Source organism: Crocodylus siamensis, chromosome 2 (genome assembly GCF_052110815.1).
Source record: "Crocodylus siamensis isolate JL-2025a chromosome 2, ASM5211081v1, whole genome shotgun sequence".
NCBI lineage: Eukaryota > Metazoa > Chordata > Crocodylia > Crocodylidae > Crocodylus > Crocodylus siamensis.
In genome coordinates, this window is record NC_143396.1 from 106,102,578 (window position 1) to 106,679,293 (window position 576,716).

The following is a 576,716-nucleotide window of genomic DNA, read 5'->3' on the forward strand; positions in this document are numbered from 1 at the left end:
ATGTTTAGTTCACCAGTTTCTAGTACCTGTATCTATAGGTACTAAAAACCAGTGCATTAAAGGAATATATTGCACAGTAATTGCTGCACACGTGTAGATGGTGACACTTTCCCGCACATTAGATTGTAAAGAATCTTGTGTAGACACACCCAGTGTCCCCCAAATTGCCTTCCACCTTCACATTCTCAACCAATTCCTTTCTGTTTGTGAGCAGTAAGTTGAGAAGAGCTTACCTCTCATTACCTTCTCTACCACCTGCATAAAAATATATCTCCTACCTATTCCAGGAATTTGCTGGACAGCTATGTGTCATCTGTCATCCTCTTTTCTTAGGAGGGAGGCCTAAAGGCATTTGTATTTTACTCCATCACAGCTATACTGTCTTGTCTGTGAAAACCTATAGCCATTTGCACCGAATTTAGAACTGTGAATAAATGATCAGTCTTACTTTTGATGCTGTGCATACTTAGTCATCAACATAAAATTTACTGAATATAAAGAAGCCATTCTTTAGAATTTGGAAAATAGTTTTAGCTGGTTCAAAAATACATTTGCACATTCCAGTATATTTTCAATATCTCTTTCATATCTCAAACTGTTTTGTGTTTGCTTGTAATGTCATGATAAAATACTTCATAACTCAAAAGGACTAGCATGAAATGTAGACATAAATCAAGCAGAACATAGGGGTTAGCCTGAGGTTAGGAGTTATTCAACACACATTTAAGATTCAAATGGATGTTTAAAGTTAGATTTTCAAGAATTCAGAGCACTATTAACTTCAGTGGGAGCTTTTGAGTACACAGCAATTTTGAAAATAGGATGATTTATTTAGAAGTCTAAATATACAACTTAGAAACTTAAGGCCCATGGCTTAATGAGCTATTTAAAGATGCTTACTGTTGGCATTGGATTTATGAGCCAGATACCTTGTTCCGGGAACACCCAATGCCCTCAAACTGATCACAACCTTTCCATTCGATAACAGGCAAATTTTATTGATAGACAGTCAGAGCAGATAAGAATGATGCAAACAATTCTATATCTATCAGTCCTAGAGTCAAGGTATGAGTGGCCAGTACGCAAGCTTCACTCTGAGGTTCTCTTTTGAATGTCAGATGTCAGTAAGCTGGAGGTTGGAGTGAGGATGGATGAGATGGGCTGCTGGTATGCCCTCTGTCCATGGTAGCCTCAAGCTCCCCTTTTGGGGCTCTTTGCTGCTCTGAAGTATCTCCTTTTGTATCTCTTTCCTTCTGTGATGACTCTTTATCTTTGGCCATTACTGACTGGTCTTTCTGTGGTCATCATACTATCCATGTTCTGTCCTGTCAGCGTATTCCTTTGTTTCACAAGCCCATCACATGCACAGATCCTAATTTGGTTCTTTCCAGGTCTTCTAATTTCATCTGTTGCCCAAAACCAGAAATCCTAAAGGCCCTGCATTTGGGCACTGTGACGTGATGCCACCTTATCTCATGTTATGGAACAGTATGGTACATGTCTTTAACTTCCCAGTCTGTGTGTCTGCTTGCCTGTGAGCTACAATGGGTCTTGAGGGAACTTTATCACAAAACAGGCTTTTAGAAATCAATTCAGCTGTTGCCCTGCACCTTTTTTCTAATGCAATATCTACTTTACCTACAACCCAGTTCCCAAAAAACAAACCTATAAATACCATTTTCTAGTCATCACTTACCATCCTTTATAATTGAACCCAGATTTCCTTTATCACCAAATCTTCAAAACATAAAAACCTCCAACAGTAATTCCCGATTGCAGCATGTGTGTGACACACACACACACACACACACACACATACACAGAGTGCAAAAACAACCTATGGTGGAAAGAGATAAAAAGAAACATTGTAATCATAAAACAAATATTCTGATCAGTCAAACTCTTGAGTAATACCAGGCACAAAAGAAATAAGGTATGTGTGAAATGAAGCAAAAAAAGGTCAGAAGGGAAAGTATACCGTATATGAGTCACAAATTATGGGGAAGTATATCTGAACTAGTGGAATAGAAATACATGTATATGTTGAAGAAAATAAGTTCAGAATGTAGTGACAGAAATAGTTACATCAAGATAATGACTGGGAGATAAACAAGATAAACAAGTGTCTTGTAAATGCTGAGCTTTTCTACAATGCTGTAATTCCAGTCACTTCATTTAAATTGTTTGCAATTTACAGCAATGAAGCATAATCCATAGAGCAGGCCAGGAAATAATTTTCCCATTCTGTGGCAATTTTCAATGTTTTGAAAATGTCTCCTATTCTGAATTTGGGCAAATTGTGAAAAATCTCAAAATTGTTATGAACAAGGATGGAAGGAAGTAGGGTGGTGGGGAGGAGAGGAAGGAAGAAAGGCATGTAGGTTGAAGTCAACTGAAATGTTTTGTTTTGATACCTTTGTTATATTACAATTATTTTTTACCTTTTCATTATAATTAGTTTTATTTTTGAATAAAATAATATTGTGGATTGGGAAAAATAGATTTGTTTATTTCCTGGCTGGCTCTGTGGATTATGCTTTATTGCTGTATTTTTTAATTTTAGAACCAAACATTTCCACAACCTCAGATCTTAACACTTATTTCTTTTTTTCCAAAAAAGAAAATTAAAAAAAACTCTAACAACACATTTTTTTTTTGGAGATTGTAAAAACTAATTGTAATAGTGAACACTTACCTATGGAAGAATCCTTAAACATCTTAAGCTTGCTTTTGCAAACAAAGTAACTAGAAAATTGCAAACCTAATGAAGGCAACTTGTTCATCATTGCATCTAAATCATGTTTCTTTTCCATCATCCAGACAAATGAGCCTCAGTTTATATCTTAGACTGATTTTCCATAATTGCATCAAAACTTGTTCTTTTTCCATCATGGAAGATAGTCCAAAATTACCCTTTAAACTTTAAGACCCATTGTTCTCTGATTGATCGCTTCACTACTTTGTGAACATTAATACTGAACTTAAACTCCCTAATTCAATGATTGCCTAATTAGTTCTTATATTTTTAAACACCTAATGACAACATAGATCATCATAAATTATTGCCATATAATATACCTGGTTTAATATAAATTAACATTAATACATCCAAATTTGCTTTCTGAATGCCATATAAGGATGTGTTCAGACAAGAGCAGTTGTGCAGCGCTGCATATCACGCATTCAGCTGTTTTCCTCACTGCAAGGGAAGCGGGTGGCGGTTTGATCCTGGGAGATCCTGAGGTTAAAAAAATATGCACAAAAGAAAGTGGAGTGGTGCATGGAGAGCCAGCATGTGCTGCCCAGAACTGGAGCCAGGGTTTCTCCTTCTGTTTTAAAAACATCCCATGGACTTAGATAATTTCCCACATAGTTTGCTGTAACTCAGGACTCCCCTGGGTAAGCATGAAAGAAGGAGTTGCTCTGTTAGTACCAGAGTGAGCACACTTTGAATCAAAATACGACTGATGGGCTCTACTTGAAAAGATTTTGAAAGATATTAAAAATCATTTTATTTGCACAATTTTAATTTGTATCCCTCTGTCTTCAAAGAATTATAAAATACTTCTTCCTTTTATAGCAACTTTAAGATCTGGAATCCAAGACTACCCTCTTTGCAATGGCATTTCTGGTCTATTTGTAACAATGAAGAGGCCACAAATATGACATTACTGCTTAAAATTTAGGACAGAAAATTGGTCCTCACCAGTGAATATATTTCTATAATTAAAAAGACAAAGCTTTAAATTCAAAGAGCTTTATATAAGTGGAAAGGGGACATTCAAGTTCCCCATTTGGAAAATAACCACTTGATTGTAGCATTAGAAGGCATCATAATAATGATGTGTACAGTTGTGACATTATGGAGGTAGAAAGTCATTTTGGGTAACTTTTAAACATTTTTCATTTTTCGCTTGAGGGCCTGCCAGTTGAGTTTCTTGTACTCAAACACTTGGTGTTTTGGTGGTGGGATACAACACATAGTGTAGTGGAAAGCCCCCTTCCTCCCCCCCACCCCCATTTTGTCCATTTCTTTTCCTTCTAAGTATTGGCAGAGACCTAGCATACTCATTGCATGGGTGTGGCAAGGCTCAGAGCAAGACAGAAAGCTGAAGTAGCTTTCTGTAGGAGAAACCTACAAACTACATCTACATATCAATTAAGCTTAGTGTCACTAAAGAAAACAAAAGAACTACAATATTCACTGAAAAGACTGTAAATATGTCCTGGCGCTAACTCACTTACTGTCCCCAGTAGCCTTTGATCCTCACTACTTCAGACTGCATTTTTATATATTTCTCCCAGTGCATTTTTATATTTCATCTGTCTCATCTTTACCATGGCATTTTGTATTTTATATTTTATACTTTTAAACTCTTAAGGAATGTACTCCCCATAGAATGAAGTTACACCTTGGACCATTGTTAAAACTGCAGTGAAATTGTAATTGTAAAGTGATAAAATCCGTTATATTGGTTGGTCCCTTGAGTAAATGCGAGTGAATGATGATCAGCAGTAGACAATAGCCTAGCCACAGGAACTCCATTTTAAGCTAATCAAGCTAAAGAACTTATTTCTTGAACTGAGCACCCACCCTATTGACTATTCCTTCAGCCCTTAATAATACCACTGTTAATTAGTCAAAATCACAAACTGACTTACAAAACTGCACTATCAGCAGGCAAGACCCTTGTGACTAACATCTGTCAGATACTACTCAAGACCCATGTGGGACAGCGACCTCTGGATTGGATAGACAAGGTGATACTGGGGGATCACACAACTCTGCCAGAAAGCGATAAAAGGCAGTGAAGCATGACCCTGAGTGGCACCCTGACCTACCAAGGCAGAAGGACAAGTAGGCGACCCCCTTCTGAAGAAGACATCACTTTGAAGGAAGCTGACCATCAGCAGCAGACTCCAGGGTCTGGGATAGGTAGACATACTGACACCAGTGCTCTCACAATCACTAGAGCAGCTACTATAAACTATACTACATGGCATAGGTTTGAATGAGTGGGTGCATGTGTGTGTGTGTATGTGCTAAGGTGATCAGTACCACCCATAACTCAGTTTGCATTTATGATTTTATTGTTAACTTCACATCCTGTCCATTAAACTGAAATTTATTCTGATCCTGTGACTTGGTCCTTTGTAGCCAACAATACGGCTGCTATTTACGCTGCCTAGCATATAAAATGCTGTCTTACACAAACTACTGTTCATAATTTTAGGGTGAAGATAGGCCCCACTGCAAGTAGAAAAGTAGTTTATGAGTTAATAAAAAAAGAAAACAGCACATCAAATTCTGTTTCACTTTCTGTGTTGAAATAAATACTCTCCCATTTTCGTTTCTTAGAGTTTAATTCTATTACCTGGACACATGGTTATTAAGCATGCATAGTAGGCTACACAGTGCCAGGCATGCATGTAGCTATGCACATGAATACTCTAGGATTCCATAAATCACCAAACTCTACTGGCAAATATTTATGGGTGCATCCAGACATGTGGGAATGAAAAAACACCTCCCAGAGCTGTGTGACCCACTCTGGTGTAAAGCTGGATTAGCAAGCTGCACTGGGCTGGGCCGGGTCCCACCATGCACCTGCAGGTACAGCAGGGCAGGCAGCGCTGTGGCTGGAAGCAGGAACCAGCACAGCGTGCAGGAACTGCTTGCTAAGCCCAGCTGGGTCCTGCTGGCCCTGGGGCCGCTCTGCTGGGCTGGGTCTCATACCACACAGGAACTGCATGTCATCGGACTGGCCCGGTCAGGCAGCATGAGCATCCCCATTGCTGCAGGACCTGGCTGGGCTTGGCACGTGGTCCCTGAGAGCTGGGAGCTGGCAGCAGCAGGATCAGAGTGCCCCACTCCTGCTGCTGCTGCAGAAGGTAAGTTATGAGCCCTGCAAGGGAAGGCTGTGGCCCTCCAGGGTGCTGGGACCCTGTGCAGGGGGTCTATGGCCTGGGACCCTGTGGGGGGTAGGGGCTGTGGCCCTCCAGGGAGAAGCTGGGGCCCTGTGAGGGATAGGGTCTGTGGCCCTTCAGGGGAGAGCTGGGGTCCTGCAGGAGAAGGGGGTATTCCATGTGCTGTGTGGGGAGGCTGCACCTGGTTGAAGCCAAAGGACCCACCGCCTTGAGCAGCCCCCACACAAAGTCCACCTCACCCACAGGCCCCCCAGTAATTACCCCACACCCTTTCTCATGCCCTTTCTGCAAATACCACATCCCCCCAACACACATCCATCATGTGCAAAGAAAACCAAAAGCACACATCAACCCATATAGGTATTTAGAATTTATTTTATCATGATGATAGAGACACTGGTAGGCTTCCATAGTTTCATATAGTTGGTAGGGCCAGAAGGGGCCTGAGCAGGTCATCAAGTGTGACCCCCTGCCATGGGCAGGAAAGAATGCTGGGGTCAAACGACCCTGGTGGATCAGGGAGCACTGTGATTGTCTTGCCTCCTTTTGAAGGCCCCCAGGGTAGGGGCAAGCACCACTTCCCTTGGAAGTTGTTTCCAGCTCCTAGCCACCCTGACTGTGAAGTAGTGCCTCCTGATGTCTAGCCTGAATCTACTCCCATTCAACTTATGGCCATTGTTCCTTGTTACTTCCGGTAGTGCTTGAGGAAGCAGGCACTCTTCCATTGCCTGCTGGTCCCCCTTGGCAAGTTTATAGATGGCCACCAGATCCCCTCTCAGCCTTCTTTTGTGGAGGCTGAACAGGTTCATGTCCCATAGTATCTCCTCATAGGGCTACCCTGCTGCCCCCGATCATGTGAGTGGCCCTCCTCTGTCCCCTCTCGATGCTATTGACATCTCTCCTGAAGTGTGGTGGCCAGAACTGGATGCAGAACTCCAACTGAAGCCTGACCAATGTTGCATAGAGGGGGAGGATCACCTCCTTGGACCTGCTTGTGATACTGTGGATACATGACAAGGTGTGGTTAGCCTTCCTGACTGCGTCCCCACATTGGTGGCCCACGTTCATCTTGAAATCAATAGTGACTCCAAGATTCTTTTCTGTCTCTATGCTGACAAGAAGGAAGTTCCCCAGCCTGTAGGTATGCTGCTGGGTTTTCTTCCCCAGGTGCAATACCTTGCACTTGTCCATATTGAAACCCATCCTGTTCTCATCTGTCCATCTCTGTAACCTATCCAGATCTAGTTGTAGCCTGTCCCTGTCTTCTAACATGCTCACTTCTCCCCACATCTTTGCATCATCTGTGAATTTGAACAAGGTACTTTTCACCCCCTTGTCCAAGTCACCAATGAAGATATTGAACAGTGCGGGCCTGGGGACTGAGCTTTGGGGAACCCCACTGCCCACATCCCTCCAGGTTTAAAATGACCCATCCACCACCACTCTTTGGGTGTGTCCCTCCAGCCAATTTGCAACCCATCTGACTGTGTAGGCATCAACACCACAGTCACCTAATTTTTTGTATGAGGATGGGGTGAGAGACTGCGTTGAAGGCCTTCCTAAAGTCCAAAAAGACTACATCTACCATGACATGGCTTTTGTGACCTGGTCATAGAAGGCACCAAGTTGGTCTGACAGGACCTGCCTCTAATGAACCCATGTTGATTGCCCCTAAGCATAATCCCCCCTGATGGTCCCTTGTAGAAGTGTTCCTGGATAATTGCTTTAATATTTAATATTCCAAATTGCTTTAATATTATAAATATAACAATAAAGCATTGCTCAACTAATCAATCCCTCTCTAGGCTCTGTGTGTGTGTGTGTGTGTGTGTGTGTGTGTGTGTGTACACATAGTGGTCTTTTTTTTAATTTTGGAAGAACATTGATATGGGGGTATTTTAAAAAATAGATTCAGGATGCTGCTGCAGCAGTCCAGCTGGCACAATGGATAGTGTCCTCAGATACCAAATGGCTGGGCCCCAGGAGCTCCTGTTGATTTGTATCCTTCAAGTATCATGGGATCTAAGGCCCAACTGGATAACAGCCCGTACTGTATGGGGCCAATGGGTGAAAGATACAACAGAATTTTTGGGACAAAACAAGGCAAACAAACAGGATAGGAGTGTTGTGTAGGTTAAAGGGTCAAAACATGAAAATAAGTGCACCTGAGGGGGACACCTAGCACAGCCCCCCAGACCACACCCGTCGGTCCTCAAAGACATCCAAGGAGTTAGTGGATGTCACCCACTGGTGCTCCATCCAGAGACATGTATGGAAAAGTGAGAGGAAAGTGGCCCCACAGTCTCCAGGCACCTTCTTGGCTACAGCCTCCTTCCTTGTCAAATATAGGTCCCACTTGGCCAGGGACAGAAGATTGACCAGGAGGTCCTGGGACTTGGTAGGATCATGGATGGGGTGACCAAAAACAAAAAGGTGGGAGGTAAAATTCAACCAGAACCTCAAAAGGAGGTTCTGGAGGTGGAGGTAGAGGGGCTTCAGCCTGGTGCACTCAAGGGTCATGTGTACCAGGGTCTCCCGTTGCCCGCAGAAGGGGCACAAGACCATGGTGTCTGTGAAGCTTGTCACATATATGCCTGTTGTAATGGCTCTATGGAGGAGCCACCAGCTGAGGTCCCCCGTGGCTCATGGGATGAGGGTGGAGTACAGACTCAGCCACTGGGATGCCCCAGACATGCCCTCACTTAGCAGGTCCCTCCACTTGGTGTCTTGGAGGATGCAAGTGTGGCATGATGGACAGTGTGGTGCACAAGCTTGTAAAGGTGGTGGCAATGGACAGTGGATAAGTGAACCAGTCTGGTGTCCTCCAGCCAGCTCAGGTGCTGAAGCAGGGAGCACCATGAAGCTGGGCAAGGTGCTGGACCCATAACAAATTCCAGTGGGTTGGAGGACATGGGTAGGGAAGGTGGGAACTGCTGCCATGCAGGACCTGGTCAATGAAGGAAAGGGTATCAGGAGGTAGGGCAGATTTCACCTCCTGGACCAGATGGCAGGTTGCAAGTATCGTGGGTAGACCCATGTGCTGGGCCAGTGCAGAGGGGTCCACCCACTCCTGCCTATCATAGTCCAGGAGGTCTCCAATATGGGTGTCACTGGATTCCAGAAGAGAGGCTCGATGAGCAGGTTGGCACCCTGGGTGACTATTGCGGGGGACCTGGATGTGGAGACCAGCCTCCAGACCTAGAGAAGGTCCTGGTAGAAATCTGGTAGCCCTCACAGGTCATTCAGGGAGAAGCCCCGTAGGCTGAGGAGCTGCCATTTGTATCAGAGCCCCTGGAAATGGCAGAGGAAAGCACGCCCCAGGTGGCCCCATGCTGTGTGGCTGCCAACACCATATAGCAGTCACTCCAGAACCTGAAGGTAGAAAGCCAAGACCTGGCTACACGGGCAAACCAGGCTTTGGTTGCCCTTCTGCATGGGGAGGCTTAGGACCTCTGCAGTGACCCAGTGCCATCCTGGACAGAAAAACTCCAGTGCCCATCTCTGGAGTCCTGCCAGGACCTCAGCAACACAGGCAGGGTGTGTAAGTAGTGCCAGAGCATGGACAGGACCAGCTGGTTCACTACCAGCACTCTCCCATGTAGAGCTGCTCCACCACCCTTGCCTTCAGCTGGTGCCAGTTCTCTGGTGGGGAGGGGATTGTGGGGGACAGGTATACCCCCCGGGTAGAGCCGTGAGTCCACAGTCCAGCAGAATCTACAGAGCATGAGTGGGAGTGAGCCCACTTGCCACCCATCACCAGGCCAAAGTTCTTGACCCAGTTGACTCGGGCAGAGGAAGCTTCTGAGTACAATTCTTGGCAGGCCTCCACCTGCATCAGGTCGCCCGAGTCCTGGACCATGAGGAGTACCTTGTTAGCATATGCTGACAGGACCAGCTGCACTGCTGACTCCCAGAGCTTCAACCCTACCACCTGCTTCCACAGGAGAATGAGGAAGGGCTCCAGGGTCAAGGCATACAGCTGACCTGACAGCATACAGCTGGCCTGACAGCGGCAAGCCTTGATGCACCCCTCTCCTGAACAAGATGGGCTCCATCAGGGTCCAGCTCAGCTTGACCAAACATTTTTCAGAGGTGCACAGCACCTGGAGAGCCTACACAAAATGGGCCCCAAAGTGAAAGGCCCTCAGTGTGCCTGTGAGGTACCCTTGAGGTACTCTGTCAAATGCGTTCTCCTAGTCCAGGGATAGGAAGGCGAAAGACAGGCCTTCCCAGTGTGCAAGCTCCAGGAGGTCCCAAACCAGGTACAGGTTGTCAAAGATGGAACGTCCAGGCACTGTGTATGTCTGGTTGTGATGGATCATGTCCACCAGCACAGATCACAGGTGTAGTGAGATGGCCTTCACTACCACCTTGTAGTTTGTGCAGAGGAGGGACATGGGGTTCCTTAGGTTGCGGGGATCTCCCTTCTTTGGCACAGCTCTCCGGCATCACAGGGGGAGATCCTCACTTCCCTTGGATTTGGCCTAGATTGCAACAAGATCCTAATACTCAGGGTCGGAAGGGACCTAAAGAGATCATCAGGTATGACCCCCTGCTCTAGGCAGGAATGGGTGCCAGGTTCATATCACCCCCACCAAATATCTGTCCAGCCTCCTCTTGAAGACCCCCAAGGTAGGAGAGAGTACCACCTCACTTGGGAGCCATTCCAGAGCCTGGCAGCCCTAACTGTAAGTAATGTCTCCTGATATCCAGCCTGAACCTTCTCTCTAACTATTTGTGGCCATTATTCCTAGTAACCCCGGGTGGTGCCCAGGGGAATACAGTCTTCCCTAATTCCCACTGGTCCCCCCTGGTGAGTTTGTAAATGGACACCAGATTCTCTCTCAGCCTTCTCTTGTGGAGGCTGAATAGGTTCAGGCCCTTTACCCTCTCTTCATAGGGCCTGCCCTGCTGCCCCTTGACCATGCAAGTGGCCCTCATCTGGACCCTCTCAATGAGTCCATCTCACATCCTTCTTGACATGCAGCGCCCAGAACTGGATGCAGATTGCTGATAAAGAAGTTGAACAGTACAAGCCGCAGGGCTGAGCCCTGGGGGACTCTGCTGCCTACATCCCAGCAGGTTGAGAATAACCCATCCACCACCACTCTCTGGGTGTGACCCTCTAGCCAATTTGCCACCCATCTGACTGTGTAGGCATCAATGCCACAGTCACCAAGTTTTTTTAAGATAATGTGGTGGGAAATAGTGTCAAAGGCCTTCTTAAAGTCCAGGAAGATGATATCCAACCCAACACCCTCATCCAGGGACTTTGTGACCTGATCATAAAAAGAAGTCAGGTTAGTCAGGGAGGACCTGCCCTCCATGAACCCATGTTGGTTGCTCCTGAGCATGACCTCCCCTGCTGGGCCCTTGGGGATGTGTTCCTTGATAATTTTCTCAAAGGTCTTCCCAAGAACCGAGGTAAGACTGACTGGCCTATAATTGCCTGGGTCCTCTTTTTTCCCTCCACCCCTTGCCATGAAAGCGGGAGGCTGCCACAGTCTTGGGGTCCCTCACTACCCAAGCTGGGGCCTGCACCCAGGTCTCAAAATGCAGGATCTCCCGCTTGGGAAGTTGGCACTTCACCACACGCCTGCAGGTGAGTGCCAGAAAGGGGGCCTTGCTGCCTGAACTGGAAGGGCCAGCAGTGGAGGGTCCAGGCCCCCCGGCTTCAGGTCTCTTTGCAGCTGCCTGTGCATAGCTGTGGTTCCCTCCCTGGGTGGGGGTGGGGGGGATGTTGGTGAGGCTGGAGCTAGTGCCAGGGACAGGCTGAGTGCGTGTGCTGGCTGGTGTAGTGCATCTGGTTTCCTCAGGCGCTGGTGGTCTAGGCTTTGGGGCAGGGCTCCAGCCTCCTCTGTTCTTATGGGGGAGTGGAGGAAAGGCTGCCTAGCACTGAAGACAGGAGGATCCAAGGGAAGTATGTCTACCTGGTCTCTATGCTCTTGCATCAGTAAGACTACTGGTGCAAGTGCTGTAGTTTGTGCCATGGAATGACTGTGCTGGTTCTCAGCCCTGTGTCCTGGTGTGAGTTTTGTGGTCTCTGGTCCAATATTCTCTCAGAACATATTTTAAAGTTACAGTACAGCCCAAAATGTTCACAGATAATCCTTAAAATCTGTATAAAATTTCCCTCCACCCCTTATTTTGTATATGAAAAAAAAATCAAAACATAACTATGTGGTTTGATGGTTTTATTAGAATTTTCTTTGTTTGACATATGTAATTTACTGCTGTCTTTACTACTTATCAGTAATGCTAGTTCAATCCCAATAAAACCTATATATTACATCTTGAATTAATTCTTCCCATCTATCTCTTCTCTGTGATTCCTAACTTCTTACCATCTGGGCAGCTCTGCTTACTAAAATGTTGGTTATTATATTATCATGTTGGATGCTCATTAAAGAAACAAAAGGAAAGTGGAATGGAGAGATGCTTGGTTTTCTTGTTGAATCTTAAGCGGGAAACTTGAGACAGGTTTAAAAAAATGAAGATTATAGAATGTAGTAAAATTGGAACTAAAAAGAAGAAATGTCTTTGCATTCTTATTAGTTTCCCAGGATGAGAAATAACCACTTATAGTTTTTTAAAGAAAGTAAAAAGCATGAACAATTTAAAGAACACATTTCAAGTGCATCTCATTTGTGTTTCTTCCCTTTCTTGCATATAGGATTTAGAAAGGAATTTGATAAATAAGATCTGTAGCTTTGGGGAAATGCCCTTAATGACCTTTGCAAGAAATGGTTATGATTAAAAACTCAACTTTTCTCACAGGTATCTGAGTGCTGATTGTTGGTGGTCATTGCTTTAAATAGTAACTCTGAAAATGTCGCAGTCCAAATCCAAATCCAAATAGAATACAGCCCGTTTTGCACAGCCCTAGTATGCAGCAGACTGGAAAAGAGGCTGGAAGCAGAGTGTCAGGCAGTACAGGGGCTAGCAAGCAGAGCAGCAGATTTCTAGGGAATCCAGGGCAGGGATCAGAAAGTAAAGAAGTAGATTGGGTATGGAGTAAAGAGCAGAGAGAAGAAAACAAAGCATCAGATTGAGCAGAGGAAGGGCATTGCAGTGACAGTTAAGGAGGTGGTAGGGTTTAATATGTGGCACACCTGCCAAAAAAGGATGGCTCTCGCTGCTCTACATCAAGTATGCCATAAGTTAAATCTGAAGTATGAGACAGTTATCAACATTGCCCAGGGCCACTGGATCCTGTCACCAGTGGGACATGGCAACATTCAATTTGGTGGAGCCATCCTTTGCTGCTCCAGAACAACCAAACTCTTGAGCCAGCAATGACCCGACTGTTCCTACCATCCCTGTTGCCTGCCCGGCTGACACTGATCCCCACCTCCTCCTGGTATGCTGTTCCAATCCTCTTCCCTCCCTCAGTGCCACCTAGACTCCAGTCACTGGTACCCACTATAATTCAGCTTTGGGAACTCATGTACCAAACCCCACAGGCCTCCCATGCCACACTGTGGTACATATCCTATGGGTAAGCCATCATCTCAATCAGAATACCTGCCTGCATCTCTCTGGCTTAATGCTTCACAGCCCATCTTGGTGGGACACAGTTTACTGCAACCTCACGTGATTCATTTAGCAGGCTTTGACTGCCATGCAAAGCCTTTACATTCTTGGGCTGGACACTGAGCCTCCTCTCGTCTGTGAGCAGGTGCCTTTAGTGGGAGTTCAGTATTCAAAAATGTTATTCCTCTGCAGTCAATTAAGGAAAATAATACTTCAGATTTGAAGTATTACTACAACTGAGGAAGTATTCTAATTCAAATGTGATTTTCTTTTATTACTATAAAAAGCTTAGTCTGATTTTCATCCAGAAAGTCCACAACTCCTGTGGGTTTAGGAAAAAGAACTCAGTGGCTTCCCAATGGTGGCTGAATGAAGTAAATACAAATCAAAGTTTATAACTGCTTGCAACAAATTGATGACTAGAATATTAGACAATCTTGATGAGAGAAGATTTTACATTGCTGGGTTGCATAACATTTTGCCCATTGTACTTTGCAGGAATTATATTTGCATCTCATGATATATTACTGCTCATTATCATTTGACCCTATTGTTATTTTAAAGCCAGGCTTTCAAAGTGAATGCGTTCCTGTGGAGGGGTACAAATCAAGTCATTTTTCCTCATGTGGCTACTCCTGTTACCTATTTGCTTAAAGCCAATCAGAGTATTTACTGAAAATTGTTAAGATTGAATTTTAATCATCATAGTCTAAAGCAATGGTTTTCAACTTGTGGTCCATGAACTCATGGAGGGCCACAGGCTGTGTAAGGGGTTTGCAAATTATGACTATGGTCAATAAAAAGTATGTGAATACCCACACTTACAAGTCAAAGGGGTCTACACTTCCATTCCAAATTTCCAAAGTGGTCCACACCTCCATGTGAAATTTGTTAGTGGTCTGAAAATGAAAAAAGTTGAAAACCACTGGTCTAAAGCCCTAGAGATCTTTTTGTCCAATGTAAGAAATTACCACAACATTGTCCAACATCACATTCATTTGAGTAACTTATAAGTGGCCTATTGACTATGCTAGTACAGATGATTGCTAAATCTGTCTTGTTCTTGAGGGTTTTTGTTATTACTAAATACCTCAAAGTCTGTGTGAATATCTGCATTGCTTAATGTAGTGTCATATAGGGTAAGTGGTAAGTACATACATCTGGGGATACTAGGGGGAGGTTAGATCAAATTAAAAATAGCCATCCAATCTAAGCTAAGTCTTGAAGGAGGGGCTAGCAGGAGGAGTTGGGGAGAATGGGGGGACAAAGAGGATAGAAGGGGCAACAGGGGGCAAGCAGAGTCCATGAAGGGGACCAGAAATGAAGACTTCCCTTTCTCCCTGCCCTAGCCTCTTGATATCAACAACCAGAAGTTACAGTAGAGCTGCCTGGCCCTGCTCCAGGCACAGGGCAGGGCAAGGTGTAGTATGAATTTTTGCATATTAGTTATTATGTTTAAATGATAGTAGTATTGAATTGATCAACGTCTATGATTGTATGAACAACTAAAACTCCATTTTTTTGTTTTTCCTTGCTTGACATGAGTAGATGAATTTCATACGCTCTGTGTACATGAGTGTCTATGTGAGAGGGTGAATGGTAAAAGAATGGTAACTATTTGAATGAAAAGAGAAGAAAATTTAACTGACTGTGTAACCAACAAGGTGCCAATGTATAAGTTACCAGACAGTAAACTGATTAAGCTAATTAATGGGTGGCTGAAGAGCTCATCTGTGATCAGGTGCAAAGAGGATAGTAAAAAAAAGGAATTTTGCATATCCTGCCATTTGAACTACACAATACTTCAAGGCAGAGATACCAGCTACAACTTTTTTAAAGACACAATGCTTCAAGGCCAAGATACCAACTACACAATGATTGGAATGACCTCATTGAAGATGCACTAGAATGACCTAAAGACTGAGCATGGAAAAACCCCAATGCTGAACAAAGACTTAAAATCCCTATAAAAGTGGGATGCAGACAAGCCAAGATGGGGCATCCACTTTCTGCAACCTCATGGAGCACAGGCATGCATGTCTGTTCTTACCCTGGTCCTATCACCCTCAATAAGCCTGGACCCAGCCATCTAGTGCTAATATTGAGTGACATCTCCTGGTATCTATAAAATCTTACAGGAGTGGTTTTATCTGTATATCTGTTCGTATGTATGTCTGCGTATGTCTGTTTGTATGATTGGTGTGTCCAAGCTTATGTATTTCATGTAACCAATAAACACAGCATCTTGCTTTATCCCCCTTTTAAGGTCTCACTCTTAATTTGAGCTATTGGAAATTTTAAGTAACAAAGGGAAGGGACCCCCATGCTGTGCAAGCCAGGCCAATGCCCCTGACCTCCCCAAGCCAACAAGCTTCCTTCCCCTCCAGCTGCAGTTCCTGATGCAGTGAAAAGCCAGAGCAGCCTCAGTCTTCAGCTTTTGGTTGCAGCTGCCACATCACTTGGATAAGGGGTTAGGTGAATAGAGTTCCCTGCCACAGACCTGACTTGGACCCCCTCCAAGCCCGAAGCCAGCAATCTGGGGGCGGGGGGGCAGAGTGCTAGTGGCAGGGAGGTTCCCTTCTTGCCCTGTCCCCCCCATAGCCAAGGCTTACAGTCCCCAGCTGGCATGGGGGTGGGACTGGGGAGAGGGCCCACTTCAGTAGCAGCACTGGGAAAGATACCCTGGACTCTTTCCACCACAATACCCAGTACCCCAGTGGCCGGGCTGTGGCATGTTATGGGGCTACAGTGACTGTGCACAGAAAAAAACCCTTCCCATCCTCCCAGCCAGGCTACATGTGGGGCTGGGATCAGAGGCTATCACTGAATCAGGTCTGACAGCCGCAGGGGCACGGCCAGCCTGGCACTCAGACAGAGCAAATGAGCTGTACCCGAGATTAGAATAGCTTTTTGCAGTGCTGTCTGGGATGGCAGCAATCGTGCTGTAAGTTAACCCTTGATATGATATGCTACAGACATTTGAACAAAAAGTGTTTTAGGTGAGTACACATCCAGCCAGGGTTAACTTAAAGTGGGATCCATCATTTTTAAAGCATGTTATGTGCTGTGAATGTCTGTTCCATTAGAGATGTAGTTGTTTTCTGTGTGCTTTGAGCACATTAAGTGTAATGTCTGTATCTAACCTAAATGTAAGGTCCTACCTTGGTAAACTAAATTAGATTGGGTGGCCATTTTTAATGTAATCTAACTTCCCCAATCACTTTCCCAAGCATCTGTATTTAGCCTTAGACATATGCTTCTCACAAGCAGATGAAATTATCTTCACCTGAACCCTGCACTAACATGGATGTTCTTATTCTTGTACTTAAGTTAGTTTCTTTTGTTAGTTGACTATCTTTACATGCCACTGCATTGTAGAGAGTAAACACTTTGAGATTTGTTGCCTCAGTAGACAGCAACAAGAAGGTGCGTTTGCCTGGAAATACAGTCTTAAATTCACTGGCTTAAGTAAATTGGCTACTTGGTTCATAGATCCTCACTAGACTTGAGAAAATGTACAAATCTGTAAAGACATATTCTGTGTCCAAATAATGACAAAGGGCTAGATCTAAAAAAGCCATTAGGCTGTTTTTCATATCATGCAGCCCAGTGGGATTTAAAGCTCCAGGTTTGGTCCCTAGCCTCTCCATACAATTGGATACAATACTTAAGATAGTATTGTGCTTAAGAACAGGATCTTTAAAATCCAGGTAGCTAAATAGGTAACCATCTAAAGCTAACCAGTAGGAATCAGGTGAACTGGTGGCTCTGACACTCATTCCTCAAAGACAGTTCGGTGCATAACTTGGGACCACTGCAATTCAGGTTCCAGCAAGAGAGATAAGGGAGAAGGGGAATGGGGAGGAGGGAGGAGAAGGAGGGGGAATAGATTCCCTTTCAGGTGTTTTTCAGGGCAGGCTCTCCCTTGTCTCTGATTGGCTGGAAGAGCCTGCCATGGGGCTGATTATCACTAAACAGCAGCACACAAGCTGCTCTTCTGCTGTTTTAAGAAAGTAAAGTCCACCACTTATTAAACAAAAACTTTTATGGAAAGATCACCACTTAGAACTTTTGAAAACTTCTGAAGCCCCAGATGGGGGTGGGGGATGTTTGCCAGTGGTAGGGTCACTTACAGTTCTGGACTAACTCATGGATTTGGAATTTGTTTTGGCTAATTTGGCTTGGAATATGGATAATTTAAATTTAAAAAAGGCCACAGCCCCTAAGGCAGGGGGTATTTTCCCGGGGCTAACGTTACAGCTCGGCTTCAAGCACACAGTTGGGGAGCTGGGCTGGGTGGCAGGTCAACAAGGCTGCCACTCCAGTCCCTGGTAGCATGCTACTGCACCTATTCTACTCCGGGCAGGGCTTTTAAACTCCCTGCCAAAGCAGGGAATTGAACTGCTTGATTGGCTGAGCTCTGACAGGGCTCAGCCTGTACTAGGCTGCCCCTGGAAACACATGGGGCTTCCGCAGTGTTTGTGAGGTTCTGCTACTTTTTGTCTCTGTTCTTTAAGTAAATTTTTTTTTTAACTTTTTCCCCAGCCGTCCCTCTCCCCCACAATTTCAGGCCATTCATCCCTGGCCAAATAACAGTTTCCTGGGGCTTGGGGGGAATGCTAAATTTCAGGCTTTCCCCTGAAATCCCTTGCAGCCTAAATTACAGTGGTCCCTATACATAACACAAGATCATAATTAACCCGGATGGTGTCATGACAGCTAAAGTTAGAACATTTACACCAGGGTGTGATCCTAATCAGTAGAGTGAGGTGCATAATTTTCCTATACAGTAGACCAGGAAACCTAGGTGCCTCCCAAAGGTGAACTCAGCGAGGAGACATCTACTGATGGCCACCAGGAAGTACTAGGAACAGAAGTGTTTAGGTTCCCAACACCGCTCCATAATGCCTATGAATTGCGTGGCACCCAATTTCCATAATGATTTTATGAGTCTGCAGTTTGATACAGCTGCACAAAAGGCTAATGCTATTTTGCAAACCATCAATAGAAGCATTAGGTATAACACACAGGAGGTGATAGTGCCTCTGGTTAGGTACTAGTTAGGCCTCATCTAGAGTACTGTGTGCAGTTTTAGCCTCCACATTTTAAAAAAGAGAAGTTAAAGATTGTCCAGAGGCAGGCAACAAAAATGATACAGGGCTTGGAAAATAAGTCAAACAAGGAAAGTTGAAGGAAACAATGAGGTTCCTTATGAAAAAGGCATTTAAGAGGGAACTTAATAACAATCTTCAAATACCTGAAGAGTTGCTATATGTAAGGAGGCAGGGCACAAGTGGTCTGGCCTAATGGTTAGACCACCAAGGGAAGGTGGGGCTGGGGCTGGGTCAAACGGCAGGAGCCATATAGCAAAGTCAGAAGGAGATCCAGAAGCAATCTATGAAATAATCCATGGTCAGGATCCAGGAGTCAGATGCTGAGTACCAATCTGGAGGGCAATCCACAGGGCAAAGTCCAAAAACAGCGAACTTGGGGTCAGGAGCCCAGAAAGTCTTGCCCCTCCACTCTGGATAAGACCAGCTGTTATATTTAGGGTCAGGAGGGATTGATATGAACTGTGGGGATTTTCACCTTCCTCTGTACTGGGAGATGTGGCCTTCTTCCTTGGCTCTCATGACTGAATTTTACCAACTTTGCAGCAACAGGACATTGGACACTGTGGTCCCTCCAGCTTTATGTATGGCATACGATGGTGTTAAGTCTTGTGTTGTCAGGGTTGACTGTGTAGTTTTGCTAGAAGCTTAGACAGTGGATTTGTAAAGGATGGTTTGGATAGGGATAAACCTGCCTTAGGCAGGGAGTTTGACTAGATGACCTCTCAGGGTCCGTTTCAACCCTACTTGTCTATGATACTATGATATTGTATCACTTAACTCCTGACACAGGAACATAACAGGTAGGGGAGAAATGAACACTTAGCTCCTCATGGAGCAACAGGGCTAACACAGAGCAAGATGTAATACTTACTACATAAAGAGTCGACAAGTATACATACATACATACATACATTTATGTATATTTATATTGATGTGTGTGTCTACACACACGTTAGACAATAGATTTATACAAAAATACTTCCATTTTTCAAAGGTTTAAACTAGATTGATATTAGTTGACAGTCTTATACAGCTGACTGTCTGAGTATCATTATCTTGGCAAAATGATGACAAAAGAATACTAAATGTAATTCCATTTTGTAGTGAAGAGCTTTCCATTTTAGAAGGAGAACCTCTGTCCTATTGGAGTAAAAAAGAGCATTTATCATTGGCCTTAGTGATGCCTAGATTTCACCCATGGTTTTTGAAAAAAGCACGGTGAATAAAAATGTATGTCTGTGTATCACTATATCCTTGTATGTGCATATACACACACACACGGAAAGACATGCATTTATAAGACTGTGTAGATTTTATAATGGATTTATGGATATGACTCAGTAATAGATTCATCATTCACAAGTCTCTGTGCATAAGCTTCTCAAGTGATACATTAAGTGGTAAAGAACGCAAGTGTTCAAATACACAGATGTAGTGCTATTTCAGAAGAGAAGGTTGAAGTGAGTCACTCAATCAATGCATTAAAATGGAAGTGAGAACTGTAAGTAATGCTAACATCTGCAGCACCAAAGCAATAGCAGCTTATTACAGTGAGTAAGAATGTCCAAAGACATTGCGTGTGGGTTTTTTTTAATCATAGAATGCAATTTTAATATAGCATAAAAAAGACATGTTCTGTCCTGAGATTTAGAAAGGGACACAGGATTTCTACTTCATACAATGGAAGTTTTGTTATAGAAGCTAATGAGGCTTCTTTCCACAATCATAAACTTCCCGATGCTCAAAGATACTTTTCTTGTTTCAGCAGTCTCAGCAGTGGGGTGGTACCACCATAGAGGGAAGGACCGGGGCCCCCGCAGCTCAGGGAACACTCGGCCCACTGGCATGTAGCCCCCCCCAACTGTGGGAGAGGTGGGCAGGCTCCACCAAAAACCTCCCAAATGACTGGCTCCCTTGCTTCTTCTGCCCTCAGCAGGCACCTGCTGAAGGCAGAAGGGGCAAGGGGGCCGATCCTTTTTTTTGCAGAGCCCTCCTACCTCTCCTGCAGCAGGGAATTGCTGCATCATTGCAATGTGCAACATTACAAACTAAACTACTTCCAGGTGTAGTTTAGTTTGCAACAATGCAAAATCATTTTAACCCCTCCAGTCTTGCACATACATACTGTGATGCCATTAAGCCACACAAAGTTTCATTTTTGTCATGTGTACATGTTAATGGCATCGAGTGTACAAATGCCCATAATGGGTATGATATTGAACCATGAATATGGAGGATTACTGAAGGTGAAAAAGGAGGAAAGGCTGGTGGATGCAGTTTAAACAAATGATTCTTTACAGCACATGTTAATTATCTGAACCAGGTACAAGCATTACACTTTTACTGGTATAAATGATTGGAAAAAGATGTACACCCATAACAGAATTTTGGTGCACACACACTGGTTTAAAAATGGAAGAATCCAGCCTAAGATCTGCCTTCCCGCTTCAACCAAAGAGTGAAGGTATGTTCTGTTTGCTACCGATCTAAACTATACTGCTTACAGAAAACCACATCACTTAGATCATTTCTGCCTTAGGCTTTTTGAAAGTCTGTACCTAGCCCTGTAGGGTGAAACTATACTATTTAGTTACGTTTGTAACTTAGAAAAATATTTATGATGTTGTTACTGGCACTAAATAATATCTTTAAATTTCAGGGGTGTGCTCAAAGGCATTAGAGTTTATGGGAATGAAATAACTAGAAATAACTTAGATAAATGTGTGACTTATGGGTTTTTTTTCTTTTTCATTATTCACAGTGTTTTTAATGTTCCAGTTTCATCATCATGACTTATGCTACATGTGTTTTCCCCTTCTCTTTATGAAACTGATTTCAATAAATAGTATTTTTCTAGTTTTTTTCTCTGCATTAACACCAGAGTAATTCCTTGAATGGTATTTGCTATTTACCAGGTTCTGCAGAGGCAGTTGTAGAAATATAAGCACACAAAATATTTTGCTAAATCACCCACTTTCCAGGTCTTACTATAAGCTTGAGTGAAAATTAACCTCATCTATGACATCATTCACTATGTTAGCACTCAGGGATACTTTCAGAAAGGAAAAAAAAACAAACAACTTATTTAAAACAAAGACAGCAGCATAAGGTTTTAAAACAAAAGAGTTTTGTAAATGTAGCATTTCCTTAGTACAAAAGGTCAGAACATGGTAGCATTTCTGCAAATTAAAAAAAAAGAAGAGAAAATTAAACAAAAATACTCCTTATGGAATTATCGCCTGTGAATACAAGGCCCTACCCATGACTCAAGAACCAGGCTCTGCCTAAGTGGGAGTTTAAGATGAAGTGTGGCAGCTCTGCACAAGGTGACTTTATTTTTCACATTGTTAAACTATTTATTTAGTAGACCCTGCTCTGTGAGATGCATAATGACATAGATGAAAACACCTTACCATTTTTTCCCCAGATGATGTTTCAAAAGGACTGAGGTAAAACAAATTATTATAACAGATTTCACCCTTGGAGTTTGATCAAAGGATGTTGTGTAAATCATCATGCTGTCAGCATCCTCTTCTTACAAGAGGTTACTTTAAGAGCAAGGCCTCGGGAGCTTTATATGGTGGTTGAGCTCATTCAGGTTTGCAACTCATTCACTTCTTTTCTCTCTGGAAAATAGTTACAGGGAAAAGAAAATTCCTAGCCTACTTTGTCATGTACGATGTCATGCTACTAATAAACACTAACCCTGAAAACATAACTTTCATCTTGTTGGTAGTCCCAGTGAATTCAACTAGATTACTCTTGTGCATGAAGTTGCTCGTATACAGTACAGGACCATGGCCGTAGTACTTTATAAGGTGATTCCATGCAGCAAAAATAATCATATCTTAATTTGCAAGAAATGTTCTCAATGGTAGAAAGTAATAATGATAATAGTATCTCAATTTCAGCATACGTTCAATAAATAAATAATCATATTCATAGACAGGGCAAGACATCCTCTTATTAGTCTCAGAAGACTTGGCCTTGGAAAATATCATTCTTCATTTAAGAAATGTATTGAATTGCTTTATGACTACCCTGCTATTCAGAATGCTTAATTTATTTTTTCTTCTTTTCTCAGAAATCTCATTCTATGCTCAGGATGTCCCTTTGCAGAGATACAGTTTTTTTAACTAGAAAGGCTGCCAGCCTTAGGCCTAACTGCACTTTTGGGTTCTTTGCAATTCTTTGCAACGGCTACCTACATGTTTCTTCTCCATAACAGGAAGGTCATCACTACTGTACAATATATAATGTAAACAACATACAGTAAATAACATAGTGCCTATACTACTAAAATTATCCCACTACAACTAGTATTTAAAGCAGACACATTATTCTCACTTTTACTTATCAAATTCTCAAACTTGGTGTTAATAGGAATAAATAAAAAGTCATTCAATTTCCCTCATCTTTTGATTAAATGAACACCCTGCATATGCAGTACTAAAAGTTCTCACTAATTCTCATTTGTTTAAATTCTGTTAAAGCAGACCTTTTTTATTTTCTTTCTTTTTAGTAAGCAAAGTTAATAAAGGCAGTGATGTATAATTAAAAGTAATTTTCCTTCTCTCAGGATGCAAAATGAATCATTAAAAAGTGAATAAAAAGACATGACTGTCTACCTCAAAATATTAATAGAACCATATAATCCAGTAATATAAGTACATATGTTTTTTTTAATAAAAGCTCCTTAATATTTTGCAATAGTTGCCTTTAGAAGATCAACATTTTCTAATAAACCCTACAAAGAAGTATTTTTTTTCCTATGTGTATGTTGGAAAATAATTAATGTAGCTATAATATAATGCAGGTATATAGCAGGTGTTGGCAAATACTGACTTTTTAGTGATAACCATATAACCGCTGAGAATTACACTTACGGTTCATCAGCCCCTGCACATACATAAGCAGGGTGTTGAAATAATACACAATTAACCAATGAATGACAAGCCTAGAATCACTACATCATCACAAAACACTTCCATTTGCTGATCAGTGATACAGTGAGAGCAGCAGGATACTGTGATTAACAACTATTGAAAGCTCATTAACTCTTTTGTGGTTATCACAGACACTACAGCTGTGGCTCAGCTAGGAGTTGCTTTTAAGCAGAGAAAAATCATTGGTTTGACAAAAACAGGATTTATTCCTGTTTCAAACACTGGAAATAAAACTAAAGCTTATTTGTGAAATGTACTGGTTTTTCTCAATTGGTATCTGTTTCGACTCATATTTCAAGGATAATTTAAAGCAACTGAATACACACATTCAAATGATCTGGGAGAATTCTCCCAGGTTTGTTTTTCTGGTAGACAAATTTACTCAGACATTCAAAAACCGAGCCCCTGAGAAACAGCGAGCTTGCAATACTAATGCTGCCCAGCCAGGGGGCCCCTGTGCACACAACTCAGCTTGATTTGCAAGGGTCATTCAGTCTGCCTGGAGACAGGTGAATCAGTGTGAAGGGCAGCCCTGATTTTTTGACTCAAACTGCTCAGAGTCAGCCTGTCTCCCTATGGCACAATATAGGGATTGTGTAGATGGTGTGTTTTGGTCCCTGCTTAGCTGGATTAGTAGAGTCCAGCCCCTGGTAGGGGTAAGGGGGCAGGGAGCAAAGCACCCTGGGATGCTGAATGACTGTGCTGTGACTTCTCTCAGAAGGGAACATGCCTATGTTTGCTTTGGAAGAAAAATCCTAAACATCTGTGTGTTCTTGGGTTCTACTGGGAGATCAGTGACTGTCCCAGTAGAAACTGAATATCTGGACATGGCCTGAAATAGATCAATAGAAATTTGCAGGGACCATATCTTGTAGGTAGGTTATAATAAAATGTTATACAGAATCACAGAAATTAAGGGCTGGAAGGGACCTAGAAAGATTAAGTCCAACACCCTTGCTCTGGGCAGGAATACTGCTGAGATCAAATGATACCAGCAAGGTATCTGCCCAGTCTCCTCCTGAAGACTTCCAAGGTTCAGAACTGCACCACATCCTTGGGAAGTCTATTCCAGATTCTGGTCACCCTTACTGTAAAAAAGTTCTTCCTTCACCCAACCTGAAACCATCCCCTAACCATTTATGGTCATTTCTCCCTGTCCTCCCTGGGGCACCCTGGTAAACAGCTTCTCTCAGCTCCTGATATTCACCCCTTAGATATTTGTAGATGGCCACCAAGTCCCCTCTCAGTCTTCTCTTCCCAGATCCCTTAGTCTTTCCTCATAAGATGTTCCCTCCAGGCCCTTAATCATTCTTGTGGCCCTTCTCTAGAGCCTTTCAAGATTCTCCTTGTCTTTTTTGATGTGCAGCACCCAGAACTGGACATATAACTTCAGATGGGTTCTCATCAGCACCAAGTAGTGAGGAAGTATCACTTCCTTAGCCCTGCTTGTGGCTTATCAGCTAATGCATCTCAGTATGCTATAAGCTCTGTTGATTACCACATTACACTGAAGCCTCATGTTCATCCTGTGATCAAGCATAACCGTGAGGTCCCTTTCAGCCACTGTGCTGGCTAGGACATCTCCTAACCTATATTCATGTCACTGGTTACTTCTCCCCAGATGTAGCACTGCATTTATCCTTATTGAATTGCATCCAGCTCCACTCTGCCCACCTTCCCAGATTGTCCATTTGGATCTGCATCGTATCCCCTAGCATGACTACTTTTCCCCATAATTTACTATCATCCATAAACTTGGCCAGTGTGCTTTCCACATCCTCATCTAAATTGTTGATAAAGATGTTGGATAGCATGGAGCTAAGAACTGAACCCGTCAGGACACCACTGGCCTCCTCCCTCCAAGACAATACAGACCTGTCCACTAATACAAACTCTCTGCGTTCGACCCCTTAGCCAGTTCCCAACTCACCTGCCTGTGGACTCTGCCAGCCCACAGTCTCCTAGTTTTCTTGTAAGAGTATCATGGGAGACCATATCAAAGGCCTTTTTAAAATCCAAGTATATGACATCAACCACATCTAAGTAGTTCATTGCTTGGTCATAGGAGATGAGGTGGGTCAGACACAACCTGCCCACAGTGAAACCATGTTGGTTATCCCTCAGCATCATGCCTTCTCCCAGACTCTCACAAATGGATTTCTTGATATTTTTTCCCAAAATTTTACCCAGTATCAAGGTCAAACTGATTGGCCTATAGTTTCCCAGAGCTTCCCTCCTCCCCTTCTTAAAAATGGCACCACATTGTTCCTCTACCAGTCCTCCGGGACCTCTCCTAAGCACTCATAAGTCTTCAAATACCTTCATCAACAGTCCCACAATGACTCCAGCCAGTTCCTTCAGCAGGTGTGGTCCATCTGGTCCTGCCAGCTTGCCAACATTCGTGCTCCCTCACCAGTTTGACACTGACCACTGGTTGGCAATTACCCCCTCATCCATCCAATATCCGACCAGGTGGTGACCACCATTTGTATGCAGGAACACTGATGCAAAGCAATCATTAAAGAGTTTGGCTTTCTCCTATCTGTTACCAGCTGTCCTGTCCCATTCTGCAAGGGACCCACATTTCTCTTGGTCTTCCTCCAGCTCCCTATATACCTAAAAAAGGGCTTCTTATTGTCCTGATTTCATCTGCCGACCTGATCTTGGTTACCACCCTTGTTTTCCTTATCCTCTCCCTACAAATACAGGCTATACTTGTATATTCCTCCTTGGTGACTACCCTTTGTTTCCATGGCCTGTAAGCCTCTTTTGTCTTTTTTAAGCACTCCTTGACTCTTCTGGAAAGCCAAGAGGGCTTCCCTGTCCTTTTACCACCTTTCCTACATAAAGGAATGGACCTTTCCTGCCCTCTGAGGATTGTTCCGCTGAGGAACAACCACCCTTCCAGACTTCCTTCCCCTCCAGTCCCTCTTCCCATAGGGTCTCTCTCACTATCATCCTAAGCTCATTGAAGTCAGCCTTCTTGATGTCAAACACCTCTGCCCTACTGACTGACTTCCTTGCCATACATTGAATAACTAATTTTATTGATCACTATCTCCCAGATTACCCTCAATCCTGATTGGTGTCATATATCTTGACTTCAAAAAAGCTTTGATCTGGTAGCCCACGACCACTTCTTGGTAAAACTGGCTAATTGTGACCTTGGGTCCACCACAATCCACTTGCTGGGAAATTGGCTCCATGGTTGGACCCAGAGGGTGGTAATTGATGGAAGTCAATCGTCATGGTGCCCTGTGACCAGTGAGGTTCCCCAAGGCTCTATCCTTGGACCCATATTGTTCAACATCTTCATTAATGATGTGGACATTGGAGTCAGAAGCAGACTGGCCAAGTTCACCAATGACACCAAACTTTGGGGCAAAGCATCCACACCTGAAGACAGGAGAGTGATTCAGGCTGACCTGAACAGGCTCAGCAAATGGGCAGACAAGAACCTCATGGTGTTTAACATTGAAAAATACAAGATTCTCCACCTTGGGAGGAAAACCTGCAGCATCCTTATAGGCTCAGCAGTGCTACACTGGATAGCACTATGGAAGAAAGATGATGGGGAAGCTATGTTCCAAATGCTAATCAACCCCCACACCCAGCTCAGCATTTATCAGACCAGTTCTAATCTGGATTTACAAAGGACTTTTCCTTCCCCACCCCCACCCCACACACACCCCTCTAAGCAAAAGTAAGTTTATTAGGCATCTCGGGCCGTACATTCCCCGGTCCCACTATGGGAGGCCTATGTAAACTTAATTGGCTACAACTCGGTTGCCGGGATAGGGAATGCTGAGGCAATAGACCGAGTCAGAGGGGGTATGGGCAACATTTGAACAATGGTACAGGGTTCATCACAGCATCCAGCCCGTTGGAGCCCTGTCCACAAGTGTTGTCATACTTTTCCCCGAGACGCCTGGTGGAAGTCCTCTACACAACAGGTTATGAACACTCTAATAATTGCCTTAAGTCTGTTAAAAGACTATAATAAGATCTGGAAAAGTCATGCTAAGCTGAGGCTTGTTCACAGCAAGTAAAAATCCAAAAACCCTGCTGCTGCAATCTATTGTTTCTGAAGACACCAAGAGAGATCCCATCAAGTATATCTGCTATCAAGGTGGCTCCAAGTAGATGTTTCCTGAGTATCAATCAAGTTCCTGAGATGTTCCACCCAGATAACCCCTTGTCAATAGAAAAGACAATTTGATTTACACTATTGAGAATGCTTGAAAGAAACTGAACTGGGGGTAAAGAAATCTGTAAAAGAAGCAGCAGTGTGTGTGCTGACACCACTCACTTTCTTCTGGAAAGGCTGCAGGAGGCAGATCATCTCCCTTCAAGGATCGTGCTGAGAACTTTGACCTGTCAGCTTTGCAACCCGAGTGCCTTGGACTGGTGAGATCCCAGCTCTCTCTCTCTTTTCTCTTCTTCAAGGATCGTGCTGAGAACTTTGACCTGTCAGCTTTGCAACCCGAGTGCCTTGGACTGGTGAGATCCCAGCTCTCTCTCTCTTTTCTCTTCTCTCTCTCTCTAAGCATAGATTTCTGAACTCAAACTGTATTAGTTAAGCTTGAGCTAAGTTTCCCCAAATACTTAGTGAAACCAGGGTATACTGTGACTGTCTGTGTTTGTTTTTCCTTTGCATGTCTATCACTACTAGTGTCAATATATATTTCATCTACTTAGCAATAAATAACTTTTATAGTAAAACTGGTGGTAACTGGGTATATTTTGCCTTCTTTACTTCTCTTTCCCCACTTGCTCTGGAGCAACGCCCCTCTTACCTAAGCTAAAGATCCCTGTGGAGCCTGGAAATACTGTGGGGTCTGCTCATCAAGAAACTAAAAGATTGGGACGTGCTGAGTTCAAAACACATAAGGGGAATCAGCTTGTACAGGCTGATTGACCTAGTTTGGCTCAGACATGCCCTAATGAACTGAATGCTGGCCCATGAGGGTGTCATCTGGACACCCAGCCAGATTCAGAGGTATTCTGTTTAACTGTGTGCTTGTGTCTGACTGTGGTTATTGTTGCTCTGATGAACCGATTCTTGGCATATGAGGGTGTCAGCCTGTCCATGCTGATCAACCCGGCCAGGTCAGGCATGTCACGTTAATCTGTGTGGGTTTGTGTGTATGACTGATTTGGGGACTGGAGGAACCGAGCCCCACTGAACTGAGTCCTGCAAGATAGCTCCAGTGGAGGGTGAGGGCTTGCAGAAGGGAGAGATACAGCTCCGTATAGAAACACCAGTAACACAAGCAGTACATTGATAGAATTACCAAGACCCTAGCCCTAATAAATGAGCACACCCCAAAGTAGCGGGCAAATCTGGTAACACCATACACATGATCAGGTGAAAACAGACTTTACGACAACAAGCTGAGAGCTGTGGGGCTCCTTAGCCTGGAAAAGCATAGGCTCAGAGGTGATCTGATGGCCACCTATAAGTTTATCAGGGGTGACCACCAGTATCTGGGGAACGTTTGTTCACCAGAGCGCCCCAAGGGATGATGAGGTCAAATGGTTATAAACTACTGCAAGACCATTTCAGGCTGGACACAAGGAAGAATTTCTTTACTGTCCAAGCCCCCAAGGTCTGGAATAGCCTGTGATTGGAGGTGGTTCAAGCACCTGCATTGAACACCTTCAAGAGCAAATTGGATGCTTATCTTGCTGGGATCCTATGACCCCAGCTGACTTCCTGCCCTTTGGGTGGAGGGCTGGACTTGATGTTCTTCTGAGGTCTCTTCCAGCCATAGTGTCTATGAAATCTATGAATCCTCAGATCTCCCACCAGGTTACCCCCCTTGGCCAGACCCAAATCCAAAAAAGCCTTCCCCTGGTCAGCCATTCACCTCCTGTACTAAACAAAGTTCTTCCACTCAGGTCAAAAACCCACATGATCATAGGTTTTTAACCTGTCCAGAGGACAACCTACAGAATCCTATTGTTTATGTGTGGCCATTGCCACGGAGTGAGGCCTGCAAGCGGCTGTGACCTCACTAGCGCCCCCTGCCATGTCAATTAAGGTGATCCAGCACCCTCTTCTTGCCCGCCACATCTTTGATCTTATAAAGTTCAGTAAGGGAGGCTGTCTACTTCCACTTTGACACCGCGCTGGTATTACCTCCGTTCCAAGTGGGGTGCTCCAACACCCCCAGCCTTATGGGCAATGCATGCTTCCTGCCTCCCCTTCAGCATGCCCCAAGCCTCGCAGCTGTTCCCGGACATTCTTGGGTCCTTGCCCTTCGGCACCCCTCTCTGGCGCCCCTGGGCTTGTCTCGCACCCGGCGCCCCTTCTCTGGCACTCCTGGGCTTGCTGGCCCTCTTGGGCCCGCTGGAAATACTCTTCCAATTAGGCTCAGGTGGCCTGAGCCTTACCTGGCCCCCTTGACCCTTCAGGGTCCTCTCTGGTCCATATGCCACTGGGTGTCTGATGGTTACATACACCCGCTCCTGGTGCCGGTGCCGCGCCTCCCATGCCCCTCGCCCTCCCTGGGCCCTATGCCGCGCCCCTCACCCTCCCTGGGCCCTATGCCGCGCCCCTCACACTTTTTCCACACTTCTCACACCACTCGTGCTTCTCACACCCAGGGCTCAGGTGGCCCGTAACCGTGCCTGGCCCCCTGCCCTTCTTCAGGATCGTCAGCCCGAAGGGGGCCAACTCTGCCCTCAGGGTTGGGGTCTCTGCCCCCTCACCCCGCACCTCATTGGTGCAAACAGCTGTGCCCCCCTGGCACCACACACTGTGCCCCACTGGGCACTGGGAACCCCCAAGCTACTGGGGAGCCCCCATGAGGCCTCCTCACACCCCTACAGCCTCACCCAGTCCTCCAGTGTAACCCTAAGGAAACTAAACCATAAGCCTACAGGCCGTAACATAACAATAAGCCTCCTGGCTAAAGCATCTATTCTAGGCCCACCTGGCTCTCTCTCAAGTCCTTTTAATCAGGGTCCTCTCAACCCTCACCATGGTGCAGCCCCTTAGGTGGTCAGGGTGCACCGCTTGCCTTTGCTCCGCTGGACTCTCCTGCAGAGCTCCTACACCTCAGGCTGCTGTACAGGAACTGCTAGCTAGGCTTTGGCCTAGCTGTTTATAAGGGCCTGGCCCTGCCCCTTTTGGTCATGGGACCAGCCTGGTTGCTCCAGCAACCCACAGCTGTGCTGCTTCAGGGAGCTTCAGCAGCCCTATTCCTACTGCTGGTAGCAGGCACCCTGGTGCCCTGCTACAGCCATCTTCTCATAACTGCAGAGCGAGGACAAAGCTGATCAACAAAAGATTTTCATTATTAGTGAATTCAAACAAGGAAGCAGTTTCTGTTGCTCTCTCAGGAAAGTTCAAAGAATTGAGGTCAATTGCAATAAAGAAATCAGCATTTATTAAAAAGTGTCTAATGTTTTCTAGGTACATTTCCCATATACCCAGGAAAATGTACAAATTTTCCCTCCTACATTGGGTTAATTTTAAAGCAAATATTTGCTCTCTTTTCTTAAGTCATGTTCTGCAGTGCTTACTTTCATTTGTAAGGCTGTGTTACATATAATTACAGTCAATTTATTTAAATTACATTATGATATTACCAAGTTGTGTAGTTTTTGAAAGTGCAAAATTTGGGTATTTTTGAACTGCAAACTAGTCCTGCTGCTGTGGTTTTTTTTAAAAAACAAAAATATTATATCATGATAATTAATCAATATGTTGTAATATAAAAAGGTTCAGTGCTGATGCGACATGGTTCCTGGCCTGGCTTGGAACTGGGTTCTGACCTGTTCACCCTTGCTTCTAGACTCTCTGAGTCCTTGTCCTTCATAGTTATCTCACCTGCCATGACTTGCTATTATAGGTTTGTAGGGAGGATGCCCCAGAAGACAGATGAGGGTTTTGGTGTAGGTCCTTGTCTGAACTCAGACTCTTCCAGGCTCTTTCTCACTTTTAATCTGGCTGAGTCCCACAACCCAGGTCCACCACACCAGGACCCTAAGTTTCATAGATTCATAGATGCTAGGGTCGGAAGGGACCTCAATAGATCATCGAGTCCGACCCCCTGCATAAGCAGGAAAGAGTGCTGGGCCTACATTACCCCAGCTAGATACACATCCAACCTTCTCTTGAATACCCCCAGGGTAGGGGAGAGCACCACCTCCCTTGGGAGCCCGTTCCAGACCTTGGCCACTCGAACTGTGAAGAAGTTCCTCCTAATATCCAATCTAAATCTGCTCTCCTCTAGCTTGTGGCCATTATTTCTTGTAACCCCCGGGGGCGCCTTGGTGAATAAATACTCACCAATTCCCTTCTGTGCCCCCCTGAAGAACTTATAGGCAGCCACCAGGTCGCCTCTCAACCTTCTCTTGCGGAGGCTGAAAAGGTCCAGTTTCTCTAATCTCTCCTCATAGGGCTTGGCCTGCAGGCCCTTAACCATACGAGTGGCCCTTCTCTGGACCCTCTCCAGGTTATCCGCATCCTTCTTGAAGTGCGGCGCCCAGAATTGCACGCAGTACTCCAGCTGTGGTCTGACCAGCGCCCGATAGAGGGGAAGTATCACCTCCTTGGACCTATTTGTCATGCATCTGCTGATGCACGATAAAGTGCCATTGGCTTTTCTGATGGTTTTGTCACACTGCCGACTCATGCTCATCTTGGAGTCCACTAGGACTCCAAGATCCCTTTCCACTTCCGTGCCACCCAGCAGGTCATTTCCTAGGCTGTAGGTGTGCTGGACATTTTTCCTCCCTAGATGCAGCACTTTGCATTTCTCCTTGTTGAACTGCATTCTGTTGTTTTCTGCCCACTTGTCTAACCTGTCCAGGTCTGCTTGCAGCTGTTCCCTGCCCTCCGGCGTGTCCACTTCGCCCCATAGCTTAGTGTCATCTGCAAACTTGGACAGAGTACATTTCACCCCCTCGTCCAAGTCGCTGATGAAGACATTAAAGAGTATCGGTCCAAGCACCGAGCCCTGCGGGACCCCACTGCCCACACTCTTCCAGGTCGAAACCGACCCATCCACCACAACTCTCTGGGTGCGACCCTCCAGCCAATTCTCCACCCACCGGACTGTGCAGTAATCCAAGTCACAGCCCCTTAACTTGTTCACCAGTATGGGGTGGGATACCGTATCAAAGGCCTTCCTGAAGTCCAAGTTCTTGGCCCCCAGCTCTGAGGTTGGACTCAGAGAGTAGTAGTCGATGGAATTGAATCATTATGGTGCTCCATGACTGGTAGTGTCCCCCAAGGTTCTGTCCTTGGACCAGTTCTCTTTAATATCTTTTTTAAGGATATGGACATTGGTATCAGAAGCACACTGGCCAAGTTTGCCGATGACACTAAACGTTTGGGCATAGCGTCAACACCTGAGGATAGGCTAGTGATCCAGGCTGACTTGAATAAGCTTAGTAAGTGGACAGATATAAACCTGATGATGTTCAATACCAAAAAATGCAAGGTACTCCATCTCAGGAAAAAAAAACCCCGTAGCATGCTTATAGACTTGGCAGTGCTATGTTCACTAGCACCACGGCTGAAAGAGACTTGGGGATCATGATTGACCACAAGATGAACATAAGCCACCAATGTGATGTCAGAGCTGGTAAAGCAAACAAAACTCTAGTTTGAATCTATAGATGCTTCTCAAGTAAATCTCAGGATGTCATCCTCCTGCTATACTCAGCCTTGGTGAGGCCACAGCTGGAGTACTGCATCCAATTCTGGCTCCACAATTCAAGAAGGATGTTGAGAAGCTTGAGAGAGTCCAGAGGAGAGCCACATGCATGATCAGAGGGCAAGAGAATAGGCCTTATGATGAGAGGCTGAGAGCCATGGGACTCTTCAGCCTGGAAAAGCGCAGGCTCAGGGGTGACCCGGTGATTGTCTATAAGTTCATAAGGGGTGTGCATCAGCATCTGGGGGAATGTCTTTTCACCAGAGTGCCCAAAGGGATAACAAGGCGCAGTGGTCATAAACTTTTCCATGACCATTTTAGGCTGGACATAAGGAAAAACTTATTTACTGTCCGAGCCCCCAAGACCTGGAATAGACTCCCTCCAGAAATGGTGCAGGCATTCATTCAATAAATGGTTGGATTCATTCAATAAATGGTTGGATACTTATCTTGCTGGGATCCTTTGACCCTATCTGACTTCATGCCCTTGGGGCAGGGAGCTGGACTTGATGATCTTTAAGGTCCCTTCCAGCCCTAGTGTCTATGAATCTATGAAATCTATGTATGTGGAAGAGAGAAAGATAGGAAGTGTGGAATCAATTGATTGAATGCAGAAATTTTAATTGGTCCATGCAGGATATCTTCAGTACTTCTAGGGGTGTGTATCCTAATTTGGTAGTCCTTCTTTCTATATTGGTTAATCTGTATACAGCTCAGCAAAACTATTTCCAAAATACATATAACCTCATCAATTTGACATACTCAGGACCGAGCACGTAATGGAAATTTGAAAATTCCAGATTTTTGAAACTGGAATGGTGGTCAGTCATGGAGTAGGGAGTGGAGGGGTAGCAGCAGCCAGTCCCAAAGCAGCATCTGCCATGTGCAAGATTCCCCCTCTGCTGCTCCAGAACTGGCTGCTGCTTCCCCCTCTGCTGCTCCGGGACCAGCCACTGCTACTCCCCAATGTACCAAATTTTCAAGAATTCCAGATTTTTGATATCCAGATTTATGAGGTTATACTGTATTCTTAATGACATGTAGTAACTTGTTTTATGGGAAGCTTGTGTTATACCTGGTGAGATAGAAAGAATTTGAATAATTAAAATGTTTTTCACAGTTGACCCATCTCTTCTTTTCACTCATCCTATCCATACACAGAAAGTCATCGTGATCCTAAATCAATTATTTACTAAAAATACCGTGCTAGTATATTAAATAGTTGAAGTTCGGTATACCAATGCTTTTCAACCTTTTTCATTTGCAGACCCCTAAAATATTTAGAATAGAGTCATGGACCCCTTTGGGAATCTATTGTGCATATAGTGAACATAAGTAGATAATTATTGTCAAACTGTTGTGTTAAAATAATATCATCAACAACAATAACAATAATACAATTTTGTGACCTCACTATTTTGTTGTCAGTTCATATAAGATGTTTAAGCCTGCTTCTTGGCAGAAAGCACATAAAAGTTTGATAGGATAGGTGACAGTTTCGGTCTTAGATCTCCTTCAACATCCAATTAGTTTCAATATTTCATTTTTATTGATACTGTGGCAGGGCACTGTTTGTGTCTGCCACTTTAAGATCAGAGCCAAGCAACCAGCAGGTGCCTGATTATGGCAGCCATTTTTAGATTCAGAGATGCCTATATAAGCAGGGCATTTTGCTGCTGGCAGGCCAGTCAGTAACATTGTGTGGCTGCAAGTCTTTATGGATCATCCTGGAGGTAAGGGAGGAGCTATAGGGGATGGTCTGGAGGTTCCTGGTCCTGGGCATGACCTAAAACTGCACCGTGCCTGGAGTGGGTGGCCTGATGGGGCTCTCAATGGTGCTGGAGTCCCCAGGAAATGCCAGACCAGTTACCACCCTGGTGAAAGGCGGGTCAGGGCACCTTAACCCCAGCTCCCACAACTGGGTGGGTCATCTGCTGGTAGGGTCCAGTGAGGGTGGACCCCAGAAGTGAGAGTGGGGCTAGAGACTTTGACCTGATAGAGAGAGTACCCTCCACTGGTCCGGGCTGGGCCAGGACCCGAATGGTCAAAAGGGCTGGGGTCCTACAGCGAGGAACACCCAGAACTTGAAGGGCCTGGGGCTCCTGACTGGCCTTTGCAGTGGGGCCAGGGCCTGTATGGCCAAAGGTCCCAGGGGGGACCACACCCAAGAGGGGAAAATGGTTTCAGCAAGCTAGTTAGCCTAAATGAGGGCGGGGTAGGCCACCTGAATGGAGGGATCTTGGAGGGGTCCTGATAGGAGGATTCTGGGGCCCAGTGTGAGGTTGGTGAGAGTAACAGCTGGATGCCATCTGCGAGGCATGGGCTGCGGTTTAGGGGAGGTATGGAGCTGCAGATAGCGCCCCTTGGCATCGGGGCAAGAAAATGGGCAGCTTCCTGCCTAATTAAAATCAATTAATTAACAATAAGGTGTGGACGGTGAAAGGGCGGGTGGTTGGCTCAGAAACAGGTGTGTGGGGCGTATGCAAATCAGCTCTAAGAAGGCCCCCTGTTACAGATACTAAGGTTGAAAACCCACTTTTACATAAATACATGACGGTGAAGAGCATCAAGATTTAATGTCCTTATCTGTCAGATCAGGGTACACTTTCTTATTTTCAAGGAGAATTAGGCAAGAAGTTTCCATTTGAATTCATGTTTCAGTCTACCACCATAGGATAACTCAGGTAGTTTCTCTTTTTCTTTACCTGTTAGACAGGACCTGGATTTGCAGTTTGCTACAAACAGGTTATATATTTATTCTCATTGCCCATTTCAGGAAAGTACTGGTCAAATTGAGATTTCAATGCTAGCAAATGTTCCTTGATTGCACTTTTCACATTATGGTCCAGCATCAACTTATTTTCAGCCAAAAAGCTGTCAAGGGGTTTGAATGCACAAGTTGTTTTAGAAACACAGGACTGAAGCTTTTTGATAAAAGCCATCAGGTACAGTCCCCTGCATACACAAAAAAAATCCACTCAGGGATTCCCCCAGATTGCCACATCAAACCCTCACACATTCACATGTATTAGATGTGCTGTGAAGATGAAAATTCAGGTAACAGACTGAGCAAGTATGTACCGCTATATCCCACCCCATTAGACTAAATATGTGAAGTTCTTATTATTCCAAATAAAGATTTCCATAAGTGCCTTAAGACACAGCCATTTTTCACAATGGAAATTCCATCCAGTGGTATGCACTCGCTAACCCTTTCTCCCTCTTTCTCATACCTGTTCCAGTGTGTAGATGGATAGACTGGACATTTGGTTTCTCATATCAGGAAAGATCTTTTTGGCAGAAAGATAGCAAGCATTGCAAAGAAGTATTAATTTTAACCATATATTAGAAAGTATTGATAAATTATAATCATATTGTTGAGAAAACAATGCAGATCAGAGAATAAATTCAAACCTCATCATCATCTTCATCAGTATGTTTAAAAAACAAACAAAAGAGACTAAACAAAAAACCCCAACAACAAATCTGAGCATTTTAATAGCCACTTTTTGATCCCAAATTGACTAAAGAAATTTAAAGTTGGGGAAGGAAGGGAAAGAAAACATTACTAGACCAATTTTTAACTGCTGAAATTCATATTAAAATACTTTTTAAAAAGCTTGTTGGTGTAACATTGATTTTTTTCGTTCAGAGAAGTAATTACAAACAGCTGGAAAAGATCTCACAAATAAATTTCAGCTCTTGGTTTGATTTAGAATATGCTAATAAATGGGAACAAGTGGATGCCATTAAAATATAATCTAGAGAGATTTCTAAAAATATGGCCCTCTGTTAAGAGATTTCCTGCAGGGTACATAAAATAAATGCTCACAACAGGACAATTTTATAGGTATATCCAGTTGCTTTGCATCTAGTTGTTACAATAGGCTTGCTTTGTTATACCAGACATGTATGTCTTTATTACAAACACATTTTTTCTTTTTAAAATATGCTTTATGCATTTTGGTGGTTGTAAGAACATAAAGACCTAACTGATCACATCTGGATTTCAGGGACGAGACTATAATGTTGATTCTCTTTCAGAATTGCTTCAACAATACTTTAAGTAGTGAGGGAAGGCAAGTGGGGAATGAGCCCTGGGCACTAATTTATTGTAAGAACCAGAAAGTAGTGCAGAGACTATTAGGAAAAATACAGTATATACTTTGCCTTCAGAGAATAATCAAGGAATCCACCTAAAATAATTTTTGGCAGATATTTGTGTTACTGAATTTTGATCTTGTGCTATCATAGAACCCTATAAAAGTAGGGCTGGAAAAGACCTCAGGAAGTCATCTGATCCAGCCCCCAGCTCAAGACAGGATCACCCCATCTAAACCACTTTATACAAGTGTTTATGTCATCTGTTTTTAAATATGTCTAAGAATGTAGATTCCACAACATCTCTAGGTAACCTGTTCCAAAGCTCAAGTAGCCTCATAGTGAAAGGTTTTGTCTTAATATCCAAATTAAATTTCTTAAATCCTTCCGAAGTTTCCAAAAATAGATTAAAAAAAGATTAAACTGTTCTTTCTCAACTTGCGAGCCTGGTGGATGACAGATGTGAATGTAGTGATAATTTTTCAGTCCCAGTTTATAAAGAATCTTTCAAATACATGTATTTCTTTTAGCAGCCATAGAAGAGGACTTAATGAAAGATACCCTTTCATCCTTTGGTAAACCTAGGCTCAGGGTTAAGGATCATTACTGGGGCAGCTGGTCTTTGCTCATAAAACAGAGAGGGCAGCAATAGCTGGTATTATCAGATTAGCATTTTTCACTTCCATTAAAAAGGAAGAAAACATATCAAGAAAAACTGGAAAGCAAAATAAAGAAGCTGGAGACTTGCTGAAATAGAGCACTGTCCAGAATTAAAGCAATTGCAAAATGACAAAATGTATGTTGTTTTTTAGAAATGTATTCCAGAAACTACAGGATTATCTCTACAGAATTAGGAATAGACAGATTAAAACAGTATTATAATAAGGATAGACTTATAACACAATTAAATTCCTGATGACAAATAGGGAAAATAATAAAAGAATGAATGCATTGTTGGAGGAACCCTAGATATGCATGGAGAGTATAATAGGGGAAAAAAGACCGACTGAGGTAAACAAATGCATAGTGAATTTTATTCTGGTGCATTCAGAAAAAACAGAAAAGAATACAAATAACTTCTTTGTGGATAAAAATGTATGAAACCACAGAGATGTAGGCTTCCTGCTTGAATCTTAGCATTGCATTAGAAACGTTTGAAATAGACATGTCCTTAAAATATTTGCTAACCCTGTGGAAGAACAGTTTCTTGAATGCAAGAACAGGCAGTTTAAGGCAGACCATGAAGAGCATCTATTGGATTTAAACAGAGGTAATGTATTTCCTAAGGACTTTGGAAGGAAAACAAGTGGATGGATTTATGAAGAACTGAAGGAGGATTGTAATGTGTCCCCGGCTATTGAATGTCAACACTGGTAGAAGTTATCGTCATGCAACATAAAGCAAAGTACTAGAGCCCTCTACTTATACGAAAAATTGTACCATCCATCCTCTTGTTTTTGTGTGCTTGCCCCTAAATTTACTTCAGCGAGGCCCACGGGCTTAAATGTCGACCTATCTCTTATAATTGCATATCTGAACAGCTTTTCACATATGCATCCACAGTGTAAATATACATTGTTAATTGGTAGGGAACCCACCAGAGCAGACTTAGCCCAAAAGTGAATTTCCCCAGTGCTGGACTACAAAAAGTGCACATCATTGCACAATCAAACAACAGCAGTTACTTTATCAGGTGCTCTATAGAGAAATTTCCATCTTGCCAAGTCATTAGGAGGTGTGAAAATCTTTTTAGCTGGAATTTCTCTTAAATAAATCACGCTAACCCATATCCAAAGAACTCTTCCTGATGAGGGCAAAAGGCTAATGAAATACTTAATCAAGGGTCAGACAGGTAAATTGGTCTCTTAGACAGAATACAGCATATGCTTTACTTTCTCTTAGCCATAAGAATTTCCTTTCATACAGCTATAAAAGTGTGCGCATCTTTATGTTCTAGGTAGAATGTAATTAATTGAGGTAGAGAGTAATTCTTCCTTAGAAATCAATGGTTTTTCAAAAAGAAAGAAATAAAATCAGACCTTTCCCCCCTCTTAAATATGCTGAACTATAATTGCAAATGCTACATGGAATTCTCTGAGAAAATTGCTCTATGGATCTTATATAAATTTATGCAAGAGTTTTCATAAAGATCAAATAAAATGAAAGCTTGGTCAAAATAAATAACATCCTTAAAAGCTACAGAATTACAGAGAAAAGCTTTGAAAGAGTCCATTAAAATCTCTATCTCAGCAACTATTTTACATACTTTCTTGAAGTGTTCAATTTTCCCTAATGACTCAATCTGATCTTCAGGTCAGGCTGACGTTAACTCTATTGTGAAGCAAGTTCAAAGGAAGTCCAGGTAAAAATCTTATATTTTTCAGCTCATGCAAGGTTGAAACAAAGTTTTGTCATCCAAAAGTTACTTTATGCAATGTGCTGGGGTCATAAAACTGGGAGGGATAATGGAATGTGTGTGCCCATTACTTAATGAAAAGTAATGGATACATGAATTACTTAATGAAACGTGTTTTCCTAACATATCTGCTTTGGAATGTTAATAGTAAAAAAAGGAGAGACTAATAATAGTAAGTAATATGGGGAAGAAAAACATTCCACAGAAAGAAAGTCATGTAGGACAGTAGGTACCTGCACAGTGACTTAAGTCAAATAAGAAAGAAGCATAGGAGGAGGCAAAAACAGACGTGTGAGATGAAAGGGCTGAGAGGGCATCCACAAATGGTGTGGGAAGAGGAGGGAGAACAATAAAAGCGATTCATTTTCTAGGTTACAGAATTTCCTCCAGTTTATTAATGCTCCTATAATGTATTTTGTTCCCTTGGCAGATGTCTTTTTCTCCAGATGGTACCTGAAGAATTTTTTTGGTATAACGACCAGGCAGCAGGAGGATGATTCTACACATATGCCACAAATATGGCATTTACTACCAGAAGTCTAGGATCTTTAATAATTATTATGAATATAGATGTCGAGGGAGGAATGATATTTTGAACAAAGTAAGGATCTTATGATTCTATTTGCTTATCTCTGAAATACTAGTGATGACATTGTTTCAGACAAAAGCACTGAGAGCTTCATACTACATCAGTGTGGCAAACATAAATTGCCTTCTCCTTGTTTCACTGCCATTTCATGTGTTCCTGAAGATACCTGCTTTGGCTGCCTTTTCCACATACTTTCTCCTTTTAAGATATCTTATTAGTTTCTTATTAGGTTATGCTGTAGCCCAATCTCAAAATAATCCCTTTATGTATTTATATTAAAAAGGTACCTATGACTTCCTTGTTTAAAGTCCTGATTTAAAGCCTATTGAAATCTTGTGGATTTTTTCCAATGTCTTCTCTGGGCTTGTGTCAGGTGTAAGTGTCAAACAACTTAATGAGGATATAACAACTCAGAATCACTTATATGTTCTTCCATATTACAGATTGGTAGGTGAATATAGTAGAACACCAGACAACCACACTGCAAACAACTATGTGACCAAACAATATCTTATTGCCACAAATTGTTGCTACAGTGTGGTATCTTACCTCCCCTGAAAGTTCTATAACAATGTTTTTACTCCAGTTTTGATCCTTAGGTATGTGTGAGAGCTTGAAAAATGCCTTTGAAAATTGCCTTATATGTGAAGATTTTTTTTTTTCTTGGGAAGAAGTTCAGGCCTTTTGAAAGTACAGATATTTCAGCATGGGATAAGGGGTGTTGTGATCAGTTAACATGTGGGTATTCTCGGTGCTGCTGTCTTGATTCTCTCCTGAGCCACTGATGTTGCCTCTAAGGTGTCTCCTGTTCTGATAGCTGATTTCACTTTTTTTTCTTTTTGTTGGATGGCTGTCATCAGGTGTTTGGTAGTACATTTGGGCCAGCTATATAGTAGCCAGATTAATAATTCTTCTTTTAGTAGCACAAGTAGGTATCTTCTATTTTAATTGATCCTTTTTGGAATAGGTTAGGTTAAAAAGATGGTTTCTCAGTTTTTCTGAAGTTTTCAGGAATAGTTTTGTTGCATATATTGAGTTGTGTGTGCTATTTTGAAGTTTACAGATGATAAGTCCCCTTGGGGTGATATTATGTTTCTTGCATAGGTTTAGGCAGAAAAGGTCACCATGTAGTCAGGCTTTTTCTTTTTCTTTTGGTTATGGATTTTCTATTGTAAACAGCAGATTTCTGTATCTTTCATATTGCAGTAGTGTTAGACTAATATTATGAAAGAAGATATAGCCATGATGGTTCAGAAATTATGCTAGAGGCAAGGATTTTTTTCAGGTGATATCTTTTATTGGACTAAAAGTATAGGTGGGTATGACCAGGCACTTAGCATGGCTGTCTCTTTAAGCTGGGAGGAGGCTGAGTGAGAAGCAGCTTGTAGGTGTGGCAGGGGCCAATTAGAGTCAACTGACCAAAAGGGGGCTGGGCTTGAAGTATATAAACCCAGGGCCTGAGCTGGTCAGGCAGTCTAGCCCTGAGAGGTATGGAGAGAGGAGCTCCTGAGCAGCAGGGCTCCTGGGTAACATCTGAGCTGGGGGTAAGCACCTGGTGGTTTGTGGAAGAGACTAAGGGGAGGTAAGGAGATCCCAGATGGCTCTGAGTGAGAGAGGGTTCAGAGGCCAGAGAGTCCAGAGGCTTATAGCCAGGAAGGGGGTGAGTGTCAGCAGGGCCAGGAAGCCCAGAGGTCTGTAGCCCAGGAGTGCTGAATGTTGACAGGGCGCGGGAGTCTGAAGGTCTCACTGGCCCAGGAGTGGGCCCAGGGCCCAGAGATGGGCCAAAGGCTGAGGAGGGCCACAGCTTAAAACTGGCACAGCCAGGGGAACCTAGGAGCTTTGATGGACCTAAGAAAAGGGCCAAGGCCCAGAGAGAGGGACCAAAGGCTGGGGGTCACAGGTGGACATTAAGGAGCCTGTGGCCCAAGAGAGGCAAGGACTGGGGTTGGGATCCAAAAGCCCAGGGAGGGCATGTGTCAGCAAGAATTTGTATCATCTGTGAGGCATGGGTATGGTGTAAGGGATGGTCAGAGACATGGAATTAGGCCTTAAGGAAATGAGCATGGACACTTGTGTTCATGAGAGGAGATCTGTCCTGGGGAGTCCTGGGACAGCCTCACTTTTCTGAAAGTAGCATTTCATCAAGGCGTGGCAGATGAGGAGAAGGGGAGCATGCCCAAAGATAGACAGACAAGACAAGGGCTGATGGGGCGTCATGGCCCCCTCTGGAGCTAAACCCTAATACACTGGGATAAAGTTAGACAGGTTTTCAAATGTAAAACATTCCGTTTCAGATCTGAGGATAAAAGCAAGCACAGCATCCACCCAGCTTATAAAATTTTGTTTCCATTTAAATGATCCCTGCTTTTATAACTTAAATATTTTTCCCAGAACACTGAATACACAGATTGTGCAGAACAATGGCATTTTCAACTTCTAAAATGCTGGTATTCCTGAATAAAGAAGTCTGGGATTGCTAGAGTTGCTTTGATTAATATTCAGTTTGATCCCAATTCAAAGCCTGTTGAAATCAACTAAAAGTTTTTCTGTGAATTAAATGGCCTTTGATTGTTTCTTTATGGCATGTATATACATCAGGGATGATTTCAATTACTTACATAATCAATTACATGTGTTTGAGCCTGAGAGAATGTGCTTTTGTATATAAAGACATTTGTTTACATATACAAATAGTGATATAGCATACAGAAATGCATACATGGGGAATAGACATATACAATCTACTGTCCCCATTGTAGCATTTGTATATGTGCTTGATATTAGAGGGCAGAAGGCCCTTAGGCAGTCCATACTGGATGAATGCTCATCCAGCACCTGAGTGAACCACTCTCCTAGACTTAACCAGTAACCAACATGTTGGAAAGTTACATGTAGCTACTACTTAAACTACATGTGAAAGCTGTATTTTTATTGTTAAACTGTTGCTGAAGGTAATGTTGCTAATCAGGAAACTTAGGAATGTTAACTATTGCATAATAGGACCAGTGTCAGTAAATCCAAGATGCTTAAAGTCTGAACAGAATGGATGCAACTGATATGTCTGTTAGACCCCAACTCCATGTGACACGCAATGACTAGGGAAACAATGATCCAATTGCTCATGGATCCTGTTACTCATTAGCCAGAGCAAGCAGGGAACAAACACCAGCACACATTGCTCACAACAGCTTTATTCAGAAAGGAGATAGCTTCGGACAAAGGTTCCTCACAGACACACAGCCTGTGAACCAGGGGACTTGCCTTGAACATTAGTTCTTTTGACATTTTATACACCTTGATTCATAGTTTCATAGTTTGTAGGGTTGGAAGGGACCTGAGCAGATCATCTAGTCTGACCCCCTGCCATGGCAGGAAAGAATACTGGGGTCAAATGACCCCAGCAAGATGTTCATATAACCTCTTCTTAAACACCCCCAGGGTAGGAGCCTGCACCACTTCTCTTGGAAGCTGGTTCCAGACCCTAGCCGCCCTGACCGTGAAGTACAGCCTCCTGATATCTAACCTAAACCTACCCTCTGCCAGCTTGTGACTGTTATTCCTGGTCACTCCTGGCGGTGCTTGGGGAAACAGTGACTTCCCCAATGCCTGCTGATCCCCCCTGACTAGTTTATAACAGGCCACTAGATCCCCCCTCAGCCTTCTCTTGTGGAGGCTGAACAGGTTCAGGTCCCGCAGCCTGTCCTCATAGGGCCTTCCCTGTTGTCCCCTAATCATGTGAGTGGCCCTCCTCTGGACCCTCTCCATGCTGTGGACATCCGTCTTGAAGTGCGGCGCCCAGAATTGGACGCAATACTCCATGTTCATTAATATTCATTACATCCTTGCTTCTCCTTTGTTCCACCCATATCTTCTCCTATCTCAATCTCCACCTCTGTTTACATTGTTAATATGGAATTGCCTATGCATTTCATTCATTTTCATACATCTCTGCTATGAGCGCATGCTCAAGAATTTGACCCTGGCTTCCTTCAGTCACTTGCTGGTTCTTTCTGGTTTCTTGCTTATTTCAGGTTTTGTTTCTGCTTTATCTCCTGATGATAGCTGGTGGGCTGCATTGTGTTCTCCTTACACAGTAAATCATGCATCCTGCACACTATCCCATTGTTAGGAAACTGCTTACTTAAGCATTTGCAAAGTTACTTTGAATATGTCATCTTGCCTTGTGTCCAGCAGCTTTGCTGAGACAGAAAAAAACCTTTATTCAGCTGCGAATCCAGTGCTCCCCAAGATCCAAATATGGTCACCCCAACACTATCCTCTTCAGACTTCCTAAACTGACTATAAAATTACTGAACTTATTATATGCTATCACCTATAACACTGATCAATATACCCTCTCATATCATGTATTCTCAATAAAGATGTTATACCATACCTGTTTCAAGAACTCGTTCTGACTTATTTTGACCTTGGGACTCATAACATTCATGCTTTCTCTCTCTTTTCCCTAATGTATATACACAGACACGCAAGCACACATAAATATACATTCATGTATCTATACAAATATAGACCTGGAGAGGCTCACAAGGTAGGCAGACCAAAACCCGATGGCATTTAACACAGAGACATGCAGGGTGCTCCACCTTAGGAGAAAGAACAAGCATCATGCTTAATAGGCTTGACACTGCTTAACTTGCTAGCACCATGACTGAAAGAGACTTGGGGGTCTTGACTGACCACAAGATGAACGTGAACCACCAATGTGATGCCATAGCTGGCAAAGCAAATAAAACTCTGGCATGCATCCATCGATGCATCTCAAAACCAGGGGTGTCATCTTCTCACTCTACTTGGCCTTAGTGAGGCCACAGGTACAGTACTGCATCCAGTTTTGGGCCCCTCACTTCAGGAGGGATGTGGATAAGCTCAAGAGAGTCCAAAGGAGAGCCACGCACATGATCAAATGCCAAGAAAGCAAGCCTTATGGACATAGGAGTCATCAGCTTGGAGAAGAGAAGGCTCAGGGGTGATTTGGCAGCAGCATATAAGTATATAAGGGGGAACAGTTTTTCACTAGAGGATCTAGGGGAACAGGTTTTCACTAGGGTACCCCAAGGAATAACTAGGTCTAATGGCCAAAAACATCTGGAAGGCTGATTTAGACTGGACATAAGGAAAAACTCCTTTAAGTCTGAGTCTGTTCTGGAACAGACTCCCCCCAGAGATGGTGCAAGCACCTACTCTGGACTTATTCAAAAGGTATTTGGATGCTTATCTTGTGACAAGGTGGGGCTCCCTGGCTAGCCACAGAGCTAGTTCCCCACCTGCCTCTGGGCATTCCGCCTACCTGTCTTATCTGCCATGCCTTGTTGTAATTAATTAAGGCGGGAGGCTCACCATTGTACACCCTGATATTGGGGAAGCTATCCACGGCTCCATTCCACCTCTACACTGCAGCTCAAGCCTCACAGGTGGTATCTCAGGCAGTTGGCTCAACCATCCCCTTCACCCATTAGCTGTGACTCCCAATCATGGGGCCATCAGCTTTTGTAAGCCCTGGCTCCATCTCAGGCCAGTTGGGTCCCTGAGCTTCTTTGTGCTTTGTAGTTGTCCCTTGTGGTGGCCCCCTGGACCTTTTGACCCTTCCGGTCCTGGCCTTATCATTGACCAGTCGAGTGCCTCAGCTGAATTTTTACCTCCTGCCTGCACTTCAAGATCAGGGTCCTCCAGGTACTCCTGAAAGCATGCCTGGCCCTGCGGGGTCACTCCCTGAGAAGGCTCAGGCACTTCCAGAAGCTTACCTGGCCTACCCTGCTCTGTTGGTGTATGGCCCACCTGAAGGTGAGGGCAGGGGTTAATTTGCCCCTACTCACTTTTCACCAGGGTGGTAACTTGCCCAGCATTTTCTGGAGGATCCTGTGTCACTAAGAAACCCATGTGGCCACCCACTCCAGGCAGGGTGCAGTTCTAAGTCATGCTGTGTCAGTGAGGCACCACCACAGGCTCCTGAAGGGGAGAGGGTAAAACCTGTGGGCCCCAAACCCCGGACTTACCCCCTGGTGGGCAGCCAGAGCAGGAGCTGGGACTGTGGCCACAGCTGTGCAAGCCAGCATTATGCTGACTGTTTAATCAGCTGTTTCCTGCGCGGGGAACAGCTGGACCAATCGTGGCAGCCATACCGGCCACGATAGGAAAGTTTGAAAGCCCCACCAGAACCAAGGCGGGGGGTGAGCCAGGGAGAGAGAGTGCTGGTGGACAGCATGCTAGACATGCTAAGGCTCCAGCATGGAAGAGGAGCAGCAGAGCCTGCACAGCTCCTGCAGGCCATGCAGGGGAAACTTCTGAGCCCCCTGCAGAAGGCAAAGCAAGGGAAGACCTCCAGCTCCCTGCTGAAGGTGAGCCAAGGGAAGCATTTAAGCTCCCTGTAGGGAGCAAGGCAGAGGAGGCATTTGAGCCCTCTGGAGGAGGCTGGGGACAAGGAGGCAGCTCCACAGCCGCCTTCTCCTCAGGGGAGTATTTCTTCTGAGACAAAAAACCCCCCAAAACCCAAAAACAGAAAAAAGGGGAAAATCAAAGAGCCTAGAGAAAGTGGGCCATGCTTCGAGGCTGGAGGGAGGAGAGCCATTTGTGTCCACGCCAACATGGGACCCCACCCAAAACAAGCTGCAGGCAGCCCCTCAGGGCCAAAATCCCCATTCTATGAACATGCATCCAGTTGGTGAGTGGACAGCATGTAAGGGAGGTAGAGCCCCGTGGAACATTGCACCAAACAATTGTGAGTACTGCCGTTTGTTGGGAGGCCCACCCAGGAAGATCTCCACTGAACCTCTTCTCTTGATAGTTTAACATCAAAGTCGCAGCAGGTGAGTTGAGGGGCAGGGCTATGCACCCAACAGGCCATGCAACATGTAAGGCCCCAGAGATCACACATGCCTAGGACCAGGAGCCTCCAAACCATCCCCTACAGCTCCTGCCTTTACCTCCAGAATGTTGTGTTTAGCCTAGCAGCCAGGCAATGTTACTGCCTGGCCTGCCAGCAGCAAAATGACCTGTTTATATAGGCAGCCATGGATCTAAAATGGCTGCCACAATTAAGCACCTGCTGGCTGCTCGGCTTGGCCCTTAAAGTGGCAGACACCAACAGTGCCCTGCCACAATCTGGGATCATTTGACTCTAGCAGACTTTCTGCCTATAGTAGGGGGGCTGGACTTGATGATCTCACGAGGTCCTGTCCAGCCCCTAAAGTCTATGCAGTCTATGTCTATGAAGTCTATATACATGTACATATACAGGCATGTATATATAGACTGACAGACAGACATTGCCTTTGTTGCACAGATCAATTTTTATGGCGGCGCAAAATATGAGTGAACAGATGTCCTTGCCCTGTGTTATGCCCCAGATGCCCAAACATGTGAGCACAATGGTTCCTATTAATAGTCTGTGCTGCTTTATTGTAGTGAACATCTGTTTAGTTATGGCATGATCCCTACAGCCTGGGGCCACCCACACTCTCCAGCTGCCCCAAACAGGTGATTCCAGGTGCAGGTTTCATACTATAGAGCAAGAGAACCCCATGTGATTCCCTTATACATACTTGCAGACAGGCACCATGGGTTAAGGCCCTGTACCCATGACCATGATACCTTAGAAGTCCTGGGAGTGGCAGTGGCCTGATTTTGCAGGGAAATGGCCCTGGGCATTCATACCTGCCAATCAACTGGACAACCTGCCACTGCTAATTCTGTGATAAACATGTTTTTTTGAAGTCTGAGAGAGAGCGAGAAAGACAATGAGTCTCTTTCTCTTTCTCTCTCTCTGTGATATATTTCTGATATACTTTATTCACATACATATCTTCTGTGTTTTCTTTTCACATTTTACCATGCCTTTGGTGTAATTTGAATTGAGAAAAAGGAGCATGAGGGATCAGATATTGTCACACTTTTTCTACTCCTGTTTGAGCCCATGATCAACAGCTTGCAGCAGCAAGAGACTTGATTCTTTTTTCAAGCAAACATGCTAATTCATGTTACATTTTCCTTCCAACCACTATCATTATCTTCTGAAGGATCATTAAAATTCACTGACAATCTCTTCTCACATGGATGCTTCACAACAGCTCTAATTATGTGTTTATTCTATGTGATGGATTTTTAGTTTCTTATTTTTTCTTTAAATTGTCATCTTATTGTTGTTACTACTTTGTTATTTAGCATTCTTGGGTTTTTTTCCTCCTTTGTTGAATGAATTACAGTAATAATGCATGATGGATGATTAATTAAAATGGAAAAAGGGAATAAAGACTCACTTCTTTTCTCTTTGATTCCTCCTTGTCCCTTCTTTCATACACTGTTAACTTTAAAAAAAATGAAAACTAGGGAAAGAGGTCACTGAAACTTAGTCTTTGTTATTCCCATCTGTAGGTCATAATCATATTCTTTTTAGTGATAAGCAATAATTGTTACCTCCATTGTTTTACAAAAAAAAAAAAATCTCCAAACATCTCGTAACAAAGTCAAATGAGAAAAGTATTATGTAACAATGTTGGAGGCAGCTCTTGATATTCTGAAGCAATGTAAAGAAGTGGTAATATTAGGAAGAATGATGTAGAAAGAGACACTTGCCCTGGAGGCAAAGTACCATGACTGCCATTAGGAATGGCGTATTCTGATTACAGGGTGCTTTTTTGTAAAGAAAATTGAAATTTTGGAACTTTAACTTAAAGAAAATGGGTAGAGGTGATAGTAATTCTTACTGTAATTTTTTTAGGTCCTATGCTGATACAGAATGGAAACACTAGAACTAGGTGTTATTTGTGTTACTGAAGAAGTTAATAAAAAGTTAAATTTGTTACTTTTCTAAAAAAAGAAAGCCAAGTTATAGTTCTATTGTGATTGTCTTAGGTGGTATCACACATCCAGCTCAATACTTACTAAAATTCAAGCAGTTAAACCTGGAGCAGCTTGAAGTTCAAGTACTTTAGCACATGGTAAGTGCCCTCTTAGCATTGCAAAGTTGTTCCCTTTCAGGCAATGATTATCCTTAAAACATCCTAACTTTAATAGGTCACTACATCCCACTGATTTGCAACTCTTGCAAGCGAATGTGTAACGAGGTCCCCAGTTGTAGGGGAATCATGACAGAATAAGTATAGGGCACTTCACATAGGCGTCTCCCTTTTAACCTGTCATTTCCATATTCTTAAATGGTAAATAGGTTAATAAATTCATCATCATTGTATTTAAATGGAGCAAGTATTTAAATGTTATGTTTCCAAATTATGCTATTCTAATACAATTTTGTACAAGATGAAACTCAATTTTAATTTGGCTAGTGTGAATAATTATATGCATTTTTCCAGAAAGACAACCAGTTATTATCATTCATTGAAGCTTCACAGTACCCTGCAATGATAGCAGCACTAACACACTGCTTTTTTAAGGTTCTTATTTGCTCTGTGCTGCACCCCATTGCTGTTACGTGCTAACGATCCCTGCAGATTTTCATAAAAGGGAAGGCTTAATGTTCATGTAAGTTAGAAGTTTATTAACTAAATAGGAATTTATTCTTAAATTGATGACCTCCTAATGTTCTCATTCATTGCTGCTTTTTAAATAATAATAATGAGAAAAAAAAACAACCCCCCCTGTATTCAATAGCAGGTAATTGAGAGGAACTATATTACTTATGGACTCAGCTGATGCAACAAGTACAGCTAAAATAACACTTTCTCAGTCTTCTTACCCCTCTATAGTCGAAGCATTGCTTTTAATGTGTAGATGTCACACTATAATGTTATATGTTACTTTTCCTGTAGAGTATCAAGGGAGTTTCTACTACACCAGTGGCCTGTTACAAACAAATCAGAGGAGATCAGCAGATATTGGGGGAGTCCCTGTTCCCCTGAGCACCACCAGGAATAACGGTCACAAGCTGGCAGAGGGTAGATTTAGGCTAGATATCAGGAGGCACTACTTCACAGTCAGGGCGGCTAGGATCTGGAACCAACTTCCAGGCAAAGACCCTGGGGGTCTTTAAGAGGAGGCTGGATGAACACCTTGCCAGGATCATTTGACCCCAGTACATTTTCCTGCCATGGCAGGGGGTAGGCTTTGATGATCTGCTCAGGTCCCTTCTGACCCTGCTAACTGTGAAACTATGAAACCCATTCATGAAGTTGTGTATATTCCCCTTTTTTATCTTCCTTGTTCCATGGGAACTCTACTATATTTCTGTGCCAAGGCCAGGACCACTACAGAAAAACATGTCGAAACCACTTGCCACTTGCTCTTCTGCAAGTGCCGAAACCCAGAAATATGGCATTGGAGGCAGAAATTCAGGCAACAGGTATGCCTGAGACAGAGAGCCTGAGAATGGCTCTCAGCACCTGCTCACTACTACTTTACATGGCTTACATTGATTCATTGCCAGGGTTTGACATGTATAGAGTAGAAATGAACAAGGGAATGGAACTTGCTTCTCCGTGACTCTCTTGGCTGTGTAGACAAGCTCTGTACCACGATAAAAATAGATAAAACAAGAGACTGTAGAACTTTTCTTTCTCTCAGTTCATGATGTAAAAAAGCCATCAAGGTATAGAATTAAATCAAAAGGTGGAAAATAAACATTGACAAAAAGGAGTGCTGTTAAATATGGTATTTAATTGGACTGTAGAACTAGTAGGCACAGGATAATATTGAAAATTATACGTCAGAGAGATTCAAAGTATAAATATATATGGACAAGGTTAGCTACATTTCTAATAATAAACAATGACAAACTTTGGAAGGGATATAACAGTTCATGTTTCAGAGGTCCTTTCTACAGATAGATGCAGGACAGAAGGCATGATTGGAGGATCACATGCTAGATCCAATCATGGCTTACTGCTGGTGTAGGGGGAGCCTGAACCTGGGCTTCCCCATATTGTCAAGAAGCAGGCTCTCACAGCTGAGAGCTCCCTTTGTTGAAGGGGATCCCAGCTGCAGTACCCATGTGCAGCTGGGACTGGACCTAGAGACCCTGTAGCTGATGGGGCTATGAGTCTCAGCTGCGTGTTGTCTGAACCAGAATTGAAAGGATGATGATAACACAGAGTTAAAAGAAACTAGTGTGAGCATGCAAGTGAAAAGCCCCAAAAGCCAGCACACATGTGCAAACATGTCCCACACGTGGTCAGTACGTAATTTGAGTGAGGTATTTGAATTGGCAAAGCACGCATGCCCAGTCATGCACTAGGCAGACAATCATTATGTAATCTGACTAGAACTTTCCAAAAGGAGAACCGTATGATTGGCTACCTGGAAAGTATTTAAGCCAGTGAGTTTCCACCCAAGGTGGAGACCAGCTCTCGCAGAAACCCGGTTTGCATGAGCCCAGAGCTACCTCACAGGCTGGCCACTTGTGATTGTCTCTCTGCCACCGCTATCTCCCGGCGTACCCCACCCTCGCATGCTTGACTTCGTTTCAACCAACAACTCGTTCGTCTCCGTCCACTAGCTACTGATTAGTTTGTTTTACAGCTGTCGTTGTAACCAAGCTTGACCTGCGCTGCACTACTGTTACCTGGTGGCATAAGTAAAGGAAAAATAAAAAGTTTTTTGCAACCATACAAGTATTAACTGCCTGACTCCTCGCCGCTAGCCCCCACCTGCTTGATCGTGTCGGCCCAGTCCGTGACCAGTCAATTTGGTTGCCTTACATGTGAGGCATAGCTGGGACTCAGAGCTCTGTCAGGTGCAGGAATCCCAGTGCCAGCTGTAGCTGAGGCACAGCTGGGACCAAGGTCCTGGGCATTTCATAGTTCCTCAAGTCTTGGGGATCATGGCAGCCATGATCCCCAGGGTTTTAGTATTGCACCCCTGGGGCTGTGCACATATAGCTGGTCTCAAGGGGTGCTTGTGCATATAATGCCCTTAACATTTACATTTGACAAAAATGTAACTTTGTGTGGTTTAATGGCATCACAGTATACATGTGAAAGACTTCTGGGGGGTTTAAAATGATTTTGCATCATTGCAAACTAAACTACATACAGATATATTTTAATTTGCAATATGGGAATTGCAACAATGCAGCTGTCAGCTTGTCTCTTGGCTATGGGAGAAGTAGGGAGGATCTGCAGGGGAAAAAAAATTGGGGCCCCCACCACTTCTGCCTTCAACAGGTGCCTGCTTTTCTTTTTTTTTTTCTTTTTGGTGGAGCCTACCCACCCCTCCCACAGCCCACAGGGGTGAGTTGCTGGCAGGCTGAGCAGCTCCTTAGCTGTGGGGAACCGCAATCCTTCCCTTGGCAGTGGTGGCACCCCTTGGAGTCACACAGGCAAGCTGCTAGCAGGCTGGGTCCTGCCTCAGCTTGGGATCAGGGAAGTGTTGGAATGGGCTGGGTGCTGCCTCCGAGCTGGGGTAGCACCCAACCCACTAGCAGTTCACCCAAGGAGCCCCAGGGGGTGCCGCCATTGCAGAGGGAAAGATTGGGGCCCTTTGCAGCTCAGGGGCTCCTCAGCCCACTGGCAGCTCACCTTCCAGCCATGGGAGAGGTGGGCAGATTACACAGAAAAATTATTAGAAACAGCAAGGTGCCCGATCTTTTTTTTCAGCAGCCTGCCCACCTCTCCCATAGCTGGGGGGCAAGCTGCTGGTGGGCTAACCAGCTCCTGAGCTGCACGGGCCCCCGGTCCTTTCTTCTGCAGTGGTGATGCCCCCCCAAGGCTGCCTGGGTGAGCTGCTAGCAGGGCAATCCAACTTTTCCCTGATCCAAGCTGGGGCAGCACCTGGCCCACTAGCAACCTGTCTGGGTGGCCTCGGGGGGCTCTGCCACTGTGGAGGGAAGACTAGGATACCCCCATCCCCAGCTCAGGGGCTACTGGCTTGCCAGCAACTCATCCCCTGGCTGTGGACAGGATCTGGCTGTGGCCAAAGAAAATAAAAATAAAAACTTGGATTGGGCCCCTCACTGTAATGTGATAGAAAAATCAAAATGATTGGTTTCAATTAAAAACCCATCATTTCAATTTAGAGTGCATAGAATACAACCTTGGCAATTAAAACCCATCACATGTACAAATGCCCAAGGTAATTGTGCAATTAACCAGTTATTTGCGTGATACCTGTGACGTGTGGAGGGGGCCTGTATCAAATAAATATTGAGAAGTAGTGTTAAAACTTTGTGAGGAACACTTCTTAATGCATGTTTCTTGTATCTTCCTCTGAAGTATCTTTTGTCAGATATAAAACCATAGAGATGTATTCCTTCCAAGTGAAGAGTTTGTTAATGTAGGTCAGAGACAATGAATGCATTGCTTAATCAACTGGAGTTAGTGGGGGCAATGAGGTAGAGTAGGAAGTGTAGCTCCCTTCATTACACTGTTTTGAGCGTAGTCTACTGTGCTTACAGACTCTCACAGTACAGAGCATACGATTTTTCAAACCCTGGGTGAATATGATGTGGTATGCCTTGAAGTAGTATATCATATTCTAATACCTCAATAATGAACCCAACATTTGCAAGCATATAAACCACCTACTGTTTGTGAACTTAGTTGTGATTGAATTGGCTAGCTGGGGATGCATATCATTCTAATAACATTTTGAATAACATAGGCTTGATTTTCTCAAGACTTGTTGAGAGAAATAGCATGAGAGAATGCAATTAATCAACAGCAAGACTTTAGGGTTTGATGGATTGAGTGGTAGCAGTTTTAAATGTAAAATGATGGCTCATTTTCAAGATGCTACTAATTGTAAATCAAATCCTGAGATGTTTTGTTGGAACTGTAACTGTGGATGAGTATCATTATTGTTTTCAATTGGTCTTTGCATTTTGATGGAAAAAAATACATAATAAAGGCTTGATTTTTTAATTCATTTTTATTACCCAGTATTTATTATCAAGCTCCTCATTTTGACTTGAACGCCCTGTAAAATAATTGTCACTTTAAAGGTTATTCAGCAAAATAGATTAAATCAACTCTAAGAACATATCTACTTAATTTCAATCACAGTTTATGGACCAGGATATATATAGATAACCCATTACATATGATAAGTATTCTTATTCTAAAGGATTCATTAGGAACTACTGTTATTTGGAAAATAATTTTTAGTGACTTTTTTTGCAATACATATATGCTGTAAAAATAATGTACAATGAATAAAAAAGGTAAAATATGGGATGGTCCAATAATTTCAAACCACTTAAGGGAGAAATATAAGTGAATTTTAATATTACAGGAAATATTTTCAACATTACCTACATGACTTAAAAGACTTATTTCCATTAATGGATTTGGAATTTTAAGTCATTCACAGACATTTGAAAATGTTTACACCATATTGTATAAAATACAGAATAACTTTTTTTTAATGGAAGAGGTAATACTTCAGATAAAGAGCCATGCAAGTTTTTAGACATGTCATTCTCAGCATTGTCCTCCTATCCCAACATCTGTCATATTCTTTATCTCCTGCCATTTCCATGTACACTCTTCAAGTTCATTTCATGTAGTTACATAGACATCATGCTTGAGCACCAAGAAATAAAATACCCTACTTTTCCCCCCCATAAACAAAGTCAAAACTTAAAAACAGATTAAGGCAAATTAAAAGAACAGATAAATAACCCTAACTCAGTATTTTCAGATGGGGATTTCTTTGCTCTACTGAAATAGAAATTTAATTGTGGTTTTCATCAAGTTATAAGTTTTGACCGTCACTGGCAGGTAGACATGGTGACTTTTTGGATAGAAGAGAAGGTAGATGGTTTGACATGGTGTGGAGGCAGTTATATGCTCATGAGCTTGGCAAGTTTTATTTAGTATCCAAAGAATTTTGAGCACATATCCAGAATCTCTGCAAATGACTTGGCTCTGAGGTCTAGTATTAAGTGCTTTAACTATAAGCCAGTGGGGCAAAAGTGAGAATTCGCTGCTATTGTCAGAATGACTTAGGCTGTTTGGAAGTCTGTATGGTCCTGGTGAGGGAGGGGAGAGCACTTTAATTAGAACAACTTTTGGGAGATGCTTCAATTAAAGTGCCTGCAGCATCTCATGTATTCAGCATCCTGCGCTTCGAACTGGCAGCGGGGGTGCTTTAACTAAAGCTTGTTTGGTGAGCTTTAGTTAAATTGCCCGTCACCATTTTGTAGTGTGGGGATGCTGAATACAGGGGGTGCTGATGCTGCCTGAGCAAGCTAATTAGCAGGTTCAAGCAAACTCGAGTAATTGAGTATGCTCCAATGTGCATATGTGCACATGACAGTGCATGAGAGCAAGTGTCCCACATGTCTACAGGTGCCCCTCCTTTCTGGGTGTTTTTGATTATGAAGTTGTAGAGGAAGCCAATTTTCAGCTCTGAGATAGACACCTAAGTCTGACAAAGAACCAGGGTTTGGACATACCCCTGTGCTTAATAGGGCTGTGCAAAATTTCACCAGGTGTTTCATTTTGAAACTATTTTGATACATTTCAAGCTCGAAACAGCAAAATCAAAATGGAACAAAAGCCTTCAAAACAGCTTTGAAATGAAACAAGGGCACTCAAAACATTTTGAAAGTTGGGGTTGGCTTCAGCTCCAGTCCTAGCCAACAGCAGCAGCCTCTTGTCATCCCATGCAGATCTGGGGGCTGCACCCCCTGGGAGGATTCTGGCACAGCCCCCATCCTGCCTGGGGGGCACCAGCCCCCAGATTTGCATGCTGGATGACAGCATGCTGTTGCTGCCACCTGGAACCAGTGGCAGCACCAATCGTCCTAGCGCTGGGTGTGGGCTAGGTAGATTGGGGGCCTGCCCACAGCCCTGGGAGGAGTCTGGAAGAGCTCCAAAGTCCTCCCAGGGGTGCAGGCCGCTGATCTGCCTGCTGGATCACAGGAGGCTGCTCCTGCCACCTGGGATGGGTGGCAGCACCAATCTTTCCAGTGCTGGGTGCGGGCTGCACTCAGCAACATCCCAGGTAGCAGGAGCAGCCTCCTGTCTTCGATTGGGGACACTCTGCTCCCCTGAGAGGAGTTGGCAGAGCCCCACAGCCCTTCTGGGGGTGTTTGGGGCCCCTGATCTCCCTGCTGGATCACAAAAGGCTGCTCCTGCCTCCTGGCATGGGCAGCAGCACCAATCTTCCTGGCACTGGGTGTGAGCTGTGTCCAGTGCCGTCCCAGCTGGCAGGAGCAGATTAGGCCACCCCCCCCAACACAACCCTGGGAGGGCTGTGGGGCTCTGACAACTCCTCCTGGGGGTGCAGGGAGCCCCTGATTTGCCTTCTGGATGACAGGAGGCTGCTCCTGGCACCTGGGACCAGTGTGGGAAGATTGTTGCTGCCACTGGCCCCAGCCAGCAGCTGCAGCCTCCTGTCGTCTGGCAGGCAGATTGGGGGCCTGGCCACACCCCCAGGAGGATTGCAGGGGCTGTGCCAGACTGTGCCACCCCGTGCAAGCGGTGCAGGCCTGCAAGCTGCCTGCCAGATGACAGGAGCCTGCTTCTGCTTCTGGGACTGGCAGCAGCACCAATCTTCCTGCTGTTGGGTGTGGGCTGTGCCCAGTGTTGGTCCCAGGCAGCAACAGCAACCACCTGTCATCCAGAAGTCAGATTGGGGGCCGCACCACTAGGAGGAGTCTTGTGTAGCCTCACAGCCCTCCTGGGGCTGTAGGCCCCTCGATCTGCCTGCTGGATGACAGGAGGCTGCTGCATCCAGCAAGTGACAGTTTTGATTGTCCGCAACTTGAGATGCAGTTTCCCAAAAACCTCTGCACCTATCTCCTTGAAGCTTGGTAGCCTTCATGCCCTGGATGCAAGGAACTACTATCTCTGCAAGTTTCATTCAAATCAGGCTGGAAATTACAAAATTATAGGCAGTTTTGTGCTTCCCCATTACAGCCTATGGGTGAAACATCAAAACAATGTCAAAACGGTGAAACAGTTTCAACAAAATGAAATGGAACAATTTTTTTTAAATGAAACAGAACTCAAAATGAAACACTGTTCCACCAAAATATTGAAACAGAAGTCGAAGCAGAATGGTGTTGTTTCACACAGCTCTAGTGCCTAACCTTACATTTAGACAATCTGTGATAATTGTAGCCATTGACTACTTAGCATCTAGGTACAGCACCTCAGTGCATTAACTTGGATCACTCTCTTGGGCTAAGACAACTAAACTTTAGGAACTGGAACACCTAAGTGGCAATGCCTATGAGAATGGAATGATTTCAATATGGCAATACACCCTTGTTGTGGGCAGGAATAATAAGGAAAAAAGGAGCTAATGGGGGAAAAAACCCTTTATGTTTGAAGACTGAAGCCAGACCAACATTGATTTAAGTAAGGCAAGAAAGTTTTGACATACAGTTGTTTGTAAGAAAAGATAAAATGGCTCAGGACACCTATTTGTTAGCTACTTGAGGCAAAATCTCCAATGGCCACATCTACACATGCACTTTAATATGCAGCAGCCTATTTTACTGTGCATTAAAGGAGTGTGTAAAAAACGATATTGTTACACTATTGTGCAGTAAAATAGGTTACTGTGCATTAAGCGTCAACTAAAAAGCATGCACAGGTGCTACTGCACAGTAGGGCAGACTAAAGGGCATGAATTTAGTACCTCACATTGGAGGCACTAAATTTCATGTGCATTAGGAAAAGTGCATTAATGCACATGTAGACATACCCACTCAGTGTTATAGTGTAGCAAAAAGCCCCCTTTGCACATTTCCCTTCTTGACATTGATATAACAGAAGCCCCTTCTTGCCTGCATCCCCCCCATTCCAATTTTGTGCATTTCTTTTTCCTTCTAAGTATTGACAGAGACCTAGTACACTCATTGCATGGGTGTGGCAAGGCTCAGAGTAAGCCAGAAAGCTGAAGTGGCTTTCTGTAGGAGAAACCTACAAACTACATCTACATATCAATTAAGCTTAATGTCACTAAAGAAAACAAAAGATCTAAAATATCCACTTCGAAGACTGTAAAAGTATCCTGGTGCTAACTCACTTACTGTACCCAGTAGCCTTTGATCCTCACTAACTCACATTGCATTTTTATCTATTTCTCACAGTGCATTTTTATATTTCATCTGTCTCATCTTTACCATGGCATTTTGTATTTTATATTTTATACTTTTAAACTCTTGAGGAATGTACTCCCTGTAGAATGAAGTTACACCCTGGACCATTGTTAAAAACTGCATTGAAATTGTAATTGTAAAGTGATAAAATTTGCTATATTAGGTGGTCCTTGAATGAACTTGATCATGAATGACAAACCAAGTACCTCTGACTGTTAACTGACAATAACCTAGCCAGGGGAACGTAACATTACAAAATTCTACTCTACAGTCCATTTTAAGCTAACCAAGCCAAGGAACTGATTCCTGGAACTGAGCACCCACACTATTGACTATTCCTGTAACCCATGACAATACAGCCATTAACTCAATAAGTCAAGGGTGGTCTCCCAAAACTTCAAGTACCAGCAAGCAGAGACCCCTGTGACTAACAGCTGTCATGTACTATTCCAAACCCACGTAGGACAGTAACCTCCAGATTGGGCAGCCAAGATGATGCTGGGGGATCATACAAGTCTGCCAGAAATGGATGAAAGGCAGAAGCTTGACCCTCAGGAGCACCCTCTCATTCAGCACCTTACCTATCAAGACAGAAGGTCAAGCAGGTGACCCCCTTCTAAAGCAGATATTGCTTTGAAGGAAGCTGACCATTGACAGCAGACTCCAGGGCATCAGATAGGTAGATATATTGAAACCAGTGCTCTCACAATCACTACATCAGCTACTATACACTATACTACATGGGTCTGAATGACATGGGTTTGAATGAGTGAATGCGTGTGTGTGTCTGTGTGTGTGTGCACGTGTGCAAGTGCACTAAGGTGACCAGTACCTGTCATAACTCAAAGTTCGCATTCATGATTTTATTGGTAACTTCACATCCCGTACAATAAATTAGAATTTAATTTGATCCTGAGAGTTGGTCCTTTGTAGCCAACAATTGAATCATAAAATTAGGGCTGAAAGGGACCTCAGGAGGTCAACCCCCTACTTAAAGCAAGACCATCCCCAAATATATCATCCCATCCCAGACTTTGTCTAGCTGGACCTTAAAATCCTCTAAGGATGGAGCTTTCACAACCTCCCTGCATAATCTGTTCCTATGCTTTACTACCCCCATAGTGAGGAAGTTTTTCCTAACATCTAACTTAAACTTCCCTTGTTGCAATTTGAGACCATTGCTCTTTGGGTGCAGCCAGAAATATAGCTCCCTCCTTAACTCAGAATGCTTTGCAGAAAGTGCTTTGAGTTACAACAATTCCCCAGAAAAAACAGAAGCTCACTGCTGGTTCCAGGGGCTAGGGGAATCTAGCTTCTGGTGTCTAGCCTGCAGCCCATTACTCTTAGCAAGAGCCCCCTCCTCCCTCCCAGTCTGTTTTCATAGTGGGAGGAAGGAAAGGGACCAAAAGAAGCTCATTTCTAGGGGTTCTCCACCCAGTATTGGGGGGTGGGGTGGGTGAATTGGAGCTCTCCCACCTTGAGGGTCTCCAAAACACCTACCACACCCTCCAGCAGGGGTTCAAAAAACCCAAGACCAAACTCCGTCCACTCCCTTTCCCACCTCCCATTCAGAAAACAACCCAGAGGCTGGCAGGCAGTGCAGACACAAATTACAGAAGATGCTACGTTTTAAAATATCTTCTTCTGAACCACCATATAATCGGAGTTCAGACTGCCACCCAATCAGCCATTTTTGAAGCAGTCTGCAGCAATGCACTTGTGTTTGGTCATGGCTATAGACAACTTTCTATGGCCAGATCAGGCAAAAATTGTCATTTCTGTCTGTGCCCTTTGTTCTATCATCTTTCACCATTGGGAACAGTCTAGCTACTAAGGCTGGGCAACATTTTTCCGGCTGTTTTAATTCAACACTGTTTCTACTCATTCTGAGCTCAAAACAGCAAAATTGAATCAAAACAAAGGGCTTTGAAATAACGTCAAAACAAAACGAGGCTAGTTGAAACATTTTGAAAGTTGTGAAATGTTTTGAGTTTCGAAGCAGCCAGCAGTGAGGTAGTGGTAGACAGGGGATAACCATGGCTGCACTTCAAGCAGCAGCTGGGAGCACACCGCTGGCTCTTCCCATCTCCTGCCACCGGGCTGTGGGAAGCCGATCACAGTGCAGGGGAAGGGAATGGAGCCCGGGCTCAGTTTCCCTCCCAAGCACTGTGATCAGGCTGGGGAAAGGACCTGATCCTGATCTCAGAGTTCTCCTCCCCAGCCCTATGATTGGGCTGGGCTGAGTTCCTTTCCCCAGCCTGACTGTCAGGTAAAATGTCAAAACAGCATTGAAACAACCTCACTGTTTCAATGAAGTGAAACAGAACAGCTGTTTTGACTCAAAATGAAATTCAAAACAAAATACTGTTCTGTCCAAACCTCAAAACTGAAGTCAAAATGGAACAGTGCCATTTTGCACAGTCCTACTGGTTAAATCCTCTTTCTAATCACCCTTTAGTAGTTGAATGTTGCTATTAAATCTCCCCTCAGTCTTCTCTTCTCCACCCTAAATAAGCCCAGTTCCCTCAGCTTCTCCTCATAAGTCACATGCCCCAGCTCCCTCACCATTTTCATTGCCCGTTGCTGGACTTTCTCCAATTTTTTTCACATTCTTTCTATAGTGGGTGGGCCTAAAACTGGACACAGTATTCCATATGTGGCCTTACCAATGCTGAATAGAGGGAATAATTACTTCCTGGGCTGCTGGCAATGCTTCTAATAATGCAGGCCAGAATGCCATTAGCCTTCTTGGCAACAAAGCCACACTGTTGGCTCATATGCAGGTTATTGTCCACTGTAACCTCCAGGTTCTTTTCTGAAGAGCTGCTGCTTAACCAGTCAGTCCCTAGACTGTACCAGTGCATGGGACTTTTCTGTTCCAAGTTAAGGGCTTTGCACTTGTCCTTATTGAACCTCATGAGATTCTTTTGGTCCAATACTCCAGATCTCTCTGAATCCTAGCCCTATTCTCCAACATATCTACTATTACCCCTAGCTTGATGTAATCTTCAAACTTGTTAAGGGTACATTCCATCCAGGTTTTTTATGAAGACATTGAACAAACCAGTCCCAGGATGAATTCCTGGGGCACTCAATTTGATATGGGGTGCCAAACAGACATCAAACCATTGATTTCTACTCTTTGATCCTGATGATCCAGCCAGCTTTCTATTCACCCTACAGTCCATTCATCCAACCCATATTCCTTAGCTTGTTATAAGAGAGTACTGCAATATTTAACTCTAAGTTTGCTGCTAGCTAGTAAAATCCAGAGGCCCCAGACTTGTTGGTTATTGCACATTGTATTTAACTAATGCCATGTGGATTTCCAAAAGCTGGCCAAGAAGGTTTATTTATTTTTTTAATTAAACTTTTACTTGTAACATGAAGTGTTTATTGCTCTGATTTTTATTACTAACCTTTCTTGTCTGGATTTTCACCTGCATACTATATTTTAAAATATGTAAGATAATATTCCAAATCATTCAAATTTGTGGCCTAAGACCATACTCCCAAGGACAAGTTAGGAAAATATGAATAGAATAGGTGTGATGCTCAAAAGGTATAAGGAAAGAAATTACTTTGCTTTAATTTACCAAGTAGAATGGAAGGGAAAAAAAAAGAAAAGGTTAAAACAGATACTCAATGTAAAGTGACATACAGTCTATATGATATTTTTTCTGATCCTTTAAAAAGCATGTGCCACAACCTATTGACCATGTACAGTTATGGAACTAGGAACCTAACATGCTACTAACTTAGCTTATAAAGGATATTACAGATTACAACCAACATTTTGAAATATATACAGAAATAAAATTAAAATAGTGCAATTGTTGGAATTGAGACATGACATGCTGTAAAAAAAATATAAGGCTATGTACAGCTGTGACATTTAGATGGACTTGATTAGGAGACTGGGGGAATATATTCCCCCAGAATGGTAGGCCTGATTTGAGTTAGTTCACCTGAGGATGTGAACTAGCTTAGATCAGGAATGGGTTAACTCAATCTGTCTTGCTCCTGGGCACAGCCAAATGAGCATGGCTGTGTGGTATGTGGTGCCACAAATATGTCTGCAGCACCACATTCCTCACAGTCAGGCATTTTCCTTGCTGGAAAGGGCATGTGGCCCGTGCATGCGCTGCTCCAGATTTTTGTTTTTTTCATGGGTTTTTTTGGCCCCTGGATATCCAGGGATCAAAAAAACCCATGGGGGAAAAAAAGTTGACCAGCACATGCTGAAAAGGCCCCTACACCATGATGAGTTACTTACACCAACTTCCCTGCACAGCTCCTGGGAGCAGTGAATGCTTATACATGCTGCTGCCAGTCTAAATTAGTGTGACATAAGTTGCATACATGTGGACTGGGTACAGCGAATGTTTGTATGCAACCTAAGCAAGCAGGAGATTCTTTCAGTTGCCACTGAAGTTTCCAAAAGGTCTTTCAATGTGGTCCCAAGTAGTAATCCAATCAGCATGTAAGGAAAAGAATGTTTTCAAAATGCCAGCCCTGAGCAAATTCAACCGCAAGTCAGTATTTGTGTCAGCATTTCCCAATGCATTATATTATTTATTTACAAAGACTATAATCAGTTACAGAATTAGCTTTGTAAAACAATTAGTTGGGGATTATATGATCATAAAACTAGCCCAAACCTAAAAACATACATTTTCATAGCTCAAAAATGACCAGACCAAATATTTCAGCCTTTGGAGAAAAGAAAGACTGACACTAAATGTGCAAAAGATTTTCATTCCCAGGCTGAATGCTAAGGTTTCGTAGTATATTTTGTTAGACCAATTAAAATAGTTAGAAAAATTCTTCTTTGCAAGCTTTCAGGTGCAAACACCCTTCTTCAGGCAGAGGAAGCATCATTTCAAACGGCCAAAGGTTTCATAATGGAAGTGTCCGTTCATCTTGACTGGCATGGCACCGGAGGCTACAAGCTTCAGTGTTCCCTGGCCTAGTCAGTGTTGCCAGAAGGTTCCAGAAATGGTGAACTGCTGACCTGTTCTGGGGCACTGACCTAGTCTATGACATTGAGCATGCCCAGTTGGAGCTTTGTTTTTATGAGGTAAATGTTAAACTGACCTGAGCAAGACAGCTGTGTGTTGTGCACATAGAAGTGTGCCATGTGAAATGGACACAAGTGTCATGTGCATGGGCATGTGATTGGCTGTATGAGTGACGGACAGCTTTCAGTGGAGTGAGTGTCATAAAAGAGCCTGCACCTGAGGGTCAGTGAACAAATGGGACTGTGGGTTGACTGGGTTCGCATCATCTTAGGTTCAAATGAGGAATGCCTGTACTGTTGTTGATATTGGTTGTTGTTGCTTACCTTGTTGTTGTTGAATATACTGATTGTTATTACCCCTCAATCTTGAGTCATTGTCTCTGATTCATTAATTAACTATCTAGTGTCACGTAAGAGCCAGGCTACAGGCTAACAATGTGATGAGAGCAAGCCCCCACACCTTTTCTTTTATTGACCTGATCCTTAATTGGGATTAATGACTCCATTAGCGTAACTAAGGGATTTGGCCTCAACAGGACTTTAGGAATACTGCTATACAGTATTTTATTGAATAAATCCATTTCCACCATATTATAGTTACATTATTCAGTATTCTGTTTGTCCTATTTCTGGTATTTTAAAAACAGTAATCCATAAAATGACTTTTATATTTACAGTGACACATTTAATTTTAGGAAGTGCTTCAAGGGTACAACTGAACAAGCTCCATCTTTAAATTTCTTGACTCCCATCACTTTATTGGAGGGCTGCTCTAAATCTTCACTCCTTTATTAATTACAAACCTTCCTCTAATTTCCACTGTAAATTTATTATGGACATTTGGCATAATTTGTTCTTGTCCTAATTTTGTCCGTTAAATTAAATAGCTTTTTTTATATCTTTAGAGTTACTCCCCTGATTTATTTATAGAGAGCAATGATATCTCCTCATAACCTTTGTTTCTGCTAGAATGCTTTTCGTGCCTGCCCTATTTGCGGGGGTTTTTTGTGCTTATTCTAGCCTGAATTAGTCTATCTTAAACATGGTAGAATATAGTAATCTAGAAAAGCATCACCAGTTGTAAAAGGACATCATCACTTCTCTATCCTGACAGGAAATACTTTGCCTAATAGATCTCACCTGATTTTTTTTTTTTCTTTACAATCATATCACATGGACAGAACTGATTTTTCCTCCTCTGATTTTTCCACGATGATCTCTCATCATAAAAATTCGTATTAGTTCCAAGTGCACGATTGCATACTTTGTACTATAACATTTCATCCCATTTGTATTGCTACAGTCATCAAGATCATTTAGTTCTTTCTGTATAATATTCTGGTCTTTCTCTGTATAAACAATACTTTCTATTTTTATGTTATTAGCACATATCATTAGAATGCCTCTGCTTTTTGTGCTAATGTAATTAGTAAGTAAAAGAAAAAATAAATGAGATTGGTCTCAGGACAGACTCCTAAGTCATTCAGCTAGTAACCTCTCTCCATCATGATAGTTTCTGTTTTAATACAACCCAACATTATCTCTTTTGCCAATTCTTATAAAAATGTCAGAGTTCTTGTACCAATCTCCACTTTCTGAGTTTACTCTAAAAGGGATTTAACCTCCCCCCACATAACTGCACCATATGTTTTAATCTCTAGTCACACAATATTATAAAGAAATGATTTATTGTGATATATTCTGGAAGGATTCAAAGCATTTGACTTGTTTTCCTATACCATAAAATGTCTGATTTGCTGGATAAATCACTGGATGTGTTGATGCTAGTATTCCCCAACTGTAATAGGAGCTAATCAAATGGATCTCCCAATGATAATTTATTTTTGAGAGGTGCTTATTCATTAAGTGAAGAGTATCTTAAAAAGTCTATAAAATTATAGTTGATTGGAAAGTTTGCCAGCCCCCTTTTCAGGAAAAATAATCTGTTTTGAAGAAGCCAACTTTATTATGTATAGATTTCAATAAATTTTACAGTGGAATAAATTAAACAAGATATTTTCATTTTAAGAAAGTTTAGAAAATTCAAAATTTTGTTTCAGAATTTCAATGTTTTGGTTGTTTTCCTATATTTATTCTTTATTATTTCAAGACATACTTGTAGAAAGATAATACAAAATGGGCCAATCTACACGTGCCCCAGTTGTTACTGCACAGTCCTGGTTCCAAACAGCTCATTTCCAACACTCATTGTTACTGTGTAGGAGAAATTGGCATCATGGTTCATGCCTGCTGATGCTACATCACCATAGTGATGAGTTACACCACTGTAGCTTGTTCTGGTAGTGACATAGCATTTCATGTAGCCTACTATATACTACAACTACACAGCACAGAGATCAGCCTGAACTTCATTGTTAACACTGAATTGCTGACAATGCAGAATAAGGGCTTGCAGAATCAGGTCAAGACACTCCACAGGAATGGAATATTATTTGGGCAGCAGAACAACACTAATGTTGTTGTCTTCTGCAGAAGATAGGGGAAAAATGATGTAGATTTTAAAGTAGGAGACAACATGACAGATAAACCATGTCTCCCTGGGAAACTCTCTAATATGGGATGATTGTTCAAAAGAAATTACAAGGAGAATACAAGTGATTCGGGCAACTGTGGTCTGCAGAGGCTCAAAATCTTCTTAAATACAAAAATCAGGCTTCTCTTGATCTGATGTCATGCAGTAGAGACTTGGAGATTCAAAAAAGACTGATGCACAAAGACTGCTGACCTCTGAAGTGAAATGTTACACACAGCTACTTGAGGTCAGTAGGTAAGACATCATGATCTGTGTGAAAAAGACATGATGATCTGTGTGAAAAAGAGGCAGTGATGTGGCAATGTGGGGAAAGTTCCAGTGGTTTGGACACATCTACTACATGAGAGATTAATATGTGCTAAAGGTAATGCCCGTTAGCCTTTGTGAGGGCAGGAGGCCAGGAGATAGATCCTACTGGACATGGCTAGACGACATAAAAGAATAATGTGACAGGAAGTCCATATGCCAAACCTAAACCAGAGTGCAATCTGGAGTTTGAGCACAACATATGATTGATCATCTTGAGTCACTACTCTGAAGAAAATGGAGGGAAGGAAGGACTAGTGACATAAAAATATAATTAATATAAAGTATTTTAAATAATTTGTTATATTTATTTTATGCTTAAATCATTCAGTGCAGTTACTACTTAATAGTAATTGAAACATCTTATATTCTTTTCTAAATCAAAGTCAATTCCAACATTAGCTGAAGATTAGTAATTAAAGGAACAGCTGTTTTGATATCCTCATATTAGCATAAAATCTTTTTCTTTTAGATAAAAATAGTTTGAAAATGGTATCACCAAATGGAAATTCCTACATTTGGACCATCTGTAATAATATCTTAGAAACAATTTTGTATTCTAACAAATACCTAGATATATAAAAAGTATAGTTTAATATGATGCTGACTATACTTACAGACTTTGAAGTTGCTGAATTCTCTGCTAATTTGAAAATCATTTTGAAATCTAAATATGGATATAGGGGTGTAGGTTGTAGCCGTGTTGGTCTAAGGACATAGGCAGACAGGGTTCTTTGGGTGAATCTGATATCTTTTATTAGACCAACTTAAATAGCTGGAAAACAATTTCTTAGGAAGCTTTCAGGTTTAAAAACCCTTTGTCAGGTTTTTAAACCTGAAAGCTTGCTAAGAAAAACATTTCCAACTATTTAAGTTGGTCCAATAAAGGATATCAAATATGAAGATAAGAGATTAACTTCATGCACTTACCATTTTAAAGTTTAGAGTTGCTTTCTACAAATGAGTTCCTCTATTTATAACCCGTAACTTACTCTTATCATTGTCACAAGGGGACCATCTCCAGGGGTGGCCTTAAAGCCCCTGGGGATGAAAACAAATACTTTTACCTTGCTCTTTCTAAAACATGGCAGTCTGCTCTCCTTTCCTGCCATGTTTTGGTGTTAATTGTCATTAAAATATGGGAGGCTGCCCGGGTCTCAACTGAATAACTACCAGCTGTCTGTGGTCCAAGCCGTATGGACTAATTGCATGGCTCTGTTCCACCCCTACATATTGCCCCAAGCCTCTCAGTTGTCATCCTCATTGGTGCTCTCTTATTACACACACAGCCCTCCCTGGGCCCTCAGACCCCTTGGTCTCTCATTCAACCTTTTTGTCAGTCTCTCCTTCAGCCCCTGTGTGAGCTGTATAGTTTCTCACTCATTCCCTTCCCTGGGTTCTCAGATCCCCTGGTCTCACTCTTCACTGGCCTCTTACTGAGCCGCTGATCTTGCCCTATTCCCAGCCCCTCACTGGACCTCTGAACCCATCCAGTCCCACTATTTTCCTGGTCACTTGCTAGGCCTCTGGACCCTTCTGGTTCCACTCTTTCCCAAGTCCCCTGCTGGGCTTCTGGATCCTACAGGTCCTACTGTATCTCAGCTTCTGCTCTTCCTGCTGGGCCCCACACTCAGCCTCAGGACTCCTGTACTTCTTGCTGGCCCCACTCTCTGTTTTAGGGTTCCTATCTTCCCTTTCCCCTTTGGTCCCTCCCCAACTTGGATGGTACCATCTCAGCCATCATCATGCTGGACTACAGTCTCCTTGATCCCATTCTTCTCAGGCTGTAGCCACACATGAACCTCTGGCCTATCTATTCCAAGGCCCTGGCCCTGCCTTGGGCCAGTTGAGATCTCCAGGATCCCAAGGCTCTGGCAGCCTCTGCAATGGTCCCTCCTGGACCTTTTGACCCCTCTTGGGCCCTGGCCCCATATGGGCCAGTTGAGATTCCCTGGATCAATCTGTGGCTGCCAGTCCTTACTCATCTGTGGGTCTAATTGCTCTACTAACAAACTCCCATCTACAGGCTCAAGATCTCTTAGGCCTTCCTGGGCTCCAATCCACTGCTCACTGGGTCCCTAGGACAATGGGCTCTTCGGCTTTGCTGGCAACCACCCTTGCTGTGGACCCTCTACACCGCCCCCTCTTGGGCACTAGGACCACTAGAAACCTTCTTTTAATGCTTTTTCTTAGGGTAAGCTCCCCTAGTTTTCCTCTGCCAAAGACTGACCCACAAGGCAGTGGGAGCTAGGTTTTTCAGGTACCCCATACTCACCGTGGCCTGGGGTTTGCCACCAATAGCATTTTCGAGGGGAGACCCACCACAAGAAGCCCCACCACTCTGATCACAAACCTCAGTAAGGTGCAGTTCTCATTCATACCTGGGATCCTCCTTTGGGTTATCCTGCCCTGGTAATTCTGATGTTACTTGTTCCTCCTGGGCCATGGACTTCCAGACCCATTCCTTGTTCCTCTTGGGCTACAGACCTCTGGCCCTCTGGCCCCAGCTCAGTCTCACCTCTGGCCCCAGCTCTCTCTGCCTCTGGTATCTTTGGACTCCCATATTTGGCCCCTCAATAGGCTCTGGTCTCCTCATTAGATCCCATGCACATGGCCTCTCTTTAGGCTTCAGACTCCTCATCAGGCCTCACATGCTTGGCCTCTCTCTAGGCTTACCCAGACCCCTCAATAGGTTGCATACACTTGGCCCTTGTCTCTGGGACCTGAACTCCTCTCTGGCTCCCTAGGAACCTCCTCCACCCCTATAGTTCCTTCCTAAACTGCCAAACTGCTCTAGGTGTTACCTTCCATGCTGACCTTCTGAGACATTTATACATGTGCTCCAAGAGTTGTTGGCCAAGGGGGGAGTGCTTTAATTAGAGAGCCTCTGATAGCCACTGTACTTAAAGTGCCTGGAGTATCTCATGTAACACTGTCCCTGAACTTCAAAATGGCAGCAGGGGCACTTTATTTAAAGTTCATCAAATGAACTTAGATGAAACCCCCCTGCCTCCATGTTGAAGTGTGGGGACACTGATACATGAGATGTGGGAGGCTGCTGGAGCATGGCAATTGCCTTGCTCCAGAAGACTAGGTTAATAGTGTCTGCTCTGGAATTACAGTGCTTCAGAGCAACCTCCCTGCTCATGTATAGGCACCCCTGGAGCTGCAGCCATCCTGCTGAGGTGGTATACTCTCAGAAAGCTCCAAGATCTTACTGCCAGGTTTGCTCAGGGCCTGGGTTTATATCCACCTTAAGTCCAGTGTTCCTCCTGGGTCAGATGACTCCCGCCAATCAGCCGTGGACACCACTTGCAGGCTCCCTGGGTCAGATGACCCTGTATTCAGTTCTGGCCCTGCCTGCAGGCTGATATACCAGCTGCTTCTCTCCTTAAGTTGGCAGGCACTTTATGCAGCCTGCCACAATCTCTTTATTCTGTGCATCATTACTTTTTGTATTGTATCTAACTTATATCATAATCTACTTCAAGTGAGGATCTAAATGTCATGCATCCCTGGGGATAACAACTTAATTTTCTTTAGATTACTATTGAAAATGTTTTTTTCAGAATCTAAAATTATTGTTATTCCTTGCTTGTTGTGTTAGGACAACTGCCTTCTGAATCATTTAGGGCTAACCCAAAATAATATCAGTACAGAGAACATTTTGAAGTTCATGTCACCTCAAAGACACATTTGAAGCACTCTGGATTTATAACTGTCTCCGCTCTTACTGGGTATCTAGTTTTTTGAACCAGCAAGCAGTAAAGTCCATCCTATATACTTATTGATTTGACAATGCTATCTAGGAAGACGGAATTATTCTTCTTTTACAAGCTTGCTTGTAAAAGTTTGCTTCAATAAAGCCAAGATTCGGTGATCCATACCTGATAGTATGAGGTAGTATTTGTTGGAGGAATTCATATTTTATTTTACCTTTAGTCATTAAAAATTCACTATGTAGGAGCAGTCTGGAACGATCAACAAATCTAGAGCTGTTATCACGAATCTGTTAGATTCTGCATGAATTTTAAACACAAGGAAAATATTTGAAAATAAATTTTGAAGGAGGTTTTTAATAGTTTAGGATTTTTTTCAGTAAAGTATATGCTAGAATGCTTGAAAGAATGATATTTTAAGAACAAACATTAATTGCAGCATGTAGGCTCCAAGTATGTTAAAAACTGTTTCTGTTTTCAAAATGAGTGCATTACATGCAGAATATGGGGCCAGATTATTTTAGGGAAGAAATCTCTAAAATAAACCAGTTTTCTCTGTATCCTTAATTTACTTTTCTATCATTTTTCTTTTGCCATTAAATGGAGAACCTTTTGCTGGAAAACGACAATGAACTCATTAGAACCTGACATGCTGTCTCATGCCATGCCACATGTCTTTTTGAAATTTTTAAACTATCATTCACTAGCAACAAATGGGGTATCAAGATTCAAGTCCTGGTGAAAATGCAGGGCCTTTTGCTTTAAAATGGACCCTAAAATAGTGGTGTCCTTGCTGTGACTTTGAAGACAGCTCATAAAGACAACTTTCCCAGGTTTTCAGTATTGAAGAGTTTCATTATATTTCTTGAATCTTTACTGTGACTAGAGTCTGTAGATGCTACAATATCAGTTTTCTTTTGTAGTCCTTTCATTATAAACTATTACAGTGCCCAGACTGAGTCTAGTAGCAGCTATCAACCAACTTATAATCATTTAAAAAGCAAAAATGACACTATTTAATACATACACACATATCTATCTATCTAGACAGATATCATGGTTTTTACCTTTTAGACATGTAAAGTTTCATGAAATTATTTAGTGTTAGCAACAAGTTAATCATATATTTACTTTAGTATTTAGTGTTACAGCTGGGGAAAAAAATCACCGAACTTTCATTAGAGTTAATGTAGACATTGATAACTTGCTCAGCAGTAACAGCACTTTAAACAGAGTAGGCCTGGAAATTGAGTTTCTAAAAATAATACCAGGAGGTTCTACATTCGTTTTTCAGTCCTAGTTGGGTCAACAGGCTCATCCCAAGGCTTGATAGCTGAGCTACGTAACTTTATTTCTTGCAAGTCTTCCCCAGTAATAAAGCCAAACTATGTTCTTGAGTATCTGTGCATTGTCACTGACTTCCCTGCATCTGCACAAGTGTAACTAGTGAGAATCTAGGAGACAATGTTATTAAGAATGCATAATATGCATAAGAATCCATCCTATTTTCCACACATGTATTGACTCTGTGATATTTTAACATGTAAGAAGTATATAGTTATGATTTATTCACACAAGCAATAGCTCTAGGGAGGATGAAAGTGCCATTTTTACAGTATTTTAAAAGTAGAACAAGATTTTAAAATTGCAACTCTAGAAAGTATTTCAGAATTTAGGAAATATATACTATTGAAAGTAATAAGGGGCTTTGGTCAGTTAAGTTAAAGAAAGTTCCAGTATCTCTCTTGATAGAGATGTTAGTTCAAGACAATATCAAAAATGTACGTCTGCTGTTACATAGGATATCTGTGGAAAACTTACTGTTATGTTCAGCATCAGTTTATTTTTGGGTGAAGGGGAATCAAATATATATTCTGGATTCCCATTACAACTAAAGACCAGCTAAACAAAATCATACCAAGCCAACTGTGCCATTTATTGAAAATCTGTATACTGATTTAGATGTGATATGGCTCCAGGGGAGTGAAATCTCCAGCACATGCCCTGGCTTTGTTGTATCATTTTCACAATGTTATTTCTCATAACGTTGTATACTGGTGCAGAGAACTGATAGCTCTCTATCAGTAAATACATAGCATATTCATAAACATACAGATTATTGTACTATATTCTGAAAGGTGATTAGATACAAAAATGATGAGCTGAGAAAACAACAGGAATGGGCACAAGAAATGGAAAATAGTGTTACTGTGTAGGAATAGAGAGAAGAAAAAATCTGCCAGGACTCAGGGCAGAATGTTAATTAATGAAAAATTATGTATCCAGTAAAATAATCAACTCCTCATCTACTTTCCCCCTCTTTGTTTATAACAGAAGCACTATCAGAAGGTGACCCTAAACAATAAGGGAATTATTAATCATTTCTTATTAATGGGTTATATTCTGTATAGGTTATAAAACTATATAGCATGTTAGTTTTACCTGTATACCAACCATTCTATAGACCCATTACATGCAGAAGGCAATACACTACTAAATTCCTTGTAGATTAGCTTTTATGAAATGTCTTTCTTGTTTTTGTTTGTAAAAACATAAATAGAAATATTCAAATCTGCTTGTTAAATTTTTTCAATTTACAAACGAAGTCCCTGAACTGATAACTTATCTCTTCTGAAATCAGGCTTCAAAAAACTGGACAAATACAGAGACATCTAGTGTCTCACTGATGGCTCCTACCAAGGTAATGCTGACAAGTAAGACCTGCTGGAGGTTGTAGCCTGTGCCAAGGTTTGAATACTAAGGTGATTATATTACTGCATATGAGCTTTTTGCAAGGAATTTTTGTTACAAACAATGAGGTGTAATTTAATACTATTAATTGGTGCCACTAATTTATGAATAAAGAACATGATTTACTGGATAGAAGAGGGAAACATGAACCCTGCATAATTAAACTGTAGAGTGAAGAAACCACACACTGCAAAGACATTGCCTTATTTGTATTCTTTTAGAACACTGCATAGCTGAGAAAACATATGTATTTATGTCAGGAAGCATAGGCGTGGTTATGTCTGTTGAGAAACAAGTCAACTTGAAAAATATTTTGCACACATGAACCACTTAATGGTATCTGAGAAAAAAATGCTAAAACTGATAGCTACTGCTAGATAGGAATGATTATGTGTGATGTGTGTGCATATATATGGCTTTGTAATTAGTATTCTTTGCCTATCAATCTCTGGGATGGGCAAGGCAATGGAAATCAATCTGAGGGATATATCTCTGCCTCTGACCAAATCATTCATATCAGCCACACTGTGAATCTCTGGAAATGGTTTCCCAAACCTGTAGTAATTTAATAAATGAACAATATCACTCCTATATCTAGAACAGTCTTAAACCATGCATTTGGTTCAGTGTGTTTTGTTGCCAGCTTTCATTCACTGAGGGTACATACAGACATTAGGTCAGTCTAAATGCCCAATCATGTAGTCATTTAGAAGTCTTAAACCTCCCAAAAATGGATCACCTGATCTAAGTTATTTCATCTAATGAGGTGCACTAACTTAGATCGAGATTGGGTTAACCCAGTCTAAGAAACAGTTAACTTAACTGTGGAAAGGTCAGGGGTACCTGCTTTGAGGAGGGCCCCAACTGAAGAGATCTATTCAGCCATTGCAACCTGGCCTTGCTCCAGAGGGATCTCCCAGTCCACTCCAGCAGAGCCTTATCAGTTCGTTGGGTGAACCAAATTGGTTTAATTACACTGCTGGGAGCCATTTCTGGTGGTGGGCGCCAGCAACAAGAAAAGAAGTAAAAGAGAGGAAGAGGGGTTGGTAGTGAGGGGAAATCACACCTGCTGGGCAGGACTGAAGTCCCTGGGAATGGGGCAACAGACCAATTGGGTCTTCAGAGCTTGGAGGAGCTCAGAGAAAAAAAAAAGAGAGAGTCAGAGAGAGGAAACGCCGGCTCCCTGTTAATTGATTGAGGCTAGTGCTCAATGAAGTCAGCGGAACAGCAATTAGTGGGGAGCAGAAGAAAAAAAAATTGTTTGATTGCTGGAGTCACAATTGAGAGCCCCAGAAGGTGAACAGGGAAGGAGAGAAGCCCCTGAAATCCTAAACTGTGGGCAGAGAAAAAGAGAATGAGAGGACACTGTCAGGATTTTTGAGTTTTCTTTATTTTTCTTTTTCCTTTTTTTGTATCTGGCCACACCTTCCATCTGAATAAGTGGCAGTCGGCTTTGGGTCAGGAAACCACCATCCTCCCAAATTTAATCAAATCATCAAAGTTGTGGCAAGAAGGATAGTGGAGAAGAAGTCGGACTGAATTTTGCTGACTGACATCTGCCCTGGTACAAGTAAGGCAAGTGGATGTCATCGGGACACAGGGCCCCACATCCATATCCTGTGATACCCTGACACTAATCTCATGAACACCTGCACATGTTTGCGGTGCATCTCTGGGGCTGGGAAAGCCCAGCCACTCCTCCCAGTTCTGGGGCTGAGCTTTTTGACATTGATGGGGATATCTTTAGCCCCAGACGCCTTTCCCCAAAGACCCACCAACCCTCCTGTGACAGGGGGCTAAGTCAGGACCAGATCTTAACAGCAGCCTGCCCCTCTGTCTAGGACCTGCCATGACTTTCTGGTTAATAAAATGAATGAAAGGTGTGGGAGGCTGCCCATTTAGTATCCTGATGCCAAGGGCATTACACATGGCTCTAACTTTCCCTTACCATGTCCCATACCTCTCAGATGGCATCTGTGCGAGAGCAGAGGAGCTGACAAGCCCCGAGACTCATGGGGCAGGAATCTCCGCAGTAACAACACGCCCGCTGCCACAGAGGGTGGGGTGCTTACTTAACTGTTTCAGGTTAAGCAGAGCCGGTGGGCTTAAAGGCTGCACCAGAATGGAGGAGAGGAAGCGCGGAACTGGAAGAGCCAGAATGGGAGCTGACCACTGGCGAGAGTCTGGAGCGGCGGATGCATGCCAGCACGCGCCTAGCCTGCACGCCCTGGGGCAAGGGTAAGGCCCCAGGGAGGTGGGACAGCTCAGGGCGGTGAGCCCTGAAGCCAACTGGGGGAACTAGGATGACTGGGAGCATCTAGCTCCGGCCGGGGCTACTCGGAGGGAAGCCCTGGGACCAGGACAACTGACCGGGCAGCATTGTGTCCGTGGTGAGGGACGGAACTGCCCCAGGAGTAGAAAAGCCCTCAGGGGTGGACAGCTCTTCCCAAGACAGAGGAAGAGGAGACTCTTGAGTGGGAGAGTCGGACTTTACTGAAACCAACACAGGAACCTGGAGTCCGCTGCTCCAGTCGGGAACAGGGTATTTGGTTCAGCATTTACTATTTTGTTTTTCATTTGAGGAATTGCCCCCCCACCCCTCCAAAGGGGAGACTTGAAGGGCAGCAGTGACTTTTGGGTGTTGGACATTCCTGGAGGCCCGGGTGAGGGTGTAGGGGAGGAAGGAACCCTCAATCACCTCGGACCCAATGTGACCGGAAGTCTCATTTTTGGATGTGCACGCGTCAGTGAAAACACTGAACCAATGAATCATCAAAGTCGTGGCAGGCGGTTTGATGTGCAGAGACCCTAAGTGAGTACACTTTCAGGCCAGGGATTATCGGTGGGACATGCACTGACGGGTGGACGACCAGACACGCTGACAGCATCATAAGTTGGTAACAGCTTTGGCACATGGCTGGGTCAAACTCTACCCCTTGTAGGGCCCCTAACATTCATCTCACATACTCTGCCTTTCACAGGGTCTCTTTCATACCACCCTCTCTCACAGGGCCTCTTTCATATGCCCCTTCTCACAGAGTCTCTTTTACTCTTCCCCTTACTGGGGCACTCTCAACCCACCCTGCTCCATGAGCAGACCCCTTGGGCCATCAGGCTTATCTGGCCAGTCTACACACAGCCCTTTGGGTCATTTGAGCAACCTTACTCTATGTGGCACTGGCTTTGTGCCTCTCATTGGGCTGACTCTGCCCCTAAGCCCTCTCCAGGCAACCTTACATGTTCATATTCTTATGGGGGTTTGCCCATGTGGTGCCCTTCAGGCTGCCTCTACAGTCCTACTCAGCACATCCCTGGTGCAGCTTTTCAGGTCTCCCTTGAAAACCTACTCTATACCCCAACACACAGTCCTTCAGGCTGCAACAGTGCACTCTTCTCCCTGGGGGCCACCATGCAGACTTCTGCCCCCACACTCACCTGGGCCACTCTATCTCTCTGCTCCCCCTCGCTGGGGCCTCTGGGGTCCCACAGGGCTCAAGTGTCTGCAGAGGTACCTGGCCCCTGTGCCTGTTCTTAGATTTGGGTGACCCACCAGGATGTGGGGGTTGGGGTTATAAGGCACCCCTACCTGCCTTTCACTGGGGAGAAAACTGGCCTGGCATTTCTGGAGCACTGCCCACCACAGGCAGTCTCACCAAGCCATCCTTCCCCAGCAGGGTGCAGTTTTTGGTCATACCCAGGGCCAGGAGCCTCCTGTCATACCCATAGCTCCTGCCCTTACCTCCCAGCAATGTTCTGCCTACAGCTGCAGCCAGCAAACTGCTGTCTTAGCTATGAGGGCCTGAGCTAAAATGGAGGCTGCTCAGTTCTCTACTCTAATCACAGGACTCTTCTGAGGTCCTGCGACTGCCACATCAGGGCTGGCCTGCATCTGTCAACTGCTTTCAGCCCTTACAGTGGCAGGCACCAAAGGTGCTCTGCCACAACACCCATGGACCCACCAGCCCTCCCAGCCCTGCAAACCCCTCCATTTCGACCTGCTAACTTCTTCCCCACCTCACCCTGTAATGAGGCCAAACCAGAATCTAGACTCGGCCAGTCCCAATCAACAGATCAGAGCCAGTCCCAGTCAACAGATCAGGGCAAGTCATACCCAGAACAAGCATCACCTGCAGCAATCCCAGAGCAGCCTCCTGGTCCCAGCTGGACTGAGGGAGGCAATCAGGGCAGGCAAGCCACAGGTAGCAGGCCCCACCCACTTGAGCCTTTAAAAGCCAGACCCACCCTCCCTCTCTTTATCTGGGCAAAAGCAACAGTTCTTGTTCCAGACTCTCTCTGTGCTTCCTTGCTGATCTGCTGGTTTGACTCTGTTCTAACTTCAGCTTCAGACTCTGATAAGACTCTAGGCATTCCGTGATTCTGGTGCTCTGCTTGTGATTCTGGTTTGACCTTTGATTCTGGCTTCTGATCCTGGTTAACTCTTGAGTTAACTTGTCTCTGGCTTTAGCTTCTGACCCCAACTTTTTCTGACTTTATCTATAGCTTCTGAGTCCAGTTCTGACAGCAGACCACACTGGAATCCCTGGGAAACCAGTTGGGGGTACATCTGTACTTCAGGTAACTAATCCCAGGAAAGACTGCCTGTGTTCTGGTGCTTAACTCTCCTGTTCCCACCTCCCCTTCCCAAACTCCAAATTACTTACATGGGTTCCTTGCATGGCTTGTAGGACTGTCGAATGCCAGTTGATGATTGATGTTTAGGCAATTTAAAATAATCTGTGTGAACATAGACCGAGTAGTTAATGGCTGTAGGCACCCTGTATAAATACATTTGGAGTCATACTATTATCAGTACAAGGGATGGCACTGTGATTTTAAGATTCCTTTCTGGACTTATGCTGAAGGTTGCCCTTATTTGACCCACCTGTAAATAAATACCTAGTTATTCAGGCTTAGAAGTCAAAGCCAGCTAAATCTGATGCTAGCCACATTGCTCCTTTATGTGCTATTGACTTAAGCATATTTAGCATCCAAATGCCCTGTTATGTTCATTCAGGGCTTTGACCTGTTCAGATTTTTTTGCAGTCTCAGTAAGGAAAAATAAAAATGATTTTGAAGCTATTTATATCCTGTTTCAGTAGAAACAGCCCCTCTTCTGAAGATTTGTTTGAAATGTTTTACAACATTGTTGTGCTGATCTGGACCACAGAAACATCAGAGAGGTCAACAATTCTATATCAGTGCTTTGAAGCTGCTTATCTGTAATCAGTGTTATGGAACTGATGGAAAAATTTAGTCCTGAAACAGTGGATGCTTTCAAACAAGAGTCATTACTAAAAGTTATTTTTTTCTGGAAACAGGTTTTTTTTTTGGAAAGAATCATTCCTGGATTTTGCATGTGTTAAGTTATAATTACAGCATCAATTCAGTGGAAGAATACTTCTTTTTCCAAACAGGAAAAATAATATTTTCAGATCTTTAGAGCATTAGTAAACATTAACTGATATGTGGAAGTTCCTTTCTAGTAATATTTTTTCACACGAGCAGTGGGTATTTCTGGCTAAAATCTATTAAAAAGCAAATTTACTTCTCTAGGATATGATATTTATTTGAATGCACTTGTTATTTACATTTGAAATAAATGGTCTGACAGCAAACTCTTTTGAGTAATACATAAAAAGAAATACTAAAAAGTCACATCAAGCCACTTGTCATCTTCAGTTGTGCTTGTGCTGTTTGTGTTTTGCCTGTTCCTTCTGTAGCTTCTCATTTGCTACGTTGTGCATCTGATTCATAGAATGAAAGCCCAGTCCTACTACAATGTACTTAGCTATATCAAGCCCCTGCCACATGTTACACTTATGATGTGATTAACCAGTTAATCATGTCATAATTTGTTACCCAGCTACATGTTTAATCAATTAATGGCATGAAAAATAAGGAATAAGCTACAAAATTATTCTACAAAATATGTGGAATAACTTTGTGTCTCCTTTCTATCACAGCATTAATTGAACATGTGACCATGGGCTCATGTGGCTGTGAACCCTGTTAGCTGACTGGTGGCCAGACAGGGGACTCATGTATGTCCCTGAGCCTGGGAGTCTGCAGCTGATGAATTGGGTGGTAGTCAACCCAGATCAGCTGATGGGGCTCCCAGCTGTGGGAGCTTGCTACTTGCTGGGGAAAGGGAGCCCAGGACTATGATTTCAGGTTCCTCTAGCACTAGCATAAGGGAGTGATGGGATCTGATGTGCCACACATTCCTGCCATGAATATATGGCATAGCAGGAAGCAAAATTGTGTGGATTGTACATCACATCAAATCCCATCACGCCTTTACCTGTACATCTAGAGAGGTTCTCAGTGTCTCATTAGCACATAATTTAGGTTTTTCTTCCTCTTAAATTCCTGTAATTCCTTGAGTTCTTCCTGAGAGCTGCTGAATTCTCACTATTCTCACTGGCATTGTGAAAAGATGAATATACTCAGTGCTAAAGCTACAAAAAAGATGCCCGTGTCCCGCCTACCTTCCATTTAAGTGCTTATGTCCCAAACCTACATCTTCAAAATCTTTGCTTCTTCCCCTGGAGGCATGTTTTTAACATTCATTTTCAACAGGTACACAGAAGTACTTTAGTTCAAATATATCTGAACAGCTAAGCAAACCTAAACTCTATAATATAGGTCATTTTCTGCCTGTATTTCATAAGAATTTTTTTTTATATGATAAGCACTCTTAGAACATAATTTATAGATTAGCTTCTGAACAAAATATGGTTCATAGGGTTCCCCGTTTCTTTAATGGTTCTGAACTTAATGAAAATGTAGAAAATAGGAGATCAATTTCCTCCTGTACTTTAGGATAACTGAACCTGCATTTCTCATTTCCTAATGAGGTCCTAATTACTAAGTTAAAAACTAACAGTACCTTCCCACAATAGCTTGTATGTCAAATAATTAAATATTCATTTAGTCAGAGAAAGTGAGCATGTCTACATGGCCTAGTGGTTATGGCATTCATGTTAGACTGGGAGTCCTGAGTTAGTCATAGAGGTAGGTGTGGAAGGGAACTCCAGAGGCCATCCTGTCCAACCACCTACCCAAGTCAGGGTAATCCACCACCATCCATACAATCCCAGACAAATCCATTATCTAACCTCTTAGCAAAACCATGCGGTCAATCCTGACACAACACAAGACATAACACAGTTAAAGAATTGTTGCTGCTGCTATGGTTGTTAAAATATGCTATGCTGGTTAGCACTACAGATGAAAGGGACTTGGGGGTCATGGTTGACCACAAGATGAACATGAGCCTTCCGTGTGATGCTGTGGCTAGTAAAGCGAGCAAAATGCTGACTTGCATCCATAGATGCTTCTCAAGCAAATCCCAGGACGTGATTCTCCTGCTGTACTCGGCCTTGGTGAGGCCGCAGCTGGAGTACTGCATTCAGTTTTGGGCTCCACAATTCAAAAAGGATGTGGAGAAGCTTGGGAGAGTGCACAGGAGAGCCACACGCATGATCAGAGTTCAGGAAAACAGACCTTATGATAAGGGGCTGAGAGCAATGGGGGTATTCAGCCTGGAAAAATGCAGGCTTAGGGATGATCTGATGAACACCTATAAGTTTATTGGGGTGCTCACCAGGATCTGGGGGAACATCTGTTCACCAGAGCCCCCCAAGGGATGACAAGATCGAACGGTCACAAACTCCACTGTGACCGATTCAGGCTGGATATAAGAAAGAACTTCTTCACTGTCCAAGCCTCCCAGGTTTGGAACAGACTGCCACCTGAGACAGTTCAAGCACCCACTTTGAATGCCTTCAAGACACATTTGGATGCTTATCTTGCTGGGATCCTATGATCCCTGCTGACTTTCTGCCCCTGGGGCAGGGGCCTAGACTCACTTGAAGATTCTCTGGGGTCCCTTCTAGCCAAAATGCCTATGAAATCTATGAAATCTTTGAAATCTAAGAGATGCAAAGAAGAGGACCATGCCCCTCACTACAGAGAAAGGCAAAAACCCACAACAGAGGAAGGCAAAAAATCTATACCAATATGACCGTAGGGTAAAATTCCTTCCTGACCCTAAGTACGGTGATCAGCCTGACCCCAAGAAGAGGGACAAGAATCTTTATCTAGGAACCTCTGGATTTAAGTCCCAATAGGATTACTGTCACACCTCAGGGAAAATCCTAAGCCTTGGCTGCAGCCAGCACCCAATGCTTCTGCAGGGGGGCTTAAAAAAATCTTAACACATGTAGTAGCAGGAGGGAGAAAAAATATCTCCTACCCCCATGCAGCAACCAGCAAACCCTAGAAGCATGGGAAATGCATAGGCATAGATACAACTAGATCATAGATTTCATAGACATTAGGGCTGGAAGGGACCTCGGGAGATCATCGAGTCCAGCCCCCTGCCCAAAGGGCAGGAAGTCAGCTGGGGTCATAGGATCCCAGCAAAGTAAGCATCCAATTTACTCTTGAAGGTGTTCAATGTAGGCGCTTGAATCACCTCCGCTGGCAGACTGTTCCAGACCTTGGGGGCTCGGACAGTAAAGAAATTCTTCCTTATGTCCAGCCTGAAACGGTCTTGCAGGAGTCTGTGACCGTTCGACCTCGTCATCCCATGGGGCGCTCTGGTGAACAGATGTTCCCCCAGATCCTGGTCGTCACCCCTGATAAACTTGTAGGTGGCCATCAGATCACCCCTGAGCCTGCGCTTTTCCAGGCTAAAGAGTCCCATGGCTCTCAGCCTGTCATCGTAAGATCTGTTTTTCTGACCTCTGATCATGCACGTGGCTCTTCTCTGGACTCTCTCAAGCTTCTCCACATCCTTTTTGAATTGTGGAGCCCAAAACTGGACGCAGTACTCCAGCTGCAGCCTCACTAAGGCCGAGTACAAGGGGAGAATGACGTCCCGGGATTTGCTCGAGAAGCATCTATGGATGCACGCCAGCATTTTGCTCGCTTTACTAGCCGCAGCATCACATTGGAGGCTCATGTTCATCTTGTAGTCAACGATGACCCCCAAGTCTTTTTCTTCTGTAGTGCTAACCAACGTAGCACTGCCGAGCCTATAAGGGTGCTGCAGGTTTTTCCTCCCAAGGTGGAGAACCTTGCATTTTTCGGTGTTAAACACCATCAGGTTCTCGTCTGCCCATTTGCTGAGCTTGTCCAGGTCAGCCTGGATCACCCGCTTATCTTCTGGCGTGGATGCTTTGCCCCAAAGTTTGGTGTCATCGGCGAACTTGGCCAGTCCACTCCTGACTCCAATGTCCACATCATTAATGAAGATGTTGAATAGTATGGGTCCCAGGACAGAGCCTTGAGGGACCCCACTGGTCACAGGGCACCACGGTGAGTGACTGCCATCAATCACAACCCTCTGGGTCCGACCATGAAGCCAATTTCCCAGCTACCGGATCGTGGTGGAGCCAAAGCCACAGCCGGCCAGTTTGGCCAAGAGGTGATCATGGGATACCAGATCAAAAGCTTTTTTGAAGTCAAGATATATGACATCAATCTCTTCTCCCTTGTCCAGGTAATAGGTCACCTGGTCATAGAAGGAAATGAGATTGGTCAAACAAGACCTCCCCGCAACAAACCCATGCTGGCTGTCCCTTAGAATGTTAGCCTGGGCCAGTCCCTCAAGGATGGCCTCCTTAATAAACTTTTCTAAGATCTTCCCCAGGATAGAAGTCAGGCTAATGGGCCTGTAGTTAGCCGGATCCACTCTCCTCCCTTTCTTGAAGATCGGCACCACATTGGCCTTCTTCCAGTCTTCGGGCACTACACCAGAGCGCCAGGAGTTTTCAAAGACCCGTGCCAGGGGCTGGGCTATGACGCTCGCCAGCTCCTTGAGTACCCTGGGGTGCAGGTTGTCAGGGCCAGCTGACTTGAAGGTATCCAGCTTCTCAAGGTGTTCCTTCACGAGGTCATCATTGATGGAGGGTAGGGGATCCCCCTCACCCAGATTTCCCTGTCCCATAGCAGGCATGGGCATCCCGTGTGACTGATGAAAGACTGACACAAAGTACCTATTTAATAGGTTGGCTTTTTCCTGGGCGTCAGTTGTCAGTTGCCCCATCTGGTTTAGCAGGGATCCAACATTGCCCTTGCTTTTCCTCCGGCTCCCCACATATCTGAAAAAGGACTTTTTGTTGTCCTTGATGCTTGAAGCTAGTTGGAGTTCAGTTGCAGCCTTGGCTTTCCTGGTTTGCTCCCTGCAGGACCGGACCAGCGCGGACCAATGCCTGTTGTGGCTGAACTAGCCTTTCTGGGCAGGAGCAACACCCAGAAGCCAGCTGGCCTGCCCCCACCTGAACTTTTCTGAACTGCCGCCCTGTGTCTTTCCTGCCATGTCTTGATGGAATAGCCAATTATATGGCAGGTGCCCCAGCCTTAGAATGGTTTTTTCCTTTGGGTCACCTGGCTCCACTATTTGAATTTGTGTATACTCCAACCTTCTTGGTCTGATCCTACTTACCTTGGCTGCCAGCTTTAGCCATGGCTTCTCAACAGCAGCTGTGTGGCTTCAGCTTTAAGCCCCACAGTCTGGGCTCTGGACCTCCTTCTAGGCCCTTTGGCCTCAAAGATACTAAATTCTCTCTCTGTCTTTCTCTCTTGCCTAAAGGGAGCTAAACTCACAAAGTGCTCTAAGGTATCTGCAATGCAGGCTCCATCTCCCTTCACTGCTTCTGGTCCTCTTGTTTTTACTGCCTTAAAATCCAACTAAAATACCACCTCTCTGGGCACTCACAACCAAAACTCACATGAACTTAAATCCTTATCTCTTCCTCTTTTGCTGCTTATCACCTGGTGCTTCTCCCTGGAGGCCCTTGAAGCTGCTTTTGCCTTCTTTGAGTCCGCATCCCTCTGGGCCACAAAAATCCTGCTTTTAAAGGGCCCTTGCCAGGCTTCTCACAGTAACAAGTCCAAGGTTTGCTGCTACCCTGTCCAACCTCTTCTTTAACACCTACAGTGATGGAGAGTCCATAGCTTCCCTAGGCAGTCTATTTCACTGCTTCACTGTTCTAATAGTGAGGAAAGTTTTCCTGATATCTGATCTAAGCCTACTTTGCTGCAACTTCATGTCCTACTCTCTATAGCAAGAGTGGAAAGGTGTTCTCCCTCTTCCTTCTAGCAGCCCTTCAGGTACTTGAAGCCTGCTCTCATGTCTCATCTTAAGTTTCTTTTTTGTAAGCTGAACATTTCCTTCAGCTGCTCTACATGTGACCTGTCTTTCAAGCCCTTTATCTTGTTTCCCATTTCTGAAGATTCTTTACTTCTCTTAAAATGTGAAGCTGCAAACTGTACTCAGTATTCTAGATGAGGCCTTACCAGTGCCAAGTAGCGGGGCACTATCACCTCCTATGTCTTGCACATAACCCTTCTATTCTACTATTATACCTAGTATTTCCATATTTCTGTACCCAAAAAACTGCATTCACTTTTGATGCAGCTGCATCACACTGCAGACTCATACTGAGTCTGTGATCTACTAAGCCTCCATTCAATGTTACCATTCAGCCAGGTGTCAACCACTTTGTATTTGTATTTATATTTGTATTTGTATATTTATATTATTTTTCCCAAGGTGTAGTACCTTGCATTTGTCAGCACTGAGCTTCATCCTATTAGCTCAAGCTTTGCTGCCCAATCTGTCAAAAACGTTCTGAATCGTGCTTCTGTCCAGCAACCTGTTCACAAGTCTTCCTGGTTTTGTGTCATTTGCAAAATCGCTTTAAAATTTTTCAGTTTCCGCATCCAAATCATTAATAAAATGTTGAACTGCACTGATCTCAAAACAGAAGTTTTTGGACTCCACTTGAAACCTCCTGCCATTCTGATATGGATCACTTTATCATTACCCTTTCTCTGTGGCTATTGAGACAGTTGTCTATCCACCTTGAAGTAGATTTGTCCAGCCTGAATTTCTCCAATTTGTTTATGAGAAGGTCATGTGGGACCTTGTCAAAAGTTTTGCTGAAGTCCAGATACACTATACCCATAGCATTCCCTTCATCCACCCAAGTATTTACTTTGTAAAAGAAGATCATGTTTATTTGACATAATTCATTTTTGGTAAATCCATGCTGGGTGCTTGTGATCAGCTTTTCATGCTCCAGACACTTGCGAACCTCCTAAGGAAATGCTCCAGTAATTACCTAGGTAAAGAGGTGAGCTTAATCAGTCCATAATTCCCCGTGCCCTCTTTTTGTCTTTTTTAAAGAGGGGCACTATATTGGTCCTTTTCCAGTCCTCTAGGACCTTGCTCATCTCCCATGCCTTTATATGTTGTACAACAATATACTCTTGAATATTTAAATATTTTCTATTACATATTCATTGAAATAGAACTGATCAGAGGTGCCCATTGGAATCTAATAGTAAGGGGGAATGAAGTGATGAGTGGCCATAGCATTTACCCCCTTGGGCTCTGGAACCATGTGGAATCAGTGGCTCTGACCACAGTCCACACCAACAACTAGTGAAAGCTCACGGTTTATGTGGAGCTCTAGCAAGGCCATTCAGCTCATTTTTTATTTTAAGTTTTGGCCTGCTGGTGAAAAAGAATCACTGGCCTAGTGGAAAAAGCATTTATCCTTTAGTATAGGAGGTGCAGGGTCTAGGTCCATTTTCACCTGCTGAAGCTAAATGCCTGGGCAAAGAAGAGCAAAAGAATCATGGGGTGGAAGGAGAAAAAGCCTTCTGATATAGTAGCCCAGGGATATGGACTTTGTCTTGTCATGGAGGAAATGAATCCTTGCTTCCAATGTTTTTGTGTATTTATCATTATATAGTTATGGAGTAGAGTTATGGAGCAGGCTTCTTTAATGGTCCTTGAAACTGTTTCCCAGTGTGACTGTAATATATCCCCAAAATGTATAAAGAATCTTCATTATAGTACTTTTTTCTTGCAGGAAAGGTCTGTTGAAAGACATTACCCAGAAACCTTAACAGGAAGGCATGTGTACTTGTGTTTGCAGAGAGGAAAATAAAGTCTGAGGGATTGTTGTTAACAATGTGAAGGTCTCTGATTTTCATTCCAGAAGGATGAAGCTAATGTGTATGACACTGAGCACTCTCCTGCCCTCTCTTACAAGTCCTGTCCATCTTATAAAATACTAATCTACTCTCTCCACTGTCATAGGAAAGTAAGAGAGCTCACAAAGTAATCTAGTCCAGCCTCCTTCTCAAGTCAGGATCGTCCCTGACTAAACACCCCCAGCCAAGTGTTTTTCCAGTGGGCTCTTGAAAACTTTCAAGAATGTAGATTCCACACTTTTTCTAAGGACCCTGTTCCAATACTTGACAACTCATATAGTCAGAAAGTTCCTCCTAGTCACAAACCTAAATTTCCTCTACTGTAGCTTGAGGTCATTGCTACTACTCTTGTCCCTTTTGGTGAGGAAAGTCCATTTCCAGCCTCTCTGGGCATTTTTACATGTGCTACAGGATGCAGTACTGGGCGCTTTAATTAGCGAGCCACACTAATTAAAAGTGCCCAGGTGTCACGTGTATCAGTGTCATTGCGCATCCCCACACTGAAAAAGTGGTGGCAGGGCACTTTGAACTAAAGCTCATTGAACATGTTTTATTTCAAAATGCACTGCCACCATTTTTTCAGCATGAAGATGTGCAGTGATGCTCAGCATGAAGATGTGCAGCACGGATTTCCAGTGCTCAGCATGGATTTCCAGCACATCAGAGCAGGCCCTCTATTATCACCCTTTATGTTTGTGAAGACTGTTATCAAAACATGACTGCAGCCCCTTGCTCCCTCAGTCTTTTTTTCTCCAGAGTAAATAACCCTAGCTCTTTCAAGTCCTTCCTGAATGATTTTCTTCTGCGATTCCTCTCACTATGTTTGGCTTACACAAAAGGGTTGAACAGACACATGAACTATTGGTGAACAATTTTTCAGTCCAACCCACACGTTCCAGAGCAGAAGCACTTCTCACCTTCATTTATGCAACTCCATTTGGCCACTTGGGAAGTTATAAAGGAAGACATTCATACTGAAATCAATACTGTCTGTTAGTCCTGTTAAGGCTTCATTGTTTTATGTAGTCAAGAAAAAATAGAATTTGGCCTTGACTGATGCATCTTAGAACTCACCACTGAAATGAATAGACAGACAAAGAGCTCCCAGACAAGAGAGGATCAGTCTCTGAAGGTGCCTAGTTGCTGCCCATGGAAGTGAATGGGCGAACTGTGTGATTTTTCAGGCCAAAGAAGATTGTCTCTCCAGAAATGCTTTAATTCCCCACTGACAGTAAGGGAAAACTAGACATAGGAAAAATAAAATGTCTCCCTGTACTTGCTTGTGGTGTTCTGGAAAAGAGTGATAAAGTTAGAGATATCTTAGCAGTGAAATCGAATTTAGTCTTTAGGAAGTGTAGATCAGTGGAAAAAAAGGCAGGCTAGATAAGCACCTTATTGACTACCTAAAAAATATGTATAAAGAGCACAAATTTTGTGAACTGAAAAAGATACTCTCGAGGGAGAAGGGTCTCTGTTCCTAACATTCTTTGTTCATTTCCTACAATTACTCTTAAATGGATAAGCAATCCCTAGAGCAGGACCAGAACCAAGGTTTACACCCTTTCAGTGGAGTGCTCTCAACCCTTGAGTACACAATCATGCTTGCTTTCTCTTCTCCCATTAATCTTACCTTTCTTTTTACACAGTGGCCTAGCTTTAATAAAACCCTAGCCAAACCTCTAGCGTGGATGTTATACCACTGCCCAGGAAGACTAAACATGGCATTTTGGGGAATCTTGAGACCCAGGTCTTCCACATTATGGACAAATGCTCTAGCCAGCAGGCTATTATGCAAAAAGGCAGGCTTCAACACCCCTTTCTCAAAGAAAAGAATGTTCTATTTGAATCCTGCCAAAAAGAAAGCCTTAAATATGTAAGTTTGAGAAAGGTGTAGACTGTAGTGGGTCCTCAAGCATTTAATGGCAATATGGTATAGAATTTGCTTTTATTCACTTAACTAAAGTTTGAGTAACAGAAGGGGAGACAAAAAATAATGAGCAAGTAAAAGAATACTTTTAACACAAGTTAAAAGTAGCTAAAGGTAGTTTGGATTATGTATTTTTTTTATGCCAATTAGATTTGCTTTAGGACAATATATAGCTTAAATAGATAAAATGGGCATATGGATATTAATTGGAGTAGAAACTATTAGATGGTTTGAATAGGGCTGATCCTGCCTCAGACAGAGGGCTTGACAAGTTGACCTCTGGAGGTCCCTTCCTTCCCTACTTCACTATAACTCTATCATCCCAAAAGCATCTTACTCCAGGTGCAAAGTAGGATTTTAGTTGCACTTCTTTCTTCAGTATCCTAAATTAATTGGAACCTGGGCTGTGTGATATCTGTTTTTAATCCCATTCCTATGCTCTGTCAATACACCCTTTCTGTCTTGGCCAAAATCCTCTTAGAAAGGCATGAGAGCTCCAGTGGGGTATACCCTCTACACTTCTGTGTTGGTTGGCTGGGACATATGAAGGGCATATGACCTAAGGAACCTAAGTCAGATTTATGAATTCCATGATCACAGATACTCAAATGCTAGACAATTACAGTATTTACTTGAATATAAAATGACTCTGATTATAAGATACCCCCCCAGTAATTAGGTTCTATATATGGAAAATGTATACATTTGATATAATTTTCCAGGTATAGAATCTAATTTTTGGAGGTACACATACAACTTCTTACCCTTCCAGTCTCTTCCTCCCAACCCCTTACTGCCAGACCCTGCTCTCCTTGAGCACATGGAAGTGAAGAACAAATTTGAAAAAAATGACCTGAAATAAACATAACTGTAGTAATTTGCATATAGTACCCACAGACCTAGTTCACCCAGAAATCAGGCATTTTATCTTTCCTGAAACTGCTGCAAGTTTTAGCACATAGTTCCATAAACATGTGCTAATTAGCACTCTATACATGACTGGAAACATGAGTCCTGGGATCCTTCAAAAACTTATATGCAGATGAAGCACTGGTCTGGCTTCACTAATCATGAAAGAGGGACCGACACAGGGATTTGGGGTAAACTATTTCAGGCCCCATTTGATGATGCTTGCCTGACATTTATGGATGGTGAAGAAACAAGAATAATTGGAAATGGGGGGGAAGATGCAGCTCAGCTGTTGGAGTGAAGAGGAAGTAAAACTGTATGCAAAGTAGTGACTCACCATGACTTGAAAGAGTTGGCTCTGAGGAGGACTGTACTGAATGGGCACTACCATATGTCTTATTCAAATCAGTTACACTCACCTATCTTTGTGGTTGGTTTCCAAGAGCATGTTTCCCCTATAAAAGCTATGTATTTTATAGTCATGCTCATTTGGCTGTATTTAATCAACTTCACAGTTGATTTGCATTACTGAGTACATACTTCTTTTAGCAGCAGTTCAAAGATAGGCAATGCATTTAATGTGGTTTCCTTGTATGGAAATGTAAGATGAGGGGCTTTTCTCCCTTCCCCATGTTGATGGTGGGAAAAAAACATCATTTTAGATTTGAGTAAATATTGTAACTTGTGGAACACTTTGCCATAAGTAGTCATAAAGGTCAACCATGTGGCTGCAACTCCCTGCTGTGCTCGTGTTGGGGAGTGACAGGTGTGTCACTCCCCACTGTGCCCCTTTTGGGGATGCTGCTGCCAGCCTTCCAGGGCTAGCATTATGGGGACAGCTGCATGGGGGCTCAGTCAGCTTGTGCATCGCAACATGTCACCCATGTCCCACATCTCCAGCACCACCTGCATGTGCCTGTCCATCTGCAGTCCCAGATGCATATTGGATCCAGGAGTAGGTGCATGCCCTTGTGGCACTGTGGGGCAAGGAATAAGTCCTCAAGTAATTCCCTTAGGGTGGGCACTCAAATGCCCACATATGAAGCCCTAGCAGCTGGGATGCATGGCCAATACCAGTTGTCATGGAAGTGCCGCATGAAGGACAAGGACCTGCAGGCCCAGCAAGTGGAGGTACAGCTGTGGGTGCATTACTAAGCATGGAGCCGAGCATGCAGCACTGCTCCAACCCCTGGGTCCCACTCACCACCCTGCAGCAGACCCCTGGCAGCATGCTGGAGGAGGTGCTCCAGCACCTGCTGGTCACAGGCATTCCATGAAAGCCCCAAGACCCATAGTGGAACTGCTGGTCGCTGGGGTGCTAACCATCTTCCACTAAGCTTTCTGTCCTGGGTGACCCCATGCCTCAGAGCCTCACAGCTGGACTCAGGGACAGTTTCTGTTTGCTGTTTTCCACTTGGGAGTTAAGTTTTTACTGTGGGTATGTGGGGAGGGTCATGGGTGGGCACTGCTATCGGAAAGGGGAGTGGGTTGTGTCTGTTGAGGTGGGGGGAGGGATGGGAGGAGTTTATTCCATTAACAAAGCTTTTCACTGTTTCACCCATGTGTGTGTCGTGGAGTGGTGCAGGGAGTGGACAGGGGGTAGGGAGTGTGTGTGGGCAGTGGGACAGGCAGCCTATAAGGGGGTGCTCCAGCAGGTGGTCCACCAGAGCCTCCCACATCTGGTGTCCAGGCTCCTGCTGCTGGGTGTGCACATCACTGGGGCCCTTAGTAGGAGGGAGCTGCTGCTGGCATTGATGCTGCCAGGCCTGTTCCTGGTGTTAGGCTGCCTCCACACTGTGTGCCTTGTCTTCTCAGGCACCCTGGAACACCTTTCCCTGGGTCTTGCACACATTGTGCAGGATGCACCCTGCAATGATGACCCATGTGGAGGTTCCTCTTGGCCACCTTGAGGCAGGCTGTGAGGAAGCACCAGTACCCTTTCAGCCAGCTAAAGGTACACTCAACCAGGCTTAGGTGCAGCCAAGGCACCTGTTAAATTGCATTTGGTGGGGGTTCAGCTGCCCAGTGTATGGCCGCATGAGCCAGGGCAAGAGTGGGTATGCAGTGTCCCCAGTGAGTAGAGGGGGAACCATGACACTGCCCAGCTCCAAGTCCTCAACCTCCAATACAAAGCTACTTCTCTTCCCCAGTGCATGCAGTCTGGAATTTCTGAACTCGTAGGCATTGCATGTGCTACCTGCTGAGCTGGGGCTCACATGCCTGCCCATGCCCTGGTGGTTCACCACCACCTACAGGATGACAGAGTGGAACCTGTGCCTGCAGTAGTAGGGCCTGTCTGTGTGGGATGGGCAGGTGATAGGGAGGTGAATCCTGTCCAGGGCCTCAATACACTGGGGGAAGCCCAGTGCCTGGAACCCTTCAATAGCTCAGCTAGTAGAGTGGAGGACTGTAGTGAAACTGCCTGCTGACATCCTTAGGTTGCTGGTTTGATTCCAGCTTGAAGGAGACTTTTTCCCCCCTCAGCCCCTAGGGGAGGCACACATGGGCCAAAGGTTAGCAAGGAACTAGTTAGGGAGTTTCTGGAGGGGCTGGACATATTCAAGTCAGCCAGCCCGAATGATCTCCACCCTAGAATTCTAAAGGAATTGGCCGAGGTCATTGCAGGACCCCTGGCACAGGTTTCTGAGCACTCGTGGTGCTCTGGTGTGGTGCCGGAGGACTGGAAGAGGGCCAACATGATTCCCACCTTCAGAAAAGGGAGGAAGGAGGACCCAGGAAACTATAGACCAGTTAGTCTTACCTCGATCCTAGGCAAGCTGTTTGAGAGAATTATGCTGACACACATCCATAAGAGGCCAGCAGGGGACTGCATGCTTAGGGGCAACCAACATAGGTTCATCAGTGGCAGGTCCTGGCAGACCAACCTGGTGGCCTTCTATGATCAGATTACCAGATCATTAGATGCAGGGGTAGCAGTGGACGTAGTCTTCCTGGACTTCTGGAAGGCTTTCGACACTATGTCTCACCCCGTTCTCATTAAGAAACTGGGGGACTGCGGTGTCGACACCCACACAGTCAAATGGGTCACCAACTGACTGGAGGGCCACACCCAGAGGGTGATAGTGGATGGGTCCTTCTCAACCTGGAAGGACATGGGCAGTGGCGTTCCGCAGGGCTCGGTCCTCGGGCCTGCACTGTTCAACATCTTTATCAGCGATTTGGATGAGGGGGTAAAAAGCACCCTGTTCAGATTTGCTGATGACACTAAGATGTGGGGGGATGTGGGCAACTAGAAGGAAGCAACAGGATACAATCAGACCTAGACAGGTTACAAGGGTGGGTGGATTTGAATAGGATGGGATTCAACACTGACAAGTGCAAGGTGATGCACCTGGGGAGGAACAACTGGCACCATACCTACAGGTTGGGGAACTCCCCTCTTGTCAGCACAGAGGTGGAAAAGGATCTTGGAGTCATCACTGACTCCAAGATGAACATGGGCCGGCAGTGTGGGGAGGCAGTCAGGAAGGCCAACCACACCTTGTCATGCATCCACAGATGCATCTTGAGCAGGTCCAAAGAGGTGATCCTCCCCCTCTATGTGGCACTGGTCAGGCCACAGTTGGAGTACTGCTTCCAGTTCTGGGCACCACACTTCAAGAGGGATGTGGACAGCATGGAGAGGGTCCAGAGAATGGCCACTCGTATGATCAGGGAACCACTCGCATATGAGGAGAGGCTATGGGACCTGAACCTGTTCAGCCTCCAAAAGAGAAGGCTGAGCGGGGATCAGCAGGCATTGGGGGAGTCACTATTCCCCCGTGCACTGCCAGGAGTGACCAGGAATAACGGTCACAAGCTGGCAGAGGGCAGGTTTAGGCTAGATATCAGGAAGCGCTACTTCACGGTCAGGGTGGCTAGGGTCTGGAACCAACTTCCAAGAGAGGTGGTCCTGGCTCCTACCCTGGGGGGTTTTCAGAGGAAGTTGGATGAACATCTTGCTGGGGTCATTTGACCCCAGTATTCTTTCCTGCCATGGCAGGGGGTCGGACTGGATGACCTACTCAGGTCCCTTGCGACCCTAGAAACTATGAAACTGTGAAACCCTGTGGCCATTGCCTAGAGGTTGCAGACATGGAGGACTATGTCTGCCAGCACATCCTGGATGAAGCCATACACTTCTAGGATGGCCTCCCTGGCAGTGCCCCTGCCCACCCCAAACATGTGTTGCAGACTGGCGGGTATGGCCAGCTTCACCATGGTCAGGGCCAAGCGGGTGTCAGTGAGGACAGCCAGTATGCATGACCATATTCTGCCACTCCAGGTAGGGGTGGAGGTGGCACAGCAGGTCCTCAAGTGGTACATGGGTCATCTGGAACATGTCCAGCCACTGGTCACTGTCCCATTCATGCAGCACAAGATGCTGCCACCAGTCCCAGCTGGCACTTGTGGTAGGACTCTTGGGACAACAGGGCAATGGCAAGGCCAGCATGGAGCCCATAGTTGGTGTGGCTGGTGGCAGCAGCTGTGTGGCAGCAGGAGCAGTGGATAGCCATATACTTCTCAGTCAGCAGGTGGTTGGAGCAGGTGGGGGAGCTGGGTTGTGTCAGGTTGCCATGCACCAGGTGGTGGTACTGATAGTGGATGAGGACAGCCACAGCAACCCTGAGGAGCAAGCGAGCCTATCCCTGGGTGCCAAAGCTGGCAGCAGGGTCAGCCATAGCTGAGGCAGGAAGATAACTGGCATGTGCAGGGTGTGCCTCTGTCATGCTACTCCTCTGACACAAGAAATGTCTGCTCAAAGGTCACAGTGCCAAGGGTGATCTTTTATGTTGGCCGCCCCCTGCCTCTGGCCTTAGCATGGCTGCCAAAGGCTGGCAGCCATGTGGCCAGAGTCTAGAACTCCCCCCGATGGCCACAGGGTTACATGGCAGTCTGCTCTGACCTGGGACTAAGCCTACAAGAGTAGATGCTAGCCTAGTCCTGCTAACTGTGCAGTAACTGAGCAGTAAATTTAAGCCAGCATAAATGCACATATAGACACACAGGACATGTAGACACAGAATACTGGGTGAGATGGACCTGTGGTCTGACCAGATATGACATCTCTTACATTCTTAGGTGAGGCAACATACAACATCAACCCACTTATCCCTTTGTGGGACTCAGTTCTTTGTATTCCTTCCCCATCATTATATCACAGTGCACAGAAAACAGACATCTAAAGGTTTTGTGTTCTTCCTTTTTATTTTACTTTTATTCTGCTTTTATTTTATTTTCCAATAATAATTTGTATTATTTTACCTTAAATCCCAGCTTGGTGCTCAACACCTTTCTTGCTACTTATACTTTTTATTTCTTGCTGATTTTTTGTTTATTAGCCATTTTCCTTTCTTTTGACTCCTTCCTGAATACTTCTCTCTTTTCCTAATTTAAAGCCCTCTTGCCTGCCCCATTAGCTTTCTGACTAGGCAATTGGTGCCATTGTTTTTCAAAGAATCCATCAAATCTTTAAAGCCTGAACTCCATGAGCCTGCACTACTGATTTATCCATTGACTTATCACCATAATCCTGATATGTCTTGTTTTATTCAATTTGGGTACCTGCAACAGACATAAAACAGTAAGGAAAGTAGAACAATTTCAGTGAGGTGCACTTCGATAAACCACAAACTACAAATACTTCATCCCAATTTCAAAGTGTGCAGTTTAATGAAACATAAAATAGCAAGGTTCTGTGCCTTAATGTGCCCATGGGAAGTTCCTATGCAGATGACACCATGTTCTTACACACTTTACCTTTGTACAAGCGTTATACTTGTGTGTCATGAATCATATCACTAAAGATCGTATCATAATGTGCATATAGAAGGGGCCACATTAGGGTTGCGTTAGTAACTTAAATCCTGGCATTTCCTAACTTCTAAGCATTTGACTTCATAATCTTAAAAATTCATTAGTATTCTCATTTTTGTGCATTAGAAAGACAAACAGTATAAACAGTTTGAGATACTATGTAGACATATATATGTACACTCTTCAATTTCTCACCCTTCCTTTTCTGTAAGTCAGCAGAAGTAGAGTTCATTAACTTGATATGGATCTCTTTCAATCTGAAGCATTCACCAAAGAATGGATTTAGCAGTATATTTATATGGTAAATGTACTGAAACTGCTTACTTAATATAAAGTTTTAACTTCTTTTAACACATTTCTGACTACACATATTTGGTTGCGGGGGGGTTTCCCCAAGAACCTTTTAATCCAATTGCCTTTCTTTTTCTTTCAGCAGAAGTTGAATTTCTAAATTAACACAGACAAGTACTGTGAACCTTGAACAGATTCCCTGGCAAGGATAAAGAAATACTATTACATATACAGTACTTATAAAAGGAGTACATTTGAACAAAGTAATAAGAGTAACAACTATCATAAATTGTAAACAGGATTCCCTTGTATTTTCTCCTCATAATGAAAAACTTCATGGTGTCATCTATGCAGCTAATAAGCAGCCTATGAAATATGCACAGAATAGTACAAAATATTGTCAGTGTTTTGGGGGTGCAATAAGTATATGAAGCGTTCATAAAATTATTTCCATGTGAAATCCCTAAGCACATAAGTTAACTTGGAGTTCATAAGGAAATAGCTATGATATTTGCAAAAACAAAAAACAAAACAAACAAACAAACAAACAAAAAATCAAGAAAATATACTATGCTAGTGATTATACTAAAAATGCTGACATGTTGAAAATGAAACAGTCCACAGAGAGCATAAGATTTTGATAAATATTCTGATTTTTAAAAAAGGGGAAAAGTTCTGAAAGTGTCAAAAATTAATTAAATAAATTTCCACAAATTTACCTTCCATTTCTAGTTCAAAATTGGTCCCTTCTTTGCAACATTGTACTGCAATACACACACACGCACGCAGGTACTTGTGTTTTTAAGTCAATTTCATTCAGAAATGATATTCATATGAATACACACACACGTATGCACACATATATACATATAGATATATATCTATATCTAGATATAGATATACATCTATGTAAAAAAAATGAATCACTATTTTTCATGGCCTTCATTTACATGCAAAATAAGAGTAAAACATCAAACCCATAAAAGTGGACATATAAAAGCGTGCAAAATTGCATTTTGTGAAATACTGTGGAAATATTGATACCCTTGTAGACTGTATACAAATAGTTTAATCTGACACATTCTATTTAAAGTTTTGATAGTGAGTCTGTGCAATTTGATTTACTTGTAAATGGGTTAGTGTATTCTGGTTCAATTACTTGGAATTACTGTAAAATCTCATTATAACATCACCCTGGGGAGTCCTCTATAAACAATGTTATATAAATGTGGTGTATTAATAGTTGAAAATAGAGAATTGTTCTCTAAGACTGTGTACTAATGTTCATTTCTGTTGTTGGAAAACTTCCACTGCTAGAAATGGTTTCAGGAGCATGAGCAGTTCTAATATTTCATCTGCAACTGACCCTTCTCTATGAATCTGGGATAATCCTGGTTTCAGGGGGTACACACATGCTATAACTGCGCATGATTAAACTCCAGAGCTTATTGCTCCTAGACACACTGTTTGAATGTGCACTTAGAAGCAATAAACTCCAAAGCAATAAGCTCCAGAGTTTATTCATGCATAGCACATTGAGCCAGGCTGCAGCAGACCTGCCTGGCAGGGAGTCCAGGGGCATTATCCTGCCAGCCCAGGCCTGCTCCTCCGGGCTAAACATGCTACAAAGGGGCTGGCTGGGGCACAGGAATGCTTCAGTACAGGACTAGCCAGGGGACAGCCATGAGCCAGCCAATCAGGGCAGGGTCTATATCTGTGCTGCTGTGCATATTTTTTTTTTTTTTTTTTTTTTTTTTTTTTTTTTTTACTTAGCAGCAGAATAGTACTTGTATTTACAAATACAATCATTCAGTAGAAAAAAATGAGTTTACTCCAGCTTAATAGGGATGCATGTGTAGATGCATGACATTTACTAAGCATCTAATTAGTCAACTGCACAGTAAACGTCTCATGTTGATATGTCCAGGAAAGCATGTACTGCTCCCATTCCTACAGGTAGGTGGAACAGCAAGGTAGAGCTTCCCTGCCTGTTTCTCATACTTGGGCCTTCATTGTGAGAAGAGGGCAAGGGGCTTGTGGCATTGTTCCCTGCTCTTGGCTCCAGGGGTCTGGAAGCAGCAAAAGAAGCTTCTTGTTATATTTTTTTCAGACTAGGTTCACCCTATTCTCTGAAAAGCATGGGAGCCTTTCCCCATAGTTATTGTCCTCCTGGTCCCTTGGTGGAGTTCAGTTGTGGGAAAGTGTGCAGATGTCCATTCTCCCAGAAGAAACTCTCCCAAGAATAACAACACCCCCATTGTTCCCCCAGTGCCTATCCCCCTGCTGCCTGCTCCCCCTGCCACATGTGCCCTTGATGCCTGCATCCACCCCCCTGCCACCTGTCCCTGTCACCACCTGCCCCTTTGGTGACTACCACTGTGCTTCCTTCCCTGCCTACCACTATCTTCATCTTGGTGCCTGCACCTAATGACTACCACCCTGCTACTGGTGTCTGCCCTTGCCCCAATCATTTGTCTTTCTCCCTCATCTGTTCCCTTCTGCTTTCCTGACAGTGCCTTGGGATCTATCTTTATCCCAGGGCAGGTTGTGGCAGTGACCCCAACCTTGGTCCCACCCTCAGCCCCAGCCCAATCAGAAAGCAGTGGCAGTAGTAGCTCAGGGCCAGGTCATTTCAAGATCAGAGTTGGAGCAGCTCCCCAGCCACTGTGTGGTCTTCCTCATGCCCCTTCACTCCTACTGCATTAACTGGTCTCCTATGTAGCTCCTCTTCACCCTGACGCAGACTGTACAGTCTGCTCAATGCTCCCCCAATACATGAGCCACTTTGAGTCACTGTGGTCTAGGGCAGGCGATAGCACTGGCCCAGATCCCAGAGATAAAGCTGCAGCAGCAGCCTTTACTGGGCCAATAGCACATGTTGAATGGGGGTAAATAAATCTGATTCAAGTAAATATATTAAATGTTTTCCCACTGGAAAATGTCAGTTCAGGGAAAACAAAACTTTTCAGCAAAAGTATAATGCTTTCAGTAGTCAATGAAAGAATTCTGGTGAGAAAAAATGAAATCCAGCCTTGACTTATCAATAGCTCCATGTGAGAGACCAGGGTGAAGTAGTTTCTTGGAATTAAGCAAACAAAAATAAGGACTCGAACTCAGGTATCATGTAGTACCTTAAGCACCAAACTGCTAAATATTGGAAGATTGCAAGGCCTCTGTCCCTCTAAGAATGATTTCAAAAGTTCTCAACTTTATTCTTCATCAGAATAATAACAAATTTTGAAACCTTATCTTTTTTCATGAAAGAGAGTTTTTATATTCTGGGCACACTTAATTTGGGGTTCTTTTCTTACTGGGCCTTATAAACTTTAAATGGCAAACAGGCATTCAAATGGGATGTTTGCAATGAAAACAGCATTAGCTCACAGTCCCCAGGCAATGCTTTAAAAAAATTAAACTGAAAAACACTATACACTACACATTGGGGTCTGCTGCACTGCTTTCAGTGTCAAATTTGATGGTATTGCATATCCTGTGTTCTTTTCATTACAAACATGCACAAAGAATTTTTTGGAACAATAAGCTGTAATTGGAATTGCTCAGTGTCCATCTGACAAGACTACTTTTACTATTAAAAGCAAATGGATCAAAAGGTTCAATGAATCCTGCTTTTCAAAACCATGTATCAGAACAAGGCTACCTTTGTAAAAGAAACAAACAAACAAAAACCAACCTCAAGAATTTCATTGCCTAGAGCATTTATATCTAAACCTATCAAAGTAACTCCCTCCATATTTCACATACATTTTCTCTATCTGTCTCCCATATGAATCTTTGGTTCTTATAATGTAAGTTGTTGTATATTAATGAGAGTCCATTTTCTGTTTTCTTAATAAATAATACCTAGATTTTTAAAAGAGCTTAGCTTCAAAACTGGAACCAGATTTTCAAAAGTGCTCAGTACTCAGAAGTCCCCAGTGTTCTCAAAGCCAGCTAGGTTCTGATGTTAAATGTCGATGCATTTGCCTTGGGATATATGCCTGTTTATCTGTAAGTGAATAATTATAATAACAATAATAATGGTTATTATTATTAAGGATGGCAAGTAGTCCCACTGGCAACTGTTTTTCCTATTCATTGGTAAAGCTAACATGAAATATTTTGTCTCACAACAACAATAACAACTTTCTAATTTACGGTGGGAAAGGAAGAAAGTCAAAGCAATGGAGGTAAATAATTTTTAACACATACAGGCAATCATAGTACAATGCAAAGGAGATAATTGTATTTGGAGAAAATGGTTCATTTATTGAGAATAATGGCTGAATTTTTCTACTGATGCAGAGGTACCATGATCAATCAGTCATTAGTACCTATATCATGGTAGTATCTGAACACCTCAAATTCTTCAAAGAAGTTTTTTTTCCACAATGCTCAAGAAAGCTAAATTCAGAGTATAATCAGGAAAGCTGAAGTCAGAGTATAAATGAGAAAATGGAAAACAGACAAATTAAAGGCCAAGTCAAAAGAATGGCTTAGGTACCCAAAATGGGGTTTGTGTGAACTTTAGACACCTAAGTTAAAAACATGTAATCTAGTTTTTTGGACTTACAGTGCCTAAATGGAAGAGCATTTGAGGTCAATTAAGATTTGACTTCAGATCCTAGCCTTTGTGGTACACTGTAGAAGGGCTATTGAGTTGCCTGCTACTGAAGATAGGGAATGGCTTAGCTGCCAGTTGAGGCAGCAGGTGCTAGTTGTTGGGAGCTGATTAGATCAGCTAACCGCCAGGGTGCGAGTCTTGGCCTTCATAAGGAAGGGAAGGCTGAGGCTAGACACAGTTCCCCTCGGGCAGGGGCAGGGGCAGGGGCAGCGGCAGCCCGAGTCAGTGGTTGCAGCCAGACCACCCTGACTGGCTGTGATGATGCAGGGGTGGAGAGAACCCTGATGGAGATATGTGAGAGAGCCAGCATAGTTTTGCAGAGTTGTGATTATTAGACCGGAGGACCGAGCGAGGCTGTAGGGGTGGAGGAGGCCTCAGCAGGAGCTCCCCAGTAAGGTGGGGGGAGTTCCTGGCACTGCAGAGGGTGCCACATTGTGGGGTTGTCCCGACCCCAGCCCATTGGGGCGACTTCGGGAAAAGTCGAGTAGAGGCGGAAGCCCAGTAGGGCGTGGGCCCAGGAAGGTGGGTCTAAGCAGTGGGGGAGTCCTGCCCCCAGCCCAGCATGGGCATTACCGGGACAGGCCCCAGTTGGAAACCCCAGTGGGGCGTAGGCCCAAGTTGGGCATAGACAGGCCTGAGTGTGGGTGGGGAGTACACGAGGTGCGACCACAGGCCCAAGTTGGGCATAGACAGGCCTGAGTGCAGGCAGCAAGCGCAAGAGGCGCAAGCGAGGGCACCAGTGGGGGCATAGAAGGCCCGAGTGCGGGCAGCAGAGCTCAAGAGGCACGAGCAAGGGCCCAGTGGGGGCATAGAAGGCCCGAGTGTGGGCAGCAGAGCTCACGAGTCATGACCACAGGCTCAAGTGCAGGCATAGAGACTGTGGGGTGCAGGCCAGCACGCGAGTGGCCGTGGAACATAAGGGAGGCAGGCTCGAGTGGGGAGCTGCCTGTGAGATACGAAGCCTGGGAGGGGGCACCTGTGTTGAGTTGGCCCCGGGAGAGGACCAGCACCGGGGCTCAGACCAAAGTCCTGGCATAGTAAGACCGGCCCCGTGCCAAGAAGGGTAGGAAGGCAGCCTCCTTAACTGAACTAACAAGATCAAAGACGTGGCGGGTGAGATGGAGGATGTGTTAAAGACCTAGACTTGGCACGGTAGGCAAGGGCACTAGGGGAGGTCACGGCACCCTTAGGGGCCGCCCTGCCACATACACCTAACTTGAAAATGCTTAAGTCTTATTTTTTATCTGTTCCTCCGGACCTTGGGATACATAACACTGAAGACACAAGTAACCACTTCATAACATCTGAAATTGTTACCCAGCCACACATCAATGCAATCCATGGTGTGATAACTTTGTGGCTTGTTCCTTGGCTTATTACACAAAAAGTGTGTAATAACTTTGTGGCTGGTTGTCGCAGGGTACTTAGGTGCCTGCTCCTAAAAGAGCAGAAACTGCCTGGGGAGAACCCAAAGAGCCAGGCAGGAGCCCAGGTACAGGTTGCAATGGCAACCAGCTAATGAGGAAATTAGCTGGCACCTGCACCTGGTCAGCTGGCTGGAAGGGGCAGGGCCCTGGGCCCATATAAACCCCAGGACAGGGACAAGAAGGCAGTTCTCTGCTGGTGACCAAGGAAGAAGGAGCCCTCCTAGAGCAAGTGAAGGGAAGAGGCCTGACTAAGTTCTGCTCTGGGGCTGACCACATGTTATGTAGCTTGTGTTATGTTATAGCACAGGGGCTTATGTTATGTTTGCCATTTTATAAGACCGGTGGTTTGGGTGAAGTTATTTGGGGAAGGAGTAGGCCTCACTGGGGGTCCACTGCAGTGTGGGGACCCTGACATAGAGGGCGCGGCATTTGGGGTACACAGACCCCAACACGAGAGAGGGCATGGAGACAGGGCTGCGGGGAGCCCAGTGAGGACAAGGGACTGAATTATAATAAAGCCTAGGTGAGACAACACCAGTACCATCTGCGAGGCTTGGGGCATGGTAAAGGGACGGTTGGAGCCATGCACATAGCCCATAAGGCTAGGGTGCCCTGAAACACCCATTGTAAAATGGGACCCACAAGGGGTCCAGGAACCTATGGGGTTCAGAGAGTCCATCAAACTGTGTCCAAGAGGACTTAAAGGCAGCATCCCTATTCTTATATTTCCATCAAAGATGTAGCGGGTGAGAACTGAGGGTGCCCAGCAGGCCAAATTGGCATGGTTGAGGGGCCTTAGGAGTACACAGCCACCCTTGAGGACCCCATCCCATGACACTGGTTCCTATCACACCATTACTTGAATGTGTGGCCAGGCTGGGGCTCCCAGCAATGGACTATACTTGTGGTTGCGAGCCCATCAGTTGATGGGGTGCCCAACTGCAAGGGCATACCATGTGCAACCAAGGCTGGGAGTTATCAGCTGATAGGGCTCTCAGAGATCAGAGCTTGCTACTTGACAGTGTAGGGGGAGCCCAGGATCACGATTCTGGGCTCCCCTTGCACTAGCAATCAGATGTGATGGAATCTGATGCTGGATCCCACAATTATGCCTCCTGCCATGCACATATGGAATGGCAGGAAGTGCAGTTGTGGGGATCCCACATCAGACTCCATTGAACCTTTACCTGCAAGTTTGCCAAGGGCCTAAATGACTTATCCAAGGCCAAACAAGAAATCTGGAACGGAACAAAACCAGGATTGTTCAAGGTCTAACTACCCCCCCCCCCAACCATGTGACTGATATTAAAAAGTTACTTGTTCTTGAAGCTAGTTAAGAATATCTTGACCATGATGCTAATTGCATTTTTGGGCAAAAAGGTTGAATATAAGTATCGTGCTTCTGACATTGTACTCCAAAAGTTTCCTGCCACATAAAGCCTAGGGAAGTTTTAAAATTACTAATGGTATAAGAACACTTATAGGAGTAAATAGAGAAGATGACATGCTGGGTGCATGTATATGTGATGCTATGTCACCATAGCAATGTGCTATGGTGACATAGCATACATGGGTGTCTACATGTGACCAGCAGCTACTTCACTGTAGCAATAAGATCCCCAGTTATGCATCACTACAGTGAAGAAGCTACTAAAAATAACCATGCGTATGGTGTAGTACAGGTGGTTACTGTACTGTGCTTTACACGAAGCACGGTTCAGTAACAATCTCACTGTAACAGAGTGCTGCTTTTGGAGCCTTGCTGGGCGTGCAGCTCCGGTCTCCTGCAATGGGCCGATCGCCCGCCTACTCTCACCTGCCACGTCTTGATCTTGCTCATAATTGATGAGTGGTTTAAATTAGCGGGAAGCTGCCCATTTCTGTGCACCCCAATGGCACGGGGCGCCGTCTGCAGCTCCTTTTCCCCCCCTGAACCGCAGCCCAAGCCTCGCAGATGGTGTTGGTGTGATCTCTCTAGGGCCATGACATTAGGTTCTGGCCCTTTGCTTGCTTTCGGGGCTCCTCAACACCCCTTCTCCCTCTTGGGGCCCCTCACCGCTCCTCGACACCAGGGCTCTTCACTGCCCCCTTACTCAGGGGTGCCTCACACCCCCCCAGTCTGGGCTCTTCAATACCCCTAACTCTGAGGCTCCACACTGCCCCCTAGTCAGGGCTCTACGCTGACCCCTACCCCTGGGGCTGGGTCAACATACCCCCAAACAAAGCTGTGCCCCCACAACACTGCCCACTGCACCCACTGGGCACCAGGAGTCCCCAAAATACTGGGGAGCTCCTGTGAGGCCTCCTCACACCCCTACAGCCTCACCCGGTCCTCCAGTTGAACAAAAACACAAACACAAAGCCCCTGGGCTGCAACATAAAACTAGACCCTTCTGCTCCAAACAATTAGAAACCTTTCCTTACCAGAGAGAGAGAGAGCTCATCCACCCTCAGCAGGGACCAGGGTGTCCCAACCATCCAGGCTCTCCCCTTGCTCAGGCCGAGTTCCTCCTCCTTTGGCTGCTAGAGGGGAACTGCCCTCCCAGACTTCTGCCTGGGCTTAAGAAGGGCTAAGCTCCACCCCTTCCTGGCTCTAGGCTTCCCTAGTTGCTAGGGCAACCAGCACCTGCACAGTCCTGGTGACTGGCAGCTGTGCTTCCCCTTTTTCGCCACTAGGGGTCTCTCCTGAGCCATTTCTACTCTCAGTCACAGGACACCTGAGAGCCCTGCGACAATCATCATAGGGCCACGTGTAGATGTGCCCACTTACTACTCATAGGGCACTTCTATACATGATTCTACAGTGATGTAACATCCATGAGTATCTACATATGATCAGCATCTACTTTGCTCTAGTGGCACGCTCCCCTGTTATAGTGTTTGCTACAGCAAAGTAGCTGCTAAAAAGAACTGTGCACTGTACGTATGGCACAAAACAAGTGGTTACTGCACCATACTCTAGTACTTCCACAAGGTACTAAAGTGAAATAGCTGCTGGTCACATATAGACACCTGTGGGTGCTATGCTACATGCTGGTCAAATGTAGATGCCCTTTTGGGAGTACTAAAACACGGCACAGTAAAAATGTCACCATAGGACAAGTTGGAGATGCTCCCACAGTCCACAAGTTACCATAGAACAAACTATTGAACAGGTTATAAAACAAGGATGGAAGGGAGGGAGGGAGGGAGCGAGGGGTGGAGATATTTATCCATTGATTTGTCTTATTGTTTTTTATAGGGCAAAAAAAAAACAGTCATTAGGATAAAGTAAGAATTCTGGTAATTTATATCCTTCAAAAATCACTTATCTTGTACCAGTGTATATCCAATCACTCTCTTTTTGCTCCTACTATGCATTTGGCCTTCAAGTTGTCTTATAAAGATGAGATATCATGGGTTAATTATATGCTGTGCAAAATGGGGTTCAGAAGACCAAAGGTCATTTCAACTGATCTTACTTTGCAATGATCAACAGCAGGAAAGTGCTTTGTACAACTCAGAAAGAGGAGACATAAAGCTGGCTATAATCCCAACGTTTCTCCCCCCAGTCTTGGAACTATTTTGCTCCTGGGTTGGTCACACAGCATACTGTTGTAAATACGATAAAGGAATACTTGTCATAGCTTTGGCAAGAGCAGCTGAAACAAGCGTGTAGGTGCTGCTATGCTAGTTCTAATCATCTAAGACAGTGATGTCAAACTCACTTCACCTCCTGGGCCAGATCTGGACTGCTGAGCTTTTTTCAGGACAAAATTTAAATTTGATCTTAAATCTGTGTTTACTTTTTTCTTGGAAAAATAAGTGCATCAAATATTCGAAACATCAAGGTATTCCCAAGGGAATATTCTAAAAGTGTCATAAAATACATTCTTTACCATAGTTTATTTTTGAAACACAAATTGCTTCATGGGGTTGGCTATAAAAATGATCACTTCCAAAATGTATACAGAATAAGTTTGAGCATGTTTACCCTGTAACACAGAAAAGTGAACTTAATTATAGGAAACTTCAGAAGGAACCCCTGTTCATGCACTGCTGACACAGCATGGTGGTCTTCTCTAAAGGGAGATAGGGAGGGGGGACAATCCCTGTGTGAGAACCACCTCAGAACAAAAGCTGATACTTCAAAGCAGGTGAAAAAACCTGTGTTACACTTCTAGAATGCTATAATAAATGAAGAGAAAATAACCTGCCCATTTACATGCCTTTGTTCTTATTTACAGTTTCACTTAGTGTCAGGAGATTGTTGATGTTTCAGCATCAGCATCAGCATCCATATTCACCACCTTCATCAAGATTAAGAAAAAGAACCATTATATATTTCACAAATTGTATATATTACTGTGTACTTATGTAAGAAGTACATTATAAGAATAATCAAAGGGTTTTTTTCTGGAGATGGCATATTGGTCTAACTTAAAACTACCAAGTTGGAGGCCTGAGTTTGTTTCTAAATTCTAGTCTTTTTTTATATGAGTCAATATTGTTTTGTGCCATGTGCAGCACAGCGTAAATTGTCAGTGCTAAATATTAAATCTATAAAATATTTTTAGCATCTTAGACAAGAAATTTTAATGATTTTTTTTTCTTTTTTTTTTTAAATCATCAAATCAATTGCTCAAAAAATATAATGCACTTTATGTTATTTTGCAGCTTAGGACCCTCAAAATATCTTGGACACACATATTTTCTATTTGTTTTGACTTTATCCTTGGGTTTAGTTTTGATGAATTATCTTACCAGGAGTTTGATATCAATGCGGGTTTTGATTTCCACGGACACTGTGTACAAATGGGATGACAATTAAAAAATGGATATTCTCCATAAAATGTATTGTTATTTCTCTTTCTAAGAGAAAGGCAGGGGAAAGTACTCTGCATTCATTTGAGCAAAGACTGTGGTATTACCAGTAAAACACTTTTTTTTTTTTATTTGTAGCATGCCCTTACTTATTGTGAAAGTAAACAAAATCAGTTTTAATGTGCAGTTCTGTTTTAGTTCTCTGAGCAGTCATTCACTACTCTTTATTAATACAGTGTGTGGCATTTTGTTAGTAGGGAACAAGCAACTAAATACACTCTAAAATCTCACTGCAAATCAAATAATCATACCAGTAGATTTAGCTAATCTCTTGCCACATTTCATTCCTACCACACATCATTCTACCATAAATTGAATTAATGCCTCTCAGTCTATGATTCCTTTAATATTTGTTCATATTCTAAAAACATTATTTTGCAGATAATCTGTAACTTTTTATGAATGGCATTTGTAATTACAAAGACTTTAAAACAATGAGAGCTCCATTCCTTCTACTATGCAGGCTTCAATAAAAATCCATATTGTTAACTAACCCTTATACACTTTGCTTATTTTTGTTAAGGTATTTTTAATTGTAACATGGTTTACTTTCTTTTGGTAAACATCAGAACAATTAATCTTGCTACAGAAATATTCTCTGATAATATGTTATCATTTTATCATATCTTTATGATGAGAAAACAGCTGCAAGCAAATTCCATATGTATAATAATAGCATAGAATGCAGCAGTCTCAAAATTATGTGAAATTGGTCAAATATAGTCAAGATTATGTCTCCTGGGATCCTCTATTGTTTAATATGTTATTTCATATTTGTTCCTCCAGGCTTGTGGCATAACTAGAAATGCAATAATCTTAAAGGTTTTTTTTTCCTCTTATACTGTAGACAGCAATATTTTATGTTAAGCATTTTGAAATGCTTCATGCATTTAAAAACATATGACCAAAGATATCGGTCATAGATGTTCAGTTGTAACAGTTCTATGGCTATGAAATCACCAGCACAATATCATCTTCAAGACTGGGTATGATGTATTACCCACCTCTATGTAGAAATACTAATTTTCTTTAAAAAATATTTTGTATTGTTACTATAGTGAACATGCAGAAGAAAGGGAGACGTTTTCACAGAGTCTTTCTAGAGAGATCCAGTTATTTTGAAAAATAAAAATAAGTTTTAAGATTGTGCTAAATGCACAAACAAGGCAAGTCATCCTTTCAATACTTTAACAATTCTACATTGAATACTTTGTTTTACTCCCCTTGAAATCATGGTCTTTTGACTCGCCATCTTCTGTGATGCTAAAATACGGACCATGATGACAAAGCACAGCACCACAGAATCAGCCAATAAGAAAGGTCAGAGAGGTCTATATTTTATGTTAAATACTTGTAACTCATTTTCATCACCCTTACAAAGTCAAGCTCATGCAATTTTACATTTTTCTTTTACCTTTTACCAGTTTTTCCCTTTCCTTTTAACTTTCGTTACTATTTCTATTTTTCTCTCATCTTCAAGAGAAGTGCTATTGTCACTACAGTTTCTTTTAACTTTACAAAGGAACAAAATACCACGTAGATTGTAAAAATTAACATGAGACTAGTAAGTAGATGACACAAAAAATAAGGGACAAATGACACTTCAGTTGGTTTCTCTTCCCAACTGCTCATTCTAGATGCTTTTGCTTAAATTAAAATGACCTACTTACTCAACGTTTGTCATTAATGCAGTATAGTCAATAGTATTATGCCCACCACATAAAAAATAATTAAAAAACCAAAAAAGTTCCCCCTATACTGAGGAAAAAAATGACAGGTATTTGTTACTGGTGCTGTGTTTTGGAGAAACTTCTCCTAACCTCACATGTCAAGGATGGATGTTAATGGAATGGAACTAGTTACTACTGGTTTTTGAAGAGAAGAGCAAGCAAATGAGCAGAATTTCATTCCAGAAGCATATATTGCTTTTTAGTGCAGGTCCTAGGGTGTGCCTCTTATCTTGATGCATAAGGGGGTTCTGGTGGCCTACTTTTATCACTGTCATGAATATGACAAGAAGACTACTATCAATCTACCTGAAGGTTCTGTACTATTGATTCTGAAGCTCTGCTGCTACTTTGAGGCCTGAGACTAATTATTTTCTCCCATAATTCCTTCCAAAAGTCTCTGCCCAAACATCAGGGCTAGGGACAGAAGTTAAACATAAAAAACCAGTTTAAGTAATCAGAAACTGGTTTAAACCTGTAACAGAACAGAAACTCAGTGCCTATAAACCAGTTTCAAAATGTCTGAACTGGTTTAAGATAAACCTGATTGAAAGTAGCATCAGACTTAACTGATTTGAGTTAAACCAGTTTATGATGCTTCTATCCCAGACCTGTTCCTGGTTCAAGTTAAAACACAGTCCTCAGCATGTTTTGCACCCCTGGGCTGGGCTGTCTGCTCCAGAGACCAGGGCTGGCCCCAACCTGCCCCGCTGCTCCCTAGCTGGAGTAGTGAGGGGTAGATGACAAGGGTGTGGAGGGGGCAAACCCAGCTGGGGATGCAGCTCAGGCTGCAGGGGACTGCCCCCCCAGGCAAACCCCAGCTGGGGTCTGGGGCCAGGGATAGCGGTTAACCACCCCTTCCCCTGATCAAAATTACTGCTTGCTGTGACTTGACTAGAAATCCCAGAGGCACCTGGAAGCAGGAAGAGGAAGTCATGAGTGACCCTGCAGAGTTCTGCTGCTTTGATTTTGGACTGCAAATCCCAGAGACTTTTGGGCAGCAGGAAGAGGAATAGAGTGCACAGTCCATACTGGCTACATGCCAGCAAGCTGTGCTCTAGCACCCCCCTTCTCCCCTTGGCTTCTGGCTTGAGCCACTGCAGGCATGCAGCTGCATTTTCTGTTTCAAAGGTAAATGTCTGTTCACTTCTGTTTCAATTTAATCTCTGCATCTTAGACTAACCTGCAGAAACTGAGTCAATTCAGCCTCAGGCTTTTTGACTGATTGTACTTAGCCCTGTACTTTACCATATGTAGACTATACTGGTTTTGCACTTCATAGGCCAGATCTTCATTTGGTGTAAATCAGCCGCATTCATGAATAACAGGAGAAGACCTGGCCCATTATTTGCAAATATATTAAGGAACTTTCAAAAAAGGATAGATATTGCTTATTCTCCTTTAATCTGCTCTATAAAACAAGAATCAACATACAGCAAGGGGAACAATAAGCTATTATGAAGCATTCATAATCATAGGAATATATGGAAAAGTGACCAAACTCCCAATGGATATAATGGTATTGAATTTCAAGTGAAGTTGGCTACAAGAAGCAAAAGGGAAGAGAAAAGACATAGTAAATGTAGAGTTGGCATGATGATCCCCATCCCAGAAATCCCTTTAAGTATGTCAAGCATTTTGACTAATAAGGACATATTCTGATAAAGGTTTGTTTGTTTTTACCTGTATTAAATCTAGAACATGAAAAGATATGGTCTAAAAAAGTGATTATTCTGTAGGGGAAAGTTTTTATAGTATGGATGAGAAGGAAAGATACACGCACATGCACACACAAAAGCACAATATAATCATGTGCTTAACGGTTCGAACTGTTTGGTTCTATATGTATCCAACTATATGCTGTAGATTCTCCAGTGGGAGAATTTACCTCCCCTGTGCTGTGTGGATGTCCTGTACATTTTGGAAATCTGAATTAATGCATAACCAATGACACCATGAGTACGGTGCACACTGTTAATATGAAAGGCAAGTGCATAGGTTCGCAGTGTCCCTCATTTTGTATGAGATATGGAAGCTATATGGAAATGAATGCCAGCTGTTCTTTCTAATACTAACCATCTTGTTCTAAATTCCTTCACTTCTCTTTCCACTGCCCTCTTCCATGTTTCTTTTAGCCTTTGTCTTTTTCTTTTTCTAGTTGGTTCCTAAAATATCACCTGTTTAAGAAATTCTTCGTTGCCTATTCTTAGTACATGACTTATCTATCTCTCCTCCCCACTACCCCTTCCCATGTCCATAATGATGTTTCTTCACTTGTTGCTCTTTTCTGCCTATCTTTATGATACCACCTTTAGTCAGAAAACTGGCAGGATTCTTCTGTGACATCTGTATATAAACAGTTCTACTGTATTTAAAATTTCATATATGAAGACATATTCAGAAAGAATAATTAATATTGAAACTTTCTGGCTAATAAAAACAATTATCTGCAAGCATCTCACTGAACTGTGTGTGTTAGTTTGATTTGCTGGTCTCCTCAAGTTCACTCCTCCTCAAATTCAATTTCCTTGAACACATGAGCAAAGGAATTTAGTTATACTCCTGTTTTTAGAAAGCCAATTAAAGTATTTGCTCTGGAAATACTTATGCTTCCTGATATTGAAGTAAAATAAAACAAACAAAAAAAACCCCTCCATGTAGCTTATCTATCCAATGAACGATAAGCAAAACAAGTGAAATTATTTGTATTTTAATTCATAAAATATTTGACTGGAAACCCAGCAAATGAGAATACTTAAAGGAAATGTTCAAAATCACCATAGAGCTCTTTTAAAAGTAATAACATGGTCAATTATATGTATCTGATATAGTGAATTTTTTATGAGCAAATCATTAAAAAAGGGTAATAGTGATAGTAAAGTGCTGTAAGAATTACTCTGAAAATAATGCTACTAATCCTCAATCCATTTAGACCCTTAAAAATTAAATGGCTTAGGTACAAGACATATTAGTCAAGTATTTCTGTGCCATTGCAAGAGCAAAGTGTTGACAGTTCCCTTGTCTTCCCTTCTGCCACTTGAACAGTGCAGGTTATTCCTAAAATTTCCAGTTTTGTGCCTTATGGGGTTTTGAAAGAGTTAAACAACTCGTTATCTATGAATTCAGGAAACTAGATTCAATGAGCCAGGAGAACCTTCCCAATTCTACGTTCCTATGTTCTGAGGCATGGGGTCTAGTATTAGGCTGAACTGGGTCTTCAAAATAGTAGCACTACCTCAAATAGTGACATACAGGTGACTAACTGCTCACCTGAAGTGTCTGCGGCTAAATATAATGAATGCTATTAAAATGAAAGCTCTGGAAACAAAAATAAACATTTTAACAAATATACACACTATTGGACTATGGTTACTAATTCTAAAGGTACAGGGGAAAGAAATTTTAACAAGTGAGAAGATGACAACAAAAAAAGACTAAGAACATATCTGACAATGTTCATAATATACACTCAATACCTGATAGCTCAAATGTCTCACCCTAGTCTTTAATCAAGAGAGCTTGATTTTACTATGGGAGATAAAATCACTGAAGGTAGTCAATATAATCACTTCAGGATACTTAGCTAAAATAAAAGGATAAAAGATTCCTGAAAGTGGCATGTTAGACTAAATAATTAGTATGAGGATAATAATTATTTCAATCATTCTTCCAAAGTAGTTATTTTGTGACAAGAAGTGGTAAAAAAAGTTAGGGTTCCCCCCTTCCCTCCTCCCCAGATATATTTAAATGTGTCATTGATTTTGTTTAACTCTGTGGTGTTTGACAACAAATTTACAAAAGGAGGTTTTAGAAGACAAATCTATAGGTTCTCTAAAAGGAATTTAGGATATTTTGGGGCTCCTAAGTCACAGAGGGTGCATTTACACATCGCTTCATAGCAACCTAGTGACATGCTATGTCTCCTTACAGTGTGTTATAGTGACATAGCGATCACAGAGGTCTATACATGATCACCAGCTATATTGCCATAGTGACGTGCTCCCCTAGTATAGTGTGCCGCTATGATGATGAAGCAGCAAAATCTAACTGTGCGCTGTGTGCACGGCATAGTAACCACCCATACTGTGCCTTGCTTTAATACTACTAATGCTGTAGCAATGTCACCATAAAGCAACATGTAGATGCACCCAAAGACTCATAAATTGGGCCTGTCAGCATTCAGAAAATAACATAAGTGCCTAGGCCCAAATATCGTATCTCCCAGGATAGTGTCCTGACATTGGTGATACACTAAGCAGGGCAGGAAAAGTGGGCTACAACCATTTTATTATAGCTGGCCTACTGACAAGCAAAAATTATGGAGTAAGCAAGAAAGATAGCATTTGACACTGTAGCTTTCTGGTTTGGTGCTCTCTTTGTACATGTGTAGATTAAATAGGGGCCCTAAATTGAGGTCATGGGTTTTTAAAAACATGGCTTTGATTTAGGGCCCTTTAAACCCCCATGTCATACACACACCTGAACTTACCTGCCTCTCTGGCAGAGAGAGGAGGGTGAGCTGCCAGTGAGCAGACCTGTCCCTGCACTGCAGATCGGACTGGTGCTTCCCTCTGCAGCACTGGTGCCCCCCGCCAGGCAGCGCCCACCCGCAAGCACAAGGCTTGGGCAGTCCTGTGGGCCACTGCAGTCATGGAGAGAAGCACGGGGTCCCCACGCAACTGAGGTAGGCAGGCAGGCAGGCTCATGTTAGGGGGGGTGGGAATCAGGCTTATCACTTTTTTTTTCTTGGGCAGAGCCTGCCTTCCTGGGCTGCTGCCAGGCTGCCTGCATGGGCTTCCTGCAGAGCCCCTGAGCTGCATGGAACCAGGTGCTTCACTTCATGGCTGTAGGACAGCAAACTAAAACTAAAAGCACCACTGAAAGGCTTAGTTCAGTTACAGTATAGATTTGTGGAACCCTTTTTTACCACTTTGCTAAAGTTAAGAAGTATAAAGTAGTGCCTAGTTAGAAGCATATCAATCAAGTACTCATGTCAAATGATATTGGATCAGTCTCCACTTCAAAAAGATTCTGGAGTTCTTCATGGCTGAGCCACTGTCAAATGATCAAACTGAGATTGTCTCAGCATTTAATTTCTCATAGCAGATGCTACATTAATTTCCTTCAGAAATTGTCTTAAGGAGATTACTACTGACACTGTTTGTATAAGCAGTACATAAATCACTGCACATATGTGTAATGGAATTCATATTCTTGGTACGTGAGATCCTTTGGCTTATACCTTGTCAATTGAAATAATCTGTCAGTCTCAGTTAACAATAGATAGAGGAAAACAATAACAGGTTAACTTTTCTGTTTACAATAAAACTGTTTATAGGTTATTTATTAAAGTAAATGAACATATTTCTGAACAGCATTTTCATTTAAAAATATTTTTATTCTCTTATCTTTGTATTTAAAATAGAATAGTAAAATAAGACAGAAATAAATATTGCTTTTACTGTCAAATCTGAAGTGTAACATTTATCAATGTATACAAAATTGATACAATAATTTAAAAATAAAGGTTTGATACAATAATTTATGGATTTTAATGGTTTGACTGTATAACCTCCATTAACGTTAATGAAAACTACATATGCATATCAAAAGAAGAACTCTGTATAGCCCTAATTATCTGACAATGTTTACCTCCAGAGATGGGTTGGGAATTGAAATAACTTTAGACAAGTGATGAAAATGTTACTATCTTTGTTTCCAAATGGAAGGTGACAGACTTCAAAGAATCAGAAAGATGAAATGAAAAACATGAATAGAGTGAGAAGTTTACCAGTGTTTTTGCAGTAGATATTTATACTAGAAAAATGCATGTTTAAATCATGAAACAAATCTATAAAACATTTAAATAAAATGTAAGCCTTCAGAATCCTTGGACAGGAAAACAAGAAGAAAATAGTGCAGTAGGAGTATTCAGGGTGATTTGCAAGAGTGGATAGTATAATACATGAACCCTGGATTGCTGCTTTTGTTCAGTGTAAATTATTAGTATTAATCTTTACACTGGATACTTCAACATGTTAGTGGATTAGATCTTCTTTGTGTGCTTGCCACTGACTCCTGTGGGTTATTCTGCAAGGCCAGCACTGAATCAGTTCATCAGTATAATTTTAGGAAGCATTCCAGTACAGGAAACTTCTCTTAAAATGGGCTATAAAATGATGTTCTGACAATTCAGAGTTATTTAAGAATTACTGGATGGGACTTTAAACAAGAGTAGGAGTCATAAAAATGACAAAATAGAGTCCTAGACTGAGTAATAACTTTTTGCTATTCTGCATTCCTCTCCTCTCCTCAGCTGTGGTGTTGTATTCCTTTCTCTGTTTTAGCAGGTCTGTACTTGAACAGACAACAGGAAGAACCTAACATCAGTTTTCATGTTGAATTTTTGAAGTTGCCTACCAGATTCCTAATTTTAAGGCCACACCTAGCTTTTTTGCCATGCTGGGCCAAATAAATGTCATCACCTTTTTCTCCCTTCCCTTGATGCCCCCAACATGGTCACCTAGCTAACTGCACCTATCAATCATAAGCTGCTGATCACCAGCCACCTCTAAAAATTACTGATCTTTCAATTCTGCAAACCTATTACTATTCTTTGAATTCCTAGAAAACCTCCTAGTTTGTCTACCCCCACCAAAAAATGTGTACAGGCAGTTCTTGGATGTACGACACAATTGGTTCCTGAAAACTGTGTCTTAAGTTCAAAAATTGTAATTTGGAACTGATTTTACCATAGGAAACAATGTTACAAATGGTGAGTTTGTTCCTGAACCAAGGCCCAATACTCTATTTTCACCAAAAATAACCAGAATTTTGTACTCAAGCAATTACTGATGAGTAATATAGCTACATTAATGTATTTATATTGTAAATAGCAATCATATTGATTTGGAAGGACTTCTTTGAGGTGACTTTGCTGGACTTTTTGAAGGGTTCTTGGCTGGAGCCTTCTAAGGAGCCTTGACTGCAGGTTTTTCTGGAGTCTTGTCTGCTTCCTTAAAGGAAGTGTCCAAGGAAGTTTGAACAGATGTTCTCCAGGGAGATGGGCAATACAGCAAACTTGTTCAATAGCATGGCGACATGTCAGATCACATGTTGTAAAGTTGAAACTGACGTCAGAAAATTGAAACAGGTGTCAATTTATAAATGTTGTAAGTGCAAAATATTGTAACTCAAAACTCTGAGGACTGCCTGTATGTGTATGTGTATGTGTCTACTAGCCAATTGCCCATCATGAATGATGGAGTGTTTAAGGGAGTGCTTACATTCCCCCCTGCTCACCCTTCAGGGCTGGCCAGGTAAGCCATCCCTCCGCCACTGGTGGTGGTGGCAGCTCCTTTCTCCCCTCACCTGCACGCTTTTGCCTCCTCCCATGGAGCAGCCTGAGGCTCCTGTCTCCCTGCCTGAGGTGGCAGTGGCTTCTTCCCTGCCTGAGGAGGCAGAGCCCCTGCAGCCAATCACCACTAGCCCTCTCAGCGGTGCATGCATAGTTGCCCAAAAGTGTTATAGGCAGGCAGACACACAGCCAGATGGACTACACCCTTTATTACATTAGAATATGTATATATATGTATAATGTGTATATGGATATGTGTGTGTATGTATATGTATGTATGTATATATGATAAAATAGAAAATAAAAAGATGATACAATTGTGTATATAAAAAATAAAAAAACACACAAATTTGTTAATTAGGGTTGTGTAAAATCTCAGCCACTGTTTCATTTTGGAGGTGTTTTGAACTGTTTCGGTGCCTGAAACACTAAATCCGAAATGAAATGGAAGGTTCTGAAACATCTCCAAAATAAAAGAAAGCCATCCAAAATGTTCTGAAAATGTTTCAGGTGTTTTGGAATGTTTTGGAGGTGCCTCCTAGGAATAGTCTGGCACAGGCCCACAGCTCTCCTTTTAAAGCCCCACTGCCCCTGGCCTCCTAGCACTTTAAAAAAAGTTGGCAATGTGATGCTGTGGCTGGTAAAGCAATCCAAACTCTAGCATCTACTGATGCATCTCAAGCAAAACCAGGGATGTCATCCTCCCACCTTACTTGGTCTTCATGAGGCCACAGCTGGAGTACTGAGTCCAGTTTTGGGCCTCCCACTTCAGGAGGTATGTGGAAAAGCTTGAGAGAGTCCAGAGGAGAGTCACTCATATAATTCAAAGGCTGGAGGGTAGGCTGTATGAGGAGAGGCTGAGGGACTCTTCAGTCTGGAAAAGAAAAGGCTCAGGGGTGACTTGGTAGCAGCCTACAATTATATAAAAGGGGTACATCAGGACCTGGGAGAATGGGAGAACAGCTGTTCACCAGAGCTCCCCAAGGGATCACAAGGTCTAACAGCCATAAGCTCCAGGAAGGCCAATTTAGACTAAACATAAGAAAAAAGTTCTTTATGGGTCTGGAACAGACTCTCCCCAGAGGTGGTGCAAGCACCTACTCAGGACACTTTCAAAAAAATCTGGATATTTTTCTTGCTGGGATCACTTGACTTCCTGTCTATGGTGGCAGGGGGGAAGACTCAATGATCTCACAAGGTTTCTTCCAGTCCCTAATGTCTATGAAATTCACAATTACATCTAATAATTAGGGAATAAATGTAAACATCTATATTTCTCCCATTCTTCCTTTATGAATCACATGAAACCAGGTCCTTTATAGGACAGGATTACTTAGCATTCCTTAAAAGTCTTGTGCACTGAGGGCGAGTTTACCTCTGCTTTTAAGCATGACTAAATTTAATGTGCATTAAGCTAATGTACAGTAAGCAATTTTTTTGGCATGTCTACACTTGCAAGACTTGGCACTAAAGTTAGTGCAGTTTAGTGCCAAGTCCCTGAAGTCCTGCCTTGTGTCTCTAATGACTGGGCAGCCCCAGCACTAAAGTTAGTGCCAGGTCACATCTACAGGTCTGCTAATGTGCTTTAAATAATCGCACCTAAATTTGATTTGCAGGTACCAAATTTAGGTGCAATTAGCCTAATTTGACCACTTTAATGCGCATTAAGAGTGTGCCCACAATATGCATTAAATTAAGCTAATGTGCACTAATGGATCTCATGTAGATGTGCCCTGAGTCGCATATACTGAACACTGGACCAATGAATCTACTAGCAGCAAATCAGTCAAGAATCCCTACAAACTGTTGCTGGCGGTTGTATGATGAAGGAAGCTGCAATGACTTGGACATATCATGGGAAGGCTGGACCCTCTTGCCAATAACATTAGTTACCATAATGTAGGGCACAGTAGAGGGAAAGAGAAAAATAGGTAGACTTGGCTGCTGAAGCTTGGAAAGTACAGAGCTCAGCTACTGGAATCTTCCAAGTCCTATGACAGTTCAAAGCAGGCCACCACACCCAGAACATCTTCCGGCTGAAAGAAGGCTTCAATGTGATGAAATCTGGAGATGGAAGGGTAGTGCGGACTGACTTACTTACAGAGGGAAACTCCACGTTCTTGACTTAGTGTCTGTGACAGCCAGCACAGCTGCCTCTTATGGGTGCATCCAGATGAGCCTGCATGTGCTCTTACAGCATCTCAAAGGGGTTTGAGATGCTGCAAGAGGCGTATGCAGGAATAAGAAAATATTCCCCTCACTGCAAATTTGCAGTGCGGGGGCAAAATTAGACCCCTGAATATCCAAAGGTCAAAAAACCCTGCAGAAAAGAAAAGCGGGGCAGGGCACAGTCTCAGACCATGCCCTGAAGCAACTGGAGGCTGGGTCCTCCACAGAAATGTTCTGGCTCCCAGAGTGTCTCTATGGTTAGTCCACACCCTGGTGCTGAAGCACACTGCCTGCTCGTGCAGGCAGGCAGCATGCCAGCAGCAGGGAGCTGGACCTAGACTCCACTGCAGGTAAGTAGGGGGGAGGGGACCATGGTGGGGCAACCCTGCCAATCCTGTCCACTCTCCCAGCCCTCTGATTCCTTCCCCACCTGGCCTCATCCCCCCAACCCTCTGCCTCCCATGCCTGCCCCCCACCCCAGCATCTGGGGGAAAAATAAAAAACAAACAACTCACCCCAGGCACTTACCATCAGTTGTAGCTGCTTCCAGGGTCACTGAACCCCCCACCCTGCACAGTGCAGGGCAGTGTGATGGCCCTAGCCTGGGTCCTGCTGCCCCTGCTGTCCTGTGCTGCTTGGGGAGGTTTTGTTAGATGGGTCCAGAGCCCCCACAGTCCCTGCTCAGTAAGTAAAGGCTTGTTTTTTTTTAAGTGCTGGAGGCTGGGTTTGGGGGGGGCAGCTATGGGAGCTGAGGGTGCAAGTGGGGGATGGAGCTGGGCAGGGCAGCTATTGGGGGATCTGCAGGAGTGAGGGGTGGGGCTGGGTGGGACAGACATAGGGGGGGCTGCACAAGCTGGTGGGGGATGGGGTCAGGTAAGGCAGCAATCCAGGGGGCTTAGGGAACAAGCGGAGGTGGGGCATGTGGGCCCTGAAGGTTGGGGGTGTGGCCCCTGAGAGGAGGTGTTGTAGCCGCTGTGAGGGGCAGCAAAGCATATATTCATGTATTCATGAATTTATTAAACATGTCTTTAGAATTCACTTTATTCTTATGATAGAGTGATATGATATGATATGACACTGGTAGTCTTCCAGATTGCTTTAACACTCTAGATATAGCAATAAAACATTGCCCAATTGATCATTCCCTCTCCCTCCCCCTCTCTCTCTCTCCCTCTCTCCCACTCTCTCTCTAGTGGAATTTTGTTTTAATTGTAGACAAACATGGATTTTGGGGTATTTTTCAGAGTGATTTTGGGATTTTTTTTTTATCAGGGATTTTTCAGTTTTCTAATAGGGAGCACCTGAATTCCTGCTAGAGAGGCCAGTGGCAGGACCCTGCCTGCTCAGAGCTGGCACCGTGGACCCAGCTGGCTGTGGCTGACCTCATGGCCAATTGGGGCCAGGAGGACATGATTTGACAGTTCAAAGCAGGCCACCATACCCAGAACATCTTCCGGGTGATAGCTGCCCCGATGGCTGGGCAGAGGGGACATATGGAAGTAGTGCTGCACAAAGGCCAACTCTGTAGCCACAGCCCACTGGCAGCTGGCCCATAGGGGCAGATGCCTCTACTGGCTGTGCAGTCCCCATCCAGGTCTGGCAGGTGGTCACAGTCAGGCAGCATCCTCCACTGCTAGACTGCTGTAGTGGGTAAAAGGTGCAGAGTACTCTCAGGGCTGTTTCAGCAGTCCAGCTGGCACAAGGGGTAAAGTCCTGAGAGCGAATAGCCCTAAGCTACTTGCCAGGGCAGCTTTTCATACTTCTGGGGCCAGGACAGGTGCTGGCCCCAGGCTCTAGCTCCCCCTGGTTACAGATCTGGGAGGAGCCAGGCAGGGTTATTTTACACCAAGTGGCACAATTTGCTCCCCAACAAAGTGCATGTCTGAGCACGTGCACTGAGGCAAAAAGCCCTGGCTCAAATTTGTACTGCTTCTATTTGAGCTGCTTCAAGCGCACGTGCTTGCATGTGTAGACTCACTATATGAGTTCACAGCGATTGTGTGCATTCCAAGTGTTATAGAATATAAATGTGAAAACATTCAGGTGTTGAATCTGCAAGAAATTGTAAGGGTATGAATGATTCCCAATATTTGGATAGATCTGGAGAAGGAGATTTAGTTATGGTGTCAGATCTATGTCCCATGCTGTTTTACCAAATTCAGGGAAACCCTCAGATAGAAGTTATCATTGGCTGAGAATCTTGTGTGATACTTTAAAAAATAATGGAATTTCTGAGCAAAGTAAAGTAAGAAGGGCTTTTTTATTATTTTGTCTTCAGTAAATTTGATACTTATATGTTAACATGCCATATGGAAAGGTAGGATGAAATCTTAACTCTATTGAAGCCAGTAAGAATTTTGCTTGTTTCAAAAAGATACATTTATGGATGATCACGCACTATTAAATAAATCAGGGGTGTATCCTCAAGCTCACAATATTCCTAAACTTATGACTGCTAGTGAGTAGGAAGTGTGACCAGGAGTGGACTCTTAACACATGCCCTGTTTATTATGATCTTTCTTTCAGTCATCCACTATTTGTCACTTGTTGGAAACAAGATACTGGCCTAGATGGAACTTTGGTCTGACTCAGTGTATCAGTTCTTCTGTTCTTATACTACTTTTTTGAATGGGACCAAAATGTTACCTGTTATGACTTGTCTTTGTAGAATTAGTTAATACAATTGTGCATATGTTATGAAATCTAGGATCTCTCCCCTTATTTACTGATATTAAAAGTAGAAAACTCTAGTCTACAATAATATGGATCTCTTCTAGTATATTTATCATGACAGGTCAGTAGAATCAAAGTAAACAAGCATCAAATGAATCCAAATAATTTTTTTTAATCCTATCCAGATTTCCAGTTTGGGTTACAGGGATATAAATGGTCAAGTTGATGTTTGTCCTTTATTTTAGGAGAGCAGATACTTTTATCAAACTCTGTTTTTTAAACACCTCTAATACTAACGTGAAATAAGCAAGGAAGAGGAAGTAGAATGTAACAGGGAATCTACAACTCCTTTTACTGAGAGAGAGAATATGGAGGCAAACTGCACCCAGGCAATCAAGAGTGGAGCTAGCTCTAAAACAGCAGTGGGCAAAGTCTAGCCTCCAGGCTAGATTGGGCCAATGACAGACTCAGTTTCCCGGCAGCGCCTGTCCACATCGCTGTGGCTAGTTTCCATGGAGATCCCAGCAGTGGCAGGTCTGTGATAGTGTGGGGTCAAGGTTTCCAGGAAAACCAGCCCCAGCAGCACTGGCAGGGTGTGTGGTTTGGTAGGAAGCTACTCCAAGGCTGGGGTACTGTGGCAGTGACAGTGTGGTCTAGAACCAGGGCAGAACTGAGATCCACTTCCCACATGCCCTGGGCTGGGGTGTGCAGGCATAAAATTCTGGCTCTGTCCTGGCTCTGGACCATGCTGTCACTACCACTAGATCCCATACCCAGCTCTGGAGCAGATCCCCACCCAGCTAGATGTCTTGGCAGTGCTGCTAGGGCTAGTCTCTACAGAAACCCTGGCCCCGTGCTGTCACAGCCCTGATGCTGTGGGAGTGTCCATGGAAACTGTCCGCAGCCATGTGGGCAGGGGCTTCTAGGAAATGGAGTCAGGCCACTGGCCAGATCCACCATTTTCCCACCACTCCTCTAAAAGTATATTCAGCCAGAGCCCCTTTAATGAGAGGTGCCTATTGTTGTGTTGACAGCATAGCAGTAGTACAATAGGAGAGTAACCAGAGGAAGCAACGAGAGACCTACTGTAGCGCTAGCTCTTCTGTTGCAGGCCATACTGAAGGCTGATAAGCTAAGCATGTGAGGAAGCATCTGCAGACTGCCCAAGAAGTCATATGACCAGAAGCGGGAAAGACTCTAGTGGCATGTAAACCCAGGCTAAAGCCAGAGCAAACAGCCTGGTCCTGGAGTCTGAAGGGAAAGGAGCTCTGCAGGCAGAAGTCCATCATCAGCAAGCTGAGTAAGACCCTGATGAGCCTATTGAGCTACAAATAAAGAGCTGAGGGTTGGAAGAGGATTAGAACTAGTATGGCTGCTGATAGCATTAGACAGCTATCAGGCTTAGGGAATTAATTTGCAACCAGACTCAAAACTCAATGTTTTGAGTTTGAGTTTAACCAGTGGTTTAGGTGGGACTAGAAAGGGGTGAGAGGAGATCCCAGTGGTGCCAAGGGAACACATGGCTGTCTTGAGCCCTATCCGAGGGAAGGGGCTTGATTGTAGTGAGAGAGAGAGAAAGAGAGAGAAAATTCCTGGGAGAGACCAAGGAAGGTCTGGGGGCGCACAGCTCAGGAAGGGATGATAACTGGGGTCAGGGACCTATGGATGAAGAAGGACAGAAACAAGGGCTAGAGAGTCCAAAGCCTAGAGAGAGGTGGAGATTGGCTCCCGGGGGCCCACAGCCAAGGAAGAGCAGAGAGAAAGAACCCAAGATGGTTGGAGCCCAAGGATCCAGGCCCGGTGCAATGGGTCTAGGTCAAAGGGACCAGCCAAAGCAGCAGGCAGAAGCCATGAAGGCTGAGGGTCCACCAAGGGAGAGGAGGCCAGAGGACTATGTCATGCTCTAAGACACTTGGGTAGTCCTCCTTTCTAAATTTTCTTAACAAGAAGAAGGTGTGGTAGGTGAGAAGAAAGGGAGGAAACCTTAGTTAGTATGGTAGAGGACTCAAGTTGCCACTTAGGGGCGTGACATCCACCTCTGGGCCCCTGGCCCTATTACACAGAAGAGAAGTAAATATTATTAATATTTATTCATTAAATGATGTTAAGCAAATGGGCCATTGTTTTTGTAACCAAATTTTGCTTTTTCAGTGTGTGGTTTTATTGTTATAATTATTTGCAATTTACTATGCTTTAAAATTGTGTATTATTAAAACATTTTTTCTTTTCGAATTTTCAGAGCATTCGGATTTCTTGCTTTTTTTTCTTTTTTCAGGTTTTAGTGTTCCTTCCTATCCCATTTGTAAATGACAGAAAAGGAAAAAAGACAAAAGGCCAGCAGACAGGGAAAAACAAAACAAAAACAAATAAAGTCCAGAAACAAAACAGGTGTAGGGAACAAAACTCAATACCCTGAATAATTAGTTTTTTATATTTTATAACCCAAATATTTCTGACATTTTCATTTTGGAAAAAAGGAAAGTTCTAAAGATTTATTTTAAATAAAAAGATTGGAATTTAAAATTTTTTTCCAATATTATTTTAAAAAAATAAGTTCATTTTAACCAGAAAGAAAAGCAAAACTCTGTGATAAGATTTAGTTGCAACAATAAAGATGGAACATTTGGGCATTTATACATTTCATAGATTCATAGACATTTGGGCTGGAAGGGACCCTGGAGGATCATCGAGTCCAGGCCCCTGCCCCAGAGGATGGAAGTCAGCAGGTATCATAGGATCCCAGCAAGATAAGCATCCAAATGTGTCTTGAAGGCGTTCAAAGTGGGTGCTTGAACTGCCTTCAGTGGCAGTCTGTTCCAAACTTTGGGGGCTCGGAGAGTGAAGAAGTTCTTTCTTATGTCTAGCCTGAATTGGTCATGAAGTTTGTGACTGTTTGATTTCATCATCCCTTGGGGCGCTCTGCTGAACAGATGTCCCCCCAGATCCTGATGAACACCCCTGATAAACTTATAGGTGGCCACCAGATCACCCCTGAGCTTGCACTTTTCCAGGCTGAATAGCCCCATGGCTCTCAGCCTGTCATCGTAAGATCTGTTTTCCTGACCTCTGATCATGTGCATGGCTCTCCTCTGCACCCTCTTGAGCTTCTCCACATCCTTTTTGAATTGTGGAGTCCAAAACTGAACATAGTACTCCAGCTGCAGCCTCACCAAGGCCGAGTACAGAGGGAGAATGATGTCCCGGGATCTGCTTGAGAAGCATCTATGGATGCAAGCCAATATTTTGCTCACTTGACTAGCCGCAGCATCACACTGAAGGCTCATGTTCATCTTGTGGTCAATGATGACCCCCAAGTCCCTTACATGCACCTTTTTCGCTCACGATGCCACACTGGAGACCTGAGTCTGCTCTACACACAAGCTGATGTGCACTACGCTGGGCCGTCTGCAGTTGTATAAGTGGCAAAATGCATGTCAGCACGGAGAAAATGGCAACAGTGTGCTTTTGAACTAAAGCACCTCTAAGGTGTTTTAGTTCAGAAGCTCAGCACTGTCATTTTTTTCATGCTGACACACATTTCACTGCTTATACAACTGTATGCATCAAAACACTGGGCACTTTTCAATGTGCCTGGTGCTGTGGTGCTTGCAACATGTAAAAAAATCCTTTGTATGGATTTCTCTTGCTGAGATTTGTTCCATCAGTTGCAGAGGGAAGAGATTGTTCTTTTGCTATCAGGGCTATTTAAGAATCTAGTATCTAATCTTTCTTTAGGTACTTAGCTAAGGTCTGAAAAAGTTTGACATATGACACCACTTAACACTCATGTAAAGAAAATTTACTGTTAATTGTTTTCTATGTACTGCTAGCACTTCAGGTCATATTCTTTCTCTGACATATTCATACAGGTAGTGAATAATGTTTGGAGACACTACTGAGCATTGTGAGTTTTTAGGAGTATGGAGATGAAAAAGCAGTTCTTCATTATAACTCTCTTGTCTGAGAGGGAGAAACTGAGCTCATATTAAGACATTTTTGTTCACCCCTGTGATTAAGAGTAGTAATTTATTTATAGCTTATGCTGTAATAGAATTAACAATAGAATTATATATTATATAATAATAAAAGTACATGGTTTGTGATTCTTGATAAAACCATATTATAAAATTGCACATTCTACTAAATATGGGACTATAGTATTTTTTTTCAATTGAATTCAAACCAAAGTACAGAAATACAGCAGCATCTTTGTTATAAAAGTCTGTATGATAAGGGGAAGAGCTCTTGCTCTATATAAATTTAAACATTGAAGATTAAGTTGACATGTTCCCAGCTGCCTCTCTGCTTACTCAGCGGAGTCTGGATCATAACTATATAGCCTGGTAAGGCTTCTTTGGCTGCCTTCATGCTAGGAAGAACCTTTCACTATGGGTCTTAAACGTTAGTTGACCAGGCAAGTTTGTTTAGTATACAAGTACCATGTAAATAGTATATGGTAGTGAATGATGTCAAATGGTACAGAGAGACCTAGCAGGAAGTGCATTGATGCACTTCCTTTGTCTTGTCAGGAATAGTGCTGCCATTTTGAACCACAGGGTGCTGAATACACTGATGCTGTGGGCGCTTTAATTAAAATAGCTCTCAGAGCTGCTCTAATTAAAGTGCCCCCTCCTCCCTTCCCCCATGGAGCACTTATATAGAAAGTGTCACTGCTTTCCCAGGAAAAACCACAAGTGTACAGATGGTCAAGTTTTTTTCTCCCAGAGTAAAAATGGCTGTTCCAGGAGAAAAATCATTTGGAAACAATCAAGGTTAAATCACTCCTAGGAAAGTTTTTTTTTTCCTCCTAGGATATTGAATGTCTGTACATACCATGACTTCTCTCAGATGAGAACAGAGTCTTTCAATATCCCCTCCTTCACTCCTGCCTTACCTCCCCCACCCCCCAGGCAGTCTGTCACTGGAATAGCAGAGTCCAGGAAGCAGGAAAAAATTCCCTCTTCCCAATCCCTGTATGCTGCAGGGAAATGCAGGCTCACTATGACTGATACGGGAATCAGGGACGTCCTAGACGCTGCTGCCATCTGTCTTCAGGCAAACTAAGGGTGTCCACAGAGTATGTTAAGATGTGTGCCAGTGCCCTCCTCCCACCCCAGCTTCACAGCATCAGCACTATAGACTGTCCATTTTTCAGGGCCTCATCATTCAAATGTCTGTACACATGACTCTGAGTAAGTTTCTCTGCTAAGAGAATCAGCCTGGGAGAATTCTCCCAGATTATTTGAATGTGTGTATACAACAACTGCCTATAAGCTTACTGCCTTCAGATATTGTGGGAGCCTCATTAGGTTTCCAGATTTAACAAATCTGTTATCATAATTTATTATATTACATATTTAGAATTGTATGTTTTCAAGGAATAGTCACAAGTAAAACAAAAGCATCCTTTCTAATATTTCATCATGAAAAAAATGAAATTGATCACATTTTTATGTAAGTTAATGGATTTTTTGAACTGGCTACACTTTCTAGTTTTACAAGACAAATAATCTAGCTTGATTTTTCAGGGTTTATTAATTTTGAAGAAAATATTACTCATTCTTATTTTTAGACGCAATTTAAATATAGAGTATATATTAATGCAATCCATTCATTTTAATGACACACGAAGCTGGCTTATCTTCTCTTAACATTAAAATTGTAAAGCATTATGTTCAAACTTTTTCAACCTTTTCTTCAATGTAGTGGTGTTGCAGAAGTAGTGTATCAATTTTCTCTCTGTAATCAAATGTGTTTTGACATTTTTTCTGATTCATTGTGCTATATTAAACTATTTGAATTGACGTTTTTTCCCAAACAGTTCATATCTTCTTCCTATTTAAAGATGCATACAGTAAGATTTCAGACAATTTGTGATTCCTGTTTTGTATGTAGAACGGGAATTAATTTTCAAAATATATGACTTTGAGATTGCCAAAAATTCTAACAAGGCCTTTGCTGTGAATTTGAGCACACCCCAAGACCAATGTTAAGCTATACAAAAGGTCATTAAGTCTCACAAGTCACATTCTTCTACTGAAAAATGAACACCAATTCAAACTTTTGGCAAGAGTGTGTATGATAGGCAAGGACATCGAGAAAATGCTGTACACAGCAGTACTAAGAAGTTACATGATGAGATTTTATATTTTGTGACATTTATTTAAAAATTCTCATTGTATCATTGATTAAATTGATTGAAATGGAGTAGCTCAAGATTCTAAGTAATCCTAAAAAAATCTTGCTAGGTAAGTACATTTATTGTGTATTCCTTCTGTAACAGAAATGATGTATTCTATGTGATCAGTAGTCATCAGAGTAATAAACTTCATAGATTTTCTTATTCACACAGAAAATATATCTTATTTGATGTTCAGATCTGTTGGGCATGTTTAATTGCACTTATTAATTCATGCCTTTTAATTAAAAATTCATTTTTGTTTGTTATAAAAATGGAAGGACTACTGAATTAATGGAACCTAATAAAAATTCCCTGATACTTTAGTCAAACTTCCCTGGTCTTGAAGATAAAGAATTAATTTGTGTTTTCTATAGATGCAGATAAACTTCAGAAAGAGCATATTATGATATTCCTACCTATGAATAAATTATTTTAAAGATAACAAGTGATTTAGACTGTTATTTCAGTTGAGCATCTGGGATCATGTGGGACATAATGAGATCCTTCAAATGTAAACTGTATACCCAGGCATTAAAATGACGGGACACAGCAAGAATTAGACTTCAGTTTTTATAACCTGGAGTCTTGAAACCACTATTCTGAATCCCAGGTATGGTTTCTACATTGCAATATTTATTATTTAATATTACAGTCAATGTAGAAACATTATTATACTTCCTATGACATGTGTTTAATCTATTATTGTTACATTCTGTCAAATTGTTGAATGATAGTTTAGGTGTTAATGAATCATCTTTGAAACAGGCTTGTCTAATAAGTGGTATTGCAAGATTAACCTCACCAAAACATACTCAAACTTTATTATATTTTAAAATCAGTTATGGGTTTTTGCAGTTTACACAGATCTCTATAAACAGCAGAAACAAGATTTTTCAGCAGTGTTTTTTTGTAATTAAATATTTATATCTGTAGTTTACCACATATATATCAAACCATACATTTGTTGTATAATGGTTATTTACAGATAAGTACAATTTATTAAAGTGTGTGTGTGCATGTGCTTATGTATGTGTTTTTATATATAATTTATATCTAATATACAAATAAATATATATAATACATATAAATTTATTCAAGACCAAAAGTAACTAGGAAACTTGGAATTAAAATTCTAAATTTATAGAAAGATAATTGTCTATGAAGAATCAATAAATAGGTGTACTACTTTAGTTGTGTTAGTGCCCATGATAAAGACAACATTCTTGTAATCTTAGATAGGAGAAAGGTCACTTTAATTCAGGGTTTGCATGGGGATAACTTTACCCTGACTTGAAAATGGAGAGGAAATAATTATTTGACCTCTGATCTATCATGATTCTCATGTTGATAATATGGTAGCTTAATTTCCTGACATGTCAAGGGCATATAAGTCTCTGTTTTTCTTATTTGACTGTCTTTCTCCCTTCTTCTGTCAAAACTGCATGGAAATCATTGTGAAGCCAGTGACACTGCCCTTGGGCACAGCCTTTGCACAATGCATTTCATGGAAGGAGATCATGGAATGTGACAGCGTGTTGCCCTGCCTGTAGCTGCCAATTCTCAAACTGAGCACAACTTCCTACGCAAAACAGATTCACATCCAGAGGTCTGGGAGGTGTTTCAGAAGCATTGCCCAGCTCAGAAGTACCGGTCAGATCCACAAGAAGATGCACGTGCTTTCCAAACACTGTTATCTCTTAGCAAGATTGCTGAATTCAGGATGTACAGAACAAAGGGCACATCTACACGCAATGCTACATTGCTGTAGCAATGCATTATAGTGCCGTAGTGCTCATGGGTTTCTACATGTGACCAGCAGTTACTTCACTGTAGTGGCGTGCTCCCCCATTATAGTGCACTACTATGGCAAATTAGCTACTAAAAATAACCGTGAGCCTCACATACAGTGCAGCACGGGTGGTTACCAGGCTGTGCTTTTGTACTTCCAAAAGGAAGTATTAAAGTATAAAGCAGTAACAACATCTCCATAGACACACAAAAGACACACTAAGATGCATGGAGACACACCAAAAGGTTAGCAAGATAAAGGAAGGTAAATGTGATATATGGATTTCTGTTTGCCTGTCTTTAGAACAAGTCATGTAATGATTGTTTAATTCATTACGTCTAAAGAAAACAGAGACTATGGGGTGTGTCCTTCTATTTACATTCCTTTTTTTTTTTCTGCTGCATCCTATGGTACTGAACTATACGAAACTAATGCTTGGTTCAACTATCAGGAATTGTTTCTTCTGCTATTATTAAAATTTACTGGTTGTTTTCAGATGAAAAAAGGATATGGTCCTAGTTTCATAGTTAGAAACTATGGTCCTATAACTGCCAATTTTTTTTAATGATAGCCATTGGTTGCTTTGCTGGAACCAAGTTTTTTATCTTTTTATTTTGTTTTCTCCTACCTGAAAAAGCAGATAGGAGTCTTTAAATAACATTTTTGTTATCTATTTTCATGGTACATTATTATTTACTGATCCTTCCAAAGTAGGATTATCAATTTAGAATTACTCATTTCTTTTTCTTCTTTGTTCTCTAATTTTCTGATCTCACTTTCTTCATATTGTATAACTCCTACCCTTAGACATTGTCATTAACCTCAGCTATGGAACTTTGCCAAAAACACTTTCCAGAGTACAACTTTCTCATTTCACTAGAAACTATACAATTGTGTTCTGAAGCATTTTTAAGTTTAATTATCAAGATTATCACATCTTTCATCTTTGATTGTGTAACATGTAACTATTTGATTTCTGGTTGGAATTTTCAGTAATTCTCCCCGCCACAAAATATGAAACCTCTGACTCTGTTTTCAGTTCAGTCACTAAACACATACACCTCGCTTACCCAAACTTTGTACAGTACACAGGCCATCAGAAGGGGGAGATTAAAAAAACCCAAAGACAACAACAAAGAATTTATATTATGCCATTGTAATTCTCATCTTAACCATCCTAGAATTAAAAGAATCATTACTATCTTTGCTCAACTTAAAGATAGGAAAATTGATATATCATTTGGTCTCTCATAACACACAGTTTATTTTAAAAATAAGATTTTTGTCAGCTTTTGATAGCAGCCTGATGCTTTCTAGGCAAAACATAAAGAGCCCCTGTTCCATATTTGGATTAAAATATAAATTTTAGTTTGAATTATTGCTTTAAACATGACAAATAAAACACTGAAAGCTTAAGTATATAAAAATCTATAAGATTATATATATAAAAATCAAAATCCAGTGTGTTGACTTAAGAAAGGTAGCCAAAAGTATTTTTTAAGCTGGATGAACTTGAATAATACATATACTGCTTGTCAAAATTTCTTATCTCTACAAGTTTGTAGGCTGCAGACATTCAATGGTTCATAACATGTTCTTCTGACACACTGGAAATCAATTGATTACTAAACTATATATAGGATCATAAAATTATTTTATACCTCAGAAGTTCAGACAGCACCCAACCATGTAGCCAGTGCAAGAAAATCTGTACGTATTTTTTTTCATTATGACTAATGTAAATTGAGGCATTAGACATGATCTGAAGTGTTAGCTGAGCTCTAGTAAATTCCTGAGCAGTTTAACAAACTCTGAAATGCCTTCCTTTTAAAAGCATATTGGGGGAAAGTAAGTGTGGGTGGGTGTGGGTTTTCTTTTCTATTATAAATGCTATCAACTTATTTGGAATGAGGATTTCAGGTTCTACAAATTAATCCAGAATAAGAGAGAGAAAGTTGTTGCTCCATCTTCAATCACTGAATCCCAAATTGATAAAATTTGTTTCCTTCAGTAGCCAAATTCTTCAGCTTCTGATAATTCTATAACATTTATACACTAGCAAATTGCCCATCAAGAATAACTAGGGGATGGGGGAGAACAGACAGGGAAGGAGTCCTGTGTCTGTCCCCATGCTGCCCTCCCCCCCGCCCCCAATCTGAGTCCAGCCCTGCTCCACCCTCCCCTGCTGCTCCAGGTTTGTCCCCACTCCATGCTCCTTGCCACTCTGGGTCTGGCCTCACTCAACCTCCCTAGGGCTCCCAGTTCAGCCCGGCTCTACCCCTACTGTCTGCCACTCCACATCTGGCCATGCTCACCCCCCTGACCACTCCAGGTCCAGCCCCACCCCACTGTATCCCCTCTCCCCACCACTACAGGTCCAGCCCCACTCTACTCCTCTCCCCCTCCGGCCACTCTGGGTCTGGCCCCACTCTCCCGCCCCCTCCCCCCGCCACTGCTCCATGTCTGGCTCCACTCTACCTCCTGCTCCACTGCTCCACATTTGCCTGGCCCACATCCTCCTCTCTCCCACCCTTCCTGCTACCTTCCCCTCCCTTCTGGCTGTTCTGGGGAGGCATCAGTGCCAGGCATTGGTTGGGGGGCACCACCACTGTGATCTCCCCCTTTGCCTTCAGGTCAGGGGGCATGGGGAAGCCCTGCTGCTTATGCAGCCAGGATGTGTTCACCACTACCATAAACTTCCCCAGCAGTGGCTCCAACTTGGGCCGAAGAAGTCCGGGTCACGCAGTCAATTGCTGCCCACCTTCTTGGCAGCACATGCACAGTTGCCCAAAGGTGTTATGGACAGACAGACAGACAGATTCAGCCTTTTATTAGAACTCAATTATATATTATAGAATTATCAGAAGCTGAAGAATTACCTGTAACATTAGGTATGTTATGCATATCCTGGAAGATATATCACTATTTATGAAAATAATATTTTATAGGCATAGTAGTTAAAGTTATGCTGTTATCTTATAATATTATTTTAAAACCAGGTTGAGAGTTTATGACATTTCAGACAACCAAAATGGAGTTATATCTACACTCTTCACATTCTACAGCTTCTGATAATTCTAATATCTATCTATCTATCTATCTATCTATCTATCTATCTATCTTGTAACAGGACATTAAAATTCCTGCTCCTTTAAGAACAGATACTGCCCAGGGAGAGGACCCTAGGAGCCAGGCAGAACTCCCACAGGTGTAGGTTACTATGGCAACAGGCTAACAAAGGAATTAACCTGCACCTGCACCCAGTCAGCTGACTGGAAGAAGGCAGGATCCTGGGCACATATAAACCACTGGGCTGAGACCAGCCAGAGTTTGTTCTCTAGCAGCAGCCAGGGGAAGGAGCCTCAAGGGAAGAATTGCCTAGAGACACTGGTGACTGCCTGATATGCTGCCTATAGGCCTAATGTGGCTCCAGAAGTTCACCAGGTACCCTGGGCTACAAGGCACTTAAGGCTTGGGTGGAAGTTTGACTCTTTTGAAAGGACAGAGTGCACCCTGAACTGGTTGTATTATGGTATAACCCAGGGGCTCATATTTTGCTTGTTGTTTATAAACCAGTGGACTGAGCTGAGGCTATTGGGGGAGGAGGAGGCCTCATTGGGGCCCACAATAGTGTGGAGACCCCAGTGCCAGGGGGTGCAGTGGTAAAGTGGGTGAGCAGACCCCAGCACCTGGTGGCACAGTGACAAAGGGGGTGAGAAGAGCCCAGTGCCAGAGGGTGCAGAGACAGGGCTGCAGAGAGCCTGGCAATGACAGGAGGCCAAACTAGACTTCAGCCTCAGAAGGAAAATGTTTGAATGCCATCTGCAAGGCTGGGGTCATGGTAAAGGGGCAGTTTTGGAGCCATGCATCTAGCCCATCAGTCTGAGGGTGTCCCATGAGGCATTAATTTTGAGCGGGATGCAAAAGGGGTCCAAGAACCTACAGGATTCAGAGGGGTCCGTCAGGACCATGTCCAAATGTAAACTCAAGGGCAACCTCCCTATTTATTATAATTACCAGCAAGATGTGGCAGCAGAGGAAGAGGGTGCCCATTGGGCAAGACTGGCACAGTCACAGAGCCCTAGGGGCATCACAGCCATCCCTGGGGACCCCATGCTGTGACATATACACACACACATCTCCCTCCTTGGAGGGGACCAGAGCACCTCCATAACAGAGGGGAAGGAGCAGGAGGGCAAGGCCAGCAGTGCTGGCCTCACCACCCCTGTGTCTGCTGCTTAGCCAGGGGATGGCTTCCCCCCACAACAGCTGGCAGGGAGGGGAGGTGGTGGGGAGCAGGGGAGGGAGAGGAGTGGGAAGGGGAATTATCAGTGGTTGTACCCCACTGCAGCCAACACTGTAGCTGCTGATGTGGTGGGTGGAGGTGGGGCCCCACCCTTGGCCCTGGCCTGAAGTGGTGGGGGTGGAGGGGAACGGCCCATGCCCTGGCCCAAAGCAGCAGGGTGGAGGTGTGGAGTGGCCCCAGCCCAAAGCAGTGGGGGGGGGGGGGCGGTGAGTGGCCCCAGGCCCTGGCCCGAAGCAGCAGAGGGAGGTGGGAAATGGCCCAGACCCCCAGCCCCAGCCCAAAGTGGGGAGATGGGGAATGGCCCAGCCCAGTCCAAAGCAGTAGGGGGGCAGGAGGGGAATGGCTCCAGCCCTTGGTGGGGAGAAGCCCTGGCCCCAGCCTCAGCCCCAGCCTGAAAATGGGGCAAGGGATGGGATCTGTCCCCACCCATCCATCCCCATTATTCTTGATGGGCAATTTGCTATTGTAATGTATATACACATGCATACATACATACAATGTCATACAACATATATATGTTCTATAATATTGTGTGTGTATGTAACATTATATAGATATACATATATAATAGAATTATCATAAGCTGAAGATTTTGAAGTGTGTCTGTATATATAAAAATAAATAACATTTTCAGCTAATTCCATTTTGGTTGTCTGAAACTTCATAAACTCTCAACCCAGTTTAAAAATAATATGGCAGCGTAACTTCAGCATAATTTTAACAGTTATGGATGCACTTCAGGTTCAGTTTTGCCTATAAAATGTTATTTTCATAAATGATTATATAGCTTTCAGGATATGCATAATAGAGTCTCCTAATGTTACAGGTAATTTAAATGTTGCTGGTTCCATGGGGTAGAGTTTCATGACAGAAAGATTAAACAGAAATTCTCCGGTGTTTTATAAACTGAAATACTGATTATGTCCCACAGATGTTTGTTCCTATATAGATAAATTCGTTACCAGGAACAATTCATCAGTATTAACAGTTTCTTATCATGAGTCCAAGGAATTCATGCTTTGAATTGTTGTTTTTCTTTAAAAAGTGATCTCATTGTAATATGCTGTATTATTAAATTGTATTAAAAAATTTAGCTGGTTTACTCATTTGTTTCCCCTGTTTTCCTTGTCTTCACAGTGACTAATGTTCTCTAAAGAAAACTAAGTCTGAAAGTAAATTTTGAAGAGGATCTTATACAGAAAACAGAAGACTATTTAATTTACCACAAGCACCTAATTATGATGAATAGTATAATACTATTACACAGAAAAAAACATGTACTTTCTCAGGGTGAGTTTGTTGCTTTGATTTTAGACAGTGAATGATCATCTGGTATTTTAATTGTTAAAATGTAATCTACAAGCAGACACATTTCACTTAACATCCTTTTCTAAGTATGAATTTATGGTTCAGGATACAATTAGGCAGATGATTCAGTATAAATATACATTGTCATATTCATGGTAACCTGGGAGAATATGGCCTCAGGTTTATACTTTGCAATGTAAAAAATACATAGCTGTTTTAGACCATCTTAAAAACAAATAAGCAAGAGAGGATTAATAAATAGTAGGTTTCAGACTGAAACTTGAAACTGAACTTTAAATGAGAGTGGTAGAAAACAATAGGATAGGAGAATAATATACAGGATCAGATCCAGATCTTCCTGATAGGTGCCCCAACCTAAGAGATTAAGCACCTTCTTTCACAGAAGGATCATCAAGATCAGTGCGGTTGGGTGCCTAGGACCTCTATATAGTCACTGTTATATAGAAAACAGTCATCCCCAGAAAGTGACCCAGATCACTTATGCATTAAGCAGGGAAGAAACTAATGAGAACCAATAGGAAATTCTAGGTAGGGAAACTTAACACATTTGACTCACTGCTGCATGTTAGGTTTTTCTACAATATCAGGATCCAAAGCACCAGGGGGTGATGCTTTCCTAATCAGGACTTCTAAATGAGAACCCTGAAGGTAATTTATCCAATATGGATTTATCAAGAGGAAATGATGCCTAACCAACCTAATCTTTTTCCATAGATTGTACACAAAGAGGGTCAGTGAATGTGATATATTTGACTGGTGTAAGTCTTTTGTCGCTATTTCCAGGTTTGGGCATTTATATTTTAACAAAAATATGGACAAATTAAGGAGAGTGAAAAAACAGAAACAAAAATTATTAGAAGTCTAGAAATCATGACATAGTAGAAAAGGATAGAAAAAATGAGATTTTGTTTTTTCTTCTAGAGAAGAGGAAAATGAAGCGAGGTTTGATAGCAATATTCAAATAGGGATTTGGCACATGTTCAACTTGTGCCGTTCCAAATTTGTAGGATTTTGTTCTGTAGCATAGTTGGGATATAACAAAAGCAGGCAAACATTCATATTCCCATACAGTCATTTACAGATATTCAGTTTCTACTGGGAGAGTCACTTTTCTCCCAGTAGAAACCATGAGTATACAAATGTTCAGAATTTTTCTCCCAGAACAAAAAGGGTTTCTCAGTCAAAAGTTATCAAAGGAGAATAAATATTCAACTCTAGAAGAATGCTGAATGCAAATGAGGATGGAAAGAAAAGAAGTCTTAAAAGAACCAAAGTACTTTCCGCTCAGTGAGCCCAAAGTTTGACTACTTCTGAGCCTTACTTTTGTAGCTCATGTGAACAGAAGAATACTTTGATTGCTATGTCAAATTATTTATTTCAATGAAATATATTTCTAATTCATACTAATCTTTATATCTAATAGTCTAGCAAATCTAATGAAAACTAACTCATAAGAGAGTAACTTGTATTGAAGACAGTGGGCACACCTATGTGCAAAAATAGTCCAGAAGCAATTTACCTAAGAGCAAACTGCTCTAGAGTAAACTTTCCTGGGCACATATTGACACATGCAGGGACCTGGGAGCAGATCTGTGTTCCTAGTAGCAGATGGCTCCTGCTCCCTGCATCAGGCCCCTGCAGCAGCCACAGGGACATTGCTCCCTGCTCCCCAGGATCTGCCTGCTGCCAGGGCAGGCTCCACCACCAGAGCCTGGGGAGGCCAAGGCTCCCTACCCCAGCAACAGGGAGCAACTAGCCCCCGCTCCATGACTGCAGGGCCAGGAGATCTTTATCTCCAGGCCGAAGCCCTGTGGTCAGGGCAACCTGGGTTGGGGGATCCTTATCTCTCAGCCTGACTCTCATGGTTCAGGGCCAGTGCTGGGAGAGAAGAACCTCCCTGTGCTGGTCCTGCAATCACAGAGCTGACGCTGGGAGATAAGGATCACAGAATTGGGGTTCAGAACTCCATGCTGCTGCAGCAGGGGGACACTAGAGGAGCCTGCCTCAGCAGCAGGCAGCTCCCAGGGGCAGGGAACAATTTCCCACCCCCTACTACCCCGCTGATATTTGCTCCTGGTCATACATCTACACATGCACTACTGCACAGTAACTAATCTTGTGTAAATTTGCTACTTGCATTTTCAGGTAGCAAATTTATTGATTATTAGAGGAAATTACTTTGTAGTAAGCGTTTGCACATGTAGATGGTGATGCTTACTGTGATGATACTGCTTATGTCTGCGGTCTCATTTTAGCCCTTATTTCTCATATTGCCCAGTCTTGGGACTCTGCGGTATATTCCAACTCTCTCCTGCCATGTCTTGATTAATTTGGATATTAGTCAGGAGGTGCTACTTAAATTTCTTTTCCACAGTCAGACACTGGCAATCTATGTTGAGGGGGAAAAAAGCTCAGTTAGGCTCCGGAGCGGTGAGAGAAGCGCGGGTGAAGCCCACTGTGCCCCTGCTCCCCCAAAGTCCCCCAGACACCCCCCCAGCAGCTGCAGAGCCCCCTGCCGACCCCCAGCACAGCCGGCTCGTGGTGGGAAGGGGTTAACTCCTCGCTCCCTGGGAGGAGGCTGCTGCCTGGTGCCGGGCTGGGTCAAGCCCCCGCCCAGGACCCTACTTGGCCCAGCCCCCAGGGAGCCATGCAAACAGGCTGTGTAAACAGGCACTCGAGTTAGCGCTGAGTTCGCACAGGGGAGGGCGCGGGAAGAGGCATGACACGGATGGGCATGCACCGCACCCCGAGGGTCCCCTCAGGCTCTGCAGCCCCCCCATCGGGCAGCTCAGAGACGGCCACCCAGATGGAGCCCATGGTTCCGGGCTCCACGCAGACGGAGACCCTGGCTCTTGGCTGCAGGAGCTGCCTGTCCCTTTCTCAGGTTCTGGGGCCCGGGAGCATGGCCACCTCCCCTTGCGGGGTCTGCTCCTTGCTGGGGTCTCTGGTGCACCAGCTGGAGGAGCTCCAGGCCACAGTCCAGAGACTGCATGCCATCAGGGACTGCGAGGAGGAGATAGACTTCTACTGCCAGGCTCTTCTCCCCCGGGAGCTGCAGGGGAGAGCACCGTCTCCCTCCAGGACTACGGAGGACTCTGGGAACTCCCGCTCTGCCCAGTCAGGGGCATGGACCAAGGTGGTCAAGGGCCCGAAGGCCTGCCGCACCAAGGCCCCTTCCTCGCCGGAGCTTAGCAACAGGTCCGCACCTCTTGCAGCCCCAGCAGAGCCTGCTCAGTTGCCTGCTCCCGCAGGCAACCCAGGCTCAACCACAGCTACTGGCCCCGCTCTCCCCAAGTCAAAGCGAAAGGTGTTTGTTGTGGGAGACTCCATTCTGTGGGGCACTGAGGGGGCAATCTGCCGCCCTGACCCCTTAGCCCGGGAAGTCTGATGCTTCCCTGGGGCCTGCATCCAAGACATTGTGGAGAGGATCCCGCAGCTCCTCCAGCCCACAGACCACTACCCCATGTTCCTTATTCACATGGGCACCAATGACATGGCTTGGAGCATCCCCAGCCAGGTCATGAGGCACTACAGGGAATTGGGAGCAGGGCTTAGCGGTCTGGGAGCTCAGGTGGTGTTTTCGTCGATCCTCCCAGTCTCAGGCTATGGGCTGAGGAGGGAGAGGAGGATCCACGCAGTGAACCAAAGACTGCGGAGCTGGTGTCATCGGGAAGGCTTTGGCTTCCATGACCACAGCCTGCTCTTTGGCGAGAGAGGCAGCGAGCTGCTGGGAAGAGATGGCCTCCACCTCTTCCCTGGGGAGGAGGCTCTTCTCAGCCAGGCTGGCTGACCTGCTCCACCGGGCTTTAAACTAAGCCCGCTGGGGGATGGGGGGACGACTGCCACTGCTGGCCTGCTGAGCAACCCTTGCAAAGCCAGCAGACCAACGCACTTAAGGGAGCCCACCCCTGCCCCAGCCCTGGCACAATCTGTGGGCAAGGCAAGAGCCCCCAAGGGGACACTTGCCTGCCTGTACACTACACTAATGCCAGGAGCCTGGGTAACAAGCAGGACAAGCTTGTCCTCCTGCTCAGTGCAAAGAATTATGACGTCATTAGGATAACGGAGACCTGGTGGGACTCCACCCATGACTGGAACACGGGTATAGAGGGCTATACCCTGTACAGGAGGGATCGTGTTGACAAAAGAGGCGGGGGTGTAGCTCTCTATGTGAAGGAAAGCTACATGTCCCTGCAAGCTGATGTTGGCAACCGGCATGGACAGCTAGAGACCCTCTGGTTAAAAATTCGTGGGGAAAACTGCACAGGGGACACAACAGTGGGAATCGACTACAGACCTCCCACTCAAAGTCCTGAGCTTGACCAGGAGTTCGCCCCGGAACTGACTGAGGCCGCTTGCTCCAGGACCTTGGTTGTCATGGGTGACTTCAATTACCCGGACATCTCCTGGAAGGATCACTCAGCAAAATCCGAGCAGTCACAAAGCTTTCTCTCATGCGTGGATGACCTCTACCTGACTCAAGAAGTCTATGGGCCGACAAGAGGCAAAGCGGTGCTCGACCTGGTACTGGCTACAGGGGACGACCTAATTGGTGACCTAGTGATTGTTGGGAAGCTGGGTGATAGCAACCACGAGCTGATCACCTTCACCATCCGCCGTAAAGCTGGCAAGTCAGTCAGCAACACAGAAGTCCTTGACTTCAGAAAAGCCGACTTTGACAAGCTCAAGAGGCTTGTCAGTCAGGCCCTCAGGGACCATGACCCCAGGGAGATGGGAGTTCAAGAAGAGTGGTTCCTTCTCAAGGAAGCGATCCTCAATGCACAAGCTAAATCTATTCCAACACGGAGGAAAGGCAGCAAGAAGGCACAGCAGCCCTCCTGGCTCTCTAGGGACCTAGCGGACCTCCTGTGGCTAAAAAAGAAAGCCTACAAAGGATGGAGGATGGGATTCACCTCCAAGGAGGATTATTCTGCACTGGTCCGGTCCTGCAGGGAGCAAACCAGGAAAGCCAAGGCTGCAACTGAACTCCAACTAGCTTCAAGCATCAAGGACAACAAAAAGTCCTTTTTCAGATATGTGGGGAGCTGGAGGAAAAGCAAGGGCAATGTTGGACCCCTGCTAAACCAGATGGGGCAACTGACGCCCAGGAAAAAGCCAACCTATTAAATAGGTACTTTCATCAGTCCCACGGGACGCCCATGCCTGCCATGGGATAGGGAGAGCCGGGTGATGGGGATCCCCTACCCTCCGTCAATGCTGACCTCGTGAAATAACACCTTGAGAAGCTGGATACCTTCAAGTCAGCCGGCCCTGACAATCTGCACCCCAGAGTACTCAAGGAGCTGGCAAGCGTCATAGCCCAGCCCCTGGCATGGATCTTTGAAAACTCCTGGCGCTCTGGTATAGTGCCCGAAAACTGGAAGAAGGCCAATGTGGTGCCGATCTTCAAAAAAGGGAGGAGAGTGGATCCGGCTAACTACAGGCCCATTAGCCTGACTTCTATCCTTGAGGGACTGGCCCAGGCTAACATCCTAACGGATAGCCAGCACGGGTTTCTTGCGGGTAGGTCTTGTTTGACCAATCTCATTTCCTTCTATGACCACGTGACCTATCACCTGGATGAGGGAGAAGAGATTGATGTCATATATCTTGACTTCAAAAAAGCCTTTGATCTGGTATCCCATGATCACCTCTTGGCCAAACTGGCCAGTTGTGGCCTTGGCTCCACCAAGATCCGCTGGCTGGGAAACTGGCTCCGTGGTCGGACCCAGAGGGTTGTAATCGATGGCAGTCACTCATCGTGGTGCTCTGTGACCAGTGGGGTCCCTCAAGGCTTTTTCCTGGGACCTATCCTGTTCAACATCTTCATTAATGATGTGGACATTGGAGTCAGGAGTGGACTGGCCAAGTTTGCCGATGACACCAAAATTTGGGGCAAAGCATCCACGCCAGAAAATAGGCGGGTGATCCAGGCTGACCTGGACAAGCTCAGCAAATGGGCGGACGAGAACCTGATGGTGTTTAACACTGAAAAATGCAAGGTTCTCCACCTTGGGAGGAAAAACCTGCAGCACCCTTATAGGCTCGGCAGTGCTACGTTGGATAGCACTACAGAAGAAAGAGACTTGGGGGTCATCATTGACCACAAGATGAACATGAGCCTGCAATGCAATGCTGCGGCTAGTAAAGTGACCAAAGCGCTGGCTTGCATCCATAGGTGCTTCTCGAGCAAATCCCGGGACGTCATTCTCCCCTTGTACTCGGCCTTGGTGAGGCCGCAGCTGGAGTACTGCGTCCAGTTTTGGGCTTCACAATTCGAAAGGATGTGGAGAAGCTTGAGAGAGTCCAGAGGAGAGCCACCTGAGGTCAAGAAAACAGATCTTACGATGACAGGCTGAGAGCCATGGGACTCTTTAGCCTGGAAAAGCGCAGGCTCAGGGGTGGTCTGATGGCCACCTATAAGTTTATCAGGGGTGACCACCAGGATCTGGGGGAACGTTTGTTCACCAGAGCACCCCAAGGGATGATGAGGTCGAATGGTCACAAACTCCTGCAAGACAGTTTCAGGCTGGACATAAGGAAGAATTTCTTTACTGTCCGAGCCCCCAAGGTCTGGAACAGTCTGCCAGCAGAGGTGGTTCAAGCACCTACATTGAACACCTTCAAGAGTAAACTGGATGCTTATCTTGCTGGGATATAACTTACTTCATCCGTGCTTTCCTAATGATATCCATTCGAGTCATCTCTTCCACCTGGGTCCGGCTCCAGGGATTCCTCGCTCTCGGCAGTCCTTTCCAGTTTTTTTTTCCATCCCAGTCATCTTGCCACACACTGCCCCACCCCTCCCGTGGTTTCTCTATCTTAAAGAAGCAGCTGCTCTGGAAGCATCATTCTTTCATTCTCTTTGCATCTTCACTTGATTTGGTCTCTTTCCCATGGTAAGTATTTTATTTATGACCAGGCCCTCATCACACTTACTGTGCAGTAATTAGCTCTAATCTTGAGTAAAGCATCTCGTGCAGATGCACCCAATAGGAACTTTGTCAGGATAGAAATATAAATCCTACAGTTAGCGAAGATGTACTTAAGATCACCATTCTTGAAATATCTGTGCAGCCTAGTTTTAAACTGAATCATCTCATTCAAGTTGCTTTCCTTTTTGCATCTCTTATTTTTGTAACATGCTTATTAATTATTATGATGAATATTAGCTTTGTATGTTGACTGTCCCCACGTGTTGATTTCTTTAACAGTGTAATTTCATTTGATTCATTTTCTACTTCCCAAAGGGCCAGGTACAGATTACCTGTCAATATTTATTCCAAAAGGAAAACTGCAATAATAATTTAGTAGATAAAACCTTAACAAATAACATTTAATAAAGTAATATTGCTTGGTTTGTTTGTGTTTTTTTTGTTTTTGTTTTGTTTTTTTAAAGTTATGCCTCATGTGAGAGGCTGTCAAATGTGACAGCCTGAATGGATTTTTCTTTTTCTTTTTGTGAAAAGGTTAGCATTTTTCGATTTGTTCGAAGATTCAGCAAAAAGTTAACTACATGCATGATGCAGTTAAATATGCATAATCTAATTTTCCAGAATCAAGTTTAAATTGAACAGATTCTGAATAACATTCCCTAATATATATGAAAATTTATATATAAATGTATGTCTATGAACTCAACAGTGTTGCATGGAAAACATTGAAAGAAAATTAGTGTAAGCTCACTTTAAAAAATCTGTATTTGTATTTATTCATAGGAAACTCTTCTTTCCCCATATAGTAATTTAAATAACCCATACAATAATTCCACAGGAAAACAGAGTGAAGTGTGTAAACAAATTTACTCATACTTCCATTGTGACCTTTTCCCACTGAAAATTGTATTTTTTATTAATAGTAAAATAATACAAGGTCCCATGTATACATAAACAAATTTAGAAAATGAATTATATGCTTTTTATATGTATTGTCATAGTACTGCATACATTTTGACATGGTATATTGGATTTGTGACATCTAGCATAAAAAACAGGGTTTTTAAAAAAATGTAGTGATGGTGAGTGAATGAAGAACACCTATGCAGTGTTCCTTACAATGGTTCATCAGTACATCTTCATTCTGTTTAGTAAAGGGAACCCCCACTAAATAGTGATATGACCACACATAAAATATGCCTGGAGAGCTCTGTACAGCAACAGCTGGAAGCCCAGAAGCCCCCCAAGCAAGAATTGGTGGGAGATAAGGAGAAGAGCTCTGCAGCCTAAAGATGATATATAGTGGAGAGGGCTGTATTCAGGAATAGGAAAATGAAGCAGAGCTCTAAATGTCTTGGTTATGAAGGAAGATTAAAGGAGCTAAAGTAAGTTTATGGAGGTTCTAGCTGTCCAGTAAGAATGCATATTGTGTGGAGTTATGCTTGCTGTCCCCAGGTTGCAGAGCACAGTGAGGGTGTTTAGTTTTTTCCTTGCATCTGGGTTTTCTTTATTGCCTTCTGAAGCCAGAAGGAATTTTTTTTCTCTTCCTGTTGTAGAGGAGCCAGGGGTTTGTTTTCACTTTTTTCAGAAGTACTGAGTTTTGGCTGCAAATTTTGCCTGAGATATGCCAATGCTCTTGAGAGTAAAACCTGGAAGTTCCTGTTGGAACAGTTTGGATTTTGTGACAGGGCTGGTAGTTATCGTAAGAGTTTAGACAAGAATTTGTATGGGCCCATGGCCTACTGATCTAAGAAAAATGAAACCTGGCTTATAATTAGGGCTTTTCAGAGCAGGTAATATTCAATTCAACAGCCATCTCAAATATTAAACCGGGTCCTGCTTCGATTTGCCATTCACTTCAAGTCAAAACGGGTCCACTTCGACTTGAGGTCGAAGCTCAGTCGAATATTCGAGCTGCTTTGACTTCCCCATAGGCTACAAGTTTGGCATTTCTTGTCTTATCTTGATGAAACTTGCAGGAATAGTAGCTCATGAGGAGCCCACAAAGCCTGCCAACTTTCATGGTGATAGGTGCAGGGGTTTGTGGGAAGCTGCACCTTAGGTTGCTGACAGACAAAACTCATGATACAGATGGAGTGAGGAGGGTGGTGTTCCCTCCGTCTGCACCTGCAGCTTGGGAAACCCCAGCAGTGGGAGGTTCATCTTGAGGAACACCAGATGCTCCGCCAAACCAGGATCCGCGTGGGTGCGGTGGGGTGGCCTCTCATTTGGCATACTGGTTGGTGGACAGGACGGGTATTCCTGGGCAACTGCAGCCAGATCTGACCACATCAGGCTGCGGGTTGCCCAGTAGGCCAAAGGGTCACAGTCTAGAGGCTCCACAGGCTCGGCAAGATAGGCAGACACCACAGTGTGAGTTCTGTCTGCCTGATCCTGGGGTCTGGTGGGTCTGGACCCCTTAATGTTTGTCATGGCCTTCCCCTCCACTACAGGCATTGCCAATATGGGCTAAGACGGCTTGTGGATGGCAGGCTGGGTTCAGGCAGTGGATCCCCCTGCTCCACCTCTGCTGTTCCACCTCCATCACTTTCTTAACAAGTACCTCCCTCCAGTGACTCAGTGTCTCGCTGCCACATATGGTACCCTTCACACTTGGGTCACAGATGGCAGCCATCATATGCACTGTGTTGGACCCCAAGGGTTCAAGCCTTTTCCTAAGGCCCTCCCTCAGCTGCCTTACCAGTGCCTGCACATCTGGTGAAAGTGGCCTGCCCCAGCCAGGAACATTGGCCCCCAGGAAGCTCTCCATTTGGCTGAGGAGCTCCTTCACTATGGGGACCACCTGGCTGAGGAAGGCGGCAACAGCAGCACTGAGGGTCTCAGTGGCCTCGAAGGGCTTGAGGACCAGCAAGATCTGGGAGATGGCATCCCACTCATCTTTGGTCAGGGGCCAATCCCAATCTCTCTCCAAGCAAGGCCAGCTCATGGATGGCCTTCTGTTGCTCCACCGGCCTCTCAAGCATCAGGTATGTGGAGTTCTACTGAGTCTCCACATCCTGGATGATTCTGTACTGCGGGACATTTAGCTCTGCTTGTTTGTCCCACAGCATCTTGCCCCCTTGATGCTCTGGTGGAAGTAGCCTGCCACCTTCCTGCATCTGGAAATGAGCCTCCTGGTGTTGCTGGTGCCATCACCGGCAGTTCTGTCCCCCTCCAAGGCATCCCTCACAATCAGATGTAAATTGTGTGCCACACAGCAAATACCAGCAAAGTTGGCATCATGGACTGCCTTGACCATATTGGCCCCATTGTCAGTGACCATAAGGCCGCGTGTGAGCTCAGCCTGTCCAATGCCCAGCCACCCCTGTACTATGCGGTTCATGGCCCCCCTTATCTCTGCTGCTGTGTGGGACTCATCCATCACCTTGGCATGAAAGAGAGCCCACCAATGGCCTGACTGGCCACACCAGTGCCCTGTGAGAGAGAGGTATGCATGATCTCCACACCAGCTGCTCCAGATGTCTGAGGTGAATTGTACAGTCACCTGCAGACCTGCCTTGTGCAGCTCCTCCCTCAAGTGCTCCCTGCATGCTTCGTATAGGGAGGGCTCCACTGTCCAGCAGAGGTGCTGGAGAACACCAGCAGCTCAAACTGACCCCAAGGCAGAAAGCACAGGAGCTGAAAAACTGCTGCCTTTTATGCATTTTCTCTGGCCCTCCCCAGAGCACTGGGATTGGAAGGGACCTATTGTTTTGCATCCCCCATTGTCCTTGCCCACAGACAAATACCTTTCTGTTTGAGCGTATGGAATGTTGACGGGTCACTGGTCAGCCACACATCAGTCATGAAAGCACTCCTTCCCCCTCTCCCCCTCCCTCCCCTTACTTTCCTTCCCCCCACCCCCCAACAGGGAATCCAGTATAGGCAAGTTGAATATTGGACCCTTGTCAAATATTAACAGCATAAGTCGAATATTCGACAGCTATTCAACCAGTTGCTATTTGACTCAACTCTCACTTTTTTCAAGGTCGAATATGTTGAATATTTGTCGACTCAAATATTAAGTCGAAGCTTTGCACAGCCCTACTTATAAATATAGTCCTTGACTCAACAAAAGGATGCATATCAACACAATTCAAATCTGGAATTCAACCAAAGGGTAACATTGCTTTTTTTCTTTCAATATTCTCACGGCAATATTATCATCTGGTGGAATGGTACTGTGACAGAATTTCTGGTAAGAGGCCAATACTTATTTCTTGGCTTATTGACTGCATTATTGTAACAAAGGTATAAACTTTTATCACACAGCAGCTTACCCCACTTTTTACTATAAGGCATGGGAAATTGGTAATGCAAGTATGAAAGGTATCACAACAGACTCCTGCAAACACAGAGAAAATACATTAAACTTAGTTTTCATTGTCTCAATCCAGCTGAATGTATGAAGTAGCAATGGTTTTGCCATAATAAGTGTATTGTTTTGCATCCCCCATTGTCCATGTCCACATACAAATACCTTTCTGTTTCAGCATATAATGCTTTTTTTTCTTTTGTTTACTTGTTTTTTAACTCTGTCTCTTGTCTCTCTGGGCCTTGGTGCAGCCTATCTTGGAAATGTGTTACCTATGCCATTCCAGGGTATTGTTTGTTTGAATGGTCAGGGTAGGTAAAATGCTTTACTTTCCTTCCTCCAGCATCCCAAGCTGCACAACTCCCAGCTACTTTACCCCTTTCTACACTTCAAAATTCTAGTGGTTCTCCCCTTCCCCCTGCTGTGATCAATCATCCTACTCTCTGCTGAGATCAACTGTTCTGAGGTTAATGAGAGAGACTATGGAGCCAGGGAAGCCTGCTCCCCCACAGCTGCATGGTCTGGCTACAGGAGGATCAATTTCAGCTCATGCATGGGGCTTTGGGGAAGCTGCTTCTCAAGGACTTTGTGCTGACTCTGGCTGGGCTCCTGTGTCTGCTCTAAGCACAGAGTGGCTTTATCAGATTCAGCCTGAGCATAGACCCCCAGAGAAGCAGCATCACTGAGGCTGTGTGCTCAGACTGAAACTGATGCAGCTGCTCAGAGAGCAGCTTAACAGCTTCAGGACCCTGGAGTGGGAGGAAGCATGCTTTTCCAGTCCCAGGGTCTTGCTACTTGGGCCAGGACAGCTCCCCACTCCCAGCCAGCACAACTCCTGATGCTCCTAACTCCACTGATCCCTGAATCCCAATCACCATTCACTGATACACATGCAAGATTTTAGTCCTTGAGTTTTTAAAAAATACTTTTTTTACTTTCTCTTTATTCTCCCTGTCTCATTTCAAACAGTCTTGCAACATTTTTCCCCTGCCACCAGTACTGTAGCAACAAAGTTTGGTACCCAGGGCAAAGCCCACAGGAGCAGCTTGCCCTTTCCCCATGCACATATCTGGGGGGCACACCCCCACCATGCTTGCCCAGGAGTGCACACAGTAGTGGGAGTTACTGTCCCCCTTCCCCCCGCCCCCCAATAAGCTGCTCAAGACTTCGTCTCATGTCCCACCCCAGCTGGGCAGTACTTTTTGGTGCCCCTTTGCCTCAGCACCTGGGACAGTCCCCCCACCCTTTTCTCCACTCTGGCTGGGCTCCTGTGAGATGTGAAGTGAGGGAAGACCCCACGCTGCTTTCTCTGCCTCCCAGCTGTGTTCCACCCTCCCCTTCCTCCCCCCAAACAGGGGAGAAATACTGTCCTGGCTCCTGTCCATGCCCCTGGTCACCAGCCCTCTAGTAGCAAGTCAGTCATGCAGATTTGAAACAACCTAAGTCTTCAGTGGAGATTGCTGAAAGTGGCATAATGTTATGACAACACAGCATTCCACAGATTTCTGATGTTATACAGGTAACCTGTATCATAGCCTTTAGTAACTATTAGGGCTGTGCGAAGCTTCAGGTGGTGATTTGATTCGAAGGAGATTTGGCCCAACTCGGTGGCTGAATCTTTGAATCCAAATAGAATCGGGACCAAATAAAAGGTCTGAATCAATTCAAAGTTTTCCGAATCTTTGGAAAAGATTTAGAGAGCTTTGATTTGGGCAGTCCCTGGTGGCTGCAGCAGGGCTGCAGCTGACCCCAAGCTGGTAAGTACTAGGGGCTGGGGGAGGGAGGAGTGGACCATGGGGGGACCCCTGCCCATTCCCCCAGTCCTCCCGCTTGCCCCAGCTCCCAGCAATTAAAGAAAAGCCCCAGTGCTCACCAGGTGCTGCTGGGTGAGGGGAAGCAATTCCCTACTGCCTCACCCTCTGTGGGGGACTCTGCATGAGCCCCTGACCCCCCCACTCCCCCAGCATCCCCATAGCTGCCCCACCTGACATGGTTCCAGCCCTTTAAGAAAAAAAAAACCAAAGAAAAGCCCTGGGACTCAGTGTTCCTGCAGCATCCTCAGTGTTTTGGGGTGTCATGGAAGAGCTCCCAACATGGCATGGGGCAGTGGGGATCACCCCCCCCCGCTGATAGGAATGGTGAGTCCAGGGGTTTTTTGGTTTGGTTTTTGTTCTTAAAGGGCTGGAGTTGCGGTGAGTGGGACAGCCATGAGAGGGGGGACTGGGGCAACAGGGGGTGTCGCGGGGCTCATGCAGAGCCTCCCATGCAATGGACATCATTCCTCTGCCTGACAGTAGCCTCTGAGTCAGGGCTTTTTTTTTTTTTAACAAATGCCAGGAGCTGGGGTGGGCAGGGGAACCATTGCCAGGCTGGGGGAGATGGGCCTGGTTGATTTGGAGATTCAGAGATTTGGCAGCAGCGAATTGAATTACTGTCCCCCAAATCAGCCGAATCCAAAGCGAATACTAGCCGCTTCACACAGGCCTAGTAACTATGGCTAACAAAACCCCAAGAAACAAACACTCATGGCCTCTTGGGCAAAAATGGGGATTAGAGGTACAACAGCATAACAGGTGAGGCATGTGGGGCACCAATCCCAAGCTCTGATTTAGGGGAGGCACCAGGAAAAACCCACAATGCACACCCTCAGTCTTCTACACTTGGGTGTCCATCTCTCTCCCCCCCCACAACCCCCTCCCACACACATACTACATAACTCAGGAGCACTTCTACCCCCAGGTGCTGAAGTTGTTATTTGCACCTCCCATTAGCTGTGTAGTGACAGGATAAGTGCATGGCTACAAAGGAGCTGTAGCAAAGTTTATTAAATAGAGGTGGCAAGGGGTGAGAGGAATACTGTTTGTTTTTTAACAGAAAAACACAAAGTCTCTGCTTCTTTTCTGATGTTCATGCTAGCAGTTTTTCTTTGTCCAGCACAACAGGTTTCTGGAGCAGAGTGGAAAGGTGAATGAATTCCAGAGAGAGATTATCTGCTTCCTTTGATTATTGCCCTAGGTAAATAGTCTCTCCCTTGCCATTCCTCTGAATCACTGAGTCCATATGTTACACAAGGCCTGAGGTTCCTGATGCCGAGGAGAAAAATGTGTCTTCTTGATAGTACCAGAATTTTATCAGGTCTATCAGATTGTACTGGCCCCAGCCTATTCTGATAAGGGGCATATTTTTTTGAACTGCCCTTTGGTGGAGCTGAGGCCTACTTACTAACTGAACAGCATGACAATGGCTTTGTATCAAATTAAACTCCAAACATATTCTGCCTTATGTGAAGCATGTGATGATTCAGTAGTTCTTCTGGCAGAACTCCCTTATTAATACCTGGCAATAAAATCTTAGGGAATTTTGCTGGTGCGTTCTTTAAAGCAACACTGTCACAGAGGTGGTTTTCACTATAGCTTTTATTGGATTTTATTTCATTCTTATCTGAATACATAGGTCCTAATTTTGGCCTCCTTTATTGCAAAGAAAAAGATTGTGACAAGGAGAAAAAGATTGAAGGGAAGAAAAAGATGGTAGTAAATAAAAAATAAATAAATAAAAAAAAGAAGGTAAAAAGCTGACAGAAAGGAATAGAGAAGTTAGAGGAAAGCAGATGGAAAGAGACAGAGGAAATGATAGGTAAGGTGTTTTTGTACTTTGGGAACAATCTCTCCTCAATTACACCCTTAATATCAGTTGAGGAGGATAGATAGAAATAGAGCCTGGAAAAAAAAATCCACCTCAGAAACTCCCAGCTTTTTTGGAAAGCCTATGATGCCACTTACAATAATGAACATTTATATAGAGTGTTTTTCATACGTTACTCTGATAGCACTTAAAAGGGTAGCAAGTTTCATTATCCTCTTTTTATTGGCGGGGAAACTGAGGCCCTTGAGATTAAGAGACTCTATGAATACATAGAGTTTCACTGATATAATAAAGAATAAAGCAGATGGTTCTTTATTCCCTGACCTCTCTGCTAAGAAACAGTTTTCTATCAGAAATCAGTGAGACGGTAATACTGAAGTGCTGCAAAAATTGTTGGTCTTAGCCTTGAAATGTAACAGCTGTAACAGAAAGAAGGAAGTGTGACAGATCGAGGTCTCAGACAAGGACCATCTTCTTGCTCTGAGTTAATACGACATCTAAGAAAATGGGGTCCTGTGCCATGAAGAGGTGTCTCGGGTACTGTGATAATGGTCATATGTTCTAAGGCCTCTTTTGGCTATGCATCTTTAAGTCCAAAATGTAATGCTTCTAAGGGTTTAAGTCAGAGTTTTAAAGGTATTTGAAAGTAATTGTATATTTAATAGATTTCCTTCAAAACCCGTTGCTATTGTAAGAGAGTAAGTAGGTTGTTTAGAGATTCCTGGTCCTCTGCCAAAGTATTCAGCATCCATTAGAATTTTAAATGATATTTTTGATATGTCTTTGGCAAATGATAGGCTATAGTAATGGTTGTTTCTGGTCCAATAGGGCTTTAAAATGAAAGTAAATTGATTTTGTTTTAATAATAACAATAAAAAGTGACTGATTTCTTTAACTTCTTAAGTACACTGGCTGTACAACAGAGTCATTCATGTTGCCTAGTGGATGCGTATTGCATGACCTAATGAGTCAGTGAGGAATAAGTATACAGAAGGGCAGACATACTGTCTGCAGCTTTATACCAGGAAAAGGAGAATTGCCAAGAATTAAGGGACATCGTCTGAGAACTTATCTCTCTGGTGTCATGTAATGCATCTATACCATGCCAAAAGCAGGCAAATTATGTCATAAAGATTTGTACAGATTGCTATTGCTTTTCCCCTTTGGGCTGCCATTGATTCTTGAAACTAAAAATAAGCTAAAAAGTTAAGAAGGCCTTCATTTAGAGAACAATATGTATCTTGATTTATTTTAAATTGCAGTTAGAAACAAAAGTATAATAACATTCAGGTTGCCTGCTAATTTCTGACAGAACATTTATAAAGCTCATAATTGTTGCCAATGAAGAAGTTAGGTGGTGCTTGGGTGCTAACCTGTAACAAGTTCTGCAGCATGCTTAAAAAGAAAAAACAACCCAAGAAAGTAGAGGCCTAGGAGACCTGTTCTGTTTGTGAACTCTAGTGAGCTTTGGGGCAGGCTCTGTGTGTTTGATGTCAATGTATGTCTTTCCATTGATTTCACTGTATTTTATTATGATGTGTTAGGCTGCAACTTCACTAATTTAGCCACAGGGAAAAGACAGTATTCATGCCTTTCATATACCAGTGTGTCCAGTGGGATTGCAAGGCTTCCAACATACAATCACTTATTCTCTCAGTAGACCCTCTGCAACCTAATTCTTGAACTCTGTCCTTCTTATTCCCTCGGCAACTCCTGTGGGGAATAGAAATTACTAAGGGAGAATATTAGTCTGCAAAGACTTCTGATTCCCTCTTTGACTTGCACTGTCCCCCAAAGGAAACTCTCTAATTTTATGAATTTCTTATTGTTTATCTTTTAAAAAATAAAACTATGTTTTCATAATGCTGAGAGGAAGGCAAATAATAATCCTTAGCCACCAGTCATTTAGCCCAAAACGTGTGTGTGGGGGGGATCTATATTAAAACCCTAAATGGAGATCCATATGATCCACAGCATTCTGAGAACATGAGTTTATATAAATATGCTACGAAGCAGAGCAGAAATTCCAGTAAGAATTCTCCTCTCCACTTGTGCCTGGCCAATAAGAGGCAAGAAACTGCATTTCTTCCCTAAGGAAAATCTATGAACACTTTGAAGCACAAGAATTGGCCACAGCAGGTTCAGGTTAGAACAATCAAAGTGCTTTGGTGTGCAAGCATTCATAGGGTTTAGGTCAACCTGACAATGGTATGCCCAAACAAAAGCTAGTTCTCATCTGGCATGAATACTAACTTTAGATCAACAAGAGGTAACACAGCATAGTGAATGTTTGCATGCATTCACAGAACAGCCCCATGGTTGGGAAATCCCTGCCACTCTCTCCACAGTCCTGGGGCTGTGAGATTTTTACCACCCTAACTGGACACCCTTAATCTTACTCTGCCCACCTTTGTAATGGCCAGCCATCCTGGCAGACCTGTCAACCTCCCTCCCCATTCCCATAAACACACTGCTCCCCCAAAACTCACCAACCCTGCCCCAGACCTGCTAAATTCCCTCCACAGACTTTTCAACCTTACCCTGGACTTGCCACATCCTCACCTCCAAATTATTAGCATCCAACGGCCTGCACCTCCACCCAGAAGATGGCAAGCACTCACACATCCCACTCCCAACTCCAGTTTATGCAGCTTAAATTAAGCTGCCCAAACCTGAGCTGGGTCTCACAAATGCTAGTTCATGCCTATAAGTCTCCCCTCCCCACTCCAGAAATTGCATTTTATACTGTCCCATCCACTTTCTACCTTCCTATTGGTCCAGCCAACCTACCCCTTGCTGAGAAAAGCATTTGGATCAAACCCATCATGAGTTTCTTTTAGAATCTACCTTGGGTTTCTTTTGCAAGTTGAATATCTTGAAGACCAGCAAATTATATCCAAGTTTTAGAAGAATATTTTTATTTTGTATTGTCACCCATTTTGGCATAAGATTATTTAAAAAAAATAATCTTCCCATGTAATGATCTTTTCAGTCCCCAGTCTATTCTTTGACATTTTCTTCAGCACATTATATTTAACCTTGGCACCAATAGAAGCATCTTTTAATGCTTGCTCATTTCCAGTAAATTTGAAACTTGCTCTAAACTAGAACCAACTACTAACAAAGAAGCATACATAATACATGCAGTGCCACTGAAGTCAGTGGAAAAGCTCTCAAAGGATTTTGGAACAGGCTTTCTGTTTGCTTTTTCTTTCTTCTGTCTGAAAATACTGAAATCACTTTACTGAATGTAAGAAAATGGAAAAAAAAAAGGTAAAGGTCTGCCTAAGCCGAGATGACTATAAGGCTTGCATGGCTAAGGCACATCACTTTTCTAGCTGAAAGCAGAAAGGAGTGATATCGCTAGTATTGTACCTGGCTGCTTTTGACTCCCCAGTTGAATAATCATGCACTTATTTACAAATAGTTTGTCAGATAGCAGTCTTTAACATGAATCTGGAGCAAGACTCACTTTTTTCATCAGTTTTATAGCAATACACCTGAGTTACTCTTTTACCACCACTTCCTTCAGTAGTGTCACTGTAGCTAGTATATATTCTTATACTTTATAGCTGTTTTTAAAATACATATATTTTAAGTCAGAGAAGACTATTGTGATAATCTATACATATAAATTATAAAACGGCACCAACTAATTCTTGTGCAAAATCAAACTGTATTTGGGCTACAATATATCTTTTACAGTGATACCTCAATTTAAAATTAAAAAACCTCATAAGTAATGAAGAATTTATCACCCTTTTTTTTTTTTTTTTTTTTAATTTACGACATCTGTTCTCAAAGTTAAAAACTTGTGTTATTCTCAGTTACAAAAATGTGAAGTTCATCTTCAAGCGACTGGACCTCTGCTAGATCAAAGAGCCCCCTAGCTTCTTTAAGCCTGAATGTGCATTTTATAAAAATAAAAACCATTGATTTTTTTGTTTGTTTAAAAAAATTGAGTGTATGTTTTGGACAGTTCACTATTATTCTTCCATGGATTATTAAGAGAGTTTGAGATTTACACATTTTTAATTCATGTTACTGTTGAAATGAATGGAAGTAAAGCCGTTCAGTTTTCAGGTTGGGATCGTGTACGGTTGGCTAGTACATCATGTATTTGGTCACCAAACACCTGAATGCTGCCACTTTCAAGTCCAAGAATTCTATTTAAACAGTAAACAATATAAACAGTAAAAATCTGTAAGGTACAAGGTAAAATACTCTTTTACTTTATGCAACGGCATTAGAGCAGCTATTAGATCCTTCTAGAAATCCAGCCTAAACCAATCCCTGAAACTGTTAGGTAATTCCAACACAATGATTCATCCTTCATTAAACCTTTATTTACTATTAATCCATCCTTCTAGGGGATGTTGGTGTATAGCAATGGTGCTCAACCTTGTGGTTCTATTGACTGGATGAGTGGCATGGGGCTAGTTTGGGCACTAGAGCTGGCTGGGGAGTGTCCCTACCTGCTGGCCCCACCCTGAACACTGGCTATGGAAGTGGAGTGCCCTGTGTAATCTGATGCATGGGGCCATGTCATTTGGCCCATGGGATTCCCCATGGGTCTGGAAATTTAGTGGTAGCTGAGTGATGAAACATTAACTACTGCATCTCTGGAAGTCATGGTCTGATGCGATGACCCCAGGGGCCAGGTTTGGGACACAGACCGAAGGCTGAGCATCACTGATACATGGGGATGTGATATCCATGGTAGTTAATATGATGTTTTCTGGGAGATGTCAATGGAGACTCCACTGCAAGGGCACCTCTGGCTGCTGCAGCAGTCTCTGCCATGTACAGTGAGTGGCTCACTCTGCTCACCAGCTTCCACCTAAGTTTTTAAGGGAGGGCCCAGCTGGCTAGCACCCTGCAGGGCCCAAAATGTGGAGGTGGGGGTGGGAACAGACACACACTTATAAACACACAGAGCCCAGCCCACCCCCCACCTCCAGCTGCTGGTCAGCACAAGTTCACCTGGCACTGTGGCAGAAGCCTATTTTTACATTCCCTTTATAAAAAATAATAATAATAATTAACAATGGAAATATTTTTTGTCAGTCTGTGAGTGTGAGGTAAAATAGTTTATTGATTAAAAAATGGAATCTAGCCAACCTACATATAGGAATTGGTGAGAGTCAATGTAGCTAGAAACCCTCTATAATGTAGGGAGATGCCAGAACCAATGGGGTTGCCAGGTTAATGGATGTTGGATAATAAGCAAAAGGTACTTGGCCTGGATTCTCAAGGATTTGAATCATAAATCATCTCCTGGGCTTTGGAGGTAGTGTTTTTTAAGACATTTCCTAGTTCTCTGTGGTCTTTGGTCAGGGGTTTGTAAAACTCCATAATGGAAAGTTGTGTCTTTGCTTCCTGTATCTATGTTGTTTTGTACATGATTTCAGTGACATCGTCCTTATCAGCTGGTTGTATCAAGGGTGTTTTTAAGGCAAGTATGTTCCACAGGACTGAGGTTGTAATGTAAGCTTTGTTGGATTTTGACAATCTCAGTGGGTGCATCTACATGTGCATTAATGCACTGTAACTACAGCACATTAAATTTAGTACCTGTAATAAGTGTGGCAGAAAACCTTTGGTGCCTGCCACTGTAAGGGCTTCAAGTGGCAGCAGAGCAGCTGGCAGGGGCAAGACAGCCCTGATGAGGCAGTCATGTTACTGTAGGAGGGCCTTGTGATTGAAGGAGGGGGCTGAGCAGCCTCCATTTTAACTCAGGCCCTCAGGGCTAAGCCAGCAGTCTGCTACTGACAGCTACAAGAACACCACCTGGCTGAGTTGCTGCTCAGAACATCCTTGGAGGTAACGGAAAGAGCTATGGAGATGACAGGAGGCTCCTGGTCCTGGGGAATGACTGAAAACTACACCCTGCTGGGGTAGGATAGTTTGGTGGGTCCACCCATGGCAGGGTAGACCTTTGGAAATGCCAAGCCAATTGCTTCCCCAGTGAAAGATGAGTAAGGGGTGCCTTAAAGCCCCAGCACCCACATTTTGGTGGGTTACCCAGATGTAGGGACAGGCACAGGGGCCAGGTATGTCTGTGGACATCTGAGCCTCACTTTGGTTTATGACCCTGGAGACCCCAGTGAGGGACAGAAGTATGGACAGAGGCCCACACAGAGTAGGGTGCATGGTGGTGGCCTGAAGGGCTGTGTGTGAAAGGGTGTACAGTTGGGTCTGTTGAGATGGGCCTGAAAGGCTGCACCAGGGGTGTGCTGAGTAGGGTCGCAGGGGTGACCTGAAGGGCTAAATATGGGCCACCCCCCACAAGAGTGTGAACATAAGATAGTGGCTCAGAGAGGAGCTAGTGGCTGAGTTCAGCCCAGTGTGAGGCATAAGGTCAGTGGCTGCATACAGTAGGGTCTGCATGAGAGCAGCCTGAAGAGCTATGTTCAGGCTGGCTGGAGTATGAGTCAGAAAGCCTAAAGGGCCATGTAGAGTAGAGCCCATGGGGGACCCAAAATGTGTGCACAGTAGGGTGGGTTGAGAATGGTTTAGTGAAGGGCAGTATGAATGAGGCCAAGAAACGGGCAGTGTGTTTGAAGCCCTGGGAAGGACAAAGTGTAAGGTAGAGTGCCAGAGGTCCAGCAAGGGGCAGAGTTTGCCCTGGCCTTGGCCCAGAGCAGTTACCAACTTTGCATGCCATCTGAGGGTATAGGGGTAGTCGGAGCTGTGTATAATGCCCCAGGCATCAGGGCACATAATGGGCAGCCTTTTGCACTTTACAGCAATTAATGTAACAGCAAGATGTAGCAGGCCAATGATGTTAGACTGACCTAGACAGGTGGGCAGACCAATGTTGGGTAGGTAGGACTGGTCTCATGATGGCCTCCTGTCACAAACAGGTACTAACTCAACAGTGGTGATCCACAGGTGTACGCATACACCTCTTGATAGCACTGGTGCACCCCCTGTCAGGCCACACTCCCTGTTTAGGCAACAAGCACAGGGGCAGGCAGGAGTGCCAGTGCCTTTGCTGTGAGTGCCGGCCGGGGTGTAGGGCCACCAGCAAAAGTGGCCATACCGCTTCCAGAAGTGGCTGTGGGACTTCTGGAAGTGGCTTGGCTGCTTTTTAGAGAGTGAAATTGGCTGTGGGGGGGATGACCCCCTGGTCAGTGCAATTACCTGCCAAGGGACCTCCAGTCAGGGAGGGCACCAGTTGCCCATGTACTCAATATGCAATAACAGACACTACTATGCAGTAGCACCTTTACATGCCTTTTTATTGATGTTAATGAGCAGTAGACTAATTCTACTGCTTGATAGTATGGTTTTTGCCATGATGCACTAATGTGCAGTAGAATTAGTCTATTGTGCATCTACCATCTTGTGTATGCACACCCAATTTAACCATGGAGACAAAAACAGTCTATGTATACATTTTCAGGGAAGTTGTGAACTTCACTTGGAGTCCTGCCTCTTCCTAGGGGTCAGGTCTGTGGTGGGTTGATGGGAAAATCACCATGGCTGCAGCCTAGGGAGGCCCCCAGGACCTCAAGTGAGGCTGCTGGGGACATCCTAGTGCTGGCCTCAGCCTCTCCTACTCCATCCAGGGTAACTTGCTACATACCAAAGCATGTGTGGCACAGATGTTACCCGAGGACAAGTAGCAGTGGTGCAAAGTACACCGCTATTACTTGTCCCTGGAGAATCAAACATCCATGCATGTTTGGATAGGTCCTATGTATCTCTATGTAATGACAATATAACAAGTAAACAACGTTCTGGAGAGAATAAGCTTCTGGGGAGGATAATGTTTATTTCTCTACTGATTTCAGGTCCCTGTTCAGGCAGAGCTTCTCCCAAGCTCTTTTCAGCAATGAATCATGATTAACTGAGCTGTATTTGAACCCAGGTAAAACAGCTCAATCTCTATATTTATAGTCCTATATGTACAGTACAATAAGCAATCATAGGACAGGATTACACATAAAATAGCGTAAGTGATTGGAAAATGATTCAAATCTGTAACACAGCAGAAGTTCAGTGCACATGAACAGTTTTCAAAATGGCCAAAACCAGTTTAAGATAAACCTGGATGGATGTACTATCAGACTTAACTGATTTAAGTCAGTTTATTGAACTTCTGTCCCAGATCCCCTCCAGATTCAGGTTAATGCACAGTGCCCCAGCATTCCAAGATGCTCTACACCTCCCCCCTGCAAGCTCCTCTCACAGGGTGAGTGACCTAGCCTTGGCCCAACCTGTCTGCTCCAGTCAAGCAGGGAGGTCTGATCTAGCACTCCCCAGATTCTAGGCTGGGCCACTGCTGGCATGTGGCTGCATTTCTGGAATCGAAGGTGAATGTCTCTTCACTTGCTTATTGATTCAATCTACACATCTTTGACTAACCTGTGAAGACTGAATTGATTCAGCCTCAGGCTTAGACCATCATTAACATCCCACTCACTCAAATTCTAGCACATTTTAATACTATAAAACGGTAATAAAATAAAATGATAAGGAAGCTCAGAGTCGCTCAGAGCAACCCCGAGTGCATGTCCACATCTGCACTCAGACTTTCAGCCTCAGGAATTTCTAAAACTAGAGTTGGGAAGGAGAAGGAAATAGAGGGTTACCCAGTCTACTATGAGTTATTTATATCTGCTTTTCAACCAAATATCAGACAATCTCCATATCTAAGTAGAAGTAAATGGGCAGGACTTACTCTGTAGAGCAAGGGTGGGGAATTATTTTTGGCGGAGGGCTACTTACTGAGTTTTGACAAGCCATCGAGGACCTCATGATAGGCAGCCAGGGACAGATAAATATTAATTTTCTAAATTTTTTTAGGGGCCCATGGGCTGGATAAAATGGCCTGGCAGGTCACATCTGGACCCTGGGCTGCATTTTGCCGACCCCTGCTGTAGAGTGGTCCAGGAATTTGGAGGGGGGCACCCAATAGTATTCAGTATTCTGAACCCATTAGTAATAAAAATTATACTGAAGTAGCCAAGATAGAGCCAAGCAAACAGTTAAATATTTTTAAAGTTAAATTAAAGATACATATAATCTATTCTTACTTTTTCACATAAAAGTATGGAAATGTAGTCATAGTGTTCTGTATTTTGACCTGTTTCAATGCTTTCCTTCCCTTTTCTTTAAATCAAATGTATAAGCTGAAGAATATCATAAACTAAAAATATGCTAGTACATATTTTAGTACATACTCTATCTTTCCGCAGGGGTTTTCACATAATCAAGGTAGAAGTATAACTGCTGACCCAACTATTTAGCTCAAGAGTGTGTGTAGTGGGGGGAGTAAGGGGGGATAGCAGTAGAAACGGGGGTTTCATAATTTGAATAAGGTATTTTATGAAAACAATGTAAAATAAACTCTCTGCCTCAAGGGAATAGAAAACCAGTCTTACTGTATAACATATTTTATTTGGTCTGCCATGGTTTTCCTTGCAGAACAAAACATCACTGTCTTCTGGCTAAATGGAAAACAGCTGGTTCATAAAAAAAATCAAATGAATCTATTTGGCAACCACTAATAATCTACACATATTTATGAAACTGTTATTTTTTCCTGATATATACTGTCTGGAAAAACAGCCTGAGGCTTCCTCTGATCTCTCAGAAAGAATTAGATTTCAGTGCCTCTCTGTAAAGTGATATTACTTAGGCATAACAGGTTAATTTTTATTCAGTTCTTTGAATGTTTTTTATTGAGTTGTTTAAATGATTTTGCATTAGAAGAGCTCCACTTAGCAGTATCTAATGCTGTTATTTGCATTTCAGGAATTCTCCAAACCCCACAGCCCCCACACCAACAAAGATTAGTAAATTGGTAAGTAAATGAGGAACATTCTATGGCATAATATAAAAACTGCATCTAGTTTGAATAGGCTAATAATAATGTTAAATTCTGATATGTAGAGATGGAGGGGGAGAAAAGTATCAATGTCCATATAATAGAATTTATGATTATTTGGAATTCCTAAACTAATAACAGAATTTAATCTTGATCATTTGAATTTCCCTATGCCTCTGGGACAAAGCTCGATTGTCAGTAGAGCTGGTATGTTGTATATTACTAATGATATAAATTACCAGCTGAATGGTTCTGGGGTCCAGGAATTCTGGAAGCCAGTTTTACTGGATGGAAAATTGTCCGCATCTCTCTTGTACTTGTGCCTAGGAGAAACTGTAAGTCTTTAATCTGCAATCTGTCCCCAGACTCCCCAAGGAGCTTTGTGACTCCATAACGCACACTCAATTAGTGAATGCCTTGAAAATATGATTGCTTTGTCTAATAGTGATATTTTTGTACCATACAGTACTCATTAAAGGCTCAACTTTTTCAAGGGTCTATCTAATATTCAGATAACTGATTCTTTAAGGTGCTCAGCATTCATATTTACAGTGAAGGACAATAAGAGTTGTTGGATTTTCCACTCTTTAAAATCTGGCCTTTTATAAACACTGCCTATTCCTTTTTACTACTTTCAACTTCATATCCATATCTTCATATTTCTTCCATCTAAGCTGATCATTGCAAGCTCCCACATTGGCATTTGAGTTTATGACAGCTTTAGGTCATCTGTAATTTATCCAAGATTTGGGATAATGTTTGGTATTTCTAATACCAAACGTAAATTAATACATCCAGTGTATTCCTTGCATCTATTATGATTATAGCTCTTCTCTCCAGACTTTAAATATGTTAGGTATGTCTACCATGCAGCATGTTTAACTCTTCTCTTATACCTTCCCATTAGTTTGTAAATTATAGTACCAGATTTTAAAGCTATAAATAAGGATGATTTCCATGGCTTTTCACTTCTGTGTTTCCCTTCCTATTTAATTTATCTTTGGATTTTACACTGGTCTCCATTGCCATAGTAGCTGAGCAGCTTCTAAATAATTAATAGCAATAGTCTCTAGTAGATTTCATGAAGTATGTAATATCTCCCTTTTGAGGTCAAAACTGTTTGTGGTAAGGGATAGGAATTTCTTGAGGATCGAAACTAAACTGTATTCTAAATATGACTGTCATGAACCTTATTGTCCTTTGGGGGTTCATGGTGTGTCATGTTTTTGTACTGATATGGCATACGTGGTCTTGTTGGTAAGCCCATGTTATGTTGCGTCCATTTATGTCACTTTTATTGCTGTGTAGATTGTTATGCAGTCTATGTATATATTTATAGTTTTTATTGGTTTCAGTCCAGGGAGTGGGGTATGTATACGTGAAGATAGTTGCCACTCGCAGGCACAGGCAGAAGGAAACGTTATGGGTGGGCACCCTCAAGTATTGTCTGCCTGCCAGGGAGAAAAGGTTGTTAGTTGTAGGAGGAACGGTCTTTTGAGATTTGTGAGATGACGATCATGGGTATTCTCCTCAGTGCAAATTTGGTGGTATTGGAGAACTTGGCTGTAAATTGCATCTTTTTGTGGTGTGTTTAGGGTGATTTCTGGTTCTGTATAGATATGTATGTTGACCCATGGGTTTCTTGTATATGGTGGTTTGTATTTTACCATTTTGGATCTTGATCATGTTGTTGAAAAAAGTGAGAAAATAACTCCATAATAGAGAGGCAACTGAGATAAATGACTCTTTAGCTAGAGGGGCTCCAGGGTACTCAGAGACATGACCTTTGTAAAGGACTCTGGTGACTCATGAACAATTAGTATAATGTTGGGGTGGGGGAAAGAGTGGCTTTGGAGGCTTTTTAGAGTGTAGCTACAAGAAAATCCTGTTTTTTGAATCGCAGACTTTGAAGATTTAAGGTCTGCAGTGGTCAGGGTAGGCAGAATCAGCAAGACAGCTGTATTTTGGAAACACTGGCAGGACTCTTGGGCGGTATAAATGTGACTCTAGGATGTAGCCAGATGAGAGGATAAGCATCTGTACTTTTTTGAAAGGGTTTTAATTTTTTTTTTTTTGGTCTATGATCTACTTTGTTTAGTTTATTCCTTTTTGTTATATAATATATACTTTTGTTGTTTTGTCTCTTTACTGATTTCCAGTTGAAAGAATGATTTCTAGGGAGTTATACTCCAAACTATCCTTTTCTACAAAAAGGGAGACCTAAAATGTCATTCACAACACAACAGGGAGGCCTCCTGGGGTCAGCAGCTGGAAGGTGCAGCAGCTGGAAGGGCAATGAAACAGGCTTCTTAAGGCAAGAAATTATCCCAAGGCAATCTTAACTGTTCCTTGGGCTATATGACAGCCTGGGGGAGGGGGGAGAAACTCATGGTTCTGGGGGGTCCCCCACAAATGGGGACAGTAACCATCACTTATGGTGGGAGGTTTTCTTTAAAAAGGAAAACTTATATTAGTTCCTAAAGGTGGTCAGACTCTGGATTCACCTCATCATTTTTGGGAGACTGCTGCATGAATACTTTGCTCCCATTTCTCAAATGCTTCCTTTTATGATCTATATCCCCCTCCCCCCTTTGCAAATCACACAGCTCTTGTTCAGGGATTGAAATTCAGTCTTTGATGTAGTTGGGCCATAATCCATTAACTGCTCTGAATATTAGGCTTGAAGCTGATATTGAAGGTTACTGAGAGCCATGGAAAAAATTGAGCACAGGTGTAAAGAAGTATTTGTAACTGACCAAGCTAGGGAGAAGGTATGTAGCCACATTATGCACTGGCCAGAGCCTATGCAGTCTTGACATTCATCTTTATATGCAGTAAATCTCAGTAACCGAGTCTGAAGGTGACAAGTGATCATTGTAGCCAGATCCTCACCAGGGCAAAAAGGAAGAGTTTTCTAGCAAGGTGGAGGTGAAAGAAGGCTGTCTACACCCCCCATAAAAGTGCAAGCAATGATTCTGGAAAACTTTTTGAAGCATTTCTGTTTTCTAATAAGTGTATTTTGGTCTTACTTAAATTCAGCTTGAACCCTTTATTCAAGAGTTAACTTTCTAGAAGTGTTTTAGAAGTGACTGTAGTTGCATTAATTGAGAACTGAGGTATAAATGTGAAGTGTCATCAAAGCTATATATAGCGGAGCATCATTGGAACGTAAAGGAGTGTTGGCAGCTATGCCAATGGCATATCACCACCTCTCCCACTGATATCAAGAAAAGAAATTGAAATAATATGATCACTTCAGGGAAAGTGTTTTGGAAAGAAGAAACAGTTACCTATTGACCACACTTTGTGGTCTTCTGGAGAGGCATGATCTGAGTGACAAAGTGCTGATCTGCGTACTATATACTATTACCTGTGTTAAAAGTACATTGTTCTCTGTTGTACCAAAGGCTGCAGACAAGTCTAGCAATATGAACATGGAGAAATTCCCTGTGGTCTTCAAGGGGACATTTTTAGTGTACTAGAGCCATTTCTGTACTGTGTCCTAGTGTAAACCCTGATTGTGAAGTATCTAAGTGGTCTACTAAAACAATATTTTGTTGAACTTATTGGTTCGTATTTCCTCTGTTATTTTGCCTGGGAATGTGAAGCTGGAAATGAGACCAGTTCCTAGTACCTTTACTTGTAAAGATTATATTTTGCCATTCATGGAAATTTAAAATTGTATAAATCTTCTTTACAGTTAATTGAAGTTTTTTATGTGGCTGCATTTTGGCATGCAGGCTTTAATAGATTTTTTTTTAAACAAAACCTATGTTTTTCCAGGAAAAAGAAAAGATTTTTTCAGATGTAAACTCAAATTTGATCTCCAACACTACCTACTATTTATTATACCACTTTTTCAGTGTACAGACATGACCACTCCTACTAATGCACTTACATTGATGCAGTTCAGCTGAATTTTTTCATTAATTTTTCTGTATGCCATGGCTTAAACTGGAAGGGGAAAAATGAGGAAATTGCTGCTTTGTGTACACATCAAATAGCTGATTCCATATTTACAGCCTTATTAACCTGACAGGGAGGAGTGGAATAGCCAGCATATCAAGTACAGAATTGAAAATGTCAAAGTTGTAGAGCATAGTACCATAATTACCAAAGTACATCAGGTATTATTAGAATTTTGATAGTTCCCTCTGATGACAAGTATGGTAACGAGGACAAAATGTACAAAATTAATTTATTTTCATGACAAAAATAGTAATGAGGTGAGATGGCTGCATACAGTTCACAATCTCCAAGTTGTCATTTCCTTTTGAATTGGACCAGTAATCTTTGTGGCTTAATTAAATAAGTTATTAGAACTCCTCCTTTTCCAGAGAGGAAAAAATATTGTGGAGATGCCACAGAAGTTCCACAGTGATATTCATTTTGAGATTTTTGTACTTAAGGGACTTTAAACTTTTTGTTATTAAGTCTTCATATTTACTAGCATCTTCCTATTAAATATTTACATTCCAGAAGCTCATGAGTTTCCCTTTAACAGATCTCTCAACAACTATCACTCTTCCCCCCCGCCCCAGCCCATGATATATTTTTTACTTGGGTTCCATGCCTCACCATCTTCTCTATGAGTTTTCTGCTTTTTTTCCTTCTCTATTTCAATAAAAGAATGATTCTTGTACTCTATTTGGCCTACCCTAATTTCCATAATTTGAGTAGCAGGGCAACTCATTTACATTTTATTTTGATATTAATAAACTTTTCATATTAATTGTGTTTATATCACTTGCATCCTAGTTTAATATGGACTGGGAAGATGTAAGTATCTGACTTAAGTACCTCATTATATTCTGATAAAACATTTGACATTTTCCAAAATCAATATATTCCAAAATAAATGGATTAAAACTGGTTATCAACACTTATTTTCTTACCTGTTATCACACCTTTCAGTTATGCAGGGGCTTCATAGTTTCATAATAGCTAGGGCCAGGAGGGACCAGAACAGATCATCTAGCCTGACCCCCTGCCACAGGCAGGAATGAATGCTGTGTTCACAAGACCCCAGACAGGTGATCATCCAACCTCCTCCAGAATTTGCCCAAGGTAGGGGCGAGGACCACTTCCCTGGGAAGCTGATTCCAGATTTTCATCACCCTAACTGTAAAATATTGCCTTCTGATCTCTAACCTAAACCTATTCTCCATCAGCTTATTACCATTGTTCCTTGTCATCCCAGGTGGTGCCGGGGAGAAAAGGGCTCTACCTGTTTGCTGTTGATCTCCCCTGATGAGTTTGTAGGCAGCCACCAGGTCCCTCCTCAGCCTCCTCTTTTGGAGGCTGAACAGGTTCAGGTCCCTCAGTCTCTCCTCATAGGGCCTGCCCTGCTGCCCTCTCACCAAGCAGGTGGCCCTTCTCTCAACCCTCTCCAGGCTGGCCACATCCCTTTTGAAGTACAGTGCCCAGTACTGGAAGCAGTACTCCAACTGCGGCCTGACCAAAGGTGCATAGAGGGGGAGGATCACCTCTCTGGACCAGCTTGAGATGCACCTTTGGATGCATCACAAGGTATGGCTGGCCTTGCTGGCTGCGGTCTGGCATTGGCAGCTCATGTTCATCTTGGAGTCAATAAAGACTTGTGGTGAACTTGCTTCAAATTTAAAATCTCCAGATGCTATTCTCCTAATGGTGGCTTGCTTGCAGCCTTAGAACTCTAATGGTCTTATAAGGTAGATCTTTTTGATATTTAGCAAATGTTCTACTAAGTTGGAAAGGGATTCCAGTCTGATTTCAAACCAGGAATCCTCTATAAATCATAACATTGCTTTTCTGTGTTTTCTGGAAGCTTTCTCATGTCACTTTCTCTCTTTCTTCTCTCTGGTTCTTCCCATCTATTTCCTGTCCTCCTTTTCTTCAGGTGCAAGGGTAACCCTCTCAAAGCATGTGCACATAGGAAAATCCTCTGTCTCTCTAAGCTGAAGTTTTGGATCCACTTCTCTGTAGCTAGATCCTAGCTGCAACATCCTTTTCTGAAGTTTCATCATAGTTCTTGGGTTTTAGCTCACTTCACCAACTATAATCAGACCAACCTTTCCACCAGAGGCCTTTCACAGGCCAAACTATTCTTAATTTGCCAAGTTTCTTATTTATTCTAGGAGTAGCCTACCCATTCCAGAAATCTTTCTACTGTTTTTGTTTGTTTTTTTTTTTAATTCAAAATCTCTTATGTAAAGCTAATAAAATAGAACTTTAAAGGGATGAGTTGCCATTTTACACTGATAAATGGAAATTAGACAAGAATGCCAGGATCAGAGTAGCCAACTGAAAATAAAAGAAACATTTAGAAACAAAAAAGATGTTGCCAGTTCACTAGGCTGTAAGCAATACTTAAACCCCACCCAACAAATTAATAAATGCAATGAGTAACTAAGGGCCCCTCTACATGTAGGTATCATGCAACTAAGTGGTTAACTGCATAATTACCTTGAGACTAGCTACATATGCAAAATAGCTATCACATGATAAAAAGCTCCAACCAACTATGTAGTTAGACCTCAAAATGTGTACTATCTTTTTCACTTGCTGCTTTCAAGCTTTACTTTGCACATGTAGAAGGGTCTCCCTGATGGGGCTCCAAGCCACAGAAGTGTACCATATTCAGCATGAAACCCTTGGGCCTAGGGGATTGCCACTGCCATGATCCCCAACACCCAGGTGTGCGTGGAACCCCTGGACCCACGGGCACAGCTTGGAACCAAGGGCCCTGTCAGATGTGGGACTCTTGGTCTTGGTTGTGCATGGCCTCCACAACTGGGAACTCCCTCAGTAAGCGGGGCTCCCACATATGGGAGCCTGCTTCTTGCTGATACAAGGGGAACCCAGGATCAGGCTTTCCATACACCAGCTATACACAGTTGGATTTAATGCATGATCTCACAATCACACCTCCTGCCATGCATGTGTGGCATGGCAGGAAGTGCCATTATGTCAATCATGTATTAGATCCAAACGAGCCTTTATCTGCATGTATAGAAGGGGCCTAATGGAGGATTTTAGAAGGGAAATATGTTATATTAGGCATCTTGAGTTATGCCTTGCCCTCTGCAGAATATGTAACCTTGAATAATTCAGGTTATTGAACAAGAAAAGATAGAGAAATAATAATGTAAAAAAGATAAGTGTTTGTTAAAACTTGTCTGCATTTGTGATTTTTGTTTTCATGTAGCTAAACTGATGTTGACTATAGTGATTTAGATGCATTCCAATGATGTAAAAATGTGAGGTGTTTCATAGTCCCGAACAAAAGTCTCTGAGATTAAACAAGACCTGCATGAACAGAAGAGAATAATCCTGCCTTTTGACCCAGGTAACTAGATACTATTACTCTATCAAATATTGCATGAAAAGTGGGCTTTAATTCTCACATACCACTTAATATCTGCTATGACTCTACAGTAATTTGTAAAACATAAACTTTAGATATGGGATGTGGCCCTCTTTACTCTTGAGTTGTGGGGCTGCAGCTTTTGTTTTTTAATTTCCCACACTTTACAATGATTATATACATGAGTATATACATGAATACAAGCCAAGGTATGAGAATAAATCAGAACTAATGAAAAAATGTAGAGATTCAATTTAGCTATTAATTTTCTGTTTTCCCTGAAGAAATTGTTTCTGTCAATATTTTATTATGACAGAGATGAATGGGAGACAGAATTGAGGTCTAATCTAAGCAGATGGTTGTCAAAAACTGCATGCAGTCAAAAACTGCAATTGAGAATACAGAAGAAAATCAGAAGTAGAAAGAGTTTGTCTCCTTGTTTCATTTTATCTTAAATAGTAAATAAATAATATAAGACCAACTAATGTAAATGGTTAAAATAAAATACAAATAGAGAAAAATGAAAAGAAAAATACACTGTCAATGGTCAATGAATATGGCTGAAAACAATACAAATTAACATTTGTATTATATTCATGAATTGATCATCTCATTCATGAGATATTACAACGGTGATTCATTTTTGCAGGAGTAAAAAAATGTATTTCAAGCTGGTTCTTCGTTACCGATAGATCAAATATCAGACTGTTTTGTGCCAATGATCTGGATGAAAATATTCAACTCTTGCTAAGTGGCAGTTTAGTAAACTCAAAAGGCAGAAATAATTGTTATAAGTTTTGGGGGTTTTTTGTTAATATATCTTATCTTAAATTTTAGTCAACGTTTTATCTTTATCCATTGTTATGGTAGTGTTAAAATAAGGCAAGGGCTTATTTGGGATGATGAAGAAGGTCTTGCATTCAAAAGCTTGTCTAACTTTATTCCAACTATTAAATTCATCCCACTAAAGATATCATCCCAAATAAATCCTTGCCTCTTACATCTTTATCCATTTACCTTTTCTTACAGTTTACAGTCACTTTGCAATGAAGTATATAGAAAAATGATATATCAGAATGTGGCTTTTCCCTTCAAAAATAGTTTCTACACACAAAAACATCTCGGTAATTATTGACTTCTTAAAAGTTACAAACCAAATATATAACCATGCTTCTTTCAGAGTGTCTGAGGACTACATCCTAGGTGACCTCAAAGGCACTTCCAGTTAGACTTCATAATGCCAAAAATTGAGACATCTTGCCCCAGGAGAGCAAACCTAATTGACAGTAAAGCCCCTGAGCCTCCTATGAATTGGGAAACGTAGGTGCAACTCAAGATGATCCAAATCATCTTTCTCAAAAGACCAGTAACTAGTAGAAATGCTTGACCTAGAGGTGTATCCAAATTCCTGCTCATCCTCAGATGCTAGGCATCTGATAAAGGACTTCAAGGGAGAGTTGTGCATTATGTCAGGATCTAGGTTTCTCAGATAGCAGGCACCTACCTGAATCGTTGTGAAGGTATAAACAGTTTTGTGTCCAATAACTTACCAGTAAGAGCAGCAGGAACCCAGGGCTCTGAAGACCTGAATTCTAAGCTGTACTCAGCCTGAAAATACTAACACCCACATCTCTCATCTCTATGGGATAGGCTGAAGGAGGAGCATCCATCCTAATAGGGTGACCTAATAGGTAGCTAGAAGTACAGGGTTCATAGGTTCAGATGTAGAGCAGACAAGACTGAACCTTAGTGAGAGATACTTCCTTGAGAAGGTAAGAAGGAATCCTGGGCCCTATTGTGAAGAATATTTCTGTTTTTTAAGCAGTAAGTTTCTAGTGTTAAGTGTATACAAAGGTGCACATAAAGATGAAGGACATAATGGGTGGAATCATTTTGTTCTGTCTCCTTTCTTACATTCTCTCCCTACAACATCCTCTACTTGCCACTGTCAGAGATTAGATACTGAATTAGATGGACTTTTAGTGTAACCAACACGGCCATTCCTAAGTTCTAGTCCTGGCAGTATCCACAGGATCCAGAATTTATAGTCTGCAACATCATGCTCTGTCTAAGGAATCAGGGGCTTAAGCACAACTTAGTCACTTCCTAGCACTGACTGGCATAAAGCAGGCTTAGATAGTAGTTAGTTGTCTAGGTGGCTAGTTCAGACTGTTTTTGAGCCTGAGTCTAGTTATCTTTTCAGGCCAAAATGGAAATACCTTAGAAGACTAAGTAGTTTAGTGGCCACTGAGCTTGTCAGTTAGGTTTTTTTTTGATCAACTTAGGCACTAAATTCAATCTAAAACCCAGGTCAGTTAGGATCTGGACCTGAATATCTCCCGGTCTTTACATATTTGCTTTCACTGGCAGATGACACTTTAATAAGCACAGATAGAATGTTATTATATAATGGGGGGAAAATCCTACCAATTGGGCCTACTATCAGTGACAGAAGGTGGCAAGTTGGAGCACTCAGTTAATGGACATACGGTTTCTCAACTTCCAGAATTCAGATTTAAGATTTTTACTAAGTGATCTTAAACATACGCAGATTCTTTTGTGCTTTAGTCAAGCACGTTTTAAGTATTTCATTACATATGTGAGTGTATAGTACATTTTAATTAATGTAGCTATATTAATCACATTATAACATCAAATTCAGTCTGGATTTATTTAATGATAGAAAAATCATTTAGAACAGTCAAGCTACACATGCATAGAAAACACTATGTTCTTATACTTAGAAACTCAGGTGTAGTGATAAAGAACGTGATTTTGGTTTGAAAACAGTGTGTGAAAATGCTGCATCTAACCTAATGAAGTATTCTAGCCCCTCTTTTCTCAGATTGCTCGGTCTAGAATAATTACGGTATTTTCCGATGCTTTCCTGCCATGTCTTGATTAGTATATGATGTTATTAGTCGGGAAGTGTTATTTGTTATCAACTGCAGTAAAAATCTGGCTATCTATAGGGGGAAGAGGATTTTCATGAATTATCCTTTTTTTGGTAATTCTTGTGTAAGATAACTAATTCTGACCATCAAGTTGAAATCACAGTCTTACTTTGTTTAGATTAACAATTTTCTTTATTTATCCATACTTGAACTTACATCCATAATCAACTTACTGTTTGCAAGACTGGCGTTACTACTTTACATCAATTAAGTATTACTATCAACTTAAACAGAATCCAACTTGGATATGATTTTAATTGAACAGCTCCACTGCTTATGTAACACTCTTATTCAGTCTGGTTTATTTCATACAGGGTTTTATTTATTTATTTTGTCTTTGGGCATGGTCCCTCTTCCCAAGAACTTGCAGCATCTTCTACAAGTCTCATTTGTCTATCCCTTTTATCTAGATCCCAACTGGCTCACAACAAAGTCCAACAATAAACAACAACAAAACCCCCGGTCCCAGCATCCTCAATGAGAGCAGGGTTCCTCTGCCCCTTTCTCTCTCCCATGGAGTATTACCTTTCCAGGATTTCTCACTGGTGATTCCCAGTTTAATTAACTCCGCTTGATTTTTTCACTCTCCTTGAGCCTGGTCCTCTGGGAGTCTTTTTTCTCCACATCTTTTTCCCAGCCTTTTCTTCCCTGCCCTCTTCTGGCATCTGTTTTTTCCTGGGCTCCGTCCCTCTCTTCTCCGGATTGCTGAATCCTCATGGAACAGCTGCTCCAGAAGCTCCACCCTCCTCCTGTTCTCCCTTCCCTGTCTTCTTTGGACCCTTTTTCTGTGGTGAGTGTTTTATTTATTACCCCTGTTTCTTCATATACTGATTAAAACATATTTATGTATTTAATGTCAGGACAACTTGTATCTGAATTTTGAAAGTACAACACTGTTTTATGTCGTGTTTTGCTGCTTTTCAATTTAACTTCTAGTTTAAATTACTAGCAGGAATTTGGATATTTCTATATTTGAATGAAACTTCAAAACATCATGAATCAGGGAGTGAAAATTGGGGGTGTGTACAGAAGTGCTCTGTGCATGTTTTACAGCGCTGTAATTTAGAGCACTTATAGCACTATAAACTTACAGCAGTCTTAAATATGACAGAAGGGCAGTGTTTGAGCGTTGGCGTGGGGGGCGGGGGTCTGAGCCTTCCTGCACTTTTCAGGTTAGGAGGCAGGGGCCACTCCTTAGCCTCCTGGGGTTTCTCCACTGGTCAGAAATATGACCACCATACAAAATTTATTTAAAGTGCTGTAGGTTGCTAAAGTACTATACAATACAGGACTTCAAATTTAATATATCATTTAACAGGGGTTAATTTAAAGTGCTGTAAAGCTATGCCCTTCTGTTAAGTCATAGCAATAAAGCGCTTTAAATGACAAAAAAGTAACCTCTGATTTTGTGATGTAACTGTCATGTGGGAGACAGACAAGTATGTATTAGTTCTACAGCTCAATTTCAATATAGTAATTCATATTTCCATATACTGTTCTTTTTCTCTCTGGAACCCTTTTAAAAAACATGAAGTCGAAGGAATCTCAGAATAACTTCTTCTCAAGATGGTTTGTTAGTTCCCTAATGTAACCTACATTATGTTTCCTTTCCTGATTTATTTTCATTCCTAATAATGCTCACTCAGCCTAATTTGGTTGAATTCTCTCCCTGATAAGCTACATGAAGCATACTGTCTTGGTTCTTTAAAATTCAGATGAAAAAACCTCCAAACAAAAGTCTGTTGTAATATAATGTGCTTTCTTTTACTTTTTCATTTGTTGTATTGTTTTATAAAAAAAACAAAACAAAATGTAATCCCCCCATTTTTAGTCAAAGCTGAAGGAATGTTCCTTTCACTTGCAGCTTGTACCAGTCACATCTCCTGTTTGCCCATCAACAAACTATACATGCCATTCAGCAATTCTTGGTAAAGTATCCTGAAATATCAAAAAGACATGAAGTAACCATGAAAAAAGAGCAGCAACAGCAACCCCCATCCCTCTCAAACAAATATGTTGTATCCAAATAGGAACAGTTTCCCACAACTCATTTTTTATTTTCATGGGGCAAAGTATAGAAACATAGTCTCAGCACTAATGAAAAAAATCCTGCTTCTCCAAACTATACTATTTCCTTGTACTTTGTAAAAGAAAATGAAACATGCTATGGGATGAAGGTAGAAGGCGTTATTTTGGAAATGAAATTAGAGAGACTTATGGGGCTGAAGGAGAAAAGGTGAATGTTATAAAGTGTCTCCCATTTTAGAAAAAGTACTGAATAGTAAGCTACAAGGTAGCTTTTAGGCATTTTCGTTATTTTCTAGTGTAAAAGCTAAATTGGAAGACACACATACACACATATATTGAAGAAATGGCTCTTGGGTGAAGAAGTCTTGCTGAAAAGGCACTTGTGTTTGAAGTACAAGGTCAAAAAGGAATAACAAACAAAAAAGCAAAAATATTCAAAGTAACAGAGAAAAGTGCTTAGGAGCTTGCATTTATTATTTTTTCCCTAATTGCAAGGATTTCTTTTTCATAGTGGAAAGCTATAACATAAATATTCTGGTATGGAAATAAGTTTTGAATCATCTTTTCTTTTAAGATTTGTTTCTTAGGGGTCATTTAATTGTCCATCAGACACTGAGAAATGAAAAGTGAATTGGAACTGGACAGTGTTAACTGAGAGGGGAAAGCATGACGATGTCTTTTAACCAAGCTTCCCTTTCCTGTTATATTCTGCCCACAGGGCGTGTCCCCACATGCAGAGGCTTGCGCTTCTAGAGGCACAAAGCAGCACACATTTGTGCAGCTGCTTTGTGCCTCAGGATACGCCCCTGCATGCATCAGCAGATTACTGCATGGGCCAGCTTTGCCTGGGCTTGGTGCAGGCAAAACTGGCAGTCGGGCCAGGTAGAGTCAGGTGTGCGCACTGCAGCTGGACTGAGTCTTGGAGGGACAAGGGCTCGGTCTGTGTCACATGCACTTAGCAGGCAGCAGCTTTGTACCCCTGGTGCCATCTCCAGTGTGGACCTGATGGCACAGGTGGCTGCAGCTCCCGCCCTGGGCCTGGGGGGCAGCACATCCTGATCTGGCTGTTGCTCCTGCTGCACCCGCGGGTGCAGGGTGTGGGTCGGGGGGTGGGCTGCGGGAAGCGGAGCCCAAGGTTCAGGGTCCCAATGAATCTTAATCTGCCCCTGCCTGCATTGGCACACACCAAATTGTCCTGGGTGGGGTAGGGGGGTCTGGGGCCAGCATAGTGCTGACCCCAAAAGTATTGCCTGGGATCCTGGGGCCTCCTGGGCAGCAGCAGCACTGATCGGACTGCTTGGAGGATGGTTGGAAGCCAGAGCATAGCTCTGGATGGTTAGGCTCCATTTTTTGTAAGCACATACTGCTGCTGCTGCTGTGTGTGTGTCCCTTTTTGTGATGGAGCTTTTTATTATTGTAACTTTTTGTGTTTTTGATACTGGGACATTTGCTGCAAATTTGCCTTACAGCACACAGTTGCATGTTTGCCACATGTAGTCTGCAGCACCACCGACAGGTGTGAAGCACTACAAATTGCACATGCACACTCATGTGAACATACCCATGAACACCCATGGCGAAGAGCCATTCACTTTTTTCAGATTTTTGCCTTGTCACATATACATAAAATAGTTCTAATTTATTTGAAATGAAATGCAAAATTATTCTAATTGCATGGCTATTGGTATATATCTCAGATGGCTGAAGGTACTAGTGTTCAGAAATGGACCTCACAATGAACCTGTGGTATTTATCAGTAGGCTATCAGTACAAATCTTGTCATGCTTTAATGCTATAATCATACTTCTGCATCTTTTTATGGATTGCTATCCCCTCCTGTTTTCTAAGTGCATTCAAGAGGGCACCCCTTTTAGAGAAAGACCATTATATACTCACATAATAGTACCCTCACCCCATGAAGCCTTAATATGCTTCCTGGTTGGTTGTCATAATTTTTTATAGACACTATGATATATCTGTAATTGGTGCAGACTGATGTGGCTTCACTGATTTCAGTGGAGCTGTGTTTTCAATGTAGGCAACAGCTTAAAATCTGTCCCACGATTAAACGCTTTACAATTTATATTTCAAATATAAATGAGAAACAGTTAGCTAGGGATCATAATAGTACTTGTGAAATGATCTTATATAAATAAATAATGAAAAGGATCCCAGGAAGCTCTCTGGTTAGTGGTGTATCCTTCTTAAGAGGCTCAATTAATTAACATTTCAATAAGATTAGCTACTGAAAGAATTAAGGGGAAAAAAAAGTTAAGGGATAATGTTTATGGTATGTGTGCTTCAGGCAAAGCCATTTGTAAATTAAAGACTCCTTAGCAGTCAAAAAATAGTTATTTCTTTGGGAATTAGGTTCAAAATTTTCATTTCAGCTTTGAAAAAATATTATGGCCTCATCTCCATTTATTACCTGTGTCCATCAGGATGCTCATACTGTATTATTTTGGGGACTTAGGATATACATGGAGTTAAATCACTCAGTTGTGCTTTTTTCTTTCTTTTTTTTTAAATCGGGAAGGGCATGTACAAGTTTAGTGCATTAGACCAATGTACAGAAGGAACACATGTATTTACAGAAACATCTGACAGATGGGAAGTGCCTGAGGGACCTGAGGTCAGAGGATATCTTATTCTTCATACACTACCAATGAAGAGAAATAAACAAGTAAAACTTTAGTCTCTAGAAATCAGCAGTTTGTATTATACTTGCTGTTGAGTATATATAGTGTGCAAGCAACATTGTGCAATTATTAAGATCAAACCAAATGATAGATACATGTAATGACTTTAAAAGAGAAATTCAGATCAATTTAGCAGGATTGTTTAGATTTAATAGTCCACTGATTTTTACAGAAAACTAAATAGGTAATTGTACCTAGAATATACAATTGGAACAATAAACTATGAGTGGAAAATTTAAAAAAATTAAACACAACTTACAACAAGAGAGTAATAAGATAATTTTTTTAAAAGTGGTGGGATTCTCTTTGGATGATTTTCTTATGTGATTTTCTGTCTCTTATAGATGTCTATGTGATATATGAAATAGGAAAGTAGAAAAAAAAATGTTCTGTGGAGAATGGTTTTAGTTAAGTGGATTTAAAAAAAGGAGGGATCTTCTGCGTGAGAAACAGGCATCCAGATCAGAGCCAAAATGATCCTGAAAGTTTATTTCCCTTATCACATTAAAAGTCATATGGTTGTAAAATTATTTTAACTGAAAAATGTAGAGGCAATCAAGGAAAAAAGTAAAAATACTGGGTGCCATAATGCTTGTTTCTTTAGGAGGAGCATTGAAAACAACTGCTAGATAACTGCTACTTCTAAGGTAGAAGTAGCTGACATATTTTAAGGTATTCTGTGCTTTTCTCATCTCTCTACCTTTATGTAGGATGCTCTTGGGTTTTTTTCCCCTCCATCCCTCTCTTTGTGTCTATTATGTGTAGACAGAAGGGGTTTGTAACAGCATGGTCTGTTATTTTAAGAAATAGGGCTTGCTAGCTCTCTTCTGGCTAGCAGGTGATAGGGATGAGTTCCAGCTGGAAGATTTTAAGAGAGTGTCTAAGACAATGGAGGTATATTGGCAAATAATGAAGGGATGAAATTGTGCTGTGAATAACCGGTGGCAGAGGTACCAAGCATGTTTCTTCCCTCCCCTGGTAGGCACAAGGAGTGTGGCATATTTATGCCTTAAAAAACACTGCCTTCAGAGGAAGTGAAGAAAACCAATGTTTTTACCCTGAATGATGAATTGAAAATAAGCCTACATCTGCATTTGGATCCATGCTCTTGGGTTTGTCCTACCTTTTACTGCTGATATTGCATGGTAGATGTGATGCAAGATCTGGGTGAATTGGACATAGGTAATTGCAGCAATTATGCATGCATTGCACTTAAAGGTGATACACAAATTTAATGTTCATTTGAACATACAACTCTTTGTGCATACTTATACTCCACACACAACTTTCTAAAATTAACACAAGAAAAGGGATGGATTCCTTGCTGTGACTGGCACATCTCTATCTTCAATACACACACCAATGCAAAATGAGAATCTGGCCTTAAGTTTACAGGATGTAATGATTTTAGGTTAGGAAAAAAAGATAGACTAATGCTTTTTAAATGTCTCTTTCTCCCCCTTCCCGTCCTGCCCCCCCCTTCCTGCCCTCCCAGCAGCTCTGAGTTGGTCTTACCCTAGCAGTAACCCCCATCTACTATATGTAGTCAAGCATACTACTGCACAATTCAATGAAAAAAATCCCTACTGACCTCAGACTGTAGGATTAGGTCCATGAATAATATGTATCAGCATACATACATACATTTAATTGAATTGTGGAGTAGGCCTAGTGGTATGCTAGGTTGGAAATACCTGGGCCTTTGAACTATTCCTTTATTCTACCTAGGAACTGGATATATACATGAAATGTATGCTTTGATAAAAGGTGCAAGGTATTTTTGTTTTGTTATTATTTTTTAGGATTGGAACTCCAATAGGTTCAGGGCATATTTATGTAAGAGCCTTCTTCACTCTTGTTTAAATAAAAAAAAAAAAAGTGGAGTGCGTGGAAAGAGGGCAGATTCAAGTGTGAGGATTATAAATGGGTACAATCTTGCCGACCTAGACAATTCATCACTAGTTTGATTTATAATAGGAAGAGATAGATACTTAACAAACTATTTAATAAAAAAGGCAGCTTCAAGCTAAATCTCCAACTACTGCAGTGAAATGTAAGCACAATAAAACTGCACACAGGCCCTATTTTTACATCAAAGTCAAAATCCTTCTGCTTTGTTGCACATCTTGTAATAAGATGATGGCTTATCTTTATTTGAAGAAAGTATTTACTATAAATTGTCTTTTAATTGTTGGGTATTACATTTTTTGATAAAGTAACCTCTAGATTTTTAAACTTTTTTGGGGATTTAAAGTATGCTTTTAATTGGAAACAGTTACATGGTAACAGAAGCTGTAGATAATATATTGCTTATTTCAAGTGAAAACCACCCTGGAGGTACTTTTTGTCTTTGAAAGGGAGGAGGGAAGGGGGGAACCCAACAATTAAATGATGCATTCACTTTCCTAGGCTGATTAGAAGCAATTCAAGTGCCTCAAGTGATGTAAGGTTTTAAATCTATTGATTAAATTTGCATCTCTTAATTTAGAAATGATCTTCCATGTGGAGTACAACCTAAACAGCAGAATCTTTCACCACTTAAGTATTGATTTTTAATATGTCAAATGCACTAATTAAAATTGATATTTTTATAGTCTGCATTTTAAATATTAATATATGCTTGATTTTTTTTTTTTTTTTTAACCACCTACTTCTACATTACCTTGCACAATTATGCAGGTCATCACATGCATCATCAGTAGAACTGGAAAAAAGTTGATCTTTTAATACAGAAAGCTGGAGTATATTAAAAATAGAATTGATCCTATACAGTTACTTTTAGTTTATACTGCATGGAATTATTCCTAAAGGCTAGTCTCCAAACTTAGGCTTACTGGAGGTCAATGGGTGCATCTATATGCTCAATTAATGCAATTGAGTAAACTCTAGCACAATATGAGCTAGAGTAAATTAATTCAGATGTCACCTTCTACATGTGCATTTCAGCGCAGTAATTTACTCCATCATTGGATAGTGTTTGTGTTTGATGGCACTATCTGACAGTGCAGTAAATTAGCCTAACTGCCATGCAAGTGTAGACGGTGGCACTTTATTGTGTAGCAAATTAGTCTACTGTGCAGTAAAGCATGCATGTAGAGGCATGCAGTATGGTCTGTCCTCACCCACTACTAAACTGTTCCCTATGCCAGAGCTGTCCAACTTGCAGCCCACAGACTGTTTGTGGCCTACAAGAGGGTAACGCATGGCCCCTGAGCTCTTGCTTGGTCGCCAGTCCCTCTATTATTCCAGTTGCTGCTACCATCAGAGTCTCTAGGGTCCCTTTACTTCATCTAGTCATCCCTGGGGTCAGAACAGCACGGCCCAGGAAATCCAGGGCTCAGAGGTCTGGAAGACCCTACCAGATGGGAGGGAGCAAGGGATATGGGGGGAAGCAGGGCACAGGAGAGCACGGGATGCACCCAGGTCCTTCTGCAGCTGGGGGCGGGGGGGCATGGCCTGTGGAGATATAACTCTGGCTGCTAAGAAGTTAACAGTCCTGCCCTATATCATGCGAGATTCATGAGCAGATTGATTAGAGCTAGCTATGTTTAGCTTTCTATATCTAAGGAGATTCGAATATGATGGGAATATCTCAAGGTACTTTTAGATGGGATCAGGAGGAAAACATCTAACCTTTGATGTCTACTTAGTCTGTATCAATGTGTTAGCAATGTCTTATGCTGCCTTCCATATTTCTCCCATGTGAGGTGGATAGTGACTTTCTGGAGTTCTTGTCAAAGGTTTGGTGATTGTAATAATTCTTAAAAATGTTAAATTCAGTATCCCTTGTCATTTAAACTGAAACTCTTCCATATGAATCACTCAGAACACAGTAGCACTGCTTTTTCATCAGCTGTATTAGGAAGAAAAAGATTTAAACTGTCCTGGGTTTTGCAGTAAGTTAATAAAACCTCTGTGTTCAGAGTGGCAAAAAACCATGAATTCTAAACTCACTTTAGCTAACTGCTGTTTATATTGTAGTGCATTTCAGCATCTTTATTGTTGAGCAATGCCTCATTGCTTCTTACCCTAAGTAGTAGTATTGGTGATAGACTGATAAAAGAGTATAAGTCTGTGCTATGACAGACCCCTGTTCTCATCCCTTCAGGCATACTGCCTCACAGAAAAAATATGCCAAATATATGTACTTGGATACGGCATGTGCAACTTCTTTTGTAATCATTAATCTTCACTTCTTATGCAGTAATAGAATGCAACGACACAGGACAAATAATATACTGTGTACTAGACATACTGTATTAGAGGAAGTGGAGCAAAATGATGATAAACCAATGTCTTAAAAAAACATTCCAAACTGATTTTTATAAGGGGATATAATATTTTTTATGAAGAAGAGATTTCTAAAAATGAAGAAGGATAGTTGGTTTATTCACTGCTGAATAGATATAAAATAAAAGAGTGGACAGTGACTATTCATTTATTGCAAACATCCTCTTAAAGTCATTGCTATTCACAGGTTCTGACTCTCAGCAGAGGATTGATATCTAATGATATAGTGATAAAAAATAACTTGGGGAAAAATACTATTTATTTATAAAAGATGTAAACAGAGATTACTAGAAAATTAAATATACGCTTTGCCACATTGTTCATTGAGTAAATTGTAGTGCTGGTGACAGAAACAGACATGTTTCTCAGTGAAAAAAGGAGAACTCTTGTCAAAAGACATAAGGAAGTAAAATGCTTAAAAGGTGAGAAATGTATAGGAAATGGATGCAATGGTAGAATTTGAATGAAATGGTAGAATTTGAGAGGTGGGGAAGACAGAGGGAGAGCAATTGGTTCTCTGAGATAAGTTTGCTTAAGTTAGTTTTAGTTGTTTTTAATTCAGAGGTTAACTGCATTTAAAAGTACATACTGAAACTGATTTTTCTTCTTTGAAGTGAAAATGGTCACAGTTTGTACCAAAATGTATTGTTTTTTTTCCTCTGGTCTTCATATCTGTCAGCATTATTGTTTATTATTTTTTAACTGGAACAAATAAATGTGATTGAGAGTGGTGTTGAGAATCCTAAGTCCCTTTCCGTCATTGAAGGAAATTACTTAATAGTTTATTAAGGGTGTAGAGTTCTTTGGGGGGTTTATTTGGGGGGGGATTTTTTTCTGTGAGTCCCATTCTCTGTAAAATGTGTGTTTGCATACACCTAGTCTTATATGAGGATGCTAATGTTATCTGTAATCAAGTTGTGTCTTAGCAGCTAAGTGTAGTCTGCTAAGCTTAATTTTAGAATAGCATGTGGTACAAAAAGCAAAAAAGAATGAATTGGTGGGTGAGTCTACACATGCACATTTACTGCACAGTAACAAAAGTAACCATGTGTAGATGCAGAACCTCTACATGTGCATGCCTGTACTGAGCAGTAAATATGAGAACTTATGCTGTTGTGAGCAGAAATGTGATATGTGCATCAGGCAGCTATCAGACTTATGCCCAATTACTTACTGCGCAGTAATGCTCATGTAGATTCAATAACAGTGTGTGTGGGGGGACACTGATTTGAGATAAACTTTAGTGGACTGACTTTATTTTACTGTGACTAAAGTCAATCCACACAGCATTAATGTGCTTTAATGCCTGAATGTGTAGATACCGGCCTATTCCCACTTACAGAGCAGTAATTCACTGTACAGTAAATTTAAGATGGCATAAATGCACTTGTAGACACACCCAGTAAGTGTTAAATGGTACGAAGAGGGAACACTGACATCTTTTTTTAATTATTATTATTCCTGAGACCTTGTTACTATTTCATGAAAATATATTCATTGAAATGCATGAGATTTTGATGATGTTCCCATCAGAATCTGTACTGCAATTGTCACTTACATTTTAAGACCTAAATTCTTCACTTGGATCTATTATTATGGATCCTTCAGCCTGAATGGAGTTTTACTGATGTTAGCTGAACTGTATTTAATGCACTTGAACATAAGTTTTCATACTATTAGATTCTGTTTTGAGGCTAGGAACTAAGAAAGAATGAAAATCTTAACTTTTAACTAGCCTGCTATGCCCTCACACATTCAATACATGAGTTTCATTGATATAAGTAAGGGCAAAATTCAGCTACTTGCAGACTCCCGCAATAAATGGTATATACTGCATATAATAGCCATAGATGATGTATCTGTATCTTAATCGATACAAGTCCAACTAATATGACTATTCTGGCATAAACTTTTACTGAAGAAAAGGAATAAAGGGCTTGATTAACACTTGCATTTTCCATAATCCAGTAGATTCACCCTAACTATGACCTTTTATAGCTTTAACTGATCAAATATGGAATGCATAAGGTCCTCCCATCTTTTTGATATTAAGAACTTTAGTGTACAGGGATATCAGTGAGCTTCAGTGTACATGACATTTTATATAGCTTCCTGTTAGTAAAGCAGATTCACTACACTGTTGTACATGATGTATCTACCATATTTATTTGAATATAAGACAACCCATGAATAATTAAATTCTATATATGGAACATTTATAAATTTGTTTCATTTTCCAGGTATAGAAATCAATTATTGGATGTTTTCTTTGACTATGTCCCCCTCCCACTTTCACAACAGGGAAAATAGATCTGGGGGATCAGGAAGCTCCTTGCCTTCTCCCTTCCCCATTCTCTTACCCCTACAGCCCAGTGGTGACATGCAGGAGGTGCATGGGGATGCATGTGCAACCCCTGAGAGTGCTGATATACCCCTTGACAGCCAATGTTCCCCACTTAGGTAAGAGGCTGGAGTAGCAGGCAGGAGCTTTGGTGCCCCCCCAAGTGCACTGGTTGGGGAGTGGGGATGCCAGGCTGTTGACACTTCTGGAAGTGCTGCTGGACCACCCTCCCCCAGTCACTGACTGGCTGCTGGGGGGGCGGGGCAAGTGCCCTCCCTGACCCAGAGGTACCAGTTGCTCATACTACAGCCTCTTCAATACCTTCCTTACTATCAGGCCTTGCTATGCTTGAGAACATGGAAGTAAAAGGCAAATTTGAAAACACTGTCCTTGAAATAAACATATATGTAGCAGTTCACATTCAGGCTAATTAATAGAGGTACCTACCCATACACTTTGTTCATCTAGAATTGATGCATTTTTACCTTTAAAAAAAAAAACTACTACAAGTTTTAGCACAGGTACTCCATAACTAACTTTTAAGCAGAACTTTTGTACCTACTTATATATAATACAAAGTGACCACCTCTACACAAGACACTGACTGCACAGCTTTTATTGCACAGTACACAAGTACTAAATGACTGCAGAAACTGGAGTTACTGAGCAGCATGAGATCCTATATTTCTCTATTTAAAAATAGCAAATTCTCCGATTTAACCTCCCCAAATCTGTGTTTTTCTGTGATTAAAATGAAATGCCACTAATATATGTAAGGGTGTGTGTGGGGGGGGGTGGTGGTATTTTTTATATATATATAATATTAGGGCTGTGTGAAATTTCACTGGGTGTTTCATTTCAAAGCTGTTTCAATGCACTTCTGGCTTGAAACTGAATTTGATACAAAAGCCTTCAAAACAGCTTCAAAACTAAACTAGGGCACTCAAAAAGTTTTCAGAGTTTCAGAATGTTTTGAGTTTTGACAGCAGCCTCCTGTCATCCTGTACAGATCCAGGGGCCTGGGACAGGCAGCAGCACCAATCTTCCTGACGCTGGACGCGGGCTGCACCCAGGCATATCAGGGGCCAACACCTCTGGGAGGGATGCAGGGCTCTGCCAGACTCATGGGGGGTGCAAGGGGCCCGATCTGCCTGCTGGATCACAGGAGGCTGCTCCTGTTGCCTGGGACCGGCGTTGGGCACAGCCTGCATCCAACACCGGGAAGATTGGGGCTGCTGCTGGCCCAAGCCAGCAGCATCTGCCTCCTGTCATCAGGCAAGCAGATTGGGGCATCCCTGTTCCCCTGGATGACAGGAGGCTGCCACTGCTGGCAAGTGACAGTTTTGCTTGTCAGCACCTTGAGGTGCAGTTTTCCAGAAACCTCTGCACTTATCTCTTTGAAACACAGCAGGGTTTATGTCCTTAGAAGGGTCTACCATCTCTGCAAGTTTCATCCAAATCAAGATGTAAATGATAAAGGTATAGGCAGTTTCATGCTTCCCCATTATAGCCTATGGGCGAAACATCAAAACAGTTTGACAAAACAAAACAGAACAGTTCTTTTGAAATTAAACAAAACTCAAAATGAAATACTGTTCTGTTGAAATGGAAGTCAAAGCAGAATGGTGCTGTTTTGCACAGTGTGTGTGTGTGTGTGTGTGTGTGTGTGTCCAGGCAGTCCTCGACTTATGACTTTGAGTTGCAATGAATGTCACTTACAACATTTCTAAATTGATATCCCATTTTGACATTCCAATGTGCATTTCATCTTTATTGTGTGCAGCTGGTAAGTGGTGGAAGGGCTGGGGGAAGGGAAGGGGCATGGGGGTACAAATCAATGCCCCTTGTGGTGAGGGGGAGGGGCTGGAGCTGGGACCAGGGCTGGGGCAAGCTCTGCCCAGATGGGGCCGAGCAGGCACAGGAGGGGGGAGGGCAGCAGCTCCCATTGCTGTGTGTTACTTGTCTGGTGGTTCAGTGGGCAGTTCCCACTGCTGCTCCTACTATTGGTCCAGGAGCGCATGGCGGGGTGTGCTTCCCCAGATCTGTGCAGGGTTGGGTGGTTGGGTGTCAGGTAGTCACTGGATATGGGTGTGTGCCCTTGCTAATCTGGTTGACATTCACAGGTCTTCTCCAGGGTGCCATGACCCTCAGTCAGTCTGGATTGGGCTCTTTGTGTCTATTTCCTCTTGCCATGACTTTGTTTTGAAGTTGTTAATGAAAGGGAGAAGTGGTGACTTCCCCCCCAACCATGACTGACCACTGGTTCATGCCTCTGATGTCCATGTTGGCGAAAAAAGATTTTTTTATTGGGCATGTCGAAGTTCCTCTCCTGTAGCTGGGACCTGGATGACCCCTTTGCTTTGCCTGTTGCCTCACAGGCATTTGACTCTCAGTGCCTACTGGCATACTGGGAGTTTTCTTTTTCTTCACTGATTGCTGCCATGCCCAGCTTAATTGGCTGTCCACAGCAGCTAATCAGTGCATACAAAAAAAAAGTAAGCTGAGGGAGAGCATCGGTTTCTTCCCCCCACCCTCTCTCTTCTTCGGGCTTTAACCCCCTTCTCTCTGCTGCCTGACTGGTGACGACATCGGCAAATGGGGTTTTCTTTTCCATTTTTCTCTCTTTTTCTCTTTGCTGCCACACCCGGCTTAATTTGTGGTCTGTGGCGGTTAATCAGCATGTACAACAAAGAACAGAGCAAGCTGCTAGGAAACATCCATTCCTTCTCCCTCTCTCTTTTTTTTTTTCCTTTTCTTTGGCGAAGTTTCCTCTGAGCCTCTGAGACCCAATCTGTCTCTTACTCCACTCCTGGGGATGTCAATATTGGGCTGGGTATCCCAATCATCTTACCTGCCCACTATCTTCCATCTTCACCTCCCCGTTCACCCCTTGTTCTGTGCTCAGCTCCGGATATTGCCCCAGCCAGTGATTCCCACCAATCTGCTTCACCTGATGAGGTGATAAAGCAGATTTGGGGTGAACCAGAAGCTCCCGCAGTAGCATAGAGGTGTTATTCTGGCCAGACCTATGCCTGTGGCTGAGGGAACACCGCAGGTGAGTATCCGTATGTCCTTCACAGTGGGGTCGGGGCTGCACCAGGCTGTGCTCTGGGTGGGCAGCTGGGGCTACAGCAAATTTTCAGGTGGCTACAGGCCCCCAATAGCTCCCGCTTTGCTGCATGCCCTGCTCTGATCCAGAGGCACCCCCCCACGCCCTCAAATCTGTGGCTCATCTGGGGGACAGCTCCTGCCACTGCATGCTTGTCTGGAGGCAGCACAGTGGCTCCACCCAATGCCTGTCCTGCCCTGGCTGGGTGAGTGGCAGGAGGGCATAGCAGGGTGGGGAATGTATTGGCCATTGTAAAGGAACCAATACCCCATTTGTAACACTGTTCCTATGGGAAAATTGATTCTGACTTACAACATGTCGACTTAAGATAGTATTCAGGAACCAGTTGCATTGTAAGTCAAGGGCTGCCCGTGTGTGTGTTTGGGTGTGTATATATATGTGTATGTGTGTGTATCACTGTTTTATTGACATATTTGCAATTTTAATACTACTTGGAAGCCTACCAGTGCCTCAATTGCTATAATAAAATAAATTCTAAATACCGATACATTTTGGTGTATGGCTTTGGGTTTTTTTCTCATGGAAAATCAGAGTTTGCCATGGCCCCTTCACTTACCAGGATGCAGGTTCAGCTGAGTTGTCCATCCCACACTGCTTTGTGGTATTCAGCAGCCCTGATATGCCAGTGCCCTTCCCATGCCATTGCCCCTCACTCCTGACCTACAACCCCCTGGTCCTTTTGTGCCCCTTACTCCCCACCCACAGCCCCCCCAACCTGTAGGTGTTTATCACTCCCCACCCACAGCCCCCTAGGCCTTGCACTAGCCCCTCACTCCCTACCCACAGCCTGCCACCCCCTCCCCAGCTGCCAGGGCAAGGCTCCTCACCCTGCTGCCCTCCCCCCACAGCCTCTGTGGCATAGCAGGTGGGACCCAGTGCAGTTGGGAAGAATGGGGCTGGACAGGGAGGCTGGTGCTGCTGTTGGGAGTTCCATGGCAAGGTGTCCCCCGCCTGCCCAGCAGATCAGATGTCCCCCACCTGCCTAACTCTGTGCCACCACCCCTGATGCTATTGGTCAGGCAGGAGTCACTATGCCATGGTAACATGGAGCTTTCAGCAGTGACATGAGCCTTTCTGCCTGGTCCCACTCTGCCCTGTTGTGCTGGGTCTCATCTTCTAGGCCATGGAGGCCCCAGGGGGGAGGGCATCAGGGCAAGGAGCCCAAGCCCACAGCGGGCAGCCGATCCCCACCCCACACACAAATCTGGGGGGAATGTGGCCTGCATAACCCTCCAGGAATGCTCCTCTGGCAGTGGCAGGGAACCAGTTCCCGCCCCACACCCCACAACCCCCGATGAACTGTGCACGGCCCAATCCCACTCCCTGCCCAGGCCCTGTGGCCATGCATTCTGGCCCCAGGCCCCAAACCCTATGTACTGCCTGGGCTGGGCAGCAGCCCCAGCCCCAGCCCCAGGCCTGCCCAGCTCTTTCCCTCCTTCTGCCCTCCCTCACTATGGGGGCTTCAATTCCCTTCCCCACCCTGTCAGACTTAATTTCAGGAGCTGCTTTCCAGGCTGCCTGGGAGCCGTGTGCATGTGTACATGCACACATACACATAGTGCCCCCTGCTGATTGCCCTCTTCCCACTCCCTCAACCCTTTGCAGACTGGAACTCTGCCAGCCTGCCAGGGGAAATGCACCTTTTCCTGTATTTTTCTCCTTTAAAGGGGATAATCCAGGTTTTTCTCCTTAAAATGAGAACACCCAGATTTAACCACATTTTTCCATGGCATATGGAAAGCCTGGATCTCTGCTGAGCAGTAACATTGCTGAAAGGCTTTAAGGTGATACTGACTGTGCAGTAGCTTATTACTACTGCACTGTAGCACCACGTCAGACTTCATGCCATGTGACACTACTGCGCGGGAGTAATGAACTACTGTACAGTCAGCATCTTCTATAGATGCATGCACTATGCATAATATTAGTCCAAAGCCCAAAGGTTCATGTTTTACCAAGTAGTTCATTAGGCTGGGCTGCAGCAGACCAACAGTACTTCAAGCCACAGTGACCCCACAAGTCATGTGTGTATCTCAGATACCCTCACAAAGGATCCATGGGCTAATTAGCTCTCTACTTGTGACTGGAACCAAGCATTGTTGTCATGAGTCTTGGGGTCCTCCAAGTATCTATATGAAGATGAGGGGCAGGGCAACCTCATGGAGGGCAGGGACACACTAAACATGTTACAGGCTGAGAGAGGGGGTGACAGAGATTCTGGAAGAAATATTTTGCGGCTCTATTTGGTGATGTTTTCTACACATTTAAGACCGGTGAAGAAACACAAATAATTCAAACTGGGAAAGCAAGGTTCAGGACTCAATGGGCACAATATGGGCTATGTGTTTTATAGCCATATTCAGTGTTGGCTGCATTTAATCAGCTTCAAAATTAGTTTCCATTACTGAGCACATGCTGCTTCTGGCAGCAGCTTAATGATATTCAAAGTGTTTAATGAGGTTGCCTTGTATGTGAATATAAGATAAGGGGCCTTTTTTCCTCATGCTGCTTGGACGGGGGTGGAGGGTGGGGACCTCGTCTAGTGTTTGAGTAAATATGGTGCTTAATTTTAAAGAAAAATGAATTGGCTTAGTGCAATAGGGTTTTAAAACAAACCTCATATTCCTGTATTTAACACTTACTAAAAAAGGCATCTAATATTCATAAAAGCATGAATAGAACAAAAAGGTATTAATTTATAATATCATACTGAGAGTTGCACTGAGAGTAAGTATCGTTAAGTGGAACAGGAATGTCTTTACAAGTGATCCTGACTTGAAAATAGCAGTTTGTTATGCAGATGCTTTTGTGATTGTGTGATTAAAGAAACATGTTTTATAATGCTAATGGTTATATTTGCATTCTTTTCTAGTACATCAAAAACAAACTAAAAAAATCCCACTTTTTTCTAATGTTTAGGAAAACAAAGCCAAACATATTTCTGCCAAGGTGAAAATTTATAAACCTGAGCATTTTTCCCATAGTTCAATTATATATTTTGATCATACAGAAGTCTGTAAGAGAATCAGAGATATAGTGTGTGTGTATGTCTGCAAGATGCACAATATTTATCCAAGATGAATAATGGTCAAAGCAGAGACTTGGAAGTCAGGACTTATCAATTATATTCCCATATCCACCACTATTAACTTGTGTGACTTTAGACAAGTCTGTTTTCCCATTTGCAAAATTTACCTGCAATTACCTAATGTTTGCAAAATACATAGAGATTCTCCAGGGAAAGGAGATAAGCCCAATGAAGAAGCTAAGTCCAATACCTTAGAAGAGCACAGGGAAGGTCAGCAAGGATGATCAGGAATATGGAGCAGCTGCTGTACTAGGAGAGTTGAAAATGTGAGGAGCCTTCATTTTGGAAAGAACAAGATTAGGGGGGGTGTAACAGAGTGGCCTCCTCATCACATTGCTACTGGCTATCCTGCTCCTGAAGTAATCACCCACTTTGTTCTCCTGCCATTGCCTTGATGGAAAAATATGAAAGTTGTTACTAAGGCGGGAGGCTACCCATTACTCGTCCTGCTGACAAGGACCTAAAACCCATTCCAGCCTCCCTTCCATGGGTCCCATGCCTCACAGATGTTACTCTGGTGTTACTTCTCCGGCCTATGGCTGGAGAAAACTGGGTACACAGTTGTAGCTCTTTTGTACATACCCAAAGAACCACTCACATACCATCCCTCTGTCACTGGGGTCTCATTTATTCTGCTGGCTCTCACCCATACTGCCCTCTCTCAGGGCCACACTCATCCTGCCCGGCCTCACCCAACTTCAAGCTTAGCCCCGGCGCAGTCTGTTGGGCGTCTCCCACCACCCTCACCTAAGCGGTGACTGAGCAATTCTATGACCGAAGGCCTGTTTTGCTCCTGGCCCCTCATGAGGCCACTATGCCCCCATTGGGCCTCCTCAATCACTCCCACTCATGGGGCCACTCTAATCATCACTCCTCTGCCTCAGGATCTCGCTCATGCCCCAAGGCTTCCCCTGCCACCTGGGCTCTTCCTCAGGTCCCTCCTCTGGCCTGAGGTCTGCCTCAGGGCTCCTTAGCAAGCCCTGGGCTCCCCTTGCTCATTAGAACACCACCAAGGATATGGCACTAGGGTTATAAGGCACCCCAACCCACCTTTCACCAGGGAGGTAACTGGTCTGGCATTTCCTGGGGGCTCCTGCACTACTAGGAGCCCCACCAGACCACCCTTCCCTGGCAGGGTGTAGTTTTATATCTTACCCAAGACAAGGGGTCACCTCCACCCCTTAGCCCCTGCCTTTACCTCCTGACTATGGCTGGAGCAGCCTCTCAGCCTGATGTTATTTCCCTCCTCCTGCAGCAAACTTCAGTCTAGCTTACATCCCTGGGTCCAAAATGGCTGCCCTCATCAGGCATCAGGCTGCTGCCTGTTTTCTGGCCTTAAAGTGGCAGGGACCAAAGGTACACTGCCACAGGGAGGATATAATAGATGTCTATAAAGTCATCAAGAACGTGGCTAAAGGAAATAGGTAATTGTTGTTTATAAAGTCCCAGAATACTAGAAATATGGGTACCCACTAAAATTAGAGATAGGTGTAAAATAAACAAAAGGACGTGCTTTTTTATGCAGCATGTCATTAACTTGTGGAACTTGTTGCCACAGGGAGTTGTAGAGATATATAACCAGCTTCAAAAAAGGATTGGAAAAATTCATGGAGGATCAATTCATTAACAGCTATTAATAGTCAGAAATGTATCCTCTGAAGTCCCTAAACCAATGATGTCAGATACCAGGTGGACTATGTCAGGAGATGCATCCCACAAGATAAACCTTGTTCATATCCTGTCCTTCTAAAGCGTCCACTACCACCACTGTCAGAGACAAGATACTGTGCTAGATGGACCATTGGTCTGACCCAATATGGTATCTCTTAATGTATTATTATGACAATATTTATTATATTACTGAACATATTTTGTTCTTATTTTAAGAGTCCTTAGTAACTACATTGGCAGAACAATATGAATCTTGCTTTGTTTTCCAGGTGGGACGATATCCAGTTCATTTGCCTGTGTTAGGATATTAAGTTTCCATAGCAGATTGCTCTGGAGTCCACCTTTTTACTGACTTGCTTATTTATTACACAAAAGATAACAGTGAGGCAGGATGGCTGAGCTGCTTTAGATAAAATAGGGTATTAACTAAGACAGCTGCAAGCCTATTCCAGAATAGCAGTCTACTATAGCTTTGTTTTGGTGAAAAGTGAAAACTCTTCAAAAACACGGTGGGTGCATCTGCATAAGTTGTTTACTACAGAGTTGCCTAATTAGCTCTGTAGTAAAATGTCAGTGTCTGCACGTACAGTGCTATTAGGACGGAGTAAACTAATTAATTCCACAGTAGGATAGTACTGCCAGACACGACTACTATCCTACGGCAGGATTATTTACTCTGTCACAATGCACAAGCCAACACTGAGGGGGCTGGCTGGGGAATGAGGGTGCTACAAGGCAGGGGATGTTTGCTGGCTGGCCCTGCACTGAAGTACCTTCATGCCCTAGGAAGCCCCTCCACAGCTTATTGAGCCAGGGTGGAGCAGCCCCAGGCTGGTGGGCTGACCCATGGAGCCCCCTACCAGCTGAGGCTGTTTTGTGCTGGCTCAACGCACTGCAGTCTCAGGCGCATGTGCAAATGGTTCACCCAGGACCAATAAATTCCAGTGTGAATTGTGCTGGAGTTTATTCAGGCATGTTAATTACACACGTAGATGTGCCCAGTTTCTACAAATAAAATCTATTTTCATATGGGGCAAATGTAGTGCCCATCAAAGGAAATATCAGCAACACAAACTTATCCACGGGCATAACTGGGCCACTAGTATATATACAAGAGAGCTTAGTTTCCGGTTAGGCACCAACTGAAGTGATCTGATTTTCATTTGTTCTAAGTACACACTACCTCCCATAAATCTCAGTGGGAGTTGCTGAGTGCTAAGCTTTTGTATTCTTTACCTCTGCCACTGATTGATAATTGCAATAGTCTGATTATGAAGCTGATTATATGCATGCTCTTTAAGAAATGGAAATGCTCAGTTAATGGTTTTTTTTTTAGAAACATTCTTAGTCCCAGCTACAACTGGAAGCTGCAGAATTGGAGTATTGCAAAACAACAAGTATTTTCATGGTGATTTTGTTGGGATGGGACAAAGATAATACTGAAATTTTGTAAGGAAGCTTGTTTTCCATATACTTCCTTCCAAACTGGGGCAAAAATATATTTCAGATAAGCATCCAAATCTTTACTTGCTTATTCGAATTAAAATTTAAAAACTTAAATTATTTCTAAGAAATATTTATTTCCCTTAAAGGCTATTTTTAATGTTTAATTATAAGATATTATGGCTTTTTTCTTTTACTGTTCAATATTTTGATTTTTATTTCAAGATCAAATGTGCTTTAAGTTGTTAGTAACAGTATCTTCCCAGGATGCTATCCTTAAACAGCAACAATAAGAAGTACAAGGAAAATATTTGTGTTGTGCTAGGGTGTTAGGCAGAAGACAGGATAGGTTTGCCCCTTATAGACTAACTGAATCAGGGATATATAGCATGAGCTTTTATAAGCAGATCAATTCTGCTTTCTGCCTGATTTCAGACTAATATGACTAACTACTCTATCTGCTCAAAGGTAGTGTGTTGACATTGTTAGGCATTGTGCCTGATAGTTAGGCAAGAGAGTTCGGACTCTCTCAACACATTACATTTCAGACACATTAACTGTACTTAGAAGGATATCAAGTGTTGAAGCAGTAAAATACGTGCTAAGTTCCATCACTGTGTAACAAAATTAGGATGTTTCTGAGAAGGAGTGCCTCCAGATTAGATCATCTAAAATGTATTGAGCTAACATTTGACTGTTCACAGAGGTAATACTCAGGAGACTCCAGTGCAGTGCCAAGGCTGGGACCAATAAACAGGGTCGATTAATCTACTGCACAGTAAAGTGTCACTGTCTATACAAGCACACTATTTACTCTACTGTAAAATAGTCTACTGCGTAGTTAACTACTACCTGTAAATACCTTGATTCCCAGCTCCTGCCCTGTCCCCAGAGCAGTCAGCTCAGCAGCTTGAAATTAGAAATAACTTCATTGCTTTAGGCCTTGGTCCTATATTGTTTAATGAAGCCAGGATAAAACTATGGTTGATTGACCAGAAAGACTAGAAGTATTAAGGAATGTTAAGAGCGATGACTCAAGTGCATCCTTGAAATACTTGTTATGGTTACTAAGAAGCCACTCACTTTTTTTAAATTGCATGGTAGTAGTTTTAACTGAGACTCTTAGCAGATCAGCATTACAGACTTATTGCCAATAACAGACTTGAAATGTTATTTGAACAGGAATCATTGTGAAAACTAAAGTAATATCTTCATTATCATGGAAGCAAGTATATATGGCAAACAGGAACATAAGAAATAAAGAACAGTACAACAACACTGTAGAAGGATAAAAGTAGGATGCCAAAAAGAGAGAGAATATAACTGAATGTCCCACAGAATTAGAAGAAGCAAAGTTATTAATATAAAAGATTATAACTTTGAGAACTACTTTATCAAAAATTTGTATAGAACAATTTTAAACATAATAGGTGTTGGCAAGGTGGACCTTGGCAACGTTGGCAAGGTGATGGAAATGCATTAGGTTTTTAAAATAAGAATAGAAATCCAGATGAGCTTTAGTAGGGAAAAAATAGAGAAAACTTCTCTGTCCTCTTCTGTTCAGATTTGTAGATCTTAAGAAGGGCCAACTATGAATGCCATCCAAAGGTAAAACTTGACTATGTTCAAGGTGTCACAGAGGTATCCCAAGGCAAAGTTACTTTGAGTGTTCACCATGTGTCATACATGGATATTCTCCCAAATTAGATTCTGTGTTGGTGTATTTGGTCTCAAAAGCCAAGTGCAGACATAAGGAATCAGAACTCTTGGTAGAGGTGATATCTTTTATTAGACCAGCTATATATTTACCAAGAAAAAATTCTTTATTTGCAAGCTTTTGGGCACACACGCCCTTCTTCAGGCATCAGAGAGTGCAAAGATTGTAAAATTTCTCCTAGGTGGAAATGAAAATTCATATTTCACAGGAGAACTGAAAGATGTTGTAAGAGCCCCTGGTTGGAAAAGTTCATTTTGTGCAAATTATGCACAGACATTACACTTTTACTGGTATAAGTATTTGGAAACTGGTCTGTACCCATATCAGAACAGAAGTTCAGCACACATAGACAGGTTTAAAAATGGCAGAGCCCAGATTTGCCTCTGCCCACAAAGGGCAAACATATGTTTTGTTCTCTACCAATCTAAGATATGTCACTTACAGAAAACTACATAACTTAGATCAATTCTACCTTGGGCTTTCTGAATGTCTGTACCTAGCCTAATTATAGCTACTGCAAAACTGTGTTCATAGATTTCATAGATGTTAGAGCTGGAAGGGACCTCAGAAGATCATCAAGTTCAGCCCCCTGCCCAAAGGGCAGGAAATCACCTGGGGTCATAGGAACCCAGCAAGATAAGCATCCAATTTACTCTTGAAGGTGTTCAATGTAGGTGCTTGAACCACCTCTGATGGCAGACTGTTCCAGACCTTGGGGGCTTGGACAGTAAAAAAGTTCTTCCTTATGTCCAGCCTGAAATGGTCTCGCAGTAGTTTATGACCGTTCAACCTCTTCATCCCTTGGGGCACTCTGGTGAACAAACGTTCCCCCCAGACCCTGGTGGTCACCCCTGATAAACTTATAGGTGGCCATCAGATCACCCGAGCCTATACTTTTCCAGGCTAAAGAGTTCCATGTCTCTCAGCCTATCATCGTAAGATCTGTTTTCCTGACCTCTGATCATGCGCGTGGCTCTCCTCTGGACTCTCTCAAGCTTCTCCACATCCTTTTTGAATTGTGGAGCCCAAAACTGGATGCAGTACTCCAGCTGCGGCCTCACCAAGGCCGAGTACAAGGGGAGAATGACGTCCCGGGATTTGCTCGAGAAGCATCTATGGATGCAAGCCAGCATTTTGGTCACTTTCTTAGCCACAGCATCGCATTGCAGGCTCATGTTCATCTTGTGGTCAATGATGACCCCCAAGTCTCTTTCTTCTGTAGTGCTATCCAACGTAGCACTGCCGAGCCTATAAGGAAGCTGCAGGTTTTTCCTCCCAAGGTGGAGAACCTTGCATTTTTCGGTGTTAAACGCCATCAGGTTCTCATCTGCCCATTTGCTGAGCTTGTCCGGGTCAGCCTGGATCATCCACCTATCTTCTGGCGTGGATGCTTTGCCCCGAAGTTTGGTGTCATCGGCCACTCCTGACTCCAATGTCTACATCATTAATGAAGATGTTGAACAGTATGGGTCCAAGGACAGAGCCTTGAGGGACCCCATTGGTTCACAGGGCACCACGATGAGTGATTGCCATCAATTACAACCCTCTGGGTCCGACCACGGAGCCAATTTCCCAGCCAGCAGATTGTGGTGGAGCCAAGGCCACAACTGGCCAGTTTGGCCAAGAGGTGATCATGGGATACCAGATCAAAAGCTTTTTTGAAGTCAAGATATATGACATCAATCTCTTCTCCCTCATCCAGGTGATAGGTCACCTGGTCATAGAAGGAAATGAGATTGGGGAAACAAGACCTAACTGCAATGAACCCATGCTGGCTATCCCTTAGGATGTTAGCCTGGGCCAGTCCCTCAAGGATGGCCTCCTTAATAAACTTTTCTAAGATCTTCCCCAGGATAGAAGTCAGGCTAATGGGCCTGTAGTTAGCCGGATCCACTCTCCTCCCTTTTTTGAAGATCAGCACCACATTGGCCTCTTCCAGTCTTCCGGCACTACACCAGAGCGCCAGGAGTTTTCAAAGATCCGTGCCAGGGGCTGGGCTATGACACTTGCCAGCTCCTTGAGTACCCTGGGGTGCAGATTGTCTGGGCTGGCTGACTTGAAGGTATCCAGCTTCTCAAGGTGTTCCTTCACAAGGTCAGCATTTATGGAGGGTAGGGGATCCCCATCACCCGGATCTCCCTGTCCCATGGCAGGCATGGGCGTTCCATGGGACTGACGAAAGACTGACGCAAAGTACCTATTTAATAGGTTGGCTTTTTCCTGGGCGTCAGTTGCCAGTTGACCCATCTGGTTTAGCAGGGGTCCAACGTTGCCCTTGCTTTTCCTCTGGCTCCCCACATATCTGAAAAAGGACTTTTTGTTGTCCTTGATGCTTGAAGCTAGTTGGAGTTCAGTTGCAGCCTTGGCTTTCCTGGTTTGGTCCCTGCAGGGCCAGACCAGTGCAGAATAATCCTCCTTGGAGGTGAATCCCATCCTCCATCCTTTGTAGGCTTTCCTTTTTAGCCATAGGAGGTCTGCTAGGTCCCTGGAGAGCCAGGAGGGCTGCTATGCCTTCTTGCTGCCTTTCCTCCATGTTGGAATAGATTTAGCTTGTGCATTGAGGATCACTTCCTTGATGATGATATCTTTACATTTTAAAAGAAACCTAAAGCTTAGTTAGTCAGACTGTCACACAGGAGAGTCAGCATATCAGAATCACAAATTTGCAAGTAAAAAAAAAGGATGCAATAATGTAGTCTCGTAAATATGCACCTGGGGAGAAGCAGGGACAAAAACTGACAGACATAGTGTGAACTCACTAGGAATGAAGGAATGACATATGTTAATAATGGGACTGGCAAAAATGCTTAAGCCTGCCTAAAGGGCATGCTTTTTATCCTCAGTCTTACCCAGTACAAGGAGATGGCTGAGTCCCCCAACTAAAAAGGCTGGGTAAACAAGGCTGAGAGGGGAATAAAGGAGGTCCTGATGAGCTGGCTGAAACAGCATTCAGCCCCTGGAGCTGATTAGAGACTGAATCCTTGGATGGCAGGAATGGGCTAAATACAGCCCACAGCTACCCTCACAGTGCTCTGCATGGGGCCGAGCCCTTCCTGCTCCTACCTGGGACAGCCTGTACTGCATTCCCATCCACACCTGCCCCACACCTGCCAATGACATGTCTCCAGCTCTACCCAGCACACACAGCTTCCTGGTGGAGCTCTCTTCCATTCACTTGACTGCCCACAGGTAGGTGCTCATTGCACCAGATAGGCAGAGTGGGTGGAAAGAGGCTGGAACTTGAGCTGGAGTCACAGCTTCTGTGCATAACCTGCTGTCTGGAGCAGTACAGCAGGGGCATGAGGACACACTGGAGGATGGGGGAGCCAAGCAATTCCCGGGTGGCTGCAGCAGCAGGAGCAGTTCAAGCTGGCCGAGGCCAGGGCAATGCTATGGATGGGCACAGAGTGAGTGTGGGTGCAAATGTGATGTGGGCTGCCTCAGGCAGTAGCAGGTGGGGCTCAGCCCCATGTTAAGTGCTGTGAGCGCAGCTGTGGGTTTGGTTGGGGGTGGGGACAGACCACACCTGTACCTACACCTGTACTGTACCACCCAGGGAAGCTCTGATGCATATACTACCTCTCCCCACCCCTTGGCTGACTCCCAGAATCTAGCACATGGACCACCCCCCAACACCTCTCCTTCCACATCCTTCCCCACATACTTACTCCATATCCCTGACCCCCACCACACATACCTACCAATCCCCTACACACATAATCATAGAATCATAGAATCATAGAAGTAGGGTCAGAAGGGACCTTGTAGATCTTCAAGTCTGACCCCCCGCCTGGGTGGGAGAAAAGACTGGATTCAAATAAGTCCAGCCAGGCAGTCATCAAACCTCTTCTTAAAGATCCCCAAGGTAGGAGCCAGCACCACTTCTCTAGGAAGTTGGTTCCAGCTGCTAGCCACCCTAACTGTGAAGTAGTTCTTGTGGAGGTCTAATCTAAATCTACTCTCTAATAACTTGTGTCCATTGTTCCTTGTCATGCCAGAGGGTGCTAGGGGAAACAGTGTCTCCCCTAAACCCTTCTGTTTCCCCCTAGTGAGTTTATAGACAGTCACCAGGTCCCCCCTCAGCCTTCTCTTGTGAAGGCTAAACAGGTTTAGGCCCCGCCAGTCTTTCAATGTAGGGTCTGCCCTGTAGTCCCCGGATCATGCGGGTGGCCCTCCTCTGGACTCTTTCAATGTTGTCCACATCCCTCCTGAAATGGGGCACACAGAACTAGATGCAATACTCCAGCTGTGGCCTGATCAGCATTGCATAGAGGGGGAGGATCACCTCCCTGGCTCTACTTGAGATGCACCTGTGGATGCATGACAAGTTCCGGTTAGCCCTGCCAACCGTGACCTCGCATTGTCAATCCATGTTTATCTTGGAGTCAGTAATGACTCCAAGATCCCTTTCTGCCTCCATGCTCTCAAGAAGGGAGTTTCCCATTCTATAAGTGTGCTGCTGGTTTCTGCTGCCTAAGTGCAGCACCCTGCACTTGTCAGTATTGAAACGTATCCTGTTTATGTCAGCCCACTTCTGTAACCTATCCAGTCTTGTTGCAGTCTTTCCCTCCCAACTAGTGTGCTCACCTCACCCCAAATTTTGGTATCATCAGCGAATTTAAGCAGGTTGCAATTCACCCCAACATTCATATTGCTGATGAAGAAATTGAACAGCGCAGGCCCCAGCACCGAGCCCTGGGGGACTCTGCTGCCCACTTCCCCCCAGGTCGAATATGACCTGTCTACCACCACCCTCTGAGTACTACCCTGGAGCCAATCTGCAATCCATCTGACTGTGTAGGCATCAATGCCACAGTCGCCTAGTTTTTTAATGAGGATGGGGTGGGAGACGGTGTCAAAGGCCTTGCTGAAGTCTAGAAAGACTACATCCACAGCGACACCTGCATCCATTGCCTTTATGAACTGATCATAAAAGGCAATCAGGTTGATCTGACATGCCCTGCCCCTAATGAAACCATGCTGGTTGCCCTTGAGCATCATCGCTGAAGCCGGCCCATCACAGATGTGCTCCTTGATGATCTTCTCAAAGAGTTTCCCAAGGATAGAGGTAAGACTGACGGGCCTATAGTTGCCCAGGTCCTCTCTCTTCCCTTTTTTGAAGATGGGGACCACGTTAGCTATCTTCCAGTCATCCGGCACCTGGCCAGAGCACCATGAGCGCTCATAAAGCCATGCCAAGGGTCCTGCAATAACCCCAGCTAGCTCCCTCAACACCCTGGGGTGGAGAGCATCTGGACCTGCTGACTTGAAGATGTCTAGCCCCTCCAGAAGCTCTCTAACTCTGTCCTCCTCAACCTGAGGTCTGGAGGCGTTCTCCTCGAGCCCATCTGGCATCACAGCGGGGAAGTCCCAGTCCCTGCACAAGAAAATGGACATGAAGAATTGGTTAAAGAGTTCCGCTTTCTCCTCTGGCGCAACCACCAGATTGCCCAGCGTAGCTTGCAGGGGCCCCACATTACCCGGTGCCTTCTTCATCCTCCCTATTTATTTGAAAAATGACTTCTTATTATCCTTGATCTTGGACGCTAGTCCTAGCTCTATGTCTGTCTTAGCTTTCCTGACAGCCCCACTACAGGCCTGAGAAGAGGAGGTATACTCCTCTTTGGAGATAGCACCCCGCTTCCACTGGGTGTACACCGCCTTTTTGGCAAGCAGGCATTCCCAGAGACCCTTCATGAGCGAGGGGGCCTTCCGGGCACTCTTACCCCCCTTGCTTCTTGTTGAGATGGACTCCGCCTGGGCCCTGAGTATCGTTTCCTTAAGGAATGACCACTTGCCCTGGACACTGAGTTCCCCTGCCCTCAAGGACCCCAGCATCTCCCCCACTAGTCTCCTCAACTTGTTGAAGTTGGCCATCCTAAAGTCTAGGGTTACCGTCTTGCTGCAGGCCCTTGACACCCTGTGCTGGATGGTGAATTCCAGCAAGCGATGATCACTATTGCCCAAGTGGTCAAGAACCTGAAGGCCCCTTACCAGTTCATCGCCTGTGGCCAGGACCAGGTCCAACAGGGCGTTTCCTCTGGTGGGACTGTGCACCTCCTGGATTAAGTGGAGGTCCTGTATCTCAGGTAGGAACCTCCTGGAACAGTCCGTCCTGGCTGACTGTTCCTCCCAGCAGATGTCCGAGTAATTAAAATCACCCATGACAACTACATCCCTTGCCTTAAGTGCCTCTGAAAGTTGGCCCATAAATTCCCAGTCCAGCTCCTCCCCTTGGTTGGGGGGTCTGTAGTAGACCCCCACCGTCAAATCGCTCTCCCCACGGTCCCCTTGAATCTTAACCCAGAGCATTTCAGCCTGCCCTTCCTCTGACCCCATTCTGCTGGCAGAGGATGTGTAGTGCTCCTTGACATAGAGTGCCACACCCCCACCTTTCCTTTCTTCTCTATCCTGCCTGTAAAGCCTAAAGCCCCTAATGCTAACTGCCCAGTCATGGGACAAATCCCACCATGTTTCTGTTATATACAAGAGAAATACTTTATTTTGAGCTATTATACAAATGCCTCTATACAAACTACTCAAAAAACATAGATCAGAACAAAATTCTTTTTTGAAATAGAATTAAAAGTAGATGTTTGATTTTTAGTATAGAATTTGTTTTTCATCCATAATATGTTAAAATTATATCTTCTGAAAGATTTTGTGTGCAGCCCTCAATAGCTCACCAAAACTCATAAAATGGCTCTGCCAGCCAAATTAATTGCCCATCTCTCATCTGAGGGGCAGGGTAAGAACAGGTCAATGGTCTTCTATTTTCTTTTCCTTGTTAATCTCTCTCTTTATCTCAACATATGGTCACTGGTTTCTTATCCTTGTTCTGCCTTTATAATAAATTGTGTTGTTGTTTGTCTTCTTACTGGCTACCTATAGAAGGAGTGACTTCTAGGCAGTTGATATTGCAGACTGACCGTCTCCCTGGAGGTGGGGACTTATAATTTCTTCTTTCATAACTCAGAAATGGAGGGCAATTGAGGCCAGCAGAGATCTCTTACTGCAGCTGCAGAGACCAACTGCAAGAGCAGAGGATTTGAAGTGCTGAGATTAGGGAAGTATGTTGGGGCAATCTTATTGGCTCCTTGGGGTGAGCGGAAGTGTAGTGGGGAGTACCTTAGGGCTCTGCAGTTCCCCCATGGACAAATATGTGACACAGGCATTCTAATGAGATAATAATAATAATAATAATTATGAAAACCTAGTTCTTATTATTCAGGTTTGTTTCCCACTATGACAAACCAACTGATTTCTCTTGATAATTTCTTAAACAAATTATATTCTTAGGATAGAAGTAAGATTTAAATGATGAAAGTTTTCAATAAAAGAAGTTCAAAGCCAGTATTATTTCTTTTTACAATCCACACTAATGCCTCCATGATATATATGCAGCTCAGTGTCCTTAAGGAGATGCCGGTAAGACCATGCCTGAGATCCTCAAAGATAAGTGTTTAAATACCCTTGGGGATTTGGGCCTGTGTGCTTCAGCATGATGTGTGGTCTGACTCTACACTTAGAATAACAGGACCACATTTAAACAGTACGGTTTTAGGAATGCGTGAAAGCCCCAGGCAAATCTCCAGGTGCTCAGATTCTACAGTGATGAAGGCTACATACTCACTTGCATAGACAGACAGATGAAAGTCTTTTTAGAACAAGGTATCCATGTGTCCTCTGTGATACATTACTGCTTTCTAACAGCTGACTGTTATTGTATTTTTAAAACTGAAGCATATGAATAATGCAAATAAGAAAATGCTGCATAGCTATGTTGATTCTGTAACACTTTATATGCTCATTAGCTAATGCACATTATAATTGAACTGTTACATGTGACAACCACATGAATGCCAAATGAATACATTATGATTAATGCTATTACAATGAATACCAAATGATTTTTTAATGACTGAACACTTAACATTTTACTGTTGATTCAGTGGCATGCAGAGTTTTAAATTCTTTTAGAATCCGATTTAAAACAATGATAAGAACAGATGCTTGTGTTTTCACACAGAACATGTTCTGTTGATAAAAGATCACTGGCCCACCAGATGCTAGGAGAAATTTGTTTCATAACAGGGTAGGACAAGGGAAAAGAAGCTTAGGAGCTTCCAGTGTCCAACAAAGAATGAAAAGTTGTAATATATTCATGACTTTAATTCGATATTTCCTCTCCCTATTCCCAGCAAAGAAAAGTTGTTTTTGCTACATAAGGATCAGAGAGTTGCCTGCAAAGACAGGTGCCTGACATTTACTTACATGTGTGCTGATATAATCAGTCCATATTGTATCAGCACCGATCAAAGGAAAATTGACATTATTGGCAATCGGCTTTTTTTGGCCCGTGTAGCTGATAACATCACTAATAAATGCCATGTGCGTGTATGCAGCCACAGTGTGCACACAGCTAGGAATACAGCCTGGCAGCTTGGAGAGCAGCATGAGGATGGTAAGTCTGTGGAAGGGGCTGTGGGAGGAAACAGGCATGGTGGGGCAGTTTGAGGTGAGGGAGGAAGTGGGGCTGAGGCATGGGCAGGCGCTTCCCCGCCAAGGTGGGGCTGGGTATGGGACTGAGCCACAGGCAGCTCATCCAGAGAGACAGGGGCCCCCCACCTCTGCACTCAACCCTGGCAGGTGTGGGGGGCATATGCCCCCCATATTTGTGTGCAGGGCAAGGGCAGGCTGCCCACTGGGGTCCCAGGGCTGGGGGCTGCTCTGGCTTTTTCCGAGCACAGGGGCTGGGCCATGGCTGCACATGGGGTGGGCAGTGGTGGTGCTGGGAGTGAGGAGTGCTAGCTGGGGAGTGGGGCCACCAGAAAAAGTGGCTGTGCCACTTCCAGAAGTGGCTGCGGGAATGTTGGAAGCAGTGCAGATGCTTTTATGGTGAGTGAGATCAGCGAGACCCACAGCAGCTCCCTCAGCCAAAAGGGTTAGTAACCAGGGAATCCCCCCACCTCAGCCAGTAGGATTGGCTACCAGAGCCCCCCCCCCCCAGTTGCTGACTGGTGTCCCCCCTGACTCTAGAGCCACCAGACACCCATGAGGGAACGTGAATCAGAAGAAAGGAAAAATGGAAGAAGCAAGGCATAAAGGTTGCCAGTAGTTCAGTAGAGTTATCCATTGCACCCTATGTCCTATATTTTATTCAGTCTCCCTAACATTCTGGAATCACTGTTAATGAATATTTACTTAGAATCATAAACTTAAGACAAACTATAAGATTAGTCACACAAATAACAACCAGCATGTTGACTTGATAATACTCCTGCATCTTGCCAGAGGAATTTGTATTGTTATGAAGAAAAAAAATAGTCAAACCTAAGAAACGATGGTAATTGCAATATCTGTGTAAGGAAAGGTAATGTTTAACCAGAACAGCAAAGAAAGAGAGCTCTATGAGTACTGTGTGTTGAGAAGAAGGAAAAGGCAGGCTTTGCTTTTTTGGGATCCATCACCCTTATGCTAAACACACTGGGTGCATCTACATGAGACATTAACTGTACAGTAGCTGAATAATACTGTGCATTATTGCATCACAGCACAGACAGTGATAATACATTACTGAGCAATATTATTAGGCTAATGCACAGAAGTGTCACTAAAAAGGCATTCACCGGTGCTACTGCTGCATTAACTCTGGTTACTGTGCATTTATTTTATATTATTATACAAGTACTAAATACACATGCAGTAAAGCAGTAGTGTTTTATGTAGATGTGCCCACCACTGACAGCATGACTAGCTGGGAAATGACTTAACACATCCTGCTGCCATTGGCAGGGCTATGTAAAGGACTGGGCAAAAGAAACCTTGATTGATTTGGGCGGGGGGAAGGGGAGGGGTTGTTTCATTTCAAAGATTCTGTAGGTATGACTGACTGCCTGTTTTCTGAGGATCAAACAGGAATATTTTTTCTTGGAGCAAGATAAATAAGGTTTCTGATACATAATTTGTATGTGTTCATTGCATCACATTGGGATTACTAAGGAGGTAATTCATAATTTTAAAGTGCAGTTTTATAAATGAGCTTGTAAAGTTGTCATAACTAGTTCCCAGTGAGCAAGATGGATGGGAAAATCAAAGGGGCTGGTGCCCAGAGATGAGACATGGGAAAGAAGTGGTAGGTGCTATTGGCTTGCAGCCACAAAGGAAGACCTTATATTTTGACAGATTCCCCCACAAAGGAAAAGAGAAGACTGATTGAATCCTATGTTTGAAGGGGACCAACCCCAAATAATGATTATGCTGCATGCAAACAATTAGCATTCCATGGGACTCAAATACAGTTATTAGGCAGGAGGGAAGGAGCAGGTTATCACTTATTTAAAGTTAAAAATTGGTAACGGTGTAGCTTTCTGCTTTAAAATCTGTGCTTGCATTTCTTTTTCTTGCATGTCCTGACCATTTACATCATTCTTTACCATTCTAATAACTGATTTTATAAAATACAGAATGCCTTCAGCTCTATGCAAAGGCTATGAGAACTGGAAGTTCTCAATATCTTATATGATTGGGATAATAAAGATTTCGCATTGAAGTAGTGCCCTTGTTGTGTTATCAAATGACAGTTGTGATTTTCAGAATATATGGAATAGTCAAAGGAGATATTAAAATGATCTCTTGAATAACAGAAAATCTGTCTAATTTCCATCAAATTATATATTACTTGCCCTTCTTCTCAGCAATGGTTCCATGCTACATGGAAAAGACAATATAGCTTTTGTAAATTTTTAGACTAAATGATAATATTTTAATTGATTAAGTTCATTAATTAATCATGCTTCAAGAAAATTTATCTTGCTCAATATTTCTGATGAAATATTAGTTTAAACTTACTTGTAGAACATGCATCGAGAAAAGTCTGTAATTTCCCTTGTGTAATGAACTGAGATAATCACAAACATAGGTGCTAATTTGTTAATTTGCAGGGCCAGCACAGATCAGATCACTTCTCACAGTTTACAAAACAAGTTTAGCAGAATAAGACAACTTTTGAGTGATGGCATATATTGGCTCTATAATCTGAAAAACTGGAAATGCTCTTGGTAGACCCGCTCCAGCTGAAGACAACTATTTTAGGGAGGCCAGCAGTCTAAGCAGGAATTTAGACAATGTGGATAGGTAAAAGGATTGCTACCATGACACATAACAAGGAACATGTAGCAAGTAGCAGCAAGTAAGTTGAGACTGGGCATCTTGTTACATTTTACCCCTAGGCTGAGTAGGTGTGCGGAGCCACCAGAAGTGGGAAAACCAAACTCCATGCTCCTGCTGTCCCAATTGCCCTCCTAATGGCTCCATGTCCTGGCTTCCCCTACCAGCACAGAGCTGAAGACTCCAGGTTCGACATGGCACAAGCATGGAGCTGCAGGATGAGAGAGCTGGTGGGAGAGCTGGGATTGCCACAGAAGAGCCAGGGAGCCATGGTGTCCTCTTGTCTGAGGCAGGAAGGTTGCACTGTGCAGCCACTCCCATGGGCTTTCCCCTCTGCCTCTGGGATACTGGAGCTGGGTCCGTCCTCATCAGGGCAGACATGGAAGTGGAGCACCAGGGAAGCCATCACCCTGCACTGGGGTCAGGACCCTAGGCTCCCTGCCACAATAAATAAAGCTGAGAGTACCAGGATCTTAAGTTTTCCTACTGGGTACACTGCTCACTGTGGTAACACACTGGCAGTGTCTGAGTGAATCCGTTTTTAGGGGGCTTTCCCTTACTACATCTCTGCAGCACCTGTGCAGGAGAGTCACCCTTGGCTGGGGGGAAGCAACCCCAAGCAGGCAGATGGTGGATCCACTTACTCTAACCCCCCCACCCCTCACAGAGCAGGGATGAAACCGAGGTGTCCTGGCTCCTAGCTATGCTCCCTCTCACCAGCCCTCTATTTGCAAATTGGAGCTGTGCGGGTATTAAGCCTTACCATGCAGTTGCACCAAGCACATTTTAACCTAAAACTGCATATCAGTATTCTGGGAGAACACTTGGATGTGGACAGTCCTGGATTATATGAAATTCCCCAAGACGAGTGCAGAACCCTTGGTTTATCCATTAGCAATTTACAGTTATTCACCTATTGAGATATTTCTTGGCATAATATTTGTGCATATTTATATATAGTTACAGTCAAGTGCAGATTTTAATTACTTAGCCACTTTTAGTTTATATTACTGTCTATTTTCTCCCTTTAAATTAATTGATACTTCACCTGGATGTTTAAACCTATTTTCAAAGGCTTGAGTACCTTCTACTTGGTCTATTGGGTAATCTTTCTTACAGTTCCATTTCCTTCCTGTAAAGATGGGGTCAAACCCAACTTCACTTATTAGGTGCCTAATTACAAAACGTTAACCTGACTGCTTTGTAAGATACTGTTATCCCAGCCTTAAGACTAACTTACAATAAACAGCAAGTAGAAAAATGACTCATCCACCATTTGCATGAGTTGTTTTTCTGGGATACAAGTAGGATGGAATAAGATTTCATACAGGTGTATCTAATTCAGGGGTATGCAATTATTTGGGCCTACAGGACACGTAGGAAGTTTTGCTGAGCTGTTGCGGGCCAAGTCAGAACCCTTTTCTGTCATAACTCATCAAAAATCCCTATGTGGGATGTGGCCGCAGGTGAACGGGGAGCAGTGTTTGGGAATGGGATGTGCAGGTGAGGCCAGGTTCATGGGACAGTCTCAGTGCAGTGACAGGGCCCGGAGCAGAACCATGATCTGCTGTCTGTACACCTCTACGATGAGCACCGTTTTCATGGGCAGGGGTATGTGGGGAGCAGATGGCAGCTCTGCCCCAGCCCTGTGCTGTCACCACCCCAAGATCCTGGTCCCAGCCCCAGACAGAGCTCCCCGCCTGCCTGTAGCCCTGTTCTGTCCATCTGTCTGCATGGGTTCCAGTCAGTCTCTGTGGAGATACTGGGGTCACGAGACAGGAACAGTGTAAGGCTGGGGAAGAGCTGTGATGCAGTTCCCACACATCCATGCCCACAGAACCAGGCTTTGCCCTGGCCCACTCTGTCACTGCCCCATGATCCCTGGATCTCCATGAAAACCAACTGAGACCTGCATGAGCAGGGAACTCAGCCAGGTGGATATGATGGGGCTGTGGGTGAGCTGGGAGCTGCATCTAGGACAAGGGCTGGTATCTCGGGGTTGTGACAGTGTGGAGCTGGGGCTGGGGCAGAGCTGCAATCTGGTCCCTGCACATCCCTACCCAGGGAATCTGTGCCCATTAGCAGGGGCGTGCAGGTGGCTCTGTCTCATCACCACCCCAATATCCCAGGGTCTCTCTAGCTACACATGCCTGTCTCATTACTGGACGTCACTTCCTGCTGGCCTGTGACCCCATCCCAGCCACCCAGCTGAGTGCCCTGACCATGCAGATCTTACACCCAGCAGTGGGTGCGGGGTGGACAGGCTAGGGTGCCCGGGCAGTGAGGCTGGGTCCAGCAGTAGCAGCCAAAAGGAGCTACCACTGCTGCCACTGGGGCTGTCAGGAAATGAAGTCTAGCCGCCCCTCTGCCTGATCCCTGTTGCATGCCCAGGAGTGGTGGGACTGGCTGTGCATGCCATGGCCCAGGCTGTCCCTGCCCAGGCTGCTCCTGGATCAGGCAGGACTGAGGGATACAATACAGGCTGGAGAAAGTCCTTTGGAAGGTCAGATCTTGTATTTTGCCCATCCCTGATCTAATTGGTGAAACAGGATCTGAAGTTACCTCCTATGCCTTTGAGCTATTTTTTTTTTATGGTACACTTTTAATTGTTTCCCATTGCTTCCCTGGTATAAGCATGAAACTGATTAGCAAATGAACACCTAAAATGTTAGAGTTTTTTTCCTTCTGACTCATTTTTATGGTTTTATATTTTTAGGAAAGCACCCAATACACCGTGATAAAAGCATAGATGTAGGATCTGTCAACTATGATTTCCAGAAAAATTCTAAACATTTTCTCAATGAAACTTCATTTCTTGGATTTTATTCTAAAAGCACTTATTAAAAGACTGTACGTGTTAACATTCAGTAATGTTAAGGTTCTCATTCATTTATCAAACACACACACAAATTCAGCTAATAGTAGAAGTGCTAATGAATGTTATAGTTAAGGATGCATAAGAGTTTTTCTTTTAATGTACTGCGATCGTAAGTTTCTGAAATGCTCACCTCTGGACTAAACTTTTCCAGGTTTAGTCTAGCTTGAAGGTGACCTTTTTTCTCTTAATTATTATGGGGGGGAGGGGAGAATGTGTATTCTGATTAAGGAAAAAGTAGAAAAATCACACTCTATTCATTTAAAAAAATGATTACTACTCTTCTGAAGAGTGATGATGTGACTGAAAGAGGTCAGAGGAAGAAAGCTACCTGTTGGCCTAAAATGTATTTTTCTATGTTTATAGATGGATAGATAGATAGATAGATAATACTGAAACTTAAAGAAACCCTCTATACATTATAACACATAATTTCTATTACCATGACAAAGTTTTTAACCTTTAAAAGCTGTACTCCAGAATGGGCAGACCTTACCTTTTTTGTATTCCAGATAAAGGAGTAGATGGGTTATAATTTATGTCTACACCCCCACTTTCTTTGTGCTGCTTCCACAAATGCACCATCCACTAGTGCAGGCACTTTCCACAAATCCACCATGTTCTCATTTTTTTACATAGAGGTGGTAAGAAATCTGAGAGGATGAAGGGTGAGGAGAGATCTAGCTCTGCCCTCCAATGTACTTAGTGGTGTGATTATACTGCATATCCTGCAGGTACAGACATTCTGTAGTTTATTCTCTTCCCAGAGCAATGGAGAAATTAGAAAGGATATTATAACTTTCCAAGTTGCAATCTACCTCCCAGGCTGCTGCAGAGGCATGCAATTATGTGATCTCCTTACGAAGGGCTAGATAGTAAATTGACAAATCTAGCCCTAAGCTTCTAATGACTGGCCAAAGTTAACCTGACTGCATATGAAGTAATGGTTAAATTAGTTAAATTTTTGTTCTGTCATTTGGTCTTGCAACAAGCTCACCTCTTTTGACCTGGGGAAGCTTCCTAGTATCTTTAAATATTACCTAAGTCAAGCAGGAATACTACAATCACTATATGGTTTTATATAAAAGCTTCTCAGGGTCTACTGCAGTTAAACATTTAAAAAAATATTTTTGGTATTTTTTTTCTTTTTCCCTTTCATGTTACAAATTTACAAGGGTCTTTTATTTCTTCTTAATGTGCTACACAAAAATCTAGCCAAGCAAACAGACACAACGTCTTTGGACAAGTGAAAGGAATATAGGCTAAATTTCAGAGAGCGTAACAGTAACTTAACTGCTCTCTATCGGCCTGATCTTTTATTCCTTATTCAAGTGAATATTCCTTTTTCATTTAATAGGACTATGTGCAATAGTGCCTAAGGACTGCTCACATGAATAAGAGTTACAGGATCAAGCCTCTATCTTTTATGACATGATGTTATGTTGCCAGTAGGCTCCATCAACATACATAAGAAATAGAAAATCCTCATGCATATGAAACATTGAATTTTCACAGTAAATCAACAGTACCCGATAAATTCTGCTCTCAATTAACCCTAAGCCTATGAAGTCCCATGGATATTATTCAGCACATGCATTTCTGTCATTTGCAAAAATTGGGAATGAATTCAGTTTTCAATAGCTTTAGAATTTCACCAGTATTTTATAATGGCTTAGTGCAATAATACTAAACATAGTTATAATAATGTAATACTGAACATTATATGCTATTATTTAAGCTTAGAACAAAACAGAATAAAACATAAAAAAAATCTCTGGCTGCTTTGTTCACCTTTGTACTTTATCTGATTTCTTAGAAAAGCACCATCTGAAAACTGAGAGTAACGCAATGACATCAAGACTAGCTTTTGGACTTTATACAGTCTGATGAAACATAGGGCCAGAAAGCCACCAGTATGCACTACACAGGTATTCTATGAAGAAGAATAAGTTCTGTATCCATAATACGTCCCTCCCATTGGTCTCATACACGCAGGGTACATCTCCACGTTGCTTGAAGTAGTAAAGCATGGTGCAGTGAGGGTGGTTATTGTGCCGCGCATGCAGCACATGGGTAAATTTGCCACTGTGTTTCTTTAGCAGTGCACTATGCCCAGGGAGCACGCCCCTATGGCGACGTAGGCAAACGTGGTCGCTATGTTGCTGTAGCACACCATATGGCAGTGTAGCAATGTGTAGATGCACCCACAGTTACTGACTTGGGCATTTGTTGTTACTAGTAATTTTAATATTTTAAAAAACAGATTCTGTTTGTAAACAAAAATAAGGATGCATATAAATTCTCCATATTCTGAGGTACAGTCAGTTTAAGCAAATTCATAATTTCTAATCAAATAATGACAGAAGAATTTTGTTTCTATAGCTGCATAACTTATACAAAACTAACTGAAACCCTCAAAACATTTGTGATTAATTTTTTATGGCAAAAGTATTTCTTTAAATATAGAATTTTTAGTTATCTTTTGACTGAATACTTTAATGGAATCAAAACTTTTTATCCTCGAAAAGCCTACATAAAGCTGTCCATGTGTAAACACCGGCTTAGGAATATAGATAAATATTTTGCCAAAAGTCTGACCTTGTGACTTGTTTATAGTTACAGAATAACATGGCTCTTGTACATGTGAGGAAATTGCTCCTTTTAGTGGTTTAAATGTCCTTTTTAATGATTCAATTGCATAACAGTGTACACATTCGGTAGCATGTTACAATTAAATTTTGTAACAGTGTACATATTTGGTGGCATATTTCTATTTAAATGACTTTTTTTTGTAGAAAACTAAATTACATCCTATGTATTTTAGTTTGCTATGTAACAAATTACAGCAATATTCTTCATGTATACAAGGGTCATATTCAGAGAAGGAGGTGGAGATGGTACATGGGGCACTGGAAGCCCAGGTGTGCTCGGGAAAGCTTAGGCTTGTTGGGCTTCAAGTGTCATGTGTGCCATCCCGAGTGCCTTCTTTGGCTGCTAGCACACTCAGCTTCCCTCCTGCCACCCTTCCCAGGGAATCCAGCCCATTCCCAGATGGTCCCAGGCAGCAGGAGGGTGGAAAGGATAGTGAACGGGGCGCTAGAAGCCCACCAAACCTGAGCTTCACTGAGCACACCCCGTGAGCCACTGCATCTGGTGGGTGCTGCCTGCAAGCTGGGGCTGCACCTGTGCAGATAGCACCCTGGCAGGGCGACCCCATGGGGGACAGCTTCCATGGAGGGAACCACCAACCCTCCCCCCCACAGCAACTCAGGGGCTGTGCGAACCATTGGCAGCTTGTGCAGGCAGGATCCATGAAGGAGGGAAGCACTGGGGCCCCCTGCAGCTCAAGACCCACCTGCAGCTTGCTTCCTGGCCACAGGAGAGGTGGGCCAGCTCCAGGGGAAAAAAAGGATCAGACCCCTCACCACTTATTTTTTCCTTTGGTGGAGCCTTGCCTGCTCCACAGCAGGCGGGGCTTGGGGCTCCTTTCTAGCTCTGACTTGCCTGCATATCTGTTTGAAATGCCTCAGGAGCTATAATAATAACCCACTTATTCTGTCTGTCTGGAGGACTCTGATTGGTTGCTTCAGTAAGCATTGTGATTGGTTGTCTCAGAAGCCAATCAGAGTGCTCTAGACAGACAGAATAAGCGTATTATTATTATAGACATTATTTTGCATCCAAATGGATGATCAGTTTCACTCAAAAGTCTATGAATTTTAGAATTTTAAGATTTTTTAAAATCAATTTGGCATGATTTTTAAGTTGTTTGATTTGTTTTTTATTGTTTTAATTTCAAATTGCTATACTGTATGAGTGGTAGCATCAGAAGAACATATGCTGTGATGGCAAAGAGACCTGATGTTTTAGTTCTGTTGATTTTACATGTCTTTTCAGAGTATTAGGGAGACTACTATCTTTACCACTTAGCCACTGAAACATACAACACAGATGTCAAGCGTCACTGTTCCAGTGAGAGACCTAGAAAGCTGTACTCCTTTATGCTTGTGTCTGGAAGAAGGACCATGGCATTATTTCCTCTCTGGCATTGCCTGGGTCATTAGTTAGATTTATTATAAAGATCACAAATTCCTGTACCCCCTGCTGTGAACCTGGCTGGTCTCCAGCTCGCAATGTCAGTCTTTGCTACCTGTTTAAATGTGTGTCAGAATTCTTAGAAGCAGTTTTCTTGAGCTGATGCACTACTTTGAGAAATGGTGTAAAAGCATATGGCAGCCTCATCAAATTAGAATGACCACAGTTATAGGAGGAAAAGCATTTGGGAAGAGAATGACACAAAAAGGACCATGCATTATAAAATATCTTTACTTTGAACCCTCTTGATACTTCCTCAGTAGAAAATGGTAAGAATACTTGATGAGTTCACGTGCAAACAACATAATGTGATCATTCTTGATATCTGTCTTATTAATGCGTTCAGGTGTTAATCATATTTAGAAGACCTGGATATTTTACATGTAGAAGAGAAATATAGATTAACACACACTACTGTCCAAAACACATATTGATTATTTTTCATAACAATGACTATGGAACTCTGGCAGTTATGTACTGAGGAATTAAAGAAGGCAAAACATAGTGAATCAGTGAAAAACATACAAAAGTGACTCCTTGTTATAGTTATTTTTCTCACTTGGAATTTTTAGATAAATTATATCTGAAGTATGATTGCCAATATGTTTGACAAGGATAATTGCAGCACTGCTTCCAAATACATTGTTCATGAAATCTGTATGCAGTCTACAACATAGATACAATTGAAGAGTAAAATTGGAAGCCAACTTCTTCTAGGTAGACTCTTAAAATAAAATTCACAGACATCGATTTTTATCAAGACAGAAAAATTATGTTTTTTATGATTTATGGTTTTCCTTGTGTGCATTGTAGGCTGTGAAATATAGGACAAGTTGAAAACAAAAAACAAAGCCTATCTCATCCTAAGAATTCCTGAAACATTAGGAATACTGTCAAGGAAAATAAATCCCTATCTAGTTTAAAATATTCGTCTGCTAACTTTTTTGTAACCTGTTTTCTCAACCATTTTACAAGATACACTGCGCTTATACATCTAAGTTTAAAAAAAAAATCAATAGCTACTGTAAACAAAAGCAACAGGAAGTCTGTCTGCTGTGGAACTGGTAATAAGCACCTAAGATTTACTAACTGAGAGCCAGCACAGATAATGAGTTTCTCCAATAAGCCACATATTACATCCTCATGGAATAGAAGTATCAGTAGGAAGAGGATACTAACACACTAGCTAATTTAACGAGTCCAGTTTTGCACCTGCCTCCTTGTTCCCTTGAACCTAAAACCTAGATTGACTCAGTAGGTGACTCTCTAGAATGGTTGCTTCAAACATATTGCCAGCTTGGCCTGATTTCCTCCCCATGCTGTGACTGTTGAACCGCGTCACAGACTCTATGTAACGCATGTGGGAGAAGAATGCCCAATACACTGTTTGACGTGCAATTGCAAAAATCCTACATCCCTTGCTGCACATGTGGATATAGACCTCTGACTTCTATGTATGATAGAGAGGGAGAGTGCAAATAAGAGGAATGTGGCATTTTTCATTACATTCATGAATACGTGTTTTCACTGATCAGCCACCTCCACCAATAACCTTTGTTTCCATATGATATAGATCCAGCCTAAAGAACTAATTTAGTGATGAATTACCTCCTTTAAAAGATAATACTACAATTTTATTTACAATAGCATTATTTTGTTATTTGCTTAATATTACTTTAGGCAGATATTTGATTCTTTTCCCTCTCTGTTCACAGATTACTGGTACAGTTACCCATGCGTTAGGTATACAGTCTTATATGCAGTTACCGAGTAGGCTGCAAGATATATAACCTTTAATGAGAGCAACAGCAAAACAGAGAGTGAGATTGCAAGTGAACTCACAATACCAAGAGGCACAGCAGAACAAGTTCAGGATAAAGCAATGTCTGATCAAGTACAATTTCATCCTTAGCTCAATTTTTTTGCCACTGTTTAAAGCCAGGTACTGAGCTTTTCTTTTTTTTTTAACGCAAAACTTTTTTGTTTCCTGTTTGTGTTTTCCCCCTCATTGTTCTTATCTTTTAAGATGCCATAGATATCAAATTATATTTATTGATCGTGCCTATGAATATCTCTGAATTTCTGGGTTTTTATCAATGCTTTGTAATTTAATGTGCTTTAGAATATGTACACGGGGCAGATCCTGACAAGCAGTAAAGCTGATTTCTGCTGTTAAAGAGTAGGGAAAAAGGACAACTATATCCTATAAAATATTACTGATATAAGTATAATATCAGTTTCGGCCTCTGCAAAGATATCAAAGATAGGAGTGGGAAGAAGAGAATTAGATCCAGTGTGAGAGACAGAGATATTTTCCTTGGCAGGAATTATTAGGACTTTTGTTTCTACAAATAATATCATCTCATCTGGGAGTAGTATGTTAGCTGACTATTCAGCCAAAATAAATATCCAATTTCAGATATCAAGTGCATTAATTTAAAAATTCCATGAAAATGTATGGAGCCAAATATTTAAAATTAATAAACGTGGAAATCAATAAATAACAAACATAGTGCCTAAATTCACAATCCCTTCATAAGCAGAAAAAGAGGACATATTTCTTAGAAAAAATGATATTCAAATATTTGTGCAGGCATATATAGTATATACACTATTATATCTCTTTTTGAGAATCAGAATGTTGGGTTTTGAGTCCTGTCAAAGAAAACTTAAAAAATTGTCTCTGTTTCCTTATATGAAATAGCTATATTTTTGTGGATAAAGAAAATACATGTTCTATGTGTGTGTGCACATGCACATGCATGCTTTTAAAACCTATCATTGTTTAAGGTACATTTTATGTTCAATTGGTAAATTTTTGTGCCAGTTTTGATATGACAAGTTGAGGCTTCTAAAGTTAAACTTGTGTGTACAGAGCCAAAAGGGAGCAGCATGTATTGTATTCATCTTCCAAATGGCAGTAGTTTGTATTGTATTTACTCAAAGGAGTCTGAGGGGTGGAAAGAGAAGTTAACCTTTATGAAATGTGGAAGAATTAGCATAGATACTGTGATATCAGTTCCAGTAGAAAAAAAAAATACAGCTGCTCAAATAGCAGTGTGAAATATCACTTTGTATTAAGTGTGTGAGCACTCTGGCAGTAAAGACAGTAGGGTAAAGGACACAAGTTATTCATGGGAAGACTGGACAGTAGAGAGAAAAGAATAATATCCCTCATGACAACATGAGGAAGGCAAGAAAAAGCAATCAAGTTGTAGTGATGGGTAATTTCAGTTTCCCAATATAAGCTGGAAAACTTTTGAAAAGCATGACACAATGGAAAAAAAATAAAATTATGGATGAAATAAAGAATTATTGACCTGCTGTGTCAGAAATCCTAATAGGACTTGTCCTATCCAATCTCAGAGAAAACATACAGTTAGTAGATTAGAAACCGCAGAGCTAGTGGTTCAAGTGACCCTATGATTAAATTCAATATAACTTAGAACACTACAGCAAATGCCATATCAAATCACAATATGAATTCTCAGAGGTCTACTTTAATGGTATATGGAAAAGAACTGTGAAAAAATGGTCTAGGAAATAATAAGAAAAAATGCCTTTGTTGGGGAAGAAATTTGTTAGCACTTTAAGGTAAGGATGTATGTAGCATGTGGGAATGGAAGGGGAATATGTAAACTTCAAATTTGACTATGCAGACTATACTTCTCCCTTTGGTATTTGGTACAAAAGTCTAAGGAAGATAAGTTCTGGTTTATTATTTTCCCATATAAATGATTACAGTATAAACCTCGTCAGTTTCTGATACCTAAAATATTTTTGTAGGAAGAGTTTTATCAGGAAAAAAAATAAGATGAGGGATATGTACAGCTTCTAAAGATGTATGAAAAGGAATGTGTGATTCTTGCATGAGTGTGATAGCAAGGTGTGTCTGCTATAATTATTACCAAGGAAATAGTTGATAGTAGTGATGTTTAAATTATTTTACATCTGAAGTGAATGGAACAATACAAACCCTACTTAAGCTATCTACTTAAGCTATTACATCAAACAGTCTTCAGATTCCAGGTGCAAAATTATTTAATTGATTTACATTGATTTGTATTTTCATAGTTCTCATCACTACCATACCTGTAGCATATTTCTGTTAAGGAATTAATTTGTGTCCTTGCAGTGGTAGTGATCCTCTCATCAGCCTGGTTTTTCCTGCAGTAAGTTAAAGGGTGTTTTTGATGGCTCAAGTGTTATGGTTGGTAGCCATGCATAGGAGGTCTTTCCAGAGTTTTTAAGAATAAGTAGTTGGCAACCTACAACCTGTGGGCTATATCCAGCTTGCAGAGCCATTGGACCCAGGTTATAGATGGGAGAATTTGGCAGCATTCAGTACTGTTTGGTGGGGGTGGAGTGGGGAAGGAGAGGGACTTTGGTGATTGGTGCTGTCCAGTGGAATGAGCTGGTTCATTCCAACCCACAAACTGAAAAGGTTGTCAACTTCTAGGTTAGACAAAAAATTGCTTAGGGTGTTTTAGATTGGGAAGATTCTTCCTGGAATAATAATTAAGACTAAATGACCTCCTGGGGCATGTCCACACATGCAAGCATGTGCGCTTGCAGCAGCTCAAATAAAAGCAGTGCAAATTTGAGACTGGGCTTTTTGCCTCATCACACTTGATCAGACATGCACTTTGTTGTGGAACAAATTGTGCCACTTGGGGCAAAATAGCCCTGCCTGGGTCCTCCCTGATCTGCAGCCAGGGGAAGCTAGAGCCCTGGGCCAGCACCTGTGCTGGCCCCAGCAGTATAAAAATATGCCCTGTCCTGGCCCCAGCAATACAAAAAGCTGCCCTAGTAAGTAGCTCAGGGCTACTCGCTCTCAGGAGCTTCTGGGGCCCAGCCAGTTAGTACCTGGGGACACTACCCCTTGTACCAACTGGACTGCTGAAGCAGCTCTGAGAGCTCTCTACACCCTTTACCCACTGCAGCAGTCTGGCAGTGGGGGCTGCTGCCTGGCTGTGACCTGTGCACTTGCCAGACCTGGATGGAGACTGCACAGCCACTAGAGCAGGGGTGGGCAAAATACGGTCCATGAGACAGTTCTGGCCCATGAGGCAATTGTATCTGGCCCATGGGGCCCCTAAAAAATTTAGAAAATTAATATTTCTCTGCCCTTGGTTCAAAAATGACAGAAACCAAGGGCAGTAGGACCCAGGGGAAGCTTGGCAGGCTCCCACAACAGCAGGACCTGCCCCGCCTCACCCCCCCAACTGGTCTGGCCTGGGACCATGCAGCTGCCCTGCGCTGGAACCACAGTTAAGGGTGAAGGGGTGGGGGGCAAGGGCAGGGAAGGAGCCTGGGAAAGGAAGGAGCCCAGGGAAAAGCTGAGCAGGGTGTGGGGGAAAGTGGCCCCTCCTCCACCGCAGCCACAGGGCAGGTGAGGGGCCGCTTTTTCACCCCCCACACTCAGCTTTTCCCCAGGCTCCTTCCCTACTCTTTCCTGTCATGGAGAAAAGCACCCTTCCCTGCCCCATGGATGGCACTCCGTGCTGCAGCCACTTGCAGCCGATGCAGAGCTATCTGGAGCAGGTAGCCCCAGGCAGGCTGAGAGTGGCTGCAGCATGAGACGCTGGCCATCAGGGGGGCAAGGGGCCACTTCTGCCCCATGCTCAGCACCACCTTGTAACACAGCCCCACTACCAGTCTGGGCCCCACATGGCTCCGGGCTTGCCTGTCGGGGCAGCGCATGTCGACAGCAGCTGCAGCCCCCGCCACTTGCTGCACCAGGCAGTGTTTGCCACTGCTGCCTGTGGGCTGTCCAGTGCATGAGCTCCAGGTGGGCAGTAGCAGCCAACACTGCCCAGTGAGGCATGTGGTGGGGCCACAGCTGCTGCCACTGTGTGTAGCCTCAGTGGGAAAGCCCAAAGCCAGCTTTGAGCCCAGGCTGGCAGCAGGGGGAGGTTACAAGCTGGTGCTGAGCATGGACACAAGCAGCCCCTCACTCACCCCATGATTGGTGCCCCATGCTGTAGCTACTTGCATCCCATGTGGGGCTGCCTATTCCTGCTTGGGACAGCCCCACATGGGCTGCAAGTGACTGCAGTAGGGAGTGCTAGCCATGGGGTGGGCGAGGGGCTGCTTTTCCCTGTTTACAGCACCAGCTTCTTCCCTGCTGGTAAGCAGGGGGTCAGGGCTGTGCGCTGTCCCCCACCTGTACTGCAAGGCTGGTGGGCACTGGGAGTGAGTGGGTGGGGAGCCAGCAGGAGCACTGGGTCCACGCAAATGTCTCAGGGCCAGTGCTGACAGGGCCAAGAACAGGGCAGCAGGAGTGTGGGGTCCCAGCCAGCAGGAGCTCTATGGAGCTGGGCCAACACCCTGCTGGTGCAGCCCAGCCTGGCTCCACAGACCCCTGCCAGCCTGTGCCTCACTTTGGGCCCCACCAGTGCTGGCCCTGGGACATGGGACCAATGTCTTGGGACCAAAGACATTGGGACATTGGTCCCAAGTTGGTGACCGGGAGTGAGGCACCTGTCAAGGGGTGGGGCACCTGTCAAGGGGCGAGGCTACCCATGCAGCCCTTTACAGCCTGCCAAAACTGGGTAAGTGGCCCTCCACCCAAAATAACTGCCTGCTGCGGTGGCAAGAAGCCCCCACAGGCACCAAGGGGGTTGGGGGAAATCCCGAGAGCCCCCACAGGGAAAAAAAACAGGCCCCCCACACCCCAGAAAACTTAGCTCCCGGAGCACAGCCAGAGCCAGAGCCGGAGCCACGGCCCTGCAAGCCGGCATTATGCCGTCTCTTTAAACAGCTGCTCCCAAGGCTAGGGAGTGATGGGCTAGTTGCACCAGCTAGGGACACCACCGTGGAAAGTTTAAAAACCCCTCCAGAAGCTGGCAGGGGAGAAGAGGGCTGGAGCCAGCAGGGAGCCCGCCTGGCAGGCGGTGACTCCAGAGGCTGGCAGGAGCATTGTGGCTAGTGCTGCACCCACTCCTGGAGCAGGGGGAGCAGCATCTTGCACCGGGCTGGGGAAGATCAATCCCCAACCACCTGAAATTAAAAAAAATTAGAAGGGTGTCTCTCTAATTAGAGGGGTGTCCCTCACTAGAAGAGAGGAGGATGCCAGCCAATGGGAAAACTGAAAAATCCCTGATAAAAAAAAAATCCCAAAGTCACTCTGTAAAATACTCCAAAATCCATGTTTCTCCATGATTAAAACAAAAGACCACTATACATATAAAAAGAGAGTGAAAGACAGATGGACAGCAATCAGTTGGGTGGATTTTATTGATATATCTACAGTATTAAAGCAGTTTGGAAGACTACTGTTGTCTCTGTCATAATAATAAAGTGTATTCTAAATACATGTTTCATGAATTCAAGAATATATATTTTGCTGCCTCCCACAGGGGCTACCACCCCCCACAGGGGTTACAGCCCCTCACAGGGGCCATGGCTTCCCCAACAGGGCCCACAGGCCCCCCTCCAGGGGTAGTCCATATGCCCCACCCCTGGTTGCTCCCCCAGCCTGGCCAACTGCTGCCCTGCCTGGCCCCATCCCCTGCCAGTTCCTGCAGCCCCCCTGATGGCTGCCCCACCAGATGCCCCCACTCCCCCAGACCCTCCCAACCTGGCCTCATCCCCCACTTGCACCCCAGACCCCCATGGATGCCCCCCCATCCCCAGCCTCCAGCACTTATAAAAAAAAAAAAAAGGAAAAAAGAAAAAAAAAAGCCTCTACTCACCCTAGGAACAGGGGCTCGGGAGCTGGGGGAGCTCTGGAGCCTCCTGGCAGAGCCTCCCCCTCCCCCACAGGCAACACAGGGCAGTGGGAGGTAGCAGGGTCTGGGCTATGGCCTCTGGGGCTGTCACCCTGCCCTGCACTTTGTGAGTCCCAGAAACCCAGACAGAACTGCTGGTAAGTGCCAGGGTTTGAGCGCTTTTTGCAGGGGGTTCTCCCATGATGCTGGGGTTGGGGGGCAGGGATCAGGGGTGCTCAGGGCACTGGGGGGGCTGGGGTTGGGCAGGAAAGGGATTGGGGGGCAGGGATCAGGGGTGCTCAGGGCACTGGGGGGGATGAGGCCGGGCAGGGAAGGGATCAGGGGAGGATTGGGGGGCTCACAGGGGATGTTGCCTGGTGGGGAAGGAATCGGGGGAGGGCTCAGAGGGCAGAACAGGGAACATTTGCAGCATGGGGAACATTTTCCCATTCCTGCATGTGCCTCTTGCAGCATCTCAAAGAGACACTGCAAGAAGCAAGTGCTGGCTCATCTGGACATGCCCCAAGGTTCTTTCCAGCCCTACTTTCCTCAGATTCTATGATTCTGGAATGAATGTTGTGACTAGTGGTGGATTTGGTGGCAAACTGTATAGCTAATTGGCAGCAATTCACAGCAAATTCACAGCATATTGTTAGCAGAATATGTGGGGGCTGATTATAGCACTAATTAGTGAGGCAAATCCATTGCATCATGGTCCAATATCAGTATATAACTGTGTGAAAAAAATATTTCATAAGTGTTTGAGCTTTTGTGTTCATTGTGAAATAGTGAAGTGATTTATGAAGAGTTAGGTAAATCATTTAAGAAAGTATTTGCCACCCATCAAATAAAAAATATGATGTAAATTTAGTATGTGCAACCTTTTAAATATCACATATATTTGAGTAATTTTTTGTTCATAAAATATCTGGACCAAGAATGTGTGTCATGAATACTCATGCAAAAATGCATATTTACATAAAAAATATTTGCACTGCTGTCCTGATATCACTTTAAGTTGGAGAACTGCAAGTTAGGGACCAGAGTCAATATTATGTGATTTACATGATCAATCATACAACATGATGAGCAAATTATGAATGGCAAATTTACTGAGGATTAGTCATGGAGTCAGATCTTCAGCTAATATAAAAGTAGGACAGATTCCATTCCACTCAATGGAATGTTGATTTATATAGGCTGAGTATCTGACCCATATCTAAAAGCTGAAAAGAAATCCAAGAACTGAAATATTTTTTAACAAAACATTACGAAGCTAATTTTCAATAATGATGAAAAGTATAAAAGTAATGTCTGTATACAACATAAGCAACATTATTTTTAAAGATGCATACTGTGTGTTGATCACCTAATTCTAGATGTATCTAAATGGTAAGAAACATGCTTAGAATAATTAATTTGGACTTTCATCCAAATATGAATTAAATGTAGATTTGATATAAAAATAATTCAAAAGGACTTTCGTCTGTTACGTTATTTTGATTTGACAAATGAAAAATTAAACACAGAATGTGAGTATAAAATAACTCACGTTGAGTATAAAGAACAAAAAGTACTACAAATAAGATCTAAAAATAACAGAAATCTCTTGAAAAGGACTTGGCAGTAATAGCAGACCTTGAAATTACAATGAAACAAAAGCTAATAAAAATGTCAAGATATATACACTGAAAAAAACAGTAGGTTGAAAAGATATTCAACACTTTAGACCTCACATATGTTTGTTCATATTATTTTTTCCCATTTTCTATGATTAAATGAGAGAAGCAATGAAGAACCTGAATCTGAACTCTAGAGAAAAATTAGTGGGAGAAAAAGGGAATGCTTAAAATCTATAAAATGTAGGCAAAATCTTCTTAACCTGTTGCCACTTCAATATATTATTAAGTGAAAAAGAAAAGGCAAAACTAGCAATTACTTATTCTGAAGTGGGAACAAGCAAGCTGCAAAATAACTAAGTGCAAGAAACATCATTGGCCTAGAGCAAAGCCATTTTTTTACATAATTAGCAGGTGATAATGCCTGTAATTTAAACAAATTCAGCATTTTTCCAGGTGCCAATTTTAACTGAAAAATAACATATTCTGTCACGCAGAGCTGATAGGATAATTCATTCATTAATGTTTGTGGAGCATTCAGATTCCATACTGGTGAGAGCTGCTTACATGCCAAGATACTGCAGAGCCTCTTTCTGCCTATTTCTCAGTGGTGTGAAACAATGAGACACACAGGTTAGCAGCAGCAGCTGACCTTTAGTTCCTGGGCGCTGACCTCCACCAATTTCGTGCGAGGTACTGTACAAGCATAGAGCACAAGATAGTTCCTTATTCAATTAATTTATAATATTAGGACAAGCCAACATATTACAGTGAGTTGAAAGGAAGCAAGGACTAATAATACTTCAAACCTAAGGTAGCTTCTCATTTGCATGTGAAAGCCAAAAAGGAGTAGTTTAGGTGTCTTTCACTGCAAGCTAGTCTACCACGAATCAGCTTTCATTTCCCCCGCTATATAATCCTGATAAACACCAGTGATTTTAGCCGGCTGCCTGCAAAGCAGTCATCGTGTTGATGTGCCTCATAGGTATCATGGTAGAAATTAATCTTAAGAAGGTATATCCGTGCTGAACTCCTCAAGTGAGGTTTTCTTTTTCCATTCTTTTCCTTTCATATCTAATATCATCAACATCAAATGTCCTTCATGATCTTATCTTAAAAGCATCTGCTTGCTCAATAATTCACTTGATAACCTTTTCTGGCATGTTGAATGTCAAAGTAGAAATGGCCAGTCATTGCCTAAATTTCATTACTGCATATTATTTATATGACCATTACACTTTATTTATTTTAGGTTTTGATCTCTCCAGGGCAAGGAAAGCATCTTCTCATCATACCTGTTTTTAAATTACAGAGATTGGGGAGTGGAGATGGGGCAAGGGAAAAGGGATTTAGTTCTACTGCATGAAGTGTTTTAAGATTTCAAAGACAAGCCTGTTTTGCATCATGAAGAAATCAAGAATTGTTAGTTGTTCATGCAAGAGAAGCACCAGAACCAGAAGTAGAGCCAGAACAAGGACACTTTGGAAGTTCGAGCACAAACTTGAATGTCAGAGATTCAGACTGAAATCCATGTCCTATCCAATTCATAGTTTCATAATTGTTAGGGGCTGGAAAGGACCTTACAGATCATTGGGTTCAGCCCCCCTGCACTTGGGCAGGAAAGACTGCTGGGCTCAGATGACCACAGCAAGGTGGGCATCAAGATGCTTTTTGAAGATTGCCAGGGTGGGTGATTGTACCACCTCTGGAGGGAAACAGGATTCAAATGAGACCCCAAGTGCAACAGTATCTCAGCTGCTGTTCCACATAGTTTATGTTCATATTTAGCATCTGTTCTACACGTAAGACTACATAAAAAAATTAACAACAAACGTGTATTTTCCAAATAAGGCATGTTATTATTTAAAAATAAGGACCAGAACTAGAATCTAATGAAGTTAGCCAAGCAGCCTGTCCTCTACTGATGCAGGATGTTTCTCATTCAGACTCTATTCAAAATCTGTACCTAGATCTTCTCTATCTCACGAGTCCCCTAATCTCTAGGATATAGACTATTTAGGGGTAGGGTTTTTTTGCCATTTGATCAAAAATTGCATCTTAGATGTCAAACACCTTTTCTGATAAAAGTTTATTTTGGATTCATATGTTTCATCAAAGCTTCAGTACTGCAGAAAACTCATTATTCGACATTTTTTCTCCAAATAAAAAATCCTTCTTCAAACATATTGTTTCTGTTTCATCCAGAAATAACTGCTAAAAATAGTCAAATAGAAAACAGTAAAAATAATAAATAATAAAAAAGTAATATACAGATTTTAGAAAAAAATAAAAACCAAATAGAAGAAACTGTCATAGGAACAAATGCTAGCCTCAAATTGCAGAAGTGAGCCAGAACCAAGCTTTTATGAAATAGGGGTACTGTGGAGGATATACTGGAGAGGGAGAAGGATAATAAGAAGGAAAAAAGAAGGACTGAAAGTGAGGGAGAAAAGGCAGGGAAAAGGGCAAATCATAAACTCAACATGTCTGAGGAGAATAGAAAGAAAGAAAATAAATTGTCTTGAGCAAAGAATTCAAGTAGGAAAGAACACTAGGAAGTCTGAAAAAGAGGATAGAATAGGGTAAAGGATGAAAGGAAGAGAAAAAATGATGGAAGAGATGAAACAGATTATTTTACTTAGAAGGACTGAGGGTGGCAAGATGTAGGAACAGGTTGTTGAGGTAAAAAAAAAAAAAAGAAAAATGTTTTGACTGAAGACCAAATGGAAAGAAACAAGATAATTTTCTTTCCAGGAAGTTTAAAGTTATTTGTGATCATGTGAGATCATAAGGAATTTGTGCATAGAATCTGGATAAAATATCAATTTTAAATTAACCACTATAAAACACAAGCTTTTGGAAAAAATGTAGGAGAATGAATATAATTCAATTAAAGTTAAGTAATACAATAGTTGCTCAGAGTAGCATGAACTTAAAACTCAGTGGATAAAGAGAAGCACTCTGTGGACTTGTGGTTTACTGGTTTTCCTAGTGTTAAACTTTTTTGGCTGGAATGTTCAAGGGAGCATTAAGATGCATAAATGTCATTGGCATTCATCAATACCTGACAGCATAATTCTCCAAGCTCTTTTGAAAATTATCACACTCTTAATACATAAATGACGAGGAGGAAGTAAAAAGATGTTTCTGCCTGAGCCATCAGTTTTGGAATTCCAGCAAGTACATGCAAGGACTATTTGACTGCTTTATGACAGTGCAGTTGTGCCATAGCTTGCAGGCATAACAGGTTGAAAGGTTCTCTTCTTGTTCAATTTGCAGCTTAACATCTAGAATGACTAAAGGACAATACATTTTGAGTATTACATATGCAGTTCACGCTAAACATATGTAATGCCATATGGTTATTGGACAGTGATCGACATTTTTATTAAGGAAACTACTAGGCCTAATATTACTTGTGAATTGGTGTATGCATTATATTGTGTCATCAAAAGAGGAAAGAAAACAAAGTAAGATGACAAAACAAACAAAACCCAACAAACCCTGAGCCTAAAAGAGTCAAAACATCTCTATTAAATTTATGTCTTCACAATAGTTTGTGATGGCTATATTGAAGTTTATAAAGGTTATACACTTAATAGTCTAGTAGCACACATATTGCTGTTTTCTGTATATACTGGTAGCCATTAGAAAGGAATTCATGCTCTTACTATATGTACTACATGAGATTTCTTCATTGCAGTGATTCTTAAAGCTTTAAAAGCAAAAATGTCTATCTCCATTTGTAGCAAACCCCCCAGTTTTTCTTTTTTTAATTTTAAAATGCATCCCCCCCCCTTCCTCAACCATTTCTGACTTTTTCTCTTGCTCTCTATTCCCTATAAGTGAGCTAAGACATAGGATAATCTTCAGCATTTTATTTTGGTAGCAAGTTGTATTTGTTTTGTTTTTCTCCTCCTTTGTATTCTATAATTATTATGTTTATATTGATTTTTACTGTGCTATATTATTGTTTTACTGATAGTATAAGATTTAGGCCTACTAATGTAAGTTAGCATAAGTCATGTCAAGTTTCTATTTTGTTTGTCAAGTCTCCATCTTGTCCCCATGCCCTGTTGTGTAACTTATGACTCATACCTACCTCTCCTATGTAACTTGGTTCCTGAATGAATGGGGATGAATGAGGGTGCTTGAGAGACAATGGCAGTAGGTCTAAATATAGCTCCCTCTGAATGACCAAAACATAAACACCAATACCTGGACCAAGGACCCAGCCATTGGAACCACTATCAGCATTCAAGAAACAAAAGATGAGGCAACCCACTAGTGTGCCAACGCTGCACATGCTCAGTAAGAACACCTGGAACCTTCTGGAACAGGACTGATCTTGCCTGGACAGGCCCTCCCCATAGGAGATCATAATCTGCCCCATAAAAAGGTGTAGTGAAGACTGACTCCTTGGGATGCCCTCTTCATCTGGATCAGCACCACACCACACCGCCTATCCACCCAGAGGCCCTGCCATCACCCCCCTCTGGACAACACCTGCTGGACAAAGACCCCTTTCTAGCCTGGATAGGTAGCTATCACCCCCACCCCCTCTTCAACCAAGGATTTGAACTCTGTTTCTCTTCCCTACCTGGACTCCAACCCTTCCACTGAGTCTCTTTCTCCTGCTGCCATTGTGAGTGCTTGCGCGTGTGTGTGTGTGTGTGTAAGTGTGAACCAATAACTTCGTGGGGCAGTATAATGTGTTGTCTGTTTAATAAACTTGTTATTTTGAAATCCCAAGTTGGGTTTTTGTTTCCTCCTTGCCACCACTTATCTGCACCCCAAGCTCCCAGCTTTCAGCTTCAGTTTCCAGCCCCAAGCTCCCAGATTTCTGTCTCAGTTTCTTTCCTGGCTGTCTCATCCTTGCCACTGGGCTTTTTCCCATGCACCAGTGATCTCAAGTAACCCTGAGGCCACTTGACTTTAAGTAACTCCAAGCCTCAGTTCCTCAGCCCAGCTTCTCTCTAGTCTACTGGTTCTAATCCCAGTTCTAGCAACTTTCACTCCTTACACTTTCTCTCTCACCTTAACCTTCCCCCAGGTATCCCAAGTCCCCCAAACACACACATGCATACTGTACCAACCAATTTAGGCACTCTCCTGTGTGTATGTGTAGGGGGGTGGTATGTGCATGAACTGGTGAATATAAACACACACACACACATATATGTAATCGTGTGCGTGATATACGAATTAGTGATCTGTGTATGGGTATTGACCACTGATTGTTGTGTAATTTTTTGTGTGTATGTGTTTGAATTGGTGATAGAGGTGCATATGCCTAGGCTGGTTTGGATGTGTATGTGCCTGAGTTGGTAGTGTGTGTGTGTGTATGCACCTAATTGATTTGTGTATTTGTATATGTGCAATTGTGTCACACCCTTCTGTCTAACAGTGCAATATTGAGATCCTGAGAGTTGGCCTGACCCCACAGGGCAACACATTCAAACCAGGTCTAAATGACTGCCCTCCTTGTCCTTGTTTGGGTTGAAGAGTTCAAGGTGGCCAGTTTAAGGTATAATGCTAAACAGGTTGTTTTCTTGTATGTCACTGTACGGAAACTGGAGTGACTGATTTATACTAACTCAAATGAGACTTTGGATTTGGGTAGATATCTGATTTTTTTTTTTGCTTGTTTGTTTTGTTTTTGTTGTTATAGATTCCTATATTAGATGATAATATAAAATATATTGAGGATTCCTTTTCACATTTTCAATTATTATGATATATAAGGTACCCACCACACTGAATGTTGAATCAAATTCTTCTGATAAGAGAGGCTTTTAAATATGAAATTGCTAAACACTAGAATATTTCCCAGTTTTGCCAAGTCTGCAGATTTATGTGAAATATGGTCAGAGGAGTGCACAATTGTTGTTATCAACGTACAGCTTTTAGACTAGAGCCCAATGTAAAAATATTAGACCATGCTATCCCCAATCATGAAACAGACATTTTCCAGGTTGCACTGAAAACTTGATTTGAGACTGCATTAACACAAAGTTATTTAGAACAGGCACTTTTTTAACTGCTATATTCTGGGATAATTCACAGTATTTACTGATCTAGAAATGTCCACCTCTAAAAAACAAAACAAAAAATCTCAAAAGCAGCATCTATATGCTGAGCTGTCGTGAGAAATGTAGATTGTTCTGGTTGGTTAATCACCTTCCAAAGGTATTTTTTTATTAAATTCCTGATTCACCATTCATCTCAATGGCTTTGTTTCTTAATTTTATGTTGTGCATATTTAAAAAGACTGCACTTCTGATTTCTGAAAACTTTGACTAAATCCACAAAGGACTTTTCTCCTGTGGAAATGATAAAAGAACTGGATCAAGAACTCAATTATTAAAAGCAAAATAAAAAAAATGCAGTTTCATTACTTTTCTGCAGCAGACATAAATACCTCTGTTGCATTGTTTAAGCATTCCCAAATGCCCTCTCTGAGCATGAACTGTTTCCTTATAAAGCATGGCATTAATATTGGGAGAAAGTGATCTTGATTAGGGATGAGCTAAAATCATAGTTTTGTTTTGTTGAAAATTCCAGGATTTCAACTTTTCCATCCCAAATCAGGCTGCAATTGAAGAAGTATTGACATTTTTCACTTAATGAGAAGCTCTGAAAAAACAGGTCAATTCTGAAATGGTGAAACATTTTTCTTCAAGTCCAACATGGAATTTCTTTATCCATGGGGTGAGTTGCCTCATGGAAGCTGCAATTCAGAAGTCTCCCCCACCCCTCAAAACCAGGCTGCACTATACTTTCTATAATGTACCTACACCCTTGTATGGAGTTGTAGAGTGCCTCTTCCTCTACAGATTCACAAGGACACTGAGCCTGGAGTTTCTACTATTGTGTGATACTACTAAGAGGGCAAGGGTAGAAGAGTTGTCAGTAATTGACTATCCAGTGACCAATTAACAAGCTGCCATTTGAGGAAAGAAGCATCACACTGGAATAAATATAGACAGCTGGTTGCAAGATGATTTATTTCCATTAGTGGGGAAATCATTCCAATATGAAGATAAGAGATAGATAGCTGATTGCATGATTTGTTTTAACTTTTCAGATGGACTGGGTGGGGTGCTAGAAAAAAGTGACAAGTGCGCTGTAGGCTTTTGCTTTGAGTTCTGCAGAGGCAGAAGAAGTAGCCACCACACAAGAAAGACAGAAACCAGACTAGAACCAGCAGTCCAGTCCAGGCCAATGTAGTTGCCACAGGGTCTACAATGATTCTGACTAGCAAGACTTAGTAATTCATAGTTTGGAGCTTATATAATATCTTTACTTCAAAGTATAAAGAAGATTGTACTTTACTCTGGATTATATTTGTTCTTATGAGCTGGATATTTTGTACTCTTCTAGAATCCCCTTTTGGGATTTCTTTCTGAGTTCAGGTAGGTACTGGACATTATATTTGTCTCAGTGCAGAATAATGAATTAAAAAATATCCAATATATTTTACTACAATAACAAATACAACAGAAAATGGATAACAAGCAATAAATGAAAACTTTACAAAGAAGGCATTAAAAAATCACAACACATGTACACATTATATCAGAGTTGCTGTCAGAGAGCACAAAACAAAAAAGAATCCATTTTCTCTGGAGCCCCTAAATAGATCCAATTCACTTATATTATAGTTCTTCTCAGAAGGTACTCCGAACAGGGCACAGACTGGTGCTTAGAGCATAACTGTCTCTGGCGGATAGAAAAACCATCCAAATTCCCTTTATCCTTTTCCACTTCCTGGGACAATAGACAGATTTGCCATCCCTCTCCCAAGAAGAGCCAAAGCTCACCCAGAACTGAACAGGCAGCATTTTCAAAAGGACAGTTCAGTTCAGTAAACCAGTCCTGATCCTCCCTTCCTGGCCCAAATGCCACGCACTCCAACCTCATTGCTAGGATAGTATTCACCCCCATGGGCCTAAGTGGCACATCGGACATGGCTGCCAGCCACCACTATTTCTCCACCAAGCATTATCAAAAGGTCTCATTGACCTTTCCAAGATGAATGCATTTTGAAAAGTTCCCTCCTGCAGTACAAAGGAGTTACAATAACTCTAATATATTGAACTTAATTATATAGCTCTGATATAGCTATATACTTTACTAAAGTATTTGCTACTGTGCCACACTTGGGAATCACTGGTCATGATGTGGTCAAGATGACGTGGTCAAGATGTGGTCAAGATGCACATTAGAAGAACTAAAATGAGTAATGAGGTGTCTTAAGGTAGAAATGACACCAACTAAAGTTAGGCTGCAGGCTGTGAATACCATCAAGGATCAGTCATGGGAGCAATCTGCATCAATACATCATTAATAATCTCAGCCCAAAAGTAGGAGTGTGCTAATGGGTTTGGGCAGAATTATCAGTACTTATGATGATCAAAATAACATACAGGAAGACATGGATGATCTTGAGGACTGAAATAATAGAAGCGGCATCAAATTCAAAACTATAAAATATCAGGCTATGCATTCTATAGAGGAAAAAATACTTTATAAATTGGGGTCTCATCAGCTGGAAATTAGAAACAAAGAGATAGGCTTGGGGGTGTAAACTGATTACAAGTTAACTATGAACCATGAACCTATTATGGCCATAAAAAATTTTAAAAACCCAGATATGATTCTATAATGGTCTGAGAAGAGGTATTTCCCATACAAAGGGAAGTGTTAATGCTTTCATCAGGAATAAACCTCTACATTTATCTTCACTCATGTTCAAGAAGGATGAATAACTAGAAGGATGATCAGGAGGTGGAAAAACATATTTTATGAGAGAAATATGGCTTGTTTAGCCTACCAAAACAAAAGCTAAGGAGCAGAGTCATAATATAATGCCTTCCCTGCCGAGGCTTATATGGGCATATGCTTCTCTTTTTCTTTCACATCCTGCTTCTTTTCCCCTCCTTACCCAAGGCTGGTGCCTCAACCCCCACTTTGTTACACTACTGCACAGGTGTGTATTATTTCTGCAGAGATGAAAACACTTGAAAGGGCAAAAAGCTATTGAAGCTAAATATTGGTATAAGGGCAAAAGGTATGAATTGACAATAAATAAATTTAGGCCAGAAATCAAAAGAATCTCCCTGTTCATTAGAAGGATAAAATTCTGGAATAGGTTTCCTTCCAAAAGGAATAGTGGGGTATGCTTAAGCCTCTGCTTCTGCCCCCATCTCCCTGAAAAAAATCTTTAGGAACCTTAGTTAAGAGATCCTTTTTATGAATGTAATTCTGTAGCATAATTGCTTATGATAGGAGAGGACTAAACTTCATGACCCAGGTTACCCTTTTCAGTCCTATAGTTTAAAGCATGGGTGGGCCAACTCATGGTATGCATGTGTAGCAGAGTACCTTCAGTGCCTGCCACTTTCAGGTTTCAGGAGCTGGGAGCAGGCCAGCCAGCAGGTGTGTGCTAGCCTTGATGAGGCTAGCACATGACCCAAGGAGGGTTCTGGTATTGGAGCAGGGGGCAGAACAGCCTCCATTTTAACCCAGGCCTTCAGTGAGAGAACAGTATTCTGTTGCTAGTGTTGTCCTGGAGAGACAATGCTGTGGCTGCTCTGGAACAACTTGGAGGTAATTTCAGGAGCTATGGGATGGTTTGGAAACTCCTGGATATGATGGTAAACTACACCCTACTGGGGATGGGTGGCCTAGTAGGACTGCCTGTGGCAAGACATTCCCCCCAGAAATGCCAGGCCAGTTACCACACCAGTGTAAGGCAAGTAGGGGTGCCTGAAAAACGCCAGACCCCACCTATGGGTTGGTTATTAACACCAGAGGGGAGTAGGGCCAGGCTAGCCCAGTGAGGGGCCACTGAGTCCCACAGGGTGAAAGACCCCAGGTGGAAGACCCCCAGTGGCCCTAGTGAGGAGTTGTGGGGAGAGATGAGGAACTCCAGTGAGGGGGAAGAATTGCCTGGAGCTCAGGGATGGGGCTGGAGCCCTGGAGTACATTAAGGCCCAGTGTATGCTGCCAGGCTGGAGGCTGGGTGCTAGGCCATGAAATATCTCCCTGTTTGGAGTGGAGTAGGTGCTGATCACTGTTGTGAGAAGAAGTGTTAGATGTCTCTACCAAGAGCCATGTTAATCTCTCCCTTGCTTTGCAGTCACCAACAACAGTGTTGGTTATGGGATCAGGGAAAGGTTAACCTGGCTCTTGGTAGTGATCCCTCTCTTTCAGCAGTCTTACTCTTTCTCTGCTCCATACAGCCAAAGGCTAGTGACCCCCCTGCTTCCATTCTGGTGCTGCAAGGTGCAAACTACATCATGTGCCACTTATGATACACGAGGGTGGGGGGTCAAGGCTTAACTTGTGGCATGCCTGCCAAAAAGGTTGGCCACTAGGGGACTATGATAACTTGAAACCATTTTTTTTTTCCTGACAGACAACTGATAAAGTAAGCAATATCAGAATGTTGACTCCTAGGACCTGTATTTCCCACTGAGAAGTCAGTATAATGGAAAATTTCCCAAGCAACTGTAGTCTTGATTCAACACTACGGATGAGATTCAATGCTAAGGTAAACCTTGAATTGTTTCATATAGAGCCCCAATAAGGGCTGCAGACTGAAACAGTAGCATGCTTTCTGCATTCTGCGGCCTTTGCTTCTCACTCTCCAGTCTCACTTGTTTTCTGGACTGGAACAGCTACCTACAACAGACAGGGACTGCCAAAATAATGTGCTACTGCACTCTGTTTTTACCATTACAATACTCTTTACTTTTACTTTTGCTTGGAAAAAGGGTAGTTAGACCTAAATTACTTACCAATGGAAGTACAATAAAATCTACATTTATCTACTTTATTCCTGAAAAATACCAAATCTTCATTTTTATAGAAAATCAAGAATCACTTGTATTAGCAGTGGATCCTACAATTCCCCCCCCCCCCCCCCCGCTACTTTGGAGTTTTTCTAGAGCTGCTGGTAAATGCTTGAAATGATTTATGAATAAATGTTAATTAAAAGAGAAACTAAAGAAGGTACCATCATCTATATTGTTTTTCTTTTTAAAAACTTGAAAGGCCTTATGTACCATATAGAACAAATTCCCCTCCCCTCAAAGATTATTTATAAAAAGCCTTATTTTCCTAAGAGTCTTACAAATGCATCTATCTCTAAACATGAGTGTTTCTACTGATGTCAGAGACTGATGTTTAATTTTATTACTGAATCAGGACTAAAAGTAGGGAAATCTAATGTTTAAGGGTGCTACAGTATCTTCACTGTATAGTAACATTTTTCAAATACAAGTCTTACATTTTTTACTTGCATATGATATAAAATACTCTGTGCTGGACTAACCTTAGCTATATTAACTGTTTTTTATTTTTGGTACTTAATTTTATAACTGTGCATTTGACTAATCTTGCATTCAGGTTAGTTGTTGCATTTAATATTCTATTTGTGTTTTCCATTCTGTTTCTTCTAATATATGTACCTCCACCAACATTACTACTAATGACTCTCTCCTTTTCATCAATAAAACAAATATGATCCAGAGTGACGATGAGATCATCTGCTACAAACCAATTCTCCACTTATAAGACAATACAATAGAGAAAGTAAATTTATTTCAAACATACAGCTGTGGTATTACCTTGAACTGTAGAGTGAAAAAATATTTTCTTATTCCTTCAGTTTTAGACTTGTGGGGGGGGTTTTTAAGCTTCTATACTGTAGAAAAGTCTATTGCCATAACAGGTTAATTTCTCTATAACAGCTATCTCATTAATGCATGAAAAAAACAGAGGATATACAAGTATTTTGATGGGCAGAATGAAATACAACCATATAGACATGAGTTTATCCTCCAGCAGTTGATATCATGGCCATCTTTGTCTACTCCATTCTGCATCTCTATAGCAAAACAAAAGAATTACTTAGGCGGTTATTGGGAGGGTGGGGGTTGTTTTTTTTCCTGTTGGAGGAACTTTGACAAACTGTATGAATACATCTTTTAGACAGAAATAAAAATATTTGTCTCAGGCTACAGGATGTACATGGGTGGGGCCACAACTATGCACCTGGGCCCACCCATCTCACTCCCAGATGCTGCTTTCTGCTGGCCTGCAGCCTCATCCCAGTCACCCAAGTGAGTGCCCTTCTTGTGTGGCGCATGGCAGATGAGCCTGTGTGCCCAAGCAGTGAGGCTAGGTCCAGCAGCAGTGGTAGCTACTAGGCATTCTGGGAAATGGAGTCCAGCTGCTGACCACCGCAGCCCCACTGTGCACCTGGGGGCAGTGGGACGTACCCTGGACTGGACTGAGCCTGGGCCAGGCAGGACCAAAGGATCTGCTGTGCAGCTGGACAAAATCCCTCTGATCTGGCCCAAGAGCTGTATTTTGCCCACCCCCGTGTTGTGGGTATAGACCGATTTCTGTTCACTTATACCTGTAAGCACATAATGTCTGTACTGACCTAAGGGTATGGCCTTCTGGTTCCCAACTCTCCCTCTTTTTTCCATGGCCCTGACTCGGGGACTACTTTCCAGTTCAGCTTCTGAAAGAGGGTCTTTTGTCTCTTGCTCAGGAGACGATGTGCAACCAGGGGCCCAAGCATCAAAGCAGACTGCTCCTTAACAATAAATGCATTTATTGGGGCAAAGCCCTACCAGGAAAAGGTTCTCTGCCACCTCCAAAGGGTTAAGCAGTCCCTCTGTCCCTAGTCCAGCTGAAACTACCCTGAGTGCATTGAAGTTGATTTATGTCTTCTTTCGCCACTCTCCTGAGCCCCAAACCTCCTCCACTCCAGACTGTTTCTGGCTGCAGCTTCCTTGTCCAACCTATTCTCTTATTGTCATGCTTATCTCCTTCAGCCTTCCTAAAACCTTCTCGGTGTCAGTGGCAAACCTCACCTCTGACTATTAACAAAATTATTCAGCTCTGTGTTTGATGTCTTGTCCCACACACAGGCTTACTGTTACTGTAACCTATTCTTTTCCTTTGGCTTTATGGGTAAACTGAAGCATTCAGCATTGTAACAACACACTTTTAAAACAGAAGTATTACAATAACATCTATAGTTTGTTATACGTATGGTTTCTGGAAATTTATCTAGGTGCCTGTAGTATTTGCCTGTATCAATGTGGTTTAGCAATACTTCCCTGGTACTTAAATGTAGAAATGAAATGTCAGATGAAACTTTGCATTTGAAAACTAAGCTAATTCTTTCAAGGAAATGAAAAATATCTTCCCTGCTAACATTTTTTTTTTTTTGTGAACACCACATAAGTCTAGTCTGTCTAGATTTTTAATTTTGCTAAACACTGCTCAAGGAGAAAAACATTACTCGGAATGAGCAGAAAATATCATAATCTGGCTTGTAGTGATTAACTGCCATAGATGAGAGTAGAAACCACTGTGTATGTTTTTCATCTGTGTAAAAATATCCAGAGTGTTCATTAGTATAAGAAATGCCCAGTTTCTACAGAGCCAGTAAAAGCACATTAGTTCATTATTTGTTAATTAAAATGCATGAGAAAAGTGCGTGGTCTAGTGATTAGAGTAACGGAGTCCGAGTTCTAACTCCTGTGACACACACTTCCACCTGCTGCATAGAGCACTAAGTAGCAGACTAAAAAAGACCCATGCTGAGCTTGTATTGATGCTAAGGGTGACTCTCTTCTAGTTGTTTTCTCATTTCTGCATAGCCAGGTTTCTCGCTATTCCTTCCTCTTCTTCCAGCTTTACCTCCAGTGTCACTACTCCTCTCTCTGCCATTTCTTTCTTTTGTCAGTGCCTGCTTATGCCTCTCTGATTCAGTTTATCTATAAGGTGCACCCATCTGTACATAGGCTTCTACTTAGCAGTTGCTGACCAATGATCCTTTCCTGTGGGGAATGGATCAATTTGACAGCAAAGTTGTAAAACTGCTTTGGCTTCATAGACTAGATCCAGATTGTGGGACTTCTCCTAGACCTATGGCAATAGGGTGAGACTTTTCATTCAACTAAGTGTAGAAACAGCAAATCAGCAGTTTATTGTTTCCTTAGGAAAATAACATTATACATCTAGTAGTTTTTCTTTTTAGAAGTTGATGCTTACAGCAGTAAACTTCTATTCACTGATCTAAAACCCTCTCATGAAGACATATCTGTTGGGTATATAAAGTGCTAAACCATCCAGAATCTGTCCATAGGGACATGGTTACATGGAGAGGACCAAAGACACTGGCACCTCCAAGGGCAATAGCTTCTGTTCTCAGTTATTGCTGTGAATCATCACAGGACCGTGTTACACATGAATTTTGGGCAGTTCCTGGAGCTCTTGACCCCTGTATTATCCATACATTAACATCTTGAAGTGATTAAAGCACTGTTATGCTGCTCAGTCCTGGGCAGGATTATCTCTTGAGCTGCATAATGCAGCTGCTGTTCCATTAAGGTGGCCACACCCCACAGATGTGCAGCTTAAGTTGAAGCTGCTGCTGTGAAGTAGCACTAAACTGGTCAACATTTTTTTGTGTGACTCACAGTATAACTTGTAACAAAACCCACAGGCTAGATTTATGATGCATGCTAGTCCTGTTGAATGGCACCTTTCACTGTGAGCAGTTCCATAAATCTTGCTAATCAGCTACATACAGCTCTCTGAAGATGCTTTTTTATTTAAAAAAATAAAAAGGAGAAGTCAGGGGAAACAGAAAACTGAATCTGCTAAGACCTTGAGATACAGATATTTTGTTAACATAAAACACAAGAACAAAGGCATAATTTCACACATTATACTGAAGATAAAGGCATAATAAAATATTTCTGATTCATAAATTGACTGTTTATGGTATGACTATGGAATTAGAGCCCATAAATAAAATGTTGCTATGTTCACATGATCTAATATTTTTTTAAAAACATTTCTAATACAACCTTTGGAATAAAAAAAAATCCTTTCTTGTGACTCAAATAATGTTTGCATGTATAAACTAACAGAATAGATAGGGAATGTGTTTTGTGCCTCCATGTTATTCAATTCTAGATCCTGCTAGAATCCTGTTGTTTAAGTTTCTTTTTCTGGAGTCTTAAATTCTTGACCTCACTTCCTCAAAAGGAATTATCCCGTGTCAAAACATTTCTAAGTTAAGGAGGATATGTATATTTTTAAAAGAGTATAGGAAAAAATGGTATAATGCTGCAATGACTTTTAGAAGAATGAGGAAATGTATTTGTAGTTCAAAGTATGAAAACACACACACAAATAAATGGCTAACAGTGCAGTTGATCTAAAGGACAATTCTGCAAGCTAAGCACCTAATATGAACACTCAAGCTAGTTGCATTCCCACTTATCCCACTCAAGGGAGGCGACTCATAAAAGTAGGAATCAACATAAAATATGAAAATGCTTATGTTACAAAGTTTAAATTGATTCTAAGTGTGTTACATATCATCCCTTGAGTGAGCTAAAGCAGGTGTAATGCCACTTCATTTTCCTGGTCATATCTATAAATACATGAAAAGTCCTGTTTGTTAGAAAAGGGTTCACCATTTAAATGGTGAAGTTCCACAACAAAAACCTCAAGCTAACTGAGGGCAATGTTGAACATTACATTTAAGACATGTTCACTGCATTTAAAACATGAGTGTCCATGCATTCAAGCAACCTAAAACGTGTTAAGTGCCATTGTGTTGTAGCGAAGTTATAACTGTTGAAAAACAAGTATTTCCAGATAGTATTAAATAACATGTTCAGCTGTCATTGGACTGCTTCACAGGGTTCATACAGAAATGGGCAGGGCATGGACACTGGACATAGGTGCTGCACATCTTCACAGACAGACATACAGTAATGGTTACTACAATCTCAGATAAAAAATATGCTAGGTGTCCCATGTGACAAGGCCCTGAGGAACTGATCTTGCAATGTGGAGAATGTGGGCTGATTTCCGCCCCCACCCCCCCAAATACAGTTGGAATGGCGTCAGCATTTAATAATATTACTGATGAAGTCACTTCATCTCTGCTCCTGGTAGAAGTATCCAACACTACTTTAAAGCTATTCCGGCTTTCCCTTGATCTACTGGAATTCTGGCCTTGCACAGTATCTGCACTGCAGGTGATATCTTAAGTATAATCAAGTTTTGCTCTTCCAGGGTATGTCAACAATGTAAAATGTAGGCCCGGGGGCCAAAAAGTACTATGGTTGTGCCAGTGCAGTGAATACATAGACATACACAGAAATATAGTCAAAAGGTGACTGCAGTTTGTTATAATGTTAAGTGAGAAGTGTCATAGCTGCTTTACAGAAGAAGTCCAGTACGACTTCTTTAACAAATTGGCATGAGTTAATCCTTGAAGGAGCTCTCAGTCTAACTTTTGTGAGTGTCAGTCTGGAATCAAGATTTGGGTACACCCAATATTTTGTTTATGCTTCCTTTTGCCTGATTTAAGGGTTCGGGAAAGAGGTACCACTATCTGTACTAGATGTGGAAGTCTCCTTGTGATCCCATGATACAGCAAGGTCTTCAGCTGAAGCTTGTGACTAACTACAGTTTTATCCTTTGCATCCCACTAAAAAAAACCCAACAAGAATAACAACAAAAGAGGATTTTCATGTTAACTAAAAATGTTGATTTAATTTCAAATGATGAAATTATTTGTGTTTTAATTTCCAAAGGAATGGAAGATCTTTGCTGCTGCTCAGTGATATTGATGTTCTCAATATTTCACACTTAGCAGCAGTGAATTAGTGGACAAAGTTGGTTTCACTGAACAGCTATAGGGGACTTCTCTTGCCCCTAGCATACCTCCCGGGGTGTTTGCTCTTTGGCTGGGGACCAGCAGTTTCCACAGGTTTTTTTTAATCTTGCATCCAGTCTGCTGTCTTTGTAATGTTCCTGCAAAAGGCATGCCCCTTGGACCACTTTTTCCTATCACTCCTTCATCCTTTTTCTTCTGTCTTAACTGCATATTTTCAAGTGGTAGGCTGTTTCATTCTGTTGGGTAAACTGGGACAAGCCAATGAGTTCTGATGGTCAGTCCCTCACTCCTGCATTTTCAATTACTTTATTTTTACTTTGCTGCTCTATTCCTTTGGAAAGAGGAACTACATACAGAGACTAAAGATAACAAATACTTTCTATACTGTATAGCAGCATTCTGAATCCTGGATCTTTTGATTTCAGAATATTTCTCTATTAAAATATTTGGAGGATAAACTTTTGCATTAAAGTGTCTTGGCACCATGACAGCAAAATAAAGACGGATCATAATAGTGTAGCTCAAAAAATTAAAGCAATAGGAGAAACTTGTGTGTGACAGCCAAGCCCTAAAATGGTAAATAATCTAATAAATGGTATGCCGCAACCCTTTACTCTCCTCATTATAACAGCATGTAGTTGCTTTTCACTGAACCATTAAACTCTCAAGAATAAAGATATCAAGGCATTGTGGAAACAGGTTTTAGAATTCCTATACAGATAACATATGCGAAAATACACTATACCCATCAAACTCTGTCTAGCCTGTTGCTCTTGAGCACTCATGGGAAGCATTTACAGTAGGTTATGAGGGCATTTGTATTTCTGAACTGGTAAGGAAAATGGTGTCCAGTTATTAAAGATTTCTTCCAGCATTCAATATGAATCTGACAGCAGTGTCAAGAGGAAGCAGAATGGTGAGAGCTTGTTATAGTGTAATATTTGATTGGTTCAGTGGAGCTATACAGCAAAAAAGGCTTTAAAAAAAGAGGCTTCTTATTAAGAACTGGCTGGAATTCAAGCCACAGGATGCAATAACATGTTATATATTTTTGTTGTGACACAAAATGTTCAGGGTTGAGAAGCAATTAATTGTTTAGCATTATAAAATGAGGATGGGTTTGTGTTTATGAGTAACTTCCACTTAAAGTGAGGGAAATCGAGAGTAAAATTACTTTACCCTTTTGCCAACAGAAGATGACCCTGGCTCATGCCTACCTTATGTGTCAGGTTGTAGCACCTTTTCTGCCTCCTGCTCTCCCTGTCCATGGCCCCACCAAGTCCTGGGACCTCTTGGTCAACCTGTCTGACCAGACTGTTTATCTATCAGACCAAGAATAGTCCATCTGTATGGCCAGACTGTACATCTTTCAGATTGGCTTGGGGAAAACCTGAGCAAGTGTGGGACTGTCTTGCTCTACTTCATTGGTGTCTCTGGGTAGAGTTGCAGTGATCAACCTACACAGGCTCCTTCAACTCATTCAGAGAGCAGTGGGCACTGGCTGTTGTGCTGTGCTTAGTGTCCCCTACCACCACCTTGGCTTTCTCTGTATTTGCCCCTCATGTTTAAATGATGTGCCCCCAGCATTCTCCCTTATTAAGGGAGGTGTATAGCTTTCCTTGCTGGGCCCAAGCCCATGATCCAGTCAGCACATCAAATACACCTGTCCCACACAGTGACAGAAAGTGGATACTGAGTGAGAAGGTGAACAAGGCCTGTCCAAAATTTTCCACTTCCTGCTCCTCTCCCACTATAGCTTCCAGAAACCAGGGATTTGGGAACTTCTGATCCAGAGGTTGTACCCCTATTTACCGTTTTCAATACCTATCCCTTTAAACAATCAGCTTCAAGAATGTCTTGTTGCAACAAGTTCCACAAGGTAATTACCCTCTGAATAACTTAATTGCAACCTCCTACCAAGAATTTCCCCGTAGTTTTATGTTTCCTAGTTCAAGTCTTGTCTGAAGAGCATGACCAAGGTTTCCAGGAAGCTTTGAAAAGAGCCAGAGATAGTTTAGTTTTATCCAACTAACACAAATGGAAATAAAAAGCATCACGGGAAAATTAACACAAGCAAACAGCAGATGCAGGTAAATCACAGACAGGCTAATGTCAGCATCAGTATCTGGCACATCAGGCAAAGAGGATTCCTTTACATGGTGAATTAAATAGACTGTGGCTGTTTGCAGATGTTAAAAAAACAAAAACAAAAATGTCTTTTACTGAAGAAGCAGCATGTTACTTTGACCCAGCTCTGCAGCCTATATATAGAGAGGGTGCTTCAGCAGGGCATTTTGGCACTTCTAGCTAATGCTGATTCAATCAGCTATTAGATAAGTGCTAAAGAAGTCCCACTAAAGTACCCAATCTATACTAACATCAAGTGAGCCATGTCCAGCTTATGCACTGCCTCTTCTGGACCTGTACTGGGCTTGGTATGGGAGTGCACAGAATTTTAAGTAAAATGTTTTATCATTGTTATTATTATTTTTTAACTTCTGCAAACAGCCTGTGTGTCTAATTTAGCTGCCTGAACTTGCAAATTGAAATTGCTACTGTGCAAGGATGGACATCAATTGCAAACCTTAATTTAAAAGTCAGACAGACTGAAGGAATTCATGAAAGAAGGCCAAATCATGATGCATTATGACAGTACAAAACTAAGCTGTCAGCAGATATCTACAAGGGGAATAGTGGTACAATCACTCCACAATAATTTGGTCAACACTGGAAACCAGTGACTTGGGAACTAATACAATCTAATGCCAGTAAGTTCTTAATTGGGAGGAGGTTTTTCTTATAGTTTTGGGTTATAAAATGCCTTACAATATCATGTCTCTGATAGTCAAAATTGATGATTAACAGCATATTGTCACTGCCAAAATCCCCTTCCCCCCCAGTGTGCACGCACACCAATTCATAGTTGGAACTAGCTGTGATGCTGCATGGAGGCTCTGATTATATGGTTATATTATATGGAGGCTCCAGTTATATAGTGACCTATCACTTGGACAAGGGGAGAAGAGAGATTGATGTCATATATCTTGACTTCAAAAAAGCCTTTGATCTGGTATCCCATGATCACCTCTTGGCCAAACTGGCCAGTTGTGGCCTTGGCTCCACCACGATCCACTGGCTGGGAAACTGGCTCCGTGGTCGGACCCAGGGGGTTATAATTGATGGCAGTCACTCATCGTGGTGCCCTGTGACCAGTGGGGTCCCTCAAGGCTCTGTCCTGGGACCCATACTATTCAACATCTTCATTAATGATGTGGACATTGGAGTCAGGAGTGGACTGGCCAAGTTCGCCGATGACACCAAACTTTGGGGCAAAGCATCCACGCCAGAAGATAGGCAGGTGATCCAAGCTGACCTGGACAAGCTCAGCAAATGGGCAGACGAGAACCTGATGGTGTTTAACACCGAAAAATGCAAGGTTCTCCACCTTGGGAGGAAAAACCTGCAGCACCCTTATAGGCTCGGCAGTGCTACATTGGATAGCACTACAGAAGAAAGAGACTTGGGGGTCATCATTGACCAGAAGATGAACATGAGCCTGCAATGTGATGCTGCAGCTAGTAAAGTGACCAAAACGCTGGCTTACATCCTTAGATGCTTCTCGAGCAAATCCCGGGACGTCATTCTCCCCTTGTACTCGGCCTTGGTGAGGCCGCAGCTGGAGTACTGCGTCCAGTTTTGGGCTCCACAATTCAAAAAGGATGTGGAGAAGCTTGAGAGAGTCCAGAGGAGAGCCACGCGCATGATCAGAGGTCAGGAAAACAGATCTTACGATGACAGGCTGAGAGCCATGGGACTCTTTAGCCTGGAAAAGTGCAGGCTCAGGGGTGATCTGATGGCCACCTATAAGTTTATCAAGGGTGACCACCTGGATCTGGGGGAACATTTGTTCACCAGAGTGCCCCAAGGGATGACGAGGTCGAACGGTCACAAACTCCTGCAAGACCGTTTCAGGCTGGACATAAGGAAGAATTTCTTTACTGTCTGAGCCCCCGAGGTCTGGAACAGTCTGCCAGCGGAGGTGGTTCAAGCACCTACATTGAACACCTTCCAGAGTAAATTGGATGCTTATCTTGCTGGGATCCTATGACCCCAGCTGACTTCCTGCCCTTTGGGCAGGGGGCTGGACTCGATGATCTCCCAAGGTCCCTTCCAGCCCTGATGTCTATGAAATCTATGAAATCATTTAGAAGTATTATACTCCTGATATATGAGCTATTTCATTCAAAATCAGCTTAGGTACCTCCTTGTAGAACCGTATTGTAGACTTGTCCTCAGCTATAGACTTCATCAAACTCCTTGGCACTGACTGTTTACTGAATAACATAGTGCTCATGAGTCATTAAACATAAACCGTGATGAGATGGGTGCACCTTAAATATGACCAATTTTTATTAATTAATTTTCTTATCTTTAACAATTTTCTTAAATTGAGAATTGTGAGGAACTTGGCTATTACTGCTATGGGAGACATAGACCTTGGATCTGTTGACATGTATGTATTATATTCTTAATTATAATATTACATTCATGTAGTTGCACTGAATGTATAATTGATTTAAAGGTATTAATATTAAGTGTAACATATACTCCTGAGTGTAAAAAATCGTAAAGCAATAGCGCTGCAGATTGGAAAAATCATCTTCACTTTCTGAGTGTGTATATTAACCTTTTGCATACATTTCTGATAGTGCATCTTGCTTAATCACTATAGGAAAGTGATTCAATGATAGTCTTTGATTCAGTGAATCGTAAATGAGAGCTGAATCAGATACTGAAACCATTCTGTTATAAATATTAAAATTAATTTCATTCACCCTATAATCTTTGAAATATATTTTTCACAGCTCCAACCACAAAATATCAATGTCCATAATCAATATTACAGATCCTGACATAAGGTTTTGTAAATATATTAGGCAAAAACATGATTATTTAGGTGATAGAAACTCTATCAGATAATCATGCACTCTGATATTTATACAAATAATTGATTTATCTGAGTTATCACTCTAAACAATGCTTATTCAAAAGCAATCTGCACAGGTCTGTAAGGAAGTCTGAAATCTCTGTAAATTATATGGACCAAACTTATTTAAAAGGATCCTAATGTCATTGTATTCAACATCCTTGAAAAAAACAAACAATCTTGATATTGCCATCTTGAATCTCTCATCTGTGGGGGGAAAAATGCATTTACTCCAGTATTAAAAAGAAAAATCTCAAATAGGCCAATGTGCTGTTGGGACAGAGTACTGAAATGAGTGCTGGAGTCTATTCCCAGTTCTATCACGGATGTAATGTTTGATCTTGGGCAAATAGTTTCACCTCTGTAAGGTCTTTGTTTCCTCCTTCTTCCTCTATCTGACCTTTCTATTAAATTGCAAGATCTTTAGGGCAGGAATTCTCTCTTTTATGTGCTTATACATATTGACTAGCACCACGGGGGTCTGATCTTAGTTAGGGATATAGGTAATACTGTGATACACATAATAATCTTTAATCCAGTTTCTGCTCAAAGCACAAGCTATCTGGAAACAAATATCTCTCAAAATATTTTGAAAAATATCACCTACACCAATAATGCACATACCACCAATGTATTGTACAAACACAGCATACATCTGACACGAGTGTAGTAAATCTACAGTGCCACAAACAGACTATAATTTATGCAGAAACCTTCAATGCTAATGCACCTTTTATGCAAAACAATTATTCCTTTTTAAAATTGTTTGCTATGCAGATATCGTTAATGGAAATACATTCCATACCAAAAACTGTTCACGCTCTGGTTTAAAAAAATGCTTCTCTAATACCAATCTCTTTAATGGAAATGTATTATAAACACAAAAGTGTTTATTATATCCTATAAAAAAATATATATATTTTTTACTTCAGGGTTCTTTAATGGAAATGTATTATATACACAACAAGCTGTTTATTATTTTCTACAAGAGTACATTTAAAATATTTTATGTAAAACAATATTTTTTGTTCAGGATTTATATGGAATTTTTTATCCACAAATCCTAAAGAGTACCACTTTAGAAAGAAATCTTTATTATGGTGCTTTATGTACAATAGTACTGTATGTCCTAATACTTTATAACAAAAAATTCAGGGGGATAATAAAACTGATACCAACTAGATCAGAAGGCAATAACAGTCAAATTTACAACCTCTGGGGGTTGGGGAGTAGAGAGTTAGGGAGGGGGATAGGGGGAATTCTCTTGCATATATATGTGTATATGTATGTACCATCTCAGTAATAATTTTCCCTTTGGGGCAGTATATTTGACTACTATGGCTCTTTTAGGCAGGTGGTGTTTGTATTTTTACAAATTCATGTAACAAAGATCAAGAAAAAGAACTCCTGCTGGAGGAATTCCTGTATGTTCATTCAAAGACACATTCCACACAGAGAGTAATAATGCTTTTAGGAGAATGTGAGTACATCTTTAGCCTCTGTTCCTTCAGAGTCTCTCCCAAAATCAATGTAGTTGTCTTTATGGTCAACACTGTTGAAGCTGTTTTCAAGTCTATTCTGATATGTGTCCAGCAGAATCAGAATCAGAATGGTGTGAGCAGTAATCCCTATTCTGAATGTGTAGTGCATACCAGTGTTTGAGGATTGTTAGTGATTTGGCTATTATTTGTCATTTTCCATTTGGTCTTTACTTATTGTCTATGCAAGGAAAAGGTGGTTCCTGCAGTGTTGTTTTATTTTGTTAGGGTTTTGTTTTTAAAAGTACAAGTTATTCATCTGTGTTTATAGACAACAAAGTCAAAGAAGTGCACCTTGCACTTAGGAGTGTAATGAAGAAAGGTTTGTAAAGGAATTAATTCCATAGTCTTAGGCCAACCCTTGGGAAAATTCAGCCTCTTATACAGATTACTTCCATACATATGATATATTCATGCATTTAATAGATTTCATAGACATTAGGGCTAGAAGGCACCTTGCAAATTCATTGGGTCCAGCCCCCTGACCAAGGGGCAAGAAGTCAGCTATTGATTGAACCACAGGAGTGGTGTTGTCAACAGTAGCTCCCATCAGGGAGTTGATACATATCTTATATCCAAGTTCTTGTAAGAGAAAGCTATGCCCACTCTTCTCCCACCACCGTGTTGCCCAGCACTGCAATGTTAGAGGGACTAACTAGATAGCGATAGGGATATCTGTTTTCCTGCTGGCTGCGTACAGACATTCAGGGAGGTTAGGGGGAAGTTAGATTACATCAGAAGTAGCGATCTGATTTAACTTAGTTTGGCCAGGTACAGACCTTAGACTAGTTAGGTGGATCTATGTGTGAACCATACAGATGTTCAAGACAGTTAGATTGGTCTAAAAGTGAATGACCCTAAGTTAAGTGGACTCCACTTGTCTGTGTGCACCCCCAATCCCCCTGTGTATCCTGCTTGCCCCCCTGATTCCCCCATAAGTCCCCTCCAATCCATGCCTTGGAGCCTGCTTGTTACCCTGATCTCTCCAACCTCTCCCCATTAGCCCCACCCATCCTGATTTACCTTCAATTAGGTGGCTATTTTAATGCAATCTAATCTTCTCAAATGTCTGTACACAGCCCCTATGTAGTTAAATAACAATTGGATCAAGTTGTAGTAATATTAGGTAAGATGACAACTGGTAGTAGTTTGGATTTATCTTGCAGCTTCAGTTATTTTTCAGGAAGTGGAATGGTAGAAGAATCACAATGCAGTTTAGAATATGTCCTTTTCCTGTTGCTTGTTGATTTGAAAAAAGAGACATTTTGCCATCCAGGGAAGTTTGATTTTTTTTAAAGAATTAAAATACCATTGTCAATTTTCCTCCTAAAAATCACAGTTAGTTGCATTTATTCTTTAATAAATTGCTTTTAAAATGTCAAGCATGTACAATAGTCTATTTGAAACAGCACTTTGCTTCCTTAAAGATGGAAGCATGTTGCCTCACCTTTGCTTCATAGCACTAAGATTTAGAGCCTGATTTACAATTATGTTGGGCATGTCTCCATGTGCATTTATGCTGGCTTAAATTTACTGTGTAGTAAGTTACTGTGCAGTAAGTGGGGATAGGCTGGCATTTATACAGTCAGATGACCTGGGACTATGTAGTCCAAGGTCAGAACAGCCTGTGATATGTCCCTGTGGCCACTGGGGGGAGTTGCAACCTCTGGCCAGATGGTTGCCAGCCCTTGAGACTAACTTTAGTTCCAAGTTGAACCCAGAGCTGGCTGCCAGCCCTTGGGACTAACTTTAGTTCCAAATTGAAGCTAAGAGAGGCATGCAGGGAGGAGCCCTAAGGCTGGGCTCGGGCCAGCCCCCTAGTGGCTAGACAGACCCATCAGGAAGGCCCCTGGTTTACTGCACAGTAATGCAACTACACGTGCATTACTGTGCAGTAACTAGTCAGGCATAAATTTGATACCTCCATAATGCATAAAATTTGATACCTGCATCAAGTAATTCTGGTTACTGCGCAGTAAATTTGCACATGTAGACACATCCTCTGTATCACTAGAATTCCCATTGGCTTTCCTTGTAGCTGTGGCTCCTTGGTACTTGAGATGGTCAGTCCATTAGCACCTATTTCTTTGAATCAGCATCACATCAAATAAAGAAATATGACATCTTAATATATTATAAATCATTTTGAACAGCGACTAAGTACAGAAGTGTATTATTTTCAAATGAAGAATAGTGAAGAATGATACAGCTACTATATTGTAATCAACACTACTGTGTCAGAATAATTTTAGTGCTTATAATTTTTTTGTAAAAAAAAAAATCTAGGTGAGTAGACACAATAAAAAGAGATTCATTAAAAGCATCTGATGAAACAGAATTCTATTTGGAAATGTTAACACGTTTTCAGGACAGCTCTCTCTTGATGGTTAATGTCATCTTAAAGCTAATTACTCTGAAGCCAAGTTCAGATTTTACATTGTAGAGGATCTATCTTATTTTGAATCAAGTGCCACCTCTGCATGTGGTTACCATTTTCCAATCTCCAACAAAAGAAAAAAAAGAAAACTTGATGCGTTTTATTGCTTATAAGTTGTGGATGATAGTAATGTAATAATTGCAATTAATAACACTAACACAAAAAACCTCCCCAATCTGGTTTATAATGGAGAATGTGTCAAGTTAACACATAAACTTATACATTAAGAAAATTTTCAGAATGTTGCTTTGTTTGTCTGTGTGCAAATATGCCTACACAGACACTTATTAATACAGTTCTTTACTTCATTTTCACCTGTTCATGTAAATCTGTGGGCAGAAATTTTATACAAATACTTGTATTCGACAAATCTGTACACAATACAGATACTGAACCCACAACTGAATATAAAAGAGGTTTACAAATGCATATTCTAAAATATGGGAATGCAACTTATTGTAAGCCAAAAAAACCGAGGTCAGAATGAGATTTTTGACATTGTTGCACAGGAGTGTAGGTTACATTTGAAATGCACCACATGTATGTACAAGGAGCACCAATTTATCCTTGCGTAGATGACTTAGAACATGGCTTCATGCAGACAGGGATTAAAAGAGTTACAATTCCTGCGTATGATTATTGCCTGAACAACAGGATAAAAAAGTGAGAATGGGGAGGGTTCCTGAAATAGGGTGAGCTATAACTACTCGGGAATCTTTTCATACCAGCTGAACTGGAAGGCTTATTAACTTTCTGCAAACAGTCATTTCCTGGAGAAAGGTGGAACAAGGGAGGAAATTTTGTCTTGGTGCATTTGAGATAAATTCCTGCCCAAGATTGTTTCTGTGGTCCATACAGAATACATATATAAACTCTTTCAGGTCAAGTTCACATAATGCACTGAAAGTAAACAAAAACATGCTTTCAAAAGACCAAGTATTACAAGAGCCTCTCTTTGGTTTAAATCTTGGTGACTCAATATTTTACAAAACAAAATAAAAACCCTACCCAGTGTATCAGAAGTTACCATAGAATGAGAGTGATAAAAATGTTGTGTTTTATATACTGTATTGATGACTACATCTAGGTAAACACAGGCAGTAAATTAATGTTATCCTAAGCAAAGTTTGATAAATATATACAGGTATTCCATATTAAAAAGGTCAGTTAAACTGTTATCTTAAGCTTCACTGAAAATGGTATTTTGATAACAAATATAGTTTCTGTGTGTCCAAAAGTCTTTCTTCAATATCCTTCAAAAGTTACTATGATGGTACATCCCCATATTTTTGTTGGAAAATAATACATTCCCTGAACTTGCAGTTGTTTGGTTGAATGAATTCAACCAAACTTGTCATAGTACATACAGACAGTCTAGCTACCAAATTGTATTTTTGTTGCATAGTGCCGGGATAGAGCACAGCCTTACAAAATACTTAAATGTGTATAAGCTTAAACATGTGTCTACAGCATCTGATTAGAAGTTAATATCTTAGGAGATCTATCATTATTAATATTAAATGCTTATCCCGGCTAAAATCATACATTTTGTTTATCCTGCATTTAATAGCAAGCATGAATCAGAAACTCTTGAATTTTATTAAAATTCTGTTATAGCTCATTTATAACTGAGGACAATGAGGTACTTGCAGAATACAAAATAGTATAATCAGGGAAAGATAAAGTGTTTCTACCTGCCTGTTCTATATTGCTAGCTGAAATAGAAAATAAGATCGAACTAAGAGCTTTGCAGGACTGCCTCGGTCTTGCTTTAGACTAAATTTCTTTTGCTGTCTGATTTGACATCCTATTTAATTGACTAAGGGCCTAATGTTGAATTATTTTATTGAGACTTCTCTCAGACAAAATTCTTTTTGACATCCATGGATCTATTAGTTATGGACTAAAGATCACATTCTCAAAGGTACAAGGGTTTCTAACTCACAGGTCAGTAGACACTTAGGCCATGTCTAGACATAAGGGGCACACACTTGCAGCAGCACAAATTTCCATAGTGCATGTCTCTGCACATGCATTTTGTTGTGGGACAAATTGCCCTGCAACAAGCAAACTGCCCTTGCCCAACTCCTCTCAGCTCAACCAGTGAGAGTTGGAGGCTGGAGTCAGCACTGGTGTTGGCCCCAGCAGTCTTACCTGGCAGCCTGGAGTAACAGGGGCACAGGTTGGGTAGCACAGAAGCCTGGCTGGCAGCAAGAGCATTGCTCTGGATGGCCTGGCCTCAATGTGTGCCAGTGCACATGTGTTGTGTGCATGTTGTGCTGTTTTTTCTTAATGGATTTTTTTTGTTTGTTTGTTTGTTTGTTTTTTGCTACCCAGTAGCAAATTAGGCCTTGCACTACAAATTTTTGCAGTGCTGGACATGGGTTAACATTCACCAAAGAGGTAAGCGGTGTCACAAACTGCACTCCCCTGCATGCCTGGATGCAGCCTTAAGGGCTAAGCACAGACATTCAAAAAGCCCAAAGTGGAAGTGATCTAAGTTATACACTTTATTTCATGTGCCCTAGGTTATTTTGGGAGTGAACATAAAACAAGTTTGCTCTTTGACAGGGACAGCACACAGGCTGCCTGCACTAGCCAGGGCCAGCAGGTTGTGGATGTTTCTGCAAGCCTCTTAGAGAATGTAGAGTGAAACCAGCCATCCCTGATTTACCAGTGTGGCCCCTCACCCCAGCCTCACCACCTGCCAGCAGCCAGCTGGCAGCCATAACTGGCAGGCAGTTGGGTGGGAGGGAGGTGAGTGGGAGTTGAGTGGTCCCCTCCCAGCTCTGCTGGCTTGGGCCATACTGGCTTTCAGTAGCAGCTGGAGCAGACCAGGGGAGACAAAGGATCCACTGCATGGACACCTCCCTCCCCCTCCAGACACTGATGCTAGCATTCCCCCCTTCTCCCTGCCTGGTTCCAGCTGTGTCTATGTCCATGCATGAGTGTGAAAGCAGCTCCCCCCCCACCCCACCCCCCCTACCCAGGGACACAGAAGGCAGGATTTTCTTCCCCACCATCTGGCAAGAGGTAGGGCTGGGGACAAGTGGGCTGAGTTTCGATGCACCACCCTGCAAGGGGAGAGGAGTAGCAGGGCACTTGCAAAGCAGCCTGGGATAACAGCAGACAGCAACCTAACTTGAGTTGGGAGGGGTTCTAGGATAGAATATCGTAGACTGGTCTAACCTAAATCACATAAGTCTGATATGACATTGATCCAGGTCTATCTCAGACTGGTTTCCTACATTTTTAAACCAATCAATGTGAGCTGAATTTGTGTTTGATTATGGCTGTAGACCTATTTCCAATTTATGTATAATGTCTGGACCTGGCCAAACAGTCTTTGAAGAACTGGACTTGCGGGCCATTAGATAGCTCCAGAACTATCCTAAAGAATCCATACTCACTGAATTGTGATATATTAAATCATCATAATCACTGTTGTTTTTTAATTTACGTTTCAGAAAATGAACCATATTGTGTGCAAGAATGTGGCAGTACAGGTCTGACCATTAGCAAAGACATTATTAAAGTCTCTGGGGTGAGCTCTGTTTCCTTGGGCTATGTGCTCTGAGAAGATGGGAGTGATTGCTGGCTGCTGTCTGATTGCTGGCTGCTGTCAGCCCCCCCCCTCACCATTTTTGTTCCTCCTGTTGGACTCTCTCCAATTTGCCCACATCCGTTCTGTAGTGGAGGGCCCAAAACTGAATACAGTACTGCAGATGTGGCTTCACAAGTGCTGAATAGAGGGATTAGTCACTTCCCTTGACCTACTGGCAACACATATACCAGTGCAGCCCAGTATGCCATTAACCTTCTTGGCAACTAGGGCACACTGTTGGCTCATATTCAGCTTATTGTCCACTGTAACCCCCAGGTCCTTTTCTGCAGAGCTCCTGCCCAGCCAATCAGCCCCCAGCCTGTACTCATGCATGAAATTTTTCTGTCCTAAGTTCACTTGTCCTTGTCGAACCTCATGATATTCCTTTTGGCCCAATCTTCCAATTTGTCTAGGTTACTCTGAATCCCAGTTTTACCCTCCAGGATATCTACTGCTCCCCCAGCTAGGTGTAATCTGCAGACTTGCTGAGGGTGCATTCTATGCCATCTTCCAGATCCTTAATGACGATTTAGAACACAACTGGCCCCAGAACTGACCCTGGGGCACTGAACTTGATACCATCTGCCAATTAGACATTGAGCCATTGATTCTCTCTCTGAGCCTGATGTTCCAGCCAGTTTTCTATCCACATTACAGTCCATTCATCCAACCTATACTTCCTTAGCTTGCCTAGGAGAATGTTGTGAGACACCATCTCAAAAGCCTGGCTAAAATCTAGGTGCACCACATCCACTGGTCTCCCTGCATCTACAGAGCCTGTCACCTCATCATAGAAGGCAAGCAGATTGGTCAGACATGATTTGTCCCTCAGGAATCCATGATGACTGTTCCTAATCACCTTTTTCTCCTCCAGGTGCTTAGAAATGGATTCGTTGAGGATCTGCTCCATGATTTTTCCAGGGACTGAGGTGAGGCTGATTGATCTGTGTTCCCTGGATCCTCCTTTTTCCTTTTCTTTAATATGGATACTATTTTCGCCCTTTTCCAATCATCCAGGAGGTCTCCTGATCACCATGAGTTTTCAAAGATGATGGCCAATGGCTCTGCAGTCACATCAGCCTATTCTCTCAGCACCCTCGGGTGCATACCATCTGGCCCCATAGACTTGACACATCCAGCTTTTCTAAGCACTTCCTAACCTGTTCTTTCACAACTGTTGGCTGCTCATCTCCTTCCCAAACTGTGCTGCCCAGTGCAGTAATCTGGGATCTGGCCTTCCTATGAAGACTGAGGCAAAAAAGGCATTGAATACTTCAACCTTTTCTGCATCCTCTGTCACAAGGTTGCCTCCCCCATTCAGTAAGGGACCAAAACTTTCCCTGATTCTCCTCTTGCTACCAACATGCTTTTAAAAAATCCTTCTAGTAACCCTTCACATCCCTTGCTAGCTTCAACTCCAATTGTTCTTTGGCTTTGCTCTTATATTCTTCCCTAGTTATTTGTTCAGCTATCCACTTCTTATGAGCTTACTTTTTTGTGATTTAGTTTACTAAAGAGTTTTCTGTTAAGCCAAGTTGGTCTTCTGCCATACTTGCTAGTTGTGCTAAGCATCAGGGTGGTTTGTTCCTGCACTCTCAGTAAGGCTTCTTAAAATAAAGACAACAATCCTGGACTCCTCTCCCCTTCAGTCTGGCTTCCCAGGGGATCCTGATCATGAGTTTCCTGAGTGAGTCAAAGTCTACTTTGCTGAAGTCCAGGGTCCTTACTCTGCTACTCTCCATCCTTCCTTTCCTCAGGATCCTGAATTTAATTATCTTGTGCTCATTGCTGCCCAAGTTGCCATTCACTACTACATTCCTTGTATATGATCAGCAGGTCAAGATGAGCATGGCCCCTAGTTGGCTGCTCCAGCACTTTCACCGGGAAGTTTTCCCCAGCACTCTCCAAAAACTTCCTGGCCCCCTTACGCTCAGGTAGGCAGGCTCCCGGGGGCAGGGGGAGGGGGAAGATCAGGCTCTCCGCTTTACTTGGGTGGAGCCTGCATTCCCAGGCTGATGCCAGGCTGCCTGCAGGGCTTTCTGCAGAGGCATGGAGTTTCATGGAGTCCACTGCTTTGCTCTGTGGCTGTAGGGGCAGCAAACTAAAATTCCTCAGAGGAGTTTTAGTTTGCTGTGCCCCGAGTCATTTAAGGTGTGTTATGCTGCCACATTTCCTAGAGAGGCTGGAATTGATGTGCAACATGCCAGCGAGACGTGCAAACACTGACACCATTAAAACAGTGCAAAAGCATTTAACCTGCTTTAAAGTGTCATGCACACACGCCCCTCGTTTTGTCTACATATGGCCAAAGACTGTCGAAACTAATTTCAAAGCAAGAAAAGTTTAGTTGAATAGATAATGTAATCTAAAAGTACAAGACAGGGAGCCAAGCCCTGAGTATGCATATGGAGTTAATACAAGCCACTGCTTTATCTGGTATTTATCTTAAGCTAGACTTGTTTTAACTCCATATCTGAAGGGTGGGAGTGGTACAGAGGTTAGTATCTAAGGGCCTTTGTACAGGCCATGAAATTGGCCTTTAAAGCAGCTTAAATGCACCTTTGCAACACCTTAATGGTGTTGCTGTTTTCACATTCGGCAGCATATTTCACTTTAAATGACTTTGGTACATAGCTACCTAACAAAGTGCAACAGTGTACAGGGCCCTGGAAGCTCATGTGCTTGGGGTTTGGAGGGCCCTGCGCAACTCAGGGCCTGTGGGACCTAGTGGCATTCCTTGCAGGCAGGCTTCACTGAAGAAGGAAAAAAAAAAAAAGCAGTCACCCTAATCTTCCCCCCCGGAGCCTTCCTGCCTGAGCTGTGCAAGGGCATGATGCTTCCCTCTGTGGTGAGGGGGGGAGGGCAGTGCTTCCTTCCATAGCTGTAGTAACCCCCAGGACCACCTGGGCTGTTTACCAGTGAGTGGGTGCCACCTGGGGGGTGCCTGCACAGCTCAGGGACTGCTCAGCTTGCTGGCAGCTCACTTCTCCTGCTCCCCACCCCCACCAAAGAGGCAGGTAAGGATCAGGCTCCCACCCTTATGTACATACCATAGGGCTTTAGTTCAGTTTAATTCTCCCTAAATTGAAGCAGTGGTTTTAAATGGCATTTCAGTTTAGGGAGAACTAAATCAAATTAAACCCCCATGGCATGTACAAGCAGCCTAAGAAAGTAGGCTGTTACCTATGGAAGCTTATCTCTCTGATACAGTTATTCTCAAAGATGCCTCCCTTCCCTGCCATCTATGAAACCCAAAGAAGGGCACCTTGTGCCTGAAAGTTTGTCTAATATTGCTTCCAAATATACAGTTGGACCAATAACAGATATTACCAAAAGAAAAACAAATGCACCCTTTCTCTCCTTTTCTTATTTTCTGGAAGAAAAAACATATAATAATAAAACTTTTTTTCATAATTTTTGAATATGTCTAGTCTTTAGAATTGTTTTTGACTTTGGGAAATTCCTTATAATGGTGATATTTCTTGCAATTCCTCTTCTCCCCCACCCCTATAAGTAGTAATGAGAGCATAGACAGTGGAGACTTTGGGAGGGAAAAAAAGCCATGTGCTCATGGCTGTTAAGAATAGTGAAGTTCTGGAACAAAATACTGACTGGGTGCATCTGCGCAAACCGTTTATTCCGAATTATTAGCTTTGTAGTAAATGTCTTGGCATTTTCATGTGCTAGGCTTTTAGGCTGCAGGACACTAATAAACCTTGCAGCAGTGGGTTGACACATACACAGCTGACACTGACACAGCTGAATGAGGCATGAGGGTGCTTCAGTTCAAGGGCTGCCTGCCCCATACCAAAGCACCCTCATGATCCAGCCAGTCCCACCACATCATGTTGAGCCAAATTAAAGCAGCCCTGGGCTAGCAAGCTGACATCTTTTGCACCCTGCCAGCGAGGCCTGCTTTGACCGGGCTCAGTGTGCTGTTGTCCTGGGTGCATGTTCAAATGGTGCACCCAGGAATAATTAACGCTGAAGCAATAAGCTGAGTTTATTGCTCCACATTATTTGCACATATAGACACTCCCACTGAAAGCCATTCAGTGAACTTCAGTAATAGGTCTGGTATTCTCTGTACACTTTTGAAGAACTTTTGTCTGAATCAGATTGTTTCTAGACAGCTTTCTGTATGCTAACAATTAGGGGGGTTTTGCTTTTTAGAGAAAAAAACAGTTATTCTGATACTTTAAAGATGTTTTTTCTTCATCATCACCATGGGTTTCTATGAGCTGTTTCTTGTTCTCCTGTAATTATCGTATGTTATAAATGTCTATATATGCAGTAAAAGAATTTTAGCAACTTTAAATGTGCTGTGTTATTCCACTTTCCCCAGAAAAGCACCTCTATAACTTTTTATGGTCCAACTGTCAATGGATACAGAACTTTAATTTCCAGGCACACTGCAGAGTTTACTCTGGCACAGAAGAGAAGGAAGCCAGGTGTATGACACCTGCAACCATATTTTTTAGTTAGTTTGGAATAAAGATCTTTCAGGGTTAGCCAAGACTACTATTAGATCACTAGGTGAAGAATTTGAAACCACATAAATACATTTTTTCTTTGCTGGAAATGCTTGCCTATAACAAATCCTCAGCCTTCTCCTGTAGGTTTCTGCTGTTCTTTATTTAAGACTACTACTTTTGCACCATTAGAAATACCGACCATTTTTACATGTGCTGCAGGACATGGCACTGAGCACTTTAATTAGTGAGCTATGCTAATTAAATTGCCCACACATTATGTTTATCAGTGTCCTTACACATTCCTGCACTGAAAAAATGGCAGCGGGGTGCTTTGAACTGAAGCTCATGAAACGTGTTTTATTTCAAAGCACCACTCCACCATTTTTTCCATGTGGAGATGCACTGGGACACTGATACAAGTGCTGTGTAAGGCTGCTGGAGCATGACTATTTTTATGCTCTAGCAGACTTGATCAATTGAGTCTGCTTCCATGTGCTGGCTCTGCACATGTGTATAGGAGCCCACTGAGCCTGAAAAGTCAAGTTTCTACAGAAAAGAAGATAATTTGAAACCTAAAGTATTTATGGTAGAGGAGATGGCTGGTATGTGAAGTCTAGGTATGCTAAGTCCCTTGGTTTCCTGATTGTTCAAAATAGTCTATATATTGTTTGATTGCTGAATAACTTAGTTTTCAATTTCCCCAATAAAATGTACCCCTGGTTTCTTTTCTAATTATTTTATATTTATACGGTAGTAAATCTAGAAATATTTTTATTCACTTCTGAGGGTCTGGACACACAACCATAAGGAGCCATTTCAAAGGAAGAATATTTCAAATATGCAGCATTTGTTACATTGTAATTGTTCTGTATGGATAATCAAGAATAAAAATGTAGCAAAACTACTCCAACTTGCACATTTTAATCCATTTTATGGGCACATTTTATGAGTGGGCCTATGCTAGATGTTTTAATGTAGAACAATCAAATCTGTAATCTCAAATATGGTAAACTGTGTAGCTTTCAAGATGAGGTAATATCCAGCATAACCACTACACTGAAAGTTTATTTCTTCAGTGGGGAAAAAATGATGCGGCCTGGTCAAGAAAAAAATGCATATGATGGATTTCACTAACGTGTGTGTGTTTATGATATATACATTATACACACAGGTGCACACATGCATGAACTGCTATAATGCTAAACATTTGTGAGTGTAAACCCAATGGGTAGAAGTTCAAGAGGGTAAATAACTCTCCATCTCTCTTTTGGTGAACAAAAGGAATAATAGGAATAATAGTCAGAAGTACTTTATCTGGATAAGCTTTCTATCCAGAATTTTTTCAGTGTCATTTAAGTGTCACTAAGCACATAGAAATTCAGAATTGGTTGAATAGTGAAACTGAAATGACTGCAGGGTGGATAGAATTACTTCAAAAGGAATGTGCTTTGGTAGTATGGGACCCAGTGTGCTACTAGTATATCTTTGCCAAGAAATCTGAAGCATTGGGGGGGATTATTTGTTACCTGAAGCCTCAGAGTGAACAACAGTCTGGGGGGAGGATACTTGTTGGCCACACAGACTTGAATGATTGAGCTCTGCCCAGTTGATAGAATTTGCAATTGATTTAGTTGATTTGGCACAAGACTCATTTTTTTAATGGTTCCCATAAGCATATTTGCCCAATGTGGGCCACATGTTTTATAGTCATGCTTAGTGTTGGCTGCATTTAATCAACTTTATAATTGTTTTCCACTGCTGAGCACATGCTGCTTTTTTGCAGCAGTTAAATGATAGACGATTTAGTGAGATTTCCTTGGATATTATTGAGATTTAGTGAAACTAGTATATTTAGTGAGATTTCCCTAGATATGATTATAAGATGATGGGCTTTTTTCCCCACACCAATTGGGGGAGGAGGGCAGAGGGGAGGATGGAGCTCATCTCAGAATTTAGTAAATATAGTAGTTGTAAAGCTCTAGAGAGTGCCCTGAACTATCTTAGTCAAAAGGTAAAGTATATATGCATCTTAAAGACTAAGCAAATCTACCTGACTTCAGACTAACAAGGCTAACTATCTCTCTGAATTATCTTAACCATTAACACCAAACCCTGAGTAGGAAGCAATATAATAATGGTACGTTGTCTATGTGATGTCCATATTAGTGGCTAGGTAAAGTCTTAGGGTGTTTGTAGACGACAATTTAAAGCAGGTTTAAAGCAGGTTAAATCCCTTTTCTACTGCTTTAATGGCATTGCTGTTTGTACTTTCAGTGGCATATTGCACATTTAGTTCCAGCTGCTGTAGCACATTCAGTGGCATAATGACTTTGGGACACAGCAAATGACTTTGGAGCGCTGAAAGTAAAACACATCCAAGGAGTTTTAGTTTCTAAACCCTACAACCGTGGAGGGAAGCACCAAGCTCTGTGCTGCTCAGGGGCTGTGTAGGCAGTCCCTACAGGCAGCCTGGCAGCAGCCTGGGAAGACAGGTTCCACAGAAGTGGGGGGGGAGGGCAGCAAACCTGATTTCCCGTAGCCCCACCATAGCCTACCTGTCTGCCTGAGCTGTGCAGGGACCCAGTGCTTCCCTCTGTGGCTGCAATGCCTCTCCTCAGTCCCCAGAAATATCATGGAACAGGTTCACAAATAATTAATTTCTAAGCACTTAGAGGAGAAAAAAGTGATTAGGAACAGTTGGCATGGATTCACCAAGGGCGAGTTATGCTGTACCAACCTGACTGCCTTCTATGAGGAGATGACTGGCTCTGTGGATGCGGGGAAAGCAGTGGATAGACATAATATACCCTGACTTCAGCAAAAGCATTTGATACCTTCTCCCACACCATTCTTGCAAGCAAGTGAAGGAAGTATGGGTTGGATAAATGCATTGTAAAGTAGATAGAAAACTGACTGGATTGCCAGGTTCAATGGGTAGTTCAATGGTTCAATATCTAGTGGACAGCCAGTATCAAGTAGAGTGCCCCAGAGGTTGGTCCTGGGGCAGGTTTTGTTCAATATTTTCATTAAAAATATGGAAGATGGGATGGATTGCTCCCTCAGCAAGTTTGTGGATGCACAAAGATGGGGTGTGGGGGAGGGGAGTAGATACTGGAGAGTAGGGATAGGATTCAGAGTGACCTAGACAAATTGGAGGATTGGGCCAAAAGGAATCTCATGAGGTTCAATGAAGACAAGTGCAAAGATGGAAGAATCTCATGCACTGCTACAACCTGGGGATTGACTGGCTAACCAGAAGATGTGTAGCAAAGGACCTGGGGGGGGTTACAGTGGACAATAAGATGGATATTAGCAGGGATCCAGGTTTTCTGGCTCCTATGGGGAAAAAAGTGGATTTTTTTCTTTTGACCAAGAAACATGCAGATTTTTCATTTTAACAGAGAAATGTGGCTTTTCCACTTTTGCAGAGAACTCTCTGTAGGCTGTCAAAATTCCACCCTGCAAGGGGCTGTGGGGAGTGGGAGAAGGGTGGTTAGGCAGGGGACTCCATGTGCATGTGCATATTTACATGCACATGGCCAGCCGGCAGCCTGGAGGGCAGCTCTCACAGGTAAGGCTAGTGTGGGGAAGGGGATTCAAGCTTTCATAGGTATGGAGGGAGGGAGGAACTGAGGCAGGGAAGGGAGTTGGGCAGGGCTGGGAACACTACACAGATAGAGCAGTGCATGGGGCTTAGAGGCTGGAGTCTGGAATGTGTGGTCACAGGCTCCCAATGTGGGTAGGATGAGGCCATAGGAGGCTTGTCCAAGGGGTGGGGCTGGTTTGCTCCTGATGTGCATGTTCCCAATGGGGAAGGGGAGCATATGCCCCTCCAGATCTGTGTGTGAGGTGGGGTGGGGTCAGGTTGCATGCTGTGGGCTTGGGTTCTGGCCTTCTCCCCCACCCCCCGGGGCCTCCACAGTCCTGTATTAACACTATGTGCAAAACAAAAGAGGTATTTAAGGGAGTGAAAGATAGCTGTAAACTAATTTCAAAGCAAGAAAAGTTTCATTGAATAGATAATCTAATGTAAAAGAACAAGACGGAGAGCCAAGCCCTGAGTATGCATATGAAGTTAACACAAGCCACTGCTTCATCTCCCTTGTCCAGGCACCTGGACATACAAGGAGGTGAGTTTGATCGGGCTAGACCTTCCAGTAATAAAATCATGTTGGCTAGCATCCAGTAGGTTGCCTTCTGCTTGGCTGTTGCAGATGGATGTCTTGATAATTTTCTTCAAGTTCTTTCCAGGGATTGATGTCAGACTGATAGGTCTGTAATTCCCTGGATCTTATTTTTTCCCTTTCTTGAAGATTGAGACCATGTATCAGCTGTAGAGCTGAGCACAAGGGGAGGTGTCAGTGCTCCCAGACCCAGCTGCCTGTGTCTGTGCCAGGCAGCCTCCACAGGAGGCCAGGGGCTCTGTCTGAGTGAGTGGAGGCCAGGGCCATGAGTCCTGCCTGGGTGGGGGCAGGGACTACAGGCTCCATTTGGGTAGAGCTGGAACCATAGGCTCCATTTGGGTGGAGACCCTGATGGTACTAGAGCAGGGGGGTCTGGGTGCAGGGGGAGCTTCTAGGTGTAATGGCCTTCGTAGTATTCTGGGCTACTCCTGTGCAGACCCTTGCTTTCAGGCTCCTTGCCTGAGGCCTCAGGCCCCTCCTCCACAGCCTTCTGTGCAAACTTCTACGCTCAGTCATGTGCCAAGCCTAGAAGCATGCCTGTTTGTGTGTTCTGTTCACGAGGCTCTGATCATGTGGCTCTTTGAGGGGGCTGAGCCAAATAGGAGCTGGAGGGGTGACCCTCCTTGGCTCCTCTCAGCTGCCCCACAGTTATGCTACTCTCCTACCACCACTGGCCCCACCTACCCAGGCTGCACTGGGGGTTGGGGTCCACCGGGGTCCTCTTGGAGGTTCTGGGGGTCCCAGGGCTCATGGGGGTGCAGCGGACTTCTGCCCATGCATCTCACACCAGAGCTGGGGACAAACTGTGGCTTGTGCCATTGATGGGCCCTTTTAAACTCTACGCATGCTCAGTAGGGCCCACCAATGGTGCAGCACCACTCTTAAGGCTTGGGGGTCCCTGCCCCACCAGAAGAGGAGACAGGTAAGTGCCCCCTCTCCCCCTGCATCACGCACCAGGTGGCACCGGTTGCATGCCTCCCTGGGGGGCTGGGCCAAGTAGGAACCGGGGTGAGGGGTGTCACCCTCCTTGGCTCATCTCAGCTGCCCCAGCTCCTGTCAGCTGCCCCTGTATCTTGCACAGCCTCTGATAAATGTTTTTGAGTAAAACTGGCAGCTACTGCTGTGTGTTGTATGGAGCTCAGCTCTAAATGTAAAATGTCTTCTGAGGATGCCTACTGAACTGGGCCGCTAAATAGAAGTATATGATGAATACCTGATTAGTTAATCTTGACTAGGCACTGAAGCTTGTTAGCACTAATAAGATTGATGGACATTCTTCAGAATGATAACATTTTATTGTTCACGCCCAGACTATTCATAGTTATTCTGAGTTTTCTAAATATTGAAAATGCAGATATGTTGATTTGAATCAGGTACTCAATTTTTATTAAGATGGAATGATTCCAAAATATGGCAAAGGCAATCCATTGTCATATGGGAGCTGGACTTTCCAAGGCAAGTAGGGCTGAAAGGAGGCTTGCAAGGTCATCTAGTCCATGTCAATATTTATTTATATGTATAGATTTACACAAGTTGGGCAGAAGTCCTATGCCAAAACCCTTGTTTGATAAAGCAGAACTGGTGATATTAAAATAAATCTGTGAAATAACTCAATAAACATAATTAATCAGACACTCATAGATACTCATCTAAAAACATTTTTTCTGTACTTTACAACACTTATTTCTAGACCTTCTGGGTTTATTAATATAACAACTAGTTTTCTTGCACTACAGTATTTTTTTCAGTTGGCTATGGCACAGGATTTAACTCAGTAGATTCAAGTCCAAAACAAAGACCATAACAACATCCATAATGGAGGTCCAGTATGCAGATGACAAAGCTATCACTGCTCAATCTAAAATGGACCTCCAAGCCATTCTTAATGTATTCTTGGAAATCTAAGAGTATTGGCTTAACTCTAAACATCAAGAAAATGCAAGTGCACTTGCCCCCTCAGCAGCCAGTCAGTGACCGGGAGGAAGACTCTTGGACCACATACAGAAGACATCTCAAGAACTTGGAAAAGTACCACCAATGGTGCCTTCGTAAGATCCTTCAGATTGGCTGGGAGGATAAACATACAAACATCAGCATCTTGGCAGAAGCAAATTCAAACAGAACTGAGGCCATGATCATCCAAAACCAACTTTCCTGGACAGGTCAGGTTGCTTTCATGCCTGACTCCCACCTTCCTAAGAAAATCTTTTTCTCACAACTGAAAGAAGGTCAGTGAAGTAGTGGAGGGCAAAGGAAGCATTTTAAAGACATCCTGAAGGCAAACATGAAGAGGTGTAACATTGACATCAACACTTGGGAGACCCTTGCTCAGGACTGACCAAAATGGAGGAAGGCTCTTTGGGAGGGACCTCAACACTTTGAAACAGCTCATTGACAGGCAGAAGAGGAAAAGAGAAACAGGCAAAAAGAACATCAGAACATCCAACACAGCAACACAGTGCCCATCCCTCCTGGAAACACCTGCCTTCACTGCAACAAAACATGTGGCTCTAGAATTGGGCTATGGAGCCACTTGCAGACTCGCTATTAAGATCCTTGGAAGACAATTTTACTTGTTCGTGAGTGATCACCTGTCATCATCATATTGAGTCATGGACCATAAACCTGTGTTAGTTTTGATCCCTGTAGTAGACAAATGAGCATAGCCAAGACATAACTGTATAGCCAAACGGAGATGCCTACGATATCTAAAATGGAACTTTCTGGGAAGCCATAGAAGAAGATGCCATAACTATACTATAATGTTTATAAACAGAAAGAATTACTACTTGTGGTTAATTTGACCAGCCTCTTGAAATCACATTTCAGAGGCTCTACAAAACTTGAGTGCTCTTGACACAGAGTGAGTGAGAGAGGGAAAGAGTTTGGGGATCTATTGATTTGTTTGTCCCTTGAAAGAAAACCATTTTAAGTATAAACAAGGATGCTGGCAACAATTACATGATGCTGCACTTTGCTATCTGCTAAATTTTTTTAAAAAACAAATGTTAGTAGTTTGGCTCTGTAATCAATGTATATAATCTCCTGTGGAGGGTTTGAGGGATTGATTTTGTAAAACAGCAAGAGATTATCCTCTCCCTGGATTTCTTTCTTTTTTTAATTTATTAAAATTAATATTGGATCAATATGAGCTATGTAGAGGCAATTGCTATTCAGAAGCAAATCCTATCTATGACAGAAGTCAGTAGTACTGAGAGCTACCTGATTTAACCTGATTAAATTATCTTGAGACTTCCAGAAATCCTAAGTGCTCCCAACCACTCTTCAGCATTATCAAAAAAGGTGACAGCCAACAAAGTTTGTTTTAATATTATTTTCTACATTTGCTGTTCATCTCAGAAGATAGGTCAGCAATAGATTTGTCTATAGTAGGGATCCCTAGAAGTCAAGGTTCAGGTACATTGGGATGGTGGTGGTTTGGGAAGGATAATAATAGAATTCACAGTTGATATCTTCCCTTTTCAGGATGTAAGTGAATTGCTGTAAAACCTGTGTGTTGTAAAGGCATGGCAGAATCTGAGATATAATTTACAAACTATTAATATGAATAATTAGCCACTGGCTGTATCACTAGTATCTTAAAAACAGCTGATATTCAGTAACAAAACTAGGCAAGGCAAAATTCTAAAAAATAGACATCTTTCAGCTTGCTTTGCAAAACTGCAGTCTTTATGCAACGTGTATATGCTCGGATAGCTAATAGTAATTGCTCTAATGACAGCAACACAAGGCAGTTTATTTCTAAGTCCATTTTCCAAATGCAGTTCTCAAATATTTTCAGAGAACATTTCATTCAGTCCATTTTAGTTTCAAATTAGCATTTAATAGTTTAGTCTCAAATTCATTCTAGCTGTGCACAGTTACATATTCCATTTCTGCAGCTTCCAAAACCACAACTGTTTCATAAAATAAGAATCAACGTACCCACTTTGAATGGACTCTGTGTTAAGACAATTGAAAAAACAAAGATTCAGATCTTAACCTGGAATTAAGATTCCAGTCTAGGACTTCCTTTATGCAAAATAAGTAAGACTATAATTCTGATTGCATTTAGAGTTATATAAATCAGGAATACTTGTGCTAAAGAACATGTAAAAGAGATATGTGAGGAGAATAAGGCTCTGCACATGGTGAATGGGTGTGAATTATAGATGTTAACAAAATATTGTACACTGCATTCATCTCAGAATCTAATGGTATTTTATTCTCATTTACACTCTCATATTTTTTAAAGATTCATACTGAGAATTTTGCCTAAAATACCTTCCTCTGCCTTTTGCAGCTTGTTAGCTTCAAACTGTCTTGCTGTAGCAATGCTATGTATTAATACTTTGTTATAGAATTTGCTCCTATATGCAGCTAGTTAAGGAATCTGTCAAACAGAGAAGTGATAGAGCTTTAACAAGCACAGGGCTTTATCCAAAGACTATTGAAATAAATATGACTCTTTCCTTGATTCTAGTTAAGACTGGGCCTTAGAACATTTTTGAGACTGACACTTGAAGTGTCAGTTTCTTGAACATCAGTCACAGGCACCTTTCACTTTTTTGTTATTAATTTTCTTTATTAATTATAGTATATAATGACATCTGTTGTAGTTTTTTGTTAAATTTTAATAACTAATAAGGCAGCTGCACTAATATATGAATGGATTTTTATCTGTCAAAATTATCTTAGCAATAATTAGGAAACATTCAATGAAGAGGCAAATGATAGCTCTTTGATTTTTTTCCAAAGACATCCCAATAAGTAAAATATTATTAACAACTTGCTTCATATAAAATGCCTGTACTCTTATCCCAGGATAGCTACACCCTCAATCCTGAAACGTGATGGGTTTTTTTTCCTTGAGAACCTAGGTATGAAGCAACCTACATCTTGTTTCTCTACTTTTACTTCACTAATCCTGGTAGGGCAGTAAATTAAAACCTCTGAATATGTGGAGTTTAACAAAGTGTTAATTGACATTACACATAATGGACAGACATTACACATAAACTGGGTTAAGTGATCAGAAACTGGTTTAAACCTGTAACAGAACAGATAATCAGTGCACATAAACCAGTTTGAAAATGGCTGAAACTGGTTTGAGATAAACCTGGGTGAATGTAGTTTCAGACTTAACTGATTTGGCTCAAACTGGTTCATGCAATGTCTGTCCCAGACCCCTTGCTAAGATAAACCAGACACCTGGAGCATCCTGGCACGCTCTCTGTGCTGGGTGGGGCTCTCTGCTCCACAGCAAGCTGTCCCCTGTCCTCTGCTCCTTGGCTGGAGCTCTGGCAGAGACTTTCAGGAACATCAAGGTCTGCACAGCTTCCCCCTGCTCCACCTGCCCTTCCTTGCTCACTGCTCAAGCAGGAAATCCCCCCCTCCCATTTCTCACAGCATGGACCTCAGCCTCATGGACCCTTAAGCATGTGTTATGCTAGCTAATGCAGATGTGTGCGTGTCTCCAACTTCACTGGGACAGACAGGCAGAACAGTAACCGCTTATCACAGTTTGGAGCTAATCAACAGGTCAGCTGGTAAGATGTTTAAGAAGCATTTGAAGTAATGGAGAGAGGCTATTGTTTTGCTGATTGGGTGATGAACACTGGTATCAGCCGCCTGGCTGGCTTGCTCACCTGTCAATGTTCAGCAGACAGTATGACAAAGCAGGGACAGAGATTGTAAAGCTCCATATCATCAACAGATGCATGCAGTGCACACCTTCCCCCACCTCACCCCTTGCCTCAGAGTGCTAGTAGGGGGCTAGCAACACTCCCATCCCTAGCACAGTGAGCATGGAAAAGCCTGGGATGGTGCAGGCACACACCTTCCTATTCAGAATGTCCTGCCAGGGCTTGACCACACCCTTCCCCCTTCAGCTCAGTACTTTGCAAGGGAAGGGAGGGCTGCTCTAGCACGCCCTGGTTTCTAACCTGAGCCACTCCAGGCATGTGCCTGAATTTCCTCAATCCAAAGACAATGTCTGTCTGGTTTCAAACCAGTTCAGCCTAGCCAAGTTAGACTAACCGGCAAAGGTTGAATCAATTAAGCCTCAGCCTTTTTGTATATCTGTCCCTAGCCCAGGTGAACAGAAATCACCAGAGGATGTGATGGGTGATTAAGGGAACAGCAATAAGCTCAGTAATCCAAAATAATAAATACCTACTGAAATACACTGACTTCAGGCTTTGTTAGAGTGGTAAATAAATACCTTGTACACCCCAGCTGCCCCATATTTTAAAATTATTTTTCTATGCATTAGCTTTTTTAATTTTAGAATGGATCTGATGAATTCAATTTGGGAGAGGGGAAAAAGGTATGCAATACTTTCTATATAATTTGAAAGTAACTCTGCTATTGCCCATTGTTGGAATTCTGGCAGTTCTTTAATAATGTTTGATCATTAAATGTTTACCTGGTTATTGAAATATTTACTAAATGGATATTGGCTTAGTATCATGGGTCTATAAGGAAAACCAAACAGGAACAGAATAAAATGGATCAAGAGAACTTGGATCCTATAAATATTTTTATTGCTATAGTAAGGCAAGGAATGCTATATTACTATACTTTATTGCTATAGTAAGGCAACCAACACGGGTTCATCAGCAACCAACACGGGTTCATCAGTGGCAGGTCCTGTCAGACCAACCTGGTGGCCTTTTACGATCAGATCACCAGATCATTAGATGCAGTGGTAGCAGTGGATATAGTCTTCCTGGACTTCTGGAAGGCTTTTGACACTGTCTCTCACCCCATTCTCATTACGAAACTGGGGGGGGGAGTGGTGTAGACACTCACACAGTCAAATGGGTTGCCAACTGGCTGGAGGGCCACACCCAGAGGGTGGTAGTGGATGCGTCCTTCTCAACCTGGAAGGACGTGGGCAGTGGCATTCCGCAGGGCTCAGTCCTCGGGCCCGCACTGTTCAACATCTTCATCAGTGATTTGGACAAGGGGGTAAAAAGCACCCTGTTCAAATTTGCTGATGACACTAAGATGTGGGGGGACGTGGGCACACTGGAAGGAAGCAACAGGATACAATTAGACCTAGACAGGTTACAAGGGTGGGCAGACGAGAATAGGATGGGTTTCAACACAGACAAGTGCAAGGTGATGCACCTCGGGAGGAACACCTGCCACCATACCTACAGGTTAGGGAACTCCCCTCTTGTCAGCATGGAGGCGGAAAAGGATCTGGGGGTCATCATTGACTCCAAGATGAACATGGGCCGGCAGTGTGGGGAGGCAGTCAGGAAGGCCAACTGCACCTTGTCATGCATCCACAGATGCATCTCGAGTAGGTCCAAGGAGGTGATCCTCCCCCTCTACGCGGCACTGGTCAGGCCGCAGTTGGAGTACTGTGTCCAGTTCTGGGTGCCACACTTCAAGAGGGATGTCGACAGCATGGATAGGGTCCAGAGGAGGGCCACTCGTATGATCAGGGGACAGCAGGGCAGGCCCTATGAGGACAGGCTGCGGGACCTGAACCTGTTCAGCCTCCAAAAGAGAAGGCTGAGGGGGGATCTTGTGGCCTGTTATAAACTAGTCAGGGGGGATCAGCAGGCATTGGGGGAGTCACTGTTCCCCCGAGCACCTCTAGGAATGACCAGGAATAACGGTCACAAGCTGGCAGAGGGTAGGTTTAGGTTAGTTCAGGAGGCACTGCTTCACAGTCAGGGTGGCTAGGGTCTGGAACCAACTTCTAAGAGAAGTGGTGCAGGCTCCTACCCTGGGGGTGTTTAAGAGGAGGTTAGATGAACATCTTGCTGGAGTCATTTGACCCCAGTATTCTTTCCTGCCATGGCAGGGGGTCGGATTAGATCATCTGCTCAGGTCCCTTCCGACCCTAGAAACTATGAAACTATAAATAACTGAAAGATCAAGGGACTCTAGAAGTGTAAAAGGAGATCTCTCAAGGGAGAAGGAGGTTGTGTAGGTAAGGGATCCTGCTAGGATTTTAAAAAGTTAAGCCTTGATATGAAGGCTTTTTCTACTTTCAGGGAGAAGAATTATAGCTGCCTGAACTAAGTCAGATAGCTAGGTAAGTGCACTTTACATTTGTGAATAATTCTGGTTTAAGTATGGGAGAATTGTGGAATTTCATCCCAAAAAGTTCTGACATTTGAGAAGGTGCAGTCACAAATGCCAGAGAGCAGGCAGAAGTGAAGCCAGCTCAATAGCTATCATAGGGGTTATCTCCTATATTTGAGACCTAACAATTTGAAAAGCCATTTGGCAGTGTTGCAACCACAGAAAACTTAATTCCACTGAGATGTTTGGAGGCTAGTTTTATGTTTGTTCTTGTTTTTTTTCATTTTGTCACAATAATTATATCTATTCAGCATGTAACCATCCTTATTTAATGACAAACACATTAAAACAAGATATTTACAAAGAGAAACCCTTGTCATTTGGCAGAGAGAACTACAATAATCCTCTGGTACATATCCCCCTCCCCTCCATTTTAATTGTTAATATCTTTTCAGCATGCGGGAGAAGTAATCTCTTACCACGCTAAAGCAGTCAGCCTAATTGAAAAGAAATACAAGTCTTCTAGAGCACAACTGAAAAATTCAGCTAAAATGCAATCTGTCATTATCTTTCCAATGCCAATTTTAAATAGGTATTAAAGTAAATAGGGGAAACATCTTTTCATTTCTCCTGAGGTATCTTTTCACTTTACAGAAATCCCTAATCCTCAAATGAAGATTCTGCCCGATACCCAACAAAACACTCAAGACTCAGCCTCAAGTGTCTTGGAGGCTGGATCCAAAAATAGAGGAATATTTTCTCTATCATGAATTAATCTCATTTGAAAATGATTTAAAAATACAGTTTATGCAATGCAAATCCCTGCTCCCAGAATAACCTGTATTTGTGGTTGTTATGCCACAGCCAAGTGATACATTACTGCTCAGTGAGCTGTTTCAGAATGGTAACGTGAACTGAAGCTAGGATTAAGGAAACTGATGAAGCATAACATACCATGAAAGAAATGAAAACATTTTATAGGACACAAGGGTATTATTGACAGGTTTCTACTTTTCTTTATATAAAATGAACTCTTTCTACAGGAGCTCCTCTTTTAGCAAATATCCTTTATTTAAAAAAAGAAATATTCCCCACCCGATAAAAACATTCAGAAATGTTGGCCCCCTATATTCCATATTGTATAATGAATTTTGATTTAGTACAAGAAATGCAATATTCTGATTCTGAACACTTGTTCAGTGAAGAAAATGTTGTAGCTCAACAGGGTAAATTGAGTTGATTTGAAGATGAAGCACCATCAGCTTTGTTTACAAATGCATACTTCTGAATAAAAATAATTTCAGAATATTATCAGACAGGGGCTTTGAAGAAAGTCCATTGTATCTTCCACTGATTTCAGTGGATCATGCCCTAATGAGACCTTTCATGGGACATGATTATCAAATCTTTCTGTTCTCTATTTTCCAAAAGTTAAACTTTTGGTATTTCAAGCTCTCTACAAATGGGTACAAGCCTAAGCATGTGGGTAGCTCAGGCTTTTCAGCATGTATTGAATTCAGTGTGGCAGATGCTCAACACCTAATGGAATCTGGCCCCTTGAAAATAATTACATACAAACCACCTATTTTTATTTAATAATTTAAAAAACTGAATAAAAAAAACACTGTAAAGCAATCATGAGGAAGATCTCATTTCTATGTGTGAAAAAAACGTTCCTTTGCAATTAAGGATTGAAATAAAGTAATGAATGATCCAACTAGATTGATAAATTTCTCAAGAATATATTATATCTTGCACTGGCAAGAGATATAATGGATGCTGTATCATTTATGATTTCTATGAAACCATCTTCCTTTAGTAATTTCTTTTACAGATCAAAAATTTTCTAGTTAATTCATAGCCAGGATGCTTTGCATATTTGTGAATTGTGAATATATATCTATTCCTCTTCATTGTATTGTATATATATTTATAAAATACAATCAAGAGGAATCCATTCTTTATGGAAATTTTCCATTCATTCCTTTCAAATAATTTTTCTTTGCATCAATATGAAGTCAAGAGCAGAGAATTTTATGGAAAAACATAGTGATCATACTTAAGATAATTTTACCTTCTGTAATCTGAGGGCTATATCCTATTTCACTTATTGGGTATCTAAGTGAACTAAGGCACTCGTATGTAATTCTGTGAAAATTCTATTCCACTCCATTCCAATCCCTGGAAAACCATTAACATGTCTATTTGCATAATAGAACATTACTTTACCTTAAGAGTCACAACAAATGCAAAGAAGATGTGAAGGACTCACTAACATTTTTTTCAGAAACTCAAGGGGCATGTCTACATGACTTTTATTATGGAGCTGCCTAATTGCCTCCACAATAAAACTTTTCTATCTACAGGTCTGGTGCTATTAGGACAGTGTAAACTAATTAACTCTGCCACAGACTAGTACTTATATTTACCCTGCAGTTCAGTTCTTTACATTCTTTAGCAATGCACATGTAGATGCTGATTGGGCTGGCTGGTGCACAAGGGTGTTTTAGTGTGAGGGCTGCCTTGCTGGCTAGTGCCTCACTGAAGCTCCCTTGTGCCCCAGTCAGCCCCTGTACAAGATAAATGCCAGATTTTAATGCTTGGCATTAATTGCATGTGTAGATGTGCCTCTAGCTGGCAGGCAGCCTCGTGCCCAGCCAGCCCTGTCAGGTGGCAGGCACCCTCGTGCTCAGCCAGCCCTGTCAGCATCTACACATGTGTTGCTGCAGAATAAAGAACTCCACCACAGGACAGTATTTGTAAATATTCTTGTAAACAAGTACTATCCTGTGGTACAGTACTTTACCACACAGCAACATTTGTGCAGTGGAGTTAATTAGTTTGCTTTCTTTTAATTGCACCACACATGTAGACAGTAATGTTTTAGTAAAGTGTAGATGGTTATGTGGTGGTAATTAGGCAGCACTACAGCAAATGTCTCATGTAGATAAACCCATTGAGTTTTTGGAAGACTGTTAAAGAAAAATGTGAGTCCTTCACCTCTTTTCTCCTTTTTTTTGGTGACAACCAGACAAGTCTGGATGTGTGGTATGAGGCTCTGCAGACCCATCTGTGGTACCCCATACCACACATGCAGGCACTCCTTGCACTGCTGCCTTGCAGAGCAGGGGGATTTTTTTGACTCGGGGAGATGTCAGGGTCAAAAAAAAAAATGACAAAAAAGACTGGCCATGTATGTAATGGCAGTGTGCGCACCACCCAAAACAGGAGCCTGGCCAGCTAAAACCATGCTCTGGCAGTTGGCCAGGCTCCCAGCTGCAGAAGTGCTGCAGCTGCAGCTCTCTGCAGCTTCCAGGCCCCAGGTAAGGCTGCTGGGACCAGCACAGATGCTGCCCCCACCCTCCAGTACCCCACCCGGGGTAACCTGCTGCTCACCAGGGTGCATGTGTGTGATGTCTGTAGGTATTAAAGGGCTTGCTAGTACTGCCCTGTGCCCATCTGCCTGCAGGTGGTGACAGGGTAGACCTTGGCTCTGGATCGCTAGGTCTGCCAGGAAGTGGCTCTAACATTTTTTCTCTCCTACCATGACTTTGATGACCTTTATATTCCTGGGAGGCAATGCCCACGGTGATCCTACTTGGTCTTGATCCCTGTGTCTTCTGTGGGACTCCAAAGGTCCTGTTTACTGCAGCCTAATTTCTCCAGATGCTGTTTTATGATGTTCTTCCACAGCCAGGTTGCAGTGCTGCCTGTTGTAAACTTCTCTACACCCCAGGATGTCTTAGTGCCTCTTTTGGGTACACCCTTCCAGGACCCGGTCTTGACCGTGGTCAAACAAAATAAAATAAAAAAAATAGACAGCAAAAGAAATCACAGAACCACCCCCCCCCCCGCTTCTCAGCCTTATTATCAGGCTCTGGCAGGTTCCCCAAAACAAATCCCTTAGTCCATTCTCTGCTGTGCGAGCCTGCCCTGCACCCCTATGAACGTTCACAGTCTCCCCCTCTGTGCAGGAAGGCTCTACCTGTGACTGTAGATTTTTTCCCTTTGGACCCTTCTCCAGATCCTCTGCTGGAAAAACTCCAGTCCAAAGATTCACTCTGGCCTTGTGAACTCCCTTTCTCCAGATCCTCAGCTACTGCTCTGCTCTGGAGAGTTCCACTAGCCACTTGTTCTCAGGCCTCCACCTGCCTCAGGGTCACTCCCGCAACGTTCTTCAGGCACACTCTGCAGTTTCTGCCCACCAAGGCACTCAGCCGCTCATCTCTCCCTGCAGCCTGCAGGGAATTCACCCCCACCCCCACCCCTGCCGCCCCTCTCCGGGAATGGAAATAGCTTTGAGTGGCCTCCCTCCACCAATCCTGAGCGAGATACTGCTTCGGAAATTGGGTGGGTATTTTCCTTCCTTCCCGGTCTGCAGCTGCAGCCCTGCTGGCCCTCCATGCTGTACATTCTGTCTCACTCCTTCACAACATGGCATGGGCATTCCCGAGGGACAAGTAGCAGTGGCACAAGATGTGTCGCTGCTACTTGTACCCGGGTAAACAAACATCTGCACTCATCTGGATGCAGCCTTTGTGATTTAATTTTAAGGTAAAGTAATAGTATATTACCCAAGTAGATGTGTTAATCATTTTCTAGTACTGGATTGGGATGGAATAGATGTGTACTTGATTGGCTAAGCCCACTTAGGAACATTATAGGTAAAATAGCATCTGGCTGTAAGAATATGGTTTGTAGCAGTCCAATCCAACTATAATGAACTTTGCCCTTATTCTTCTGATTTTTTTAAGTTTTGCAACCACATTGTAATAGTATAAACTCATATTTCAAAGCTAAGTTGTTAACAGGAAAGGTTAATAAAAAATCAGAGATATATAAGGTGCAGGGGTGCATGAAGATTTTTCTTCAAAGTTATAAATCTCCTTTCCATTTTTTTCAGAAATATGCATTTCAGAAATGTGTCTGTATAAAGTGAATACAATACAATCCAATACAATCCTCAGTGATAATATTCACTATTATTGGTAGATTCTGTACCTAGATTAATAGACCTAAACATCTTATAAGAGTAAAAGCTTTGTGTCCCAGGGAAGTAGGGGGCATTCTTTCTGTCACTGTAGGGTAAAACATCAGGAGTAAGATAAAAAACTCTCTCATAAATTTCACCTTTGGTAATTTTAATTGTCCTACTGCTTGCACATATGCTTAGATTTTAAACATACACAGAGTAATTGAGTTCATGGGTAAAATCAGGCACATGCACAAGTAATTTTATATTCTAGCTTTACAAACCAGCAGCTCTTCTGGGATGTTTCTCCATCTAACAAACATATCAGGAGCTGTGGTATTTTGATCAGCAAAGATGTAGGACCAAATGAATTCTTCATATTGCTTATTTATGATGCAGTAGCTATTGGTGTGTGTTCCTTATTCTTATGCCATAGAGAATAACAATATAATAAGAGATGTGGCTGCATCATTGAGAGCAGAAAATTCTTTAGCACTTCAGCCACACAATTCTTCACTTACAAACAGCGCTGACCTTTTTAGTTTACTATTGTTTGTAGAGATCACTCTGTCATAACTTTCCCCCTGAGATCATTGTGTCATTGTTGTAAAATGAAAACCAGGAGATTTACAAACCATGTTACGTCTTTACGAATAATTTTAGAAAAATATTCATTATTTGAATGTAGAAGGACAAAAGTTTTCTAATAAAAGATGCCATATTTACCCAAAGAACCTTGTCTGCCTATGTCCTTAGACCAACACGGCTAAAACCAACACCCCTAAATATTATTTGAATCAATTTTGTTTTGTTTGGTAATGGTGTCTATGTTTGTACCAAAGATGGAAAAACTGGCAACTACTCAATTGGTCTAATAAAAGTTACTACATCTACCCAAAGAACCTGCAATGTGGACCGGAAGGAGTTATGGCCCATTATATAACCTACTACATTCAACACTGTAAGCCAGTATCTTGAAAGGTTAGTTCTTCATCTTCCTGTGATGCTTCATTTGGAATCTTGGGGAAGGGATGGGAAATGAAACAATGATGATGATAACATAATGATCCCATTTTAGACCAGAGAAATAATAAATATTGTATGTGATGTATGTAGTGAGATAATACGTAGAATACAAATTAGAATGAATTCGGAGAAAGAAATAAAATTATGCAAAATTGTCTAAATACAGATTTTATAATCAGTAGATGAAGACACTGCATATAGTAAGACACAGAAAATAAAAATTATCTTCCACAGTACATCAGCAAGTACTTGGTATTTTGGAAATTATTCTATACTGGATAAATCATTATGCAGCACAGACAGACTTCAGATGGGAAAATCAAAACAGCAGCAAATTCTACATACCTACTATGTCTGCTTTTCAAAAGCTAATTCACTTTTGAATTCACAAAGAGAACAGAAGACAAAGGAATAATATTTTATTGGCAAAAGCACTAAAGAAATGCATGTTCTCTAGCTTGTGATACATGGAGAGTGTTGCATCCTTTTTGGAATTCCTTTAAATCATTCTGCGATGAGAGGGCACACTCTGGGTATAAACTGGACAACTGGCCAAAAAAACTTCTGAGCCACTATGTTTCCTTTAAACTCTTATGCTATACCCATACATACTTTCCTTCTTTTTACTTAATCAATTCATTGGTAATAATGGTTGCATCTACACAAGACACATTAATGTGACTTAATTTACTGCACAGTACAGGCATGTATCTACACGTGTGTGCCATTACTGCACAGTAAGCTAGGCTAATTGTGACTAGCATTGATATGGGTTAAAGTGCCCTGGTGGTCGATGACCACCTGCAGGACAACTGAGTGGAGCCCTCTGAAGCTATAGTAGGACCTGTGTGTGTGGGGTGGGCAGGTGATGGGGATGTGTGTCCTGTCCAGGGCCCCAATACACTGGGGGTACCCCAGTGCATGGAATCCTGTGACCACTACCTGGGCATCATGGATGCAAAGGACCATGTCCACCAGCAGGGTACCACACATTTCCAGGACAACTTCCCCAGTGGTGGCTTTGCCCACCCTGAACAAATGCCCCACATAACACAGGCTGGCAGGAGTGGCCAACTTGACCAGCGTCAGGGTCAGGTGGGTGTTGCTGCATGTAGGGGAGCCGGGGGAGCAAGATGGCTGTGATCCAGATGTTGGTACTGGTGTTAGGCTAGCAGGACAATTGAGGTGGCTAGGAGGATCTGGGGACCCCATTCCTGGCTGCCAGCACAAGGGGCTGGGGCAGCCATGGCTGAAAAGTGCAGCTGGGTTAGGAGCAGAGCTGCCATATGCTTCCTGTGTCTGTGCCATGCTGCTTCTCTAAGAACAGGAAGTGTCTGTTCAGACAGCACAGAGCAGGCATGTGCTTTAAAGATGACTGCCAAATACAGGCAGCTGGGTCTGGCTTCAACATGGCTTCCAAGTGCTGACAGTTGGGTCTGGAGACTTAACCACCCCCTAGTGAGACATGGTAAGGCTGGAGGAAACTGGCACTAAATTTAGTAACATTTCCCTGCATGTGAATACTCCTGCCAAAAATCAGTTACTGCGCACTAAGGTAATGCCCAATAAATGTAGTTGCAAGTACTTGCACATGTAAATCCACCCAATGAGCATGAATGAAGTCTTGCCACTTCTTTGCGTTCTCTGGTCTAGTGTTTGCCACTTATTTTAGCACTACTGGCTTGTATCTATCATACTTGTGATTCTAATATAGTTTCCTATCCAAGGTCTGGTCAGCTCCATCACTACTTAGTTTTCAAGGTCAGATAAGATCAGGTCTGCTACGACTATCCAGCCATGGTATTAAGGTCTTAAATCATGCCACTGCTAGTGTCTCATGGGAGAAGGATTAACATTTAATTTGAAAAGAATGAGGGTTCTGAATCCTAAATCCTCCTGTTGCACAATGCTAAAAATGGTGAGATTTATGGCATTGGGATACCCATTATAAAAATAAAATTCACTAGAAAGAGAAATGTCTTAAAATATTCTGTGATGAATACACGACTATTATTGTTTTCAATGTCATCTCATAACTTTTAAGATAGTTAAATATTTAACTACTGTTTTTTGACTATTTCCACTAATAAAACTGTTGAATTTCTCACTAATACTCATGATGTCACATTATGCTGCAAATTCACTGAACTAATGGATATCTTATTGACTATTTAAAAATTTTGGTAATTCAAAATTCCTACTAAAAGTGCCTCATATATTATTCCTTATTTGATCATCTTGTATTTGCATGATTTCAGGAGTTTACATACCACAAGAGAGTGAGGTTATGAACTACAATCACATCTCACTGTCCTTCACAGCTTCACCAATTGACAGCAAGGGGAAGTGGAGATACTTTTCTGTCAGATCTGGTCCTTCAGTCTATTCAGGCATATTCTCCATGTGTGTTTTGGGTTGGAAAGGAAAAAGATCCATAACAGTCAGACTGCCCCTCCCTTTCCATGTCCAAGAGCTAGCTATTCTTGGCTGATCTGATAACATTTTTTCAAATTTGAGATAAGGACCAAGATATGTTCTACTTCAGTACATTTCACTCCTTCAGTTTAGTAAAATAAATCAGAGGCAATCCATCAATTTGGGGATGAACTCTACCATAGCTCATTGATGGATCTTAAGTTGACTTAAGAGCCACAGATCCTTAAGCCATAGCTCAGTCCACAGAAGTTGCAGGTCTTTCTGCAGGGGAGAGTAGGCTGCAAGCTGGGATTTATTTTCCTTCGTGCTGTCTGCTCTGCTTTGTGGGCAAGATGTTTTACCTCAAAATGGGTTGACACTTGGTTGAGATTGTGACACCACTGGAGACAGTTGGCAGCCAGCTCCTCTCAGTTCTTGATATTGCCATCCATTTTATTGAGGTATGCCTTTGAAGTGTTGTCATAGCATTTCCTCTGGCCACCATGAGAGCTCAGCTGTTATATCACTGCATAGAAAAATAGAGATACAGATGAACTGTTCACAAAAAAAAAAAAAGAAAAAAGGTTTAAACATGGTAAGATTTCCTAAAGTTGGACATGCCTTACCATATAGAATTGGGGGTGAAACCTGGCTGGAGCTCCCAGGCCATTGGGGGATACCAGGGAATTGGGCAGGAAGCAAGTGCACAGAACAAAGGGGACTAATCCACTGCTGCCACTGTCCCTGGATCACTAAGGAGGGCAGAGCTCCAGAGTCGCTACTGCCCTGATCCAGCCAGAGGCTGTGGGAAACAGTTGTCAGGTGCTGGAGTCAGTGTGGGAAAGTAAGTTTCTCCTTCCAGTGCCTGCTGTCTGTCCATTTCTCACAGATGTTCCTTGCTCTCTGGGGCCAGTCACTGGAAGAAAAAGCCTGTGCCCTTCCCTCTGTCCTCAGCTGAGCCCAGTTTACCATGTAGCTTGTTCTTGCAAGGCAGGCTAGAGTGGAGGCAGGAGCAATTCTGGGGTTCTCCCCAAAGCTGTCAGCAGCAGAAATGGGATGCAACTGCACCAATGTACTCCTCTGGATCCTCTCCTGTGGTTTAAATATGTTGCATATCTGTTCAAATTGTAGAGGTTGAAAAAAGGCAGGTTCCACTTAGCTGTTAGTAGGATTAAGGGTGTGCAGGGACACGCCAAGTATATTAAATAGAAATATAGCCTTCATACAGATCTGTCTAAAGTTTATGGGAATTCGTGATTAAGCTTTATGTAAGTATCTAGATGTAGAAATTCAATAGTGTTTTGAAAATAACCCATATTTTGGCCCATGAAATGTTCCAATTAATGTGAAGACCTGTTAATCTCAATATCAAATGATTGTGAATCTAGTATTAGAGGAATCGAGAAGAATCCTAATTATGAATAAAGTTATCCAAAGGTTAAAAACAAAAGACACAATTCCTTTGACTTCAGTAGAGATTTAACCTTTTCTGCAGAGAGAACAAAGTTGTTCTATTTGTTTGAAGCTGAGAATTTTTAAGATTGTTCTGCTTGATGTCTTTCATGGGGGTTTCTGTATGACGACACTGTAATATCTAAGCATTTTTTATAGATTGTTGATGAAATATGATCATTAGTGCTGTCATATTGAACTTGACCTGTAATGGGAACATCTAACCTTTTTATGAACCATTAATCCACTATGTTAATTCAAAGGCATATGTTGATATTGGTTTATTCAATTAAAATTGTGCCAGGTTTTTATTTGGCATTAAAGTATGCAAAGTCTCATGGCCTAAAAAACCCAAACTAATAGTGGAATCTAGCAACAAACATACATTGGCAATTTTTATTTAAATTTCTAGGTAATGTACTTTGCAAATAGTACACCAAAATGATATTTTATGACAAACATTGACATTTTCTTTCAAATAATTGTGGCAACATTTCCTGTTTACAATGAATGTAAAAGTTCTATCTAAAGTTAGCTGCCACAAAAACCATCCTAATGTCCTCATCACGAACCACAGGACGTGTCCCAGCTGCAGCCATTTATTGGCTTAGTCAAGTGCTCCTCTAGGTTGTTCTAAATATGTCAACTTTGATTCATCCTTTGGCTCAGCTGCTGTCAAACACTGTTAAATGGAACTGGAATCAGCATTGCACCTAGGTTTTCACTAAGCCAAAAACGTAATCACTTCTGTAGTACACTATAGTACCAAAGAGTCACTTTGGTAGAGACGGTACTGGTTTCTGTGAGGATGCATACATAGAAAAGAAAGCTGCACTGATCTTTGGTAACAACTATAGGAGGGCAGTGCATTAAATTGGGATTGAAATTTTTGATAATAATCTCTGTCATTCAAAAATACTGCCTTTGCTGTTTACTTTTATGGTTTATAGTGTCAGAGCATTTTTGGAATTTGGACTGGGATTATCAACAATGACTGCCTGCTACAATACCTCCAATCCTTTAGCTAAAACACATAGGCAGAATATTCTGTTAAAAGTTAACAAGTGAAATTGGAAAACTGACTAATTTGAAAAATGAACAATGAAGATAAGGTAGACCAGAAAATTCTAGGGTAAGTAAAAAAAAGTACATAATTTATTCTGCAAAAACTATTAAAATTAAAGACAGAGGCTTATACAAAAAAAATATTTCACCTACTGCAGCACAAAGCATACTGGTAGATTCATCTATGGGAACATCTGCATAGATTTCAGGTTATTTCAAATGTAAATGACATCTGGCAAAATTATGGTTGGTGACAGTGTGAAGAATTAAGAACCATTCCTAAAGAATATCAGAAAAGCTGAAAATCTCTGTTCTGGTGAAAAAAATGAATATTTTAAACACAATAACCTTATGTCAGAAAAACAAAATGTCACATGATTACTGACAACAGGTTGTGCTACCATGAGCTATGTCACCCCAAAGCTGTAGTAGAGAAGATCCTTCAGTAAATTACATTAGTTAACAATAATGAAGAGTTTGCCCTCTTGTTGTCTCTAGTGAGAATGAGGCTGATAACACTAACCAATCACAAGAAGATTGTCAGCACATATACACACGCAATTAATGAGCTTGTGTTTTTTTCACAGAAAAGTCAGGCTGACTAAAGCACTGTTGGGCACACGTCTACATGCATGCCTGCATTGGGAACAAATTGTACTCAACAGCAGCTCTCCAGTTTAGGGCTGCTCCTGTCCTGCTCTATCCCACTGCAGCAGCCAGAGGGAGCTCCAGGCTCCCCAGGGTGCAAGCTCCTATTTCTCCTGGTTCTGGGGGCAACTCAAATCTGTGCAGGGTAGGGAAATGGAGTAGGAGCTGTCCCATTGCAGGGGGCAGCTTCATGCCAGCAGTAGGGAGATTGGAGCTGGCCAAGCAGACTAACCATACATTTGCAGATCGTTGGGATCCCTGACTGGGCAGTTCATAGCCAGCTTGCATCTAAATTGACTATTTTTGCTCTTCTTTTCCTTGCCTCTGGCTAATTATCACTTGCCCCTGATTGTGAGATCCCTGGAAGAAGGGAAGGACTTCTTGTTTAGAAATAGACATCAACAAATAAAATGGGTCAACTGTGCCATGATGTGTCACACTGCAAAATACACATTGCCTCTTCTCCTCACCTTGATGATGTGGGATGAGGGTTGATATGATCTCCTTGCTTTCACTTCTCAGCCAGACCTAAGCAATGGGTCTGGCTGAGCAACGTAAAGTGGAGGAAAGTGGGGTATTTCCCACTTAGCCAGCTCCATGCATGTGGCTGAACAGGAAATTTTTCCCTATTCAGCCAGACTTATGGCATGGGTCTGGCTGAGTGGGGAAAATACCCAAAAGGCAATAGATGCCCACCACAGTGAAGCGGCAGAGTCTATTACCACTTTTTGTTGCACCACTGTTTTTCCTTTCATGTGGCTGAACAAAGAGTATTGATGTCTAGTTGCTTGGCATTTGTGCCTCCATAAATAATGTTACGGCAGTATATATGAGACATCTGACAATGTCTGTTTCCACCACTTGTGTATTGAAACACAGAATGTTAGTGACTAATATTTTAAGTAAACATAATAAATGTGGCTGTAATTCTTGTGTATTTACAAGTATGCAAAATGAGAGCAAAAGATGAGAATTCTCCATTTAGCCTACATTAGTAATAGGTGTCTGTTCTAGTTTGCTCAGTTGTAAATTGCTGATCTAAGCAGTGAAGAATTTAGCCCTTCATCTTTTAGCCAACCACAGTAGTCGCTTTTAATTTTGCAGACTTAAATGAAAGTGGGGCAAAAAAGGCTAAGGCATGCCCTCAAATATTGACCCAGTACAAGTCCATGCTTTAGCAGCAACAAGTCATACTACCTAGGGAAGGTAAGAAATTATACTGAAATTACATTATATCAATTACATCTTAGGGGGAGAGGAAAATAATATTCTATTTTCTATAGAATTATTTAAGTCCTTTTTCCAGATATTAATTATTTTTGTTAACTTCTTTCAAGTTATGTTTCCTCTGATATTCTATAAAAATCCAAGTGGAATCTATGCAGTTGATTAGCCACATATTAAGGCAGAAGCATTAAGGCTCTTATATTTCATTAATGAAGAAAGCACTGTGCGTAACTAATGGATTTTATTAAGGCTAATAAATGTAACAGCGGGAGCAGCTGGTAAACCAAGAGAAGATTTTCAGAGAGAACTTGGTTGAACTGGCAGTCATTGAAAGGTAAAGGAATAAAGTTGTTTGACACATTGAATAACTGAGAGCAACTTTTGTAATCATTGGGTGAAGACACTGTGCTGGATAACTGGGACTAGTGCAATGCAGAAATAATAATGTTTGACATGCTGGGACACATCATCAAAGAGGTAGAAAGTACTTTGACAAGAGAAGCACTGAAATGGAATCCCATAGGGAAAATGGTTTAGAAGTCTTGCTACCATTTAGAAATCTGTATTTGATGAAGATCTCTAAAAAGCTAGTCACTTGTATATGGAGCAGATAACAGGTGGAAAATTATTGATATGTTCTTGCATCATCTTTTATGAACAATGTGAGGAAAATCTTAGTTATGAAGTAATATACCTTTTCATCAATTTACCTCTTTCCTTTATATGAAGGTAGACCTGATGTGAAAGTTGAACATGATTACACATTTGCAGTCTCTAAATATCATTTGATTTGTTATTGTTTGTAAAAGTTCATCGTATTTATAATTGTCCCACTTTCTTTCCACATACTACTTTTGTTTCACTAGAGGAAATCCAAAACACAATTTCACCAATGAACAGGTAAATAAGATAAATTAGGGAACAGTTTTAGGAAAATAGAGCTTTATTTTAAAATACAGTATATATCTATGACTTCTACTTTAGTAATCAGTTCCAAAGCTATCTATATAAAATAGTTTTCTGCTTCAGTCTTTCACTTGAATGTTTTTTCTCCTAAAAACTACAGACAAAAAGTGAGTGGAACATGTTTCTGTTCATGCAGAAAGTGGATTTTTGGCAGCCTGATAGTAGCAGCTGAAAATAGTATGGTGAAGTAACACCATCACCATCTGAAGATATTAATAACACGTTCTGAAAGTTACCACCTTAACATTAATCAATTATTAATAGCTGATAACAATTCTATGTATATAAATGCCTTTGTCTGTCTGTCTGTCTGTCTGTCCGTAACACTTTATTCAGACTCTGGTTGGTTGTCTCGGAAGCCAATCAGGGTGCTCCAAGAGCATTCTGGACAGGAGGCAGTGGCAGTACAGTGGAGCACCACCTTGATGGTGGGGATAGAGGGGACAGACAGGCGGGGGGAGGAGGCCCTGCTCTTTGGAAGCAGCAACTGTACAGGGTGCTGGATGCGGGGGACGGAGGGGATGGTGGGACAAGCTTCACCCCCACACCAGGAGGGAAATGGTTAGTAACAGTGTTGGACCTGTGGTGGGGAGGAGAACAGGGTCGGTCTCACCCTGGTGGGAGGGGAATGGGGTTGGGCCCTCAGTGACAAGAGTGACCCAAACTGCTGGTGGGGAATGCGGTCAGGCCTGAAGCAAGAGGGGTGGGGTGAGGGAATTTCTTTGCCTACGTTTTCCTGAGCAGGGACTGGAACAGCCACCCCCCTGCTGGGCCCCCTTTAGACCCCTGAAGAGGGGTCTTACCTTTGGCACCTAGGCCAAGGGTTAGTGATGAACTAGTTAGGGAACTTCTAGAGGGACTGGATGTATTCAAATCAGCTGGTCCAGACAATCTCCACCCTAGAGTACTGAAGGAATTAGCTGAGGTCATTGCAGAACCTCGGCATAGCTTTACGAGCACTCGTGGTGTTCTAGTGTGGTGCCAGAGGATTGGAAGAGGGCCAATGTGGTTCCCATCTTCAAAAAGGGGAGGAAAGAGGACCTGGGAAACTATAGGCCAGTCAGTCTTACCTCAATCCTGGGTAAGCTTTTTGAAAGAATTATTCTGGCACATGTCCATAAGGGGCCAGCGGGGGAGATTATGCTTAGGGACAGCCAACAAGGCTTCATTAGAGGCAGGTCCTGTTAGACCAACCTGGTGGCCTTCTACGACCAGATCATCAAATCCTTAGATACAGGGGTAGCAGTGGGCATAGTTTTCCTGGACTTTCGGAAGGCCTTCGACACTGTCTTTCACCTTGTTCTCATTAAGAACCTGGGGGAGTGTGGTGTTGACACCCACACAATCAAATGGGTCGCCAACTGGCTGGAGGGCCGCACCCAGAGAGTGGTGGTGGATGGGTCATTTTTGACCTGGAGGGACGTAGGCAGAGGGGTTCCGCAGGGCTTGGTCCTTGGGCCCGCACTGTTCAACATCTTCATCAGTGACTTGGATGAGGTGGTAAAAAGCACCCTGTTCAAATTTGCTGATGACACTAAGATGCGGGGGGATGTGGGCACACTAGAAGGAAGGAATAGGCTACAATCAGACCTAGACAGGTTACAGGGGTGAGTGGATCACAGTAGGATGGCATTCAACACCGAAAAGTGCAAGGTGATGCACCTGCGAAGGAAGAACTAGCACCATACCTACAGGCTGGGGAACTCCCTTCTCATCAGGACAGAGGCAGAGAAGGATCTTGGAGTCATCATTGATGCCAAGATGAACATGGGCCAGAGGTGTGGGGATGCAGTCAGGAAGGCCAGCCACACCTTGTCATGCATCCACAGGTACATCTCAAGCAGGCCCAAGGAGGTGATCCTCCCCCTCTATGCAGCACTGGTCAGGCCACAACTGAAGTACTGTGTCCAGTTCTGGGCACCGCACTTCAAGAGGGATGTGGACAACATGGAGAGGGTCCAGAGGAGGGCCACTCACATGATCAGGGGGCAGCAGGGCAGGCCCTATGAGGAGAAGCTACAGGACCTGAACCTGTTCAGCCTCCACAAGAGAAGGCTGAGGGGGGACCTAGTGGCCTGTTACAAACTAGTCAGAGGGGACCAGAAGGCATTGGGGGAGTCCCTGTTCCCCCGAGCACTGCCAGGAGTGGCCAGGAATAACGGTCACAAGCTGGCAGAGGGCAGATTCAGACTAGATATCAGGAGGCGCTACTTCACGGTCAGGGCGGCTAGGGCCTGGAACCAACTTCCAAGGGATGTGATGCTGGCTCCTACCCTGGGGGTCTTTAAGAGGAGGCTGGATAAACACCTTGCTGGTGTCGTTTGACCCCAGTACTCTTTCCTGCCGTGGCAGGGGGTTGGACTCAATGATCTGCTCAGGTCCCTTCTGACCCTACTAACTATGAAACTATGAAAAGCGTCAGTGCCCAAAGCAGGGGAGACAAGGCCAGATGAAGACAGGGGAAGTGGGGGCACAGGGTTCCATCCCCACTGTCTCCCCCCATCATTCTTGATGGGCAATTTGCTAGTAAATTATTATTCATTACTACAGTTTTATTCATGAATAAATTAATGACCATCTTAGAAACTTACTAAGATGATATGCAGTGCTAATTTAGAAAAAAAAAAAAACCTTCTATTTATCTTACTTAAAATCCTTTCTTAAAATGTGGCCTTGATTGTTCAATTAGGAAAAATACATAAGCCCTTCAAAATAAAAGAGATATTAGCACCGGTACACCATACAGCTGTGTTCAGAACAGACCTGGGGATCACAGAGCACCAAATGTAAGATAAGCAAATTAGAAAACCAAAGTTTTCCATGTTCATAGTTGAATTATTTCTTCAAGGCTGCCTGATCTACTGTTGCTTTATCAACTCAGAAGGAAGTCATTTTTCTTCACCCTCATAACTTAGGTGCCAAAATAGCAGCCAGTATGGAGGGTAACAGGAATAGTATGAATATAAGCCATGCAATAAAAAGAGCCCATACTTAAAAGAAAGAAAAGCAGGTGGCATTTGCAAATAATATTTACTGACCCAAGAACTGCTTTCTTAGATGCCTGGTCTCAATATGGCTTTTATCTGTAATCAGACTATCTGAATTTCCCATAAAGTTTTCATTTAGGCTTTTAAAGGTCACTGGCAACAGAAAGTAACTTTCTTCCTAGAAAGATATATTCTAGGATGTTTGGAACATTATTAATTTTTCAGTACAAAATCAGTAGCTGTGCATGTAGAGTTCATCTATACACCTGTAATGTTGCCATGCTTGATGTGCCTTGTTATGTCTCAAGCCAAAATTACAATCAAATAAATATGAAATGAAACAAAGAAAAAAAAATGTATTTCTTTGATCACATCTACTCACTGAATCTAATACCTCAGCCAGCAACATCAAAATTGCAAATCTTGAGAATGAAGGACTCTGTTGCAAGATAGCTTAGTATCATAATCACAGCTAGATCCAATTCAGCTAGAAGAATTGATTGTATTCATCTAGTCAGACCTGCTTGAATAACACAAGTCATGGAGGTCACGTGAATGAATTACCATGTGAATTAGAATATATATTTTAAAATACCATTAAGTCTTGTCTTAAAAATTCTAGTTTGTGGAAAAGTCACTATAATCTTTCCTTAGTTGTTCCTACAGTTAATTATCTTCACGTTAAAAATGTGCTTTATTTTTAGTCTGAACATATTTAGATGCAACTACTAGCTAATGGACAGATATCTTTATATTTTTATCTGAGAGATGAAAGATCCATTACATTTCTGTCCCATATGTAGATACTTTTAAGCTATGATAAAGTCACCTCTTAACTTGTTTTTAATAGATTTAGTAGTAGTAGTATTAATTCTTTATATTTATTAGGTTATTAACTATTAATGAATTATTATTGTTAATTATTTAAGGCTTGAGCCATTCACTACCAAGTATGTTTTTTAATCTTTTAATTAATTTTATGGCTTTTCTGTGAATCCTAATTTAGCCTAATCTTTTTTGAATTATGGTTACAAGAGCTAGAGAAAGGGTATAGATAAATGTACATTTGCAGTGGCTGCAAATGGGGAGAGGAAGTGCTTTCTTGGGACCACTCAGCAGCTGTGATGCTACAACTGTGATTGTAGTGATACAAGTGTAGCATCTTGTTCCAACTTTGACCCTTCCTCATCTGTGGCCAAAATTGGGATGGATAGGTCACTTGTACTGCTACAGACTCAAGCAGACACACCCTTTATAGTGATGTCTGAACACCTTTCCTTCTCCTTCTTCGGTTGTTACAAGTGTACATTCGTCTATACTGACAGTGTTCCAATGATGGTCATTTCAGTGGTTATATAAGCATGCTACTTTTATGTGAGTAAAAGTTCACAGGTTCAAGAATCCATAAGTTTGGCCAGTGTCCCATTCAGAGCTTATTTCAATTGGTTGTGCATCATGACTCCCAGCCTGTATTCTGTGTTCCTATGTGTATTACATATGTCACTTGTAGCCAATTAACAAAATGACCCAGGTCAATGACCGGGTCAGTGTTCTGGATTGGTTGTTTCTCCTTTCCATTACTTACCATTCCCTTGATTTTTGTGTCATTTGTTAAGCGTTAGTTGTAGGGACATACTTAACTGGCAGCGAAAGAAAGACAGTTTTGTGGCTCACTTGCAGCATGAAGGCCACATTTTGTGAGCATTTCCTGGCAGCCCCACCCCTCTCTGCTAATTGGTGGAGAGGCCTTGCCATTATTTTTGATTGGCAGAGAAGCTCTGCTGTGCTGCAGACAGACAGTATGTCTCAAGCACTTGCAAGGACTCCAGCAGTTGCTGCATTTTCTAAGTATTGTGGTAGGGATCGGAAGATTCTAAAACACTATTGTATGAATAATACACTGGGGGCGAGGCTGGGGGGTTGATTTTTGGGGGCAAGAAATTGATTTTGCAGGAATACTTCCCAGTGATCAGGGATACTGCTGCTTTTCATGGTTTCTGCTGTTTCTGTGATAACCTCAAAACTACAATTAAGTCGGTCCCTAATTATCTGTAGTGTTCTCTGGTTTTCATTTCAGCTCATTGGTTAAAAAAAAGAAATGTTAGGGTCATGCAACTGCTATGCATCTGCTTTAAGTTGTTTACATTTTGAGACCTATCAGTTATCCAGTTTTTAATCAATGTGTCCACAGATAGTATATTTTCGTAGTATAATTTTTTATCAAAATGTTGTGTGGAACTCAATCAAATCTCTAGGAGGAGGCTATATGCATTACATCAATACTATTACCTTTATTAATCAAACTTATTACCTTATAAAAACCTCAGGTTACTTGACAAGATCCATTTTGCAGATATCCACACTGAATGGCAGTAATTATATTACCCTGCTTTAGTTGCTCATTAATCAAGCTCCATATCAATTGTTGCATCATTTCCCTCAGAATCAATATCAAGGCAAGAGGTCAACAGTTCCAAGAAAATCAAATTTACACTTCTTAAATATGGTGTAGCATTACATTTCTTCCAGTCCTCTGGAATTTCTTATTCTAAAGCATATTAAAAATGATCACTAACATGACAGGGAAATCCTGGGGCAGCTCTGTTATGGAATCTCTCAAAGGGGATGCTTGCTCAGGACCACTGTGGTCTTGTCTCTTCTCTGAAAGTTCCCCCTGAAGCCAGCTTCTGGAGCAGGGGGGACACCCCTGGCTTCTTCCCATTCAAAGATCCTGGGCTTTCAGTCCCTGACCCTCTATTGCTTGGTTTATGCCCGAGCTCAAGGAGCTAGCTTCCAGTGTACCTCCTGAGAGAGGGACTTTACCTCTGGTTGGGTGTATCTACATAAACATTTACTGTGCAGTAGACTAATCAGCTGTTCAGTAAACATTGTGTATCTACATGTGCACCCCTATTAGGCTGATGTAAACTAATTTACCTCAGCTATACGGGAAACTAAATACAAGTATTGTCCTTCTGCAGAGTAAAAAAAATCCACAGCAGTGCATATGTAGATGCTACCTGGCTGGCTGGGGCACAAGGGGGCTTCAGTGCAGGGCCTGCCTCTCGTCTAGCCCCACACTGAAGCACCGTTATGCCCCAATCAGCCCTTCCACATCACATTGAATTGGAGAGAGAAGTCCCAAGCTGGCAGGCTGACCCCCTGGCTCCCTGCCAGCCAAGGATTGTCTGTCCTCTGTCCAGACAATGTGCTGTGATCCTGGAGCCATGTGTAAATGCATGCCTGGAAGCAATATATTTATTGCAGTGCATTAATATGCATGTGTATATGTGCCCATTATGAAAAAACAAGTGCAACTCAAAGCTCTAAACAGCAAAAATCCAGCTCCACTTCAATAAAGACATTTACTGAACAACAGCCACTCAGCAAGAGATTCTCTGCTGCCTCCAAAGGGTAAGTAGCCCCTGTGTCCCCAGTTCAGCTTTTACATCTGTGAAGACCCCAAGGATTACTCAGCTATTCTCTCTTCAGTCTGTCCAGCTCCGGAAATGCAAAGCTGCTCTCTGGTCTCTTTCACCAAATTGCTTCCTTCAGACAATTCCCTGCTTGCCCCTGCCTGCTGTGTTCTTGTTATGTTTATTTCTCTCTCTCCCATGGGGGCTACTTGCAATCCTTACCTTTGCTGAAGGGTCAACCAAGCAATTAAAGTATCTATAGATGAATGATTCTCAACCAAGTTGTTGCAGCGCCCTGGGTCACCTTGAGATCCTTTCAAGGGTGATGCAGGGTGTTACACGATGTTAATACTCTTAGGTTTACAAATGTGATTCACAAGATAAACCCAGATATTTCAAAGATGAATCCACAGTCTTAAAAATGTCTGACTTCTTGTGGTCCTCTTAAGTTCTTTGCAAGAGATGTATTATTTTTTCTCTAGTCAAAAACAAGTGAAAGCCAAAGGTAGCATTTTCCAAGGGGTGCCTTGAGTCTGATAAGGGGTGCACTGAGCCTTAAAAGGTTGAGAACCATGGATGTAAATGGATGTGCATCCTCTCAGGCCAGCAACTCTGGCTTCATTGTCTCTTTAAAAAACATTATTTCCCTATGTACTAGTTTTATAAGTAAACTGAGGCACCCAACATTACTATAACATGAACATGGTTAATACAGGAATATCACATAAACCCAACTGTCTATCACAAGCTCTTTTAAACTTTGTCAGTGTAAGTGATCATGACAATATATAAAAGAAACCATGTCTCAGCAGTTATATTAACATATGATACTGCATAGTCTTTCTCCACTACAAAAAATGTTTTATATCAAAATAAAGTTGTTAGTTTGTCACTTTATTTATAGATAGGATAGAACCTAAACCCCCCCCCACAGCGGTAACTCCATGTATTATACTATAAAATTCAAAATTCCATCAGAAAAATGTGTTCTTTAAAATGTAAGAATTTTATAAACCGCTAAATCTTTCATGCAAAAGAAACTTAAAAACTTGAAGCTTTATAGAAAATACAGCCACTTGTATAATAAAAAGGCATGGAAATTCATGTATGTTGCAGTTGCTATAGGATCTCTCCTTTTCTTCAAGGAGCTGAGATATTTATGGTACAGCTGGAACACACAATACTCTTTGGTACTTTGTACCCTTCATTTGTATAACATAGCTCTAGGAAAGTGATAAGTCTATATTATTTATAAACAAAATAACTAATTTCACTTCAGAGTCAAGCAAGTAACCCAATAACCCATGCTACATCAAAGACAGAATGATCTTATGCTATTTTTTCCTTGTTTGAATTTATAGACATAATTACTGCATGGGATGCTGTTCAGTGAAGGGCAGTGTGTAATGTTCTCATCTTCACATTCCATGTCTGTTAATAAGGATTAGTGTGAAGCTTATTCATAGAATTTTAAATATTTACAATGCAGTTATTTGCACAGTCTCATTTAAAGAGGTTAAACACCCAGATAAATAACCATGGATATGCTTGGTGGTTCATTAGAAGACTATTTTAACAATTAGCAAATAAGTGGAAAGAATAATCAATGACATTATACCTAAGCACAAACAAATACACACAACAATAGCTATAGTTGATGTCAGTTGCACTTTTAATTAGAATCAGTTCTTTTCTACTGCAAGTCATTGGCTGCTGTTGTGTTAACCAGCAATGGGACAATCTCAACATATTTGCTGTGGCAGTTCTTGGAGGATGGGCATACAGTTCCTTCAAAGGGGAAATTTTTCATGCTGAAATATACTACTAAATATATTACTAAAAAGATCCAAGAAGTCACAAGCTTATATGCAGTTCTAGAAGCTGCATAGTTTGATGGTCAACGATGTTCTTAGTTGCAATTCTGTAATCCATTGGGTTTAATAATAATACTCTACTTTCACACTTGTAGCATGTAGCAATAGTGTTTAGCTAGACTGAAATGAATGATGAATGAATGGTTGAGCACTTCTTCTTCCTTTGATTTTAGGTCTCAAAAAATAAGGCCAGTGCCTCATTTTATGTGATGTTCCCCTCTTTTAACTTAAACACTGAAAAACATTTACCCCATGTCAACTTCAGTGGTTTATAGCTTATATTCAGGGGTGATGGGTTAGGGTGAGGTTCTCAGTTAACAGTTAGCCCAGTTAGCTATTCTGGGCCTGCAGGCCAAGAAGGCCTTTGTCATAAACTGAATGTTGCAGAGCTACAATAGGAAGAGCCATGTTTGCAGTCCTCTGTACTATGTTGCATCTCAGTACTACAAATGACACCTAATAATGCTTATTTAATAATGAAAATATTAATTAGCTAATCTTTATACCTCTCATCATGTCCATTTGTATTTATGTACCAATGTACTGCATAATCTTCTGCATTGTGCGACACCAGAGACGCATTCTGAGAGACACACCTCACACAAATCTATGGACATTCTAGATGTTGCTTATTTTTGTGGATTTTACAATCTTCTATTATCCTTGGAAAATAGAAAACCTTGTAAAATCCTATGTAACTTGCACTATTGCAATCTTAAGCCAAGAGCAACCTCCTACAAGTACCATTAATACCTCAAGACTACTGTGTAAAAATGCATTGGGAGGTTGTTCTTAGCACTTGATCCTCAACTCTGAAGCTCCCTCCCTCTTGAGGCCCTCTAGAGACTGAGCCTGTACATCTATAAGAGGTATTATATTCCTATTTGTCCATTCATTTAGTAAATGAAGCTAGGTCAGGATATTTTTTAGTGGAACTCTGTTTTATAATGATATTCTAGTTTCCCTTTTAAGTTGTTCAATACTCTTTTCACTCATTTTTATCTTATAGCTCTCCTGTTTTATAAGTTATTGTCTTCTCTTATTGTAAGCTGCTTTGGGCCTGCCTTGGGAAGGGCAGCATATGCATAAATAAATGAATGAATCAATGGATAAATAAATAAATGTACAGATGAGTACTTTTGCTTTGCTTAATAGTGGAGGAAAAGCCAAACTGTTTGTGTTGTGTTTTACATAGAAAATGTTTTACCCAGCCTTAGGATTAGCCTATCAAAGAAAAATATACTACTTGATTGGCGTGTTTGTTGAATTGATATTCAGTCTGCTTCAAGCATGCCATCCTTTTCTTCACAAGTTCCAGATATCAAATGTAAGGGGAAAAAATGAGTGTCCTACTGATTAGGAAAGATAACAGCCCTGCACATTTGTATTCTTTTAATGTGGGATAAATTTATTTATTAATCATGCCACCTTTTCTGCTTTCTCAGTTTCTCAGGTTCAAACTAATAGAGATCAAGCTTTAGGCTAAACAATACGTTTGAAAATGTAGAAATTACAAGAGCATCTTTCACTTTTTTTTTTCTCTTGTGTACTCTGAAGGTATGGTGTAACTGAGACTTCTGAACTTTTGAAGCCAACAGGGGAAAAAAGCAGCAGGTCAGACAAACCATTTCAATGATATATGTAGCCTACACACACACACACACACACACACACACACACACACACACACACACACACACACACTCTCTCTCTCTCTCACTCACTCACTCTGATTTGGATATTGTTAATAGAAGGAACAGAAATGAAGGCTGGAATTAGAAGCATTAATTAAAACAGCAGAGAGAGAGATTCTAATTTTCTTTCTACCCAGTAGAGCAGGATTACATCAGTTATCCAAATCCAAGATGTGGAAGATCAGGTTCAATTTTCTCTACTGCATGACAGGATATCTCCCTTAGAATCATAGAACAGAAGGACCAGAAGGGACCTGTAAGATTACCAAGTCTGGCCCCTGCCATGGGCAGGAGGTGATTGGGCTCAAATGAGCTCAATGAGGTGCTTGTCCAGCCTCCTCTTGAACACGACCAGGGATGACGACTGTACCACTTCTGCTGGGAGTGTGTTCCAGATTCTAGTTATCTGGATAGAAAATAAGTTTTTCCTTATATCTAGCCTAAACTTTTCCTTGACTAGCTTGTGCCTATTGGACCTCATCCTCCCAAGGGGTGCCTTTCTGAAGAGTTGCTCCCCTGGATCCTGGTGTTTACTCCTGACATACTTGTAGGTGGCTATCAAGTCACCCATCAGTCTTCTTTTACTCAGACTGAACAAACCCAGATCCCAAAGCTTCTACTCAAATGGCCTATCCCCCAAGCCCTTGATCATGTTGGTGGCTCTTCTCTGCACTGTTTTGAGCTTATCCACATCCTTCTTGAAGTGTGGTACCCAGAACTAGACACAGTGCTCTAGCTGTGGTCTTACCAACTTGGAGTAGTGTAGGAGGAACACCTCTCTGGATCTATTGGGAACACATCGGCTGATGCAAGCCAGAGTTCTATTTGTTTTGTTGGTGACTTCCTCACATTGAGGGCTCAAATTCATCCTCTGGTCAATTGTCACCCCCAGGTCCCTTTTGGATACAGTGCCAGCCAGTGGACCACCACCCATCAAATAGATATGGTAAAGGTTCTTCCTACTTAGATGAAGGACCTGGCACTTGTCCCTATTAAACCTCATCTGATTGCATTCAGCCCATAGCATGAGCCTGTCAAGGTTGTCCTGGATCCTTGCCCTGTCCTCAGATGTGCCCACATGACCCTACAGCTTGGTGTCATTGACAAATGTAATCATTGTGCTTTCCACTCCCTCATCCAGGTCATTGATAAAGATGTTAAAGAGCATGGGCCCAAGCACTGATCCCTGGGGGGCATCACTAGAGATGGTCCTCCAAAATGAGGCCACCCAATCAATTACAACTCTTCTGTAATTGATAACCTTCTCCCAGGTCACGTGATAACTTCCATGCTATAGTGGATTCTGAGGTAATAACAGGATGTTCTAATACTTCTCCTTCTGCTGTTCCACTTGTAGAAAATAAAACAAATCACTAAATATTTGAGAGAGAGAGAAAGACTGTAGCCTCAAGGTTAGGGATATGAGTCACATAGATTCCAATCCCTGCTGCAATGAATATTTAACTATTTTATGCAAAACAACACAGCTTCAACAGGAGAGAGAGTGAGGGTTCCAACCAAGAATAATACCCTATAGATTCCTGCCTGGGAGGTGGGAAATCTGGATTGTAAATCTTTTCAGACAGAGAATGGATTGAATCTGGGTTAGCGTCTTAGTCCCTTGGGCTATTTGAAATAGAAGAGCTACAACTTCCCCTGTAGAATAGAGGGGCTACAATGACCCCCCCCTGAATCTAACCCCCCCCCCCAAAATGTAGCTGCATGTTGGATGCTAGTTACCACTACAGTCTAATTTTAGTTACCAGTAACATTATCCTGGGTGAATTTATGAATACTTTTGAGCTAACTGAAACCACAGATTTTAGGAATTGAAAAACAAAACAAAACCTTTTACATAGGATAGACTTTGCCTTGCCTAAGGGCTAAAATTTAGGAGTCAAAACCTTATTCAGAATGCCCCCTGTCTCTGCAGTGCATTTAAAATACAGATATTTATAAAGCATACAAACTCTCCACTTTCTTACAGGGCACATGTAAAGTTTTCTATTGTTGACAAATTATATAAAATACCATTAAGGCTGCATAAGTTAGGTTGTGTTTGCCACAACCTCTGCATCACAATAAAAGTATTACTGTTCTCTTCTGACAGAACGGTAACATAGCAATGCTGTTACATACTTATGGGTAACTAAAATCTAACACACAGCTAAATTCTATTTTTAACTTACCAAGGTGGGAATTGTGCTTATGTCTGATTACCAAAGGAAGGAAATTAAAATAGCATGCTACAGTAATAAATAGAAGCTCCTTTAATTACACGGTCACTTTCAGGTAATACAGCTTACTCAAGAACTCACATTTAAAAATATAAACTGATTACATCACACTTTTCCTGTTACTAATAGTCTCCAGCCCAAGTATCAACATGTAGTTGGTTAATCTGATCTTACCAAAATGTTCATGTAACAATTGCATATTAGCTGCATGTTCTTATATTGTATATCTGTTAGGGCTGTGCAAAGCTTCAGGTGCTAATTCAATTCAGAGGAGATTCAGCCCATTTTGGGAGCTGAATCTCTGAATCTGAAGCGAATCAGGAGACCTATGAAAAAGTCTGAATCAATTCAAAACTCTCTGAACCGATTTGGAAAAGATTCAGAGAGTTTTGGAGTTTCAGGCAGTCCCCACTCACTGCCACAGAGAGCTGGATCCGGACTGTTTGCTGGTAAGCAGGAGGTGGGGAGAGGGGACCATGGGAGGTCCTCTGCCTGCACTCCCAGACCCCCCAGGGCTGTCCCACCTGGCCCCAGATACTGGCTCTTTAAAAGAAAAGAAAGAAAATAAAGCTGCCACTCACCAGCTGCTGCTACATAGGGAGGGCAATCCCTGCTGCCCCCACTCCCACATGCTGTGTAGGGGGCTCTACCACAAGTCCCCATCCCCTGTCCACTCTCCCAGCCCCACCATGGCTTCCCTGCCTCGCTCAGCTCCCAGTTCTTTAAAAAAAAAAAAAAGCTCACACTCACTGGCTGCTGCAGTGACTGTTGGGGCTTCTGGGGGCTCATGAGAGAGCCCCTCATACAGCGCTGGGCAGTGAGAGGCAGCAGAAATTGCCCCCTCCCCCCGCCCCTGGCAGTAGCCGGTGAATGAAGGGCTTTTTTTTTTTTGCTTTTTTTTTTAAGAGCTGGAAGCTGGGCCCAGATAGGGCAGTCATTCATGGGGCTGGGGGAGCAGGTGGGTGATGGGGCCTGTCTGATTTGTCCAAATCAATTCAGGACACTGATTTTGAATCACTAACTCAAATCACTGTTGCCTGAATCAGCCATATCCAAATCTGAAGTGAAGACTAGCCAATTCACACAGACCTAATATCTGTTCTTATATACATACACATGATTACTTAAGTATCTAATTACTTAGATAGTGGATACAGACACCTCCTTTCTGAAAACTGGTTGTTTCCCATTTTTGCTTAACTCCTTCCTATCCACCTAACAGTTAAGCATTCCCTTCTGAAAATTTATCCCTAGATGAATAAATACAACAAAATAATAAGGCAAACCTTGATGATTCCTCCATCCTTCAATGCTAAATTTCTGTCAGAGAAAAAAGGGAAAAGAAGTGCCATGGTCAATAATTTCACAAGGAAAGTTTGTCTTGGTGGAAAGGCATTGCTCTGATTATGCATCGTGGTCTCTCATCCTGTCTCTAAGTCATTGTAAGGAGTACAAAAGTGGGCTCTCCTTGAGAAGTAATGCCAGAATGGCAGGAGTCAGAACAGATTGGCATTACTTCAGTCTGAAAATCAGAACAGGTTTTTATGTAGATATGTCATTGTTACATGACCATTTTGGTAACAGCAAAGTACGCACATGTAGTTTGCTAACTGTATCAGATTCTTTTTTATAGTATGCCAACATGAAACAGTGCAGTGCTATACAGTTAACAACCAAACACTGAATGTGCTACAGTATAACTGTGTTAACATAATACTACATCCAGGCTAAATCGCCCTGTTGAGAAAAAGGTAATTCTTGAGAATTAGGTATTACAAACTATTCCTTCCTAGTATAATGGTTCTTACCTCAGGTATCCATTAAAATCAGTAGGAGCTGACTCAGGCCCTACATATCTCTTTTCAGTACGTGTAATTCAGCAGCAAGTGATGGCCCCTGGGACATGTTACATTTACATTGTGATCAACATGTTAATCACACCATAAATGGCAAGGGTGTAACATGTACACCAGATTAAGACACCATAAAAAGGCAAACCAGCCACAAAAAGGTAATAATGTAGGACATTATTATGGCTAATTTGTATGGTGCCCATAGCTGAGTAAGTGGCAGATGCGCACACTGGGACCAGTAGGGAAGGAAGCCTGACAACTAACTGATTATCAGAATCAGCCCTGGACAACTCCTGGTCTCCCACTGGTAGTGCTTACGACCAAGTCAGTGCCAACCTCAGGAAGCCCTGGTTCTCCAACCGGGCCCAGAGTTCAGCTGGTTGTCAGGACAAAATTCAGCCAAATATCGGGCTTGACCTGGACAGCCTCAGGTCACAGGGAGGATGCAGACATCTGGCATTCAACTTGCCAAAGCAGGAGGACCCTGGAATCATAATAACTTGCCCCCATCAGGTCTGATGTGTTGACATGCCATGTGTTCAGTTTAAGGCACCATACAAACCAATCATAAAAGTGTTCCACAAATAATATCCACATAAATATTTTCTGAATATAATGTAGATACATGTGGATGGTTTACTATTTTATGGCACTTTAAATTGGGTGCACATATAGCTCCCTGGCCACTCAGGGCACAATTAACACATTAAATGTGATCACAATCCTAGGTTCTCCTACACTAGCAAGCAGAAAGGGCAGGATTGGAATATGATCCCTGATCCCAAAATCACATCTCTCCCATGTACGTGTGGCATATAGCAAGAGACATTTTTGTTGGAATTGAGGATCAGATCCAATGGCACCATTAAATGAACTTCTGCTGGAGGCCTACATGCCCTGCCCAGTGCTATAACCATGCCTAGTCTATCTTCTTCTGGACAATTTATTTGAGAACCTCTGCATGTTAGGTCCTGACTTCACTATAATAATATATTTGAAGATATTTGTTATTCATGTTGTTGTAACTTCTTTCCTCTCTCATTCACCCTGTCTGTTAAATCTTTTTTTCAATTTTCTCTCTCTCTCTCTCTCTCTCTCTCTCTTTAACTCAGGGCTAAAGTTTATTGGACTATGCTCCTATGAACACAGGTAAAGGAAATAGAGTTTTCAGGCATTTCTGATTCCACCGTTTTCTTCTATTGAGGCTACATGCTAATCCCCTTAACAGAATCAATAGAGCAGAAGAAAAAGTTAGTATTCTCTGATATTAAAAGGCCAAGCATCTTTTGTTTAATGAATCATATTTACAGGAGATAAAATAGAGCAGGACTGAAATAACTCTCTTGAAATGCTGCTTGAATGGTTCATAGGAAACAGATGGAAAAGGTTCCTCTATCTGTAATGGATGATCCAAATAGATTAGTTTGGTTGTTAAATGTACTGTAAGATGCACAAATGAGGATAAAACCAGCACACTGAAAGGATGAGCACGGATTTCCCTCTAATAAATAGACTGGGATTGAAAACACGCATTGGATCATTCGAGTATTTCTTTATTTGTTTGCTTTTGAGAAATGCATCAAATTTACAAGCGCCTATGCAGGTCACAAGTTTACAGTGAATTTAGACTGAACATTTAGTAAACACTCGAATTAAAACATCTTCCGTGCCAGAGAGAGAATTCACTGAGCTGGCTAATTATTTTAGCATATAAAATGAATTCAAACAAGAATAATTTCTTGGGAACCACAAGGTGCAAATATAGCATCTGCAGTTAAACTTAGGAAAAAGTACCTAGAGGTTGGTAACGTATGATGCTTGTAGCTGTATTGACACAGTTCTTAACTATTTATGAGGGTGGGATCCATATTCTCAAGAATATTTGTGTGTTCCCTGCTTTTACTTCTTGTTTGTAAAAAAAAAAAAAATTGTCTCATGTTTAGTAGCATAACTAAGGGGGAGCGTTTAGTGCAGAGGCTCCAAGTGCTGTGTTTTGGTAGGGACACGAAACCAGCCACCACTACAGCTGGCAGTTGACTACTGGCCACTGGGTGTTCTGCTGCCATGAGCAGGGTAGTAGGTGGCACTGCCCCATGTGCTGCTGCTTCCAAAGTATGGATCTGCTATGTTATGTCTCTGGTCATGCTCTGCATATTTCAAGGATGCTCTTTAATCAGCAAGAGCGAATGGAGACAATGCACTTTTTCTTGGTCTTTCCTCCAGGAGATGAATCCACTATTTCCAGCCACCCCCACTCTTTGTTAGCTCAGAGATAGAAAACAGATCTCTTGCAAAGCAAAACCTTTCTTAAACAAGTAATGAAACCTGGATATTTGTTGCAAGAGAAGTAAACAAATCCTTTAAGCTCTCAGCACTCCAGAATCAGGTTCCAAAGTATCTTCTGCTGAAACCCAAAGTATTTTTATACTCCAAATGAATAATTTTGAGGCGTACCGAATGGCCCAGGACAGATCCTCTGTTGACAGAAATCAAATATATTGATTTAATCTGAAATATGTCTCTCTATACCAGCTGAGGATCTGTCCCTCTGAATTTCCACTGTGAATCAGCAAAGAGTTATTTAACACAGGTGTTAGCATAGTGGAACAATTATAACATTTCCAGGGTTCAGTGGATATTTAGCTCACTGTGTGGTAGTGTGATTTGCTGTTAGCACAGTAGGTTCTCATGGTATATAAAACACCAAGAAATACTGGCTCAGTGCCTGACAACATTTCCCTCCCTTATTTTGGTCTTTAAAAGTCTTTAGAACTGAATTTTCTTCTGTGTTTTTTGTCATTATTGCACTTTATTTTTTCCTTTATTCTATTTTTAAATAGGAAAGAGGTCTCTAATTCATGTGAGACACATTTCTTGAAAGGGGGAGAGACAATATTCATACTTCCTACATAAGTGATGGTGAAATAAAACAACAAATCATATATGTTCTGGGAGACAAAACTGCCAAGAGAGTCACTGCACTTTTGATACTTTCGCAATGCTTTTTAAGGTTGATTCTACTGATGTATTCATAAAAGTACAATAAGAATCAGAAAAGCACAATTTAAAAGCTTGCAAAGAGGAAAGAAAAATGCAGATATAGGTTGGATTTGAATATGAATATCTCCAGCATTGCAATCCAAGAGTCTGCCAATGTGTTACAGGTGTGCTCACCATGCATATACATAAGTGCCTTTTAAAATAGCATATTGAGGGAGTGTGTAATGATAGAGATGTGTTTATAGCATTCAGAATATTTTAATTACATATCTATCAGGACTGATGTTCCATGATTTTCACCTTGTCCAGTTGCTTACAACTATAAAAAGTTCATATGCTACTAAAGAAGCTATTTGACAGTCATTTTACACTCATGTACAGTAATCGATTCTTCCATTTACATTGTTTGCACTTGAACTCCCTCTAAAAATGTAAATGTCTAACCAAGGTAAAAGGAGTGAAGCATTCTCCTGTTCATTTATGCTGTCAGTATTATAAATTTCATATAATCATAATAATAAATGGTCAGGCTAGAGTGAATATATCTGATTTTTGGAAGCTGAGGAATCCTAGAAGAAACTCTGCTAGAAGTGACGTCTACTGGGTTGGTGGTTATTCTTCTCCTGGAACCACCATTTTATTCCAGAAGAAATGGTATAGACAACTGTATGCTCCTGGTTTCTACAGGAAGAGCTGTGATTCTCCTAGTAGAAATGTAACACCGGTCATGGGTTACTGGTGCCTCTTGAGACAGCGGTGGGGAGGTTCCTTCTGACAGTAATCAGTGACATGCACCTCCTATGCATCGTCACTGACACTGGTACATGGCCATAGTAATTAAAAGGAGAAAGCAGCAAAAAAGGAGATAATTTAGATGATGATGATTGTTGTTTTTGTTGTTATTGTTAAATTATTAATGTTTTATGTCCAAGCACATGCTTTTGTCCTTATTTGAATGCTTAGATAAGGGCACTTTTGTGGTATTTTGTACCTACATGAATGTGTAGACATTTTAATTGTATCAATGGAAGTATTCAAATACAAATAAACACAGTACTTCTACCTAGTTAATTAAAATTCACTTGAGTCTGTCTCACAAAATCAAATTTCTGTCTCAATGACACTCCTGGATCGAGGATTGAGACTTAAAAGACGATATGTAGGGATTTCAAGATGGGGAATGGCATAGTACAACATCACTGGAGTAGACAATTTGAGTTGAATGAGAAAATTCATAAGGCTGCTTTGATTTTAAAGTCACATATGCATGATATAAACCAAGGGTAGTTTTAAGGACGGTCTCTATCTTTAAGTATTTTTCTTCAGTTCTCTTTGTTGTTGTTGCTAAAACTATTATTGAACATTCTGGAGGAACGCTTATATATTTTTTTTTCCATGTAGTTCTCAATGTAGGTGTCTTTAGACATGCTGCAGTCTGTATGTTGCTGTTTTAAACCTGTTATGGTAAAGTGCATCTGCTCTGCATCCAACTACAACAGCTTAAATGATATGACATTTTTATAGGACTATAGAACAGAAGCAGCTTGCTAACATTTTCCTTTCTGAGGCAGCACTTCATAGCACTTTCTAAAAATGGGGCCTATGGTATTTAAGTAGGCGAGCAGATGGACTAAAAGGGTTGAACACTGTATTACAGGAAGGCTATAATGGATTCAAAAGGAACTACTTACATGGTAATACCATCTGTTACATTTCCTCTTATTTTCTTTAAAAAATAACAAGAAGATTATTAGCACCACTAGAGACCAACTGCTTTTTGTTCTACTTATATTGAGAGTACCCCAAGCTCTTAAGTTTTCATGTTATTGTTTGTTAGCTATCTTAGCCTTAATACAGGCTAAGATTTAGTTTTGTTTTTGTTAACTATCTTTCAGCATAGCAACTACAAATTGTGAGTCAAAAGTATAAATGTGCAGTTACTAAGTCTGTATTTCAGCATGTCATGTTTCCAAAGCATAAATTTTAATCCCATGATGATCACTTGGTAATTATTACTGGGTCATCAGTGAGAATCTTCTCATTGCTCTCATGTTAGATTGGGTTTTTTCCCCAAGTAGAAACTGAATGTCTGAATGTGGCCTATAGTGTATGCCATGGTGGCGACACTTTTAAACCAGTGGCTATCTACATTGATAGATGGTTGACTTTTGGGTGTGGTGTCTGTGTTCCCATAATGTGACTGTCTGTGGTATCTGCTGAGGCCATTTAACTATAGCCGCAGTTAATTTGCCTTCCTGAATGTTGGCAATTCCTCTCACAGTATCTTTTTTCTGTTATTATTATCTTATAGCTTATAACAGAACAACTTTTTAATGTAGTTTCCCTCATGTGCCAGTACCTTATAACCACATCTGATTCTTTCTTTTCTTTCTCCTTCTTTTCTATTTCTTCTTTTTTTCTTTCTCCTTTTCTTTTCTAGAAAGTAGGTGTGTGTTTTTTGTTTGGTTGGGTTTTTTGTTTCGGGGGGGGACAGGGAGGATAGAAGGAATCATGTTTGCTTTTGAGTTTGTATAATATCGGTGACTCATTCCAGTTTGAGCAAAATTTTTAATCATAAAATCATAGAATCAATGAGTCAGAAGGGACCTAGACAGATCATCTAGTCCGACCCCCTGCCATGGGCAGGAAGGAGCACTGGGGGTGGCAGGGGTCATAAGACTCCAGCCAGGTGCCTATCCGGTCTCCTCTTGAAGATCTCCAGGGAAGGTGAAAGCACCACCTCTCTGGGAAGCCTATTCCAGGCTCTGGCCACCCTTACCATGAAGTAGTTCTTCCTAATATCTAACCTAAACCTATCCTCCCTCAGCTTGTGGCCATTGTTCCTGGTGACCCCAAGGGGGGCCCTGGTGAACAGACTTTCCCTGAGTCCCTGCTGGTGGCCCCTGGTAAGGTTGTAGGCAGCCACAAGATCCCCCCTCAGTCTCCTCTTGTGGAGACTGAAGAGATTCAGGTCCCTCAGCCTCTCCTCATAGGGCTGGCCATGGAGGCCCTCAACCATACTAGTGGCCCTCCTCTGGACCCTCTCTAGGTTCTTCACATCCCTCTTGAAGTGCGGCGCCCAGAACTGGACACAGTACTCCAGCTGTGGCCTGACCAGCGCTGCATAGAGGGGCAGCAAGACCTCTCTGGACCTGTTAGTGGTGCCCCTGTTGATGCATGACAGGGTGCAGTTGGCTCTGCCTACTGCTTCATTGCATTGGTGACTCATATTCATCCTGGAGTCAGTCCTGACTCCAAGATCCCTCTCTGCCTCTGTGCTGCCAAGAGAGTCAGCCCCTAACCTATAACCATAATGCTGGTTCCCTCTCCCCAGGTGCAGCACCCTGCACTTGTCCTTGTTGAACCGCATCCTGTTCAGATCTGCCCACTTCTCTAACCTATCCAGGTCTGCCTGGATGCGGTTCCTGCCTGCTGGTGTATTCACTTTACCCCACAGCTTGGTGTCATCAGTGAACTTGAACAGGGTGCTCTCCACACCCTTGTCCAGGTTGCTAATGAAGATGTTGAACAGCACCGGCCCAAGGACCGAGCCCTGGGGGACTCTGCTGCCCACGCCCTCCCAGGTCGACATCGACCCGTCCACCACCACCCTCTGGGTGTTCCCCTGGAGCCAGTTTGCCACCCATGTGACAGTGCATTCATCAGTGCCGCAGTCCCTCATCTTGCCCACCAGAATTGGGTGGAATACTGTGTCAAAGGCCTTCTGGAAGTCCAATAAGATGACATCGACTTCCTCCTTCCCATCTAAGCTCTGGTCTAAGTTACCTGGTCATAGAAAGAGACCAGGTTAGTCAGGCAGGATTGGCCTTGCACGAACCCATCCTGGTTACCCCTCAACATCACTTCCCCTGCAGGGCTCTCACAAATGTGGCCCTTGATAATTTTTTCAAAGACCTTCCCTAGGACAGAAGTGAGGCTGACTGGCCTGTAGTTGCCAGGCTCTTCCTTCCTCCCCTTCTTGAAAATAGGGACCACATTGGCCCTTTTCCAGTCCTCAGGAACTTGGCCCGAGCACCAGGAGTCCTCGAACAGCCGTGCCAATGGCTCTGCAATGACACCAGCCAATTCCCTCAGCATCTGCGGATGATGGTCATCTGGCCCCCTCTGATTTGGACACAACTAAGCCCTCCAGGTAATCATTAACTAGGTCTGAACTAACAGTTAGGGGACTCGTATCCTTCCCGGGCCTCTCTATGCTGTCACCGGAGAGCACCCCATTGTCAGCAGACAGGAACACGGAGGCAAAGAACTTGTTGAAGAGTTCTGCCTTCTCTCATGCGGCCATCACCAACTGCCCTGCCCTGCCTCGTAGGGGTCCAATGTTACCCCGAGACTTCTTATTGCTACCTATATACTTGAAGAAGGACTTTTTGTTAATGTTTATGGTTTGAAGTGTGAAGTTACTACTCAACAGTAAGGCTGGATGTATTAAAGCCCAGCAACTGAAAAATTCCCATTCTTGAGTATAGTCCTATTTTCAACCTCATTTTAAAAAATGTTATGAGGTATTTTATTTTTTTTAGTAAAGAGAAGCCACAAAGCTCCTCCTCATTATTCTTCTTACTGTGGTGTAGTTATTAGATTATTTGGAAATGTCTGCATTACAACATTTTGAAGATATACAAGATACTATTTTCTTCCTCCTAACTATTTTTATTAAGTTAATTGATAAAAACAAAATGAAACAAAACAATGCAAAACATGAATGCAATGATAAGTTATGTATAAATAAAGTACCTCAAACTGAGAATTTAAAAGTCAGTTCTAATAATAACATAATCTTTAATACATTCAGGGGCTGGACTCGATGATCCTCTGGGGTCCCTTCCAGCCCTAGTGTCTAGTGTCTATGAAATTTCATATTTATAGTATTTTCTGTACAATATTTTTGGATTGAAAAGCGTGGCATAGTTAATAGTGTTTCTATTTCTGTCATAAATAGAAAACTATACCATAATGTATGGCAGAAAGGCATAATAATGAAATAAGGAATACTAGCCTTATTTTTATATATTATTTGAGTGTTGATGGAAAATACTGTATTAAATTAATTTATTTCTTGCATTTAATGGAAACATGCAATTGTAAATGGTGGGCATATGTATATGGTGGGTGTATGTATAACTCTAAAACTAACCAAATAACATTTTATTAGGTCTAATTATTTTTTGCGAGCCAATAGAATCCAATCTGGTTTAATCAAGGATAAATTTGTCATATTATATGTAATCACACTAGAGAATTAGGAAAGCCTACAATGGCTACAAGAACATAACGTCCAACTAAGTGCTTAATAAAGTTTAGAAGTGTAACTCATAGTATAATTTCCTTATATATTTCAGTCAATTTTCATTGCCAGATTGAATTTTTATTAAAGAATGGATCACTTCCCATCTTGACTAATACAATTCCTATTCATACAGATCTTTCTTTTCTACATATTAATGGTCTATATCAGCCAGACATTGCACACAGACACATTGCCATGTCCGTGTTTGTCCCCTTTCACTATCAAACTTGAATTTTTTTCAATCTTATTCAAACTGAGCCTCTTGTTTTAAAAAACAAAAAACAAAAATAAAACCAAAGAAAAACAAACAATACATAAATTTTAAAAAAATTCTCCCCCACAAAGGTGCTGCTCCAAACTATAATTCTGATGATATATTTAAATATTGCTTACTACCAAGTGCCAACTCATACTTCTAAACTTAGCTCCTTTCTCCTTGATTTTTTATACTTGTGAGAATCTCTTTATGTTGGAGTTGCAGTAGCTCTGTGGAAATTCTTCCATAAACTATTTTGTTATCTTCAAACCTAACTTTTTTTCTTACTATATTTTTAAAAAGGAGAGAGAGTTCTGCTGCTTTGGATAGGTGTTCTATAAAATAAATTGTGCATTCAGATCTTCAGAATGCTGTCCTGTGTTATTTAGAAATGGTCCTCTTCCTTTTAATATTGTTACTAGGAAATATTGTAGAAAGTTGCCTCTTTTTGGTATTATAATTGATTACACTAAAAGGGTTTAATAGTCCTGTTACTTTCCTCTTGATGTGCATTAAAAACAAGTGTTTTGGGTTCAGAAGAAACTGGAAATTAATAAAAGAACAAAATGAAAGGAATCACAATTAAACTGTTACACAAAGGTCATATTTTGTAGCAAATATAACATATCGGTAGAACAATGCAACATATACAATGCAAATATATGTCTTTATGAAACTTGCCTACAGGTAACACTGATGTTAAAAGTCTGGTTGCATTTTGAGTTATAAAAGGCCTAGCACATTATGATTCACTCTGATTCTTAGTGAGTTCTTAACTGAACATTATGTTCCTTTAGCTATATCATAATTTTCTTAGCTTACTGGCTTGATTAGACACAAGATGCCAAATCTCTGTCTTATGTGGCTCCATTGACTTCTATGAGCTTGCACCAGGGAAGAATGACAATTCATTAAAATTTCATGATTACTGTGTGAGAGATACTTAGGATGGGTGTACATTGACAAAGTATTAAAACTTTATCATATCAACTTGGAGTATAGAAAAATAACAAGAAAGAAAAGTTTGAGTTGTTTCACATACAGGTTTTGTATGTTTCTATTTCTTGACAGAAATCAACAGCTATATACTGTTGAAATTATTCTTTGCCTTTGGATATATTAAAGGTGTTGTTGTGACAATGTAGACATACCTAAGTTAGCTTTAATCTATCCATCCTAGATGCTGGTAGCAATATAGTCATGGGAGGAGATGGCTTTACCAAAGGCTGAACAAGCCTAGCCTTGTTAATGTAGTTGCTAAGTCTGAGCTAACAGAGTCACTAAGTTAAAACTTTCCAGGTATGCCTAAACTAATTGCAATCACTAAATGTAGTAAAAACATACCCTGTAATACTAGCTACTTATAACCACTGAGTACGTGGGGCTCAAGAGCCCTGCCCTCCCCCCTCAGAAAGCAGGCTGTCTGGGCCCAAACCTGAGGAAAGGAGAAAAATGTGGGAAGTGGTGGGCTTCCCTTTGCACGCTGTCAGAGTTCCAGCCTGGAAGAGGCTGCTTGGGGCTGGGGGGACTGGGGAGGCGATCAGAGGCAGGGGTGCCACATGCATGTACATACAAACATGCATGTGACAGCCAAGCAATAGTGGAGAGCAGCTCCTGCATCTCCCTCTAGATATGTCTAAGAGGGTGGGGGGAAGGGGGCACAGGCAATGCATTGGGGTAATGTGGGTGGCACAGGTGACATGTCGGGGGGGTGGGAGGTGTAGGTGATGCATTGGGGGCACAGGTGATGCGATGGAGAGGGGTGGGAGAGCCAAGGCAACATGAGGGGGGCACGTGTCCCCTGAGATTTCTGCACCCACAGTGAGGTGTGGGGTGCAGGGCTGCAAAAGGGCCAGACTAGCTCCAGGCAAAAGCCACCTGGAGCCGCCTGTGTGAGACCATGGCCCTCCAAGGTGAGGCACAGCAGCACAGAGTTGTGCCCCCATGGCTGCTTGGTGGGCAGGGAATGCCACACCTTGGTGGACATGGCAGCACAGTACTCCCTCCCATGCTGGGTCCCACCCTCTGGGCCACAGAAATGACCGTGCCTGAAGCTGGTTCAGCCCAGCTGCAGCCCTGTGCAGAAATCTCAGGGGGCATATACCCCCCTCCATCTCACTGCTGCATCTCCTGTGCTGCCCCGCATAAATTGTCTGTGCCCACACCTCCTCCCCAGTGGGTGGCTGGAAGAAGGGGCCCATGTCCATCATCTTGAGTTGTTTCCCTGCTGACTAAAATTAAAGGCAGTGCCTATGACTCCGATCTAAAATAGGCAGGCTGAAGAAGAGCAAAACAAGTAGAGAAGAGGAAAACAAGCAATTGCCTTGTGCTGCTCCAGGCTGCCTGTACTGTCCATCACCAAGCAAATAGACATCCACTGCAATAATTCATCACTATTTAACACTGTTTTTTATTGTGTGGCACAACAAAAGGTGACAACATGAATTTTATCACCATGGTGCTGCCATAAAATGTTTTATGGCAGCACAAATGAGATGTCAGGCAATGTCTGTTTCTACCCTAAATGTTCTGGGAATAGTGTTGGTAGGAGCTGTGGTGGGATTTGGTTAGGGCTCTTAGGTTGTTATAAATCTTGCATACTGTTTGTTACTCTTCTTTCTATTATGACATTAACAACAATTTAGGTCTTTTTTTCCCCTTCAATCACTTAGTTTAGCCTGTAGTACACTATCAAATGGGGGGGGAACAATCATAAACATACCTTAAAATAAAGATTAAAAAAGGAGAGGAGAAATCAAGAGATTCTGTAATTTAACCGCCTTTTGTAGTTATATTTTAAACCATTTATGGGAGAACTGTTCTCAAAAAGTTTCTTAGAGCTTGATTCAAAACAATTCTAAGTCAAAGAATTAATTTTGGTTTGGTTTGTATAATTTTATTAAGTCTCTTTGTTGAGGCAAGTATTAGGTTTAGATGAGAGTGTTTCACAACTTGTTCTCTAGGTTAAGTCCTGTCCTGTTTCTGCTTTAAGCAAAGTGCAAAAAAAGAGAAAGAGAGATGAGCAAAAGACAAAAAAATGCACCTTGTATCTGAAGTTTGCACAGTTCACCAGTTGCAGAAACCCAGGAGTTACAGTACCTGACCCAAACACCTTAATAGGAACCATCCCAGATCTCCTTAGTAGATGTGTGAGGAGGCTGCTCCAATGTGATTAGTAGGCATGCAGGGAGGCTGCGGGGAGATGTGCAGAGAAGCTGCTCCAGTGTAATTACAGTGCATTGCAGCAGACTTGATTATTTGAGTCTGCTGAAGCATGCTAATCAGCACACTTCCAGCAGCCTCCATGTCTTGTGTATCAGTGTCCCCGAGCTTCAAAATGGCAGCAGAAGCACTTTAACTAAAGCTCATCAGCTTGTTTGATGAGCTTTGGTTAAAGCTTCCCTACTGCCATTATGAAGTGTTGGGACACTGATACACAAGATGGTGTGGGTGCTTTAATTAGAGTGGCTGTCACAGATATTTGAATTACAGCACCCCATCCTCAACCCGGAGCATGCATAAAAACAGCCCTTATTTCCAGGTCTGTGCTTAAGGACACATGCAAACCTTACTGTAGTTTACATGCCCAAATGCGCAATACTAATAACCCTTTAGTTGCTTCCAAAAGTTCATAAGTGCCTCAGGTTTTTTACCTTAAAATTTCCCAGTCTCGCCTAAAGTTTGCTTCTCTGCATGAGCAGAAGTGACATACCTAGTCTTTGTGTTTTGTAGCATGAAACATCTAGTACACATTTTATCTGAGATAAAACTTACCAAAAATTACGAGCCACATTAAATGTTAGAACATATTCTAGTCGGTTTCACACCAGTACTTATGATCTCAGTCCACCCTGGACAGCGCTGGAGTCAACTGTACTTTCCTTTTTCTCCCCTCCCCTCCCCCCTGGACACTGGGCTCTGAGGGTGCTTGTACATGTGATGAAAATTAGCCATTTTTGTGGTTTAATTGCAATAGCTGTAGACATGCAGGGTGCTTTTTATGGTTTAAATTTGCTTGTTACGTTGCAAACTAAACCACATCTGCATATAGTTTAGTTTGCAACATAGCTATTTATAACATTGCAGAATTTTGACAACTCACTACCCCTGCCCCTGCCATGGGAGAGGCAGGCTGAAGGCAGAAGTGGCAAGGTGCCCAATCTTTTTTTTCCCCCATGGAGCCTGTCTGCATCTCTGGCAGTTAGGGGGGAGGGGTAAGCTGCCAATGGGCCAAGTGGACTCTGAGCTGTGGGGGCCCAGGTCCTTCCTTACTTCTGCGGCAATGGCACCCCCCAGGGATGCCCTGGTGAGCTGCTAGTAAACAGGTGCTGCCTCAGCTTGGGGCTTTCCCACAGCTCAGCGGCAGCTCAGCTTAGTGGCAGCCCACACAGGAAGGCCCCACCAGAAAAAAAAAAGCGGTGAGAAGCCCAATCCTTTTTTCCCCCCATGGAGCCTGCCCACTTCTCCCATGGCCAGGAGGTGATCTGCTGGTGGGCCCCTGAGTTGTGGGGGGCCTCGATCCTTCCCTCTGCCATGCCAGTGCCCCCCCCGGGGCCACCTGAGTGGGCAGTTACCAGGTGAGTGCTGCCCAAAGTGAAGCAGCATCCAGGCTCTAGCAGCCCACCTGGGCAGCCTCAGGGGGTGCTGCCACCATGGAAGGAAGGTCTGAGGCCCCTTGCAGCTCACGGGCATTTGGCCTGCCCTCCTAGTGTGAGGGCTGTGAGTAGGCTTTGCAAAAAAATAAGGTTTGGGCTCCTTGCAGTAATAGTGATGGAAGCCCCCAAATTGAAATAGTGCATTTTCAATCATTGCAATTAAAACCCCACTGTTTCAATTTGGGGGACTAAACCCCCATCATGTGCACAAGCACCCTGAATGTCTATTTGTGAAGGATGTGCAAGCCCTATATCTGAAGTCCTCATCCTCCTCACCACATACTCAGAACTATCCAGCCTGGGAGTATGTTCCCATGGCAAGTTGGCACTGTCTAGATCTCTAATACTGGTGGCAAGCAGGAAAAAGAAGCAGGGCAGAGCCTGGGAAAAGGTGCTGCTCCTGACACTGAATCCAAGGGGTGAGCTGGATCTCTGCCACTGGCAGTCTTAGAAGGCCAATCTTAGTCCAGTGCTTGAAATGAGACCAACAATCTGCTAATTGTTGGTCCCAGCCCCTGCATCATGCCAGAGTCTTGAATTCAGGTCCATGGAGCAGTCTGAGACCTGAACACATTTTATTTAATACAATCTGGAGATACTGCTCCCATGAAAAATTGTAAATTTGTTGTGGTACAATCACACTTAGCATGTGTTTAATGGCTTGAACACGTGGATTCTCATGTTTCATGAACAGTTAATACATCCTGTCACGTGCTACCTTCTCACATAGGGGCTGGGCAGTAGGGGTAGGTGATCATCCAGGCAGAAATAAACCTGAGCCTAGTATATCTGCTTAGTTTTCCAACTTATCTTCTCACACTTTATGGAACCCTTTAAAGGATCTGGAGGAACCTTGTTCAGGATCCAGCACCTTGTTCAGGATCATTGCAATAGGCATTCAAGGACTATACTTTGCCAGACTGGATTCTGTACAATCTAGTGACTCCTGCCACTTTTTTCAGACTCAGAAACGTGGGCTGTAATTTGAGACTGCCTCATCCCAGGTGTCTAATGCAAGGCATATCAGGAAAGGTGAAGAGAATTAAGTTGTTTAGTCTGGATAAAGAAAGTAAGAGGACATGATAGTAGATTTCAAATATTTTAAAAAACTGTTATAAAAAAGAGGGAGAGTGGCTTGTTCTCTTGCAGAGAGCAGGAGGGGAAAAACCCAATAGTTTTAAACCACACCCAAACAAATTTATATTCAACGGGTGCATCTACATGAGACATTTACCCTGGAAGACTAATTAGATCCATAGTAAATGTCATATGTCTACATTTGCACCCTATTAGGCTGGATTAAACTAATTTATTCTGCAGCAGGATAGTACTTATATTTACACTGGGCTCCACAGCAGTGCATGTGTAGACACTATTCTGGGTAGCTGGGGCATGATGATGTTCAGTGTAGGGGCTGCCTGCCTGCTGGTCCCACACTGGAGAACTGTCATGCCCCAGCCAGCCCCTTTGCAGCATGTGGAGTCCTGGCAGAGCAGCCCTGGGCTGGCAGGCTTACCTCTAGGGTCCCCTGCCAGCCAGGGCTGCTCAGACCTTGTTAAAAGTGCTGCTGTCTTGGGTGCATGATCAAATGGCACACCCAAAACAAATGGAGCAATAAACACCAGAACAATAAGCTGCAGAGTTTGTTGTTTCACATTAATTGCTTTTGTAGATGCACCCAATCACAGAGGGGAAAAATCCTTGCTGACTATACAATAGGACAATGGAACAAGTTGCACAGGTAAGTTAAAGCATATCCTTCTTTGGGACTTTTTCAAGAAGATAATTCAAGGATATGTCTGGGATAATATAGAAATAGAGCATCTTTTATTTGTGCAGGAGGTTGGATTAGATGCCCATTTAGGTCCTTTCCCTGCCCTATGAATCTTGAATTATATGTAGTGCAATTTTTTTTGCAGGACAAGTGGAGATATGTGCACTCCAAAATAGTCTATTGGCTAGAATGCTTGGAGAATCATTTTTAATCCTGTCAAGTAGATAAGGAAATTACGTATTTTATTGCATATCAAACACCCCCCAAAAAGATGTACATCTTGTTTTTAGAAAGTGAATGTAAGGGTGGGGGGAGTTTTGGGGTTTTTTTTCCAGTGTCATGGCCAAGTGAGTGGCAAATAGTAGCTCTATCACTCTCAGGCAGCTCACTGGCAAAAGCGGTATTTTGTAGATTTAATAGATTTCATGGATCTTTAGGACCAGAAGGGACCTTGGAAGATAATCGAGTTCAACCCCCTGCCCCTGGGCAGGAAAGAGTGCTGGTGTCAGATGACCCCAGCCAGGTGTTTGTCCCATCTCCTCTTAAAGACCCCCAAGGTAGGGGAGAGCACTGCCTCCCTTAAGAGCCCATTCCAGATTCTGGTAACCCTTACCATAAAGAAGTTCTTCCTAATATCTAATCTGAATCTGCTCTCCATCAGTATGTGGCTGTTGTTTCTAGTTACTCCAAGGGGTGCCTTGGTAACCAGAGTATCTCCTATTCTTTGCTGCCCCAAGCATTGACCCTGAGCATATTGCTCAGCCATCTACAGACATTTTAGCAGTGACTATGAAAGGATTAAAACTGGACACTGCTCACACTGCTTGCTAGCTCAGAAAGAAATGGCATACTTTACAGCACAGCATCTCCATGGCTGTGTCCAGATGAGCGCCATGCAATGCACATTCAGGCATTCCCTGTGCTGGTACCTTGCAGTGTAGTGGGGAGAGGTTTGACCCTGGAAAATCCCAGAGTCAAAAAAACCTAAGCAGAAAAAAGCGGGGCAGCGCACATCACCCAAAACCAGAGCCTGACTGGCCAGAGCCATGCTCCAGCTGCCAGCCAGGTTCCCAGCCTGCAGGAGTGCAATGGCTGCAGCTTCCCCATCCCCCAGCACCTCAGGTAAGGCGACTGTGGCCAGCACAGTGGCTGTCCCAAGTCTCCCCTACTCCACCCAGGGTAACCTGCCATAAGCCCACATGGCACAAGTGTTCCCTGGAGGCAAGTAGCAGTAGTACAAGGTATGCTACTAGTTGTCCCCAGGGAACCAAATGTCTGTGCTCATCTGGATACAGCCTATGCTTTTTTTCCAGTGAAGAACACCAGCTTCCCTACTTAAGAGATGCTCTCTATTTGTGGAGGGCTGATTATCAGGAGGGAAAAGGGGCATGTAATATGATAAACCTAGATCTCCTGAAGCCTAATATCTTAGGTCAGTAACCTAACCTTTAAGCTATTTGATAAAAGAAGATGGTGCCTTGCTCCCCAGGTCTATTTTGAAAGAATGCAGAAGGCACTGTATTTGCCTGAATCCCAGTCTAGTAGTCACAGTGTGCATCCGCATGTGCAATTTACTGCAGTTGACTAATTAGTTATGCAGTAAAGTGTCACTGTCAACACATGCACTGGTGTTAGGGAGCAGTACATTAATTAACTCCACCATAAAATAGTATTGCCGGGGACAATACTATCTTACAGCAGAGTAAATAACTGCACTGAAATGCATGTGTAGGTGTAGAGGCTGGCAGGGGCACAATGGTGCTAAAGTGCAGGGGCTACCTGCTGCCTACTCATGTGGCTCCACAGGTTCTGCATCCTTGTGTCCCGTCCAGCCCCTCCGCTGCCTGACGTTGCCACTTAGAGCCCGCTGCTGACCTCCCCTGCACCCTACAAGCCCAGGGATGCTCCTCCCTGGCTCAAATGGCTGTAGTCCTGGGCTCATACATAGATGCTACACCCAGGAGCAACTAACTCTGGCACAAACAGCTCCACTTTATTGCATCATCTTAATTTCATTAGTAGATGCAACCAAACTGTATGAATGCCTGTTGCATTGAATCTCTCCAGAGGGACAGACACAAGAACACCTATTATAAACATACAAAATTGCTTCTTCTTGTAATGGCAATAGAATATAAAAAATGAAACTTTTAAAAGAGCCCACACTTTTATCTGTTGTTGACCAGTTCCAGTTTCTATTTAAATGGTTTGAATCAATATGGGCTTGGTGAACACTTGTTTGTATACAAAGTCTTGATAAATTGGTTATGTGCATAATTTGTTTTCCCTACAGCTGCCTGGTGGAGCAATTTTAGTGACAACCTATTTACATTCTAATTGTGTGAGTAAGACCTCAGATAAACATCACTTACACACCCGCTTAATAATTGTTTGACCATGTTTTGCATCTTTGATGAGACACAAAGAAAAGCTCAGCTAATGATGGCATTGTTGCCAAAAACAATTATCCCTCCACTGAACCCAAACTTTCTCAAGCTTTGTCTACAAGAGATATCACATTATATGTGTACACCTATTCATAACATTGCCCTTCATAATGTCAGTAAGTGTATTATGCAGGAAGCACTTTGTCAGTTAGAGTGGCCTGGTTTTCATATAGTCAGCTTAATAGATATTACAGGGGTATTAACTATTCATTCAATATCAGCTTCGCAGGAAGGAATACCTTTGCCTCTGGGAATAAGTGGTTAATTTAAACCTATTCAGTTTTAAAAGTTTAATTGGTATTACCTCATCTGAATTACATTCTTACTTCTACAGTCTTTGGTTTCTATACTTCACAAGCAGTGCTTTTTATGGATATTAAAGGTTGATTAAGGGTCTGCTTTTGTTCCTTATGTACTCACATGATACACCATGATTTCAACAGTCAAGAAGACCAGCACCATATTGAAGTTTTTTCTAAGCTTCTGTGCTGGTCCAATAAAATCTCTCACTTAGTGTACAAAGGCATACTTATGATTTTTCCAAAATGTATTTTCAACTTCACAGAAATACACCATATTTGGTTATTAACGGCTTATAAGATTTAACTGGATGATGCAGTTTGTTTTTGTCTTCAATGAACGGATGGATCATGCATTTTCATTCAATATCAATAACAATTTGTGAAAAATAAGTAGTTAGTATGATATGCACATCAACATCATAAAACCAGATTCAGCGTATTTGACTCCGTAGTATGTAGTATATTTTGGGGTAAACAATATGCAGAACAGTGACATCAGTTGAAATTTGTGAAATCTGTGAAATTTGTGGAGAGGAAGAAGGGTTCAAAATAAGTGTTTTAACCACTTATTAGATTTAACTTGATGATGGCATAATAACATGAAAGAGGTTCATTACCTCATTCATGCTAATGACAGCTATTTTCTGCCTCCTCCTCACTGCTATTATATTCTTCACTTAGATGCATTATTTCACCCTCCTTAAAGGACATCTGGCCTATGTCCCTTTTTGTCATGTTTGTGGTGCTGCCTAACTCACCATCTTTCCTTTTCCAATTCATTTTCTAATGCCAAACTCTCTTCTCGAGAGTTCCCTGTGATTCACTCGTGTATCTACTTAAGTCCTTTTTATTCATCTACTGTCCACCTCCATTGCAATATCAGAATCAGTACTTCTAATGATACCTATTGCATGGCAAAAAGCTAAATCACTTATCTCCAGTTTCAGCTCTTCTCCTATTATGTTTTTCCTTTTTACTTACATGTATCTTTGGTCATAGTTCATTGTGTAGCCATTGTATAAGGAGAAGTGCAGGTGTCATTTAAATCCCACCTCATATTTTGGAGAATAATTTCATATTAATACAAAAACCTGATCTCCCTTGAGTTCCCCTTCCTTTGAGCCCTGAGCTTACACAATACCTCACCACCTGCATTTACAGAAAAGAACAATTAAATAAATCATTAAGAATATGAAATTTATTTTGAGAAAATTCATTATATATATATATAACAAAAATAGCCTTTAGAAACACCCTAAAATGGTAAAGGACTGTACTGTGAATCTATCCTTTAATGTTTGAGTGATTGTCTTTCTTAGAATTTGAAATGCACTTGTAAATTATTTAAGGTATTATCTATCTTTAAAAAATACAGCCTTTCAAGCTAGAAATCAAAATCAGATTTGCATTGTTTAAAAATGTGGAGCTAATGGTTTCCTGTAGAGGAAACACCTGTTACTAGTAAAGAATTAAAGCAGCGTTCCAGATCCCATGAAAGTGAACAAAGAGCTCAAGGCACTGGTTAGACAAAAAAACCTTCAACAAAATTCAACAAAGACTATCAATCACACCAGAAAGCCTTGATGAAATGTTTTCATTACTTGTGAACAACAAAAGGTATCTTTCTGTATTTAAAAAAACAACAACAAAAACCCACCACATACACACCTCCGGGATATTTCAACTGATTAATTATACAAATAGATTGCCTCTTTAGGAACAAAGTGGTTGCAAACAACATTGTAAATGCAAACTTTTATGTGCCTTTCAAACTTCAGTATGAAGGCATTTTGAAGATGGTCCTTTGCATTTTAATGTCAAAGCAGACTACCTTTGCTTCTTTAAGAATAAATGCTTAGCCACTGATGAAGGCAATCATATGGCTTCTGAGCCTTCCATTCCTACTCTCAAGGCACATCTACATGAGATGCTATATTGCTATAGCGATGAACTATGGTGATGTAGCTTGTCGCTACAATGACATAATGTCAGCAGGTCTGAACCATGACGCTGCCTCTATTGTACAATAGGGTCGGAAACAACCCACGTGGTGCAGGGACTGAAATGTACTGGTGGTTACTGCGCAGTCATTTAATACTTGCTAAAGTGAATACTAAATGACTACACAGTAACAACTGCGCATCTGGGCACATACCCTCAGTGAATAATATCTTACAGTGCAAATCATCTTATTAATTTAAACAGTGTGACTTCTATAGTTCAATACGATAAAGAAGAACAAGGATAGAGGATGTTGGCCTTAACTAAGTACCACTTAGGTCAAAACATATGCATACTCATTAACTAGTGTAAAGGACTATCATGTTTAAGTTAAATCTAAGGAATTATACAGCTTGAAATATAATGGAGGGTAACCTGGGATAAAAATTAATGAATAATAAAACATCAGGGAACAAGAGAAATTAGTTGCTAAAAGACAGAACCTAATAATAGTACAGACAATCCTATCTGGGCACTGACAGACATGCTGTAACTCATGGTGCTTCACAGGAAGTGCTATGAGTTACAGCAATTTCCTCAACACAACAGATGTTTGCTGTTGGATTTGGGTTGTTGGGGGATCAAGCTTCAGTTTAAAGCAGGTGCATGTCTGCAACCTGTTTCCCCTATTCCCTCCCTCTCTTTCCCCCCTGCAACACTCCCAGCTCTGATGCTGTGTTCAGTATGGGAGTGGGGAGAAGGAAAGGAAGGAAACTCAGGTAGGGTGGGTAGATTGGAACCCCCACCTTGAAAAGCACCATTGTTAGGCACACAGCTGCTATAATTTAAATATGTTCTTCCATCCCTTTAATTGTGCTATAATTCCTCAATTCAAGATTATTTACATTTCATTTTTACTCTTTTACATTAAGCTTGTTTGCCTTAAAGAGCTCAGTCCAGTGGGTAGCATTCACAGAGTTTTCTGGAGTTCCTGTATCCTTTAAAGCTACATGCTTTGTTGTTTGGTGGTCCCTCAAAGCCAAGGATGACATCTGTCAGCCTTGATGGGTCCTCAGGTGACTGAGGAGCTCAATTCTGGATGCACATGTTCTTTGGCAATGGGGGCATGTTGTTGTGCAGGGGAGTGGGATTCACAGCCCTGGGTTCATCTCCTTCTCCTTCCTCTGCCACCACCGTTCCACCTTGGTATCAAGTCATCGGACTCTGAAGTGGCATGGACCTCGGTGAACCAGATGGCATCACGTCAAATTGTCAGCCACTTGCTCCTCCCAGCTATTGTGTCTATGCCTCTATGCTTGTGGGCAGCTTTGAGCATGTCTTTGTGATGTTTCCTTTGGCAGCCCTTTGAGTGTTGGCCAAAGGGAGGGAGGCAGTTCTAAGGCATCCAGTCACAGTGGCCCATCCATTGGAGTTGATTGTTCAAGAGCAAGGTTTGATGCTGGTGGATGCAGCTTCATGAAGGACTCTCATGCTGGTCCAGCTGTCCCCACATATGATCCCCAGGATTCGACACAAGCACCACTGGTGAAAGCTCTTGAGGGTCTTAATGTGCCATTGGTAGATGGTCCAGGCTTCACTGCAGTAGAGGAGGGTGGGGTCAGCATGACAGCCTTGTAACCCAGGACCTTCATTGACTTCCGTAGCTCTCTATTTTCAAAGACACATTGTTGCAGCTTGAAGGCAGCACTGGCGCAGTTGACCGGTGCTGGATATCTTCATTGATGGTAGCCCATTGAGAGAGGTGGCTGCTGAGATATGGAAAGTGCTCCAAATACTCCAGAGCCTCCCCGTCTACATAGATAACACAAGGAAAGTTCATCTGGCTGGGGAGGAGGAGGGGAAGGGAGGAAGTTGGTGGAGAACCTTCATCTTGGTGACATTCAAGGACAGTCCAAGTCTCTTATATGAAGCATTAAAGAGGGTCATTTGCACATCTTGTGCAGAGTGAGCCATCATGCAGCAATTATCTGCAGACTGAACATCATGGATGTCCTTGGTGGTGAGTTTTGTTTTTCCCCAGAAGCTCCTAAGATTGAAAAGCTTTCCATCCAGTTGACGCTGGATACTCACACCAGATGGTAGATCATCTTGGATGAGGTGGATGATGACTGTCAGGTAGATGGTAAATAGGGTAGTTGTGATCATGCAACCTTGTTTGACCCTGGTGTGGATACGAAAGGCATCAGTTTCAAACCTTCCACTCGGGGCAGCAGCAGTCATATCATTATACAGGAGTCTCAGAATGGTGATAAACTTCAGTGAGCAGCCAAAGCATTAGAGGATGGTCCACAGAGCTTCAGGACTTAAGGAATCAAGTGCCTTGGTCAGGTAAATGAAGGCAAGGAACAGCTCCCAATGTTCTTATTGGATCTGCCTGGCAACAAAAACCATGTCCACAGTGCCCCAGGATGGTTAGAAGCTGCACTGGATTTCTGGAAGGATGTCCTCGGCAACAGGACAAAGGTGGTTCACGAGGATGTTACCTGCAGTGGACAGAACCCTGTAGTTCCCACAGTCAGATTTGTCCCCCTTCTTGTAGATGGTCACAGCGGTTGCATTCTTGAGATCCCCTGGGATGTCCTCTTCATCCCAAAGGTGGAAGATAAGCTGGTGGAGTTGTGATGTGAGCTGGAAGCCACCAGCATGGTAAACTTCTGCAGGTATACCATCTGACCTGCTGGCTTTGTTGCTTTTCATCTGTTGGATGGCCCACTTCAGCTCTCCGATGGTTGGTAGATCACCAAGAGAATCCACCACATGGCATTGCAGGATGGCTTGGAGGATCTCCGAGGAGGAGGCTACATTTACTTGTCTACTGTATACTGCTCATGGTTACACAGTAATAGTCAAATCAATAGACCCTACTTTAAATGGCAACAATGAGTTGAGAGAGGTGAATTGAGGGATAGAAAATAAAGGCTTTATATTTGCTGAATTCTTTTATAGCATTCTGATCAATCAGGTCAAATCTATTCTAGTGTACAACTTATGGCTAAGTACATATATTCAAAAAGCATGCAGTGAGAACCTCCATTCCCCCCCACCCTGATGCCCAGTCTGCCTGATAGTCATGCTGCTCCTGGCCCTGGCTCTTGTCTGTCCCTGTCAGCCAGGCTGGGAAATGGGAGTGGGTCATGGGAATGGAGGTCCACAAAGCCTGGGATGCTGGTGGACTATGGTTTAACTTGAGTCAGGGGGGGATCTGGTACAGAAGTTTGATAGACTGGTTTAATCCAAATCACCTAAGTCTGATACATCCATCCAGGTCTATCTTAGATCAGCTTCTACCATTTTTGAACCAGTCTATGTGCACTGAACTTCTGTTCAGTTATAGGTGTAGATTGGTTTTGGAGAACTTATACTGATATAAGCGTAATATCTATACCTAGGCTATGTATATTTAGATTAATGCATGATTATACATATCATGGGGATCACTTTAGGAAAAACAGCTACCACAGAATTGCATGGTCAATATTTCTCTGCAGTTTAAATAAAAAAATATCACCCCAGATTTAGAAAGGTTAGTATATCTCCTCTCTTTATTTCAGATCTGTTTCCTTTGTACCCATTCTTCAAGCAGGACTAAAAGAACAAATTAAAAAAATAAGTTTTGGAGCTCATTTTATAGACCCAAGAGTTTCAAAAACTTCTGATAATTTTGGCATAAACATATGAAGGGCTTATTTTAACAAAAACAGTGAAATGTGTTGCTTTAGTAGTGGATGATAATAACTATAAGGTATTCCATACATTAACTAATTAGGTTTAATTTTACTTCTAAATTGACCACCACGGCTGTTTCAACAGAATGAATCACTTCAGAAAAAAAATCTTAATGGAAATGGAGCTCTACCAGCACTATAGCAACTTGTTTTGATAACTGCAGATACATACTTTTAGCACCTGTTGTAAACAGTTTTTGGATGTTCTAAACAACATGCAATTTTCAGAACTGCCAAAAAAAAATTCCCTCTAATTGGCTACCTTCATTAATTTCTCTACATTAAGCATAATAACAAACAAATGAAGTTCTAGGCAGGTCATTCTCTTGTTTCTCCCCCAATTTTCTATTTTTAGATGAAAGAGAGAACTGAGTAGGAAATAGAATGGAGTAGAAAAAACTAGGAATGATATGGACATTGGAGTCAGGAGCGGACTCGCCAAGTTTGCTGATAACACCAAACTTTCGGGAAAAGCATCCATGCCAGAAGACAGGTGGGTGATCCAGGCTGACCTGGACAGGTTCAGCAAATGGGAAGATGAGAACCTGATGGTGTTTAACACTGAAAAATGCAAGGTTCTCCACCTTGGGGAGAAAAACCTGCAGCATCCTTACAGGCTAGGCAGTGCTATGCTGGCTAGCACTATGGAAGAAAGAGAGTTGGGGGTCATCATTGACCACAAGATGCACGTAAGCCTTCAATGTGATGCTGTGGCTAGTAAAGAGACCAAAATGCTGGCTTGCATCCATAGATACTTCTCAAGCAAATCCTGGGATGTCCTTCTCCCCTTGTACTTGGCCTTGGGGAGGCTGCAGCTGGAGTACTGCGTCCAGTTTTGGGCTCCACAATTCAAAAAGCATGTGGAGAAGCTTGAGGGAGTCCAGAGAAGAGCCACACGCATGATCAGAGGTCAGGAAAACAGACCTTACAATGACAGGCTGAGAGCCATGGGGCTCTTTAGCCTGGAAAAGCACAGGCTCAGGGGTAATCTGATGGCCACCTATCAGTTTATCAGGGGTGACCAGTATCTGGGGGAAAGTTTGTTCCCCCAAGGGATGATGTGGTTGAACGATCATAAACTACTGCGAGACCGTTTCAGGCTGAACATAAGGAAGAATTTCTTTACTGTCCAAGCCCCCAGGGTCTGGAACAGCCTGCCGTCGGAGGTTGTTCAAGCACCTACATTGAACATCTTCGAGAGCAAATTGGATGCTTATCTTGCTGGGATCCTATGACCCCAGCTGACTTCCTGCCCTTTGGGCAGGGGGCTGGACTTGATCTTCTGAGGTTCCTTCCAGCCCAAATGTCTATGAAATCTATGAAATAAGAACTCCAGAATGGCTTTTCTCCCTATCACTCTACCACTTAACATTAAAAATGAGATATATCCATGCCGGTCTTCTCTCTTCTCTGCTCTGCTTGTAAAATACCAGGCCCAGGAGCGTAATAATGGATTCCCCACTTAAGTAAGAAAGATGGTATAAAGGACCTGCAAGCCAACTATGTATTAGGAGGGGAAAAGAAGATGTGGCATTCATGTTAGGGAGCATGGGGACTTATAATTAATAAAGGGATGCTGGAGGGCCCACAGAATTAATTAGTTGGCATTTGGAGGGGGGCATCAGAAAACCCCTAGTATCATCAGGCAACATTTTATGTAAACAATGCCCTTCATTTATAAAATCCAGGAGCTATTGTTAAAGATAAAGGCAGGCAAGCATGAACTTCTAAGAAGCATAATGAGCAAAGATGAATAGGTGATTGCAAGTATCACAGAATCATAGAAGTAGGGTGGAAGGGACCTTGTAGATCTTCAAGTCCAACCCCCCACCTGGGCAGGAGGAAAACTGGGCTCAAATGTCTCCAGCCAGGTAGGCATCAAGACTCTTCTTAAAGACCCCCAGGGTAGGAACCAGCACCAGTTCCTTTGGAAGTTGGTTCTAGATCCTAACCCCCCTAACTGTGAAGTAGTTCGTACGGATGTCTAATCTAAACCTACTCTCCAACAACTTGTGGCCGTTATTCCTTGTTATACCGGGGGTGCTAGGAGAAACAAGGTCTCTCCCAAACCCTTCTGATCCCCCCTAGTGAGTTTATAGATAGTCACCAAGTCCCCTCTCAGCCTTCTCTTGTGAAGGCTGAACAGGTTCAGGTCCCGCAGTCTCTCATTGTAGGGTCTGCCCTGTTGTCCCTGGATCATACGGGTGGCCCTCTCAATGTTGTACACATACCTCCTGAAGTGGGGTGCACAGAACTGGACACAGAACTCAAGTTGTGGCCTGACCAGTGTCGTGTAGAGGGGGAGGATCAACTCCTTGGCCCTACTTGAGATGTACCTGTTGATGGACGACAAGGTCTGGTTAGCCCTGCCAACTGTGGCCTCGCATTGTCAGCCCATGTTCATCTTGGAGTCAATGACTGCAATGACTCCAAGATCCCTTTCTGCCTCTGTGCTCTCAAGAAGGGAGTTTCCCATCTTATAAGTGTGCTGCTAGTTACTACTTCCCAAGTGCAGCACCCTGCACTTCTCAGTATTGAAACACATCCTGTTTTTGTTAGCCCACCCCTGCAACCTATCCAGGTCTTGCTGCAGTCTTTCTCTCCCTACTAGCATGCCCACCTCACTCCAAATTTTGCTATCATCACCGAATCTAAACAGGTTGCTTTTCAGCCTGTCATCCAAATCGCTGATAAAGAGATTGAACAGCGCAGGCCCCAGGACCGAGCCCTGGGGGACTCCACTGCCACTTCCCCTCAGGTCGATTATGACCTATCCACCACCACCCTCTGAGTACAGTCCTTCAGCCAATCTGTAATCTATCTGACTGTAGGCATCAATGCCACAGTCGCCTAGTTTTTTAATGAGGATGGGGTGGGAGATGGTGTCAAAAGCCTTGCTGAAGTCCGGAAAGACTATGTCCACAGCGACACCTGCATCCAATGCTTTTGTGACCTGATCATAAAAGGTAATCAGGTTGGTCTGACAAGACCTGCCCCTAATGAAACCATGCTGGTTGCCCTTAAGCATCATCCCTGAAGCCAGCCCATTACAGATGTGCTCCTTGATGATCTTCTCAAAGAGTTTCCCAAGGATAGAGGTAAGACTGATGGGCCTGTAGTTGCCTGAGTCCTCCCTCCTCCCTTTTTTAAAGATGGGGACCACATTGACTATCTTCCAATCACCTCACATCTGGCCCAAGCACCATGAGCACTCATAAAGCTATGTCAAGGGCCCTGCAATAACCCCTGCTAGCTCCCTCAACACCCTGGGGTGGAGAGTATCTGGACCTGCTGATTTGAACGTGTCCAGCCCCTCCAGAAGCTCTCTAACCCGGTCCTCCCCAACCTGAGGTCTGGAGGCGTTCCGCTTGAGTCTGTCTTGCATCATGGTGGGGAAGTCCTGGTCCCTGCGCAAGAAAATGGAGGTGAAGAATTGGTTAAAGAGTTTTGCTTTTCCCTTTGGTGCAACCACCAGATCACCCAGCATATCTTGCAGGGGCCCCACATTTCCCAGTGCCTTCTTCATCCTCCCTATACTATACTTTAAGTAGCTTAAAGTTCCTTGTAATGCGAGATGTGCTTGGGAAATTAAGAGATAAGGATAGATTAGAAAACGTCATTTAATACTGTAGAAAGTCTGGATTGGGTGAATCTCATGGTTGTGGGGTAAGGGTCATGTTTATTAATTTTTTAACTTTTTGTTTAGCAATATAGAGTTGGGATATATTTTTCAAAAGCATCTAAGGAGTTTAGGAACACAGGTGCCTTGGATTATTAATTGGGTCTTGAAACTGAAACTGCAATCCTTAAAAATACTTTAAAAACTTCCCAAAGGCATTGAATTTAAACAAACTGTTTTTTCAAATACCTACAACATACCATTAATGAAGGAGTGATTATAGCTCAAGAATCATTTAGAGAAATATATTTTCAAGCTAATCTTGAATAACAAGGACTTGAAGTTTGGGGGAAAAAAAATCCCTAGGTTTTTGTTTGTTTGGATTTTTTTTGCACTATTAAATGAGTACATTATTCCTTAAGAATTGTTCATGGTATTATTACTGACATTTCCAGTAGTATATTATGATGCAAGTGATATTTTTATAAATATGCACATGCTTCATCCAGAACAAAATGTGTTAAAACTCCACAGTATTTCACAGTAGAAATATAGAAATGTTACTGTGTAAAATCATAAAAATTCCTGAACTTGATGTAGACAGAAAATCATTGTTTAAAAAATGGTATTTTAGGCATTTTGTAAGAAAATTAATCTATTTTATCAATGGCATTTTTCCACTTGTGGGAACTGCGTATTATTTTGACACTTTTTCAAATCCATGGAAAGAGTATTTATACAATAGTTTTGTTTGGAAATATTTTTGCCAAGCTCTTTAGAAGCTGCAATACTACCTTTACAAGAACTTAATGTAAAAGCCTGTTTCTATAAAGCAGCGGTTTTCAACCTTTTTAGATTCAAGGCACCACTTGGGGAAATGCTACCTCTTTGGGTGCAGGAAGGCACTTGCAGTTGTGCTGTAGCACTTTACATAAAACTCTAGGGGTTACAACACAATCAAACATAACAGCTATTTGGTGTTTCATGGGAGATGGGGCTGGTAGCCTCCCTGTGCTAGCCATGAAGCAGGAGGCACTATCACACTCCTCCCATCATGCTCTGCAGGCTCCAGTGGCTGCCAGGGACTGCCAAGAGCTAGGGGCTAACTATAGCCAAACAGCTTGCCTGCCTGAGTTGTGTTCAGAGGTTACATTTTTTTGTACTAAGCAGCACCAAAAAGCACTCTACAGCTGTAAACTTACAAACTTTCATGGCTGCAGAGTGCTTTAAAAATGTCTGATTGCATGAAAATTTAATCTAGGAGCAGAGGAGCAAGCAGGGGAGGAGAAACCACTCCCTGCTACTGCGTGCCTGGCCAGCATGCTGGCTCCCCCAGTCTTGGGGTCACTGTGGGGAGAACCACCATTCCCTCTTTGTCCCTGAGGCCAGGCTGCAGCTCTTAGCTGGATGGAGGGAAGAGGTGGGGCCAGGATGAGAGACTGTCACTGACAGCTGGGATTGGGGTGGCCTAGTGCTGAGTCAGGCAGAGGAGGCAAACTCTGCTTGCCCAAAGCTATAGTGTAGATCTGCACAAAGGCACAAGGGATATGGGCATAATCATCCAAAAGTAACCCTTACTGTGAACATGTACACAGGTTCACTAAGGCACTGTGCCCTACAGCACCATCATCTGATAGCTCATCAGACAAGGGTTAAATTGTTGTGCAATTGATCATTTTAAAAGTGGTCTGCAGCTGTGACCATTTGTTATTAGGGCTGTCCAAAGCTGCACCATTTCACTTTGACTTCCATTTCACCATTTTGAAGGGTTAGTTTGTTTTGACATTTTGTTTAGTTTCAAAGAACTGTTCCATTTTGTTTTGTCAAAACTGTTTTGCTGTTTTGATGTGTTTCGATGTTTCACCCATAGGCTATAATAAGGAATCACAAAGCTATAATAGGGAATCACAAAACTGCCTAAAACTTTGTAGTTTCTTGCCTGATTCAAATGAAAACAGCAGGGCTGGTAGCTCCTGTTGAGGCCACAAAGTCTAGCAAGTTTCAAGGAAATAGATGCAGGCGTTTCTGGTAAACTGCACCTCAAGCTTCTGACAAGCAAAACTCATGTCACGTGTGTGTTAAGGCACAGTGGGGTAAAAACAGCAGGCATGGTATCCCCTTCTGAGGCCATAAAGTCTGCCAGGTTTCAAGGAGGTAGGAGTGGAGAGGTTTCTGGAAAACTGCACCTCAAGCTGCTGACAAGCAAAATTCATGACATGTATGACTTTGTGTGTGTGTTAAGTCACACCCTCACTGGTGCTAGGCCCTCTACATAACATGGTAGTGTGCCCCAATGAGGTCTCCTCCTCCCCTACAGCCTCAGTCTGGTCCACCACTTTAAATAATAGGTAAGTAAGCATCACAGTAGCATCAGCAGCATCTCAGGCAGCCAAACTGTCACAAAGCCTTTCTGTTGCCCTGGCAGCCCCAGCCCTGGGGCTTAGATGTGCTCAGGGCCCTACCTCCTTGTGGTCAGCTAAACGGGGACAAGTGCTAGGGGTGTAGGTTATAGCCATGTTGCTCTAAGGACATGGCACTGACAAACAAGGTTCTTTGGGTCAATCTGATAGGTTTTAGTAGACTAACGGAATAGTTAGAGAAATATATCTATAAGGAGAAGGGCTGGCCATCCACAACAAACATCTCCCTAATAGTCTGGGTGATCTCACTCACCTTTGTAACATGCCCTCTTTTCTGTTTGCCTTTCCCCCACTATTCCAGGGTGGCCTGCCTCTGCTTTGGGGGGGACGGGGGCTTTGAAGCAAGAGGGGGACTTTTTCCACTGGTGCCACTGGTGCCAGGCTGAGGAGGAGCAGGAGCAAGGAGGTGATGCCCGTGGAGGTGCATCAGCATCCCCATGGTGCTCATATGTTTTGTTCCCTTGCCCTGATGGGTTTTGGCTTGGCAGTGCAGGCAGATAGCATATGTGGAATCATCTGCCAGCTCAAAATGATCCTAGACCACACTATCCACTCACTTCTGGAGTGCAGATGCATGTGCAGATGCTGCTTTTTCCCACTCCTCAGCAGACAGAAGCACAGCAACAGGAGAAGCAAACTCAGCTGAGCCACTTGCTTCCTCACCCTCTACCTCAGCTTCCTCTAAAATGCCTTCTGGGGAAGGAGACCTAGATCTATGGGAAATTTGAGGGGTGTGGAGCACAAACTCAAATGATTCTACCTCCTTCCCCACAATTTCCCTTGCTAGGGCACTCAGATCCAGATCCAGCTGTGGCTTTTCCTTTGGCACTGGAAGGTTCAACATGGGAAGTAAAATGGAGGTGGAGGAGACTGTCATGCTGCTGCTGTTGCTTGTCATGGTAGTGGTGGTGGTGCATGTGGTCTTCAAGGGGATGTAGACTCAGGCACAGGCAGTGGCACTGCTCCCCTCTCTTTGCTGCCACTAGAACTGGGAGCCTTATGCCTTCTAGTTGTAGGAAAGAGGCAGGGTCTCAGTTTGGGGGGGAGGGGTGAAATTTACAGCTCCTCCTGTACCCTCTCTTCTGCTCCTCCCTGAAGGCTTGCCAGCTGCCTTTCCAGCACACTTGATGGTGTATTTCATAGTGTCTTTGCCCTGGTGTGCTGGAAAATCTGTGTTCTTCTGTAATTTAATCTGTTTTATGTAGATAATTGTATGCACATGCATATTTATATAATGCACGTGTGCATGTATTTATGTAATAAATAAAATATATACATTTATGTAGCTAGTATTCTTGAATAAAGTCTATATTATAATATGCAATATATGCTGTACTTTCATGCACAGTAAATGGAATCCATACTGTGAGAAAAGACAGATTTTTTTTCTGGGGCAAAAGAATGAAAATAGACTAACAAAAAAAAAAAAGGATTCTGGGGAAGGAATAAATTGAAAGGAATCAATTAATATAATAATAAAATAAAAGGGTATAGAAAGCAGCTCAGTTCAAACAATGCTGCTTTTTATGATGTTTTTCCATCCCTTCCCCAGAGCACTGGGATTGGAAGGGACCTCAGGGAAAGATCACAGTCCTTCCTCCCTTTTTCCTGCTCTTCCCCCTCCCTCTCCTTACTTTGTTGCCCTGTGAGCAAGCCCAGCTTAAGGTCAAAATGTTTTGAAACTTTTGAAACCTTTTGACTGCCCTTGTTTCATTCTGAGGCGGTTTTGAAGACTTTTGTTTCATTTTGATTTCACTGTTTCGAGCTTGGAATGAATCAAAACAGCATTGAAACAAAACAGCTGGTGAAATTTCACACAGCCCTATTTGTTATGTTAAGGCTGTAGAGGACTTGTTGGTGTTTCATTACATGAAAAATGTAATCTCTATACACACCCTTATTTTTCACACTTGCTTTTTGAGTACAGAAAAATTTTAGAACAATTCTTCTTTTGCAAGGAACTCAAAGACAAGTCAGCATGTTTTTAACACTATGGATTCCTATTTGAAAGCATTGGGTTTATGTTGTGAATCATGTTTGCACACCTAACAGTGCACACCTACAGCACCCTTTGAATGATATTTAGACACCCAGGAGCATGACAGCACCCTGGTTGAGAATCGTTATAAAGACTTTTTTGAGTTTTCAGTTGAAAGCATATAAATAACGCCATTGCATTTGTTGCATGCAGTTATGTCTTTACTGAGTTTGGATACTAGTCTTGCAGGAAGTTGTAAATCCAGGGTGCTAGGCTTGGCTTTCATGGATTGTTTAGGGAAAGTTATTCATCAGAGACAGAAAGTGGAAAGCAAGAATATAAACAAGATCACAGTCCTCCAATTATGCATGTGCTGATCTTAATGAATGCAACTGGGTAATTCATATGTGTAAAATTAAGCATGTATGAGTGTTTGCAGAAGGATCAGATCTTATATGATGAGTAGTGAAGATCTTAAATTACAGCACATGCTAAAATAGAATTAACTGATTGACTTGGCAAGGTATTGTAAAGCTTTAATAATTTATAGAGTCATAGAATAGTAGAGCTGGAAGAAACCCCCAGTAGGTCATTTGGCCCCACCTCTCTTCAAGGCATCCTTATAAAGCTATCCTATACAACTGTTTATATAACTCAGACAGCAGCAAAGTTCTGCAGAAGGAGGAGTGCTTTAACAGAGCTTAGGTTTGAGTGCAGGCTGCTTCCAAACCAGCCTGGGCTGGAGCTACAATTACAACCCTTCGCACTCCTGCCCAGTGTTGTTGCCACCACTTCTCCCCACTGTTCAGGAAAATTCCTTCAGCACAAAATGCTGCTGGAGCCCCATGGTTCTGCAAGCCAGATAAAATGGCTCCATGGGCTAGATCAGGGGTTGATAACCCCTGCCACACATGCCAGAGCATGGCATTGAAACCATTTTGCTCAGTCTGTTACAGCCACCTCAAACTCTGGGCAGGCCTCTGCCACCAACCAAAGAGCGCAGGCTACTCATAGCAGGTGGTGGGGAAGCTGAAAGCAGCTGCACTAGGGTCTGTTTTGGAGCCCCTGACTGGTTCACTGTTGGTGGTGGTTGCACTTATGCCTTAGGGAAGATGATGGGGAAGGGACTGATGTTGTGCTGACATGACAAAGATTGGGCCCCTCACAGCTCCCCTGCCATCCGTCCCAGCATGCCAATGTCTTATAAACTGAGTTTTTGGTAGTGTTTAGCACTCTTCCCCAAAATGTTGCCAACCCCTGAGCTAGATCCTGTGGGCTGTAAATGGCCAGTTTTTGGTTTAACCTATTCTTAAAACTACACACAAAAAAGTTGCACAATTACCAGGGACATTGTGCCAAAACACCAACAGCACTCTAACTTGCAACAGACAAAGCCAGGGTGTGAGGACACTGCCAATCTAGGCACTGCAAAGCAAGAGGTGGTCATTAAAAATACATTTGAGTGATCCACAGCCAGCATCTCCTCTCTTATCAAATTATTATCAAGTCAGCAGGACTGAATGATTTTCATCTGAGAGTGATGAAGGAGCAGGCTGAAGTCATTGCAAAACTCCTGGCAAAACTTCCACAGCTCATGGTGATCTGGAGAAGTCTCTGAGGACTGGAAGAGGGCCATTGTTGTGCTCATCCACAATAAGGGTAAGAGGGAGGACCCAAGTAACTATAGGCCAATCACCCTAACTTCCATCCTAGGGAAAATCCTAGAAAAGTTCATCAAGGAGTCTATCTGCTATAAGCTTGCAGAAGGTAAGATTCTGAATGACAGCCAGCATGGCTTCATTGTGGGCAGGTCTTGTCTTACCAACCTCACCTCCTTCTATGATCAGGTAAGTCACCCCCTGGACATGAGAGCAAGTTGACATTGTATACCTAGACTTCCAAAAAGCCTTTGATGTAGTATCTCATGATGTCCTCATGAGAAAATTGGAGGATTGTGGGCTTAACTCTGAGACAGTAAGGTGGGTGAGAAACTGGCTACAGGATAGGACCCAAATTTATAGTGAATGGATCTGTTTCATCCTGGTGAGAAGTGGGCAGTGGTATGCTGCAGGGGTCAGTGCTTGGTCCAGTACTTTTCAACATCTTTATTATCAATTTGGATGTGGGGGTAAAGAGCTCACTGGCCAAGTTCATGGACAACATCAACTTATGGGGAAGCATGGTCACAGTTGAAGATAGGCTACAGATACAGGTGGACCTAGACAGGCTAGCAAGTTGAGCGAATCAGAACCTGATGAAGTTCAACATGAAGAAATGTAAAGTACTCCACCTTGGGACAAGCAGCCCTCAACATACTTACAGGCTTGAAGGCACCAAACTGGCTGGCACCATGAATGAAAGGGACCTGGGGGTAATAATAGACTACAGTATGACTATGAGCTGGCAGTGTGATGCTGTAACCAGTAGGGCAAATAATACTCTGGCATACATCAATCAGTACATCTCCAATAAAGCCAAGGAGGTGATGATTCTGCTCTACACAGCACTGGTGAGACTGCAGCTGGAGTACTGCGTCCAGTTCTGGGCACCGCACTTTAAAAGGACGTGGACAAGCTTTAGAGAGTCCAAAGAAGAGCCACGCATTTGATCAGAGTCTTAAAAAGCAAGCCATATGAGGAAAGGCTGAGCGATCTGGGACTCTTCAGCCTGAGGAAAAGAAGGCTGAGAGGAGACCTGATAGCAGCTTACTGCTACACTAGGGGAGTACATCAAGGGCTCAGTGAACAACTGTTCACCAGGGCACCCTAGAGGAAAACCAAGAGTAATGGCCACAAACTCACAGAAGATCAATTCAGGCTCACCATTAGGAAAAACTTCTTCACAGTCAGGTGTCTAAACTGTGGAATAAGCTCCCTCCATTGGTGGTGCAATCACCTATTCTGGAGATCTTCAAGAGGAGACTGGATGGGCACCTTGCTGGGGTCACCTGACCCCCACTTATCTTTGCTGCTTGGTGCAACCTGGACCTGATGATGTTTTGAGTTCCCTTCCGGCCTTACAATCTGTGAATCTATGAAATGTGGAGGGACATAGTCTCTCAAACTAGTCTTTAAGTCTCAAGATTTCACAAATCAGACTCCAGTTAGAGAACTTTGCAGCCAGTGCTGGTTATTAGGTACTGATATAATGTGCTCACCAGTGAGATCTATATACTGTAGATATTTCTTAAATACATATATATATATATATATAAAAAGAGAGAGAGAGAGAATCTTATGAAGATTGAATAGCAGCTATGTAAGAAGCGATGTGATGCTTTGTATATAGAGTACATTATTGGGCATAAAGGAATATTCTAAAAAAAAAACCTTCAGCTGATCTTAAACTTTTGATAAGTTTCCAAACTTTCAGATTCTGCAGAATACCCAAGCTGCAGAAGATCACTGCTTTTCTGGAGAGGCATTAATGACTTCTTTAAACCCTGTTACAACACAAACTTAGTCAGAGCAGGCACATTTTGCTTTATTTCACCAAAAAACATGTTTATTCATCTATGGGGAATCTTGGGTTTTCCACATTTCTGAATAACAAAATCGAAAGTAACCAAAAGGGATTATACACACATTCCACAAACAAACATAATTTTGAAAAGTATTGTAGAAAACTATTTTTCCATTTAAAAATAAAGCAGAACATTGCAAGAAGAGAGATTCCAATACTAATGTAATACAGATCAATGGAGATCTATTAACTTCAGGTGTATTAAAATAATAAATAATCAAAATCAGAGTAAACATACATGGCTAAATTACTACTGGGAAATATCTTTTTTCCCCCATGTCATCAAGTCATCACAGATGCTGCCTGTGCCATAATTTATCAGATGAGTAGTTTTGTAGGTGATCCTTATATCATTTAAGCTTGAAGAGCAAACTGATTAAAATAATTTGAAAGTTGTTTAGAAAGGGTCACACTTAAAAGAACCTGTACAGAGTACAAAGGAAATGGATAGAAAAGTCAGAAAATCTCATACAGACAATGGGGTCAAGCTTAGCGTCTTTATGCAGGGAAAGAAAAATATTATAAAAATAAAGAATGTATTTATGTACTGGCTCTTGTGAAAATATATTAGCACAAGTTAGTTTTCTTTTCTCTTTTTTTAACACAATGGCTATACTCAAAATATTGTGCTGCTGTATATCAAATTATTCTAAAAGCAAGTCCTAAGTGTCCAAAATTGAACTATTGCTATGATAAGCAATAATAGTTTTATTTTCTTAAAAGAACACCATTTCCCATCTTCCATGCATTTGATTTTGTGAAAGTTTGTGCTGAAATATGGCTCTATATCCACATATGTTCTGCAGTTTGTATTATGCTCCACCCTTGACTGTGTGAGATCTATCTGGTGTATAGTCAAATGGATCCTGTCAAGTACTCTATGCTGTAAATTTAGATTTTACAGAGTAAACAAATAACATCTGTCATAGGTTAGAGTCAGCCCTAAAATCCAAAGAAACCCCACAGCAGAGTCAGTTGACAGAACAGCAACTACTACAGTGATAGTCATATTGCATTTGACCTACATCAGTGTTGAAAAAGTGTGTACTTACTTCCTAAGGAGCCTCAGTCCTTGTTAAACCCTCCCATTGTCATTACTAATGACTAATGTCATCACAACTGACTCATTAGTATAAGGTACACTGTGGATCTAGGATTGTACTTCTCTCTGTTCTTCTAGACACCAATACCAGATTATCCTTTTAAGTTATACTTGTTCTCTAAGGCTAAGGTCAGGGCTCTTTTGGGGTCCTCATCTTAATTACTTGTCTAGACAACTCATTCCTGCTTAAATACTATCTACAGTTCAGAAGAAGAAGAAAAAAGTAACCCAAACCCCTCTGCCATGCAGATCATTGTCCCCTTGATAAATGAATTACAAGCAGCTGCTTTCCAGAAGGGAACCCATAATACACAGGTGTATTATAGTGCATTCTACCTTCTGCTTCCTAATTCTGCCAGGTTTTTTTACTTTGTTCCCAAGAAAAGCTGCAACTCATTATTTAAATCTCTCTCTCATACACACATGCCCTGTTTATTTCCCTATTGCTACATACCCTCATTGTTTTTAAATATTTGCATTTTGTTCTCATTAAAAAAATAAAACAAACCACTTTAACTCCTGCCTAATATCCAGGATAAAATAGGTTATATGTAAAATGACTCCTGGTCTCATAGGCACGGTCTTATTTTTGCTGGAGGGTAGAGGGAGAGAGGGCAGCAGGGACTAAGATGATGGACATGTGAAAAGTTTTACACATTTCAGGTGATAGCCCTTTTTCCGAGGGGGGGCAGGGTCCTCAGGCCTGCATGTACTCAGTGCCTCTGCCCAGCCCTATCTATTGAGCCATTTATCTCCTAGGGCACTTGTACACATGCATGTGCCACAGTGCCAGATGCTTTTAAAAGTGCCCCGCACAGTGTTACATGCATTTGTATAAACAGTGAAATGCATGTCAGTGCTGAGAAAATGTCTGTGGTACACTTTTGAACTAAAACACATCAAAAGTTAATCCAAGAGCAGACTCAAATAATTGAGCCTGTTCTGACATGCTGGATTTCAGTTAAAAATCTTCCTTTGTCTTAGATTGACCTCCAGTAATAAAAAGAGTAAATTTTCATATGATCGATTTTATTATAGTCTTTACATATAAATGATCATGTATTTAAAAATGTCAGTTTCCTGGAACATCCTGGATTAGCCTACCTCTTCAGAACCAAGACTGGTGAAAATGAAAAGCTAGTGGAGAGACACTTAGTAGAAAATCCGTGAAGAGCCGGACCAGGAATTTTCGGGCCAACTTGCAGGCAAGGGATGTAGTTGTCATGGGTGATTTTAATTACCCGGACATCTGCTGGGAGGAACAGTCAGCCAGGACGGACCGTTCCAGGAGGTTCCTAGCTGAGATACAGGACCTCCACTTAATCCAGGAGGAGCACAGTCCCACCAGAGGAAACACCCTGTTGGACCTGGCCCTGGCCACAGGTGATGACCTGGTAAGGGGCCTCCAGGTTCTTGATCACCTGGGCGATAGCGATCATCACTTGCTGGAATTCACCATCCAGCGCAGGGTGTCAAGGGCCTGCAGCAAGACGGTAGCCCTAGACTTTAGAAGGGCCAACTTCAATAAGTTGAGGAGACTAGTGGGGGAGGCCCCCCTGGCTCACCAAAGGCGTCCGGGAATCCCTGCTTACCAAAAAGGCAGTGTACACCCAGTGGAAGGGGGGTGCTATCTCCAAAGAGAAGTATACCTCCTCTTCTCAGGCCTGTAGGGGGGCTGTCAGGAAAGCTAAGGCAGACATAAAGCTAGGAATAGCGTCCAAGATCAAGCATCCAAGATCAAGGATAATAAGTCATTTTTCAAATACATAGGGAGGATGAAGAAGGCACCGGGTAACGTGGGGCCCCTGCAAGGTACGCTGGGCAATCTGGTGGTTGCACCAGGGGAGAAAGCGGAAATCTTTAACCAGTTCTTCATGTCCATTTTCTTGTGCAGGGACCGGGACTTCCCTGCTGTGATGCCAGATGGAATCGAGGGGAATGCCTCCAGACCTCAGGTTGGGGAGGACCGGGTTAGAGAGCTTCTGGAGGGGCTGGACGTGTTCAAGTCAGCGGGTCCAGATGCTTTCCACCCCAGAGTGTTGAGGGAGCTAACTGGGGTTATTGCAGGGCCCTTGGCACGGCTCTACGAGTGCTCATGGTGCTCAGACCAGGTGCCGGATGAGTGGAAGATAGCTAATGTGGTCCCCATCTTCAAAAAAGTGAAGAGGGAGGACCCAGGCAACTATAGGCCCATCAGTCTTACCTCTATCCTTGGGAAACTCTTTGAAAAGATCCTCAAGGAGCACATCTGTGATGGGCCGGCTTCAGGGATGATGCTCAAGGGCAGCCAGCACAGTTTCATTAGGGGCAGGTCTTGTCAGACCAACCTGATTGCCTTTTATGATCAGGTCACAAAGGCAATGGATGCAGGTGTTGCCGTGGACGTAGTCTTTATGGACTTCAGCAAGGCTTTTGACACCGTCTCCCACCCCATCCTCATTAATAAACTAGGCGACTGTGGCATTGATGCCTACATGGTCAGATGGATTGCAGATTGGCTCAAGGGTCGTACTCAGAGGGTGGTGGTGGATGGGTCATATTTGACCTGGGGAGAAGTGGGCAGCGGAGTCCCCCAGGGCTCGGTCCTGGGGCCTGCGCTGTTTAATTTCTTCATCGGCCATCTGAATGACAAGGTGAAATGCAACCTGTTTAAATTTGCTGATGATACCAAAATTTGGGGTGAGGTGAGCATGCTAGTAGGGAGGGAAAGACTACAACAAGACCTGGATAGGTTACAGGAGTGGGCTGACATAAACAAGGTGCGTTTCAATACTGGCAAGTGCAGGGTGCTGCACTTAGGCAGTAGAAACCAGCAGCACACTTATAGAATGGGAAACTCCCTTCTTGAGAGCACGGAGGCAGAAAGGGATCTTGGAGTCATTATTGACTCCAAGATGAACATGGGCTGACAATGAGAGGTCTCAGTTGGCAGGGCTAACCGGACCTTGTCGTGCATCCACAGGTGCATCTCAAGTAGAGCCAGGGAGGTGATCCTCCCCCTCTATGTGATGCTAGTCATGCCACAGTTGGAGTACTGCGTCCAGTTCTGTGCGCCCCATTTCAGGAGGGATGTGGACAACATTGAAAGGGTCCAGCGGAGGGCCACCCATATGATCCGGGGACTAAAGGGCAGACCCTACATTGAAAGACTGTGGGACCTAAATCTGTTCAGCCTTCACAAGAGAAGGCTGAGGGGGGACCTGGTGACTGTCTATAAACTCACTAGGGGGGACCAAAAGGGTTTAGGGGAGACACTGTTTCCCGTAGCGCCCCCTGGCATGACAAGGAACAATGGACACAAGTTATTAGAGAGTAGATTTAGATTAGACATCTGCAAGAACTACTTCACAGTTAGGGCAGCTAGGAGCTGGAACCAACTTCCTAGGGAAGTGGTGCTGGCTCCTACCCTGGGGATCTTTAAGAAGAGGCTTGATGTCTACCTGGCTGGACTCATTTGAGTCCAGTCTTTTTCTCCTCCCCAGACAGGGGGTCGGGCTTGAAACTCTACAAGGTCCCTTCCACACTACTTCTATGATTCTATGATTCTATGTACATGTGATTCAAAATTGATGAAACTAAATGTATCTCTACGTGCTCTTATTGTGCATGAATAAACTCTGGAGCTCATTGCTTTGGAGTTTATTGCTCCTGGGCACATATTTAATGGACCATTTGGGAGCAGTTAACTCCAGAGTCATAAGCTCTGCAGTTTATTCATATACAGCTTGTGAAGCCAGGTCAAAGCAGCCCTGATTGACAGGAGACTCTAGGGGTCAGTCTGTCAGTCTGGGTCTTGTTCTCCTGGCAAAATATGCTGTGGAGGGGCTGGCTGGGGTATGAGGGAGCTTCAGTATGGGGCTAGCCAGCATGCAAATCACTATCCCCCTGCTACGCATATCACTGCCCTGCCACCCTGATCACCCCTCCTCACCAGCCCTCATGTCACCTCCCAGCCCGCCAATCTGCCTCTCCCCATGAGTGAAGAGGGAATGGGGGGAAGTAGTGGGTGACTGAGAAGTTGCCAGGCAACTGCAGGGCCCAGTAGGGATTGGATATTGGCACATGTGGATGGAGCAGGCTTAAGGGAGCCTGGGAGTAGGCAGAGAGGGGAAACAACATGTCCCCTCCGACCCCACCACTCTTGCTGCTTTCAGGCTGATTGTGGCAATAAGGTGGTGATGAGAGGTAGAAATGGCAATGGGGGAAGTGGTGTGGAGTTCAGGTGATTGGGGGAGTGGAGGGATGCAATCTTGATGGCATGGTGGCAATCTAGGCAGTGGGGAGGGATTAGGGTAGTAGATGGATGTTTTGGGACATGGAAGATTGAATAGGGGAGCAATCTAGTGGCCAGTGGAGGGTAGAGGGGTCAATTTGTGGGTAGGGGAGTGATTTGGAAGGGTGGGAGGTAATCCAAATGGTGTGTGAACCTCCTCCCACCCCAGCCTCTGCAGCCTATGCAGTGGTTAGAGAGACGGTGATTAGAGTAGGCATGGAGCAGACTTGCAGCTCCTAATCACACTCCTGTTCACTTGCTCTCTAGTGGCAGGTCTGAGCAGTGCATGTGAGAAAGGGTATTAACCCTTAAATTGCAATTGCTCACAGTACATGTTAACTTTAACACAGCCTCTTTAGAGTTATCAGGTGCTAATTGTAACATGTAATTGCACCCACAGTCAAAAGGAAATAAGTGTGTCTACATGGTAAGAGCTGAAGAGCTTGCACTATACAGCTGAAGAGCTTGCACACTGTAAATTCACACCTAGCTTACTGAACACAGTCCCACAGTCATGTTTACTAATATAACTCAGTCTTCAGTCTGTAAAAGAGGATTTCATTGCACTCATTCTCAGTATACATATACCATATATGATCTGTTTTTATGGCCATTAGCGAATTCTGTCTTCAAGGCAATCTGAGCCAAGTTATAAGTGATCTGAAGTTAGGAGGATTTGTAAAATGTAATACAGGTGTCTCAGATCCTTCTGTAATCAGGCCCTAAGACACCTTGTGATTGTGTTATAAGTTTAGACCACCAACTACACAGTTTGAACTCACTGTAGTATCACATGGCTTTGGATCAGGCTCTCCATGTCTTCATCATTCTGGCCTATTTGAGCAATAAGATCACAGCATAGAATTTAAGATCACAGAGTGTTTGTTCCCTCAATATTTAGTTTATCACTAAATACACTTAATGAAAACAGTAATGGGGATACTTGTTCACTTATTTTATCGTGCATATCATCACTATATCATGATTTCCTATATATAGCATGCATTTTCTTTAATTTTCAAAAATTACCCATGGATTTAATGTATTAATGCTTATGTATTCATCAGTAACCAATCTGTTGATTTATAGTATCAAAGAAGACAATTGGCCTGCTTCCCCCACCCACCCCCACTCTTCCTTTTTGCTATGTTAGACAGCCTGGAATGCCATCTGCTACTGGGATTCTTATCCCTTAAACTAGATGTGTAATTCAGATATACAATACAGTATTGTACTTCTGTGTTTTCAAACTGAACATCTGTTGGATACAAAAAATATACTTCAACAGTGTTGTTTTAAGTATGTTATCTATTAAATATCAATGAAGTTACACATTGTTTAGCACCATTATCAAAGATGAGATTTTTCTCCAAGTAATCACACTCTGGGAAATAAACAATCTGTAGCACATTTGATAGCATCCAAACCAAGGTGTAGAATTTTATTAGGCTGTTGGGTGTATCTAATGCTCTCATTTATCAAGGCTTAAAAAACAAGGCGGTTTCTTCAGTTTAAATGGGAAGTTTCTGTACTTAAAAATCAGATAAATATTCAAAAAGGTGAAATGATGCTGGCCTATTGGAGTAAGGGAAGCTTGTTGTATTAATATTTAAAATTATGTGAATTAGACAAAAATATAAAGTGATTGTCCCTGTGCTCACACTAGTAAATGATAGCTGAGTTGAAATTATATCACAGTGGAATATTGAAACACAGAACTTCTACAAACATGATGTCCCTATTCACCTTACTATTCAGCTAAAAAGTGTTTCACTGAGGGTATGTGAAGACATTTGCCACACCTGATCTACAATCACACAGCTGTCTCTAAGCACAAGAAGTAAAATCAAGGAAGTCAAAATAAATATTATTATGTGCATAAGGAGTGCTGGAGCCCAGACAGGATTTTGTAGCCTAGCACCTCAGTCTTTTAGCTTTGGCAGAATAAAAACTTCATTATTGTGAAAGCTTAATTCAAACACTGACATTCTACATCATACTTTGATCTTTAGCTATATGTCCTACATTGTTGCATAATGAGAGAATACTAAATAAAGAAATGGCACTGTGGAAAAGTATGATTCAAGTTTAGAGGTCTTCTGAGTTAGTATTACTGACTTATGGGAAACCATGTCCCACAATGTGTCCCACACTCCCTGCAGAGTGAAAGGAGAAGTTTGGCAGATTGGTTAAGGTGTTTTACTGTCACTCATGAAGCATTTAAGTCTTGCTCTGGAATCAGACTAAAGGTCAGATGCAGACAACTATCTGGTTACTCTGACTGAGGAGTCAAAGGTAAATGGACCTGATGATAGCCAAAACACTTGTTTGTGCGCCTTTAGATACAGAAACTGGGATGCCTTTTCCATCCTAGCCTGAAGGGCTACTAGGTTTATGTGGACTTTACACAAATTGAGTAAAAATGGATTTTGTCTACATGAAGCATTTACTACAGAGTTGCCTAACTAGCTCCACAACAAATGTCTCAGTGTCTACATATGCAGCCCTATTAGTGTGGCCCTATTAGAGCCTTTATGTGTGCATAGCAATGCACATGTAGACACTGACTGGGCTGGCTAGGGCACGAGGGGCTTCAGTGCAGGGGCACCCTGGACACCCCAACAGCTGTGGCTGCTCTGACCTGGCTCAGTGTGCTGTGGTCCCAGTCATGTGTGTAAATGATATGTGCCAGAGTTTATTACTCCACGTTAATATGCATGTGTAGATGCACCCAATGAAAAGGCTTAAGGCAGGGATTTTTTTAAAAGGGGTTCAATGGTCCCATCCTATAATCATAAAACAAAATACAACAGCTGGGTGAACAAATTGATGGAACTTTGTGAGGAATCATTGAGCAAGAATAAGATGAATATATTTTGCATAGACTAGCTGTGAGAAAAACTTATACAAATTAGACGAATCCAGCTAAGATTCAGGTATGCATTACTTATGCATACACAGGCACACTCATTTATTTTGGTATAACAGCCCAGTCCTAACCATGGAAAGCTATGTGAGTTTTGATTTTGATTTTAATAATACAAGAATCTGAACCACAATTCATGAGCAACTCCATTAAAAAACAACATAAAAATGTAAGAGAGAAAATGAGGCACTAAACATATATAGGGATGTCACAATAAGGCCAACATTTCCCTTTGACTTAATTTTTGTCCAGGTGCATTAAAACATCTTTCTCTGAAGCCAGGGACACAGAAAGTAAAGTGTACTGAGAAGAGTATCATATTTACTAGAGTCTTAGTAAATATGTATTTTAGAACTTCATTCTCTTTCAGAGTGTCCTCTTTCCATTATTCATGTATGATTGAACAATGGAATTTTAGTAGAAACATATATAAATGTGAGTTTCATAAATGTAGTTTTTCATTGTACACCCTGAATAATATTTCTCTAGCATAAGACATTCAGGAACAAATGTGGTCTGAAGACAAGCAAATTGGACTCAGTGGATTTGGCTTACATTTTCCATTTGCACTCTATTTCCACTTCAGACTGTATGAGCTCTCACATCAGTATCACATGTTGCACAATTAATATTTTAGACTGATATTCTTGGAAATTTCAAAACAAAGATATAGAGTCTTTAATGCCATGAAGGAATGGGAGCATTTGCTGAGGTACACTCTAGCTAAGGAACAGTAAATGTCTTGCAGTCAGATAGGATCTGCAGTATTTACCTTTCCCCTCCTTCCACAGTATGTTTGTAATAAAGAAATGGCCACCACACACCACTTCCCTTTATTTCTTATGTGTGGCTTGTTTTCATCCTAACTTGATTCCTACAAAATTTGTGGTAAACACCAGTTTGACCCCTTGTTCAACTGAAGCCCAAGATTGAGAATAAGAGGGGGATTTTCCATGGAAAAAATCTTGTTTGGCTGTTAGTACTCTGCATAGCAATATTCCTAATGTGTTTTATTCCTAAGTGTAATTCCAATATTTCTGAAGTGTTATGGTGCTGTATGTATTTCTAATATTCCTAATGTAATTCCCATATTCCTAATCCCACTGCACGTGAACAGGACAGCCTTTCTACCTAAGGAGTCAAGACAACATCTAAAAATGAAGCCATTTAAATTTCTGAACAAAATGCTCGGTTTTCATTTTGTTAAATGATTAACAAAAGTTGATTAATGTAATGATTAACCAAAGATGATTAATGTAACAGAGTCAGGTCAGAATTTCCCTTTCAGTCTGAGATGTTAAATATACACAAACAGGTGAGCCCGGGTTAAATTTGTCATGAATGTGGAACCCTTGTAGTATTAAAGGAAAAAGAAAGAATGGACTAGCAGTAACCATTTCCTTCTCTTTTCCCTTACTTTTCAAAGATAGGAACTCCCACTTGATAAATAGAAAAGTGGCAGAGATACGTATCTAACAAGCCTTTGCAACTACTATGTAGTTCTATAGTAGAAAATGATTGTCTTTTCATTTCTTCTTTCAGCAGAACAAGTGACTTAGGTTGAAACCACCCCACACTTAGACAGTTATTTCCTAAACAAGCATTTCATGATTCTAACAGCAGGTCAGGAATAAAGTGACTTCTCATTAAGGCAAACCAAAGCAGTCTGTGTGTAATACACAAAAAAGCTTTAAATCCAGAGGGCCCCAACTACTTAATGCATCTTTAAAAGTATTAAGGACTAGCAGCAACACAGACTACTTTATGTTTTATCTCTAAGACATTCAAGAGTATTAGGCATAATGCCAGCATGAGACTCCACCATGTGTTAAGGATTATCCTGCTGTTTGTCACATTCAGATCACTTATCTTCCTCTCAATACTTTGTATGTTATGGAGGCTAATTTTAAAATCAGTGTAAAATTAAAACAACACTACAGAAGGATTTTGAGATTTTTGAAATGGGACTTTATTCTAAAAGATGTGAAAACTAAGAAATTTCACAATTCTCTATGAAGGATAATATTTAAAATGTTTTGCAGGTATGCAATTCTCATATTTTAAAGGCTTAATATAAGAATAACTTCAAAATTAAATCAATTATTTAAAAATCAAAAATATGTTCCCTCCAAAATATCAAAATGGGATATTTAAACATAGGCAGACTATTCGGTTTCCATTTTTAGAGTGAAGTTTTGGAAACGTTTGATCTGATTTGAGAGTTATCTTGCTTTGACATAATCATGCATTTGATGGAATGCAAATTTAAATTAAATGTCATAAAAGACAGTAAGCTCAGTTACAAATACATCAACCTGAAATAAAGCACAATAGGATGATAAACAACATTTACTATCTACTGTCTAATTGCCCTACTGTAACCTTATCTGGCAGTATTTAAAGTATTGTCAAGTATCCTTTTTGGCTTCATGTTTTCACCCTTAAATTCCAACACTTTTATAAAATGTATTACAGTATAATTTTTTGAGTTAATTGAAATCTTCTGATAAATGTGTTTTAGATGATATGGGGAGCTAATGGCTTAAAAGCATTACATTCTTCTTAGCAAGCCACAAATTTGACAAATCCTAAACCAGTTGATTTTTCTCAGAGTCTCTTCTAGATTATATTCAGAAAACTAAAGCAGAAAATTGTATTCCGCTTCATACATAAACACACACAATACATACAGACAGTACATTATGCATTATTTAGTGTCTCTGTATGTTTTCTGGCATACAGCAAATGGAAAGCTATAAAGCATAATTTTTAGTTCATTAGGATTCTCAACTCATAGTGTAGTTGTACAGTGTAGTGTAGTTTTACAGTAAAATGTATTATTCCTTTGTATTATTTATAGGTTTCCATTTCAAAGAAACTTCCATTTTTACTACACGTTCATTTTGAATTATGGTTGTTTTACCTTGCAACCATGCTCAGTTTCAAAATTTGTTCATTCTTAACCTGAGGCAATTCCAACTTTCTCTATGGCCAGATTATTTTACAAATGCTTACTTAATGTGTCTTTGAAGCATATGTTATTGACCACTGTTCTTATCAGGATCCTGAACTAGATGTTCTTGTGGACATGATGCCAGTTCCTGTAGTTGTAATAAATCAGATTTTCTCTGTTAATTTGACCTCATGATAAAAGGAACGTTCACAATGTTTCCAACTATTAGGAACTGTAATGCTGTTACTATATCCTTTGCTTATATGACCAGAACAAATGAACCAATCCTTTTCTGCTAGAAATAAAAATAGAATATAAATCAATAGCTCTTTCTGCTGTTTGTACAAATATTTTCAAGTAAATGGTTTCTCATTAAATTTGTAGAGAACAATGTTTATGCAATTCTTTTTATAGCAACATACCCTTGGTCATATTACCTTGTTTGTAAGATGAGGTCTAGAAAAGTGTCATACTGGCCAAAATGGGGAAAAAATGTGAGCACAAGATTATCCAATCACTTATTGCTAAATAATGGGAAAATTTTCAGCAAAATTGTATTTCATCAGCAAATGTCAATTTGGTAAGCATAATGTGTTGCAGTTGTCGAATTTGGAGAGTTCTGTGGTGCTGCCTCAACTCCTTCTGTCTCTTGTGGTCTTTGGTACATTTCTTGAACAGGTCCACCAGATTGACTGATCTAGGGCCAGAGTCCTCCTCATAAAACACTTGGGAGGCAGGACAGCCCCATGGTATCCAGCCTCCCAAGGGACCTTAAGACTGTCCAGTATGGAGATGGGAGGCTGAAAACCCTTCATCTCTAACTGGAAACATGGTTGTTTTCACTGGTAATTTCTTAATAATGCCACAGATTGCAAAGTATGTTTTGACTTTGGAGTACTGTTTGATATGGTTCGTGAAATAGATTTTTTCTTTGAATGGCTAGTTTGGGACAAACTTGGAGTGAAGGTAATTTTTCATTTTATCTACCAGCTTCTGCTCATGTTTGGGCTAAGAGAAAGTCTGTCATAATTAGGTTAAGAAGAATGGAGGCTATATCTGACATGCACTGCATTCCAGATAATCAGTGCTTCCTATAGCCACGAGAATCAGTGCATAAACTTGCGAATTTTCAAAGTTAGTAATGGAATTAGGACAGCTTCATGAATGCCTGAATTTCAGCAGAATATTGGAGACTTAGAGGTAACTTAAAGCCACATTTCTCCTTTCCTTTTCTCCTATTTTTGTTTGAGCACAGGGCACAAAACTCAAAATTGGGTGCATACTTCTGCTTCTACTATAGAACTGCATTACTGACTAAAATGGCACTAGTGACAAAAACCCTAAGAGGAATTTCTATTTTTAATTTTCTCCTGTAGTAACTGCTAATGTGTTTGTTCCCATCTGGAGGAGATTAAGGAAGTTGCTCAGTAGGCACCAACCTAAAATGTACTGATTCAGATTGTTATAATTTAGAACAGCCTTCCCAGTCTTTTATAAATTACAATACTAATCATAAAACTGCTGGGATTATTCATATTTCCATTTCACTGACGCTGTCAGAATTCAGGAGCTAAGTTTGGTATAACCACAACATTATATTTAATAAAAAGCTCTGCTATAATGATCCTTAGTACTATGGATTAGTGCTAGTCTCTCAGATAAAATGAAGCACACTAATTGTAAGATAATTTACTGGTTGTCTTCATGTAACTACAAGGCATTGCTATTTACACCAAATGCGGTCAAGTATCCTTTTAATACAGACATGGATTACACACATTAAGCACAAGATGACATAATCCAAATACATGCTACAATGTAATGGAAAGTCTGACAAAACATAAAACAGCTGTTAGGTATCTGCAAATTAATTTGGTACCCTCTCCTAAGAGTGAACTAAATAGAAGGTTAAAGAACAACAACTAAAGGATCTTCAGGATAATAGTAAGGATAATGACAAAATTCAATATCTTATTTACTCTCATTAGGTCTAAGAAGTTAAATATGTCTCGCTACAGGAGAAAAGTAGTTTCTTGAAATATATCAGTGCAAAAGTATGGGTGATTCACTGAAATGCTAAACCAGCTGTATCTCTGCTTGCTTCTAAATATATTGCGATCAAACATCACCATCCTTTCTCTTGCCCCCCCACCCCCCTTTCCTCATACATAAGGAAGAAATCTTAGGAGCTTACAAAGTAATCATCTAAAAGTTCATTTCCTCAACCATTTTTGGAGGCATAATAGGAAGTTCATTTTAGTGCCGATGACTTTTTGCTTTTTCACTTCCACCGCTACATATAAGGAAACAACATATGCCTGGTATTGGTTACCGAGCAAAATTCAGGGCTGTCAGTTTCAAGGAAGTTCATGATTTGAGAGAGTTGGAATTATTGTAGCTTGCTTGTTTTATTTATTACTGGAAAAGATGCATGGCAGAGTTTGAAAGTAGAGAGCTGTACAATTTGACACTGAAAAACTCCAGTAGCTCTGGCAAAAAATAGTGACTGTCAGTGGCTGCAAACGGTAGTAAAATGGCTAAGTGAAATAAACAATGCCTAAGTATTCATTCAGTCTCATAACAGGCAGGAGTTTTTTCTGAAGGAGGAAGAGTCAGGTGCTTAATTAAAAATGCCATTCTCTTTGCCAGGAGGACATACAGGTGTAGATAAAAAGCATTATTTCTTCTTCATGGAATAAAGCTTTTTTGTGGTGGGAATTGTTAAAAACAAACATAGAAAAAAAACATTTTCACAAGTCAGTCAAAGGTCTCAGCTCAATGCAGAAAGAAGGTGTGATCTGGATTTCTGCATGTCCTGTTCACATCATTTAGGTTTTGTGAGATTCTTAGAGTGTCCCATCAAAACTGTAAATTCAGCATTGCGGATTGTATTGAATTTTTTTTCTTATGGTGTCTGAACATTTGCTACATTTTTCAACAAGAATTCATTTTAAAATGATACATCTATTATCATACAAATGGTGTCTATCTAAAATAAATCTGCCTTATTTAAATGTAAATGTTTGGGAAGATCAGCTTTTTTCCCCCTTAATTTTAGTAATGAATCCCACTAAAGGGTTTGTATATGGGAGAGATGGAGTCAGAGAGTCATAGCTTAAAGTTATTGATTTAATATCTTTCTTGTGCAAGGCACTTAAACTGACTGACACTTTCAAAGCTGCCTGATGAATATAGATCCCCAATTCCTATTTAAATCAGGCTAACAAATCCCCTAGATTATTTGTTATTTGTATTATGATAGTACCTACAGGCCAAAACCCTATTGTACTTCTTTGAAATTATCATCCTCAGTATCTCTGGACCTCAGGTTCCTCATCGTAGTGCTTATCTCATTGGGCCTTTTTCAGTCTTAACTAAAATTAATGCTTGCAAAGATATGTTCAGTTTAAAGAGGGTATGTAAGCACAAATAAAAGCATTATTTATGGCTTTATTAAGTATTATTTACACCCCGCATTTTCCAGGAATAATAGCATTGACCTTTCTTTCTTTAATCCTATTATTTTTAAAGGTTCCCCCCCTCTATAAAAATGTCAAATGGTAAAATAGGAAGTGGAAATAACCCATCGATATTTGTTTACTACTGACTACCAACAATTATTTTTTTTGCTATCTGTCTTTCTGTCATTTGCAGTTCTTAACTACTGTACATGCTTTGTGTGTTAAGAATTTTTTCTCCCCCATTTCCTCTGCTTTCTAGAAAGTGGGCACATCTACACAAGATGCTAAATGTGCAGTAGACTAATTATACTGAACATTAGTGCATTACAGCAAAAGCCTTGCTATTGCACTAATGTGCAATAGAATTAGTCTGCTGTACATTAGTATTACTTAAAAGGCATGTATCAGCACTACTGCGCAGTAGCACCAGTTACAGGGCATTGAGTTAGTACCTGTTATTACAAGTACTAAATTTAATGCGCAGTAACCACAGTGCATTAATGCACATGTAGATGTGCCCAGTGATAAGGTGAGCACTAGATATTACAGTGATAAGGAATTTAAATGTAGGTAAGTAAGTTCTGCTTTTATCCCTGGCTACCTGGTTATCCGACTATTTAACTCTGTGTTGGGTTGACAAAAATCAAAAACTATCATGACTTTATGGCGGTTTAAACTTTCAAAGAAACAAAGATTACTTCAAACTAGTTACACTTGAAAATTATAATACTGTTTAGATAGGCCCTCTTCCATGTCATGTTACTGATGGAAAAGCAGTGATTATTGCTTCAGTGAGAGCTATTGCCTTCCTTTAACTTATTTCAGTTTTAGTGGCAATAATGACTATGGCCAATAAATGTCTAACAAGGTTTCTTTTATGGAGCAGCAACATGGTATTTGTTCATTAAATCAACCAGGAAACTAAATTCCAGAAGGTTATGCAGTTTCTTTAAAGAGATATCTTAAGGTGCTCAAAACTGATTGCTGTCTTTATTGTTCAGTAAGTTTTAGTGGGTTCATAGTTCAGGCCTCATCCTGTAAATCTTATTAAATATAGGCCAATACTATTTTAACATCACTGACTTTTAATCACTGATTATATCTTTCACTGGGTGCATCTACACAAGGTGTTTGCTGTAGAGCTGACCAATTAGCTCCACACTAAATGTCTCAGTGTCTACACATGTGCCCCTGTTAGGCTCCAGGAAATTAATAAAATCTGCAGCAGGGTAGTACTTATACATGTAATTACTACCTTTCTGTGTAGTTTTTCATGAATACCAGCACATGTGGAGACACTGACCCAGCTGGCTAGGGCATGAGGGTGCTTCAGTGCAGGAGCTGCCTTCTGGCTAGCCCTGCGCTGAACCACCCTCATACTTCAGCCACCCCCTCTGCAGCTGAGTTTAGTTGGAGCAGCCCCAGGCTGGCAGGCTGACCTCTGGGGTCCCCTACCAGCCAGCCCTTCTCTGACCAGGCTCTATGTATTGTGCATGAATAAACTCCAGAGCTGATTGCTCCAGAGTGAATTGCTCCTGGACACACTTTCAAATAGTATGCCTGGAAACAAACAAATGAACAAAAACTCTGGAGCAATAAGCTCCAGAATTTATTCATGTGCACTAATTGCATATGTAGACATGCTCACTATATTTGCATTTTCAAACTCCTTTGTCATCATGATGTGATTAGTATCAGAGGTCATCATTCTGATTATAAGCCTACATTTTATTCTTTCTTGTCTCTTATTTGTCATTTCTGTCATTTCATAACTGTCTTTTCATTTTTTTTCAAATAAATATATAGAAAATATTGCTCCACTCTATTATTCAATGATGGAGAAATGTCTCCATTTTATCCCTGTCCATTGCTCAGTTTTTAGCTGCTTTACATAATTAAAAAATGATTTCTAGTGCATAGTATGAGTCCTGGTGTGTTATATGATCTGAATCACCCTTCAAAGTTATGTCCATTTGGAGAAATTGCTTTTTTCTGATTCTTTTCTGCTATGCTGTGTAACAGTGTAATGCAACTCAAACTGTCTGCACTGCTGGGAAGCACACTTGAAGTAACCCACCCTCTAGTAACCTTGGGAAATATTTTACTCAGCTACCACTGGGAGAAAAAAAAGAACTTTTCATTCAATAGAGTGACTATAGCTAACACCTCTCTCCCTCTCATGCTGCTCTGTGAGCCATAGTAAATTGCTCTTCAGTGATTCAGCTTTGAAGTCTTACGAGATCAATGGGATTTTAGGCACCTAAATACCAGTGTGTATCTGGACCCTTGTGCCTAAAGACTGTAACGTTGCCATGTTCACTGCAAAGGATACCTTTTAAAACAGAATTTGCATTGTGATGGAAAAAATATACAGCATATACCCCCTTTAATGTTCTGGGTAAAAGAAAATGTTTCTTTACTGTCAGATTGTTTTACAAACATCTTGATGGTAAAATGTCAGGATATTTCACAATATCCACCAAATATAAAGGCAAGTTGAAATAAACGGCTTTCATTCTGTGCGTGTAAAAAAAAAAAGGATTGCTAGGCTTTTCAGCCATACATAGTTCTGATTTACCTATGGCACAGTTCATCAACTGTATACCTACAGCAATGCAGCAATAAAAGAACCCACTAGAGCTTCCAAAATCAGTACTATATCACAGGGCGCATCTACACTTCACCGTATGGTGACATTGCTATGGTGCCATATATTAGTACTTCCTTTTGGATGTACTAAAGCACAGTGCAGTACGGATGATTTCTGTGTTGTGCATGAAGGACATGGGTAGATTTTGCCACTACAGTGCCATAGCAACACACTATACCTGGGGAGCATGCCACTCTGGCATCATAGCTAGTGATCATGTGTAGACATGTGTGATCACTACATTGCCGTAGTGTGCCGTAAGATGATGTAGCACATTGCTATGATGCTGTAAGGTCACGTGTAGAAGTGCCCACAGTGTAGTAGGGGTAAATTAGTCCAGTAGGATTATCCTGCCCAACTCCTCCTCAGAATTTTTAATAATTATATAGTAATAAAAAGTACAATGGATATCAGACTCAGGTGTGTACATGTATATGCACGTGCGCACGCACACACTGTCTTTCTTTTCTCTCTCTTGTTTTTGTATGGGCCTTCTGCCAGATTAAGTATCGATAACAAATGTACAATTCACAGAAGTCTTATCCAGCAATTCAGTTTTGTGAATGTTTCTTCTACACCCATTTTCTCTAGTTCATCTCCTAAAGTCTTGTTACCCTTTCTAAAAGCCTGAGGGAGAGATCCTGGTCTGACAGAACCACCCTTCTCTAGTAACTCAGTCTCCAACACGATTCGTACAAAAGATAAATTGTCAGATAATCAGAGATGCTTCTTTTGTGAAATTCCACAAGAACTGTGGATAAAACACCTATTACTAGCACAAAGTATAAGTCCCTCTAAGCAAGGTTTTGCCTGTGTGAATGACCGATACCATCTGGCAGCAGAAGATTGACAAGCTAGAAGACAGTTAAAGATAACAACAGGGCACCTGAGATTCACTGAGGAAATTTATCACTGTCACAGTGTGTGATAAGTAGCAGACTGCAACTGTTAGGGTTTGTTTTTTTTTCCTTTTTTTTCCTCATAGATTTTTAGGTTTCAGAACTTGTTCCATGCAAACCTGAAGCAATGGTGATGCCATACTTCTTGCTGAAGCATATTCACGCTTTTTTTAAATACATTTAATCTAATTTCATTCAACACACTTAAACAAATGCAATCCACCCAAGTCATGGCCACTGAATTTTTGCAAACAATAGTCAAGGAGATTATCCTTACAAAAATGCCATATACTTTGAAATCAAACTGGACCGTGAAAACTTCCAGTAGTTTCCAATACTCCTTCATTTTGCCCCAACTAGGGGGCTGCTATTTCTTTTGATTCCAATTTTTATTGATTTTTTTAACATGAAAAATAAATGTAAAGATTCAAATCTGAATTTTACAGACATGGAAATAGTAATCAGTTGTTTCTCCTATCTATGGGTAAATTCTTGCTAAAACGTAAGGCTTTGCTGGTGAAATCTACCCATACAAGGATAGTCTAATACAAGGTCTGCTTACCCCTTAAATCCCACCTTATTCTTTAGACTAGGAAAAAGTAATAGTGATATGCAATATGACAGACTGCATTCATAATTTGACACAGACATATCCCAGGTGTTGTCTGGTGAATCTCATTTGTTTCAGGGGCTCTGTTTTGTAAGACAATACATCTTAGAACATAACATATATATTTAGAGTGTAATATAGTTCAAAATTATATTCCAAAGGCCTTTGTAAATTATTAGGGTCTTACCACCTTGGTAGACTCCTCAAGGACTGTCAATGCCAGATTACTTTGTACTGCTGGAACAATATCTTTTCCTTTCCTTTCCAAATGAAGCCACAGATTTTTTTCAAATGACTTCTTAAGTAGAAATGGAATGAAAGAGAAGGTGGGAATGGATCCCAAAATTGCCCCCAGCTGCTGTACCACATGGGAGAGAGACTACTAAAAAAAGCGGTGTTTCTCTAAGAAAAAAGAAATTAGACCACTAAGGAAGGAGGCTAAGGAAGGAGGAAGGACTGCCTTGTTTATGGATGCTAACCAAATCCAGTCTCACAGGAGAGTCAAGATGATCAGCTTAAAGTATGGAGGGGGTCCTGGCCTGCCAAAAGACATTATAACTCTCTGTAGCATGTTATTAAGAGAAACGTAATTACATTAGTCCAAAGCCACAGACATGAATTCAGGCTTAACAAATACATTTGTTTCTTTCTTGCTTCCTTACTTCTGCAGGAATTAATCAAAGAGCTGAAGGTAACTTAACAAGATGAAACTGTGAGGGAGTTTGGAAAAGTGGGAGACTGATACCTAAGGTTTATAGATACAGTGGTACCACTTCCCAAGAATGGTGTTAGATTTGGGGTCTGATCTTAGGATAAGCCAAAGAGCTAGAAAGAGGCAAAGAAACTAGAAACAGTAATCACCCATGGGTTACAACCAAGGAGCTTAGATGCCTGGGATCCATTGTTTCCAAAGAAGATGGGGGCCACAATAGGATCCTGTGTTAACTCTTTCTCATGTTTCTAAAATTTAAAATAAAAAACAGTGAGATATGATCAGGAATGTCATCAGTTCCTGACTTTAAGGAAGTTCACTTCCTAAAAGGAACTAGCAATATTTTATATACTCAGTATACATACATGTAGAAAGATTACTTAAAAATGAGAGAAAAATCATGTAGAATTTGGTAGTAGAAAATTGTTAGGCTTTAGTAAAGAGACTTCTATAGATATCAGTTTTTCAAAAAAAATGCCCCAATTCACTACTACTCTTGCCTTTATATAGTCTTTACACCACTGGACGAATTTTGAGCACGCTTTCTTTCCCTTTGCACTGCTATTACCACAAGGGGTGTTACATGTAATAAATTAATAACATTGAATGAATAGCTTTTAAGACTACAAGGAGCCATAGTAAGTCTGACCTCCATAATAAAACCCAATAACTTCTTTAACGATTGAGCTTGTAGCTGAGGCTTGGTGAAATGTTTCAAGTAAATAGTACACCAACTGAAACTAGTACAGTCAAATGAAGCTATTCATGAATCAGGTGAAATTCAGGAAATAAATTCAGGCAAATAACTGGGAAAGAGGATTTCACTTTCACATTTTCAAAACAAAAGTCTTCAAATTTTCAATTCAAAACAATCTTTCATGTAGAAATTAATTGGGGTGCAGGTGAAGGATTAAAGTAACTATAACTTTAAATAAAAAGTTTTAAACTGAAAGCTATATTTGAAGGGCAAGAGGCTGTTGGGAGAAGAGAGCAGATGAGCAAATACTTTTGAGATCATCCCAAATTAAAGTAATTTTTTTTTGGTGTTTTAGCTTTGCTACCAAGCCAATCAATCAAAACTTTCTACTTTCACTTGATCAATAGAATTAGTAAAGAGTTATACACCTCCTGTAGAGATATTTACACTGCTACATATAATTTAGAATAGGATGCTGCCTGCCCACTATTTTGATGTACAGAGATGGGGACATGCATAATGATATCATTATAGAACTCTTTAAAGGTTAGGTATAACTCTGTCACTGTGGAGTTTTTTAAAGGCACATATCATAAAGAAGTGATGAAAGGACACATAGCTTCGGGCATTAGGGAGTTCTGTTTGGCAAGTCTGGTTTTCAGGTCATAAATTAGCCTTTCATGATTATTAGGTGATAGGTTGAAATTAAAAAAAAATATTTTGTGAAACATTTTGATTTTTTAAAACATTCTTGTTTTTAATTGGAATAAAAATATATATTGAAATTTACAGGGAAATGGAAACTTCATAAAATCTAGTTTTAAAATATTGTTTCAAAGGGATGTTTTGATATTAACATTTTTGCATTTTGTAGCATATCTTTAATTCATAAAGGCATATCCATCATACAAAGGCAACCCCCTGCCCAAATTCAAGTAGATGTTTTGAACCAGGAATGTACCATATTTACTCGAATATAAGATGTGGGGGAGGGTTCAATCAACATGAGGCAAATTAGCACATGGATCCTTTATAGGGGGAGTGGGGCAGTATCTGGTGTGCACTTACATACTGAGCAGTGCTCATCATTGCTTGAAAAGCTGCTCTTTTTGCTGGGACCCAGCTTGGTTAACTATATAGTAAATAATGAGACTTTTGGCTGTGGACTAATATTATGCATAGTTTATACAAGTAGGTACAAAAATGTTTATGTAGTACCTATGCTAAAACTTATAGCCGTTTCAAGCACCCATTTCCCTATATGAAGGTTACTACAGGTATGTTATTTCTAGGTCATTGTTTTCAAATTTGCTTCTCATTCCCATATCCTCAGGGAAAGCAGGGTCTAAAAGGAAGGCAATGAAGGGCTGCAATGGGGTTACACCCACCATGGCAGGGGGGTTGGGGAGTGGGATCAGTCCTGATACAGTGCAGGGGGAGTGGGGAGTGAGGTCGGATTTGCTGTGGTGGGGGGAGGAGAAGTGGGGTCAGGCCCACCATGGTGGGGGTGGCGGGAGGAGTGGGGTCAGACCTGAGGAGGTGGGGGGAGGGAGGGAGCGGGGTCAGGCCCAAAATGTTGGATGGAACAGGGTCAGACCTGATGCAGCAGGAGGGAGAGCAGGGTTTTACCCAATGCCGTGGGGGGAAGGGGAGGAGCGGTGTCAGACCCAATGCATCAGGAGGGAGGGGGAGAGAAGGGGGAGACCCAATGCAGTGGGGAGGAAGGGGGCAGAGCAAAGTCAAACCTGAAGTGCTGGGGGGGGAGAGGGGACCAGGGTAGAACCAAAACAGTGGAAGGGGGATGAGGGTAGAACAAGGAGTGGCAGGGGAATGTGCAGGGTGAAACACAGTGCTCCATTCCCACCAGCCTCCCCCTACCCCCACCATTCTTGATGGGCAATTTGCTAGTTAGATTCATAGATGCTAGGGTCAGAAGGGACCTCAGCAGATCATTGACTCCAACCCCCTGCCTAGGCAGGAAAGAGTGCTGGGGTCAGAATACCCCAGCCTGTTGCCTATTCAGCCTTCTCTTAACCCCCCTCCCCCCAAGGTATGGGAGAGCAACACCTCCCTGGGAAGCCCATTCCAAATTTTGGCCACCCTTACCATGAAGTTTTTCCTGGTATCTAGCCTAAATTTTCTCTCTGTCAGTTTGTGACCACTGTTGCTTGTTACCCCAAGAGGCATCCTGGTGAACAGGTATAGATTATGTATCTGGAAAATTATATCAAATTTATAAATTTTCCATGTATAGATTCTAATTTTTATGGATCAACTTATATTTGAGTAAATACGTTATTTAGTGCTTCTCAACTAAACAATAATAAAGATGGTGACTGAAAGCTTATGGTAGCTTCACTTTCAATAAAAGAAAGATAAGCCACAATGGGTTAGCCTTCATTTGATTGCAGGGTAGGAATGTGCAGTCACTGATCTACGGTAAATCCCCTCCTTCTTTTACCTTGAGGTAGATTATCATGAACACAAATCCATATTGAAAGTTTCCCAAGGAATTCAACCTGACATGAAAAGTAAAAGTTTAGCACAGTTTTAAGTCACTAAAAACAGGTTCAAATATTGGTGTTGCTATGAGCCTACTCACTCTATAAAAATTAAATAGAAATGTTCACGATTCAAGCATGGAAACCAATGTACAAGGTCACTGGAAGTTTTTTGTTGAATCTATCCTTAATCCCATATATATATTCTTGCTAACAATGGTTCTTTTTAATTATATACAATATAAAACCCTATGTCAAGGGATCCTTTATCTTTGCTCAGTCCTACAATTAAATACATATTCTTTATAATATTTAATGTTTGAAGAATTATGAAATACTTACATTAGTTTTTCTTTTCTAACCTTAGCTGCATAGTGAAGCTGCTTTTTTAGTTCAGAAGCAAAAGCCTAAAGTAGGTAGAGAAACATTTGGATATCATCCTGTTCCTCTGAACTCTATGGTTATCAATTAAGGGGCATATATGTAATGGCTTCCAGTAGTATCAATTTGTACAGATTTCATGAAAAATTATTCTAAAGCACAGGATATCCCTTACAGTGGAATGTTGCAGACAGAATAAAAGGAAGCAGCAAGGGGTGGGGGGAAGAGGAGCAGGGGGAGAGTGAATGGAAAACTAAAGGACAGAAAGAAATAGAACCCAAAGAATCAACTGCTTTCAACAGAAGACTGAAGTATAAGTGATGGAATAGTACAATAAGACATGTCATCCATAATAAATCTAAATCTTTTGATGAAACTCAGGTTATTTTGCTTTGGTACTTTGGTTCTCTTCATTTGACTGGCATACAGTTCTTTTGATGGAAGGCATTTTAGGGAGAAAAACATCTTATTTGGCACTACATTTTTATAGAAATTCACTTTTTAAAGTTTTTTTGTTAAATCAAGTAATCTGAAATAAAAGGGTGAGGTGGGATGCTCTGATACTCCATGGCCTTGTGGGTACATCTACATGTGTCGATTAAAGGCACTTTAAGGCACATTAAGGGCACACATCTATATGTGTGTACTCTTTATGCACCTTGAAAATGGTGATTTTAGGTGATTCATGTCTAAATTTGATATCTGCAAAAGCAAATATCAAATTTAGGCAAAATAGTTAAAGAGCATTAATGCACATGTAGATGCATTAAGGTACATGAACATTATGTATGGACTGAATTAGGACTAACTTCAGTCCCACGTCTACACTCACAGCGTTAATGGGCTTTAACGCATGCACATGTAGATGCAAGATGTGGATGTCTCCTTAAAGTGCAGGGCTTTGGCAGGGCCTCAAAAAGGGCAAGGAGCACATTCCATTGCTGGAGGAACACAGCCCAGGCCTCCCTAAGGTGGGAAGGATCAAGACTACCATCAACAAGAAGAAGTGATGGGTGGTGGTGGTTGGAGGCTACCTTTTGTGGGGGCAGAGGGATCAATTTGCTGACCAAATCTGTTATCTCTGGAAGTCTGCTGCCTGCCCAGAGCCTGGATTGAAGATGCCATGGAGGGATAACCATGACTCATCTGGCCCTCTGACTTCTACCCCTTGCTGCTCATCCAGGTGGGTAGCAATGATCCTGCCAAGGGAGACGCTGAGCATATCAAAAGTGACTACAGGGCTCTTGATGCAAAGGTGAATGGAACAAGGGCTCAGGTGATATTCTCTTCAATCCTTCCAGACAAGGGGAAGGGCTTGGACAGGAGCAGACACATCCTCCAGGTCAATGTCTGACTGCACAGGTGGTGTCACCAGCAAGGATTTGGCTTCTTTGAGCATAGGGTGGTGTTCCAAGAAGAAGGATTACTAGGAAGAGATGGGATACATCTGACAAAGAGAGGTAAAAATATCTTTTCAAACAGGTTAGCTAAACTAGTGATGAGGGCTTTAAATTAATTTTGCCAGGGGATGGACACCAAAGTCCTAAGGTAAGTGGGGAAGTGGGTGACCTGGAAGAAGAGCAAGCAGGAGGTAGAAATAAGGAAGATGTTCTCATTCTTCCTGAGAAAGCTGGGAAATAGATTAGTTACCTCAGCTGCTTGTACACAAGTGCATGGAGCCTGGGAAACAAGCAGGAAGAATTGGAAGTCCTTGCACAGTGATGGAAATATGTCATGATTGAAATAACAGAGACTTGGTTTCATGGATAGGTATAAATTGTTCAGGAAGAAAAGGAAGGAGAAAAGAAGAGGAGTTCCACTTTATATAAAGAAGCATATGATTACTCAGAGCTCCAGTATAAAACTGCAGATAGGCCTATCGAAAGTCTTTGGGTTAGGCTCAGAGGAGAGAGAAACAATTGTGATGTTATCATGGGGGTCTGCTATAGACCTCAACACAAGGACAAAATCCTAGATTCATAGATTGCAATGCCATAAGAGACCTTGGAAGATGATCAGGGGAAGCCCCCTGCAGGCAGGAAAGGCAAATGGGGTTAGGTGACCCCAGCAATGTGACCATCCAGTCTCCTCTTCAAAATCTCCATTGTACTTGATTGCACCACCTCTAGAGCGAGCTTATTCCCCAGTCTGGACACCCTGACTGTAAATAAGTTTTTAATTTTGATTCTGAAACAGTCTTCCAGGAGTTTGTGGCCATTATTCGTGGTTTTCCCCAAAGGTGCCCTGGTGAACAGTTGTTTGCCAAGTCCTTGATGTACTTCCCTAATGTAAGCGGTAAGCTGCTACCAAGTCCCCTCTCAGCTTTCTCTTTTTCAGGTTGAAGTCCCAGGTCCCTTAGTCTTTCCTTGTATGGCTTGCCTTGCAAGTCTCTGCTCATATGGGTGGCCCTTCTCTGAACTCTCTCAAGATTTTTCATGTACTTGTTAAAGTGTGGCACCCAAAACTTGAGGCAGTACTCCAGCTGTGGTCCCACCAATGCCAAGTAGAGTGGAAGAATTACTTCCTTGGTTTTGCTGGAGATTCATCGTTTGATGCTTGCCAAAGTATTCTTTGACCTACTGGATACAGTGTCACATTGCTATCTCATATTCATACTGTGGTCTGTTATTCCCCCAAGTCCCTTTTGTTCATGGTGCTGTTTAGTTTGGCGCCGCCAGGCCCATAGGTGTATAAGGAGTTGTTTGTCCCCAGGTGGAGCACTTTACATTTCTCAGTGTTGAACTGCATGTGAGTCTGATCCATCCAAATTGGTAGCCTGTCTAGATCCACCTGTATCTGTAGCCTATCTTCAAACATGATCATGCTTCTCCATAACTTGGTGTCATCCATGAATTTGGCCAGTGAGATTGTCACCCCCACATCCAAGTCATTGATAAGGATGTTGAAAAGAACTGGACCTGGTCATAAAAGGTGATAAGGTTGCTGAGACAAGACCTGCCATCAATGAAGCCAGGCTGGTGGTCATTCAGAATCCTACCTTCTGCAAGTTTATCGCAAATAGAGTCCTTGATTAATTTTTCCAGAATTTTCCCTGGGAGAGAAGTTAGGCTAACTGGCCGATAGTTACCTGGGTCCTCCCTCCTCCCCTTCTTGTAGATGGGTACAATATTTGCCCTGTTCCAGTCCTCAGGGACCTTCCAGAGCGCCATGAGTTATGGAAGAGTTTCTCCAGGGGTTTAGTGATGACTCTGGCTAGCTCCTATAGCACTCTCAGATGAAGTTCATCAGCTCCCACTGACTTCTTCATATATTCATAGATTGTAGAGTTGGATGGGACCACAATGGATCATTGTGTCTGACTCCCTGCCCCCGGCAGGAAATAGGACTATGGTTGGATCACCCCAGCCAGGTACTATCAAGCCTCCTCTTGAAAACCTCAAAGTTAGGTGATAATACTACCTCTCTTGGAAGCCCTTTCCAGATTCTGGCTACCCTTACTATAAAAATTTTCTTCCTAATGTCTAACCTAATTCTACTCTCCACTAGTTTGCACCCATTATTCCTAGTTACTCCCTGGGGCGCTCTGTTAAATAGCGCATCACCAATTCCCTGTTAGCCTCCCTTGATAAACTTATAGGCAGCTACAAGGTCTCCCCTCAAACGCCTCTTGTAAAGGCTGAAGAGATCCAGATCTCTCAACCTCCCCTCATAGGGTCTTTCATGGAGGCCACTAATCATGAGATTGGCCCTCCTCTGAACCATCTCCAGATTCTCCATGTCCCTCTTGAAGTGCGGCACCCAAAACTGGACACAGTACTCCAACTGCAGCCTGAACAACACCGCATAGAGGGGGAGCATCACCTCCCTTGATCTGTTGGTTATGCATCTGCTAATACACAACAAGGCAACTTGTTAATGGCCTCATTACACTGCCAGCTCATGTTCATCTTGGTGTCAACTACGACTCCAAGATCTCTGTCAGCCTCTGAGCTGCTAAAGAGGTCATCCCCCAACCTGTAGGTGTGCTGGAGATTCCTTCTTCCTAGGTGGAGTACCTTACATTTATCTTTGTTGAACTGAATCCTATTTCATTCCACCCATCGATCCAGCCTGTCCAGGTTGGCCTGTATCTGCTCCCTGCCCTTTGCCCCATAACTTTGCCCCATAATTTAGTATCATCTGTGAACTTGGAGAGGATGCTCTCCACACCCTCATCCAAATAACACCAGTCCAAGGACCAAACCCTGTGGGATCGCACTGCCCACCTCCTTACAGGGTGAGTCCAACCTGTCCACCACCACTCCCTGGGTGCAGTTCTTAAGCCAATTGTTCACCCATCTGACTGTGTAGGCATCCACTCCATAGCCTGCTAGCTTCCCTATGAGAATAGGATGCAAAACTGTGTCAAAGGCCTTCCTAAAATCCAAGTAAATGACATCAGCCTCAGCTTCTGTGTCAAGGCAATGTGTGACCTGGTCATAAAAGACTATAAGGTTTGTCAGGCAGGATCTACCTGTGATGAACCCATGCTGGTTTCCTTTCGGCATCATTTCCCCTGCTTCACAAATGTGCTTTTGATGATTTTTTCTGGTATTTTTCCAAGGATAGAGGTAAGACTGACTGGCCTAAAGTTACCTGGCTCATCCCTTCTCCCCTTCTTAAAAATGGACACCACATTGGCCCTTTTCCAATCCTCAGGCACCATGAGTACTCAAACAGCCATGCCAGCAGCTCAGCTATGACACTGACCAATTCCTTCAGCACCTGTGGATGGAGGTCATCCAGGCCGGCTGACTTGTACTCATCCAGCCCTTCCAACCAAGTCATCACTAAATTTTGGCATTCTGGTGCCTCTGGACATCTGTCTATGCTCAAGGTGGGGGAATTGTCTTGGTCAGTACTTAGGAATACTGAAGCAAAGAACTCATTGAAGAGCTCTGTGGAAATACGGAACTACGGAAATAATAGAAAGGCAATCATGACTACCCTACTCATTCTGTACCCTAGCTGGCATGATTTTGCCCTTGGCCTAGTCAAATACCAAGACAAAGTAGTCACTCAGGAGTTCAGTTTTCTCCTGAGTGCTGGTAACCAGCTAGCCTGAGTTGTTGAGTAATGTTCCCACACTCCCAGTTGTTTTCCTCTTGTTTCATATGTATCTGAAGAACTCTTGTTGTCCTTGATTCCCATTGCTAATTTAAGTTCAGTCATTCCATTAGCCTTTCTAATCTGAGGACTGCCTATACAAGTTAGGTACTCAGATTCTATACATACTTTAAAATAGGAAGTGACAAACTTATTTGGCCCTGTAGGTGGGATCCAGACTTTGTTATGCCTCTCCTTGCTAGACTGAAGGGCCAGATGACCCTCAAATAGTGGTATTAATTCCCACAAATTCTCAAGCTGATGTTTCAGAACAGTTTCAGAACCTGTTAACACTTAACACCTCTAACATTCATTCCCCACTTTCCCTCTGCCACGCATCTTAGTTATCAGGGGCCACAATTCTGGCAGTGAGAAGGCAAGTGGAATTAACACCTTGAGTTCTGCAGCCACACTGAACAAGCACCCCCAGCAGCTGTGGGAATGAATGTTGCCACTACAGGAGCTCCCTTTGGCACTGAGCCCCAAGTGTAAAATTCAGCCCAAAGAGGTGGGTGGGTCCGGTCTACAGATGACCTACTTCTGGCCCACAGGCTGGATATTTCACACCCCTATTTTAAAACCATTTGGAGACTAGAGCAGACATGGTACAACATAGCAGTAAGATACTTCAGGTCCTAAACTCCATTTGTCTCTGGCTGAAATACAAGTCATTGATTCTGAAATGTAAAGCCCTTAATAGCCTTGGCTTGGGATGCCTGGCTTATTTCCCTATACGTTGGATCCCTTAGCAGTGGATAGGAGTTCCTAGCGAAATTATTACATCTCCAGTAATTCAATTATTAATTGTATTAAGGTATCTAGAGTCTCACGTCAGCTTGTGTGTGTGCGCAGTTATTTAAATTTAAATAAATTTTGTGGGGATTCCTTTCCAACAAAAGTGTTCACAATTAAACATAATAAATTGTCAAATTGTCATAAGATTTAGACTTAAACTCTTAATGTGACCTTTGAGCTTTTACCTCCTGATTGCAATGCCAGATTTAACACAGAAATATGTTTTCAGGCTTGGAAATGTTTAACTAACCCAAAAAGAGTCTGTCTTTGATTGTGTGTGGGAGTATTTGTGTTTTCAGTACTGTACACTTCAGTGCTTTTCCCCAACTGGCTGCTATATAAATGAATAGTGCTAGAAAATTCTGACTCCTTTCAGCCAGTGAGCTGACACAATCTGAAGAAGTGTAACCAGTTAAAGGTGTTTAATTTTTGGTTCAAAGCAGGCTTAGAAATAACTACATATGGTCATCTATTAATAGGAAAATGTGTGAGAGAGAATAATTAATAATTGGAAAAGTACTAAAAGTCACTATGAGCAATATTTAGGCAATATTATAAAGCTAGCTGGATAATAAAAAACTGTGAATAAAATCACTTACAATGATTATTTGTAAGAAGTTATCCAACCAGTTCCATCACTGCCTCATTAAACCATGAAATGATTAATCTGAGCAGCAGTTCCATAAGGTAATGATAATTTTTGTAACTCCTATCTCTAGCTACCATTTTAATATAAAAATTGCAGTTCCTCAGATTCAGGGGCAAAAAGCTTCTTCCTTCAGATTAATTTATTTAGGGACTAGATCCAGTTCCAATAATGAACCAGAATTCTCCCTTTCATTAAATGGAGGTTGAATCAAGTACTTGGAATAGGCCATTCTATTGTTGATAAATTGACAACAAATTCTATATTTTCTTAAATTTATTTCTATCTTTTGTCAATGTTACAGTTCAAGAGTCTTCTTGTCTGTCTGTCTGTTCGTCCATCAGAGCAACAAATTGTTTAAGTATACCTAACTTATCTAATATTAAAATAGTGACTTTTTCCCTGAAAATTATACTGACAATAAGATGATAGACAAACCAAATGACAGTGTGGATTTTGTATAAGGGATTTCCTGGCATTTGTTTAAGTTAGTTAACTCATTGCTTAACAAGCTCACGGCCATCCAAAAAATCATGCTGATAAAACCTTTGAGACACCATTCCATGACATTCTGTGTTCTATCACAGGGGTGCTCAACCCCTGGCCCTTAGGCCAGATCTGGCCTGTGGAGCATGTCATCCAACCCACTGGGCTTTGAAAAGTTCCAGGAACTTGGTGTTGAGGGAATGATTGCAGAGTTAATTGTTGCTTTCTTGCTGTCAAATATATGGACTTCTGGGGACCTTCATAGACTGGATAATGTTGTGTTGTGAGCCAGATAGTGCCTGTATGCAGCCAGATCCAGGTGCACACAGACCAATCCCACATATCAACCCTGTGTGGGATATGGCCTGAACACTGACCCCATACCACTCATCTGGCCCATGGGGGCCACTGTTCTGTATATTATGGATAATAATTCACTTCATCCAGTGATTTGGATCTCAAATGCTACTTTCTTTTTATTTAGAGGCTATATACACTTGTAAAAAACTGAAGTGTATAGAAAATGAAGCTGCAAAAGTCTAGAAATCTTAGTTCCAAAATGTTACCTTTTATTACACTGAGAAATTGCAAAAAAAATCCCAATTCTTTTCCTGCAGTTTCTCAGTTGTTCTAATAAAAGGTATCATTTTGGAACCAAGAGTTGTAGATTTTTGCATTTCTTTTTGTCTCAGACCAACATGGCTACCACATACATCTTAGAAAATGGAGGGTTTTTTGTGCATCAAATTTTATTTGTTTAAAATAAATAAAAAGTCTTTTCTCAATTAGAAAGGCAGAATTAACTTAGAAAAGCAATGGATTAGCCTGATCAATCAAATGTTTGCACACATTCAGAGTGCACCCCTGGGACTGGGAAAGCCCAGCCCAGCTGCTCATCCCAGCCACAGAGCTGTGCTGTTCCTAACTGCCTGTCTCTGGACTAATTTTAGCAAGCCCTCCAATCCCCTCCCCAGACCCACCAAATCCCCCTGTGGATTTACCAGTCCCCCAATCCCATCTGCTTCTCCCTCCACCCTGAGTTACTTACAGTGTGTTTCTTGTACAGATTTCAGCACTTGAAAACATCTGCACATGCTGCTCCCAAACTAAATGATCATTATTGACTCCAAGATGAACATGGGCTGACAATGTGAGGTCACAGTTGGCAGGGCTAACCAGACCTTGTCATGCATCCACAGGTGCATCTCAAGTAGAGCCAGGGAGGTGATCCTCCCCCTCTATGCAATGCTGGTCAGGCCACCACATGAGTACTGCGTCCAGTTCTGTGCGCCCCATTTCAGGAGGGATGTGGACAACGTTGAAAAGGTCCAGAGGAGGGCCACCCGCATGATCTAGGGACAGCAGGGCAGACCCTACAATGAAAGACTGCAGGACCTAAACCTGTTCAGCCTTCACAGGAGAAGGCTGAGGGGGAACCTGGTGACTGTCTATAAACTCACTAGGGGGGACCAGAAGGGTTTGGGGGAGACACTGTTTCCCCTAGCACCCCCTGGCATGACAAGGAATAATGGACACAAATTATTGGAGAGTAGGATTAGATTGGACATCCGTAAGAACTACTTCACAGTTAGGGCGGCTAGGAGCTGGAACGAACTTCCTAGGGAAGTAGTGTTGGCTCCTACCCTGGGGGTCTTTAAGAAGAGGCTTGATGCCTACCTAGCTGGACTCATTTGATTCCAGTTTTTTCTCCCACCAAGGTGGGGGGTTGGACTTGAAGATCTACAAGGTCCCTTCCAACCCTACTTCTATGATTCTATGAAGGCCATCATAATGTTGTTACTATCTGGTATTATCATTGGCAAATTTAACTATGAATTAGGATGAAATGTACACTTGTGCTGCTGTCTGGCAAATCAGTACTCAAATCTAACTGAAACTCATGGAATATGGGTTCCATAATACCTGGGTCTTACAATGGCATTAGCACATGGATGAATTTCATTATGAGTGGACACAGAGAATGAGTACTCTGTTTACAATAAGAGATTGTCTCTCTAAAATGATGCAGAACAGTATAAAAACTTTGCCAGGACTTTACTCAACTGTTCTGTTGATAGTAGAATATGGTCTCCAAGATAGTTAATCCAACATCTTTCATAAACACTAATTTCATTTCAACGGCAAAGGTAAATACTTCATGGATCATAGTCTGACTAGTTCTGTTCTAAGGAAAACATAGTTTTCACAACGAAGTACTGAAAGAAAAATTTGTCTGGAACAGTATAGATGTACAGCTGAAGGTCAGCTTTCAGACTCAGCATACTGTGTGATTGGTTGATGTGGGGTTCTGACCACATGACTTGCATCATTCTCATCTCCCATAAGCTTATGAAGCAGATAATGAAGATCCAAGGAGAAAAGGCAAAACATTAGGAAAAAACAGGAAAAACAGGAAAAAATAGGAAAAAAGTGTTAAGTGGATGAGAATGATCTTTCCATCAGCTGTTCCAGGTGTATTTTGAATAATTTACAAATTTACCAGAAAAACAAATGAAGTAGCTGTTAATTTAGAACAAAATCTACATAATTATGAAAGAGGCGATTGGGAAGAAATTTACTCCAGAACTTCGAATTCAACATTTTGCTATGTGAAGGTACAACTTCAGGGCCACAAATAAAATGTCAGACGTATTACAATGACTGCAGCCTAATAGTTGCAACTTCATTTAAATATCAATTAGACATATATATGGAAATTAAGATTAACTGGGCATTTAGCATATAACATCCAATACACAGCATAAGTTTTCCAGTCTCCCAGTTCATCCAATGGCCCACAATTTCTTTCTCCTTAATGCAGTATAAAATAATGAGACACCATAGAAATGAAAAAAAAAAAAATTCAAGTTGTATGGTGACTAATGCTAGAATTAGCATTAAAACACATACTTTAAAAGAAAACCAAAACAGATATATTAATAAATATTTTAATTTGGAAATTAAAATAAGTTTCTTACAATCTGGTATTAATGTGAAAGTAGGATATTTGATGATGAGGTTCAATTTTATATTTTTCTACCAATAGGTGGTGCTACATTTTTTTCATTCAGTATTAATATAGGGCAATACATCTCTGCTTAGATATTCATGAACAGAGAATAGCCCATTTTTATTGCTGTACATTCCCCAGTATACAGAATATACCCCAATAAATCTAATACAGCATATACGAAAGGTAAAGGTACAATATACATCTTTAAAAAAGACATATGGAAATGTTTAAATTTTAATGAGAGTTAGAAGCAAATATAACAACAAAGACCTGAAAGTTTTTATGTTATTAACATTAAGTGTAAAATGAGATAACCTTAACATTTAGCAAACATTCTATAGAGTAAATAATAATAAAAAATACACACTCATGAATTTTACAGTAGTAATTTTTCTGATAAATATTCCCTGTAATACAATCCTTTACTTTAAGGAAAATAATCTATAAGAGGCATTTTACAAAAAGATAAAAAAAGAATGATCTGAAAGCCAAAATTTATCAGTTTCATTTTAAGTTTTCATCTAGCTGTGTGCCATGCTAAACTTCTAATTTTACTTTATAACAGCTGACATTTTTTTCTGTAATATTTGAAAAGAAGCTATCTGATTGAATATTTTTAACACAAGAATAGACAGATTCATTTCAAGGCTTTCATACATATCATTCTTCCACTGAGCCTTCTATTACTCAGTGGATTCATAAGTTATTTCCATAATATGCAAAATGCAACATGCATCAGAGGTGACATATGCCATTTTGGGGCTTTATTACAGTGTACCTAACAAATTGGAAGGACACTTATGTCAAAATGAGATTTCAGAATGTAACGTATACACTCAGACCAGTGGCTCATTTGACATGGTGTTCTGTTATATGCTTGTTCTGTTAAATTTTGGAGATTCCTCATGAGAATCAAGCATAAAACAGAACACTAAGCAACACTCCTGGTAAGTACTGCCTGTGCATTTGTGATTCTGTAATCACATTTTAAGTGTCTCAAGAAAATTGAATCATGTCCTATGTGGATAGACACTATCATCTGCAACTAAAATATGTAGTTAAATAGATAGTGTACAATTCATGTATGGCACGACATATCCTCTAATGAAGTTAAGTGAAAATAGATATTTCTAAGACATAAGCCTGCCTTCTGTAACATCTCTTTTTCAAGCATATGGTTCAGTGTAACAGTGCTCCCAGATTAGTCATAACATTAGAGGTAATGGATTGACAGCCTTTGCAACTGAAGTCCTCTATTTATCCTCATAACAGGTACTGTTATGCAGCAGCTGTAAACAATTTATTATATTTTTCTACTCATTTATTATATATTTATTCACTATCCAGCAAAGAAACATACCTTAGTAATGACCTGGAAGGACCACCTCTAGGGTAAGAGTTTTGTTGTTACACTATCAAAGGAAGCTGTCAGCAGGCACATCTACATAGTAGCAACAGTGTTGCAAATTGTGCCCACCAATGCTATGTTGCTGTAGCAATGAGCAACATCACTGTAGCTCATTTCTATGGTGACATAACATCTCACATAGATGCACTCAGCAAGAGTTTTATCTGTGATGTGGATACCTTTGTACTATGAACTTTAGTCAGAAGGAGATTAACCAAACAATAAGGAAATCAAATGGCTTTCAAATGGAAATAATATTCCATCTTCTAGCTGCCTGGGACATATTTTACCTAGTGAAACATAGTGAAAACTGTCATAGTCTCATAACCTTGGGATTAATAACTTCTAAGATATAACTTCTCAGTTGGGGCCTACCTCCACAGCGAGATGCATGGATGTAAGCCCTTTGGACCCCTGTTGGACCCCCAACCCTACCCCCAGCATGAGCCAAGGTAAGTGAGGCCTGTGGTGGGTGGGCACTAGGCAGCTGAGTGGAGCCAAGGAGAGTCACACCCCCCATGACTCCTACTTAGGTCAGCCCCTTAGGAAGTCATGAGACCAGAGCCACCCAAACAGAGCACGTTAACTGACATGCTCTGGGCCTGGCACATGAGTCAGCACAGCAGTAGGGGAGGGCAGCGACACTTACCTGTCCCCTTCTCCAGCAGGACAGGTGATCCCTGTCCCTGAGAAGAGCATGGTATCAGCTATGTACTGCACATCTGCAGGCTTTAAAAAGGCCCCACCAACCAAAAAAAACCACAGTTGAGACCCAGCTTCTGAGCGAGCTGCACAGTTATAAGTCCAACACATCTCCGTGAACTCAAACCCCCACCCTGACCTGACCCCCAGCATGAGCAGAGAGGTAAGTGGGGCCTTCAGTGGGTGGGCACTAGGTAATGGGGGCAGCTGAGTGGAGCTGAGGAGGGTCACACACCCCCATGGCTCCTACTTAGGCCAGCCCTCTAGAGAGCCACACAAACAGGAGTGCTCTGGGCTCAGCACATGAGTTTGTGTATGGAGTTCAAGCAGAAGGCTATCAGCATGCAGTTTCACTAAGGTGAAGGAGATGAGGAACCAACCCTCCCCTACTCCAGAGTAAGACCCAGGGACCCAGGGAAGCCCCTGGCTGATCAGGGTCCTGGAAGGCCAGGAGATCCCACAGCAGACAGCTACTTGAGTCTGTCTGCTAAGCAGCAGCAACAGCAGCTGTTGGAGACTATATGGGAATAATCTCACCCACCTGGTCTCCTATTTAAAAAAGCACCTAGGAGGCCATGTGACCAGGGTCCATCCTGCAGATATGGTGATGTTTACATGCTGTACCCCTAGGCTTCTAGGTCTAGATGGAGCACCCTGCCTTGATACTACAAAAGTCTTTACCCAGACAGAACTTATGGTCCCAACTTCCAAGCAGATGGGGCCCTTGACTCCAGGCTGCAAGAGCTGCCTGGCATGTCTGCTGGAGACTGAGAGATGGGGCACTGGCACCCCCAGTTATGGGATGTGTTCGCTGGTGTAGACTCTGGAGAGCCAGGTGAGGGATCTCCAGGAGGAGGCAAATAGGCTGCAAGTCATCAGGAAACATGAGGCAGACACTGACATGTACTGCCAGGCCCTGCACCCACAGAAGGATGCCATGGAAACCAGACAGAAGTACAGGCTTGAGTAAGATGCCCCAACAAATGGTGGATGGAAGTTGGTCACATCAGGCCTGAAGTCATGAGGTGTGTCAGTAACTCCACCAATAGCCCTGCACAACAGTTATACAGCTCTCACATCATTGACGGATGGGGCATCTGTGTCCTCTGCTCTGCAAACAGGACAGGAACAGCTGCCCCTGCCAAGAAAACAACAAAGGGTGATTGTCATGGGAGACTCCCTGCTAAGGGGTGTGCAAGGAGCCATTTATTGTCCAGACCGTTTTGGTTGAGAGGTCTGCTGCCTTCCAGGAGCCAGGATCTGAGATGTCACAGAAAGGATCCCTAAGCTAGTCCACACAATGGATTATTACCCCATGCTTCTTATCAATGTGGGCACCAGTGGCATGCTCAGAAACAGCACTGGGAGAACCATGGGAGACTACAAGACCATGGAGGCAAAGCTCAAGGGCCTAGGGACACAAGTGGTCTTCCCCTAAATCCTCCCAGTCAGGGGCTGAAGCCAATGAAGGGAGGAGTGCATTGAGGAGGTCAACCAAAGGCTTTGGAGATGGTGTGACTGCATAGGCTTTGGATTCCTCAACTTTGGTAGGCAATTTGATGGCAGTGGTCTACATACAAGAGATGGTATTCACCTCATCAGCAAAGGAAGAAAGCTCTTTTCTATAAGAATAGGTGACTTGCTGAGGACGGTTTTAAACTAGGCATGACTGAAGGAGATGTGGGGGAGGTTCCACTGTTGTACATGAAGCCACTACCATACACGAATCCTCTTTCCATGATGACCCAGGAGAGGACATTGATGTAGTAGACACCCAGATGAGCACAAATGTCCTGAGATACTTGCATAGTGACAGAAAACCTGAGGCAACTATAGGGTAACTCAGATGCCAGAAGCATGGGCAACAAACAGAAGGAACTGGATACGCAAGGAATTTGGTCTCATAGGGTTGGCAGAGATCTGGTGAGTTGACACACACTTGGGCAGTGGATATCAACGAGTATAGGCTCTACAAGAAAGATTGCATTGGGAAGCAGGGAGGAGGGGGGCCCTCTATGTAAAAGGGCAGTACCCCTGCCTGCAGGTCAAGTTTGATAGCGGGGAGAGGTCCCTTGAGACCATCTGGGTCAAGATACAAGGGGGTTCAGGAAAGGGAGACCTGATGGTGGGAGTCTACTACAGGCCTCCCTCCCGAGGAGAAAAATCAGGCATTCTCCAGGGAACTGGCTAATGCAGCCAGCACTAAAGACCTGATTGTCATGGGTGACTTCAACTATCCTCACATCTGTTGAGGGGACCATTTGGCCAGCTCCAGCAGGTCAGTCAATTTCTTGGGAACTATTGATGGCCTGTTTCTGTCACAGGTTGTTGAAGGACTGACTAGTGGGGAAGCCACTCTGGACTTAGTGCTTACCGAAGGAGAGAACATGGTAGGTGACCTGAGGACTGGTGATACCCTGGATGACAGTGACCACGATCTGATTAGGTTCACTATCTACTACTAGAAAGCTAGGATTTCTACTAGTAGAACAGAAATCCTTGATTTTAGAAGGGCAGATATTAACAAATTCAGGAGTCTTGTTAGAAAGGCCCTCTGCAACCACCAACTGGAGGATTTGGGGGTTCAGGATCAATCATGCCTCCTCAAAGGAGCAATCATCTCTGCTCAAAAAGAAGCCATTCCTACGAAATCAAAAAGTGGGACAGGAGCCAAGACACATGCTTGGCTCAGCAGGGATATTAGAGAACTTTTGAAAAATAAAAAGGACACAAAAAAGCAATGGAAAAAAAGGATCAATAACCACAGAAGAGTTCATTCATATAAGCAGGGTCTGCAGGTATGAAATACAGAAAGCCAAAGCAGGTATAGAGATCAAGCTAGCATCGGAAATTAAGGACAGCAAAAAGTCCTTCTACCGGTACATTGGGAGCAATAAAAAATCAAGCTCCACTGTGGGACTCCTACTGAATGTGGAGGGGTAGCCCACAGTAGATCCCCATGAAAAGGTGGAGTTCCTAAATGGTTACTTTGCATTGGTACTCCATAAAACTAACAGGAGCTGTGCACCTGTCAAGAGGCCCAGGTAGTATGGGGTAGTCAACAGACAACATGAAATCAACCCTGACCAGTTAAGGGTCCTCTTAGAACAACTGGATATTTTCAAGTCCACTGGGTCGGACAACCTACATCCAAGAGTCTTAAAAGAACTGGCTGAACTCATAGCAGGACATTTGGTGAAGATATTTGAAAAGTCATGGAACACAAGAGCAGTCCCAGATGACTGGAAAAGGCCCAACATAATACCCACCTTTTAGAAAAGTATAGATGGGTCAGTCTGACTTCAGTCTTAGGAAAAACTTTTGAAAAAATTATTGAGGCTATAAATCACAAGCTTGTAACTGACAGGGTATTAAGAAACATCCAGCATGGCTTTGTACATGCTTAGCAAACCTGGTGTCCTTTTATGAACAGGTAACGAACCAGCTGGACAAGGAGCATGATGTAGACATCATTTACCTATACTTCAGTAAGGCCTTTGACTCTATCTCCTATGAAATTCTCTCAATTAAACTGCAGGGTACTGGCCTGGACCAGCCTTTTGTGAAGTGGGTGGATAACTGGCTTAGAGACCAGTCCCAGAGAGCTGTAGTTATTTGGACAGTCTCATCCTGGAGAGCTGTCTCCAGTGGTGTCCCACAGAGATTGGTGCATTTTAACATATGTATTGATGATTTGGATGAAGGGGTGGAATGGTCTATGATTAAGTTTGCTGATGATATCAAGCTGTGAGGAAATGTGGGAATGCCAGAGGATAGGATAAGGATCTAGGATGACCTAGACAGACTGGTTCTATGACCTGATCAGAATCAGATGAGGTTCAACAGGGAAAAGTACTGGTCCTTCATCTGGGTAGGAAGAACCTTCACCATAACTGTAGGATAGGCTGGCTACACAGGATTTGAACAGGACCTAAGGGTCACAATTGACCAGAAGATGAATATGAGCCAACAATGCAATAAAGTTGCCAGCAGGGTGAATAGAACTTGCATTGAATAGAACTTGTATCAGCTGATGTGCTGCTAACAGATCCAGAGAGGTGCTTCTCCTTCTCTACTCAGCATTGGTGAAGCTACAGCTCAAGTACTGTGCCCAGTTTTGGGTGCTGCATTTCAAGAAGAATCAGGATAAGCTTGAGAGAGTGCAGAGAAGGGCCACCCACATGATCAGGGGCCTGGAGGATATGCCATATGAGGAGAGGCTCCAGGAATGGGGCTTGTTCAGTCTGAGGAAGAGGAGGTTGAGAGGAGACTTGATAGCCACCTACAAGTATGTCAGCAAGAAGCATCATTATCTGGGGGAGCAACTGTTCTGGAAGGCATCCCTTGGGAGGATGAGGGCCAATGGACACTAACAGAGAGAAGATTAAGATTGGACATAAATAAGAATTTCTTCTCTATAAGGGTAACTAGAACATAGAACATGCTCCTGGCAGAGGTGGTGTGGTTGCCATCCTTGGAGGTGTTCAAGAGGAGGCTGGATAAGCACTTCATTGAGCTAGTTTGAGCTCATTAACCTCCTGCCTATGGCAGGGGACTGGACTTAATGATCTTTCAGGTCTCTTCCAGTCCATTGATTCTATGATCCTGATATTTAATACTTTTCTTTTTTTGCACTGTAGTATATGAAGTTAGAAACTTACCAAGGGAAAGCAAAAGAAGCATATAGTCAATCTAGTTTTTCAGCTTTAATACTAAACACAGTAGGTACATCTACATGTGCCCTTTATTGTGGAGTTGACTAAGAGCTCCTCAGTAAAGTGTCACTGTCTACACATGCAGTGGTATTAGGGCACATTAAGCTGATTAGTTCTACCATAAAATGATTCTATCAGGAATAGTGCTATCTTATGTTAGAGTAAATAATTACTGAAACATGTGGATGTTGACAAGGGCTGGCTGGGGAACACAGCTCTGCATTTTAGAAACCTTGTGCTCCAGCTAGCCCTTTTGCCACCTGACACCAATGGCCAGAGCCTGTGGTTGATCCCCTGTACCCCCTGCTAGCCTGTGGCTGTTCTGTACTGGGTCAAATTGCTGCTGACCTGGGTGCACATGGAGATGCTGGAAGCAGTTGACTCTGGCTCAAACAGCTCCAGAGTTTATTGCATCACATTAATTGCAGCGTGAAAGTCGCCTATGTCCACATTTGTGTAAATGAGGAAATAATTTAATCTGGCTTGTGTTGTAAAGTTGACTGCTATACTTTGGTTTTTTATTTTGTTGTTATTGAGTGATTGAGTGGAGGGGGAAAAAAAGCACTCTACTGGAAGCAGCAGCATATGACTTTGATCCAGGTGTGCAGCATCTGTATAGATTGGGTGCATCAGTGAGGCTTTTTGGCACTTTTAGCTGATTCAATCAGCGATTAGATAAAGGTGCCAAAAATGCCCCAATGAAGTGCCCAATCTCTATAGACATTAGGAAAACTAGCATGCTGCCTTTCCTGGGCATGTGCTGGGTTCACTGCAGGAGTGCGCCAAGTTTAAAGTTTTACTTCTAGCCCTTAATGATATGTGGTTATCTGGTACCATGGTACTGTGTTACCATGTAACATAGCCTGACAAAGACATACGAAAGTATGAATCATGATGGTCAGCTACTAACTTAAAAACTTCCAGAATTTAAAAGAGGCTTCTTTATTTTCTCTTATAATTAGGGATGTATTCAAGTCACGGAGACTGGGGCCAATTTCATGAGCTCACTGCAGCCCTGGGTTCCAATTTCCGTCGCAGATCACAGCTGCCCCCCAGCACACCTCTGGGGTAGCCAGCAAGTACATGGGCTGCCACAACCCTACTACCCCCTGGCCTGGCCTGGTCCCATCCCCTCCTTGGCCTTATGTGAGCATGGAGATGAACCCCCTAGCCAGGCCCCACTTCCACCTCTGCCCTGTCCAAGCCCTGCTCTCCCTGGCCCAGCCCTGATCCCCCCTACCATGGGCTGGCCATGCTGTCCCCCTGTCCCACCCTGGATCTACTCCCCCTGGCATGTTTCTGCTCCCTCTGGCCCTGGTCCCAACCCTGCACCACACCAACTTATCATGGGATGGGCCCAGCCAGGTCAGGCAGCTGTGGCTGTACAGAAAAAATGTCAAGGCTGAGCACAACCCTGTCTGCCCAGACTGCAAGAATGACAAGCTGCATGAGGGAATCCCTCCTGGAAGTGAGGCCCTCCATCAGTAGCAGGGCAGGGGTAGCAGCCATCTCAGCTGCTGCCCCGTGCAGAAAATAAAAATAAAATATTTTATTTTTACACAGAGCGCTGCTTTCCTCACTTTTTTGTGGGGCTCCTTTTTTAGATGGAATTCTCTGATATTCAAGGAAAATGCCTGATTTTGCATTTTCCACAAAAATCATGAAATCATGATTTTGATACATCCCTATTTATAATGATCTAAGAAGATACAGATGGTAAATTACCCTAAACAAGTACCTAACAAATGCAACACAAAGCCCTGAAATTCTTACCCGCTTAGAAGATGTCCAAATCCTCTCCCCCCCCCACAAAAAAAAGGGGCCATGGGTGGACCTAGGATTTTGAATGAGGGATGGTGTGGTACATCATTGCATATAATATAACCCTTTTTATCTTCAGTTAAAATTAAGCTAGAAATGTTACTAAATATGCCAGGGGCCTAGGGCTATAGTATTCAGGTTAAGATTGAAGTGAAAACAAGTCTAACATTATTGGAATATATATATAAAGAATAAAACACAACAAACTAAGCAAATAACCTAGTCATTAGAATGAAATGTCTCATGCAGATTCATAAAATAAAATCCAGCCTTCTTGCGTGTCTAGACAGTGCATTCAACATTTCACTAACAGCTATGTTCACATCTGAGTTAATGTTTAACATTTCCAGCCATTGTTAAATGAAGTCAAGTTTTAAGTCTCTGGGAAGGATTTCTGTGATATGTTTCTTGGACCAGCTCTATAATAGGGAAAGTTGTTTCACAAGGTGACCTGGGAAAAGGCACTTTTCCCAGACCTGCACCTGTCCTGATTTCTGGGACTTCTTCTCTTAGGGCTCTGTGTAGCTTACACCATTCCTTGCTGGCTTCAGTGCAGGTAGTTTGCTCCCTTATGGCAGCAGCAGCATGTAGAGGAGATGGGGAAGAAAGAAGGGGGAACTGGACTTCCCCAAGAGCAGTATCTGCTCTGGATATCTTCAGCCCATCTCATGGCTTGGTATTGCCTATCCTATTCTCAACTGGCTTCAGTTCAAGCAGTTTGCTCCCTATGGCAGCAGCTGCTTTCTTCATGTAGAGGGGAGTGAGGAAGTGTTGAAGGGACTTGCACCAGGAGCAGCACTTTCCCTGGACCTAGGGAGCCCTACCAGACTCCTAACTACTTACCCTATCCCCTTTAAATCTCTCCACCTGCCTCTCCCCCAGCGTCCCTTTTACTGGCTTACTCCTCTCCCTCCAGCCCACTCCAACATTGTGCCAGACACATCACGCTTCCTCAGTGCAGCTTTCAAGTGGGGCAGGAATCAAATGGGGATGAATCTGCAACACTGCTTCCCCTATGGATCTGTTCCTATAAATGCCTAATATCTCTCTAACTCTACTGTTTGTTCTAGATCCAAAATAGTCATTCTCATTTTCTCTCTCCCCATCCCTTATCACCTAGTATCCATGTCACCTAAAGTTGTTAACATTTAAGTTCCATAGCTACCTTAAATCCCATTTCTGGATGAAGGTGAAGAAGCACCTGAGTCATTAAAGCACTACGCTTTTGGTACCTGTATCACACCTCATTTGGTCCATTTTAAATGGAATACATGGGTGAAAGAAAGGAAGTGAGTAAGACTCCTTGCCCTATTAGTTAGTTGGAGTGTCTACACATGCAATTAATTCAAAGTAGGCTTACTGCACAGTAAAAATGCTGTGCGGTAAGACTACCAGGGAGCACATCTATACAGGCTCCTTTTTTGAAGCAGAATTACCCAACACCCTGCTCTGCCCCCCTGCAGCAGCCAGGGAGAGCTCCAGGCTCCTCCTCGATGCTAAACCAGGGGCTGGCAGGGAGAACAGGGCCAGGATACAGCTATTTTGTGGCCCCATACACTTTGGGATGGGTCCTTATGGGCATGGGGTGGGAGAGCTGCTGCTGCAGAGCTCTCCCCCCCATGCACATGGGGATAAGCTCCGTGCCCAGTGGGGCTTCCCTGCAGCTGACTGGGACCTATCCCTATCTGGGGCAAGTCCCAACCAGATGTAGGCTGTGCCTCTCCCCTGAAGCTGTTTCCCAGCCCCATGCCCCAATTGGATGATAGTCAATCAGGTGATTGGGGTATGAGGCTGGGAAAAAGCTGTGGGGGAGGGCCAGGCCCATTCACCAGTGGGGCAGATAACAGTAAGGCCCTGGCTAAACATGGATCCCCCATTCAGGCAGGGGAAGCTGGGAGCTGTCTCACTGGGAGGGGATAGCTAGCAGTAAACCCCCAGCTGGACAGGGAATCCCCACTCAACAGGGGAAGCCGGGAGTTTCTAGCTGCTGCACCAGTAGCTACCTGGTCCCTAATGCTTCTCAGCTCCCCCCTTTTGTAGGGAGCCAAGAGCCCCACAGCACTGGGATGAGCATGGGCAGGGAGGGACCCAGGCCCTACACTGATTGGCTCCCAGCTCCAATTACGAGTCAGGGCTGGGAGCTGCATTCTGCTGAGGAAGGAGGACATTGTCCCAGCCAGGCTCCATGCTTAGAGCCCACCCTGGCAGCAGGTAGCTCCTGGGGACAGGGAGCAATCCCCCAGCTCCTGCACTGATTGCAGAGCCGGTGCTGGAAGCGGCCTGGTGCCAAGGCATAGGGATATAAACCTGGCCTGGGATCTGAGCTCGGAGCCTGCCCCATCAGCAGGCAGTTCCCCTGGGAGGGGATTTTTCTCCCACGCTACCTGGGCTGACTGGCAGCAAATTTGTTCTCAGACACCTGTCTACACAAGGGCTACTATTCAGTCACTACTGTGTGGTTAATTTTCTACCTGCATTTTCAGGTAGAAAATTAACCCTGTATTTGACTAATAGATTGTGCAGTAAGTACTGGCATGTGTAAACGGTCACACCTTATTGTGCAGTAGTTAACTGTGTGGTAAAGTATCTCCTCCAGACATGCCCAGTGATAAAAAGAACTATGCATATTTTTGGCTTTGTACTTAAGCTTTTTATTTCTCTCTGACCCAATTAATAGTGAAATATTATTTAAAAAATCTTGAAGTCTTTTAAAATGAAAGACTGTCCCCTGATATATTTTTGGAAGAAACAATTTAATTACAAAACTCCAGCAGAGTTCAGTGCTGTTACTCCTGAGTGCCTCTTGAGAATGGCAGCTCCCTTCTTCCCTGTGTAAAGTGACTGGATGGTGGTGTTGTGGGGTGAGGTTGGAAATAACCCTATTCTCAATATTCATGAGCTAGTCCAGGTGGCCAGGCATTGTGAATCTCTTTCTGAGTTTTAATTCTTATTTATTGTTGAATTCAAGGACACACTTAGTATAGTGTAAGTTAAAATGAGTATATAGTCAGTTGTTACTATGCAGTCATTTAGTGCTTGCATTGGCAAGTACTAAATGGCTTCACTGTAATGGGCATTACTGCGTAGTTGAATCCCTGCATGGATGTTTTCAGATGTTACTGTGCAGTAGCAATGAACATCACAATTAGTGCCTGCCAACACTACTGCACAGTAGTTCTTGGCTACTGTGCAGTAGTGTCTCATGTGGATGTGCCCATATTGAACCAAAATATTTCAGAAATACAGAATTATCTAATGATTGGTTAAATTTATATACCTGTCTGGTAATTGGAACAAATAAAAATAATAAAATAGAATGATGAGTTAAGTGAATTAATTGTCAAAAGTAAATAATGATAAAGAAATACAGCATGCCAAGCAACGAAATGAAATTAGAGTTGCATAGTTTGAATCACACCTTAAGAGGAATTAACTATGGCTGTTTCCAATTGTTAGAGCACTAATCCAGTCTAGTTTAGTCATGTGAATGAAAATCATTTTACTGGAGTAGGAAGTTATCAGGATAGAAATTATAAAGCTACCATCATTCAGGAATAGCAAATGTGTAAAGTAAAAGTTGTTTGCTATACAGTAAAGCACACCATAAATAATTTGCAATAATGATGTAGGTTATGAAGATTGCCACACAGAAGATGGAGAAAACATTTTGGGGGTATCAGAAGGTTATATTCTTACAATGTAAACTGTGCAACAAATTATCAGAAGCTTGCATTATTAAAATTGCATTCTAATCACAGAGTTCAAACATTTGCACTGAAACTTAAACTTGTAAAATGTTTGCATCTCAACACAAATGGTGTACAAAATAGTTACCTGGAAACATTCATTTGAGCAGTTGGGAAGTATCATCTAGATAAACAGTTCCTAATAAGTGTTCTGATGCCAAACAAGGCAGCAGCAGCTAGGAATGGGACTGTAAGCCCCATTGAGTTCCTAAATCTTCATAATCCACAATTATTCTGTGCACCTACAGTCAAGAAAGGATGGGACTTAATGCACCTCAGCTACTCTGTGCCCTTTCCTAAAGATGGGCACTATATTTGACTTCTTCCAATCATCTGGGATCTCTCTTGATCACCAAAATTTTTCAAAGATAATGGCCAGAAGCTCTGCAATCACATCAGCCAATTCCCTCAGTACCCTTAGGTGCATTTTGTCTGTCCCATGGAGTTGTACACCTCCAAGTTTTCTAAATACCCCATAACTATTCTTTTGCCACTTTCTGCTGCTCACATTCTCTCCAAACTGTGCTGCAAGGTGCAGTAATTTGGTAGCTGACCTTGCTTCTGAAAACTGAGGTTAAAAAAGGAATTGAGTACTTCAGACCTTTCTTCATCTGTCACTAGGTTGCCTCCCCCAGTCAGTGAAGGACCCACAGTTCCCCTGATATACCTCTTGCTGCTAACATACTTTTAGAAAGCCTTATTGTTACTGTTCATGTCGCTTTTTAGCTGCAACTTCAGTTGAGCTTTGGCCTTCCTGATTTTATCACTGTATACTCAAGCAATACTCTTATACTTCTCCTTAGTAATTTGTCCAAGTTTCCACTTCTTGTAAGCTTTCTTTTTGTGTTTTAGCTCACTGAAAAGTTCCCTGCTAAGCCAAAGTTGGTTTTCTGCCATACTTACTAGTCTTCTTGCAGATTGGGATGGTTCATTCTGGCACATTTACTAAGGTTTCTTTAATGTACAACTTCTAAATTCCCCACCATTACTTCCCTGTTTATGGGCAGCAGACCAAAAGCATGGCCTCTAGTTGGCTTCTCCAACCTTTGCACAAGGAAGCTGTCCCCATCACTTTCCCCAAACTTCCTGGATTCCCCGTACAATTATGTATTGCCCTTCCAACAAGTTGTCAGGGTTATTGAAATCTCATATAAGAGCCAGGGCCTGTGATCAGGAAACTTCATCTAGCTGTTTGAATAAAGCCTCATCCACTTCATCGTCCTGGTCTGATGGTCTATAGCTGCCACCCACCATGACGTCCCCCTTGTTGTTCTCACCTCTGACTCTAAACCAGAGACTTTCAACAGGATTATATCCAGTGTCATACTGGATTTCTGAGCAATCATACAGCTCATTTACATACAGCACAAGTATGTAATTTGATTATTTAGCAGGTCTCCTAATTTGCTCTGTCCACCAAAACCAGAAATCCCAAGGGCTCTGCAGTTGGGCACTGTGACCTAATGCCACCTTATCTCACATAATGGAACAATGTGGTACATGGAACAGTGTGGTTCAATTTCCCAACCTTTGTGTCTGCTTGTCTGTCAGCTTCAGACACAGTGAATCTTGAAGTAAAATTTGTCACAAACAGACTTCTAGAAACCAATTAACCGCTGCTGTTCCTCTGGAAAGTTATTCTAATGCATATTAACTTTACCTACAAGCTAATTCCCAAAAGCATATCTCTAAGTATCATTTTCTAGACCTCAAACCAGGGACTTAATATTGATGAAACAGTTGAGTTTTAGTGACTTATGCTAAATATCTAGGTTAGTTAATCTTAATTAAAGAAAGAACTTACTTTAAAGTATATCCTTCAAAGAGGGAAGTGGCCAACTGTTTGTAAAATGCCCTTTTTATGTTCCTGTTCATTCAGTCCCTGGTTTCTTGGGGATTCTCCTTTTATACTCTCCTGGGTCTGGCCTGGCTCCAGATTGTTAGGGCTTTTTCAGACATGGGCGGCAATTTCTCACTCTTGCTGTAGTGCTTTGTACACTGGAAGTATTAAAAGGGACTCCAGTATTTCACCAAATCTGGGGACTATAAATACATCCTCCCCCATATGGGGAAATAGAGCATAAGGCACAAGAAAATCTTTACAAACCTCTTTCTTTTGATACAAGGACAAACTAGGACTTAAAAGGAGTATATGTTTATTGTGGTAAAGAACTAATGAGAAAATAAATCCCTTTGATTTCAAATAGAGAGTCAAGGAATATAAAATGAATGCTCAAGATACAATGTAACAATACGTTTAAATTATTATAAATGGCTTTTATCATTGAGTCATAGCTAGGTGCAGAATTGAACAATCCTTTATTCAACAAATTGATATAATGATAGAATTATGAAATTTTGAGTCTGTAACACTATCTTGAATGAAAAGTGGATCAACGAAGAAATGTTTCTCTAAGTCAAAATATTATTTTCTGGAGGCTAAGTCTTGTGCATTGGGTTGATACCAAATGCCCTAAGCATGAAGCATGAATGTACTTACTTTAAAGCCTTTAGAGTTCTTCCAAATCTCTGTAGAGGTCTCTATTCAACTGACAATTAAAAATGCAAGGAGTATGGACTTTCAAGCAAGAACTAGTTTATAAATTACTCATTTTTCAGGAAACACAAAGAATTCAGTTGTATACACCTTTACTCATATAAGTTGTCCCAATGAAGTGCATGGAAATACTCTTGTGAGTAAGTGCTTCTGAGATTGGGCCTAGAGTTCTGTAAAAATTCTCTTTGAACAATAGATATCAGTGTTATTACTAGGACTCCAAATCATGATTCAGGACACAGTAGCATGTGTTGTTGTATCATACTTTGGATGATAGAAAATGCAGAAAAAATACTGAAATTGTTTGTTTAAATGCACATGAAGTTGGCTAGAAATATGTTGTGGTAATTTGCAGGAAGTATTTTGCTAATTCATTAAATGAGATCTTGTGCTTGCCAGATATGTAGCCTGTGTTTTGAAAGGCAGCCCAGAGCAAAGTCTAAAGTATAGTCTGTCTCCAAGCACAGTATACAAAGGTTTTACTACCATGTTACCATGTCCCCTGTTACGTTGCCATGCTACATTGTGCAGCCTGTTTTGTAGATATAGGGTCACGGTCTCTGTGTTTTAAGTGGGAGAAGAAGCTATTGCCTTCTCTTTATCATATACCTTCTGGGGTAATATATTGTGTCAGGAATTCAGACAGTAAATAGTTTGTGAAGAAAAAGACTGTGGTTGTATCTGGCTTTTGCATGGGGCTTCCAAGGGTGGGAGGAAAAGAACCTTTATTTCCCCTTCCTTTTTCACCCATAATTAAAATGTGCCCACAAATAGTCTCATGATACTTGTTCATATTAAATGAGAAACAAGTTCAAAAGTCAGTTTGAAACTGACATACCTATCTGTTCTTGTGCACTGTTCACTACCGATCTAAGCTATTCTGCTTACAGAAAACCACATAATCTCAATTCTGTCTTGGGTTTTTTGAATATCTATGCATAGCTCATGTGATGTCATTGATCCATCTTAAAGCAACACATCTTTCTCAGTAAAGCAATGCTAATTTACAGTAGTTGAGAATCTGGCTTTTGAATATTTTTATAGAATGGGGTGGGGAATTATTTTGGGCAGAGGGCAGCTTACTAAATTTTGGCAAGCCATCTAGGGTCACATGACAGGCAGCTGGGGCAGATAAATATTAATTTTCTAAATGTTTTAGGGGTTCCGTGGGCTGGATAGAATGGCCTGGTGGGCCACATTTGGTTCGCGAGCTGCATTTTGCCCACCTCTGTTTTAGAAACATAAGTTTGAAAAGGTGTTTATATATAAATCTAGAGCTCTCCTTTTACAGAGCTCTTCCTCCCAAGCAAGCCCTGCCCATCAGGTCCTGCTCCATGTATGCCAATGTTGGAAATGAGGTGCCAAAGTTGTCTTGAGCCCCTACCTCCCGTGCTCAGAAGATCTCTGTCCCTGACATGCTCAAGACCAGATGCAGGGTATCCTCAGGTCTGTTACTTGCCTCTATGGGCTTGTGGGGCCCCAAGAATCAACCGTTGAATTAAGGACGTTGGCCTTGTATGACCTGATACGGAAAATTTGATCGTATTCTGTACAGAATGGCTAACAGTCCTCATGCTTCATGGACATAAACGGATAGTTTTCTGTGGTCAGGAAGATTTCCCATTACTATTATTATACAGGTATATACATTTTTTCAGGATTATGGTAACTTTTTACTTCCTTCTAAGCCAGTGTTATGCAACCTTCTAGCTATGAACGCTCAATGAATCTTGTGGGGATGGTCCATAGGCAGGATCTTGCTAGTGGGGTCAGTTTGCAGTGTGCAATCAGAATGTGGATTCAATCCACAGGTGCAATCTATCATGCCAGTCCAGCTCTGTGCATCAAATTTGGCACTGTGCACTAAATCTACATGCCAGCCCAGATCTAGCCATAACGCAGCCCTGCATGTTAGTGCAATTAGGCATATGGAGCCATGTTATCTGGCCCATAGTACTCCCCAGGGGTCTAGAAATGTGATGGCAGGGAAGAATTGGCAGCTTTAATTGCTGAAGCTCTGAAAGCCATGGCAATTAATGCTTCCACCATTTCCCCACTACCAAATTTCTGGACCCCAAATTTCCGGACCTGTGAGGAACCTCACAGGCCAGATGACATGGTTTATGGGTTGGAATCAGCCAATGGGCCAGAGGTTGAGCACCAATGTTAGAAATTGCCTACATACTTTAAAAGGATGATGCTCAACAAGATTGTTCATGGAAGCCCCTGTATATGATTGTGATCAAATAGGAGACACTACACTTGCAAAATATTTTTAATAGTAATAATGATAAAAATCAATTCTGTACAAAATAGTGTGTTTAAAACTATTATACAAAGGTGTTTTTTGTTATTTTTTTAAAGGCTTTCTGATTATATTTGAACAACCATAGCACTGTATAACACATCTCAGGGGTTCATAGATTTTATTTTCTTGTTTTAAGTAGACAGGTAATGTAATGTAAAAGGAAAATTTGTCATAATCTCATCTTAAAGCCTTGTGGCTTTTTATTTAAAAAAATTCTTTTGTAGTCTACTAACCTTGTATGAAAATATTGTGACTTCACTACTTATAGGTATTACTGGCTATTAAAGCAGAGAATGGATCAAGGAACAGATTTTTGCCCTGGAATACCCCAAAGAGGTACTTATTACAGAGTTTTTACAAGCAGTAAAGATGCATACAAAAAGTAACTTAAAATAGCACTGTCTGTGATAGTTGCTTTGCCTGTCCTTTGTGTTTAGGACATGAATTTCTAATCTCAATGTATTTTCGATAAAGCATTGATAGATACCTCAGAAATCCCTTCGATGGATAAATGAACAAGTCTTCTTGTTTTCAAAGTCTTTTAATATTTCTGAAACACTATAAGGACAGATATTGGATTTACATATTAGTTACTCTAAAGATCAGTGTTCTGGAAAAGCTGGCGAGCCAGAATCATTATCTTATTCATGAGGAATAATTGGTGTGTCATGGAGATAACTTGGATTTCTACAAAATCTCCATTCTAAAACTGCTTAAGTGTCTAAGCAGAACAAAATATAGCTTGATTTCAATAACTTTCTTTGTTATATTTACAGTTTATATGCCCAATGACTTTTTATGGAAATAGTTCACCAGCAAGTTTTAAAGAGAGCATGTACGCGTTAAAAATCTTCCATCATTTCTTTCTATCATTCTTCATTCTCCCTACAGCAGGTCATTCTCTTCTCACTAAGTATCATCTTTAATATCCATCTGGGGGATAGACATAACTGCAGATCAAGGATTTGAAGATTTTGATATGTTTAGAATAAAAAAATGTGATATTTTTTCCTTCAAGAATTTCTTCAAATGTCAATGCCTTTCTGTTAGCAATGAAACACTTGTCCTCTTGATGGGGATATTTTTCTGCAAATGGACTGGAAACAAAATATTGCTGAGGAAGGGGATATTTTACAGAAAAGTAAATGCTACTTAATTAGCTTTGTTTTACCTGTTTAATCTTAAAATGTCTAAGGAAACTGTATAAGTAAAAGACATTGGAAGATCATATGGTTTCTTTCTCTGCCCTTTACACATAACACAGTTAACATAAGTGAAGAGGAGGGGACAGTGAATCTAGTAATTATTGCTGCATCGTTTACTGAATTGATAAATGCACCTGTATTTTTACATGTACTGATACTTACCTACATGTACTGATACTGTGAAATCCTAACCCCATTTGGTCTAATATATTTTTACTTGCCTAATTAAGTTCTGATCTTGTGAAATGAAGAATGCCTGAAACTCCCTGCAGCCTCAGTTTTGCAGCTTTATGCAGGCAAACCCACTGTTCCTTAGAAAAAACAAAGAAATTCAACACGGTGTCACATGCATGGTAGTAATTTGCCTGCCTGTACTTCACTGCAGGATTAGAAAATGTAGTATTAGTGGGAACTGACGGCAATAGACAAATAAAATAAACATATAAACAAATACATAAAGTGAAAGTTGTAGTCCACCAGTGCCATATGATGTGAAGAAATGTAGCATTGCATTATATTGAATTACACAATAAATTTTATAAATTCAAATCACTGCCTTCCCCATCCCATTGCGTATATGCAAGTTTGTATGATTTCTGTTGACATTATCACATATTAGTTTATTCCAGAGTAAAAACTTTGTTTTTCATTCAGTGTTCAATGAATTATTGGCAAAGTGAGATAACCATCAAACTTCTTATCATATTAATTGAAGGACAGAATGTAGTTTTGCTTTAACGGACAATATAATCATTCTCTGATCTCAAAAAGTTCAGTGTAGATGGGGTTTTTTTCTTTTGTTGACTGTTAGATTTCCCTGAGGTCATTCATTAAATAACAATATATTTTAGATTTTTAAAAAATCATATTTTAACCATTCAATATTTTTCTTTTGTCCACGAACTGCTGGCAGTAAAGTCATCCTTAATTAACCTTTCTTCTTTTTTATTTAATGAATTTACTAAAGGTGCCAAAAGGATGGAGTCTTCCCACAAGATAATCCAGCAAAGGCACTAAAGTCAGTGTCATGAAAACTCTGCACCTCTTTGCAGACTTTACTAATACATTTCATTAGATTTGGAGGGAATGTTCAGGATTGATGAGATATTTTAATTGCCAGTCTATATGAATTCACTCCTTGCTTCCTCTATTGATTTTTTCAAATACTTCTAGTGTTGGTCTTATGAAGTATTATCAAGAACCAGAGTCAGACCACAAGTTCATATTGGTTAGGTTTCTGAACTGTCACCAGAGTCGAGTAATGTATGATTATTATTGACTCCAATCAGATTAAAACTAGTGATTAGAGATGACATCATCAATTCCATTATCTAAATAGCAATTTATCCAGTTGCTGTCTTTGTCCACTTGTATATTTAAAAACAAACAAATAAATACTTTGCTGGGAATTTTATAGATATCCCTTTCCTACAGTCCTAGAAATGCCTGAACTACTTGCTAACTGGCTTGTTTTCTTGTTTTGAAACCCTCATCTTCTCCAAGAAAGATTTCTTTTCTTTCCTCTACTTGGGAGTATAGTCTCAATCTCTAGCACCCTCTGGTGGCTACTTTAAAATAGATGCCATGACTGGAAGAAGTCATGAGAAAAACTGACCACGAAGAAAAGGAAATGACTATAAAGTTATATATACCTATATATAAGATAGAGGAAGAGAATAGTAAGATATTAAGAAGATGATTTTATAACCTTGGATGGTTCCAGAAAACTTTCCTGAATTCTGCGGGGGAGGAGTAGGCTTGAAGAGCTATCTGAAAACACCCACAATCATGTGGTCCTATTTCTGACTGAGGTGCCTGAGTTCTACACTGGATAATAAAATTAGTCTTCATGATTAGTCCATGACAAAAATAACCATGTGTGGAAGAAATAAATATTGTGCTTTTATGCTGGGGTATTCTATTTTCTCCCCAATTTACCCTTAATTGCTCCTGAGAATTACTAAGCATCTCCCATCTTTGACTCTCCAAAGTGACTGTATTTCATTAGTAGAAGTGATGTTTTGAATTCTTTCAAGAAGAAAACATAATTTGCGATTGCACTGAATTATTGTTGAGTAGATAGTAAGGTTATATAACTATACATACAGCATTTTAAGAATTGTATTGTGCAGAGAATTAGAAAAAGACAGGTCTTGAATTTAAAGTATAGAAGTCTGGTTCTGAAATTATATAAATATGCTCAAATAAGATTACATTCAATATATTGGTTGGACCTTAATATCCAACAAATATTTTCCCTGAGTAAATAAGTATAAACATTGTTTGGACAAATTCTCAATGTTTATGACTTTTCCCAATCTCAGTCCTGGGTAATCCATCTTTATTATGATGAAAATAAGTCCAAATGTCTAATTGATAACATGTTTAATTACATTTTTAATTTTTTACCAAAAAAAATAAATAAATCCCAGCCCAAATTTTATGAAAACATACTGTTACTTTCAGCCTCTCTTCAGGTGTAAGTCTGGTCAGAGATGTTTGTTTGTTTGGGGGGTTGTTTGTTTCTTATTGTTTGTTTGTTTGTTTCTGAGGTATAAAATTTCCCATTTTGTACCTGAAAACATTTTGAAAAATCTTACACATTTTTTTCTAGTTTCCCTACTGTTTTAAATTATCACCAGTATAAAATATACAGCTACACTTACAATTCATTCATCTTCCATGTAGTACTGAAGACTTTGACTAAAATATAATATTTCGTTTTTACGCATTTGTCCCTGGAACTCTTAGGAATAAGCCAGTGGACTATGATTCTGGAAACCTGTTCACTTTCTAGCTTTGCCTCAGGCTGTATGTCCTTGAGCAAGACATTTATTCTCTCTATGCCTCTATTCTTTTATCTTGTTTATTTAAACTGTAAACTTTATAGGGCAGAGATTAATCTTGTAAGTGTTTGCTACATTGCTCAAATCAGTTGAGCTCAATTTTGGTCCTAGACTTTACTACCACATTAACTATGAGTTTTACTTAGCACCTTTCAGCATTTCTGTTCATTGGCGAATTGAATTACTTTCCTTACATACACCAAAGTAATAAGATAATAACACTTATGGGTAAAGGAGAGCAGGAAAAATTCAATGCAGTCTTTTATCTACAGAATTTTATGAAACTACCTTCTTTCTGATGGAAAGTTTTCTACCATACCTTACTGATCTCTAAATCAAGCACTTTTCTGCATAACTTGCATGTATTGTAAATTTTTTGCATGTCTTTAAACTTGCTGTCACTTCTATCCTCACAATCTACATTGGAAGCAAAGGATCTCTCTCTTCCCCTTCCTTCACCTTAGATGAAAACAGATTGAGTTTCTGAAGCCATCATGCTATTCACCTTTTTGTGTCAGTGAATAAATCTTCCTATCACTGACACTTGTTTGGAAAGGTAGGATTTGTTCTATCCAGTTCTCAAGAGCTTAGGGACATGGTAGGTAGTTTAAACTGTAAAATGCAGTTTGAGACAAGTTGTTCAGTGCTCAGTACAGGTGATTATTCACAAGAGAGCTCTAATTCTATGATAAAGCAGGATTGAAAGCAGATTGACAGAAGGTAATTCCTACAAAAAATTAGGACTGGTATCCTGAATGAAAAAAAGAGTAGGACCATGAGCCCGAATTTTTTAAAGCACAGGTAAATTTCCTGAAGTATTTGGTCTTCAAGGCAGAGGGAGAAGTTGTATTGTGGGAATGGAGATAGTTCTTTCTGTTCTTCACGGGACGAATTGAAACATTTTGGTTTTATCCTAATAGAAACGAGGACTATATTTTAAAGTATAGAAATATTCCAAGTTCTATCTGGGAACAAATTAATGGTGTGGAGGAGTAAGGTTTAAAGGTAGCTCTCTTCCTGCTGCTATAAATTATGGAAAGAATAATGACCTATACTGAACAAGTTACTGTCTGGTAATTCCCAATTGCATTCATGTTGTGATTTAATTGAACTGCTTTTTTAAAATATACACAGGAAAGAAGAGGATGTGCCATGTAGGATAGATGATTATTTGCTATAAATTTTAAAGAATATGTCATTTTCAAGTGTTTCAAGTGTTAAATTATAAGGTATATCACTTCAAATCAGTGAAATTCAAACCTTTCCAAAACTTATAGCTTCACATGTCATATACCAATTTCATGTGTGTTGGAAAAAGGAAAAGAGGTGGGGAAAAAAACAAAAACAAAATCTATGTTTGTTCCTTTTTCATTTGACATCCAGACCAAAAGTATAATAGATAGATCTACTCAGACTGTACATAATATAAGGATCATTTTAAATTCTGTTTTAGAAAATTATAAATTTATGAATTGACATTAGTCTACCTACCTGTAAAACCAATTTTCTAATGTAGAATTTAGAAATAGGGAAAACAATATCATATTGAGTAAAATATTTTAAAAAATAAATGCAAAAGAAATTCAAAAAACTACTGAACCATTTTAGACCTAGATTATTGTAATATAGATTCCATGGCTGAGAGTGAATTCTCTGTGCTCTGTGAAGGATCAAGAAGCCTTCACTTTCCAGTGGTGTAAAATGTCATTTTTCTTCAATGTAGGAGGTATAAAACTTTGGGGTTTTTTGGTTAAAGCTCATATTTAGTTAGATAAAGTGTTGACCCAGATTGAATTTTGTCAATCACAGTCTTTGGGCAAGAGTAATTATGGAGATTAAATTTAACATCTTGGGGTTAAAGAAGAAACATTCCTTTGGCCGATTGAATTTTAAGAACTGGCAGCTCTCTGAAACTACTAAAGGTTTAGAACATTGGAATAAATCTTAGGAAAACATTGTGGGCAGGAGATGAGGTAATAGGTAATAAAACAACTCTGACATGTCATGCAATTTATCACGTGCCTTTCCAATTTATGGCATGGCCATTATCTCCAGATATAAATTACAGTGTGATCTTCTTTTAAAAAAATAAAGGAAAAAAAAGAATGCCACATCTATGTTTCCTCCTTTTTACTTGACATGCAAACTAAAAGTATGATAGGCAGATGTACTCAGACTGTACACAATATAAGGTTCATTCTAATTATAAAAGGATAACATTTTGCATTTGCTATGATTTTAGCAGATAACTAGCATACAGTATATCTTTTAAAAGAATGGGCCATACTTCCTCAAGTTCCTTGCTTGTTATTTTAACTAGAGGTGATTTTCTTTAAATTTTTCAGGTCACTTCATTCTGTGAGCCATTCTGCTGTGTTTAATCCCTGTGCAGATTTCCATTTCCATGGTATCATCCCTATAGCAATTGCATTTACTCTTAATAGGAATTTCTTTTGTCATTCATTTAAATTCAAGGGACCATTCAGGTCATCTAGCACAAATATTTCTGGATCACTGAAAATGTCATTGCTCATAATGATATTCAGTCTCTTTTTTCCCCCACTCTCTAAAGGAATAGCATGGGATACTGCTATAACATATGTAACACATTCCTACTTTCCTTGCCACCTTCCAGCAGGTGTCATTTCTTATGCCAGATATCAGCAAGATAGTTGGGGGCCAGACACTCTGAAAATAACTTTTGCTGAATAACTTTTAATGTGAGTTCTTTTGTGGCTATTTAAACTATCCCAAGATGTACTACCCATTCCTCCAAGATGGATTATCCATTCCTCTCCATATTAGTATTGCTTTTCTATTCAGTACTTATCTGTGTAGATTTAGGAGATACTAAACGGACAGCCATAGTGCTAGCTAAGTGAAAAATGCATATTTTATTTTCTTAAATAGTTTAATGTTTTCCTCATTTGAATTTATTCATTAATGTATTCAGTTAAGAAATCTTGGTGTTCTCATATCAAAGCTAAAACACTATGATTAAATATGTAGATTGCTAGTTGAATACTTAGGGTTGTTTGTTCTTTTGTTATGATTTATATAATAAATCAACACAAAAAACTTTACTAAGATACATAAACCATTCAGTCAGAGAAGAGAAATAATACTATATGACAAGCAAAGCTAACAAACAGTTATGAACTGTAAATTTAACACTCAAAAATACAGTTCATATTGCTTTTATTAAATCCCATATTTGTTCACATACCCCCTGCACCTTGCTTCCAAAATTGGGTTGAATATCTTAAGTGGAAAAGAGGTTTTTTTCTGTCCAGAACAGAAGCAGTGACATTTCTGTTGAAGCAGTGCTAAGTGAGTCAATTGACTTCATGCCTCATTAGAATCTACTTGATTCCTCTTAATTGCTCTTCACAAAGCAGGTGCTAATGCCCTACTTTCCTTGTCAATGGCCTTGTTTTTCCACTAATCAAGCTATTCTTTCTGCAGCAATTTTGCCGAAGAATTTGCAGTTTGTCTCTCCCCTCTTCACAGCCCTGCAGACTATATTTAACTCTTGTCAAAATTCTTGATCTATTTCTGATACATGTCCAGACATGAAGGCATGGACAATTTGTGGTGCCACAATCTCCACACATGGAATATTAAAACATGCCCCACATTGCAAATTTGCAGTATGGAGACAAAATTTGTCACCAGGATTTCCCAATTTCCCAGTAACAATCCCCGCCCCCCCCCCAAAAAAAAAACCATAAGAAAAAAATAAAAGCATCTCAGAGCATGGAAAAATAGCATGCAATGGAGTAAACTGAGGCTTGGTCCTCCAGTATAACACTCTGGCTTCCAGACAGAGCATCTTTACTGCACCATTTGTACCACTGCTGCTCCAGCACACTGGGAGCTGGGAGGAGCTGCGCAAGGGCAGCATACTCAAAGTAGGACAATGTCTCCTGTAACAAAATGCATGTGAAGGGGAATGCAATAAGGCACAAAGTAGCAGCACAAATTCATGCTGCTACTGTTTGTGCCACTGAAAGTACATGCCCCTGAATGTCTGGACTTGGCATTTCATAGTTTCATAGTTTCTAGGGTCGGAAGGGACCCGAGCAGATCATCTAGTCTGACCCCCTGCCATGGCAGGAAAGAATACTGGGGTCAAATGACCCCAGTAAGATGTTCATCTAACCTCCTCTTAAAGACCTCCAGGGTAGGGGCCAGCACCACTTCTCTTGAAAGCTGGTTCCAGACCCTAGCCGCCCTGACCGTGAAGTAGCGCCTCCTGATATCTAACCTAAACCTACCCTCTGCCAGCTTCTGACCGTTATTCCTGGTCACTCCTGGCGGTGCTCAGGGAAACAGTGACTTCCCCAATGCCTGCTGATCCCCCCTGACTAGTTTATAACAGGCCACAAGATCCCCCCTCAGCCTTCTCTTGTGGAGGCTGAACAGGTTCAGGTCCTGCAGCCTGTCCTCATAGGGCCTTCCCTGTTGTCCCCTGATCATACGAGTGGCCCTCCTCTGGACCCTCTCCATGCTGTCAACATCCCTCTTGAAGTGTGGCGCCCAGAACTGGATGCAATACTCCAGCTGCGGCTTGACCAGTGCCGCATAGAGGGGGAAGATCACCTCCTTGGACCTGCTCGAGATGCATCTGTGGAGGGTTCCAATTCGATTTGGAGAGATTGAAGGGTCCTCTGATTCAATTCAGATTAAGAGATTCGGCCACTGAATCAGGCCCAGTCTCTGCCAAATATAATCAGGGACTGAAGCTTCGCACAGCCCCAGTCTGCACCCTTTATGTTTACAATATCCCTTCCTAATCTTTACTATCAAAATACCTTTGTATTTAACTGAGTTCTCATATGTTATACTGTACAAAAAACATGAGATCGCTACTTAGGCAAGGCTTATAATATCTCTCTCTCAAAAAAGGAAATAATCTCATCTCAAATTCCAAGAGCAGCTAATTACACACAGCACATTAAATCAGGTTCACTTGGGGAAAGGTTTCCTTAATTAATTAATTTAATTAGGAATATGGCAGAAGAGGGAGATATGGTTATCAGGAGATAATCATACCTTTGGGACTCTGGATTGCAAAGATGAGTTGTGTTTGCTTTTGTATGTGTGGTATAACCCCCTCCATGAAATTTTTAGTAGTGACTCCTGGCTCCCACCAAACCTTACCAATGCTGTTGTTTGATTCATTAGCTGATCCCTTACTAATACCTGAAATGAAATATACAACTTGTGCACTGTAGCCTGTTCAAAATCAAAGCCTACTAGTTTAAATTTAAGATCTATAAACTGTTCTGGTAAAAGAATGCATCACATTAGATACCAGAAAAATTGTTATTCATTGACTAAATTATTATACAAATGTGGTATTGTATAAATTTATTAATTTTTATTGAAGAAATTATATGGCTAACTGCATTTAATCAGTTAAAATGGCCAAATGTTGGAGAAAATCTTCATATAAATGATTTAATGAAAACTGCAATATTCATCAAGTTATTTATTTGATCAATAATATTCCATTGTGTTTGGAAAATAATTGGAGGAACTGTCCCTAAATCTGCTCAGTGGTATCTCATAATTATGTTCTATTCACACTAGTTGGTTAAGATGAAAGTATTCTGCATTTACTATAAATTTATTGGAGAATGGAAGTTGGGTTTAGAATTTCCCTGATTTTATACTCTGTTTTAACAGCCACAGAATCCATAATTATATTTAAAAATGCCTCATTATTGGGCATATCTACATGAGAAACTTACTGTGCATTGGCCTAATAACACTGCACAGTAGTGTGTCATGGCAAAAACCATGCTAATAGCCTACTGCGCAGTGTTATTAGGCTAATGCACAGTAAGCATCACTAAAAAACCATTCTCCGGCACTGTTGTGCAATAACTTTAGGTACTGTGCATTTAGCTAATACTTTATTAAGGAAGTACAAAACTACATGCTCAGTATCTAAGGTACATTAATGCACATGTAGATGTACCCATTTGGTACCAAAATCACACATCAAAATATTTACTATTTTTGTTTCCTTAAAATCAGAACTTCTATGTGTTGAATGGAAACCCACAATCAAAACAGTTCAGAATAATAGAATTACAAATGGTGGATGGAAATGTTCTCTCACTCTCATCGCATATTTACTCTTTGGCAGTAAAATTATCTTTCACAAAACTATACAAATCTATTAGAGTCCTAGCACAGGTCTCCATGCTAAGCACTCACTAGCCATTATACTTTGGCCCCGTTAGCATAAATAGGCTCCAGAACTATTTCACCTTTGTCTGTCTGGAACATTTCATCCTACATTCCTTTTCTCCCCATTGGTCAGTTTCCTAGCACATCTTTTTTCCAGAGTTCCACTCTTGTGATGACTCTAGCTTACAGTTCACTTCTTCAGCATTTCCTCATCTTTTTTTTTCCCATGAAAAGGTAGAAGCAAACAGAAATGCCAGTTTTGTATTTGTTCTTGAAACCATCCACTCTTCATTATTACAAGTATTAGGTAGATGGAAAAAATAAAATAAATCAATAAAACATCTATATCCATTTCTTTTCCTTAATTCCTTCTCCTCTCTTGAGTACTGATTAGGGTTAGGTCACAGTGTCATAGTGACTCCAGGGTCCATTCTCCTGACTTTGAAACCAAAGAATTGTCTTCTCTTCCTCTTCTGTAGCCAGTTTCTTTCTTCCTCAGCCCACTCTCCATGAGGAACCCATTCCCCTGTGTTAGTTTTGCCTACTAAAGTTACATAAGATTTTATGCTAATACCTGATCTCTCCCTTTGTGATAAGAAACAATCTCTTAAAGTCCAACCCATTCAGAGAAGTTGGAGAAAACTAGATACTACAGCTGTGTGAAGCTTTGGGTGCTGATTCAATTCAGAGGAGATTCAGCTCAATTCAGTGGCCAAATCTCTGAATCCAAATTGAATTGGAAGACCAATTCAAAGGTTTGAATCGATTCAAAGCTCTCTGAATCTTCAGAGATGATTCGGGCAGTCCCCAGTGGCTGCAGCAGGGAGCTGCAGCCACTCTGAGCTGGTAAGTACTAGGGGTGGAGAAGGGGGACTGGGGGAGGGGACCATGTGGGGACCCCTGCGAGCCCCCCAACCCCCCTGCTCCCCCAGTCCCTGCATGGCTGCCCCTCCTGACCCTAGCTTGGTACTTTAAAAAAAAGTTCCAATGCTCACAAGGTGCTGCTGAGTGTGATGGGGTGATCCCTGCTGCTCCACACAGCCTCATGCAGCATGAGGGCTCTGTATGAGCCCCCTGACCCCATGTCGCTCCCCAGCCTACCCCACAGGTGCCCCGCCCGGGCCATCCCCAGCCCTTTAAGAAAAAAAATAGAGAAAAGCCATTCACCACTCCTGCAGTGGCCTCAGGGCTTCAGGGGCTTGTGCAGAACCCCCAACATGGTGCAGATCAGCAGTGGACAGGAGCGGTGAGTCTGGGGGGGTTCTTTTTTTTTTCTTAAAGGGAAGTGGGGGGACAGCGGGGATTGCCCCCTGCCCATTAGCACCCAGTGAACACTAGGGCTTTTTATTTCCAAAGAGCTGGGAGATGAGGCTTTTGGGGCAGCCATTGCCAGGCTGGGTAGGGGGTGGGGGGTGGGCCTGGTCTGGCTGATTTGTAGATATGGAGGAATCAAATTAGGACAGTGATTCGAGTCACTGAATTGAATCACTGTCCCCTGAATTGGCCGAATCTGAATCTGAAGTGAATACTAGCCACTTCACATAGACCTACTAGATATACCTAAAAGGGGGGGGTGGGGGTTATTTCCCCTAGTTTAAGTCTATTTAGGTTCTCAGTGTTTTTTAGATGACTCTCGGCAATTTTAGCTAACTTGGATCATGCAGCAGTAACAGATTATAACACTTTTTTGTGTACTCTAGGGCATCAGTTTCCTCCTAGCCCCTTTAAATAACTTAAAAGGTACACTTATCTATACCCTTGGGTTTATACATGTAAAATTAATGTGACACAATAAACTCTAACACATATTTCACCAGAGTTTCTTGCTTCCAGGAACTGCATTTACACGTATACCCATGACCGTAGCACATTTAGGTATGTCAGAGTAGCTCCAGGTATGGCTGGCAGGGGACCTGGGGTGGGGAGTGGGGGTCAATCTGACACCCTGGAGCTACTCCAACCCCACTCAACATGCTACAGGTTGGCTGGCTGAGTTATGATGGTTGTCCAGTGTAGGGCTAACTGGCAGGCAGTCACAGCACTAAAACATCTTTGAGCCTTAGCCATCCTGTCAACATCTACACATGCATTTACAAGTGTTTAAAAGTATTAACCTATGGCAGAGTTAATGAATTTACTCTGCCCATAATAGGGCCACAAATGTAGATGCTAAGACTTTAGTGCAAAGCTAGTTAGGCAGCTCTGCAGTAAATGTCTCATTTAGGTGCTCCCAGTCTTTAGCAATTGACTTATTTATGATTAGATTGCCTACTGACCCTCCCTTGCTTTTTTTTGCTACAAGGAGCACAGGATAGAACACAGCAGGAGACAGAGAGACTGGGGGACAGGCAGTTGTAATGATATATCTGTATCAAATGATACTGATATAAGCTGTTACAATATGATTGTTTCATTTGCCTGACTAGCAATATCTATCAATACAAATGTAGCAAAACCATTGCAAGTGTTTTCTTCAGGGTCAAAGGTACAGCAATTTCAGCTAACTTAGATCATGCAGAAATAACAGATTTATAACAGTTTATGTGTACTCCAGAGCAGCAGCAGCTTTCTCCTTCCCCCTTTAAATAATCTAAAAAGTACAGCTGCCTATATTGAGGATTTAGAAGTTATACATAAACAGAATCCCCAGTTCATCACAAATGCCAGAAGAAGAAACCTTCAAAAATCCTTTTCCTAAATATTTTTTTTAATATGCTACACCCTCTAATGAAACATGATAGTCTTTTAACATTGTAACAAGCATGTATATTAATTTTAAAATGTTGATGAAATTATTTTTCTCACATTATTACTTAACATGAATTAGAGAGACTCATCTGTCTGTCTGTCTTGTTCCAATGGACTAAGTTCTGGATACACTGAAGGTGCTATGATGGAACAATTAAAGGATCCTCACGTATCTGGAAAGGCAAGCTATTCTTTTACAGTGCTCATAATTAGTAAGGTGATAACATGCAACCAGTAAGCTCCATCAATAAGATCTTATTTTCATAATACTATTTTTAACTCTCATTACTGGGAAGTTAAGCCTGCCAGAGCCTCAGTAAGATCTCTACTGCAAATTTCTGACATTGGCCAAAATAGTACTGAAAAGGTACTGTCATTTTGAAAAGTCAATGTGAATTCTTACTATATACCTCACCATTTAAATTCATTTTCTCATTTTTCCACTCTCTAGATGATAACTAAATGCTTGTCTACAGAACTGCAGAAAACCAGAAGATACAGGGAATGGCATCCAAGTACCATGAAATTACAATCTTCAGAGCATATCAGTAATAGGCTAATTCAGTATAATTTCTCTCTCTAGTTATAATCTTGGTCATGACAATGAGATGTCAAAATTGTAATGCCCAATATATTTTGTGATTTATGTTATTTTGTTATAGTACTTTGACCTTTTTTAATATACTGTATTTTGCTTCACTGGCCACTCTACCCTTCTTGATAAGATAGTAAATCCCCTAGCAAGGAAGAAACCACACTGAAAGGTATTTGTACTGGTAATTTTACATGGGAATATTTGTGTTTGTGTGTGTGTGTGTGGTTCTGAATTTAAGTTTCAAATCATTATTTTGTTACTGGATCCAGAAAAGGCATCTTTAGCACTATTTCACATTACTTTTCTATCTGGTTTAAATAATGTGAAACCTATACAGATTTTTCAAAAGGGAAATATTTTCAAAAATATACTTTTTTGGTGTATCTTTATTGCTATAAGTAAAATGTTAATCATATGATAATTCCAATATAGTCCATAGATCGTAGTATTATGTCTGTGACCAAGAAGCCACAGAACAGAGATTGCAAACAGGGGAAACAGTTTGCAGGCAGTTGCTGAAGGCAAGAGGGAGAAGGAAGAGAGAAGCCAGGCACCAAATCCTGCCCAGGAAAGCGAAGTGATCCAGCTGCCTGTACCTTTGGTTTTGCTGAGTATTTGTTTGGTGTGCTGTGTGTGTTTGGGGAGTGTCCTCTAAGAAGCTGGGAGTGATTGCTGACTGCTGAGTGATTGCTGATTGTTGTGGGATTGCTGACTGCTGTGTAATTGCTGCCTGGGCCTAACAAAGGGTCTGAGTCAGCACAGGCCTAGAAAGTATTAAAGGAGACTCCTCGGGTGACCAGGGAACCAGTGAACACAGACTGCAAATGGTGGAAGCAGTTTACAGGCAGTTCACAGGCCAATTGCTAGGCCAGTTCATGGATAGTAGGATAGCCTATTAAGACACAATGGTGGGGATGTGTCCTACCCCATGGCCCCTGCCTTGGCCCCAACTGGTGCATCCTTCCCTTGCACCACTGGGGCCCACACCCAGATGGAACCCATGGTTCTGGCCTCCACCCAGTTGGAGACCCTCGCTTCCAGCAATTAGGAATGGGAGCAAGGTCACCCCCACCTGTGATGTATGCTTCTTAGTGAGGTCCCTGGGGTCCCAGGTGACTGAGCTCCAGGCTCAGGTAGGCAGACTTTGTGCCATCAGGGCCCACAAGCAGGAGACTGCTGACTACTATACTCAGGCTCTCCTTCATTCTTCAGGAGAAGAGAAGATAGATGAGAAGTTGGCCAACAAGAAGACTGACCGAAAAGACCCATCTGGAGCTACCTGGAGGACGGTCATCTCAGGCTCCCAGACATGCAGAGATAGGATTACCCCTCCCCTATCATTGCACAACAGGTATGCTCCCCTCACCACACATGAGAAGGTTCCAATGGAGACACCAGAGAAGGAGTAGTGCATCCAGTTGATCGACCACAGCTGGAGCACTGAATCCAGTTCTGGGTGCCACACTTCAACAAGGATGTGGAAAAGCTTGAGAGGATCTAGAGAAGAGCCACCCATATGATCAGAGGCTTGCAAAGCAAGCCATACAAAGAAAGGCTGAGGAACTTGGGCCTCTTTAGCTTTAAAAAGAGAAGGCTGAGAGGTGACTTGGTAGCAGCTTACTGCTATATCAGGCGAATATATCACCAAGGCACCCTTGGAAAAAAAACAGGAGTAATGACCAGTGTCAAAGTAAAATCTTGGATATGTGTGCTGCCAATACAGAGAGTTGGTTCTGACATGTGCAGACAGCCTAGGCTAGTGGAAAATTCCATAGCATGGTCAGAGCCTGCCCCCTGCTCGACCCCTGGGCCTGTCACTCAAACATGACCTAGTTTTCAGCTTACACATGCTCAGTCATATGCAGAACCTAACTAGACGCATGCTCAGTACAGTAACAGCATGACATAATTGGACTAGAAATTTCTTGGAAGGGAACGATTTGATTGGCCACCAAATTCTTATAAAGGCTTGTGAGACCCCACCTTGGTGTGGGCGTTAGTGATTGGCATGGGCATTTGGTGTGTGAGGTTTTAGGAGAAAGAGCTGCTCAATCTGTAAACAGAGGCTGCTATTAGCAGGGACTGTGAGACAGGGAGAGATTGGGTCTCAGGCCCCGGGTCTTCTCCTTTTAACTCCACACTTGTATTAGTTTTTCGATTCCATTCCTCTGTATTGAAAACCTTCTTCAAAGACTGTGGAATAAACTACCTCCAGAGGTGGTGCAATCACCTACCCTGGAAATCTTCAAAAGGAGACTGGACAGTCACCTCGCTGGGGTCACCTGACCCCAGTTGTCTTTCTTGACTAGTTCAGAGGGGCTGCACTTGATGATCTTGTGAGGTCCCTTCCAGCCCCTTACAATCTATGACTCTATTAATCTATTATGGCAGGTATCACCAGGTGGCACTGTTATATACAGAGCAAATCTACATGTGTGCCCTACTACACAGTTGGCACTGCGCAGTCATTTAGTACTTGCTTTAGTACATGCAGTCCTGGTGCCATCTGGGTCATTTCTGACCCTACTGTGCAGTCACAACAGCAACATGGTTCATCCCCACCAATGCTATGTCACTGTAGTGATGAGCTGTGTTGCCAGAGCTCATCACTACAGTGACATAGCATTTTGTGTAAACGAGCCCACAGGCCCCCAAGAGGTGAGCAAATGTTTGCATTTGGCAAGATGTTTAGTGATGAAGTTAGATTTGGGTTATGGAAACATGATGTGAAATCAGCAATGGAAAAGAGGAAGCTCTGTGAACAATAGAGGGCTTGTTATCTACTTTAGACTATGATTCAAGTATCTCCTGGTGGCAGAGTTGCTTTATGAGTACTGGTCAGAAATTCCTAGAGAAAGAAGTTTCCCTCTATGCTGCTTAACTATCTCATTTTGGGACAGGTTTGTAAATAAATAAAATAGTCTGTGTCCTGATTTTCTCCACTATTGACAAGCCCATCTGAAAGGCCCTCATATCTGTGACTGTTGATGGAAAGGTACAATTGGTATTGGAATAGAATATTTGTTTTATAATGCAACAACACCCATGTTAGAAAAAATGGAATAGAATTTAATACCATAGTTATTATTGCATTCTAAAACAAGGATTCTGTTTCAGTTCCAATTATAACATCCCATATAAATATTCTTGCACTCTAAAACAAGCATTTTATTCTAGAAAACATGTTCCATAAGGTAAATGCAAAATGAAATTTAGTCTGAAGACACTAGCCCAAGTCCCATACTGTATGGAAACTAATTGACTTGCTCACATATATATTAATGGATGTTGTTCAAATAGCTAAGTACCATCACTACTCCACATTCCTGAAGTCATATAGCACACAGTACAAAAGTTTATGACAGCTGTTGGATATGGCCTCCAAAGTTACCAGATGCCAGATTCTAATTCAAAGCTTTACTATAAACTGAAGGTGATGCTTGATAATGCAGTTGGAACCATTTCTATGACTAAACCTTTGAAATGTAAATACAGCTATACAGTATAGCTACATTGCAAGTTCATAAATGTCCACCTCTAAAAACCCAAATTCAATACACTGTAGCCTAAAGGGACTCTCTACAAGCAGCAGGATGTTCTGGATACACTGAGGTTGCTATCATGGAAGGGTGAGTTATTCTTTCACAGTGCCCATAAGAGACAGAGATGTTTTAGATATGCTCATCAAAATGAATTGGCTTAGTGCATTACTGTGCCCCAGGTGATGTACATAAGCATCACTCTGCTGACCTCAGTGAAGATATGCCCATTTATACCAGCTGAAGACAACCCTTGAATTGTATAGCATAAGCCTTTATAGAATCCATCTCAAGTCTCTGAGTATATGTATTTTGCCATGTCGATGACTCTAATGCTCTACTACACTGATAGTGCTTTTTACTTCTGGGATTCTTTCTAGCAGCTGCAGATACTTAACATCTGCTGATAGGACTAAAAGGCAGAAGGCTGATGACAGTGAAGATCTGCTGATAACACCACTGATGTAAGTTGGCATTTGTTAGCAGATTTGTACAAACAGTTCTTTGGTTTCACAAAGCTACAGTAAAACTTCATTAGTTTGATATTGGATAGTTCAAAGTGTTTGGTACCTTGAAGCTGTTGTCACTCCCCACTAAAATGATAGGTTTTGCATGCATAATGATATAGATAATTCAAAATACATCTATTTTGAAATTCAAAGCTGTTTTCTGGTCCCTTGGAAAACCCCATTAATTTGAAACATGGGAAACCAAAAATACTGATCTGAAATACTGGAAATGGGTTGGACATAAATGTATCAAGAGTAATTTGAATGTAACCAAGTTACTATGGGTACATATAGAATTAATTCACCCATGTGTGGAGCTTACTAACTGATAGAATAAAGTGAGGCATTATCCCAGTGACTAATTAAGTCAATTTAATGGGATATAGCCCAAGGAGTTCCTAATGTAGACCAGCAGCAATAATCTAGGGACCCTTTTTCTTCCATTTAGATCAGTATAAATGTGGAACTGTTCTACCACCCCTTTCCTGAACCCACAAAACCCCCATGGATCCAGCATCCCTGATCCCATGAAACTCCTCATGATCCCACCAAACCCCGAGTGAGTAGGAAAGCATGGAGTGGTCAGAGTTCAGGACAGCAGGTGCCAGGCACAGGGGAGTCTGCAGGGGTGGGAGGTTGGGGTAACACCCCCAGCTACATCCATAATTGTGAGTCAGGATCAAAATTTGGTGGAATTGGGAGTGGTTTCATGGGCTCACAAATGCTAAGTTTGTGTGGGGGTATCAGGGAAATGGGTGAGGGGGACAGTTCTGCAGTTAGATTGATCTAAGCAGAAGAAAAGGGGGCTCTAGATCATTGTTCTTAGGCTGCATTAGTAACTCCTTGTACTATATGCCATGAAATTGGCTTAATTAATCACTAGGATGACTCCTCATGTTGTTCTATCAGGTAGTAAAGTCTGTACTTGTGTGAATTAAATCTATATGTACCTATAATAATTTGGATGCAAATTGTGATGAATACTTTTATTTCAAACCCATTTCCAGTATTTCAACCAGTAGTTTTTGTTTCCTCATGTTTCAAATTAATGGAGTTTTCCAAGGGAGCAGAAAACTGCTTCACATTTCAAAGTAGATGTATTTGCAAATTACTATTAGTACATTTATTTTAAACCTGTTTCTTTCTGAGTTGGTATTTTTTGGTTCCCTGTGTTTTGGATTGATGAGATTTTACTCCCCAAGTGGAGGCATGTCCATGTTCATCTGGCAACTAAGGCCGTGTGTAGGTGAAATGAGGGGGGTGTGTGCATGACACTTTTAAGTGGGCTAAATGCTTTTGCATCACTTTAATAGTGTCATTGTTTGCACACCTTTGTGATGGATTGTGCATTAATTCCAGCTACTGTAGGAAACTTGGTGGTATAATGCACCTTAAATGATTTGGAGCACAGCAAACTAAAACTCCTCTGAGGAATTTTAGTTTGCTGCCCCTACTGCACCAGGCAGCAGTCCAGGAAGGCAGGCTCCACCCAAGAAAAGCAGCGACCCTGCTTTATTTTTTCTCCCCTCCTGGAGCTGCCTGCCTGCCTGCCTGCCTGCCTGAGCTGTGTGGAGGCCTTCATGGCTGCCATGTCCCTCCAGGACAGCCCAAGCTGGGTGCCTGTGGGTAGGTGCCACCTGGAGGGGAGGGCTCCGCCACCACAGGGGGAAGTACCAGCCCTCCCCACAACCCAGGGACCACTCTGCCTGCTGGCAGCTCACCCTCCCCTCCCTGCTGCCAGAGTGGCAGGTAGGTGCGGGGCGTGTGCACAACATGGGGGTTTAAAGGGCCCTAAATTGAAGCGGTGGGTTTTTAAACTTCAATTTAGGGCCCCCATTTCATCTATACATGCCCTAATGGAGGTTAGTGGTGTGATTATAAGATTTGGTGGGGATTTCTGCCCATTCTTAGTTTGGGTTATAGTTACATATTTTAAGTTGGTATACATGATTAAATCCTCCCATTTCAAAGAGTATGTGTCTAAGTGCTGCCTAACTAGGATCTTGCAGTGAGGAGTGTCTGCCTTACTCCTACAACAAAGCAAACAACATGAGAACAATGATATATTGTGGAGCCTGTTCATTAAAAAAGAAAAAGTGTATTTTTATCATTTAATGCAAAAAGCAGGAAAATATATTTTTGTTTTGGGTCTTCACTTTTAACAGCTTTGGTATGGTCTCACTTTCCTAACTAGGCTATCTATTTGAATATGAATTCCTGGTGTAAAATTAACACATTAAAAGTCTACATCAATCATAATGAAAAGCTACCAAAAATGAAATATAATATTAATTTTGCCCCAGTTTATAAAGAAAAATGTCTTCCAGTAAGAAGAGAATTAAATGTTTAAGTAAACAAAAGTCTGAACTAAGTTGATTACCAGAGTGTTTGTAATAGTCATCATCAAAAAATTTCAAGTAGTAATGAATTATTACTAAGATAAATTAAAAATGCCTCCTCTTTCATAGTCCAAAATTATTCTAGAGCATAGTTTATCTTCTTTATGGAGTGAAAGTATGCCAAAGTAATTTACTTTTATTCTGTTGAAGATGGTGGTTAAAAATATGTCTGAAATAGTATTTTTCTTCTGCCTAAACATTTCAGTATTTCTATCAAGTACTATATTAATCAATCCACAAAGGGAGTAGTCAGAAACTGCTAAAACATAATTCAGGTCAGTTTGCTTTCTTGGTTCATCTATTGACCTTCACATCATGTTGCAGGGGTCATCTATGTTTTTTTGGTTTCTTCTGGGAAAAGGTGAGCATCTGGAAGGAAATAAGAAAACTGCATAGGAGAGTGAGTTTGAATTAGTGTTTAGTTTGAAATATTTATGCAAGGATTGAGAACAATGATGAAGGTAAAATTTGTTTTTGTGGTTGCTTTCTCCAGAAGATAATCTTTAACTTCTTTACATGAGGATATAATTTGGATAGAAAGCAGCCATACATTTTAGGTGTGAATTCTCAACCATTGGTCACAGAACTTTAATGTGAAGCTGAGTTACTTAATGAGGAGAAGTGTAGAAGAAGACATGCTAGGGAGCTTGAAGTAAAGAGGTATTGTTTTAGTTTTATTTTTGTATTTTGGAGTTCATTCTTTGTAAGAAAGAAACAAAGCTAGTAATATTTCCAATTTAGTTTCCCCCATTTTTACAACTTAGTCTCCAATATAAAACTAAAGTACCTAGTGACTGTTCTTTTTACCTATATTGAGGTTCAAGTAGCTGACTTGGTAGGTCAGTCATCTAGAAGGGGAAGACCTGTAGTATCAGAGGGTGCATCTACAGGAGATGCTTTACTGCACCTTAGACTAATCTAATGCACAGTAAAGTATCAACATCTACACATGTACAGCACTTACTGTGCAGTAAATACAGGTAGTAGAAATCAGTGCATTAAACTACTGTGCCAAAGAGTGTTTGTAGACCCCGATGGAGCAAATAGCAAAGGGCCAGAAAAGGTGGGGAGAGCTTTTCTGGATTGGTGGGACACTGCCTGCTAGCAACGTTTGTTGCCCTGAGGGGTCAGGCCAATGCTCAGGATCTCAATATACAACTGCACATGCACACACAAAAATCAATTAAGCACACACTCACTAGGTGCATACACCCCTATTAGGCATACACATTCACACTACCAGCTCAGGCACATACACTATACACTTCAAAAGTTAGATACAGATTACTAATTTATGTATCGGGCACACAATGCCATACACACACACACACACACATATACACTGTCTCACACTAGCAACTCAGACATATGCATGTTCAAAATAATTAGTCTAGATTCACACACACTACACACACCAAATTTAGACAGAATCAGTTACCAGTTACCAATACCTGCATATTCAATACACGTATGTGGATTACTAATTCATATACCACACACAAATACGATGAAATCTATATATGTATGTGTGTATATATATGTGTGTATATTCACTAATTCACACATGTACCACCGACCTACACATACACATAGGTGAGTTCTTAAGTTGGGTATTGTGATAAGTATGTATGTATGTGCCTGGTGTACTTGGGATACCTGGGGAAAGGTTAAGGTAAGAAAGTAGAAGTGTAGGAAGTTAAAGTTACTAAGACCAGGATTAGAACCAGTAGACTACAGGGGCCTGGGCTAAAGAACTGAGGCTCAGGGGTAACTTCACGTTAATTGATCTTAATTGATTAAAAGACAATGCCCAAAGCCTTCAGAACAGGGAAGCAATGCCAGCACAGCTACGGGGGAGCTGAAAAGGTAGGTAGGGAGAGGAAAAAATGGGACTAAGGGAAAGTGTGGGTGTTAAAGAGGGGTTCTGGGTGTGGGGAGCCAGAGGATGACTCCAGGACAGCTAGAGAAGTTGCAGAAAGCACAGTAGGTGCTGGAAGCTGGAAAGAACTGCAGGACAGCTAACAGGAGCTGGGAAGCTGCAGGGGGGGAGATTACAGAAGGTGTGGGGGGGAGCCTGAAAACAGAGAGACAGGGCAGCAGAAAATCACAGGAAAAGCAGCAGGGACAGTAGGAAAGCAAGTAGAGGCTGAGAGTGGCACAAAAGGGGAGATGGAATTGGGAGGAGATAGGGAAACTAGCAGAGAGGGTGGGATCTGGAGCTGAGAGAGAGAGAGAGAGAGAATAAGGCTGGAATTTAAGATAGGGAAGGGACTGGGATTCAGTAAAACATGACCCAACTCAGGGTTGCAAATGACAGTGGTTTTATTGAAAAGGGAAGATGCTGACACAATACCAAATTGGTTCCCTTTCACTCCCCCCTCCCACACACACATGCATACACACATGCATGCACACACCATGGCCGCAGGGGTTAGAGAGGCTTGGTGCAGGGGCTGAAGTCCAGCAGGAGACAGAGAGACAGAGAGAGAGAAAGTCCAAATTGTAGGGGAAGGTATGCAGCTAATATCTACCTATCTAGGCTGGAAAGGGGTCCTTGTCCAGAAGATGTTGTCCAGATGAGAGGTCACCGGCAGGGCCTCTGGGTGGATAGGTGGTGTGGCATGGTGCTGGTGCAGATGGAGACGGTGTCCCACTGGATCTGTCTTCACTGCCCCTTTTTATAGGGGCAGACTTTGTGTGACCCCAGTGACAGGAGGCATGCCTAGGCAAGGGTCAGCCCCTGGCATACTGAGCATGTGTGGGGTGTGCAGTTTTGGGTGTCTGTAATGGTGAGAATTGCTGGTTCTGCAGGGTCTTTTGTTTTTCAAATGTTGGTCTTGTCTCTGCTCCTGGGGAGGTCCGTGGTTCCTGGATGAATCAATGTGAGGTGATGGCCCAGTCGTTACAGGCCATTCAGTAGAGGCCTGCTACCATTGTATTTCAACCATGCCCAATCATTCTTATTCATCAGGGAACCAATTTACATGGGAGGGGTACAATGAATCATATTGTTGCAACATGGGATGCCCAGGCGGAGGACAGAATATGGAGGCTTGATGTATAAAATGGAAACTTGGCATGACTTTGGTTCACTTACAAATACAGGCCTAAACCGTACAATATCCATATGAAACAATTAAAAAAAAAACAGCATAAAAATTATAATAATACAATAGTAAAAATTAATACAAACCTAATAATTATACAATATAAAACAGTGGATATACAAAACAAGAAATTTGCTACCATAATAAAAATGTTTAGAGCTTATGCTAAGTTTGAGCTCACTTATACTTATCTATAGGGAATAAAGAGGGAGAGAAAAGTCAGAAATGGTTGGGGAAGGGGAGGGAATGCATTTTATGATAAAAAGAAAAAAGAAAAACTGTGGGTTTTGCTACATGTTGAGATTGGGACATGTCCTAATCTCCACATGGCAGAGACAGCTGTCCCAGCTGCTGGAAAGCTGCCTCCCAGCCACATGGAGATCAGGATGGATCCCAATCTCCATGGGGTAGAGAGGCAGCTGCCTGGCAGCTGGGACATTTCTCCTCACTCTGCAGAGATTGGGAGGAGTCTTTGGTCTCCACATGGCTGGGAGGCAGCTGCCCAGTAGCCAGGACAGCTCTCCCTCACCCTACCTCACAGATATTGGGATCAGCTCCTGTGCTCCCTGCCAGCCCTGAGTTGGCACCCAGGGGAGCCTGGAGCTCCCCATGGCTGATGCAGTAGGGCAAGGCAGGGCAGGAGAAGCCCTAGACTTAACTGCTCCTGTTGGGAGTAAATTTGCTCCTGATGGGTACACATTCAGATGTGTGTGGGGGCGCAGTTTAATTTTCTGTTGCAGTTATATATCACTGCAATCACTGTCACAGTGCCTAACTTCTCTTGCTGATCTAGTTTATAATCTGTCTTTGTTCCACCAAGTGGAGCACAGATACCACTCCAAGTGGGGATTTAGATGGAAAAATCCATTTTCAGTTATAAAGCACTTGAATACTAAGCATCATAAGGACCAAGAGACACCTTAAAGGCTGAGATAAACAAACTTGACAGTCTTACTTCAGACCCCAAGAAAATATTCCATTTGAGCTCAGTTTGAACTCTGTGCATGGGTTGAGGGTTTCCTTAATTTTTTCCTACACTTTTCTAACCACTTCTAAATGTGATACAAGTGAGCCAGACACAGGAGAAACAAAGGATCATGATGGGACCCTGCTGTTTTGTGATATCCTGCAAGACATACAACTTTGAAAACAGATGTAGAACAGTCTATAAGAAGTCAATTGGCTATCAGCCTGTAATGTCATATTATATGGGTGTGGAGGGAAACCTGTGATCTTGGTCTGCATGTATTTCAGATAGCCACACAATCTTTTACATGAATACTGAAGCTCATAATAGTTTTCTTTAACTAAAACCTTCTTTAAGCAAAATTATTACACAAGGCACCTCACCTAACTGAATGATAGAGGCAGTCTTTGGTAATCTTACAGAAAATACAGTGGATTGTTTTGTATCAGAATGTAACTTCAATCATGCTACCATCAGCTAAATTTTTTAATTGGCTGTGTCAGTCCTTTGATGCCATTCCGAGCTTTATTCATAGCACTGTACATCAGTGGGGAAGAACTAAGTAATTCAGAAGGTATTTTAAAATTCTTATGTATAAAATGAACTACAGGTTGGAAGCATAAGATCCCAGGCAATAATACAAAAGCCCTTCGCTAAGTGATGAAAAGTCTAATTAATACCATTATTATGATAAAATGTTCTTATTATATTAAAAAAACTATAATAATGGCATCAGGAGAATTTTCATATAACTGTTTTCAGTGATTCATAACTTTCTGAAACATTGATTATCATTGGAGTTTAATTACAGAAGTGTTTATATTCCTACATGAATACACATGCCCACACACAGACATAGAGACTTTCACTATCCAAGGTTAGTACTTGGCATGGTTCACTGATAAAAAGCACTCTCGATGTTCTGGTGACAATTGATTTTTGGCTTTGCTAAGTTATTGGGTTTTAAAACTCAGTTTGCATACTCAGAATTCTTTTTTAGGACTGACTTTTTAGTCATATTAGCCTATATTTTAAGGAAAGCTGTGCCAGGAACATCTGGAAATGTGAACATGTATGTCTCTTAATATATTTTTTCAGATTGATGCATGGGATTGTAAATAATGGATTAATATACAAATATTAATGTAAATGTAGATGTCAAAAGATCTTCCTGGTTTACTGCACAACAAAGGACTGATGCTCTCAATGAAAATGAGGTCATTGACAGCAGTGGGAATAGGATGGGCTCTAAACCTCACAGCAATCCTTTGAGGGGAGGAAAAGTTATTTGTGTCATGCTTTAAAGGCATTTATATTTATAGCTTTAATTTTATCTTGATCATTTCTTCCTCTTTAGAAATGTGGTTGTATTAATCTGACTTTATATAATCTAAAACCAGTCATCGAATACATTGCTAATATTTTTGATATTGTGTACCACTTGTCATTTACACAAAGGCTAACAATCTAAGCATTTTTACTGTTTAGCCGCAAAATGCATAATATTGTCTAAAATCCTTTAAAAAAATCTGTTTGCTCTATTTTATGTTAATATGGGTGGCTGTCATTAATTATCATTTTAATCACTATAGGTATTTCTCATAATTGCATGTTTTCAATCCTGTCATATTCTCTTAGAGGATAGATACTAATTCATAAATATTCAGACTTCTGAATTCATTTCCATCATAAAAGCATCAGTGCTTATGGCATTTACAGTGAAAGAAATATAATTACAGATGCTACTCACACAACAAATGCTAGAAAAATATTAATAGTATTGTTTATAGTGTCACAACCACACTGGATTTTGAAAGAAATGCTTGAAAGAGGAAAGTTGCAAACCACAAACTAAACTAGAAACTACTTGTGCTTTGATTAATGGACCAGAAAGAAATGAGACCCAGGCTACATAATATGGTTATATGAGGGGGCCATATGAAAGCTGATACTACACTAGGACAAATCATCCTAAACCAAGAAGGGCTGGTCTAATGCAGATCAAAACCTGCTCCAATGGATCCATGGCCAGAGTTGAAGTGGTTTTGCTACAATCACATCACTATAGAACTACAGAACTAAGCAGATGCTATAATTACAGGCATACCTCGGAGATATTGCGGGTTCGGTTCCAGACCACTGCAATAAAGCGAATATCACAATAAAGCGAGTCACACGAATTTTTTGGTTTCCCAATGCATATAAAAGTTACGTTTACACTATACTGTAGTCTATTAAATGTGCAATAGCATTATGTCTAAAAAAACAATGTACATACCTTAATTAAAAAATACTTCATTGCTAAAAAATGCAAAGTGAGCAAATGCTGTTGGAAAAATGGTGCTGATAGACTTGCTCGACGCAGGGTTGCCACAAACCTTCAATTTGTAAAAAACGCAATATCTGCGAAGCGCAATAAAGCGAAGCACAATAAAACGAAGTATGCCTGTACTGGTAAAAGTTTGTATTGGTATCCTTTTGATATGGATACAATTGCTATATCTATCTAAAGTCTGACAGTACAAAGGCTATGCCCTGCATGCACTCTTATACACGACTCAAAGGCCCCTTGTGAGTCCCCAGCTAGTTCTCTTTTCCATGCCCAAGTTAAATAAGACTACCGTTCAAGATGGTCACTAGGTTTTAGGAACTTGAATGGGATCCTTTCTAAGCAATCTGTCCCTCTGGAACCCAAGGGCCTTGTTGCACACAAATATTGACCAGTGTTACTACTAGCTCAGGTTTGGAACAGTCACATGTTCAGGCCAGCAGGGGCTAGAGATCTGAAAACTAAGAATCCACGCTCCCCTTCAGGCTTCCTCTCTGCCCCCTGTGGCTCCACCAGTTCCCCACTCCAGTCACCAGGGCTTCCCTCTGCTCCCACCACCCCTGGGGCTCCCTTACTAGTAGGTACACCACTTTCTGCCCCAGGGTAGCAGGCAGGGAACAGTTAACCTGACTGCCAGCCCCTATTGCCAACCTGCTGCTCTTCTCTGGGCTTAGCAGACCCAGAGAACAGAGGAGGTAGCAGTGACAATAGCAGTGATCTGGGAGGAAGGTTAGGCCTTTCCTGTCATCCCCTCTGAGACAGACAGAGCAGGCAGTCACAAGGAACCAGGTGAGACAGAGAGGCAGTGAGTAGTAATCTGGAGGGCTGGGGAGGCTGGGAGGGAGAGGGGACAGTGGGTCCAATCCAGACCAGCAGGGGAGGCAGGTTGGATTGGGTGTTTATACTAAGGTGTAACCTAGAATGGTTACATGGTAGTGTAACATGAGCTGAATAGCACAGATCAGACATAATCCTGTCCTGGAGTACTGCAATTTTAAGCTGTTTAATGGCTGTATCTGCACAAGATGCTGACTGCACAGTAGTTTCTTACTACTGAGGAGTAGCTCCTTACAACTGTGAAGTACTGTTGCATAGCATGAACCATTATGTGACACTACTGCACAGCGGTAATGAGCTACTACACAGCCAGCATCACCAGGAAGCTATGAGGGGATGCTACTGCTCAGTAATGCTGGTTACTGCATAGTGATTTAGTACTTGAGTATGCCCATTGATTTGCAGGATAAAAAGCTATGTATTGCCTATTTTGAGAGACACACTCCTAGCAATCTCTGTGTCAAATCTTTGAAAGCAAGAAAGCTGGAATTCCCCACTTCCAAAGATGCACCTGGCAATCTCTGAGACATACCTTTGGAAGCAGGGAACTCCAGTTTTCCCCATTTCTAGGGACATGCCCCCCAAATTATGGGGAGATATTATTGGAAGCAGTGGAAGCCAGGTAGGTGCTCTTAAGGCTTGACAGGTCCAATTCTGTGTGGGAATTCCTGAGTCCCTCCATTCCTGGGAGCTTCTGTCTGGGTGGCTGGAGATTGTGGGCAGCTTTGGGCTGTTTACGCTCTTCTGCCATAAAGCAAATGGATGTCTGCTTCAGTGAAGCAGCACAAATTATTATACAGTTATAATATTATAAACAGGCATTTGTGTCATGACAAAAGGTATGTATGTCTATTTGGTTTCACTTTGTGCTGCCATAAAAAAATGTTATGGGGCCACAAAGGCAACAGAAGGTGGCATCTGTCTTCATCTGATTGCTCAGCACTGTTGGCTTCTATGATGCATGTGAGTGCTCATGACTCTATAAATATAATGCAAAAGCTTTGTGAAAATGAAAATCTAGAAGCTCACCATTTCTTGATGAGTCAGATGGGCACAAGATCTATTGAGGACTTTTCATGATTTATGGGGAAGAAAGTAAGCATAAAGCATTATAATTAATTGGGAAAAAAATCTGTACATATACTAAATTTGTTTCCAAAAAGGTTTTTTGAAGCCTCTATCCCACTATACCTTCTTTTGGTCTGGAGCCCTTGTTAGGGTTGGTAGGGTAAAGTACCTGAGGGATTGTAGATTAAGTTGTGCAAGGGTATTGACTGATGCTATAACACACACAAAAAAAAACTTGAGAGAGGCCTCTTGGTCCACAGTGAGTTATCTACATGTGCTATTAATGCAAAGTGATGAACTCTGGAGCAGTTTGAGTTAAAGTAAGCTGCTCCTGGGCACAGCATCTACAAATGCGCCTGGGACAGCAGTTTGAACTGGGGCGGAGAAGGCTAGCTTGGCTAACCAGGCATAATTTATACCCCTGGTCAGTGTCTACACATGAGTTTCAGTGTAGTTATTAGTCTGCTGTAAGATAGTACTGTCTCCAAAAGTTAACTAGTATACTGCACCCTAACAACAGCGCATATGTAGATGATGGCACTTTACCGCAGAGTTAATTCTCTGTTAATTTTCAAATAAAATAGGAAATGGGCTTATGAAATACAGAGAGAAGTAAGATCTGGAAATTGACAAATAGGAAGTGTGAAAGCTGAGATGTGGAACGCTCATTCATAATAGATCTCTACCTTCCTGTCAGCCTTTCTGTTTTCTGAAATTTGCTGCAGATTTATGAGTCAAGCCCATATTTTCATTGTGCAGGTCATCCTGATATAGAACCAGAATAAGGTACTTTTTAGACCTTTTGGGAGCTAGAAACCTATGGGTATTTATTTCTGAACAGATCCATAACAGTGTTTCTGTAATGTAAAGTTTGAGGCACTAAAAAACAATTTAAAAGCTTGTGGAGCAGCGGCTCCATTTAAAACATTTTTTTAATATTTAAGAAGTTAAATACTGTATATTATTATATGTAGTATAGCTTGTATTGAACTGTCTAGAATGACTAATGAATGTGATAACAAAGCTGTCTATCATTTTGGCATTGTGTTCAGCATAAAAGCTTTTCCCCTACCAAAATCCCACAATAGCACCTTATTTTATTTGAATATTAATATGCTGCAATCTAAAAATTTTAATTTAAATATAAATTTTCTTCATTTGATATTGTAAGAGGTTTCACAGTGGGAAATGATGGCGTATAAAATATAATGAGCAGCATCAGCCTAATAAATAATGTAGTAAGACATCACAAAAAATAAATCAGCTTTCCCTTCATTTCATTTTTGTCACATTTACCCATATGAGACTGAACATAGATGTATTATTACCTAATCTTGTTTATTTCTATGCATATGAAATGAAAATATGAGATAGCTTAGCTATCTGTCTCAACTATCTTTGTGTAGATGTTACTGAACAACTTCATCCACTTTTATGGTTATACTTTATATTAGTACATAAAACATCCACAACTAATAGCAATGAAATTAGGCATTCTTCTAGAAGTTGTGAGGCAGTCCAATATATTAAGAGAGAGGATTATTTGCTAAAGATAATGCTCAAAGCTTTGTGCCTCTGTGGACAGAATTAATACTAGCCGAGTACAATAGTTTTGGAAGTGTTTAGATGTAATCCTGTGCTTGGAAAACCGGAGGATATTCGCTGTATGATGGGTACTGAAATTTAACTTTTCATTTCCTCATTTTTGTGACATTTTCTCAGATATATATGTCAAGCTTGACTGTTCCACAACATCATCATTGTGACCATCAGGCTGGAGAAGGGGGAGAGGGTGAACCCCCTTCGGAATAGCGGCTCATGGTGGAAGGGTGCCGCTATTCACCCTGGGACGCCGTTGGTCCGGAGCAGATGTTGGGTCATCAGGTTCCCACCCTGGTTCTCGCCCGCCATGACTTGCTGTTAGGTTCAGTAGGACGGCTCCTGGTTCTCCGTAGCCCGGGGTCCCCGGCGGTCATGTTGCGGGGCTCCGCCACCCCCTTTCACCCCGGTCTCACGCCCCCTTGGGTCTCCTTGTAGTCGAGGCCCCGGCTCCCACCCGGACCTTCCCGGTGATGCTCCTCACCGGATTCCTCGTCCAAGGTGAGAAACCTAGCCGGCTAGCACCAAGCCTTCGACCTGGGCCTTCCCGAGGATACTCCTCACCGGGTTCCTGGCCGCTAGTGTCCGGCACCGGTCTAGGCGCTTACTGTGCCTCGTCGGTGCCCTCCTGGGCCCCCGCCCTGACCCCAGACCTGTAAGTCCCGTGAGCTGGAGGTGCACAGTCCCAGAACTCCCCATCGCTGGAATCTTCGTCCTCTGGGCCGATCCGCCACTCCCCGCTCGGGGTCCGGGGTCCGGCTGCCACCGCTGTCCTTCCCTCCGCCTGGGCGGGTGGCCACTCCTCGTCGGGGTCCACACTCCCGCCCGGTGCGGAGTCGTCTGCCGGCTCCCCTCCTGGAGCCTTCGCCTCCGCGGCAGCGAGTCCCCTCTCCGGACTCCTGCCCAGTTCTTTCTGGCCGGCCATTTTTATTGCTGGCTCCCGGCCGCCGGCACGAGCACCAGCTTCCGGTGCAAACAAGCGGCAGATGTCCCGCTCGGGCGCCGCCACCGCGGGCAAGCTCTGCCCCGTCTCCCCAGGACAATCATCATTATTACTGTTACTGTTATTTTTACTTTCATTATTTTTATTATTAGAAATAATTTGGACTACCTAAAGAGTATTTTGAAAACTTCTTTGCTATTTAATTTTTAAAATAATTAATTAAATTTTAAATAACATTTTAAATCAATATTGTGTATGTAATATCTACTAAGTACTTGGTAGTTTTGAATGGATCTTGCGGTGCCTAAAGCTGTATTTTAAAATGTTAGAAGGAAAAAGTAGGCAATACCCTTTGTATTTCTTCCCCCTTAACTCTTTCAAAATAACTGGAACATTGCTAAACTTAATGATCTCAACTGTAGGGGAGATACCTTGGCAAAGCATGTTGAGTTCTGTCTTAAGTTTCATTTGCAAGTGAGAAAGATACTGTTCATAGGGACATTGATGACTATATTTGAAGACCAGTGAAAAAAAACTTGAAAGAAAAGTGTGGTAATTCTCAAGTGGTAATTCACATAGTAATTCTTTTTCATTTTAAAATTGATTCATCACCCCAGCCATATGACAGCAGTCATTTCTCAATATTGCTAGCCCTCTTAACCTTAATGTTGCGTTTGAAGGATAACAGTAAGTGCCTATCAGACCAAAATTGATTAGTCAGTAGTAGTCTAGATATAACGTGGACTGCACCTAAAGCAGCAGTCTTTGGTCATTATTACACAGAAAAGTTAATCTAATATTTGTATTAATATATTTATTAATTGTTAAGTTAAAATATATAGGTTAAGGCCTTTAACTTTAAGCCACATTAATTACTTTTCAGGGTTTGGTATGAGTTCATTTTATATAAGATATGTTATTGTTAATATTTTTAGGTTAAGGATTCCCAAATTTCAGGTGTACTTAACTAAGTAAATTGATTATGTTGTGTGAGTAAGTAGTCAGCTGTTTCATAGTTGGTAGAGTTGGAAGGGACCCAAGCAGATCATGAAGCCTGACCCCCTGCCATGGCAGGAAAGAGTACTGGGGTCTAACGACCCCAGCAAGGTGTTAAACTAGGCCCAATTATGCCTCATGGAAATTAATGACAAAAATCCTTTCTTCTTAATGGAAACTGATAAGATAGTAATGTTGGATTCACTGGGAGAGAGGTTAGTTCCTAAGCTGGTTTAGGACTCCCCAGTTGCACATCTGAGGAGTTGCGGGCTCTTCAGTGCCTATTTAAGGCAGTTTAAAGTTCCATCCAGCTCCAACATCTCAAAAGAAATTTATTAGAGAGTGCCAAGGGTTCTCTGTGGAGGCTCCTAGCTAGTTAAATCCTAGCTAGTTAGATAATTTCAAATTGAACACTACCCATACGGAAGTTTGGGGAGGAGGGTATCACGGGGTAGGGAAGAGGCAGGGTATAACAGCAGAAGATTTTTCCTTTAGAGTAACTCATTTTTTTCCTTTTGTTTTAAGCATGAAATATATATCATTGGTACTTCCAAGCTTTATGAGTTAGAGTGAAATTATAATTCATACATATATGTTTACTATAATGAATGAATGGCTTCCTGTGAATTTCACGTTTGCATTTATATACCAACACACAAAAACACAGTCAATAATAGTTTCCATAAGACTACTCAGAAATAGTCAGCCATACATTAACTTGCTGATAAATGATTTAGGATAGGCCATAACTGCCTCTGTTTTAACTCTCCTGAAAAAAGAACTTTACAAAATGAAAAAATGTATCTAAGCTGATTGATAATATTTCATAATACCAGCAACCCTCCTCATAGGATGATACAAACCAAATCTCTTTTAACTAAAATAGTGAACAATAATAAAAACGTAGAAACATATTAGTGATGTGTCAGTGTATGTTGGCTACAGTTCAAATAGAAAATGTCTAAAGACATGCTTGGAATTAAAATGTAGAATGAAGCAACAGCCAGACCTTTTGCATAATGCAGCCACAGTAAAACTACTCAATATGAAATGACATAATGATTAAAGGCCAGACCCTCCTTGGTCTCAGATGTTCTTGCCTGGGATTTAGGTGGAATTTATGAACTTAAGTTCCAAAGACAGATCAAGTTGGGCTGTGCCCCATAAGCCACAAAATTCAGTAAAAGATTAATTCAGGTAACACTCCATTTGAACTGCAAAGTACCTCTTGCAGCTACACTTGGGCTTTGCCATATGCCCAGAAGCTATTTGGTGGCTTTCAGAAGTGACTCCATTTGTTCAGTTCAGTGTCTAACATCTGCTTGGGCTCACTTGAAATACAGTTTGGTACTGGGAAGAGGACAAAATCTTCAGAGGCCCCAAAACACTGGGCTTAAAGTTATTTCTATGTTTTAACTACAGGTATGTAGTATAAATTTCATTCAAAAATTATGAATAGGAACCAGAACCTACTTCCCCCAATTCCAAGACAGAGTTATAAGCAGTAAGCTATTGAGGCAGGCTTCCTTCTGCATATATATATATGTAGTACATAACCCTTGCTTTAAAAAACATGGGGAGTGGGGAACCCTTGTATCAGGGGCCAAAGCCCAGAATGCATCCTCTTTTCTGAGGGCCACAAACACTAAGCTTGAGAGGCAGACCATTACCTTGTAATTCTATGACGCTGGCATGTATAACCGACCAGTGGCCCAGCTTCAAGAAGAGGGCTGAAAAGTTTTCTTACCTAGCCTATTCTCTAGGATGGTGAATAGGCCATTCTCCTGGGAAATGGGTGATGTAATTTAAATGCTTTCATGACAAGGGATATCTAGGATACATCTCCTACTTTCCTGGATGATGTTCGAATTCTGAAGCTATTTAACAAAATATGGGGAGTATTTATCTTCAGAAGCAACAGTATACATAGTGAATCACAAGTGAGTAGAAGTTTTCAAGGCACATAAGATCTTGAGCGAGGTGGGAATTCAGACATATTACCACACCTGTGAACACAGCATTTCCTACTGACTACATCAAGATACCTTTATGCTTTCTGAATCATACTTCTGGGAATTTATCTGCCCCCAGTTTCAGTATAGAATCAGAGAATCATAGAAAATGAGGGTTGGAAGGGACCTTGCTAACTAGATCATTCCAGTGAGGGCTATGTCAAACCAGGCCTTAAAAAACATCAAGGATGGAGATTCCACCACCTCTCTAGGTAACCTCTTCCAGCGCTTCACCACCCTCCTAGTGAGCAAGTTTTTCCTACTATCCAACCTAAGCCTACCGTGCTGCAACTTGAGACCATTGCTCCTTGTTCAGTTATTTGCCACCACTAAGAGCAGTCTTGTTTCATCCTCTTTGGAACCACGCTTCAGGTAGTTAAAGGCTGAGATCAAATCCCGTCTCAGTCTTCTGTTCTCCAGACTAAATAAGCTCAGTTCCCTCAGCCTCTCCTCACAAGTCATGTGCCCCAGACCCTAACCATTTTCATTCTCCAACTTTTCCATACCCTTTCTGTAGTGGGGGCCCCAAAACTGGACACAGTACTCCAGATGTGGCCTCACCAGTGAAGAACAGAGCAGAACAATTACTTCCTTCACTCTGATGGCAATGCTTCCACTAATGTAGCCCAGTATGCTGTTAGAATTCTTGATAATGAGGGCAAATGCTTGACTCAGATCCAAATTATTGTCCACTGTAATTCCTAGGTCCTTTTTTGCAGAGCTGCTACTTTGCCAGCTGGTTCCAAGCCTGCAGCCATGCATGGGATCCTTCTGTCCTAAGTGCAGGACTTTGCACTAGTCCTTTTTGAACCTCATAAATTTTTTTCTGGCCCAATCCTCAAATTTGTCTAAGTAACTCTGAATCCTATCTCTACTCTCCAGCATACCTACTCCTCCTCCTAGCTTTCTGTCATCCATGAACTTGCTTAGGGTGCAATCCATCCCATCTTCCAGATCATTAATGAAAATATTGAACAAAACTGGCACCAAGACTGACCCCCTGGGCACTCCATTTGATACTGGCTGCCAATTAGACCTTGAGCCATCGATCACTACCCATTGAGCCCAATGATCCAGCCAGATTTCTATCCAACTTACAATCCATTCATTCAACCCATACTTTCTTAGCTTGCTTGCAAGAATGCTGTGGGAGACCATATCAAAAGCCTTGTTAAAGTCAAGGTATATCATATCCACTGCTTTCCCTGCATCCATGGAGTGAGTCATCTGATCATAGAAGGCAATCACATTGGTCAGGCATGACTTGCCCTTTGTGAATCCATGCTGATTCTTCCTGATCACTTTCTTCTCCTCCAAGTGCTTAGAAATGGATTCCCTGGGGACCTGTCCATGATTTTTCTGGAGACTAAGCTGAGGCTGGCTTGTCTGTAGATCCCTGGATCCTCCTTCTTTCCTTTCTTAAACACATAAACTATATTTGCCCTTTCCAATCATCCACCACTTCCCTTAATTGCCATGAGTTTTCAAAGATAATGGCCAGAGGTTCTGCAATCACATCAGCCAACTCCCTTAGCACCCTCAGATGCATTGCATCCAGGCCCATGTACTGGTACACATCCAGCTTTTCTAAATAGTCCCTAACTTGTTCTGTCCCCTGAGGGCTGCTACTACTAGTGCAGTAGTTTGGAAGCTGACCATGCCTGTCAAGATGGAGGTGAAAAAGGTATTGGGTACTTCAGCCTTTTTCTCCTCATCTGTCACTAGTTTGCCATCACCATTCAGTAAGGGACCCGCACAGTCAATGACCTTCCTCTTATTGCTAACATACTTGTAGAAACCCTTCTTGTTACCCTTCATGTCACTTGCTAGCTGCAACTCCATTTGAGCTTTGGCCTTCCTGATTTCATCCCACCATGCCTAAGCAATATTCTCATACTCCCCACTAGGCAGCGGTCCAAGCTTGCATTTCTTGTAAGATTCCTTTTTATATTGGAACTCACCAAAGAGTTCTCTGCTAAACCAAACTACCATAAATGCTATTCTTCCTGCACATCAGGAAGTTTTTTTTTCCTGTGCCCTCACTAATGTTTCTTAAAATACAACCAGTTGTCCTGGACTCCATTCCCCCTCAGACTGGCCTCCCAAGGGATCCTGCCCATCAGTTCCCTGAGATAGTCAAAGTCTGCTTTTCTGAAGTTCAGGGTCCTTACTCTACTGCTCTTTTTTTCTTCCTTTTGTTGGATCCTGAACTTGATCATCTCATGGTCAGTGCTGCCCAAGGTCACATCCACGTATACATCACCCACCAATTCTGTCCTGTTTTTGAGCAGCAGGTCAAGAAGAACATGGCCCCTAGTTTTTTATCCTACACTTGCACAAGAAGGTTGCTTCCAACACTCTCCAAAAACTTGCTAGATTGTCTGTACACTGCTGTATTGCCTTCCCAGCAGATGTCAGGGTGATTGAAAACCCACATAAGAACCAGGACCTGCGATCTGCAAACTTCCACTAGTTGTCTGAAGAAAGCATAAGCTACCTTATTCTCCTGGTCTGGTGGTCTATAGCTGACACCTACCATGACATTACCCTTGTTGCTCTTAACTCTGACCCTAAATGAGACTTTCAACAGGCCTTTTTCCAGTTCCATACTGGAGCTCTGAGCAATCATACAGCTCTTTTACAGGCAGAGCAACTCCTCCTCTTCTACCCTCCCTTCCTGAACATTTTGTACCCATCCATGACAGTACTCCAGTCTTGTGAGCTATCCCTCCAGGTCTTGGTGATTTAATCATGTCATAGTTCCTTAGCTGTGTAAGGACTTCCAGTTCTTCCTTCTTGTTTCCAAGGGTCCATGAGTTCTTGTACAGACACCTGAGACACCTAACAGATTGCCCTCCTTTCTCAGGAAGAATGAGAACACCTCCCCTTTTGTCCCCTCCTACTTTTCCTTCCTCCAGGTCTCCCACTTCTCTGCTTACCTCATGCCTTTGGTCTCTATTTCCTGGTGATCCTAGCTTAAAACTCTACTCACTAGGTTATTAAGCCTATCTTCAAAGATGCTCTTCTCTCTCTTCACTAGGTGGATACCATCTCTTCCTAGCCATCCTTCTTCTTGGAACAACATCCCATGGTTGAAGAAGCCAAACCCCTGCTAGTGATACCACCTGTATGGTATGCTTTAATTTGCAGGATGCACCTGCTCTTGCCCAGGCCCTTCCCCTTCACCAGAACAATAGAGGAGAACACAGCCTTTGCTCCTGTCCTCTTCATCGTTGCACCAAAAGCCCTGTAGTCACTCTTGATCTGCTCAGGGTCACCCCTGGCAATATCATTGGTGCCCACATGGATGAGCAGCTTGGGGTAGTAGTCAGAGGGTTGGATGAGTCTTGATAATCCTTTTGTGACATCTTGGATCCAGGCTCTAGGCAAGCAGCAGACCTCCCAGGAAAACAAGTCAGGCCAGCAGATAGATACATCCATCCCCTACAGAAGGGAAACTCTAACCACCACTCCACCCGCCCCCATTGCTTCTTTTTTGTGGCAGTGGTCTTGATCCTCCCCACCTTGGGGATTTCATACTTGGCCTCTTCCACCAATGGAATGTGCTCCTCCTGCTCTGTTGCTAGCACTCCATACCTGTTCTTCAGGCAAGTTGGTGGAGATGATGACTTCTTTTAGCTGCCAGAGGTCACAAGCTTCCAGCTGTCACCTTTCTGGGAAGCCATGCCCTATTCTCTTCTAGAACCACCTCTGGCAGTCCTTTTTCCACAGTCCTAGATGTTTCCTCCAGCATGGAATTGATGAAGTCCTTAGGTCAGAAGATGCATCAGAGCCTTGCTATATCCTCTTGTAGTTCTATTGCCCTCTCCCTAGGAGACACCACCAGAAGGCACCACTCACATCTTAGGAACTCCTCTGCTTATTTAACACTGGAAGGAACCTGCAAGCCGAAGTCTGCACAGCACCAAATCATGACCTGGGTAGAAGCCTCAATGGTGTGTAGTTCTGCCAAGACAGACACCTCACAACTGCAAACAGAGGAAGAGCCAGAAGTGGCAGGGGCTCTGGGATTGTCACTTCCTCCAGCCATTTCCCTGGGTCTTCTAATCTGCTGCCTCTCACTTCCTGCCTCTCTTTCCAAACAGACCTTCCCTAGCAAACTCCTCTGTAGCTGACCTGTTTGCTGTTCCTTGATCCTGAAGGGTTCCCTTTTCCCTGAAAACCTTCTTCCTCTCATCAACCTTACAATGAAAGCATGTTGGTAGAGCATGTTGGTATCTACAACTGGTCAAATTGTACATTTTTGTGTAAATCCTAGATTTTAGCCATTTGCTAATTGGACAGATAAATATAGTATTTATGAGATCCAACTAGATCTGGCTCTGGAAGTTCTAAGCCTGTTAGAGTCGATGGAAAAGCTTCCTCTGGGTTCCTTGAAAGCAGGTAATATATTTGAGTCAGAAAGCATTTAGCTTGGAAAAGTTGTAGACTCCCCTTCATCAGAGGTTTTCAAGGACAGGCTGCATAAGTATCTGTCTGGGATAGTTTAAGAATAACACAACGTAGTTGGACTATGTAACTGTTAAGGTCCCATCTATCCCTGACTACTCTGATACACAAAGCCAAGGGGAAACCAGAAAGCATACAAAGTCACCTATGCCTGTGAAGCCACTGTTCATATGCAGTTGCAGTTGTGGTTTTTGAACTCATTGCTTTTACTAAACATCCTCCTTAAAATACATGGAAAGAGCCTGGAAGAGGACAGACTTATAGCAATGTTTCTTTGACTTGTTTGGGAATTTCTTAAATGACATTACAGAACATGCTAGAACATGCTAGAGCCATAATCTTTTTGAGTGTAGGAGGAAGGAATGATCTTTAAAAAAAAAATTAAATTCCTCTATTAACCCTATTAGTTGGTTAGTATAGAGAATTTTTTTTGAAAGTTTTAAAATATTTTCCCCATTTTTAATATTTCTTTCCAATTTATGGGGTGATATGCCTTTTAAAAAAATCACCATCTCAGAGGAAATTGGTGACAAAAATATTTTTTGGAATTTTAATTAGATCTACCAAAAATGCCTAATGGCACATTTTATCTAAGGAAGTCTACAGAATATTTCTTTAAATAATTATAACAGTCAGATTAAATATTCAAATATTAGCTAACTCCAAAAATAGTCCTACTAAAGTAAAGAATGGTACAGTATATGAATAAGAATGGCAGAATCTTATTTGAAATATTAACAAATCATTCCTGAAAACCTTTTAATATTCAAGGTAGTTCTGAACCACCTCACTCTGTACACATATTTCACAGTACAGAGGTAAATTTGAGCCCTGAGTTGGTATTAATTTGAGATTTTTCTTTCACTTAAACTCAACTAAACCTAAAAAGTTACCATCTATCAGATTTTTTAAGAACATAATATTTTTGTGTTTCTCTACTGCCTGTAATGTTTACTGAGAATAAAACTTGAAAAAAGAAAGTATTTTGTTCTTTTCAGCTTTGCAAACAATGATCTTTTTTCCCAGGCGTTTTTAATGGGACTCAAAATTAATATGACATTTTTGTTTCCTTCCTTCTTTATGCATCAGCATCCTCTGTATTGTCAGCACAATTCTGAGCATATCTGGTAATTGAATAAGAAACTTTTTTCTTTCTGCTAGCTATGGAAGAAAGAGCACAGAATATACACCTGGACTTCAGACTTAAAAAAGGTCTCTACTTTTAATTTTTCATTTAATTTCTAAAAGAAAGAATAACATATTTTTAAGAATAAATCAAATAGGCAGGTAGTTTTATCATAATATTTTATAGATCATTTGTGTTAATTACATGATACCAGTATTTTATCAGATAAACTATATATTAGTGGTGGAAAGCAAAATGATCTGTTTTACAATCTTTCACTTAAATTCTGATTACAATAGTAATTATAAACTATGGCACATGTTGCAAGGCTTACTAAAGATTGCCATATGCATAATGACAATTATAATAAATATTTGGCACGTTCATAATGCCTTTAATGTGACGGTATCCACGCACTTTGATTTAATTCCTATGAAATCATGAATTCTTGAATCTTATGAAGCAATAGTAGTTAAATATTACATTTCTTATTTTACAATAGGCAATATGATCCACAGATAACTTTAGATGAGGCAAAAACTTTAACATTTGGATGCAAAAAGTTTTAGGCACCTACATCCATGTTTAAACAAAAAATGTTGAATACCACCTCAATTTAATGTATCATTCTCTAAATATTGTTCTAGGATATTCTTGTTTAGGTATCAAAAGCAGAAATTATGATCTCCAGGAAGGTTACACAGAAAGCTTAAGGTACAACAAAACTGTGTCCTGATATCTAGACTCCCACAACTTTACACGCCTACACCTTCAACACGATATCATTCTGTTTGTATTTGCTAAGAAGATACTGTAACTGTGGTCTCAAACTGAGGCAATCTTCACCAGCATGGCACATCACATTTTTCACAATATTTCATTTAGTTACTAAAACTCTATAATGCACACTGAGGAGAAATGGGATCATATGCACAGGTCTGTCTTTCCCTCCTGCCTTTATTGACAATAAATAATTAGGTGCATGGACTAAATAGTGAATTGACTTTTAAAAAATGAAACCACTATTTAACATATGGTTGGTACCTACCCTGATTGCCTTGGGATTTTTACCGAAGTAACTTTTGACATTTTTCCAAGTAAAATGGGCTTGGAAGCATTTAAAAAATACGTTTCAGCCAGGTGACATACATCCAGATCATGGAGTGTGCCCCAGCTGCAACATTTCAAAATTGATGCAGTTGCTTTTAGCCACAGCTCTCCAGCCAACAAGTGCTACAGCAAGTGGAAGATGTCCCTGAAGAGGTGGCAGGTGGTGCAGTAGCAGGATTCAGGATTCTCTCCAGCCCCAACCGTTCTACCTCTCTACTCCTGTCACCAAAGCAGAGAGGTAGAGGGGACTAGGGCTGGAGAGCCTAGCACTTGTACTGCTGGTGGGCCACCAAGTGCTGGAATAGCTGTGACCAGGGAGTAGGCCTCAGCAGGTATACCCTTTGACAACCTGTCAGTCAGCCTATGAGACTGTATATGCCATTCACGCCTCCCCTGCCCCATGGAGAGTGGAGAAAATTGGAGCATTGTAGGGTTTTGGAAGACTTATGCATTTCCTGTCCCCCGTGAACATGTTACAGGAACTGAATTTTTTCAGAATAATATCTCCTTACAGAAGGTACCATTTTGGTCCACTTCAGATGCCTTTGGACTGTTTCAAAGGGCTTGTGCATGTGTATGCCTGGCCCTTTGAAATATTTCAGAGGAATTAGAAATATTTCAGTTGTTACTTCTGTCGACTTCTGATAAAGAACTCTTCTACCCAGATCTCTCCTCTCATCCTCCACTCCTCCCATCCTTCACTCCTCCCTTCCTCTCCTGCTCCCACTTTACTTGCTTACCCAGAGTAAGACTGCTTACCAGGTGCAGTACCTTGAGCAATCACAGTTTTGAGTTACAGTCAAGAGATGAAGTGTGTGCTTTTAATTTTACTATGATTTTTATATTACACTAACAGTTTGATAGCTACCTGAATATATTGTTTCTCCAGTTCTTGCATTTATTTCTCCCATTAATCTTGCTATCCAGTACATCTCTTCTATAAGTGATGTTTTTATGTCCTAGTTTCTTTCTTATTTAAAGGACTTCATTTTCTTTCTACATATTCTTAGCCTTAATTATGGAGCTGTGGTTATAATATTGTAACTTATTTTGTAACTAATTTATGATTTAAGATACAGTTCATCCTAAATCCATTTGTATTCTTCTGAAAAGGGCCAAATACCATTTGAAATCTCATGTATGTTATCCAGGAATACATTTCCTTTTCACTTTTGCAGACACAGAAATATGAAAAGTGTAGTGTAACATTTTTTTGCTGCAAAAGTCCCTATAAAATATTTGGGAAAATATATGCTTGAAGCCATCTTGATCTAGAAATTTCAAATTCTCTTAATTTATCTTTATCATGGCCTGAAGAGGCTATTCTGATAATCTAATCTGGCCCCCTATGTAACAGGTCCCTGTGACTAGATAAACAACTTTAAACAGACTTTACACTAGTAATATGTTAAAGGAAGAACTAAAGGGGGAGCAAAATCTATGCTGAAACTTGGATCATGAATAATTCCACAATAGATTTCTCGTATTATTTTAATACATATATTCCATATCATACTTGATTTATTATATAACTAAGACTTCATACAGACATTTATACAGATAATCAGTGTTCTCTCAAGAGAAACCATGAGTCTACAAATGTTCATCTTTTTCTACAAAAATAAAAATGGTTGCTCCAGGGGATAGATAACCTGGGAACAACTAGGGCTACATCACTCCTAGGAGGATTTCTCCTGAGAGAGTGGTTGTCTGTATGTGCTATGACTTCTCTCAGAAGAGAACATTGTCCACCATCCCCTCCTGCCTCCAGGAAAACAGTTTGTTGCCCACTGGACTCTGTTACTCCAGCAGGCAATAAAACACACCACCTTCACAATCCCCACATTGTGCTACAGGGAAGCCCAGGCTGACTATGGGCAGTCTGAGATAGCCAACCAGGGCTGCCCTGTGCACTGTTGCCATCAGTCACCAAGCAGACTAAAGGACCCTGCAGAGCTTGCTGAGATGTGTGCACAGCCCCACCCCTTTTCCCACTTCCCTGGCTGCACAGTTTCAGCACTGGAAGATCTCCACTGTTCAGGGCTACAGCATTTGAATGTTGGTACACATGGCTCTAGGTAAGATTTTCTACCAAGAGAACACACCTGGGAGAATTCTCCCAGATTATCTGAATGTATGTATCCAGCCTAAGGTTCTTTCACTTCCCCAGTAATTTTAGAGATAAACGAGTTATCTCTTGGAATTAAAGAGATTGTGTGTTACATAGGTTTTTATTAGCTCCCAGTTATAAATTATATAATAAGAATGTCATTAATTAAATTTCCTTCATAAAAAGAAGAAATTCCTTCTTTAAAGGAGAAGAAAAAATTTATTTTAATTTGAAATTGTCTTTAGAAGTATATTGTAATAGCAAACTTCACATTCTCCTTTCAAGCACATTCCTCTGCCCTTCTTCTTTTCTCCCTCTTATGTAAAATGAATCTATTAACCTGAAAAAATGTAATTAAATTGTGATTTAAGCTGAAGCTTCAAAAAATACTTACTGCTATAATAGTACTAACTTTTAAAAACAGAATTCATGAACCAACTCATGTTTCTGGCAAGCAAATGATTTGTAAATCAGGTCTCAGAGTTAATCCTAGCTTTAATAGTTCTAATTAATTAACCTTGACTGCAACAACTGTAAACTGCAAAACAAGGGATTATTGTATGATTTATCTACATGTAAAATAAATCCATTCTTTGAATTTAAAAAGTATCTTAAAAACTTGAAACTTATTTGATTGTCACCTCACAAATCTCAGGAGCACTTCCAATCAACAAGGACACTCCTCCAGAAAGACAGATCTCAATTTTGAAAGAGCTACCTAGATACCACATGAAGAATTGCTGCAGTACAGAATAAAACCCTCCATGGGTTATGACACCACTGGTTATGACTTATCATCCCTCCCTGGAACCTATACGGAAAATCCTCAAACAATTGTAACTCATACTAAAAGAAGACCCAATTTTTAAGAACAATTCCCAGAACCACTCATCCTAGCCTTTAAATAAACACTGAACCTCACCAACCTCATCACCAGAAGCAAAATTCTTACAGCTCAAAACACATTGAATGGATCCAGACTATGCCATGATGTGAGAGGGGAGGCAGGAGGCCCGCCAGCGTGGCCCAGACCCCTGATCAGAGCACCCCAACACTTACCACAGGAACAGAGATGGGAAGAGACCTGAACATGGACGCAGGCACAGGCACAGGCTCAGCAGTTTCACAGCTGCCTAAGCCTGTGTATCGAGGGCTTGGGGCATGGCTCCCAAGCAGTGCGGGCTGCTCAAAAGACAGCCGGGGAACCAGCTGGCAGCAAGCTGGGGAGACAGGAGCAAAATACCAGCTGAGAGATGCTGGCTTTGGAACTGAGAGGCTCCAGCTCTAGCCCCAGCTACCCAGGGAAGGAGCCAGCTGTTCACCGGGGAACCAAGCTGGTGAGGCCAGAGGCGGACTCGGGAGTCAGCAAAAGCAAAGGAGCCCCATTGAGGGGCAGCAACCAGAAGGGACACCACTGGGGAGTGGCATGGCTCCAACTAGGAACTCAGGTACTGTGGCTGAGGTGGACAATTGCCCTGAAGGGATAGAAAGAGGCCCCGAGAGAGAGGGAGACAATCTTGGGAGCTCCACCAGTAGACACCAGCATTTTTAGTTAAATTACAGTTGTCCCCAGCTGGGGCAAGTTTATTTCCTCAAAGAGGGGAAACCAGCCTAAAGACAAGGGGTGGATCCCTGAAAGTTAATGGCCAGGAAGACCCAGCCCTTTCAAGGTGGGTAATGTGGGGAAGACCTGTGGGGAGAAGCATCTACAGAGGCCAAAGATGTGGTAAGGGTGGGGTAAAGGGGAGGTTTGGAGCCCCATGAAGACACCCCCAGGGTCGAGACCCCTTCATGACCCTAACAGGGAACTTCCTCTCCAACAGTAACACTGAAGACGTGGCAGATGAGAAAAGGGGCAACACCCAGATCATCTATAGTGGCATCAGAATAAGGTTTCACCCTGACATTGCTGGGGGGCAAGGCACTAATGAAGAGGTCTCCTTACACCTACACCTCTAGAAATGTTAATATATCTCACCCAGTGCACCAAATGCCCTGATAGAAAATATGTAGGAGAAACTGAACAAGAACTGAACATCCGAATGAATGCACACTGGAAATATATCAAAGACAAGAATAACTAATTACCTGTGGGGGCACACGTCTCACAAGAAAACTGATCTCCAATCTCTCAGTTCTAATCCTCAAAGGGAATTTACAAAACACCTTTCACAGACAAGCCTGTGAACTTCACTTCATCAACCTCCAGAAAGTCATAGACTATATATAGACACTGGATTTATGACAAATAAATTGCATAACATCTGGCTCTCCAGGTAACCTCTCCACTTTGTACCAGTTATATTCATTCATTCCCCTTCTCACCCCCCACCTGTCTCTCACCCATTGACTACAGCTGCATTAATTCCCCTCCACACCCCCAACTGTCTCTCACCCATTGACTACCTCAATTTGCATTTTTACTGACTGGCTTTCTTGTGTGGCCTCTGGATGTGTTATTATTCCAATCAGGAAGTGCACAGATTGACTGCAGATACTTCCTCAGCCTGATGAAGGGTATCTATACCCAAAATTTGCAAAGAGGATTTTTTCCAAGTATTTGTGTTCGTCTAATAAAAGCTATTCGATTTTCCCAAAGAGTCTTGTCTGCCTATGAAACTTACTAAAGCTTTTAAATAGTATTTTCAAACAATCTCTTTAAAAGGTCCATTTAATTGTCTCAATGAACTAAAATGCATTCCTAAGTAAGAAAAACAAATCTTATTTGCTAGTCGGTAAAGATACATTTGGAGCAACTTTTGCACAACATGCTAAATGATTTTTGTGCTAATCAGATAGAACAATGAATGCAAAATGAAATGGAGATTTATTTGCTTGAAATATTTTTTTAGCTATTTTTTTGCCATTAAACTAATTTATCTAGATTAATTATGAACTTTTGTAAACAGGTCATTCTTTTGGAGAGAGCAGTCTTTTTAAGTAAACAGCAAAATCAAAGCAATTTAAACAAATGCACTTATTACCACTTTTATCTCTGTTTCAAGGTGTCTAGACAGTTGCATACAAAACCAATTAAAGAGGCAGTTTTTACTTGGGTTTCCATTAGCTTATTTCTAATACACTTGTAGGATTGATGACATGTTGTGTATAGAGAAAAAGGATTTGTTGTCCAATCCCTGCAAGTTCTAGCCTTTTCTGATGCAGTGCCTCAGGTGCAGTAATATGTTTGATGGATACCAGTGCAAATATTGATTGAGGGGTCACTATAAAGTGACTTCTTCCATGAAAGTTTTGGTGTGACTGATTTAAGTTACTATCCAACATAATGATCATGGAGTGTTGATATTGTTGAGTTTTTTCCTTAGCTGCTGTTACAAGACAAGAAGTCTGTGAACCATAAAAATAAGGCAAAGTGGGTTTAGAAAGAAAGCATAGGTCAGGTGAAATAATGTCCTTCAGCATCAGATAAGCAGGTTTGACTTTGTGTTGAAAAGATGAAGCCCTTATACAAATATATCTGAAATAGTTAGATTTTTTTACTGGGGTGAGGCATGTCATTTTTATAGAATTGAATTATTTTGAAAAATCCTTTCAGTACTGGAAAAACTGCTGTGAAAACAAATCTTCTGAAAATGAAACTTTTTCATTTAAAGATTTTTGACTAAGTACAGATGGTCAAAAAACCTGAGGCTGAATCTATTCAATTTTCACAGATTAGTCTATGCTGCATAGATTGAATGGATAAGCAAGTAAACAGACATTCACTTTTGATTCTAGAAATGCAGCCATGTGCCTGCAGTGACCCAGGCCAGGAGCCAGGGGGTGCTAGATCACTCTTCCCTGCTTGGCTGGGACAGACAGCTTGGGCCAAATCTAATACACCCACCCTGCAAAAGGGCATTTGTGGGGGAGGTGCAAAGTATCCGGGATGTTGGGGGACTGTGAGTTAACTTGAATCTGAAGGGGCTCTGGGGCAGAAGTTCAATAAACCACTGTAACCTAAATCAGTTAATTTTGATACTACATGCATACAGGTAAATCAGTTTTGACCATTTTGGAAGCAGTTTATGTGCACTGAACTTCTGCTGTGTTACAGATTTGAACTGGTTTCTGATCACTTATACCAGTTTATGTGTAATTTCTGTCCATAGCCTTTTAGTTTATAAAAAGGAAATTGTGTGTTAAAGATCTCTCTAAGAGGTTTTTTTTTCATTATTTTGTAGTATTTTGGTATACTTCATAATATTTTGTCATATAAGGACAAGTCATGACTTGATATACTAGCCAGAAAATTGCAGTTTTATTTTACTTTTTTTAACGTAGGCATCTGCTATAAAGTGGCTGCCAAAGTGTAAAGTATTTCATTTAAACAGAAATAAGAAATGCTTCCATCTGGAAAATGAGATAAGTTAACGATTATCCAACCAATACAAATTATCAGCTACTGTAGCGCAGATATGGTTGTAATGTAAAGCTTGGTTGTAGATGATGGTTCTAGTGGTATGCCTAAAATGGTGGTTACTCTAAAGCTACTTTAGGGCAAACAGTGTTAAAATGAAGTTTTTATAACAAAATGAAACAGAGTTTAAAAGAGCTAGAGTCCCAGATTCACGATAAATACTAAAGGAGGGTTATTGTCACATGCAGACACTTACTCAAAGCCCAGCTCCACGTGGAAAAGATTTCTGTTGGCTTTGGGTGTTAGATCAAGTTTTCTTCCAATGAAATATCATCTATTTGTTACAACTGGTGAAACCTAATATAGCAAATCATTTTAATAAACCTACTAAACCAAAAATTTCACTTAATGCTGATTTATTCAGATTCTTTATAAGCAGGGAAGTTGTCTTCAGTGACTCTATGATAAATGTATAAAACTATTAAACTAATAAAAATCCTGCATAATAAATGCTGAATAATAATTCCTGCCAGATGCATTAAATGAATTAAATCTGCTCTGAATCAATTTGTGTAGTAATGACTGTAGTCATAAAAATCTCTTAAAATAATACTTTATTAAGGATTTTCCAACATTGTAGAACAAGCTTCAGCTCTGCTCTATAAAGTTGCCACAGTGAGGCTGCATCCAGATGAGCGTGCATGTGCCTCTTGCCCCATCTCAAACCCCTTTGAGACCGAGCAAGAGCACATGTGGGAATGAAAAAATAATGAGAAAATTAGAACCCTGGATATCCAGGGGTCTAAAAAAATAAAGTTTTAAAAAGTGGAGCAGGACACAGTCCCAGACCATGCCCGGAGGAAACCAGAGGCTGGGTCCTGCAGGGAGACACTCTGGCTGCCAGAGTGTCTCTGTCATTGGCCCCTTGCCATGGTGCTGAAGTACTAGGGCTCCAGAGCTGGTGAGTAAGGGGTCGGGGAAGGCTGGAAGAGGGGGGAGGGTACTATGGGGAGGTCCCCCACTTGCCTCACCCACTACCTGAGCCCACAAATCCCCACAGTGCCTGACCCCACCCTCTCCCTGCCTCCCCGAGGCCCCTGATCCCTGCGGTGCCTGCTCTAGCCCCTCCCCAGCCTCCCCGATTCCCATAGTGCCCATCTCCTCTCCTGCCTACCCCTCAAGCCCTGGCCTGACCAGCCCCAATCTCCCCAAGCTTCCAAGGCCCCTGTTCCCTGCCCCCAGCATGCTCACTTAAAAAAAACAAACCCAAAACTTACTGGCAGCTCCAACTGCCTTCAGGATCACTTGGGGCCCCAAACACACAGCAGGGGGCAGAGGGACAGCCCCAGTGTTCTCAGCCTTCCCCACCCCCAGTTCCTTCTCCCCATGCCTTGTTTATTCCTCTAGCTCTGTGCTGGATCTCTCAGCCCCCTACCCTCACTGGCAGTACCAGAGAATGAGCAGGAGGCTGGAGACAGCCCCTGGAGACATTCCCCTGCTGTCTCCAGCCTCCTGCTCCTTCTCCTGCTTTCCTGAGGCTGGAGAGAAGCAGGGGAAGGAGCAGGGGGCTGGAGACAGCAGGGGAATGTCTCCAGGGGCTGTCTCCAGTCTCCTGCCTCCCTCCTAAGGGTGGAGACAAGCAGGGGAAGGAGCAGGGGGCTGGAGACCAGAAGAAGCCTGGAGACAAGCCCCTGGACATAAGCTGGAGACTTCCCCAACACTCTTCAGCCTCCTGCTCATTCTCTGCTACTGCCAATGAGTGGGGAGGAGAGTAAGTGGGGAGTTGGGAATGAACAGAGGGTGGGAGGAATGAGCAGGGGGCAGGGGGAATAAACGGTACATAGGGGAGTATGAATGGGGTGCAGGGAGAACCAAAGGGGTGGGGAATGAGCATCCTGTTCATTCTCCTATTCTCTACAGCCTCCTGCTGTTGTCCTGATCATCTCCAGCCTCCAGAGGCTGGAGAAGAGCATGAGAATGAGCAGGAGGGGGGAGACCAGTGCGGGTGGGGGGGGGGGAAGAGCTGGAGCCCCTGGGGGAGCCTGGAGTCCTGCAGGCAGGTAGTTTATATGCAGTGGTGGGGCTCTGCCCTGTGGGGGGCAGGGGACCATTGGCGATGCATAAGGCATGCACATGCACTCCCTGAGCATGGCAGTTCATCCCCTCAAAAAAGGTGCTGCCAACACTATCGGTGGTGCCTGTAGCAGTTGCCACTTGCTACCTCCCCCCCCCGACTACCAATGATGTCTGTGGGCAGTCAACAATTGCCACTGGCCACCACTGTCACAGCTGGTGGTGTCTGTGAGTGCTCTCTGCTTGCCGCCTCTCCCCCCACTGCTGACAGTGCCAGCAGCATCTCTGGGAGCTCCCTGCTTACCACTGCCACCATGCTCCCACCACCACCAGCACCACCATGCCTCACCAGCTGCCAGGGGCAGGTGTCCATGCACAGGATCCACCCCACCTAAGCAGCCCTTACACCCACAGTCCCCCCACACCTACCGACACAGTGACTGCTGTGGCTAGTAAAGCGACCAAAACACTGGCTTGCATCCATAGATGCTTCTCGAGCAAATTCCAGGACGTTATTCTCCCCTTGTACTCGGCCTTGGTGAGGCCGCAGCTGGAGTACTGCATCCAGTTTTGGGCTCCACAATTCAAAAAGGATGTGGAGAAGCTTGAGAGAGTCCAGAAGAGAGCCACACACATGATCAGAGGTCAGGAAAACAGATCTTATGATGACAGGCTAAGAGCCATGGGACTCTTTAGCCTGGAAAAGCGCAGGCTCAGGGGTGATCTGATGGCCACCTATAAGTTTATCAGGGGTGACCACCAGGATCTGGGGGAACGTTTGTTCACCAGAGTGCCCCAAGGGATGACGAGGTCGAACGGTCACAAACTCCTGCAAGACCATTTCAGGCTGCACATAAGGAAGAATTTCTTTATTGTCTGAGCCCCCAAGGTCTGGAACAGTCTGCCAGTGGAGGTGGTTCAAGCACCTACATTGAACACCTTCAAGAGTAAATTGGATGCTTATCTTGCTGGGATCCTATGACCCCAGCTGACTTCCTGCCCTTTGGGCAGGGGGCTGGACTCGATGATCTCCCAAGGTCCCTTCCAGCCCTAATGTCTATGAAATCCCCCCACATCCCTCCACACCCACCCTATCCCCTCACCCCTTTTCCACCTGCTTCTGCAAACCCCACATCCCCCATCACACACCCACCATGTGATAAGGAAACCCAAAGCAAACATTAAAACATATAGCTATTTAGAATTTATTAGGATGGTAGACACTGATAAGTTTCCAAATTTCTTTAACATTGTAAATTTACCAATAAAACGTTGCCCAGATCAATCCCCCTTTCTCTTTCTCTTTTGTTCTAATTGTGGAAGAATGTGGATTTTGTGGTACATTAAAAGGTGAATTTGGGATGCTGCTTCAGCAGTCTAGCTGACACAGGGGCTAATGTCCCCAGATACCAAGTTTCTGGACCCCAGAAGCTCCTGAGGCCAAGTAACCTTGAGCTGCTAGCCAGGGCAGGTTTTTGTACTGCTGGGGACAGCAAAGGTGCTGGCCCTGGGCTCTAGCTCCCCCTGGCTGCAGATCTGAGAGGAGCCAGGCAGGGTTATTTTGCCCCAAGTTACACAATTTGCTCCATGCCAAAGTACATATCTGAGCACGTATGCTGAGGCAAAAAGCCCCAGCTCAAATTTGCACCACTTCTATTTGAGCTGCTGCAAGTGCACATGTTTGCATGTGTGAACGCAACCTATGGGCAGGGTCCTGCCACTGGCCTCCCTATCACGAATTCTGGTGTTCCTTATTGGAAAACTGAAAAATCCCTGATGAAAAAATCCCAAAGTTACTCTGTAAAATACCCACAAATCCATGTTCCTCCACAATTAAAACAAAAGAGCACTATAAAGAGATTGACAGAGACAGAGAGACAGTGATCAGTTGGCCAATGTTTTATTGATATATCAACAGTTTTAAACCACCGGCTGTTGCGGGGGAGGGGGGGCTATGGCAACAGAGGGGTTATGGCTCCCCAACAGGAGCCAAATGGCCCCTTCAGGGGCTGCCCCCCGCAAAAGGCCCACATGCCCCACTCCACCCTACCAAATTGCTGCTTCACCTGGCCCCACCCCCCACCAGCTGCAGCAGTCCCCCAATGGATGCCCCACCCCACCCTACCCCCCACTCCCCCAGACCTCCCAATGGCTTCCCCATGCCACCCACACCCTATAAGCTTTTTAAGACTATGCTTAATACTTGGGCAACAACATTACTCTTGGAAAATGAGCTGAATACATACCTTTTAATTCAAATTTTAAGTAATGTAATTGCTAAGCCAATTTTTTTTTCCATAGGGTCACATACCCAACATTTCACTTTTACTGAGGGTTAAAACAAAAAAGTTTCACTTTTATTGAGGGTTAGATTTGGTTCCATCAGAATATCTTTTATTGGTGAAGATTTCTTTTCCCAAAACAAAACAGGTTGTTGTTGTTGTTTTTAATATTTAAAGGAAGGTGGTAGACAGGGCCACTCATGTGATGCCTACTTACCTGTACACAAAGGAACTAGGGCTGTAAGGTGATTAAAAAATTTGATCATGATTGGTTGCATGATTAAAAATATTGGTCGCAATTAATTGCAATTTTAATTGTACAGCAAAAACCTCAAAATTCTCCACAGAAAAACATTGTTATGCAAAATTATGGAGGCACTTTATATGGTTTGGTGGTGGGTGTGGGGATCTGTGAAGGCATGGGGGGGCTGTGTGTGGGCAGGGGTTGGAGCCTGGGGAGGATAGTTCCAGCATACTCTGGCAGGATGTGGGATACTGTGGGTCAGGAGTGAAGGGCAGCAGCAGGGCTGAGGGGGGGCTGTACACTGGGAGCTAGGGGAAGACCAACAGACACACACACACACACACTGCCCAGCAGGTAAATGTATGGGGGGAAAGGGCATGGGGGAGGGAAGGGATGGGGGACCAGTTCAAGGTCTCCATGGTGAGGTAGGGAATGGGGAAGAGGCAGGGGCAGTGGCTGGGGTGAATGGGGCCCTGGGGCCAGGGCAGATCATGGGACATAACTGCAGTTCATCCAGGGGTGTAGGTGGGGCTGCTCCCACCACTGTGTGCGCCCCCAGGGGAGGCATGTGGGGCATGTGCTCCCTGGATTTGTAACAGGATAGAGGCAAACTGCCACTGCACAGTGGGTTCTGTGCCCAGCTGCTGCTACCCTAGGAGCTGTGTAATGCCATGCTGTGCCTCCCTCCATTAGGCAGGCAGAGGAAGTAGCACAGCCAGCATGCAGCTCCAGGGCAAGGACAGTGGGGTGAAGAGCCCAGCCTGAAGTGGCAGCTTGCCTCTCCCCTTTTCACAAATCCAGGGGGTATGAGCCCCCCATGCTTCCTCTGGGGGTTCACACAGTGACAGGAGCACCCCTCCACTTGATAAGCCACAGCACCATCCTACTACTCACCCTGACCTTGGGATCCCATTCACCCCAGCCCCTGGCCCTGTTTCTGCCTATTCCCTGCTCCCTCCCTCAACACAGGGGCCTCAATCTGCCCCCCGTCCTTCCTTCCCCCACAACCCTTCTTCACCAACTTGCCTGCTGGGTGATGCTCCATACACCACTGGGTTGTGTTCCTGGCTGAGTGCAGGCTATGGCTGCATGTCTATGTCTGTGTGCACCCCCCCCCAACCCCTCTGCAGCCACCTGGAGCCCACACCCAGGTTGCCTTACAGTCCTCTGTGCTTCCACCACTGCCCCATGGGGTGGCTCAGATGGGGCAGTGACAGTTATGGAGTGGAGCCCAATCATGTGTGCGATTAATGCGTTCAAATATTAACACAATGATTAATGCATTTATTGCATGTATTAATCATGATTAATTGACAGCCCTAAAAGGAACACATTTACTTTAACTCAGTCATAAAATGCCACTATCTTATGTCTAATTTAAGCCATTCTCTTTACCTCTAGCATGACCCTGAATTCCCCTACATTCAGGCAGAGTGTGTGCAACATAGATGTTATGCTGCCTCTATGTCCCTGAAAGATTCCTGCTTGACTGCAAGATACTCAAGATGCCTTTTTATTATAGTGTTAAAGGTGATGTCTAACTCCACTGAAGGCAGTTTGGATGTGTCCACACATGCAAGCACATGCGCTTGCAGCAAATAGAAGCAGTGCAAATTTGAGCTGAGGCTTTTTGCCTCAGTACATGTGCATCAGACATGCACTTTGGTGTGTAGCAAATTGTGCCACTTGGCAAAAAAACCCTGCCTGGCACCTCCCAGATCTGCAGCCAGGGGGAGCTAGAGCCTGGGGCCAGCACCTGTGCTGTCCCCAGCAGTATAAAAAGCTGCCCTGTCCTAGCCCCATCCATACAAAAAACTGCCCTGGCCAGCACCTCAGGGCTATTCATTGTCTACAGCTTCTGGGGCTCAGCCAATTGATATCTGGAGATAAAACAAAAAACCACTCTACACACACACACACATATCTAGAGAGAGAGAGAGAGAGAGACAGTGATAAGTTGGGTAATGCTTTATTGATATATTTACAATGTTAAAGTAATTTGGAAGCCTGCCAGTGTCTCTATAATCATAAAAAAAAAAAAAAATTCTAAATACCTATGTGTTGATCTGTGTTTTTGGTTTTCTTTATACATGATGGATGTGTGATGGGGGGATGTGGTGTTTGTAGATAGGGGTTGATAAGGGGTGTGAGGGAAGGCAGGTGGGTGGATGTGGAGGGATGTGGGTTGTTCTGTGGGTAGGAGTGGGGCAACTGCTGTGGGCACTGTGGGAGCGGGGGACCTTGTGTGGGGGCTGCTCAGGAGGGGTGGGTCCCCTGGCTCCTACAGGGTGCAGCCCTCCCAACACATCACATGGAATGCCCCCCCTGCCCAGGGTCCCAGCTCGCCCCTGGAGGGCCACAGTTCCTATTCCCCAGAGGGTCCCAGCCCCCCCCCACCCAGGGTCCCAGGCACCCTGGAAGCCCCCCTGCCCAGGGTCCCAGCTCCACCCTGGAGGGCCACAGCCCCTACCCCCACAGGGCCACAGCCCCCCTGCCCAGGGCCCATAACTAACCTTAAACAGCAGCACAGTGTGGGGGGACTGTGCACTGAGCCCAGCCAGGTTCTGCCAGCCCTGGGGACTGTGTGCAAAGCCCAGCTGGGTCCTGGGCCCCCTCTGCAGCCCAGCTGGGCTGGGCCTATTGTGACAGGACACAGTGCTGAGCCCAGCCAGGTTCTGCCAGCCCTGGGGACTGTGTGCAAAGCCCAGCTGGGTCCTGGGGCCCCTCTGCAGCCCAGCCAGGCTGGGCCCAAATTCCTGAGGCTTGCTAGACTCTCTTTGCACAGGAGCGGGTCGCATGGCTCCAGGAGCCATGCAGAGGAGCCACGCCTCCCGGAGCCCTGTGATCCGCTCCAGTGCAAGGCCAGACTACTGAGCCATGTGGAGCTGGGCCATGTCCTCACCCTCCTGCAGGCACAGGGGGCAGAGGTGGGAGCCAACAGTGGGGCCCAGCCCATGCTGATAGGAGCCAGTGTGGCATGTGGTTCCCACATGCCACACCAGGTTCTGCGGCGGCCAGGCCCTTCCTATAGCTACAGGACCTGGCCCAGCATGTGGCGACTGCTTGGAGCTGAGCCTGGTCCTGCTGGCCTGGGGCTGCTTGTGCCACCTGGCAGCCGGGCAGCACGAACAGCCCCAAGGCTGACAGGACCCAGCTCAGTTCCACGTGTTTGTCACACGCCAGCCTGGGCCAGGCCAGGGAACACAAGCCACCTGGGGCTGGCAAGATGCAGCTCAGCTCCGCATGGTCCCCACGCACTGGGCTGGGCCAGGAAGCATAAGCCACCCAGGGACCACACAGCTCATGCTGCCTGGGCTGGCCCAGTTCATGGGGACTGTGCAGAGTTGATCTGCATCCTGCCAGCCCCAGGTGGCTCCTGTTACCCAGCCTGGAATGCAGAGACTGCACGGAGCTGAGCTGGGTCCCTGGCTGCCAGGCAGCATGAGCAGCCCCAGGGCCAGCAGGACCTGGATCAGCTCTGCACCATCACAGTGCACTGGGCCAGGTCCTGCAGCTATAGGAAGGGTCCAGCCATGGTAGGACCCAGTGCAGCATGGAGGAAATGCATGCCGTGCTGGCTCCTGTCAGCATGGGCTGGGCACCAAGACTAGCTCCCACCTCTGCCTCCTGTGCCTGCACGGGTGGGGTGAGGACATGACCTGGCACCAGGTGGCTCACTAGTCCAGCTTTGCACTGGAATGGATCATAGGGCTCTGGGAGATGTGGCTCCTGTGCACGACTCCTGGAGACGTGCGACTCACTCCATTGTAAAGCCAAACTAGCAAGCCTCAGGGATCTGGGCCTGGTCCTCACCCCCCTCCACCCCACATCCCCCCCACTCTCCAAACCCCCACCACATCCCCCTGCCACCACTCACCTCCCCTGCTCCAAGAACCCCCTCCCCCAACTTACTTTGGACAGTGCCAGGGGCAGCAGGACAACAAAAGAGATGCTCCAGAGCATCTTTTTTGGAGGACTGGCTCTGTGCACAGTTTTGAACCATGCCTTGCTCCACTCTATTGTTGAGCAGTTTTTTTAGACCTAATTTAGGTCTAATTTTCTCCCCACACTGCAAAAGTGCAGCATGGGGAACATTTTTTTCATTCCTGCATGTACCTGTTGCCCGGCCTCAAAAGGGTTTGAGGCAGGGCAACAGGCATGTGTGCACTCATCTGGATGCACCCTATGAGTTTTGCCTTTGACTTTAGTGGAACAAGGATTCCCTCCTATGTACTCTTCCTGATATTTGTTGAGGGCAAAAAAAAAAAAAAAAGAATATTACTTGAGCTGCTACTTTTTCTTCTTCTGTGATGATCATCATCAGAGATCCTGGTTTTTCTGATTAAAGAAAAATGTATATATATATGGGGTTAATCAGAAACTTTATATATATGTGTGTGTGTGTGCGTGTGTGTGTGTGTCTATATATACATTTGTCTCTATATATAGATGTCTATAGGGGGGCACCAAGTGGGGCAGGAGGTGCACCAAGTGTAGCAGGACAGGACAAGGCAGGGCAGGGCAGGACATAGGTACACCAAGTGGGGCAGGAGTGCTAAGAAGTCCCCATGGCTTGGCAAAGGCATCCAGGAATGCCTGAGGGCAAAAAAGGAGGCATAAAAACAGTATGCAAGGGGCTATCACCAATGAAGATTACACCTCCATTGCTCAGGACTGCAGGGAGGCTGTTGGGAAAGCCAGAGCAGAGATGGAGCTAGGGCTAGCAACCAGAATTAAGGATAATAAAAAGTCCTTTTTCAAATATATAGGAAATAAGAAGAAGGCACCAGGTAATGTGCGGCTTCTACAGTGATTGCAGCAAATGAAAAAGCTGAACCCTTTAACGAATTCTTTGCCTCCATATTCCTGAACAGGAACCATCATGCCTAGGGTTACAGATGAACTAGTTAGGGAACTAGTTAGGGATGTGTTTAAATTAGTAGGTCCAGATGATCTTCACCTGAGGGTGCTAAGGGAATTTGTGTGGGTCATAGCAGGGCCTTTGGCATGACTCTATGAGCACTCATGGAGCACTGACTAGGTACCAGAGGGTTGGAAAAGTGCCAATGTGGTCCCCACTTAGAAGAAGAGGAGAAAGGAGGACCCTACCAATTATAAGCCAGTCAGTCTTACCATGGTTCTTAGGAAGACCTTTGAGAAAATTATCAAGTAGCACATCTGGAAGGGCCCAGCAGGAAAGGTAATGCTCAGGGGCAAACAACATGAGTTCATTGGGCCTGTCTGCATATGCAAGCATGTGTGCTTGCAGCAGCTCAAATAGAAGTGGTGCAAATTTGAGCCCGGGCTTTTTGCCTCAGCGCATGTGCTTGGACATGCACTTTGGTGTGGAGCAAATTGTGCCACTTGGGGCAAAATAAACCTGCCTGCCTCCTCCTGGATCTGTAGCTAGGGGGAGCTAGAGTCTGGGGCCAGCACCTGTGCTGTCTCCAGCAGTATAAAAATCTGCCCTGTCCTAGCCCCATCAGTATAAAAAGCCACCCTGGCAAGTAGCTAAGGGCTACTAGCTCTCAGGAGCTTCTGGGGCCCAGCCAATTCATACTTGGGGACACTACCCCTTGTGCCAGCTGGACTGCTGAAGCAGCCCTGAGAGTTCTCTGCACCTTCTACTCTCTGAAGCAGTAGTGGGGGGCAGTGGGGGATGCTGCCTGGCTGTGATCTGCTGTGCACCTGCCAGACCTGGATGGGGACTGCATAGCCAGTAAAGGCATCTGCCCCTTTGGGCCAGTTGCCAGTGGACTGTGGTTGCAGGGTTGGCCTCTGTGTGGCACTACTGCCACATGCGCCCCTGCCCAGCCATCTGGGCAAATATTTCCTGGAAGATGTTCCAGCTGTGGTGGCCTGCTTTGTACTGCCAAAGCATGTCCTCCTGGCCCCATTTGTCCAGGAGGTCAGCCACAGCCAGATGGGTCCAAGGTGCCAGCACTGAGCAGGAAGGGTCATGCCACTGGCCTCCCTAGCATGAATTCTAGTGTTCCCTATTGGAAAATTGGAAAATCCCTGATTTTAAAAAATCCCAAAGTCACGCTGTAAAATACCCCCAAATCCACATTCCTCCATGTGTAAAACAAAAGACCACTATAAAGAGAGAGCAAGACAGAGGCCGTGATCAATTGGACAATGTTTTATTGATATATCAACAGTGTTAAAGCAAGTCTCTTATCATCAGGGATCCAGATTTTCCATTTCCCATGGAAAAATGGAGAAAACTATGGATTCCCTGTTTTTATTGGAGAAAATGGGGATTTCTGTTTTTAGCAGAGAAATATGTGGATTCTCTGCTTTTGCAAAGAGCTCTTGCAGGCTGGCACAGCTCCAGCCTGAAGGAGCCAAGTGCAAAAATTGTGGGAAACCCCCAACCCTGCCAGGAGGGGGAGGGAGAGGAGGAAGGGCAGGGCCTGAGCCTCTGAGGCAGCCAAGGCCAGGCTCAGGCTCACACTTGCCCTTTACCCCTGGAGCATGGAGGTAAGTGGGGCTGTGGGGCAGGGGCAGGGAAGATGGCTTGGGGGCTGAGGGAGCAGGGGGTGCTGCCAGCCCCAGGTGGCAAATCACAGCTGGGAGCAGGGCCGGGGGTGAGGGCAGGGGTGCCTCTCTGCAGGGAGGGGGAGGGCTTTGCGGGCAAGCGATGCAGGGTGCAGTATGTTGGTACCCACCATGTGCAGGCCGCACACATGCTGCCCAGCTGCCTGCTCAGGGGAGGGGGAGATGTAGGCTGCCATGTGGATGGAGCACAGGTTTGTGGCCAGCTCTGCAACCACAGTGGGGGATGGGGGCATGGGGCTTGGGCTTGCATGTTGTGCTGCCACTTACCTGGAGGTCCATTATGGAGGTGTTGTGCTGGTGGGGCTGGGAATGCCTGCATGCTGCCCAGCCACCACAACCCTGTATCATGCCACTGCTGCTGGCCACACAGCTGTGAGCATGGCTTTGTGGCAGCAGGAGGTTTTGTATGCAGTGGCCGTCACTGCTGTGGCCATTACTGCTGGCATGGGCAGCCCCACAGGCAAGTGGCAGTGGGAGCCCATGCCAGCGGTGACGGCCTCTGCTTCCAAAACCTCCCGGTGACACCGTGGAGCCATGCTTGGAGCTGTGCAGCTGGAGGCAGTGGCACAGCATAGGGTGGTGGTGGGGATGTCTATGTGCTGTCTGGCCATCACCATGCTGCCACTGCCACCTGGTGGCTGGCTGCACAGCTCCAGGCATGGCTTTGTGGTGGCAGCAGGAGGTTTTGGAGGCAATGGCTGTCACCATCATAATGGGCCTCCAGGTATGTGGCAGCTGCATGCAAGCCTAACCCCCCACCCCCCTCCATGCCCCCATCCCTCACCATGACTGCAGAGCTGGCCAGGGAGCTGTGCTCCAGCTGGATGCCAGCCTCCATCTCCCCCTCCCCTGGGCAGTTGGATGGGTGGCATGTGTGCAGCCTGCATATGGCAGGTACCACCACACTGTGCCCTGCATCACTTGCTTGCAAAGCCACCTGCAGAAGGACACCCCTGCCCTCATCCCCTGGCCTGCTTCCTGTTGCGATGTGCCAGCTGGGGGTTGGCAGCACACCCTGCTCCCTCAGCCCCCAAGCCATCTTCCCTAGCCCTGCCCCACTTACCTTTAGGATCTAGGGGTGAAGGGCATGGCTCCATGGTGGCAGTGCTTGCCCACAAAGCCCCCCCACCCTGTATGCAGATGCCACCATGGAGCCATGCAGCTGGTTGCGGAGCATCCCACTGAATGCAAGCCCTCCATTTCACTCCCCAGCCAGGCGGCACATATATGGCCAGCACATGATGGTTGCCACCATACTGCTGCTGCTGTGCCCTGCACCACTTGCCCACAAAGCCATTCAGGTGGCTGTGGGATGGTAGCACAGGGTGTGGTGGCAGAGCTGCAGTGGCAGCCTCTGTGTGCAAACCTCCTATCAGGCCAGCCAGCTGGCATGTGTGGCCCACAGAGTGGCACCCCTGCCCTCACATCCCAGCCCTGCTCCTGGGAGTGGGCACAGGGGCACACTCCCCACCTTCTTGAGCTACTCCCCCAGCACCTTCCCTTTCCCCCCCACTCCACCCCTCACCCCAGACACACTTACCTGCCGGGGTGGGTGTCGGTGTCTGTGTCTGTATGTCTGTGGGGGGCTGTTGCAAGGGACATCAGGACTGTTAAGATGTGTGTGTGTGGGGAAGTGGAGAGCTCAGGGCACCAGCAGCACTGGAAGGGGCTGTGGGGGACCTTTAAATTTTATCATGGATTTGGGGTTTTTAATCAGAGAATTTGTAGTTTTTAATCAGAGAATTGCAATATTTAATCAGATAAAACCAGGATCCCTGCTTATCATAATAATAAAGTGAACTCTAAATACGTTTCATGAATTCATGAATATATATTTTGTTACTCTCCCACAGGGGAAATGGCCCCCACACAAGGGTCACAGCCCCCCAACAGGGGATTTGACCCCCCAACAGGGCTACAGCCCCCCAACAGGGGTTCATCCCCCAACAGGGGATTCAGCCCCCCAACAGGGTTACGGCCCCCAAAAATGGGTATGCCCCAGACAGAAGGGGTATGGCTCACCAACAGGGCCCAAATGGCCCCTGGAGGGGCTACTCACCCCTGCAAGGCCCACATACCCCAACCCAGCCCCTGATGGCTGCCCAACCAGGCCCCCTGACTCCCCCAGACCCCCCCCATCCAGCCTCACCCCCCAACTTGCACTCCCAGGCCCCCATGACTGCCCCCACAACTCCAGGTACTGTCACTTAAAAAAACCCAAAAAAAACCCCAGAAAAAAATGGAAAACCCCCCCCCTGTACTTACCTTAGAAGGAAGGGTGGGGGGGTCAAGGTCCTCCTGGCAGAACCCCCCCCCCAACAGCAGAGGACAGCAGGTGGGGCAGCAGAGCCCGAGCTGGAGCCACTGATGCTGTAACTCTGCCTGGCAGTGTGCTGGTGGGGTCCCAGTCATCCAGACAGCAGCTCCAACTGCCAGTAAGTGCTGGGGTTTTTTGTTTTGCTTTTTTTAAACTATGGGGTTTGGGGAAGGGATATGGGGGGATTACAGCGCTGTGAAGAATGGGGCCAGGCAGGGAAGGGATTGAGGGCCTCAGGGGGACTGGCAGGTGGTAAGGTTCGCCAGGGCAGGGATCAGGGTACTCAGGGAGGATGGCAGGGGGAGGTGCCAGCCATGGTAGGGGTCGGGGCCTCGGGGGGTCTGGTGGGGGGAGGGCCTGCCAGGGTAGGGGTTGAGGCTCTTAGGGAGGCTGATGGGGGGACAGGCCAACCAGGGCATGGTTTGGGGGACCTGGGTGAGTGGGCAGGGCCATCAGGGGTCCCCCCTCATGGTCCCCTCTCCCCTCCTCCAGCCTCCCTAACCTCTTACTCACTGACACTGGAGCCCTGATGCTGAAACACATGGCCTGGTCTGCTGTGTGTTTCAGCACCAGGGTGAGAGGCCAACCACAGAAACATTCTGGCAGCAAGAGCATCTTCATGGAGGACCGAGCCTCCAGTTGCCTCAGGGCATGGTCTGGGACTGTGTCCTACTCCACTTTTTTAACCTTGATTTTTTTTAGACTCCTGGATATCCAGCGGTCTAATTTTCTCCCTGTGCTGCTGGGAGGATGGCATGGGGCATGTGGGCTTTGCAGGGGGAGGGTTAAGATGGGGAAGAGGCATGTGCATGCTCAACTTGACATGCCCATTGAGGGCAGGTTCAGCCCAACTAACCTGGTTTCTTTTTATGATCAGGTCGCAAAGTCTCTGGATGAGGTTGCTGGGGTGGATGTCAACTTCCTGGACTTTAAGAAGGCCTTGGACACAGTTCCCCACCACACTCTCTTAAAAAAAAAGCTAGGTGACTCTGGCATTGATGCCTACACAGTCAGATGGGTAGCAAATTGGCTCAATGGTCACATCCAGAGAGTGGTGGTGGATAGTTTGTTTTTGACCTGGAGGGATGTGACCAGTGGAGTCACCTAGGGCTCAGTTCTGGGGCCTGCACTGTTCAAAATAGTTTCATAGTTTCTAGGGTCGGAAGGGACCTGAGCAGATCATCTAGTCCGACCCCCTGCCATGGCAGGAAAGAATACTGGGGTCAAACAACCCCAGCAAGATGTTCATCCAACCTCCTCTTAAACACCCCCAGGGTAGGAGCCTGCACCACTTCTCTTGGAAGTTGGTTCCAGACCCTAGCCGCCCTGACCGTGAAGTAGCACCTCCTGATATCTAACCTAAACCTACCCTCTGCCAGCTTGTGACCGTTATTCCTGGTCACTCCTGGTGGTGCTCGGGGAAACAGTGACTCCCCCAATGCCTGCTGATCCCCCCTGACTAGTTTATAACAGGCTACAAGATCCCCCTTCAGCCTTCTCTTTTGGAGGCTGAACAGGTTCAGGTCCCGTAGCCTCTCCTCATAGGGCCTGCCCTGTTGTCCCCTGATCATATGAGTGGCCCTCCTCTGGACCCTCTCCATGCTGTCAACATCCCTCTTGAAGTGTGGCGCCCAGAATGGATGCAGTACTCCGACTGCGGCCTGACCAGTGCCGCATAGAGGGGGAGGATCACCTCTTTGGACCTGCTCGAGATGCATCTGTGGATGCATGACAAGGTGCAGTTGGCCTTCCTGACTGCCTCTCCACACTGCCGGCCCATGTTCCTCTTGGAGTCAATGATGATCCCAAGATCCTTTTCTGCCTCCGTGCTGACAAGAGGGGAGTTCCCCAACCTGTAGGTATGGTGCCGGTTGTTCCTCCCCAGGTGCATCACCTTGCACTTGTCTGTGTTGAAACCCATTATATTCTCATCCGCCCACCCTTGTAACCTGTCTAGGTCTGATTGTAGCCTGTTGCATCCTTCCAATGTGCCCAAGTCCCCCAACATCTTAGTGTCATCAGCAAATTTGAACAGGGTGCTTTTTACCACCTCGTCCAAATCACTGATGAAGATGTTGAACAGTGCGGGCACATCTTTATCAGTGATCTGGATGTGGGTGTGGAAGGCATACTGTCCAAATTCACCGATAACACCAAGTTGTGGGGCAAGGTGGGCATGCTGGAGGGGAGGTATATAATCCAGCTAGATCTAGACAAATTACAGAGGTGGGCAGATGAAAATAGGATGGAATTCAACGCAGACTAGTACAAGGTACTGCACCTAGGAAGAAGGAACCAGAAACATACCTATAGGCTGAGGAACATTCTTCTTGTCATCACAGTGGCAGAAAGGGATCTTGGAGTCATTGTTGACTCCAGGCTGAACATCAGCTGCCAATGGGAGGAAGTGGTCAGTAAGGCTAACTGCACTTTGTCATGGATCTACAGATGCATCACAAGCAGGTCCAGGGAGGTGATCCTTCCCCTCTATGCAGCATTGGTTAGCCACAGTTGCAGGAATGTGGCTAGCATTGAGAGGGTCCAGAGGAGGGCTACTCGCATGGTGAAGAGGCAGCAGGGCAGGCCCTATGAAGAGAGGCTAAAGGGCCTAAACCTAGTCAGCCTCCACAAGAGAAGGCTGAGAGAGGATCTGATGGTCATTTGCCAACTCACCAGGGGGGACCAGCAGGAATTGGAGGAGGCTCTGTTCCCCCAGGCACCACCCAGGAATAATGGCCACAAATTGTTAGAGAGAAGATTCAGCCTGGATATCAGGAGACATTACTTTAGAGTTAGGGCTGCCAGGCTCTAGAATGGGCTCCCAAATGATGTACTTTCTCCTACTTTGGGGGTATTCAAGAGGAGGCTGGCAAGATATAAGGCTGGAGTGATATGACTCTGGTGTCCGTTCCTGCCCAGGGCAGGGGGTTGGACCTGATGATCTGTTTAGGTCCCTTTTGACCCTAAGCAATATGATACTATGATACGTATATGTATATGTCTATATATATATATGTCTAGGTGTGTGTGTGTGTGTGTGTGTGTGTGTGTGTTGGTGTTTCATTTTAATCAGAGAAAAATGTAGATGGGGGGACTTAAAATCAGAAAATTTTGGATTTTTTTTATCAGAGAAAGCCAGGACCCTGATGATCTATGCGATGATGTTGTACTCATATTGTAAAAGTAGGACTTTGCCACTGGCAAGAACAGACTGACATTCACAAACTGAGCACCTCAGATTAAGGCAGTAATCGTGCCAACCCATCCAAGATACAGGTTGCAGCTTTTCACTTAATGGGGCTCCATGAGCTCTGCAGGTACCATTGCTCACTAGATACTTAGTGTTGGGGATAAGGTTCAATGCTTTTAAAGGGGCAGAGCACACCCTTTTCTTTTGTATTATGTTATAGCCCAGGGCCTTGTGTTTTGTTTGTTGTTCCATAACACCAATGGTTTGGGTGAGGCTATTTGGGGAAGGAGGAGGCCTCATTGGGGGCCCACTGTGGTGTGGGGTCCCCAGTGCCAGAGAAGGCGTGACATTTGGGGTGCACAGACACTGGCACTAGAGAAGGTGTGGTGTTTGGGGTGCACAGAGTCCAGTGCCAGAGAAGGCATGGCATTTTGGCTGTGGAGAGCCTGGCACTGTGGGGTACAGAGACAAGTGCTGCAGAGAGCCCAGTGAGGACAAGGGGCCAAATTATAACAAGGCCTAGGCAAGACAATGCCAGTACCATCTGTGAGGCTTGATGCATGGTAAAGGGGCAGTTGGAGCCACGCCTATAGTCCATAAGGCTGGGTTGTCCAGGGACATCTATTTTGAAATGGGACTTATGGGGCCCAGGGAAATCCATCAGGACCGTCTTCAGATAGGCTTAAAGGTAGCCTCCCTATATCAATTATTCCAACAAGACGTGGTGGGCGAGAATAAAGGTTGCCCATTGGGCTGAATTGGCATGGTCAAGGGGCCTTAGGGGTAATATGACCATCCTTAAGGTCCCCATCCCAGGAGAAATTCGTGCATTGGCCAGGAACTCAGCCATGCTCGGGGAAGGAATCCATGTCCCTGAGAGGGAGAATGAACTTATTGGCAAAAGTTTAGTGAAGGAGAGGTATTTATAATAAGGAAGTGGGGCCACAGCTCATAAGGTTGGGCTGATGAGGGAATTCCCACTGTCAGTGATTCTACAAGGTAAGACTGAGGCCCTGACCCAGAAAAATAAGGCCAGGTTAGCTAGGGCTCAGGCAGAGATCATGGAAGGTCGGAGACAGAAAAATGTTACCAGGCACTTGAGGATGTATGAGTTGGAGGCAAAAACAACCAGGTTAGAGTGGGAACTAAAAGTGGCAAAGGTTCAACAAGAACAAGTGGAGGCAAAGGCCACTGCATTAGAGCTGCAGGTACAGTCCAGCAATAAAGAAGGAGGATCTAAAGAAATCAGGTGCTAGCTTCAGAAGATGCAGGAGGTGATTTCATAGACATAGACATTAGAGCTGGAAGGGACCTCGGGAGATCATCGAGTCCAGATGATGACAGTGTGGGGGTCAAGGTCTCCTGAAGCTGGCCCAAAGCAGGCAGAAGGACAGAAGGTGCTAAAGAAATTAAAAGTAATTTCTCATTAAAGTAAATTAAAAGTTAAATCCTCATAGGAGTCCTCCAAAAATAAATCCATAGGTAGGAGAATTGGATAGAGGAGTTGCAGAAGGAACTAGAGAACTGGCAACAGAAATGTATGCATGCAGAAGATATCGCACAAGGACTGCGAGACAAGCTGGTTGAGACTCATACTCAGGCAGAAGAAACAGGCAAGGCAATTGTGCAGGAGATGAAAAAGGTGAAAGTTTACATGACAAATTACGAGGCACTGCATGATCAAAACCTGACCCTTGAAAGGGAGCTAGAGGCCAGGGAGAGAGAGGACGATGGGTTATGGACCCAGTTACAGAGTCTGGTGGTGGAAAAAGACCAACTTGGGGAACAGGTACAGTTCCTTAAAACCATCCTAGAAGGCAGCTCTGCTAAAGAGGCAATGACTAACACAGAGAGGGAGCAGTCACAGCTTCAAGTGCAAACCCTAAGGCAACAAATTCTGGCATTGAAGGTAGAAAATAAAATACTACGGGCAGCAAACAATCTGACAGCTACAAAAGACCGAGATCCTGGAGAGATTGAGGTGCCTGATGCAACAAGTATGGCCACACTTGCTGAAGCAGAACAGAAACGTCAAACGTTAAAGACCACAGACACAATTTGAGAGAGGTTGGAGATGCTGGGAGCCCAACAAGCAGAATACATGGTTGTGACTAAGTCAGTACACCTGGAACAGTACCATGAGCTGCAAGTATTGAAAGGGTCCTTGAAGGAAGTGGTGGTGCAGCTATAGACCACACAGCTAGGGACCCTGAAGCCTCCAGAACAAGTGAGATTCCCTGGGTACCTGTGCCCAGAGAATTCAAGAGAGGAGGCTGGACCAGGGCACCAGGAGAGAAGTGCCATGGAGAAGGGATCTGCAGGGGTAAATCCTACGACCCTACAAAAAGAGGTCCTGCCAGCCCTCCTAGAATGCTGGAATAGGAGATGGGACCAATGGTTGAAGCATCATGCAGATAAGATGAGCTGTCTAAGACTTCAGCTGGGGGAACTCTGTAAACCACGAGCCAAGGGAGGAATTACAGTACCTGGTCAGGGGCAGCCAGTGGAAGGGGACATGATAGATGTAGGGATGGCAGGGAACGGTAAGCAGGCTAGCCTGACGAGTGAGACCTGTCGGCTGATTTGCCAGGGCTGTATACAGGTGACCCAAGGCCTAAGGCAACATGGGTCACAGATGAGCCCCAGGAAAAAGGGGTTAGTGGAACCCAGAAAAAAGAGTCGGGCCCAGGAAACAGGGATATGGAGGAGGGAACGATCACCCAAAGGGCGGGGAAAGGCCTGGAAAGAGACCTCAGATTTATGAGAATAGTATCCCAGGACAGGTCAGGTGGTGGACTTTGACAAAACTCGTTGAAGCAAAAGTCGGGGGTGTGGCCTATACAAAAATTTATAGGGGACCCAAAGGAAGACTCACCGGCCAGGGGAAGAGAGTTTTGGGAGGAAGAATACTCCCAGAAGGCATTGAGGACACAGTGGGAGATCTGGGGAAGGCTTCAGGATCTCCAAAGAGCTACAAGGGAGCAAGAAACCCCATAATAGGCACTGGGAAAAAGACCAGGGTATATAGGGGTTGAATATAGACAAACTAGAAGTTAGAGGGAGAAAACCCCAAAAAGTAGGCAAGAGCCCCCCGGGGAGGAGTGAAAAGGTTTGGACTATCCCACAAAACCTGCTGAGTTTCAACAGACAGCAAATATGGGGAGGGAAGCCCCCAAAGAGAGTAGGGGAGAAAGAGAAGGTAGACCCTGGAAGGTAAGGAGCTTGACCAACCGAAGTCCATCCTACCAAGGTTGGTTAATGTAGGGGGACTGCCCATGGTGGGGTAACTCCTATTAAATCCCATATGGTGCACCTTAGGGAAAAGGTGAGAAGGAGGCACCTGAAAACCTCCACCTCCAAGTGTCAGAATTGTCAACAGGTCAGAACAAGAATTCAAGAGGGCCAAGACAAAGGAGGTGAGATGGAAAAAGTGAAGACCTGCCCTGGTAAGTCTGGGTCTCAAGGGGGGAGGTGTTTCGCAGGGCACTAAGGTTCCTGCTTCTATTAGAGCAGAGGTTGCCTGGGAAGGGAACACAAAGGGCCAGATAAGATCCCAGATGCAGGTTGCCATGACAACTGGCTAATGAGGGAATTGGCCCACCTGCACCTGGTTAGCTGGCCAGAAGAGGCAGGGCCCTAGGCCCATATAAACCCTAGGGCTGGGACCAGACAGTTCAGTTCCCTGCTGGCAGCCAGAGGGGAAGGAGCCTCTAGGGTGGAAGTTCCCAGTGATGCAGCAACAGCCTAATATGCTGCAGCCAGGGTTAATGGGGCTCCATAAGCTCCGCAGGTACCCTTGCTCGCTAGATACTTAGTGTTGGGGATGAAGTTCAATGCTTTTAAAGGGGCAGAACACACCTTTGTCTTTTGTATTATGTTATAGCCCAGGGGTTTGTGGGTTTTTTTGTTGTTCCATAAAACCGGAGGTTTGGGTGAGGCTATTTCGGTAGGAGGAGGCCTCATTGGGGGCCCACTGTGGCGTGGGGACCCTGGTGCCAGAGAGGGCATGGTGTTTGGGGTGCACAGACCCCAGCACCAGAGAGGGTGTGGCGTTTGGGGTGCATAGACCCCAGCACCAAGGGATGCAGAGACAGGGCTGTGGAGAGCCCAGTGAGGGCAAGGTGCCAAATCATAATGAGGCCTAGGCAAGACAATGCCAGTACCATCTGCAAGGCTTGGGGAGTGGTAAAGGAGCAGTTTGATCCACGCATATAGCCCATAAGGCTAGGTTCTCCTAGGATATCTATTTGGAAACGGGACTTACGGGGCCCAGAGAAATCCATCAGGATCATGCTCAGATAGAGCGGCTGCCTTTAAGCCTATGTCAATTATTTCAACAAGATGTGGCAGGAGAAAATAGAGGGTGACCATTGGGCTGAATTGGCATGGTTGAGGGGCTTTAGGGGTAACACGGCCATCCTTAAGGACCCCATCCCATGACAAGAATCCAAGTGGAAATTAAACATCATCTGGGATGGAATCCATAGTTTCATAGTTTCTAGGGTCGGAAAGGACTTGAGTAGATCATATAGTCTGACCTCCTGCCATGGCAGGAAAGAGTACTGTGGTCAAGTGACCCCAGCAAGGTGTACATCTAGCCTCCTCTTAAAGACCCCCAGGGTAGGAGCCAGCACCACTTCTCTTGGAAGTTGGTTCCAGATCCTTGCCCTGACAGTGAAGTAGCGCCTCCTGATATCTAGCCTAAATCTACCCTCTGCCAGCTTGTGACCGTTATTCCTGGTGACTCCTGGTGGTGCTTGGGGGAACAGGGACTCCCCCAATGCCTGCTGGTCCCCTCTGCCTAGTTTGTAACAGGCCACTAGATCCCCCCTCAGCCTTCTCTTTTGGAGGGTGAACAGGTTCAAGTCCCATAGCCTCTCCTCATAGGGCCTGCCCTGTTGTCCCCTGATCATATGAGTGACCCTCCTCTGGACCCTCTCCATGCTGTCGACATCCCTCTTGAAGTGCGGTGCCCAGAACTGGATGTAGTACTCCAGCTGTTGCCTGACCAGTGCTGCATAGAGGGGAAGTATCACCTCCTTGGACCTGCTTGAGATGCACCTGTGGATGCATGACAAGGTACAGCTGGCCTTCCTGACTGTATCCCCTACACTGCCGGCCCATGTTCATCTTGGAGTCAATGATGACTCCAAGATTCTTTTCTGCCCCTGTACTGACAAGAAGGGAATTCCCCATCCTGTAGGTAAGGTGCCAGTTCTTCCTCCCCAGGCGCATCACTTTGCATTTGTCAGTGTTGAATCCCATCCTATTCTCATCTGCCCACCCTTGTAACCTGTCTAGGTCTGATTGCAGCCTATTCCTCCCTTGTAGCATGCCTACATTCCCCCACATCTTACTGTCATCAGCAAATTTGAACAGGGTGCTTCTTACCCCCTCATCCAAGTCACTGATGAAGATGTTGAACAGTATGGGCCTGAGGACCAAGCCCTGCAGAACCCCACTGCCCACATCCCTCCAAGTCGAAAATGACCCATCCACTACCACTCTCTGGGTGCGGCCCTCCAGCCAGTTGATGACCCAATTGACTGTGTGGGTGTTGACACCGCAGCCCCCCAGTTTCTTAATGAGAACAGGGTGAGAGACAGTGTCAAGGGCTTTCTGAAAGCCCAGGAAGACTATGTCCACTGCTACCCCTGCATCTAAGGATCTGGTGACCTGGTCGTAGAAGGCCACCAGGCTGGTCTGACAGGACCTGCCTCTAATGAACCCGTGTTGGTTGCCCCTAAGCATAATCTCCCCTTCTGGCCCCTCGTGGATATGCACCAGAATAATTTTCTCAAAAAGCTTGCCCAGGATCGAGGTAAGACTAACTGGCCTATAGTTTCCCAGGTCCTCCTTCCTCCCCTTTTTGAAGATGGGAACCACATTGGCCCTCTTCCAGTCTTCTGGCACCACATCAGAGCACCACGAGTGCTCGTAAAGCCTTGCCGGGGTCCTGAAATGACCTCAGCCAATACCCTCAGTATTCTTGGGTGGAGATCATCCAGACCAGCTGATTTGAATACTTCCAGTCCTTCCAGAAGTTCCATAACTAGTTCCTCACTAACCCTTGGCCTAGGTGCGCCTCCCCTGGGATATAATGGGGGCCCAGTGGGGGGGTGAGTGTTCCGGTCCCTGCTTAGGAAAATGGTGGAAAAGAAATCGTTAAATATATTGGCTTTGTCATCTGGTGTGACGACCAAATTTCCTAATGTGTCCTGCAGGGGCCCCACATTACCCAGAACCTTCTTTTTACCCCCTATGTATTTAAAAAAGGACTTCTTATTGTCCTTAATCTGGGAAGCTAGTCCCAGTTCCATCTCCACCTTGGCCTTGCTGACTGCCCCCCTACATCCCTGAGCAACTGCAGTATAGTCCTCCCTGGTGATGGCCCCTCCCTTCCATTGGGTGTGCACCTCCTTTTTTGCTAGGAGACATTCCCGGATGCTTTTGGTGAGCCATGGGGGCTTATGTGCCCTCCTGCTCCCTTCGATCTGTGTTAGGACTACTTCCCTTTGGGCTTGGAGGATCATCTCCTTAAGGAGCAACCACCCTCCTTGGACACCTGGCTCCCCTCCCCTCCAGGACCTCAGTGCTTCCGTGACTATTCTCCTTAGCTCATTATCCCACTGTCTATTCACACAAATCGTATGTACTTGAGGGTTACCATCAGTATCCCCAAGAACTACTGGCAGAAAATGATTTGTCCTTTGTAAATGTGAAATTTGCTGTATTAGGGTTAGCTGAATACTAATGAAAGGAAAAGAACGATTCATTTTAAAGCGTTGTTTGGTTCAACCATTTCTGTAGATTTCTTCTTATTTATTTATTTAATTTATAAACTTTCTTGGAAAAACCTGAATGTTAATGCAATATCTGTTCTTCAATGAATACTATTTTATGTGTATATATATATGAATAGACATTAATAAAAATGTGAACAAAAGTATTCATTTGTGAACCAAAAATCTGATTTCTTCCTTATTCTTGATTCACAATACACTATATTTAAAAATTCAGAGTCTTTAACCAGAGAAAATGCATTAATAATATTTCTAACTATGCTGAGCAGTCTAGATCATGTACAGAAACTATTTAGCTGTTTTAACCACAGTACTTTGCCCAGGTTAATACTATACCTTTCTTTCCTGGGCAGAGTGACAAGCCCACACAGTTTTACTATGAGTACTTAGAATTAAAGATAGCCTGTTGGATGTACCTTAACACAGCTCTCCATTTTGCTGTCTAGATGAACTCTCTATGATGGTAAACAGTACACAATGGTTATCAAGAACACGTACTCCAAATGACCAGTTCACAAGAAATCTTTAAAATACTTTAAAGTACTAAATAAGTGAATTATTACATAAAAGAACAAGTTTAATTTTTGTAGTGACTTATTTGCTATTCATGATTTTTTTTAAATGTCTGTATTAGTAAGAAACAAGAATTTCCCCTTATTTTTAACCAAGAGAAACATAAGAAGCTGGATATTAGACTTGCAGGAACCTCTTGGGTCATCAAGTCCAGTTCGTAATGTTGAAAGCAATATAATCACTTTCATAAAGTGATTTAGTTGTAAAATTAACATAGATATCCAAGCAATGCATTTGAAAATGAGCTGTATTAATATGCAGTTAGAATATATTCACTTAAGAGATTGTATTTGATTGTTTTGTAATGGATTCCCTGAAGACATGATTTTTTTACTCCGGAAGATTGCTGTAAATGTTAATCTGAGCTCTGCTTGAGAAATGTTTTTGCCCCTTCCAGAGGGGTTGATGAGAATAGACAGAAATTCTAAAGCCACTGTGAAAGAAATGACCATCGACCAATTATAGGTTGAAAACAGACAGAGGCATTAATGTAATCCAAAGTGATACTTAACTATTCAGAAGGATTTTTCTGGTTGTTTGAGGACAGGGATGCAAAATAGTCCACAGCAGGTCAGAATAAATTTGATAAACAGACGCTGATATAAAAATTGCTGATAAAAAATTCTGATATAAAATTTGCATAGCTTTTGTTGAAGTTCTGTTGCACATGATATTAAAACCAATTTACTAATATTTTTCATTATATAATGATTATGCTTTTATCTGTAGACCATAATTAATACATGATAGGAAGATTCCTGCAGTTAAAATACATTATAAGCTATCAGAGCTGGAAACAAACACAGCATGATTTGGGAGGATTTTTTTTTGAGGTTTTTTGTTTGTTTGTTTTGTTTGTTTTGTTTTGTTTTTTAGACTAGAATAATACTTTCTTGTTTCATTTTTTCATTTTCCAAATGTCCAGAAATAGTGAGAAAAAATACAGTGCGGTAATACAAGGTATGTACTGAGGAAAAGGTACATATGCCGAAAGGTAAAGGAGGAAGGAGGTATTTTATTTGAAACATGTTTTCTGAAAAAATACTTTTTTTTAATTAACAAATGACCCATACAATTTAAATATTATTCACCATTTCTGCTGAGAGCTGTAGTAGTAAAAGTTGGATGAAAATTTTTTTATCTGACCATATTCTGTTTAATATATGCCTAAAACATCCTGAATAGTAATTGTTTTAGCACAAACACTCATCTTTCACGTCCCTTAACTTGCTTCTAACTGTACATGAATCTGTGTATATCAGTCAGTATGTTTGCTCCTCACTCTACTGTCTGTCAGAAATAATCAGCTCACTGCTTCACATTTACTCAGGTGCAAATAAGAGCCATGCTTGCCATGTGATTAACAGGGGAAGCATCTACAGAGTACTAACCATTTAAATTAAAGCTCTATAAATAGACCAAAGATGCATGCAGATGTGTAAACAAATGTTCAGTCAAAACCCAGATAAATGCTGATTTTGTAATAGGCAATTCTGTCTGATATTTCATATATCTATTAAGTGGAAAAACCCATTCCCAATAGAGAAAATTGGTTTTGTTATGAAGCAGGTGATAAACTGACAAAAATAACAATTAAACTTTTAGTAATGGATGTTAGAATCATGAAGCTTTTGAAAATTTGGCACCGTCACTTAAAGAATAATTAAACAATAGGTGTATATTTCAGGAAGTAATAAAATGTAGATTTCTTTATCCCAGCTGAAGATACAGACCCAAACGAGTATACATAGCAGGTCCCACCAAGACAGAAACCCTGTATGCCCCTGATTCTCAGCGAGGGTGCCGCAGAGGTTTCACCCTATTATGAGATCCTTCTCAGGGTGTTTCAGTGAGCCATACAGTATTAAAACAATTAGGGGTCTCAACCTGATTCATAAGATAAACCCAGGAGATTTCAAATAGGAATGTACTGCATCAAAAACATTCTGACCTGTTGTGGTCTTTCTGAGTTCTCTGCAACAAAAGAATAACTCCATTATTTTTCTATAACTACTAGCATTTTCCAAGGGGTGTCTTGAGTCTAATGAGGAATGCCTTAAGTATAAATAGATTGAGAACCACCTAAATAGCCTTCATCCTACAGAGAAAAGACAGAAAAATGGTGAGAGAAAGGAATTAGAATTCTTATTGTATAGGTGTGGAAAAGAGACAGAAAGAGATTAAGGTATCAGTCCTGCAAACTTTCTGAGCTATTAGGTGAGAAACTAAAGTTTTATTTAAGTGGAGCTGAGTAGGTTCTCAAGTAAATTGTCTAATTTACCTAAATATTTAAGGTTCTTTGACCCATGTTGCTAGTTTGAAAGTAGAATAGATTCTGTATTTTTATGGGTTTCATTCAGATAATTCAACAAGGAAGCAAACTGCTAAGGCTAAACTTCTGCTAAGGCTAAATGTATTAAACTAAGTAGGAATTAAGCAACACAATTTTCAAACCCGGGTCACAGATGAGACTTTAAATCAGTAAAGTCAATGGATTAAACATTGTGTTGGATTGAATTACTCAAGACATCAAATTTATACAGAAGATAATTATAAGTAAAGTGCAATAAATGACAACAATAATAAACAATAAATAATCACTGGGCATACCTACATGGGTGGGTTCACACATGCAGGCATGTGCGATTGCAGCAGTTCAAACAGAGGTGGCAGAAATTTGAGCCAGGGATTTTTGCCTCAGTACACATGCCCAGACAAGTACTTTGGTGTGGGACAAGTCGTGCCACCTGGTGAAAAATAACCCTGCACAGCTCCTCCTGGATCTGCAGGCAGAGGGAACTAGAGTCTTGAGCCAGCACCTGTGCTGGGCCCAGCTGTATGAAAAGCTGCCCTGGCAAATAGCTCAGGGCTGCTTCCTTTCAGGAGCTTCTGGGGGGGAGCTGGCCATGCCCCTTCCTTTCCCTGTAACCCCCTCTGCAGGAGCAAGTGGAACTCTAACAGGGTGGCAGGGGGTCTCTTCCAGCCAGAGCCCCCTCAAGGGGTTCCCAAGTCGTCCATCAGGGACCCAGGACAAGGACAGTGGGAAGAGCTCCTCTTCAGCCTCCTCCACAGCTGGGTGTAGCAAGGGCCCCACCCCCCAGGCTACACCACTGGTGCCTGAGGGGACCAGGTGCACCACACCAGCCAGCACACCTACTCAGCCTGTCCCTGGCCCTAGCCCCAGGGTGCTCCACCAGCTGGGGAACTGCAGCTATGCAGAGGCAGCTGTGAGGTGACCTGCAGGCATGGGGCCTGAACTCTTCACCACCAACTGGGTTAGGTGGTGGGGCTCCCTTTCCAGCACTCACCCATAGGCATGAGGTGAAGGGTTAACTACCGGAGCAGGAGAACCTGCCCTTTGAGACCTGGATGCAGGCCCTGGCTCAGATGTTGGGGGAGGGGAGAAATGTATAGCAGTCTCCTGCTTTCATGGCAAGGTTGATTTTTTTTTTTCCCCTTGCCTAGGAGGCAGCCACACAAAAGGTGGTGGAGATAGGGCTCATGTTGGAGGGTGAATACACCCCCCTCAACTCCCTAGAAGAGCTGGGGACCCAGGTGGTCCTCAACTGCATTCCACCCTATATCCCCAACTGAGACCTGATCCCCTCAACTCCAAAACAATGGGAGGGTTATCTCTCTGGTGGTTGCCCTCCCACTGGCATGCCAAGACGCTGGCCTCTACCACATGTGCTCTTTCCACCACCAGGTCATGATCCAGCTGGCAGTGGAAGCATGGCTGGAGGTTGAGGAATGCCTTGTGATTCCTTTTCAGGGGGCCCTGGTGATGGTGTTTTATACACTGGGGGACCTGAAATGTTTCTAATGCTGCACTCTGGGGCATTTGTGACTCATGGATCGGGTGGAGAAGGCATCCATGGGTCCCAGTACCAAGAGGGGCACCACTGCCACTGATGCTCCCCTTGGCACTCTATCCACATAACACAGCCCCCCCATTAGCTCAGGGGACTCTGCCCCCTAACCAAGTTTGGCAGAGTCCCAGGGATAGAGGCAGCAGCTGAGGGGAGAGAAGGATGAGGGCTCCCCCACCTCTAGCCTTGCCCCTGCTGCAACTGGCTCACCCTCCAACCCCTACCTTCTCCTGCCAGAGCTTGTCCACCAAGAACCACCCCATGGCTGAGTGGGTCCAGGTCCCTTCCAGGTGCAAAGCCAAGTGGAAGGGCCAGGCATAGCTGGAGCCCTCTGGAGTACTACCCCCCCTCCAGACTACCACATAGGGGTGGGGAAAGAGCTAGCCATCTCCAGGGGCCTCCCCAGCCTTGCCTGACACTCCATCCCTAGGAAACAAAAAATGGGTAATGCTGGTGGAAGAGGCTTCAGGGCTGCTGGCAAGTGCTGAGCAGGATCCCATGGTCAGGACCTTCCCCCTGAGACCATGGGCAACGAGGCTGAGGCCAACCCAATTGTAGGTCCAGAAGTGTGACCAGGACATCACATAGCTTGCAGCAAAAAGCATCTTTCCTGAATATCTGTACTGTGCCCTGCCATGCTGGGTCACACATGCTGGACTGCAGAGGCCCTGGGGGAGGGCAGCAGGGTAGGGAGTTGAGGGGTGAGGGGGTTTTAAGTTTAATAATGGATTTGGGGGGGTTTATCAGAGAACTTTCTTTTTTTAATTGGGAAAACCAGGATCCCTGGTTAGTTTACAACCTGTATTTATGGGTAATAATTGTGCAGTAGGTACTGTGCAGTAGGATATGTGTAGGCACTGGCTGGGAGAAAATCTGATTTTGGTCAGCCCTTACACTAGGGGGGATAGGAGATGGAGAATTCCCTCAGTTCTGGCACATCCAGCTCCCAGCTCCCCCAGGATTTGGGAGCTGAGTAGCACTGGGACTCAGGAGCTGCCTGCTTTTCTGCACAACCTGGAGATGGGACAGTTCCCTACCAGTCACAGGCTGTGCAGAGAAGCCTATCTGGGCAGGAACATACCTATACCAGGCTGCTCCCATTGGGAGTAAATATGCTCATCCCTATACCAGGCTACTCCCATATGTAGATGTAGGTCCCCCAGTTCTGGGGCTGACCAGAACTCAGGATTTGGGAGCTGAGTAGCACTGGGACTCAGGAGCTGCCTGCTTTTCTGCACAACCTGGAGATGGGGCAGGTCCCAGCCAACTCCAGGACTGTCCCAGAATGGGCCAAAGTTCTCCATCCAGCTGGGGGCTGACCTAGGATGTGGCAGTTCTCAACCAGCCCTGGGCTGGGTGGGGAACTCTCAATGCAGCCCAGAGTTGGGTGGGACCATCCTCAAAATGGGACAGTTCCCTGCCAGCCACAGGCTGTGCAGAGAAGCCTATCTGGGCAGGAACATCCCTATACCAGGCTGCTCCCATTGGAAGTAAATATGCTCCTAAGGGGGAGCATATGTAGATGTGCTCTGAAGTAGGATTACTGCACAGTATTTTTATTGCACAGTAAGCCTACTTTGAATTTATAGCACATGTAGATTCTCTCAGTGGTTAATGTTTATATTATGAACTTAATAGAAAATTCATCCTTGAATCCCATTGCTCCTATAAGGGCTAATACTTCCTTCTTCCTCCAACACAAAAGATATTTCCATAAAATGGCAGTTCTCAATATTTTCACAGTCAGAGAACCCCTCCCCAACAGTTCTTTCAGCAAATATTTATTCCTAACACTTACTTCTACTATAACCATTCCAGAAACTAATTTAACTAGCCCATGACAGCTTATCATATTTTTTTATGAGAAGACAATTAAGGGGCTAGAGATTCCCATTAACTTTGCAACATAAGTTAAAAATAAACAAATATTGAAAAACATTTTATGTTTAGTTATGTGAATTCTGAATTCAAGACAGGACCAGGAAGGTGTGGTCATTTCTCAGTTCATTAGTTTGTCAGTCCATTTTCTGTCAGAGCCACAGCTGTGGTATATCTCTGAAACCCAGGGGGTGAATGGCACTATCGATAGGGTTGTACCCAAATTAAGTTGGCAGATAGCTGATTTCACAAACAGATCAAGGGTCTAGCCTTCATGCTCACAGGCTTATTATGGCAGGACTGTCTCATGCCTGTGATTGGACAAGGGGTCCCAGTAGCTAGGCCCCTTCCTGCTGATTGGCTGAGAAGACCATCCATCATACAGCCTCTCCCCTCGCCTACAAATTCATTACAGGGGGGCGGGCAGGAAGGAATAGGAGATGCTTTGTTTACTAGGGCACTCAGAGTAACTAGGAACAATGGCCACAAAGTGGTGGAGAGCAGATTTAGGTTAGACATCAGGAATAACTTCTTTATAGTAAGGGTTGTCAGAATCTGAAATGGGCTTCCAAGGGATGTGGTGCTCTCCCCTACCTTGGGGGTCTTTAAGAGGAGACTAAACATGCACCTGTCATCTGACCCCAGCACTCCTTCCTGCCCAGGGCAGGGGGTCGGACTTCATGATCTGCTAAAGTCCCTTCTTACCCAAACATCTATGTATCAATGAATACATTGCACCCAAGGGCAATACACTGTAGCTTTATTTTCATTAAAATGCACATGTAAATGAACCCACTCAACATGAGCTAGTGCCTTTCCCAGTCTTCTGAGTCTGTTCTCCTGTGTTGCTGCTTTAAAACCCATAAATATTTGTAAAATGTGCTCTCTCACAAGAGCATTAGATAAAGACAACACTTGGTGTGCTTTTGCTAACTCAGCCTTCTAGATAAAAAAAAGAAACATCCAATTGAATCATCAAGCTCCCAAATTACCAACATATAATGCTCTTTATAGCACTGGAATTGCTCAAAGTAGTACAAATTGTACATACTGGCCATGTCTACACAAGCAGTGGGCTGCATAGTTGTTACTGCACAGTCATTTAGCACTTGCCTTGTGCAAGTACTAAGTGACTGTATAGTAACCAGGTAATCAGTGTTACTGCACAGTATCAATGCCACATGGTTTTTTTTTCTGATGCTATTACACAGTAGCTCATTACTAACGCAAAATAGTGTCACATCACAGTTAGTGCACAGCAACGCTACTGAATGGTAACAATGAGCTATGGTGCAGTAGCTCATTGTTACTGCACCATAGTATCTTGTGTAGATGTGCTCACTATTTGAGAAAATAGCTTAAAATTTTAGATAGAATAATATAAAAGCCAACATCAACCATGTTTGTGATGACATTTGTGAAACTTCTACACTTACGTGAGAAGAAATAAAACTACTATGAAAAGAATTGATGTCACAAATGTAATATATTATTCAAAAGTTAATAATTGCAGAATAAACAAGATAACTTAACAAACAATAAATTATAATAATCTTTTTTATTTCTCTTGTGCACAGGGTGGGTAATGGCATTGGGAACAAAGGAGATCTCAAAATCCCAGGACCAATTTATCTTAGCTCATAATCTTTCATTATCTGCTGTGCAGCCACTCAGAACTGTCTCTCCTGCTGACATAACCAATATTTTGAATGTTTTCCAATGGATTCTAGGGGTATACTGGCAAAGAAAGATAATCTGTTGATAGTTTCCATGCTATGATATAGATTTTTGTTAAGTCAAGTGGGGAACCTATCTTTAGGAGTTTCTGTGCATAAAACTTTAAAAAGAAAGAAAAAACAAACAAAAATATTGTTTTGGGACTTAAGTAAATTTATTTCTGGGAGTAGTTTTTAATTTTTTTTACCACAACTTCTGTGAGATATAGTACGGGTATGATTTTTTTTTTGCTATAGTTTTTAAATGTCATTTTCATTGGGAAGTTTAATGTGCCATGGCTCAATAAACATTCAGAAATGATGGACTGGATTTCAGATACCCCAGTGGATTCCATGGTATCTTGACGTTTTTAAATGTCATTTTCATGGAAAGTTTAATGTGCCATGGCTCAATAAACATTCAGAAATGATGGACTGGATTTCAGATACCCCAGTGGATTCCATGTTACCTTGACAATTAACAATAACTGCCTGAAGGTTGAAAGAATAATCTGGGATTGCCAAACTGGCTTGACTGATGTGCCACCTTTGTTGCTTAAAATTCTGGAAATACCGGTGAAGGTGGCGTCATACTGATTCCAGATGGTTTGCTATTATGTTCTGTACTAATCAGATAATATTTTACTCCTCTGTGGATAGACAGATACGTTTTCTCTATCACATTTACTACAAATGCCAAATATAAGCAGTTGGTATGGTGTTATACTGTAAAGAGAACCTTTTAAAAAAAAACAATATACCTTACTTCAGAATGTAATTATGGACAATAACTAATCTTTTTTGACCATGAAAAGGAATCACTGTTGCTATATTTTATTCAGAGCTGGAGAGCTAGCTGTTTGGCAGTCTAGGAAAAGCAATGTATTTCATAGCACAGAGTGAAAGAGTATAGGCTGGTCAATTTAGGCTGATGTTCCAATTATTGTCATTCTGATAGATATCAGTACAGATGATGCATTTTGATAGGTATCCAAAAGGCAATGCATTTTATACCTCTTAAAACCCATGTCTTTTTATACTCTGCTGATGACACTAATGAATAGTCTTAGACCATGACAGAAGGATCACACTTTGCGTCTTTACATCGAAAGTTCAGAAAAATCAATTTTAATTTCAGAAAGATTATATTAAACTTGTAAAAGAATGCTAAGGAGTACCAACAGTTTCTTCACAACATTGCTGTCTTAAAGAGTGTATTCATAGACAAAACAGAGAGAATTAAAACTAAATCCTTTATAAACAGGTGGAATCTGTACTTTTGGATTATTTACTTTCTTTCTAAATGTTTTCAAATTATTTTGGTTTACTAAACTCTTACTCCGTCTCATTGTATATCTCTTTCAAATACCAATTTCCATAATTTAGGAAAGAAACTTGTGTCTTTTTACTTCTTTTATCTAAATCAAGTGAAAAGGATACTTGCTCTAAATAACAAGCTAAAGGCTATCAGAATCAAAGGTCCAAGTTCAGCATGAACTGATGCAAATCATTTGACTAGCATGATTAAAGCATTTAAAATGATATGGCTAGCCTTGCATATGCTTATTTCTCCAAATATGTAAGCACCTGTCCTAATTGCTCTCTAACCTTTTTAAAAACAATAGTATCCCAAATACTTTTTTACACATGTGAAGTGCTTCTAAATTCCCTAAGTGGCATTCTGAGATGTGGGCTCTGTTCTCATCTCTATACAGACTTCCTGTTTGGCTTGACTCTTAGTTTATAATGTGCCTAGCCACACCCTGCCCCCTCCGGAAAGCATTTAAGAACACAAGTTAAATATGAGAAAATAATTTAAATGGGGATAGTGTCTTGCACAGGATGATTCATGGTGGGGGAGAGGGGATGCTTATTGTGTGGTGCAAGCCCAGTGAACCCTTTGCCAACACAGGCTTGGTCACTGTGGGAGCATCTAAACAAGACTCTAAGACATAGCCTGATACTACTGTGCACTAATGTTGCATGGCAAAAACCATGTTGAGATGCTGCTGTGAAGAAGTATTAGTTTACAGTGCAGTAGCATCACTTAAAAGGCATTTGCTGGCACTACTGTGCACTAACTCTGGTTATTGTGCATTTACAGAGTACTTATACAAGTACTAAATAAGTGTGCAGTAACCACTGCACAGTACCATTCATGTAGAAGCACCCAATGTCTACTGTCACAGATCTGTAACCCAGGGGGTGATGCCATCCCATTTCCCTCTTCAGCAAATTTAGTGGTGGATAAGGGGTGGGGGCGGGGTATGACTAACAGTTAGGGACCTACTCAGTTTGTGATTTTGTGCAAATTGTGAAATCAGGCATTTTGTCTGTGAAATCTAAGGGGTGGAGGAAATTACTTAAAATAGGATCATAGAAAGCTGGGTTAGAAGGGACCTCAGGAAATCATTTAGTCCAACCCCCTGGTCAAAGCAGGACCATCCCCAACTAGATCATTCCAACCAAAATTTGTCTAGCTGGTTTTGAAGAACTCCAAGGATGGGGCTTCCACCACCACTCTGGGTAACCTGTTCCAGTGTTTTACTACCCTCCTAGTGAGAAAATTCTTCCTAATATCTAACCTAAACTTCCTTTGCTGCAACTTGAGACCGTTGCTCCTTGTTCTGTCATCTACCACTACTTGGGTGTGTAGATGAAACGGAGGCTGTAAATTGAAGCGGTGGGTTTTAAAAAACATCACTTACATTTAGGACTGATTAAACCCTTGTGTCATGCACACACCCCACTTACTTACCTACCTTTCCAGCGAGGAGGCGAGGGCGAGCTGCCGACAGGCAGAGCAGTCCCTGGGCTGCAGGAGTGGAAGTCTAGTGCTTTCCTCCACAGAAGTGGTGCCCCCCACCATGCACCACCCACCTGCAGTCACCCGGCTCAGGTAGTCCTGGGGGCGGGGCACTGCAGGAGCAGAGGGGAGCACCAGGCCCCTGCACAGCTCAGGCAGACAGGCAGGCTCCAGGAGGAAAAAAAATGATCAGGCTCGCCACTTTTCTTTAGCAGAGCCTGCTTTCCTGGACTGCTGCCAGGATACATGCGCAGAACTGTGGAGCTACACAGAGCCCAGTGCTTCTCTCCACAGCTGTAAGGGCAGCAAACTAAAAACTTTCAAAGGAGTTTTAGTTTGCTGTGCCCCAAGTAATTCAAGGTGCATTATGCCACCAAATTTCCTACAGCAGCTGGAATTAATGTGCAATACGCTGCCGAGGCGTGCAAACACTGACACCATTAAAGTGGTGCAAAAGCATTTAGCCAGCTTTAAAGTGTCATGCGCACATAGAATCATAGAAGTCGGGTTGGAAGGGGCTTGTAGATCTTCAAGTCTGACCCCCAGCCTGAGCAGGAGAAAAGCTGGGCTCAGGTGACTCCAGCCAAATAAGCATCAAGCCTATTCTTAAAGACCCCAGGGTTGGTTCCAGATCCTAGCCACCCTGACCATGAAGTAGTTCTTACAGAGGTCTAATCTAAACCTACTCTCCAACAACTTGTGGCCATTATTCCTTGTTATGCCAGAGGGCGCTAGGGGAAACAAGGTCTCTCCCAAACCCTTCTGGTTCCCCCTAGTGAGTTTATAGACAGTCACCAGGTCCTCCCTCAGCCTTCATTTGTGGAGGCTGAACAGGTTCAGGTCCCACAGTCTCTCATTGTAGGGTCTGCCCTGTTGTCCCTGGATCATGTGGGTGGCCCTCCTCTGGTCCCTCTCAATGTTGTCCACATCCCTCCTGAAGTGGGGTGCACAGAACTGGACACAGTACTCAAGCAGTGGCCTGACCAGTGTGGTGTAGAGGGGGAGGATCAACTCCTTGGCCCTACTTGAGATGCACCTGTGGATGCACGACAAGGTGTGGTTAAACCTGCCAACTGTGGCCTCGCATTGTTGGCCCATGTTCATCTTGGAGTCAATGGCTCCAAGATCCCTTTCTGCCTCCGTGCTCTCAGGAAGGGAGTTTCCCATCTTATAAGTGTGCTGCTAGTTACTACTGCCCAAGTGCAGCACCCTGCACTTCTCAGTATTGAAATGCATTCTGTTTTTCTTATCCCACCCCTGTAACATATCCAGGTCTTGCTGCAGTCTTTTTCTCCCTACTAGCGTGCCCACCTCACCCCAAATTTTGGTATCATCAGCAAATTTAAACAAGTTGCTTTTCACCCCGTCATCCAAATCGCTGATAAGGGAATTGAACAGTGCGGACTCAAGGACTGAGCCTTGGGGGACTCCACTGCCCACTTCCCCCCAGGTTGAATATGACCCGTCCACCACCATCCTCTGAGTACGACCCTTCAGCCAATCTGCAATCCATCTGACTGTGTAGGCATCAATGCCACAGTCACCTAGTTTTTTAATGAGGATGGGGTGGGAGACGGTGTCAAAAGCCTTGCTGAAGTCCATAAAGACTACGTCCACGGCAACACCTGCATCCATTGCCTTTGTGACCTGATCATAAAAGGCAATCAGGTTGGTCTGACAAGACCTGCCCCTAATGAAACTGTGCTGGCTGTCCTTGAGCATCATCCCTGAAGCCAGCCCATCACAGATGTGCTCCTTGATGATCTTCTCAAAGAGTTTCCCTAGGATTGAGGTAAGACTGATTGGCCTATAGTTGCCCGGGTCCTCCCTCCTCCCTTTTTTTAAAGATGGGGACCATGTTGGCTATCTTCCATTCATCTGGCACCTGGCCCGAGCACCACGAGCACTCATAAAGCCATGCCAAGGGCCTTGCAATAACCCCTGCTAGCTTCCTCAACACCCTGGGGTGGAGAGCATCTGGACCTGCTGATTTGAACATGTCCAGCCCCTCCAGAAACTCTCTAACCCAGTCCTCCCCAACCTGAGGTCTAAAGACATTCCCCTTGATTCCATCTTGCATCATGGTGGGGAAGTCCTGGTCCCTGCACAAGAAAATGGAGGTGAAGAATTGGTTAAAAAGGTCTGCTTTCTACTCTGGTGCAACCACCAGATTGCCCAGTGTATCTTGCAGGGGCCCCACATTTCCCAGTGCTTTCTTCATCTTCCCTATATATTTGAAAAAGGACTTTTTATTATCTTTGATCTTGGATGCTAGTTCTAGCTCTATGTCTGTCTTAGCTTTCCTGACAGCCCCCCTACAGGCCTGAGTAGAGGAGGTATACTCCTCTTTGGTGATAGCACCCCCCTTCCACCAGGTGTACGCTGCCTTTCTGGCAAACAGGTATTCCGAGATGCCCTTGGTGAGCCAGGGGGGCTTTCGGGCACTCTTACCCCACTTGCTTCTAGTTGAGATGGTCACCCCTTGGGCCATGAGTATCGTCTCCTTAAGAAACGACCACTCATCTTGGGCACTGAGTTCCTCTGCTCTTGAGAACACCAGTGCCTCTCCCACATGCCTCTCATTTCATCTACACCCATCCTGCGCACTGAGAACACTCTAGTTCCTCCTGTTCTGACCACCCTTTAGGTAGTTGGAGGTTGCTACTAAATCCCCTCTTCAGTTTCCTCTTCTCTAGACTACATAAGCCCAGTTCCCTCACTTTTTTCCTCCCGAGTCATGTTCCCCAGCTCTCTCATCATCTTTGTTGTCCTCTGATGAACTCTCTCCAATTTGTCCCCATCTTTTCTGTAGTAGGGGGCCAAAACTGAACACAGTACTCTAGATTTAGCCTCACCAGTGCTGAATAGAGAGGAATAATCACTTCCCTTGAAGCTACTGGCAGCACACCTATCAATGCAGCCAAGTAAGCTGTTAACTTTCTTGGTAACAAGGGCATGCTGCTGGCTCATATTCAGCTAATTGTCCACTGTAACCTCCAAGTCCTTTTCTCCAGAGCTGCTGTCCAGCCAGTCAGCTCCCAGCCTGTATTGATGCATGGGATAGTTCCATACTAAGTGCAGGACTTTGCACTTGTCCTTGTTGAACATTATAAGATTCCTTCTGACCCAATCCTCCAATTTGTCTAGGTCACTTTGAATCCTAGCCTTACTCTCCAGTGTACCTACTACTCCACCCAGCTTGGTGTTATCTTCAGATTTGCTGAGGGTGCACTCTATGCCATCTTCCAGGTTGTTGATGGAGACACTGAACAAAACCAGCCCTAGGACTGACCCCTAGGGCACTCCACTTGATATTGGCTGCCAGCAGTGCTCATGGACAATGTGGCCTGGCAACACAGCTGACCACAGGGAAGGGAAGAGATGATTCTAGCACAAAGGAAAGTAGGCAAGATAGAGGCCTCCCCCATTTGTCACTGCTGATTGGCTTGCCCTATCCACTAATCAGAAATGAGGGGAGCTACAAGATCACCTCTCTGCCTTCACAAGAGAAGGCTGAAGAGGTCCAGGGCCCTCCGTCTCTCCTTGTAGGACTTTGTCTGCAGGCCCCTAACCATATGAGTAGCCCTCCTCTGAACTCTCTTGAAGTTGTCCAAATTCCTTTTGAAGTGTGGCACCCAAAATTAGACACTACTCCAACTGTGGCCTGACCAATTCTGCATATCTGCAGTTCAGTAAGGACAAATGCAAAGTGCTGCACCTAGGGAGAAGAAATCACCAGCATGCTTACAGGCTGGGGGAGGACCTTCTTAGCAGTGAATTTCATCAAGTGATGGTCACTGTCTTCCAGGTTGCCTTGTGTCAGTAGATCCCCTACCAAGTCATCCCCATGGAGCCAGGACCAAGTCCAGTAAGGACTCCTGTATACCTCCTGTGTTAGGTGAAGGTCCTGTATGCAGGGACTGCAGCACATAGAGCTGGGTCTGAGTAGCCCTGGAGGGCAGGGGGCACCAGGGGTCACTCTCCCAGCCTAAGGCTGGTTCAGTGTGTTGTGGAGGGGCTGGTTGGGGCATGAGAGTGCTTCAGTGCAGGGCTAGCCAGCAGGTAGCACCCACACTGAAGCACTCTCATGCTTCAGTCAGCTGGGTAAGCATTTATACATGCATTGCTGCTCACAAAAAAAACCTTAATATGACGCAGAGTTTATTTGTTTCCTGGGGCTTAATAGGGCTTCATGCTTAGATACCAAAATATTTACTAGGTCCATCTGTGTGAGATACTGTATTCAAGATTAGAGCAAATTACTGTGCAGTAAATGTCACCGTCTACATGTACAGATACTTACTGCACAGTAATTTGCTGTAATCATGAATACATTTACTACCTGTAAATACAAGAAGCAAATTTACTCATGATTACTGTGCAGTATGGAATGTGTAGATGGCTGACTGGGAGCAAATTTGCTCCTGGTTAGCTGGGCAGTAGGGGGAGGGAGATTGCTCCCTGTTCCTCAGAGGTGCCTGTTGCCAGGGTAGGTTCTGTCACTATAGCCTGGGTAGGGAAAATGTCCCCCTGCCCTGGCAGCAAGGAGCTACCAGTCCCCACTCCAAGATCATGGCATTGGGGGATGAGAAATGATTGTTTCAAGCCCCACCTCTGCAATCATGGGATGCGTCCACACAAGCATGCACATGCCTTGCAGCATGGGGACTTGCAACACAGGGAGAAAATTAGACCCCTGGATATCCAGGGATATAAAAAATCAATGTTTAAAAAAGTGGAGTAGGGCACAGTCTCTGACCATGCCCTGAGGCAACTGGAGACTGGGTCCTCCACACAGACGCTCTGGTTGCCAGAGCATCTATATGGTTGGCCCTTGCCCTGGTGCTGAAAGGGCCACATGTTCAGAACCAGGGCTCTGGTGCCAGTGAGTAAGGGGGTGGGGGGCTGGAGAAGGGGAGAGAGGACCATGTGGGGGACCCCTGATGGCCCCAACCACTTGTCCAGCCCCCTGACCTCTACCAAGGCTGGCCCCACCCCCACCAGACTCCCCCAAGCCCTCTGAGTCCTCCTGGGGCTGGCCCCCCCACCAACTCTCCCTAAGGGCCCCCACCACTTCCCTGTATGGCCTCTCCCCCCACCAACCCACCTGAGGCCCCTGACCCCTGCTGGGGCTGGCCCCTCCCCCTGACAGCTCCCCCCAAGGCCCCCAACCCCTGCAGGGGCTTGCCCATGCTCCCACCTGAGGCCCTCTGCCAGACCCCCAAGGCCCCCAACCGCTGCTGGGGTTTGCCTCTCCCCCTGCCAGCTCCTCCCAAGGCCCCCAACCCCTGCAGGGGCTTGCCCAAGTTCCCAAGCCTCCCCTACTCCTGCCCCCCAACACATACTTAAAAATTAAAAAAATTTAAAAAACCCCAGCACTTACCAGCAGTTGGAGTTGCCGTGTGGCTGACTGGGGCCCTGACCACACAGTGCAGGGCAGGGTGACAGCCCCAACAGCCCCAGCCTGGGCCCTGCTGACCCTCCACTGTCCTGTGCTGCCTGGCGGGGAGGGGTCTGCCAGGAGGCCCTGGAGTCCCCCCCCCCCCACTTCTAAGGTAAGCAGAGGCTCTTTTTTTCCCTTTTTATTTCTGTTTTTTTTAAGTAATGGTGCCTGGGTTTGTGGGGGTAGCCATGGGGGCCTGGGGGTGCAAGTTGAGGGGGTGAGGCTGGGTGGGGCAGCCACTGGGGGGGTCTGATAGTGTGGGGGTGGGGCTGGGTGGGGCAGGGTGAGGCAGCCATTGTGGGGGCTGCAGGAACTGGTGCAGGATACGGCCAGGTAGTGAAACAATTGGGGGGCTGGGGTGGGGTATGTGAGCCTTGCAAGGCAAGTGCCAGCCCTTGTGGGGGCCATTTGGCCCCCGCTGGGGCATCCTTACCCCTTGTGTGGGGGCTTTAACCCCTGTTGAAGCCCATACCCATTGTTTGGGGCTTGAACCTCCTGTTGGGGGGCCACACCCTTTGTGAGAGTGCCAAACCCCTTGTTTGGGGTTGAACCCCCTGTTGGGGGGCATTCCCCTTGTGTGGGAGCCATCACCCTGTGGGAGTGGAGCAAAACATGTATTCATGAATTCATGAAATGTATTACAGTTCACTTTATTATTATAAGAGGCTTGCTTTAACACTATAAGATATATCATAAGACATTTTCCAACTGACCACTGTCTCTTCCTTGCTCTCTGTCTTTATAGTGGTCTTTTGTTTTACTTGTGGAGGTACGTGGATTAGGGAGTATTTTACAGAGTAACTTTGCAATTTTTTAAAATTGGGGATTTTCCAGTTTTCCAATAGGGAACACTAGAATTCATGCTGGGGAGGCCAGTGGCAGGACACTGCTTGCTCAGAACTGGAACCTTGGACCCATCTGGCTGTGGCTGACCTCCTGGACAAATGGGGCTAGGAGGACATGCTTTGACAGTTCAAAGAAGGCCACCATACCCTGAACATCTTCTGGGTGATAGCTGCCCAGATGGTTGGGCAGTCCACTGACAGTTGGCCCAGAGGGGCAGATGCCTCTACTGGTTATGCAGTCCCCATCCAAGTCTGGCAGGTGCACAGCAGGTCACAGCCAAGCAGCAGCGCCCACTGCCAGACTGATGCAGTGGGTAGAGGGTGCAGGGAACTCTCAGGACTGCTTCAGCAGGCCAGCTGGCACAAGGGGTACTGTCCCCAGGTACCAATTGGCTGGGCCCCAGAAGCTCCTGAGAGCTAGTAGCCCTGAGCTACTTGCCAGGGTGGCCTATTATACTGCTGGGGCCAGGACAGGGTCAATTTTTATACTGATGGAGACAGCACAGGTGCTCACCCCAGGCTCTAGCTCCCCCGGCTGAAGATCCAGGAGGAGCCAGGCAGGGTTATTTTGCCCCAAGTGGCACAATTTGTTCCACACCAAAGTGCATGTCTGAGCATGTGCACTGAGGCAAAAAGCCCCAGCTCAAATTTGTACCTATTCTATTTGAGCTGCTGCAAGCGCACATGCTTTCATGTGTGGATACGCCCATGAAGTGGAGGCTGGGAACAATCATCTCCAAGCCTGTTCCCAGGTCCAGCTCCATGATTACAACTCTGGAGTGGGGGCTGGGACCTCCCTAGAAAAGGAGAGTTCCTTGCCCAGCCCAGCACTGTCTGGGACCTTCCCCTGACTGCGTGATTGAAGTTCAGAGCTCAGAAAGAGCTGCAGACGAGGGGCAAGTCCCAGCCTCCTGCCCTGACTCACCAGTAGGGCAGGTAGGAGTGAGCCACTGTCTGGGTGTGGATTGGCTCTGTGCTCTCTGCCAGCCCCTGGAGGGAGCCTAGAATTCCCACGGGCTGGTGCAGGGGACTGGTGCAGGGCTAGAGTAGGCTGGAGCAGACTGCTGCTAGAAGCAGCAAATTTGTGCTGACATTCCCACATGTAGATGCCTTCCCAGGGTGGGTTTACTCAGAGTAATTTACTCTAAAGTAAACCCACCCCACCATATTCAAATATGTAGACACCCACTGTGGTGCTAATTAGGCAACTCCAAAGTAAATATCTTGTGTAGACAGACCCACTGTCTAGCACAGTATGCCTCTGTTCTTGACCCTAGCTACTGCTATAAGAATCATATTTTTAAATAAAGGCTCTGAAAAAGATCACACTTCCAAATTTTAGGCAAATTTTGGATCAGGTACTGGAATGATAGGAGACACATGGCTAAAGCAGGTTTTTTAGCACAAAAAAATAATTTCATTGACATTGTTAAAGAATGAATATGTAATAAATGCAAGTGTCAGCCTGTATTTGAAGGCACTGTTTTTGTGTTCCACTCATTTGCCCAAAATCCAAGCAAAAGAATCCTTCCTACCTCATCTATCCTCAAGAAGTGAGGTAGTTCAGATATGCCTAAATGAGGGGACACCATTCTTTACCATGTGATTTTTATATTTTTTCTTTATTATGCCACAAACAAAATAAAAACATGTTGGCTGAGTTTGTACATCTGTCTACATAACAATTTTCTTTGACAAACAACAAAAAGAACATATTACATTTTTTTTTAATTACAACTTTCAAAATGCATTATATTTTAACAGGCTCTCTTAGCTAGATTGCCTCATTCTGTCTATTTATGTGCCTGTCTCTCTTTTCTCTCTGGTTCTGTCACACAGAGCAATAAAATAAAGTCAGAATAAAAGCAAACAATATGTAGCAGTTATGCCACATGCAAAGCTACAAACACAACATAGCTGAGTTCACATTCAGAATGTAAATTTCAAGTGATTTCTTTTCAGATGCAAAAGACATTCTTGTGGTTTTCTCTTTTGTTCATACATTCTACCCTGTGTGGGGCCCTGTCACTGGATGCAAGGAAGCTGATGGTGGATTTGGTGGCGGCGGGGGGGTGGAGGATGCCACTGAGCGGCCAGCCACGAAGCTGGCAGCAGCGCGGAGTTGCCACGGCCACTCTGCCTCATTCCGTGAAGTCCCCCAAAGCACGGGGCCCAGGGCAGTCACCCCAATTCACCCCCCCTCCCAGGAATGGCCCTGGCTAGGTATAACCAGAGTCTCTTTTCTTACACTTTGACTGTTAGCTTTCTGAGGTTGAGATCATCCTATTGTTCCATGTCTAAGACAATAATGCTGTAGCACATAGGTATAAATGTAGTATCAATAGGGTGCGTCTACACATTGCCCTATGGCAACATTAATACTGTGCTATGCTTTAGTATGTCCTTTTGGAAGTATTAAAACATGGTACTGTAACTGCCCATACTGCACCACATGCTCTGCACAGTACAGTGCAGTATGGGCACTTACAGCATCATGCTTTATTACTTCCAGTGTTCCAGGGTGTACACATGCTCGAGACACCCTGGGCCAGTGTTCCCAGTGCTTGAGGGGCCCAGTGCTGCACAGGTGTTCCTAGGAATGCGGCACTGGGCATCTCAAGCCCTGGGAGAACGTGTGTCCTGTTGTACCACAAGATCAACAGGCAGAACATATTTTCCCAGTGAAGAGGATAGACTGGACTAGGACGCATTCAGGCATAGTTGATTTGCATCATTTAACAAACCTGGGGATTTGTACACTGGATTCTGGGTACTTTGTATAAACAGCAAAATGCACATCAGTGCTGAGAAAATGGCAGTGGTACACTTTTGAACAATACACATCAAAGGTGCTTTAGTTCAAAAGCACACCACTGCCATTTTCCAGTATGATACACATTTCGCCATTTATACAAATGCATGCAACGCAATGCCAGGTACATCAGCTTGCTTGCAGATTCTGGCACATCAGAGCAGACAAATGTATCTGTATAAATGCCCCCTATTTCTAGCCTCTGTGGCTAAAAACAGACAATCAATCTGATGTGTTCCCAAATAGGCAGGATTATGACTCACATGGAAACAGGCCCAGCCTTTTACACGCTAGGCTTACATGACAGTTAAAGTGAATTAGCCATGATTGTTTCAAGGCAAAGTGTTAATCTGAATAATTAAGAAGTGCTTAATGTGGGACAATGGGCTCATCAGTCTGTAAGGTCTTAGGTTTGGTGTAAGGCATAATGCTAAAATTTGAACAAAGCTGGCTATCTTTGTGATTAATAACTGAATTCTGCTGTCCCAAAGTACTTCAGCAGGAGAGGCAACCATCCCTTTCTTTCTTGAACTAGCCTTAAAAACTCTTCTTATTTAAGGAGCTATTCATACCTCTTCCCTGTGGGAGTCAGAATGTAAACAAACACTCAAGTCTAAGTAAAGGTGTTCAAGAATGCCAAGACAGAAGCTCTCTAACTTTTGAGCTTTACTCTAATGTTCAAAGTTAGGTTGGGAGCAAACAGAATACATGGTAGCCCTTGGGGCAGGGGAGGGTTAGAGCCTACCTGCATGGCCCAAACCTAGCAAGTAGGGGGGACTCACACATGCCTCCCAGCATGCCCCATGGGCTCCCTGGGCTGCCAAAGGCTCCTGAGTGGAGCTGAATGGTAGAGCCATTCCTATAAGCACCACATTCAGAAAGTCAGCAGTACAATCTCTGCATGGGTAGCTGGCTTAAGATGTTTAGCCAGCATGACATGGTGTCCCCACTTCCAAGTGCCCAGAATCACCTCACTTGCAATGGTATATGCCCCAGCAGCTTATTGTGCTCCTGCATGGTCCAGAAGTTGTTGTTCTAAAGCTCAACACTGTACTAAACAGTGCTCCGAGACTCATAGCAGGCTGCACAACTTACACACACGCAGATGCATTCCCTGCAATCTAGGGCATTATACCAAGGGACCCAAGACAGACCCCAACCTCTCCATGGATGCCGGATTTATGGGTCATGGGAGACACTGGCAGACTGGGATCTGTGGCCTTGTGTGTTGTGCTAAATTTAGGTAAGAAGTGGGGTGTATGGAAATGAAATGATTGTTCAGAGTAATCCAGTCTGAAACCTATTCCTACAGTGTTTTATACCAACACCAAACATTGAGTAAGACCTTGGGTAAGACCTTGACAGAGAAGCATGGGTTAAACTGAACAGACTGTGATCTAGATATAGCTGCTTCAAAACAACACTATACAAGACTAGTGTCTTGGACAGCCCCTTGTGTTAATGTGTTGTCCAGCAAACAGCACAACACTTAATTGAAAGCTCCAATCTTTACAAATGTCCAGACAGGAATCTGCACATTGAGTGATGATACCAGACATGGTGCATAGCTGGCTGGAGGGAGCAAGAGGGAGGGAAGGGTTGGAACCAGGGGTTTTACTACCTTGGGTCACTGAAAGTCCTGGGGGGAGGGGGGCAGGCCAAGTGAGCAGACCATATGAGCTCTGGCAGAGGCTAGAGTGCCACCCTGGGAGAAAGGGTTGACTAGGTACTACAATATGAATCATGATAGAATCTGGTACAGATGTTTGTTACGGCACTCTACAGTGCTAAAGTTTTATACCACATCCATCTTGGGTTATCTTAGACTATGTTCTACCATTTTTATAGGACTGTATGTGCCCTGTCTGTTTGGTTACGGTTGTAGAGTACTTTCTCAGCGCTTGCCATGCAATAAGTGTAATGTCTGTACCTGGCCCAACATGACATGCTTTCTTACATTCAATAGTAATCTGAGATGGGGAAGAAATTTATTTTAAGAAAACAATTGGTGCAGACAAAAGCACCTGCTGAGGTGTCCCAGGAGACTTTGAGCCCTGTGACTTTTGCTCCCCTACGCTTTTCATTGGTATCCCCAGCTCTGCACAAGGGTTGGGGGAGCAGCTCCTTCATCCAGGGAGAGTTCAGCTGGTGAACTCAGAGATTGCTTCTCATTAGCAGCACAGTTGAAGGGAAAAGAAGGGGTGACAGCCCCTCCCAGCAGCCCTCCAGCTCCCCTTGGAGGTAAGTGCTGGGAGAGAACATTTTTTTTCCTCCCCCAGGATATTCCTCCCCTCCCCAACCTCTGGATAGTTTGCCCTGTAAATATAAAACAGGTCACACAGCATGACAGTTTTCCTCAAGCAACTTTATCAGTTGCTTGATGGACATAACATCTTCTGGGCACTGTAAAGACAGATTAAACTGGGGAGATGAATTTAAGAGAGACACTATTTCAGAGACATGAATTCATTAGTTATATTAAATTGCCCAAATTTCAAGTCATTGATCACATCAGAAGTACTCTTCTGGAGGAAGAATTGAAATGTTTATAGCTTGCCAGTCTTTAACTGCCTTTGGAAGGGATCAGACTTCCCATTCCTCAGGTATATTGTCAGAGTAGTTTGATAGGTCCACTATTTTCCATTCAAAAGCTTTTTGATAGGATAGAGGTTGTTTGTCTTTTCACTTGCAGAAATCTTTCCCTTGTTTTCTTACTGCTTAACTTACCATGGGACCAGGCTGCTCAAGATTCCAAAAAAAGCAGCCATGCTGTGGGCTGAGGATGAGGCCATAGCAGGTACACAGGTTAACAGTGGGTGTATCTACATTCGATGCTTTACTGCACATTAGACAAATCTCATGTGCAGTAAAGCATCACCGTATACACATGCGCATTGGTTATTGTACATTAAATTAGTCTAATGTGCCAGTTGCTATTACCAATACATACAGGTACAAGAAAAATGGTGCATTAACTAATGCACCAAAGTGCACGTGTAGACCCAGCCCAGGCAGTAGGATTTTGAGTTCTGTGCAGCTGAGACTGCCCCTGGAGTTGGGACAGCTCTCTTCTGTCCCACCCCCCCACCAGGCTCAGTGCCACCCCTACTCTTCCTGCAGGTAGGAGAAAACAGCCCCAGAGACAGTACCATTCTCCCTGCAGCTGAGAGGGAGCTGTCTCTGGAACTAGGACAGCTCCTTCTACCCCCATTGGGCTCAGGGCAAGCCCTATTCCCCTGCCAACCCAAGGCTGCTCCAACTACCCAGGGATGAAAGCCCATGGCTGGCACCCAAGGGAATCTGGAGTTCCCCTGGCTGCTGGAGGGGGGCAGAGCATGACAGGATCAGCCCTGGATTGGGCTGCTCCTGTTGGGCACAATTTGTTCCCAATGTGGGTGCATGTGTAGATGTGTACCTAGGAAGGCTTTATGCAAATTAATTGCATGTGTAGACACATACAGTGAAAATGAGAAAGGTGAGTCAATATATCCAACAAAGTTTAATTATCACAAATTGTATACATGGCTTTGGTTAAGTTGCTAACCACTTTTATGCCTGAGATTCTAAACTTTATGTATTTTTTCTCCATCAGTTTACCTGGTTTGTCCATCTAGAGTATCAGGTCTAAGGGACAAAAACTTCAGTACAAATACAGCACAATGTGGATGGGAGTGTTTAGAATCACAGGCAAATTATAAACAAAATACATGGAGTTGACAGGATAACAGGTTGGTACCTCTCTTTTATATGGGAGACAGATGACAATAGAGAGAAGTTATGCTTGAACATATAAACTTCAAACTATGAAAATCAGTAGGATAATGAAAACAGAAATGAGTAACAGGGTAATGAACAGTGAACATAAACTAGCAGAACAAAAAGTGTATATGCAGGTCATAGATGCTGTTTATTTACACATGCTATAGTCATTATTATAGATAAAACTAATTAATAATCACTTGAAATAATAGGATTAGAACTTGACAAATCATACCAAGTGAGTCCTAAGTCCTATTACTGATGACATTTTCCCCTCATATTTCTGACTAATGAGGCAGAAGGGTAGCATGGATGTGTAATTATTTGTGTGCATATGTAATTATATTTGCACTCTTGGACAGAATTAAATGGAGACATTACACAGCATAGTACTTAAAAAAAAGAATAAGAAAAAATAATAGAAAAAAAGTGGGGGAAATGGAGAAAAAGGATATTACAATAATCTCTTGATTCTATTATTTTTCATTGTCCTAGATTTCACTAGAGTGAGAACAGCTAGATTATTGTTACACCATGAGCCATTGAATAACCTGGGTGGATGTGTACCTTTAAAAAATGTAATACCATTTGCTTCAAGTGATCTCACCAGAACTTGAAACAAATAAAATATATCAAATGCACCTAAATACAAAATATTGGTATATAATAAAAATAAATTTGCACATATTCCTTTAGAAGAATAGGTATGGAGGCGTTTATGATGAAATAAGGACGTGATTGATAATGCATGTCATTTACACATAGAAAATTCTATATGCATAGGTTTCATAGATTTCATAGACATCAGGGCTGGAAGGGACCTCGGAAGCTCGAGTCCAGCCCCCCCGCCCAAAGGGTAGGAAGTCAGCTGGGGTCATAGGATCCCAGCAAGATAAGAATCCATAGGATTTTCCTTTGACTGATTTTTATCCTATTCTAAAGGAATATTTTCATATTACTGATGAAAGTGAGAACAAATTCAACCACATGACTAACTGAAGTGGTGAAAGGGAAATAAACAAAACAGTAATACAAAAGCAAAGCAAAGTACTATAAAACTAAAAACTAATATTAAAAACAAATCCCACTTAAATAGGAATATTTGTGTCCACTACTAGAGCAAGATTTGATCCCTTGAAGTAATTAAGTCAAAGAAAAAGAAAAATGTCAAATACATGTCAATATAATACAAACACCTTCTTGTCTGATAAACTACCAGGACATAACCCTTTGAATCAGATTCAAAAGGCACCTCAAAGGGCATCTAGTCCAGCCTTCTGCATAAATGCAGGATTTAAGATTCCCAAATCATTTTAGATTGATTCCTTACAAATCTCCACTGAAAGAGCTTCCATAACTTCCCTAGAAACTTCATTTCATTATCCTACTATTTTTGACTGCCATGAGGGGTTAAGTCAGTTTAGTTCTCCCTAAATTGAAACAGTCGGTTTTAAATAACACTGCTTTAATTTAGACAAAATTAAACCTAACTAAACCCTCATGGCATGTACACAAGGGTGGGGGCCGAATCCTTACCTGCCTCTTTGGTGGTGGTAGGGCAAGCTGCCATTAGCCTAAGCAGTTCCTGAGCTGTGTGGGAGCCCCCAGGCAGCACCTGCCCACTGGCAACCAGCCCGGGTGGTCGCAGGGGGTGCCACAGCCACGAAAGGAAGCATCCCCCCTCTCACCCTGTAGCCACTGGGCCCCAGCACAGCTCAGGCAGGCAGGCAGGCAGGCTCTGGGGAGGAAAAAGAATTAAAAAATCAGGCTTGCCACCTTTTTTTTTTTTTTCAGTGTAGCCTGCCTGCATGGGCTGCTGCCAGGTCCCACAGTCCCTGAGCTGCATGGGGCCCACCAAGCCCCAAGCGTGTTGGCTTTCAGCACCCCATGCACTGTTGTACTTTGTTAGATAGCAAACTAAAACACCTCAGAGGCGTTTTATTTTGCTATGTACCAAAGTCATTTAAACAGAATACTCTACCGAACATGCAAACAGCAATGCCATTGAAGTGGTGCAAAAAGGCATTGCAGGTGCTTCAAAGGCCAATTCTATGGCATGTACAAAGACCCTTTATGGTTAGGATTTTCTTTCCTCTTGAGATGTAAGCCAGTTGTTCTTTAATGCAGTTTAAGTCCATTTTCACATCCCCTGCCCTCTGTGGCACAGCAAAGCAATGTTTATGTAAGTACAAGTCTCAGCAGAGTCTATTATAGTCAGGAAGCCTGTGAAATAATCAAGTTGATGGGAGCTAGTTAGACAATATATTTGTCTTAGTGTCTGTCATTGCATTGATGTCAAGCTAAAATTAAGTTGTCAGATTCCTAATTTCTACTGTTATTACATAGCTATTACTCCATTGTGTAATAGTGAACCAACATTAACAAAAAATGGAACCTGCAATAAGAAACCATCCAATTCTGGCTCTCGTTCAAACTACACGTTGTCAGTTTCTCTGACGCACACTAAAATTTGGAGGGCTTTATTTTGTTTGGTGAAGAAACAGATGAAAAAGTTCATGTTCTTCTTTCCAAAATATTGCCCATTCAAATGTACATTACCTATTGCAAGTTCTGTTCTTCAAGAAAACTATCTTCTATTGGCAATTTTCAGCCAATACTCCTAACAGCTCTTACTATTAGAGTTTCCTTGAACAGTTTCTCATTTGGTCTATTCTCTCCCTTTTTATCACTAGATTGTCCACTTACAATTTGTCTGGCACTTCCAACTCAGTTACTTAGCATTTTCATTCTGTTTGAAAAGATTCTTCAGAATACATTTTCAGCAGCAGCAAGCAGAACACTTTCTTAGATAAGAGTGAAGTCATTCAGTGAAATAAACCTATACTTCAGCAGTATTGAATTGTAGAGGGGACAGTAAGAACAAAAGGGTAAGTGCACTCATTTTGGAAGTCATGAGAAGAGCTGGTTCAAAAGCAGGGTAGGAAAAATTTAGGAAATAATTAACTCAATTTTTAAATTTCTGAAAAGCATATCTATACTTGTCAGAAAATGGAAAAACATGCTATATTTTTTCATTTTGCATCTACATTTAAAATTGAAAATACTTAGTTGTCATAAGTAACACTGATCATATCTGTGATTGCAAGCAAGTCACTTTCCTTTTTTGTGCCATTTACTCATCTGTAAAAGGGGAATAATTACACCTTCAAATTTTTAATCCCATTTGAGATCATTATCTAATGGTGAGGGTGAAATTACATGTTAGAGTTAGTAGGTGCCAATTCTAAGGAATGTTAGCCTGTGTTAAGGTTAACAAGTGGTAGTGATCAGTCACATGTTCAAAATTGACACCTTCTCTAATATACACTGCTCATCCCTGTTTCCCACCTCCTTTAGTAGAAGCTTTCTTCAAAATTCACTACTTAATTGATTAATCCAGAAAACAGAACTGCTAAAGAATGAATACCTATCACAGTTTGGGATCTTAGAATAAGAGGGAGCTATACCTTATATGTATCCTTCTTCTAGTATATGGAGCTCTCCAACCCACTCCTAGGTGATCCCCCTTCTCTATTGTGAAGGAAGAGAGAACCCTTAAAAGCCCCTGACGGGGTTAATTTAAAGACATGATAGGATCTGATGTGGGATCCCAACAATGACGCTTTGTGCCATGCCACACATGCATGGCAGGAAGTGTGATGGTGGGATTGAGCACTAGGCCTGTGCAAGTATGCAGCTATTCAATCCGGCTTCAGAACGGGCCACTTCAGATGCCAGGGATTTGATCAGGAGCTCCGGACCAGTTTCTTGCTTTGATCCGGCCATAGGGTATAATGGGGAATCAATGAAAAATCTGTAACTTCATTGTTTTTTGTCTGATTCAGGTAAACTTACATAGGTGGTAGCCTCTGCTGAGAGCATGATGCCTGCCAAGATTGAAGAATATTGGTGCAGGGGTTTGGGGGGAATGCAAACCAAATTCTTGAAAGCAAAACTCATGTCACATCTATGTGTTACACCACAGGGGGGTGAAAACTGCAGGGATGATAGCCCTTGGTGAGGCCACAAAGCTGGCCAAATTTCAAGAAGATCGGTGCAGGGGTTTGGGGGAACTGCACCTCAAGCTGGTGACAGGCAAAACTTGTGCAATAGATGACCCTGTGTGTGTTAAGGCACAGCAGGCTGAAAATTGCAGGGGTGGTGGCCCCTGCTGAGGCCATGAAGCCTGCCAAATTTCAAGAAGATTGGCAGGCTTCATGCTCTTAGCAGGGGCTACCACCTCTGCAAGTTTCAGCCAAATAAGACAAAAAACAATGAAGTTATAGATATTTCATTGATTCCCCATTATACCCTATGGCCAGACCTCCAAAGCAGCTTTGAAGCTTTTCTGAAGTGGTTCAGAAGCTCTGAACCACTTCAGAAAGCTTAACAAAGCTAGTGCTTCGATCCAGACATGCTGGTTTGGATGCCAAAGCATCGAAGCTTCTCCGGATCCAAAGCACGATCGAAGCCTCGCACAGGCCTATTGAGCACCAAATCCCATCCCACCATATTGCCAGTGCAGGGGGAGCCTGATCCTGGGTTCTCCCTGCATCATCATGTAGCCAAGGTTCCCTCTAAGCTGTGCAAGTGCACGACTGTGCACAATAAAAAGTCTTTCTGTGCAGTAACTTTTAATGCCGTGCACCCACCCAGAATGGAGCTGGGCTGTGACAACTTGTAAACTTTGGGTGTTGAGTACAGCGGAGGCACTGGGGCTGGTGCGGGACACTTACCTGCAGTAAGCTCCTCACTCCTCTGCTCCAGTTCACCCCAAGCCTGGTGCCATGTGCTTCCTCACTCCCCTAGGCAAGGCGGGGTCGGGACAGGGACAGGGGCTGAACACTGCTGGCTCTGGTAAACTGCTTTACTCCCCAGCCCCTTCTGGCAAGCGTTGCCCCAAGTCTGGCACCATGTGCCACCCTTTCATATATTCTTGTGACCCACTTTTTGGGTCACAACCCATGGGTTGAGAAATGTTGTCATAGAACGTCTGTTCCAGAAAAGATGTTTGGGCTCAAGATATATGGCAGGTCAAAATCTCAGAATAACCAATGTGATGGAGAGAGCTTACTTTAGCCAGGATGCTTGATTTCACAGTAAATGCAATCCCCAGGAAACACAGGGAGGGGCAGGGGCAAATTAGACTGTACTATAGAATATGAGGTATTAGTTTAGAGTAGGATGGGGAGTATAGCTTAACCCAGAAATCTGAAGATCAGTTCAGAAGCTGAAAATAACAGGAAAGGGATGACTGTATTTGGAATATGCAGCATTAAAACATATTGAATGTGCCTTTCTATAACAAGCCATTGTAGTCTGATTTTCATTGGCATTTATTTTGACATTTCATTCTGAATCTTTTATAAGAAAAGAGTTTATCTTCTTCAAGGCAAAATAAAAATACATTGTATGTTTCCTTCAGGGATTTTGTCACCATTTTGCTCCTAATTTTTGTGACATGTTAGCTTTCCAAGTATGACATTATTTTTTAAAGGCGTGAATTAGCATATAGCTTTTATAACAGCAAAAGTTCAAAATTCTCCCTGTGGACTCAGAGTATACAGGGCAAGCTAGTGGGATGTTTATAATATTCTGAGAAAGGAAAGTGTGTTATGGTGAAATAAATTTTAAAAATGCATTATTTTGTTCCTCTTAAAAAATAAATGTTCTAAAGCTAGCAAATTAAGAAATAAGCTATTCCAAGTCTACATTTTCTATTCATTTCATATGCAGGATATTTCAGTACTCTGGGAAAAGAAGGTGGGTTGTGTCTCGGTGGTGACAACAATGATAGTACATGCTCACTCAAATTTCAAAAGCAAACAAAATTTAAGGTACAGCTATGGCTTACATGGTCTAACTTTTGTAAGTATAATTAATTATTCTGATATCTTCAGAATATTAAATAATCTTGATGCATATTTATTAAAAAATAACTTGTGATAATTGTGGTAAAGCACTCCTTTTACTATTACATGGTTTACAATATTATATTTTCAGAAAATAGGTAACTTAACAAAGAGGGAAATACCCCAAAGTGAAATTGAATTTTGTTCTTTAGCTTTAACAACTTTAATTTATGGATGATTGAAACACTTTGTACCTAAATTCAAAATGTGCACTGTGTTGCTTTTTTCAAATTGGTCAGAGTACAGATGTTGTTTTGCTTCATCTTTCTTTCTCTTTCTGTTTTTCTTGTTGGATAATTTTCCAAGAATATCTGAAGCAAATATAAATATGAAATTTAGCTTTAAATTTAGCTAGGCATGTGACTGCTGATATTAAGATTTTTGTCAAAATAAGATCATTGCATGAAGGATTGTGGGAAACAAATATAAGAAAGCAGATTTAAAAATTTGAGTGAAAACATGCAGCAAATGTTTTGCCATCTTAGTTATGTTTAATGAAAGTAGAATGTGGTTGCAGGAATACAGTGAAAATCTATGTATTAAAGGTAAATGGAAATTCAGAAAAAAGAATCTGTTGGAAAGTCTTTTGAAACAGTGGAATTTTTGTGGAAATCTTTCAAAATATATACATGGTAAAATGTTGAAATATCACAATCCCTTTCCAATGCAATGTTTCAGGTCATAGGAAAGTAGGGCTGGAAGGGACCATGTGGTGTCATCTTTTCCAGCCTACTGCTCAAGGTAGGATCATCTCTAACTAAATCATCACAGACAAGACCAGGTTAGACTGACCTAACCTGCTCTTGAAAATAGCCATAGATGGGGACTACAATTTTTCTAAGTAATCTGTTCTAATGCTTGACCACACTCCTTGTCAGAAAGTTGCTCCAAATCTACAACATAAAATTTCCTCTGCTACAGCCTGAGATCTTTTTTTATAGTCCTGTCTCCTACAGCCATAGAGAAAAGTCTCTCTCCATCCTCTTCATAGTTATTAAGTATTTGAAAATTTTTATCAAATCTCCTGCTCAGTCTTTTCTTCTTCAGACCAAATAACTAGTTATTTCAGTCTTTTCTCATAAATCATGCTTTCCAATCTTCTAATATTTTTGTTGCTGTCTTCTGGGCTCTTTCTCTGCATCTTTCTTGAAGTTCAGGACCCAAAACTGGACACAGGACTCCAAATGAGGTCTTACTAGTGCTGAATAAGAAATCACTTCCTTTGATTTGCAAGAGACATTTCTATTAATACAACCCAGCATGCTGTTGTCCTTATTTGGAAACAAGAGCACACTGTTGGCCCATATTCAGGTTATAGTACACTGCAACTCCCAGATTTTTCTCTTGTGTATTGCAATTTAGACAATTATAGAATCATAAAATCATCGAAAATTAGGGTTCATATTCAGCTTATTGTCCACTGTAACCCCCAGGTCCTTTTCTGCCCATCCAGTCAGCCCCCAGCTTGTACTGGTGCATGGGATTGTTCCATCCTAAGTGCAGGATTTTGCACTTGTCTTTGTTGAACCTCATGAGATTCCTTTTGGTCCAATCTTGTAACTTGTCTAGGTCACTCTGAATCATAGCCCTACCCTCCAGCATACCTACTGTTCACCCCAATCATTGCCCAGTTTTCTTTTGCTTTTTAAGATAAAGCTCAGATAAAGCTCACTATAAAAGATTCAACACATCTATATGCTGAAGAGAATTAAGCTTTGGGTATAGGACAGGGTTGAAATTTATTTTTGTAGTTGCTGGAATCTTAAATTTTCTCATCTTCCCAATTCTCTTCAATAATAAAAAGGTCTACACACTGTCACTGTACATTCCTTAAATCTGTTCTTTAAAGTCATTAGCCATTAATTAATAAGTTGGAGAATGGAAGAGAGACACAGGGTTAAATTAAAAATTAAATGGCTGCAAATATATTCATTTTTAACTTTAATGGAATCTGGGGGAACATGTATTCACTCACCATGTTGGGATAGTTCTTTGACAGGGTCCTAAAATCTTTAATTAGATTGCAGACAAGTTTTCTTTGTTTTGTTGCTTTTAATTCTGCTGCTTCTCCCAGCTCCAGTACAGGTATTAGCAACTTTAACAAGGAGATGGATGTTGTTTTAAGTCAACCAAATAACACATGTAGATGCTAGAATAAACTTTAAGGTGGTTATACACCTTTGGATGTTCATGACGAGTGAAAAAATCTTCATTCTTTAAATGCTAGACAAGTATTGGACCTGACATCTGCCCTTAAAGGCTGGTACTACAAGAAATAATGCCCTGTAAACATATTGAAAAGTTTAGCATTTAGACATTCATTTTAACCATGAGTCCACTCTCCTTTGTTCCTACAGTAAATACAGATACTGTGATACCTGAAATGAAAGTGGTCTAAGGCCACACAGTACATTTGTGGCACAAGTAAGATCAGAGATTTCACTGATGCCTAACCACTGTTGTACTTTTTCTCCTTATACAAACAACCTCAAACGGCCACACTTCACTCCTTTTATCCCTTCATGTGTTGCTTTTATACATATGTCAAAGGATATGTCCCTATCCTCTATTATTATGTTCAGTGAAGATCCTCTTTTTTCATGATTGTAACAAGCTGTTTCCACATTTCTCCTTCCAATCGTCATTCTAGAACCTTGTCCCAAGGATTTTACATTCCTGAACATGGTCTTGTTGTACCTGGATCCACACAATCCCTCATTCAGTGTTTGCATTGCTGCTTGTTCTGAACTGTAACTTCCTGTTGTCAAAAAAGGTAGTTGTTTAAATCTTTTTGGTAACTGTCCATTTCCTCTGGGAAGGTTAAAGCTAAATAAAATGATTTTGCTCTATACCTGTGCCCACTGCATTCTTCCAGCTGAAGGAAAAGTTACAATCACCTGATGATCATCCCAGCCTTTGTTGATTAAAAAGTGTCAGTAATTCAGATAATTATGCAGTTGCTTTCCATTGCTGCATAACTGTCACCATGTCTTTATCCATGAGATAGTGCTTCTCTGTATCTACTCCAAGAGTACTGACCAATAATTTGCTGTTGGACTACTACACTGTGGAAATTTACAAGTGGAGTTCCCTTCTTTTCCCCCGGTGTCTTTGGCATGATACTTGAACATTTGCAGAGTACTTGCCTGCTGCTGATTTAAAGAAATATCATGAATCCCGTCTCTAGACCTTGACCATGGAAATTCCTGTTCCCTTTCCCCCTCCTCCCTTTCATGTGACACTAAAAATATAAATGCCTCTATTTCTAAACAACTTGAAAACAATCAAGCAAGCAGGCCATACTTTTTGTACCCATCTAAAGCTTTGACTCTCAAAAAGGGAAAGTGCCACAAACTCCATGGATTCCACAAGGGACTTTACTTTTGCTACTAATTTTATATGAAAATTGCAGTCTGTCTATGGCATTATAAAAGAGAAGTAAAAATCTAGTTGTAAAAGAATGTATATAATATATAAAGGTTGTCTATCAGCTACCATTTGTCTTATTTTAGAATAAGTAGCGCAGCGCCGTTCTCTTGCCTAAAAAATCATGCTTCTATACAGTTATTATCTTCGTTGTAAATGTCAACTGGTTGTAAATGGTAACTATAATTCAGCTCATTGTGCGCCGCTAAACAGACTATGTACTTTCTCAATTTCACCTATTAAAATTATTTCAGACAGTATCAGTTATTCAGTACTGGCAAATTAATATTTATTCGTCACACAAGACAATGCTTAAATAAATCCTGATAGTACTTTTTTCCAGGTCACAGCTGGAATTATGGGTGTGGTTAATCCCCACATTTTGCTTGTCAGTTTAAATTCAGAAAAGCCCAAAGAGAGAAACCTGTTATGATAGCCTCAACAAAGGCATAAACATTTAAAACCAAGAAACAAAAATAAGATGCTTTGCAAGTCAGTGCTGATAAAAAGGAAACATTACAATAGATTCAAGGAAATACATTGATGATTATGAACCTGAGAAACATCAGTTCATGATTTGTAAAAACAAAGATTTTTCAGATTCCGTTGCACTTCAATAAATGAAATTCCATGAAGAGTTACAATTTACCTGACCCTAGCAGTAGAAAAGGACCCATAATATAGTATATTTTTATATACTAGAAATTAAATGAAGAATATAACACCCACATTGATAAAGTATGCCCCTACTATTCTTTTCCCTTGTCTAATATGAACAGACCAATAAATACAGGTATATCTCTACATGCATTAATGGAGTACAAGAGGAAAGGAAGCGAACAGAAATCCCATACAAGCTCCATAGAACAGAACGCTAGAAACTTTTAGGGAATGAAAGATGAAGGGTAAGGGGATTTTACTACCAATTTTACAGGGAATACAACCAACACTGCTCCAAAAACCGACCTTCAGTTTCACAATAGCATAAAACAGATGGCCAATACCAGCATGTGTTATACTACTGACACTGCGCAATAAATGCAGGTGCCAAATGCCATGTTGCTTTGCTGGATCTAAGTAGATATGACCTATGGGAAAAATCCTGCTTTTCTTAACTCATTCAGAGTGAGGAAAAGTTGGTACCAGTGGTTTCACCTGGCTTATCACCAGGAGCCAAGTCAGAAGCCAAGCCTGGCTTTGGTGCCCAGCCAGTCCTCCTACCTTGCCTATTAGGGGAATTTTAAAGTAAACATTAGAAAGTCATAATTCTCTAAATTGAACTGAGTGACTTTACTATCTGACGTTCAAAAACTGATCATTATAAATATGACAGTCTAAAAGATTCTATTAAATATAGGTATAATGAATATTCCTTATAAATGTTCCAGTGGTGTGTCTAGTACAATATATCACCATTGAATTCATTCAATATTTTAAGTGACTTAGTATATTTAATATGATAATATATTTTAAGCCTTTATTGACATCTTAAACTCTAAGTGTTCTGGTTAACATACTGCTATGCAAGATATCATATTGGTTTTAGGAATGAAATACCGACCAGCAAAGAAGGCAGCGAAAATCATTCTTCCTAATATCTAACTTAAATTTCCCCTGCTTCAATATAAGACTATTGGTCCCAGTATTGTCCTCTGCGGCCACAGGGGATGATTTCCATCCTATATATAATGACCCTTCGGGTGTTTTAGGATTGTTTTAACCCCCTTGCCCCCTCACCCCCAAAGTCTTTTTTCATCAGATTAAACAATCCTGGTTCTTTTATCCTTTCCTCAAAAGTTAAGTTTCCTAAGCCCCTAATTATTTTTGCTACCCTTCATTGGATTCTTTCTAATTTGTTCACATCTTTCTTGAAGTCTCACCAGTGCCACATAGAAGAGCAGAATCAGGTTTTTTGATTTGCAGATGATCATAATCTGGTCAAGTGTGCCACTGGTCTTTTTTGCAACTACAGAATGTCAGAGCAGGCTCAGTTAATTGAGTCTGCTGGAGTGTGGTATTTGCCATGCTCCAGCAGACTCCAGTGTCTGGTGTATCAGCATCCCCACATTTAAAAATGGTGGTGAGGGCACTTGAAAGCTTGTTCAATAAGCTATCGTTAAAGCACCCCAGCCACCATTTTTAGGTGTGGGGTTGCTGATATACAAGATGTTCCAGGTGCTTCAACTAGAGAGGCTTTTGGAGCCACTCTAAGTAAAGTGCCCTGCCCCACTCCTAGACTGTGTGTATAAACACCCCCTGTTTCTTATATTTAGCTAATGGTGAACTGCAATCCACAGCTCCTTCTCTGTAATGCTGCAGTCTAGTCAATGCAAGGTTTTCCAACCCTACATAGCTATGTAATCACACTACTCCTCCCTCTTTAATTAGCTAGTAATGTATACAATTTTTGGTATTACATGCAGTATTTTATATGGTATTTTCTGACTGTAAGATATATTTTTCCATGGAAAAGGATGTCTAAAATTAAGGTCTGTTTTATATACTGAATATATGGAATGAAAATAATAAATCACTCTAAAAAATCCTAACCAAAATTTTATACAGATTTGTGTTGTTTCCCCAAAATATTATCCTTTAGTAGGAGGGGAGGTTGTGGATCAGAAAATATGGTAATGACATACTTACTATGGCCTAAGCTAATTGTCTGATGATTCTCCCTTTCGGATCATTGAAAAATAATACAGAAATTAGAAAAAAAGGTGGTGTCTTCTGCCATTACAGTATGCAAGGAGGATGGAGGAGCCTCTCTAACAATATTGTTACATACCAAAAATAGCTTGCTATACAGCTTATTAATTTTTTATTTTTATCCACTTATTGTATTGTTTAAAATCATAATCCTGAAGGCTTAAATAATGTAATTTGGTGTGTGCGGGGAGAGGGGTGGGGTGTTTATTAGTGAAATTATCTTCTTCTCCTATGTTTTGTGTTAAACATCCCTTATTGAGTTTTGTTCCCATTATGTCTTCAATTCTGCAAATGACTGTACATAGCCCCACTGTTTTTCCCATGAAAAGCCTCATTGACTTAAGTAGAAAGCCAAAGAAGTCTAGAAGTATGCCTAGAAAGAGTAACATATCATTTCTGGACATATGTGTGTAAACTGCTGCTCTTATGTTTTTGTGTTTTTTACAGTGCCACCTGAATTGATTCTTATTGAAAACTCTGGCCACTACTTCAAGGAAAATTATAATAATTAAACTGTTTAGTATCCACGATCTACAGATGAAAGGCACTATAGGAGGGTCAACGTATTTTTGTTGTTCTTAGGTTATTACATTTTTTTAAATCTGAGGTGAAACAAAGCAAAAAGTATGCATGTAAAAATGTAGCCATGCCTCAAATCTGAATTTCTTCACCATTCAGCATGTTCTTCCTACATTTTTGTTTGACTAAATTGAGTCATTTGCTTAGTAAGAAAAGTAGGATGCAGGTATTATTAGATTTATCATCCTCAAATATATCTTTCACCATGTAAGTCCTGAAGTCTGTCTTGAACTCAGTTTCAGAACACATCCCTGTGAAGGGATTTCAGGAATACTGTTCCAAAACTAAACTTAGTCTTTGCAGGTAAATGTTCCAGATGTCACAGTCACTTTGAGTGCATGCTTTCTGCCAGGCTTTATATTCTGGCTTTATGTTTATATTCTGTTTGTTTCATTTCCTATCCACTTGATTTCTGGTGAATAAGTTGATATGCATGGAGTTGGGCAATTCTGTAAGATAAATCAAGACCTCTTACTTCATAAAATATTCATCTGTGCCACAAAATGACAACACATTTCAGTTTCCAGGCTCCAAAAACATAGTAAGTGTTATTTGTAATGCTTTCAGAAGAACTGTACAAAAGTTTAGGGGACACAGACTGGACTAAAAATGGCAGAACTCAGTTTTAAATAGTTCTAGATCAGTGTGCACTGAAATTTATGTGAATTAGGTTAGTCTAATGCATCAAACTTTTGTACCATATCTCCTATCAAATCAAGTTAGGTCACTGTCCACTTGCATGCAAGGCTTCTTTGTGGGGCCCTGATAGTCCCCACTTGCAGGGAGGTGCACTGGAACTCAGATTGCATTTGGTTGCTCTGGCCAAGCGCACATTGGGCCCTGTCCCTGGGCTGTCACAGAGCTGAGTCAGCAAAGCTTCTCTCCACAGCCTCATCTCCCATCTTACCTCAGCCCTAGGCAGGACAGAGGTGGTGTGGGGAGAGTGTGGCTTATGAGCAGCCAGGCGGGGAGGCAGTGCCAGTGGTGCACTCCACATTCCCAGCCCAAATCGGTGTGGAACACTGTTGTTGGCTCTGGATTTAGGACCCAAATACCTTGTTCTGGGGCACAGTCGCAGGGCCCCAGCAGGATGGGGTTTTAGGGGGCAGGGGAACAGCTGCCTGCTGCTCCATGCACCCCAGGGGAGTATGGGGCAATGTGCCCCACAGGGTAGTGTGTGTGTGTGTTTGGGGGAGGAGGGGTAGGTGCAGGCTGTCCATTGAGGGCTTGGGCTCCATGCCCTGCTACCCTCCCCCTCGGGCCTCCATCATGGGCGGGACCTGTACAGCAAGACAGAGCATGGCCGGGCAGGGAAGTTCCTTGCTGCTGCAAGCCCTGCAACACCCTGGTGAAGTTCCCCCTGCCTGCCTAGAAGCAATGGGTGTGGCAGTGCACATCTGTACTCCCTGCTTCTGCCAAACAGGCAGGGGACACTTTGCCAGGGCAGTGCAGTGTTTGCAGTGACAAGGAGCTTCCCGACATGGCCCTGCTCTATCCTGCCATGCTGGATCCCACCTGCTGGGCCACAGAGGCCCTAGTGGGAGGGCAGCAGGGCAGGGAGTCCAAGCCCACAACGGACAGTCTACATCTATGCCCCCCAATGAACTCCACTCCAGCCATCCTGCCTGCAGGGGCAGGAAAGCTAGGCTCCATGCTCTGTTCCACTGCAGCAGCTGCACTCTCCCATGGGTGGCAACCAGGGCTCAGGTGCTGCTGCAGGAGGGGCAGGAGGCTTCAGGCCTGGGTTCCTGGCCCCATAGCCCAGAGAGCTGAGCATCCTCTCTGGCAGAGCTGGGGTCCAGGGGGCTGTGGGTGCGGAGTGAAGGGCACCAGCAGGGCTGGGCACTAAGGACCTGCATCATGGTGACCTAAGGGGGCAGGGGGAGCTCTGATTTTTCATGATAAAAACCCCGAAATCAAATAACAAAAGTTACAAATACTCAGAATTTATTTTACTATAGTGATTGAGGCACTGGTAGGCTTCCAAACTGCTTTAAAATTGTAAATATATCAGTAAAACTTTGTGTTTAGTTGATACCTATATATAAAGTGGTGTTTCATTTAAATCATGGATTTTAGGTTTTTTAATCAGAGAATCTGTGGTTTTTACTAAAGAATTAGCAATTTTTAAACTGAGAAAATCAGGCTCCTTGTTCATCAACAACCTCACCAGCTCCCCTCCCCTGACGTCAGAGATTGCAGCCCCTGGCAATAGAATGAATCACTGGAACAAAGGACAAAACCCCAGCTGGGGCTAAATAAGCACTTGTTCCCACCAGCCATGAGCTCCAAGCAGCTGTTCACTTAGAATCATAGAATCATAGGAAGTTAGGGTAGGAAGGGACCTCAGGAGGTCATCAAGTCCAACCCCTTGCTCAAAGCAGTACCATCCCCAACTAGATCGTCCCAACCAAAGCTTTGTCTAGCCAGGTTTTGAAAACCTCCATGATGAAGCTTCCACCACCTCTCTGGGTAACCTGTTCCAGTGTTTTACTATCCTCCTAGTGAGAAAATTCTTCATAATATTCTTCATAATATCTAACCTAAACTTCCCTTGCTGCAGCTTGAGACAGTTGCTCCTTGTTCTGTCATCTACCACCACTGAGAACAGTCTAGCACCGTCCTCTTCTGACCATCCTTTAACTAGATGAAGGTTGCTGTTAAAGTCCCTCTCAGTCTCCTCTTCTCTAGACTAAGTAAGCCCAGTTCCCTTACTCTTTCCTCATAAGTCATGTTCCCAGCCCCCTCACCATTTTTGTTGTCCTCTTCTGGACTCTCTCCAATTTGCCCACATCCTTCCTATATTGGGGGAGGGGAACTGAACATAGTACTCCAGATGTGGCCTCACCAGTGCAGAATAGATTGGAATAATCACTTCCCTTGGCCTACTGGCAACACACCTAGCAATGCAGCCCAGTATGCTGTTAGCCTTTTTGGCAACAAGGCAACATTGTTGGCTCATATTCTGCTTTTTGTCTATTATAACTTCCATGTCCTTTTCTTCAGAGCAGCTGCCCAGCCACTCAGTGCCCAGCCTGTACCGGTGCATAGGATTGTTCTGTCCTAAGTGCAGGACTTTGCACTTGTCCTTGTTCAACCTCATAAAATTCCTTTTGGCCCAATCTTCCAATTTTTCTAGGTCACTCTGAATCCTAACCCTACTCCCCACAGCTTGATGTCATCTGCAAACTTGCTGAGGGTGCACTCTATGCCATCTTCCAGGTCACTGATGAAGACATTGAATGAAACTGGCCACAGGACTGACCCCTGGGGCACTCCACTTGATACCGGTTGCCAGGTAGACTTCAAGCCATTGATTACTACTGTCTGAGGCTAAAGCTCCAGCCAGTTTTTTGTCCATGTTACAGTCCATTCATTTAAACCATACTTCCTTAGTTTGCCTGAAATAATGTTGTGGGAGACGTTATCAAAAGCCATTCTAAACTCAAGGTATACCACATCCACTTGTCTCCCTGCATCCACACAGCCAGTCACCTCATCATAGAAGGCAATCAGGTTGGTCAGGTATGACTTGCCCCTGGGAAATCCATGTTGACTGTTCCTAATCACCATTTTCTCCTCCAAGTGCTTAGAAATGGATTCCTTGAGGATCTTCTCCATGGTTTTTTCCAGGGACTGTGGTGAGGATGACTGGTCTGTAGTTTCCTGGATCCTCCTTTTTCCCTTTGTTAAATACGAGCACTATATTTGCTTTTTTCAAGTCATCTGGTACCTCTCCTGATCACCATGAGTTTTCAGAGATAATAGCCAATGGCCCTGCACTCATGTCAGCCAACTCCCTCAGCACCCTTGGGTGCATGCTACCCAGCCCCATAGAGTTGTACACAACCAGCTTTTCTAAGTAGTCCATAACCTATTCTTCACCACTGAGGGCTGTTTACCTTCTCCCCAAACTGTGCTGTCTGGTGCAGTAGTCTTGGAGCTGACCTTGCATGTGAAGTCAGATGTAAAAAAGACCTTGAGCACTTCAGCCGTTTCTGCATCCTCTGTCACAAGGTTGCCTCACCCATTCAGTAAGGGACCCATGCTTTCTCTGATCCTTCTCTTGCTACTGAAATACTTGTAGAAAACCTTCTTGTTACCCATCACATCCCTTGCTAGCTGTGACTACAATTGTGCTTTAGCCTTCCTAACTTCATCCCTGCATGCTCAAACAATGGTTTTATATTCTTCCTGAGTTATTTGTCCACATTTCCACTTCTTATAAGCTTCCATTTTTTTATTTAGTTTACTGATGAGTTTCCTCTTAAGCCAAGCTGGTCTTTTGCCATACTTGCTGGTCTTCTTGTGTGTTGGGATAGTTTGTTCTTACACTCTCAGTAAGGCTTCTTTAAAGTACAGATAGCTCTCCTGGCCTCCTCTCCCACTCAGTCTGGCTTCCCAGGGGTGGCTTCCCTGCCCATTGGTTTCCTGAGTCAGAGTCTGTATTTCTGAAATCCAGGGTCTTTACTCTGCTGCTCTCCGTTCTTCCTTTCCTCAGGATCCTGAACTCAGTCATCTCAGGGTCACTGCTGCCCAAGTTGCCATACAGTACTACATCCCCCAACAATTCATCCTGGTTTGTGAGTAGCAGGTCAAGAAGAGCATGTCCCCTAGTTGGTCACTCCAACACTTGCACCAAGAAGTTGTCCCCAGTACTCTCCAAAACTTCTTAGATTTCCTGCACACTGCTGTGTTGCCCTCCCAGCAGATGTCAGGGTGATTCAAGTCCCTCATGGGAACCAGAGCCAGTGATCAGGAAACTTCCACTAGCTGTTTGAGGAAAGCCTCATCCACCACTTCCTTGGGTCTGGTGATCTATAGCACATCCCCACCGTGACATCACCCTTGTTGCTCTCCCCTCTAACCTCAATCCAAAGACTTTTGATATGCCTATCTGCAGTTTCATACTGGAGCTATGAGTAATCATATGGCTCTTTTACATAAAGTAAAACTCCTCCTCCTCTCCCCTGCCTGTCCTTCCTGAACAATTTGTACCCATCCATGACCGTAGTCCAGTCACGTGAGCTATCCCACCAAGTAGTCTGTTATTCCAATCACATCATGACTGTACAAGGACTTCCAGTTCTTCCTGCTTTTTTCACAGGCTCCATGCATTTGTGTACAGGCACCTGAGCTAAATAGATGATTGCCCTGATTTCTCAAAAAGTATAAGAGCACCTCCCCTTTTCCCCACTCCTGCTTGTTTTTCCCCCAGGTATCCTGCTTCCCCACTTGCCTCAGGCCTTTGGTCTCTATCATCTGGCAAACCTAGTTTAAAGCCCTCCTCAATAGGTTAGCAAGCTTGTCTGTGAAGATGCTCTTCCCCTTTGTCAGGTGGATCACATCTCTTCCCCCCAATTCTTCTTCTTGGAAGAATATCCCATGATCAAAGAAGCCAAAGCCCTGCTGGCAACACCACCTGCCCAGCTAACTGTTGATCTGCAGGATGCACCTGCTTCTGCCTGGGCCCTTTCCCTTGTCCTGTAGAATTGAGGAGAATACCACCTGATCCCCAGACCCCCTCACCTTTGCACCCGGATCCCTCTAGTCACTTTTGATACATTCAGGGTCTTCTCTGGAAGCATCATTGGTGCCCACATGGATGAGCAGCAAAGGGTAGTAGTCAGAGGGCCAGATGAGGCTCTGTAGTCCCTCTGTGATATCTCTGATTTGGACTGTGGGCTCTACACTTCATCCTTCCCTGCTCTCACAGTTTCTGTGGTGCATCATTGGCGTCCTACCTCCCTGCGGTGCATGGCAGCTCCATTCAGAGTCCCAAGTCAACCCCCTGATCAGCAGAGTGTGCAATGAATGTGTGTGTTTGTGTGTATGCTAGAGCCTTTCCTGGGATTTCTTGCCATACCCTTGCACTGCAGTCCAGCTCTTCCCACCCCCCAGACTCTCCCAGCTGGGCACAGCTGCAGATCTGCCTTTGTCTCTTCCTACCCATCCAGCCCCTCCTTCTGCACTGTCTGCAGCACCACTCTTCAGAGAGGTGGGGAAGGGGTGGCTGCCAGCTCAGCCTAACACATTGTTTAACCCACTGCACCCCCTGATCTCAGCACTGGAATCACCCCCCACAGGTGGTACAGATGCAAGGCTATATGGCTGCCCCCCTCCACCGTCCCTTCCCAGGAAACAGAGCCCTGTGGCTGCAGGTGAAGGGGTATCAGCCAGGAAATTGACACTGACTCTGGGGTGGGAGTGGGCAGAAATCCTCTGAGCCCTTCCCAGAGCAACCCCAGTGCATATGTCCCAAGGCTTGGATGAAACTGGGACAGAGGAGAGATACTCTGTGCCCTCTGACCCAGCCCGGGAGTGTGGGATATGCCATTGCCTAGGGTAGACCCCCATGGTCCCACCCCAGAAAAAGGCCAGGAACCCCCATGCAGGAGCCCAACTGGACTGCAGGGTAAGCATGTCTTCCTCTACTGGCTGCCTGCATGCACTTCTGAGCAAGCATGGGGGGCATGTGACCCCCCCCAGATATGTGCATAGGGTGAGGGCAGGCTGCCTCTGCAGGCTTGCCCTGGGTGCCAAACTTCCTTGCTACGGTACTGATAGTGTACACCCTAGGCCCTAGATAAGCAAGGGTATATTCCCTTATCCTCTCTCATGTGTATTTTAGTGTGCTAATTAGATTTGTTACATCTCTGAAATAGATGGATTTTCATCAACCATTAATGTTGCTGCAGACCATTATTAGTGATGGTATCTTATCTATAACAAGAAACCTCCTATATATGTATTTTCCCACTCCTACTGCTTTTTCTTTGGTGCTTTAGGAAGCTTCTATCTATAAAGGATTACATCATTCTAAGCGATTTAATTCTAATTGTCTTTTGTAGTTTACTGTACTCCTGGGTGGCCATGTGGGACCTGTCTTCTACTGTGCAGCACATGAGTCACATGGTAGATCAGGTACTTTTATCACTAGAGGGAGCATTTGTCTTAAATTTCAATATTTTGTTCCTGTAGTTTATTTTCCTACATCTTGCTTGTTAATTTGTCTAATGATGTTTAAAAAAACATTCTAAAGTGACTGCAATTAGAAAAGTCATGAAAATGTATTTCGGTGTATATATTGCAAAACAGGAATAAAAAGGGCAGGTAAAGATCAATAATGGGTAGAGAAGATGCAGGCCTCAGTACCAGATACAAACAACACCATGGTGAGTTAGAGGTGCTAAATGCCATGTGTGGTCTTTTATAGGGCTATTTTGGTGGCAAGAAGAGAAAACAGCTAAAACAGAGCAGCAGAGCTTCATGATTTCATAAAAGTGAGAATCAACAGGACTTTTGGAGGTGGGTACAATGAGGTTAAGTTGCTACATTGCTACATGCAGGAGTAGCTGAATGAAGGTGAAAAAGTCTGTGTGCTAAGAGAGGGGGTTGAGATAAGGGATTTCATGCTGTTACGGGGACATGAAATTGGAGGAGCCAGCCTCTGTGTTAAGCCATACTGAAAGGGCTTCTCCAAAAATGCTGTCCTAGCTTTCTGGTTCATTGAGATGGCAACACTACTTAGGACTCCTTGATTTTCTCATGCTTCAGTGCATAGACATTTCAGTGCTCCCACCTGCAGTTCTACTCACCCTCCTTCTTTCCATTGCTCTCTCCCTAATTTCTCTCTAAATCCACCATGAGGACAAATGTCACGGAGATGAGCAACCATGGTGCATGGCTGTTTTAAAACCTCAGTCTGACTAGCTGAGTTTTACCCTAGCTATTTGAAGCTATAAAAATGATTTGTCCAAAATTAAAAAAAAACAAAAAACACACACACCATGTAATAAAATGCTTAATAATAATAGTTGTGAAGTCACTAGTAATATTAACTGGATTTGACCAAATTATTTCTTGGATGCCTCTGAGACCTTGATCCTTCTCTTATTGACTTTTCTGGCAGCAGACTCAGTCCCATCAGTATACCTCTCTGGTGGGGCTGGCTTTTGTGTGAAGCCTCAGTGAATTGGGAAGCCTCAGTGAACTGGGAAGCCATTTCAACAAGGTATACCATTATCTTTCTACTGTCTCAGGCTCAGGCATGTAATATTCATTCAACCATACAATCGTTTTGGGAGGAAGTCCTCAGTATTCATGTACATACTTTGAGTGCTGATTTTTTTTTCTTTCTGACAGCAGTCAAAATGTTTCATCTACTTGGACCTCATACTTCCTTAACATATATATTTTAAAACATAATTTTCAATAAATAGTTCTTATAATAGGAAAACTTTTCAAAATCATGTTTTAAAGTGTTAGCAGAATTTGCAGGTATTAATTACTAAGTATTACCTGACAGGGGTTGTGGCATGACCACTTCTACTATGACCCCCAGCCAACTGCCAGCTCAGCGTTACATGGTCTGTGACTTTTCTATTCCGGAGTCCAAACCTAGTTTACCTTGGAGTCACCCTTGACCAAACCCTCTTGTACAAAGAACGCATCATGAAGATTAAAGCCAAGGTGAGCACCCATAACAACATTTTATATAACCTCACAAATTTGAAATGGGGAGCTAGCCCCTCAGTGACCCAAACTACTGCTCTGGCTCTCAGCTTTCCTTCTCCTGAGTATGCATACTCTGTATGGGAGAGATCCATACATGTTAAGCACCTTGACCCCATTCTGAATGATAGCTGCTGATGCATCACAGTATGTCTGAAGCCTACACAGTGGGCGTGTCTACACATGAGCCCTTAAGGTAATGTAAGGTAATTAACATTGCATTCGTCACCATATTTTAGATGCGTTAACGACGGGTCTACAAATGCCCATCCTTAATGCACCTTAAATATGGTGATACAGGGCAATCTGTCATAAAGCACCTGCCAAATTTAGGCCCAATTCCTTAAGGCACCATAACCCTTAATACTCACAGGGCTACATGCTGCCTCCAGGAAGAAAAAACAGTGGCTAGTGTTGCTGCTGCTAGCAGCTCCCCTGTGCCTCTGCCTCAGGGCAGGTTTGCAATGCAGCCCCTACAGCAGCGAAATACCTCACTCTCTTCCTGGGATTCAAGTGCCTTTAGAAGCCAGTGCTGGGGCTTCTGCCTGGGACAGTAGGCAGCCTGGGAATGCATCTGACCCCAGCACCCAACATGGCTTTCCTTTCTCCAGCTGGTTCTATCCTGAGCAAGCACCCAGCTTCCCTGCTGGACACTGCCTGTAACAGCGGGCAGCTCCTCAGGCCTCTGCACGGTTCACACTGGGCAGGTTGGATGCTGAGCCCCGGCCTGCACTACACCCAGCTTGCCTGGGCTGAGCTGTGTAGAACCCTGCGGAGCTGCTGCCACCTCTAGCACAGGCTGTGTGCAGCAAGAAAGCCAGGCTCTTACCCAGGACTGACCCAGCTGGAGTAGGGAAAGTCACTCTTGGTGCTGGGGTCAGATACAGTCCCAGCCTGCCTGCTGCCTAGGACAGGAGCCCCAACACTGACTTCTCCCCTTGTACTCAGCCTTGATGAGGCTGCAGCTGGAGTACTGCGTCCAGTTTTGGGCTCCACAATTCAAAAAGGATGTGGAGAAGCTTGAGAGAGTCTGGAGGAGAGCCACGTGCATGATCAGAGGTCAGGAAAACAGATCTTACGATGACAGGCTGAGAGCCATGGGACTCTTTAGCCTGGAAAAGCGCAGGCTCAGGGGTGATCTAATGGCCACCTATAAGTTTATCAAGGGTGACCACCAGGATCTGGGGGAACGTCTGTTCACCAGAGCGCCCCAAGGGATGACTAGGTCGAACGGTCACAAACTCCTGCAAGACCGTTTCAGGCTGGACATAAGGAAGAATTTCTTTACTGTCCGAGCCCCCAAGGTCTGGAACAGTCTGCCAGTGGAGGTGGTTCAAGCACCTACATTGAACACCTTCAAGAGTAAATTGGATGCTTATCTTGCTGGGATCCTATGACCTCAGCTGACTTCCTGCCCTTTGGGCAGGGGGCTGGACTTGATGATCTCCCGAGGTCCCTTCCAGCCCTGATGTCTATGAAATCTATGAAATCTATGGGCACCTAAATCCATGGAGGGCAGTGAGGCATCCCACCACTGCAGGGGCTACATTGCAAACCCACCCTAAGGCAGAGGCACTGGGGAGCTACTAGTGGCAGCAACACCAGCCAGGTTTTTTTTCTTCCTGGCAGTGGCATGTGGTGCTGCAGCCTGCTCTCATCTACTGGGGAGGGAGTAACAGTGGCAGGGGGTTAGAGTCAGGCCATGTGGGGGTCTGTTCAGGGTGCTGACCAGGGTAGGCTGTAATAGTGTCCACCCAAAATAAGGCATCCACATGGAGACGCCTAAATTGCCTTATTGGGCCTTAAACTAAGGTGCATTAAGTTTAGGTGCATGTACATTCATGTGTAGATATACCCACCGTGTACCTGCTGGCTGACATTACTCTGCCTGACAACAGTGGCCAGAAGGATAGAAAGGGAGACAAAGTGAAGATATGAGACAGCCATTGTATGACCATCCAACAGCACAGAAATGACTGAAGTTATGCAGGAGCCTCCTCACCAGCACGCAACCTCTCAATGCCTCACCCATGGAAACATGATGACAGAAGTGGAATGAGAAACTGAAAAAAAAAAAACCTGACAGTGAAATAATAAATATTCCAGTGGCCATGGCAAAGGTGGCAATATCTCAACTGCCTATGCCCTAGAGTTGGATGCTCCAAGCAATTAATGAAGAAGTGGGCCTATACTTTTGGTTTAACCACCTGTGACTGTGGCACAGAGCCTCATACTATGCAACGCCTGCTGCAACGCTCAATACTTGAAGGCACACGTACAATGAAAATCTCGCAAGGTACACTAAATAAGCACAAGCAGGAAACAAAAAGGTCAAATTTGGTGTAGAAACATGAGAAGAAGAAGGAAAACTGCATACAGTAAAATCCTTTTGCTTCTTATAGGTAATGTGTTCTTGTGTGAATTATTCTTATATGAGCTGACAGGCTTATGTTTTTGTTTATTGTTTTCTTTTAATTTTTAATGGAAAAAATAGCTACGTATTTGATGATCTGTTGGCCAAAAACCCTCTCTCAAGATTAAGTTAGACAAAGAATGTCTTGTATCCAAGAGCTTATCTAACGCTATGTAGGCCACTTACAAATGCCACTACAGGGTACCTCTATGGGCCTACTACCACCTACACCATCGACCCTCTTCTCTATCCAGTAGTCTTTCCTGCCAAAATTGAAAAAAATCAATTTTGATATTGAAATGAGTAGAGGAGTCTATACAGAGGGCAAGGCATGGTTTTGGAAGAGATGGTCCCTGTCTGGTCTAAGGCTCCCCCTTCTGCCTCTTCCCATTTTTACTCTTACTGAGACCTCTACTCCAGGGCTCACTGTTCAGGGCTGCAAGCTCCTGGCTCAGCTATGGGCACCCCCTTTGACCTCAGGTTCCAGCACATGCAATATCCAGTATGTGGGCAGCAAGGATGCCTTGCTACCTCATGTCTCACAGTTCAGTCAATTTGAGCCTCCTATGGCCACCAAATACATTCTAGTCACACTCCATGAGCTCAAGTTGCACACAGAGTGATTAACTCTGGGGTGCCTCCCTCAGCCACTCCCTTTGTATGGTCTCCTCTACGCCTACAGCCACAACTTATCGTCTTGAGGGGGAAAGAGCAAATGAAGTTCATAAAACTACAAGCACCAGTTCTGGTTCAAAGGAATGCCCTGCAAGGTGTTCACTACATCCCCTGATTGTGGGCTCCACATAGAAAAACAAAAGCCAGAACAGAAAGTGCCCAAAGTACTTAATTTTATCCTATGCCTCCTCACAAGACCCCCTCTACTTCCCCTCCTTGGGTCTGTCTGCACCTGGACCCAGTGGCCATCTTGCTTCAGGTTTCCCTGCCTGTGAGTTTGTCCCTAGGGCACCACCAACCCACATGCAAAAGTGACACCAAGATGAAGTGGAAGGAAGCAAGAGTGAATGGTGGGGGAAGTAAAAAACCCATAATCATGATACCAGAGGGAAGTGATCTTTACCAGAGAAAGGATGCACTGGGAAACACACAAACAGGAAAAGAGGAAACAGTGGGACAGGTGGGGGGGGGGGAAATGGGGAGGGAGGGTGAAGGCAGGGAAAAGCTCCAGGTACCCCTGGATCCCCTTCCCATTTGTAATGGTAAGGGACCTATTACACACTACCCCAAATACAAAATTGTTCCAGTAAAAGGTATCACCCTAAGACATCTTTGCCTCTCTCATAATTTCAGGATCATCAGGGCTATATACACTTATACAGAATTTATTCAAAATTTTCTGTTTGGGTAAAAGAAAGAAAGTAAAGGAACAGAACCATTCATGACAAGATAATGCAGCCCCAGCTTTTGCTCATGGATGCATTATCTTGTCAAAGGACATTTTAACAGATCATAAACAGTGAGTTACTTCTTTCTGCCCCACCATTTCCAACTTCATGATATGCAAACTCTGCGTGGACACCAGAAACCATGAGTAGGCCTCTCTAGGATCTAAAATGTGTAGGTAGACAATCAGGCAAAAACAAATTGATCTCCACTTCCATAAGAAAGAAGAACACACATGAGGAAGTCCTCTCTGTATACAGATATAGAAGGTATAATCTCGGCTAGTGTTAAAATATTTGTTTTAAAATATGTATTATGAATTACATCATAGTTCTGTACCGCTAAAGCAGCTGAGCATTCTTTTGACCTGTTCTAGCTAAATATAATGAATATAATGTAGTAAACACAAAAAAATCTTTTTCTAGCAGCAAAATAGTGTTGCCTAATGGGACATATTCTACTCAAGCATGTTAAAAGTCTCTGCCAGATGCTTTATTCCTTTAACATTTGCGAAGTTTTTGTTTCTGTCCTCATGAGTCCTGCTGTTTTGTTTAAGGCTGTAAAGGGTAAATGTTGGTGCAAACTCATTTGCATCAAAAATACCAAGTTGATCAGAAAGTAATCTAAGAGCAAATACCCAAGGCTCCAGAACATATATTTAGCCATATTCTGTTTTAATGCGTATTAAATGAGAGTCAAGGCCTTATCCTAGTAATTAAAGAACCATTCAGCTACTCATGTTCAGGTTTAAACTGTCTGGTTTTGTTATAGGACTTGGATTTTTTTTAATACATTATTAACACTTGGAAGATAGCTTACCTATGATTTTGTAGTTGGGGTTTTGTTTAATGAAAGTAAAATAAGCCTGAAACAGAATCTAAGCTTCAAACAATCCTGCATATAGTTGGGGAAGATACTCTGAATCCAGATTAATTTCCAAATTTTATAGCAGTCTTTCACCTGTAAAATGAGATGAGTTAACATCCTAGATCTGAATAATCTTGACTATGAAGCAAAATTTCATGTTGCTCTATTCACCAAACAGAACTAAATGGAAAATAAAGTCATACTACAGGAAGGGATCTAATAAAGATTGACAAAAAAAATAGAGCAGTATCTTTTTTGTGGACAAGGAGGTGATGAGCAGGGCTTTGACTAAGACACTATTCTGATACTGTACAAACTGGATGAACTGGGCAGTAGACTGGTAGTAGGTAAAAGACACGTTACTTTTGCCTCCAGGTCCTGGGACCTATGCCATCAGGTTTAAGCACTGCTTCTTCCCCTAGTATGTAGTAAAGCCAGGATTAAGGCCATAAAGAAGAAGAAGAAATGTTTGGGCAAATATTTTTGTAAACTGTCTACGTATGGATGCTTTGTACATGTGTATTAAAAGTTCACTGAACATTTAAGGATAATTCATATTTTTTTTTAATAATCAATGTCTGTGTACAGATCATTTGCAAACAGCAAAAATGGCTCAAATCACTGCCTATGCAAATTACAAAGAGTTGACTCACCAGTAAGAAATGCCTGTAGCAGAATATGCACCAAATTAGCTTTCAGGTGCAGCATGGTATAAAAAAAATAACTTGAGTAGTTAGTGTATATCCTTTCTCAATTTTTCTTTTCATCTTCAAAATTTGGTTTCTTCCTGTTGCCCTCTTTGCAGGTTAAACAGGAAAGAGAATAAATTGATTTGCTTAAAAAAAATGAAAAAAACCCCCTTCATCTGGACTTCAATTTACATTTATTTAAAAATATGTAGAGACAACAGGGGTATTTAATGTAGAATGAAGTGGGTGGATTTTATTGTCAGCTCTTCCATTAAAGACATTTCTTTATAGGCCTTTATGAAATAGAAAGGTGTGATAGCAGAGTGGTTAAAATGAGTTTGAGACCAATTCTGAATGGGTACTTTATCTTTTGGGAAGGAGGTCAAAGGCAGCTAGATGTGATGGTAGCCACATTGCTCCTTGCTGTTGGTTACAGAAATTGATGCATCTTAATTGTGCCAGCCCTATGAGCTTATTCTACACACAGTAGTTTTGGCATTTTATAAAAATGTATTTGTTTTAAAATAGACATATATGTTCTGCTATACATGTAATTGAAACAAGCTAGCATAAATTCTAAGAGGGAGGAAACCAAAAAGCCCTACAGAGATCAAGGCCACATTAGGCTAGGGTATATACAAGTGCATAGTACGAGATCACTGCTCTCATCTGCCCCTAGAGGGCTGGCAAGCAGGGGCATGGCTAGGAACAGAGAAGGTGGCTCTTTTCATACCTGGTTTGCCCACTTTCTAGGGCAGTTTAGGTCCCAAGAACTAACCCATGGCCCTGATTGGGAATCCAGCAGCCCACATCAGGCTGGCCTGCCCTGACTGGATCCCTGATACCCCATGCTGGCCTGGATTAGGTTCACATCATTCCCTAGATGGCCTGATCAGGCCTACTGTTGGCCCGAATCAGTCACCATTCACTCCAGGTCCCTTGCTCCCCTATGAAGCTCCCTGCTCACTTGTGGTTGCTGGTGCTATCCCAGGGGAGGAGGCAGAGAAAGGGAACCCAACCACCACTGCTGACACTTCCCTCTGTGCTGGGTGTAACTTGGAGAATGGCAGAAATGCTGGTAAGTGGGTGAATGGGTAGACTAGTTCCCCTTCCCTGCCTCGTCCCTCATGAAAGCACCAGATGTGCAGGTAGGCAGGGAGACAGGGAACACGATGGGGTGGGAATGGGTGAGCTGCAAGGGCCATGGGTTGAGGGGAGGGGGTGCAAAATGGGAGTGGAAGTGGAAGAGGAAATTCTTACCATTAGTCTTCCATAAATCCCCCTGCTGTTACTTGGGGGGGTTAAAAGAGTGTCCACCTGGAGATGGCTCATAGCAGTGCCACTTGGGATGTTGGAGGACCACTCCAACTCCTCTTGGGTTTGTCTAACCTGACTGCAACCTGAGCTACACAAGACAAGCTAGAGAGAATCCTTGCTAGAAGAGGACTATCTCCGAGACACTCAGAGGGTACTTAGTTCATGTTTCCCTGACCCAGTCAGCATTTTTAGATGTGCTCTAGGATGCGGCACTGGGCACTTTAATTAGCGAGCCATGATAATTACAAGAACCCATGTGTTATGTGTGACCCCGTTGCCATTTTTTCAGTGCAGGGACACACAGGGATGCTGATAAACATGATGCAGAAGGCTGCCACAGCATGGAAATTTCTGTGCTCCGGCAGAATCAATTAATTGAGTCTGCTCTGAAGCACTGGATTTCCAATGCCTCAGAGTAGGCTCCCTGCACATCTGAAGGAACTCAATATATGGATACTCCCATTTTAACCCTTAACATGAGTTAAAGGTAATGTGTAACAACACCCTAACTTCACCCTCAGATTATGGATTAGCAATTAACATGACTCAATCCCATTGGAATCAATGTTTGAACAAATACTACCGGTATATAACGTGAGTAAGATGTTCATTATTCAGCCTGTGTAAATGTAGTCATGTTTTATACGTGGGTTGGTTTGGTTTGTCTGGTTCTAATCATTCCTTTTAGATTATCCTGAAAAGGTCATGATCAGCAGCAACTCCTCTATTTTGAGAACACTTGCAAACAAAATTCCATCTCTACCCTGTTTCATTGAAGATATGCTAAACTCCTTCAGTTTTATGGAGAGGAATAGAAGTTGCTCTTTCTTCTAATATCTGCAATTTAAAATATGGTTCCAATGTCCATTTCTTCACCTGCCTCACAATAAGCAAAGGCTGAACAGTTACCCAAATTTCCAGTGAAGCTTGCACCTGGATTATATTTAACACAGAAATTCCACAGCATGAGGGAGAAAGAGTACTAGATAATTCAGTATTAATACTTCTTCCTGCCCTGGTGTTTTCTGGGACTGGAAAGGGAAGAACATTTCAAGAAGTCAATTCTATCTGCCCAAACCTTTTTTTCCTCCTAGTCTCTTAAATATCTTCAAGACAGGGACTTCTGTAAGGTGCAGGGAAAAGGAAGTAATAAGTCACAAAGTCACAGTTCCCATGCTGTAGTCACAGTTTCTCATTACCATGAGCTGACACAGAGAACCATGAGCATGTTGTCATTTATTTAATGCCAGTAAAAACCTGCCATTGAATAACTGGAATGCTCAAAAAATATGATTAACTTCTTTTCTGTGGATGAAAAATCTGACATACATCCCATAATCTATTCTTACGTGCCATTTTTTCTATTATTTGGAATTCTTTAGTGTTTTCATTCAAAGACTGGTTATATTTAGATTTATCAAGAATGTAATCTGTAGTCTGATTAAAGTGCCCTCATACTACTGAATCTTTTCTTTTGTTATTAGTTAATGATTTACATTATGACAGCCATTTCAACTCAGCTGCTTTATGTCTGCATACGTTAACCAGTACTGTAGCATTTTCCCCTACTTTTTAATGGACTTAATATCCAGTATTAAATATATTACCAAGGATTTTTAAACTAATGCTCTTGCTTTGAAAATAATTCTCTATTTTTTGACCACTTCCTGCCAATGTGCTCCTATATTGATAACATCTTGTTCACTGAAGTGAGTTTCTTATAAAAAGATCATGTCAGCCTTTTTCTACCCCAGGTAATATTTTGTGGATATAGTTTTTAAAACTATTTATGTTCTAAATAACATATTTAATTATTTTATTTGCCATCATTCACTTCTGCAATAGGTGACAATTTAATATATAATGCAATGTATTTGCCAAGATTTAACATAACCCTCAGAATACTAGCATTCTCCAGTATGGCAGCCTAAGGTCTGGAGATATACATATAAAATCTCTAGAGTTTTCAAAAGGGTTATAAATCTGTGCAACCTTTAGCAAATACTCTAGATACTTTTGCAAGAAATACAATATTTTGACATTTTATGCTGTATAAAGTCAGCATATTCCGGTTGCTTTTTAATATACATATTTTGGCTTTCCCATGTTAGGTGTCAAGGCATTATTTGTCCATAAAATAGTGTAAGAAAAAATACTGGCATTCAAGTATAATTCAAAAAGATAGGCAGAGATGTGCCCCCAGCAATAAAGTTTATTCATACAATTCTGATATTCATATTGTAACAAGTTAGATAGGGATGGAGGTTTTTGTTTGGTTTGGGGTTTTTTAGTTGGAGGAGGGACATTGTACGTGTGATATAACATAGAGGCTACAGACTGGTGTAAAAAAAAAAAGACAACCATGGATTTTGTTTTGCCTTGGAAAAGTCCATTACTGACCAGCCACCAGATCCAAATGTTCTAAGTTGATAGAATCTGACACGATTGCAGCCTGTAAGAATATGGCTGCAGGCCAGTAATATTTTCGTCTTGTCAGGCATTCTCAAATGGATAAGGCCATCTGCTTTCCAGCAATTAGATACTTCCCTTTCGATTGTCACATTCTCTGAGTCACATAATTTATTCATCCCAGGATGAATTTGTGTACTGTGAAAATTGGGTGAACTAAGCCCAACTTAGGAAAATACAATGGTTTATCTATTTCCTGTCTACTACATTGCCCAGAAACATACCTAAACTGCCATTCTAAACAATCATACATTCCTCACCCTTTTGAAGTACATAGGGGCTAGAGGATACAATGAAAAGTTCTTAAGTCTGTCTCAGGTAAGAATCTAGCTAGACTTACGTAAACATGACTGAAAGCTGTGCGCTATCCGGAGGAAGTTCACCTCAAAGACATGTGATATTGAACTTGGGTGCTGCTGAGAAGAAATGCAGAACAGGTATGGTCATTGATCATTGAATGGTGGTAGTGATCTCAGCAATTTGGGAAACAAAATGAAATAAATAGAAGCTAAGCAAGTAGGTACCTAATAGTCCAGAAAATATGAAAAAGGACCTGTGAAGGAAAAGGAGGCATTTACTACTCAGTTGGAGACTGATCTAGAAGAAAGGAATGCTGAAAAACCTGAAAGTGAGAGAGCCATATATGAAGGACCCAGATTACTAATTCCACAGCATGCAGATAAGGTCATGGGCCTGAAGTTGTTTAAGGAAAAGGCTTAGTATAAATGTGTTAGTGAGTAAGAATGTGATCATCTTAAGTTCATAAATGTATAAAATACAGAGAAAGTATAAATGTACAGAGGTATTAAATTACTGTCTGAGGTAAAAGGATCAAGACTTTTAGATCTGGTTGTACCTTTGTGATAACAGGCCTCTTTATAAATCTATTTATATTTTTTCTTTAAATATGAGGCTCCTTTCTGTGGCTATGTATTTTTTAGATGCTGCTGGTGTTCCATATAGGAACTAGCACAACCTTGTTGATATCTGGATGCATCTATACAAGATGCGTTAATGCACATTAGCCTAATTTACTGTGCAACATGGGCACATGTCTACGTGTGCACACCATTACTGTGCAGTAAAAATGGTGAATCACAACTACATTTAATACTTGCCAACTGCTCAGGACCCCAGCTGGAACTGGGAAGAAGTTGGCAATCTTGTAGTGCTTTGGGGTGGTGCTGACATGCAGAGGCATTTTGCACATGGCAGGTGCATGAGTGTCCACATTCATGAGGCCCTGTTGGGCAGGATGCAGCAGTGAGGGCATTCCTAGTCAGTGCAGCAGTACCACATTAAGGTCAAGACCTTGTGGGCATAGTGGATGGCTGTGACCAACTTCAATCATTGGTCCGGTCATGCCAACAAGACCATGGCTTTATATGGGAGTTGACCCACATTTTGGTGCCTCAGGACCCAGGACACACCCCTGCAACTGTCACCAGCAAGGGTGGTCTGCCTGAACCCCCACCCTGCCCTGACTCTTCACTCCTCCAGTGACACTGGATGAGGGGCCCTTGGATCTTTAGCACCCCACCCTGTCCTGCTCCCCAGATGCTGCATCTACTGGCAGCTTGGGGAGCCCTGGCCAGTGGCTGCCTCACTCTCTGTGCAGCCTCAAACACCACCATGAACAGCAACCAGCAACGTTACCACCAGCCACCAGGAGTGCTAGCTCCTTCCCAGGAGGGTCTGGCTGGATTTGGCCTGCCACACACTGTGGGCCATGAACACCGGGTGCAGCCAGTCACCCATGCTGATGGGGAGGCCATCACTGGAAGCTGATGAGGAGGATCCTGACTGCCAGGCCATGGACACACTCCTGGGTCTGGCAGCTGTATCCATACCTCCCACTTCCAGGCCCCCATCCATGGCCTTGTAGGGCCCCTGGGTCCTGTCTGCCACACTGCAGCGGGCCCCCACCTGGGCCTGGGAGGAGGTCCTTGGTTGTTTCCTGGCCACCAGACCACCTGGCCTGCACCTGCCCTGGACCCACTGGCACCCACTTGGGCCTGGCCCTGCTGCCCTCCCCCAAGCCCCTCCCCATGGCCCCTAACTCTGGGATGGAAAACCAGAGATATTGTAAGTAGTTTTCAGATTGTAAGTGGGTTTTGTTATTGTTGGTGGGTGAGGAGGTTGGCGGAGGGGCTCTGTTGAGTGAGGGGGGAGGGGCTCTGTGTGCCAAGGAGGGAGGAGGGAAGGAAGAGGGTTCATGTTGTTAGGGAAATAAAGTTTTTTGTTTTGAACACGTGTGTCCTGAGAGTAGTGGGCAGGACTTAGGGGGTGGACAGGGGGTATGAGGTATGTGGGCAGTGGGACATGCTGGCTGGAGCACAGAGTGCAGGAGGAGGGGGTCAGCTAGGGCCTCCTCCACCCAGTGCCCTGGCCCCCTCTAGTGGGTGTGCAACTCTCCTGGGGCCTGGTAAGGGAGGCCTGCTGGGGCCAGCACCATGGCCAGCAGGAGTGCCGGGTGCTGGTCATCCCTGCCAGGGGCAGAGGAATTGGCTGGAGCAGCCATGGCGTAGGGAGGCAGGGTGGTCAAGGAGAGAGCTGCCATGTACTGCCCCTGTGCTGGGCACTTGGCTCTTGGGCAAGGAAAGGGCTTTGCAGGGATCAGAGGGTGGGGCTGTATTTCCAAGATGGCTGCCAAGTGCTGGCAGCCATGTTGCTGGAGGCTGGACCCCCCCCCCCGCCACCCACCACCACCCAAGTAACTACAGAGACACATGGCAGGCCAGCACATGTAGACACCTGCCAGAAATCACTTACTGTACATTAGTTTAATGCTCAGTAAATTTAGTCATGCTTAAATGCTTTTGTAGACATGCCCTCTATGTACAAATCTATTAAAAGTTTAAATGACAATAATATTTCAAGGTTCTCTGAGTAAATGTGATCCCTTGCTTAATTTTGACATTATTTCCCCCTCGACCCACTCCCCCCTTCTCTACACATTGTTTTCTTAAATTTCCATTGATTTACATTCTCACTGACCTGTCACACTTTTAGCTTCTTTCATTCCTTGAAGAGCTCAGAACAACAGCAGAGACTGCTTATGCTTGAAGAATGGTGTTTGTGCTCGAAAGCTTGCAAAGAACATTTTTCCAAAAACTCAGTTTAATAAAAGATACCACATCTGTCCAAAGAACCTTGTCTACCTATGTCCTTAGACTAACATGGCTACAACCAAAAACCCTGCAATAATAATTCAAGGGGTTTACGGTCCCTGATTTGGAAAGTAGCTGAAATTTTTCAACAATCATAGGCTTGTCACTTCAGTAAATAGTTCAGTTTCTCTACCCCCTCCTCCATCATCCACTTTAATAATTTAAAATTTGATTTCATTGTGCCATTAATTTCTTGCATGCTTCTTTTAGATTTTGTTAACTGCTCACACATCTTGGTGATTATTGCAGAAGTAAGCAAATAGACAGGATTTTTAAATCTCTGTATAATCCTTTAAAAAGATCAACAGAGTTATTGTATCAGTAAAAATGTATTAAATATTGCTCACCCTGAGTATTTAATGAAAATTAATTTGAGGTTACATACAATTGCTCCATAATCCTTGCAAAGGTTATCTTTGTTCCAGTTGAAAAGGCCCTTTATAACTTGTCTACCCAGGGATATTACTGCATAATAAACTAAAGTGTGAGTTTACAGTGCACTAGATAGTCCACAATAACTACCTATGTGAATACTAATAACACACTTTAACAGCGTCTTTATCTGAGGCATCTTATTCCCGCTATCTTATACCTTGTGCACACTAAGAATTGACTTACAGAGTGTTAATTAGGAATATATAGTGTACTATGAGCTTGATTTACCTGCCCCTTGTAGACATGCCCCTAATGTTTTTTGCTGCCATCATGATTCATACATCTAGCTCTTCCCCCCTACAAAAAACTGTGACACCTAAATTGCATCTGAGAAATTGCATCAACTCAGCAATATTTTGTAAATGAAAAATGAAAACTGGCTGTATAAGTGAATGATGTAAACCTTATTTAAGTTTTATGTAAGAATGCAGAGATTGAAACTAGGACTATTTTAATTAAATTATATTCCCTATGTAATGTTCTAGTCTCAAATGCTTCCTCCAAGTTTTGAAGAAGTTTTGATTCAAATCCAAGTCTGATCTGCATTCCATGGCTAACCATTGTACCTTTGAATTTTGGAAAACCTCAGATCCAGATAGCTAATTTTAATTAAATCACTTTGCCAATTTTTTTCCCAGTTAGTATCCACATTTTGAACATTAGTGTGATGAGATTTTACTGGTAAAAAAAACCATGGAAAATAACTGCCAAAATTATGCATTTTGCAATTCAAAATTAAATGTTCATTTACATGATTTTTTTCAGGAATAGTTAATCCATTCAGTCAGGAAATAAATATTCTGTCTCATTTATTTCACTAATTAGAATTAAGTAACACACTTCAGTTACAACTGGTCATGACAATTGTGGAATATACCTGTAAGGTACCAAACTAATATGAGACTGCCACTGAAGTCAATAGGTCAGATTCTCAACTGTAAATCACTATATCTTAAATCTAATCAAATTAAAGAAGCTATGTGCATTTTTTATGCTGGTGCATGCAGACTCTGTTTATGATGATATCTGAAGACAATATTTATTATCTGCATTTTATTGCAGTGTACTATATTTGAGAAATATTATATCAGGTATGATCTGTTTTATGTAGAAATGCAATTGTAGATCCCATTTCTCAGTAAAAGCATGACTAATTGTAAAGATTACAAAAAGTCATAAGTTTATGTGATTTCAGAGTAGTATACTAATCTATTAAGAGATTGAACTTTTAAGGAAAGAGATAGCACATGAAGCCTTATTGCAACATTTTCCATCTGTTAAGAAGTTTGATGTTGACATTAATTCCATAGGCTCATGATTTAGCATTCTCCCACACCTGATGCTTTGGATTCACCCCCTGGCAACCATCAGTTGCAGTGGAGACTGGAATTTGTCTTGCTTTAGGTGAAACATAGTGATATTTACTGAAATATTAAACAGAAGAACAGATTGCAAAACCCCAGGCTAGACATCATGAGGAGCTTCAGAGACATCTTCAGGGCAATTTTTTTCTACTTCACTTCATAAGTAGGATAAGGTAAACACCTACCCTTTATGAGCAAACATTGCTTCATATAAACCCATAAGCAACACATATTTACTTACAAAGGGAAGTTGAGCCTTAATAGAGATCTGATGTATATTAGAGAATTATTCCAATTTTCTGGAAATTCATTTCCAAGTTGTGGGTGAACTTGCTTTCCATGAATCACTCTAAAAATATGCTCCTTGCTTTAAAAACTCTGGTACAACTGAATTGAGGTTACAACCCTCCAGAGCTTTCTTGCAGTAATCTTAAATACTATTTAGAGGATAATAAACTCTAAATAATAATAAACTGGGAATGATATAAAGGGAATAATTGAACAATGCTGCCGAGCTTTCAGATTATTTTCCTTTAGGTCTCTTCTCTTCTCTTCTCTTGTTGCTCTGTCAAACACATATAAAACTACTTGTCCTAATGGGCTTTGAAAAAAGTAAAGATTTGGAAAAATCTTCCCATAAGGATTTTCTCTGTTCTTATGGCATTCACATGTTTAATATGTTTTTATCTAGGAATTGAGGGTGAAATTTTCAAAAATGTCAAAGCAATATAGAGCTTTAAGCCCTATTTTCCAAAGTGACTTAGGCATTTAGGGCTGGATTTTTCAAAGAATTTAGAGGTCTAAAATACAGATAAGCACTTAATGGGTTCTTCAGAAGGGATGAAAAATGTAAGCACCTAATTACCACTGGAATCAATGGGCTTCAGTGCCAAAGGCCCAGATCTTTAAAGGTAATGAGTTGCTGCCACACTCAGCATTTCAAGGCTTAAGGCTAAAATCCTCAAAGGGAAATTAGGCACTTAAATATCTTTAGGTGATTTGGAAGGCTAAATTCCATCTGTAGAAGTACCTTAGGTCAAGAGTTGGCAGCATCTGGCCTGTGGGATCTGATCTGTGAAGCCACTCAACCTGGCCTGCGGAGCCTAAAGCAGGGCTTTCCAAATGTTTCATCAGCATGATCCCATTTATGACCCCATCTCCTCAACATGGCCCCTCACTGCCACCTCACAACCCTCCATCCCCCCCATGTGCCCCTCCCCACCTACAGCCCCCCACCTCCCCAGCCTGAGCCCTGGCTGCTGTCTGAGGCAGTGGCTCCTCCAGCTGGATGGGGGTGGCTCCCCCACCCTTCCCATTCCCTCCCTCATGGGTAGCATGGCCAGTGGAGCCTGTGGGGGGGTGGAGGAGGAAGCATGTGGGATGCCCACTGAAGGCTTGAGGCTCCCCACCCTGCTGCCCTCCCTCCAGGGACTCTATGGCCCAGGAGGAGGGACCCAATGTGGGAGGGAGGACCTTGACACCATGGCCGCCAAACTTAGGTGCCCCCTGTCTGCCCTGCAGCAGCAGGGGCACAGCGCCACACTGCTGCTGCTGTGCCTCACCTTGGCAGTCTTGGCAGTGCCAGATCCAAATCACTGGGCTGTGGAGGCAGCTCCTTCCCAGAGCTGGTCCAGCCTAGCTTCAGCTCCATGCCCTGCTGTGGCCCCTGTATTCATGTTTATTGTGACCCCATCCACTGATGTTGTGACTCCATTTGGCATTGCAACCCACGGTTTGGCAATCACTGGCTTAAAGGTTTTGCCGTTACCTGTGCCCATGCTAAAACTGGGCAGTGAGGACCTGTGCTGGGGCCAGGCAGCTGGAAACTGTGCCTGCATCACTGCTGCTTCTCTGTGACTCTAATCCCTGGCTGCAGCAGAGGTACAGCTTTCAGCTGAAAGGGAACTGAACCAGGGTTAAGCAACTTCTAACTGTGCCTATGCTGCAGCTGGTGAGCAGGCGGCTGAAGACAAGCCATGACAGCAGCATGGGCCCTCAGCTGCTCTGCCCCAGCACAGCTGTCTTCTGGCTCAAAGCTGTACTCATGCCTCAGCCAGGGACTAGGCATCTGGGGAAAGCAGAACTGGCACTGACACAGCTGCCTGGCCCTGGCACAGGTACAGTCAAGCCTCTCTCACTGTTGATGCGCTGCCAAAGTCACCTGGCCTGTGCCAAACTAGAGTCAGGTTGTCTGGCCCAGGGCTTCATAAGGTAGTTGACTCCTTAGGCAATTAGGAGCCTGAGTCTTGCTAGGAATCTTATCCTAATACTATAAATCTGTCTATATTTAACATCAACACTTCTTTTACTACTTATTCTATTCTCCCTCTGGAGCTTCTCAGAGCTTCTGCTCATAGTCTAGTTAAGTTCTTGTCCTTGGGTACAAAATAGAGGATGCCGCTCAACTTGCTTAGCATTTTTTGAATGGCCCCAATTTCACTGCTGTTGATCTAGATAAGACCATATTTTTCTGGGTATGGTGTGTAGGCTGCTGCAAGGCCTCTTTGCTTTCAGTCTTGCACATGCCAGAACTTCATTTCATTTTTTCTGGTATTGATTTGTGTAGGTCAGCTCAATTGTGCATTTTTATCTGGTTCTTCTTTCCATCAGCAATGTTTTATAGTTAAGAATTATCTAATATTACAGATGGCCTGAAACTGGAACATTAACTCAAAAGTACATCCCATTTTTAAGCTGTTCCTGGTATGATCCAGTTCCATGGTTCTGTCCTTCTGTAATGGCCATGGTCCAGAACCAAAAATTAAATACCCCAAATTGAAGAAAGCCTCCTCCCCACACCAGGGAAAGAGTTCATCGGTGGGCCTGGACTCTACTGCTCCAGCTGAGCAGGAAACCCCTTCACAATTGTGCTATAGAGGAAGGCACCAGCCAATCAGGGATACACTGTGCACTATTATAATCTTTTGCCAGGCAGTCTGGGGACCAGGCAGAGCATGCTGAGCTGTGTGCATAAGGGCTGCCTGGCTGTGCTTCAGGTTGGCACTTATGCATCTGTTCAGGGTTTCTGGCTAAGTTTTTCTACAGGAGAACAAACCCAGGAAAATTCTCCCAGGTCATCTGAACATGTGTACACAGCCTAAAAGTATAGACATATGTACATTTTAGCAGCTTTAAAAGGAACGAGGAAGAGCTACTTCTCAGAAGTGTGCAGAACCTTTTTCTCTCTAGTTGTTCCATCTGATTGATCCTGCAGCAATGCAATTTAGCTAACTCAGCCTAAATTTGACCACGAAAGAGCAGGGTTAAAGTTGGAGTAGTATTTTGCTAAACTCATATCTATACAGAAACAGAGAAAGAGCAGTTGCATCATAACAGCTTGTATTGATACCTTTGATGGTGAAATAAGTATGTCTGTCTATAACTTAATATTTCTTCAGTAACCAGGATCAAAATATACCTCCAAAATCTGTTATTCATCCTTAAATACAGAAAGCATTCCAAGGTGAGTAAAACTGCAGTGATGCAGAAGAACAAATATATTCTTAAGGATGTATGCATCACAGGAAAACAACTGATTTTGTTTTATTGAATCGGTGAAAGCTTGTAAAACCAAAATGAGAGGTGCTTCGTTTCTTGTACTTTGCACAAATCTTCAATTGAATGATAGAGAAAGCTTGCAGGGTGTTAGCCCTTCCCTATTATTAACAGACGTTGGGGAAATTATGGTATACTGGATTTTACAAAACTTCATTTTTGGGGGTTTTATTTTTTGATGGAGAAGTTCCATATGCGAGTTTATGTAAGGAAGCTCTCTTCTTTCCACTGCTGGACAGGGTCCAAAATCAAATGGAACTAAAGCAAAGATTATATTTTAGATCCACATCTAAATAAAAATATTTAATCAAGGGAAACAATAGGATTAAAAGAACATTCAGGTTGCCAACTTCTCTGAAGTTAGGAAATCCCAGAATGTAGGTTATCTATGCAGCTTTAATTTGGGTCTCTTATGAATATGTATTTTGATGCAGACTTTAACTAAATGTTCATATACTCTGTTAAAATGCCTGTCTCATTTAGGGCACGGCTTGGAGGGTACTTACCTAGTACCTGGTAGCTACATAGCTAGTAGTTATGCAGTATTTCTTTGCATTCATATGTGCCTCCAGATCTTATCTACTGCACAGCATGCATATCCTGCTGTAAATATAGATTTCTAAATTTCCTCATGAATTTTATGATATTCATCACAATCGCATCTGATTAATTCACAAACAAGGACAAATTTAGTTTTTTACCATACTGATGGTGTGAGGCAGTATTATTTTCCCATTTTACAGATGGGGAACTGAGACACTGAGAGACTAAAGAGAAAATTGTGAAAGGTTAAAAATGCAGTACACAGCATAGTTTGAAAATGTGTGTGTGTGTGTGTATCTAGATGTAGATCTAGATCTAGATATATATACACACACCCAGTTAAACAGATGGATCTTTTTAAAGGTACAGAAACAGATATGGTCCTACATTTATTTACGCATACGCATTCCCCCCCGCTAGATTGTTTCGTATGACAAGTAAGAAGAAATTTATCTTACTCAAAACTATCAAGACATTCCTGTTTTACTAACACTACTAAATTTCCATGATTTCTTGTATGAACACTTTTGTACAGCAAATAATACATTTTAGCAAAAGAAACCCATCATTCAAGTGTTTCCAAAGCTCTCATTCTTCACTTTATGTACAACTATCTAATTTATTTCCCCTTTTACCTGTGGTAAAGGTGTATTGTTCAGGTTTAAACTGTGCTTTGTGAAAAAAGTGTGATTGCTTTGTCCGTGATTATATATGATTCAGGACAGTTAGCCATTTCATCTAGCCATTTCTTTAGGGTTCAAAATGAAAAATACCCCTCTATGACACCCTGACATATTTCTTTCCTATCATTGAGAGAGAGAGACCACCAGTGAAAATAAAGAAAATTTCACACATCATAACATTTACTTTTAATATCAATATTTGAAAAAGGTTTCAAGTTGTGTAAATATGAATGCTTTCTCTTTTCTTTGAAGAAAAGTAAGGCCATCTGAATACTGATTCTGGTTTGAATTGGGAATCATTGACAATGGAAATGGAAGAATTGGTCATAAATTGTGCAGCCATTTGGTATTTCAGAAGACTAGATTTTCTCTTTATCTACTTTTTTAATATGAAAAGGTTATGAAAAGTAGATTAATAGACAGCATCAATATTTGTATTTCTAAAAACTTCATTTTTATTTTTGGTGCTTTGTTTCATTTACCTTTATAATGATCTTTATATATGATGTTTTTGCAAACGGCTTTAATTTTTATTAACTTTTGAGTGTTTTAATTTGTGAAATGCCATCAATATTCATTCACCTAATTTCAGGCCTTGGCACACAAAGAAAAAATTATTTACCATATCCTGATTGGTCATGATTTTATATAAAACAAAACAGTTTTCTTATTAAACGAAGAAATAATCACTGCAGGATGTGGCAAAATGAGGCATTGTGTTTCATTCTAGTTTTTTATATAGGGCTTAACACTGTGGTATCATAGGATGCAATGCAATGCAATGCAATACAATATAGAGACACCGGAGTTAACTCTAACTGACCTAGTTTTGGTATGGGAATCAGAATAGCCTCATTAGCATGGTGCTTCCTGGGGTAATTTATCCTGCTGAGTAAATTAAAAATATACTATTTAGTTAATTAGCCTTGGTGGAGTTGCCACGACTGTACCGCATCCAGTAGCTGACCTAGCTTATTTAGAGCTAGCATGGGTATCTCAACATAGCACTACGTAGTTCTATGTAGACATATCATGAGAGTCTGGCTATCTTCCACCCATTATGACTTCTTATTTAAATATGTATGGAAGCATAATTAAAATACAGCATATGCATCTGTTGCACTGCCGTGAATCATTCTTGAGGATGGGTTTTTAACACTGTTCAGCACTGCTCTAACATTTCTAGTTAACAGCAGAGGATCAGTAGCATAACAAAGGTAGGGCGAGCAGGGCAGTGGCATCAAGCAAGAGCTTAGCAGGGATGTCAGAATGGCAGCTCTGTGGGGAATGCATACCAGAGAAACAGTAGCAGCCCTGCAATGCTGACATTGCAACAGCAGCTGGGTGCAAGGACACCATACTACTGCGGTCTCTCTCATGCACATGCTCTCCAGCAGGGTTTTGCCCAGGGTGCAAATCCTGCTAGTTATACTTCTAGTGGGGTCAGGATAATTATGAACACTAATTTAGAGTGTCATCCCTCTTTTTATTTGTCAGTCTTACATCAGAAAAAAATAACCTTCACAATTAAACCCCCCTGATAATCTCATATCTAGAATAGCCATAATAACATTTATCATGCATAATTAAATATGTAATGAATAATTTCTGTGCTATAACACAAAATTCATAGTTATTGCTGAACTTGCTTAGACATAAATTAAAGATATAATTATTTACAGTGAGTAAAACATAAAGAAGTTAAAATTATTATCTTTGAAAATCTCCTTTATATATCTGGATATTTAGGTGCCAGAATATTCTTAAAAATGATCATTTTTCAAACCTGGACTCAGCCATCTAAGGATGCTTTTATATATCTACTGATCAAATTACAGTTCTACTAGTAGAAACCCTCAGTGTACAAGCATGTAAGCTGTTTTTATCAAACCAAAAATGGTTGTCAGTCTGGTAGAAACTTGCACTTTGTCTGATATGGTAGAAATCACCTCCAATACAGTTTCTACCAGAGGAATGAATGGCTGTTCACTTACCTACACTTACCAATTAAGGAAATTGATAGAAGCTCCTGAATTATTCTTTGGCATCCCAATCTGTCTTGTTCTTGCCCTTGCCATTCCCAGGGCTTCCTGACCACACCCCTCTACACACACACACACACACACGCGCGCGCGCGCGCAGACAAACACACACATTGACTGTCCCACTCCCACCAGGACCAGAGACCCCAGACTCCTCCTTGCATGCTGCTAAGCATCCTGACCTCTTTCTGCCAGGACCGAACACCCCAGACTCCACCTCTGCAAGGACACTGACCAGTCTGCCCCAACCCTTGCTGTTCCTGGAGTCTCTTGACTCTTCCCTTCCCCTACAGACACTGTCCAGTAGGCTTGTGTGAGTAGGCAGCTATTTGAACCGGCTTTGGATCCAGCTGCTTTGGATGCCTGGGATCTGATCTGGAGCTCAGGACCAGGTTCCTCGAAGATCCAGCCATAGGCTATAATGGGGAATCAATGAAATATCTATAACTTTGGTGTTTTTTGTCTGATTTGAATTAAACTTTGCAGGAGTGGTAGCCTCTGATGAGAGCATGAAGCCTACCAAGTTTCAAGAAGATCGTTGCAGGGGTTCAGAGGGGAACTGCACCCCAAATTCTTGAAAGCAAAACTCATGTCATGTGTATGTGCTACACCACAGGTGGGGTGAAAACTGCAGGAGTGATAGCCCCTGCTGAGGCCACAAAGCCTGCCAAGTTTCAAGATCAGTGGAGGAGTTTGGGAGGAACTGCACCTCAAGCTGCTACATCTCCTTTCCCCCTGCAACCCTCCCCACCCCAGCCTGTCCCTCACCCCCTGATGCCTCCATTTCCATTTTCCTTGACTGGATTTCTTTCCTAAATTTCATGCCAGCCTCTGACTTCTTTACTATTCCTTCTGTCCAGGAAGACCACACACACCAGCCGCAGGTGCTTCCTCAGCCCAACAAAATGTTTTTCAACCTGAAAGCTGGCATCCCAGGGTAAGCTGAGCTCTCCTGGAGCCTCAAAACTCCACTGCAACCAGCAAGCCTCAGGCCTGTCAAAGATGTAACAGGTCTGGGATTTCCCAGGCCAGGACTGTGCATGTGTATGGTGGCTGGAAGTTATGGCACCTCCTACCTGCCTTTCACTGGGCAGATCCTTGGTCCTGGCATTTCCTGGGGCTGCTGCACCACCGACAGGTCCACTAGGCCTTCCAACCCTGGAAAAGTGCAGTTTTAGTGGTCATGCCTAGGACCTGGGGACTCCTTCTTCCCTATAGCCCCTGTCCATACTTCCAAATTCATCAACATGTTCTTCCCCTGCTGGCTGGCGATGCAGTGACCATCCCCTCGAGCTCTGAAATCAAGGCATGAAATGGTTTAGAAACCAGATACTAAAAGGAAATAGGTGCAGATGGAGTGATGAAAGTGGCACTCACTCCATCTGCACCTGGAGCTTGGGGAACCCCAGGAGTGGGAGGTTCACCGTAAGGAACACCAACTGCGCCGCCGCACCAGGATCCAAGGAGATGTGGCAGGGTGTCAATACATCACCAGCTATGCTGAACACCCTCTTGCTTGGAACACTGGTCGGTGGACAGGATAGGTATTCACAGGCAATCATGGCTAGATCCAGCCACATATGGCTGCAGCCTGACCAGTAGGCCAAGGGGTCACACAGCAGCTCCACATCTTTGCACAGGAGCTCCACATCATTGGCTCCATGTCCTTGGCAAGATAGGAAGCCACCAAGGCCCGAATGCTACTTTCCTGGTCGTGGGGTCTTGTGCCTCTGGACCCCACCATGAAAGCTATGCCCTTGGCCCACATTGGCAATGCCTGTGCTGGAGGAGGAGACTGGCTGGTGGATGGTGTGCTGGCACAGGAAAATGGAGCCCCCTCTTCAATGTCCCCCTACCTCTGCCTTTCTCCCTCCCTGATTCTCTTCACCAGCATTTCCTCCCACTGATCCAGGGTTTTGCGGCCACATATTCTGAGTCTCCCCCTCACCCTCAGGTCAGACATGACAGCCAGCATGTGCACTGTACTGGACTGCAAGGGATCAAGCCATTTCCTAATGCCCTCCTTCAGCTACCTCAACAGTGTCTGCATATCTGGTGACAGCAGCTTGCCCCAGTAGGGAACACTGATCCCCTGAAACTTCTCCACTTGGTTCTGAAGTTCACTCACTACAGGGATCACCTGACTAAGGAAGGCATTGGCAGTGCTGAGGGTCTCAGTGGCCTCAAGGAAGGGCTTTAGGACCACAAAGATCTGGAAGATGATATACCACTCAGCTCTGTTAAGGGGGCCACTGATCCCAATCTCCCAGAGCAAGGCCATCTCATGTATGGCCTTCTGTTGGTCCACCAGCCTCTTGAGCATCAGTTAGGTGGAGTTCCACCAAGTCTTCACATCCTGCATGATTCTGTGCTGCAGGTTGTTTAGCCCTGCCTGTTTCTCCCACAGTGTCTTGCCACCCTTGATGCTTTGGTGGAAGTAGCCTGCCACCTTTCTTCATTTGAAAATGAGCTTGCTGGTGGTGTTGGTGCCATCACCGGCAGCCCTGTCCTCCTCCAAGGTATCCCTGACAATGAGGTAGAACTTGTGTGCCACACAGGAGATGCCAACAAAGTTGGCATCATGGACCACCTTGACCATATTGGCCTCATTGTCAGTGACCATGAACCCACAGGTGAGCTCACCCTGCCTAATGAGCCACCACTGCATGAAGCAGTTCATGGCCCCCATGATCTCAGTTGCCATGTCGGACTCATCCTTCACCTCAGCTTGAAGGGGAGCCCACGAGCAGCCTGACTGGTTGCACCAGTGCCCTGTGAGGGAGAGGTAGGTATGATCTCCACCCGGGATGCTCCAGATGTCCAAGGTGAAGTGTAAGGCCACCTACAGACCAGCCTTGTGCAGTTCCTCCCACAAGTACTCCCTGCATGCTTCATACAGGGAGGGCATCACTGTCCTGCTGAAGGTGATGCATGTGGGCACTTGGTATGATGAAGCCACAAGCACCATGAGCCCTTAACCCTGGCCGCTCAACTAAGGAGAAGGGCTGGCTATCCACAGCAAGCATCTCTCCAAAGGTCTGGGCGATCTCACTTGCCTTTGCAACGCACCCTGCTTTTTGTCCAACTTTTCTCCACTGGACCATGGTGGCCTGCCTCTGCTTCAGTGGGAAGGGGGCTTTGGAGCGAGAGGAGGACTTCTTTTCGGGCACAATTCCATTGGTGCCACACTGAAGAGGAGCAAGGGCAAGGAAGTGCATCAGCATCCCTGTGGTACTCATGTGTTTCATTCTCTTGCCTCAGGTGGTGTTGGCTCAGCAGTGCAGGCAGATAGCATGTGTGGGCTCATCTGCCAGCTCAAAATGACTACACTACCCACTGTCTTCTGGGGTGCAGGTGGATGTGTGGATTCTGTTTTTTCCGCCTCCTCAGCTGGCAGGGGCACAGCAACAGGAGGAGTGGATTAAGCTGAGCCACTTGCCTCCACAACCTCTACCTCAACCTTCTCCGAAGTGCCTTCTGGAGAAGGAAACCTGGCTCTAGGGGAAACTTCAGGAGTGTGGAGCACAAACTCACATGATTCCCCCTCCATCCCCAGAATTTTCCTTATGATGGCACTTGGATCCACATTCAGATCCAGATCCAGCTCTTTCTCTGGCACTGAAAGGCTCAGCATGGGAAGTGAAATGGGGGTGGAGGAGACTGTCATGCTGTTGCTGTTTGTTGTCATGGTGGTGGTGGTGGGGCGGGGGGGTGGTTATGGCTGGTTCTCTCCTAGCAAGTAGGAAGTGATAGCCTACTCTGACACTGCTGAGCTGCTGGAACACACAGCTCAGTAACTGACCCTAAGGCAGAAATTCAATTCAAGCAGTGCTGCTTTTTATGCTGTTTTTCCATCCCTCCCCAAAAGCACTAGAATTGGAAGGGACCTCAGGGAAGGATCACAATCACTGGCCAGCTACACATGTCAACATCAGAGTAGTCCTTCCCTGCTCTTTCCCTTCCCTATCCTTAGTTTCTTTTTGCCTGCAAGCAAGCCCAGCTTCGAAACTCAAAATATTTTGAAACTTTTGCAATGTTTCTACTGCCCTCATTTCATTTTGAGGCTGTTTTGAAGCCTTTTGTTTCATTTTGATGTCATTGCTTTGAGCTCAAAATGAGTTGAAACAGAATCAAAACAAAGCACCCAGTGAAATTTTGCACAGCTTTATTGACTAGCCTGATCCTGCACCTGCTGAACCTAGTACTCCCTGATGCCATTCCCCACCTGGACACTATCTGAAAGGCCAGAAAGCTGAAAAGGCAAGATTTTTAACCCAGCCTGCACTGGACCCACTCTGTGTCTTCTGTCTGACAGCATAACAGGTGGAAAGAGAGAAGGGGTGTTGTGGGGATGGGGGGCATAGTCCCCTAGGACCACCAGACAATCATGCATGAAATGTCCCCTAGGATACTGTCACCTGTGAAGGAGATTCTGTGAAGCATGCTGGGATACATGTTTTGGGGACCCCTGGCTAGGGGCAGTCAGCAGCACAGGCTGTATGCAGAGCATTCAGCCAGGCCCTTGAACACTTTCACAGGTTTCTGCCAGTAGAAAGCTAGACAGCTAAGCTAGACAGCTAAGCTTCTAGTTCATTTGAACACTTCCACATGCCCTAAGCAATTAGGCCTGCAATGCTGAGCAAAACAACACATACATTCCTTATGTGATGCTCTATTCCCTACTCATATCTGAACTCCAGTAAGCCTCAGTGGGACTGCTTTAATAGGTAAGAACTGTTTACATGAATAAGGGTTTATAGTATTAGGCCCTAAAATTACATTCACATTTTTCATTTCTTTCTTTCTTTCAAAATGACTGTTGACAGCTGAATTCCTTGTGAGCTCTGGGAACTTGTGCCTGTTCTGTGAGCCCTTTTTCTTTCTTTTGGTCTCTTTTTCCTCCCCCTGGCATTCTGACCCCTCTCTCACCATACCCCCCCACTTTTAATTACTTTTCCTTGTCTTTTTTTCACCTTTTTTAAAACCCTTTCTCCTGCAGTAAATTACCTCTCTCCCCTTCTTCTCTCCCCCTCCCCCTGGTTTTATTTTGGTTCCCCCCCCCCCACTGTAGCTGCTCTGTTGCTTTCTTCTTTTCCCTTCTCTTTCCTGTTGTACTGCTTACCTTTATCCTCTCCCCTGGTGTTTGTTTCTTTCATGATTGACAAGCAGTGGTTTGAGGTTCATTTCACTATTGGAGATATCTCATGCTTTTGCTATGGCAGCAAGTCCCATCTGGCTACCCAGTGCCTGAGGAGGAAGGTGGCTGCAGCAGAGATGCCTGTGGCTCCACCTGCTAGTGGATCATCTGCTTCTGGTGCAGAAGCCCCCAGGGAGTGGGAATGAGCCTTCCTTCCAGCTACTCCCTGGTTTGTTGGAAACAGGTGGCTCTGTGGGGGTAGGTTTGCTCCCTGCTTTCCTCCCCCCACAAGGGGGACTTTGTCTCCTTCTGCTAAGGAGTGTAACTCCCAGTAGCACAAGGAGTCTTCCAAAGCAGGCCTTGTTAATACTTCCAAAACAGTCTCCTCAAAATCTCCCCACCACTTTACAGGGAGCTGGGGCTAGGAAGGGGATTTCCCCCTCTCTGCCTGCCTCCTTGCCACCTCCCCCAGAGCCTATAGTGGTTGGGGGTGCCCTAGGAATGGGGGCAGTGGCAGGGGGTCTGACAGCTCTCCCCTCACTTCTCAGTCCCCTGAGTCTGATGTGGTTAAAATGGAGTTTGGACCCTTGGGGAGCCACAAGTGGCTCTGACAAAGAGAGAGACTGCAGTCCAGGTGAGCACCCACCAAGAGGTCAGGAACTAATGTAACCCCCCAGGGCCCTTTGGATGATGCTGGTGTTATAGGGCCTGATACTGGAAGTCCGAGTGGGGGGGCGCACATACCCTACCAGGGCTTGGCATCTCTTACTGCCTGACACATACAGCTCCTCCTCCTTGGGGTGAGATCTTGATTCTACCGCTGAGGACAAGTTGATGGAAGTCCTGCCTTGGGAGGTGGCACCCCACCAATTCAGCTAAGGTTCCCTGCTCCATGAGGAGGGTCCCCACCCCAAAGGCTGAACCAGTTCCTCCTTCTGAGGAACCTCCCTGTGTTGGTTACTCCATTGAGCACCTTACTGAGTTCCTTGACTAGACAAAGCATCACTGGAAACTTGCACAGCATATTTGTAAATGGTTCCCAGAAACTGAGACATTTGTGCTTTTTGCTAAGGCTGCAGCAGCAATGCTGCACTCCACCCCAGGAATGCAGCATTATAACTTTCACCTAAGCAAGTTCATGGGTGATGTTGGGCACCTGTTGTAGGAAGCTCCAGCTGGTGAGCTGTAGGCACATTTTTTTCCTGTCCTACATGCTTGCTCCTGTGTGCTGCTTCTCTGTTCTTTTGGCTTTGTCTGTCCAACTTTCTACACCCTTTATGTATGGCTGCTGCAGCCTTTATTTCCCCTCAATATCAACATCTGGAAATGCCAACCTGGACAGACTCGCAAGGTTGGCAGATCAAAACCTGATGAAATTCAACACAGATAAATGCAAAGTGCTCCACCTTGGGAGAAAGAACCCACATCATACTTATAGACTCCACAGTGCTACAGTCACTAGCACCATGACCAAAAGATACTTGGGGGTCATGAGTGACCACAAGATGAACATGATCTACCAATGTGATGCTGCAGCAGGCAAACCAAATAAAACTCTGGCTTGCATCTACCGATGCATCTGAACCAAGACCCAAGAAGTCATCCTCCCAATTTTCTCAGTCCTGGTGAGGCCACAGCTGGAGTACTGCATTCATTTCTGGGCTCCACACTTTAGAAAGGATGTGGAGAAGCTTGAGAGAGTGCAGAGTAGAGCCATGCACACAATTAGAGGTCCAGAGAACAAGCCTTATGAGGGGAGGCTGAGAGACATGGGACTCTTCAGCCTAGAGAAGCGAAGGCTCAGGGGTGACTTGGGGGCAGCCTATAAATATGTAAAGGGTGTGCATTAGGAACTGGGAGAACGTCTGTTCATCAGGGCACCCCAAGGGAAGACAAGGTGTAATGGTCACAAACTGCTACCAGACTGTTTTAGAGTTGACATTAGGAAAAACTTCTTTACCAAGTCTCCAGAGCACCTATTCTGGATAGCTTTAAGAAATGATTGGATGCTTATCTTGCTGGGGTGATCTGACCCCAACTGACCTCCTGCCCCTTGGGCAGGAGGGCTGGACCCAATGACCTCATGAAGTCCCTTCAGCCCTAGTGTCTATGAAGTCTGTGAAAGCTCCTGTGAAGCCAATGACTCTCTTTGATTTCCTGTGTCAGAAAAGACTGGACATAATTTTCCTGCAGTAAATTCATACTGACATAGCCAATCAGGCTTACTGGCACGTCACCTGGAGAGGTCATATGTTCCAGAGTCATGGTATCTCCCTCAGTGCAGGGGTTGCAGTCCTCTTGTAGTTCAGCTGATGCCTGACTCACTGGTAGGTAATCCTGGCTGCCTGCTAACTGTTCACCTCTCTTTGGCACAACATCTTCTCTTCTTAATGTCTACATGCCCACTGCTGAACAAGAATGGGTCACCTTTTTGAGACCTTGGATGACCTTTTGTAGGATGCAGCCGATGGTGATAATCTTCTCCTCCTGGACAGGCACTTTAATCGCACGGTCGATGAGGGGCTTAACTGGAATGGGCCAAAGCTTCATCCATCCTCGACCCAGCTGCTGTGGACTGCTCTGGAGGCAGCAGATGTCATTAATATCTGGCACCAACCAGCTGCCCTGGAGAACCACTTTCAAACATAGCAAGTCATACCGGCCAGGGATGTCCCAGGTGAGCCCTTTCCACCTCTGCCTGTCATCCTGGACATGGGCAGTCACCTGGGTGGTGGACCTGGCACTTTACTGGTTCTTTCTGTGCCTTCTGATAGCAGTGTAGAGGCTCACTTTGACACATTCCCCCAGAAAGGCCTGTATGCATGGGTGGTTCATGTCTGCCGTGACCGCATCTTTGCGACTCATCCATAGAACTAAAACTTTGTGTAAAACCATTAATAGCTCATATATGTGTATCATACTAGCCAAGATAGATAATGCTTTTGTTTGTAGTTATAGGCCTGTCATGGACAAAATACTGCAGGGTACTACTCACATATACCACTCCAAATCACTGGGACAAGTTATGATTCCTTTAATCACATTGTGTATTGTCTTATTCCATGTACAGTCCTCACTGAAAGTAATACAAAACTACAACATAAAAGTAAGTTTATTAGCAATTAGTCCATAAATAGTATAAACTGGCTGTGATATGGTTTTTTTACCACTTAAAATATGTTGCTATTGTAACAACATGCATAGTATTAACAAAGCTATAGTATTAACAAAACCTACTTTCATGTCCTTCATTCTGTAGCATTATTAATTCAAGTGTGGTTGGTGTAATGTAATTAACATACCAATCTCTTGTATGCAGCCATGCCAATAAAATCAAATCCCATTTGTGGTAGTTTTGTGTGAGAAAAAAAAACAAAAATAAAAAACAAACAAAAAAAATCATTTCCAAAGGCTGAGGCACGTTCCCATCTTTGTTCAATCATTTTCATTAAATATTAAGCGCACACAGCTACCAGAAATGGATTTCAGTTTAGTATCCCATTTGAAGTATGCTGTAGTATCTTCAAAGATAGCACTACTACCAAAATCAATCTTAGTATACCCGTGGAATTGAGTAATGGTGGAATTCTTAGATAAACTCTTATTACATCTCCTTTCTTCTTTGCATGTTACTCATAGATGCTATCTGGGTATGTGCCTTTTGCCAAGTTAAAGGATCTCAGTAACCAAGAAAGTTATGAGAATCCTATAAAGCCATGATTCTCAATGGGAGCTCCATAGTACCCTTGGTTCCTCTGAAATCCTTTTAAAGGTGCTACAGTGTTTGAGAAGGTAAGCAGATCCCTGCACAGCCACTCTGCTGTGTGAGAAGGTAAGTGCTCCCTCTCCCTCTCTGACATCCCCGCACACCCTGTTGGCACTGGATTTGCAACCCAGCCCTGATACCTGCTCCAGGTGACCACAACCCTCAGCTCGACCACAACCTGTGCCAGTTGATAATAGGCTGCAAATTTTACTGATAAACAGTAAATCTATACATATAAAGGGCTTAGTCCATCTGTCCATGTGTCTGTCTATTCATAATGCTCTTGGACTCTGGTTGTCTCAGCAGCCCATCACAATGCTTACTGAAACAACCAATCAGAGTGCTCTGCATAGAGTCATCTGTGGACCCTCCACGCTCTGCTCCCTCTGTCCCCACTATCATGGTAGCACTCCACCATTCCACTCGGTCCCTACCATCCCCTCCAGCCCTGGAGGCAGAGGCAACATGAAGTGCTGTTGGAGGAGGATGGAGAGAATGGCACAACAAGCTTCACCCCCTTGTCCCCTTGCTCCTGAGAGGCAGCATCAGTGTGGGGTGGTGGGTGACGGCACTCTGTCCCTGACCACCCCTCCCCCCCATCATTCTTGATGGGCAATTTTCTAGTAGGAAATAAAAGCAACACAGACAAAACAAGTACAACATACATTACCCAAGTTTCCCAGGCCCAAAATATACTCAAGGTGAGCAGTCTGTCTGACCAGTACATAAACACCCCTTGAGATTCTCTGCTTGAGTGTCCGATGCCAGCAACCTTGAAGGTTGGGGCTTATGCCAACTGTTCCCCTGCTGTCTTGAAAACTCTTCCTTTTGTATTCTTTGTGATCCTGGTGACTCCTAATGATTCTTGATCCATGGCTATTGCTGATTGATATCTCTGTGGTTGTCACATGGCCCATGTCCTGTATTGTCAGCCAAAACCCCATTTTCATAAACCTGTCACATGTCCACATCCTAATTTGGGGCTTTACCAGTGTCCTCCTAATTTGGGCTGTTCCCCCAAAACCAGAAAGCTTTTTGCAAGCTGGCACTACAGCCCTGAAGCCCTGGAACCAGGCCTATCTCTACTTTGAAAATAAGGTTTGGGCATTTTAAGTTACCTAGGATGTGTGGCCTTGCTGTTTTCCTGCCTGGGTTAGACACCGTGACTGCTTCTAAAGGCTGGGAAACCTGTGTAGGAGACCCAGGATTTTTTTTTTTTTAATCAATTAACCCTTGCTGCTATATCCATTATTCTAATGCATATATATTACCTATAAGCCAATTCCAAAAACAAACCTCTAAATACCATTTTCAGGCCAACACCCACTCCCACTGACCTGTGTTAGGAGGTAAACACTGTAATAAGTAAATTAATTGGGTTTAGAAATGGGGTGCTTCTCAATTCACAAAAGTTATGGAGAGATGCCTGGAGTTTTAAAAAGTTAAGAAGTGCTGCTGTAAAGATTTGGGACATCACTGTGGCCCTTTTGGGCAACCTGCAGAGATAGGCTTTCAGGGTTGCATTACTTATATCTATGTCCTTCCTGGTGTTCAGAATTGCCCAGGGGGGTGCAAGAGTATCTTAGAGTTTCAGCGATATAGAAAAGAATACATATAGTATTTATGTATCATGTTTATAGCTCCCAGGACTATAGGGTTACACTGAGCAAAAAGGAGTAATATGTTTCCATTTATGTAGCAATGACTCTGCTGATTTGCTTCCAGCCTTTTCCCCCTTTCAATTGAATAGCTGTGTTGGGCATCACTGGGATACAGGGATGCCTGTCAGTGTCCCTTTGCGCTGACTACATAATTTTTATTAGCCATTGTGAAGTCTACAGGAGCTTTGGAGAGCTTTACTTTATATGACTATAAAGGTGACCATAATCTAGCTCATAGTGAGAAAAATCATATAAGATCCTAATTAGCATGTGGCTTGATTAATTACTAATTGTCATGTTCATGGAGAGTTTGGCTAATTTGGCACTATATATATGGCTTGTGTTCTCCTTCTCTGTTAGGAAGTGCAATTTATAATTCTTTGTTTAGTAGCAGTAGTAGTAGTAGTAGTAGTAGTAGTAAATTCCTTAAATTTCTACAACACCTCAATATGATAATGTGTGTCTGGCAGGCACTTTTTGTCTGTGATAAAGTACAGAAATTTCTTTTCTGTCCTTAGCACATTTCCCTGACAGGTAGGTATGTTTTTAACAACATTGCCATCAAAGAGAAAATAACAACACTGAGAAGCTGTGCAAGAGTTCTCTAAAATTCTGTGGAGTTTGTTTGTTTAGAGAATCTGCAATTGTTCATGCATTTTCCTCCCAAAATGAGATCATGATGCCCAGTCCTTGAGAAAATAATCAGTATCTTATCTAAATTAAAATCTAAATTAAATCTATTATTCCTTGTGATCCAACCTTTTCTTTTTGTGACTCTTTCATTATTTCACTGAATTCACTGTTGTTTCAGAGAGGGTATAGGAACATAAAAATCACTGAAAGAATCACTCAGAACAAAGATATCTCATTCAAAGAAAGAATTGGAAGAAACAGGAGAGCTTGTTGGGATAACACATTAGCCTGGTCTCATCATGTGACCTCTTTTTGACTAAAAATATGACATGTTAGACAGCCAGTTTTAAGGGATAATTTCTGTGTAGCTATTATATTCTACTATGGATTTTTCTCATGCTCCTAGACTTTGCTGGTTGTTGCCTGGGGCTGGGAGGGAATTCCTTACCCCTCCCTCTCTCCTGCTACATATGTCAGGGGATTTTTTAAGTCTTCCTCAGATGCATTGGCTGCAGCCAAGGCTGGGGGTTTTGATTGGGGTGTGGCACAGCTCCTGTTGGTATTTAAGGCCAATAGTTCCTGGCTAAAAGGTCTTACACCTTCACTCAGGGTTAGACTGATCACATATTTAGTCATATTGGTATGGATTGTGGGGGTTTGTTGCCTTCCACTATGATGGGAAGGTATGACATTCATCCTTGGCTGTCTTGAGTATATATTAACAAAGTTTTGAGAAGCAGCACCATGGTTCCCCTGCTTTACCTGTGGCAGGTTAGGGTGTTATGTCTTATGTTGTGTCAGGGTTGACTAAGTGGTTTTGCTAAGCTGTTAGATCAGTGGTTGTCAATGGGAGGTATGCATACCCCCGGAGGTACCTGGAAAGGGGCTGGGGGTACTCACGGGTGGGAAGGGAAGGAGCGCCACCAGCCAGCACCCTGCATCACCACCTCCCAGGAGCAGGGCCAGGGTGGGGGGTGAGAGCAGCAGCTCTTCTCTACAGGCTGCACAGGTGCTGCCTGGACAGCTGGATACAAGTATGGGGAGCTTGCATGTCACAGCCACTGCCGCCATCCAACACCCTGCACCGCCACCACATGCAAGCACCCCCACCTCCCCCACTCTGCATCTGGTCACTACCAACCTCCCCGTTTTGTGTCCAGATGCTGCCACCCCCTATCCCCCTGCACATCCAGTCACCACCACTCCCCACCACTCCACATCCAGCTGCCACCACCCCCTATCCCCTTTCCATGTCTGGCCACTGCCACCCCCACCCCACATCTTGCTGCCGCCACTCCACCTTGCTTCACCAGTGGTGTACCCAGAAGGGGTACCCTCCTTAAAAAATATTAAAAATTCTGAATTAGATAATGTATTTGTATATGGTGTTTTGGATAGGGATGATCCTGATAGATGACCTATGGAGGTTTCTTCCACCTACTTCTCTATGGACCTTGTTATGTGGTAATTATGGGCAGCTCCTAGAGCTCTTGATATCTATATTGTCCACACACTAACACCTGAAACTGGTTTTAAGTACTCAGTACTCATTGTGCAGCTCAAAGTTACACCATTCTGGGGCAGGATTATCTCTGATCTGTTACCCAGCTCATGTTACACTAAGGTATAGCCACTCTAGATAAATACCCCACCTCCTCCGCTGGCCCACACTTCCCCCACCCTCATCCTCCCCAGCACCCCAGATCCCTGTTTACTGACTCCTCCTCCCCCGCAACTTACTTCAGGGAGCAGGCAGGGAAGAGTTAACCTACCTGCCCAACTGCTGTGCTGCTACTCTCTGAAAGGGCTCAGCCTCTGAGAAGAGCAGCAGCTCAGCAGTGGTGGCTGGGAAGGCAGGTTAACCCTTCACTGTCTGCCCCCCTGGGACAGACAGCTGGGCAGCTACAAGTAGGTAGGGGCAGGGAGGCAGGGGGAACCCTGAGGGGCAGGGGGAGCCTATGGAGCAGGGGAGAAGGGGGGTAGGAGCAGGGGGGAAGCCTGGAATGGTGGAATGGGAGGGTGAGGGGATCTTACCTTTCAATCCTCCAGGCCTCTACTGGCCTGAAGTGTGACTGCTCCAAATACAAGCTAGCATTAACACCAGTTAACATTTATGTGGCTCACAACATAAGGTGTAACAAGGTCCCAAGACCTTATGACTCCCTGGGCTTCTGGAGAGAGGCAAGAACAGCTAAATTCACAGGCTTATCTGACTGATTGGCCAGTGCAAGTGTTACACCCCTCTTGGGACCTCCCTTACACAGTAATCATTCCCTCCTGTGGAGGGTGGTGCAGTGTGCCAAAGAAGCGCCATGTGCAGAACAGTGTGGCAGAGAAAGCCAGGTCACACCCTCATCTGAGCCTCAGTGTCCAGGGCACACCAACTGGCAAGGAGTCATGATCAGGGAAGCCCTTGTACATTATCTCATGGCACAATAAGAGCGGTGACTGGATGAACCAGAGGATTAAGCCATATGGGTTTCAAGTCCCTCAGTGCCCTGATCTGCTAGATATCAGACTGCTGGATCTGTGTGCCAAGCTGCTCCTGCCTCCACTTTTCCAATGCAGGGAGGCTGTGAAGCTATTATTTTCCTTGGGGCATCATGAGATGCCTAAGTACAGTGCAGAGCTCTGGCCAGCTGGATACCGGTCTCAGGCAGAATATGCACCCACATGTAAGAGTCTACATTGTGTCTAATTTTATCTTTCTGAGATTAACAAAATAGAACTTCCTTGAATAAAACCAGTTGAATGTTGAACTTTTACAATACAGTCCCTTTCCTAAGTGAAAGTATACAAAGCCTAGGATTAGGGAAAGGGGTTAAGGGCAAGATAGCTGGGATGGGAAAGTTTGGGAGTAGGGTGTTCCCGATGGGGCATTAGTCTTCATGGGACCAGGTAGGTAGCCTCTGTGGCAGGTGAGAGTAGAGGCCATAATGCCTTAGGTTCCCAACTCTGGAGTGAAGATCAGGTACTCCTATGTGTAGGAGCTGGAAGGTGAGTGATCCATGACCCACAATCCCCCTGAGAGGGCTGTAGCAGTGCATGTGGGCGTAAAGGCAGGAGTGTGGCAGGGCTCTGATACATAACTAGGGCCCTGACATCCTTGCCCACAGTTCCTGATTACCCCAGCCCCTCCCTAGGCATCTATCTGCTGGACTGCCAACCAGGCATATAGAATGCTGCATGCCCCAAGCTCAAAGTTGGAGGGTTCTTCTCCCAAATGGGGATTGAGTAGCCCCAGTGACCTGGGCTATGATCCTAGGGATGGGGACCAGGGTGGGGACAACTCCTTTACAGGTCCTAGGCACTCCAGAGGGCGTAAGTTGTGGTCCTAAGTCTAACTTCAGCTATGTCCCTGTGACAGCCTTGTGTAGTGAGATGGTGGGCTGTGGTCATCCCCTCAATCTCTGTGATGTCACACCTTGCTAGAGCTGTTCTCATACCATTTTGGTGCCCTGCATAAATCAGAGGCACACCAGCCTGTTCCCCAGCCCAGTGGGAGAATCCATGCCTCCCAGTAAACAGAATTGCCTGCTATGGTAAACAGAATTGTTCAAGCATCTCTTGCATCACTTGGGGTGAGGTGGTGCACAGAGGGCATGGAGTAAAGCTGCCTCAGGGAGAAATTCATGCAGCTGTTGACATATTTTTCTTAACAGCTACCCAAGATTCTATCCATGAACCCTCTCTCCTGCCTTTAGGAGTTGGCGATGTCTTCCCATGCATGGATGGTGTGCTTGAGACACCATATGATCATGTCCATCACTCTGAACTGCACTTCAGCCGACCATGTGCAGGTATCCATGAGCCTCACAAAGTACCTGTGTCACGTGTGCATTCTCTCTGTGTGCCACTGCCCTATCTCACTGCACAGGGAGTTGGCAGAGCCTGGTTGTTGCTTGACACTTGCCTGCAGCCTTGAGGACCTCAAGCATCTCCCCCTTGTTGCAGCAAAATCTCCCATAGACATCTCAGACCTGCTCTGCTCTGACCATCCTTCATCCTCCTCCTCCTCCATGGTTTCCCCTCCTTCATACACGTTGTTCCTGCCAAGAGAAGCATGAGACAGTCTTGCTTTGTACAATGTAGTAAACTTTTCTGATACTATGGTCTATGACAGGGAAGTTTTGCCTGTTAGGTATATCTTGGCCAGGCACTCTTTCAGGCAGTGACAGGAGCTCAAAGTGTTAAGTCTCTAATCACCTGTCTCCTATAGGGTCTAGGTACCATGCTGCACTCCCACCAAGATCTTTGGAGTCTGAGTGCGTTTGTGCTCTACCCAAGCTTTGTAGTCATAGATTACCCAGCAGGGTAGGACCCTCATGAGAAAACTTGGGCAGACACTTGCATCTCTCACTGTTCTAGACCCTGGACATACAGACCAGCTGGTATTTGGGGTTCCTACACATATAGGAACTATCTTTTCACAGGACACAGACACAACTCTTCAATACCCAGTCTCCTGTCACTGCAGCAGTGCCACTTTCTCCCAAGTGTCTCTGTGGCCAAAGTGAGCCAATGTCAAAAGGAAAAGATTTATCACTATGCTGGGGGGGGGGCGGGGCAAACATGAATGATTGCAATTCTTAGAGCACTATGCCTTCTAGAGGTTTTTAGCTGCTAGTGCGAGAAGGGCTGCCCATGCCCCATCAAACCCAGATTTTCTGGACCCTCTCCCTAGTGGGAAGAGCTGGTCTGTCAGCCCCTCAGTCCCCAGATACTATGCTTCAGAGCTGACTCTGGCAGTTGTGCAGTGGGGGGTGCATCTTGCAGTCTAGTTTGGGTGATTCTTGGGTCCTGGTTTCAGTTTTCTGGGTTTTCATTTCTGGATCTGAGTGCTGGGATTTTGGGTCTCTGTGTATGTGCCCAAATCCTGGGGGATCCTGAGGGTCTTTGAGTCTGTCTGTGTGTTTGGTTCTAGGTGTGTTTCCTGGGGAGGGTATGGGGACTGAGCTTGAGGATCTGTGTGTTCACCTGGGACTGGGGGCTGGGTTCTGTGTGGTAGACCCAGCTGCTTCAGTCTCTGTTGACCTCTGGAGCCATGGAGCATGGTGTGGGGCTGTGCAGGAAGGCTGGACATTGCCATCCTCAAACCTGATGGGGAGGTGGGGCTTGTGCCACATTTGGCTGGAGCAGTGGAGTGAAGCCCTGGTGTTGGAGTGTTTCCCTGTGGGGGTAGAGGGGAAGAGATGCATGCTGGTATTCTGGAGGCCAGCAGCACAACTCCATTTGCTTAGAAAACTGTACATGAGTTCCTTCATACACTTTAACTTCATTCACAACCAAGTTAAGTCTCTTGCCATGTGAATGAAATTTGTTCCATGCTTGCTGTTTGCTTCAGCTGAAGCACTGTGAATTAGGCCTGTGCGAGTCGGCAGCAATCCAATCCGGCTTTGGATCTGGCCATTTCAGTGGCCAGGATCTGATCTGGAGCTCTGGACTGGGTTTCTGCCTCGATCCATCCAAAGCAGCTCCAATGCTTCAGAGCCACCTTGGGTATCTGTCCATAGGGTATAATGGGGAATCAATGAAATATCTATAACTTCGGAGGGGTTTGTCCAATTTGGGTGAAATTTTCAGGATTCATAGACTCTGCAGAGGGAATGAAGCTTGCCAAGTTTCAAGAATATTGGTGAAGGGGTTTGGGGCAACAGCACCCCAAATTATTGAAAGCAAAACTCATGTCACATTTAGGTGTTATAACATAGTGGGGTGAAAACTGCAGGGATGGTAGCTCTTACTGCGGCCACAAAGCCTGACAAGTTTCAAGGAGATGCATGTATGAATGCTTGAATGCTTCACTTTAAAACTAGTTTAACACTATTCATCCACTTTAAATGTAATGCTCATACATATTCATTAATACCATAGACCAGGGGTGTCAACTGAAGGGTATGTGTTCCAACCAGGGTACTTTGAAAGGTCCCAGGGTACGTGAGGCCAGGCAGGGATAGAAAGGTGCCACCGAACACTGCTGCCGCATAGGAACAGGGCTGGGGTGGGTCAAGAGCAGGGCTATACAGATGCCCCACTGCCCCTGCTTGCCAACCCCCTGCTCCACATCCTGCCACTCACCACCTTCCCCCCCCCCACTCCTCATCCGGCCTCATGGCAGTGGAGGATGCATTGTTCTGCATCTGGCCACCTGGGGGGACAATGATCAAAAAAGGCTGAAAACCCTTGCCTTAGATACTATTTAAATATGTGGGACAGGACTCTAATTTTATGGTTGTTTTTTGTCTCAGTGGACCATTAAGCAAGTTCCCAATGTCTCTCCAAGGAGCCTTAATTCACACTGAGGAGAAGAGGGAGATGAGAGGATGGTGCACTTCTATAATATTTATACCACTGTTTCTCCATAGGGCCATTCAAGCAAGCAGTTAAGCAGTAGGTCTGTGCAAAATTTCACTGGCTGTTTCATTTTGATGCTATTTCAACTCATTTTGAGGTTGAAACACTAAAATTTAAATGAAATGAAGGGCTTTGAAACAGCCTCAAAATGAAACAAGGCAGTTGAAACGTTTTGAAAGTTTCGAAACATTTTGAGTTTTGAAGCTTAAGCTGGGTTTGCTTGCAGGGAAACAGGAAGTAAGGAGAGGGAGGAAGGACTTATCTCAGATTGACTGTATAGCTGGCCAGAGACTGATCAGGCCTGATCCTGAAATGCAATTTAGAAACCGCTTTTCACAGCCGAGCCTATGAACTTCCCTTCTTCAGCCTCCTAGGTAGTAGGTACAGAAACTCGTGGACTCAATATACACAGTGGAATTCTGACATACTACAACCTGCCGGACATCTGACTCTTCAGTGTGGTAGTGGATTTGGTCGGGCTTCTGGCCTGCTTGACTAGGAAAACAGGCAGAGACCAGAAGTGCTGATACTGCTTATTTCAGTTATATGTTCTGAGATAAGAATCCTGCATGCCTTGTTTTGTCTTGATATATTACGCTGTGCACAGATGTTTTCGTTAAGTAAACTGTCTGTATGTCTAAGTGTGATTTACTATTGTTTTGTTTCTCCAGGTCGTATTTTTTTCTCTTTCTCTGTCTTAAGTAAAAATATGCTTGTAAACTTAATAGAGTTTGAAAAATCCTTTGAAACAGACAAGTGGGTGATTCCCCTTGCTGTATGGAATTCTCCCAGTGATCACAGTATAGCCCAAAATAAAGAAAAGCTGGCTGTCAGTTCTGATTCAACCACAATGCGAAGGTTGATTTCTCCCACAGTTTGGTGCTGTGACTCGGACAGAGACGCCTGGAGCGATCAGTTGGGACACAGACATCTCTTTGCTGAAGACTTGGCGCTAAACCAAGATAAGAGACCTTTTGAAATCTCTATTGAGGCTTTTCAGTGAGAGGTTGTCTCTGTGTCTTCCTGTTTCACTGCTTGAGGCTCACCCTATCTGAGTTAAGGTTAAAGACTCTGTGTTGCTGTTGTCAATGAAAGTATTTCCCTGTGTGAATTAAGTTCTGTAAAGAACTATGAGGTCTCTCTGAGGCCAGGAGTGAAAACCTTGTGCAGCTGCCCCGAGGACACTGGACTTGTTCTGCATGCTCTTTGAAAGCAAGGGTGCAAGGTGGAAAGTCTTAGAGTGTAAATGTTTTCCACGATAAGTGTTGACCAAGGCTGAAACTAAAGAGATGCTCTTGAACCTCGTGCCTCAACTCAGAAATTCCCTTGTATAAACTGAGAGTATGAATTGAGAAATATGAACCACTGACCAGGTCTGAGACTAAGGTTGGGTTCAACCGCCCCAAAGCTGTCTAGAAGAGCAGTTTTGAATGCAAGGGAGCCCAGCTGGAACCTTGTGACCCAGTGGACCCTTTTCAGACTCTCATAAATGAGCTGTGTCTAAACATAAGTAACTGCATTGTGTGCCATTATTGCTGTGGAGTTTTGTCTTTGGACATTAGCCACAGCATCTCTGTGCCTCTAGCAAATCTCACAACCTGACTGGACACCCCAAATAAGCCATTCCTGTATGAAAGACCTGTGTGAATTGAGTTTAAAGATATGGGGAGCGGAGAGTCTAAAGACATACCGGCTCCGCCAAAAGGGACTCCAGCATTGTACATGTACACACACTATGGCCATAAAAGTTGTAAGTTTCTAGACAAATGGAATTGGTATACCAGAGATGATTTAAGCTGGCAGTTTCTCCTGGAGGGAACATTTGATTTAAGTAAATTGTTCGTCTCTGCAGAGACCTTGAGTTAAGAGCTAGTAATATACCACAGACTCAGTGGGACACATTTTTTGATTGGTATGAAGAAGCTTTCAAAAGACATCAAGAATCTCAAGTTCAGAGTCTTAAGGATTCCCAAGAGAAACTTAAATTTCAGATAAAGGAATTAAAACAGAAAAGTGCATCAAAAGGGGGTCCCCCATCAACAGTACCATCAGCACTAAAACAATTTTATCCACTAATAACTGAGAATGAATCTGCAGAAGATATATTTGATTTTCTTAATGTGCCACCCCTATATCAGTCCCAGGCACAATCTGAACCTGAAGAAGTCCAAAGTAACCAAATAGACTTCCATCAGGATTATCCCACCTCACCAAGAAACTATCACTCAACAACTGTCACCTGCTCCTGGGGCATGCCCACGTCCACTGGAGGTAGGTTGTCTGTCTCCTGAAATCTCAACCCCCTCCTTCTGTTTAAGATCTGGTACCAAGTATGGTCCAGCCCCTTCTTTAAAATCTAAAAAGGCTCAGCTTATGCCTTTACACCAACTTCCAGGGCAAGGGTCAAATGGGGAAACTACAATCACAGTCCATGTCCCCTGGACCCCAGGAGACCTCCCAAACCTTGTTAAACAATTTCCCAACATCAGGGAGGAACCCTAGAAATTTAGAGATGAATTGGAAACTGTAATCCATTGTTAAGATCTAACATGGGCAGATTTGAACCAATTAGTGAGAAGTGCTCTGCCCTCTGAGGTCCGCAACAGCCTCATCACACAGGCTACTTGGCTTACTCAAGACCCCAGAATAGGAAATCACTTAGCAGATGCCCGAGGATGCCTTCTTGAGGCTGTACTTAAAATTTGCCCCAGGAAAACTGATTGGGCTAAAATACATAACTGTAAATAAAATAAAGGAGAATCCCCAGCAGACTACATGGACCACTTAAAACTAGTATTTGAAAGACCTTCTGGTATTGAAAAAGCAGCTGAAACTGCCCCAGAAGCAGTTGCTTCTGCTTTTGTCCACGGACTTCTTTCTAAAGTCCAGGAACAGTTGTGCACAATTGCTGTAGTTTGGCAGGCTAAGCCGCTTGCAGAACTAGTCACCATTGCAAATCATTGTACAACCTGTCAGGAAAAGAAAAAGGAATCCAAAGAAACTAAGCTAATGTCATTACAATTACAGACTTTAGGCAGGGGCGGAAGCTGAGGTTTCCATTGAGGACTAATCAGAGGCAGGGGATGTGGTCGTGAGATGGGATGAGGAGGATTTCAGTCCCAAAATAATGACAATTGTCATTATTGTGGCCAACCAGGACACTGGAAGGCTCAATGTCCTCACTGGCCTGGCCAGCCAGGTATGATGTTTGATCTGCCACTCCTCTCACTCAATTCTCTGTCCCGAATCAGGGAGCCTCCTGTTAGTCCAGCCTGAGGAATAGTAACATCATCACAGCCCCGCTTCTCCCACTTAATCAAGATGATCCCCTCGTTTCCTGCGTGATAAGTGGCATCTCTACAAAATGTTTAGTAGACACTGGTGCAAGCCGTTTTACTCTTCGAGCTGAAGAATTTTCCAAAACTCCCCTCTCCTCTGCTGTTGTAAATACTGTAGGAATTTAAAATCAAATAGTTCCTCATCCTGTTTCCCAACCATTACATGTTTCTCTTGGTCCTGTTTCTGATCAACATGCCTTTCTCCTTAGTCCTTGTTCTCCTGTTAATTTGTTAGGCAGAGATTTGCTTTGGAAACTTGGCTGTACTATCTATTGCTCTCCTAATGGTGTTTATATGGATGTCCCCTGTGCTAATGAAATGGCTGTACTTGCCGCCTTAGCTAGCTCACCTCCTGAGCCTGAGTTCCCTGATCTTTCTGTGTTGCAAGAAGAAATCATAAAAGCTGTCTCTCTGTTTCTCTGGTCCCAGCATGCTAATGAAGTAGGAGAAATCCATACTGCCCAGCCTGTAAAAATTAATTTAAACCCAGCTAAACCTTTACCCAAAGTTGCTCAATACCCTTTACACCCAGAAGCCGAAGAAGGGATATACCCTGTTATAACTGCCCTTTTAAAGCAAGGTATCATTGTTCCAACAAAGAGCCCTTGTAATACGCCTATTCTTCCTATAAAGAAACCTGGAAAGAATACCTATCACTTTGTATGAGACCTCCGTGCTGTAAATTCTGCAGTTTTGCCTACTTTTCCTGTTGAACCAAATCCAGCTACTATCTTGTCCTGTATTCCTCCTTAATGCTTGTTAATTTACTGTTGTTGACTTGTGTTCCGCATTTTTCTTTATTCCTATACACCCTGATAGCCAGTTTCTCTTTGCATTTACCTGTCAAGGACTTCAGTATACCTGGACGTGATTGCCCCAGGGCTATACTGAATCCCCTTCTCTTTTTTCTCAAATTCTGAAGAAAGATCTAGATGACTTAATATTTAAAGAAAATTCTGTGCTTGTGCAATATGTTGATGATTTGCTGTTGGCATCTACCTCCCTTGAAACCTGTAAAACTGATTCTTTAACTCTCCTCACCTCTCTTTCTCTAAAAGGCCATAAGGCATCTAAAGAAAAGCTACAACTTTGTCTTCCTCATGTCCACTATTTAGGTCATGATATTTCTGTTGGAGAACAACTGCTTTCCTCTTCCAGAACAGAAGTTATTCTTAAAATCCCTACCAACTACTGTGTCCCAAATGCGTACCTTCCTAGGCATAGCTGCTACTATTGCCAGTGGATACTCAGCTATGCCTCTATAGTCAAACCGTTGCAAAATCTGACTCTTATTAATACCCCTGAGCCTTTACCCTGGACTTCAGAGATCGAAGACGCTTTTGCCTCTGTTAAACAAGCTCTGTTGCAAGCTCCTGCCTTAGGCCTTCCCAATTATACTAAACCTTTTGTTCTCTTTTGTCACAAAAAGGATGCATTTCCACTTGCAGTACTCACTCAGACACATGGAGATAAACACCACCCCATTGCTTATTATACCTCTGCTCTTGATCCTGTTGCAGCTGGACTTCCTCCATGTCTCCATGCTGTAGCTGCAGCTGCTGTCACTGTTGAACTTTCCTCCACCCTTGTATTAGGTTCTCCCCTTACTGTTGCTGTCCCACATGCTGTAGCAGCCCTTTTGCTAAAAACAAAAACCCAACACCTTTCAAATGCTAGATTAACTAACTATGAAATCTTGCTTCTCTCTGCTGGAAATGTCACCCTAACTAGGTGCCCGTTTTAAACCCTGCTTCTCTGTTACCTATCCCTTCAGATGATGAACCCCATGCTTGCATTTTTGTTACTGCTCACCTAAAAATGCCCCACACTAATCTAAAGGACAACCCCTTGCAAAACCCAGATCTAGTATTCTATGTTGATGGATCATGTCAAAGAAACTCAAAAGGTTCCCTTGTTGCAGGATATGCAGTATGTTCCCAATATGAAGTTTTAGAAAGCCATCACTCACTTAATGTGTATTCAGCTCAAGTTGCTGAGCTTGTGGCTCCTCACCAGGGCTTGCAACCTAGCCTCTGGTGTCTCTGTTAATATTTATACTGATTTTCACTATGCTTTCGGTATTGTACACGATTATGGTCAACTTTGGAAACAAAGGGGCTTCATCACTTTGGGAGGTGCCAAGATTAGTAATGGTCCATACGTAAATGTCTTGTTAAATGTTTTACAATCACCTTCTGCTGTTGCTATTATTAAATGTCAAGCTCACCAGAACCCTTATGATGATATTACATGTGGGGATGTTCTGGCAGACTCGGCTGCCAAAGCTGCAGCTATTTCCACTTCTCAGGCTATGCCTCTGTTTTTGTCTATTCCAACTGACCAGTCTCCATTGGCAAGTCTTCACGACGTTGCCCTCCTCCAAGATCAGGCTCCAGAACCAGAGAAAGATACATGAAGACTGGTTGGGTGTTTGTTACACCCTAACCATTTGTGGCGCTCCCCAGACATCCGTCTGCTGACCCCAACAGTCCTTCTTCCTCATCTTACTTGCATACACCATGGCATGGCACAAGTGAGCAAAGGGGGAACAATAGAAGCTGTTAAGCTTGATTGGTTTGCTCCAATTTTTCCACCTGTGGCTCAACATTACTGCCACACCTGTCCTATTTGCCAAGCCCATAATGTGGGAAAGCCTGTAAAAACAAAGAAGGCAGCACATCTGTCATCTTGGGGACCATTTGTAAATTTATAATTAGATTTTATTCAAATACAGAAATGTTGTTCTTATGAATACGTTCTTGTTACTGTATGTATGTTTTCTGGATGGGTAGAAGCCTACCCATGTGCAAAAGCTGACACCATCACTGTAAGCAAAAAGTTGCTCAGAGACTTTATTCCAAGGTTTGGTTTTCCTTTATCCCTAAACTATGATAGAGGAACTCATTTTACTGGACAGATAATGAAAGAAGTCTTCAAAGTCCTGCAGATTCAACAGAACTTTCATTGCCCATACTATCTGCAGGCCTCGGGCCAAGTGGAACACCAAAATGGCATTCTGAAAAATAAACTGGCCAAAATTTGTGCTGAGACTCACCTAAAATGGCTAGATGCACTCCCCATAGCCCTTATGAGTATGAGATCTACTGCCAACCAAAAGACTGGGCTTAGCCCACAGGAAATTGTAATGGGAAGACCCATGAGGCTCCCTGCCTCGCCACCTGTTGCCTCCCACTTTTGCGATATACATTCACTTGATGATACCATTCTGGACTATTGTAAGGCACTAATGAAGTGTGTTAAGGCTTTTCATTCACAGGTACAGGTAGCTCTCCCCAAAGAACCAGATGAGCCATGCCATTCTATCCTGCCTGGTGACTGGGTCCATATAAAAGTCTATCAACAAAAGTCATTGATGGAACCTCACTGGAAAGGCCCATTCCAGATACTCCCGACCACCAACACTGCAATAGTGTCAAGGACTCCAGACATGGATCCATGCTTCACACAGTAAGAAAACATCAGACCCGTTAGACCCAGAGCCTCCTTCATATCAATTTTGTAATCAGCCTCCACAAACTGGTAGTGAGCCTAGCGCCCACCTGCAGGAGAGCTCAAGATCAGTAGTGAGCCAAGTGCCTACTGGCGAAGAGGATTTGCCACTACAGAGCAAAGAGGATGTGCCCCAACAATACCACTATGCCCTTCAGGACAGGAAAAAGGCCTCTACCTAGTTCCTGGTTCCCAAGATGGAGTTGGTTAGTCATGATTTGGGTAGTTCTCAGTATTTCTTTTTGGGCCATCTTATATGAACTTGACTCATCAGTTATGAGAAACTCTGTAAACCAAACTACACTTCCACACCGACAAAGAAGATCATTTCAGGAAAATGTGTTCTTGCCTTTAGTTAATCAAATTGGGATAGATTTAAATGTCTCTCATTGTTGGATATGTAGTCATGTCCCTATCTATTCTACCGGAGGGATACCCATGATACCAGTACCCTTGAATGCAACTCAGATGTTAGCCTGTTACTATTCAGATTTTCATGGAAACGAAACTTGGCAGAATGTAAGTTGCAACCGGTCTGACTATGTACGATTAGCATATGCCACCCCTGGAAAGTTCTGTTGGACCTGAAATGGATCTCGTGTTGCAATAGGAGTCAGTAAGTGCAAGGTAGAATTTAAGATAAATTGTGCTTGGTTTTCTAATGGTTCCTGGATATCTAACTACTCCCCTGCAGGTCAATTTTCAGGCTATTCTTCACAATGGATGATGTCCCATGCTGTAATACAGGTGGATTTACTGCATTAGCTGGTCACTATTTTGTGTGTGATGATAAGGCCTATAAAAATCTTCCCTCCGGTTGGAGAGGAACATGCTATGTCTCCGCAGCGTATCCTGCCTTTACTATTAGATCTCACTTACCTAAAGGAAGAATTCGCAATGTTCACAAAATACAGAAAATCAAAGGTTTTGGGGTATAATGTTCCCCAGCTTTGGTGGTGCAGTTTTAGCTATGTCTGAGATAAAGAAAGTTGCAGCATCTCTGGAAAAGATTGCTAATGCTACTGCTGATAGTTTTGATAAAATAAATACAGAAATGAAGGACATACGGTAAATGACATTACAACCAACTTGCGTTAGATTATATACTAGCCAGCAAAGGAGGAGTCTGTGCTTTAATAGGTAAAGAATGTTGTACTTATATTCCCAATAATTCAGAAGAAATTCAGGATTTAAGTAAACATATTTGAAAAGAAGCAGCTAAATTGCATGAGTCAGATAGTTGGAATTTGAGTTCTTGGTTTAGCTCTATTTTCAGTTCCTTAGGCTCTACCGTCATTCATAGTTTGTTGATATTGTTTGTTGTTTTTATTGAAGTATGCCTAGTGTTTATGATAGTACATGTTACTTAAGTTGTGCTGCCAAGCAAATGCGGAATAGACCATCAACCAGAAATGAAGTATATAATTTGTATGTTGAAATAGCAGAAAGTAAAGAGAAAGAAAAACTAGAAGTTGTAAGGCTAATGTCTGTAAATATCTAACTTGTTGGGAAAAAAAAAGGAGGGAACATGGTAGTGGATTTGGTCGGGCTTCTGGCCTGCTTGACTAGGAAAACAGGCAGAGACCAGAAGTGCCGATACTGCTTATTTCAGTTATATGTTCTGAGATAAGGTATCCTGCATGTCTTATTTTGTCTTGATATATTACCCTGTGCACAGATGTTTTCTTCAGGTAAACTGTCTGTATATCTGTGTGTGATTTACTATTGTTTTGTTTCTCCAAGGTCATCTTTTTTTCTCTTTCTCTGTCTTAAGTATAAATATGCTTGTAAACTTATAGAGTTTGAGAAATCCTTTGAAACAGACAAGTGGGTGATTCCACTGCTGTATGGAATTCTCCCTGTGATCACAGTATAGCCCGAAATAAAGAAAAGATGGCTCTGTCAGTTCTGATTCAAACACAATGCAAAGTTTGATTTCTTCCACATCAGGTACCTCTGCACTTTAACCTGCACTGCTATATCCCCCTCCCCCACCACACCCCAGCCTGCCCCTCACCCCCTGATGCCTCCATTTCCATTGTCACTGACTGGCTTTCTTGCCTGCATTGCATGCCAGCCTCTGATTTCTTTACTATTCCTTCCATCCAGGAACAGCACACGCACACCCTAACTGCAGGTGCTTCCTCAGCCTGACAAAGGGTTTTTCAACCTGAAAGCTTGCTAAGATATATTTTTGTAACTAACTATTCAGTTGGTTTGCTAAAACATACCTGATTAGATTGACCCAAATGAAAGGACTTTGTCTGCCAGTACCATGTCCTTAAACCAACACCCCTAGCACCTGACCTGAAGGATGCTGGGCCCTGGGCACATCTAAGTCCCTGGGCTGGGGCTGGCAGGGAGACTTCTCTTGCAGCTGCTAGAGAAGAAGCAGGAAAGGAAAGAAAGGCTCTAGTCTGTCACAGTTTGGCTGCCTGAGATGCTGCTGATGCTACTGTGCTGCCTACTAAGTTATTACCTGTTGTCATTTAAAGTGGTGGACCAAACTAAGGCTATAGGGGAAGAGGAGACCTCATTGGGACACACTACTGTGCCATGTAGTGGCCCCATTGCCAGTGAGAGCATGCCTTAACACACACACACTGTCACCCATGTCACGAGTTTTGCTTGGCAGCAGCCTGAGGTACAGTTTCCCAGAAACCCATGCACCTATCTCTTTTAAAGCTGGCAGGCTTCATGGCTTCAGCAGGGCGTACCATGTCTGCAGTTTTTACCCTGCTGCACCATAACACACACGTGACAAAATTTTTGCTTTCAAGACTTTGAGGGGGCTACTATTCCTGCAAGTTTCATCAGAATCAGGCAAGAAATCATGAAGTTATCAGCAGTTTCAAGCTTCCCCATTATAGCCTACAGGCGAAACATCCAAACAGCATCAAAACAGGGAAAGTTTCGATGAAACAAAACAGAACAGCAGTTTCAAAATAAAATGAAATCTCAAAATGAAACACTGTCTCATTGAAATGTCGAAACGGAAGTTAACACGGACTGGTGCTGTTTCACACAGCCCTACTAAGCAGTCTCCAGTGTGAAAGAATACAATAACTATGCCACCTTGTGCCTTAGCTATATGCTGGTTCTGGCAATGGCAACTCTAGGCTCACACACAGCCTATTATATTGGGAGGTCCATCTACAAGCAATTAATCAATAACACAGTGGACAAGGCTATTGTTTTCAGTTAAATTACACTTAGACAAATATGAGAGCAAAACTTTGCTCCCACAGCATAGGCTGAGAGTTTGACCATTCCATTTAGTATCTTAAGGCTATTCTAATCATTCTGAAGTTCAAATATTCCATAAAAAGTGAGGTGTAATGAATGAACAGATTTATCATTGCTTAAGATTGTTTCCAGGTGCAATGGATGTTGCTTATTCTGAACTTAGATAGACTGTACATGTTCTTAGAGAAGTATAATGAAAGTCCTGCAATTTTTCAGTGAGACTTTCACCGTACAGATTTTCACTCAATTTACAATGACCGTCAGTTTATGGTAACTTTTTTTGTCAAACATCCATAAATAAACAAAACCTAAATAAATAATCAGAAACAATATAGTTATAGTTTCATAGTTTCTAGGGTCGGAAGGGACCTGAGTAGTTCATCTAGTCTGACCCCCCGCCATGGCAGGAAATAATACTAGGGTCAAACGACCCCAGCAAGTTGTTCATCCAACCTCCTCTTAAAAACCCCCAGGGTAGGAGCCAGGACCACCTCTCTTGGAAGTTGGTTCCAGATCCTAGCCGCCCTGACCGTGAAGTAGTGCTTCCTGATATCTAACCTAAACCTGCCCTCTGCCAGCTTGTGACCATTATTCCTGGTCACTCCTGGCAGTGCACGGGGGAACAGTGACTCCCCCAATGCCCGCTGATCCCCCCTGACTAATTTATAACAGGCCACTAGGTCCCCCCTCAGCCTTCTCTTTTGGAGGCTGAACAGGTTCAGGTCCCATAGCCTCTCCTCATAGGGCCTGCCCTACTGTCCCTTGATCATGTGAGTGGCCCTCCTCTGGACCCTCTCCATGCTGTCCACATCCCTCTTGAAGTGCGGCACCAGAACTGGATGCAGTACTCCAGTTGCGGCCTGACCAGTGCCACATAGAGGGGAAGGATCACCTCTTTGGACCTGCTTGAGATGCATCTGTGGATGCATGACAAGGTGCGATTGGCCTTCCCGACTCCCATGTTCATCTTGGAGTCAATTATGACTCCAAGATCCTTTTCCGCCTCCGTGCTGTCAAGAGGGGAGTTCCCTAACCTGTAGGTATGGTGCTGATTGTTCCTTCCCAGGTGCATCACCTTGCACTTGTCTGTGTTGAATCCCATCCTATTCACATCCGCCCACCCTTGTAGCCTGTCTAGGTCTGATTGAAGCCTGATGCTTCCTTCTAGTGTGCCCACATCCCCCCACATCTTAGTGTCATCAGCAGATTTGAACAGGGTGCTTTTTACCCCCTCATCCAAATCACTGATGAAGATGTTGAACAGTGCAGGCCCGAGGACCGAGCCCTGCGGAACCGCACTGCCCACATCCTTTCAGGTTGAGAAGGACCCATCCACTACCACCCTCTGGGTGCGGCCCTCCAGCCAGTTGGCGACCCATTTGACTGTGTGGGCGTCGACACCACAGTCCCCCAGTTTCTTAATGAGAACGGGGTGAGAGACAGTGTCGAATGCCTTCCAGAAGTCCAGGAAGACTATGTTCACTGCTACCCCTGCATCTAAGGATCTGGTGATCTGATCATAGAAGGCCACCAGGTTGGTCTGATAGGACCTGCCACTGATGAACCCTTGTTGGTTGCCCCTAAGCATGTAGTCCCCAGCTGGCCCCTCATGGATGTGTGCCAGCATCATTTTCTCAAACAGCTTGCCTAGGATCGAGGTAAGCCTGACTGGCCTATACTTTCCTGGGTCCTCCTTCCTCCACTTTTTGAAGATTGGAACCACATTGGCCCTCTTCCAGTCCTCTGGGACCACACCAGAGCACCACGAGTGCTCATAGAGCCGTGCCAGGGGACCTGCAATGACCACGGCCAATTCCTTTAGGACTCTAGGGTGGAGATCGTCCGGGTCAGCTGACTTAAACATGTCCAGCTCCTCCAGAATTCCCCTAACTAGTTCCACGCTGACCTTTGGCCCAGGTGTGCCTCCCCTGGGGCCCGAGGGGGGCCCAGAAGGGAGGTGGCTGTTCTGATCCCTACTTAGGAAGACAGAGGCAAAGAAATCATTAAACATGTTAGCTTTGTCGTCTGGTGTGACAACCAAATTTCCCAATGCGTCCTGCAAGGGCTCCACGTTACCTGGGACCTTCTTTTTGCCCCCTATGTATTTAAAAAAGGACTTCTTATTGTCCTTAATGTGAGAAGCTAGTCCTAATTCCATCTTTGCCTTGGCCTTCCTAACTGCCCCGCTACAAAACCGAGCGACTGCAGAATAGTCATCCCTGGTGATGACCCCTTCCTTCCATTGAGTATATGCCTCGTTTTTAGCAAGGAGACATTCCCGGATGCTTTTGGTGAGGCATGGAGGCTTGTGTGCTCTCCTGCTCCCTTTGATCCTCATTGGGATTACCTTCCTTTGTGCTTGGAGGGTATGACAGAGAGTTCAAGAAAAACAATTATTTAGTTTGTTCAAAGCCCACAAGTATTCCTACATAGTTTATATTACAACCTTTAGACTAAAAATAGACTACTACAACTAACTTTGCATTGATCTACTGTTCTCCTGCTGGAAAAAAATGTTCAGAATCTCTAAAGCTTTTCATTTTTAAGCTCTGCCAGAATAGTGCAGTAATTGCACCATGGAGTTTACTATAAAACCTATAGTGGGGGATGGAACATTGGGTCATAACTTTTTAAGAGCCTTTTTCATGCTGTGTTGATATATAAATACAATTCATACTTCTGAATTCATAGTGAGCCTTTAGGGGGAAAAACAAGGTTTCAGGATGCATTGCTGCATTTAAAAGAACACATAAATTAGACACAGTAGTTTTAAATGAAAACAAAATTTAAATAGACCACCTATTACATAGAAAAGTATTACCAGAAACCTGTACCTATGTAGATAAAAAAGTTATGGTGAGGGGTACATTTGTTTTATACTTGGATCATTTGTTCATGAGTAAATCACTTTTCTTTATAAATGTGAATTGTCACCTTTAAAAAATAGACAATGAAAAGCTATCCACTAAAAGGGCTATAGGAAGTGTGGGAAGAATTTACCATCTTTACTCAATTGGAAGACAGCCCTGATTATAAATTTGTTATAATTTTCTAAATATAGAATCAAATGGAGGGATGCCTTGCATTTGTCCCCCTCCAACTGCTAAAGCAGGGAAAATAAATCTGGGGGGTCATGTAATCCTTTGCTGTCTGCTTTCCCACATAATTTTTCCATACATAGAATCTAATTATTGGGCGGTTGTGTTATAATCAGGGCTGTCTTCCAATTGAGTAAAGATGGTAAATTCTTCCCACACTTCCTATAGCCCTTTTAGTGGATAGCTTTTCATTGTCTATTTCATTGTCTTTTACTCCTGGCAGCCCCTTTCCCCTCTCTTTACTATCAGACCCTCTCTCCCGGAGCACATGTAAGTGAGGAGCAAATTTGCAAACAATGACCTTGAAATTAAATATAGCTATAGCAATTTCCATATAGGGCCTGTTCATTTAGTTTATTCAGGATTGATGCAAGTTACCTTTTTTTGAAACTGCTACAAGTTTCAGCACAGGTATTCCATAAACAAACTTTTGAACTGCACTACATGGTATTAGTCTAAAGCCAAAGGCTCATAATTTACCACATTTTTCATTGGCCTGAGCCCCACCAGAGGCAACAGCATTTCAAGCTATGGAGACCCAACAACTCAGTATGTGTGTGTACTCCAGGTACCCTGCACAAAGGATCCATGTGCTACCATATATCTTATTCAGATGGACTATACTTACCTAATCTTGTGATCAGTTTCTATCAGCATAGTTGCCTACTGTGGGCCATGTGTTTTATAATGATTCACAGTGTGGACTGCATTTAGTCAACTTTATAGTTGACTTCCATTGCTGAGCATATGTTGCTTTTGGCAGCAGTTTAATGATAAATAATGTATTTAGTGAGATATGCTTGTATGCATTTGTAGAAAAAGGGTTTTTTTTTTCCCCCTTGTGCTAGCTGGGGGGCGGGGAGGGGGGAAAAGATGACTTTATCTTGTAATTTTGTAAATGCGGTACATCTGAGAGTCCTACAGCTTAGGAAAAATAAAAGAAGACTTGTAAAAGGCTGCAAAGTTACTGGGACAAACTCACTGTTGTTGTTAGCTGGTACAAATTCACTGTAGTAGTTGATCCTACTACATTAGTTTTGCATTTGACCCTCTCATTCAAAATTCAAAGGCCAAATTTTCCTGATTTGCTTTGACACTTTGCTTTTCCCAGTCAAAACATGCACTCTGCTTCATGGAGGAAATATTATTTAACTGTGAATGCTTGGGGAGTGTCATTCTAAATGTGCTTTCTAGCTTCCTTAGGTGGCACTGCTGAGAAATTAATTAATCTTTGATTTAGTGCAACTGCTGCACATACCAGAATGTAATTATTACTATAATTATGTATGTTAACATACCCAAATATGCTAAGATAAAATTATTTGGTTTTAATCTATTTTATTTCTGCCTTAAGTTTGCATAACTTGAATGAGATAGGGGGTTGTACTTAGGAGTGTCACAGTGAACCATGCCAAGCCTACTCTGCATGCACTACGCACTGAAAAAAGATGTAGGCACTTAGTACAGTGGTAGGTATGCAATAACATGCTCTTTTTCTAAAGATTGTTTTCCGTGGTGTAAAGAGCAGAGCCAGCATCCAGGGCAAACCCAGTGATAAAGCTGGAGGGACACACAGTTCCAAGAGTAGGCACAGGGGGAACATGGACTATGACACGGGGCATTCCACGAGTGGGTGGATGGAGGTAGGTACAGCAGTCTTATTCATGCTGGGAACTCCTAAAAAGTCTCTGGCTGATGCTGTCACCCCCATGTGCTCTGCCTGCCCTGGCTGTTGCTCTTAAAGCAGTAGCAGCAGCAGCAGCAGCAGCCAGGGACTCTGTTGGAGTTCCTGGTATAGGTGTGCCGCTGAGGCATGGACTCTGCAGGGATGTGGGGTGAGTCCGGTGCCCTTCCTAACATGGCACCCAAAATGGATACCCCTCTCACTCACTGCTAGTAACACTACCGAGTGCTTTTTGATGTATGCCCAGTGCTGTGTTAAGCCAGCTACTTAAGATGAATTTTGGGATGTAATGCACATGGCATAGGCATGGTGTGGTTCACTGCAGTCTTTCTTGCAATGTTCTTTGAAGGTATAGACATGTCCAGAGAACAGCTTATGTGCAGTGTGAAGGTTGGAAAACTCAGTAGAAATTCAGCCCAGGACTGTAGATAAGATGAAAAAAGGGAATGTTGAACAGGCACGAATCTTTGCCATTCATATCAGCAGATTATAAAATATTCAAAAGCTATGGCCAAGAGAGGATTTTAGAATATGTAAGAATTTCAAACATAGAGGGTCTGATTCTATTACCTTTACCACCTTTGAAAATGATGGCAAAACCTTCTCCATGTGCATTGCAATCATGTGCCCATCACATTAACAACTAACCAATACATACAAAATTGAAATTTGTCATAAGTGGTGTTCAAAGCAAGACCCACGCTCCTCGAAACCACTCCCCCTGGTTTTGACCCACCGTTAATTTGATCTCCCTCTTGCAAGTTTAAAGGAAAGGCTACTCAAAGAATTTAATTTTGCTTCATGAATGAAATGCAATAGGATTTGGCTCTCCAGTGACTTCTTCTACCCTAACCTGCATAAACTCTATGTAGTATAAAACATTAACATTAATTTTGCAACTGTTAACATTCAGGTGAAATTTCTACATTTTGCTTTAATTTACTTTCCAGAACTGACATTATATATCTTGCTACCATATGTAGGCAACCATATGTTTGACACATTTGTTTATATATCTTGTTATATATATCTATATATATAGTTTATCGATATCTATATATCTATGTATCTAAATTTATATCTATATATTGTGACTGCTTTCTATACTGTTAAGCACTGCAAGTGTTTCTCATAAAAGATGGGCTTTTAAAATTAAAATGTTTATTTATCCCTTTATTTTAATTTTTTAAAACTTCCTTTTTCTTCTTTTTTTAAAAAGAAAACAGATTTTTTTTCCCCACACAATTGAAAAATAGAAAAGTTTGATACTACCGAGTAATCATGTTTTGGGTTTCAATATTTTGGTGTAGGGGAAGAGTATTTTATGTGAGGAGAAAAGGGGTTGGTTTTGGGGTTGTGTTTGTTGTTGTTATTTTGTTTTGTTTTTGAACTGTCATTTTGCAACAGCAAAACTTGCTGATAATACATTGAACATCTGGAATGCTAATATAAGTAGAGACAGAAAGTATTTTGTAAGTTCATAGATTGTTTCAGAGCTCACTTTAACTTACACCTTCTCCATATATACCAGTAAAGGAGCAATTGGATCTAATGTATCATCCACTCCATTGCTCCTCCTGACATGCCACACATGCATGACAGGATGTACAATTGTGGGATCACTAATTAGATCCAATTGCATCTTATTGCCAGTGTAGGGGGATCCTTATTCTGGGCACTGACAAGAAGCAAGCTCCCATGGCTGGAAGCCTCCCTTTGCCTCATGAGCAGCCAGGACCCAGAGCCTTATCAGCTTCTGGGTATCTCAGTCCAGCTGTAGCAGGACCAAGAGCCCCACATGAGCCTGGGTGTTTTAGGTACCTCTGAGCCTTGGGGATCATAATAGGCATGATTCCCAGGGCTTAGGGATTTCATGCTGGGCATGGTGAACCCCTGTGGCTGGGAACCCACAGCTGACCAGTGTCAGGGTTGACCCTACACATGTAAATTAAAGCTCACTAGCAACCAGCTATAAAGTTAGAAAATGTCTTCAAGGTTTAACTTTATAGGTAATTGGAGCTTTTTTATCATGTTATAGCTCCTTTGCATGTGTAGCTCGTCTCCAGGTAACTGTGAAATTAACCAGCTAAATGCATGATACCTGTAAAGTGTAGAGGGGGACTCAGTGTTTGGTTGCATCACCTGACACCTCTCTGAAAGATCACTGCTTTACTACCTATGTTCTTTTGAAGGCATGACCTGTCGGATCCTTCTTTCAGATGACTGCTTCAGCCATGTACTATGTAGGACCACTGACCTGGAACAACTTGTGTATCTCCCGATGAATGTACAAGATACATTATTTTCCAATTCAGGTTGTACTATTTTTAAAGACTGACTATATCCCTTGATCTTTTCCTCAAACACTCTCATATAACGGTTATACTTAGGATATGAATACTTTCACACACCTCTTCTTTTCAGGGACCTTCTAAGGTGCCTATATTACAAAACCTAAGGAGACTGGTTTTTCCTTCTGCTTTTCTGTTTTTTTAAAGGAGCTATCAGAAGGTGCACAGACCTTCCTTTCATTTGTGTTTTGTTTTGTATGATTCTTTCCTAGGACTTTGCAGCTCCATATTGGAGGTCCATTCCTAAATAGCATAAGCAAAACCTTCATTTCTATGCATATTTATTTTTTTAACTCGCCTATGATCACTTCTAAATTAAGGGTCAAAGCAGCCAATTAATTAAAAAAATCCATGGGCTCTCTGTACCAAATTTTCAGTGCTTAACTATAGGACAGGGCATATAAACAACCACAACCATCACAATGGAGTTTTAAATGATAATTTTTTTGAAATGTTGCTATGGTAAACCTCAAGAGTAGTAACCAATCTGAATACAAAATATGAAATAATATTTTTGAATAATTGGGCTGAAATAAAGGAATTTCTCTAAGTATAAATACACAGAGACAAGAATATCACCCTACAGTTCATTATCACTGGGGGGTGGGTGAGGATTGCTCATCTTCCCCTACCAGCTTCTGCCACCACCACCCCACCCACTCCCCTCCTTCCAAAAAAAACCCCCACATCCAAAAAATGACTGGTAACAAAAGAGGAAGGTTTCACTTCTTGGTGAAATCAAGCTTTGATAACTTTAATGACTCAGGACCAAATTAATTTGCCTATTATGTGACTGTTCAACCAGTATATGAGGCTCGGACCTGTTGCCTATTAGCCATGCAAAAGTACTTGTACCCTCTTTAGACCACTTTCATTTTAGTCCACTTAGAAGCTGTTAACCCCCAACAGAGACCTGAAGAAAGAAATGTTGTCCAATAAATAATATCATAAAACATCCTTGCCTCTAAAATAAATAGAGAGACAAAGCAAGTAAATGTATCAGAATCTAGCTCTAAACTAATACACACATCTTTTAATATGCATAGCAAACCAAATTATTCCATTATTCCAAATCAAGTTGAGAGATTATGGCACCAGTAAAGAATTAGTGAAAATTAGCATCTCTGCTAACTGGCATCATTTAAAAACACCATACAGTATTTTAAGGGACACAGCATATATCAGAGTCCAATGTGCAATTCTCAGCTGTATTTTGTGATGTGGCTTCTTTGAAGTGGCCTGTTCTGTCATTAACAGCTGTACTGCACTTGAGAAGAGCTAATGATAAAAAGATTTCCTGGCAAGCCAGTTCTTCTGTTAAATGGGGAATGTGATGTGTTTGGCATGTATAATTTAGCTAATTTGTACAAGAAACACATTACTTAACCAGCTGTAGATTCTGTTATTTCATGATGAAGATGACAATCCATTAATCAATTTATAGACACAAATACATTATTGTTCAAGAAAAAAAACAAGCACTTAAACATCCTTGAATCAATAAGTATAATTAAAACAATGGTGTGTTGCAGTCATTTATATGATTGTCCTACAGCTGTCTGGTGAGATTATTGAAGCATGGAGCCAAACAGCTAACGTTACATTTAGTTTCGTTTATTGAAATAATGCAAGTATGTTAATGATAAAGTACAAACGTGTGTAATAGAAGTTAATGTAGTGTGAAATAAAATTATGTTTGGAAATTAAAGAGAGTACAGTAAAAGTTAAAAAGTCTTTAAATGAACATTGTCTAAAACACATTTAAAAGCCACTTTGTATTGTTTTAATAGAAGGTTGGCTGCAAACTACATGCCATGAAAAATTATGGGAATATGTTCTAGACATATGAGTTAGATGAAATCTAATTACATTTATGAAAATATTTTCTAAAGTTGTTTCTTGTAATCATAGCAGTAGAGAAAGAGCACAGAAGTGACAGTGTATTATGTCTATTAACTCCAGATTGCCTTTTCAGTCTTTTGTGAGCAGATTCTTTCTACTACTATTTAGCAGGCCCTTCCTGCAGAGCCACTGTAGATTAAACGCCAAATCATTTTTTGTGGTCTGTTTGTGATTGCAATAACTACACTATAAGACAGCTAACTAAATACTATAACTTTAAAGCGATCCTAAACTGAGTGTACATTTTAACATCTTACTAAAAAGAACGAGTGAATTAAAAGCACAAATAACTAATCTATTCAATCTCTTTTAAAAAGTAAACAAATGAAAGCTTTTTGTAAGTAATGAAAGAAGATATAATTCAATTAAAAACTTTGTAAGTTAAATAATTTATAAATGTATAGGTACAATTAAAATTATGCTGTCCATTTGCTGTCTAATTTATGTGTATATTGCATCTTACACACCATCAAAGAAAGGGCATGCTATGGTGTGCAAATTTATGAGATTACATACATCTCTACCATTGATTTTTTAGTAAATTGTGGTCAGCCCATAATCATTAGAGCACTTTAACTATGAATGTAGTCATAAATATTAGGATAAAGTACAAACATAGTCTAAAGAGAATCCTAGAATATTCTCCCATCTCTGCTCTTTCTCCTATCTCAAAATGCTGAACCTGTGACAATAGTGGAAACTGGGTGTTCAGCACTTCTGAAAACAGATGGATGCCCAAATAATGAATTGCAGGCTAAAATTATGATCCTTATTTAAAACAAACAAACAAACAAACAAAACCCTAGCTTGTTAATTCACATTATTGATAAACTGAACAGGAAAGGGGAGATAATTATCCTTTATATCAAATGTACATTTTTTTCCTAATGCCACCCTCTGTTGACATCTTGCTTGAAGTCCAACTGCTTTAAGTAACATTTCTCAAATTAATTATCTGACATTGATAGTGATCACCAGGGATCCTGGTTTTCTGATTTAAAAAAAAAAATCCCCAATTTTCAGATTTAAAAAAGTAATCCAAAATCCACATTTTTCTGGGATTAATAAGAAACACCGCTAATATATTTAATAATATATATATATAATTTAATTATATATATATAGTATAGTGGTGTTTCATTTTGATCATGGAAAAATCTGGATTTTGGGTTACTTTTCTAATCCAAAAATTGGGGATTTTTTTTAATCAGAGAAAACCAGGATCCCTGGTGATGGCACTATATAGGGTATAAGGGCTATTGAAGATGATTGATATCTCTCACCATATCAAAGAAATAGTTCCTATAAGAAAACATTTCAATGGGTCTTTAATGTCTTTTTATGAAAGTGATAGTAAAGATTATTATGATGGGAGTGAATAATAATATGGGATCAATGGATTGTGACTGGTGTCTCAAAGATTCTGTAAATGGCAAACCTGTCATTTAAGAAAACAACTGGTGATTCTATTTTGCTGTCAACATCACCCTATCTTACATAGACTTTTGTATTGCTATACTGTTGGTTCCCAAAGCAAACTGACTTCATTCTTGGTCTATTTGAAATAGATGTGTTAGTGTAACTGAGTTTGATGTGTGCAAATAACCCAGCAAAGATGTGCTAGGCTTATTCATACTCCATTAGACATAAACTTTATATACAGCTTGCCACTGTTCCAGGTCAGAGGACCTACAAATATCTTAACTCTAGTAAAACAGCTTTGGGGGAAAGTGTATGGAGCTGATAGTGCTGAAGTAATGGGTTAAAGGTGATAGAAACAGGCATGCCTTAAATATGCTAGCCTAATTGGCCAGTAGGCTTGGGTGGGCCTTGGATATTGATTCCCGAACAGAAAAAGAATGACAAAAATGTCATTTTGAAAGCTAAAAGGAAGCCCAAAAAACCAAGAAAGCCCCTGTGAGTAAGCTGTGGTGGAACGCTTTCAGCAAAAAATCAAAATACAGAATTAGTTTTTTTTAAGTGTATGAATCCAGAAAAACTGACAGAAGTTCAAAAGTTAGCATGCCATGACTCCCAAAATAGGAAAGCAAAGTGTATGTAATTGTTCCCATTTTTAAAACAAATTAATCTAAGCTGCTAAATGTATGCTTTGAAGAAGTAAGGCTATCTTCAGCCCAAAGTGGATTTGCACTGTCAAAGATAAGGAATATCTATACTAGGGCTGTGTGAAATTTTACTGGATGTTTCCATTCAACACTGTTTTTACTCATTTTGAGCTCGAAACAGCGAAATCAAATCGAAAAAAAGGGCTTTGAAACAGCATCAAAACAAAATGAGACTAATTGAAACGTTTCAAAACATTTCAAATTTTGAAACAGCCAGCAGCAAGGTGATGGGAGACAGGGGAGAACTGGGGCTGCATTCCCAGCAGCTGCCAGAAGCGCAGCCCTGGCTCTCCCCATCTCCCACCACTGGGCTTCAGGAAGCTGATTACAGCACAGGGGAAGAGAACTGATCCCAGGCTTAGTTCCCCTCCCAAATGCTGCGATTAGGCTGGGGAAAGGAAGTCAGCCCAGCTGGGCTGACTTCCCATCCCCTGCGCTACATTGGGCTGGGGATGGGAAGATGGGTTGAGTTCCTTTCCCCAGACCAATAATCGGGCAAAATATCAAAACAGTGTTGAAACAGTCCCACTATTCCTACAAAGCAAAACAGTGAAGCTGTTTTGACTGGAAATGAAATTAGAAACAAAACACTGTTCCTTCCAAACCTCAAAACTGAAGTTGAAATGAAACAGTGCTGTTTTGCACAGCCCTAGTCCATAGCATCATCATCCTATGATACATCTTCAGGAGAGTATGAATTTCACTTGGGGTGGAGCTTTATAGGAATGCTGTAAGTATTTGTTAGTTGGTTGTGCTGCTAAACCAATAGCAGTGCTGGCCATTTTTTTCTGCAGTGTGTTGAATGCTGCCATATCCCATCATAGAATCATAGAATCATAGAAATAGGGTGGGAAGGGACCTTGTAGATCTTCAAGTCCGACCCCCTACCTGGGCGGGAGAAAAACTGGACTCAAATGAGTCCAGCCAGGTAGGCATCAAGCCTCTTCTTAAAGATCCCCAGGGTAGGAGCCAGCACCACTTGGAAGCTGGTTCCAGATCCTAGCTGCCCTAACTGTGAAGTAGTTCTTGTGGATGTCTAATCTAAATCTACTCTCCAATAATTTGTGTCCATTATTCCTTGTCATGCCAGGGGGCGCTAGGGGAAACAGTGTCTCCCCCAAACCCTTCTAGTCCCCCCTAGTGAGTTTGTAGACAGTCACCAGGTCCCCCCTCAGCCTTCTCTTGTGAAGGCTGAACAGGTTTAGGTCCCGCAGTCTTTCACTGTAGGGTCTGCCCTGTTGTCCCTGGATCATGTGGGTGGCTCTCCTCTGGACCCTCTCAATGTTGTCCACATCCTTCCTGAAGTGGGGTGCACAGAACTGGACACAGTACTCCAGCTGTGGCCTGACCAGCATTTCATAGAGGGGGAGGATCACCTCCCTGGCTCTACTTGAGATGCACCTGTGGATGCACGACAAGGTCCGGTTAAACCTGCCAACCGTGGCCTCGCATTGTTGGCCCATGTTCATCTTGGAGTCAATAATGACTCCAAGATCCCTTTCTGCCTCCGTGCTGTCAAGAAGGGAGTTTCCCATTCTATAAGTGTGCTGCTGGTTTCTACTGCCTAAGTACAGCACCCTGGACTTGTCAGTATTGAAACTCATCCTTTTTATGTTAGCCGACTCCTATAACCTATCCAGGTCTTGCTGCAATCTTTCCCTCCCTACTAGCATGCTCACCTCACCCCAAATTTTGGTATCATCAGCAAATTTAAACAGGTTGCATTTCACCCCATCGTCCAAATCGCTGATGAAGAAATTGAACAGCGCAGGCCCAAGGACCGAGCCCTGGGGGACTCCGCTGCCCACTTCCCCCCAGGTTGAATATGACCTGTCCACAACCACCCTTTGAGTATAACCCCTGAGACAATCTGCAATCCATTGACTGTGTAGGCATCAATGCCACAGTCACCTAGTTTTTTAATGAGGACGGGGTGGGAGATGGTATCAAAGGCCTTGCTGAAGTCTAGAAAGACTACGTCCACGGCGACACCTGCGTCCATTGCCTTTGTGACCTGATCATAAAAGGCAATCAGGTTGGTCTAAAATGACCTGTCCCTAATGAAACTGTGCTGGCTGCCCTTGAGCATCATCCCTGAAGCCGGCCCATCACAGATGTGTTCCTTGATGATCTTCTCAAAGAGTTTCCCTAGGATTGAGGTAAGACTGACGGGCCTATAGTTGCCTGGGTCCTCTCTCTTCCCTTTTTTGAAGATGGGGACCATGTTAGCTATCTTCCTCATGGTAGCAAGCACCTTGAATCACAAAAATTCATGTCCACAACTCTTGAATTATACTGATTGCTATTAATGCAAACTAAATCAAATCCTACCTGTTGAAGCTTCAAAAGTTTTACAGTTTTACACTGTAGATTAATTGATACACACATTGTTGACTCCTAATCATTTTTGTACACAGCTTTGCATACATTTTATATAATTATAGAAGGCGTATATTCCAAAATTTTATTAATGTAATGTTGAAAGTATGACACTCAGATGCTGTGATGATGATTGTAAAATAGGAATCCGACTAGAATAGAATAAAATACAAATACATACAAAATGCAAAATTGGTTTGTTTAGTGAATTTGTCTCATGTTAGATACACAGCAATTTTGTTTTCTTTGCTTTATATCTTTGCCACTGAATTTTTGAGAGAAAATCACTTATTTATCTTCAGGCTCAGGGGTTGTTAATTTTTGTCTTAGTGCAGTTTCCTTGCCAGAATGAGCAGGATAACCTCTTCTCACCTACCCACAATTGCGATCCCCTACCTCTCATTCATAGTGCAGGAACAGGCATGCAGCAACTTCCTCCACCTCAACAGCCTCCACTTTGAGAACTATTGCTTACTTAATTTTGCACCCACTTGTTTGTACATATTGAATAGTCAAAGTGTGTTCTAAAACCCCTTTTTGAAATTTTTGAAACATGAAATATTGAATAATAAATCTAAAAATAATGCAATCATATTCATGTTTTTGTCTCTTTGGATCTGTGTCAGAAAAAATGAAAAAAACTTTTATAGACTAGTCCTACATGCGCCTCCTTGGCACATCTACATGTGACACTATGTCTCCATGTGACAAAGTACCTTTGGTGCCTGTCACATTAAGGGCTTTGAGTGGCAGCAGGGCAGTCAGCAGGTGCAGGCCAGTCCTGATGAGCAGGTCACATGACCCAGTGAGTACCACGTGATTGGAGAAGAGAACTAATCAGGCTCCATTTTAGCTCAGGCACTCAGGGCTGAGCCAGCAGTCTGCATATATTCTGCATTGCTACAAGTGATAGTAATCTTCACACACAGCTGTGGTCTAATCTGGAAGACTTCTCCAGAGTAAGAAATATTACCACCCCCCAGTGTCAAAAGCTTACTGAAGTCAAGGCATATTACATTCAGTGCCTTCCCCATCCACTGATCCCATCACTTTATCATAGAAATCGCGTTGGTCCAGTATGACTTGCTCTTGGTGAATCCACGCTGGCAGTTCCTCTTTCTCCTCTAGGTGATTCACAATGGATTTCTTGAGGGCCTGCTCCATGAACTATCCAGATATAAAGGTCAGGTGAACTGGTCTGTAGTTCCCTGGATCCTCCTTCTTCCCCTTTTTAAAAAATGGGCTCTATGTTTCCAGTCATCCAGGACCTCACCCATTAACACGTTAACACAGCCTTTCATATTTTTGTTAGGGTAACACTATGTGGATTTTTGGGGAGCATTGAATTTGCAGCTGAGTAAAGGCATGACCTGTGGCCTAGTGAAGCTGCTGACCACAAGGCAGAATAATAGCTAAGCCAGCCATATGCTTATGCTAAGTAACCATCTTAATTGTATCAACTATTTTCTGTAAAAAGCAGCAAAACTGCTTTTTACTGTTTTTTTACTGTAAAATTTTTACAAGTAAAAGGTTTTTACTTGTAAAAAGTAAGTCTGTGTGCTGTGAACCAGCTACAGTGAGGAACGAAATAAGATACAGGGGCCCAAAAAAGATGGAAGATGGTACAATTTGGGACAGAAAAGCAGACTGGAATGTGGAAGATAATGTCAAAGATCAAAGTCTTTGATTTCAGATGCTGATAGCAAAAGGTCAGATGGCAAAAGGTCAGAAGCTAACACAACAAACTCTGTAATTGTAATTTATCCTTCTGTATTAACAGTGCTGCATATACACACCCCTGTCTGTGCCTCATTTCAAATTACTTGAGTTCTCATACGAGAGAGAGACACTAACCTTGAACAAATTACAGCTTGGTACCGTGACGTCAAAACAAGATATTCGTACCCATGGTGACCAGATAAAGATGAAACTACTTTAGTAAAGTTGTAAAATTAAATAATATACTATGCGCGCCATCCTGTGACCAAACAGGGCCAGTAACACCCAAGTAAAAATAACCCCCCTTTTTCTGAAACCTGAGCAAACAAAGAAAGCACAAGTGCCAACTCATTAATTATTTATGCCTAGCGTATAGTAATTGGTCACCTTTGGCAAATATAACTTTGAAAGTACTTCCACCCAAAGCAGAGAACTGTGTATACACTCAAGGAAAACAGATCATGCACAAATGTTATCTCTCCGCCTACGTATCTTTCTGGCATATCCCCATTTATCTCCCTATCTCTGTCATAATCTTTCTTATCAAGAGCTCTCCGTAATCTGCATACTGCAACGGCTTGTGTATATCGCTCGGAGTCTGTAACAAGCAACTCTCTTACCCACCCTGTAAATGCTGGGTAACATGATATCTGCATGCTGTAACTGAATAAATCAACTCCTCTTCCTACGCTGCAGCACATCAGTAGCTTAAGTAAAATAAACCTTTTGTATAACCATACGCTGTGTTTAAATCCTCTGACTCCTGCTCATCGTTATCACCCACCTGTCCGGTTATAAATCCCCCTCCTCGCGCCAAGCCGGTCGTGCCGACCCAGGCTCACAGGTCAAGGGTGCACCGGCATTAGGGGCGTGACAGATAACACATAACCGAGATGAGCATATGCAAAAAGGTGAATGGTGATTGGTAAAGAAGCCCCTGAAGTCCACCCATTGACTGAAGAAATGGGTTGAAGGCCTTAGACATGTGCTCATAGCAAAAAGAAATGAAATGCATAGGCAATTCCATGCTAATGAAGCAAATGGTAAACAGAGGTGAAGCTTGAGATAGGAGGAGAAATGGGTGGAACAAAAGAAGGGACAGAGGTGGAACAAATGTCAATGAGTATAAAGCAAAGTGTATAAATGTGGGGAAAAAACTATTGCTTCAGAGCTGCTCCCCTGGTTTCACGGGCTGTGTGTGTGTGAGGGAGTTCACCCGAAGCTGTCTCCATTCTGAATAAAGCTGTTGCGAGAAATGTGTGCTGGCGTTTGCTCCCTGCTTGCTCTGGCTAATGAGTAACAGGATCCATGGGCAATTGGATTGTCATCTCCCTAGTCATTGGGCACCACATAAAGTCGGGGTCTAACAATTTTTACCTTCTACATTTATAGTCCTTCTTACTGGAAGCTAGGTGAGTGATTATATGATTTTACTTCCATTTTATTTCTTTTAGCAGGGTTCCCTTGATCATAGCTTATTACAGGACATGTCTGTGAGTTGCTCTAGAGGTTATACCTTTGTTGTGTGAAATGTCCATTGACACTGGAAGTGATGCTCATGAAGGGACAGGACACAGTGAACCACGCAGGGCTGTGCATAGAACTCTATTGCGTAGCGACTCTCTGAATAGGAGAGTTGAGGCATTAAAAGGTAGTGGTTGAAGGTTGTAGCACTATACAGATCTTTGAAAACCTTTCTATATACCCAGATGGTTAGAGAATTACGGCTTCAGAATTACTACAGCCTTGAAGTTTGACAACTCCAGAGATACTCTGTGTCCTCCCCAGAATTGATTCCCCAAGAACTCAACTCCAGATACTCTGCAGATCTGCCTAGCACAGCTGCTCATCCTAGGTTTTAGAAAGAGGATTCAACTGTGGTTTTCTGACTGGCTTCCAATACATGGATCATAATTGGTGTTTCTCACTTCAGTAAACAAGAATAACAACATTATGACAGACAAAAGCATACTGTGCTCTAAAACAGAGCTGTTCTCTGGGTCACAGGAACTTTATCATTCTTGTTCTCTACACTGCCAAGAAGACTGTCAGCAATAATGGAAAAGGAAAGATACTTCTATTGTTTTGTTTCAGAGCAGTAATAGCTGTCCTGCCTACTTAACAACAACAACAAATCCTTTAGACTGTGGTCCTTCCCTCTCCCCCTCTCTCCCCCAATAATAAATTGAACAATTTTACTCATCTGAGTACTTGTGGCCATTCACAGTGGTAAACACTCTTCCTTCTGGTAATGCGTAGGATCTTGTCCCAGATGAACTCACTCAGAAATATCCCATGCTATCAACAAACTCCTCACTAGGATTCTTAGGCTGAATTCTTGTTCTAAGAATAAATAATAATAATTTTGTTCCAATAATTCTTCTTCTTGTGGCATTCCAAGTATTTTATATCCTGAATATAATTAATATTTGTATTCTGCAATTTTGTCTGACAGCATATTGTTTTGCATTTGAAATGATTTTGCTGATGTAGATACAGATGAGCAGTAGTCCATCTACAAACAAAATACTGGACAAAATCAGTTCATTAGTGTGCCTATTCCTTACACCTTACAGATAAGTGAAGTCTCAGTTCCAGTCTAAGGAGTTTCATGAAATGAATTTCCTAATCCTACAGCTTGTTTCATATTCATAGAATTGATTTAAGGGGAATGAGGGAAGAATTTGCATAGAATTTTAGGAAGAGCTCAGATTCAAACTAAGTTTGTGAACATAAATGAGAGATGCTTCTGAGCCATATAAGTCTGATGTGGGTCTTGAATCCTTGAAAGTGCAAGTGTATTTGGGTGCAGAGATTTAATTCAGTCCATAGAGAGACAGGAGCTAACCATAACATTTACATCCAGGTGAAAGTTATTTTCCTCCAGACCTTTGGATGTCCATTATTGGGATTTTGGTTCTGCCTTATTTATTCTTTAAATTAAATATTCACAAGCCACAACATAGAACAATTTTTTTCTTAACAAATGAAAGACAGAAGTGAGCTCAGATATTGTATTTTATTCTACTAAATTTTTCATTAAAGAATTAGAATTCAAAAATATCCATATGAACTCACAGGTTTCATTCATGAGCTCTCAGTTAATCATGGAAAACTCCTAGCATCAAAAGTCAGCTACTTGATTTTGTCAGAATATATGCTAAGATATATTGATTGTTTGTGGTATAGTAGTAGAAACTGCAACCACCAGAGTAAACTAGTATTTTTGGATTAACTCCCCAGTGTGGTTTCTATAGAAGAGAAGGAGATAAGGAAACCCAGTTCTCTCCCCTTGGTTGGCTGGTTGCTAGTTTATTAACTTATAAATTTCTTGAATCTAGGTTTAAAAAGTTGAGTTCAATTCTCTCTTCACTTTTGGGATCTGATTTCTCATTTTAATTGTTTTTTATTTTGTATTTAATACACATAGTTAATCCCATGATCTTTAACCCAGTGAATATTGTTGCTGTTTTCTTCTGATCCTTCCTTCCCCTCTGTCTTCCATTTCCTCAACCTCCAGTATACTCCAACCATTACTGACAGTTTAAATTGATGTATTAGTGAAGTTTAAAGTAGAGCTGACAGTCTACCAGATTCCTCTAAATTTATAGATTAATAAAGCCAGAATGACTGTAGTGATCATCAAGCCTGATCTGCCTACAATGACCATGGGGTTTTACTGGATTAGCATATTGTTTAGAGGGAAAAAAATAAAACTGTCATCCTAGATTTCTGGTTCCATTGTCAGTGATGGAGAAACTCTTATTCCTATGGTACAGACCATGATCATTTGTTCCATCAATTAATTAACCTTATTATTAAAAAATCCACTGTATTTGGTGTCTGGATTTGTTTTGCTTCAAATTCCAGCCATTGGATCTTCTAATGCTTTTGAATATGAACACGCATACCTTTCTGGCAGCAGTAGTTTCTGAGCAATTTCCACAGCTAGAAATCTTTCTGGGAGAGGAAGTAGTCCAGTTATTCAGCCTGCAGCTGCCTCTTCTCCCCATGTCCTCCTCAGACCAGAGTGATCCCAATATCAGCACCACTGTCCAGCAGATAGTGCTATGGGATCCTTAAAGCACAATTAACTCTTAGATGGAATGTGAAATATGAATACAGACAACTCAGTGTTCTAAAATCAAAATCTAACTTTATTAGTACAACAAATATTATTTTAGCAGTTTCTGTATTCAGAGAGATAAAAAAATTCAGTACAATAATCTAACCAAACAATCCAGATGCTACACTTCCCTGCAGAAACAGTGGCCCATCACTTCCCAAACACAGTGGGTGGCGCCAGTAGATAATCTTTATGGCTGGCACAGACAGATGTTTTCCTGAATTTATGACAACACATTCTTAACCTTTCTTGCTATCTGCTTCTTAGGCTTTTCTTCAATTTCACTCCTCTGATGACTATTTGCTTTCAGATTGGTCTCTCTGTGGTCAGCTTACTGTCCTTATTTTATCCTGTTAGCATATTCCTTTGTTCTACAGACCTATCACAAGTACACCTCTTAATTTGCCCTTTTTTCCACTGTCTTACTTTGGGTATTGTCCATTGGTCTCCCTTATCATCTTTCATTAACATATCCAATCATTTCATCCCTTGATTCAGCTAGTTAGTGCCAAATTCAATTAATTTGAGTTGGTAACAAGGCCATTACTATGTTACGTTAGAAGAACTTTTCATTGTGCTGGAGAAGAAAAGGTACTATATATTAGGGCTCTGTGAAGCTTTGGTTCCTGATTTGATTTGGTGGAGATTTGGCAGCATACCCAGAAGTGGACCAGAAGCACTTCAGGTCCACTTCCAGGTCTTCCGAAGAGCACACAGAGGGGCCCTTCTGCACCCCCATGGCTTGGTGACAGGTGCATCTGGGGCCTGGGGGAGGGGGCACCTGTGGTACCCACATGGTCGATCACTGAGCGAGGGTGGGGGCAGTGCACTCCCTGGCAGACCTGGAAGTGGACTGGAAGTACTTCCGGTCCACTTCTGGGTTCAAAGCCAAGCATGCGGTGGGGGGGGCCCATGCTCCTATGGGATGCTTCATCCATCCCAGCATCACTGTATTCACGACCCATGCCTGGTACCTTGAGGTACATAGAAAAAGCATTTAAAGCTGTGTCTATGGCTGAATTGCTGATTCTCTGAATCGGCATCAAATCTTCAGATTCAGATTTGGCCAAATCAAATCAGGCTGAATGCAAATCCAAATCTGAATTGAATAGGGCCACACACACACACACATATATATATATATATATATACACACACACATACACACACACACACACACACACTATGAGCTCTGAAAATACAACTTAAGGCCAGCTGATAAGCAAAATGAAAAGTTCATCTAATAATGAGGCTTTACAGAACTTAAGTAATGATTAAATAAGTCAGAATATAGTAGTCTGGGATCAGAAGGGACCTGAACAGATCATCTAGTCAGACCCCCCCACCACTGGCAGGAGCACACACTGATATCACACAACCCCAGACAGGTGTTCATCCAAGCTCCTTTTGAATTTACCCAAGGTAAGAGTGAGGACCACTTCCCTAGGAAGTTGGTTGCAGATCCTAGCCACCCGAATAGTGAAATAGTGCCTCTAATCTCTAACCTGAACCTATTCACCAGCAGCTTCTGGCCAGTGTTCCTCATCATCCCAGATGCTGCTGGAGGGAATGGGGCCCTTCCTATTTACTGTTGATCTCCCCTAACGAGTTTGTAGGCAGCCACCAAATCCCCCCTAAACCTCCACTTGCTGAAAGAACAGTTTAAATAATATTATAAATATAAAATAAAATAATATAAAATAACAGTTTAAATAATACTATAATTCACCACTCAGGCAGGTACAATCTCAAGCAGAAATATGGCAAGCTACCCTAACACTTATCTGGGGAAGATGTGGGGAGCAATGGCTGCTCCACTTTTCCCATTCCTGTGGGGAAGTAGAGTGGTGAAAAAAAGTCCCCATGCTTCCTCAGACTGGGGAGGTCTTTCCCTGCAACTCCCATAGACTGGACCGGAGGAGAGTGGAGCAGCAAGACATTACCTTCCCAGACCAGAAATTAGAATCATAGAAAATTAGGGTTGGGAGGGGCCTCAGGAGGTCATTTAGTTCAAGCCCCTGCAGGACCATCCCAAACTAGATCATTTGTTAAGTTGGGCCTTAAAAACCTCCCAGGATGGAGATTCCAACACCTCTCTAGGAAACGTGTTCCAGTGCTTCACCACCCACCCTGTGAGAAAGTTTTCCCTAATATCTAACCTAAAGCTCCCTTGCTGCAACTTGAGACAGTTGCTCCTTGTTCTGTCATCTGTCCACTGAAACAGTCTACCTCCAATATCTTTGTAACCACCCTTCAGGTAGTTAAAGGCAGCTATCAAATTTCCTCTCAGTCTTCTCTTCTCCACAAGAAATAAGCCCAGTTCTCTCAGCCTTTTCTCATAAGTCATGGTCCCCAACCCCCTACCCATTTTCATTGCCCTCTGCTGGACTCTCTCCAACTTGTCCATATCCTTTCTGTAGTGGGAGGCCCAAAACTAGGCATTGTACTCCAAATGTGGCCTCACTGAACCTCATAAGATTCCTTTTGCCCAATCCTCCAATTTGTCGAGGTCACTCCGAATCCTAGCTCTACCCTCCAGTGTATCTACTACACTCCCCCCCGCCACCAAACTTGCTGAGAGTGCAATCCATCTCATCTTCCAGATTGTTAATGAAGATATTGAACAAAACTGCCCCAGGACTGGCCCCTGGAAAACTCCACTTGATACTGGCTGCCTGCTAGCCATTGAACCATTAATTACTATCCGTTGAGCCTGACAATCCAGCCAGTTTTCTATCCACCTTACAGTCCATTCATTCAACCCATACTTCCTCAGCTTGCTTGCAAGAATGCCATGGGAGAAGGTAACAAAAGCCTTTACTAAAGTCAGGGTATACTACATCCACTTCTTTACCTGCATCCATAGCTAGTTCTCTCATGATAGAAGGCAATCAGGTTGGTCAGACATGACTTGCCCATAGTCAATCCATGCTGACTGTTCCTAATCACCTTCTTCTCCTCCTCCAGTTGCTTACAAATGAATTATTTGAGGATCTGCTCCATGATTTTTCTGGGATCTGAGGTAAGGCTGACTGGTTTGTAACTCCCTGGATCCTCCTTCTGTCCTTTCTTAAAGATGGGCACTATATTTGCCCTTTCCTAATTATCAGGACCTACCCTAATCAGCACAAGTTGTTCAAAGATAATAGCCACTGGTTCTGTAATCACATCAGGCAAGTCCTTCAGCACCCTTGGATGCATTGCACCTGGCCCCGTGAGCTGGTACATATCCAGCTTTTCTAAATTTTCCCTAACCTGTTCTTCTACCACTGAGGCCTGCTGACCTGCTCCCCAAACTGTGCTGCCTGGTGCAGTGGTCTGGGAGCTAGCCTTGCTTGTGAAAACAGGCAAAAGGGCATTGATTACTTCAGCTTTTTCTCATTGTTTGACACTAACTTGTCTCCCCCATTCAGTAAATGTCCCTAATCAGTTTCCTAATCTTCCTAATCTTCCTCTTGTTGCTAACATACTTGTAGAAACCCATCTTGTTATCCTTCACATCCTTTACTAGCTGCAACTCCAGTTTTGCTTTGGCTTTCCTGACTTCATCCCTGCATGTCCAAGCAATATTCTTATACTTCTCCCAAGTTGTTTGTCCAAGCTTCCACTTCCTTTAAGCTTCCTATTTGTGTTTAGGCTCATCAAAGAGTTCTCTGCTAAGCCAGGCTGGTCACTATTTTTCTTGCACATTGGGATGGTTTGTTCTTGCACCCTTGGTAAGATTTCCTTAAAATACAGCCAGCTCTCCTGGACTCCTTACCCCCTCAGACTGGCCTCCCAGGGGATTCTAATCATCAGTTGCCCGAGGAAGTCAAAGTCTGCTTTTCTGAAGTCCAGGGTCCATACCCTGGTTCTCTCCTTTCTTCCTTTTGTCAGGATCCTGAACTTAGGTATCTCATGGTCAGTGCTGCCCAACTTGCCATCCACTTCTACATCCCCCACCAATTCTTCTCTGTTTGTGAGCAGTAGGTGAAAGTCTCCAACACTTTCCAAAAACTTCCTGGATTGCCTGTCCATTTCTGTGTTGCCACCCCAGTTGTTGTTAGGGTATTGTCAACCTGGAAGATCTTTTTCCTAGAGGACACATGTTTTCTCTGGAATAAATTAAATAAAGTTTCTACCAATGGAGTGGAATCACTTCTCCTGGTAGAAATGTAATGGCTATAGGCAGCCTTGTTCTGTGACATTTGCTTTTCCCCATTTTATGCATACAATTCTAAACTGGAATGAATTGACACCTTTATTTTTTTTTTCTTTAATAAGATAAATTGATTCAACTTCTTGAATCTTGCATGATAAGGTGCATTTTCCTTTTGTTTAATCATTTTTGTGGCTTTTCCCTGTACTCACTCCAGAGTTGTACCCCAAAATTGGGCATCATATTCTGGAAAATATTTGCAACAGTGACAACTACTTAGGTAATATAACCTCTCTGTTACTTTCTGAAATTCTCCTGCTTTACATCCAAGGATCGTGATATTTATTTTTGCTACAGTATTGCAATGACAACTTGCTTGCAATGAGAATCCTAATCCATCATCTGCAAATATTTTCCAGAATATTATGTTCACACACTAATTCTGAAGGAACAGTGTCTTACCCATAAAAATAGCCTGCATTCTTTGTTCCTAGCTGCAGGACTTTATATTTTATTGAATTAAAAATGATATTGTTTGCTTCTGCCAGGATGACCAAGTACTCTATATTACCATGCATCAGTTACTTGTCCCCTTAATTATTTACTGTTCCTCAAATTTGGGAAACATCTGTGAAAACTCATTGATTATAATGTTATATGGTTTTCACAGTCATTAGTAAAATATATATATTAAATGGAAGAAGCACAAGCATCAGTCTTTGTGAGCCCAGCTAGAGAGGCACTTGCTCAATAATGATTCTCCACTTACAGTGGATCCTGCTTCAGCCGTGGGGTTCGACTAGATGACCTCTAGAGGTCCTTCCAGCCCTACTTCTTTATGATTCTATAAATGATACATTTTCCCTCATCAAAATTTATTGAAAAAATAGATTTGTCATTGACTGCAAGAGCTTTGCCATTGACTGCAAGGGCAAGGGCTGGGACCTGTATATCCCAGCATGGACTTTCTGATTTGTTACACATTAGACATAATGAATAGTTTCACCTAACAAGAATGTAGATGGTATCGTTATGCAATATATAGGAATATACTGTATTTTTTCACATATCACATGCTCCCAAATAAGATACACACCTTGTTTTTGGAAAGGCAGAATGAAGAAAAAAGCATTTTCCATGAGTTATGGCTGCACACAATATTGTGAGAACCTATATCTAAATTCATTCACACTTCCCTTGCCCCACACACTTCCTGCTCACACAAAAGCTACAGTTTTTACATTTGACAGTTGAACTGTCAGCAGCCCTTGGCTGTTTAGCCAGAAGCTGAAGCTATTGCTGTTGCTGAGAACTGAACTCTATCAGCAGATCTAAGATTTTGAAAAAAGCTAAAACAGGAAAGCTGTTAAAAAGAAAAGAATAGCTTGAATATCAAGACAATTAAAAAGGAGAGAGGGTCTTTAACACTATGGAATGACAAGTAATTAGCAGGAATCAGGTAGATGATAATGAGCCATAAGGTCAGTTGACTACCTCAGTGCTGTCTGAATAGAAATGCTGCTACTGCTGCCACATAGAACAGTAACACTTTAAGCAGAGTACGGCAGCACCACTGTGTCCCCCTGTGTCTCCCTTGGCTGGACTCCACCCATCATTCCACACAGCTGCTGGAGAGAAGAGAAAGAAAAAAATCAATCACATTTTGGTATGCAGACATCTATCTCCACGTTTCTAAAACAGAATTGCTGAAGGAAGAACAGCTTGATTAGTGGAATATCAAGACAATTAAAAATGAGAGAGGGTCCTTAAAACTGTTGAGTATTGTAATTGTCAGTGTGCCATTTCTTACTTTTTGTATATATTTACTTCTAACTGAAAGTCATTGTTCAAAATGTGGAATGTGGAATACACAACAAGTCATGTGGTACGCTGAATATAATGATATACTTCTGATTCAGACTGAGGCTCAAAAGAAAACAAAGTGCTCAGAAAATACCATATCATTATTCAGCCTCAATGCATTGTCAAAAGTGTCTCAACATGACTAAAAGGAAGAAAAGAAAAGAAAAAAATTACGAGACATTTTCAAGATAAAAATGAACGTTTCAGTTAGCTATGGCTATATGTAGGGTCATGCAGTGATTCTGAACATCATATAAGCATAATAGAAATGTTCAAAATATTAGTACTTAAAATAAATGTTATAGTGTTTTTGTGGTTATTATTAACAACCCCCCAATCATAATAACAATACATATGTATTTCAGCTTTGATATGGTGCTATTTATATTAGCTAGTTTGCCTTGTTTTCTGATAAGAGCACTTATTTTCTTTGGAATACATAGAAGGAGCACATTGAATGAAACATTCAAAGGCAATCAAATAAACTAAATCCAGGAATTTTGTATAAATTACGACCATTAGTATAGAGAGATCTTAAACTTGCACATTAAACTTGCATTAATGTGTATTCAGGCTGTTCAAGCAAACGCCATTTGTTGCAGAAAGGTGAGATACATGCTCACAGTATGTGTACATACACACTGTCCAGGTGCATCTTATAATAGGTATCTATCTTTGGGCTCTTGGAAGATTGGCATTGACTTCAGTAACTGCACAATCATGGCCCCTAGTATATAAAAGCAAAACCATTCATTCACACTTTAAAACTCATAATAATTTATTTTCTTGACCAAGCTTTTCCAAACTGTCCAATTTCCCAACTTCCCAAATGCATAGCAAAAACAGAAAGTGGTGTTACTACCAGCAGGTATATTATATGGTGCAGGCTTTCATTTTCCCAGAAGTGGAATCTCTGTTTTATGTTTAATACAGGTTTAAATCTTGGGAAAATATCTAGCTATCTAGAGGGAAGTGCAATCTCTATTTCATGCAAGGAAGATGACAGGTTGGATAGGATCTCCATAATGTAGACTTTAAAACCAGTGGCAACTTATCTAGAGGATTAATGTATGTTTAATAAAGGAAAGATGGAATTCTGTTTGCAAGTACTCTCAAAGTATTCCTCAGAGCCATACTGAATCCTGAAGTCTTTCTTTGTGTATGCTTTGATCTTTGTACACTAAGTCAGCGACACAGGTGACAGAAGGTGGGGGCTAATGGGGCAGCGGTAGTGCTGCAAGGCAGCCCGGCTGCAGGCTTCTGGTGGATACAGCAGAGGTGGGGTAGTATGTGCAGGCATCCGTGAGGGAGGGAGTGAGGCTGGGGCTGGGGCTGGGGCTGGGGCTGGGGCTGGGGCAGGGGCAGAGGCAGGAGCTGCACAGCCAGGGTGGGACACAGGACAGAGCTCTGAGTGGCTTGCCTGGGAGGCATCTGAGTTGGGGACAGGGTGGCAGCTTCCACCCTGCACACACCCTGGGAGGGCATGGGCAGCATGTGCCCATGGGATCTGCATGGGGAAAGGGCGGGCTGCTGCTATGGGTTGGGGCTGGGGCTATGCAGGGCCCCAGTCCCAGCCCTCAGTGGCAGCCCACTCTGTCCTGCACCAATCTTGGGCACATGCCCCCCATGCCCTCCTGGGGTGCATGCAGGGTGGTAGCTGCCACTGCTTCCCCACCCCAGGCGCCCCCCAGGCAATCTGCTTGCAGCCCCATCCCACGGTCCACCTCGACTGTGCAAGGCCTGTCCCAGCCCCACTACCTTTCTCACTACCATGGTGGGGGCAGATTGAGTCCCCAGCAGGGCGGGAGGGAGTAGGGCACAGGCAGGGGTAGGGGCTGGGCTGAATGGGGCCTCAGCTGGAACAGGTGATGGAACTAGCGGAGGCCTGCTCCCTGGTCTGTGTGTGGGGTGGAGGTGGGTGCTGCTATGTGCTGTGCTTTGTGCCTTACCGTCCTGAGAGCTGTACAATGTCACATGAATCCCACTTCTGGGCAGGGAGCATGTCGCAGCTGCAGCTGGGAGTGAAGCACAGCATGCAGCAGCAACCATCTCCATCCTGCACACAAATGGGAGTCATGTGCCCCCCAGGCATCCCCTTGTCCTGCCACCGAGCCCACCCAGGGCCTCAGTCATCCTGGCCCCTGCTCCTGCCTGTGCCCTGCTCCCTCCTGCACCACTGGGGCCTCGATCTGCTCCCCCACCCCAGCCCCTTCCCCTCTCCCTTTCCCCTCCTCTGCCACAGAGTTACTTGCTGGAAGGGTGCTCAGCCACCCAAAATATTTTTTCTCCCTCTGCCTATGATCAGAGACAAGAGGACAAGCAAGCACTGATACAAGATCCAATATCTATCTTAGCTGGGTCTCCCATTATTAGAACAGGCTCATTTGTATCAAGTACTGTTGAACTATAAAATTCCAATTCAGTATTCCTTACTTGCGTGTCATCATATTTATTTAAATAAGTAATTCAATGAACTACAAGATGATTATTAACTCATGCAAATTAATACCAGCGACCCTTGCTATTTGTGGGGGATACGTTCTCATATCCCCTGAGAATGGCAAAATCCACAAATAAGGCAGTGCATTCATGAATGCCATCTGTGGTGGGGCATGGCTGCTTTGGCAATGGCGGGAGTGTGGTGGTGGGAGCATAGCAATGGTAGCTGGAGCCTGGTGGCGGTAGCAGGAGCCCAGCAGCAGCAAGTGTGCAGCTCCCGAAGAGCTCCTTTAAGTGTATTTAAGAAGCAGGTTCAGCATTCATGAATATTTGAAACCACAAATGCCCCACTCGCTAATAGTGAGGGTTTCCTATACTTCCCAATGTCAATAAGAGTTGCAGAATTAAGCCTAGATGGAGCACCATGATCATGAACAGTCCCTCATTTCCACAGCTGTTCCTGAGGGCTGCTAAGGTTATCTCATAACTGACGGTTAGATGCCTATATGTTGATCATAGATTTATTCTATTCAATGAATTTGCACAGGAGGTTCACCTATTTTAATGGATTAGGTCCTAAAAAAATACTAGGGAATTCGTACCTCAGCAAATTGCTGTGTTGCTTATTCATGTCTAGAAACATGTCTTTATAGTTAGACTTTAGTGACTTAGTTATCACCAGGGATCCTGGCTTTCTCTGATAAAAAATATACCCCAGTTTTCAGATTAAAAATAACCCCAAATCCATATTTTTCCATGATTAAAATGAAACAGCACTAATATATATATATTCCTATTATATATATATATATATAGTGGTGTTTCACTTTGTTCATAGAAAAATGTGAATTTTGGGTTACTTTTTTAAATCCAAAAATGGAGGACTTTTTTTTTGTCAGAGAAAACCAGGATCCCTTGTTATCACACAAATTTTTATATTTATGAGCTATATCTGGGACACAACTTAGTGTTTTGTGGATCCCAGAAAGACAGGAAATACAAGGATCCTTCCTCAAACTTAAAGCCATTGATAGGAGTATCATATATGGAAGTGGGATACATATCATCCAGAGAGAGGGTTGACTTGCCTAGTTATGGGAAGCTTATATATTAGGGTTTGTATGATATTCCTGCATTTAATATATAGCGTATTTATTCTATTGTTCAGATTTAATACAGCTATATTTATCTTGCTTATTATAACACTGCAAATCCCTACTAAATTATTTTCTCTTAATGCTTGGGAATGTGTTTAGCAGACTCTGACACTACATCATTCAGAGGTGCTCAGTTACTTTGCTTAACAGCAAGAAATTAACATTTAGATTCTGGTTTTAACATTTTGGTACAATATTAGATTGTTTCTGTAACTACAGTGAGCCTATTTCTTCATTATGAAACTGTTATCACTCTCAAAAGTATGCAAGATTAGACCAACATTTCAGTAATATTGCTTACTGAAAATGCTTATAACAAGTTAAACCAATGCAGTAATGTAAATGATGGCAATTCATACATCTTCTTATAGTAGACTCCGTTATATTGGAAATGTGTATTTTAAAGAAAATGAAATGATGTTATGAATTACATATATTATGTTTAATACACATTCCAGTGATAATAAGAAACAGACATTTCAGGTATACTAGAAACAAATATTCTTCCTGGCCTTTTTAAATCTGTTAGTAGAGTGCTAAATGTGTGGATAAGGAGGTATTCTGGGAACAATTTAAAAAAGGGATCACATTTTGACTTGGACTGTGTATAAATACAAATTATAAAAAAGGTAGCCAGGAAAGGAAGCACAGGGCAAAAATACCATATTTACTTGAGTCCAAGATGACTGTTCCCATAATCTTGGAATTGAGTACAAGGTGCAGGTGATAGTCAGGTGCCTGCTGTGGCTCTGACTGTGGCCCCAAGCCTGAATAAGACCCATAGCTGTCACCTGCCCCCTCTCCATCTGCCCTCTATTGCCTCTGCTCCCTCCTCCCCACTTATTGGCAGGTGCAGCTATAGCTCTGGCAGGATTCCCTACAGGGCATGGAGCACATGTAAACTCTGTCCCTCACTTGACAAATCAGTAGCAGTGCAGCTCCAGTCCCAGGACACTGCTTCGTGCCCAGTTTACACGTGTTCCATGACCTAGAGGGGAATGGAGCCAGAGCCACATAGGACAGTGACATGGGTGACAGAGGCAGAGGCTATGGGGAGCAATGGGAGGCAGGAAGGAAGCAAGAGAGAGAAATTTCCCCTCCCAGCCACCTTCTTCCCTGCAGCTGCTTTCCCCAGAATAGCAGTGGGGAGGAATGACCCTCCCAAAAATGGGATTCTGTACCTGGAAAATTACAAAAAATGTATACATTTTCTATATATAGAACCTGATTATCATCTTAAATTCCAAGTCATCTGGATCCATTAAATAGGTACTCCATATGCACACCATGTGCACCTTTAAATATTTGAAAATTTACATGTATCTATCTGCATAATTTTAAAGGAGGCTTTAAGATCACAAGCGCTCTTTCCCTCTAATATAATGCTTACTTTTAGGAAAAAATGTTTTGCATATGGAGGCATGTAAAAGCCTACAACCAAAAGTGGAGGAAAAGAGAAAAGAATAGGAGCTTTCACAGTATGCTACACCTCGCACTATCCTGCCTCATTTCTATATGCCTTCAGGAACTTTTGCTACTACTTCTTTGTCTCACTTCCTCCTCAAAATTGACATTCCCAGTTCTCATTCAGGCAAGTCTTCTATTGAGATTAGTGGTATGAAGATGGTCATAAGGATTGCCCAAAGACAGCCCAGTTATTCATGTAACAAGTTACCTTACCTCCTGTCTTTCCAGCTTACATTCAGGCTGGCATTATGTACTAGGATTTGATATCTGACAGCCTAGAGCATTTTGCCTTCCTATATGAAAAAAGATGTCTTTCTATTCTGGGTAAAGAAGAGAGGGGGTTAAAATGAACAGATATTACAAGTTGACTGCTTTCTTTTTTAAGGGATAAAAGTCTGTAGTTGTGTTCACAGTAGGAACAAACTAACACAAACTAAAAATGAATTTTCTTTTTCATTGCCAGTTTTTATTGAGTTTCATCTTCCTGTTCACTGCCATGGGCTATTATTCTGTACACCCGCACTCAGCCAGAAATGTAATGAAAAAGAATCAATCTCAAAAGAGAAAGTTATCATCAGCCAATAATGCTGGACCATTATCTTGGGTTCTACAGTGTTTCAGCCAAATGCCAAAATGTCTTGCCATTACAGACTGCAGTTTTTCCTTAGCTGTTTTTCATGGTAGATCTGAACACTATCACTGAGGTGTTCCTAAGAATATGTTAAATTTGATTTTTCCAAAAATGAAATTTGTTAGGAAATCAGGGGAAGAAAAACATTTTTTTTAATTTCTGTGCCCAGGATATTTTGTCTGAAATGTAATGGACAAATGGTTCGATCAATAATTTATATCAACTTGTTTCTATCAATTTTATTGGCTTTTTAATTTTAAAATATCCATGATGGGATTGTGATTGCCAAGTTAAATGTTTTTTCTTCCACAATTATTTTGTGAATAAGCAATAGAAAGCTTATATGTCTGTAGAGAATTTTCAGCTAGTTCATTGAAAATGCTTTATATTCCCAACACAAGTTGTTTTGATTGGATTTCCTGGTAGATCTGATATTTCGTTATTAGATAAGTATTGTTTTAAAAATGTTTTCCTGTGTTAATTCCAGTGACTACAATTTTTTTTTCTGAGAGTAACCAACAAACATTCACTTTAAACTTACTTATTTGCAAAGTAAATTTGCTGATACTAAAATTATTTTCTGGAATATAAATATATGTATGATAGCATGAATAATTTTAAAGTGAATTGAATAGAAAGGGATATTTTTAGGATTCCACTTATTTCATTAAGTACTTCTACCCTTGTCTGGGATCAAAATATAAAACATGGAATCAATAATGGATGTGTATTGTTGCCAGGTGTCCTTAGAAATCTGGAAATATATATTTTTACTAAGTTATCAGTTCAACTATTACCACTGAAGCAGCTTCAAGTAGAGAATTGGTCTTGGCCAATCAAAAGTTGGCATTCATTTCATATTTGGAAGATAATTCTGCCACAAAAGTATGTCATTTCTGCCACAAATTGTAATAAGAACAGAACTGATTATTACTTTTGGAGAAGGATTTTGTAACCGGATGTATCATGATGATTTGTATTTACTGTAATTTAAGAGTTTTTGAAAATAAAATATTAATTTTGAAACCTTGTGGTTGGTAAGAATGACTTTCGGAATATACAAGGAAATAATTAAGATGGGCATGTTATCTCAGTTGTTAGGCGGGGTTCATACTTTCATTGATTTCAAGTGGAATTTTGTGAAGATAGGAAAGGAAAGAGCAGGCATACAGTAACATTGGTGCTTTGTTAGTCTTGTTTAGACTAAGTTCTGAATTTATTCTCAGTAAAGTCAATGCACATCCTCAGGGAGCAAGGCCATATTTCACTTACAATGAGAGAAATGGTTTGTGAATTCATTTCTACCAATAGCTTATGCAACATCCACCCACCCACACACACACTTGGGTTGCATATGTTGTGTGTTTTTGTGTGGTTTTTTATGTGGCTAAGATGGCCCCTGTGTTTTGGCAAAGCATTCAGCACATGGAAAGTTGGGGCCTGTATCTGGGGGAAATATGTAAAACTCTCTGGCTTCATTGGCCAGGGGAAGCATAGGATTCTTCAGGCCGATTGGTTGGGAGAGGAACTTCGGTGTGGTGCTCCCTGACTGGACAAGACCAGGCTGATGTAATGCAAAGGGATATAAGGTCAGCTAAGCCAGTTGGGGGGGGGGGGGGAGAGAAGCTGCTAGGGGCTGTAGAAGAGTGAAATCTCAGAGGAAGAAGAAATTTGCAGACAGTGAAAAGGGAAACTCAGGAGAGGGGAGAAAGAAAGGTAATTGTCCCAGTGTCTGGGAACTCCTTCTTTTCTTTCCACTTTTCTTTTGAGGTTTTAAGGGATCCATACTGGGGGGAAAGAGTATTGGTTCCTTGGGTTTGCTGGCCAGGAGATAGGCCTGGCAGTTTAAACAGGGTTGAAACCTGGATGTTTCTAATCCTGCCAGTTTGGGCCAGCAGTAGCCATTAATCAACCTGGCTCCTTTTGGAGTTTTTTCCTGCAGTTTCATTTCAGCAGGCCATATAATCCAGCCTAGAAGTTTTGGGGTGCATGCATGCTGGCTGGAGCTGCAGTCACACCCCAAACACACATACAGCCTCTCCAAGGGATCAAAGATTGGCACCCTACTATTGCTCTAAGAGCAACGCAGGGCCCCTTGCATTGCAGAAGGACCCACACTCTCTAGCAGCTTTGCCTGGCAAAGCACTATCTTGTAGACTCATAAGCGGCGCTAGGAAATGTTATTTGGAGGGGCTGGGCAGTGCAGAGCATGCCTGCCTGATTCTGCCCCTCCCTCAGGGCTGTACTGGGACTGGTGCATGCTACTGCTGTGCACATGGTGGCGGAGGAGTGCGCAGCAGGGGCACCCGGTACAGCGCTGCGGTGACAGTAGCACTGGAGCCACTGTCGCTGGTCCAGTTTGTTGGGGTTAAACCATGTTAGCTCCAGTGTCCCACCACCTAGGCTTGTAGTTAGTAGTGTTTTAAATTGCATTTGATATTTTACTCTGTTTTCTGTAATAAATCTGTCCTTTGTGTTTACACTGCTTGCAAGGAGGGTGTTTTTGTGGGGCACCCTAGTCATTTATTTAATGCTTCCCAAGAGGTCTGGGTTGGGGCTCGAGCCAAGGCAAAATACATTTTAGTACCCTAAAATTGAACCTGGCTCTTGTTGCAGCCAACGGCAGAAGGGTTATACTTAGATACAACATCACATCATAAAAGTGGATTTGGCTTCAGTTAATGGTGTCCAAATTCCCCAAAAAGGAACAGCTCACCAGAGTTCGTAATCAGGGATGATTCAGAGAGACAGCTATCCACAAGTACAGGTAAAAAATTATCTGTGCAGCCAAACAGTTCTGGGCATGACTGAGGCATCTATAGAGGCTTTTCACAGGTTTAAATGGAAGTTGAGCTCCACCTATTGACATGTGGTAAACTACTGTTTGAGGTGTCAAAACATTTTGTTCTTGGAAGAAAAACAAGAAGGAAAGAAATTAAATGTGCCATGAGTCTTAAATCACTTCTTTTTTCTGCTTAGTAACATCTCTTATTACTAAGGTTGATTAATATATCAATTCCTAAATGCAATCTCACTGAATATTACTGAAATATCACAAATATTAAATGAAGATGTTAGAAAGTGGAGAGTATTCATATAATAAGAAAAGTATTAAAAACCTCTGCCTTAGTATATGACTCAAACTCAAAATCATAATTTTATAAGGTTTAGCCTAAAGTTTTATTCAGAACCCAACCAAGATCCTAGATCCCTCTCCTGGCTCACTAAATGGTTGATTAGATGGGTGTTGTTATTGTTTCTGGTCCAAGTCACCATTTATATATCAAGCCAAAAAAACCTACCCACAAACACAAATTTCTTCATCTTTGATGAAATACTGGTGATGTTTCACCCAGATAATCTTCACAGCAGTCCCCAGGATCTGGCAACATGCTCCTAAAACATGAGATTTTTTTCTTACATCCATTTCTATTGTGTTTCTACTCTCCCTCTTCTAATAGCAGCTAATGCCAGTCTACTGCAGTATGTTCTAAGGAAAAAATAAAGCTTGCAAAGAATTACAGACAGCCTGTGGTGATAGCAGTGCTGGGTGAAAGGGGGAGTTCAGATTCAATCTACTGAAAGAGAGGGAAGTGATACCTAAATTTACTTTTGAATGTTGCCCTGTTGAATTGTATGAGGATGTAGCTATACCACCTATAACCACAGTTTGTGGAAATCCTAAAACTGAAAACAAGATATCAGTCCCACCCTCTCACTTCATTCCTTTAACTCCGGGGAACACGTATTGCACACTGAAAGACATGATGTATGCTCACCGTTAGAATTATGCCTATGCCATTTTCAGGAGCACACAGGAGAGTAACCCTGGGTTTCAGCCAGAAAGGTGACTCCAGTTTTCAGCTAGCACCACATGGAAAATGGGAACAATTTGAGTCTTAGCAATGGTTTCAGGATCACCACAGAGCAATATGGACTTAATCAAAATAGCAGCATATAGACGTTCATTTTCCCAAGGCAGCTCCTTCAGTTATCAGCCTGGAATATTTTTATCCCAGAGGAGGCATGTTTCCTGCCAGGAGAAATTGAATGCATATTAGATTACATCTAGTGTCTATCAGCAGAGTGGTGATTCTCCAAGTAGACCCATAATGCCTATATGTGGCCAATGTATCTGATCTTAATGCAGAACAATTTGATTTTTGTTAAAGACCACAAGGACTTATGCATTGTTATATCATGTGATTTCCCAATGCAAACCTTACATTAGAGCATGCTCCAAATCCTTCACATACCACACTTCCCTGGAATGTTCTTCATAAGAATGAAATGCAGCCTCATCTGGGACAAAGAGATTTCCACAGGGACACATCATATAATGGCTTCTAAAACAGTATTTGTGCATGATGGTGACTGATACTTCACTCAGTAAAATACATTTAT

General features: G+C 42.7%; 1 non-coding gene across 1 annotated transcript; it reads left to right on the plus strand.

Annotated features, from left to right (window-relative positions):
- Window positions 1-90,896: 90,896 nt before the first annotated feature.
- On the plus strand, window positions 90,897-90,986 carry TRNAY-GUA (transfer RNA tyrosine (anticodon GUA)). The gene is given in 2 exon segments: window positions 90,897-90,933; window positions 90,951-90,986. It is a non-coding gene; the product is annotated as a tRNA-Tyr (tRNA).
- The last annotated feature ends 485,730 nt before the right edge of the window (window positions 90,987-576,716 follow it).